The 576,716-nt window shown below is 32.1% G+C and overlaps 7 protein-coding genes, 1 non-coding gene and 1 pseudogene across 8 annotated transcripts; 6 read left to right on the top strand and 3 right to left on the bottom strand.

The window, feature by feature from the left end:
* Positions 1-10,313: 10,313 nt before the first annotated feature.
* Positions 10,314-39,032, bottom strand: LOC130896895 (neprilysin-2-like). The gene is made up of 12 exons (XM_057805262.1): positions 38,810-39,032; positions 36,200-36,339; positions 28,912-29,125; positions 27,116-27,416; positions 20,404-20,562; positions 18,658-18,875; positions 17,744-17,908; positions 17,249-17,492; positions 16,253-16,421; positions 12,794-13,047; positions 12,174-12,391; positions 10,314-10,498 (listed from the first exon to the last, which is right to left on the bottom strand). The coding sequence occupies exons 1-12, from the start codon at positions 38,827-38,829 to the stop codon at positions 10,378-10,380; spliced, it is 2,223 nt and encodes a 740-aa protein (XP_057661245.1). The 5' UTR covers positions 38,830-39,032; the 3' UTR covers positions 10,314-10,377.
* A 3,132-nt stretch (positions 39,033-42,164) lies between these two features.
* On the top strand, positions 42,165-49,673 carry LOC130896896 (juvenile hormone esterase-like). The gene is made up of 11 exons (XM_057805265.1): positions 42,165-42,261; positions 43,419-43,562; positions 43,625-43,756; positions 43,812-43,965; positions 44,152-44,337; positions 45,633-45,832; positions 45,895-46,036; positions 46,165-46,340; positions 46,851-46,980; positions 49,157-49,292; positions 49,458-49,673. Exons 1-11 carry the CDS (start codon positions 42,217-42,219, stop codon positions 49,642-49,644), a joined length of 1,632 nt encoding a protein of 543 aa, XP_057661248.1. The 5' UTR covers positions 42,165-42,216; the 3' UTR covers positions 49,645-49,673.
* A 3,426-nt stretch (positions 49,674-53,099) lies between these two features.
* LOC130896537 (uncharacterized) lies at positions 53,100-69,729 on the top strand. The gene is given in 22 exon segments (XM_057804720.1): positions 53,100-53,209; positions 55,052-55,201; positions 55,290-55,421; positions 55,501-55,654; positions 56,083-56,268; positions 57,394-57,593; positions 57,856-57,997; positions 59,020-59,192; positions 59,242-59,371; positions 60,467-60,602; positions 60,658-60,832; positions 62,725-62,816; positions 62,818-62,872; positions 63,264-63,395; positions 63,572-63,725; positions 63,956-64,141; positions 64,282-64,481; positions 64,821-64,962; positions 65,614-65,786; positions 65,899-66,028; positions 68,715-68,850; positions 69,515-69,729. Coding segments are annotated over 22 exon segments (3,207 nt in total). The 5' UTR covers positions 53,100-53,167; the 3' UTR covers positions 69,702-69,729.
* A 1,439-nt stretch (positions 69,730-71,168) lies between these two features.
* Positions 71,169-89,365, top strand: LOC130896536 (uncharacterized). Its single transcript, XM_057804718.1, has 22 exons — positions 71,169-71,244; positions 71,725-71,874; positions 72,143-72,274; positions 73,765-73,918; positions 74,131-74,316; positions 74,568-74,767; positions 75,046-75,187; positions 76,095-76,267; positions 76,363-76,492; positions 79,787-79,922; positions 80,104-80,271; positions 81,210-81,213; positions 81,908-82,057; positions 82,855-82,986; positions 83,097-83,250; positions 83,443-83,628; positions 83,833-84,032; positions 84,599-84,740; positions 86,887-87,059; positions 87,113-87,242; positions 88,844-88,979; positions 89,151-89,365. The coding sequence occupies exons 1-22, from the start codon at positions 71,203-71,205 to the stop codon at positions 89,335-89,337; spliced, it is 3,207 nt and encodes a 1,068-aa protein (XP_057660701.1). The 5' UTR covers positions 71,169-71,202; the 3' UTR covers positions 89,338-89,365.
* A 1,374-nt stretch (positions 89,366-90,739) lies between these two features.
* Positions 90,740-99,294, top strand: LOC130896163 (carboxylic ester hydrolase-like). The gene is made up of 11 exons (XM_057804065.1): positions 90,740-90,851; positions 90,967-91,116; positions 91,711-91,842; positions 91,900-92,053; positions 92,254-92,439; positions 92,510-92,709; positions 93,123-93,264; positions 94,675-94,847; positions 96,176-96,305; positions 98,791-98,926; positions 99,079-99,294. Exons 1-11 carry the CDS (start codon positions 90,810-90,812, stop codon positions 99,263-99,265), a joined length of 1,632 nt encoding a protein of 543 aa, XP_057660048.1. The 5' UTR covers positions 90,740-90,809; the 3' UTR covers positions 99,266-99,294.
* A 13,791-nt stretch (positions 99,295-113,085) lies between these two features.
* LOC130896315 (lachesin-like) lies at positions 113,086-548,723 on the top strand. The gene is made up of 6 exons (XM_057804322.1): positions 113,086-113,352; positions 197,683-197,771; positions 462,528-462,730; positions 509,565-509,775; positions 531,530-531,829; positions 539,551-548,723. The coding sequence occupies exons 2-6, from the start codon at positions 197,705-197,707 to the stop codon at positions 539,655-539,657; spliced, it is 888 nt and encodes a 295-aa protein (XP_057660305.1). The 5' UTR covers positions 113,086-113,352; positions 197,683-197,704; the 3' UTR covers positions 539,658-548,723.
* On the top strand, positions 175,175-176,307 carry LOC130896314 (tricarboxylate transport protein B, mitochondrial-like). Its single transcript, XM_057804321.1, has one exon. The coding sequence runs from the start codon at positions 175,246-175,248 to the stop codon at positions 176,206-176,208; it is 963 nt and encodes a 320-aa protein (XP_057660304.1). The 5' UTR covers positions 175,175-175,245; the 3' UTR covers positions 176,209-176,307.
* Positions 503,529-504,181, bottom strand: LOC130896316 (40S ribosomal protein S2-like; annotated as a pseudogene).
* An 18,617-nt stretch (positions 548,724-567,340) lies between the features above and the next one.
* Positions 567,341-567,413, bottom strand: Trnam-cau (transfer RNA methionine (anticodon CAU)). Its single transcript has one exon. It is a non-coding gene; the product is annotated as a tRNA-Met (tRNA).
* Positions 567,414-576,716: the final 9,303 nt, after the last annotated feature.

Below are 576,716 nucleotides of genomic sequence, written 5' to 3'. Positions count from 1 at the left end.
AGAAGGTAAAAATTACGATACGAATGAATCAGTCCGTATTTCAGATATTTCGTGCTTTAGAATTCCGGATTTACAATATACTTGAATATAAGTTCTGATTCTGGAACTTCAAATGCCTACAACTCAGAAACGACGAGTCGTATGAGAATTTTTTATGTCACAGCATTATTTTCACGTCATCTACTCATTCCCGAATTTTAGTATTATTATAATATTAGTATTTGAATACAAAAGGCAAATAAAATTGAATTCCAAATTGAAATAAATCAACGAAATATATCCACTATTAGATTTTTTTCAACCCTCTGCATAATTCGCCTTTATAGTCAGATGATTACTTGCTAAAAATGCACGTTATTAGAAAAAATAATCCGTTATTCTCCGGGTAGTGAGTAAAAAAAAACATTTGATCAACAAACTCGTTCATACCAAATAATTATCTCCGGGCTCTTGACTAATCCACAATAATTTATACACGGACTGAGTTAAAATGATAAAGAGTACAAACAATATTTTGTTAAACTGAAAAATTTACATAGTCCGCTGTTTGAGCGTAAAAACCAATGAGTACTGGAGTTTATTCAGCTTTTGTGCAATCGTTCTTTTGTTTTGTGGCAATGAATAACTAGTCGTTGTCTAATTATTCACAGAATCCATTCTCTATGTTCATATAGGATGTTTAATATTCCAAATCAATCTTATTATTTTTTTAAGCAGCCTCTATATTATTTTGCATAATTCAGTTCTAATTACAAACAAAAAATATTTGGTATAGTTATAAATCTCGAGTTATCTTAAAAATATGAAATACACAGTTATTACAGAAAGTAATTAAACTAAAATTAATAGTTATTGATAGTTATTTATATAATTAGTTATGAAAATAGCGATATTGTTCAACAAGCGTGATATTTGCCAAATCGAGCGCTCTTTTCATAACGTATTTACGTACAACGTTTTATCTCATTACGCGCTTTCATAATATTTAATAAAATCTTCAATTATAATGAAAATATCTATGTGGACTCAAATGGTGTTAGAAGTATTGTTACTAATGAAGCTAACAACGATTTTTAAATACTTTTAATGTATTTTTCTACGCCCATGTCTGTGAACGTAAAAAATCGCACTAAAAAACATAAAAACTTTTAGCATTATTATTAGTGAGATATATTTAGGATTGAAAGAGTGATGCCCCTAAATGTAGGCGCCACATTATGTAATTTCTTTAAAGATAGAACACGTTTTCTTAAGTAGTATGCATGATTGGACGTAGAAAAAGTATAACACGTTACACGAGTTGTAAGCCGATTACGCACTCGCCACTCGCGGGTTCGTGCATAAAATTTTTTAACTTCGTGCGTAATGTCTTACTTACAACTTAATATACTATTAAATGGCCAATCGTTTGAAGTTAGAGAGTTTACGAATGCTACAGTGGGTAGTTTAATACCTAAAAAATCAAAAAGTAGATACCCCCTGGCGTACCAAAAATTGGAAAAATAGAAAGAACATCAACGAGAAGGAACTACTTTCTTATTTTGAAAACTGAACCTTAAAAGCGTCAACTTTGTAGGCTACATTATCAATGTTGAAATCTAAATTCACCATGTACAAAAATGTCGATATCAAGAAGTACACTAGCTCTTGGCTCGGTTGAAAGACGGTCAGCAGGATACCACACAAAAAAATCTGAGATTTTGACGAATGAGAAAATAGATAGATTTATAAAACAGGCTGAAGACGAAATATTTCTGTTTGCAAAATTACGACTTAATTGACGAGATGTATTATTAAAGAATATGTTCCTTAGGTCGTAATGATAAAAGGGATTGTAGGAGCCTGCAGGAAGGCTCAAGTGACGTTTCTACAATAAGGAGACGTATTTTATGAATTACAATTCCAGAAAACAATGCGAATTTGTGATCATTGCTATTGCTGCTGTCAATTTTGTTGATCTTCTCAAAAAGTATAGAAAAATTATACCTCCTGTTGTAAAGCACAACAGATTTTTTGTGTGCAACGTAAAGATTTTACATAACTACTTTCCATAACTGATATGTGAAGGTTATGGAAACTGTGACGTTTTCTAATGTTAAGGAGTAACTAAAAGAGTCACATTTGATAGCGGAATTAGATAAAATATGCAATTTACCAAATTAGTAATCAATGCTTGATTAAAAAAACAACATTTTTCATCTTTAGCAGCATGAATAAGTTCTTAGATCTATCTACGTGCTCTAATTACTCTGGAAAGCATATTTTTACAGTGTTTGATATGATTAATATCGGGGATTTTTTTTATTACAAGAGGAGAGAAATGGCAAATGCTTTATCAATGGCCATACGAGAGTGACTGGTTTGTGGAGCTGTTCTACAATCCACTAAAGTCCTTCCTCTTCAAATTCGTCGTTTTAAGATTTTTTTAAGCTGTTCTTCCACGTGCGTTTGTCGTGGACGAAACCAAATTCCCGTGACTTTTCTTTATCCAGATGATGATGTATGGTAAGATGCGAGTGATTCACCCACTTCGTTGTTCCGTATCATACTTCTGCTATCACTGGACCATTGTAACGACTCTTTCTTCCTCCTATACTACGGTTTTGTTGATAATTTCGTTGGCATCATCTTCGTGCCGTATTTTCTTGTATATTAACCAGGAATGGTTCCTGCAATAGTTAATACTGTTGATTCAGATATATGTGGTATGCTTTTGCGGTGGATCTTTTTCTCTCCCCCCATCTCTAGTAGTACAGAAATATTTTATTTTTCACAAACATCAACAGTCCCCTTTTAGTGGCAGGCAATCGGGCGCCTGATATTACTTATTAGTTTTTCTTAGTACCCTGTCCGCAATGTATCTGGCATACGAAGAGGCCGATTTACTGGTGCACTGTTGTGTCCTCTGTGCTTTGGATATAAGAACTAGTTTCCGCATGTTCCATCCAGTTTTTAGACATGTATTATATATGCGTTGTACTAATGAAGGAGCTATTGTCTTTGGAAAATAATTTATTGCTACAGTTTCGACGTAATAATTTATTTGAAAAATAATTATGCCTCCATATGTACCTGTCATCAATAATTGAACCTTTAACATTCACTAATTCTGAGTAACCTCTTGTTGGCTTCTTCCATACTCTTATTATACAAATTGCAGTATCACTACGTTCTAAAACAGTTCTGTAGAGCCCAGTATAGTACGTTTACTGCTTATCATGTTATCGGTCTCACAAAAAGTTAAACAGGAACGTGTTTTATTGCTTTTCGAAACATTAACCGTTGAGGCCTGTACTCAAACCAATTCTGGAAACAATTTTTTCTACTCTGAGCTGATATCGCGGGAATATGGTTTTGAAAGTCATAACCAGCCTTTTATGGTGATGAAAATCACTCTTTGTACATCTTCAAATATTCAGTTTTTTGACGTGCTTTATGGCATTATTACATATTGGTAGTAGGTAAAGTTGAAAATTTAAATCTCTTTTATATTATTGAAGTCATTCAGTGGAAAGTAAAAAGCATCAGAAATGCTGTAGAATTTCTGACGGTTATTTTCCGAATCGTCCATTCAATTAATGTTACCTATAGGCCTTGTAGGGGTCATAAAAGAGATAGATAGAGATGGATAATACGAATGTGTCAATTGCTGATAGCATTCCCGGTCTGTATCAACGATTACAGTCACCTACAAAAAGGGATGTCGTGTGAACGGAAATAAAACGTAGATGCGATAGGAAATTGGCATTCACATGTGTATAGCTACCCCCTAGTACATACAACTGTTTTCTGTTTCACGCGTTTGTGAAAAGTATCCAAAAGTAGAAATATATGGGACTATATGAGGAGGAGTGATCTTCATTTATTATTGAGTTTGCAATTCTTAAACAATTTATTATGGATGAAAGATTGCGCACAAAAAAGTGAAAATATCCAAAAAAATTCACAATATTAGTTTTGGTATCCATCTTTTATTAATTGATGACTAAGGTTATTTTATTGTATGATACGCTTCTACTTCCTGAAGTAGTCGTGAAAGCCATTTACCGGAATTGTCTTCAAGGAATTTTTCGCTGTAACTTCCAACATCTTGTATTCATTAAAATGTGTTTGAAACTCAGTGTTTGTCAAAAATATGGATAAATTTGGATGTAGAGGATGACGATATTCATTATCCAAAATTGAAAAATCATCAGGAGAGGAATCAATTATGAATTATGGATAGAAAAGCCTTTCAAACATGCTTAACGATCTTTTGAGTGCTTATAGATGTGAATCATTTTAAAAATTCTCTTTCTCGTGTATTTGATTCAAGAATTTTTGAAATTTCATAATTGCGTTTATGTTTTTTGATATTTTGTAGTTCGTTAATGCAGTTTTCTTTTTTTTTTTGTTGTATTGATAATTTTTTAGTCTATTTTCTAAATATTGAGAAGTCACAATTAGTACAAGGCACTTGATATATGATTTTATTTCTTTTGTTTTTGGCTGTTTCAGATTTTAATTTAAGGAAATATTTACTGCTTTAAAAGATTAAAAATTTTGTCTTTTTTCCCTTATTCATCCTTCAATACGTTTGCCTAATTAGTAAACAAGCTATTCCAATTTCAGAAAGGTCCTTACACGGCTATCCAGTTAGGAACGCGGAGCACGACCCCTACCTACCTACTCCACGTTCAGAATTAGTTAAGGACTCAATATTTTACAATGTAAAAAAAATGCACAATCACTTGCCAATTGAAATCAAATCGATATCATGTTTTCCCGCATTCCGCAATAATTTAATTTGAGGGCATGTTTTCTGGAAAGTGCCTTCTACTCTGTGAACGATTTCAATTCTAATAATAATATTCAATTACGGGCAAGCTGCACAGTGGTTTAATTTTATTATGGACTAATATGCTAATTATTACCTATAATTTTTTCACTCATTGTAGTTTTCTCCTGTATATTAAAATTTTATTTTATTTGTTTCTTTATTTAGTTATTTTTATGTTTGTTTTTTAGTTTTTACAAGTTTTTGTATACAAATTGCAATAATTTTTTGACAATAAAGTATACGTTTTTGTATCTTAAATATCAAGAAAGTGTGTGTAAATTTTCAGCGTATTACATTACTTTTCACACTATTTTTTTGCCTTTGCTTCCTGTTCTATGAATAGATTTTGATATGACAAGTTCACGAATTTTTATTTCTAATTTTCAGCCGCATGGTAACGAAACAGACATTTATAACGTTGAGGAAACGTAACATGATTCTTGTTGCGGTTTATAGTTAGCAAAATATGTACCAACTAAACTCTTCGTTTGAAAATATCTATGTTCAAATAGAAGAGTATCCTGTGATTTATAAATCAACTTTTACTTAAGATGTTCAAATATAAAACTCATTGTCTTCATTATTTGCTTTTTAATCTATAACTTTTCTAAAACTACTCGAATTTAATTAAGGCGACAACTATGTTTACACCCCTAAAATTTACCTGGAAATTGAAGATCCTCAGCTTTAACTCTGTTAATAAATCTCTGTACTAAATTTAGCGTTTAACTCTTTTTTATAACCAAAATGTTCTGGATAGTCGGCACAAAAAGAATTCCGAAGTTATGTTTCTCTCGAGAAAACGGGCTCTGTTTCAAGTAAAATTTGTGGATATCGAATGACAAAGGGTCGCAATTCAACTGAATTGAGAGTTTTGTTTTACCAAGTGCACTGAATTTTGATAACAATTTTCAGAAAAAGAATATCAACTATGGATAATTATAAGGTATAGAAAAGTTGAATCGCTTAATAAAAAAATCCAAATTGATATATTCTGTAATTCAAACAATCATTTAATTTAGTTTTCAAATGAAATCTGGCGAAATAGATAGAGGCAAATTCGATAATTCAACAAAACTGCTACCAACTCGAAATACAAATTAAATTAATTAGTCATTGATTGGATTTCGAAATCCTGCTCTGACCTCGTGTACTTCGGCTATTTGGGCATTGTTGTTTCCACCAAAATCTATTCATTATTAGATCTATCACTTTCTCTCGGTTTATTTATAACTTATTTACGGATAAACTGTTAAAGTAGCTTGATACCGTTTATCTAATTAAAATCAGTACAACACAATACAAAAGTTTTTCGGGACCGACTTTATAACAAAAAAACATTTATAACAAGTTTCAATTATCTGATCGAAATAATAATTATTTTTTGCTTATTTCATGTTAATTTTCTTCTCAAATTGACTTCAACATTCAATTTGAGAATGCAATTTCATACGTTCAAGTGGTGAAATGAAGCATTAAAAATTGCATCCCTTTTTCGCTCACGCTAGAATATTCCTATTGACAGCGCAAACAAAAATTAATTAGTGGTACAGTTTCAAACACTTTGGGTTCAATAAGATTTCTTCCTTTTCAATAGCGACAGGATAAGTTTCCTTAAATCACACATTATTTGAACGGATATCTGTAGATTAGTCTTTAAACTGTTTATTAGCTTCTAAAGATGTTTTTTAAAGTTTCAAGAGATTGAAAATGACTTTTTAAAAATCGTTGTTTCCACAGATTAATATTTTCAGAGTGAAACAAATGAGATACTATTACTAACTACTCCAAATCATGAAAACTATCACTTTTTCCAAATGGTGGGTGCTCATTGATAAAGACCAAGGCTTCGTCATTTAGCTCAAACAGACGTTTCCTTTTAAAGGTTATCGTAATAATACTAAAGGAGAAGTTCATGATCATTTTCTATTTCCTCTTACGATTCGATAAAATGCATCCGTTTGCCATTGCTTGTGCTCTGTCGCTATTTAGCCCAACACACTTTATTCAATCAATATCGTGACTAGTGACAAATCATTGGTAGCCTTAAAAAATTCATTACCATCAATTTTTGCTACGACTTAGCTGAATCAAGAGCTGCACTTTGGGAAACGAATACTGCCTCGCAATTGAGACCTTATAAGATTAAAATAGTTAAATATTATTTAAGAAACAAAGTGAAATAGAACTGTTTGGTTTAGCAATACTCTTAATAGAAGATTTTGCTGCCAAAATGTAATAAAAAATATTACTAGAGGGCTTTAATTAAGTAAAAAGTCGAACGATTCAAGTTACAAAAGGAAACCTTTTTACATTCTTTTATTCACTTCACTTAATTGTTTGTTTGCTTGTCTGTTTCAAAGCGAATCCGTAATATCGCAACACAAAATGTTCGTTGAATTTTAAGGTTCTTTCTTAAAGTGATGTATCTTTTATCACTACCTATTATTCTATTTTAATAAAAACAGTTCACTCTAGCCATAATAATTAATCGAAATAAGTACTTCAATTTCCATGTGATAATGAATATTTTTAGCACAAATGCATAGTTTTGAGTCTTAAATTTTTAAATTTGTTTGGAACTTATTTCACCATCAACATTAATAGCATAGAATGAAGCTAAGTTATCAAATCAAATATTCTGGGGTCGCTATTATCCTACTCTTGATAGATACTCTTGATAGATACCTCGGCAAGCGTCATTAACGAAGCAGATTGATAATTTTTAGAAATCTTGTATTTAATACCACATAATCATCAATACATTTTTTAATAATGTAAGGAACTAGTTCAATTGAAAGAAAATAATTTAAAAAAAATAATTTTCATTTATTTAGCATCTTCATGGTTTCCAATATTTTAATCTTCTCCCACCGTCATTTATATTTTTTAATATCTTAAGTAGGTTTGTTTGTTAAAGTATATTTGCTAAACTAGATTTAAGATCTTAAGAACAAAAAAAGTGCCTCTCTGATGTGATTTCAACAACGTTTTTATTAGTATATGCCACGTCAGTGTATTAGGTTCCCGGTTTGACGAATAAAGGTCAATAAAAATCAAATTTTCAAATATTTTTCTTGAAGTTGTATCACTCAAACAATAGTTAATTACTAATAGTTTGTCAGAATTGTTTAGACTCAGCAATCTCTAAGGTTTTTGAACCAAAGCTATGGTTAGTTATTTTTTTAACATGTTTTTATTAGTTTCACCTGTATATTGTACGTTTGTAACTGAGGGCAATACAAAAATCCAATCAAAATATCTTGATTAGATTCACCAGGATTCACAAGTGTCGTTTTGTATGCTCTGTAAGCTAGAAAGATGTAGCTGTGGACGAGCTATGCTACTCAGAAACGGGTTTAAAATAGCAAATTGAACTGCAAAAGCAAGAAATTGATTTTTGCAAATGTAATACAAAACACCTTACGATTTTATAATAGTGACAATAATATTCTCATCAGTAATTTTATTGTTTACTTTATTTATATTTGCTAGAAAGGTGTTTTTCAATTCTTTTGAACAATAATTTATTTAACGTATAAATACCATTGGTCCAAATGCTTGATATGGAAAGTATCTTTCCTCAGAAAAATCAACCACCACTTAGTGTTGTCCGGAGTTTGAGTATGTCAATAAATGTTACTCAATGAGAAGTATGTCCAAAAGAGGCCGCTATAATCGGACATATGAGAATAGTACTCAAAATCATCAAGCGAAGCATTAAATTTGAATTGAAAATGATATTATATATCACTGAGATATTATCATTATCATTTAACATGAGAATGGAAAGGATTTTTTTTTCAATGAGTGACGTTTTTCTTTGCGAATGCTTATAGTCGAGTAATTAAGTACAAAAAATTTTGTGACCAACAATTATGAATAAGGAATGTAAATCGAATTTGGGCAGGGGGAAAATACATTTCGAATGGTTGAAAAATTAAAAAAAAAAATAATAATTTTAGGAAATATTGCAGAAACTGAATTCAATTTTACTATTTAGGGGTTTTCGAAGTTGCTGAACGTGAATATCATGACAGAAGTAGTCTACGATGTACCTGGTGCCTAGGTGGCAGACATCTACGTCGCCTAGTGGAGTCCCATTTGCGCTTTTTTGTTCTTCATGTCTTCCACTATTAGTAAATGACTGGGTGCACTAGGTGTAGATTTTGAATGTTTCTTAAACACTGTGTCTATTTTTTGTTCGGAATTTGTTTGGGATAGTGACAATATTTTTATAAATAATGGAAAAATCATCATTAGTACAGTTTTCTACCGTATTTATTGTTAATCTATTTTAAGTATTAAAACAAATATTACTCAATTACCAGTATGTCTAAAAGAGAAGCCGCTACATTGGGAAATATTAGAATATAATTAAAAATAATTAAACAATTGGAAATAATATTATATATCACTGAGCTATCATAAATGTTCACACGATTTAACATGAGCCTAAAACGATTTTTTCTCAATAAGAAACGATTTTCCTCACAATGGAACGAAACGATCCACGAATATATGATTTAGAGCTCTTAATGAAAATAAAAAAGTTTTTTTGGATTGATATATGCCCATAAATTTGGATACACTACTACAAATCTCAAACAAAACAGCAATCAATTGAGTGGATTGGACTCGGTGGAAGTCATACAAAAAGAATAAAAACAAATCAATCCATTAACAAAATTATGGCTTCTATATACAGAATACAAATTGTCTATTCAAGGCATATTATTATTAGTTATCAATTAATTTCTATGAATGGTTTGATCTTTGATCTTCCACCATGTTATTTAAAACGATTGTCAAACTCAATGTATTGAATTTTGAATATCTTCTCTAGAATTGGCACTCCAGTGACCACCGGCTATACAACGGGAGTCAACGCTACAACTAATGCCTTCTTTGACGCCAAATAAAAATGGTTCGATAAAAATGGTTGGAAGAGCGTTGGGTTGATTATCTCTATCTCGATGGAAACTTTATTCGTAAATTAATCGAAATTCTTTTCCGTTTAGTAGAACAGATTTTTACTAATGGATGGTTTATAGTCTGGACCTAAAAACAACAATAATAAACCGAAAATGGATCAACTACTCGAAAAATAGATAGGCTTTCCATTTTATCGTTAATTTAGACCAGTACTGATGTAAAACTCAAAATCTAGCACAATTTATCAATAATATACGGAAGAAATATAGTCTTTTGTTGAGGAAATCGTATATGATTTTTCTAAAATTGAAATACGAAGTATATTTGGGTCATTATTTGCCTGTAGGTGCTGCTATAGGTATTGCGGTTGTTGTCATCCAGAATTGGGGTTCAGTTATGGTTTTTTCTGGCCCGGTACTTAGCTCTCTTACATATATTTATCAAAATCATCCTGTTGTTTCTTCTGATATCAACCGTGTGCTTGGATTTGATCGATAAATACAGAGCAGTATACAAGTCTCTTATGGGTTGGTGCAAGTTGGGGAAAAATAAAATTAAGTAGCTGCAAAAATAATTTATTGAGAAAAACACTCAATATAACAAATATTTCATAATAACAAGTGTCACCAAATATCACATTTATCTTTGGGATTCATTTTGGATCCTACAGGACATCCGAAATCAAAAGCAAACTGTGGTAGATTTTGTAATAAACCATTTACTTGAAATTGATAGGGATTGAGCCTTGAAGAAAAATTGACCAAAATTACCAGATTAGAGATTAGATTATACGGGTGAGTCAGAAGGAGCACACCAAACTCTAGTAGTGTATTATACACGTGAAAATTATGTAAAAAAAACTCATATGTTTCATTTGTTTTCAAGCTATGGAGTAATTAAAAATGTTCATCTAGATTTCCACTTAAATCTGAATTTTGACATTATCAAAGTAACTGAACGTTTGATTTCTAATTCATGTGATTGTTAGTGTTGCAAAATGCCAGATATTTATTCAAATATAAAATATGCAAATATGTTGTTTGTTTATGGTTTCTGTAATGGAAATGCTACAGCTACTACTGAAGAATATAGTCAACGTTTTCCACACCGAAGATATCCTGTTAAAAACGTATTTATTAGAGTTTCTAACAATTTGTGCGAGACTGGTAAGCTTCCCAGTACTAACATATCATCTGAACGCGCTACTCGACAAGGTTTGGTAGAAGTAAAAAATATTCTGCATCTAGTAGAAGAAGATGCAACTACTAGCTCACGGAAAATTGCCGCTCAATTGGGAATTCCACAAAAATTGGTGATAAACACACTCCACGAACAAGGATTATATCCTTATCACGTACAGAGAGTACAGCACCTACAACCAGAGGATTACGCTAACCGTATGGAGTTTTGTCGGTGGATAAATAATAATCATCGTGTTGTATCGAGTATACTCTTTACGGATGAAGCTACATTTCGGACTAGAATCCCCACGTAACAGTCGAAAGCAATTTTCAATATCGGTTTTCTGTAAACGTGTGGTGTAGTATGGTTGACAGTTATTTAATTGGCCCTTTCATTTTGGAGAATCGTCTTACAGGAGACTACTACAATCGGATAAGAACATATGAGTTTTTTAAAATTATCTTCACGTGTATAATACACTACTTGAGTTTGGTACGCTTCTCCCGACTCACCCTGTATATCAATTAATAACAATTAATTTGGACATGATTAGTTTAACATCTGTTAAATAGGGAAAGATCAATCCAGCACATTTTATGAAATCTGAATTATATTTTAAATTTACAGTGTGAAACAGCTAGAAAACTTATGAAACAAGACTTGCAGATATTTCAGTTGAAGACTGCTCAAGTTCAAAGAAAATAATCTGCAATGCCAAGTAAAACTTGATCCTAAATTGATGCTGATTTAGCTGAGCTTCTAATTCTTGCAAAATCTCGCTATTTTGTGTCTTATTGAAGCTTTTACAACCAGCAAGCTAAAATTCTAGGTTCAAATCTGGTTACTTTATCTGATCTGATCTCCTTTTTATTGGTATCAACTTAGCAGTTATCTCTTTTGTTCAATGTACTTTGCTAAAAGTGATTAGTAGAAGAAGAGAAAAGGGTTGGTTTTGGTTAGTTAAGTAGTAGATGTGATGCAGCGGCAAAAGTCTTTTATGTCTAACAACGTGCAAGGTTGTCCTGCTCATTATCAAGTGGTATTAGTAAATGAAAAAATTGATAGGATATATAATGTGTCGAAATCCTTCTTAAGGTGTTGAGTTCATTCTCCACAATCTCATTTTTCATATAAATCAAAAATATTTCCAAATAGTCCAGAACCTATCATTCTAATTTGGTATAACAATAATCATGTTTTCAAATATTTCAATTGTACACCGCTGTACTATACTAACCTATAATTGTCCATAACACTCTCTAAACCTTCTTGAGAATACTTTGAACAGTGACGTATGGACGCCGATATCCAGAACAATTGATTGGGAGAATAGTTTAATCCCGGAAGTAGGGACTCCCCATCGTTTTCGCGACTCCAATTGATGTAAGTGTCGTAAGAAATTTTCATCCCTGCTAAATCTGCCATGTCCTCGTCGCGGGTTTTTGTCGGATTTAGCTGGAAGTTAAAACGGCTGTCAGATTGTGGAGTTGGGTGTTAAGCTAGAGTATTATTTTTGTTGTAAGTTGACTTGATAAACGAACAGAAGTCGATGAAGAAATATTTAGTTATATGGCCTATATTTTAAAGCTGATTTCATTTGTTTATTCAATTTTTTCATGAAATTGAGATTTTTAACGTTTGCAGGTATATGATAGACGTAATTTTCCAAGAAAAAAACACAGTTGTTATTTTTCCACACCTGTCCTAGTGTATAAATAAAAATATATAAATAATATGTGGAGTGATAAGTGATAAAAGGATCAAAGTAAGAAAATTTCGTATTCAGCCGTTTATGGGTCTGCAAATAAATTTTACGAAACAACATCCCTCACGTCTAAACTTGTATTCAAAACTTACGTGCTTATGTCTTAATCCCGCAACTTTGAAGTTACTGTACTGATTCGAAAGACATTCTAGTTTCTGATTGTAATACGCGAAACTGCTCGGCGACCACCAACTCCTCAACTCTCCAGGGGACTGATCCCCTTCTACAGCCCTCATGAATATATGGTATACTTGTTGGGCAATTATAGAGCCCAAACTACCGTAGTTCATGTACTCCGGCCGATGACTCTGGTAATAGATACCGCTGAATATGCCGACTGGGAAACCTGCAATAAAATCGGCGTTTCGAAACTTTGGTGAGTGCGATAAACTAAAAAGTTTTGGGCTATTTCTGTTAATGGTTTACGATGTGAAAGGTGAAAATGGACAGGGCAATCAAGACAATGACATACAATAATTCATTTTTAAATACGAAGAACTGACATTAGAAGTGGATAACTAGATTGTTTAATGATGATTTAAGATAAATATTTTATTGAAATATACTCAATGTAACTGTTAATGATAAATTTAACAGATATTTTTAGAAGCGGGACATCGAAATTGATAATAAGATCGGGAAACTAGATCCTCATTAGTGAAAAATGACAGTACGGATCCCTCAGCAAAAATAGGAAGACAAGAAGATGAAGAAGCAATAGGAAAATATATATGGAGCATAGAATTTAATAGTTTAAGATAAATATGTAGTAATTAATACATCAAAATTCAATATTTTCACGAATTAAACGGCTTGGCGATGATAATCAAACGATTTACCAGTGTATCAACCAGTAAAGGTGACAATAAACGAGCAATGAGGGATAAGAAACATGAGGTAACTGAGTAAAATAGTATGACGTAACGTTTATATGTTCTAATCAAAACGACATTATCTAATTAGTCCTCAAAAAGGATTGCGCTGAATCAAGGAACTCAATGCAATACAGTGACTTAATAGAGACAGTGTGGCCACATGAAAGTAGCCGCCATGTTTAACCCAAACTTCGACATAAAATAAATTATTTTCGTATTTTTTTTTTGTTTGAATATACTATTGATCACTTGAAAAGTTTCTGATTAAGTAATTGAGAAAAAAAATTACGTTATTATGAGAACAAATGCTAAATAAGTCGAGCTTGAGTTAAACATGGCGGCCACTCTCATATGGCCACACTGTCTTTATCAAGCCACTGTACAATGCAGGTGTCCATAGTACCATCTAGGGGACTATTAAAAAAATCTAACGGCGAATCTATATTCTATAATTTACGGCGTTCTCCTCAAAATCTGATGGCTCTTTAACAAAAGGAATGATAATATAGTAAATATTATGTGAAATGAGATTGATTATTTCGATTTCAAAGAAAGTCAAATAGTGCTGGAATTGAACATTGAGCAAAGCTTTTAGGAAAACTTGGTTCTGGTAAAGGAATAGTATGGGTCCCACATTTCAACTTACTTAAAACTCTTAACGAATCATTACTAGGACTAAAATTAGATAATTGGATACAATATTGAAATATGATGAGAAGTTATAATTTTTTATTCTGATTATTCTACTATGGGTCTATAACTTAATTCGTGTGGTTTGATAAGAGATGGCATAACTTGTATAATATTACATCGTTCCAATATTCCGAACGTACGTTGGAAAGCTACGGTTATTGTACGTCTTTTCAGTATATGTTATTCATTTGAAGCGTTAAAAACAATAATTTTTTTTTAATCAAATATGTTCCTGAAAAAGTGTTGTGCGGGGAGTTCTTCATTACTTTAATATGAAGAAAAATGCTGCAGAAAGTCATCGTATTTTGGTGGAAGTTTATGGCGAACATGCTCTAGTTGAGCGAACGTGCCAAAAGTGGTTTGCACGATTTAAAAATTATGATTTTGGCTTGGAAGACTATGAACATCCTGGGCAGCTTAAAACGTTTGAAGATGAAGAACTAGAAGTATTTTTGCCAAACACAAGAAGAGCCCGCAGAATCTTTGGGTGTCACTCAAGCAGCCATATCAAAACGTTTAAAAGCAACTGGGTATATTCAAAAGCAAGGAAATTGGGTTCCATATGAACTCAAGCCGAGAGACGTCGAAATGCGGTTTTGCATGTCCGAAATGCTGCTGGAACGCCTCAGAAGAAGTCATTTTTGCATCGGATTGTTACTGGTGACGACAACCTCAAGCGCAAAAAATCATATGTAAAATACGCCCAACCAGCCAATGTAATGCTCTCTATTCGGTGGGATCAGAAGAGTGTGCTGTATTATGAGCTGCTAGATCCGGGTGAAACCATCAATGCAGAACGCGACCGAATACAATTAATCCGTTTGAAGAGAGCAATAGCCGAAAAACGCAATATGCGACCAGACACGAGGCAATAATTTTCCATCTTGACATCGCTCGGCCCCACGTTGCTATTCCGGTTAAGAACTATTTGGAAAAGAGTGGATAGGAAGTTTTTCCTCACGCCTTATAGCCCAGACCTTGCCCCTTCTGACTACCGTTTGTTCCGGTCGATGCAGAACGCCCTCACTGGATTACGGTTCACATCAGAGCAAGATAAAGAATCTGATACATAATTCAAAGGTATGAAAAATGTATCTCAAGAAATGTATCTTTTTGATGTAATAGTTCTAATACCACTGAGTCTAAGATCAATTCCTATTGTACACTGCTATACGTTAAAATATTGACCAGTTCATATATAACTGAAATGAGATCTGTATCCTTTCTTTGAAGTCTTGACCTGTGGTATGAATAATTATTAATAAATGAAATTTGTGAATAATAAGTAAGTACTTCATATATTTTGAGATGCCACGAGACTAGAGGAATCAGAGCACATTTTTTAACACTACCATCCTTAAGTAGTAAACTCTGAGTGCAGTTAAGTCGCTGCTTTCACAGAGTAAATAGTGCCATCGAAGTATTAGACAGATATGGCTTGATGATAATGCACGTGCTAATTTTTCATTTACTGTTGAAAATATTGAGAAAAGGAGACGTAGACTCGATGGAATACAAGATTGAGGTAACAGTTAAGGTTGACGATTTTATGTGAAAAAAAAACAACACCAACAATGTCAGATAAGCGAAGATCTGTCATGTACGCAGTTTTCTTTCGTTGTACAGATAAGTCGAAGCCATTAAGCTTAAAGGTCAACGTACAATTGCAGTAAACTGCTACATCACAAAATGTTTACCTACCGTTCTTGAATCAGTTTAGGATATAGTTTGTACGTAAAAATAATGAAACAGTACATGAACCAAATTCGCCTAAATTGGCCATGTGTGATTTCTGTATAGACTTTAACCTAAAGAAATGTTTAAGTGGTCGACGATTCAAATGGAAGTTGAGATAGATCCCAATTTTTTGGGAGCATTTCGAAATAGTTTTCTTGAAAGTAATAGTAGTTTTCCTATATCTCAAAATATATAGCGCCACCTATGTATAATCATATTAATTCTTATACTTGAAAGAAAACTCACTTAATAGTTTTTCTCGAGGGGAATATTTGATTTCAAGGCTGGTAACGAAATCAATGTCACTGTATAAATCTTCTTCATACGTTTGCTTCATTCTACTTTGTTCCTTGTATAGTGCAACAAGATTCAGCTCCAATGCGGATTCTAAATATTCAGTTTCATTTATTTTCACCTAGAAGGAAAAGTAGAGTACCGATGATGAAACAACATCTACTCGAAATTAAATTAAGTAGGTTCATTCACCCCAATCACTATAAAATATTTTTTTATTACTTTTAGAACTGAAAAAATTTAAAATTTTTCATTTTGAGCATTTATTTCTGTACTAATACCGATGGTTTTTACTTTTTTTTATTTGAAACGCCCCTTTATACTCGAGTGGTGTCTACAGTGTGAAGATGCCTGCGGGTACTGATATCAAACTTCTGTAGATCCTAATATTAGGTTAGGGGAAAACATTTGTCTTGGTAGCTGATTCCACAGGTTTGAACTTCAGAAAAAAAAAGAGCTCCCCATAAATAAACGATCAGAGCGTCTGTAGGTGAACTCGGTGTTAATGAACTACGTCTGCCTGTTGAATAAATCTTGTAACTAGGAGGGATTATATTGGATTGCTTGGATGAGCATTTTAAACGGTAGTATCGATGAAGCAGAGTCAAGTCTACGAAATTCTGAGCTATTCAAATTTCTGGTTTATATTTCAAATATGCCATTAATTCAAACAATGTTGATAATTATATGAACGTATTGTCAATTTGTGATATACCACGCTGCAAAGAATTAGGTACGTCAAACGAAATCAAACAACACGATGAAAACCATACATCGCCCAGTACAAAATAATACCACATACAGATGACTTTCGAATGTCGAAGTCACTTAGTACTAATAGAAACTATGGGATAGAAGTAAAGAAGAAGAGTAAATCCAAGACATTTCCACACAAAAAGTAACTTAAATGTACACCATCAATCCATTTATTTGAAGTCACTTACCAACCTGAGAATATAACTTTCTATTCTCCTCTAGAAGGTTTAATAAGTCTAAAGTGGATGGAAGCCTTTCACCAGTTGAGTGCAATGACTTGATTACCAACATCTTGGTTTCCGAATCCATCCACTCTAAATTCCGCACTGTCTCCTCAGCTTGCTGTTTTATGTTTTTAATCATTGTTACAATTTTAAATCTTACGTCTTCAGGGAAAAATTGTTGGATATAGGCTGCCGACAGTACAGGTCCTAATCTAAATAATGGGGAAAATAAATAAAATGATTGAATCAAAAACGGTAACTATATTAAATGATTACAAAAACCAATAAAACTTTTGAATTAATATTTGATTTGTTCAATCAATTTTACAGTCTCTTGATGTTCCGTAGTATGATTAAAACTTATATCCTTGTAACAACTAATTATTATGTGGTAGAAATATTACTGGATTCAAGAAAATGGGTAGTTCTATTTCTTTTATATTCGCACAATTGGAAATATTACCTTTTTTTAGTTTCTAGTAAGCAAGTTTTATATCTCGGTTCTTTGAAATTCATCATCTTTCCATTGATTTTATCAACAAGCTCTGTAGTTTTTTCTACGATTTCTGTCGGCATGAAATTAATCAAATGTTGAATCGTATGCCAAGAAATTAGATTTGCCAATGTCCTAGAAATAATAAAGTATAAGTCGACGTAGAAAATTTTTAACTCATGGACACAAAGATCTCTTCTGATTTTATTGTTTCTTACTGCTAAAATCGTAAAAATTCCAGAATCTTAGTGAATTTTTTATTTACAAGTATTAGTTTTATATTGATTTGATTTTACATTAAATTCACACGAACCAAAATAAAATCTAGAATACGGAAAGTAATAGTAATAGAAAGCTCAATAAGAAAGAAATCGGATAACATTGTATAGCAACGTTCAAAAATAGACAGAACACTGTTGGCCAAAACGAATACTGCAAGGAAGCCCTTTCGAGAAATATTTTTATGGAAGGTTAAAGGTCTATCAGCTACTCTTACGAACTTTTCCTGGAATTTCTAGTGAGATCAGACCAATGGAAAAACACGTAGTGGTCTCATGTTCGAAACAACCTTTTATACGCCTCGAGAACATTATAATTTGTTAATCTCTTTTCTTTCATCAATTCTGTCATGAACAAAATGAAATGAATTAATGTTATTGACATTTTTTCGAATTATTAACAAAAAAGATTAACTATATCTACTGATTGTAATTAAATATTTCATCCAAGTCTTCTTAAATTCTTATATTGGTTTTACAAAAAGGCGACTCTAATTTTACACACTTAAAAAAATATAAATTGTCTATTAACTAGATGGATATGTTAAATATAAAGCTTCACAAGGCCAAAAAATTTGTCTGTATTATCTTACAAATGTAAATTACCTTTTAGATGTGATTCCCAGAAAATTTTGCATAAATTCAACATACTGTGATCGAAAAATGATGATATCATCATCATAATTAATATTTGTTGCCGGTTTCAATAATCCACTGAGGAAATGGTGCCATTGAATATCTCTGTATTTGAATTGAAGCTCAGACAATGCCCTTTTGTCATAATCAGATTCAGTGATGTTATCAAAAACTGTATCCTGAACCATCTAGAAGGATGAGTAATTTAGTTTCGAATTTAATTTAATAACACCAAAATTAATTTCTAGATCATGTTAGTTGGATGAATAGTTTATTGATCATTCTGTAGTAGCAAACATAATAATTTCAGTCTTAATCCAAATATATTTAGTGTTTAGGTTATCAATCTTCCATCCAAACTAGAATATCTGGTCATAAATATAATTACATGCAATTTAACATATTCACTATTAAAATTATCAGTATATTAGGTTGTAGACGCCTACCGAAGCATTTAGCAAAATTATCACGAACGCATAAGTACTTTCAATGTTGCTTTTTCAATATGAAAAGAATGTGATTGTTTTTAACTAGAACTGATTTCATATCTAATAATAAAAAACTAGGAATATTTGCATTGACAGCAAAAAATAGCGTTTTTCACACCAAAAAAAGTGAACATCAGATGTGAGAGACTAAATACCAAGCGCCTTAGCTGGGCATCTTCATTCATGATAGAATATTAAGTCTAGTTCAGTCACGACTAATAATTTAGTCAAGTGGTGAGTAAATTAATCAATTCCACTCTTTCAAACAGTATTGTGCTTGAAATAGTGGTAACAAAATGAACAGGTAAAGACATCGTATGGAATTAAATATAACTATAAAAATATATGAGTATTATTTTTTAGTAGACTGAAATAGAAATATCCAAGCCTTGTAGCTCAGAATGTGAATAACTAGATTGCAATCGTTTGAAACTACAAACAAAAGATCCTTCAGAATGTACTCCGAACGCCAGAAACTACGTTTAATTATTTGTTCAATGAAAAAGTCTCAAATTCAAAGCTACAAAACACAATGGGTATTTTTAAGCAATTGTAAGTTTGTCCAACGAAAAGTTTGTGAAAAATGCATAACAAGATTCGACAGATAGAAAGATTGTGGAATTAAATAGAATCACTCAAAGAAAGGAGATAAAAATTTCTGTAATTTCTTAGACCTTTTGATATAAAATTGCTTTTAAATAATCATGGTTTTAGGTGTCTTCTGTTTTAACATATTTTTTTTTCAATTTTCAAGAGATTGATGAAAAATTGACGTTTCAACTTTAAGTCTTGTTCGTGTTGTATACACGCACACTCAGACTTGATTTAGTAGCAGTTCAGTGGTTAGCTGCACATTATGAGGGTCTCTACTTGACAGCAAAAATCAGATCTGCCTACTTGACTAAGCTACTGTATTAAACTAGGATGCTATTTTTTACTGACTGCTCGCACTAAATTATTTACTACTCTACTTTATTATTTTGATAAGGATTTGACGTGCTCAAAGGTCAAATCAAAATTGTGTTTCGAGAGTGCAGATTCACTCACAAACTAAAAAATAAATGAAAATACCTTCCACAATAACCAATTGATAAATACTGAGAAAATTATCGAACCATAACTAAGGAGTATAATAATATTATCAAATGAATGAATATGGTTTGTACATTTAATATGAATTATTTCTCCACTATTGCAGAATAAATTTGGATATTGTTGAGTAAAATACCTTTCCCAGTTCCTCATATTTTCTTAGCACTTCCCTAACATCTTCTGCAGCAATATTTCTATCTGCTCCAAACAGAACAGCGATGTCTACCATATAGCGAAACATGAGACCTCTAATTTCTGAATTTGGTTCATTTGGAGAATACATAGCTTCATGAATCTGGAAATCCACATCCAAAATTATTTATCTAGTAATTCTACATCAAAATTAGAAACAATGAGGCGATAACGACAAGATCGAAGTGTCGAAATACTCGACGGGTGTTGACTCGACATTGAAGCAAAAGCAAGATTTCCTGACAACACCAAAGGTTATTGCATTATCATTCATGATTGTATAATGGAACATTATCCTCTCACAGAAATTATCAAAAGTTTAAATTTAACACAGTTTACATGTTTCGAGTCAGTGTGTGATCAGACGTCATCATGAGCGAAGCATTCGTAGACATTCAAGGACTTGTCGTAGACGATTAACTTGTTCCTAAAGAACTAAGCATCGAAATCATTTAAATCTAAAAAACTCCGAATTTAGATTGTGGAAGCTGAGGAAGTTCCAGATCAGTTCCTTTTTTCGTTTTTTCTAGTTCCTAAATCTGATGGTCTGATGGATGATTTTAAAAAGTTAAATAGTTCTATTTCTACAGAGCATTTTAAACTCAAGGATCTAAGATCATCTTGCAACTATCTAGAACAAGCCACTTTTAGGGGGACAATTGATCTAAAGACGCCTATTTCCCGATTCCTGTTTGGAGACCACATTGCAAGTTTTGAAGACTCTTGTATAATAGAAAAATCTACAAGTTCATGTGTTTACCTTTTGGTCTGTGTACGTGTCCATTGACATATAAAAAATTATTAAAACCTGTTATAAATTACCTGCGTTTCAACGGTTGGCCTTCGGTTGTGCATTTGGATGATTTTTTTTGCTTGGGTCAATCGATTGGAGAGGTTAGGATTTAGGATTTATTGTAAATTATAAAAAAGTTAAAATTGGTGCCCGGAAGGAAATGTAAATATTTTGGGTTCATTTGGGATTCGGTTTCTATGAAAGTTGAGATTTCGCAAGAAACAAAGATCACAGTACGGAATCAGATTGAGATCCTTAAGAGAAAGGGATGTTTGAAGATCCGTGATTTTGCGAAAGTTGTTGGGTCGTTGGTAGCTTGTTGTCCAGCAGTTGAATACAGCTTGTTACATTGTAGATTGTTTGAAAGAGCAAAGATCCAGGCATTAAACAAAAGTAAAGATTGTTTTAATGCTATCTTATCAGTACCCAATTTACCATAAGAGTTTGGGAGTGGTGGCTTCAAGCTCTACCAAATGCAACTCGGAAGATTAGAAATAATCGGTATAAGAGAACGATTTATTCGGATGCTTCTTTATCTGGATAGGGTTCTTTATGCAATGGTTGAAAATGCCAATGGATTGTGGGTCCAACATGAAAGGAGTCTTCATATAAATCATTTAGAGCTTAGCTTAAGGCGGCTTTGCTAGCCTTGAAATGTTTTGCAACGGATCTAAAAGATCTGGAAGTCTTACTCATGGTGGACAAAACTACAACGTTGGCCCACATCAATAAAATGGGAGGCGTTCGGTTTTCTGGTCTTTATGAGTTAGCATGTGAGCTGTCGAATTGATGCGAGGTCCGTCGGTTATGGGTCGACGCTATTTAAATTCCTTCAGAAGAAAATGTCGAAGCTGATCGATCTTCGCGAATTGATAATTCGGATGCTGAGGGGGAATTAGCTGATTACAGTGAATTTCGAGAAATTAGAAATTGATTTATTTGCTTCGCGAATCAACACAAAGTGCGCAGTCTATTACTCATGGAAAAGAGACCCAGGGGCATTTGCTTTCGATGCATTCACAATCAGTTGGTCTAATTGGATTTTTATGCCTGTCTTCTTTTCTATATAATAACCCGAGTAATTAAAAAATTAAGGATGACAAAGCATAAGGGGTACTGGTGGTATATCACTGACCTACTCAGGTTTGGTTCCCAACCTTCCAAAAATTATCGGTATGGAGTGGGTTTTGTTTGAAGCAGACCCTAATATCTTGGTGTCTCCTTGTAGATATCGCAAACATCCTCTAGCGAAGAAACTCATCATTGTTGCCACCAAGTTATCAGCCAAGCATTATTCATAAAAGGTACACTTAGAGAAACAATTGATATTTCAATCGCTTTTTTAACAGAGTCAATGCTGAAAAGTTATAATGGGAGAAAATAATAAATGAATTAGCGTTTTACCAGTGAGTAAACAACTAAAAGAAAGTGGCACAGTAACCTAGAGGCGCTTGTGTTTTGTTTTTTAGTTCTGAACTCGTAATCTCTCGTGCCTTCGGCTGACTTGTAAGATGAAGACATTGAGATTGTATTGAATGATAGTACCTCGCTCCCAATTAGTTTATGTGACAAATCCAATTAAGAGAATTGAATAAAACATTTTTGAAGGACAACGAATCGTATATTTTTCAAAAAAAAAACTGATAAAATATAATTTATTTCTACTGTACGTCAAAATTCTCTACTAATGAGCAAAATAAAATCGACGTAAACAACATGTAATCACTAACCTGTGGAATGTGCGGTATTTTAACTTTGTGGCATACTATGCACTTTGCCGTTACACTTTTCTCCATCAAATACAGTACAAACTTTACTAAAAACAGCAAAAAACCAGCCGCGATAACTATAAACTGAATTGGTAACACGTTCGGTAAATAGTGAATTAAAGTAGCGTACGTTTTGTTTACTAGAGTTTACGGTTTTTTACGTTGTCCATCATTTTTACGGATGAAACCATGATTACAATTTTTTCCACTGGTAAATAACATATAATAATACATTTTTTGCATTATCATCTTAAATATGTACTAATTAGTGCTTTAATTGTCGATTTGGTCGTGTACATAAACACCCATTTACTATTTCAAATATCGAGATAAAAATCATTCCAAAGGAGTTTGAAATGTTTCCAACCTAACAAGGAGCAGGGTATTACGTTTTTCCATCATTTTTATTATTCAATATAGTCTCCTCCATGTCTATATAACGTCTTCGTCTGATGAAAATTTATCTCCTGCAAGTGAAACTTTGAAATTAGCAACTATAAAAAGTCGCTGTTAGCCAAATCTGGTAGATATGTTAGTTTCTCAACCAATTTTCAATTCCTATCTTTACCTTATCAAGCAATGATACGTAATACTGTCCTGTTATCGTTTTATCCTTTTGATAATAGTGGTAAACTGTCTTCACCTTTTTCAGAGCATGTTCCCCTTTTGCAAACCACTATATTGACTATTTTTTTCCATTTGAGTAGTGTACAGATTTTAACTAATGTCAAAAATCAAAAAAAGTACGACAAATGTTGCTTGGATCGAGCATTGGGATTGATTTTTGTTCCAAAGTTAGCACACGCGGCACCCAACACTCATCAAAAATTTTTCTTTCGAATGATCGGCCCCATTAATTTCGAGAACATGAACAGAAAGTTGAAAATAAGAGAAAAGTAAAAACATATGTACTCGTATAATTATAGAAAGAAAACAACGTTTAGTATACAAAATTTATCGATTATTCATTATTCTAAAAGAGTGGGGTTCTCAATTATACACAATTGTGAGATTCTTCCATCATGTAAAGTGAGAATAAATATTCCTCTCTATACTATCCTGTTGATTTTAGAGGCCAATTCATAGTTTTGTTCTTAATTAATTAAGTTTGCAAAATTACTAATTATTGATTGAAAATTGAGTCGGAAGACTCCGTAACGCGTTAGAAACAACTCTCAATCATATTTTTTAATCGAATATTAATACCTGTTAGTAAAATTTCATGTAATTGATTTGACAGTTTAATTTTGGAATTATTACTCTGATTGGAATCGAATGTACTGGCCGACGTCTCCTGTATTCGTTAGAAGTTTTGGTAGGGAATTTAATTGCATTATGTGAAGCTTAATTTGCAATTTCAAGTCATGAGATAGCAGATACTCGTACACTTTAAAAATACTGCAACAAGGTTACAATCCACATCATATGTATTGTGAAGAAATTTTGTTATATCAGTGAAGTGTGTAAACAGATAGCGCTACTTTCAAAAAAGTTGAGGTTTTGTGATTTGGTATTCCTAATCAAAGTTGATGCCATGAAGAAACAATAAGTAGATAACTCGTTATTAAGTCAATAAGATGGACAAGATATCGAAAACCGTAATACGTAACCAACCACATAAATCAGAAGAGTTGAAGTGTGCATCAAAATAATTTGAGACTACACCTTTTGCCAGTATAGTTGCGCAACCAGAATTCATAATTATGACAGTAGGTATTCATGAACTGTTGCGCACAAGACCTCCCACTCAAATTTACCAAAGATAGATGTCCTTTGAAAAGCCTAACAGGATCTTTGGCTTAAGCCATTCAATGTAATTTGGCAAACTGTAATGTTTGCCCAAGCGTTTGGACCTCACATGTGTGAGTGTATTCTTCGATGACGTAGTTTGCAATTTCTTCTTTTTCACGTACCAGCGAAATTCCAGATCGTTCGGAAAGTCTTTGATACAGAGACAGCGATAAATGTGCCTGATTAGAAGACTAGTAACCAGTCGAATTTCGTAATTATTTAGTTAGAGCAGTTCATTGATAAGAGAGGTACAATGTCAATCCATGTGTGCCTTCGTTTGTCTCATGACAGATTTTCATCAATCTTCGCAGAGTTTTTCGTGCGAGTAGACTACTCAGATTCGAAGAATGGCTTTAGATCTATTGGAGGTTTTGGTGATCTGGTGTGCAGATCAGTCGTTGTCTTTATTGTCTCAGTGAACAGGCACCCAAATGAGCCATCACACACTAGTTCTTGTAAGACTTTCTGTGTACTCAAACACTAAGAACACACCGTATTAGATAATATATCCTGCTTCGTTCGAGCCATCCATTCTGTCAGTGATGCATGCCTTCAAACCCTTATCACTAATAGGTGTCATTTGGCAGTCCACACTCGGTTTTTGGTATGACAAGTTATTTCAGCATGCAACATGTTACATTCTTTTTGATTGCCATTATTAATTAGACTACAAATTAATTGGGTTTTTTATTATTGTCCTCAAATATTGCCACTTATTACTTTACGTGGTAGTCTTGTTTTTATTATTTTCCTTGTTATCAGCGCCATTAGTTTCTAGAAGCACCTAGAACCTTGAATTTTCTAATAAGCCAAGTCACTTGACTTTCATGTTCTATTAAATGTTACAATGTGGGCTCTACTTGTTTTATGTTGATCTTCCTTTTATATTGACGAATATTTAATAAGTGACACATTCAGAGATGCAGTCATTTCAACTTCTTCCAGTTGTATAAATCAATTTTCACAAATTTTTCATTTTATTTCTCAATTATAAGACTGGGATTAAATCTATAGCCCAAAATCGATACATTTTCAAAATTGTATCCAATTTGTAAAATTTTTATCAAATATTATGAAAGATAAAACTTTCAAATTAAACTAAGAAGACTAAAGAGTTATATTCAGAGGAAGAGCATTGGAATACAACGAAAATGTAGAAAAATAAGTTTTGGACAAGACCTATGAAAGTTTGGAAGTATTTAAGAAATCTTATCTATACCTGTTGCTAGAATGATTTGAATGAAATGATCGCTGACTCTTAGTATTGATATTATTACAAAAAGATCCTTCTCCCAATATTTCTCTATGAATCTTTCTCAAGTTCAAGTTTCTTCATACTATACAACAATGAATAGTGCTATTTCCAACCAATTGAACAATGTTTGCATTTATCATAGTCATCGATTTGAGTCGGTTAGAATTTAGTAGCTATTCAAAACCCATCTCAGGGCTACCATAGCTCTTATTCAGCATTACACAGTGCACAATGTTGAACATACAAACGAAAATCTCTAAATAAACCATTTATATTCTAAACTGAGCCAATGCGAACATTTGTTTCGTTAAATTCAACAACAATCGACGTTTTTTTGGTAATTTCATTCAGTGCAGTAACGGACTGGCCCTCAAATTTTCATAGTTGATGAATGAAGATGTTTCTGTCTATTGATTGGGAGAAGACTACTTAAAAAAGTGTAAGAGTGCCCATAACATGTCAGATTTGTAAGGATATCCATTTTTCTAATTAGAATTTATTAGGTTAATTGACTTGTTTCAAATACTATTAATAAGGTCAGACATTGATATACACTACTCACACCAACTCAGCCATAAGAGATTTAACAGAGGTTTTACCAGTTCATTGTCGCATCAAGACGTAAAATATGACTAAAGATTAAGTGGGTTGGAAGAGGACACATCATACTTGCTGAATTCAAGCCACCTCAGGATCTGGGGTCATATTAAATAGAATAGGAGGACCCAAATTGATTCCGGAAGATGTCGTAAAATTTTGAACTGCTAGTTTTCGACCCAGAAGTATGCATACATATAAGATCATCCATTCAATATTGCGGACTTAACCCTAATTGACAGCTTCACGTAATACTTTTTAAATTTTTAAAACAGTTTTTCCACTTTTTCATATGAATTTCATTCAAGTGAAGGTAGAATTGCTGCAAAACAATAACTTGTTAATATTGTTGTTTTAGTTGACAGTTTCAAGCAATATACAAAACTTTTCTCTCTTATTATTGGATACATAATAGCAGATAAGTCTCTGTACATGAACAACAAATACTTACACCTAAAACGTATCTGTAATTTGTTCCCCTGTCATCCTTTTCAACAGTTATACGAAAAAAGACGTCGAAATTAAGACCGTACTGTCGAAGTTTATGTAAGGACTCCATCCAATCGAAACGTTTTTGGTCCCAATTGTATCCTTCAAGCGTAGGCCAGCCACCGATTAATTTCAAAATTTCTTTTACCTTTTTTAATCCTCGTCGAGCGATAGCAGTTTCATTCATGCAAGCTCGATAGAATTGTTTAGCAACGTTAAATGGCTTTGGTTCTTCAAGCCGTACAGGTACCTCAAGTATATCTCTGTAATTAATTAAATAATTTGTTTCAATCTTTACATTAGTTCAAAAAACCCGTTTATTTCAATCAAATTTGGATGATGTAATAATATGGAATGGGCTGTGAAATAATGAAGCCACGTTCTTTAAAGATTGTACCACATTTATATATTCTTTAAAGTCAGGAACTCGGTAAGGATTTTTATAGCCATTCAATGAGATGTTATTTTGGCGTTTGGCAACAAACACGGTGAAAGTGACATTGGAGTCGTTAAACGGGCAATTTTCGTATTGTCAGAGTTCCAAGGGAGAAACAGTGTGAGCTTCTGGGGATGAAACAGTGCAACAGGTCTGAGATGGTTTATCCTTCGTGTATAGTCTTCTTAGGAGAAATGATTATAAAGAGGGTACAGCCTACGGGAACACGGAATTCGACCATTTTGTCGTCGTAATTTAAATTTTATTTAAAACTTATCACTCGTAGATGTCACCGAGTTCTAATTTGTCATTGTTCGATTTTATAATTTCTCTTGTTGTTTACGATGGGTCTAAAGGTTTAGTCCTCTTCAGTCTTCTGTCTAATTCGTGTTGATTGAGTAGCTGGGGCATCTCAATATCGTGGTAATTTATTCTTCAGCTGCTTAGGTCTAAATGTGGACTTGCATTTATAGAGCATCCACAATAGTTGGGAAGGAAATATTTGAATGAGTATAATATTTGTTGCTCTGGAGCAGCCTCAGAAAATCTCCATATTGGTTTCGAAAATTCCTTTGTATATTATTATGTGTTCACATTTGTATTTTTCCTTACGGTAACTCTTTTCCAACTAATGATACATTATGTTTCTTCGTTTTGTTTGTAAAATTTATGTTTGTCGATTTTGATTCATTGAGTTTCATTTTTCACTCTCATCATTTTATTATTTTAGGTTTGTTACAATAATTGGTGTCTCTCTGTAGTTCTTATGTAGATCCTTCTACAACTGCTCTCATTGGATAGAGCAATATCATCTGCAAATTTTGTGTGGCTAATTCGTTAGACTATAATATTCTAGATGTCTTGTGTGTGTCATTTTGTATGTTTTACTTGACGATAAAAACAAGGCACGATAGAAGGGAAATGTTGACAGTAAATTATGAAAATTCCAGCTGTGGATATTGATTTCCGTGTGTGCTTTTCCTATGATTTTCCGAATATGGGTTAGAGCAGGCATTATGTGTCCCGCGTAATTTTCAGCTCCACTGTGAACCAGTAATTATTTTAATTTATTATAAGACTACATTTAATTATTGTTTCCGCTTTTTATAAAGGTAGCTTCCAAAGAACTATAATTTGAAGTGAAGAAATTTTATTACGGATTCTCCCCAAATTTTTTCCTGAATTTTCTATACCCAAACATTTAATTATAAATCAGAAAATGCCTGCAAATAGATTTAATTGACATAAAAGAGATTCGTAAGTGTTTTCGTCCCAACTAGTTGCTCGAAAAACAAATGTAAATTCGTCGATAGTGATATTACCTGATACGAGATTGAATTTCGTCTTTAGCGATGTCCCCGACCGATCGAGATCCAGATCGGGATTCTCGATTATCCTGCAAGTGTGTGTTCTGCAGGAAATTGCCGCAAGAAAATCGATAAAAATCCTCACATGGATCAGCTCTGATATTGATGTGTCTTAGAATTTCGGTGGCGGTGCGAACACATGCTGAGGCAGTACATGTTTCAACTCTAACTGAAAATAAAATAAACTCATAATACAGGGTCGATTGTTATAGTTCCGCATTAATTTTTTATGAAAAAACAAATAGGAAATGAACAATTTATGCTTCCATTTATTCTTTATTTTTATCGAGATTAAATTGATTATGATAATTTCTCTTTTCATCACTGCATGAATTCTTTAATTATTAATGATGCTCGAAGTATTGAAAAGATGCTTCATGTCTTGGAAATATAATAAATTATATTCAAATTTCGAAAAATCAATTTTTGATTCTATTAATATGTACAGTTGAGCAAGCATTGATGCTTAAAATGCATGAATGCAATTGGGAACATTTTTAAAAAGACTAGCTTAAGCTCTCCTGACGTCCTTTCTACCCTTACGACATTAAATGGTTGATTTAATTTAGTTCAATGAAGCAAAACTCGCTGATAATAATTCAATTAGGCACGGTTTACTTGAATGAGTGAATGCATAGAATCGAGGTGAGCTTATATATTTATTCCACTCGTTTAAATTCATATACCGAAATGCTTTTGTCATTCCCCGGAATATTAGTACCACTATATTTGAAAAGATAGATTCTAGATATGGTTAATTGGAAATGTGACATTTATTTAGAAATATGACGAAACCAGAATTACTTGAAATATTAAATTGACAGATCAAACTATCACCCTAAAACTACTACAATATAACCAGAATCTATAGCTGCACACATTTTTCATTGATTCCAAGAAAGAAAACTTGTGACACAGGCAAAGTAATGATTTATAGTTTAATAGAAGAAGAATAGTTTGTAGACAAAAGCTTGTGAATAACTACATAACAAACACAATATGCTTTCAAATTTTTGCGAAATGTAGAACAAGATATAGATTTTAACTGAATTTGAGCCTTTAACTAACTCTGATCATGGAATAGATAGATGAAGATGATGCTTCGCTTGCCTTAGTGGAGGTTGTGAACTCAAATTGAGCGCACAGTACGTACAACAGAAAGAGAGATGCGACTTAAGAAGGGTAGAAAAAACTGTTGACATTCTCGGTTCTTTGGAAAGTAAACTCAACTCAAAACAGTCAGGAATTTCTCTACATATCTCTATATCTATTTTTATAAGCCTTGGAAAAATCAGAAAGTTGTTAGAGTGGAGTGATGGTTGTTTAGGCTGAAACAAATATTATTTAGAATGGAAAGTATAGCATCATTTGTCCATTTATTACTTATAAACCAAAATTGATGAGTATTGAATATTTTATATTAAAACACCAAAAATATTTAAAGCCATCAATAATCTCAGATAACATGAAAATTAATTCAATTGAACGATGATCGATGCTTGATCTTTATCTCCTCCTTCATGTAAAGATATAATTATTGCCGTCTTGAGGCAATTTGGTAAATTGCCATTGTGAATAGAAATGTGTCTTAAACCAGCAGACTCTAAAACACATTTAATGTTAGTGCAACGGTACTCGAAGAAGATTTATTTTTGATGTCATTAGTTGTAATGTAAAGTTCTGCTAAAAATACGGGCATAAAGAAGAAATTGTGTAAATTCACATTAGCATCAGGGAGATACGTAAGCCGATCATGAGAAAGAGTTATAGAAATCGTTAAATATTTGGCTACATTCACAAAGTAATTATTAAGGTTATCGATGGAGTAGAGATTGGAGAACCTTTAGTTTTTTGGTCATTCACAATAGACCGGGTCTCTTTCGCAACAATACGAGAATTTGCAAATCTCCCATTATAATAAATACCCTTTGGAGCTTTTGTAGTCTCATGATAATTTTTCTGTATAGTTTTACGTAATTTTGGAAGAAGGCACTGTCCAGAAATTTTCTTGGTTGAGATATATTTATATTAGAAGCTTTTAGGGTAGTTAGAGGATTGACACATTGTAATCCACTCTTTTAGTCTTTGTTTAAAATATATTAGATTCCATTATAAAGACACGCTATATAAATATACCACTATAGTGCCTATGTCGACGATATAATTCTGTGAACTAGATTAAAAATGAAAATATGAAACATCCTATGTTGGAATTGATCGAGAAAACATGAATGAGAAGAAAACGAAATATAGAGTAATAGAAGGGAACTCGCAAAGACAAACAAGCAATTTATCAATGACATTGTGTTGTTCTGAATATATGTAGGCAACAAAACCGAAACTCAATAAGAGCAGGGGAAATAGAGAAGGCAGATCAAAGAAGAAGAAATGGATGGAGGTGGAGAAGGATGTAAGGAATTTGGGTATAGAGAGATGAGAAGAAGAAACGCAGTATTGAAAAAAGAACCATGGCCGACTAATACTACATATATATATCGGGAACGTGGCAAGGAAACACCAAAGAGGATTAACTTCAATATATTTTCCGAGCTTTCGAATACTTATGTATTCATCGTACGGGAATTAAGTAATAAAGATTTCCAGTGATTATTGATATTATTAAACCTTTTTTACGTTGATATAACAGTAATTTCTCCTCATTTTAATAAGCACATTAACCTTGACCTATGAATGACTCAAGTTCTAAATAGAAGTAGACCGATTAAGGCCAATAAAATGTTCAAAATTATTCGGGCTGCGAGTCATTTGATCCACATCAAAAATAACGATACCTTATATTTTAACAGTACATGTAAATTAAATATCTTGAGTCGATTAGGACTAAGAATTTTAGGATGGGTAAAGGAAAATAAATAAAGGATAAAATAAATGTATGCGATTAACTTGTTAATTTTCGTTGACATCAGAGAATAATTATGAAGCGAAAGAGGCACTTTTAAGGAATTATAATTGCATAGGAGCTCTGATTTTGCTAGGAGAGTGGATATGGCAAATTCACTAAACCAAGTCAAGACAGGAAGAGAACTTAAATTAATGAACATTTATTTCTACAACGAACATCAAAAAATAGTGTAACAGAGCTTAGAAATCATTTCAAAACTGTCATTCTTCCACCTCAATCATTAGAAGTAGATTTAAAGAAGCTGAATGGGATTGTAGAAAGTCCGCTAGTGAAACTATACTTGCAATACATATCGGACTTTGGATAATTGGCAGAGAAAAGAAAACAGATATAAGGATAGAATAAGCCGCACTCCTGGATAAAAATGTTCTGATATCTTTAAATGAGTCATTTGACGGTGATTGAAAAATGAGACTGAGAAAATGTCTGGGAGCATGTAGAGACCTAGTTCTTATTCATCAGCAGATTAAGAATCAAAAATTCATCCCAGAAACATCATTCGACATCACTGAATGGCATTTTCGGAATTCATAAAGAATACCTTCATTTTCAGGCTGAAAAAGTGACGTGTAGCTTTTCAAAAACTGTTGTAGATTAGTTAAATGGAATTATCGTGCAGAACTTGAAGTGACCACTACATATTTCTGACTTAAATGCTCCAAAAAGCGTGAAAAATTAAGAGCGTGTTCTTCTCTTTCGAGCACAATTATTATTTTTGTAAATTCGTTCGTAACACTTCTATAATTGTCAAATTTCCTATAATTCAATCATATTTCAGTACCACAAAGTGGTTTCATAAAGATGAAAACGAAACTGTCTCAAAATCTAGCGCACGAGGCTCCGAGAATGAGCCGGAGCCGAAGAAACCACGTCAAAGTCGGTCAATAATGTTTTCTTTCATATTTGACGTAGTATGGTTGGGATTTGTGATCAGACAATGGATTTGTCATCACCCCCACCAAAAATGAAACTAGAATAAACGCCATCGTATTCGCCAGATGCGGCTCCCTGTGACTTGCTCTTTTCCAAATTTAGAATCCGCTTCGGGGCTTTCACTATGAGTGCATTGAAGTCATGAGAAGTGAAGTGCTTAAAGTTTTGAAGACCATCCAAGTCGATGCTCATAACAGTCTGAAGTCTATTTTGAGGGCGATAATTATTTAAAATTGTGAAAATCAATTCCGTACAAACAGTTGTATTTGTCGCATATAATAATGAATATCGTCCTTTAGCATGCTTGTTACTCATCATGTATCACAATTGATACTTTTATATTAATGAGTTCTTTTCTTCAAGGCTCAGTTTTTAAAAATCTATCTAATAGAACCGGCGTTATGGGCGTTTTTTCTTAACAATGCTTCCTTTCTCCCTAAAAACTCATTCAAATAAGTCGACCAAAACATGTAAACTGAAATCAACGCACAAATTTTCGGTGATGTTTTTGTTATATCCCTCAATTTTTTTTATATTCCATTTAGCCTATAGCGGTCGACATACAAACTTACGAACAATTTTTTGAATGCCATCTTTTTTATAATTTTTTTCCTGTGGCTTTATAGTATGAAAGGTGTCTGATATATGATATTAGAGTCTGGAACAATGACACTTTTTTCACTACACCATATAAACCTTTGTTGTGAAGGGATATATTTCCGTATAATCGATATCTACTGATTTAATATGAACAATACCTTTGTTCATATCACATCATTTTACATTGATGTGTCTCAGATATTGCGCAGATAGTTCGAGATTTATCAGCTGATTAGCCCTCACCCTTATCAACAATTGCTGAAGGTGTACTGATTATACAGCATTAACTGTTTTCTTATACATATATTCGAAATAATTCCCTTCACGCTATCATAGTATCTAAGCAAACATCTTTTTATCACCTTAATATAGAAGAAGTGTCTATACTTTCCATAGTTCAAGAAATAAATCAATTGCGTAGTATTTCCAATCGCTGTTATTTTGATTGAAATCTTTATAGGGTTTGTGGACTTAAAAATGACTGCTAAAATCTCGAGCATACGTTCATCGTTTACTAATAGAATACAATCAATTACCTAAATATTTATAAGGTTATCCTTCGACTATTCAATGATATCCCACATAGGAATGAATTTACACTACTTGACAAAAGCTTCTGCCCACCCCATAATCCATTCACAAAATTTAAAAATAAGTTTTCTTCAATATTATCAAGCGAGGGTCCAAACGGTGTCTTCATTGATTATGATTGGAGTTTAGTACCTGTCAGTCCTGTGAGATGCAAGAACGTGCTATGATTTATACCTTTTGGACCAAATTATCTTTTTGTGAACTTCGTATACGAATTGTTTTCGTTCGCGCAAATTTAGATTTGTGAGTTTTAGAATGGTTAAAACCAAGTAACTATCGGTTGAAACTAGTTCATTAATCGCAAGTGTTTATAGTATAGGTGGAAGTCGCCGTCGAATTACAAATACTTCGACTTGAAAAAAAAATGCGTCCGCCACGAGTTTTGGCGATGGGAGCGTTCGGGGCGCCCTCGAAAAACCCCAACCCCAGGGATCTGCCAGTGAAAAAGAGATGACCTTTTAAAAAGAATGGCTGTGAAGAAATCTATTTTAATAGATTACAGTGGGCTAAATAAAATACAAATTGGACGTATCATTGGTGAGTGATAAGTTGAAGTTTGCGAATTTTTGGTCTAAAAAAGTGCGCAGGTCAAAGAAAGGTGACTGGTTAATATTGGATGGATTTGGCCAGTGAAAAATTTATCTTAGAGGATGACAATGATCTCAAGCATTATTCAAAGGTCTGCAAATAAAGAATTGGATAGGAAGAACGTACCGAAAGTATTGATTTGGCCGTTATAGTTGGTCGACTTCTACCGGATTGAATTGTTTTGTGATAAATTGGGCAGGGAAGTTAGACAACAGTGTCTTACTTCCACTTAACATCTTTGGACTAATCTTCCATAATGAACGAAACAAAACAGACGACGATTATTTGTCAAAATTGCTACAGAGGACGCCAAAATTGTAATAATAATAATAAAAGTTGAGAAAAGGTACATCGATGAATAAAAAATTTGAATAATATACTGTAGTATTATCACTACTATATTCTTATCTATATATGTAATATAGATATCCAAAAGGACCGTATTGTTTCTATTTACTGTTTATCAAACAAACTATAGGGTGAGCAAAAAATTTTGAGTAGTAGTGTAGTTTTAAATATTTCTCGTTCCTTGTAATAAAATTTAATTACAGAAATTTATTATTCATGCTTTTATCTTCTGCAAATTGTCGATTTGGTCTTCAAAGTATTGCTCTCTGTTTCTACATAGTAATCCGTCAACGAAAGGTCGGTGGACACATCGACTTATCCCAGATATCATCAAATGGGTCAATCGCCAGCACGGGGAAGTCGAGTACTACATCACCCAGCTCTTGACTGGATAAGGGTGCTACGGGCATACCTGCACAGATTCAAGAGAAGTGACTCCCCAAACAGTCATCATTGCGGCGATGCGACCGAGAATGCGGAGCACGTGTTCTTCCAGTGCCCCTTTTATGAAGAGACACGGGAGGAACTAGAGAGGAACCTGGACCACACCATCAGTCCAGAAAATATAGTGAAGCACATGCTGAGGAGCCAAGCAGCATGGAACAAGGTAGTGGACCTCCGCACCACGAACGAAGAGTAGCAGTAACATCATATAAGAACGTCCCGGCGAAGTAGTATTTACAAAGAGTGCCGCCGGGGAACCACCGTTCCAGGAGCAGGGTTAGAGGTGTTAGGGAAGGTTTAGTGCGGTAAGAATCCCATATAACTCGTCTGGCAGGTAGAAGGTTCATCCAGGCGAGTACCTTTTGAAGGTTCCCCCTTGCACCTCATTAATCTAAACACAAAAAAACATCTATTGACATACGAAGACGCATCATACGAGGCGATACCCTAAAGTAACCGGAATAGCATGGCCATGGGTGGAGCATTTGTAGTACTGAGTTCTGCGTTAGGGCCTGCCTGGCGCAACTTATCGCCAGTTCAGTGCAGCACGGGCCGTTGACCTGCCACATTCTGTTCGTCAATAGTGACCGTTTTTGCTAGTACTGTTTCATTGCTGCTTCTTTTTTTTATGAACAACGTGCCTCTGTGAAATTCTGTTTTCTTCTCGGTAAAAACGCTGCTGAAACTGTTTCAATGTACTACATTCATTATTCTCACAAGAATCACTACCGTTTTGAGTTTCTACGAAAATAATTTCAATCATATGAAAAATTATTAATATATATTTGAATAATATATGAATTGAGTTTAACTCACCTGAAAATCCTAGATAAAAAAGTCCAGCTACTATTATTGAAATTCCTATTAAGATCACAGAAATGAGAATTATTTTTCTCTTTCGCGGAGTACAGCCATGCTCGCTAGCTTCTGGAACTTGTGGTGCTAGCGAAGAACCTCTATAAAAAAACATCTAGTACATAATTCTTATCAAGTTTCATTAAGAATTGAGAATTACGAAATAAATATGAAGATAATATAGCATATCACCGACAGCAACTTCAAATATATGTATGGGAAGAAAACCTGGAGCATATTGATTCCCTAGAATGAAAAAGTATTACTCGTATATACGCTTAGTTCTTCAAATACACCTGCGTTTATTCCATTAATTGAAAACCGTACTTATGTCTTGAGTTAATTCGAAAGTGATAATCAGTACTTTTATTAAAGCTCTACGTATATTCCAATTCAAACAAATCTGCATCCAACGTAATGAAAAAAGTCAAAAAACATCAGGGATGATGATAAGATTAATGGCGCATATGAAAATAATATAGTAATAATAAAACTAAGTTAGGTAGGTGAAGTTTATTATTTCCGTAAACAATTTGGGCATTGAACTTTGAAGAATAATCTTCGTTTATTTGGCTCCTTTTGTTTTTTAGGATAATTCAAAAATATAGACTGGAAGTAGAATACTGCTTTCTGACTTCCCTGTCTTTTTTGTCCCACACAAACTCAATCAGGTTGAAGTTGAGTGACTTTGATGGTCAAATCATTACTTTCGGTACATCCTTCTTTTCCAATTCCTCCAAACACTGTTTGCACAGCTTAACAATGCTCGAAATGGCCAGGACGCATACATTTTTCTTTAATATTTTTTATAGTCGTATTCCTTCAAAATCTGTTCAATTTTCATTAGGTTTCCAGTCGCCTTTTCTCCAGAACATCACCAAACCATCACCGTGCCTCTGCCGTGTTTTACAGTTTGGTTTACACATGGAACTAAAATCCGTTTTTCTCTTGTCCTGCGCACAAACACTCTTCTCATAGACCCAAAAACCTGAAACTTTGATTCATGACTCATATAATAATCTATCCCACTCTTCATGCATTCAATTTGTGAGCTAAAGAACATCAGCTCACTGCATCCTCTTAATTTTATCTTCACGTTTTGAAACAGGTTCTTGATTCAATTTGTAGAAGTACTCAAAGATAGATCTAAAGATTCGTTGATCTGATCTGCTATCTCTGGCCCCGCGAGTAGTAAAACAAATCAAAACTAGAAGTATTCATAATAACAGAACCAAAGCAAGATGTTGTTGAGATGGAAGGACATGGGGAGATAAAAGCAACAGAGGGAATGATGCATAGTAAAAACAAATACCGCACATATGTTCATGTGGATAACGGATGGTTAGAGAGATCAGAATTCAGAGAGAACCGGAAGTATTCTATAGTCTTAAACTCTTTCTAATGCCTATTCTCGTTTTCGATTTCACTTTTGTAGTTCATATCTCAAAAAAAAGGGAAGAATAGCTAGACCATTGAAACGACCAATTTAAATCACATTTTGTTGAAAACCATGAATGGAATTGTGGAAGTTTCTGGTTGGTGGGAAAGCTATTTTTGTGATCTCATAGCTATACGAACTTCGTTAATTATGGCTTAACTTTTTCATTCATTCATTCAATAAATTGTCTGACGAGCCTTTCTATAATAGTTAGCATCATAGACTAACGTTGAATTGAAATCTTCGTCATAAAGTGTAATTGTCAAGGTTGATGTATTAGTATTATAAACTGTGTGTTCATTATGAATATCACCAACGGTTCTAGTTTTTCCAATTTAGTTAACTTTTAGGTTCGAATCCTGAAACTTGGATCGCTTCACAAATTCAAGTCGTTGCAATATAGATCGTATAAAAACCTCTCTCTCATTAGCATATAATTAAGAAAATTCTGGAGCGTCGTCTTCTTGGAGTACATTGAACGGTGATTCCAACATTTCTAAATTTCAATTTCATTTACAGATAAAAAAACATATAAATGCTGCATTGAGATCGCAGAAAAAACTGGAATGATTTTGAAAATCAAACATTTTTATGAACGTTCGTGAATTTACCTGACATCCGTTGTTGTCAGAGTCAAATTCATGTCACATAGTTCCGACAAAGTAATTCCAAGGTCACGTTTTCGTATTATAGCTATGGAGCTATAGAAGAAAATTATTCATTGTTTTATTTGAAAATAATTTGTATGTTTAAGATTAAAGCGATATTTCATTGAGCAATTCCGTTTGTTGTTTAATTTCTTCATTAGGTAACGGACGCAAAAAGACATGGACCAGTCGTATCGTTATTATTTTCTTAGCGATTAAAATCATTTTTGTATGAAATAGATAAATATCAATGTTTCACTCATATTTTGAGGCACAGAGAGAAAGAGTGAAACTCGTTTATTCATAATAAAATTTTTTTTGTTTGGATAAAATATTCTTGATTTCTGATTCTCCAATTTGCGTATCAACGAGAACAGCAACGGTACATTACCAATTATTTTTGGATACAAAATCTTATCATTTCTAAAACCAACTCAAATTATGGATTGGAAATATTTTTCAATTAGCATAATTAATACTACTCACTTATTTTTCAAACTTCGCATATTGTTATTCACACAACACACACACACAAACACACTACAACCTGAAATCTGCTAATGACTAGGTCTGAAATACGTGCTCAATGATTGTTCTATCTTGATGGTAGATATTCTTTGAAGTAAGTAACGTATAATAATTAATGACACATACTAAGATATCACACCAAGAGTCGCGCAAGGGGCACGGGAAGAGTAGACATGAGTGCAATTAAATTTTCAACACCAACAGGAGCAAACGTAACGTTATTCGTTTGGATACAGGGCCAGTACGAATGTATTTAGAAATAACGTGGGAGATTTTATAATAATGTTTTGAATGAAGAATCTTTATTTCAAGTTCATATTCGTATACAGGGTGAGTCTGTAGGAGGGCAGCAAACTCTAGGATTTTCAAGTTAAAGCATATCAACGAATAAACAAATTATCACATAAAAATTTTCTTAATCATAGCGTACTTTCAATAAATGTTCAAAAATACCGACATTTTCTGCTTGGTCTACGACGAGCGTTTGTTGCTCTCCCAATTGATTCATTTCTTTCTTCTTTAATATGGGCTGCAGTATTCTCAATTCGTCTAATTAGTGCATCCCTTGTGTCCACTTTTATTTTGTAGACTTCATTTCGCATCCAGTTCCATAAACAAAAATCTAGTGGTTTGAGGTCTGGAGATCATGCAGGTCAATTAATGGGACCTCCACGACCAATCCAAGTCCTTGGAAAAGTCCTGACGAGCGACTTGTGCTGATAGTACATCTGCATTCTAATATTTACAGGAACATCCTCTAGTAGGCCTTGTAATTCATTTTGTGAAAAATTTAGGTAGTTGTATTCTGTAAGACAATTCTCCAAAATGAAAGGGCCAATTAAATAACTGTCAATCATACCACACCACACGTTTACAGAAAACCGATGTTGAAAATTGTTTTCGAATGTTGCGTGGGGATTCTAGTTCAAAATGTAGCTTCATCCGTAAAGAGTATACTCGAAACAACATGATGATTATTGTTTATCCACCGAAAAAACTCCATACGGTTAGCGTAATCCTCTGGCTGTAGGTGCTGTACTCTCTGTAGGTGATAAGGATATAAGCCTTGTTCGTGGAGTGTGTTTATCATCAATTTTTGTGGAATTCCCAATTGAGCGGCAATTCTCCGTGAGCTAGTACCACGACCAAACCTTGTGTAGCGCGTTCAGATGATATGTTAGCACTGGGAAGCTTACCAGTCTCGCACAAATTGTTAAAAACTGTTAACAAGATATCTTCGGTGTGGAAAACGTTGACGATATTCTTCAGCAGCAGTTGTAGCATTTCCATTACAGAAACCATAACTATATTTGCATATTTTATTGATATTGAATAAATATCTGACAATCACATCAAAAATTAGAAATTAAACGGTCTGTTACTGTCCACTATACACTGACAATGAAAATTTCTTATTAATTTAAACTTAAATCATAAGTATACTCTTTCAAATTCCAATTTATTTAGAAATAATTCAAACCAAACACTAATTCTATGACGTATATTCCAACAATCCAAACAAAATATTGAATAGTTGGAACAAATTATGGAAGTAATTTTAAGTTATAGGTGATCTATTATTTCTTAATTTTTTCATTCTAAAACTTCATGTGCTTTCACAAATAAATGGCTTTTTTAATAGATAATACCATTGAAATTTCAACTCAATTCGACATTTATAGCATTGATAAAGACGGTAATTAGGTCATAATCAGTAATTTCCATTCAAAAAATAAATACATTATATATTAATATTGCTACGAACAAGTGCGCAAAATGGTCCAGCTAGTATGGAATTTTTACAATTCGGTGAATTCGCGATTTTCGGGCGGCGTCTTCCACATTTCTTATAAAGGCGGAGCTCGTTTGATGTTTATGAGTGTAAATAAATACGAAAAACATTACAACATAGACCTAAAAATGAGATAATCCATTCCAGAAGATGAATTTGGAAACTGTGAGAATTAGAAAATTCAAGATGTTCTGTGATACAGATTTGTCAGAAGAATTATCATGAATTTTTGGTTAGAAAACTATAGTTTTAAGAAATATACACTGTTATTAACAAATCACTACTCGAAAAATCAATCTAAAGGATCAATAGATATTTATTTTTGCGTATACGATATTTAGTAGAGTATTTTTACTTGACTGAGGCACAGCCGCACGTCATCTTATGGCACCGTTCATAAATTAATGTAGTGGAAACTAGGAAAGGAATGGTATGTGGCTGTGAGAAGTATGCAATTAGTAGACACTCTGGAAGGTTCTTCTAATATGCTCTAGAATATCTTGAAAGCTCACAGTATCAGAGTACAATTGGATATTGGTGGTGGTATGAAGTGACAGTGTATAAATTAGTGTAATAATTTTTGTTTGTAGTTTGTACAATTTTTATAACGAACACTACCCACGAAAGATGACAATAATAATTTACAGACAGTTCAATTTTCATTCTCTTGATCCAACTGAATTTTATTGACAGAGTTAAAAGCTACTTGTGAGGCTATCATGGAGAAAACAATATCGAAACTCTATAACTCAGAAGAAAGCAATTATTTTGGGTCGATCCGATCCTGTATAGAAATTTTATTAGTATCTCGAGTCACCAGCGTAGGTGCAAGTAATGGTCTCTGCCAATTAACTAATTAAAAACTCAATTATTTAGCAGTTGACTTACGTGCATGTAGTAATATTCCACTTTGTGTTGTTAGGGAATTTTTTTGCTTAATTAATTGTCTTAATTATTCTAGAGATATTCTTATCAGAAATGTCTCTGTAAACTATCTTGTTGAAGTAAAATAAAATTATTGACATTTTGGTTCCACGTACTCATGTATTCCTCTTTTTCAGATGCCGTTTGGCATTTACTAAATTGGAGATTTATGTGTTTTTGCATTTATTACTTTTTCCATTGAGCAGTTGTATTGCGACATCGAGTTGAAGCTACTCTTTTCACGACCTTAAGTAGTAGCTAAAATAGATTCTTTATGCATGCTAACCACGTATTAGAAGATATCATAAACAAGTTTTTGTTGATATGAATGATATTTCACTATTAACGCTGTTCATCACTATTTAATATTAAGAATTTATTATTAAACTAGAGGACTTCGAACTAGCAGCATTGCAATTTTTAGTACTACCATCCTCAAGTAACTACCTCTAACTGCACTTGAGTCCTTGAGTTATCTCAGAGCAGTTATACCTTTCTTCTATATTAGTCAGATTTGTATAACAATATTCAAAAATAACTCCAATCTAATCGTGTTATCTACTTCCCACTTGACCTTCTGTATTATAAAAGTAGGTACATCATCAAAAATATGTTAAAACTGAATTGTTGATTGATTTAAAGTCGTACCATGTTGAAAATATTACTTTTTGTTGTTCTAAGTTTTTTTATACAAGTACGTATTCTCTGATTTCATTTTTTACCATTCAGGTTTTATTCTCAATAAAACAAAAGCCGAAACCTTAATGTTACATCTCTTATACAACAGAATACTTTATTCGTATGCTATTTCAGTTTTCCTGAATTATAATCTCGTTAACCATAATGTGTTTTTGATCGTTTGATCGGCTAAATACCCGGATCTCTACAAACCCTCACTATTTCCATGCATAAAATATTATATAGTAAAATAAGTAGAAACATTGAACAATTGAATAGGGTAAGTTAACTATTTTTTTATTCGTTCAGTTTCCGAAAGATGATTATTGAACTCTGTTCCATTTTATAAAGAGAGAATGTGTAGTTCTATAGAAATTATACAAAAATATAAACTTTGAGATAGAGGATAGTTAAGTTTTTGATACTTCTAGAAGAATAAGGAAACAAGAAAGCTTGACCTGTGGATGGATTTGATAGAGAAATTCTTGAAATCTAATATTCCTTAGCTCACTTATGATTTTAAAGCTCCAGACATGGATCTGAAAGAATTCTCAGATAAATGCTTGCAGCAAATGAACTTAAAAGAAACTATCAACTTGATGAACCAAGTTGTAGAGAAATGGTAACAATTAATCAATACAAGAGATATAATAAATGCCTGGTTTATGTACAAATAATCGATAGACAACATTTATTTCCACGAATTTGTATAACAAGTTTATCCAAAAGATAACAATAACATTTTGTCTATTGGCTCAGCTCAGTAAGCGATTTATGACTCCTTGCTTGTTTGGAAGTCGATTTACAGGTTCACACCCCTCGTTACCGTCTTGCTTTTCTTCGGAATTATGGTGGCGGAGCCAAGTGTCATCTACTGTTGTAACAAGATGCACAAATGTTATTAAGAGTCGATTGAGCATTTGAGATTTTCTTCGGGTATTAGCGACGCATTTCGCATTGATCTTCCTATAGCTGATGGCTTCCACCAAAATATTTCTTTAAGTACCTAATAAAATGCTGTATTTTCGCTTTGTTCAGATTACAATTGTATCACCATTTCCAATGTACATCTTTCAACTTTTCAAATTCAAGGTTAAATCCCTTATATAATTTATATTAACCCCAAACAGCTTCTTTTTTATTCTTGATCGACCTAATTAATGTTTATTACAGATATTTTGTGAAGATATTGATGTAACTTTGCCAAATGGTAAAATCCGTGGATTGAAAGTAACGCCTGTGGTTACTAATCTTACTTATTACTCATTTTTGGGAATTCCGTTTGCCGCGCCACCTATTGGAAACCTTCGATTTAAAGTAAAAATATCAATAATCACTCATAATTATAATTATTATTTGAGAAAATACATGAATTTCAGCCCCCTCAACCTGTTGAAAATTGGGAAGGTACCCTAATAGCCGATAATAACGATGCTTTATGTTATCAAGTGGGTAAAAAAACAGAACATGCTTCGGAAGACTGTTTGTACCTAAATGTTTATACTCCAGTTGTAAGTGAATGTACATATTTTTTTATTCTGATAACTAAGCAGGATAAATTATTAGGTCCCCTCAACTTCCTCCAGCTTGCCGGTTTTAGTCTTCATATATGGGGGAACTTTCAGACGAGGCCGTTCTTTTCCAGGTTATAAATCTCCTGCCTTTCTAATGAAGGAAAATGTAGTGGTTGTTACATTTAACTACAGGGTAGGACCGTTCGGTGAGTATTTTGTTTTAAATACGAGCTAGAGGCTTAAATTGAGACCGCGTCTTTTTGAATTGTGGCTATGAACGGAGAAAGAGAGAGAGAGAGGCGTAAGTTTATGCTACGAAAAGCGTAGCGTTAATATAATTCCAGTAAAGCTTGTATATATCTATCTCCAAATTTAACGTCTGACATTTGTAGGATTCTTATCTACAGAAGATGAAGTTATTCCTGGAAATATGGGATTAAAAGATCAACAATTCGCTCTAAAATGGGTTCAGCAAAATATTAATCTTTTTGGTGGAGATCCAAGGCAAGTAACTCTGATGGGTCAAAGTGCTGGATCAGCTTCTGTCACCTATCAACTTTTAAGTCCGGGATCAGCAGGTTTGTCAAAAAGGAAGAATAACTTCCATATCATCATTTCACTATTTATATTTAAAATATCATCATGTTTTGCCACGTGTACTTTATTCTATATCAAGTCAGTTCTGCTAGGTGAGGTGAGAATGTCAACAAGGTTTAGAGGAAATACTAATATTAATATATCAAATTTGAGAATGATTTGTAGAATTCAAAATGAAAATTCATTGATATTTTTGAAGAATAGTATTCTTACTTACCAAATACACTTTGGTAAACATACTTCGAATAAAGTAGAAACGGTTTAGGTGATTGTAGATTCTTTGAGGAGTGAATTCGGCTTTTCAGTCATTTTGCATTTAGGAGACATTTTGTGCAGAGTTGATGTTCTGTTATATCTATGGCTTGTTCGTTTGGGTACTAACAATTTTGTGATGATTTATCTTGATTTAAGGATTTTCGTTTAAAAATAGATAAAATCTTGACGCTCCGAGCTACTTTCGTATTTATTAAAATATTTTATTTTGCGCTCGGTAAACCTTGGTTTAATATTGATTCATCACAATACATGTGTGCAATAATTCTTCATACAGATTTATTAATTTTTATATACAGTTTGATTGCAAAAAGATAATAGTAATAGTACTTGTAGCGATTTTATAGTACTAGCATTCTCAAAAACAAATCTTTATGATTAATCGCCAATACGTGACGTCTTTGACCAAATCCTACCATTCTCTAGATACCGTGCCAGTGCCCATTTGGATTCAAAATAGCGGCAGAATTACGTAAACTATCATTATTAAACAATAATTGAACCTGTCTCTAGATTTTTGTACAAGCATTCTCTCATTATTTTATTTTGAAACTGTTTTTCATTTGCATAAAAAAGATAATCGATTCAGGTAGAATTTAACCAGGTATTTGGAACTGATTTTCGTCGACATTGTTGTATCTTTAAGAGTAGCAGTAGCATTTTGGATTTTAACTCGCTACTACCAAACTCCCTGTGTATATAAAACTAATTCAAATCACGTTATATTCCGTCTAATCAGACAAACAAACAAAAAATGTAAAAGCTTTTAATCTGACACATTCTTTCTCAAGAAAGTAATAAAACATCTTATGGAAAATTATCTTGAGTCTGATCTTGACAATCAAAATTCATTGTATCCTACACTTCTAAAGTGTCATCCTAACATAAATAGAGAGCTGTAAGCTTTCCCCAGGTCGAATGATAATTATCAATTGAAATTCAAAACGAATTTGCACTATTATTTTGATAGAATTATTATTCTAACCCAGCTTTGTCGTTCCAGGTTTATTTAGAGCAGCTATCGGAAATAGCGGTTCGGCATTATGCACATGGGCTTTCCAAAGGAACGCTGCAGATATTGCTTATGGAATCGCAGCTGAAATCGATCCAACTTTTGAAAGAAATAGAACGTCCGAAGAACTATTGAATTTCTTATCGAACGTCCCTGCGTCTGCCATTGAAGATACCGCAGACAAATATAATGTTGGTAACAAAACTGTTTGTATTATAATCAAATTTTAATATACGATACTTTGGTCTTTAAGGCATTCGCTCCAGTTATAGAAGTTCCTCATGTCGGGGCTCTTATATCTGATCTAATGTATAGAAACGCAGAGAACGGCAGCTTCAATAAAGTTCCAGTTTTGATGGGTTTTAATTCCGAGGAAGCTTTGATGATGGCAGAAAGTAATTAAAATATATAAAATTATTATATTGTATTAAATATCTTCATGTATTCTTATATGAAAAAAATTTTTTTCAAACTAATAGAATTGAAATCGAAACTATAAGAAGTATAAACATTATTATTTCAGAAACGGGTTCATGGAGGTCATATGTTCGACAATATGATAAAGATCTTCGTACATTAGTTGATGATGACATGTATATCACTGATAGCGACAAAAAATTATTGGTAGGAAAAGAGATCAAGAAAATCTATTTGAATGATACCGACATGTTTGCTGATAAACTTGGAGAATCTGTACAGGTATAAATTAATGATATTATCAATTCTGTTTTATTGGAAGGGAATCAAGTGACAGCCTTATAATAAAAAAACTCATTCTCAACAGTTGGGCTTCGAAGGGTTTTTGATTATTATAAATTGAGAGATGGAGAGGAATGGAGCATGACTACGACCTGATCAACCCGACCAGTTTCATGGTCAAATTAATCCGATCATAGTTTCCCGAAAGTCCTGTACCCATACTCTGACTTCTATGTTCACCAGCTGTATACTTTAAGTTATTTGAAGGAATTCAAGTTACTCTGGAATGACCAGGATGGAGTGATGTTTTGTCCAGTGATTAAATAATAAATAAAGTGTTTGCATTGAAGTTGAGGAGATATTTTATAACATTTTCGATGATTTGATTCGTTCAATAGAAATTATTTGATAGTCGAAGTATCAGTGTATATATGTTAGTATTTTGTAGCTATTACTCAAGCAGAGAGTGAAAAAAATAAAATTATATATACAATTTTGTTCAATTTCTAGTATTTTGGTGACAACAGATTTATCAGGCCAATTATAAAGTTCGCAGAATTGATACGTCATCATGTTGATTTATACTTCTACCAATTTTCTTACCATGGTCCCTTGGGTGGCAATAGTGTAGAAATACCAGGTAAAGTATCAGCATACATTTTTTTCAATTGATTATTCGTAGAACTTTTCATATGCTTTTGATGATAAGAGTCTTATTTTAAGTTTAAGCGTAGAGTTAATATTAACGAGACAGAGAGAGCGACATGAAAGTGAAATTATTGTACTGTTGAATTAGAGACAAAAAGCTATCAAATCATCACCATAAGGAAGTGGGAGAACAAGAGCAATCGAGATTTCTTTCGTAATCCACTAACTGGCTTGAGAATGTCCTTTCATAGAACAAAGACACGCTAAAGAGAGTAAGTGGTAAGCTCACTGGACATTGTTCGGTGAACTACCATCTGAAGAACATCGAAGAAACTTCCGAGAACTCTTGTCGCTTTAGTAAGGAACCAAGGGAAGCTTTCTGAAGCTATCACACAGGTAGCTTACTTCTCAAAGTCGTTGATGCCTAACTGGTGAACAGTCCGGGTACAAAATAGATAAAAAGATCAAAGTGTTTTTGAAGTAAATTCATGACCTTACGCCCTATCTCATCTAATTTAGCATACAACACTTTTTTTATTCTGTAATCTAAGGACCATAACTAAAATCAATTTTAATAATTATGAATGCCAAAAAAAGGTTAAAGATAGAATAGAAGTCTTAGAAAATGATTGGAATCTTGCAATATGTTATAAAAATAAGTTTCTTCAAATAAACGATAACTGTTATGTAATTTACTTCATTTTGAATCAATAACACAACCTCAAAAGTCTATTATTGTTTTGAGAAATTTTTTTTTGTGAATTTATTGATGAATTCCCGAAATCACGAATATAATAACAATTTTATTAATAAACTAGAGAAAATTCAAGAGATCTTTATGATTCAACAGTATATTAAATGAAGCGCACCGAGTTAATAAGGTCCATCGATGACGAGTAAGCCTCGACCTCGGAAAATTCATAGAAAATAAGCATACTGGTTTATAATAGTTGGCTCGGATCCTCTTCAACAAGCACCCATAACTCCCTCTTTCTATATTATTAACTCTAACACGATTGCTTTGAGCATACTAAAAATGTTTATCTTTCGTTGTCCTATCACAGAAAGGAGCCGTTAAATTGAATTAGAATTATAAATTTCACCTAAATAGGTATTTCAATATTACGAAATTGGGATTTATGGAAACGTTGGTGATTAAACACTCTGTTTACGTTACTTCTACGCAAACACTCACAATTACACTGTCTGACTTTAGCTTATATAACCAAGTTGTCGTCTTCAGAGTATTCAGAAGATTAATCGTATCGTTAGCAGTGAGCTCAGCCTTTTTATCATTGATATTTATCTCGATTTTACAAATGTGATCTATTTCTAAAAGTATTTTTCTTTTTGTATTTGATTCTGGGCAATGAAATGTAGGATGTACAGAGTTAAAGAACTAAAACTAAATGACTAAATGAAATACTGAAATAGAAAAACCACGAAAAATGAAAATCTACAATGCAATGATTAGAAGTATGTTTGTATATGGATCAGAAACGTGGAGAATAGAAGAACAACTGATGAAATGGACGCCTTAAAAAGAACAAATAGACCGTGAATATCAAATCGAGGCAGAAACTTAAAGAAAAGTCGAAACGTCGAAATTTATCTTTCTTTTATAAACTATCAAAAAAAAAAAACTAATTTTGAAACATGAAGAGACCTAAAATCAAGAACATTTAGATGTATTAATATATCAAAATGTCTAAGAAATAAGAAATCGAAGAAATTTATATATAGATAGACCTTTCGAAATGTTTACGCTTCTAAATGATTTCAGGTCTTCCCTGTTTTAAAATTAGTTTTTTCTTAATAAATTTTTCCATTTATCAACATATTTTGCTAGGAATTTATGAACTTCCAAACTTATGACTTATTCTAATATCATATTTGTTAAAATAATTTGAGAGCTCTTATAAAAGTCCTTGTATATATGATAAGAGAACTTGGTTGATTGATTGGATTGATTAAAGTATTTGTTTATCTTTCACTTGAATATGTTATTCATCATTTTTTTGAAATAATGATTTTCTCTGTATGCATTTTCTGCTTTCACAATATCATAATATAAATGCAGAAATTTATAGTATCAAAATATATATGTTGTCATAATGGCATAAATTTTTTATCAATTCTCTATCAAATATTAATTTTTTTTCTCATAGGAATTGGCAAAGTCGCTCACGCAGAAGACCAAAACTATTTTTGGGTAGTTCACGATAACTACGATTCATTTCCCGACACAGATATTAAAACATTGCAACGATACGTCACGCTTTTAACCAATTTTGTTAAATATCTGTAAGTAGTTTAAGTTATTTATTCACGATATTAAATTTATCACATATTCCAAATGACTAAGACGTGAAACTAACCTACGAATTTTATTAATCGATAAAATACCAGTGAAATTTAGAGTTTGAATACAATTGTTTCTTACAAAAAAATACATATTTGTATTTTTAGGAACCCCACTCCAATAGCTGACGATTTATTGCAAAATATCACATGGCCAAAAGCAACTGAGAATGATTACTTATATTTGGATATTGATACGAATTTGAGTATACAAACAAATCCCAGGAACTTTTCTTATAGTAAATGGGTGGATATATATGAAGAAAACGCAGCTAAACCGTTTATATCTTATTAGTATTTAGAAATAAACGACTTTTAACTCAATTTAGTTTTTTCCCAAATTTTAACCCAATTATAAACATTTTACAAAAAAGTATTGTCGAGTAGTTTCGGCATTTTCTATTTGAAAGATATAATTTGAAAAAAAGAAACTACAAGACTAAAAATAAACTTAAAGAGATTCCTAATTCCTACTTTGAACTAAGTAGTTAGAGAAAATTCTTAGGTATGCAAATTAATTTGGAAATACTCATTTATAATCTAGCCTTGGAATACTAGAAGGAATTGATTGTTTTGACAGAAGTAGGTCACCACAAACGAAGGACTGACGCATATGATCCTATAGCATACGACTTAGCAAACAAAACCATAATCAAACAGCTTGAAAAATCGAAAAGTGGAATTTCACAATTATATTTTTCAGAAGTCTTCAGAACCAGATCAGTGAAATTCTTTAATTTAAGGCGGAAACTTCTTAGTGGTAATAATTCACTATTCTTGTTAATAAGTCAAATCTAATATTTCATCAATACTCATTCTATTGAATTAAAAGGATTTGTCACTGGGAAGCCGGGGACTCCAAAGCCGTTTTACGATAGAAGAACGTTTTTTGCAACAAATTGAGTTGTGTGTTAAGAAAGATCACAAATTTGAGTTGACGTCACTCTATACAAACGATATATCAAAAATACTTTTTGGTTTATTCCATTACATTGAGCAATCTCATATTGGTATCAGAGAAAATGAAGAAGAGGACAATTGTGCAAGTAATGCTACTATAGTTGAAGCTGCCGTGTCGATTTCGAAAGTGATTTCGGTTTGGCATTCCCAGTGAACGAAAAGTGAATCTTAAATATGCGAAATTAAACCTTTATACGAAATGTGGGACCCCTTTTCTAATAAAAGACAACACCAAGTGATTATTTCACGCCTTCTGCTAGGGCATACAAATATACCCAAAGTTACTTATACGTAAAAACAATCTAAAAAGTGATTTATGTGACAGTAAAACATATCCTCACAGAATGTACAAAGTACCATATCGAAAGGGAGGCCCATTTCAGTGTAATAATTATCATAAACTGATAATATTTTCAAAAATAATTAATGTATTCAATTCAATGTATTTACCCTACTGTTAAGTCAATAATAACGGTTCTACGGTTGATGCGACTTTTTTTATAATGTAGAAAAAAGATTGTAATACATGTGATGGGTTGTTTTAAAGGAAAGCACCAGAACGCGAGGATTCAAACGTGACATGATTTTTTTGAAATGTTTGCGGACAGTCGCTCGGGCTACCGTTGGCTCGCAGCTGTTACTAATCTACCATTTCCATTATACCACAAATCTAGAGAGCTGAGAAGTTTCTGTAAAACTGTAAAACTGAAAATTTGTTCCATTTCAATAAATCCAATACTTTATACATAAATAAAGGCATTGTTCCATGTCACTGCTACTTTTGGGTTTATTGTGCTCCATACCAGAGCTGTTTTTGACATCTATATTTCAGTTTCCAGTGCCAGAGCACTAATCAACTTCAGTATTTATGATGATAACTAGATGAGGGGTCAGATAAGATGAAAATCAACATCTGGAATTGTCTATAGCGGATGAGATTGGTGAAGATACTTTTGAAAACATATAACATAAAAGAGTTTATTGAATGTATCCAGCTAAGTAAGAATTATATTCGTATATCAAAGTTCACTTGAATGGACACCGGAATACGTTAGGTGTAGTACAGGATGGAAAGTGATGATCCTGCTACCTGAAGAATAAAGCCTACAGAACTCTGAGTTGGTAGCGTAATGAATGGAATAAAATTTTTGGCAACCCATATCCTTAACATTTCAGAAGACGAAGATCTCTGGAAATTAAAGCCATCTCCCGTTCCAGACTTTTTAAAAGGGATGGGATCAATGGATCAACTGTAAACGCTGGAAAGAGGACACAATATATCCTCTTGGTGGCGAGTATTCCTAGTATCCCGAGTATCCCTAGTGCCACATTGAGAAAAGGGAACATGAGAGATCCTGTCGCTGTATAGAGTCGAATCTGGATAAGCATGACTTCAATGGATCTTTTTCTTTCTTCAGAGGTTTCTCACTAAACTGAGTTTCTACTTTATAGAGGTACAGTAGTGGCCTTTCTCACATATAGTTATTATTGATTGGAATGTAGTATAGATACTGGCGATAAAAACTTCTTCTGCGTTTCAGGTTTTGCATTTTATATATCAAAAAACTTGTGAACTGTCTCCAACTGGAGTTGAAGGGTCTCACTTTTTTAGATTGTTCTTCCATTCTGTACTCAAAATAGGTGATCGATCAGCTTCATCTTTCCACATATTGCTCACACAATTCTTAACGATATCGTCATCAATGTATTCCCCGGCAGTTGCCGTGGCAATCTGTATAAAGTCTTCAAATGTTGGCGTTATCAAAGCTGTAGGTAGTCGTGAATAGAATTACTCAAGTGAGTTATTGTACTATGACGTTAAAGTGCCAGGGAGAAAATTTCAGATAAAAATTTGACTAGAACGCTTGATATCCTAGGTGTGGAGTTGTTATTTCATACAAAAGACTGTTATTATGTTTCAAGTTTTATTGTGACTATATTGTCTTCGAAAAAAGTCTAAATTTTCGAAATTTCGAAATATGTACAATGAAAGGAACAAAACAGAAAATATAAAATCCAGAATTAGAAAAAGCAGTTTCCGTTTTTCGTCATTACTCTCATCTGAATCAGAATAGTTGGTGCAAGTATCTAAATTTTAATTGGGCTGAATTCACATATTTATGTAATTGTATACTCGATCAACAACATGAATTTTCTGATCACTAGGAGGCTTATGCATTTGAATATTTCCAATATAGATATACACATTTGTGATACCTTTAGGGAGGTTTAATGGTTTAACTAAAATCCTGATAGGTTTTGAATCCAAACAAAAAACTTTTTTTAGTCATCTAGCCCTAGAACTAACCCCTGGCATCTTCGTTTCATTGTTTCCGTTTGATGTATGTGCAGAAATCCAACTCAAATAAACTTGTTATTTTGGTACTGTCAAGTTCTGAGTGCTTTGATTGCTACCTGACTAACAGAACGAATTAAAAGTGAATTAATAGGTCAAATTTCTGGTCATTTTGCTTGAATTACTAGAAAATATCAATTTAACTAGGACATTATTTTTAGTTCTTCCAAAAATAAATCAGACAAGTGCCTACAAATTGCCTCTAACTATTAGGTCACAGCTCTTAGCGATGCTTTATTAAAAAAGCTATACTATTATATTAGAAACACTTATGGATTATTTTTCCATTAGATTGATAAAATGAGGAATTAATGTTGGTATGTGTTAGATATAAATCGGATTTAGATAACCGTATTTAAGAGGATTGTATTATTGTATTAGAGAGGATCAATATCCTAAAATTTTTATCACAAATAATCTTATCATTGCTGAAAAACACTTCATTTCTCCTTACAAATAGTTGAAATATAAATTTTTTTAACATATTGTAGTAAAATACAATATGTTTATCAAAATTGTTTTGCTGTTATTCACCACATCGCAGGTATTAAAGATTTTATACATATATATATATATATATATTTTTTTACATTTCATATGTAGTTATTTTCATATTTCTCTGATATAAGTGTGTATGGACAAAAATCCGTGCATACTATTTTGATTCAATTATTTGCACTTTGCTCTATGAAACAATGGTTACTACACTATAATTACACACATTTTAAATAACCCAATCAGCACCCAGCCTGTTTACTAATTTTTGTGTTTTGCATTTAATCTTGAAATACTGAATTAGGGCGGAGTTCGCTTGAAATTATGTTTTTCAATTTTTCATATGTAGTTGCTTTCCCCACCAGAATAAATGTTTCGTTCCCAATTTCGACAAAAAGACTTATTGGGAACATTCCTAGGCTTCTCAATAAACGGTATAGTTCAACTCTGCAGAAGCTCCCACAACGTCCTTTGCATAATGAGCAGTTGCCGTATCTGGTCAAAGCTCAAAATTTTTTTCAGAATGCTTTATTTTCATGAACCGCATTAATATATATCTAACACACAGGTCAAATATATGCCGTAGAACGATCACGAGAAGATATCGCCAACCGTACAACCCTTTCGAGTTGAACTTTTTGTGTCTTTGGAACTACACTTTTGAATAATGAGTCTTATTACTTGCTGTTTCATTCTCGTCAAAAGTAAAATATGGCTTGTCGTCGATAATGATTTCCAAACTTTAGCGGGTGACAACTCGTTGTCAATGAGACTTTGATTTTTGTTCCATTTCCTGCTTCTCAGACTATTTTGGTATATTGTTTCTTTAGAATGTCGCTTACATATTTCTTATCGATTTTGAATTTTCTGCTCAATTTTCGCAAACTAACTCCCATTTTCTTGTGAGCCTCTTTGATTTTCTCTCTTTTTTTGGCGTTTTTTTAGTTTTCTGCCTGATCCTGACTTTCTTTCAATCGAAGTACTTAACTCAATACGCCGACAGATATCATGAATTGTTTGTCTGGTTATTTCCATTCTTACAAGTGATTATTCGTAAAATATTTCTTCAGATCTTGATTTTGTTCATATAAGTTGTATGTTTTCTTTTAGATTTTCCATACTTAAAACTAAACAGAGGCGTAATGTTTATACTTGGGACATTTGACAACTGCCAAATTACGAGAAACAAGAACTTTCTCATTCAACGCTTACTTTACTTGTTAAGCTGTCTAAAAATATACGACTTCATCAGAGGCATTTCAATAAATTCTTTTCCATTTCTATTCCAGTGTTTTGTTTTGCCTTTAGACATTTTCACGTTTTTCGTAAACAAATTTTTATAACTCCCTGACACACATGATCTACGATCTACGAAAAAAATATGACTACATAGAAAGATTCAGTTCTTGTCGAAAATGATATGAAGCAGCTATATGGAAGATAATTACTTCTAAAGCTTGTAAAAATTCTGTTGGATGAAAAGTAAGCCGAGGTGACTCTGATCAAAAAATATTTTTGTAGATATTTCTAGGACAATAACGATTGAAAAAATATTTTTTCAGTATATATACATTCAGGTTGCTTTTATCAATCTGTGTGCCAAACTATAACGTACAACGTTCAATAAATATCAACATGAAGGACTACTCAATGTCAATTTATTTACTGGTATGCCTTTGATGACGGGTTAGAAATTTTACAAATTTGTACTATACATATAAAGGATGTTCCATGAATAATACCGATTTCCAATTTCACTTTATATATTGAATAATCATATACAATCTTCTTTGGATTCTAATTTTTTTCCCATGTGAGAATAGTCGTATTTTCCAAACTAATGATTAATTTAAATTTATGGAAATTCTATTTCAACTTGTCGAATTTTTAGGTATTTTGCGATGATGATCTCCTGGTTACCATACCAAACGGAAAACTTCGGGGAATTTCCCTGACTGCTCCAATTACCGGTAATCTTACATATTACGCATATTTACGCATTCCGTTTGCAGCACCACCAGTAGGTAATTTACGATTTCAGGTAAGGATTTGTTGTATTCAATTCAGAATACTTTAACATGTATTTCATGAAAATTATTGTTTTCTATTGCTCTTTTATTTTTGTTTAGCCACCGCAACCACCTGCAAACTGGGAAGGGATTTTAGAAGCTAACAATGTTTCCGTATCCTGTTACCAAGTACAAGCAACAGACAAATACGAATCAGAAGATTGTCTCTATTTACATGTTTATTCGCCTGTTGTAAGTAAGATTTGCTTATGATTTTAATACATAGAATGGACTTGATTATAATACTGAGCATTCTGATCTTCTTTGTTAGAAACCTACAGATACAAGAAAATTGCCAGTTGTTGTTGAAATTTATGGAGGAACGTTTCTAAAAGGTCATGCTTCCTACAGTAATAAAGCAGGTGCTTTCCTCATGAGTTATGGCGTGGTACTTGTAACTTTCAATTACCGAGTTGGACCATTTGGTAAGATATACATAACAATCCTTTATTTCTATCTATCGATAAAATTATAACTGATATTTTATAGTTAACAAGGTGAAAGAATTGGTAATTGTAGAACGATCTTGCTCTTGAGGTTCAAAGTAAAGTTAGTTAATAGAACAACTGATTCAAAAAACAGCAGTTTTATCTAAGAATGTTTTTTGTTTTGCGCTACTTTATACAGCTGAAATAAATGAAAACAATTATTTGTATTTTTTTACTAAACCATTTAGTACTGGAATGAATAACATAATGAATTTTCTGCTCTTTCCCGTCGGTTTCAGTTCAATAATATGATAAAGATAATTATTTTGACTGCAAATTGAATTTGAATCAATACTTTCGCCTATTTTCCTAAAAATTGAAAAAATAATTCTCAGTTATAAGTTTGATAATTTTTAAATTTGAAGGATTTTTGTCTACTGGAGATACGGTTATTCCTGGAAACATGGGTTTGAAAGATCAACAGGCAGCTCTTAGATGGATCCAACAGAATATTGAATACTTTGGTGGAGATCCACAAAAGGTAACGATTATGGGTCAAAGTGCTGGATCAGCTTCTGTTACTTATCAACTACTCAGTCCCGGCTCTGCAGGTGAGTAAGAGAACTGTATAAGCAGTTAAATTATTTTAACAAATTATTTGTTAACCATCAGTGTGTGTGTGTAAAGCCTATTAACAATTTTTTTCGATCTATTGAGAAAAGTTCACGACACTACGATCAAAATCAGGAAAAATATGACAAGAATAAGAAGTTATTATTTTTCCAACCTTTCTGTGTGATTTTTAGAAAACTATTCTTCTTTGCCTATGAAATAGGCTTCTATATTAGCGATAACTTCCTTGTTTGATGGATGTGTCTTTCCTTGAAGCAATTTTTCCAACCTGAAACATAATGTATCCGTTGGTGCTTTATCTGGGGTAAATGATGGAAGAGGAAGTGAATTGATGTTCACATCATTCAATTTTTTTTATTGTTTGTGTATTGTCTAAGTGGAAGTTAATTATTCTGCCCTTGAGTCCATTTGTTTGTGATTTCCTCTGACAATAGGTTCAATAATAGACAGTAACAAATATCGCTTTAATTTTTTCTAGAATGTCTATGAATGATAGAGCGTATCGATCCAAACCATAAACTGCCAGTGGACTGTTTTATTTTTTGATCGATCTAGATTATTTCCATTGATTTAAGCCCACTCACATGACTACGGTTTTTACTTAGTTGTGCTGGTTTCATCCAAGATCACAAACTTTCTATTCGTTGTAAACAACTGTCCAAAATAAGAAGTTTTTGTTGGTTTTTTTATTGTAAAAAAATACGACATTCATTAAAAAAAACTTTTTTATTCATCTTCATATTGAGCATCACATAATATCCAATGGTGATCAATGGAGGTAATTTTGGCTATTATTTGAACTCCATATACATATAATCAAAGATCGTATAATTTCCTACAAAAAGCGTCTCTAAACATTAAACTATTGGAGATTAATAACTTATATGATTCGAGTTAACTAGCATCGGTTAAACAATTTGCCTCGGAGTGTTTTAGTATAAATCTAATTCATATTGCTCTTAAAAGTATTTTCTAATCTCTTCAATCCATCAGTATTTTTTCTATTCTTTTCATAATAGATATCAGAAACTTATATCAGCGTATAGATCTTGGTCAAAGCGAACGTTCAAATTATTCTAACTTTGAGTTTCTTATTATTTCAGGACTTTTCAGAGCTGCGATTGGTAACAGTGGTTCAGCTTTATGCAATTGGGCAAACAAAATGAATGCTGTGGATACAGCTTATGGAATAGCTGCTGAAATCGATCCAAGCTTTGATAGATCAAGATCGACTCAAGAATTAGCAGATTTTCTATTATCAGTTGATGCATCTGCAATAGTCAGCACACAGTATCATTTTTATGTTAGTATATCATTGGTTACTTTCCAGTTAACGTCCTCAATAGAAATAGAAAAGTTAGTTTTAAATAAATATTTCGATTGGGTGAATCTCTCCCATCGAAGTCTATTTCGAGATTACAGAAATTGCTTTCTTTATCGCAATTATTTTATGACTTAATATTCTAATTATCAACTGCCAGTAAAGAGTAGATATTAATGTTCAGGATAGGAAATAATTTGAAACGTTAAGTGAAAAAATAATTCTCAACGTTTGTTATTTACAGGTCTTTCCTCCTGTGTTGGAAGTACCTCATGATGGTGCTTTTATTACCGAATCAATGTACACTTTAGTAGAAACCGGAGCATTCAACAAAGTTCCAGTTTTGATGGGCTTCAATTCAGAAGAATATATATCAAAGGGTAAAGGTGAGAAAAAATACTAATATTTAATTACTTTTCTTGATCCTAAGCCCTCTATACTTGCGGGTGTGAGGCACCAGTGATGTTGGGTTACAAAATAGTATCTATCAATATCCATCCTATCCATCCATTAAACTTTTTTTTGTCGCTATCTTAACTTCTTCATACATCCAAGTTTTTCTTGGTCTCTCTTTTTGTTTATATTTTGCTATTCTTATATTCTGTTTATGTACATTTAGGTTTGATTCCTAGATGTTCCTGTATGCATTATTTTCAATTCTGTCCAATCACGTTTCACGTTCTTTTTTAAATATCTCACTCAATGCTCTGTATCTCATTTGATTGGCTTTGTGTTATTGGATATGTTTGGATCCTGAAAGTGGAAAGAAGAATAACTACTTTTATAGAAGTTTGCGTTCTCATTATCATCTTCTTTATCAGAAAAGTATTTTCAATATCAGCGGCTATCCCTATTCTTTCCTTTATTTCATCATCGACTCTCTTAATTTCCATTAACTTTGACATCATGTATTTTCTAGCCGTTACTTCTAATCATTGTTTTTCTTTTCATTTTCATTTCTATTTATGTTGATATTACCGAATTTTATTTTGAATATTCATAAGTTTTTGTTAATAATCCTTTCGTGGGTAGAGATAAGTACCGCATTAGCCATATCCAAAACTTTGACTCCCTCCATGTTCCAATGTTCCACCTTGTAGTGTTTTGCTGGATTTTTTGTTTCTTTTATCTTTCAATTGAAAGCAACCTAGAAGAGTATTAGGCTCTGTTTACATCCTTGTCATACTCCTCGCGTTGTTATGAATGTTTTTGACATTCCGTGTTTTGTTCTTTACTTTCTTTAGTTCCGTTTATTTTTGTTTTGTCAACTTCTCTGTTTTTTGATATCCTATCTATTATATCGAAAGTTTTCTCAAGGTCTATAAAACAAAAGTGCGTTTCTCTTGATTTTCTTACTATTTTTTTTATTTGTGTTATTATAATCTGAAGCCGTAATCTTTTATTGTAGATATGAATCTGCTGGCCAAATATGCTCAGCAATTTGATAATAATCCTCGCTTATTAGTAGATGGAGATATGTCTATAACTGACGATGCCGTTAAATTGGAAGTGGGACAAAAAATAAGACAAATTTATGCAGGTGATGGGCTACTGGTAGATAACCTTGGAAAACTAATACAGGTTAATATAATATTGAAAGTAATAAGTTTTTTAATGATTTCGATAATAGTATTACAGTGACAATACATTCATTAGAGCAATAATCAAATTTGCGGACCTAGTTTCCCATCACGTTAACGTATACCTCTATGAATTTACATATCACGGAGAAATAGGGGGACAGAGCATTTATGTACCTGGTAAGTGCAATGATGAAGCAATATATTTCAGTTTTTTCATCTGGTATAATATGTGTATAAATCGATATTGAAAAGTGCTGAATGAGTTTATTTAATATCAGATATTATTATAACAAAAAATAAACAATAATGAACAAGTTGCTATTAAAATAATCAGCTTCCGAGTTCTCCATTAAATAAAAATAGTCTGTACTTTTCCTTAAATAGAAATAAAACGCCAGAAATAGAGCACTCACTCCTTTTATTTGACTGAATCGAAAGCAAATTAGGGCAACGGTACTGCAACAAAGCTCGGGAGCTTTGATGCCTCTAAGCTTGACAATTATTTTGATGTTAGCTTAAATAAGAAGAAAAAGAAAAATGCTTTATTGTAAGGAAATTGTTTACAGTTTGTAGAAGAGATCTTGTGAAATCCTAAAAAACAATCACACAAATAACTAAATAAATATACAAATGAAATAAAATCTGAATATAAAATACTATGAATAACGATATTATCTTGGAACATGTAGATTATGAAAAGTTTTATATACAATGAACATTACATATATTACAATTGAATATGCGGCAATTTCAACGATGTAATAAAAATCAAATAATAAGTATAACAAGTCATTTATAGCGTAGAAGGCATAGAGAGCCGGTATGGAAATACAAGAAATTCGTGACTTCCGTGAAGCCAACACTGATACTAAATATATCTAGTAGCCATAAAGAAATGGATGTTTTCGTGTACTTTGTAAAAAAAGGTTGCAACTTCTTCAAAGTCAGCACAAATACTGAAGTTTCTTAGAATTCTGGAACAGGAAGGCGAGTTGTAGATGATGAAAATGACACTGATAGAAAAACAAAATAGACCTTAAGGTGCAATGTAACCCCCAACTTATCTATCTAATTATCTATTATTTTCGTTGGTATGAAATAAACTGCCCAATAATATTTTAACATTTCATAGACTCTTTTCTGTTCTATTCACTTGATTAGATACTTTCGAATATGATATTTTATTTTTTGCATTTTTTCTGTTGTCCTTTGATTTTTCAAAATCCACCTGGTAAAACTTTTATGATAGCTAGTGCTCTAAAATATTTATAGGTATTGGAAGAGTAGGACATGGAGAAGAACAGAAATACTTTTGGGCTAATTTCGATAGCTATGACCAATATCCTGAGTCTGATAGATTAGTTCAACAGAGATATATCAGATTATTGGTTAATTTTATCACCTATTTGTGAGTATATCGCAAAATGATTCTGTAATTTTGGTATAATTCTAAATTTGTTTAGGAATCCCACTCCTGCAAATGATGAACTTTTCGGAAATGTTATATGGTCCAATGCACAGAGCCCATACTTTAGTTACATGGATATTGGCGAAAATTTGGTTTTGAGGCAAAATCCTAGAAACTTTTCTTACGTTCCCTGGGTAGAATTATACGAGCAATATGCTAAAAAACCGTTTATATCATATTGAAAATTGAAACAATAAAATATGTAACTTGGTGATGCTAGTTTATTTATAAACCTTCAATAGTTGGAAATTGATTACATTCTATTTTTAAATCGTTACTAGACGTATGTTGATGATTGAAATATATATCTCTTGTGAAAACAGGAAAATTTCAATGCTATTCTCAAATTTCTCTCTGATTAGGTATAAAAATTTTTGAGAAGGTATTTAAAAGTACTATATCAGAATTGTCCAATCTCAGCTTGAAATATGTAAAAGCAATATGGCATCAAGAAGAGGAATTATTAACAGTAAATTCTTGTAGTTTGTTTGACTTCTTAGGCCATGATTATTAGCATAAATTATTTCTACAGAGCTTTATATTGACAAGAGAAATATTTAAGCGTATTGTAGTAATGTAAAATTATAAATTGAATCTTTTCGCACTCTCCGCTCCAATGTGATAGTTAGTGCCTATATAATGATTGTGATTAATCTTCATATAAATATTTTTAGAGTAACTGCTTCGAATACTAATCACGTAACCAGTATATTTTCTCCAGTGCGACTTTGCGTGGATACTAATATTTTCCTAGAAATTTTGTTAGAAATTTTTGAGGCCACATTTGAACAACAATGAAAGTATTATTCATTCTTTGACAAATCGTATTTTCTATTGTTTTTGAGAAAAAATCCATGCTGATCTTATGTAGAACCTAGAACTTTGCGGAGTCCGTTATAAGAGAATCTCAGCCCTGGTCTTCTTATAGCTTCAGCTTGATAGACATCAATGACATAGAAATACATCAAATACTCTTATTAGTCTATCTTTACCACATCCTGTTTCTCCAGAACTGATGTTTTACATAATTTAAGTTTTGTTTTTATTTCATCGCCCTTATAATTTTCCTATTTGCACCAATTGTATTTTGTATGTTGTCTCATAATTCTTCTGTTCTCATTAATGTTACTCTTGGTACTTAGTACTTGAATTTGTTGATTACTTCAAACTGACATATGGAAATTTTCACTTTTTTCTGTTTTTTCTTATACATTTCATATTCTTCGTCATCACAGCATTAATTTGTACAACCTCTTCTTGTTAGTTTCTATATTATCAATTTCGACTTTTTTTAGTTTTTGTTTTGCCTTAATTGTAGCCCAATATCCAATTAACGTGCTGTATGATGATTTATCTAGTTTTCTGAGCAAATCCATTATTTTCAAGAATATTTTAGTACATATTCTGGAGTATTTTTTATGACAAAATTATCTTATCAGTCGAGTACGAAATTAATAATTTTTTTCTGATAATTATATATACGACAATAAAGAATCTTTTTTATCGAACACATCAACCATATTAACAAATATGTTGAGCATTGTAACTTTATTATTGATTACTATTGTGCAGGTGAGTATTCATAGAAATATATTTTAATACATATTTGTTTTATTACTTATTATTCAACCTCATTGAGAAAAACTACGCACTTTTTATATAGATTTTCTCATTCAAATTCCAAATTCATGAGATAATAAATACGTTCCACGGAACTATATCTTTTCATCATTATAAAGGTATTATTTGGAAATTTTGCTAAAGTGCTATTACCACTTGAGGAAAATACGTGAATCAAAGCATTTTTTGCATATTATTTCCTGGCAAAGCCCAAAACTATCAAAACCGATTCGTACAAGAAAATGTTTCTTTTGAAATTGTTACCTGTAAAAAATTATTGAGTTGTATCTAGTATTTAATTTCCATCCAAAATAAGATACATCAAATGACAGTCTGTTGTTATAGTAGCAGTTACTGGTAGTATATTTGTATATGTATATGTATGTACAATTGAATAATCTAGTATTATATCCACAAGTAGATTTTATTTTGATTTTTCCAGATATTCTGCGACGATGATCTTATATTAACCCTACCGAACGGAAAAATTCGAGGAATTTCAGTTACTCCCCCGGTTACTGGCAACCTTACATATTGCCTATTTGGGAATTCCTTTTGCAGCACCACCAGTAGGTAATCTGAGATTTCAGGTAAGTTTTATTTCCAAAAATATTGTATTATTGTATTATTGAATTCCATTTTCAATAGTTGTTGGAGCAGTGTTTTCCAATCTGAGTTATTTAGACTTGCTTGAGAGGTCGCGGGTATAAAAAGATGCATCGAAAATGCAAAATACATTGAAAAATATCACAATTTCAGTTAGTAGTTATTCATATTTCTTGTTTATCATAATTAGAGTGGTTGCGCATTCGAACAGGCTGGAAAATCCTGTTCAGGAGCAGCAAACTCATCAGAATATTTAATAACAAATTATATTGAGATTTTAGTAAATTTACGCAAAACCTGATTAAAAGTTTCAATATATTTAATCTATGATAAATCTAAATTAGATAGTTGAATCAATAACTATATTCTGTTTAGCCACCACAACCACCTGCAAATTGGGATGGTATTTTAGAAGCTAACAATAATTCCGTGTCTTGCTATCAAGTGGACATGGAAGATAACTATCAAACAGAAGATTGTCTTTATTTGAGTGTCTACACGCCATTAGTAAGTGAATGGATTCTTTTGTTGATATTGAGCACAATCTGTGAATAAAATTGTTTGAGTTCTCTATTCCACTAAACTTTCTAAAATGGAGACAATAATAATTTTATTCTAGCAAATGTTTCAGCGACATATTTAGTGGTATATTCCATTCCAACTATGATTTTTTGTTTGAGCAGAAACCTTCGGATTCAAGGAAATTACCAGTTGTGGTTTCTATTTATGGAGGAACATTTATTCACGGCCATGCTTCTTATGGTGGCAAAGTAGCTGCTTTTCTCATAAGTCATGATTTGATTCTTGTTTCATTCAATTACCGTGTTGGACCTTTTGGTGAGTGTGACATCATTTCATAATAGATGGTTGAGTAGTCGTTTTCGTTCAACCATTAGGGCATGATAAGAGAGATAAGTGCGAGTAGATTTGGGTGAATTTATCGCATTTTATATCAACTCAGATGAAAAAAATCAATCTAGAAATGCGAATTAGAAATCTATTTCTAATTATTATCTTTGAAATTTGAAATACTTGTTCATTGAATAATATTTCACCTTTAATTTTAGGATTTTTATCTACTGGCGATACAGTAATACCTGGAAATATGGGGTTGAAAGACCAACAATTAGCTTTGAAATGGGTGAATCAAAATATTGAATTCTTCGGTGGAGATCCACATCAGGTAACCATCTTGGGTCAGAGTGCTGGATCAGCGTCAGTTACCTATCAACTTCTCAGTCCAGGATCTGCAGGTGAGTAATCAAATGAAAATATGGATACATTCATGAAGGCTAATTTATAGCATAGGATCTATGAATTCAAAATTTGAAATGATCTGAATACATTCCAATTTATACAGAACAAAAATGCTGAATGCTACTGGGAATTTCAGGACTTTTTAGGGCCGCAGTAGGAATGAGCGGATCCGTTTTGTGCGATTGGGCACAACAAAGAAACGCTGTGGAAACAGCTTATGGTATAGCTGCTGAAATTGATCCTAGTTTCGAGAGAACCAGATCAACACAAGATTTATCAGACTTCTTATTGAAAGTTGATGCATTTTCGATAGTAAAAACCAATGATACGTATAAAGTATGTTAAATATATATTTTGTGAGTATATTCAAAGAAAATTGGGAATATGTTATGAACTATAATTACTGCAAAATTTGAGTTCTTTTCAAGAAATATATGAATAATTCCAAAATAACTACTCGAGACCCTTCTTCTGCTCGTTAATCTTCTTCAAAAATAATGAAATTTACTCCATATTCGCTAGTTAATTCTATATCAATGAAATATAAAGAATAAAAGGTTTCCTATATGGACTTAAAAGTTCAAAAATGATTGATGATATTTATAATAGCAATTGAAATGAGCTATGTTATTTTACAATATCAAATTTGAGTTATTTATTCTAATTCTGTTTCAGGTATTTTCACCGGTCGTAGAAGTACCTCATGAAGGAGCTTTCATTTCCGATGTTATGTACACTTCGGTCCAGAATGGTTCATTCACAAAAGTTCCAGTTTTAATGGGTTTCAACTCAGAAGAAGGCTTAGGAATGGCAAAAGGTGAATCTAGGGAAATACCAACGGTCGCAACGTTGAAGCAGTAGTAGAATAAACACCAGCAAATATCGAATTATCCATAAATACTGAACAAAATACTTTATTCTCTCCATATTCTGCATCATGCAATAATAATTATCAAATGTACATATGGTTAGATTTCTAGAACACGACTTGGTTGAATTCATCCTACAGGTTCTCTCAAAACTTTAACTTGTGAATTGTTATGTAGGCATATTCTTGTCAATATGACATATTTCTGTAGCATAAAATGAGTTGAGCGATTTTCACAGCTCCACGTTAAATGGTCATAGTCTTCGTGGTCTCAATTTACGCTATAGAGTCAATTTATAACCGTTATATATGTGATCTGAACATGATCAACTTTTCGTCAATCAACAGCTATCGCCGAGTCTGATCTTGTTACTTTAGTTCATGCATAATTAATAATGAAGCAGTTTCTCCTTCTGGTAGTAGACCTTGCGAAAAAGTCATAAAAAATGTCTTATCTGAGTCATAACGAATAATTCGATGGATTTTGTATGTGTTCGAGAAATGAATTCTTTCCAATATGTATATTACTTCGATCTTCGAAGTCTGTTTACAAAACTAAATTAATGAGAATTAGTATCTAATTATTCTATTTTTCGATAGATATGGATTCTTGGAGGAAACAGGTTGAAAAATACGATGAAAATCCGCGTTTATTAGTTGATGACGATATGTATATTACTGATGACGATGTGAAATTAGAAGTAGGTAAGAAAATAAGAAGTATATATATGGGAGATCAGCCATTTGGTGATAACGTCGGAAAAGCCGTACAGGTAAACATTACTTCCAATAGAAATTTCTTCTGACATTTCACAGGATATTGTTGTTATCTTTGTTTATACCAGTGATAGTTTTACAGATCTCGAATGATAATTTATTTCTTAGTATTATAGTGACAACAGGTTCATTAGACCAATCTTGAAATTTGCCGAGTTACTCTCACAACACGTTGATTTATACTTTTACGAATTCTCTTATCATGGTGAATTAGGACAAAACAATGTTTCCATACCCGGTAAGTTCAATTACACTGATTAACTTATAATTATTTCTAGTTTTCTTAAAATTTAGAAGAAATTAACGTTCTACAATGTTCTTTTAGGCAGTGGATATTTCGAAACTTACAGATTGATATCTTAAAAAAATTGGATTTTCATGCCCAGTCTCGGTCTGAGATTAGTTGAAACTTTTAGATAAAATCTGGAAAGGGGCCATTTACCTTGAATGGGTCTGTGAAAGGGTTCTGAGGGTATCCTATTTTCGGATAGGAACCAATATTTTTAAACTATTTTGGTACTGATAAGGAGAAAGCAATTTTTTATGATTTTCTATTTGTGTTTTCTCTGTTATTTATCGATATAAGAGATTATCAGTACTTTCTGGATGCCATAAAACTAAAATACACGGGCTGTAGAATTGCCAATATTCACAAAATTAGTTAGAAATTGAGCGCAGTATTTTATGAATGAATTATTTCAAATTTATTCGTGTGCTAAAAGTAATGGGAAAAGGATTGTTCCAATCTCTGATATTGGAATATTAACCTTTCAAAAATATTCTATGTATTCAATAGTTCATAATGCTGTTTCATTAGGATAGGAGACGCTCAACTTAACTGAGATGAGTCGACACTCCAATTCTTTAGAACTAAAGTGTTTCCTCGTATAAAAGATACTTCATCTATCACTCTATTTTTGAGTAAATCATAGAATCCCTTCAACTTTATTCAAAAATCAGACTGGACGTGAGGTTTTGGCATAAGGTGTAGCGTTTTGACTATTTCAAGTTTAGAAAAATTTTGTTGGGTATAAGAAGCTTTTATTTCTAGCTATCTTGGTAAACACTGAAAACATCGTTTATTTTATAAACTATGTTGGATTTGATAAAACCGTTGGTGATTTTCAAACTTACACACTGTTTTTAAAATCCCTGAACCAACACTCACAATCACGCGTTTTATCCAAGTTATTTGTCTTGGTTATCGAGAAGCGCCTAAGACAATCTTTTTGTGAGTGTCGATATGGTGGTAGTGTAAAGATAAAAATACCCATTATCAGCCAATCTATTCCGCTTTTATAGGTGAGTCCAAATCGTCTCCTTCGTCACTCCATCTCTTTCCGTAGTTTTCAGTGGATTCTGTCACTGTGGTTATGCAAACTGTCGCACCTTAATCAAGAATGACAAAAAAGGAGTTTGAACAATTCTGTAAAACGTTTTTTGTTTGCGTGAAATATTTTATTTTGATAATTTACATTTTTATATTACTGGGAATCGAAAAAATTGAGCGAAACTCATTTCATATTTTATTTTGGATATTTCACTAAAATATTCATTGCTAATCTTAACTGATCGCTGTTTGGAGAATTAACGTAAAAATGTAATTATCGATATATCAAACTTCGATTGGTAATCTACACAAGTGCTCTTGGTTGAATTTTCAATTGATAAGAAAAAAATGAATAGCAGAGAAGGACGTTCGATTCTTCTTATCAGTAGTCCAAAAAAATTTCAAGATTGTTTGTAAATATCGGAGAATATTTTGTTGATATTTTATGTGATGGGAAAAACATATGAGAAATTTCTAAAGAAATGGTCAACTGTAATTGACTTAAAATATGAAATCTGTCACCTACATCATATTTGTAATAGAATTTGTATTGAAAATAGAATAAAATTTCTTTATTCTTCCCAAGTATGAATAAATTGTCTGAATTTATCTTCTCTCTCTATTTTGCATTAGTGAGCTTTTTTATCTTTGAATCCCAAGTCGATTTCTATGATGTCTTTGACTGTTTGATTGGGGGTTTTAACGTTCTTCTTCACGTCTCCTCATTTTCTATTTTATCTTATATTCCTTCCCATTTCATCTCCTCTGTCTCCGTTACTACTTTTACGTTTCCCAACGAATTTTCCTTGGCTTTCCCGTAAAATTTCTACCAACTATTTTGTATTTGAGAGTTTTCTTGCTATTTTGTTACCATATGGCGTCCAAACCATTTGAATCTAGCTGGTCTCAACTCAAGTTTTTCTCTATATATTTCATTTCTTATTCTACCTTATTTTCTTCTTTCGACTGCCTTAACTTTATATTGTCACGCCTAAATATTTATATTATAATTGATTATAGTGTAGTGTATCTTCAGTTACTGTTATCATACTCTTCTTTTGTTATATTTAGTTCCATTTTAATTTCAGTATTATTATCATATCAGTATTTAATATTTCCAAATTATTATTTAGCTGATAGTACTGAATAATTTTACTTATATTCAATTTTTTCATCCGACCCCTTGCTCTCTCTTATTTCGTCTGATACTTTTTAGAAAAGTTGTGTAACACCTATCTTAGTGGTAAATTCCATCAATTCTTCTTCGTTTGCTCGTATCAAATTTCTATAATTTCTGTATATTTCTTTCATCATTGCCATTATCTTCAGAACTTTATCACTTTTTTAACATTACAAATATGTAAATATGTAAGTAATTGGACTTCTTCCATTACTTAAGTCCTATTGAGAGTCCTCTAAGGTGACTTCAACCTTATTTCATATACCTCTCTTCATATATACAATGTTCCAATATACTTGTTAGTGTTATACATACAATGTTTCTGATATTAGTGTATAATTCACTATAAATTCAACAAAATTTCATTTTTAGTTCGACGCTTGACACATTTGTTCACTAGTTGATATCTTGTAGGTATTGGCAGAGTAATACATGCTGAAGATCAGTGGTATTTTTGGCCCTATTATGATAGCTATGATCAATTTTCAAAATCAGATGTCAAAACATTAAAAAGATACGTGAAATTAGTAGCTAACTTCGTAAAATTTCTGTGAGTATATTCACAAATAACATTAACCGTAATTCATGATATTGTAATGTTTTTATAATTTATTAGTACTATTCGTGGGGTTAATTAACAGTCACTGATTTTTATGTTTTTGATTTAGTTAATCACTATACACTACACTAACTTATAATAATTCACATATCACTATCCCTTAACTAACTTAAATAATAGATTTAAATTATTTGGGCACTTTGCTAGTTCGCTCTGTTCACTATAACTATTCATTATAAACTGACTAACAGCGATACATTATGTACTTATATACCTACCCCAAAAGAATTATCTGATTTAGTACAAAAAGAAACAAGTCAAATAAATATATAGACATTCCCGGAAATTTTTGAAATAAACAATGTAATTAAACCGCTTGCTATAAAAAATTGTTTTCACTCAAACATCAAACGAATCTCACCATATGCACTTCAACAAATTTTAAAATTACATTGTAGCTAGACAGGGCCGGCCTACGGCCTACCCATTTCGCGAACTAGTTCGTAAAAAGAATGTCTACACTCCAATAAATTATTAGATTTATCTAGAAAGGTCATAAAAGTACAGATTTATTGGAGAAAATGATGGAGAATTTGATATTTTTTTCCATGAATCACGAAACAAACTAATGTGCAAAAAATTGTGATATTTGTAGGAATCCCACACCTGAAAAAGAAGAGTTATTCGATAATATCACGTGGCCAATCGCCACAAGCGACCATCTCACCTATTTGAACATCGACGATAATTTGAGCTTAGGTCAAAATCCACGAAACTTTTCATACCGACCATGGGTAGATATTTTCGAGGAATATGTTCCGAAGCCATTTATATCTTTTTAAATGCTGAATAAATGAAATATGTCATTCATGTTTGTATTTATTTGTTCCCCCGTATACCTAAAACATTTTTTTGACAGAAAAGTGTATTTTCATGAAGCCTATTTTAGAAATAGATAGATTGTCAGAATTGACTTCCTTATTTAATTAATATTTGTATCCCTAAATATCTTTTCAAGACCTGAAATCAGCTAGTAGTGGTTAATGTGATTTCCGATTCTAGCACTATTACAAATGCACGACAAATATTTACTATTACTACTATAACATAGCTCTTAAAAAACTCCAAATCATCGAATCGTTATTTTTCATTTTATTCTTACGAGAACACGCAGAACTCTTTTAGAGACAAGTATATTCATGCTACAATGCTGGCATGGAAAACAATTTTATTGATGTTTTAGTTCTACTTTGACAGTCAACACAATATTGTGTTATATTTCTCATGGAAAAGTTCACTTATACTACCTCACATACATTCGCAATTAAACCACGTGTTTCAAAAACCAAAGTAGCCATCTTCAGATATAATGTACCTTGTTTTCGAAAACATTTATATGATATTTGATTCATTATAGTCGTTCAAAAACGTTCATAATCTTCAAAAAATTTCATATTAAGTTATTGGAGCTTAATTAAATACGAATAATCACTTTGATTTTTGCTTATCCTGTCAATTTTAACCACGAGAAAAAGAAATACAGATTTCTTATACTCCATGCCAAATTTCCGGTTTATTGGGTAACGAAGGTATTACGGAATCCTTTTTTCGTTTTGCACAAATTTGTGAATTAAATGAATTTTTGAATGAATGATTGTAATCACCGCAGCTTGAATGTGTTTCTTACTTTTCCCTATTCGAACCAAACAATAATGTTTTCTTTTCTGAAGCTATTGTATATGATAAAATAAAACACTTTATCTATATTTATTTAATACGATACCAAAAATCGCAAACATAGATGTCCATCGGTACACAGTTCGTGTAGGTCTTCTCAAAATTTAAGCATTGACCACCAGGAATTATTATATATTAGCAGTTATTGGTTAATATCGAATAAGAAACTAAATAAGAATTTTTATATTGAAACAAGGATCATACCAAGATAACTGTAAACCTTTGACATATTACTGCAAACAGAAAAAATTTGGGGAAACGTTTTGAACATAGTCAAAAACAACGAATAAAACTACTACTAAAAAAATTATTAGCGGCAACTCTTAGATATATTTAACCATACTTCAGGTTATGTTGCCTTCCGGAGATAGTGCCAGAAATTTTCTTAAAACAGGTGTATTCCAAAAAACTGTTCCATAGTATTTTCTATAATTTTTCAGAACGGTTATTATTCTCAAAAATATTTTCATAGATATTGTGAAGTATTTTTTATGGATAAACAATCTTATCAATCGAGTACAATAAATTATTTTGTTCCGATAATTATATATAAGTCAATTAAGAATTTCTTATATCCCATCCCACAAATCAACAATATTTACAAATATGTTGAGCATTGTAGCTTTATTATTTATTACGATTGTGCAGGTGAGTATTCATTTAAATGTATTTCATTATATATATTTTTTCATCTACTCTTCGTTTTAATACACTGAGATCAATTATCTGCATCATTCAGCAAAACTATACAAAAAGATTTTCTCATCTCGAATTTCAATATAGATACCTTATATGGAACTAATTTCTTTCCACCATCATAAAGGTAAATGAGTTTTTTTGTACATACGTTCTCCACATTTCATTCGACATTGATAGGTTGAATTGGTTGGTTTTCATATTATATACTTTTAATGTAGAACTGTCTCATACATTATTATATCCACTAGTATACAGATAGCATGAACATGTAAGATGACCTGAAGAAGTTACTGTCCGGTACGATCCCCAAATTTTAGAGTCTATTGAAATAATCAAACAGAACCGGCTTCACAGTCCATGTCGTGGAGTAATTCGTAATATTACCTTCACCAAAATTTGATACGAACTAAAATTTATGTTATTTTTCAGATATTCTGCGACGATGATCTTATATTGACTTTACCGAACGGAAAGATTCGAGGAATTTCAGTTACTCCCCCGGTTACTGGCAACCTTACATATTATGCATATTTAGGAATTCCTTTTGCTGCACCACCAGTAGGTAATCTAAGATTCCAGGTGAGTTCTATTTAAATATATTGTTACCTTGGAGGTATTTTGTTGGGTCGTAGTATTGAATCCATTGTAACTAGTCTTAGATAAGGATCGTAAGAAAAGCTGATTCTATAGTACACTGAAAGAAATCATAATTCTAGTTAGGCTTAATGAAAGTGATTGCATATTGATAGAGAATTCAGTCAATTCAAAATTTGAGTAGGTATATTTAAAGTCAAATTAGTGATAAAGCTAAGCTAGATATTTTAAACAATAACTATATTTTGTTCAGCCACCACAACCATCTGCAAATTGGGATGGAATTTTGGAAGCCAATAATAATTCCGTGTCTTGCTATCAAGTAGGCGTAGAAGATGATTATCAAACAGAAGATTGTCTTTATTTGAGTGTCTACACTCCACTAGTAAGTAAATAGATTCTTTTGATAATAATTAGAGCAGTATGTGAATAAAATTTTTGTGAAAGTTTTTTTATTAGTATCATTAGAATCGCTGGTAATTAGACTTAGCTTCTTTGAGAGTAATATTCGAAAGTTAACAAACAAAATAATAATCTCATTCGATCTTGGGACAATCAACTTTCTGTTTCGCCATCAAATGCAAAAAATTGATAATTCATAATGCCATACCAAATTAAAATATATGGTGTGCCAAAACTACACAAAATTTCATACCAAAACAAATACTATACCACAAACATATGGGATTTTGAAGAAAAAAATTAAAGATATAAAAATAACTGACGAATATGTATTTATTTCGTTCAATATAGTTTCTCTATACACAAATATTACAATTAAAATGGTGAGAGATTTATTGATGAAAAAATGGGATAAAATTAAGTAATACATAAACATACCTTGAAAAGAATTCATCACAGCTATATAATTAACACTTACAACAAGATACTTCAAATATGAAATTAAATATATAAACAAATTAATAGTTGCGGTACGGTAGCTTCCATATAAAGTGGCATAGCACAATTAGTAATCTTAAAGAAACTGGATTATGCAAACTTAATATGAATATCCCATTCTTTTTCAGTTATGTAAAGGATTGCATCACTACTGTACCAAAAAATGAAATTGAAAACATCCAATTCTTATCGTGAAAAACTTCAATTCACAATCGAAATATAAAAAAACAATTTTTTTGATGTCACATTATATAAAATTAACAATAATATGAAAACATGATGTTATACGGAGCCATCTTGGATATTTGAACTCAAATTTATGTCATCCTATGTTACCTGTATATACCAGTATTAATAATTTTAACTGATAGATTTATCCAACTATTAGATTCTGGATTTAGATGCTTGGCTATTCAAAAAACAAAAACTTCATTGAAATAAAATAATAATCAACATATTCACAAAAAAATATAAACAGCTTCTATAATCTATAATGTACAAGGACTTTCCCAATAACTATCAAATTATTTTAATAAATATGATATTAGTATAAGTCATAAAGAGCGTAATACATTACCCAAATATTCCACGAAACTAAAATCTAGAAAATAAAAAAAAAACAGAAGAAGTAATATCAAATATTAAGTGCCTTGTACTGATTCACGCTGTCTACATAGTGCAAACATCTCAGTATTTAGAAAATAGATTAAAAGGACATCAATACTATAAAAAGAACAAAAATTTAACGAATTATCAAAATAACATAAAATCAATTAAAAAGATTCAAAAATTCTAGACGGAATCTGATACACGGAATAGAATATTTTTAGGAATAGTTCACTTACATAAAAACGAGAAAAGAACATAGGCTCGCAATTACAAGATGGAGTTTGTAACCACTGACTAGTTTCGACGTGTATATTTTCATATATTTATGATGAATTTTATTCCAATTATGATTTTTTGTTTAAACAGAAGCCTTCGAATTCAGGAAAATTACCGATTGTAGTTTCTATCTATGGTGGAGCATTTATTCACGGTCATGCTTCTTATGATGGCAAAGTAGCTGCTTTTCTCATAAGTCATGATGTGATTCTTGTTTCATTCAATTACCGTGTTGGACCTTTTGGTGAGTATAAAGCGATATCATAATAGATGTTTGATTAGTCGTGTCCAATTTACTAGGGAATAAATTTATGGTATTTTGTTCTTATTCAGTTGAAAAAGATTAGTTTGAGAAAGAATAAGCCAACCTATATATGAATGAAAACTTCTTTCTAATTTTGATCTGTGAAATCATAAATAATTAATCGTTGAATAATGTTTTATCTGTAATTTCAGGATTTCTATCTACTGGCGATACAGTAATCCCTGGAAATATGGGGTTGAAAGACCAACAATTAGCTTTGAAATGGGTGAATCAAAATATTGAATTCTTCGGTGGAGATCCACAAAAGGTAACCATCTTGGGTCAGAGTGCTGGGTCAGCTTCTGTCACCTACCAACTTCTCAGTCCAGGATCTGCAGGTGAGTAAATCAATAAAAATTATGACAAATTTATAAAAAGTGGTATTGTAGTATGAGATCTACGATTTTGAATGTAAAAAATCTTTTAGTAACTAATAACTAGTTTAAAGGACAACGATTAGATATTTTCCATGTTCTGTTAAGTCATGAAACGTTCAAATTTTCAATTTCTATGAATTCAAAATGGGAAATGATTTGAACAAATTTCAATTAATACAAATAAAATGTTAAATGTTTTCTGAAAATTTCAGGACTTTTTAGGGCCGCAGTAGGAATGAGCGGATCCGTTTTGTGCGATTGGGCACAACAAAGAAACGCTGTGGAGACAGCTTATGGTATAGCTGCTGAAATTGATCCTAGTTTCCAGAGAACCAGATCTACACAAGATTTATCAGACTTCTTACTGAATGTTGATGCATCTTTAATACTCAAAACCAATAATACGTATAATGTCAGTATATTTTCCGTAAATTCCAGACCAATGAGAATTGAAAATATTGAAACTTAAATATTCGAGTAATTTGGAAATAACTTCTTAAGATGCTTCAATTGCTCGTTATTCTCCTGCAAAAATAATAAAATTCCTATTAATTCTCCATTTCCTTGACTAGATATAAAGAACAAAACTTCAAAATAATTTTATGTATACGTTTAATTATGAAATTGAAAATAATGATGTTGACCTAAAATTTCAAGTTTTAGTTAATTTTCATTTCATTTTTCCTTCAGGTATTTTCACCGGTCATAGAAGTACCTCATGAAGGCGCTTTTATTTCTGATGTTATGTACACTTCGGTTGAGAATGGTTCATTCGCCAAAGTTCCAGTTTTAATGGGTTTCAACTCAGAAGAAAGTTTAGGAAAGGTACAAGGTGAATATAGGGAAATCAAATAAAAATGTGCGGTTGTAATAACAAATCAAGAGGTCTTTAAACTACGGCCCATTTCAAAGAAAAAGTCTTAAATGTTACTGACTCGTTGTTTAATAGCTGCCGTCAACTCTACTTCAACAGTTTGATTCGCTTTTTAGTCGTTCGAATTAGAAGTACATTTGTTCCAGTGATATGGGGCTTTATTCAAATAAAAGAGAATTCATAACAGAGCACTTTTATGTATCACACAAAAATTATTTCGATCTGTCCATATGAATTTGATTCGGCCGATTCGGCCCTCCAAAGTCTTTGAAAGTATTAACTCTCTGTGAATTGCTATGAAGATATATTTTTGTCAATATAACATCTAATCTGACATGACGTTAAGGATTTTGTGTTCCACGTTAAACGGCTATGGCTCTCTTGCCCTCAGCTTATGCTATATAGAGAATTAATGAACGTTATATATCAAAATCCTATCAACTTTTTGTAAATCAAAAGCTATCGCCGAGGCTGATCTGATACCTTTTCTTGGAGTAGTATTAATAATGGGTTAATAATGGACTAGTCTCCGAAATCCATTGTTTATGAAAAAACTCATACATTTACAACATTCATTTGAAACATGCTTTGTTACCGTTTGTTAGAATTTCTTGAAACGGTATCCTCAATAATAAAATTAAAAGCAATTACGTACAAAATCTTCTCACCTAAATCACAACATATGATAAGATTAATATTATATACTTTAGCTTGATTTCAAATGGAATTTTAAGAATCTCTTTTCAATATATTTATTTTTCTTTGGAAAGTTTGTCAACAAAAAAATTTCAATTAGTGATGACGAAAATCAAGAATTTTCAAAATTACGTCAATAAAAATTATTGATTATTCTGTTATGTCTTAGATATGGATTCATGGAAGAAACAGGTTGAAAAATTGGATGAAAATCCGCGTTTATTAGTTGATGACGATATGTATATTACTGATGACGATGTGAAATTAGAAGTAGGTAAGAAAATAAGAAGTATATATATGGGAGATCAGCCATTTGGTAATAACGTTGGAAAAGCCGTACAGGTAAATATTTTTTTTCTATTTGACAGTATGTTTTTTATATATCCGTTTATATCATTGATAGTTCTACAGATCTGATAAAATAATTCGTTTTAAAGTATTATAGCGACAACAGTTTCATCAGGCCAATCTTAAAATTTGCCGAGTTACTCTCACAACACGTTGATTTATATTTTTACGAATTCTCTTATCATGGTGAATTGGGACAAAACAATGTTTCCATACCCGGTAAGTTGAATTACACTCATTAACTGTAATTTCAATAGTGTTTAACTCGTACAAGAACAATTTAAGTTAAAAAAAAAAAGGTTCAATTTTAAATAGATCGCATAAAAAAATGAATATTTCTAGAAATGACGACACCTTTCTTTGATTTTTAAATTAGTAACTGCACACAGCGAAAAAGCCATAAGTGCGTGGCTCATCTGGGTTATCAGTCTGTAGTTTTCACAAGTTTTGACATTGGGTTTCTTCGGGAGAGTCACAAAGGTGGATTTTAGCCATTCTAGGGAAGTACCGTTAAAGAGTTTGCACATATGTATATTAATTTTAGTGTTTCCTAGTAAACGTTATTATTTCTTTTTCTCTCAATGGATTGCTATATTTCGGTTTTGATTTTGTTCCAACCTTCGTCCTCGTTTATGACTAGTACCAATTTTTCCAGTAATTGTTTGTTTATCTATTTTTCCAGCGTTTGCTTCTTTCCTTCTTGCCTCAATATCGCTATATTAATGCTCTTTGTTCCTGATTTGACTATTATTGTTTTTCCTTTGAACCTAAAGTCAGCTATTAGTGGATTATGGTCGGAACCGATATCTGTAGTCGATCTGTTTCTCACTATTTGTTCATCATTGTCTTGCGGAGATTTCCATCTACAAATTCGTCTTGGAAGTAATTTGAAAAATGTGTTTTAAACAACTAGATTTTCTTCACTACAGAATTGCTCGAGATTTTCTCCTCGATCATTACGTTTGCCCATTTCATAAGATTCCGTTACTCCATCCGTCCTTTCACAACACACTTTCGCATTAAAGTCACCCATGACTATATTGATTTCATGCGTCTTCACTGATCTTAGTATTTGTTCATAGAAAGCTTCAATATTTATATTAATCGGTATTACGGCGATCTGGAGCATCATGATGCGGTCTGAATAGGCAACGACATTTTTGACTGAGTTTTTTATATGGTTGTCAATTATAATGCCTATTCCATTTCTGTGATGGTTGTTGTACATATTCCATTATTGGCCATCTGATTTCACTTACGCAAAGGATGTCGATACTCATTCTCTTCATTTCCTTATTAGCATTGCTCAATTTTCCGGCAGCATACAAAGTGCGAACATTCCATGAATCAGTTCTTATCTTGAACCCTCTGGTGATTCACACCTGCCCGGGACTGAGGGCCATTTCTTTATGTTTTCTCACCACAGTGAAGTTTTTGCATAATTGAATGTCCTGGGGAAAGGTTCTCTATATCAGTTGTCCAAATTATCAGAATATAAATATGAATGAATATATTGTTGATATTTGATATGATGGTTCAAAGCGGGTAATCAGTTGTACCTAGCCCAAAATGTGAAATTTTCATTTGTACTCGAGTTGAAATTTCAATTTATTTATTCCTATCGTGCATCAATAAATTCTCTGAATTGGTATTCTCACTTCATTTTCCGCTTATGAACCCTTTTTATTTGATTGTAAGCCAGATTACCGTGAAGTTTTTGGCCCTTTGATTGGGGGTTATGCCATAAACGTTTTCCTCATGCCTTTTTATCTATGATTTGATCTATGTTGTTGAACACTTTTATTTCCATTTATTCTCCTTTGCTGCTGCTGCTTCTTCGACATTTCCAATGAAGTTTTTCTTTGCTCTTTTTCATCATTTTCACCTCTCAGCTTGAATTCGAGGGTTTTTTCGGCATTCTGTTTTCGGCATATGGTTCCAGACTATCGTGCCTCATATATTTTGTCTTATGTTTCCATCGTCACTTTTTCTTCATTCGTTTTATCTCTTATTCCATGTTTTGTTTAACTAACCTGAACTAACCAATTCTTATTTTTATATTTTCTAGTACCTTTTTTCTCCCGAAGAATTATGATTCCATTACATTGAATAATTTACAGTTTTATAGATTTCCTTCCATTTCCTGATCTAGTATGCCATTACTAGGTAGGCATTACCAGATACTAGATACCAGATACCAGATACCTGATACCAGATATCAGATACCAGATACCAGATACCAGATACCAGATACCAGATACCAGATACCAGATACCAGATACCAGATACCAGATACCAGATACCAGATACCAGATACCAGATACCAGATACCAGATACCAGATACCAGATACCAGATACCAGATACCAGATACCAGATACCAGATACCAGATACCAGATACCAGATACCAGATACCAGATACCAGATACCAGATACCAGATACCAGATACCAGATACCAGATACCAGATACCAGATACCAGATACCAGATACCAGATACCAGATACCAGATACCAGATACCAGATACCAGATACCAGATACCAGATACCAGATACCAGATACCAGATACCAGATACCAGATACCAGATACCAGATACCAGATACCAGATACCAGATACCAGATACCAGATACCAGATACCAGATACCAGATACCAGATACCAGATACCAGATACCAGATACCAGATACCAGATACCAGATACCAGATACCAGATACCAGATACCAGATACCAGATACCAGATACCAGATACCAGATACCAGATACCAGATACCAGATACCAGATACCAGATACCAGATACCAGATACCAGATACCAGATACCAGATACCAGATTGTGTTGTAGATCTTTGATAATAATAATAAATCAATTCCGTCATATATGTTGGCTCCATCGTCTAAGCCCTTATATCGATTTTTGCGTCTTTGTCTCCAGAGTTTTTAATTTTAAATATCTTTCTTCCTTGTTTGTATAGTTTCTTCAAATATATAAAGCATAAATGAATTTCCTCATCTTCAATTTATCAAATTTCTTTGTACAAGTGATTGAATGTAAATATTGAGTCGTTTGTGCTCCTTCCTTATCAAAAGCCACATTGTGAGTCTTCCAAAGTGACCTTTATTATCCTTTTCTCCATTTAAAATTCGCTCGTATGCTTCTTAGGGTTATACGTAGTAGTTTTTTCAATGTCTGTTTCACCACTTTCCACCTTCTATCTGTTCTCATATAGAAATTATTTCTATTTTTTAAGGCATATCTCCTGTTGTTTAAAAAACTTAAATTCAGTAGTTTTTTCAAAAAATATTTCAACAACAGACTCTCTCAGTGGCAAACCTAGATTATTTCTAGGGAGTTGAGAAAAAATTTCTCTTAAAACTGGAAAATAAGGGTTTATTCCATCCAATTCTAATTTTTTTAATTATTTTTAGAGTGATTAGAATGATTTATAAGATTTTTGAGATCAAATCATTTTATTTATACTTGACACTTTTGTTCAAAAATTGATATTTTGTAGGTATTGGCAGAGTAAAACATGCAGAAGATCAGTGGTATTTTTGGCCTCAGTACGATAGCTATGATGAATTTCCTGAATCAGATGTCAAAACATTGAAAAGATACGTAAAATTAGTAGCTAATTTTGTGAAATATCTGTAAGTATATGTAAAAATAACAATAAATTCAATAAATTACCATATTTACTTGAAAAAATCAAAACCTAAAGCAGTGAAGTAGTTCAATTGATGAATGATGTATTTCGTATAAAAATTACCTCGATCCGGCTTTTATAAGGAAAAGAAAAAATTAATGTTTAAACATTGTTTTTATTTATAGAAACCCCACACCTGAAAGAGAAGAGTTACTCGATAATATCACGTGGCCAATCGCATCAAGCGACTATCTCACCTATTTGAGCATTGACGATAATTTGAGCTTGAGTCGAAACCCACGAAACTTCTCGTACGGACCATGGTTAGAAATATTCGAGGAATATGTTCCGAAGCCATTTATATCTTTCTAAATATTGAATAAATGAAATATTTTACCAATGTATTTTTTTATTTATTCACCCCAAATAGTTGAAACATTTTATTTGATAGAAAATGATAAATCAATGACCAAAATTCATCCCAACTGTCTGGCTACAAGTTTTCACTAGGATTGAAATGATTTTTTGAGTGAGGCTAATAAAATTTCAACCAAAATTCATTATATAACAATTGGACTAAGAGTGCAATATAATCAGAACATGGCTTTCTCAATCTTTGTATGTAATTTTTATAAAACAATTCCTGTTTTACCTCGAAATTGACTACTGTATCAGATATTACTTCCATACTTGATTGATATTTGTATTTCTAAACTTCTTTTTCAGATCCATATCTTTTCAGATAGAATTCGTTGAAGGCTGTAACTCATACAACTAAAGTCTTAACCTTTCCAACCGATTTTGGTTACGTTAACTTTTCATGATAATCGTATAAAACTTTGAGCAATACGATTAATCAAGTGGCATTCAATTCGGAGACTTCCCATCTCCAATCAATGGGATCCCACCACATTTTCAATGTAACTCGCAAATCTCAAGCTCATTAAAACCATATATATACCTCGCTGGTCATCGCTGTCATGATATTTGTATCAAGCCACCTCAAAAACGTTTGAGAAGTAAAATTAAACTCATTCCCGACATCATTCTTCGAAATCTAATTTTTTTATTTCTTAAAGATCTATTATTCTTACTGATCAGGAATTTTTATGGTTTCCCCTGTTTTGTGATAGATTTATATCAAATAGATTTAAAAAAACTGTGAAGCAACGATTCGTTGTTTTCAATTGTTTCATTGAGAGAAAACTCTTTTGAAAAGAAGTTTTTTCATGCTGAAATGCTTTAGTAAGAAACATTTTTATTGATGTCTTAATTTTATTTCGATATACAGGGGAGTGAGTTATTAAAATGTTGTGATATATACCTCATTATGAAGTTTACTAATACCACTACAACAACACTCACAATGTCTGTCGCACGTTTCTACAATCAAGTTATCATCTTCAGGTAAAGTACATTTGGTTTTTACCAACGATAACGTGATTATCGAAAAGTTTGATGACCAGTGACATAAATCTCAATGTAATCGTAGAGTTCATCTGATGGAATCCTCGTTTTTCTCATAGCAATTACCTACCATATTTCATTCATCCTGATTGATGGTTCTTCTTATTTTCGTTATTTTTTATCAATATTTGGTGCTAACTTTGATACGAATTTTTAGTTTTATCACGTCCTAGAGAAAAGAATTTAGGTTTCTTGCATTCTATACTGATTTTCAATCTCCATATTGATTTGTTTGTATCTCACCCTTAAATATGCCTTAAATATCTATTGATCTATACATTCAGGTATTTTCAAGTATTTTTTATTAGAGGATAATCTTATCAGTCGAGTGCAAAATAAATAATTGTGTTTTGCTAATTATATATATGACAACATTGAAGGTTTTATGTAACAAAAATCAATAATAATATTAACAGATATGTTGAGCATTGTAGCCTTGTTATTGATAACAAGTGTGGAGGTATGTATTAAATAAGTATATTTGTATGTTACCTTTAAGTGAATCAAAACTTAATTTCATAGATATTCTGCGACGATGATCTTATATTAACCCTACCGAACGGAAAAATTCGAGGAATTTCAGTTACTCCCCCAGCTACTGGCAACCTTACATATTATGCATATTTGGGAATTCCTTTTGCAGCACCACCAGTAGGTAATCTACGATTTCAGGTAAGTATAATTCAATGCTTTTTAATCTATTCTTGTTAATTCTTTAAATGGGTTGTCGAGTAGAAGTAAAAAGGTTTTGTATATACTATAATAAATTAAAAAGAATCACTATATTTTGAGGTCATGAGAATGATTTAATTCAAGTAATGGTGAAAAAAAAAATAATGGAAAAAGTTGATATAGAGTAACATGTATACGAGGGTTCTCCATAAAAGAAGGTTCCCGGACACTAGGAACGTTATTAGGCAGGATTTGGTAAGACTGACGTGTACCTTAGATTTCTTTCCCCTAATTTCCGTCCCGGTGAGTTGTCTTGGTAGCCGTGAAAGATGGAGCTTCCATTTATTCGATTTGAAGCTAGAACTGTAATCTTATTCGTTTCTAGTGTGCAAAAATGTGGACGTTCACCCCTAACTGTGTGAAGTGTATGGGGAAGAGTGTATGAGTGAACAACATGTCTCTTTCTTGAATTAAATAAACACTCATAGAGCTGACAGATGGAGTTTTAAGGTATTTTCGTGGCGCGGCGGCAGATTTCTGCGACTTTTAAGATGGTTCACCGCAAAAATCCATAGATCTAAGCGGCGACTATAACTGAAAATAATCTAAACTTTCCATGCATGTATTCAATGCAAATACACATGATTTTAATTGTGAAAATTCGTTGGAAACCTTATTTTTTGGACAAGCATCATACTAAAGTTTCCAGTAAATCCAGGCAACGTTCAAAACAAAATATAATTATAATTTATAATGGAGCTAAACTAGAAATTCATCGTAAAGTGTATTGTTTTCAGCCACCACAACCAGCTCCAAATTGGGAAGGAATTTTGGAAGCCAATAATAATTCCGTGTCTTGCTATCAAGTGGATAAGGACGAGAAGTATCAAACGGAAGATTGTCTTTATCTGAGCGTTTTCACACCACTAGTAAGTATGAATTACAATGAATTCGAGAAAAGAGAGTTTCGGTCGCATATGACTTCGAAATCTATATATACACTATCATTTTTGAAATAAATCCGTATTCAATTGATTAGAAACCTTCGGATTCGAGGAAGTTACCAGTTCTGGTTTCTATATATGGAGGAACATTCATACACGGCCATGCTTCTTATAGTAGCAAAGCACCAGCTTTCCTCATAAGCCATGATTTGATTCTTGTAACATTCAATTATCGTGTTGGACCTTTTGGTGAGTATAAAGCTTCATTATGTTCAATTTTTATCCAGATTAACATGGTCAGTACAGTGAATAGAAAAACTAAGAAGAAGTAATTGTTGCAAAGTTAACTACCGATTATTTATAAATCTCAATAATATTTGTAAATTTGATATATGTATTCAGTAAATAATTATCAGCATAAGTATTTATTTGTAATTTCAGGATTTTTATCAACTGGTGATACAGTTATTCCCGGAAACATGGGATTGAAAGACCAACAGTTAGCTCTGAAGTGGGTCCATCAAAATATTGAGTTTTTCGGTGGTGATCCACAACAAGTAACCATCATGGGACAGAGCGCTGGATCGGCATCAGTTACCTATCAACTTCTCAGCTCTGGATCAGCAGGTGCGTAATAATTCCATTTTAAATAAAAAAAAAATAATTTGTATTACTAATCTATAACTTAAAAGTAAAACGATCAGATACTTTTGATGTTCTGTGAATCCTGCATTAGATTCATGTTCTCTATTTGTATGAACTCAAAATGAATAATGATCTGTGTAACTGGAACTTATACGAAAGATGTTAAGTGTTTTTCGCAAATTTCAGGACTGTTTAGGGCGGCAATAGGAATGAGCGGCTCTGTTTTGTGCGATTGGGCGCAACAAAGAAATGCTGTGGAGACAGCTTATGGTATAGCTGCTGAAATTGACCCCAGTTTTGAGAGAACTAGATCTACAAAAGAATTATCGGACTTCTTACTGAATGTTGATGCAGGTCTAATAGTCAATACTCATGATAAGTATAATGTTAGTATGCTGTATATATATTTGTGTAATTCAATAGAAAATATATTCAAGGAAAATTGAGATTGGAAATAAATCATACTGATTTTGATAAATCTACAAATAAAACATGAAAATTTGTAATTGTAATCAACTTTTACTTAAGTAGATGTATCCTTTTGATATATCTTTCTATTTATTTCAATAAATAGACGGTGACACCCTTCAATTTGAACTTGTTTATAAGTAACTATATTTTTTATTGAGGAAAATATTTACCAAATAATAAAACTAGATTATTTATCTTTGCAATTTTGAGCTGCTCCCCTAACTAGTAATTATTATTATGAGGATAAAAGTATTGGTAGTATTTATTTTGATTTTATTTAAATTTATTTATTTGATAATTGAATTCACTACATACTTAGTACTTAAACCAACCCTTAGTTAACTTGAAATACACGTAATATAAAGAATAAAACGTTTTTCAATGTGGAGCCAAAAGCTCTTAAATTGGTGGATAATATTCAATATAGAAATTAGATTTAACGATATTGAATTGAAATTTTCAGATTTTATTACTATTTCAGGTATTTTCACCGGTCATAGAAGTACCTCATGAAGGAGCTTTCATTTCCGATGTTATGTACACTTCGGTGGAAAACGGTTCATTCACAAAAGTTCCAGTTTTAATGGGATTCAACTCAGAAGAAGGTATAGGAATGGCAAAAGGTAAATTTTAAGGAAACTACCAGAAAGAGCGAAGTTTTTCTCATGGTAAAAGAGGCGTTGCAATTACGTTTTATACTATAAAACCTTTTGTGGATGGACTTCCACATGTTAATCGTTTTTTTTTTTGGAAAATAAAACTTGCAAAATATAAGACACGCTAAAATCTAACACGTGAAAATCTAGGACAACTATCATGATGTGGAAATACAAGCAAAAGCTTAGCGAACTAGTTGAGGAACGAATATATCACTAAATACTTGAATTATCAATTAATACACCAAAATCTATGACATAATAATAAAATTAGGCGACAGTCAAAGTTACTAGAACCAAACTAACCTAACCTAGCCTAACCAAATATGGTTATTGGTTAGGTAAGGTAAGATTATTCGCATTCTATTGGCAGCGCCTCGAAAGTTAACAAAAAAATATCAGTATTTGTCATTCACGTCTAAAATCATTTCAAAACTTTTTTACCAAATTTTCACTTTTCCTCTGAGAGTTATCATCAATTATTTCCGCGTATAAAATGTCACGTGAATGTAATAATTTAATGATATTTGCTAAATGCCAAAATGGTAACACGCATTTAATTAAGAACTGCTATTTGGCATATTTCAATATTTAGCAATGTCTTTTAGTAATCCAGTGCTTTGATGCGAATCTACCCATCACATAAGCGACTGTTTTTTTCACTTGGATCAATATCAAGGGCTTTTCGAGAAAATCAAAGCATGCGGTAAAATACGCGGAGGTGTCTTCTATAACAGAAATCATCCATAATTCGGAAAATGTTCCTGTGCCTTCTTCATTTTATGGTCCAAAATAAAATTCAAGGAGTTCAGAAAACGAAGATATTAAAACAAAATCTACAACTCTAGTCAGATTTTAAGCACCTCATTTGATTAAATAATTGGAGCTCAAAGATTTTGGAGAGATTTGTATGTGCCCAAAGAAAAAGCTGAAGCAGTGGAATCTGTTTAAGGCGAGAATCAAAGTTACTGTAAACGTCACAATTGATATGATGATATATTTTCTAAAGAGGACGACTCAATGTACCGTAATGACATTGAGGGCTTCAAGTTAAAACTGAACATAGGTCAGATTCCTCAAAGCTAAGAATAAAGGCTGTACTGCACTATAACAGAAATAAATTTCCCTAACTGCTTCTAGCTTATTTCAAAGAAACACATGACATTATAAAACTAGTATTAGAATAAAATACAACCAACACCAATGGTTAGTCTGCTAGATTTGAAAAATGTTGCATTGCACGTCAAATTGAGGCTAATAAAAAAAATTGTAAAAGCCATGGAAAGAGATGGAACTGGCTCCAAATTTTTGAAACAGAAATTCACTTCTTAGATAAACTTAGAGAGTGTGACAATTACTGAACATTTCTTGGGCAATTACAGATCTAATTAATATTCTGACCTCATCAAAAACACTGCTCAATGCACATAATAAATTAGGATGTAAAGTGTCCTTGAAAAACAGTTTTTAAATTCCCTACGAAGTTTTTTCCGGAAAATGTGGGCGCTTTAAGGGACGACCACAATTGAAAAGCGCTATCAAGAAAAATGGGAACCAGCAATGCTTACATAATACTGTTGGTATTTAATCAGAGACACTCCATACGACACATGTGAAATGTTATTTTAGTGCTGAAGATAAAACTGGAGATTCATAAATACGTAAGATTTTTCAAAATAATGAATTTATTTATCATAAAAATGTTACGTAACGTAACGTCACATAATTCTACCCACAAGGAAAAAATACCTAAATATTTTTCTGTTGCCAAGAATAATTAATTTTGTTTGGAAGGTTTACTGCAATTTTTCTGTATTAATAATGATATTATTTTATAAGATTATAAATTCTTTCTATTTTAATAAAAAACATATGTGGCTCTCGAGATAGTACTCGTAATATATGTCCAAAGTGGCTCGCAAAGTCTTTGGGTTGACAGCCCTTGTTTCATTGACCTATGACTATTTAATTGAAGCTTCGTAGGAGTTTCACGTTAAAGTTGATTCTGATGTTTTAAACTTATTTCTCCGGTTTTCACCAAGACGCGGATATTGACGATGTATAGAATTCATAAATTCCGTTAAAAAATACTAACTAACTAACTTTATGGTAGATATGGATTCATGGAAGAAACATGTTAAAAGATATGATGAAGATCCTCGTTCATTGGTTGATGACGATATGTATATTACTGACAATGATGTAAAGTTAGAAGTAGGTTATAAAATAAGAAGTATTTATATGGGAGATCAGCCATTTGGTGATAACGTTGGAAAAGCTATACAGGTAAATATTATTGTAAACAGAAAGTTTTTCTAATATAATAATTTACTTTCAAGTATTATAGTGACAACAGGTTCATTAGGCCAATTTTGAAATTTGCCGAGTTAATCTCAGAGCACGTTGATTTATACTTTTACGAATTCTCCTATCATGGTGAATTAGGACAAAACAACGTTTCAATACCGGGTGAGTGCAATTATACTAATAGAATAATTCGAGCCAAACAAAGTTTATGTGAAATGAATTTGAAAATATTCTTTCATCTCTCATTCATTTACCCGTCGCTTCGTATTTAGACGGTGAAATTTTTTTTTTTTTAATTTTTGATTACAATAAAAGAATTTAAAACGAATCTTTGTTCAATCAAAAAACTAGGTCGCCTTCTACATAAAGTTCTGGTGCTTATTCTGTTTTTTTATACCATTATGTGTATCTATGACACTGAACTAGACTATTTATTATTTGTCTCACGTGTTAAACTACCAAACTTTAATGATTCTTCAGTCGCTTTGTATGTATATGGTTAAGGATTTCAGCTGAATCTTCCGTTTCTTTTGAAAAACTAGGTCGCCGTTTTTACCGAAGAAAAAAGATGTTGTCGTATTCGTTATGTCTTTGGATATCAGCATAAGTTTTCTACTCACTTTTGTTTCTGTTCTAACCACTGCCTGTGAACGTTATTGGTTTTTCCAAAATAAAATTAGCAATAAAACCAGCAAGAGCAGCCTGATGTCTGAACGACACTATATGGAAAAACAAATACATAAGTATTGAGGCCAAGTCAAGAACCTACAAAACTGTAATCAGACCTATAACGCTGTACAACGCAGAAACTCGGCCTTATACAGCAAAAACAAAAAGGCTCCTGGGAAATGAAAGTCCTACGAAAAATTACTGGAAAAACGCTCCTAAACAGGGAACGTAGCGACGACATAAGGCACGAATGGGGCGAACACATTGTATAATGAGCGAGAAAAGAATAGTAAGGATAGCACGAGACAACTCACCACTGAGGAGAAGTATGGGAAGGCCACGAAAAAGATGGAGTGATAATCTCACCATCAATTGATGCAATAGGCATGCTGCTGACAATGAACAGGCAATCTGCCTATAATGGGTAAGAAGAAGAAGAAGAAGACAATTAGAATGGAGTGAAATGGCCCGTTAGATGAAAACAGAAAATATGCTTCTCAATATTTGATGTGGAAGTATAAAATATAACATAGTATTTGATTGGTAAATTGAATTCTGTCTCTGAAATGTATGGTTTAGACCACTGGTTTCCAGTCATGGAGGAGTGATCTAGAAGGGATCATTATGAATTTTAGGAAGTGATCTGTCACATGAGCTTGTACGAAATTGCACTGTGTTGAGGTACGAGAAAACATATTTTTACATTATAGATAATATGGGCTACAAAGCTAAAAACAAACATCGTAAACTAAATTTTGTAATTTGCACAATACTTTCCCTGAATTGAATTATTTAACATGGGATCAAGAATTGCGGTTATTAATTTGAGAAAGAGAAATTGAAATCATACCAGAAGTTGTATTAATAAGAAAACCATTTCTCTTATGTATGCATATCGCCCAGTTTCTCCATGAAGTGTGAAAACGTCACAAATATCTTTTTTTTTTATCCAATGGATATAATAAAAAATATATTATATTTTGAGATCGATACCTAGCTTAAATTCTCAGATTTTTCTCTTGTATACGCCATTTGAGTTTCAAATAATTTTATTTCTATCTAGTCACATTTATTCACAAGGTCATATTTTGTAGGCATTGGCAAAGTAGCACATGCAGAAGATCAGAAATACTTATGGGCCAACTACGATAACTATGATCAATTTTCTGAGTCAGATGTCAAAACTCTACAAAGATATGTGAAATTGGTTGCTAATTTTGTGAAGTTTTTGTGAGTATTGTCATATATAAGTGCTTTGTATGCTTGATAAGTATCTACTTTAACAAAGGTCAAGTTATTCAAGAAATTCATTATGTATTGTATATTATTTGTTTCAATTTTCTATTCTAATTTTCATCAAGAGATTCGGAATTATATTTATCATATTATATTACTTTCTAGAAACCCTACACCTGAAAGCGAGGAGCTTTTTGATAATGTCACATGGCCAACCGCAACAAGTGACTCATTTACCTATTTGAACATCGATGAAAATTTGAGCTTGAATAAAAACCCACGAAACTTCTCATACGGACCATGGGTAGATATTTTCGAAGAATATGTTCCAAAGCCATTCATTTCTTTCTAAATACTGAATCAATAAAAAATGTCATTTATTTGTTCCTTTATTTTCCCCAAATACCTTTTTTATGAATAAAATTGAAAATATTTTAGGGCGAAAAAGGGTTATTATGATAATTTGTTGACTGAATTGAAGCAAGTTAACTGGTTCATTCGAATAAATTATTTTTAAGAAGATTACAAAGACACATAGATTTTATTATCTGGTAATAGCATACAACTCACCTGAAATTATCTAAGACATCTTAATCTATATGATTTCATCTACTGCTGGACTATTTCTTTGTCAATTATGAGTTATCCTTCATATTGAGCTAGATCAGACTCACTAAGAGCTAATGCCTATATCTCTAGAAATATTTACTAATAGAGTGTTTTTATGTCAGCAAGCACACTCAATGATCCTACTTGTAAAATGAAACTTAGGCTAGATATTCTTTGAATAGTGGTGCTTTGTATTATACATTCACTTGAGAATTTTCAAATTTATCAACATAATATTTCATAACAGTTTTCCACTCTCTTTATTCTCATTTATTAAAGTACTGGTAAATGGTTACTTATACTAGTTTCTTCTATTTTCTTATGTTTTTCACCATGTGTTTTAATCTATCATCTTTATTATTGTCGTATCGTTTCATTCAATTACTTTTACTATCGGTACTTCGGATTTTATTAGGTTCATAAATTACTATGTACAATTTATGTTAGTCATATTGTCTCTAGTGAGAATAAAGTAGGATGGTGCTCACACAGACTCGAAGGAAATCAATCACTCTATCTATATATATTATTTGTACTCCATCAGAACCTGAAGGTAGACACTGTAAGGTAGGTAACATTCAATTTGCGTATAATCATGAACAGGGACTCTAAGGACTCGAAAATATCTAAGTAACTCAGCTTGTCGGTAATAGCAACCTTGAAAGTAAAAAGCTATTTGATCCAGTTACTTAATTGGTTAGTATAAAAGCAAAGAAAAGTGCGAAGTCTTACATATTATTTTGAGGGATATCTCTAATACAACTGGAGGAACTTGTACTGAGTAAGATCAAGTTTTAATACATTCATAGTAATTGGTGCTAGCAAGAAGACAGGCTTGAGTAAAGTAAGTGAAGACCGAGAAGTAGAGGACGCCCACCGACACGCTGGCTTAACAATATTAAGAAAATGGTTCCCAGTTAGATGACAGGGGAAGCGTTTAGCTGTTTGGGCATTATAATGATTAAGGATACATCATTGATTGCGTTGATGATCAGTTTAGAGTATTAGAAAAACAGTTTTAGAAAATTTTTCCTAAGTGCAAAATTTGTGTTATCATATACATTCTCAAAATTCTTGTTCTCATTTATCACGAAAAATATCCACTTTTCAAGTATCAATTGATCACGTGCTAGATAACGATTTCATTTGATTATAAAATGCGAAATAAGTGAAGTAAATAACATTATTTATTTAATAAATTGATAGATAAAGAAGATGTTATACTTTGCTCTCTTGCTGCTGATAACAATTGTCCAGGTAAAATATTTGATGTTAATTGATACTTACATTCCATCTTTCGTATATTTTTTTTTCATTTGTTGCTTGTTCGATTCTCACTATTAGAATCTAATAAATTCGGAATGCTTTTCAGATATTCTGCGATGATGACCTTCTTATTTCTCTACCGAATGGACAAATTCGAGGAATTTCAGTAACTCCTCCTGTTACTGGTGATCTAACTTATTATGCTTATTTGGGTATACCGTTTGCTGCCCCACCTGTGGGTAACCTAAGGTTTCAGGTAAGTGTAATAGTTTGTTAATCAAAATTCTTCAATAATATGGAAAACTTTTGTGTTGCGTTTCGATTGTATTTATAACATTTTTCTTTTTGAATAAATTTGATAATTAAAGGCTCATTGACATTGATTTGTAGCTTCTTTGTGACATAAAACCACTCAAGAATATGTCTATAATAGTAAAATAGGGCAACTTTTCCGCCGCCTGCAAATTTGTCCTTGTAGATAGTACAGTATGCGCCGCTGCTCTATTCTGTTGAAAGTATATGTTTTCCATTCCAGAAGAGAATCTTTGAGCATTTTGATACTGTCAGTTTCTTCATATGAATATGCGGTACACACTTCTGTCCAACTACTTAAGCATAGAAATAGGAACGTTTCTTTCAACTGTTCTCTATTTCGTAATCGAGAACTTAAGCATAGGTGATACCTGCTTGGTGGTAAATGAACATTGTTAAAAACAACAAGCGATTCATTATTGTTGTGTATTTTATGTACGGTCACTTCAATAATATCAAAGTAGAACTGACATCAGCGCAGCGTGTGAAAATTATTCCGCATTTTTTTTAATATTATTTCGTTATAAAATCTTTCCAGCCACCACAACCTGTCACCAACTGGGAAGGAATTCTGGAAGCCAATAATAATTCCGTGTCCTGTTACCAAGTTAATAAAGAGGAAAAGTATCAAACAGAAGATTGCCTTTATCTAAATGTTTACACACCACTAGTAAGTCAATGATTACAAGAAATAAGTTATTCGAAATTGATATTTTTATTTATCAAGAAACCTGAAGATACCCGAAAACTGCCAGTTCTGGTTTCCATTTATGGAGGAACTTTCATACATGGTCATGCTAATTATAATAACAAGCTACCTGCTTTCCTTATACGTCAAGATTTGATTCTGGTTACATTTAATTATCGAGTTGGACCATTTGGTAAGATAACTACATCATTTAAAACGAACTACTTATAAATATCATTATCTAGATAGCCACTTAATTAAAAATTGGATATATAGAAGGATGCCAGGATATTAATATCCTTTCAAATATGAATAATTCAATTTAGTTCACCTCCATATTCAGAATCTATGGTCGTATATTTATTATTTATTTCTAAGAATGGCTCTTTTAAGGATTCCTATCGACCGATGATGGAGTCATTTCTGGTAATATGGGTTTGAAAGACCAACAATTTGCTCTCAAATGGGTACACGATAACATTGAGTACTTTGGTGGAGATCCACAACAAGTAACTATTATGGGTCAAAGTGCTGGTTCAGCATCCGTTACTTATAACCTTCTAAGTCCAGGATCTAAAGGTAGGTTGCTGTCAAATTCAATAAAAAAAAGTGAAAATCGGATATATATTCTCTACATATCATATATTAGGATTGTTCAGAGCTGCAATTGGTATGAGTGGTTCAGCTTTGTGTACCTGGGCGTACCAAAGAAATGCTGAACAGATAGCTTATGGAATTGCTGCGGAAATTGATCCGACGTTTAATGTAACCAGATCCACTGAGGAGTTACTAGAGTTTCTAGTAAGTGTGGACGCATCTTCGATAGTCGCCACTGGCAATAAATATAAAGTAAGTATGTCATCTTCATTAGTAGGATGTTGTGAAATTGCACAAAATTATAATACTCATATTTCATCAACCATATGACTAACTTATGGTTGATACGACAAATAATCTTTAGTGATAGATTGGGGTCAATCAACCCAAGCAAGAAAAATTTACGAATATAAATTCTGTTACATAGAGAACAAAAGTTACATCTATAGTCTCTTCAAATGTGAGGAACTAGATAACTCCAAAGTTTGGATCGACCCACATCCTGTACTTTCTCAAAGAAGTGAGATTCGCTTTAAACACTGTTTATTCTCAGTGCTCCAACAATAGATAGGTCTCAGTGTACATCAAATCCATAATTATAAATACATTCAAGTTATCTCTAATTTGCAACTATTTATTATGCTATATGTTATTGTTAATTTTAGGTATTTGCGCCTGTAATAGAGCCACCTCACGAAGGTGCTTTTATTTCTGATTCGATGTATACTTTAGTAGAAAACGGCACATTCAATCAAGTGCCGGTTCTCATGGGTTTTAATTCAGAAGAAGGTATAGGAGTAGCTAGCGGTAAGAAGCAAAAATTTATTATATGAAAAAAATTTGTATTATTATTTGTATTGTATTGCATAATGTATCAAAGTTTATCGCATAATTATTCAAAAACTGATATCTCTTATAATATACCAACTTATTTATTCATGGGCTTCACCGTCCATGGAATTCTTTGGCTTCTTTTATAACCCAGCTCTAATTCGCTCAATCTCCACCACAGCTTTTCTTATTCTTAGATTCCTAAGATTTTCTTTAGATCTTGTTCTGTTTCTGATAGCCTCCTACTACTTCTCTATAGATCTTTTTTGCTGATTTTATTTCTTCGATCTGTTCAGGATATTGAAGCCACTGTATTCGTTTAGGATTTAATTTAATTTTCCATATATCTTCATTTTTTGTATATGTCTTCGAGAATTTTCCCTTCCAAAATAATAAGCATATATTTTTAGTGTATTGTTCCGGCTCATACAATAGGTCTAATTATTATTTTATATAATATAATTTCAACTTAACAACAGATAGTATTCTCAATTTATAAAAAATATATCCATTATGTACAAGGCTTGTCCATAAAAAACGTTCCTAACGAATGTTCACAATGGAAAACATGTTTATTGACATTGTATAATATTTGTTTCGAGAGCTTAGACGTCCCTCTACTTTTCTATATAATTGCCGTTTCGTTCAATGTTTAAAACTTGTTCTTCAGCTCTTCTTCGATTGTGAAATGTGTCTTCGTTACTCCTAATTGTTCCTTCAATTCAGGGAGGAGATGATAATCACTAGAAGCCCTTTTCACATATTTCCACGTGTTTTCATTCTCAAGCATTTGCGGAAAACACCTTACACAAACTTGACTTGCCGACATCAGCGATAACCAGAACGTTGTTCGACATGGACGCCTGTACATCCGTCTTCAAATCCTATGGACATATTGGAGATCCTTCGGAATTTCGTTTTACGGACAACCCTCGTACTTATAGTATCAAAAAACTTTATCATCGTTTTTGAGATTCACATAACTAATTTCCACATTTCAAATCCATTTTTCTTATATACCTGGTGAAAATTGTAATTAACTCAGTAAATAATTCATTCTCAATTATTCCATGAGAGATTGATAGAATTAATACATCCAAAACATTGCGTTTCAAACGGAGAATATGGATGAAATATTTTCTAAATAAAAATGCTTTTTGATTTTCATAGTTATTTGAGTGAATATATTTACAATATAACTCCAAATGAGGCTACAAAACCGTGTTCCCTCATGTAAACTTTACATAATGAATTAATAGATCCTTATTTTTCATTAAACTTTTTTCAAAAAGTTTCTTTCCTTAAATCACTTTTTCAAATCAATTAGACCGTTTTTTACAGAAGTGTGTTATTAGAAGTTGATGAAATATTTATTGATTTTGATAGATATGGAATCATGGAAAAAACGTGTCCAAGGTTATGATGATAATCCTAGTTTACTAGTTGATTCTGATATGTACATCTTTAACAGTGATATTAAATGGGAAGTAGGTAATAAAATAAGAAGTATCTACGTAGGAGATCAGCCATTTGGTGATAATGTCGGTAAAGCCGTTCAGGTGAATAATATCTCTAATTACTACTAGAAACAGTTTGTAACTGATTTTGCTCAAGTCATTGACAATTTTATAACATGTTGTTTTTGTGAATGGCATAACATTACATCGTATTATTTCCATATAACTTTCTATATAGCTTTCATTTTTAAACCCATGTAAACACCAGATAATAATAATAATAATTTTTATCTGTCAAAATTAGTAATATTGATAATATTCCCGTAATTCATGTATAAAACGATCTTAAGACCCATATTCCAAGTTGTGCTCTCGATTTTGCCTAGAGGGAAATTTTTTCCAAAAATTCCACAAATGAAAAAAAAGTTAATTCAAAAAGTTTGTCTGAAAGGGTTTTAACAAAAGCAGTAAAAACCCTAATATTTTCTCTAAAAAGAACATACTAAAATAAAAGAAATGATGAAGTTTTCAAGCTGCAGAACAAGTTATGCCTCTATAATCATTTGGTCGAAAGTTATCCTAGTCAAGACTAAAAATGTAGATTAACATGATAGTTGGCCTGAAATTTTTTTGAGATTTTCAACTGGCTAAACTATATAATAGAGATTGATGAGATTTTAAAATGAATGTGAGAAATCAATGATAATATCAATGGATATCCCAAAGAAATAAGTAATTAATCAAAAGCTATCAAAAATTAATTACTATCAAGTTTTATATTTACAGTGAAATGATAAAGAATAAAATACGTTAACAATGATGATAAAAAACTGTAAATAATGATGGTCGATAAAAAATGAAGACAATCAATAGAGAAAACGTTCGAAAAGATAAAACAGACAAAGAAAAAAATGACTTGGTTCTGTGAGAACCAGGACGTACGAAAAATAAAGAATAGAGATCATGATTTTATGGAGAATATCAAGCAAGAAAAAAAATACTGGCTTAACTAGAATTGTGTAGAACCCAATAAGTTTTTAGTTAATAATAAACAAGATATTGAAAACTTGAGTCAAACTTGTCAAATATATCGTTATATTCAAATTTCAAAACTCAAATTGCATATATTAGTTTTTGCTGATTTTTTTTGACATTTCAAAATAATTTCAACTATAAATTTTGATCGACCCAAAATTGGTCCAAGTATCAATAGTATCATAAAAGTATAACAGGCTTAAAATAAAGAAAAATTATCAGCAAAAGCGAATAAAAAATTCCAAATATGAAGAAATTGAAGAAATCTATTCAATAATTATTTTGAATAACCTACGGTTTGCTTTTCTAAAAGTTTTTGTCAGAAGATTGTTCTTTACATATACGGTGTTCAAAAAGAGGGCAGCCAGTATTTGATGATGAATTTTTTTTTACAGTATTACAGTGACAACAAATTTATCCGAGCAATTATAAAATTTGCTGAATTACTTTCGAAGCATGTTGATCTACACTTTTACGAATTTACATATCATGGAGAATTGGGACAAAACAACATTTCAATTCCAGGTGAGCTAATGTTTTTATAATCTCGTTACTTGTTTAATCTTTATAACATAACAGTAGGTTTTACAGAAAAATTCTTTATCCAGTTTAATGATGTTAGTCAAACTGCTTTCTGTCTAAAAGTGTACTATCGTATGATACGAATCGGATGTATAACAAGATTTTTGCACACAAGCTAAAAATATTGGAATGGAACTAGTACCAAAAAAAAACGGCAGTAAACTTGTCCCCAAGATTACTTGCTCCGCTAATCTAACATGTAAATTGGTCACTTGGTTTTGATATAGGAACTAAGATGAAAATATAGTCTACATTAACAAATTTTCATGTAATGCAAGTTCAAATTTAACAATGTTGTGTTTGAAATTAGTAATTTTCGAGGAAGACATGTATGAAAAAATGTGTTGAAATAATTAAAATTGGAATGTGACGATTCTCAGCAATTAGTCGTTCTTGTAACCGAGGAATTTTATTCGGCCCACGTAATAGGAGCAAAGTTTGATTTTTTCGACCATATATTTCTATAACAAATAGACAAATAATTCATCCAAAAATTCTTTTTCTGTGTACGAAAATAAATCGCCACCTCATTTGGATTCAAATAAGTCAGTCAGTACGAATGTGTTTTTAAGCCAGTTTCTTATTTCGGTATTTGAATCAAAATCAGAATTCAATCCCATTGACTCAATCTCCCGATTCTATGCTTGATCGAAATGGAATCGTCGTGACTAGAGTCAAACTTTTAAGTTAATTGACCATAAACAAAATCATTTTCCTAAACAGAAATGTAATTATCTTGATAATACAGCATTATCTTTGTTGAACATGAACGCCTCTAATGAAATTAAGCAAAGAACTGTGCAATTATAAAAATGACGAATTGTTGTCACAAAGTCAACTGCACCTCTCCAAATTAACAGTGAGATAGGGAAATTCCATCATGAAACAAAGAGCAATATAAAATTTTACGTTTATGGGTATAACCGATAGAAACATCATACTAAAAATACAGAATTGACTTGGAAAGGAATGAAACAGATTGAAAACATATTACATATGTGTCATCAAAGCAGCAAACATTTCAGAAAAATGTCGCTATGTATTGACATGAGCTAAATTGAGAAAAATAATATCGAGGTTTCATTAGGAGATTAATTCAACTGCAAAACAGACTAAGATTCCAATGTGGTCCTTCGTTAAATGTATTAACATGTTAAATAAGCTTTATCCTTCTTCTTTATTAGGACTTCTGACAAGCAATGTCATTCTTATAGCGGGTATTTGTGGTACTGTGGTGGTCAGGTACCGAAAACATTAAATTGTGTAGTATGCCATTCGTCAAGATTAATTTGGAACTGCTTAAAGTTACTAAGAGGGAGAAAAAGATGTCTTAACACGCCCTAAATTATCCCATAAATGCATAAAGCATATCGGAAGATCGTGTAGGACAGTTCAGAATTGCGATTCCCATTAACCTTCAAGTATTCGGTAAAAATTCTAGTGATACTTGAACAAGAGTTATCATGCATCAAAATAAAATGATTACTAATAAATTGAGCAAGCGAATCTGTTCTCCATTGTTATGGAGTAAAATCAGAATGCTAGTCGGTAAATATTCGCCATTCTCTACAATGTTTTTCTAAGAGCTGGAGCTCTGGTGTTGTTGCTCTCTTAGTCTCTCCTTTGCTGTGTCTGAGCTTATACGTGTGTTTTGTCCCACTTAAAATCTACCTCTTACCTCAGAAACTGTTAAATATCGGTCTCCCGATACCGATAATATGATGAATCTATCATCTACTATTGTGATACCCTTAGTCGCCCACTACCAGTGGTCGAATCTTAGCTAGGTGTCTTTCGAAAACTCTGGAGTGCATCGTGAAAGGTAGTCTCCACTGCCCTTATCATTTCTGCTCGTACGCTCTGGCCTTCCCTTGTCAAGGCATTTACTTCAAAGAACCAGTAATCTGGACCAAAATAGAAAAGTAATAGTTACAGAAAAGGTTTGGTTATTAGGCAGAAATCTAGTTACAATTTAGAATAGTTCTGACGGTAAGTCAACTACATTGAACCAAATCTGAGTCTTATCTAATGGTCTACTAATTATGAAGAGAAAAGTTCAATGGACTTGGATTTTACATTCTCTGTGATTTATCCTCAAAATAAGTATATTACTGACAATTATCCCTTTGGTTCATTAAAATTACTTAAAAAAAGGTCAGGATAACACGAATGTAGTCAAAAGGAGAAGAAGGAAACAATAAACAAGCACATAAAGACCCTTCTGATCTATTGACAAGAGACACAAAAAATACCTTTAAAAAATACACGCTTCTATATATTGTTTATCTGGAAAGATATATTCTATTATTGTTTATTTTATGATAAAGTAAACAGAGAACAGTTATCGATATCCGATCTTCTCGTTCGTGATGCTCCCTGATTTTTTTTTATTTGCTCGAGAGGTTATTCTCGATATTGTATTTCGCAGGTATTGGTAAGGTTGTACACGGTGAAGATCAAAAATATTTTTGGGCTTATTACGATAACTACGACCAGTATCCCGAATCAGATAAGAAAGTTCTTCAAAGATACGTCACATTGATGTGTAATTTTGTAAAATATCTGTGAGTACAAATTTGATTAGTTGAAATATTTCATTGTAATCGATTTGTATTGAGTATGCTATTAATATTAGCGATTCTATATTATTATCCGGTGGCTTTTTTTTTATTTATTCAAATATCAAATATTTCCTTGAAAAGATCTTCATTTCCAGGAACCCTACTCCTACAAATGATGAGCTATTTGACAACATCATATGGCCATCCGTAACTGAAGGCGATTTCACTTATTTGGATATCGGAGAAAATTTAAATTTATATAAAAATCCACGGAATTTCTCATACGGATCATGGGTGGATTTATACGAACAATATGCTCTGAAACCATATATTTCCTTCTAAGAAAAAAAAAATAAAACTTGTGATTTAAATGTTTTTGTTTATTAATGAATTTTTGTTTATTAATTACCCTAGACCTACGTCTAGGGTAATTAGCAGGAGGAATTATGAATAGGTTAATTATTGTTATATGAAATGAGGTCAGAAAGTCAAATATTTAATTGAAAACGAAAAAATAATATCTAAATTGAATTTAATTGAGAATCGCAGAAATTTCAAATTTTTATCTAGACGGTTTTCATTGGATTTCAGTTGTGACATCATAAGTTTAATGAAAACATTTAGTTGTCTGCTTGATGATTACAAAGTTATCATTGCCGGGAACGTAGCGTGTGGTGATGTAAAGCAATTTTTATTTATTAGTTACGTTTAATTAAAACCTTTTCCAATATATAAGAATAAACCTTTTATATGTTCTTACATTACATATAATCACGTTAAATATTAAAAGCGTAATTTAATTACTGTCAAATCTTAAAAGAAGTTGAATTTGAATCGTACTTTCATTAAAATGATCCTGGCAACAAAATAATTACATCTCGCAGGATCGTCAGAACGACCAACACTTTCAAACCATTTTGTACATCCTTGCACAAAACACGATTTATATCCCATTTTTCAGATTTCAGAAGTTTAATAACAACACTGATTTTAGAATAACCCAGATAATTACTGTAATATCCTATGTTTAGTGTTTATTTCATACCTATGACTTTACGCGATATGGCGGCCTTCCTAAATTGTTTAAGCCACCTAAAAAATTTTTGAATTTTCAATAATTTTTATCTCTATAAATATTGATCAGAGAAAAAATTATTATAATGAAAGTAGTAAATAAACTATCCAAAACTATTTTTTTCTCAATTAGTTTACATTTTGGGGGTTCACTTTTGGTTATTAAACAACTATGGGCAAGCTTAGTGTGGCTTATTCGTAACCTGGTTTATTTCGTTTGGAATTATCTTTCGCTAATTGACTACGACCAGGATTTTATATCCGGTTTCACATCGCGTAGTTTCTATTTCGATATTTTACATTGATTGTGCCACAGACGGAGTTCAAGTAGCTATAAAGTCTCAAGATTCAAAACATGGACAAATTAACTTATCATTAATCATAAAGGTAATTTGATACTTGTTGGAAAGCGATTGAAACCAGAACGCTGGAGGGAGATCTCGAATTAGGATGTTTATTTTTAAGGAGTACTTTTTAGAAAAATGTTAATTTCGGAGAATTCAATATAACCCCTCTCATCCATCGATTTACTTAAATGTAAAGCGTTCTAGACAATGTAAGTATGCTTTATTTAGGTTAATAAATAATTCTTCATTGAAGTAATAAATAAATTTTAAATTACAATTCTTGATAGCTAACTAAACATCAAAAAAATTATTCATATTTTCACTATTAATTATGGCAGTTGAAAAAAAAATAATCTCTCAGCGCAATAGAGTAAACAATATTCTTGATTAGTCCCCGTCTTTAGCCAATACAAACAAACTGGATGCTTTTCCCATGCGAGAACATGCAACATATAATCTAAATCTAAACCACGTATGGTCAACGTCTGGTCTTGTGACTTATTGATAGTCATAAGTCCCTTTGCGTCATTTCGGCATTGCTGACTGAATAAATCAAGTTAAAAGACTTATTGGTCAAAAATAGTCACTTAATTTTTTATTTATATTCTTTTATTATTTGTCTCATCTTTTACAATAATATAACATGTATATTTAACAAACACGTACACGTTTCTAATTTGATTTAAAACTATTTGCAAAAAATGTTAAGTACAATATGTACGGATACGGAAACGGCCGTTGTTGGTAGGAGCTCACAACACGTATTTATTTACATGAAATCACTTAATTCACTGATAGTAAGAACTGTCTTCATCATCTTATAATAATTATTGCACTAAAAATTAATGATAAATTTACGATGAGTGTAAGGTTAATATGAAAGCAGAGAAAAAATGAAAACACGTTACTACCACGATCGATACACAAATTGAGATTATAAACTCTGAATAAGAATTTAAAGTACTACAATTATTTTAATTAATTGCCACCTTGATACCCTATTGCGGATTTGTGGATAAAGTAAAATAAAGTACAAATCGCGATGGAAACATAGGGGTTGATCGCAGAAAGGTGAAACATTTAGAGTTTTATGAATTTTTTATTATAAATCTTGACAAAATAAAAATCTTGCCAAAAAATCATAGTTTATAATTAACAAATGAAAAATTAGGGATTGATCGTAGAAGGGTAAAAAATGAGGGCATTTATTTATTTTTAAATGACTCAAATGTACCATAAAAAAATAAATAAAATGTTAGAGGTGGACATTCTCAGATATTCTGAATATGCATATAAAATTTCATGAAAACTTATCAAACTGTTCCAGAGGTGTATGGTAAGTAACACTGTGACACGCGAATTTCATGTGTAAGATGTATAAGACATTTTTAGGAAGACGAAGAAAGCCCAATTATAGACAAGTTCAACATTTACTTCTATAGCTTTCACAATATCTAAATCAAGTAAATGACGATGCCCCGTAGTCAGTTTATATCAACAAGGAAAGAATTTTAAAATTGATAAAATGTGATTCCGTAAAATTCTACTGTCTGAACGGCACTCTGTGAATAATTTGTTTCGTATTAATAATTTTATTTTCATATTAGAAATAATGAATCAATATGAATTTTCACCTATTTCACGAAAATGTGGAAAGTTGTGTTAACTGTTATATGATCCAAAAGCTTTTTGGAAGAATTGTCATAAAAAAGTATAATGCATGAATTTTGATATTCCGATTGCGAACACAATTACGCCCGCTCTAATAATGATTGATATAAGCAATTAACTTTGTATGCGGCTAGTAATCGTGATTGTGAATGGCATTATTGTGAAGGGCTTGAAGTTTTAATATAGCTCAGTTGCTGTGAACACGCCATTTCTAGAATCTTCTGATTAATGGGGAAATTTCCATATAGCAATTTGTCATCAATTGAATGGAATCGAATTTTGTTCAAAAGTCGACTAACGGATATACACATAAGATTTTTCCATTGATGGTTACCTAACCTATTTGACTATCCAGGTAGATGGGAATCATCACATTTGGAAATTATACGACGAATTCAAATATTCAAATAAAAATGAATCTTGGTTGGGTGAGTCAAAATGTCTTCAAGTGAGTAGTAACGTGCTGATCAAGATCAAGATTTTTTATTAACACTTTTCTAATCATTTTGATATCGTAAGCCAGTTCTTCACCCAGATTCCTAGATTTGATGAATTTATTTTTATGAGGGCCAGAGATTAGTGCTCAGTTCAAAAAACTGTTGTCATTTATTTGTTCATTACTCCCTTAATTGTTTAAATATTTGATAAATTGAACTATTACTTATTTTATGACATTAATTATAATGATAATTTCAGAACGGCTGGACTAGGGAACCATTACACACTATGATAGAAAACTGAGCATGATTGCCCTGAAAATATTGAGGGCGTTCCATTTGAAAAATTTGTTCAACTACTTTTAAAACCTACTGTATGGCGAAAAAAAAATTTGAATGTCACGCTAACTCACCGTATATAAAATAAAAAGTTAGTCTTGAAAACTTTTAACTGAGTGTTAAACTGAAACTATTATTCGAAGAGCGATTCTTCTGAGTAGAAATTGGCCACTATCGCTATTCCAAGGCGGCACTTGTCACGTCTTTTGAATTTAATTACCATCATTACTTAAACCATCCACTGTCGATTTCATCTTGCATTCTAAGAAGTTATTCCTTTCTTGTTCTTTATATTGTCTATTGTCTGTCTTTATAAATTGTGCCGAAGCGGTTTTCTTTCGTTTTTTTCTCATCTCTTTGTTCTAAACGGGATGAGATTTAATTGCTGAGAAATTTTGATAATAGATTCATTACCACTGCGACAGAATTAGACGGCGTACCAAAGGGGTTATTTGACTACTAATATCTAAATGTCTTCTTGCTTCATACCTACGCTAATGAAATAAGTTTATTGATTGTTTACTGCATTGAATACATAGGAGAGAAATTTTCCGAATATTTAGTCCCAGTGGCAGATCTAGAAGGAAAGTGGATAAAAGAGGAAAATGTCTAGCTATGTCAAGAACTTATTACAAGATTTACACAATATTGAAATAATTTAGTATTTTGCCGATATGCAGATTAGATAAAATTATATAAAACATGATATTTGGATCTATTTAAAATGTTACGAAAATGAACTTTTAATCTAGCTGATTTTTGATAGGGAAAAAACAGCCATTAGTTCAAAACTCAAGATTCGAGAAAGTGTTCATTAAACTAAATGCTCAGCAACTACCACTAGCAACTTACACCCACTGTTTCAGCTCCTGCTGGTAGAAAGCGATCGAACTATTCTATGGTGTATCAGGGGTGACTTTTACAACAAGATTTACGTATATCTGCAAAGGACATGCGATTATCTCACCTTGGTTAGTGTCTTTTCCAAAAATTACGTGAAACTATACAGAAAATTTCATTATAAGACAATAAAAGCTGCCAAAGATATTTATTATAATAGGAGATTTACCAATTCTCGTAATGTAATGCACAAATGTTGCTATACTCTCCCATCTGAATATCTACTCTAGCCTAAACAGCCATCACTCCGCTGTAACAACTTTTTGTGATTTTTCCAAGACTTTCCTTTGTACTAATCATAAAATTTTGATTAACAAATTGCGGTACTACGGTTTTAACACCTCTCGCATAGTTCAAGCCATACCTTACTAACAGAAGTCAATTTATAAGGGTTGATACAACGATGTCGTCTTGCAAGCCAATAGAATGTGGAGTGCCCCAAGGCTCAGTACTAGGCCGTATTTTGTTTCTTCTATTTATAAACGACATCAGTGGTAAAATAAGTCTTTTTCCATACGAAACCAGTTTCTCTTGGAGCAATCCTGATCTCACGGCACTTCATAGGACCATATCTAGTGACATAATCACCCTTAAATCATGGTACGATTCTAATCTACTCTGTCGCAAGGTTTCAAAAACCAAAGTTTTATCCTAATCAGTTTTCAAAGAACTGAACTTATCCATTTCCTTAACAGTCTATTATGCCCTTATTGAGTCGCATCTCCGATATGCCGTTTCCTACGTGTACGGGGTGCGACTCAATATGAGCGAATCTTCAAACTACAAAAGTGAGCTGTTAGATATTTACTCGGACTAAACAATAGGGCTCACTGCAGGAAGTTCTTTGAAAGATTGAAAATTCTGTCTCTTTCTTCCTTATTCATCTTTGAATCTGATTTCCCTATTCGTAAGTACGATTCTCCATTTTTAGAAAGGCCATCCACTTAGGAACGTGGAGCACGATCTTCAGCTACCTACTCCACGTTCAGAATTAGTTAAGTGCTCAATATTTTACAGTGAAAAAAAATGCATAATCACTTGCCAATTTAGATCAAATCGATATCGTACTTTCCCTCATTGAGGGCATATTTACTGGAAAGTGCTTTTTACTCTGTAAACGACTTCTGATAATTTAATTTTTGCTATGAACTTATATACTAATAATTACTTATTACTATTACCTATAATTTTCTCACTGTAGTTTTCTTCTGTGTATTAAAATTTCATTAAATTTTTTTTATCTTTATTTAGTTGATTTTATGTTAGATTTTACAAGCTTTTGTCTACAAATTGTAATATTTTTTTTAAAATAAAGCATTTCTCTCTCTCTCTGTCAAGGAAAAGTCGATTAACTGAAGACATATTTTAACAATATTATTCGAAATGTATACTCAGGTATACACACGGCAGTTAATTACTAGTCTCAATATTTAAAAACCTTCTATACATAAATTTGTAAGAATTTTAATGAACTTGCCGTCTATAGCAATCAAAATTCTAGACAAACAGTTATAAGCTGTATTACAGACGATACAAAACAAACCATAAATTTGGATTTAATCCACAACATAGTATATCCAATGTATTCTTCGTGACTTTTATGAACTGTCGTGAAACTTGTCCGTCTGTAATCTTAAATGGACATAAACTGATCCAGATGGAAGGGAGGATTATGTACCTGAAGAGAAAATCTTTAAAAAGAACACACATTTTGATGAACTTCTTCCACTCTATTGGATCGACGATTCTCTTTTCAATAGAAATAAAACTAATATCAGAAATTGACTTTAATACATTTGAAAGCACAAGTCGAGGAGACTAATAAAATAATAGTGAATTAACGGAAACGAGAACATTTCATTTTGATCTTGAGTAGGAGCTTTGTCGCAAAGTATGTTAATTTTGTCGTGACTAGGGTGTGGATGGAACAGTGCGTGTTGAAATTATCGACAATTATAATAACCTAGATATTCAACAGCAGTGAAAAATATTGTATTATAACTTAACGCGAAATAGAAGTTTCATTTTAATGAGCTTCGTCGCATACACCACAAATGTGGTGTAACATTTTGAACTATTGTATAACAAATTAATTGGAGGAAGAGATTCTATTAAGTTGACCTACGTAACCACTACACTTAAGGTAATAGAGTGGAGCTGATGGGTTCATAAATTCAAGTATCTACGCCACTGGCACTGGAGTTAGTGATAGAAGTGTTTTGTAGAATTTGTAGTAATTCTTCCAATTCATCCAATAAACCAACGTAGGCACGAATGAATATCATGTTCTGTGGTCCGAAATTAGCAATGATTATGGCAGGTGCAAAATGTATATCAGGATGACCAAGAAGGAATTTGGCGTGGTTTACAATTTAGTAGTAAGTAAATTAGAGAATCAAAACACAAATGAAGTAAAAATTAATACTTACAGTTTTTGTTTATTTTTTTACCAAGCCTCTTGTCGTTTTCGTTGGTCTCGGTAGTTCTTATTTTGGAATTTGTACAAAAACTGAAACTTTCGTAACTCGTAATACAGTAATACAGTAAACACTTTTCAGTCACGCTCAGAACAAACTCGGCACAGGTGGTGAATATAACCTACAATCTTTCTAACGAAAATCTGACCAACGTAGATACTGAAAACACGCGCTAGGACGTGTAATAGCGTGTTGTCGGTCTCTAATGATACATCACAATAATATGCAGATCTATTTAAAATAACTTTATAGATATTTATATAACACGTGTTAATACGTGTTAACAAAACACGTGTTAAAAATGTGTAGTAGTGATATTTCTTCAAGTGAAGAACTTAGTCATTAAAGTATAAAAAAAGTGGACCCATATGATTGTTTTGAAAGGAGGATTCTTGATGCGTGTCCAAAAATTTGCAGCATGACCCTCGTATATTCGATGATATAGTTCAGAATTGCACTAAAGATTTGATAACGAAATTTTGTTGACAGATAAAAGTTTGTGATCATTTCACACATATTTTATACAACGTTTCAAAGAAATCCCAGGGGTGATTTTAACCAGAGTTTAAAAATCAATTTGAAGCCTTCTTTGCAATTCAAATCACGTGACAGTAACTTCAAAATTCATTAAATATTTAACGTATTTTGAGAGATTGTATTTTTGCAAGGAAAATACTGAAACAAATGATAAATTAACAAGATTCAGTAATTATATTATTTATAATGGGGTTTACTATTTTTGAACGAGTATCATAAATGAGGTCGTCGAAATCTTAATGAAAATAGCTACAAAATTTTCATTATAATGGATGAAAAAATACATTGTGATTTGAACAGGTTCTTAATAGATGGGATTTTTCATTGAGTAGCAGTACGCGTTACATTAATGATTATTTGATGATTGTCTCTCGGAATCCCAGTCGAAGATACTCCGACAACCTCTCTTTTGTTCCCTCAGCTCAAAAGATCTCTGAGAGTCGTTACAATGAAGTTACCTACCGCATGGAAACCTCGATAGCAAAAGTTTCGTGATTTAGGATACTGGCAAATTGTACTATTCCGATCATTAAATTTTTGACTGCCGATCTGAACGCAAAGTTGCGAACCTATCCTGAGTTCAGGATACCCCATATAGTGCAAGACTTCTACTCGCGTACTTCGCGGATGGCTAGAGATTTTTTTTTTCAGAAATTGATTTAGATTTTTAGGGCAGATAGAAATTCTAATATAATTATTCAGTTCACATAACAACAGCAAATTTGAAGTTTAAATTCTGTCTATAGTAAATTAAAGGATATTGACCTATTCAACATGATATACAAAACTTTTTATGCACGCTCCATATCTATGCAAGGATGCCTTCTAAAGGAGTTCGATCTAAGTCTTAGTGAGCCGAGGCGTTGTATTCAGTTGCTCGTGAAGAACAGCGACAGAGAGGCGAGCGATCCATCCACACTATCGCACTCGCGTTCCCTCGTGTAACCTCTTAGAGAACTTGAATTCGGTGTTAAAAGTATTATGTTCTTATTCAATATTTGTATACATAATTCCATTAAAGTGTTATCTTCTTTTTGCAATGCATATCCACTAATGGATGTTCGCGATAACATTTTCCATCGCTTCTCTATTTCTTGCGGTGTGTATTAAGGATTGTATATCGTGTAGTCCTGTCCACTGCCTGATGTTTCACAGCCAAGATATTTTCTTCATTCCGATGTCTCTCATTCCTTTAATTTTATCTGTAAGTGCAAAAATTGATATTTGTTCTTTCGCATAATGTGACTTAGGTACGCCGTTTTTTTTCCTATTTAATTCAAATAATTTACGTTGTTTGCCGATGCGTCTCAGAATTTCTTCGTTTTTCAATCTAGCGGACCAAGGCACCTTAAGGATTATGCAGTGCCGCCATATCTCGAAAGTCTCCAACTTGTTAATCGCAGTCGTCTTCAATGCCCAGCCTTCCATGCCGCAGAGAAGCGACTAAACGTAGCCCTTCACGAACCTCAGTTGTTGGTAAAGATCAAAATCGGGAAAAGTAAGCACTCTTCGAAACCTCAAGAATGCCTGTTGGGCTTGTTTGATGCCCAGTCTTCAGGAAGCCAGAATCCCAGATATTTGAATTTATGCACCCTCTCTAAGGGAATGTTATGGTGGCGTTTTCAAACATTTTTATGTTTTTTGAAATAATCGTAAATTTTGTTTTTTTGATATTGATGTTTAGGCCCATTGATTTGCTCTATTCTCCTATCTTATTGACCAATTGTTGTAGATCATGCATATGATCAGTGATTAGGACGGTATCGTCCGCATAACGGATATTGTGAATCCGCGTCCCATTAACTTTGATTCCCATATCCATATCCTCTAAGGCCTCTTGGCACTATTCCATTCCAGTATAGGTTTACAATGCATCGGATGTCTTTCTGTTCTATATATCGAGCCTATTGAGGAGCGGCATTAGTTTGTGGTGCTGTACGCGATCGAATGCCTATTCATAATCTATGAAACAGAGGCAAACGTCCTTTCTCTGGGTATAGCAGTTCTGGATAAGCACCCAAATTATGAGTCGCTTATGTCTCTTTCGCATTTTAGGAATAATCTTTGGTGTATGATTCCAAAAAATATTTTTAGGCTAATAAGTCTATGGCCAAAGTGTTATAGAATTAGTATATTTATAATTGGTGACCTGAATCATTTCAACAAAAGATCATCGTTAAATTGAAAATAAACAAAAAAATTGTTTAATAATTGAAGGAATTTTTATGCAACGCTTGAATATTTTAAAATGAAAAATTGATGATTCTATTATTCAAAAACACTTACTGTATCGATTTGATTTCCAATTCAAATAATAAATATTCCAGATTTGCTCCACGTGGAGCAATTTACGAAAAAATTTTATATATGCGAGCAATAAAAAATAGAGTAGCAATGGAATATGTTTTGCTACTAAATATTGAATAAAAATGTTCTGAAAGTTATGAAAAATGAATAGAAACACGGACAATTGAATAGATGCCTACGCTACGTAATCAAGGAAATTTACTTAAAAATTAATGAATGCACATAAATATTCACTTTTTGGAATATATTGAATGTATTGGAATATAATTTACTGGATAACTGAATTATTATTTATTCGAAGAAATTGATAGAAGTATGAAGAGTTCTCAGAAATAACCACCAATCCCAACCAATCCCGTTGGGGTAGTAAATACCCCTGGGTCTCCGGGTTATAGTAAGAAGATTCTAAAAATATCTTAAAATTTCTGGAATGGCCTAGAAAGTTCTAGAATGAGAGCAAACTGATGTAATCGATCTAGAATGCTCTAGAAAGTTCTAGATATTTCCTGAATGATCTGAAAAGTTCCAAAATTTATTATGATCGATTTAGAATGTTCTAGAACGTTCTAGAAATTTTCCGAATGATTTGAAACGTACCAAATTGATTGTAATTTTACATGATCGATTTAGAATGTTTTAGAAAGTTCTAGAAATGTCCTGAATGATCTGAAAAGTTTTAAAATGAGTGCATACTAATGTAATCAATTTAGAATATTCAAGAGAAATCTAGAAATTTTCCTAATGATCTGGAAAGTTCCAAAATGAGTGCAAATTATCATGATCAGTTAAAAATGCTGAGGAACGTTCTAGAAATTTCACGAATGAACTGGAAAGTTCCAGTTTGAGTGCTTTATTACAAGCGAATTAAAATTTTGTAGAAAGTTCTAAGAGTTTTTAGATTGATCTGAAAAGTTCCACAATGTGATGAGTGTTATTACTTATAGAACCGAAAGAACCAAATCGAAGTGATTTGCATCTAAATATTCTATAGTGTTCTAGTACAGGAAATTGCGGTGTCTGATGGTATATATACCGAAATTAAATTCAAAAATGTGTCCTCTTATATATCTTATACCATTCATAATAAAATTGAGTTACGGAATGATCATAGTATAAATAAGCAATTACACTTTTGACGACGTTATTTATTCACTTCGGTGCGTCCAACAATATGTGTTGCTATAGTAATCACCGTTTGAAGTTTCTCAAAAAATCAGAAAACGTTTAAAAATCGCAACGAATCCCTTCGGAATAGCTTCCAGTTTAGAAATAAACGACGTAATAAGATCTCCACGCCTCCGAACACGCTGAAAACGCTGAAATACATTCGGAAGCAGTTTTCGACTTTCTGTGAAGAAAATATTAATTCCTTGAGATTTCCGACGAACACTTGGTAGATAGTTTTAACGACTGAAATTTGAATATGAAACGAGCGAGCTAAGGGTACTGATTTTGAGACCTATTCAAAGAGGTAGTTTTAAGGGTACCTATCAGAAACGCCCGTGAGGCTAAAAGATAAGAACTACGAATGCTTCCAGATGGAAAAATCCATTTCTGCAGTACTGACAACTAAAGTGATCAAAAAAACCGTTATGAAAAAAGTTCTACAAAATATCTACCATCGCGGTCGCGTGGTGTGGAAACGTATCAACCTTATGACAAGTTAAATTTTTCAATGACGAAATCCAATAAAACGTGTCGTTGTAACCTTAAATCACGTTTCATGGTATCCACCGATTTCTTTAGCTTTTTATTGAAATATATTGGATCATAGAAACTGAAATGGGACACGGCTAGAATCAAACTAGCATTCTATCGTGTGAAAGGACGAATTTGGAAAATTTTTTTCTCCGATTTGTTTATCTAGTCGCTGTACTATGTGGTTAGCCAGTCTTTCTGTAATTTCGTTATCAAATAAACTGATTACAATATGATGATATACACATTTATCAATTGATACTCAAGACCGAAATCATACTACAAACTTGAAATACAAATTTTGTTCTTAATGAAATTTTAATCTGATTGAAGTATGTCTTAACTAATTATCAAAGTACACGATACGCATCATGTAAAATGGGGTTTCTCTAAGGCACCCAGCTTTAACATTTGATCCCCCGGGTTAAAGACGCTGTTTAATCTTGTGACAGGTACATTCGCAGCTTTACATATCCTATTAGTTGCGTATCTTGAATTTACCTGGGTAAAATTTGAGGAACAATCGAATTGCTGGTATATTTTTTCTAAAATAATCTGTCAAGTCTGATTTATCATAATTGGATCTATTCTGAGAAGTAAGACAAATCTGGTTGGACGTTCCAGCTGACTTTGTTTTATTTTCAATCTTATCATAATATTGGGACTAGATTCTGGATAACATTATACCTAGGCTCTATGGGAAATAATTCATAGATTGGTATAAAGATCATGGAAATCTATATCAAGTACTAAGCATTTTTTTCGCGCTAGTTCCATGAATATTATTCACATAATACGTGAAGTTTCTTCCTGAGCTTTGCATCTTGGATCCTGTTGATTTCATCTTATGTCCATTACTTTGAGGTACTTTATAGTATACCAGTGTCCAGTAATAAACCCTTCAGTACTTTGAATGGCGCCTTGGAGAGAGTTTTGGTATATCACATACCACCTGTTCCGAAAACTGTACTTATATCAGACTTCTGATAACAAAATTGGATATAGGGATCGGGAAGACTGGTACCGTACTCATGACAGTACTTTTCGCTAAAACTTCTCGTTATGCCATCTACCCTATCATTTCCATGGATACGAGAATGGTCCTGTACTTCCGTCTTTTTATTTATCCTTTACAGTCTCAGCCTGCGTATATTTTTGCTTGCAGATCAAAGTCCTCTGTTCTTGTCGCTACAAAAAGTTGCTTCTGCTTCTAGTTAAGTTTTAAACTCATATGTTTTCAAAATGGGTCCTTTCAGATTCAGGACAGTTATATTCGTCATATTATTGCAAAAGAAATCAATAGATCGACCTTGTAGGTATTCATAACAAAAAATATGGTTATTTTTCTTAAATCGAGTTGATTTTCTTAGAATAGTTTATCCATTGTGAAATTATGAATTTTTCTTCTGTAGACTTAACCACATATACTGGAACCCAGGTTTACTTGAGACAAACTAAAATAACTTAAATAAAAAAATCTTAAATATAGTCAGTTTAAAAACTCGATATCATGTGCTTATTGAATTACGCCTAGCATATGAAAACCTTGGATGGTGTTGTTCATAAAAATAAAAACCTTCTATTATATTCAAACTCGGAGAAACTATCGCGAAAAATTTAAACTTTATATCAAAAATATGATTAGATAGAGTATTCATTAAATCATTGGAGCTTAAAGCAATAGTAACTGTCATAAGTATCTTGGTATTATTTTTTTTTTCGGTATTATTCTTCTACCTAGTTGAAAACGGCTGTTTATATATTGAAATCAGAACGATTGAATTGTTAACCTTAAGCACAACAATTTGTTTCTGTAGTTTTCCATGCTTCCCGACTTAATATTATATTGCTTGTTTTTATTGTCATTTAGACGTTTCATTATACTGAACATAATCTATATTCATTACTTTTTTCTTTATAAAATGTACTTGTAAAATTTTTTTAATAGGCTGAACATCATATAAGAATAACTAGAGTTCACAGTGTGGAAAATAGATTTCGGGCTTTTTCAGTTTTCAGACACCTTTAAGTCAGTCAAATATAGAAGTTCTCAATTGAAACGTGCCCATAGAATTTATTGATATATACCATGAATTTTTCCAAATAAATTTCTGTTCTTCACATTCTACATATCCAGTTTGTTATCGAAAATATTTAAATAAAACTGATTCTAACCGAGGCTAAAATAAACAATCCTTGTCAATCCCTATTTGATCTAACTAATATGTGATAGAATAACATTCCATCAAACGACTTTTATAATTCGAGCCCGCTGCATCCTGAAGAATGCTCCTGTTCCCGATCCTTTATATAAGTGGTGCGCAGGCTCCTAACAAATGGTGGGGGGCTCAATCCGGGCGCAGCCGTTGGCTCTTACAGTATCATACGCGCACTTCGACGCTCCACTTGCGGGAAATTATCGGAAAATCGCCGAAAAGCCGACGAAAACCACGTCGTGAACCGATATAATAAGTGATTGATGAAATTTGAAAAAAAAAATGAAAGGCTGTAACTATTAACTATTTGTTGGGTTTTGTTTGGTGACTGAGTGTAGTAGTGGGTGATGCTTTCGGTTATTGATGTGTTTCTTCTTGTGGATATGTGCATCATCTTCAGGGGACACTTCCTAAATTTTAGCGAATGTAAATATTCATTTGTTTTTATAGACTATGTATTCGAAGCATTTAGATCACAGGTTAATGAATCATTCTAGTGAAATGTAATAATAATCGAAGAAAAATTTTCAAAATAAGAGACATTTTCGAAATAATTAAATAATTATTTTGGCTTGATCAAATTTTAAATTATGTATGAAATATCACTGAATATTTATTAGAAAATTGTGGTTCACCACTGCATTTATTCATTTATTTCCCTGAAATTCATAGAGATAATTCCTTCAGGGAATTTTCCAGAATAGCGGGATTGAGTTGTTGATGATCTAATCGAGAAAAATCATTTGTTGGTAATTTCTAGTACAATTCCAATGCTTGTTTCAATTCTCTCCATACCTAACGTGGTTCTTTGAAAAATGTATTTGTGGCATAAGTTTTCCCGATGTTATTCCTTTGCAAGTAGCTCTTGCTATTTCGATATTGGCATAACCTGAAGAAGTCTCTTATAGGCAATGGAAGGTGATAGTTAATTCATAAAAATATGATGAATATTATCATAAATAAATTACTGAGTGAAACATTTTCCTCCCTCTTCTCGGATTCTATTTTTGGTTTTAGAGAATGTTAGATGTTTCCATGAGACATAATGACGAATAACTGTGAATCAATATTATTGTCAGCAATATTGAATTTTCCAAAAAATTACTGAGGAGTATTTGTATTACAAATTCTAATAATGGCGCATGATTATAGGTGCATAATGTACCACCAATTTACATACATGGTGTAGAAGAAGTATTCATACTGTCACTAGAGGACAAATGATGATATTTTTCAAAATGTTTTTTCTATACTGACATAAATTGGGACTATTTCCTGAAATTATTTCCAACCAATAGTAATTAAACAAAAAAATTTACATTTACATACATTTAATAGCGATTTTTTAAATAAACATGGAAAAATTGGGATAAATTGGTGTTGCTATATTATACAGGGTGCTTCGTCACTTGATTCAAAAATTCGGTAGTAAATAGATGACGTGAAAATAATTGTATACCACTATATGAAGGCCAAGGGCGGTTCATGTCCAATAGTTAACAATCCGTAACTTTTACAGGGACAGCCTGAACATTCCAAAGATAGCAAAAATGAATTTTCTAATTGAATTCTTAACAAAAAGGTAACTCAATAAAATTTATGGCTTAGGTTTAGGAGATACGTAGATTTTCAATATGGAAGATATTTCTTTGAACCTGGAATCAAGTTCCGGAACGCCCTGTATGAGTTTAATCTGGATGGAGTCATTTAATTTTGATAAAAAAGCAGATAGAGTTCTCAATAGGGATTTAGGATACTTGTTGCTCCATTTTCTCATAATACGATGTTCAAATTTGACTTTCGACAAAGTCTAACAAGAATTACTTCCAATGCACTCCACCAAAAATTATTCTCATTGATGTTTCATTAATTCACTAGGTGTCCATTTTTGACAAATTTGCTTAACACAACAAACGAAACATGTTTAGTTCTGCCAGATAATCTCAGTCAATACTAAAAATAATACAATATCCTGAAGAAATAATTCACCTGATTTTAAGCAAATGGCAAGAAAGCGACGCCTTATGGTGTCAAAAATATTGTTGTTCACACAAAGTAGGATACGACGATAAATTTTTGGTGTTTGGATCAGTGAATTTGTGTTATTCACAAATGAATCGACTTTTGGCAATAATATTGTAATTAATAGACATTTTTCACTATTATGAACCTGAAAATGGAGTTTACTATTTTTTTGATATTCACTTGAATAAATGGGAATTCCTAAGATTCTTGATGCCAGACTACTCAGAACTTTTGAAGTATGCTCCTTCAAATATCAGAGCAAAAATTTGGCTACAGTTAGATGGCACACCGAAACGTTTTCAATTAAGTCTAGGAAATTATCTGAGACGAGAGTTTCCACAAGGATAGAAAGGGGAGTTGATCACCCTAATACCCAGATTTAGCTCTATGGATCTCTTTTTGTTGGGACACGTGAAATATATCATCTACCCACCCACTACTGCCAATGATATGTGAGTGACTGTTGTTAGTTTCACTTGACCATATTAATTGAATTCATCGGGATAAAATCCATAATCCAGCTCTTGATTTCCACAAAAAATGAATAACTCAAAAACGGCAAAACCTAGGTTTACGTAACATAATGCCTGATGTGGAGATAAAAAATATATTTCACCACTTTTGCGACCTTCCGTATGGTTGGTAGTCATAATTAATGTTCATATGGCTATGAAAAGAATATTTTGAAATATATTACCGGTTGCTGACAAGAAAACGTATAGGTGAATTGCCCTGTATGATTCCTTAAATTCGTTGAATAATTTCTATCGATTACTTTTTATATTTTTCTTGGGTTAAAACAGTCTCCACCAAGTTTGCTAATATTCTACGATGATTTTTTATCTCACCATCCACTCGAGGGTTTATCTCCATTCACTATAACATGTCGATGTGTTATACGTGACCAACTTGAAAACAAATCATAACAACTTTTCTTCTCTTCTATAATTTGATTTTCAAGGATACTATTTTCCGTGTTGCTCCATGAATATATCAATTTATATTGAGGACTCATAAAGTATCAAAGTTCATGTAAATTAGCTTGAAAAGAAACAACGTTCCATCTCTCTAAAATTGCTTAAGAAACTAGTTTGTGATTGCCAATATTGATAATAGCAATAACTTTTGATTGAAAAATATATTTTCGTATCTTAAATGAGTTTAAAAACAAGTAAATTAGCGATACGTGAGTTTTCTCAGTGAAGAAGATTTTAAGCGTATAAATTAAATTTTAAATTCTTTTAATTCTACTAAACACAATAAAAATATCATTCCGTTTGATAACAATAAGCAATAAAACCATCGCCTCTATTTTTAAAAGCATATGTGTACAAAAAAATTCCAATATTTTTGTTAAATATTCTCAAATCGGCTCTATTCTCACATAAAAGCTGTGGAATAGAATTTACCAGCTACCATTGATCCTTTTCATGATAAATTTGTTCATTTATTTCGAGGCTTTCTCTTTGGAATAGCGGCGTTTTGAAGAATACCTATTGTTATTTTGTCGATGATTGAATATCATCAACGAGAAAAATAGTGTGTCCAAATACGCTTTGATGATGGCTATCGAATTGGAAAGTTTTTTATGGGAAAGATTTAATTGAAACAATTCAACGAACTATCAAGTGACACCTATGAGAAAATTTCTTAGAACTGATTTTATAGGAAGTATCACCCACAACAATTATCAGAAAATATAAATCTTTCTCGTTTTATAAAATTATAATAACTGCCCATTAAAAAACTCGCTAATAAACCTCCCGTTTTAGGTAACCAGAAAAAGTTTAATAGATTTACCAGGATATTTTAATAGATCCCGAAATCATTTTGGAAAAGTAACACATCTTTCTACGTTTAATGTTGTAACCAAAGTTATAGAGAATTTTCACAAAAAGAACATCTCGCGCTTGTCATGAATAAATATAAGTTTGAATTTCTGATAAATGACCATGTTATGTTAAATTTTATGTTTTATTATTTTGCTTGCAATTTCCACACAATATCCCAATTGTATGAATGATTTATTCGTAGTTTTAGTTAGCTTATGGTCAATTCTGCAACGAAAATGATGCAGTTGAATGAAAATACCGCAGGTTTATACGGCCTGACAATCGTACGATTTTCCAGTTAGTTGGACGATAAACTCAAAATAAAAATTGGTTCTGAAACATCTGCTGGCTTAATTTTTTTCCAATGAATGTCAATAGAAATAACAAAAAATAATGTAAGTGTATGATTGTATGGAATGACCAGTATGGACCATAGAATTGTTGGAAATAATCACCATTATTTAACAAGCAAAGTTCATATCGTTCATATCGTTTCTTCAAGTTGATTGAATTATTTGGAATGGCATGATTTTTCTCTTTCGGTTCTAATATACTTTATACTCTCTTTATCAAATAACACTTTTACCAACCAGAAGAGCCACAGAAACGTGTCCAACGATTTTAAATCTAGACTATTTGATTACCATATTCAACTAAGCGATCAAATTGGCCTCCTAATTGTTCCAAAACTCAAAAAACTCTATGAGGAGATATCATATATTGTGCTACAAAAAATAGTAGTTTCAAATGTTGATCTACTTGAGGCACGCTTTTTTTCGAAAAAAGTACATTTTTATGATAAGAAGTTTGAAAAGAAATATGTGAAGCAGCGCCAAGGAAGATCGTTTCCGCTTAGGTGGTCCACCTGTATGAGATATTGACGTTACAAAGAAAAGAGTAAAAAACCAAGCCAATACCCGACTCCAGATTCCAGATTAACGTTGAGTGGAGGTGTATTAACTGGTCCTTGTCTTGCCAAAAGATGACGCGTTGTTACTTGCGATAAATAATGCATTTATCCGAACAATGATGGAAAATTAATGGTTAGGACAATTATCAGAGCCTGTTGCAAAGAAAGGTCGATTCGAGCGGAAAGTCTTGTTTTGTGTTCAGTCGAATTGTGAAGATTTAACGTACTTCAAAATCGGGGGTGGAGATCCATGAAAATTTATTTGGTTACCATAGTGGGGAGCTGAACTGTTGGCATAACTTTTCCTATCAATATAGGTTGAAAATATTTTAAAAAGCTCATTTCTTTAGTACCGTTACAAACTTATTAATAAAAAAAGAAGTAGATTGAATACCACAGAAAGGGAAGATTTAAGGTTATTCCTCACAAAACTCAAGCCAAATAATGGTAGTTTGCTATCAATCCATCAAGTACAGGGTCCTTCACGACGAGCTGAATCGATATGCTGCGACTAGTGTTCTGAAAATTTTCATGCATGGGTTTTCCAAAATGCTAGTTTCAGCTAAAATAATTATATATCTAAGTTTAAGTGAGTCAGGTCTAATATTTTTGAGATTTGGACAAATTACACTCACAGGTCTTAAAATCTGTGAAAACCTTGATATACAGGGTGTTCAGAACATGGTGTTGAATTTCGCTCTCTATAAACTTCGGAAACTTTATTTTTTCAAATAGTAACCCCCATTTTTCTCTTTAACTTAAAAGCACTTCGTTAGTAAATTCATATATCTCAAATTAACGGTTTTTAATTGTCGGAGTGGCCAAAAAACAAAACATATTAACAAACAAACAATGAAACCTGCTTGACGTTTAAACGTTGCAAAAGTGTTCATCGTGTCCCGTTTAGGATAACACTAACACATTCCTCGTATATTACTAGCAAATTGAAATAATCTTCATTAATGAATCCCAAACAGGACATGATGAACACTTTTGCAACTTTTAAACGTCAAGCTGTTTTCTTTGTTTGTTTGTTGATATGTTTTCTTTTGGTCGCTCCAGAAAACCGACAATTAAAAACCATGAAGATTTCAGTTTTTTCAAGTTTCTTCATTTGAGATATATGAATTTACAAATAAAGTCCCTTTCATTTAAAGCGTAGAATCTCTTGGTAAAGTGAAAAATGGGGGTTGTCATTTAAAAAAATTAAGTTTTCGAAGTTCTTAGATATCAAAATTCGACACCATATTCTGAACACCCTATATAAATTTTTTGGAAGCTGTAAGTGTTATCTGTCCAAATCCCAAAAATATTGGACCTGACTCACTTAAATTTAGAAATATAATTTTTTTAGTGGAGGGCTATATTTGTCCAAAAATTTCAAAAATGTGAAGTAATTAAAAAATGGTGGACTTTAGGCATACTATGTCTTGTATAAAGTTATATTGAAATTTTGCGTAGATTCCGAAAATTACATTAAAACCCTAGCATTTCGTTTAAAATAACGCAGTTCGGGTCCACTTCCATATACATACAAGTTTTGCTTCTCTGATACCCACTCACAACCCATTCAATTGAAATTCAATTTAGAATTTGCTTGTTTGATTTTATTATTAAAAAATCATGCATATCAATCAATCAATTCTAGCATATTTTTTTCGAAAACTGTTAATTCGTCGTTGAAACGCAAGTTTTCATAGATAGATCTAATCATCACTTTTTGCCGAGATTTTGAAGTTGGTAGTAATGTTCACCGGATAAAACGAAATTTTCAATTTATCGTAACGTTAGAAGTGCAAACCTGTGAAATTAGATAACAAAGCAATACACTAGAACAACTGAAGTTCAAGACCTATATCCACGGCATCTTCCCAGTGCAAGAAATACTCAAGATCATTTTGTACTTTTCTTTTGAAAAAAGGCGATATTGTATTTGTGATAATAGAGTTACTACAAAATACTTATACTTTGTCATCTATCAAATTTCAGTTTGTAAAATCATTTTGAAATTGACAATATTTTCAAAATTAATGAAGGTAAATTAAAGCGGAAAACTCAGCATTTGATTAAAGCTTATTATGTGATCAGATTTCTAGATAGAAAATGAATTTATAATTCAAATTAGATACAATAACCAAAATAATGAATTCATTCAATTCGACTTATTCAAGTTGTATACAAACTTGTACTCTATATTTATTTAAAAGTATTCATAATATTCTTAATTTAAAAACTTAGAATTGTGTGGTACTTTACTGATTACGGACATTTTTCTAGATAGATATTTGATAGATATTTTCCGTATGATTTAAAATTTTTTTCGAGCTGCAAGTCTTTTTTCAATTGATTAATATCGTTTCAAATTTCTTATTTGGTATTATTTAAAGCTCATATTATACTTTGCTCAATATTTTTTTTATTATTAAGGTGTTTTCTAACTTCCCCAAAAACAATAAAGTTTTATATGTTCTTTTTTAACTCTGGGGAGCTATGCGGGTACTTATACGACGTTGACATTGTGTAAAAGTTCTCAAGAGCTATCTTAATATTCCGGTTTTCACGTAGTCCCAAATGATTTTAAAGTTGTTGGCTAGCAGCTAGACTTTCTTCAAACTTGACCGAACTCCTTGTGGATTTAAACTTTTACGGATCACTTGTTTTCAATGTATTGAAAAAAGTTTAGTCTTCTCACCTCCAGACCACATATAAACTTATATATAAAAAATTTGCTGGAATTTTGAAAAGTTTTCGAAGATATTTAATATAATAGAATCATTTTTTATCAATTTACATAAATAAATAAATAACATATGAAAATGAAAGTCCATAATTCGATGCTTGAACATATGAGGTAATGAATACTGAAATTGGGCAATCAATTGTGATTACTGTCAAATATAAGCAAAACGTACGGGATCTGATCAAAAACTTCAATTTTAAGTACCAATCACGAATTTTATGTGTAATTCAGAAACAGAAATGAGTCAGTGAATGGCAAGGAATGCTCTGGATATCCTTGGATCACAAAAACAGAGTTTAAATATGCAAAAATTAACAAACCAATTTTATAGACGATTAACTATACTAGGGCTTAGTAAATATTATCTCTAACTCTCGTGTAAAAAAGAAGTGATATGAAAATTTAACCAATACAATTATTTTCTATCGAGGGATTGTATTATTCCACTAATCGCTTTTGATTCACGATGTTTTGACCGCTGGAAATCTCATATAAAATGTTTTCACACCATTCCTGATACTAATATTTTCCTATCTTTCTATTCTCCTATCTTCTTGAGAAGCTTCATATCTCACATAATCTTTTTGGCGATCTGTGTGATCTCGTTGTATTTGATTTTTATTTCTATAATTTTGCTCATCGGTTTTCTGAAATTCTTTCAACCTGATCTTCCAACCTTATTTATATTCTCTAGCCCATCTCACCACATATTGAATACCTAGTTATTATCTAATATTTGGACTTCTCTTAATATCTTAGGGGCTCACGCGTTATCAGGGTTTTAAAATTTTGTTACTTCTTCATTCTAATTGTACCTCGTAATAATTTGGAAAGGTAAGTAGACTCAAAAAAACCAAGGGTTTGGTAGAATTTTTGATGGTTAAAAAATATTAGACATTAAGGAACTTATTTGTATCCAAAAAAATCTCGAAAAATTACTGAAGAATATTGAGAATGACATACAACTATATCATCAGATCAGTTATTAGAAAATTCTCCCTTATTTGAAAAATTGTCGGAAACAAAAATACAAAGCAGCCTAGGCAGCAAGGAAAATATGTGTATATTTAACGAGCGAACAGCACAGCCTTAGTTTAATCGCTTCAAGAGTGGAGATTTAACGCTTGTAGATCGTTTAAGCTCAGGTCGTCGACTTTGGGACATTGAAGTTACGAGGTAAACCAACCTAGTATCGCCGATTATCGGACTCCCTTGGACCTTCTAAATATACCTTGAATCACTATTCCAAATCATTGGGTGAAAATGGTCTAAAGTCCACATGTGAATCTAGAAAATGGAGTTTTATGCTTATATTATACCCCAATTTTCGATACTTATCCAATAAGTTAACTGAGATCAGATATTGAGCTTGGAAGGGGCACTGGCATGTATGGACCATGTGGAATCGGCCGTGTAACTGCAAGATACATTTGCGTAGATTATTTTATTTTTATTTTTAGCATTGAAACCTTTCACATTTTTACAGCTAAAAAAAATAATCAATATGATTTGTCTGCTCTCTCCATATCATAGGTCTACCGGAAAGTAAAGATTGTCTTTTGTGGTATGTCCACTGTCGTAATTGTTCAACACAAATAGTACCAAATACTTGCGGAGTCCACGGTTTTAGTTGTATTTTGAAGCCAAAATAAGCATTATACGAGTTTTCAACAAATTCAGTGATTTTCTGTTTTTGCTTTAAAGTCATAAAGTTTCCACAGATATAACAAAATGTATCCGCATTATTATGACACTTTCTTGAAAAGTAACTTGTTTGCATGTAACCTGTTTCGAATGGGTGTGTCGTTGTTGCAACTAATATATTTTCTCAAGGGAGGAGATTCGAGAAAATTATAAATCGTCACAAAGAGAGGTTACTCGAGCGGAAAGTCGTGTCGGGTGTCTGGTGGAATTAAGTATGAATGTATGAAAATTTATTGGAGAAATATCTTACACGAAATAAGATCGAAGAAGTAGATGGAATTGAACTATCACCATAATCAGCATTCAGTTTAATCTTCACTCTACTCTACTAGTATATTCAAATCTATGGAAAAATTTTTATATCAAAAAATGGATACGTTGAAAATTTCTCAAAGAGCTAGCTGAATATTGGATGATGGAAACCAACGAATAAGATGGACTATGCTTTAAATATGAAGACTTTTTTATGATAATTCATTAAACTAATTAGAAAAGATGTTCATGAAAAACTCATTCTTCATAGATAAATTCTTATCGTATACATAGTCGAACTATCAGAATACTTGTATCACTGGAGTATATAATTTCAACATAAATTTCTCAAATTTTTATTAAAGCAAATTGACTGAATTTCTATCAATTCCCACTAGCTTTAAATGAATTTTCTCTGCTCAAAATAACCGCTCAAAGTTACTTCGGAAATACTTCTAATTATAAAAAGTCTCATCCACGTGGTACGATCAAATGGTATTTTGAATAACAAGTTTCGTTTCCGTATATGGTTTTCGCTAGAGGTTATTTTATAATAGTATATCTTATTATATAAATTTCAAAGAGAAACAAGTTCAAAAATTATCTCTACTAACAACGTTCAGCAACCTCATTTTGATACTGATCTAAAAAGGTGTATAACCGTCAAGTTTATTGCAACGTTTTATTGATGTTTATCATCGTCCATTGCAATTAAATTGTTTTTAATTCCATAACACTTTTTTTATTTATATTTATATATATATATATATATATCCAATTAGTATGAAATGTATTAGATTTTTATGGATACTTGACACAAACTATCTGATAGTGCCAGCGAAGAACGTCTCTAGCAGTGCCGATGCCGTTGTCCGTCGCCTGGAATATATGAATAAGAAAATGGATAGGGTAGAGATCCTGAACGAAATACCTGTTTGAATACTAGATGAATTTTATTATTATTCTGAATACTGATGAGCGATCCACTGACTGAAAAAGGTGTACAAAAATGAAATAGAAGAAATAGGAAGTGGGAAGCTTTTTATTGTGATAGATGCATATTTTAATTAGTTGATGGAGATGATAGAATACAGAATGGAAAACTCTACAAAGTGTTTGGTTGGAAAAATTAAAAAAGGGTACTATGAGTACTATTTGGCAAACATAATCATATCTACGGAATAAGTTCTATGATGAAGGAACGACTAGGAATCCGGCTACAATTTGTAAAACGTTCCAAGTATTGTAAAATGGATAGAATAAATGCATTAAAATAATGAAAATAAAAATAAGGCTTCTCGGGCATCATAAAGCGGAAAATTCGATTTTCAACACTTATATACTTTTTTGTAAAGTCAAGGATATTTCTAAATCACCCGGTATTCGACACTAACTTGATGTATTATTGGACGTGGTTATCATTGGAGATAAGAAAGAGTTTAATTTTGGTGTTAAATTTTCCGGAATTCCCTCTAAGATCCAGGGACTTTTAAGAATAATAAAATAACAATGCGCATAGTCAACGGATATTATCTCAAGAAGTATCAACAGTGGTGTGTTTAATGGAGGAATGCGATCCATCCAGACAGGAGACGAGAACGAATATTTATACTCTTACATTAACCACCTGCCCAAGAAATTTACCTCTTTAGAGGAAATACAATTAGGAATCTGTGGTTTTAATACCGTTACTGAGTTGATTGTATGCTGGAAAAATGATAAGAGAAGTAGATGGGGATAAAACCATGGTTAACGTACTGCCACAATTTTATACCTCGGTTTATTTTTATTGATGATGATACGAGACCAATTCGAGCTGTAGTGGTTTCAGAAAAAATTGAGAATCGAGGTTTTCCCATCTACCGCTACCACCAAAGTCACTCTGAATTAATTCTACAGAGAATTCTTTGGATTTTGAATATAAATGAAGTAGTACCAACGCATATTTATATAAACCGGAAATCAAATTTTGAGATAGTGAATCATTTAATGAAATGAATGAACTTTTAGAATCTGATTAAGAATTTATGAAACGATTTATAATAATTTTAGAACGATCGCCACTTTTTTTAATATTGGCGTCTTTTTGCGTGAAATGTGAGTTAGAATAAACATTTCAATATTAACTTGACAACAGAATTATTTCTTCTCTCTATTTCTACCAAGCTACGAAGAGCATAGATCTCTTATTTTTGCGAAATAGTACATATGAATAAGAAGACGTCCTAATCTCAAATTTTTCAGTCGAAACTCTATTTCTGTAGGTAATATGAATGAATTTTCACCTTCTTTCTATTCATCGAATAAAAAAATATTTCTATTATTCTCCCTTGAAAATATTGCATATAATTTCTGAAATAATTCTTCTCGTTTTCAATCAAAACGTGTGTTGACGTTATACGAACACAAAAGGTATTTTTCGCCCTGGTTCTTGGCACAGCAATATCTTCTAGTTCGTACACAGTCAAATCCACATTTCAGCGACACTTCAAAGAATTCATCGTGAAAATGTAACGTTTTTGTGCTTGTTCGTCTCACTGATACTTGCCCTATTTTTCAGAAAATTGCCTGGGGACGAGTCATTTATTGTATCTGCTTCGACTTCAGTCATAATAAAAAGGAAGAAAAATAATTCGATATTAAATCCTGAGTTTACGGTAACACTTTGAGTGGATGGAGTCATTCCATGAAAATATTTCCGGTATCAGAAAGTTCGTTCAAAAAACATCTGGATTCAATAAATTCCTTTATTTTACTTCCTACTATTGTTTTGTTAGAAATTTATACGTAATAATTTTCGTTTCTATTCACCGAAAAGGGAAGTGCAACATTCATTATTCCTATTAACAGAAGTTAATTAACGTGATATTTTGATTTCAAAATAGACGGTAGAATGGAAACAAACTTAATTTTCATTGGAATACCTACTGATATTATACACAGATTTCCAGAATTCTTACGAAATTATCGATGTCGAGGCAGATTTCTTGGACCTATGGAATTGAACTGATCAGTACTAACATCTGATACACCTGTACTTAAGCTGTAAATACGTAAATTATTATTCTATTCTTTCATTGGCTTTACAAAAATATTTTGGTCTTTTCGTTGCTTTTTTATCAATAAATTTAATTGTCTCCTGATTTTTTCCTAAATAAAACTATGATTTAGATTTTATGAGGCTTTATTAAAAATAGGATGAATTGGAATATAATTATATCTATATCATTATTCCTGATGACTAAATCAGGACAAATTGATTTCTCTTTGAATTGTTTAGTTCCTTTGAGAAATAGCCGGTAGCTATTGATACAACGGCCATTCTGTAAATTTGGAAATGCCACGTAACTAGATTGGTTAGATCAGAAAAAGAAATAAATATTCTTATCTGGCGAGTTTAAAAAATTAATTAACACCTGTCGAGTGTTGTTTTGGTATGTTTATACAATGTGGAATCTAAGAAAATATTGTATTTCATTAAGCAGTAATTAAAAAAATATATTATAACCCTCACAATCTTTTTATTCGGGCAATACGTTTGTTTATCTATTTGTCTTTTTTTACTGGTAAGGTGTTATCAGGAAAGCCCTAGTCGAAATTTATAAAACGGTTAAAATTCTCGGCTTGCACAGCACATTTATAAGTTTTAATTCCAATCTTCAATTTCCATAAACCACAAAATATATCAAAATATATGAAGAAGTTACTAAAATATTAAAACCAGTCATGATTACTTCTCGTTCATTTTGGTAGCGAATTAAAATTTTTAAAGGCCCATCTATTCTTAAATCTTGTTTTCGGCACATTACAATATTCTATTCAACACTCCGAATAACACATTTCGTTGCAAGAAACCTTATTATAAAATATTCCGTTTATCCAATAGGATTTTATAAATCAAATTTCCTTATCTCAATAATTTCTATGTTGTCCTCAATATCTTTTGTTCTTTTAATTCAGAATTTCCATAGTAATTTTTCTGTGGCAATTAATGGTATTTGGTCTTTCGATATCAATAATCTTCTTCCATATCTTTTCATCTAGAATTTCTTTCAGAATATTTAACAATTATAAGAATACAACATATTAAAATATGTTTTTGGTTTGTATTTAATCGAATAAGCTAAATACCTAAAACTATGTAATGTATCATACATCAAAATTCCTATTACGAAATTGGTATTGATTCCTGTATGAATTCCTCTATCAATTATCATCTCTAAAAGACGTAGATACATACAATGATTCATCTATACTTACTATAATACACACATACTCTTGCTCTTCCAAACATCTATTTAAAAAAATCGTCCTTCAATTCTATAAATTTGTTATAATTGGTTTGGTTGGTTTAATATGCTTCCTTCATTCCAGTTTTTATATTATATTGTGTGTTCATGTTCCTGCCCTGTATATTGCTATTCTTGATACCTAACATGCCACGTACAAAGTAATTTTCTGGGTATTTCTCCTTCACACATAATCATGGTCCATACATTGTAGTAGTATGTGTGATAAAATATTCTGCCTTGATGTCTAGTCAAGAGCCCTTACTACTCAATTCATTGTTATAACGTTGTACATGTGTTTCATTAATTGTCATCTCAAGTCACCCTAATTGATAATTAGGTATAGAATAATAAAGGAAACATAATATTTTTTCAATGTTTCATTAATTCCTACTTGCCATTTGCATCAACTTTAACAATAAACCGAGAAGGACATTCTCCATATGTATAAATACTGCCTGCAACTTTCGCATTTCATTTTTGAGGAGTACTGGTATAAATATCATAAAATAACGAAAACAAAATTAATATTGTGGAATATATATATATATATATATATATATATATATATATATATATATATATATATATAAATAATTACTTCGATTACAAATTGAGAGTATGTATTAAATATTCTCATTTCCATTGGGTAATTTGCTTTTCCTCCGACATGAATAATCTACTTGTCTATTTCCTTGTGGTCTCCATGTTTAAAATTCTCTAAAGTTTGATTATTATGTTGTGCGGCTTTGTTGAATGCTTATTGAGCTTATTGATAAAAGATTTTAACATTGTGTATTGGTGGTCAAACATTCTTTGTTGAGTATTCACAGGTTTTATTTTTCTTAAAAATGAACTTATTAAATAAATCTTAAATAAGCTGTAGGTCATTTGTGAAGTTATAATACTTGTGTCATTTTGCAATTTCTCCTGCAAATTTTTAAGCTTGTTGAATTTATTAAAAATAGCACAAGAAAATAGACAACTATTATTACCGGTTACAATAATTAAAAGTTTCCGCCACCCCCTTAATATTGTATATAATGTAACCACTACAATACTTCTCTAGATTCATGATTTTGCTTCCTTAATGATAGTATAAACAATAACACCATACACTATCACAATAAAATCGTTTAAAATTCTTTTAAAATGTTTCGAGGAGCTTAAAAAAGTTATTAAAAAATAAATTGAATCACACAAACGGTTTATGCATCTAAAATAAGCCAAAAATTGCGATCGCAAAAAAAATTAGTCAATTCAGAAAATAGGGTTTTCTTCCAATTTCCTCGCCGTCGTTGACGTTAGAAGTGTTCGGGTAAAGTTGATATCAGCTGGGTAAGAGTTGTTTCTGATTGGCCTGGAATGTGTGCCACTTAGCCTATCCTTGCTATGACCTACCACGCTTTCAATGTTGCAACGCTCAGCTATTTTGCACTGGTGTGGTATTCCTACCTGCCAGGAGAATGTACGGATTCAAAAAAAATGATTCTCTCGTATTTGCAGTGAACTGGTACACCACTAAATGTTTACCCGTTCTCGAATCATTCAATATTAACATGTTAAATTGCATCACTTCAATGCGTCTTCACATATTTTTTTCTAATAATAACTGTTTCATTCACAATTTTCGCCTGATTTGGTCACGTGTGATTTTGATGACTCTAATAATCACTTTGTCGAAATTCCAGTACAGAGTATAAGATAGATGGAGCAATTCATAAATTTTTCCAAAAGTTGACTGACTTCAGCTCAAGGCATTAATGTAGATGGTGATTGATTTCAATCTCAGTTATACTATATTACACCACTACGACAGAAATCTCGAGACCTCTGGCGCGCACTTCAGAGCTCGCAAATTTCTGTCCATGTGGTGTAAAAGGTGTGGCTATCAAATAACTAGATTTTTTCTTCAGCAGCTTCAACAGTCTCCAATGTTGTTCCTTTCAATGCAGATTTCATTCGTCACTCTTAATGACTCAAACTTATTACCAATAAGCTTGAGTCATTTTCAATCACATTCAAAATTTCAATATAATATTTTTGTGAGCTTTCTGTTGTTTAAATTTGAGGATTTTGGGCACCAGTTTTGCACGTATTTTCAGCATGTTACAATTTTCATGTAAAATTTGCAGCATACATTCTTTGTCAATTCCTATAGATTCGGCAATCGCACAAATACTTAGCCGATGGTCTGATCGAACAAGATTACCGACTTTCTTGATATTTTCATCCGTATTTGACGTGAAAGGGTGACCCGAATATTCGAATCATTTCCAACATCTTTTCGGCCTTCTTGAAAAAAAAAACGCTTAAACTACTCAAAAACATGTGGACGCGACTAATATTCGTTGCCATACACTTGTGTCAATACATTATAAGTTACAGTTCAACAACAATCAGTTGGTCTAATTTTAGTTCGGTAATTTTTACGACAACCTCTGTACAAACGAAGGAATGATCTACCCTGAATGATTTACAGATACGGTATGAGTAGATATCGTATTCGAAAGATTAGGCTTCAGCTGAATAGCTGACAGTCGTTAACATTTCAGCATGCGTGTCAAAAAAACCAATTCTAATATATGGATGAAATATTTCGTTCTGTTCAAGTAAATAATTACTGTTTCAATACCATTTAATTCAAAATAAAAAAATACTATCGGCTCGATTGTTATCAGATATTAAAATAGAACTGTTTTTAGAATAAACATTAATCCATGGTAATAATGACCACTCGCACAATGTAGGGGCACTATTTTATTAAAATTGAATTAATTACTTACATTTAGACAAATAGTGGAAATTGTAGTGTTTTGTGATAATTATTTTTCACTCGAACATTGCCATTACTCAGAATATGAATTTTAATTTATAGAGAAGATGATAATTGGAAGAAATATCTTTTTTATGCTCAATATGGATCAAGAAGTAGAGATTAACGGCTTTCATAATACATTCAAAGGAAGCTTCAATGGAAGCAAGTTTTCATCAAATTAAGTCGCGCGTTTCATAATTGACATTCAGCCTAAATGTTTTTTAATTCGAACTTTAAAGTGTCAAGTCAAAAATGTTTTACATTAGCAAATTAAAGTCTCCATATGCTATGTTTGAATTATAATCTGACACAGGGGTCTTTTTAATAGGTTTTAAAAAATAAAACGCTCATGATTATGATATGATTTATACAAGTATACAGTATTTTGTTGCTAGTTGGCCAAGTTCCGTTCACGACCAGACAATATCCAATAAAATTGCTTTGAGAAGGCAGTTTGAAGAAGGACACTTTGGAAGACATCTTTCAGTAGGTTACAACGGGTATCGCATTCAGAGATACTTCATGACAAAATTGGAAAACGTGAATACAAACGCTGAAAATTTATACAATACAGCTATTATAAGAACAAGGAAATTCGTAGGAATAGAAAGTGTGCCATCAATCATGTAAAACCTTTCATACTTACGTAGAATTAATTGAATTGAGGAATTAAATTGGCGAATAAGAAATACAACAGCACGTCACCAAAGATCAAGCCAAAAAAGTTAACGACAAAATAATGCTCACAAGGACAAAATATTGTCAACCTCCTTTCAACGTCTTAAAATAGCCTTTACTACAGAAACCCTTACAAATCCATTATGGGACGACTCCACTTTAACAACAAACTAAAAGGATTATCAAAAGGAACCTTTATTTAAAGTACCAGTTAGAGTGATATTATGAAACAATTTATAAAATGTACCAAAAAGTAATGAATTAGAACCAGTTAGGGGTTTTAGCGCTAATAATAGTAATTGGAAAAGTTTATTATAATAATACCAAAAGTGTTAATACTTCTTTTTTCATCTCTTTCATAATTACCAGTTTCAGGCGTCATATGTACCATCCTATCAGCCACGATCCCTATCCTTTCCTTTATTTTTTACTTTTCACTGTACTTTGGAACCTTTATGATTTTTTTTAAAATATATTATTCTTTTTACCAAGCCATCACGCATGCAAAACCAATTTTCATATAAATATATTCCAGTTATGTTTGATTCAAGCTGTAATTTGATTTAACGAAAGTAGTGGTGTTGAAATTCAATAATCTGTTGAGATTCTACCTTAACTAATCAAAATCACTCTCTATTTTTCTAGAAATATTGATGAGTAATTTCATCAAGTGGTTTACTGATACAGTGGATAAAAAAAGTAACTTCTACTTCCAAAACAATAAACAAGTTCATAACTCAATTTTCCTCAATAATTTCCAAACTAACTTCACAAAAGTGTCACGTTCTAATAATATACTGAATGATTTTTTATTAAACTTGCTTCAATCATGTTTTCACATTGGTTTCAGATAAATTATACTACATTATCATTATAGACAACTGTATGTTGTTTAGGCAAATTCAACCACCTTAATGTAAGTCGTATACTACGGGTGGGCAAATACGTGGACAAATACGATAATAATAATAATAATAAATTATTCCTTTTTTCAATTTATTATTATATTTTCAAAATAACGAGCACTAATCTCAAAACAATTGACTAGTATACTACCATGGTGCATACATTGAAGTAGAAATTTGGTTACTCTCTTCTAATACATAAAAACTGTTGATTTAAACAAAATTGCATTTAAGAAATTGAAAAAATTTCATGCTGGCTGTCTCGAAGGGCCAGATAAAGTAAAAAAAGGACTGAATCCAGCCCTCGGTCCTGCGTATATGGTCTAGCTAAACGGTTACCTGTACGGCTGAGAATATTTTGTATCCACATGAGGTCTACATTTTTTTTGAGACGGCATGTTGCGTCGATTGCCTGTTTGGAAATCATAACGTGATTTACTAATTGTGCTAATACATGAGTAGGATTATATGGAACAGCGTAATTGCTGCTATAAAAATGAATGAACCAAATTATTTAATCGCACCTCGTACTCTTGATTGTCGTATTATCGATTTCGCATCAGCTACATACACTCGTATATTTGTGGTTCAAGTTGATGTTCTCTAGAGCATAGAATAACAGGATGATACTCCGCCAAAACTTTTTGTACAAAACAAGAGTTTCACGTGAAAAATGAGCGTCAATATTTAATTCGAACCTGTCATGTTCCCTTTCTAGTTAGTCGTGTTTCCAGTTTGTTTCAACGAATTGTTCCATTTTTCGGAAGATCTATGGAGATACGGAGGGTGATTGACCGCATTTTTTCGAACTTTCAGGTAAACAAGAAATTTCCAATTTGCATGGAAACGTGGTAATTTCAAGTCATTTTTATTAATATCGTTTTTTATAAACGGAACAAATGAGATTAACGGAATTATTTCAACAATTTTAACTTGTCTGTCGTTTTAAAATGACTCGCATTTGGTTTGCAATCTTCACAATAAGAAGGTGAGGCTCGGATGCAAAGAAACTATGATATAGGTATTCAAAATATGCAAACAAAAACGTTTTTCATTTATTCACATAATATTTATAAATATTTATAAAGAATCGCTTGTTATTATTAGGTACTTGTACATAGAAAACTACGTTCTACGTCGATATTTATCTGAAAATTCTCCACTCTCTCATATATTTGACGACTTGGGCAAAGTTTGTTTTAAGATAACATTTTCTATATTTTTTATGGAATCGATTGGGAGCTTACTCTCTGGGGTTTATAAACCGTTAACTTTAAAGTTATTTTCCTGTTTGGAACCTGTTTCAATGTTTGCTTCGTGATTATTATTGATAAAACTTGTATTTTGGATTAATTTTGGAATAGAAAAATATTCAACCAGCTCTATAATGAACGCAGCTAAGTACTGGCTTGGGAGATAAAGTAATGCTTTTTGGAATTTTTGCACACCTTAAGGAATATAAATAATGTTCACATTTTTCACAAATATGTAATTAAGATATCATAGCAAATGAATGTCTTGCAAAACAATTGAAAACAAAAAGCTTCATCCACCACCTTTTTCAACCTGGAAATGTCGTAGATAAACATAACAGGATACATCCTGCTGAAGAATGAAATTAGAAGCAGCAATTTATTTGACTAATGAGTATTAGAGAAACACGAAGACTTCAACTCAAAGACATTCAACTAAGAGAGACATATGACGTTATGAAATTCAAAATGTTTTATATTGGTAACAATGTCACTATAAACTTGATTTGATATCTTTGTCTTTCATTTAAGTTAATTAGTTGCTATTATTCAATAAAATTTATGAATCTTGTTTGGAACTCGATTGTCTTCACTTGGCAATTACGTTTGAAATAATAAATGAATCTACCGTATGTTTACTCTACTTGGAGACAATCATAGCCATTACCAGTATAAAGACCACATATCTAATTAGTTTTTTCATTATTATTCGAATTTTTAAATAGATTGTATAGATCGGATTATTACGAAATGTATTTGAATCTCTAAAGAAACCTATATTCATAATGTAAACTGGGAAGTAACATTTATTCATAAATTCCGATAAATATGTGAAATAAATTGGACAAAATAAACATAAATGAACAAAAGTTTAAGAAAATTTGCCGTCAAATATAGAAAATATTTTTAAATATGCTGGTAACAGTAAAATATGTAAGACTTACAATATGTTACCTAAAAAACTTTCACTTTAGCAGTATGAAGTACCAGTTAGGGTGAGTTTTACCCCGTACTTTATTCAACTCACACTGTTTGCCTGTTTTGTGATCAATATTCAACTAAACTCCCGTTAATCAATCCACTTGATTATTTTTTCTCATTAAAAAAAATAAAAATTGCAAAATCTACGAGATAATTAACCAATTAGTGACAATTAATTTTCCACTGTCGGTTGCGCAGTCACCACAAACTCATAAGTTCTTTCCAGTTACCTTAGACGTGTAGTATTTACACTGGTTAATTATACGGTATCCTTTGAGCTCTCAAATTTATCTCTCCTCCCCCATACAGTCAATTAAAACCATATTCACTGACCATACAATAGTCCAAACCATTCACGACATCTACCAATCTCTCTTGATATAACAGTCTCTCTCATCTGGCTTCCATCGCACACTGGAATCGTTGGAAACGAATTTGCAGATCGCCATGCCAAAGAAGTCCCAAAGAATCCTCCTTAAATCCTAGTTCAGCTTGCCAATGATCTGAAGACTAACATCCTCTATAAAGAATCTTGGCGCGATATATACAGTTTTAGATAACATCTACCCATCTACTTCTCACCTGCCCCTAAACTTTTGAAGTAGGAGAGAAGCTGTGACAATAAGAAGACTTTAGTTTCTTAAAGCCACCAAGCTTTATGAGAAAATATCAATTTATTTATTTTCGTAGATTTTGTAACACTCCTTTATCTAAATTATGTGTCATATGATTGTTTTTGTGTGCCAATGATCAGTGCTGTTGAGGAACCTTAAACTGAAATAAATAAAAATGTTATCTAAAAAACATTCACTTTAGTAGTGTGAATGTCAATATTAAAACAAGAAAGGTGTACTTTGACTTCACAAAAGTAGACAATATCAATACCCGGACAATACTACAACAAAAATTTGTGTTAATTTACAATAATAATTTGGAAACAAAGTGAATTTTTTAACACAAATAATTCACAAAGTTACATTAAACAGTGTTCACATCAAAATTCGTATTTTCTGTAAAGTACTGTATATGAAGAGCACGAGGAAATTACAAATTTATTCATAAATGATAAAACTGGGTATACAAACCTACCCAGATTACTGAGATTGGTGTTGAAATATATATCAACATGTGTAAATTTAAGAGCATACAGACGGAGAATAGTTTAAATACAAACTCGTATACATATATGCATAAAGGCATTTTCTGTCCAGCAGGATCATAAACCAAGTTGGAGCGGACATCAATAATTATTCGCAAAGTTACAAGACATTCGTATAAAATTATTTTATAGATAAAACGTGATAAAAGAAAGCATGAAGCTGATTTCAACTCATTCTCCTGCAAATTGATATCAATTAGGAAATATATTACGAGGGTTGGGGCATAAATTATGACAACTATTTTTAATAGATATATAAAAAAATCACAAACGTATATTTGTATTCCTTCATAATGTTTGTGCTGATAAACAGATGGCTATGCTGCGATAGCTAGTAGTAGTGCAACAGGGGACTCTTGGAAAGTTACGAAATAATTGTCCTACCCTCTCATTCCACTGATATTTTGAATGATATGTATTTTAAATTTAGTTAAATATAATGTTGTTGTGGATGCAACATTCGAAATAATTATATTTAAAAACAATATTCAATTTCGGACGCTCTCACAAATTCAGCCAAATCACCAAACATATTATTTGATTTGAAATAATGCAGTGGAAACAGTGATGACATATATATGTAATAAAGCTTATTAATACACCAATTTGTTGGGAAAAATATGTTCAACCGTGAAAATCTATGCGATAAAGTGATAATGAATTAAATTAAATTAGAGTTTCTGTTACTATTGAAAACATGAAATTCGAATCGTTTGTTTATTCGATTGCATGTGAAATTTTGTGTTACGTGTATCAACTGCTGACTTCGTGAAATAATTGTTATAAAATATATCTGTTTTAATAAAATCTGAGAAATATTATCAATACGCCATGGGTAACTCATCCTAAATTTTTTTTAACACAAAAATATAAAGCGGAGCGGGCGCGTTCACAGCGTTTTATGAATGAAGTGGAACTTTCTTTTTTTAGGCACGACTAGTAGAGATAAAGTATATATCAAGTACAAAATACTGCCTCCGACTAAAATTCTACAATAGGATCTCACAACATGGTTCTTTAACTCCATTTAAACATAAAATCTAATCCTGCATAGCTTCCAAATTTCACCAATATTCTCTAGTAAGAAAACTGACAAACGCATGTAGAATTTTCGCTCTCCCTAGTCTTCTTCAATTAGCCATCTGAATTCAGAACAGTTATTGATTAGAAACGAGATGGTAATTGAACTCTTCATTTTAAAGATGTCTAGGAACAGGCTTAAATTTTGATAACAAAGACAAAGATATAAGAAATTAGGCATTCATATATATCATTGTTCTTTTGGTGTCACTCAACTAGGAACAGACTAATCTTTCATAGTCTCTCAATGATTTTCCTGAAACATGGTGAGCTCGTTCATCAGCTACATGGCCGATAATATTAAATAATACATCCGCACTTACTTGCAATGAGAAACTGAATGTATTACTCTCCCAAAATCAGTTAGGTTCATCGGGTAATTTTTTGTTCCCATTTTTTCAGCTACTACCCTTCTTTAATCTACCACAATCCCAGTGGTGTAGAGGAAAATGTTTCCTTTATTAGAGCCATTTCTGAAATCTAAACATCTTATGTATGAATATCCTTAAATCTCTCAAAAATAAACCAACTAATTTCTCTCGTCTATACAATACTCCTTGGATTTTTCTGGAGAAACATAATTATCTCCATTATTATTTCCCAAAACAATATTTTACCAATCTGTCAATCTTAAAGCAAACAACAAAATTGGGTATTTGATCTTACGTTTATCTTTTTTGATATAAAATTCAGTGATGACATAGTGATGGATGAAATCGTAAAACAAGTACGCAAACTAAGAGGATACAAAATGGGAAATAAAGAAGTCAAAATCCTGTGCTATGCAGACGATGCGGTACTGTTGGCGGAGAACGAGGGCGATCTGCAAAGGCTACTGTACCAATTTAACAAAACAGCAAAAAAGTTCAATATGATAATATCAGCGGCAAAGACAAAATCAATGATTACTTGCAAGACACCGATCAGATGTAAGCTTGTGGTGGATAACAAAATAATACACCGGGAAATGAAATTTAAATATTTGGGAATCGAAATATCTGGACACGGGGACGTGGAGACGGAAGTAAGAAACCAAGCTACAAGAGCCTCAAGAGCAGCAGCATACCTAAATGACACAATCTGGCGAAATAAATACATTCGAACTGAAGCAAAAGCCCGCATTTACAAGACCGCAATCAGACCTATATTATCCTATGCAGCAGAGACCCGACCTGAGACCTCTAAAACGAAACGGATATTGGAGACTACAGAAATGAAAATAGGTCGAAGAATAGCGGGAAGAACACTAATGGATAGAGAAAGGAGTGAAAACATAAGACGAACATGCGGGATAGATAATATCAATGACTGGGACTGGATAGAAAGATAAAATGGAATAAGCACATTGATCACATGACGGAAGAACGAATTGTGAAAATATCAAGGGACAAATCACCAGCAGGACAAAGAAACCTTGGAAGACCTAGGAAAAGATGGAGTGACAACCTCCCAGGTGACTGAGCAGAGGCAATGACGTGAAGAAAAACAGGCAATGATGCCTATACACAGCAGGAAGAAGAAGAAGAAAATTCAGTCTTTGTCATACGAAAGTTACAGTGCTCACGACTTGCAGTTTTTGTTATAAACACCACAGAACATATTTCAAAATTTGAAAATCTCTCATAAACTCCATTACCAACTAATGAAAAAGGATCCACAGAATATTTTTTGTATTATTTGGAAGGGTTTAGTATATGAAAATAATATTTTGAACTATATTATGAAAACCGTGTAGTCAAATGTGATTTTAAAATGATAACAAGGCATCTGTTATATTTACTATCTGTTTTGGAATAGATTTGATGATTGTGCATTCGTATCGAAGTTGTTTTTTCTTATATAAATTCAGTTCATGTTTACATTTTCTAGCTGTTACTGCTGTTACCAAACAATCTCAGTCACATAATGTGTCAAATGTGTTTTGATTTATCTAGCTAGCGGAAGAAATATATCATGTTATTTCTCTACTTCTTCATAATATAGATTTTACTGAAACAAAGACATGTTAAACTTTTCCAACTGTGAATGAAAAAATAGAAAGTTCAGTGAAAGTTTAATGTCAGTTTCATTTAGTTTTGTTAACTTAATGTGTTTTTCATCAGCCGTGTCATAACAACATATTAAGTAAAGACAGATCGTTTCCAGATATTAATAACGTATAAAAAATTGCCAGGGAATGAGAAAATTACAACTGCCGAGAAAAATGAGATATTTCCCTCATTCAATACAAATACTAAGTGACATATTGCTATTGCAATGATGGAAAATATTTCCACCTGAAAAAATTCCAAATAAACATTGTTACAATTAATTTGTAAATAAAATCAGAAACAGGTCGGATGAATTTATTAACACAGAGAATCTTACTGATTTATTTATACACTTACATGGTTAACTCTTAACTAACATCTAATTTATTCAAATACACTTGTAAGGGCGCTTGTCACTATCCCGATGTATTCACTATCATATCAAACTCTTCACTAACTACGGCTGCTGGTCACTAGCTTTATAAATTCAAAAGCACAATCTAGATATATTGATCCAAGAACCTGTATGTGTATAGATCACAAAAACTATATTATACAGGGTATTTCAAAAATCAAGGATACCGTTTCTAAGATAGAAAAATATTGGGTTTGTCTAGTAAGGAATTTTCGTAACGCCATCCGTGTTCAAGATAAAGGAAGTTGAGAAAAAAATATACACACTTTTCCGTAACTACTAGCAACAGTGTATAGAGATTTTATACGTTTTGGAAGCTGATACATACCATGAATTTGTTTTTATGTCTGACTGTCTTAGAGGGCGCTAGTTACACGGTTCGTACCAAACATTATTGAACATTACTTTCTCAGTATTAGATTTATCATTATAATGTGTACCGCTTTCGTAATATTTTGACTTGGAAATTATGAAGTAATGACCGATGCTGATATAAAGGATTGATAAAGTTATTAATTACTATTATTATTAATTAGTAAACATTAAGTGGATTGAGAATTTTTTGTCGCGTAAATGAGACCCCATCGATAAAACGGATACTTTTAAAAAAATTGCGATCGAGGGCTTTCGTTCCTTGTAACGTTTCACAAAAATCCAGTCTAATCAGTATAGTATCTTGTTAAATGTTAAGGACACTGAGCTATTGGAAGCCTTGGTATGAAACAAGTGAAACTTTGCTGATCATATATTGCGGCTCTGGGTATAAAACTGTTGTTTGTTTCAAACTTTGGCCCCCAATAGCTGAGTACGCATAATTATTTAACTATGAATTTTACACGGCAATAGTATTTTCTATGAATTTGCCATGGAAAACTGTTATTTATTGATAGTTATGATGTTTAGTCAATAATAATTACATTTCTGAAACCTTGTTATGTTTTAAATCAGATATTGTTAATAAAAATGTACTCAAATTTTGAATACACTGACATGTTGTTAACCTTATGCGAGTATTTAGAAAACTCTAGTGCAGCTGTTACGCGTTATGCAGAAAAGTTTCCTCGAAGAAACTTACCAAGTAAAAATACATTTAGAGCCATTGAACGAAGTTGTCGGGAAACTGGGAATGTGAGACATAGAAAAATAAATTCTTTGTATCACCTGAATAATTGGAATACAACATTCAACGTCATTTTAATAACCTCATAGCTGACTACTAACCGTTTAGAAGATTAATAAATTCTGTAGAAAAAAAATGAACTTGTGTATCCTAGAGACTACCTTTTTTGAAACACTCTGTATATTCCAACAAAATAAATTGTTCCGAATATTTGCCAGAAAGATAAGTAACTATCATTTTTCTGTCTTGCATTAAGGGTACTTCTACTAAAAAAACATTAAACAAATTATTTCGTATATTTTGTATTGACCAATATCAATTTTATAGAGTGACTTTGACCAACTGTCAGTATAGTGTTAATTGCATAATCTTATATAACTTTGATCAACAAACTTGAGAATTGAGATGGGATATGAATGAATAATATCAATATTCACGAAAGATTATTTGGTATCTATTGCTCATTTCAAAAATAAGGTCAGGATAGAACCGTGCAGGCGCAAGGGGTTCAAAATAAACAAGTTTTGAAAAAGATTTAAGTGAATCCGTATATATAGAACCGTTAGACCAGACAATCAAAACTCAGGTAACCACGAACAATAATTGGGAATGTGCGTATGCATTTTGTCCCTGACCTAATTTGAATTAGTTGAAGTTATTAAACCTTTTCAGTACTCTGTATTCAAGACTCATTTGAAACTATTGAAGTGATAATCGATTTATACTAGACAATATAATTATATTCAAGATAGTGTCTTTTAAAAAATTTCCGCTCTATCCCTCTAATTTTGAAATATTGAATGTCAATTCAAAATTGTTTTCATCCAGTATAATCGTAGATCTATCCAGTTTAAATCGGCTTTAAACTTTATACGCAAACAAATCGTTTGAAAAATCGATAAAATCCGATTTAAAATCACAAAATTCTACATACGGAGTTAACAACGTTGCCAGATTATAAGCAGAAATTGGTTCCTCTTGTTTCAATATTGATTATATACAATGCTTCTCAAGCTTGCTTTTTCCAAATTTCATCAAGACACAAAAGACACAATTAATCAGCGAAAAGCGCAGCTTAATCAATGATTCAATAAATGAAAAATATTATTATTTGATGTTCAAACAATTTAAAGTAAGTTATCGTTATTTTTGTTAAACTAATGATTTTAAATAAATTTGAAGAAAATAACTCCCCAGATTATTCTAGAGACACAGACTATTTTATTGCAGTTTCAATATTTTTCAATTTTTCCCTCTGTCGTAGCTTAAGAACCATGTAAAAGATTTTATGTATGATACAGTTATTCTTGTATATCACTTCCACTATTTTTCTTCCTTCTTCTAATTTGTTATTTACGTTGTCATCGATTCACATTTCCACAACTGCGGTTGATTTCCACATTGATACCAATAGTTGTCGAAATGAATAACCCGTATAAAGTTCAGAACCTTCCATTTCAATTGTTTAAACACAGCAGCCAGCTTTTGCCACTTTTCCCTTTGGCTCATTAACAGTGAGTTGAAGAAAAAAAGTTTGAGGCAAAAGATATTTTGTAAAAATTTTGAGAAATTCACCCAACGTGGTAGAAGCTCTAGATGTCGTTCTTTTGTTGAAAGATATATCGACTATAAGATCTTCTTTGTAATATATATCATCAATTTTCATGGAATGTATGAAGATATTCAAAATAGTTTTAGATCATAATTTTTACCTATAGCATTATTTTACATAGTAAAGTAGTATGTAAGAATAATGGGATTTCGTTCTTTATTAATATTGAAGATTCAAATAGTCTAGTCACATTCATTTTCTTCCAGTTTTATAGAAGTTTGAATTGAAAAGAAAAGTACCAAGTAAAATTTTCTATCTGAACTACTAAATCGATTTTGACTACAGTAGATTTTTATTGTTATACGTAAAGTTGGTGGCGAATGTCAATGAGTTTTCAACCAATAGTTTTCTTCTATACAGTGGAGTAGACAACGAGAAACCGTCTTGAAAAATTGATAAGAGTTATCGAGACATGAAAGGTTGTCCATCCTTAAAAAATGTTGTGTAATTGAATGTGAATAAAAAGAATAAAGAAAATATTAACTAAATTCTTGCTACATAGTCAATGATTCATATTTTCAACGGCGCAGAGGCATGATCGATACTTATTCCATTGGATTTCAAACACTATACAAAAAATTGGTTACAGTTTTGAACTTTAGGTTATGAATTGCTCTATTCACATCAAATTTAAAGGTAAATATATATACGTGACTTTTAAAAACTCAATAAACTTTATAAATTTCCGTGCGAATATGTGGTACTCGAGATCAAATGATCTGGAAATGGGCATCAATCGAAAATTACTTGCGAACGTTATAAAGTGTAGCTTTACGTGCAATAAAAATATTTTATTTCCCTTCACTCGTAAATTTTCTTTTAAGAATCACGACACCGTGTTTATGTAACAGATTCACAACTGTTACTGAATTGAAAAATCAAAAATTTAATTTATATATAGGACTGGAAGTATATCAATGAAATCGACTTAATTGTATAACGCGTTAGACAACTGGTAATAACAAGATTGAATATTCATTTTCGAAGTGTGCGAAAAGAAGAAAGATAGATTCAGAATAAATACAATATGATAGAAATATTAATCGCTAATTTTACATTTTACATTTTACACACACACACACACACACGCCCGTCTCTCTAAGCATCCACCCCCGGATAAATCCGCGGAAAACATTCCACCATCTTTTTGTTAAGTTAGCCTATTGGCTATACACTCTTGTCTTTCAAGTTTGGACGTCTTAATGTGTGTGTTTGTGTGTTTCCGCTGCATCAACTTCCAACCCTCTTCGACAAGAAAAGATCTAATCCGAGTGGTCCTTCGCCTTCTTCACAGCTGTCCCCGATGTATAATTCGGAACTTGGTAATGATGAAATAAATCCCGTCTTGTGGGTTGACTCGGAAAACCTAGGATCTTGAGAAAACATTTTTTTGTATTTTATATTTTTCAGTTTTTCTTTGAGTTTTTTGTTTTTTTTTTTGGAGTGAGGTTTTGTGTTTTATATTTTTTCTGTACTTTTACTATGCGTTACCAGCTACTTCAATAGCTTTTCTGTCCTGTCGTCCATGATGTCCAATACTTTTTGCGGTCCCCGCTTCTTGTTGTCCAGTGTACAATTAATGCTTGTCTCAGCGTTACGTTTTGTTGAGTCTGTACATTTTTCCCAATAAATGTGCCCTGGTTTGTCTCACCACTTTGTCGGCAGTGTTTGTCACGTGTTCGTTGAAAGTGAGACCTTGATCCAACGTTTCGCCTTTTTTATCCACTGGATTTCTTCGTCGTTGATTTTTATATTCAGATCGGATCAGTAGCTCCTTCTTTTCTTGTAGAAAACGGTTTGGCTTTTCACGCAGCTTTCACCAGAAACTTCCTGTCTTTGAAATATGTACTTAGAAGTTTTATGAACGGTTTAGTGTATCGTACCTCTATCATCTTGTAAAGCAAGTCCTCGTGTCACACTCGATCAAAAGCTTTGTTTATGTCTAGAAATAGTACCCTTTTGGAATTTTTCTGGTTGAAACTTTGAATAGTATATTCTACTAGTCTCAAGATTTGGCGTTCATTGCTGGGGCTCCTCCTCAGCCGAACTGTTCTTCTGGTATTGTGTTCGATAGTTTTTACAGAGGGTTTACTTTTGAAAAATCTATTTCTATAAAGGAATGGTGGTTTATTTTAGTAAAAGACAGTTTCTAAATAGAAATTACGGTTTGTTACTAAAAAAAATTACAATACAACATATCTGTTTCTATGCAGCACAGTTTCTGAAGACATATGGTTTGTCGTTGGGTTTATGGTGACACCACCATTCAAATTTTTCAATAGGAAATTAGTGACTCACTTCACCATAAGAATGATGTCTAAACATGGTTTTTTCTCCAAAGTTCATTAGTTGTTTTTAAGATATCCTTCACAACTGTCTAAATCTTTACTAAGCAAACTTTTATTTTGTGAAACTTTGCTATATAATCTTGATACTGTTAGAATTGATTTTGTTCGGGTTTCCTTTGGTTTTCTTATTAATTAATTTAGTACGTTAAATCCAGATTTTGCTAATGCGACTAATATTTTATTTTATATTTCTTTATGCATGAACATATACAAAAGGTTTTACATTCTTCAATGTTCAATCATAATTAAATTTCTAAAACTGGTATCTGTTGCCATGAAGGTACTTAACTTATTTTTGTTTTGTATAATAATACAATCATAGAAAAGTCAATAATACTCAGAGAGGAAAGCTGTCATATTTCAATTCCAATATTCTATATTTAAATACACTATCAAAGTTTGGGTAGAAATTTGAAATTGTCAATTTCTCATGAGGATATTCGCTAAATCTATTTCGACCACTGTCTTCCATTATACCCGACAATTTAGATGATTGTAGTTTAAAATCGGTCAATAAGCTTCCGTGAAGCTTACTATGCTGAAATTTAACCAAATTACAGATAAATGTGTGACGAAAAGTATAAGAATTGAATCTGAATGAGCAAAGTAATGGGAAACATGTGAATATCTAATTTATCTTCATACACGTTGAATCAAATTATAATATCAAATCATCTGTTGAATCTGTTGAATAAAAAAATTATATTTCTTATTACAAATCACGTTTTTAAGAAAATGTAATCCGATTTATCAATATAGCTCAGTTGCTGGAGACCCCAGGTACAAGTTATAACCAAAAAGGTGAATTTTAAAGTAGATTAATTGATGTTAGAAAAACTTCAGAGGTCTATCGATTTCTCAATGTCGAAGAAAATTTAGACATTCGTATTGATTTTCCACACTTTCCATTATTTCAGTCTGTAATGAATATAAAAGAAAATACCACGTTAAGTATGAGTATTTCTCTTTATAAAAGGTTTCTTACACTTTTTTGTGCAACAGAGCAGGTTGTGGAGAAATACGAATTCCGCATAGTACAGCTTCATTATTACGTATATGTGATGCACGTTTAACATATCGAATGGAATATTAGCTAGCTCAATACCACAATACCAGCTGTGAATGTGTAGTGTCAACAGTGTTCTTGGTGGTAAGCTTATTATTTTTATTTCCTATTCCAATCATTTTATATTTTTTGTTTCACCTTTCCATGTACTTGGTAAAATTCCAAGGAGTAGGGAGATTGAGGCCTTGGAATCAACCAGGAAAAAAGGGTGATTCGTTGCGTGGAGTGGGCAGATTGAGTGAATAATACCATATCGCCACCTTTCTCTTTACAATGGCACCAAAGTGGCAGCCAAAGCATCGTGAAGAATCTATAACTTTGTTTAAACATGATCAATTTGAAAATTTTTTTTTTTTTAATGTTGCGAAAATATACAATTTGAGAATATATAAGTGTGAGATCATTCGCTACGAAAAATCCTTCAGTACAAATAATTTTTTGAATAGAACAAGGAAATAGCTGCTTTTTTCGTTTTGAGGCTCGATGTCTATCATCATTCTATTATAGAAATCGGGTATCCTAGAACATATACTAGGGGGTTCAGAGAATAGAATGAAGTATCATGCAGGAAAGAAAGTATACGCCCGAATGTTGGTATAGAATCCAGTAAAAATTTTCCCAAACTCCCAAATGAGTCAAGTGACAATGAATCTCAATGAGAGTAAAAAATTAGATTCCGATATTGACATTGATGAATATGTAGATTCTAGATGACTTTTCCATATTTTCAAAAAAATATTATATAGTAAGAAGAAATTTCAATAAGTATTGATTTTTTCCAAATTGCTCACAATTAGTTTGTAAGAAAAATTGCAAAATTTTCTATTGTTTGCTAAAGAAAACACAAATATTCATTTTTATGAAAGTATACAGTATAAAGTGTATATACTATACAAAATAAGTGTGAGGAATTTTTTTCTATCTTCATCACAGACTGAAATAATGAGAATTTTTGAGAATCAAAATTTTTTTTTGACTTCGGGGAATCGATAGATCTCTGAAGTTTTTCTTAAATCAATTAGTATACTTTGAAATACTTGTTGGAGAATTCAACCTTATAATTACTTATTCTTTTGGTGAAAAATTTCCTCCACAGACTGAGCTACAAGTGAAACTACAAAGGTTGAAGACAAGCAAAAGATTGCAGATTAGCTGGTGTATATTGATAACAGCGTAGACATAACTATCATGGGATAAGTAGAACTGAGTATAAAATAAATCTATAGAATACGAGTCTGAAGTAGAACACGTAGAAATATACCTCAAGATTCTATAAAATTGTCTTTATACGAATATATTGTCAATATATAACGCGTTTTGATATTTAGTATCCTTGACAATGACCTAGAGAATATCTGCGTCAAAGGTACAGAAAAAACTTTCAACAAGATTAAAAAAAATCTATTGCATGATGTATCACTCTAGCCCGCAGGTTTCCATATTTCTGTCATACTTGCACTCGTACGGACACGTTTTTCACTCTGGCAGACTGTTGTTGATAGAATTTCGTTCTGGCATTGTATAGTATTACTTGTTTATTTATTTTGTTAAAATTTGAAAGCTGATGAAATATATAAATATATATAGTGTTCCGTCAACAATTAGGAGAGATGTAAATGCTCTGTTAAAAATACCATGAAAACAAAATACTGTCGAAAGTAATTTCCTACAATTTTATAACTGATACTTTAACTAAAATAAATTTTATTTCTTACCCTCCTTAAAATTCTAGGCCACTATACCCCGGCTGCACAGAGCTGCCAGAAGTGGCTTTTCATTTTCAGTAGGTATAGAAGATTTAGAGTACAAAGTTCCGTGACATTTGAAATGACCACCTAAAATTGGTCACTGGCTCTTAATCTATATTCAAGAAATAAAAACGCAAAACTCACGATACGCCCCACAAGATTAAATTTGTACTAGTGCAAGCTTATTTGTGTGGACGGAGGCAAGCATCTACCGGTTTTTGTAGATATAAAGTGTGAAATAATGGCAAGAGAATTGAATCCAGGATAGATTACAAATGAAAAAATCTGAGTCTTGGGGTGAAAGTATAACAATTTCCCGTTTTCTTAATATAGCTTAAAACTATTAACCAACTGAAATATTTTGTTCATATGGTCCCAATCATTGATATTCTCTGTTGTCTACTCGTACATTGCATTACATTTTATGTATTTCGACTTTCATGTTGTCTAACAACGGCTTCGTTCTCTTCTCTTTCTCATCTATAATTATTGTATTGGATAAGGAAAATGAAAATTTCCTCAAGCTTGTTGAAATATACAACATTATTTATTCGATAAACCTAATTTTTTATCGATTTCGATGCCGTAACAAGATTTTTACTCTTTTTAATCTAATTCCAAGAGTGGAGACGCTTTCAAACCAAACAATTAACTCGATTGGAAACTCGGAAGTGGCAGCAACAAACAACTTCCGGAATTTACAATGTTTTGTAAAACAACAACAAGATTGGAATACTGTTAAGATCGTTATTTTCACTTATTAAATTTCAAAATTGGGTTAGCTGGGAGCGGAAGGTTTTTATACAAAGAATACTGTCGGGATTGTGATGAAGCGGATAACTTGGATAGTGTAAGCAGGTATGAAATACAACACTTTCAGAACTGAATATGGAAATGAAACTTTTTAATTCGATTAACAGAATACTGTACTTCATAGTCACCCTATTCAATATCGACAATGCAGCGAAAAATGTTGACAGGGTTAATTTTGACTTCATGGTCACTGGTGAATGATAATTTTCGTGTAAAGTATTGAGCAGAAAGCTCAATAACTAATGTATGAATCTCTATTCAGTTTGTTTATTTATCTGGGGGAATTAACTTTTCTCTAAATGTGTGAGAATTGTATTTACGTGTCTTTTTCCACCTATTGAACAACTTCTTTACCTTTCAAATATTTGTAGATTTTTTCCAAGAAACAAATATTGGTTATTATTAAGAGCTTCTATTTGGTATTTAGACTGAGTAGTGGGTTTCTCACAACATATTGTTATATTAGGATTATACACAACGTGTCTTGTTGTATTATTGTCGAAATCTTTTTTTTTTAATAGGTAATTTTTAACTTTGAAAATAGCTCTTCGCTTGTCATTGTTATGTTTCAAGCACTGGTTTGGAAGTAAACATGTCAAATTCCAAGATATAAAAAGTAGAGTAGGAAATCTGGAAAATTTATAGTACAATCCAAACACTTGAGAGAATTTATTTCCGTATTAATTTTATTTAATTAGCCTATTGCTAGGTAACGAGATTTTCTCTATGTTTTTTTTTCTTTAAGTAAAAAAAAATGTGCACTGCACTACATTAACTTTACTAGAAATTATATGTAAATAAGTGGCTTGTTATAAAAACTTATATGAAAACAAAGATCCTATGGGTTCTGGGCATTTGATTAAAGGCGGCGCCTTCGCCGAATTTCTGAATCCCACTATATACAAACAGGACAAAAGATGCAAATTTTGGAATTAAAGACACTTGAATCGTTTTTCAACGAATAAAAACACTCTTTCCTTTATTATTTCCCCTGAATAAAGTAATTGACCGAATTTTGTTGATGAACTTTTATCAAAAAAAACTAAAATGCAACAAACCAAAATTTTACTTGATGGATTTTTGAATTAGAATATTTCAATAATCTATTGGAGAAGTTTTCTGATGCTTGCCTATCTACTTGAAATGTAGCAAAAATTCTTTCTTTCACCATTCATGCTTTAAAACCCCAAAGAGTTAATTTTTCAATCTACTTTGAATACCTTAAATTTATTTTAACTGACGTACTCGATTTCAAGTAGGTACACCAAACCTAACAAACACTATTTTCTAAAGGTATTTATTTGCTTATCACTTCCAAATTGTTTTATAGGCTAATCAATATTTTGTGGTTTCTAGATAGATAATTAACTAACTGAGAGACTCGTTTATAAACAGTTTTTTGCAAAACCTCTTATATTTTTTGATTGGAAAATTATAGTTTATGTCCATTAAGAGTGGCTTCTTTAATAAAAAATTGCCATGTGCATACGATTGACTTTATATACAAAGGTTTATGAAGATATCAACATTTAGAATTGACAATTGTGAGAATAGAAGGTCTGAAAAGCTAAAAGAAAGGAGTTACAAACAATTCGAGAAAAGAGAAGCCACTTTCAAAGAAAAAAAGCAGAGTTTATTCACTTTCGAATCACTACGTTCCTTGTACTTTCCGCTGTCACATACTCATGAACTGGACGTTTGAGCCTCTTTCTCGTCCATACATTCAAATATTTTCTTGAACGCGTACTCTTTTTTTATATATAAGATATAAGTACTGAATCATGTCCAACAACAAAGACAGATTGAAAATAAACTTGTATAAACAATTGATTTAAAGTTTGTGGAGTCCATCTACTAAGTACCTTCGTAAGTATGAATCCCTTTTGATAAATTTAACGATAATAAGTGACAAAAGGCGAAAAATATATGCAACCAAGTTTCCCCTCACAGTGCCTTATATTCGTGGTACACATAAAACCGGATGAAAATTTCTAATTTTGAAGTTTACAAAATGGGTTGAAAAGTTTTTACACACATTTATATATTTTTGTAGTAGTTTCTATTAATAATTTTGGTAGTGATTTTTCCATATATTTAAATAATTCAATACTAGAATTTCAACAATGAGCTGAATATTTCACATTTCAAGGGGAGGCGAAACGCTAAATTATTGTACAATGTTTTCAAGGCTTTATTGATTCATAGAAGCCCATAAACCGAGCAAAACCAAACGGGCTTAATCAATAATCATACAATGAAAGCTATTAATATTTGTCAGAAATAATTAAAACTATTACGAACGATTTATTATTCATTCAGAAACTAAACAACAGCCGAGTACAATTAGAAATAATACCGCGCAAAAACCTCGCCAAATCTTCTTCACATATTCGATTATCACTTTTAACATTCGAGAAAATCCCAAACAACCTTAATTAACCTTGATAAACAATTCAAAAGTACCTTGGGAAAATAAAAAGAGCATGTATTTCCCTCCCCGATAATTCGTCCGAACAAACTAAACCTATCGATCTATCATATGCAATGTATGCTTCAACTACACCACACAGAACCGTTTTTTTGCTTGTCTGATCATTGGAGATGAAAACTGGATCCTATTAAATAATCCAAGATGCCAAAATACTTCTCAATGAGTACCCAGATTTATATTCCACACAGACATTTCAATGTGACCCATAAAGTTCCGCGGAATTATTTATTTTGAAGTATTAAAACATTGACAAACTGATCATGCAGATATTTATTGGTAAAAAATTATCTAGTGATGGCCAATATAAGAAGCATTGTTCTAGAATAATATAGAACAAGACTGTAGTGTGTAAAAAGAATTACTAATAAATTGAGTTGGAAGTACTGCCTCACCTATCATATTTGCCCGATATCGCATTGGATTCCTGTTTATTCCAATCCCTTCAACGTTTCTTAATGACACTAGTTGGCAAAATGTTGTGGGTAACTGAGGGTAATTATATAAATATAGAAACTTGTCCATTTCAATTCAATTCAAGAAAGCGATAATACTTTCTGCTCGCCCTATGTGACTGCTCAATCTATTTTACCTACTACAACGTTTCTGTAAAATCAATTGTCATTAATATTGTGTTATGGTCCATACAAAGGGCTCCAGCTAAAATTATTGTTCCATCGTCTGACTACAAAGATTGATTACATTCTTAATAAACACAATCACTCACCTGAAAAGGGTGTTTTAATTATCCCACATTAGTCTCAAGTGCTTTGTCACTAAAGGTTATTTGCTTCTGAACGTTTCTCATCGTGAGTATCCCAATTAAAACTATGTGACAATTCTTGGATGAGCCAAATAAATAACATAGAATTTATTCCAGGGCTTTATGTATTAATTATTTGATAAAAACTTTGGAAACAACAATGAAAATACTAATAAATTCAAGACATCAAGACACTCCACCGTCTTCTTCAGAGAATCACATAACAGATTTCAGTACCATCTATGTTCAAATGAATGTTTATAGATTTATTTGTAGCTATATTCCTTCTCAGATGCTGCCATCTATTTCTAAACGAAAGGCTCCTCAAGAAATTACTTTCTCTACCAGTCTCAAGATTGATTGATTCCAGTTGATATCCGTATTTGGAAGTGAATTTTCTCGCTATCGCATCAAATATTCTGTGTATTTTTTTTGCATCCAATGTAACACTTTACCAAATCGTAACAACCCTGTTGTCGGTCTCGTAAACCTTATTTTCTCTATCGGCCTTTGCAATCCTATTAACTTTTTTTTCATATCCGTAGGGAGTTTTGCAATTCAATATTATTCTCTTAACTGACTTCTATTATCAATATGATTGTATTGAGATTGTTATTTCAGTGTTTTTTATTATATTTTCCATTTTCGATATAACGCTTGATAACAGCTGGATCCGATAATACTTGACACTATAATTTGTAGCAACACTATTCAAATTCGAGGTATAAATGCATAGACATACTAATTTACTTCCAAGTTCTTTCAATATTTTATTTTTAAATGGAAATGCGTTCGAACAATGCATTCAATAAAAGAGGCAGCGAAGGACTGAAGGCCTGTTAGAAAACTAATAAAATGTCCTGACAAAGGAGTGGCTATAAATTATTAACAAAGAAAGGATGGGATTAAGGCTCTTTTTTTAGGGATCCCAACTGGTTACTATGTGAGTTGATTGACGCGACAATTAGGAACATATTTTGTAATTTTCAGACAGCTACATCAAAGCGGAAGTTTGGTTGAAAAGAGAGAAAATCACCTCATTTTATACAAATTTATGTAGGGTATTAATGTGGATCAAGGTTTTTTCTCAACATATACAGGGTGATTTCTGAGAACTGGAAATATTTCACGTGGAAAATATTGAACATGATATTTTTCTGTCGTAGTTGGAAATCATTCTAAGCTTATTTGAGAGAATTAGATTAGAGATGTAGTATACTCAAGCCAATAAAGTATGGGATGGTGGAATTGTGAAATTTTCTATGTAAAGAACACAATCCTGCTCTAATTAGGCAATGATTTGAAAAATTTGTCTAGTTAACTTTCCGATTATGTGATAGAAAATTTTATGAACACTTGTGTGGTGAGGAATGGTATAATTTTGATTTAGTTTGCTTTTATTTTTGACTTTTCTCGCAAAAGTTAATTGAAGAATACTTTCGAAATGAATAGTTTCTCTTAATTATAACTGGAGATTTGGAAACAAGAAATATATTCTAAATTTTTAAACAAAAAAAATTGACTTTTCGTTCACTACATTGAACAATTCAAAGCTTATGAAACTATTCTTTGAATTAATTCATGCCTGTTTCGCTTATAAAAAACGCATGTGAGATACATACAAAGTTGGCACATTTTTGACAGTTAATTTCTGTCTTAATGTCGATGGTATACGGTACATCTCAAGTTTTTTATGCTAGGATTTCTGTTTAATTTGAAGGCTTTCGTCTTTTCTCGATTATCAGTACTTTGATTATTGATTCCAGCTCGGTTTAAAAAATAATGAAATATACGTTCCTTATAGAATTAATTAGTGCTAGCTATTCATCAATATCTGGGGTGTATTGATATGAAGTAATAAGAAATATTACTTCTAAGGTACGCACGAGACCATTTGGAAATCCAAATTTAGTAGAAAACTCTGCACGATTTTTGGTGGCCAAAAAACCTTTAATTATCACTGAATGTTCCCATAGACGTCAGGCGATAGTCTTTCAGTAATATTCGGATGAATTCATAACTAGTGAACCAATTACCAAATAATATATTTCAGTTTGAACCAAATATTGGTATTGAGTTGCTGCATGTTAAGGATATAATATGTCTTCGCGTCAACAGATATTTTAATATCATATCGTGCTGGTTCTTTGGTACATACTGCCTAAACGAACACAGCCCTCCCATCAACAAACAAATAGTAGCTTGCAGCATATAATTTTCGAAAATATAGGACTAATCTTCTTAAAGCTTGTAGCTCAACTAATCAATTTGTTTTCGTTCTGTGCGATTTTTCCAAATCGAAGACAGCTTTGTAGAAAAATAAATTGTTGCAGATACACTGATTTTTCTGAACTGCTCAATGCCAGAGTCATCAGCAAACCAATTATCGTCTAAATTTAGTCTTGCAGACTTGTAACTCGGTACCAGACAATCTAGCTAACATACCGTTTTGTGAACTACGTACATGAGATCCTGATTATAAGCTTTATGTATTTCTCAATTTTCATGATAATCAACCTCTCACTAACTTTCAATAGATTATTATAAAATAATAATTCGGATCAACCCAGTGCAGATCAAACAATATGTCCATTCCTGGAATGAGAATGATAATATTTTTTTATCCAGCTCTTAAGTTTTTAGGAAACCATTCCTTTTACTATCCACCCGCATCTTTTCTGAGAATAGAATTTCTCCATAGTATTCTTTACACACTACTTTCTCCTTTGAATATTCGGTGCAACCGAAAAGCCGCTGTGGTACTGGTAATGTTTATGTAGGTGTATTACCTTCTCTGGAAAATTACTTGTTGTTAAGTTTTTACTGTTGTTCTCACCATAATTCTCATGATATATTTCACCCTATCTTTCCGATCAAATAGATACTTTCGTCTTCCTCCATCTCTCCCAATATCATATTACAACTTCTGAAAATGGGACAAAATAATGGAATATTAAGCTGAATTTAGTAAAAGCGAATCATAAAATTATGTAGCTTAACAGTGTTGTAGGGCATAGAATACCATAAGTACCTTTAAAACGAAGTACTTAGTTTGCTTTTTGTGTAGAACTGCCGAATAAAGAAAGAACTGCGGTTGTAAAAATTTGTAGGGTACTGAGACGCAATAGAAGCGATGAAAGTTATTTAAAGACACGGTATGTTTGAAATTTGTTGGAGTGACATATCTCAATTTCAGCACACCGTTGGAAGGCTGAACATACGACTGCAAGATAGTGTATGTTCAAATTTGAATATATTTAATTGTAAAATTCATTTCTCACCATTACAAAATATAGGAACTTTAACAAAAAAATTGATATTGATAAATATTACAAATATAACAAATTTTTAATAGTTTTGAAGAAACAAGCTAAAATGTCTTAATTTGGATTGAAGAAATTAATATTTTCATATAAATCCTCACTATACAAATACATAAGCTACATTATCTAAGTACATTTTTTATCTATTTCGGAAGCAGGAATATTGCTAAATGTCCCAACGGGGGAAATATACTGGAAATTATAATCTACATTTTGCATAATTTTTTCTTATTTTTTTTTCATTTCCTCTGACTTGGTAATCAAAACAGCTTCTGATAATCATCCATTTTATATGTGACATATTTTTCGCGTATAGTTTGCGCACCAGGAAGAAAAATAAAATGGATGAAGGCGAGAGAGGGTTTCAATGTTGTGCCAAATTCAGATAATTAAGTTATTTTCAAACAAATAAAAATGATTTATTTCGTAAATGGGTTTGGGAAGAATTTTTGAGAGAACGGTTTCATCGTTTACAATATTTTTCTGTCACAAAGAATCACTGGAGTTGACGGAAATGTAATAAATAAAAATATATGCAGAGACGGATCGAATTTCATACGAAACCAAAATTTGGTTTCGTATGAAATGAATTTAATTCATATTTACAATTCTTACGATGGTTTCATCAATATCAATGAGACACAAATGAAAAGTTCAAATTTTATTTCGAACATTAGAACAAGAAATTAATGGTATTTCATTAAAAGAATATAATTTTAGTTGATTACCAATAACAGAACATATCATAACATCTTTTCTTACCGTTGAATACTGAAAATTGGATGAATTGCTAAAAAATAATCATAAATCAAAACAATTTATGAAAAAATTCAATAAAAACCATTGTTTAAACAACAGCTAATATTTTGTGTGTCCTTCATTTGCACGTATCATAGCAGCACATCTTCTTTGCGTGCTATTAACAAAACAATCCAAAAAATGACATTTATATTTCTTAGCTCCTGGGTATCATTTCTAATAGCGGACTCTCATCGTTAATGGCTTCTGTGGCTGATTCCAAGCATGCTATATACGATAAATGAAGACTTCTTGACTATCTATCACATTCTCATTAATAAAAGTGAACTAGGAGCCTTTAGCTGCATGAAATTGTGGCAGTGTGCTAGCCCCCACTCGCTCCCCATAAACATGAGAGTTTTTCACGACTATCTGAATCGATATGCATATGGGAAAGTACAGCGACTAGTGTTCTGAAAATTTGCTTGCATTGGTTTTCCGAAATGCTCGTTCCAGATAAACTAATTTCAGTTTTCTGAAACTTCCGCTATACCGTAATCTACGCAAAATTTCAATACAACTTTATACAAGGCATAGTATGCCTAAAGTCCACAATTTTTTAATTATTGCACATTTTCGAAATTTTTGGACACATGCATCCCTCCACTAAAAAAATTATATTTCTAAGTTGAAGTGAGTCAGGTCTAATATTTTTGGGATTTGGACAAATAACACTTACAGCTTTCAAAATCTGTGAAAACCTTGACAAAAATTTATACAGGGTGTTCAGAAAATGGTGTCGAATTTCGCTATCTAAAAACTTCGGAAACTTTATTTTTTCAAATAGTAACCCCCATTTTTCTCTTTACCATTGAATTCTACGTTTTAAACTAAGGGGACTTAGTAAATTCATATATCTCAAATTAACGGTTTTTGTAGAAACTTGAAAAAACTGAAATTTTCATGGTTTTTAATTGTCTCCTGCCAATGGCGAACAACGAATAACAAAAGTTGACGTATCAAAAATTGAAATATTTCAGTCATTTAAAAAATATGTTAAAACACTACACTAAGAGAAGAAGAACAAAACTGAAAATTAAACCAAAGTAAATGTTCGAAATGGTTGCGTTTATGGATTTTTCTTAAAAAGCCGTGCTGAGTGGCCTTTCGAATTTCTTGCAGTGAAAAAGTTTGAAATGCGTTTCGAACTCTTTCCTAACAGTCTTTATTTGTTTGTTGATGTGTTAACTTTTTCTGGTCACTCTATACAAACGACAATTAAAAAACAAACATTAATTTAGAACGTAGAATCTGATGGTGAAGAGAAAAATGAGGGTTACCATTGGAATAAATTAAGTTTTCGAAGTTTTCAGATAGCGAAATTCGGCACCATTTTCTAAACACTCTATATAAATTTTTGTTAAGGTTTCCACAGATTTTGAAAGCTGTAAGTGTTTTTGTTCAAATCCAAAAATATTAGACCTGACTCACTTAAACTTAGAAATATAATTATTTTAGTGAAGGGATGCATGTGTCCAAAAATTTCGAAAATGTGAAATAATTAGAAAATTGTGGACTTTAGGCATATAATGCCTCCTATGAAGTTGTATTAAAATTTTGCGTAGATTCCAAAAATTCAATGAAAACCATAGCATTCCGTTTGAAATAACGAAGTTTGGGTCCATTTCCGGTATAACCGGAAGTTTCAGAAAACTGAAAATATTTTAGCAGAAACGAGCATTTCGGAAAACTCATGCAAGCAAATTTTCAGAGCACTAGTCGCAGTACTTTGTCATATACATATCGATTCAACTCGTCGTGAAGGACCCTGTACGTTTTCAGATGAAGAACCCTGTACGTTTTCAGAAGAAGTGAATTTTTTTATGTAAAGGAAAAGAAGGATCCATGTTTGTTTCCGTCTACTGACGAAAACAATCAATAATGGAACTCTCCTTATATTACGCTAATGTTAGTTTTCCAATGCGCAAAATAGTCTGCGCTGCTACAGAAAAAGTACGCATTCGCCAAAGGTTAACGACCTTCAGGTGTTTAGCCTAAAGCCTACTCTTTCTAATGCGCTGTCTACCCTGTCTGTAGTCAAACCAATATAGCCGTGGCCTTCATTTTTATAGGATCTGTGTTTTTGTTTTGCCATAAAAATCATCGACTTAAATATAGAGTAACGGATTGTTGTGAAATTTTACTTGAAACTTGAGAAACTGCAACTGTAATTTATAATCTATTGAAACAAGTGTACATCAATGAATATTTGTCTCGTTCGCGTATTTTTGAGTTTCTTGAGAGTTTTCAAGATGGCCTAGAAGATTTTGAAGATGATTCCCGCTCGAGTTGCCCTTCCACGTGAAAAATGGATGAAAATTTAAAAAAAATCGGTAATATCGTTTGATACGGCCATCGGCTACGTATTTGTGCGATTGATGAATCTATAGAAATTGACAAAGAATGTGTGCGGGAAATTTTACATGAATATTCCAACATCGGAAAATTGTGGGTGAAACTAGTGCTCAAAACACTCAAATGTGAACAACAGGAAGCTTACAAAAGTATTCGAATGCTGACGAATAACATTTGACGAATGATACCTGAATTAATAAGAACAAATAGCTACATCTTGTATACGTCCTGGAATGGGTGAATACTAGAACTTTTTTCCACAAAGAAGATGTTGTCCTGTATTACTGAACGAAAAGCGGCTAATAGTAATCGAATTTTGGTGTATACAATGCGATTTCCTTTTATACTTCAAATTTACTACGACTTTGGAGCTTTGAGGCTTATTAGATTTTAGATTATTTACAAAAATGAAAGTAAGGTTATGCTATATTTGTGGATGTAAAAGGTTGGTAAATTCTCAGAAATGTCTCTTTTGGAAACATATAACATCAAGAAAGCATAAATATTAACCATAAAGCAAGTCTGGCACAAAATATGAACGTAATGAACAATTTTTGATTTATTCACAAAGACGATCCATATTAATATCAGAAAAATTGTTATAGTTACATTATTAATTATATTTCTGATATTTACAATTCTGAATTGTTGAGTTTTGACGTTCGTAGATAAAGCGCGGCTATTATATTTGCAATTATAATTTTACTTCGCACTAAATATAATAAAAATTTCAGGTATCCATCATCTTCATTTATATATTGCTTGTATACCATTGATAAATTGCTTTCCGATCAGACGGAAATAACTCAATAGCTTGAAGTAGAAAAAAATTTATTGTGCGTTTTTTTATAATATAAGGGAATATTTCGTGTTGGGACAAACGCATGGCTTTTCAATCGTAATGGAAAGCCACCAGGTGGAGTAATACCATTTTAGATGAATATTTGTTTCTTTCCATATTTATCTATCGCTTGCTTTCCTAATGGACGACTTAATAATACAGAGAGCGCCTTTGGGAGCTATTTGGGCAAGATAAAATTGATTGATTGCATCTATATGTGATCAGAAATCAAAGCCGGATTCGAATTAAACGGTACTCAGCAAAACGCAAGAATCTGCTTTCACTATATTTTGGAATATATGAGGAAAATTGTTCATTATCTATTTGGTGAAAAAAGATAGTGGATACAACTGTACATGCAGAAATGTATTTCCAATTGCTTTCGTATCCACTATATCCTTCATATATGTTCATCATCAATCACTAACTGTTTTGATACCTAAAAAAAGACAAAAATATCAATAAAATAGGAGAATCAGTGCTAAAACGAAAGTCTATTGTGAGAATTAAGAGAATTCCTCCTTTAAATTTACGTATAATTGCCGGAAATGTTCACCGGGTATATACTGATCGAGGAAATGTTCATATTCCTCTAGGAGTTACTAAAACATGGTACACAGTTATTAATCATATACTGAAAAATATTCCACTGTCAATGTTTTTAGCATATACTACGAAATTTTTTTATAATTTCAAATCCTGTCCTGTCATTTTTTTCAAAGGAATTCTTTGCGAGGAGCTTTTATCTCGAACAATATTTATGTCACGAGAAATCAACGAACTCCTAGGGATAAATATAAATAAAAATGGTATGACGAAATATTCATTCTTTTCTCTCAGCTTTTTTTCGTTTTTTTTTTCGGCTGAATCATTGAAAGAGGATAACTTCAACAGGTTGCGAACGTGCTGGTATAAATAAATGCTAGAATCCTTATTTATGCCTTTTCTTTCGGAAATTTTAACAAATGCGATAACCTGAGTGACAATTTGATGTTACTTTGTCTCATTAGGTATTCATGTTGATAAGATAATTAGAAACTGATGAGTTTGAATAAACAAAGAAGATATAAAAACGAGAGAAATATTTGATTGAAATAGTCACCGTAGGATTTTCTTCCTGCCTTAATTCATTCATAAAAAGATTTCTGAACATCTCTACGAGGTGTGATATACTTATTTGTATCTATTGCACCTTTTATATTTCATACGTCACTTATTGAGAGTAGTGAAATATTAGAACTTGCATCACTACTACCACTTGTATGAAAACATGACAAAAAAGTGATAAACAGCATACAACAGACATATATTCTTTTAAAATTAACTGGATGATGCTGAAGACTTTGGTTTTTCATACAAAATACGTAGCTTTCACTCGCAAGAGGACATAAAGTGTGTGTAGTTGTACGAATGTTCGTTCCAGCTTCGTTCCAATGTTGGGTACTCCTTATGTGGGTTTCCCCCTTATCAATTATAGTAATTATATCAATTATATAGATTGTTATAGCAAAATTCTAAATTGTAATTTTAACGGGCGCGGTGCTACGCGAATGGTTAGATTTGGCCAAAGGTGTAGTGGTTAAGACAACGTGTTAACTATACAGCAACTTTGTAATTATACTACAACGTATTATTTACACTATAATCCATTCCTTACTTTATGTAATTATCTAGTATACTTCCTAGTATTTTAACCGACCAGACAGACCTATATCTCACGTACTTGCTTGAATTTGGTTGCGTCTATACTGCTGATTATGTAACATGTGATCTATTCACAATTACGTGCCTATGCCTTAGTGGAACTGACGAAAGCAATCCCATTGGCGTACTACCAGTTACCCTAAAGAGTTGAGGTTGGATGAACTAATAGCCTAGGAGACTCATGAGAAGAAATAAACTGCTGGACCAAAAACTTATGAACTGTTTTATTCTTCATCACATTATAGTTTTACGTCGCCTGTATACTTTTTTTGTTATAATTATTGGTAACAATCTGAGTAGATATGAACCAACTGATGGAATCAAACTTATCAACTGTTTCATCAATGAACGTATAAATACATATATACTTTGTTCGAAGGTGCTATTTTATATATAATATTTAGTAATACTATTTATATGAGGCAGGATCACACCCATTGCATTAGTAAGCAATTCTACCAGCTTTGTTTTATTAAGTAAATATCATACATTTGTTATTTGTCATTAGTTGTAATTATTTCTAACACCTCTTTTCAATTAGCAAATGTTCAAGTTTAGCAATTTTAACTATTTTTAAATACCTAATATTACTAATATCATTAAATTTATACATTATCCTTATTTAATTTCTTCCTTACCTGTCTAAAAATCGATTCTTTTGCTTGAGGAGTGAAACCAGAGTTTCGATCTCAATCTCTCGTTGAGCTGACATCCCATACAATTGCATGAGTTACTAAAAAAACGGGACGATCACATGCATTATAATATTTAATTAAAAAACAGGAAAAATACTTGACAATCAAATATGTAATACACATATTGGCATATTAAAAAGAAATATACTGTTTGGTTAAAGTAGGCGTTTGGGATATTGGAAAGTTTCTCATAAATACGTTAAAAAAGAGGTCTGAAAAATTGGCCAATAGCTCTCTTCATCATACAACATAGATATTGACTCGAGTTCCATGAATTACGTCGTCACACAACATAGGCTCTCATAAGAAAATGCTGACGGCACGCATCCCACAGTCGATATCTCTGAAGCAGAAACTCCAAAAAAAATCACCGATGATCTCAGGAGCAATAATATAAAAGGCTTTCTTAAACTCGCTTTCAGTTCAGTACCATATGTTTTCATGGTAACTGTTTTCATATTTCATATTAATTGTAATAATAAATATTTTTGAAAAGTTTCTTCGAACTATCAAATTTATTATTCATGTATTCTTTTTATTTTGTTTCTAATAAAATAGTTCAATGTTTTTTTATCACTTGCTCGTATACGAGCTGGGACAGCTATCCAGAGCGAGGTGGATTTTCTGATTCTTAATTTATTGAAAGCACGTGTCTAACCATCTGACTTACACGTAACATCGATAATGCATTTGCACTTAATATTCCATTCAATTTACCTAATGCCGTTCAATTCCAGGACTACGGTAACAAAAATACTTTTTGATAAAATACTCCACAAATACTATTAATAACTGAATTTACTTTACGTAATTCGAATTATAAATCGATCTTAAATATAATAGAATTTTGCGGTATAATCATTTCATTGTTCAAATTAATGTTTGTTAAATCATGAATCAGCGATTTGTAATTGCAACGCTAGCTAAAATTTCAATATCATCCATCGACCAATTGTCAGCAATCTCATAATATAGAGGATGATTGTTTTAGCTCAGCCACTCAGCGACAAAACTACTTTCAATATTTTATTTAAATAAATCTAGTTCTTCATAATAAATAACAAAATAAATGGTTTCGAAAAATAGTTTATAATATTTTTTCTTATTTGCAAAAAATGTTCAGAAATCATCAATATACATACAAGCTATTGCTGGTATATATTTTCCAGGCAATACTTCTTTTTTATGGTTTGTGGAAGACCAACTAAAAACGTTAGGAAGCTTGGTTGGTTTTTAGCGTCACATAGTACAGAAGTTATGATACGTCTCAAACGTGACTTTGAGAGTATCACGCACCTTACTCAAACATATTTTCCGTGTTGCTATTTACCAGCTCACAAATTTGATAAAGTTGTAATTCCGTATTCTGTTTTTTCGAGATATTTCGTATACGAAACGTTCAAATCAAGTAAGCCAAGATGTGAGGCTTACCAAATTCAATATGAAATGGTGGAAATACGAGTATACCAGGTTTATGTAAAAAAATATCGAGGATATATTCATGTTAGTAGTTTCAAACAAGTGAATAAAAAAAGCTGAAAACTCGGGAATCATTTCATTCGAAACACTGGGTAGTTTTCTGAGAGGAGAATTATCACAAAATTTCAAAGTATTTTTGTCTTTGTTAGGATTCAAGTTATTATAAAAGTTATCAATAGAAATATACGTCTTCAAAATCTTATTACTAAAATATTTTGACAGTTAAATAAGGAAGTCCGCGTTTAAAACGATCTGATTTTAAAACTTGCAGAGTATTTTTCTCTCTGCTTTTTCTCCCAGACATGACAGTGGCGACGTCTTTGGAATGTTTTTTATTTTTTCATTCCATATTTCTCGCTCTTCAGCTTGACGTAGCAATACAAGAGGTTTGTCTGTGACTTATTTGATTTGATCAGATCATCTCATATACGATCGGCCTCCATTTCTTTTTTCCTGTACTTCCCTCCTCACTATGAGTTTGTGTATATTGTCATCTCGTCTTTTAGATATGTCCAAAACTTTGTGAAACTTTGTTTATGCATAAGGATGATAGTCTGTTAGTTACACTTAACTCTTCTGTTTGGGATGTTGCTGTCCATTTAATCCTCGAATTGTTGTTTTTTGGGAGGAATATATTTCCATTCGATTTGTCTCGAATTTAATGCGACTAACCAATGATGGTCCGAAATGCCCATCACACATACACACATAGTACAATATTGTTTTATCATTACGTGATACAAAAGCGACAACACCAAAGTTCTATTCATGAAGTCCAGGAAAGTAGATGGTGTTACCTTTCGATATTCAATATACCAAAGTTGTGTTCTTCCATCTCCTTTTCCACTATAGCCAGTTTACCCAGCTGCGGCGTGAACATTCCACGTGCCTATTTGGACATTTTGACAAGGACTGTTTTTGATCTGATCTCCTATGCTCATATGGCTCAATTCACACACCCGGAGAACTACCGATTACTAGTCGCTTGGCATATCTACTTAAAAGGTTTTTGCCATATTCCCCATAATCCAGAGTCTCAGGGAAACTTATCCATCGAAACTTGTTGAGTCCTTACATGAGTGGGTTCAGAGAAGGTACACTGATTTCCCTTGGATTGGCTGATGCAAGTGTATGATTCCATGTGCGGAGGTAAGGGAAGAGTATGTCACTAGTAATATTGATAGTTCCTTTGAGAACGCAACGTTGGAAATTATGGGAACTTCTTGGGTAATATTTTTAGGCCGATAGCTACAGACAAATCGAGTAACGACCATGATTTCCAGATCCTATAATACATGTTTTTTTCTTTGGGAGAGCTAAAAGCAACTCACATAGTTCAATAGTTTTTAATCTCAAAAGATTGCTTGAGTACAAGAAAAAGGCGGGAGCATAGTGTGGAGTTATTCAACTTCAATATGGACGAAATTTAGCGCCGTTTTGTAATAAAACACACAGCAGAAATCAAACGAGTTTCTAGAGCTGAATAAATGTAAGAAATCTTTTGAAATGTGTTACAGTCAATTACCTATATTATAATTAATAATTGAAACGAGTGTTTAATAATTCATATTTGTTAAAGAGGAACATTCTTGTGCACCAGGATAATGCAAGAGTACAATTCTCACTGCAAAAGCTTCCGTGTTAAACCCAGATTTAGGAACTAGTTACTATTTATATTTATAAATTGAAGAAATTCCTAGAAAGTTTCTCAGAGTAAAAATAAGAAACTTGTTCACCAAAAAAATTTGCATTTTATTTGAAAATTCACGAACTCGTTAGCTGGTCCCCGTATCATTATACAACTCTAGAGAATCTGTTAGATTTTCTAGAAGTTACAGAAGTGTTTAGTCGAAGATTTATTTATTTTCTTCAGTGGAACACCTTGATTGCTAAGTATAAAATATCTGTTGGACATAATAAATTTATTCATGCTATTCGTAAGATAGCATCGTCTATAAATCGGTTCATCCTGGTCTCCAGTGGATACACAGGGGAATAACTTTAAGAATATTTCTCCCTGTGCACATTAACACTGTTTATTCGTATTCGAGACTTGAGACATTTGACGTCTCCTAAATTACGTTTTTGTGAAGTTTCTCACTGGAGGAGGAACAGTCACATCCATTATGATTCTCTGTTTTCGGTTGGGGTTTTTCTCTGTTGTTTGTGTAGTTGACAGCGGTGGGACGAGAGTGTTCAGATATTAGGTGATGATGATACATCAATCAAACATTGGCAAGAGTATATTAAACGGGTTATGTGACACGAAAGTAACTTTGGAACATTGCTGGGAATTTATCATTTTTATATGGAGAAAGTTATTTGGCAGCTGTGCGATGTTTTGGCATGACAACCAATGTTTGAATAAGTCATCAATTCAAATCTACCAGCTTCACAGACGATGTTAGGGGAAATTAACGCGGTAGAATTAGATTGTAGATTAGATTAGCATTTTCCAGCCTTTTTTGACATTGACATTTTTATTATTATTCACATTTAATAATATTTAAATGTAAAAATTTGCAATTATATACAATATACTGCGAAATCACAACTTATATTCGAGTACATTCGAACATTATGAATTTCCAATGAATTAACAATTCAGAAATTTTACGGAGACCACCTGTACAATCGAAAAAGACATTCCAAAGAAAATTATGATATTCATTGAAAATACTTACAAGAGGTATTAAAATACAATCGAACATTTCTAACTGAACTGTCGAACTATCGAACATCGTGCTACTACTACAAACTATAATAAATATTCGAAGTGGGCTACTTGCACTTCTACATACCGGAGTTTACGGAGAAAATTTCTTTGAAGTTGGAAAAAAATTTCGAGATTCTGCCTTATAGTGTCACAATGGAAGGTTATTCCATCGATCATTTCGTTTCTTGTGTTTCCTGTTGTGCCATATACCAAGATTCAAAGATATCTTTGAATCCATTGTATTCAATTCAGGGAAAAGTGGGGGCCATGCTAATGAGCTTCCCCGGCCAATCGACCTATTAGGAAAAATGTAATTAAGATTATTTTTTACATAATTCAGGAAGTGGGAAGGGGCTCCATCGTGCTTGAATCACATGTCTCTACGATTGTTCAAAAGCATATCACATAACATGGGTGGGAAATCGTCATTCTTAGCATTGCTGACCATTCAGTTTATTATCAAAAAATATGGACCTACTAAATTATTACCCACTACTGCTGTCTTCACATTAACACTACTCCAGCCCATACATTAACCTATTAACGAGGATGACCATATTGACCCATTAAAGGTGGGAGTATGTAAATGGTGGGATCTGTGATTCTCTTACAGTGATCCTAAACTCGTTCAGTTAGTTGCTCAAATAATTCACAGAGAGAGCGTTTCTAGTGGATTTGCGCAGATTTCACTTATTTCAGTAATTTGTTCATGATTTAGAAAATCAGTGTAACTCATTTAACGTGAAAAAATGGATTTCAAGTTGGTGTGGATAATTCTGTGTAGTTATTTTTTGATTTTTTTCAAATTTAGTTTGTGTTAAGTCTAGGTAAAATGCTGTAGAATCGATCTAAAAGACCAAATTAATTCTTTCTGTTTTGTTGCTTTTTATGTAAACACTTTTTTTGCTTGTACCCATAAGGGACCACTAGGCGGTTAGCAGCTAATAAGATTTTTTTTCGACAGTGGTATCACGCTAAAGGAGGTCCTAGATATTGCCCACGCCGTTTAGAAGATGGAAATAATCTAATTGAAATATACAGTGTCTACTTAAGGTGGAACCATATGAATAACTTTTTAGTGGTTTTATGTGAAAAATTTATACTTGATGAAAAGTTCTGAATGGTCCAAAAGTTGAAATGCAACCATCAGATATTAATTTTTGAAGCAGTAAACGAGGTTTTTGGAAAAATTTGAATTTTGTGCAATAGGAAAGTATCTTTATTTTTCAAAATTCAGAAAAATGTTAAAGGGTAAAGTTGTTTTGAATTGAAAGTTATATGCAATTACAGCCATTTATTATGAAAATTCAGGTTCTGTGATTATTTACTAACCATTCCTTATTAATTATTATGGCTGGATACGGTTTAACTCTCTTACCTCTTGAAAATATGATAAACTTTCTATTAATCACTGTTTTTGAACAACCTTGCAGTTTTCAAACGTAATGAATGCATAATAATTATTTATTGTAGAAATTGAAATATCCATAGAAAGAATACTTATTAAACAGAAATTTTTGGAGTAATTGTTTGGTATTCTTTATAAATAATCATCTCTAAATGGTCTACATCACCAAATGATCCTCACTGATAAACCTGCAGCTTCAAGTAACCCCATAAAAATGTCAAGGGGAGTCAAATCAATCAAAATATTTACAAGGAGTACTCTAACGTTTAATGTACTATGGATGGAAGCACCGTCTTGTTGGAATCAAATTGCCACACGTTCTGGTAACAGAAGGTCGTGCAAAAAATCACACACTTGATTTTCTAATACCTAATTGTAAGTATTGTCGAAAAAAAAAAATTCCAGCTAATTTATTTCTGAACACACCACATCATACGTTCGTTTTAAAAGAATATTGGTTTCGAGTTTTTATTACAAAGTTTGGATTACTGTTAGACCACCAGCGTCAAGTTTGAGATGAGACGGTTCCGTTTGAAGAAAATGTTGTCTCATCGAAAACTATTATAGCACTTGTAAAAAACGGGTCTTCATCCAACTTTCCTTGGATCAGAACGCAGAATTCAAAACGAATATCGTAATCCTTGGTAGTAACGTGTGTATTAATTGTGGTTTGTATGCATGATATTTATTACCTTCCAAAATATTTGCCACTGTATCTTTACTTACTGAAGTAGTTTGGATTGTAGAGACCCTTTTTCTTAATGACATTTTTGGGTCTTCTACGACAGAAAGCATCACTTCAAATTCAGTGTCTTCATTCGCAACCCCTTTTCTGCGTTTATTCTTAAATTTATTTCCTATACTTCTACTAGCCTTAAATTTATCCAAAATTTTTGTAACTGTTGAATGCCTAATACTTCTATGCAGTATGTCTATTATTAAAAATATTTGCGGCCTCTCTATGTATTTTGTAATTGTTTCCAACAATCTTCAATCGAATTTTAAATTGTAGATTTTCAATTAGTCAAACTGAATAGGAGTGGTGAATATAACCGATATATAAAATTATTTCTATAGATGAAAAGCCCACTAAACATAAATATATAGTTGCGAAGGGGACTAACATATAAAATATCTGCACCAATCTAAAAGAAGGACTCATATTCTGTCGATACAATTCAACTCGCTTATGTCATGTGGTTTAGAGTTTTATCAGATTGAAAATATTTTTCGTAAAACTTTAAGAAATATAAGAAGGGGACAACAGCAGGACATATATTTTGTTAAAAATATGAAAGGAGAATATTGAAAAAGGAGGAGATCAATCAAAGTTGGAAACAATATTACCAGTAACTACTCAATAATTTGCCAAAACAAACAGAACAATTTTGTACAAATACAAAAACGAGATAGAATATGCAGAAGCACCTGGGTATGACAAGTAACTCCAGAAATGATGAAGAATATGAGTCGAAAAGGAAAATACATATTTTCAATAAAGTTATAGAAGTCACTCCTAACATACCAGCAGAAGACATTGATAGTTTCAATTTTCAGAGAAGGTGATGTAAAAGATTGCAATTTCTACCAAGTAATAACATTAATTAGTACAGCGATGGAAACGATAGAAAAAAATATTAGATATACGAATCAGATTAAGAGAAGAAGACACACTCGAAGAATCTGAGAGTGGGTTCCAAATAAAAAGAAGCACCTCAATCAAATATTGACTATAAAACAGATGACGGAAATAGCAATATAAGAAAAGACTCAGAACAAGAATTTGATAAAGTACCTAGAGAGAAAATATAAGATATTTATGAAAAAATATTAGATATACGAATCAAATTAAGAGAGGAAGACACAGTCGAAGAATCTGAGAGTGGGTTCCAAATAAAAGAAGCACCTCAATCAAATATTGACTATAAAACAGATGACGAAAATAGCAATACAAGAAAAGACTCAGAACAGGAATTTGATAAAGTATCTGGAGAGAAAATATAAGATATTTATGAATCGAAAATAAAAATATGAGATTGAGACAATGAGGAAGCTTGAGACCATTGTTATTCATATACTTTATTTTTTCACTTTGTACTAAAAGCGCATTTGAATAAACACCCAGGCCTCATTTTTGGTGATTAAACCGAATGAGTCGGAGTTTTTACACCGATTCATAACTGTTGATGAAGCCGGGATCCACTATTATACTCTTAAAATGACGAAATAGTCAAGACTGTGATTATAAATGTCGAGCTTGCTCCAAACAATAATTACGTTTGTTTATTAGGTCGGAAACAGACAAATCGCCAAAAATGGAATATTTCAAAAATGGCGAGACCTCCGTAAATGTAACATTATTTCAATATAGTTCATTGTTCTAAAAAAATTGAATGTTTGACTTCTTTTATCACTTCTGGGACATCCTGTACGGCTGATTCGAATTTTAGATACTAGATAATGTTGACTTCGCTCAAAAAAAAGGTGGGAATCATATCATATGTTTATTATTTTGTATGTTTCAACGTTATAGGTACACTAGAAAAAATGTCATGTCATGATTTGTTGAAATTATAAATCGTTAGCAAAATAGCAGCTGTTATTTTTATACAATTTGCTATCCTAAGTTAGGTGGTTATTGTGTTCGAACCCATTTATTTACGAAGAATGTAGCTGACTAATTTCATTTTTAATTTGCTAGACTATAATATATAGTACAAAGTAGTGACGTGAAAATTCATTTAATTATGTTCCGTATGAAATTATCGTTTGTTTTTGGCGAAAAATAAAGCTTGCATATCCCGGTCGGGAGTTGAAAGCCTAATTTTCCGCATGTTGTTTTCTGACAGTTTTAAATTCATGCTCTAATCCTAGTCATGTTCAACATTTCGAAAAATTGATATCACAAATTATTCACATCTGTTTTGTATATTATAATAAACGTACAGATGTTTGATAAGAATCGTATTCTCTATATTATACAAAAACAGAATCATGAGGACGAATACTGATACAAAAAATTCTATTGGAGCCGATGAAAAGAAAACAATGTCTACCTAAGTAGAAACCATTTCTGGCGGAATGAAATTATAATCGTAAAAATGACAAAACAATATTTGGTTTGAATAATTAAAATGCGCGATTGTATCTCAAAGCTTTAGCTGCGAAAACAGTTCGGCAAAATATGTATGAAATTTTTAATTTGATACCATGTTTTAATTTTGATTGTACTTCTATTTATGAAACAATTTTATTGAATAAAAACCATATAACAATGTGAAACAAACATTCAATTTCATAAAAGTAAATATTTCGTTTCATCATCAAAATGAAAAATGATTATCACAAAAATTACAGAAATGCAATTACACTTCCATAACACTTGGATGAATTGAGAGTTTCTATATAGGATAATATCTGGTTTGGGTTGAAATTTTTGATCAGCAATATGAACTAATTTTTTTTTCATTTGATGATATCTATTCATTGGTAAACATATAAAGCTACCGCAACATTGGAATCCAAGTATTAATTGCATTTCATATCTGAACCCTAAAAAATGTTTATTCAACGCATCGATTTTTTATTTTCCAGATTACACAGCTCTTTTTTGTTGCCCTGAATGTCATCGCAAATTTTTACGTTTTCAAGTATCCAGATTACGAATAAATTCATAAAAGTTCTCAATGTGCTCCAATTTTCATGAATTTTCCGTAATTTATATTTTGTACAATTATCGGCTTGTTAAGAATGAAATTCAATTTTCCTCTTGTCACGAAGAAAGTATGAAAATGAACAAATTCAAAAGCACCTAATAAGATTTGTAAGTCTTGTGTTAAGTCTTTACGGTTATAGAAAAAACAAATATGTTTCAATTGAAATCAAACATGGAGACACGCAAACTAAACAGAATACAAAATGTCCAGTTCTTCACAGAGAAAGTCTTCCTCGGCCTGACTACGCAAAATAATTCGCATGCACAGAAATCGGGAGCGTCTACCAATGGAAGTAAATGGGAGGGTGAAACATCTGCGTCGAAATTATTCTCTCAATATGAATTCAATTATTTAATATGTGATCTCAATTTATCAAGGAGGAGAACTATTAGCCTCAAAATTGAAAAAGCATACAGAACACGAGAAAAAAGTTTTTCGAATTTTTTAGTGAAAATGAAAGATTAGTATATTGTAATGAAAATGTTTGAAATGCGTCTCATTGCACAAAAGAAATAAATATCCATCAACTCCAATTGCCCATTTACAAGATAAGATGGTTAATTTTTTACTTTGCCAACAAATGGATACACAACAAGGAACAAGATGCTTGGCCTTCAAGAAATTCTTCGACTGCTTGTGAGCAGATACAAAATCATACTTCCACCATTCCATATTAGGTATGATAAAGAAATTTTATTATATTCGTAGAAAACTTCTGAAGCTTAGTATGGAAAAATTGGAGTAGAATATTTGATAGTCCCAAATACGGCAGTTGATGAAAGGGTCAGAATTTATCAAAGTTATGACTGTTCCAGAAAGTTAAGCTTGGGAAAGTTTTGTTTTGGTTGTCGAAAATTTCCTAGGTAACCATAAAGCAGCAAATTATAAAGAAATTGTGCTAAATATGCTGATAAACTTTCAGACTTTACGAACTATCATCTGGTTAAATTTCCGGATAATTTAGGAATTTATAGGAGGAGGAACAAGGAGAGCGGTTCCACCAAGATCTAAAGAGACAATCAAAGAGACATAACGGTGGATTACTGCAGGTCTTTGGAAAGAGAGCCCCCTAAAAAATTATGAAAGAAAAGCTTATAAAAAGCGTTTTATGGAAATATAAAAATCTTCGATTTATCCCAAATTTTCAAAGTATAACTGACATAAATATATCTATTATTTTGTTTCTAGCTTTTTGATTTGGTACCGAAAAATTAAAATGAAGATTTAAAAAAATCATTGATAGTTTCATGAATTGGGTGCGCAAATAGACCCGAAATCATTTTAATATCTAAGGCAACAAAACAATTATAGACCGAAATCTGCTGGTTTTGTTTTTTGCTCGTTTGTACCTATCCGAAATTGATTTTTCTCACAATTAAGTTTGCAGGTCACGATATAGTACAATTTATTTCAGGTTAACACAACAAGAATTTTGTAAAGGCAAGACAAAACCAATAATGCAACCGTACACATAAAATTTCTTCATTGCTCTGGTTATCATTGCCAAATAGTATTCTTCCAAGTGCCCATGTATTGAATCTATTCATGAAATTACAAAATGTGCTCTAATTTTGATGATCTTCGCGTATTTTATAGTAATTTTTTTCTTATTTATTTAAGCAATTTTAATTACAAAACAAAGAGTTGAATTTATGCGTACTTAATTCATTTGAATAATAACTCTAAATATACTAACTACTTACTAAACTATAACGCTATTATCGCTTAACTAATTTATACCAATTTATATTTTTCGATTACTGGAAACCTCTAGTTTGTCGCAATCAAACGAAAAAGCCTTCTTAGACATTGTATCTAATAAAAACAATATAATGTAAGCAGCTCATAAAAGAATATAAAGAATTAGCCGCCACTTAAATGTACCCGACGAAACCGCCAAAGTTTGATTTCGAGAACGTATTAGAATACGACCAACATCACGATCATTATCAGTGACCGAGTTCGTATGATTTTAAAAAATTATTGGCTTATTAATAGTAATAAATTATATATTTCCAGTCATGATGAGGCTTTTGTGCATTTTTTGCGCATATAGATATATCAAGTCAACGGTGTTATGAATCTTCACGTGAAATGAATGAATGATATCAGGAGAGTTAAGCTTTGGGAATATGCAATTTACCACAAAAAATATTTGTTGATATTGGGTTGTAATCAATAAGAAGGTTTTATCCAGTTGTACAAGAATCCAGAAAGTTCTCTTCAACACAGTTTCATCAATCACTAGAAGTCTTTTCCTTCTATGAAACCGTAAAAAACCGGTAAAAATAAACACTTATCCGTTTTAATTGACGTTTGAAATCTACTATAATACTCCTGCTCGTTCAACAGTCAAAGGTAAAGTTTATTTTAAACGTGAATATGCAAAAACCGATTGTGGGCTTGTTATTTTGGCTGTCTAAATTGTAGCAAAATAAATAAACTCAATATATTTGATAGAGATCCAACAATATCCACTCTCAGATCCCTTACTTCGCAGAACAGCTGTGATCTCAGTAATTTTACAATATTGAAATACGTATGAATCTAACCAACTTGGAAAGAGAAACTAAAATTGTCCAGTTTATGATAGTTTTTCCAATTCCTTTGAAACTCCAACAGCTCAAAGGCTCTCAATGTATGTAAATTTCAATCGACCAAAGTTGTCGAAAACCTTATACCATTTACGCAGGAAATATAAAGACGGCAATACCCATTATGAATTATGAAGTTGATGCTTACAAATATTCATAAAAACAAAATTTTTATAGAAACGGTCAACGCTGCAAATTGAAACGTTTATTACAGGTGAAATTAAGAAAAGTGTGTTATAAAAATGTGTCTTAATCAAGGAAATTACTAGTTTTTTCTTTTGAAAAACATATCAAACTCCTAGATGAAAATTATTTTAAAATTATGTTTTCTCAGAGGCTTAACGGTATCTGGTCTCCAAATACCACTATTTTCATAAATCGATTCAATTCTAGTAAAGTACGGTAAAGGCACATAATAAAATATCCGTATCTGGAAGAGTCCGAGAGTAGAATTATTGCTCTTTCTACACCTCATTCACGGCACTTATCGATTGCCATTTTACCCGTTCAAACATATATTGGCCGTGTATCTCACGCGCGTACTTCTGTATGAGCAGTGGCGCACATACTTCTGATTATGAGAATTATTATAATCCGTCATTTCAATAACTCAAGTTAAATGCAAAAACAAATATAGACAGTTATCGATAATAATTATACTCAATGAAAGCAAACCAATGTTACCTCATATACCCACCCAAAGTTATATCTAAGACGTCACATTAGAAAATTGATGACATCAATTTATTATCCACCTATTTCCAAAACACCACTCTGCAACTGTATTTTGCTAGTGAAGTCAATATAAAAAAGGATGAATATCGCTTTGTGCAGAAACCATACTCTTTAGTTCCTTCTGGAAACATTTTAATACTAGGAAATCGAGGAAGCTTCAAGATGGTGTTTGATCCGCAACAGTAAATTCGATTTTACGTAATCATCTTGAATCATGATGAATAATAGATATAAATCGTATTCTTTCATGGATTCACGAAAACTTACCAACAATAGAATAGTCTACCAAAAATGTTATCTACTCAGGTTTCTTCCTCAGTAGCTGTTAAATTTCTACGTGAAATTGATTTTTCCATCATATTCGTCTAACTTCACTATGTGTGATTTTTTTGTGATTCTTCAACCTATAGAATTATACTAGGTAGAAATTTATTGAAATGTTGGTGATGATCTTACGGAACACAATATTTACTACTACCTGACGTGCCCGGCGCGTGTATCGATATCCAAGTTTTCTTCTTTGGAGAACTCAAGTGAACTTCATGGCAGCCTTTATACTGTGGAATGGAAACGCGGAAGACTTGAGGAAAGGTTTTATTGAACCGGGTTTCTTAATTTTAAGCCAGGATGTGTGTCTTCTTACTGGACCTCTTTTTTCAATTATTTTGCCTTGTAGGATTGCTGGGAGTAATGCATATCTGGATTCGTTCCGCATTATTCGTTCAGGGTCCAGGACTCAACTCCATAAAACAGGACAGACCAAAAATAGCATCTCAGCATTATTATTTTCAAATCAAGAGTGCAAAGCTATGATGAGACGTGTACACTGTAATTTAACTTTTATCTACGCCTGTATTAAAAGTTATTACGTTACTAACGGAATTAAATGGAAACTTAATTTGTTTAGTTTGCTACAGAGTCCTGTTCACTTTCAACCAAATAAACACATTTTGCTGGATATATCCTGTAAGTACACGCCAAAGGACAATTTATCCACTTTACTATGTTTACCTATTCCTCTCTTCCTATCTTAGAGCACATGCTTTGTATTAGATTTTCGATATAACAGAGAGAGACCTATTCACCTATTTTGTCTCACTAGTATTCGGAATGAACTTTGAAGGAACGCGTTTTTTTGTGTTTTCTCTTGTGGAATGTGATGAAGAATGATTGAATTGGAAATTGATACAATACTATGTATCAAACCGAAAATATTAGAATTTTAAAAATCCAACTTTCGTGCTCCAATTAATTATTCATATACTTTCCCATATTCAATACTCTCAAAATTGACATGATTTTAACATATATTTTCTCGAAATGGTAAGTTATAAATCAATTTTCAAAGTATTCATATATCTGCAAGCAAATCTCCAACATTAAACTAGGTTTATTGTGATATATAGACAATTTTTTGTATCGCAGTTCAGTTCAGTTTTTAATAAATAGTGTAGTGTATAGTATTTAAATAAATTAAGAACGTAGAAGACAGTGTTTAATAATTAGCCGCACGAATAGAAATTAGAAAAAACATTACAATATCAATTATCATAAAATAATTTAATGATGTTTTTTAATATCTATATATAATTATTTTCATAGCCTTTAAAAGTTTTATTCCAACTAAAATGGAATGTAATGGTCGTTTGGACGTTGATGAGCATTAGTGAGTTTTGTATGTGCTCTAAAATTGATGGGCAATTAACACTCAAACATTGCTGAACCTCTTAGATGAGAAATTATTATCAGTAAGAGTTGTTTTTCCTGAACATGTGAGGTACCAGTCTGAAATACTCGTAAATGTTTGTAATGGAGTTTTTTACGACATAGAAATTTTCTAAGAGAAGAAACATTAAGATTTGTTTGATAAGAAAAGAGCTTGACTCAACTCTATTAAGAGTGAATATTGATATGAATAGCCCATGAAGCATTATTAAACATTAATAAATTTGTATGGAAATAATTAATACCAAAAAAATAGTGTTGTGTCAATTTTACTATACATTTGGAGAACAATAATGTCACACATACTTCGGGAACGGCATTTCTTTCGTAAGACGTTAGATAACGCAACTCAACTGTCAGTTAGAAGTCAGTTGTCTTGTATAGAAGGAGAAGGGTTGTTGCGAAGGTTCTTTCTCGGACTCTGCCTGACGATCAGAAAGAAGATCCATACAACGTCATGATTCAATCGTCGATGCTGCAGTTTTTCTGCCGTTTTCTCATAATGGAATAATATTAAAACAAAAATTTATACATCAGGCTCTTGACTGAAACATCCCCTTTCCACATGGATAATGTTGTTCCTTAGCAGTCGAACTAATCGCAGCTTCTGAAGATGCCAATCCCCCGTGTTAGCGATACGTTCAAAGCAAAACCTGATCGTCCACATCCCAAACACCATACATGACGACGACTGCCAAAGTTTTATACAATTTGTTCGTCGCCTCTATTGGGAAACATCAACCTTACAACAACTGGAACATTGTAAGAAAAATAATTCTCGTCTTCTAGCTTTTGGCTTTTTTATCGAGAAGCACAAACGATAAAAGTTTTTGAAATACAAACGAACCATAAGATTCGCTCAAGCTCAAATAATTTACATTGGTATAAAAAAGGCGCTTCTTAGGAAGAGAATCTAAAATACTAATCGTAATTTTTAATCAAGAAGTAACAGCCTTCATCATACAGACTAAGATAAAGTGAACTTCATATCGTTTGTTCATATGCATTCCATTGATCAAGTCTAGAGCGAACAAAGCGGCAAATAGTAGTAATCAAAAATAATTTGACTACACCACCAAGATAGTATAAAAGGAAGAAAAATAATAATACTTCAATCAAACGAACTGAAATTCTTGTCAAAATTTTATGTTGGTATGGGGTGTCATAAAAATATCAAAATGTCACAACTATTATCAGAAAAATGGCCGATCCATCGTCAAATAAAGCATTTATTTCTCCATTTAAGAAGCCCAGGTACATCGATTCTGCAAAACCCGTCAGTCAATATTTTTATATACAAGCAATCCTTTTCAGTGGGATTGTCACTTGCATAGAAACATTAATAACCTACCCAACAGAATACGTCAAAACACAAATTCAACTAGACGGAAGAGACAATAAGAGATTATATAAAGGTATTTTTGATTGTGTTAATAGTACAGTACAACGGCATGGCGTGACTGGCTTGTATAGAGGACTATCTATTCTCTTGTGTGGATCTATACCGAAATCAGTTATTAGATTTGGATCTTATGAACTGTATAAAGAGCAGTTGTTACAAGCAACAGGATGTTATGAACTCAACTTGGCACAAACTACTTTATGTGGTTTAGCAGCGGGTATTACTGAAGGTTTACTGATTGTCACACCAGTGGAAACTATAAAAGTTAAATTCATTGAGGATCAACGTTTGGAAACATTTAGATACAACAAACTAGTTTACGGTCTGGGAATTATTTTTAAAGAACAAGGAATAAGAGGTATGTATAAAGGTGTTGCAGCAACCGTCGCCAAACAAGGTACAAGTCAAGCCACTCGATTCTGGGTGATGAACTCGTGTAAAAATTGGTACAGAAGCGATGACGTAGAGAAACCCATTCCAAAATATATGATCGGTATATTTGGTGGATTAGCAGGATTCGTTTCAGTTTTGGTAAATAATCCTTTAGATGTCGTCAAAACTCGAATGCAAGCGATCGATGCCGTGAAGTATAAAGGTATCCTAGACTGCTTCATCAAAACTATGATCAATGAGGGTCCGTTATCATTCTATAAAGGAACAATTCCACGTTCATGTCGCGCTATTTCGGAAGTTGGTATCACCTTTATAATTTACGAAAGTATTATGCAGAATTTGAACAGTCGGCAGCCCCGGCAATTATGAGAACTCCATTTAGTGATAAACAAGGTTATTGTGTTTTATGAACCTAAGAACTTTTTGTTCATATTATTGCATATAATTATAATGATTTATTGAAAATTACTTGATACATGTATTTTTTTCATTTCTGTTAGAACTTTCAACAGGTAGAAGACATATTCAGGGTGTTCCGGGACTTGATGCAAAAAATTCGGTAGATGACGCGGAAACCATTAGAGAAGCCGCCCCTGGCTTTCAGATAGTAGTGTAGTATTATTTATCTCGTCAAATACCCTACATGGACATACGTAATCATCCGTTGAACATTCATAATGTTCGAATGTATAAGTTAGAAAATATACTCAAATATAAGTTTCGCAACTTATAACTCAGAAACGAGGCGACGTATGAGGAATTTGTTACCATATCACAGCATTATTTTTACGTCATATACTCACTCCTGGATTTTTCTAATCAAATCCCGCAGCACCCCGTGTACCCAACAGTCACAAATCAAACATGATTCAAACAATCATAATTGATCTAACAAATGAAATGAGACCACAAATGTGACCCATAGACTATTGCTCAGAAACTCCCAATATCATAATAACAAACACCTAGCACTTTGATTAAAATAAATCCTGAAATCACTGAATGATTCTATTTATGATTATATTCATTGATTTTTCACTTCTGCACTTGGTACAATATCTGAAATTTTCTTAAATTCCCTCTTACCAACGTAGATAACCACCGGTGAGCGTTTAGAAACAGCTAGATTTTTTTAAAGAAATACCCCCTAATGGTATTTTTCTGTCAAAACAATCTAATCATGAAAATCGATAAGCAATTTTTTCTAACTTATCTTAACTAACGTGGAAACTCTCAAATGCTAAGGTTTAACTCATTAGTATACCTTATTGTTTAGTAATTTTATCAGCATTATCGTTAAATATTTACACAATATTTCGCTTTCAACTAACGCCGTCATTTGAACTAGCTTATTAACTCAAACGGCTTGATCCTAATAGGCTTTCCCACTAAATTGGTATTATTGAGAAGTTGGATAACCTCAACGTTCCTATGTTGTAGTATGCGTTGGTAATGCTTCTCAATACTTTCACTTCGTTAAATCCTGATGATCTTGATATGATGATGATCTATGATGATAGAATCAAGAATCTATAGTCACAATATATTCTTCTGTCTGCAATACGGATTTGGAATTTACTACACTATTTTCTTCCACTATTTGAGATGTTTGCCGCATTTTACACATTTTGCATTATTTTAAACATTTTTTCATTGAATAAATATCAACTACTTAGCGAAAAGAGATAAAAGAAAAACTCAGGCAGAATCGCCATTTACAGGTTTGATCTTGAAAGTAATTAAACATATTGATGATTATTCGAACTATTTTCTTAAATTCTATTAAAACTCAAAGTTCACTGCAGATTATCACATCCAATTAAATAATTTGCCTGAATCAGCAACTTGCATTTAATTAATAAATAGATTTATGTTAATACAAAGTATTTAGCAATTATAAACTCCTCACAAACATCTAATTATTACCTATATTCCAAAATAATCGCTATTAGAAACAACATTACTTTCAGTGTTTACTAGTTCTACAAGTGTGCAAAACGTGTTTCTTTTAGGATCTACGTATTGAAGGAATACAAAGGATCTCTCAAGGGAGTAAAATAGTAGATCATGAGCAGTTACGCCATGCTGAGCCAAAAATGAGATTACATTTCCAGCGGCTAGGTACCATCCGCTTTCTACTCGTCTGACATGTGCGATACAAATCGGGAACAGAACTTCGTCTTGTCCAAATCTTGTAGTTGGGAACAATGTCCTTGTTTATGCGGTTGTCGATGCAGTCGTCGATCTCTTAGTATTATGCTCTATACTCGCTCAATCCATTTCAATTTAAGATTTTAAATTAATTTCCTTGTTGTCGCTGAAGAATCTAAACCAGCTAAGACATATTTCTTTCGTCGCTATTTCCCTATATTTAAGAAAATGTTAAGTCGCTGCTCCATTGCATACTACCACTGACAATGATTAAGTTCAACTACCCTTAGCGGATTTTCCACGACAGCCACGAGGTATCGAAATATTTCAAACTTCTAGACCCACCTAACATGACTAAAATTAACCAAAAGTTTCTCAAGCATAAATATTGTCAAGATAAATAATTAGAAGGTTCTGGGTACTGTGACATACTGAAAACAGATAGGCCTTGTGGGTCTTAGTGACCTAATCAATCACTCTATCCCTCAAAGGTTTTCTAGAATTGGATATTCTTTTAGAATGAAGGCTCTTCAACTAGACCCAATTCTAAGATTTTGTTAAGTAGATCCTGGTATCTCTGTTATTTACCCCAATATAAGGGGTTCTTCTTACCTATGAAGCTGTTCCGATAACCTGTAAATGACGCAAATAAAAAATATCCACTCGACATCATTTTATAAAGTTATTGTTATGCTGGTATATAACTTTGAATTCCTAATTTGGTATAGGAAGTTCTCTGTACTACATTTTTTCACTTGGTGAATCATGGCGGACAGCGAAGAAATTGAATTTGAATATGAAACAAATTTAGCTTGAAAGGAATATTATGTTTACTGATAATTGTTTTCAATAGATTCTAATTTTTGTTTTGTTTTCAATGAAATTCTCGATTTGACCGATAATAGTTTTCCGTTTAGTTTGAATAATATTGGATAAACAAGCTTTTCGAATTGATAGAATTAGTGCCGTTTAGAATATGATTATGAGCTTGATATAATATTTTAATCATATTTAAATATATGTTTAACATTATCAGATAAAGTTTTCCGTTCATTCATTCAAATCATTTTATTATTCATCACATGATCCAAGTTCATTGTAATTCAAATTTTGTCTTTCACCTCTCATTTGAAATCGAAGAACAAAATTACCAGCATCGTAACGTTTTCAACAAAAAAAAAACTCTAGAATCTATTGCTTCGTATCGGGATTCTCTGATATCGAATTACATCGTTTCCGTTTCATCAAATTTCTTATTCGGAAATGTTCGTCTTAGTATTTCAGATCAGTAATTTAATTAACTAATTATTTTAGGTATGCATCAGCAATTCCACGAATTATACGGAACGCCGCCGCCAGTTTGAAATTAAGTTAAAAAGAAAACTGAAGGCGACGTTCACTAGTCATTTCTCCAATTCGATTTTTTATTTAATTAGTTTCAATTTCTACTCGTCTCAAATTTTTTCGGAGAAAAACGTTAAAGTAGATGAATTATTTATTCGGAATATAAAACTAAGAACGATTTGTACAAAAAAACTATTGAAAAAAACGAGAATCACAATCCAAACAATATTAAGCAAAGGTTATGTTTACCTCCCAGCGACCATAATAATCGTCAAAGTCTTGGAATGCCCAAAGTCATTCAATACTAGTCTCATTTTCTTGGTTATTGATTCATTATTTATTAATGCTTTATATTCTTGAATAAAATTTCCAACGTCACTAGTTTTGTTGATTTTACAAACCACAATTACATTTTTAATGGTCATTTCTTCTCTTTCTCATCATAGATTTATCATAATGAATCCTCAAATTCTCATTTATACTTATTGATGCATTATATTCTTTATATTAACATATCTATCATATTTCACATCAATTTCATTCTTCCTATCGACATTATAACATTCTCTTTCTTTCTTACTTCCTTCACCCTTCCTTCAGATCATCTTCAGTTCATTTCCATTTTTTCCACGTACCTATTGACAGGTTCACTATTTTCGTATTCCATTTTCTTTCTCGCCTCTTTAATTCTCACTATGTGTCCAAACCAATTTAACTGTTCCTCTATTTTTCTGCACTCACCTTATTACATTTCATTCTTGTCTTATTTCATTGTTCCTTGTTTTATCTAGATCCTCCAACCCGCTATTCTCCTTAGTATCCTCATCTTCCACGTTGTTATTTTTGTTCACAAATACTCTGTACAGTATGTGGATAATGTTTTGTTCATACTCTTTGTCAATTTTTTCATTTGGAATCACAATTGGCTCTGTATACTTTGGGTTGTTGACGCTCTTCTTCTATTGCTCTACAGCTTTGTTCGCTATTTTTATTATAACTTACAGATTATATTATTCCATTTCATTACTCCGTTTCTCTTTTATGTTCAGTAGCTCTTTCTTTGCTTAGAAAATATTAATAGGTCGTCTGCAGACATTAGTTATCTTATGTGAATTGATCTTAGTCTACTTTACATCTTCAGAGAGGTTCTATCAAAAAAATTACAGTCAAGTTCAAAAAAATTCCACTGTTACCATTCCAAATGATTTCAATGAAGTTGACGAAAAATCCATCTTGCCAAACATTTCTTCAATACTTGTCTCCATTCTATATAATCTCTTCTAACTAATAAGAGTACTGAGCATACCTTACATTACTAACGCTAATAATAATTAGACTGTTTGACTTGCGTTTCGATAGCCTTCAGGGACAGGAGGATAAATTGTTTGCAAATGGTATTGGAGATTTGAAAAAAGAAACTTTCTAGTATCTATAAATTCAGCCAAAGCCATTCTTCTTTATGATTACAACACATTTGATTCGTTAGATTTTGGCTGTTAAAAGTTCTTTATAAGTAACCACAATATTTACCAGACTCAGCTCTATCTGACTCGCTTTTGTAAAAAATAGGAAATGTACTGAAAGTTTTGGAATATTTTTTGACATAGAATAGACCACAATACACCAGATAAGTGATTCCGATAGAAGCATTTCTATAAGTATGGATTCAACGTTGGATTAACCAGAGAGACTTTATAATCTGAAAAAATAATTCACCTGGCTTATTCATATATTACTAAAAAAGTTTATTACGCAATTCATAATTCTAACTAAAGTTGTATAATTTATCAGGAGCAACTATGCCATTTCCTTGGAATATTCAAATGAATACTCAGTTTCCATTAATTTGAAATGTCAATATTTTCAATGGGATAATAAAGATTTTCTTTTTCTCGCATTTCTAATGCAAGAAAGAAATTTCTACAGCCATTAGTCTTTTTGGAAACAGATTGTCAGTTATATTAAATTTCCTCCATTGCTGAACGCTCAACTTTTTGATTTGGATTGTGTCTATTTCTGCATGACATTAAATGAAATGAGTTTGTGGATATAGAAGGCATAATATTTGAATTTCATCACCTTTTATTTGAATTTATTTACTGTGTTACGAAAAATGAAAACTCGATAATTCAATAAAGTGAAATGACAAAAAAACAGATAAAGTTTTTCATTGCGTGAACTCAAAGATATGAAAAAATAAGAAGAAACATCTGGTGGACTTGTAGTGACAAGTATTTCATATAATTTGAAAAATTCTATATTCCTCTAAATACATTCAAACGACGTGATTGCCACTGGATAATGAAACAAGCCATCTAGAAATATTCCAATTGGACATAGTGTGGTCTTCTGTATTACTTTCGTTAAGGGTTATGTGTGGTTATGGGAATACCCAAACAAAAAATAATATTTAACCATGTAGGAAAATTCAGAAAACAATGTAGTGAAAAACGAGGCTAGAGATATATTGAGAATTGAAATTTTCAATGAGTTTTCAACGTTCATTATCAGGTTTTCGATAAAATTTCATTTCATCTCATCAAAAACAAAATATTAAATGAGACTGGAAGAATCAACTATACCATTTTCCTTTTCTAATCGATTATGGGTTTTATAACGTTACTAAATGTGTTTTTCTATCAACAATTTATTCAGGATACCTTTGAAAGGCTGGGACTTAGTTTAATTGTAAAATCAGTTTCAAGATTTATAGAATACAACTACTTATATAATATCAAATCATATTTCCCTTATTTCTCAATATTTTTCATTAAACTTTGAGCAATCAAATGAGGCTTTCATAATCTCATTTTCATTTCACAGCAATTCAGTATCCATCTCAAGGCTCCTTTTGTTATTCGTCTTATCATGGGTAATTTTCTACGAAAGAGAATTTTTGTTTTGTTTCACTTGATCTCTTGAAATGGAAAAGAATAACCCTTAGAACGCTTTTACGTATATTCGGAATAAAAGGGATTTTCCAGGAGTGATGCTTCAGAACAAATTACTAACTTTAAACACCTTCAAATTCATTTTCTTTATTTATAAACGTTTCAACAGTTCAGAGAAGAAGATATCAAAATATTAAATAGACTTTAGAAATATTTGCGAGTAGTTTAGAACATTTTTATTGAATCTAGCTCAATTTTTTAACATCTACTTAATAGTGTTGCTCGAAATAATATCTAATTATTTCTCAATCTACATTATTTGATCTTTTAGTTTCTCTCCTTTTTGCAACAATAAACTGCTAAGTATTATCAATATCATGGAAAGACTTGTCCAAAATATTGACTGAAGCCTTTGAGAAATGGCCGTAAAAAACGTTAAAGAAGCGAAAGAAAATAATGTTACAAGCTGAAAAGGTAGGTTGGAGAATTAATAACTGAAAAACTAAGTGTAATGTGATTTCTATGTCATACGAAGGAGATTAGAGAATACCTTCGAAACTTGGACTTTCTGTAATAGATTTGAAAACTGAATACTAATTAGAACTATTTAGAACATCTGACTGATACTATGTATATGAAGAACTTTCTTATGTACATTCAACGAGATTTGTTGCCTTTTCTCCAACACAATGTTTTCTGTTACAAATTGAAATAAAATTTAATGCCGACTCAAGAATATTTTATTTGACAGCAGAAATTAACAATATTTTTGACAGTCACACAGTTTATTATGAAATAAATTTCCTGTAGTGAAGGGAAAATCATAAAAATATGTTGTTTATGAAGTGTCAATTGCAAACGGCTGGAAATTTCACTTCAAAAATATGTATTTGTGTAAACAATATTCCCTTCCACGTGAAAATTATGTTTATTTTAACTGATTATCTTTTTTAAATTGAGTTTATTATACAATGTGGTCCACATGTATGAATATGGATGAATTCAAATATAGCGTTTTACGTATTATGCGGAAAAAACCTGAAACAGGTCGATTTTTTCTCTTAAATTGACATTTTACAGTATATAAATATTATACTCCTCCTTCTGAATTATAACCACCCCTTGGAAAATTTTTAATAAGAAAGAGGGTCGTGTGGAAAGAGATTTAAGTCCTCTGTTCAGCGATATCAAGTTTTTCAAATTTGGTGCAATCATAACTGAGAAAATTAATTTGTAAGGTGTGAAATTTTGATAATGTGTCTATCACAAAACTCAACGCAGAATGAAGATAATAATGTCGCATAATATTTAGAATGCATTTTTCAAAGTACTTTACAATTAAATTAAATATTAAAAATGACCACCATTCACACCTTGACAATAACCAAGGAGGTTTTGGAATTCTCGTACATTTTTGATGACCTCTATGATGATCTATTAAAATATACTTAGAAATTATCAGGTATTTTCGAATCTGTTCTGCTAAACACCAAGAAAAAATATTTGAGGTTAGGCTGCTCTCATTTATCTAATTAAAGTTCCTAAAAGATGTCAGTATAATATTTGTAACCGTATTAAATGTAATTATGGCTCATATGTCCGAGACTAAAAGAATAGACATCTCAATTATGATTGGTTGTGGTAAAAAAACAAGATCTCAAAAGGAGGTTTGTGAAATTTTTCATAATTAATACCCTGGTCAACCCGTTTCGCAGTCTACTGTTAGCAAAATTGAAAAAAAGTTTCGTTAAACTGGACATGTAAAAAATATTGAGCAACCTGGTAGAAATGTTCATTTTACTGATGAAAAAAAAAATAAATGTACTTCTAGAGATTGAGGAAAATCCGCAGGAAACAACTCGAAAACTTGCCGACAATACCACCCTTACAAACTTCAATTGGTTAAAGGGTTAAATTAAAATGATCCTGATAGAAAGCAAGAATGCTGTGGATGAATTGATGATGGACAGAATGAATGCAGATTTGCAGTTCATAAGCAAAATATTTTCTTCTGATGAAGCGACGTTCCATTCAAACGGAACGGCTTACAAATAGAACGGTAAATATTGGAGCAGAGAAAGTCCTCACTAGATATTTAAGGCTCACACTCAATATTCTAAATAAGTTAACGTTTGGGCTGGCTATAATCATTAAAAATAAAATTATTAACCCTCATTTTTTTGAGGTCACAGTTAATGATGAGGTTTATCCAGATTTTTTTATTTACATCTTAGTGTCTACATTAAAAATACTTTTTCCTGATGTTAATTATCCAAATGAGATAGATCGATCTATTAACTACCAACAAGACGGAGCTCCACGTGCACGTAGAGTTAGAAATTATTTGAACGAGGCTTTTCCCGATAAGTGGATTGGAAGACGTGGAACGATCTCCCGATTTGATTCCTCTCAATTACTTCTTAAGAGGTTATTCAAAATCTAAAGTATATTTTAATAGACCAGACAATGTTGCTGGTTTAAAAGTTAGGTTAACGGAAGAAATTAACAAAATGTTGGACGAGAGTTCCAAAAACCGCCTCGATTATTATCAAGATGTGAATGGTGGTCGTTTTGAATATTAAATTTAATTGTGGAGTAAATTAAATCAAAGATACATTCTAAATATAATGCGACATCATTATCTTCATTATACGTGAATTTGAACAATCTTTATATTGCTGAACAAAGTCCCTTTCTAACAAGGTGTCACACGACCCTCTTTCTTATTTGAAATTTTTAAGGGGGTGCTAATAATACAGGAATTTTGGAGGATAATATTTTCATACTGTGAATTGTCAATTTAAGAATAAAAATCGTCCTGTTCCAGGTTTACTTCACACAAAAATGCTAAAATTGAATAATAATAACATTCATTGATTTGAAGTGTTTCTAGTTTGAGGAGGATTTGATGTGTTTAATTCCTTTAAATATCAAAGTAGTAGATGACAAAAAAATATAAACGTGAATTTTGTTTCTTAGTAACATCAAGGAAATCATTCAAATACATTCACAATAATTGAATTTGAGAGATGAACTTGTATTTATAGTATTAAGCGTTGAAATATTTGAGGAATTTCCAATCCCGCAAGATCTGCTTACGTTTGTAGATACACAGATAAATTATTTATCCATCCATACATGCACCTTACAATGACGTTATTCTTGATACGGCTTAGACAATGCAGATTTGGAATCGTATATAACAAATCTAGACACCGACTAGGTGGTTAGGAGAATTGTTTGAATTGGGAATTAAACCTTTGTTCATGAAAGATGGTCTGATAAATGCATCCAGTATGCATTTGGCATAAAGTAGAGATTAAACAGGGTGAAAATAGGGAATTATGCTTGTCATATGCAGTGTTGTGCTTTATGATTATGAGCAACTCTACAACTAAACCAAATTACGTCGATGATTATTATCAAAATATTATAAACTCATTTCTATTATTTCCATATCTAACGGAAGAATTGATTCACAGGAGAATTTTCTCAATAAAACTAATAATAAGTCGATATTCATAAGCTGAAAGTAGCAGATTGAAAGCTAAATTACTTCACAATTGATTCATTGATTTTGACAAAATATTGAAAATGAAGGAAATAAAATTAGAGGTGATACAAATAATGCAAGGTTAATCGAATGTTATTTCTAGCTACGTGGTATTATTTCAGGCAAAAGCCAAATGAATAAAACAAAGCGGCTTCCTAAAATGCTGTCATTTATCATTAAACTTCAGAGATGTATTTTTCAATCCTTCGTTTTTTGAAAGCCTCATAAGTATTTGCTGTATTAGCAACAAGCCTATTATTTATAATATTACTACTCATACTCGAACAAATTTATGCCACTAATTTATGTATAACGTAGAAGAGGACGACCAATATTCATTTGTTATGATAATTAAAGCGATGAAGAAGAAAAACCCTTTAAGGGTAGTAAAATATTTTCTTAACTAATGTCCAATAGTGGATGAAAACAGTGCTAATACAAAATAAATTTGCAATAAAAAACTTATCGTTCCGATAGAAAAGAGAATATTGAATTCTGAAATTAGCATGGTTATTTTTTTCCAATATGAAGTTTTACAGTGATAACTCTAAAAAAATTTAGTTTTCAACATAGAAACAAACGTCAACTTTATTTTATTATTTATGTTTATGTTATTGTGCTTTCATCCTTTAACTGCGGACGACACGTCATCAGAGACTGTTATTTATAAGAATTTTCGACGACAGAGATCCGGAATGGAGGAAAACTTTTGAAAGATCTTGATATTCAGTTTGGAATCATCAATCAAAGTACCTCGAATTATAATTTTTTTATAGCTGAAAATAATGGAGAACATATTTGATTGTAAACGTTCTGTTAAAGGTGTATGTAAATATAGAGGTATCATAAACCTTCCCCTTTCTAGCTACCATACTGGGAAATCCAGTGTTTACAGCTGATCTCACTCCTCTTGGAAAGTCTAGACTGTCAGATGGCTCTAGTTGCCAGAGATCTTCGTCTTCTATTTTATATGCTCCTAGGTGGAGTGCTCTGGAATTACGTCGTGTTCCACACATCGAGAGAATGTGGATATAGATTTCATCCTCTGCAGAAAAATCTTCACGCCACATAATCTGCTGGTCTTTAGGTATCTATTGAGACAATAGTGCCCCGATAGAACTCCTGTTGGTATTCGTAGATTGTTCTCATTTAGATTGATACATTCAGCAGATCTTCTCTGGTTATAGTTTCCCAGAGGAATCATTGATTGCCTAAGCTATTGTGAGGTTGTCTCAATAATTGGTTTTGCTCCAATCTACCTTCTTCTCCAATGCTTTTTCTTTTGTCCCGTTGCTAATACCATAGAAGGGTTCACGTCCCATGAAGGGTTTGTCTGCACTTGCTTTAGTGAGCTTATTAGCTACTCCATTTTTCTAGCTTCATTTTTCTTGTCTAGATTATTTAATTCTCCTAGGCAATCCCAAATGAGTTTGGTTTTCATGATATTGGATATTGAAGCTCTAATAGCTGTTTGGCTATCGGACAGGATGATGATCCGCTGTTTGCGATAGTTCCTCTCTAGATTAAACTGAATACATTTCTCAATAGCATACATTTCTGCTTGAAAAATGCTTGGTATGTTACACAGGCTTTTAGATTATTTGGTTTTGATCCCGTACACTCCTATTATAGTTCTGTTTGCTGCTTTAGATTCGTCCGAATATTATTTAATGACATTAATGCTCATTTCTTGTATGGCTCCTATGGGTATTCAGACTAGTTCTAGTACCCCAAATATTCCATTGTAAGTTCTTTGGGTTACAAAACGAATTCCTCTCTGCGAAGTTTCTGCACACCATCAGGACTGGCTTTAGTGATTATCCCCTTTTAGTGTTTGCTCCAGAGAAGTTCACTATCTAGTGGGTGTCTCAGACCTTTCTCCTCTGTTTTCCACTCAATGACTTGCCCGTCTAACTTGATGGTCTTGAGGTTTAGTTTTTTCTTCCTAACGAAGGAAACGTGGTAGGTCTTATTCGGGTTGATGTTTAACCCCACCGATCGACACCACTTTTTGGTATAGTTGAATCCTCTTTGAAATATGTCACAGAGTGCATTCTCAAAGCATCCAAAGGACTCAAAAAATACTGTAAGGACAGTAAAATGGATAAAACCAAAAAGCCAGATTCAGAAATGAGACACACTCCATCCAAATAGTAGATAGATAAAGGACAACAACTAAAAAACATGGAAAAAGATACTAACAATAAAAATAAAATTTCTTTCGATTAGATCACATAATCAATAATATATTAAATAAAAAGCCTGTAAAACGACAATTAGAAAAAAACGAAATAATATGGTTGGGATGTGTGAGTGGAGAATTATAGGAAGAATATTCGAAGCCAGAGTAATAAGAGCTGAAGTAAAGGAAGATTAAGGAAAAACTGGATGAATGAAATCATCAAGGCCACTGAGAATAGAGAGCAAATTGAACAATTTTTATAGAAGAGAACCGCAAGAAACTGAACCCACATCTTACACCCGTAGTGATGGGGAGACAAAAGTAATATTTAAAATTGAATTGGCAGAATGGATTGGAAACTATTTTTTAGCTGTTTATCAGTCTATTCAGTCATGTAATAATCAAATTTCTTTAGCGACAAGAAAATTTAACGATTTTCAATTGAAAAAGCTCATGATGGAAAATAAATCATAGCCCTCTCAGAAATATTGATGATATAGAATGATTTGGAAACATATTTTCCCACGAAAAATTCTTATTCATCATATATCTCAATATAATTTGAGGAAAATACTCCAGCAATCGATTTTTGGGTTACTATTCAATAAATATATTTTCTAACTAGAATTATTCCATAATATCTCCATCGAAGTCAACAAATTTAGATTCGGCTTTGTTGAAAACACGCAAAATGTTGAAGTGATTGATGATATTAAATACAAAATTGACATTCCATCTGAAATGTTTTCAAAGAACGTGAGCCTGTTATGTTCTTCTTATTGAGATATTTCCAAAATAACTTTCAATACGTCTAAGTCTATGTAGGGGAAATAGATACGTTTATTTGAATTTATACTTTTTATTATCAAATAATCGATCCAACATATTTTATTTTGTCATGAATAGATTAAAATTTCACATAGAGATTTAAAAAAGTAGAAATTATATTTTTGTATAAATGGAAAAAGCTGAAATTCAATATGTAGCTTATAAATACATACTTCTATACTTCGTCCAATTTACTTGGATCAAAACTGGTAGACAACATTGTTAGGAAATTCTGGAGGACTAAAGGAATATAGTTTAGTATTGTAAACGTTAAATATTTGAGTACAAAACGTTGATAGCGCAGTTCAAAATTGTTTTTGACGATTTTTCATCTATTTATCAAGGTTTTTGTGTAGCATTTTCTCAATATATAATTCATATAATCAATATGTACACGAATGTACATAATTTTTGATTTCCATGTTTTAGAAATTTATAATAGAGTCGCGAATTCCACCCATTTTGCACAGCCCTGTATATAATTGTGCGTGTGGTTGATAATCATGAATAATTCATACTATATTCAAGCGATTCAACTCCTTTTCACGATCATTTGGAAGTTTTACAAAAGTTATCGATATCACATAACAGGGAATGTTCATAAAAACTTTTTTTAGAACAACCCAACGATAAAAACTTCCAACATACTTTTTATCTTGAGTCAAAAAGATTCTATTAGTATTTTTTTATCTTTATATCGCTCATCAATTTCCTCAATTTTTAATGTTGGAGGATTCATTTTTACGTGACCCAGCACATAAAAGTGCTCAAACTCATAGAAGGCATGATTGATGTCTAGAGGTTCAGAGATTTTGGCTCTTTCAAGAGTTTACTTTTTTGTTAATGTTTGTGTTTGATCTGATATCTCGGATAACGTTCTGTTAACAAATGTTTTACAAAATTTCTACAAAATAAAAATCCTTCAATATACTTTAAAATCCTTAGTTCATGAAAAAATACATGGCAATAAAAAATGGTAATATCATTTTCTCATTTATTCTGTATCCTTCTGTAATGTGTCTCCTAATAATTCTATAGGTACTGTTTCTCAAACTAAAAAAAAGATAAAGAAAAAAAATTGACTCTATTATTCACAATAGAAATAAAACAAAATTATGAAATCAATTTTCTGGATGTCGCTTTATATAAAATAAACCTAAGAACATAACGGTATTCGAAACTGACTTGATCCCCAAGATATTTGAATTCATCTGTTTTAGAAAAAAGAACAGTGATAATAAATTTGGCTGATAGGTTGAGAGAGAATAATTTTCCGGAAAAATGATGAACAACATATGCAAGAAAACGATGAATAAATTCTACGATTTATTAAGAAACACAACATAAACTATATATCAAAATATAAAACATTTTTCCTTGCTATAAGGATTTTCACAATAATTATCCAATTATTTCAAGTTCAATTGGTATAAGTCTCAAAGGACATAATACATTATTCAAATATTTCACTGAATTGAAATCTAAAACACCCAAAACTTGATACACCCAAAACTTGATAGAAGTAAAATCATTGTGACGCTATTAAGATAGGGCAGACATCTCAGTATTTAGAAAATTGATATAAGATCAACAATACGACAAAAAAGTAAAACTCGACGATTCACGGAATATCAAAATTCATAAATTCACACATAAATTCAATTATATAGTTCCAAAAATTCTTGAAACGGAATCAAATAGGGGAAAAAGAGAATTTTTGAAAATCGTTTACATACACACATCATAAGAACGAGAAAACTATCAATGAAAAAAAAAATCTTAATAATTCAAGTACAAAGAAAAATTAATTTCTTATGATTAAACAGATTTCCATTTTTTTATTGATATTTATGATGTAGGTCATCTATTGATCAATTTTAATACGCAAATTGTCAGTGTCAAGTCATGTTTTAATATAGACCACAACAAATCGGAACATTAAATTTATATCTGTCTTTAAAATATTATAAGAAAAAAATTATTTAAAACAAGGAGATAACTGAAATCAATATAATAAGTATATGGTATTATTTCATAAAATCTATCACATGCCCTTTTTTCATTAAATTATTATTTAAAACTAAGTTTGACCATTCATTCACAGTTGGCAGGTCTACACAAGAAATAAAAACGTAAAGCTTACGATACGTGTCACAAGATTAAACTTGTGCAAGTGCAAGCTTATTTGTATTGACGGAGACATGCGTCTATCTATTTTTGTAGGTATAAATAGTGAAATAATTAGATAATGGCAATAAAACTAAAACTAGATATCCTACAAATGAAAAAAATAAATCTCAAAACAACAAAACTTCTCAAAGTCAGAACGTTGTAGAAATAGAACGAGCGTGTTGATCACGAATGTATTTTAATTAATTACAATATTTTGCCTATTTAAATCAACTAAAACACTTTATTTCTTTATCAACGTGGAAATGGTAGCCGTGAGATAAATAATTGTATAGAATTAATTTTGCTGGAACTAAATATTTTTTAGTTAATATGCAAGTGAGCTTTTAAGCTATACACAAAATTTAGAACACATATGTCTGGTTTTTAGATCAATTACGAGAGTTTTTCGTAAATTAGTTTAACACAGATGAACAAGAGGGTTTCAGATCGGGAAGATCCTGCACGGACGCAATATTTGTCATAAGACAAATAACGGAAAAATCGATCAAATATGTGTTTCATTCACTTGCAGAAGGCCTTCGATTGAATACAATTAAAAGACATAATACACCTTCTCTATGATAGACAAATACCATATAATGTCATTAAAATAATCGAAAATATATACTCAAAAAATACGATCCTAGCAAAAATAAATGATGACCTAACTAAACAGATACCTGCAAATAGGGGCATTAGGCAAGGGGACTCTCTCAGTCCGCTCCTATTTAACATAGTGATGAATGAAATCATAAAACAAGTACGCAAACTAAGAGGATACAAAATGGGAAATAAAGAAGTCAAAATCCTGTGCTATGCAGACGATGCGGTACTATTGGCGGAGAACGAGGACGATCTGCAAAGGCTACTGTACCAATTTAACAAAACACCAAAAAAATTCAATATGATAATATCAGCGGCAAAGACAAAATCAATGGTTACTTCCAAGACACCGATCAGATGTAAGCTTGTGGTGGATAACAAAATAATACACCAGGAAATGAAATTTAAATATCTGGGAATCGAAATATCTGGACACGGGGACGTGGAGATGGAAGTAAGAAACCAAGCTACAAGAGCCTCAAGAGCAGCAGCATACCTAAATGACACAATCTGGCGAAATAAATACATTCGAACTGAAGCAAAAGCCCACATATACAAGACCGCAATCAGACCTATATTATCCTATGCAGCAGAGACCCGACCTGAGACCTCTAAAACGAAACGGATATTGGAGACTACAGAAATGAAAATAGTTTGAATTATAGCGGGAAGAACACTAATGAATAGAGAAAGTAGTGAAAATATAAGACGAACATGCGGGATATATAACATCAATGACTGGTTACTGGATAGAAAGATAAAATGGAATGAGCACATTGGCCGCATGACGGAAGAAGGAATTATGGAAATATCAAGGGACAAATCACCAGCAGGACAAAGAATCCTTGGAAGACCTAGGAAAAGATGGAGTGACAACCTCCCAGGTGACTGAGCAGAGGCAATGATGTGAAGAAAAACAGGCAATGATGCCTATACACAGCAGGAAAAAGAAGAAGAAGTGGCAGTTGAAAGGTATGAAGAAAAATTTATAGCTTTAGGCGCAGTTGACCCATTTTGATTGAATGATGGCAAATTTTTGCAAAATCCAGCTCATTTTCCACCAATTTCCAATATCTACATTGTTGCATATTTGGTATTAACAACTAGTTTCTACACTTAGACATAAATGAAGACATTTTAAAGCTTATGTGCTTTTAAATAATTTTAAGCCGGAATTGTAAACAATTGATGTGCTCTGAAGATTAAGAGCAATATTGTTGTAGGTATATAAAGTGACTAAGATTATCAAACCCTAGAGAGATTTCAGTTAAATAGAATAGAAAATATTCCTCTTATAAAACATATTATAAAGTCTGAATTAGCTCTTTAAGTAAAAGTAATCAACTACATTTTGAACGAGATTAATATTTCTTTGCTCTTTTCTTTGTCAGTATAAATTCACGTTTGGTACCATATGGCTGCATTAGATCAACAGCCATACTAATTCCTTATTTGTTATCTAATTTCCTGCTTAAACCGAACTTGAGGGAAAATTTCAATGAGAAATTCACCTCTATGATATATATGTTTTCAGATTATATAAGAAGAATTTACTGATTTCTGAATTTTCAACGATACAAGTGTTGATTCGAAGGGGATAAAGTTATGCCGGGCCTCAATTTCAACAGGTACTGGTAGCAGCTGTGGCCGTTTTGCGTCTGAGCATTCGAAACATTTTAAATCGTGTGTCAATTTTCAGATTAAAAAAACTATATTTAAGTGAGAGGAGAAATTATCAAAAATATTAATTTTCATACTTTTTATGACCATAGTAGACTACTTCCAGATGATAACCTTAATTTTACATGGATTTTCCTAGCCCGTAGTTGGTATATCAAATATCATTAGGTATGCGAATAAAAGTCACTTCTAAAAAAACTTGTTAATGTTCTCAAGTTATTCATTTGTGAATGTGACTTGAATCCTGACAATATCTCTCGCCATCGTACTCAAGACCGGAAACCATATTTTCACAAAAAAAATATTGTTGAGAATTAATCTGATTTACTGAGTTTGAAAAGCCCTTGTTTTGATCGGATTATTAATTTCCCATGGTCTCTGTTGCCAATGATTTCTCACCTTCAAACTCTGAAAAATTAATTTCGAATATAATTTCAGATTTTTTGAGCTAATTATCCTATTTTCTCATGGGGTAGCGTCAAAAGTTTCTAATTTATGTCGAGGATCCGAAATTACGGCTACGGTATAAATCTAATTTGTTTTTTTTTTTGGTAGTGCCAACATCTCGGAAAGCTCAAAAATATTAACATTGGTAACAGTTATTGTAAATATTCTCATTATTATTTTGTCGAGGTTTCTGTGAGACTATCCAGACGAGACAATTGAGAGCATCTCCTCGAGTTCCGTTTCGAAATCAAGACGAACGAGGCTCTCGCGAACAAGAAGATCGTAGTAAACCTTTTTGTTAATTTTTATAACATTTTATGTCAGTAAATATACTGATCGGTCTAAATAATTGTACTATTCAGCTATTGTCTCCTCTCATCATATGATCTTGTTAGTAATAGTGTGAATCTTGTATCAATAACATTTACGAGAGGTTTATTAGAATATTGATTCAATTTAACGAAATAACGAAAATTTATTTTACGGAAAGTGATATATGAATATTAATAGGTCAAATACACCAATACTGCAATCTACAGATCCACTAATTTTTTCTTGAATACATATAAGAAGTCATCAAGGGTGACAAATGGGTGAACGCATCAAAGCGTCTCCGCTCAGAGTTTCGTAGAATAACCCGAAGCCTATGAGATATATAGTAAATGACCATGTTTTTCCGAATTGGGCCGATACGAAACACATCTTTATTAAATGTTCCTTTTATGTCGACCCATCCGACCTTATTTTTTGCGATCAAAATGTATTTTATCTCTTTCATTTGCTAGAGTTAAACTCGGGGCAAAGCATTTAACGATATTCCAGTTTATTATTACTGAAACATCTATTAAATTATTAATAAAGGTATATAAAAAAGCCGGATAAAATAATCGCGACTTGGAAGTTAATGGTTCGAATAAATATGGGAGTAATTTTTCAAATGTTGTGATAAAAGTTTTTTGATCCGAATAAAAGGAAATATGCCATGAACGACGTTTACTCTCATTATTTATCTATATTTTGGAAGGAAAATGAAACAGTAATTTCAAGAATCTATTTATATATGAGTTGGACTCAGTTTTGAGATACGTATAAAACTATAGTTTATAATAAATTTTTCAAATGACAGAAACAATTCACCTAATCTTACGATTAACCCACATTTTACATTGACCTTAATTTACTAAGTACTTGCACTTCACTACTGTGGCTACTTACTATTGACCTGGGTTGGGGTAAGATAAGGGAATAGCGGTCACTTAAGCATTGATCTATTTTTCAATTCTTTTAGAGACTTACGGCATATGTACTTAGTTCTTAAGTATATTATATTTATTTTCCATATTTCAACCAAAATAATAGTTATTTATGCAACAAATGCAAAAAGTACTGGGAGATTGTTCATCTTTTTATAGGTAAAGTTGATATTAGCAGATTTTCCCTCATTGATTTTAATAAGCCATCTATTAGTTCTGACATCTATTTTGTCAATTGAATTGAAGATTCTTGACAAATTCTTCAATTGATTCTCCAGCAGCTAGTACTACAGTGTCGTCTGCAAATGTAGTCAATTTATAATTCTCCGTAACAGGGATGTCACAATTACAGTATTGGTCCCAAAACACGGCCTTAACCTTAACCCCCGCTTCAATCAGTTGAAGCTCTGAATATTCGTTTTTTGCTCAACTCTTAATGTACGGTCTTCAGCTAGAACTAACTCTATTAGCTGAATACAATGAGCAGGTGAATATTTTCTGATTTTTAGCAACAAAACCTTACACCATACTTTATTAAACGTGGAGTGCCGGTTACGCAAGCCAAATTAATAGAATGGAAGAAGTACGGCTTGTATTATTATTATAAATATTTCTCGAATAATTTTGAAATGATTAGTAATAATGATATCGGTCTGTAGGATTCTATTTTATGCACTGGTTTTTCTAGTTTAAGTATCATTATCCTCCCATCATCGTCACTAATAGTTTCATCTTTATCTTCCATATCAGAACTACGTGAATTAGGCGGAATATTATAAAATTTACTTACAAAATTTGAACTAAGATATCTTTGGATGTATGTCTTGAGGTATACGACCTGAAGAAGTTACAGAAATGCCTCGAGAAAAAACTAAACATATTTCCACATATTAGAAGAAGGCATATGACCGGCGTTACATGATTCAAGAAATTCATAGGAGAAATCAGCTTGGTATGAGTAAAATGGAGAACCTCCTCATAACTCTGAGTGCGTTGCTCGAGATTTTTACGTCTTTTTTATGATAGATGAATTGTAAATCAGGATTCGTTTCATTGACTAACTTGCTCATTTGAGTTGACTGCTGTAGATTTTTGTATTCGGGCTTGAATTGAAAAACAGGTGTTTCCTAAAATTTACGACATATGATGTAGAAAATATCATTTGCTCTCAATTTTGTAGCATTCGACCAAATTCACAAAATTCCAAGACACTTAATGAAAAGGATTCATTAATGTTGAATGTAGGTGGTTTTAATGGTATCCATAAACAATTATTCTTTCATGCTTTCGATTAAATTTCAGTATTGATGGAATATCACTTCAAATATAAGAAATCTTGGTCTACCTTTTGTTGTTGGTTCGACTGGAATTATGAAATATATCAAAATTGGTTGGATTTGGAATATCAATACCAAACGAATTGGATTAAACATATACAGAACGAAATGTAATAAAATGTTTTGTGTAAAGTGAATCGTCTTGGAAATTTTTTATATATAATCATTTTACGAAAAACCAGCTGACAATTCCAATAATGTTGATTATTACTAGAGGTACTTCCTTCAACTAAATGCACAACATTGAAATTGGATGTGGATATAAAGGAATAAATCTGAAATATATTTAGTTTTTTTCACGAAAATTTTGATGTAGTGGCAGATCACGTATAATTTTGTTAAGTATCAATCGATTTTTATGATATTATTCACTATAATTATCATTATCACCTCTAAATATACGGTTATTGAAAATATTCGGTACAACCACAACGAAACAATATAACAATACACACGCGACGTAGTTAAGAGAAACAGGTGCGCCCTACGATTCTTCGATAGGTTGAAACAATCTTATTGTATTAATTGCACAACGTTTGAATACACTTCGCTGTCGGCAGCTCTTACTTTATCCCTAAGCTGTGCCAATTCTAAACTTTCGCTTTGCGTTATTTGAGGAGACTCCAAAATGCTTTTCCTGGTTTCTTTAGCTTCATTAGCTGAGCCAGGATTAGTTTTATACTCCATTTTTTAGCTGTGGCAATTTTCTGAGCTCTCCGTTAATATTTTTTTTTTTCATTACGCCAATAAGTTATTAGTTTTGTTTTCATTTGAGGTCAATGGTTTTATCTTTCATCTTTCAGCATTTCGTGATGTTGCGGTTTCGAAACTCCAATATTAACAACTTCTCTATTTTTCGCTAATTTATCGTATTTTTAATTGTCACTTTACGGAATCATTAGAAAATTTGCCAGCAGCAGCTACAAGCCGTTTTAATATTTCAACCGAATTCATAATCTCCACTAATGTATCACACTGAAATTCCATATGGATATAGAGGAAAATCAGCATCTTATCAAAGAAAAATCCATATTGGAAAGTAAACTAGGTAAAAGGGAAACACAATTAAAGATAACAACTACAAACTGCCTTCAGTGATAATATCCAAACTAATAAACTAGTAATTATTATAGATGGATCAGATACGAACAAAGATCATTTTGTATATTGTTGAATCTCTACTCATATGTTAGGTGAATTATAAATCGACCACATCCTTATGTAAATAATCATCGATATTCGGTAGATAATAATTCACGTTGGATTAGGCAAGGCTCCTAAAGAGTGAATTTTCGGGTAGAGATTGTAGGAAAACGACCGATATTCTTCGACAAGTCTCAATGGAGGTAGAAAGCTAAAACATATTGTAATATCATCTGAAATAGTTCTATTTTTTTTTCAGAAAACCCCAAGAAGTTCACAAAATGAACGAACTGATCATCAAGAACTTCTTAATAATTTTATTATTTTGCTGGTTATCTTCTGTTAAAGGTGAGTAAATTTTCATTGTATCTAATAAGTTTTTTGACGAATATATAGTTCAATAACTCGATTTATAACGTCATAAATCGATAGTAAAGGTAATTTTCATACGTTCAGTGGAAGGCATATATACCTTGACTAACAAAGCTTCACTGGGAATTGAAAATGAAGTGGAACGTATTTTTAGTTTTTGTAGGATTCCAAATATGAAAGAAATATTTATTCTTCAAGTACTTCAAAGCTACCAATTCGTTTTGAAACTTTTATATTACTTTGTTGGAACAAACTTCATATAACAGTTATTAGCTCTTCGAAAATATTATTTTCTTCTCATAATATTATCTAGCAACGATAAAATATCAAATACATTATTAACAATTTTATAATTATATTGAGTTCGAAAAGTCAAATAACAAGCAAAAAAAAATTATAGTTCATGTCAATGAATTTACACTTAACAATAATTAAACGGTTTTTAGTTGAATTTTTCAAGGAAAAATTAGACTATTACGGTAGGCATGACTAGAAGAAAAATGGGGGGCACATCATTTTTCCCATGTTTTGAGACCTCCTGACCACGATTATGATGGTTTTTCGAATGTCTGTAGTTTATTTTCATCTCTCGAGCAATTGTTATGGGCCCGATTTGGTTCAAAATTAGCATACATGGCTTTTTTGGCGGCGGATTGATGTTATTAGAGTTTGGTTGACAACAAATGAATATTTCGAGGGGTCGCAGTGCAAAAAAAGTGATTTTTGACCTTTGCTCACCTCTGCAGGTCAAACGAAAAGCGACTGAAAAATAAGATTTCACATGTAGGTTCAATTAGTTGCGAGATGATTTCCTGTCTAAGGTCGAAACTTTCTATCTCCACCCCTCTCCATTTTATGGTCATTTTTGTTATATTTTCTCATTTTTTGGCCTGAAAAAGTTTGACTAGAGGGTTCGAACTTCGCCTGCAAGTAGGGGTGATGTTGAAGAATTGTTTTTTTCAAGTTCAAAGTTTTTTCTTCTTCAGTTCTTCTAGCACAAAACGCCCGAAATCATTTTGATCGTTGTAATTGTTGAACTGGACCGCCTCTTATTTAATTTAATGATTTTTTTTACTTCCTATTTTCGAAATTTCTTGTCATTATGACTATTTTTTCTTTGTTGTCAATTGGAATTGAACAAGAAGGTTTGAGATCACCGGGTCTATTGAAATTATGAATTTTCATTCGAGAGAGAGAGTTAACTTGTGAAATGAAAATTTATGGAGGAATAGCAAATTTTCCATATAAAGAAATAAGATTGAGATTCCAAGAAACTCATTTTCTTGAAAGATTTGTTTGTGTATTAGTTAAATTCTTCATTCGACGAAAAATTCGACTTTCGTGATGGAGCTCACGGCTTTTTTCATGTCACTATTGTGAAATCTATTATTATATACTTTGAATTCGGAATAATCTCATAAAAATTAGTTTAATGAAGTGAGATCAGGTGATTTAAACGGTTATTCTATGGTTTCTATATGATAAAAGCGTTTTTAAGCTATTTATCATTTTCATTATTGATCACTTGATTAAAAACATAGGTTTTTTTCAAATAATATCCTTCCTTCATGTTAATTTTTGCTCTACACTGCCGCACCAGGATTATTCGTTTCAACTTCAATCTAATATCTTCTTCTGCCTTCTATGTTGGCTCGAGCCAGAAATTACTTGGAATTGTGTCTTTGTTCTTATATTTTCACTATCAATTTTTGGAAGCAATAGTTTGGATTTCGTTTGGTTTTATCAATTTATTCTCTTTCTTTTTCATAAGTATTGTTTCGACTCTGATTGTATTCTTGCCTCTGAAATATTCCACAAAAATGTAATGTAATGTAATTTATCTTTATAATAATTTCGTTTTTTTGTTATTATAAAACTTGGACGTTGATGAAATAAGAGTTCATCTATTATCAATTATAACTTTCAACCTCTTAGACTCTATTAGAAATATTTTACTTTTATATTATTAGCATGACCATTACTCGAGCTTTTTCTGTCTATGTCAATCAAAATTTTTTTACTTTTTATTCAAGCTACCAAGTTTTTTTCTGTGATAATACAATATCACTCACTTATCCTCATACTTTTGACCCATACCCATGATTTCTTTTTCAGTCTTCCCAACGCAACCATGAAGTTAGCAAGTACCTCTTGCACATAAAGCGGCTGTTTAATAGAACTTATCGTATATATAATCAATTCTAAATTAATGAACATTTTTACTTTCATCAATATGATTTGAATTCAATATTTGAAACCTGCTGGCGACAACAATATTATTTCTATATATAATTTATTAATTATTAAAAAATTCTAAAATCAAATATTAAGAATTATCTTTTTTTTATCCTTATATTCATCGAATTTGTTCCTCATGTTTATTTTCAATCGATATACTCATAAATTTATAACCAATAATTTTTCCACCGCCGATTTCCATTGTTTAATTTTATATTTTCAAACAATGCAATGGGATTATACCAGAGCCATTGTACTTTCATTTGTTAGCTCGAAAATTAAATCACGTAACACTATTTTGACAATTTAATAGAAAAGTATGCCAAAATTCATAAAATAATGTACGTTGTAATTTATTAATTTGGAAAAAAATTTATTGCTTTTCAGTGAATATATTGATTTCTCAAAAATTTAGCAAGCAAATTCCCTTAGCTACCAAAATTGATTCCTTCAGATATTTTACACTGAAAAACTCACTATCTAAACACTGTTTTTTCGAGGATAAGTACTCTTATTTTCTGCTTTCATTTTGCTCCTATTTCTACTTCAGTTTTCACTCGTTCTTTGATCAAATCTTCCAAATCTCCCAGAATGTTCTATGGGTATTATTTTCTTTTCGAAGATGAAAGCGTTGGTTTCACCTTGTTCTTTCGATGATATCAAAAAGAAAAATAACAAATTTTTAATCTAACCTTATCAAAGAGTTGGATAATGTAATATCAGTTGTAGACAAGTGACAAACGTATATTGGAGTGTTGGATCTTTTGTCAAATAAATCGACGCAACCTCGTCGTTGTGGGATGCAAAATGAAAAGCACGTAGTGTAAATGAATTCCATCCCCGTTTCAATCTTTTATTCCTGTGTGGCAGTAATATCCTGCTAGCGACGTTGGTAATTCGTATTTGTGCTTTGTTTCACTAAGTGTACACGAGACCGCCCAGAAATGTGGAACTCATTAAATTTACATGTGGGGATAACGCAGTTTTTGTTCAAGGAAAGGATGATTATGCTACGCTTAACAAGGTTAAATCTTTCCACATCCAAATTAAAGCAATGTTCCTAAATAGAGAGTTTAAATGTGAATTTATTCTGATCACAAAAATTATCTTTATTCCTATCTGTATTAATATAGAGAGCTCAAGTACCACAACTAATTTTATTAACGAAAAATGACATTTCATACAACAGTTTTCGGAAGCTGAATGATGTTTGAAATAGTTAGAAAGAAAATATTATTCGAATAACTCTTATTAATCTACATAGGAACATTTTACTTTATCGTTTTATTGAGGTGGTCAAACATTCACAAAAGAACAATTATATAGAGCTAATGAAGTACTTCGAAAGAACAATTTTATATCTATTATGAAACAACTTATATTATATCAGAAAAGAATTCTATTCTGTCACTTTTTACTTATCATTTGAGTCAGTTGCCAGTTTAGAAGCTGTATAAGATGCACGTTAGGTGAATAATATAATATTCGACCATGTTTCTCGATCAAGTTTATCAACAAAATTCGCTTTACTATGAAAACTGTCTAAGATAATCCCAGCAAAAGTAAGCAAATTCAACTGTTCATATAATTCTTCCTGAAAAGGAAAATTTTCATGCTGTTATGACTTTCATCAGCATCAATGACACATTTCTCCTTAATGGACTAGTTCTGAACAAGTGATTAAAATATCGTGAAAACGATATGGAATTGAATCAAAATTGTTTCTTGTAGCATCATTAAGAATATGGTTACGGGTAAGTTTTGTTCTCTACGTCTAAAAAACTCTTAGAAAACGTGAACGATCTAATGCAAGTTCATTATTATGTTATTCTTAGTAATTTTCTCAGTTAATCGTTTGGTAAGGATACTGAAATGAGACTATTGACCACTTTTTTGAGATACGATCACATTCGTATAGAGTAAATAAATGTTAGGTAGATAGAGGCGTCACACTACAGATATAATAAGCTAAAATTATATATTAACAAACTTGAATAACTACGTTAATTCATCTATTTCCATAGAATCTTTTGAAGGCTATAAGAATAGTTGTACAGGCGATATAAAACTTCTTATAGATCTCGGTACTTGTGGAACTCTCTGAAAACTTCAACGTTTTTCTTGAAGCTCCTTAAAAACAACAATAAAGCTGAATCATGAAAGTTTAGAAATAAGATAGAATAAACGTTTATAAAACAGACATCGATCACCGAAAGGTACAAGAAATTAATGCGTACTGCAAACTACCCTTAAACCATTCTTCACACAGGAGGTACATAATATTTATGAAATAATTCCAAAATAAAAGAGTTAGCTGTGGTGTTATTTGGGAGTTATTATAGAAAATTTTTCTTTCAAGAGAGTTCATGGTATTTTTTATGGAGCTTGTTTCTCTGAATTATAAAAAAATAATTTATGTCAGGGTGGTATAAAAAAACGGGAAAATTGATGAAAATCGGAATGAACTTTATTTTAGTAATAAATTTTCTTTTTAAGTAATAACTTTTGAATTAATTAAACAGTCTTGGCTTAGCATAGAGCCGACTCCACGACTACATGGAACCACGTCTTCCAATTCACCTTCCTTCAAACGGGTTCTCTATAAATATTCAAACATTAAGACCATAATGTGGTGGTGCTCCATCGTGCTGGTAACAAATTCTAGATCTCTTTTTCCTATTTTTTGGAATAGAAAATGTCGCAATAGAAGCACTGGCATATGAAAATGGTCCAAATATCGTTCAGCTGGTGAATTCCCGCGGAAGAAATCGTCTCGACTAAGAATACCACAGTACATTATAATGAAAAGTTGAATTTTCATCACAACGCCTTATGAAGATTTCTCATAATTTATGTCCGGATCAATTCCTAATAGTTTTTGTTGTTGTTGCCTGAAGATCTTAGATTTATGATCATCTCTCACTTTCTCCGGATCAATAAACTTTACGACAATTCTGTTTATTGTGCTTCTATCAATTGGAGATATTTCAAAGTGTGCTTCGGCAAATAAAGCATAACTACTAAGTCCTTTGCCGTAGTCTACCATCATTAGAACTTCTATCTCTTATCTTTCCGTTAAAGACGGCATATTGATAAAATTGGTATAAAGTTAATTGTAAGACTGACACTAACAAAAAGTTGTTTTATTAAACAATCGAAAATAGTGATTGGTAGTCTCAATAGGTAACTTCAAGTTTTAATTCTTTCAATTTCGTAGTTTTCTTTTGCATGAGTATACAATCAAGTTCATTATATTTTTTATTAGGTTTCTAAATATTTTCTTATGTAACTAGTATTTTCAGAAATGAACTATGTATAATTCAGAACGTGGAAAACTTATTCAGTTATCATAGAAATCTGAAATCTATTCTTATCATATTTAAAATATATTATTATTTCTTGGTTGATTCAATATGATTTTAATAACGGCAAACATCCTATAATTTCATTCTGTTTGAAATAATGTGTTATACTAGCTCTATTCGTAAACATAAATTGAAAAATGATAAAGGATTCACAATTTTTTTTGTAGAGGAAATACAGAATTCAAATAATTCCATATTATTTGACACATTACATCCAACAGATGAAGCAATTGTATATTATATCTTCATTACTTCAAATCCACCTCGCAGGAGTTCATTAAACGTTAACGTACTAATCTGCAAAGCAAGACCCTTTGGAGCTGAAATTATCAAGATTGATTATTATGAGCATTACTGGTGGTGAAACGGAATATTTTCATTTTCTTCCTATATTATGTGTTAAGTAGAATTTTTCCTTTATTTTAGAAATATATGTATCTATTTTCCTACAACCTCCTTTATTATAACAACAAATGTTCTTCATTTCACTAGCACCTTCAGTGAGTACAAGGCTATTCAAATATACATTCTCTTTAGATTTGTAGCCGCGCAAATGAGCTCTTTTGACTCTATATTTTGTAGAAGATCGGCACACATTTCGTCACTACTTATTTACAGTTCAATTCATGTTTTTATAACGCCAAATATTGTTTTACATTTCTTTCCCTATTGCATCTGTTTGTTCCAAAAACGTAGTCCCAGACTATGCATATCTTGTACAATCTAATATATTTTTTGGCCTTCTTCGTTCTGTCTCCATTCTGTAGTTTTCCTTATCCCCTTCCCATTTCGTTGTTTTAATCTTTTGATTCAATTGTGTTACTGTTATTGCGTACTATATTCTGATTTTCTTATAAATTCCTCATGTCACTGGTCATAAGTCCTCCATACTCGATACTTTCAACTTTCTCTAGACCATGAATTATTCTAATTCTTTTCCTTTCATATATCATTTTTTTTAAATCCCTTAAAGTTTTTACCGTGGTCTTTTTAGGCTTTTAGTGTGGTTTCTCGGCGTTTTCCTTCAATCTGCATAATGATTTTGTACTTATTATATGGCCTATATTCTACATGAATACTTTGTCTTGTTTCGTTCTTTGTGTAATTTCTTATCCTTTGTATAAAACCCTTTTGATACTCCCCCATTTCTGATTTGTTGTGTTCCAATTTGTTTATTATGTCTTTCCAATCCTCTTTTGTCGGTTTTCCTTCATATTCTTTTGTTATACCAATATCACCTATAACATCTTCATCTTGCTTACTGTTTTCTTCCGTTTACAAATTTCCGATTCCATTGTTTTTATTTAATAGTTTTTCTAGTTTGTTTTCTATTTTCGATTTAATTATATGCTAATATAATTTCTCTTAATTTTTATCACCATCTTCTCTAGTGTCCAGAGAATTAATTTCAATAATCGATGGATATCTTTCTACAGTCATTTTAATAATCGTATCTCTTCTGTACTATGTATTCTGTCGCTAGAATTGGAAAAATAGGAAAATAGAGTATTAGTAGCGAAAACTACATACTAATAGGAATGTTGAAAAAAAACAAGAACGTCGTTATACATATGAATTTCATAATCGATATATAGAAAAATAAATATGCCGACTTTATGAAAAATATGCGAATTTTTCTGTTAGATATGCAGTATTAAGTGATAGCGTGAGTTCGAAGTAGGAAAATGAATCGTTCTGTGAGGAAAATATCAAGTTTCGATATAAATTCGACCATAAATTATATTTTGGTATAAAAAGGAATAAATATTTCATACTGTGAATACGAAATTTGTACTTATCGTATAAGGATGATACGTAAAATTGAACTATTGAAAGGGATACAAATATTCAAAAACCAAGAGTATATTTTATTAGGAATATTAAATTTTCTTATGAACATCATAGTCTGAATTGTGTTTTCGAGTTTCGTACCATCGGAATCAACTAGTATTTATTGGGAAACCTTCTACAGCCAACTTAATGGCGATTTTAACCATAAAATCTGGATGGAAGTGGTATTTAAACAATAACAAATTTATACTGTATTAACTTATCAAAATATTGTAGCGAGCATTTGTAAAATTTATTTTGGATTTACCCCATAAATAACTCATTTTGAACAAGGACAAGTTAAAAATTCTGTTTTCTAAATTTATTAGTAAAGGTATGTTATGATCATTGGAATCGGAATGAATCAATTGTTTCATAACTTTGGTATCTGTTACAAGAATAGTATGAAGTCTGATATGCGAACATCGTTTTTACATATTAGAGGAGGCTTGGTTTCTTTAACTTGCTGATAACCCGAATTTGAGAGCACAAAAACGGTTTTCTAAAGATTTATAATATACCCATGCTCTTCTTCTGCTATTTCTTAAGCAAATATCTGGTTTTTCTTTTTTTGAGAGGTTCAGAAATTCGACCATAGCACGGTAAATGCTTCTGCCCAAAATATTTTGACTATGAAAAATGTGAACAATTTCAGGCTTAGGAATCTGTCCAACCAAATTCCTCCTTCTTTGTTTCCCACTTAAATGCAATTGACATAAAAAAGGGCTTATTAACTGATATTAAGAAAATAAATGATTTTCTAAAATTTGTGCCAAAACTATTACGTTATTACTCCCAATTAATGTTGAATGAGCATAAATACAACAAACAATAATCTCATGAAAATACTTTGGGTTTCTTGTTGAATTGGTCTCCGAGGAAACAAAGGAAAAGGAAACAAATTTGATCGATTTATGTATTGAAAATTGGTATCATACATAAAAATTTCTCATCAAGAAATTTCCAGGTTCGATCCTGATTAATTACAAATGGCGGAACATTGAGGAATTACGGGTCATGTGTGGAACAGTGACAGTTATTGTTTACCCATGATCAAACTACAATGACTGCCGTAATTATTTAATGTTGGAGCTTCTCTATAAGTTTCTCTGATGTGGTTGTTTGATAAACTTTGATGATGAGTTTCCTTTGATTTCTCGATGAATACGCTGATTTAGTAATATTGACCATTTCAGTCAATTTGTAGAGAAATGTCGGTCACATCAATAGCCACATATGGCTCAATCTAATGGAAATATAGGATCAACCATCGGTATAAAACTTTTATGGACTATTATATTGAGTATAGCTGAAACTACAGTTTGCTATATACGAGGATTGTCTGAAAAATTTTCCACCTAACAAAGAAACAAAATATTTTTGTTCCGTAATCATTTTTATTTTCCAGCATAGTACCTTTTTCACAAAGAAATTTTATATCGTCTGCTCTGGCGTCCATTACTGTTCCGAATAATAATATCAAACAAAAACTAAACATGAAAAGATACTCTCAGCACATGTGCAAATATACTTCTCAACTTATATTAGAGAATTCTAGTTGATCCCGTGTCTACCCCACATAGATTTTTATGATGTCGTCTGCTTATCCTATAACATTATCCAAGTATATATACTCAATAAAATTCATTCAAGTATAGTTCAAATAATAATTGCACCACTACTGTACCTTGTGGAACTCCACATTCCATGATTTTTATATTATTATATTCGTTTTCTATTTTGACGAATCTTTTCTTATTAATAATGTAGCTATTAAAATGTTTCTTCCTTTTTCTTTCTAAGATTTCAAATAATTAAAAATTATAAGCTGTGGTGAAAGGGTTTCTTCTTTCAGTTATTGGAAAATCGTATTGTATGTGAGTGTCTTTTCTCAGAATCGGGATTGTTTGTCTTTCTATTATTCTCAAATTTTCTGTTTATACTTACCACATTACAAAATATTGCTTCTCTAAAATAATTTATTTGTTAAATGACTTTGTTGGATTGTTTCGCCTGAAATGTTCTTATGAACTGGTTCTCAATAAAAGCAAATACTGGCGTTTCCAAACTTAAAATTTTAGCAATTCATCACTTTTGCAGTTATCAGAATAAATTTCCAAAGCCCGTTAAACCGCTTCAGGAAAATTCATTTAGAGAAGCATTTAATGACTAACAAAACGAAAAATCCGGTATTAATGCTTTTTTTCTTCAGATAGATCCTTTTAAACAGTAAATTTCTGTTTTCCGGACAGGAAAGTTATCTGCAAACGTACAGAGAATCGGAATTAGCAAAATCTTTCAGCAATGCGAGGAAAAGACTTCGTCTTTTGCCAAGCGTAACTTTGAACACGACTGAAAGGATTTAAAATATATTATTCTGTTTAGTACACAAAAATTTGGGAAAATGTGGAATGAATAACTACGTGAAAGTACTTCCAAATGGAAAAGGTTTCACATAATCTGAATATTTCTTCTCCATTTTTCGTTTGAATTTTGATCGTGAACATCATCACGAAATTTCAATGTACTAGATAATACAGCTCACATACAACTAAATTATTAAATTTTATGACAGAGTTATATTGATTAACTTGTTTTTAAATTATCATTATGTGCAATTAACAATTTTTTCTAATGGAACTTGATAATTGATTGAATGAAAGCTCATCTAGTAATGACCATCCTCAATTTTACTAAAGTACTCTGCGGATTTTATATTTTCTTGTATTCTCGACCTTGTCGAAAAACCTTTTTGTCCTATAAACTGTTTCAAAATCATAGATAAGTTACATTCCATTGGATGAATAAGTAATTCGATAAACGTAACTCCTCGAATGTTTAAATCTCAATGGAACTGTATGTAATTCATCCAATAGCGAAGTTATTGAACAAAAGTAATCCTATTAGAGTAAAATAACTAGTAAATCAATTTAAACCAAGAACATTCTAGTGGAAATAATCTACAAACAGTTTTAACTTTCATCCATTAAACTTCTGTGTGCTTGAAAATAGATTTCTTGGATTTAAAATAGAGTGGTTTCGAATTTTCCTGTTTTCTAAATATTCGAATCACTAAATTCACTTTTTGACTCAATTTTCTAAGTTATTAATCATTTTAAATACTAGCTCTTACCATTGAAGTAGAAATAAATTTTGACAAGTGAGGATATAGTTATTTATGCAACAAGTGAGTAAAGTGATACTTTTTTTCACGAGTAGGACGGCAATTCTTACTCATGAGTTTCAAACATAATTTTTTCTACGTCCGTAGACTTAAGAAAAATATAAGACGTACAACTGTGAGCATTATGAAGTGAAGAAGAAGTTACGTTACTATTAGTACGTGAATTGGCAACATTTAACTTGATCCAAGAAATAACATGGTCTACAGTTGTTATTATTGAATTGTTGGTAGAATCGTGAACATTTACAATGTTGCTTGAAGTCGAACTAGTTTCTCCCATTAAAATCTTCACTGCGGAATCTATTTCTGTTTTTTATTGAGTCCTCTAAGTAACCCTCCGCAACTGCGTTGGATTTCCACCCACCGTGCTTCTCTAGTTGAATTATATCATCACTGGAATCCACTAATAGAGACGTTTTTGAATACGCAATGAGTTTTGAGTATCTGTGTTACCGATGTCTGTGTCGTTATTTACCATTAGGATGCCTTTCAGTTTTGAATAAGTCGACCAAAGTGTTGAGGATTTCCACATTTTGGATTTAGTTCCACAGTAAACTACTAACACTCTTTCTGTGAAGCCGTTTTTAGTTCGCCACTACATAAAAGAATTATATACCTTCAAATACTGTTCCTTGGATTTCTCAGGGAGATGATTCATAGTCGCTGAAGTTGCCGATTCACATCTTCTGGTGTGCATTTTAAAACTTCTTCACTATTACTCTCCATCACCAACAATAATACTGTGCTCCTTTTAATTAGACACAAAACGGATTTTCTTGAACAAATTATAAGAAATAAAAGTGTGACCATTTATCGGAGAAACGAATTGACATGAGAAAGAAAGCTTTCACCGCCCACTATTTTGACAAATTTTTTTCAGGCTTTTCAACCGATTGAGAAATTACATATTTTATGAATGCAAATGAATGAAAGAAAACGTGAATATTATAACGGACATAAAAAAACATTTTTTCCTTTCCGATAAAATTTATAAGAAAGAAAATATTCCGATTGATAATTTGAAGAGCATTCAAGTTCAGAAAGAAAATATAATAGTGATACACGTACACAAAAAGAACAAATATGTTATTATAAAAGAACAAAGAATACAAACTGTCGTTTGGGAACGTAAGAGGTCTCCAAAAGCCCCGAGTGTGAAGAATATGTAACTGACATTTGGTTGAATTCAATTCTTTCTTTCTAGCAAACAATCAATATAGGTTAACAATCAAGCAATCAGAATAATTCTAGGAAAATTAATTATAAAAAAATATTGACGAATTTTAATTGCCTAGAGTTAGTACGATTAGAAAATAATTTTCTGTTTTCAATATAATTAACGAACATTGACTGGTATTACAGATTGCACTAATGAAACAAAGGCATAGAGTAGTTTCTAGAAACTATGTTATATTCTGGCATGTAGATTGTGATATCGCAAGTTGTATTAGTCGCATTGTTTTGGAGATTAACAGGCACGTATGCAGTTGGGATTTGTTCTCTGAAAGTATTTATCGCTCCAGCTTTTAGAATATTATGTTTTACGCAGAAGGGAAGAGAAGAGAGAGAACAGGAATAAAGTTGGTTAGAGGAATTTCGTACGGTACGAAGGTATTAAGTCTGGAAGGAAAATTAAACTGTTGAGTGGGTGAAGAGATGAATTATTTAGTATCCTGGAATTCTACAGGTACCGTGGAAATATTAGTATTATAACCTTGAATTTTCGCCTTGCTTTCCGGTTAATTTTTAATGTACGTTGAAGGAAGGGAGCTACGGTATTGTAAATTGAAATTCCTAGATAACAAGCTCTATATTAAATTTTAGCTCTACAATTTCACTGAAACGTTCAGTGTTTGTTTTATAATCGGAAAATTATCTGAATATAACTTCCAGGATTCACACCTACTTCCTCCACGTGAATATCTGATTAAACTTAATTATGATAGTGCCCATCTTACATCTGTTTTTTTTTTACTTTTTTAGCGTTTTTCCAGTGTATATTTTCTGCAATCTCTACAAAAAGCAAATTCTTAGCCAACTTAAAAAAAGGATTCGCTACCTAAGGCGTTATACCAACCCAATATTGTATTAGTAAGCCTCTTCTTGGTGATTTTATCTGCTGGTTGTTGTGAATATGCTTTCTTAATTATGGATGACTGGCGTAGTCTTCCCTGCTGCAAAACGCTATTAGATTGATGTTAACGTGTGTATATCTTGATCTTTTCCATCTCTCGCTATTTCCACAGTGTTATTATATACCACGGACGTCCACTGCTTGTCTCACTCTAACGATCTGCTGGCTTAGAGCTTATTATAATGACTCTGGTCTGTATACATACTTGTAGCATACTATGGATATTTATTAAACTGAAGATATGGAGTTTCGACTTTAGTTTCAGATTGGTGGACCAGGAGGATCAGATGTATACGTTGTCTTCTAATGTCTAATTGGGTTTTCTCGTCGTCTCAAAGAAACAAAAACAATTATGAACAGAGATATGATGGAAATACTCGTGTGATATTCTAGAAAATTGGCTCAAAGAATTATTGAATCGATAGAGAAATAAACTCTGTAATTAATTCATGACATCAGTTCACATTCAGGGATAAGTGGCTAAATACGCCACTTTATAATTGCTGTTGTAAGATCTCGGCACTAAATAATGTTTTTACTGATTTCCTTATGAATTTACTGGCAAAACAAGATGTTGAGCAAGAAGTTCTTATAGTTTTCCTCCTACAAAGTTTGTAGCATCCGATTATCAACATAATCTCTAAATATTATTTGTCAACTTCATTATGGTGATGTCTTTTATTGATCAGATTCATACAAATTGAACGACATGAATTTTGAATAAACTGTTTATATGCAATAATTGGAATGATAAACAAGGTGACCCTGTCTCTAGGGTATGTAGGAAACTGAAAAGTAAATTCATACTTCATAATTCACAAATCAAAATATTCCGAAAACAGTACACAGTATCGAGTTCTGCCAAGAGTATCTTTTTGTTGTGGAATTGAATGAAGTTTGGAACCACTTTAAATTTTGAGTGATAAATTTAACATGGAAAAAAATAATACTTAGTACGAACCGTGTAAATATCGCCTTCTATGAGAGTTAGGTATAGAAACAAATTCAATCTCCCACACTTTTTTTCTCGAATACACTAGGAACTTTTTACTAATAAAACCCAAATTATTTCTCAATTTTCAAGCTAACCTCTATGAGTCTTGTATTTTCAATATCTCCATCGAATTAAAATTTTAACCGTCGCAAGAATTTCACCATGCATAAATAGTTATCTGACTATGCAAGATCCGGATTACATTCTGGATGTGGGAGGAGTTGAATACCATCAAGTTCTTCGATCTTCTGAGTATATGGTTTACCATTGTCTTGTTATGAGAAAACCGCTTTGGCTGAAACAAACCACTCGAATCCACCTTTTTTGTGACGGATTCTGGATGTAAACGCTTTATATCTATGTTCTAGTTGTGTAGATATATAAATACATTTTTCGTTGTAAGTATCAATGCGTCTAATGGATCGATTATCTCCCGATAGGGCAATGAGCTGTTCACACACCTGTACTGGACGTACCGCTTGGAACTCGATTAATTCTGGTTGTACTATTCGGTGAATTTTATAGATCTTTCCCAATGATTTGAATAGTGATGCATGATATCTTTAGTTGTACTGTTTCTCTTTTTATTTCAATATCCCACGTAGGTGGAGCACGAACGATCTTCAAGTTTCAAATTTCCACCATTAAAATGATTACAGGAATGCTGTACCGTTCGCTCATTGACTGTTTTTTCTTTTGGTCTACAATTGCTGAAACTTTTGTTTCCAATAATGTCCTGAAATACTTGGATTTCATACTATTTCCAATGATAGTGATTTGATAGTGAAGCACGATATCTCTACAAGTACTGCTTCTCTTGTTACCTCAATATCCCACGCAGGTGGACGACCAGAGCGCGAGTGATATTCAAGTGTCAAATCTCCAGCAATAAAATGTCTACAGCAATGCTGTACCGTTCGCTCATTGCTTTAATATTTGCAATATTGTCTAGCAATACTTGGATTACATACTTATTATCTCCATATTATCCACTGCGTCATCTATAAACAGAGAGAGAATAATTTTAAGAAAGTATGAGCATTTGTACTCTTCATATATCTGTCCAAAATTCTTATTATATATTATGACTTTCGATTTATAAACAATTGATGGTATATATGAACAATTTTTCTTAGGTAATGCCATTGTCTAATTACCATATAACTGTAGTTCACAAATTTGCAAGGCGTTACATGTTTTTGGTATCGTATTTGAGATTGTAGCAGGATTAACGAGTGACAAGCGTATTGGAAGCTTAACATATCCTAGCAAATGTAAACAGATCCATGTATATTCAATTTACAGGGTATGTAATGTTCAATATCTTGTGTACAAAATAGAGTGTTGATTGTCATTAGACAATCCTTCCTATGTTGTGAATGTGGAGTAGACTGTTGTGTTAACGGAAATGACTATTTTGTGTAATGGCTTAATGATGATGTTGACTAGAGAGCTTTATTGAATAATGAGATTCGTTGAACTGGATAAATTATATTATTAAAAGTCCAAAGCTGTGTAAATAAACAAGCTATTGGTATTTTTCAACAAACAAAGTATTGTCCACAGTTAATATCAGAAGATTGCATTATATATTAAGAAAAAAACTATAGACTTTAGCATGTAATTTCAATATTTGTCTAATGATGTAGATCCGTCACAAGTATAGCACTGGATGATCAAGATTCTCCATTGGAACTACATTAATTTAACAATCGAATTGGTCAATATTGGTTACAACTACCAAGTCCACCGTATCCTCATTTCTCCGTTCCACATTTAAAAGAGTCTAACATGGATATCTTCACAGTCATATCTTGCAACGAAACACCAAATCCATGTTATCTTATTTCCCCATCAAACAAAACTATCAAAGGAATCTAGCCTGAGTATTTTTCCAGTCGTAGAAGCTTTTTGTACCCTACGAATAAACATTTTTACAAGCATCCCTCCTTATGCGATGTCGATAGGTGGCATAATTTTATTTTCTTGTTCAAACCAAATGCCAAGTCACCTCTTAATTGAACTAAAGCAGCGATACTGATCTTATATAGTAACAACCAGCTCTTATCTATGTCTATATCAGCTCTTTGATAAAAAAATTACCTGATGTTCACTGAGTTTTCTCGCTTTGTCTTGGAAATAATACTACAACGTTATTTGTATTACTTATTTACTTACTTATTGTATAAATTATGTTAATTAAAATATGAGAACTCCTTTGTGTGTTATTTGGGAAGATTTCCATCTAGCAAAGAAATAAGATAGTTGTCCCCATAATGATTATTATTAAGTTATCCTTCAAGGTCCATAAACTCAGTCCCTTATTGAAATATCTCTCCTTCAAGGTTAGTTAAAAGGAAAAAGTCACTGAAGGCCAATTCTGAATACGGTAGATTTGAAGTAAAACTCATGAATTTTGACCATGACGATTACCGAAGTGTTAGAAGGTGTGTTGTTCTAATAGGAGAGCTACTCCATTTACCTAATCAAGTAATAATGAGTACCAATTTCCTATTAAAATCACAATTTGAGCATAGTCGATGAACAAAATAATATGTCTAATGTAAAAACCGATCGCGATCATTTTTCCATTTGATAAAACCTTCTTCGCCCTTTTGGGAGTAAGTTCGCCTTTCAGAATCTACTGCCTTGACTGTTTTATCAATTCAGGAGTATAGTAATTGATACATGTTTCATCTACAGTTACAAATTGGCTCACTTTGGTTAAACCGTAAGTAAGGCGTGGGAGGAGTTCATTCGAATGCGTTTCTGATCTGAAGTTAGCCTTTTTCGGACGGTTCTAATCCACTAGGTTTTCGATGACCCAAATAATACAGCCGTAAAAGATGGTGCAAAGTCTCCATATTCTGGCTCAGCTGGACACTGAGTTCTATCCATTCTAATAATTGGAAAACGTTGTAAAGAGTCTCATTGTGTCACCTAACGTAATCAACCAGCGATTAAAAACAATCCTATAATTTGAATACAAGATACCGTGTAATATGAATGATGCTCAATGATTGAGAAAAAATGTTGTATTATGATATAAAAATAAGATTGGCATTAGCGTGAATATGAACATCGACCCTTCCTCCAACACTCAATCTCAAAATGGAAATTACCAATTACTTACACCATTAAGCCGTTAAAATATAGAAATCGCTTACAGTTTTCAACTTGAGGGTGAGTGAGGAGAGAATAAATTATTGGTCTTTGTACATAGGCGCAGCATTTGGGAGTAATTATATTTCAGCAACCAGTGTGTTTTGAAATCTTTAAAAGAACTTTCCGAAAAATTATTTGTAGTAGTTACAAGTTATTAGTTATGTTCCATTGGTAGTGACTCAATGGGGATAAGTTAGTGACTGGCGTCAGTAATTAATTTCAAATAAGTTTTATTAGAGCTATCAAAAACCTTGAATCTACATAAGAATAAAACGAGAATCCAAATTTGCTAAATCAATGGATTATATTTTACCATGATATTACCTATGAAATTTTCAATAATCTCTCTCCTATTACTGACGAAGTTATAATTATGATTTGATCTTTTTTTTTTCACAATACTGTGACATGGAGAAAGGCACGAAGACACAAAAGTTGACTGGTATGGTTGTGGCATAAGTATTTTGGGATGCGTGTCGTATTATATCCATAGATAGACTTGAAAAGGGAAAAACCATAAGCAACGATTATCAAGTAGCATTTTTGGAGCAGTTGAAAGACTAAATTGCGGGAAAACGGCCCTATTTGAGAAAAAGAAAGTGCTGTTTCTGCTGCATCCATAGTATGCTCGATATCTGACTACTAGCGTCAATTAACAAATTTAGATCAAAACTAAAGCTTATTTTGAGATTGAAGTCGAAGTAATATGTAAATGGTATCGAAAAATGAAATTGTCGCTATAATCTTTATATTTTTTGTCTGCTAGCACACACACAGTCTCTGAATACATCTAGTATTCATTTATTTTACAATTTGATAAACATTATAGAGAAATACTGGGAAAAATATTATAATTTATTCAAAAAATTCCAGTAAATCGTCGCATTAAAACATGACTTTAGTAAAACAAAGTTAACAAAAGCTCATATCTTTTCTCAACAATTCTTATTGGAAATTAACATAATTCCCTCCTTTGTAATGAAAATTGGTAATTCAATAGCTGTATGGAATTATTTATATTGAGAAAGAAATAAGTATTCTAAGATAAGTAAATCTTCTCGAAATTTTGCATTGAACTTTTTGAAACACATAGCCTTGAATATATCGGTTTAAAAAGAAAGTGGTTCTTCCTACTTTCAAAGTAAACGGCTCAACAATATCAAAAAGGCCTGAATACTTTTGATGATATTTGATATTTCTGTTAATCACTTCACTTCATTTTGCAGATAACATCCATCCTTGATTTTATACCTCAATATAATCCATTCCATTAATTTGAGCATAAAAAGTATACAGTTTGATTATACTCCATTAAATTTCATGATTTACGTTTATCTTTATCAGTCGTAATTGTTAAGTCATATTCAGATTTCTCTTTTGTCAGTAATAGATCATATCACTATATAAAGAAAATCAAGCCGGCGTGGCGACCGCTAGAGATTATTTCGAGTAAATTAATGGGTAGGTTTGCAGGCAACAACCCGATGCAGACATCGTTGAAGAGAAAGCAGTTCTCTCTATGTCACAACATGACAAGGATTGTGTTTGCTTAACCGTCACTAATATCTGTGTGTATAGGGCGGATTGTTGGGGACATATTTGATGGATGGGACCGTAGGATAAATCATGTTTAGATGTGTTTTGGAATGTAGAAGAGATTTTGGGAAAATGACGATAACTTTTTTCTCTTCCAAATTAAAATTCATAATATTTTGAAAGAAAATGTATTACATACATAATAGTGAAATATACATGAAAATTCACTCATATCAAACACATTATATTATACTGTCACCTTATATAAAAAATTAGTTCCTCCTGTTTTGCGCTGAGATCAGTTACCGAAGTACTGAACTTATCCACCTCATTAACAGTCTATTATGCTCTTATCGAATCGCATCTCCGATATGCCCTTCTCTTCTGGCGAGCGAATCTTCAAACTAGAAAAGAGAGCTCATTCCAGGGACTTCTTTAAAATATTAAAAATTCTGACTCCCCCTTCCTTATTCATCTTTGAATCCATTTGCCTAATTCGTAAGCACGCTTCTCCAATTTCAGAAAGGACGTTGCACGGCTATTCACTTAGGATCGGGAGCACGATATTCCGCGTTCAGAATTAGTTAAAGGCTCGATATATTACAATGCAAAAAAATGCACAATCACTTGCCAATTGAGACCAAATCGATATCATCTTTTCCCGCATTCCACAATAATGAAACATTCCATCTATAATTTTGTTACTCATTGTGGTTTTTTTCTGTATATCGAAATTTATTTTATTTGTTTTATCTCTAGTTACTTATTTCTATGTTTGTTTTCTAGTTGCGAGAAGCTTTTCTCTCAGTTTTTTTCGTTTCTTTTGCATGCAAATTACAATTCTAGTGAAGAATACATTCACTTCCGAATCAAAATCAAACCAAATTTCCCACTGCAAAAAGGTAGAATGTAAGGGGGCTGTAGTTTCAAAAATGAATCCAGTAGAAAAAGAATGATCACCCATTATAATTAGATAGTATTATATATAGCAAAAATTCAAGATCTCTGCTTATATTCCAGTCATATTGAGATCGGTAGAGCTTGGAGGTCTGTTGGAATAGATCCTTTACAATGGCGATTATTCAATAAGGAGAAACTAAAATAGATCGAGGGGTCTTGTGAAATTGGTGAAAACCTTTCAGGGAATATTCATTGGTTTACGTTGAACTTAGTTAATTGGCCACAATTGTCGCTGGGTATTGGGTAATTAATTTATGGCCGATATGAAAAGCCCTAGATATTTCCGCAGTGATCAGAATAAGAAATTTCGAAAGTGATGACAAAAGAATACAACGTTGCATCTACAGACAGAAAGAATAGTCTAGGAATCATTGGAAAATACTTGTCCAAACTAGTTTCCACTACATAAAAGATTAAATAAGTATTTTCCTCTATTTGACCAATTCCCTTCACTCTTGCAGCATGAACTTAAATATATTTAATATTAATAGAGAACTATATTGATTATTACCTGAATGGAATAGTTACACATTCAATTGAGACCTAGTTCATCAGAAATTCTTATTCAATGTTTCAGTTCTCCTAATTATTGTTGCTTTTAGCAAAATTTACGTCACATTATATTTCTGCGATTGAATCGAAAGACCAATTTTACAGGAAGTGAATATATAACAAAAGAAACTGAAGTGAACTGAATTTCACTTTGTTAATTCAAATTATATTGTGCAAGTATACTTCAAACTGTTTGTGCTTAGAATGAAAATTGGGATGTCGATGTGAGTGGTTATTATTTTGTTTGTATACTGCGAAACAAAAAAAAAATAATTATAACGCTGAATACTATAAAGGGCAACGATATTACTTCTATTTTTGGTTTAAAATTGAATTTCTTTGTATGACAAAAGTAATTAATAATAATTAATAATGCGAAATTTTATGATAAGGTGCATAGCTTATAGTGCAGATGGAAGCCTGTGGATAATTGATTTGGACAATTGTGGCAGTACATTTCACAGGTTTCCAATAAATATAAATACAATATAATTATTTGTAGTAACAATTATTCCAAGTACAAGTGATTTAAGCTGTTCTGATTTATATCTTTGTTCCAAACGAACAATGACGTTACTGTCAAGTTTAAGTCTTTGACGTGGACGCTAAATAGGGAGGAGGACCATCAGACTACAGGATTGTTGACGTCCGACATCGCCATTGTGTTTTGAAAAAAAAAATACCTTCTGGTATTTTAAACACATTACCATCATACATAACAGTAAACTACATGATTGTATTTCAATTGTTTACCGCTATAGCGTAGGGTAGCGTATAACGTAACTGTTTGCTTCCTCCCTCTATTCTTGCTAAAGAAACAGTGACACAACTGCAGTGAAAGCTCTCCAACTTTTATGTTTACAACTATTTTGTTTAAATTTTTCAATGTCAAGTAATGATAATAAGTGTTTCCATTTCTTTTTCATATCACTGACAACAATAAATGTGTACCTTTTTTTAATTTCATTTAAGTAAACGAAAAATGAAATGTTGACTTTGGAAAATAATCACATAATTGAATACAAATTGAAAATTAGTTGAAAGTTGATATGAAAGTGTATTATATGTCAATATATTAAGTCACTTTATTCATTTTCACACTGGGTAATTCAAATAATTTTCCTCTTCTTTTCGGTCTCCTGTGAAATTTAAGTTTTGGCAGTTGTGTCTTTGTTCTTTTAGAACAGCGATATGTATTTGTTTTAGGAAATTCGAGAAAATCGGATCAATTATTTCGACAGATCAACATAAATAATTTGTCACCTTAGCAATTGACAAGATTAACTGGAAAATTATTGACGTACATCCAATGATAAATGATACATGCATATCAAAACCATCCCTTAAACACGGTGTCAAATTACAAGATCAAGTACACGCAACATAAAGTTACCCATAGGAAACGCTTAATCATCTATGACTTCATTGAAGGAAACTGACATTTACATAGAATCGATATGAGATGTAAATGAAGTAATGGGAATCATCAAGAGGAAAATATTTAAGTCAATATTTACACGTGATTGTGACTAATATAAACCAGAAATACTATAATTATTATATGTCACATATCATAAGGTTGAGGCATTCAACGTTATTATGAAAATAATGTTTTTGGTACAAATGGGTAACAAGAAAAAATATTCCTAAACTATCGAAAAGATTAATAAAATGGAATAGTATTATGAAATTCTTGGAAATTCTGATTCTTTATTCAATATACTTAGTGTCCGCCTATTTTAAGTGAATGAGGAGTTAATAACTTTTTCAAGTGATAAGATACGTCGACTTGTTTGAAACTGTTTCATGGAAAACAGACAATAAGTATTTCAGTGACGAATCCGGTATGAAGAACAATAATATCAAGTCGATAAGGAAAATAGCTCAGAGTTCTAGTGTACTGAGAAGAAGTTTCCATCGAGTTTTGAAGTTTCACAATCCTAAATTTGAAACAGTTATTTCGACAAACTAATGAATTTCAAAGAAAATTGCTCAAAATATTCCAAATGAAATTTGAAAAACCTTTGCTCAAGGTATCAATCGACATCTTTATGGCATAAGATTTTCAAACGGAATCCCTTCAGCAAGTGAGAGACCTCGATGCTTCAAAGATGTGAAGCACTTTAATTTAATTTAATTTAATTAATTTCAATTACCTTCTGGTTGTAATGGATATCTTCACAAATTGTGTATGAATGAAGTGATCACAACTGTCGCCCGTGTATGTAGTAATGATTTCATTGTCGATAGCGATAGCCCTCAATAATTCCTCAGTCAACATGGCCTAGAGAATGGAGAACATGTTTCCAGTTACAGAAGAAATTAGGACCAGACATGAAGCGGAGTAATATCAAATCGATAAAGAAAGTAGCTTAGGCTTCTGGTGTTCCCTGAAATGGAATCTCAAAGTCACATAATACAATAATTGTATCTGTTATTCCGACAATCTAATGAATCTATCTCTCAGAAAACTTTGAAATATTTCAAAGAGAAAAAACAACTTTTTAACGAGGCATCAATCCACTTTCTTGTAAAACATTTTTAGAGAAACTAAGAGAGAAATTAAGTACTTACAGTTTTGAAATATCACACTGACGAAATTGAGAAGAAAGTTGTTTTCAAGTCATTTAATGTTTAATGTGAAAAATGTTGTGATATGAAGAGATATCGCTACAGCCGGTCCTAAACACATCGCAAGTAATAGGAAACAAACATTTTCGAAAACTAGCATATTCACGTGGGTTACTTGCCAATGGTTTGTTAATAAATTCAGAAGTTTTTTCAGATACAAATCTCCTTTTTAAAACCGATAAACCTTTCTAGACACTTATTCGCTTCTGCAAGCTGACTGAGGATGAAGGCAAATTAAAATAGACACATGCATTTAAAATCGACGTAATAATTATATAGATTTCTCCTAATAATACAATATGGGACTATAACAAGAGGGAGTATGATTAACAAAGCTTATAATAGGCTACCTTGATTTATTCTATTTCAAGTAATAGTTGACTTCAACCCTGAAGTTATAATGGAAATGGCGTTAGCAACATATTATAATAATAGTTTTATACGCATGTCAACTTTATCCAGATCCTATTCACAAGCGAAATTATGGGAAAAAATGACTCTATCTATACTATACTCACCATATGAATCTCCTTCTGTTGCATCCTGTACCTTTGAGTTTCCTCTCTTTGTTTTATATCTATAATCCAATCAATGGAGATATTTGTAATTATTTCCAACCAATTTTTACAAAAGAACCATCTCAATTCACTATAAATATTTCATCATTGCTCAGAAAAGAATTATTCTGGGTATAAAGTAGTGAAGGTGTTGGATATCCAGACAGATCCATGAATAACCACATACCGAGACAACAAAGGAAACGAGATTTGTTCGAGCTTTGAAGCGCAAATATCGAAGAGCACCTTACGATAGAAAACGTATATAACTCTATTTTTTTTTCTAAAACTTTTAACGCTAACTCCCAAGAAACATGTGCACCAAAGGCATACCACTCTATCTTAACATTCGGAAATATATTCTGACTTTACCACAGACATTTCGGCCTTAGTCTAGACTTTCGCTACCATAAACGTACATAGAAAAATTATTTGTGGGTTTTTTTGATAAATCATCTTGATGGTTAGGTTGATGGGATTCGGAAAAAAAGGTCAAAATTGACGTTTCGATCCATTTCGGTGTTTATTAAAAAAAGACATTGATGGAACTTGAACTTTACAACAATATACTTCAAATTTGAAAAAGAAATAATTAAACAAATTCATGGTTACGCTATGGAAGCATCCATATCAATTGTTATGGTATAATTAGTAATGTAAGATCTTGAGGAAATTGCCTTAAACAAACTTAATTTAGATATTCTATTATTTTCCAGCTATTACTGCTGTACCACAAAATGGAATTGAAAACATAAATCCAAACTTTCAATATCGAAGTCGAGCAAAATAATAAAATTCACTTTCTCATTGTCAACTTATGTGGAATTAACAATAACATAAACATAGAATCATATACAAAACCAGCTTGGTCTTCAAGATATTTGAACTTCATTTCATGTCATCTTCTGTCACAAAAAAGATAACAAAAGTTTAACTGATAGAAGGCAAACAATTTTATTGAAATTTATAGTTGCATTTTATAAATTTCAATGTAACTTAAAAGAAATGAAGACATTCAAAAGGTAAAAGTTGAAGAAAGTTAGTATTAAATAATGATTCTAATCTATAGAATGCTTCTCGCTATATTTTTTCTGAATCTTTTCTGTTATATGCTGTTGGAGTATAACAATACTAAAATGACGAGTAAATATTCAAGTTTTATTGTTTTCTTTTCGGATTATTGCTAATTTCAAACATTTGCCTTGCAAGAAAATGTTTTTTCAGGAGTTTATGAATGACATTTCAATCAAAATGTGTCGTTAAAACTATGGATTTTTAGGACTTTAAAATTATTTCTTCGACTATTTTCTTCGAAAAATTTAAGCCAACCAAAAAGCTGTAATATTTTATGTTTACCTAGCAACGATCAAATTTCAGCGATAATACTGCACTAGTGCAAATTATCGATAATTTGCACTAGTGCCAAATTTTCGTCTAGGATTAATAAACATCATTTGGTTTTAATTTTATATTTTAAGAAAAGGAACAATTATTGTTTATTTTAAATTAAATTTTTCTCAGGAAATAGTCTGCCAAAATGCCCTCTCGTGCATGTCAAATTGTCTCATAATTTCCTCTCGTGCGCATTCGCGCACTCGAGAAAATTAAATTATCGACAATTTGACATGCACTCGGGACATTAATATTGACTATTTCCTTTGAAAAATTTAAGCCAACCAAAAAGCTGTAATATTTTATGTTTACCTAGCAACGATCAAATTTCAGCGATAATACTGCACTAGTGCAAATTATCGATAATTTGCACTAGTGCCAAATTTTCGTCTAGGATTAATAAACATCATTTGGTTTTAATTTTATATTTTAAGAAAAGGAACAATGATTGAAAATGCAATTAGAATATACAACTTTACTGGAGGCCGACGATGGTGTTTCTATGCTGCTTCCACCACTTCTTATTATAATTTAAAGAATAACAAATTTTAAACACAGAATTAAGTTTATTTTAAATTGAATTTTTCTCAGGAAATAGTCTGCCAAAATGCCCTCTCGTGCATGTCAAATTGTCTCATAATTTCCTCTCGTGCGCATTCGCGCACTCGAGAAAATTAAATTATCGACAATTTGACATGCACTCGGGACATTAATATTGATAATTGACTTGATGAATATCAAAGTTCATATTTATTCAATGGAAAGTTTTTGTTGCTTATAACAATAAAGACCGTTGAATTTTGATAAATTTCATGTTGTAATCCCGCAAGAGTGTGTGTGGTAATTGAAAAGTAGTATATTAGTAATATATTTGATACTTTGTAGTAAAATATTTTGATGGTATGTTGTGTTAATTACTTAATTATCACTTTCTTATAGGCATAAAATTTTTAAGAGTTATAATCAAGTGAGTAGAATAACTCTAAGAGTAGCTGACAGAAATAGAAAAAAAAAATAGTCAGGAAGCTGTATGATATTTCTTTTCGGCTGGATAATCTCAAGTGCTAATAGTTCTTGTAGTAGCATATAATGAGGTGAGATTTAGAAATTATACTATAAAGAAGTGTTACAATTAAAATTAAGTAATATATCTCTGACCTGACTATGTACGTAAGTTGTTAGAAAATAAACTTCTGATAAATCAGTAATCTTGTACAATTTTCTCTTGTTCTATGAAGTGGAATTCTTGTGAGTAACGTGCAATTCCATAAATTTTCCATTTTTACCGCAACTCGGTCAGTAGTATGGAACTTTGCTTTTAAAAGTTACAATTTCTCTTTATTGTTGGCTGTTTTGAGAGAAATTGTTTGAAAGTATATCATTATTATACTTCATGAAATACCATTAATTTTTCACAAGTTTTCGAAGCTTTGATAGAAATAATAAAAAACAGGGAATCAAAGAGGAAGTAAGTGGGAATCAACAGAAATGTTTCGAGCTCAGTATATTGTGATGTATATATACTTATAAATAATACAATATGTGTAAGTTTGAGAAAAGTCATCTAATATCAGTATTGTTTCTCCGTTTTTTCTTATATCTCTATCTTAAATAATCTGGTTGGTTAGAGTAATGTAAGAGGTCACTTTTCAATAATATTCTCATTTTCCTTCTCCAATTTCTGAATATGGAAATTTTTGTATATGTTGGAGTATTATCTAAGCACCAGTTACAAAGCACTAAGTTCATTTCATAGAATTCTTTTCGGTATAGTTCCGAAGAAGATACTACTTGCAATATTGTACGTATCATTTAAAAAATGTAGCTGAAATCTGTGATTAAGATTGGTTATTCCATATGTTTCCATCAAGATTTCACTCTTGGATATTGTGATCAACATATTGCTTCATTACGACTCCTAATCCACCCTCCTACAAACTGGTTATCCCAGAAACCTTAGATCATGAAGACCATAATGTGGATGGGGCACTATATTGTAGGAACCAAATACTGGTATCCAAGTTCTCCCTATTATTTAGATGTGGATATACCGCTAGATGTATTTTGAATAAACGAATCTAACGATTACTGCTCAAATAATAATTTTTTGATGCCGTTTTATGTGTTTTGTCTATAATCAGTGAAGATTACTGTGTTACTCTAACAATACATTGCTTCTTCATGAAATAGTATAATAAGAAGATTTAGATTGAAATCACAATGCTTCATGAAGATATTACTAAATTCCAAAAGTTTGTCTTGGTCATTTCTAGAGAGTTCATGAACAATTTGAAATTTGTATGGGTGGTTTTCCTTTCTTCAAGAACATCACTAAAAACCATTGATTAACATAATATTGTAAGGCAGTTTCTGTAATAGCATCGTGATGGTTATCTTCCTTCTCTGTTTACCACACTCACGCTTCCTATTTCATTGAATTTCGCAACAATTCTGTTTACTCAGCTTCTATAGAATTACCATAACATACCATCATTAGATTTTCTATCGTTTATATTCCAGTCAAAGGTGCCAATATTGATTTGATCCCAATTTTAAGACTAACAACGACAGACAGTTCCATTAAAACAATTGTAAAAATTGAGTAAACCAGATATTCGTACTAGAAAAATTTAAGTTTTAATTCATTTTCTCAGTTTTTTCATTTGAATATGCTTTTTTAAAAATGAACGTTGTACGTACTTTATCATAACTTTATCATACTACCTATGTTAAATAGAGTCACCTCGTAACGCACCAGATTAAAAAACACAAGTTTCATTAATTAAAATGATTATCGAAATATTAACTAGAGTATATTTCATTCAGATTCAATCGAAGGTAATGAAACCATCTAGGCTGTAATCAGTTACAACAAAACTGATTAGCCAGGTCATCAAGTAACATTTATTATAAGTTTGTGAAGATTCTAGTGGAAAAAAGAATTACCTGTATTATGCCGAAAATAACCGTTTTTCTCTGAATACAGTTCTCATGTGAACCCATATATGTATATTGTTGAAACAACGAAGTTCTATATCGTCTTTTTATTCCAAAAGTTACAAATATTTTAAAACTAAATGGATTCTCCAGTTCCAGGTCGCTTTCATAAATCAGTTTCTCGTCATTACGGACTGTGAATATTTGATTATGCAGAGCGTTATGAATAATAATGCTAAAATTTTAGTGAGACGATCCTGGAAAAGTTATTAAGTCGTTTTCAAATCCAGCATTTGAATACTTCGAAGTTTCTACTACTTAGAAGAATATTGGTGAAAATAGCAACGTAAATAATAATCTTAGATAATATTTGAAAGCTTGTTATTTGATTATGTGGATGAAATTATAAAAGATTTTCGCAATTTACAGCTGGAATAAAAATTGAATCGATATTGTACATTGACATTGTACTTATCTCTGCAAAAATATATTTAAATAACTCAAATTTCGATATTTCCTGAAAAAACATTTAATAGTAATTTGAAAAAGTGTTTAGGTCAAGTAATATCAGATTCAATTTAATGCCTGTTGTCACATCCAAGAATATCATTTCAACAAGTGCCTTCTAGTAGATGACTTGTTCTCAATACATTAAAAACCAAATTTATTTTATTCTACCAAATGATTAAATACTGCTCTGAATTTGTAGTATTAGGCAGTATTCATGAATTTAGATAGACAGTTTCTGTGTCTATTGTATGTGTGAACCAAAGACGGTGGTAGGTATAGGGGTAGCGGGAGAAAGTAATAAAACAACATGCTGTTCAATAGAGGCATTGAAGAAATTTAGTAAAGGATTGTGCGTACTCCAGACAAGATTATTAGAAAACGACAGTTTATTCTTAACAGTAGGGAAGAAACAACATGAAAGATTGGATGTATTGGGAATACAATAGATCTAGCTCAACAAAGTTCGTGGAGAAATACTCTTCCCGTGAAATTTTCATATTTTTAATCTTTAAATACAGTAATTCATATTGTATTTAGTGGCTTTTTCTAATTATTTTCTTTACTATGTTACGTTGTTTGTGAGTGACTCAGCAGCCTGATGGAAGACAAATCAAAATTTGAGGCTCTTGGATACCCTCAATCCTTTTTAAATTTACTTATACTTACTCAATATCATATTTTGATTTGAAAAGGTCACTTCAACCACAATAATTAATTGAAATAACCAGTTTAATTTACTCGTGAAAATGTACACTACCGGTCTAAAGTTTTTGCCCATAGTTTTCGTGATACGGAACGAATAAAAACAATAGTATCGATTTTGATATTAACATTTTCAAGATCATTATATATTATAATATAAAAATAATGAAACAACAATTTGTAATTGTTCCATATCAAAATTTTTATTCGGCTTTTATTATTTCAATGCAAAATTTTAGAATTCCTTGAAACAATTTCTATAAATAATCTTCTATTTAGTTCCATATGTCCTTCAAAATATTCCAAAGATGTGATTTTCTTGTCTAATTTGTTTTCGATGAGTCCTATGGATCGTTGTCATGTAAGATAAATTTTCTACCGATCAGGCGCTGGAGAGAGAGTACTACATTTTCCTCTATACGTTTTTTTACCCTCATTTCTTCAAAAGTCATTCTATTGTTACCAGTTTTCGTTCCGTTCTTCCTTTAACCTGCGCACACACATTTTTTTTAGACCCAAAAACCTCAAAAATCGAATCACCACTCCATAAAATTCTCTCCTACTCTGTACGCGTCAAATTTTTATGTTCTGTAACCGAGTGAAGCCTCTCAATTTTATCACTATATCCTATAAAAGGCTTCTTCACTGCCATCCGAAAAAGACAGTTTCTCTTATTCACTGTACAATTACATGAAAGCAGATTCATCGATTTGAGCTGCTATCTCCTGGCCCGTGAGTCGTCGATCACGTTCATTGATCAATACAATACGGTCATCTCCAGCAGTTGTGGTTTTTCTATGCCGCCCTAAACGTTTTCCTTCGCCAAAGCTTCTGGTGGATGCTAATTTCTTCACGTTGAAGAATAATAAACAAATCAGTCGGTTTCGCTAGTTTTCACTTGTTGTACTCAGCGACAAAATACTGTAACGTTTTTCGTATTTATGTACACTTCTTCTATTCGTGGGGTTAATTCATGAACAATGTCTCTTACGTTTTTAATTTAATCACACACTATAGTCATTACGACTATTCATCTAAATCTAACTTACTGTGCTACATAAAGTTATTTATATACCAAATATAGAATTCTACAAAGTTCTAGAACAAAACAAATAAATAAATAGACTTTCATAAAAATTGATAAAAAGTTCATCAAAGGCGTGTCCGCCATACATAAAAAAACAGAATAAAGGGCGCCGCGTGAATTCTCCGGATTTTAAAATTCCATTGTAGCTGGACAGGGCCGTTCAAAGAACCTTTTCGCGAGCTTATTCGTAACAATATAAATATGCGCTCGTATAAAGTGAAAAAATAACAGACAAGATTATTTTTGGTTTGTAAGAGAAATTTATTAAAGCGTATTATTTCGAAATTTTATGAATTGATTATGAGGTGGGCAGAAACTTTTGACTGGTAGTGTATATACAATATGTAATATGTTGAGGTTTAATTCCACCTAGATACCATTCTATTCCAGTAAAGAAAAATAATGGCTACTACTACTACTACAGAAGGAATATTTCACAATAAACAATAATAGCAAATAAGTCTTCTCATTTCTTACTGTCAAAAGTGGTGTTATCTTTCAGTCAGTTACTTTTGAATTCGAATTTAATTTGTGATAAACAAAAAGACGTTTTTTCTCTTCACATTGATTAACATGGAAGGTATTTTTTGAAGAGAATCATCATTCATCTACCTCAAAATGTAAAAGGTAAATATAATTCATTCAAGTGAATTGGGATATGGAATGCAATGAAATTTTAGTAGATAATGCCGTATATATAATTATACAACCAGCATACGTCAAAAATCCCATAAATTCCATACTTTTTTTCATTAATCAAAACTCCCAACTGCTACTTTAAATGGAAAATATTCCCTCGACAACCACCTGTTACTGCTAAAGTTTTGAACGTGGTCCGAGCCGTAGGCGTTTCAAAATTCAACCTAATTTAGGATTATGATTGCACTCATATCTCTGAACAATTATACTGAAATATTAAAAGTTTTAATCATCTTAGTCTGGAACAGTTTCCAAAACTAACAACGGAAAGTTTTTTGATTTAATAAAATTCAATTTTTACAAAAAGGTGCAAATTAAAAACAATGTTTTTGATACTGGTTATAATTGCAAATTTTGGTGGATGGGCACCACTATAAAGTAAAGTCACCAAAATAGAGAATATTCACCATAAGTTAAATTCATTATGCCATTATGCCATCAAACAATTTTGTACCAACCCACCAATTTTCATATGTGAAAATTGCTACGCCACAATTGAAACATGAAGTAAATTGTTAAGACTATTCTGTAATTCTATGAAAAGTATAATTGGTCCTCTTCCTTCCAATAATTTCCGTTTATGACGACGCAGTACGTTTTTATAATTAATAGTAGGCAGTACAAGGAATAAGAAATTAGTCTACTTAGTATCGACTCTCGCCTATTATTGTACTCCCTTGAACTTTTCAAAGATACCATACAACATTATTCAAAATGATTAGATGTGATCTAAGATCTATGAACGTTCTCGATTAGTGCCACACGAATTGACCGAATTTCGAGTAAAACGTCGAGTGGAAGTTTCAGCTCCTTGCCCTGCCGAAAAATAATCATTTTTTACTAGAAATAAAAATTTATTTATGGAAACCAGTGGATCATGGAAAATCAATAGCTAAATAAAGAATAATCAATATAACGCGTCGTAAGGTCGCTTCGAGCGAAATGTATTGTGTCTAGTGGAATTGGATTCAGCTTTAGGTTCTTTCAAACAAGAAAATTCTAAACCATATACTGTGAGAGTAACGCGGAATAAGACCGAAGAACTTCGTGATATTGAACTCCTACCACAACGATCCTCTAGTATGTGTTTAGATCTAGTTCGTTACTATAGTAACGAACAAGCTCGCGAAATGGGTTCTTAGGTCGGCCCTGTCTAGCTTCAAGGGAATCTTAAAATTTAGCGAAATCCCGCAGCGCCTTTAATCCGCTTTTTATAAATGGCAGACGCGCCTTCGATGAACTTTTTATTATAGAAGGAAGTTTATTACAGTATTTCTTTCAAATAATTTCTATGAAAGTCTATTTACTTATTTCTTGTGTTTGTTTTTGTTCTAGAACTTTGTACAATTCTATTTGTGATATACTAATAAGTTTATGTCGTGCATTTAGTTTTGTTTTAAATAAAAAGTCGTAGCGAAAAGAACGAATTAGTAAAAGTAATCAAAGAAATGATTTAAGTGATATTTATAAGTAAATTATTAAGAGATATTGGAAATGGGGTGCGACAATTTGTCGCATCTAAGCCCAGGGACTATCGACTATTCGGACTTTCTTTTAATATGATTATTCAATAAACAAAGTCAACATTCAGAACTGAAATTCTTCATGAGAGACCTATCGAGATGATGAAGAAAATCAACACATTTTCCTCATGGTTTTGCACTAGTTCAAAAGGTGATTGAGTACAAAAATGAATGTCTATTATGAATATTATAAATGAACCTCTATTATTCAGTTGGTATTTATTTCCATTATTCATCTATACAGGATAATAGAAAGTGAAATTTGTGTAGAAACTACAAAGTTTTCAAATTCTGCTACTAATAAATAAAGTCGTGAATAATCCTGGCAACAACGTCAAATGAATGACTCTCAGATTAGTAGACAATTCTTCTTGGGAAAATAGATTCAATCGATAATAATCTCACTCACAAAATATCAGGGCAGATATCATATAGGCATCCAACCAACAAACAATGAGAGAGAAATTGAATAGGGATCCGACAAACTCGTCTACTGAGGTAGATCGTGAAGCCAGTTCTGTTCTATTACGTTAATAGAATATGAAGTTTGGCGGATGCATAAAGTCGCAGAATGATTATTTACATTTCTCATACGACGGTGATATCTTTAAAGGAATCGATTTCTGAGGAAGAAAAGAAAGCCTTTTTGTGTGTTTACATTCTAGAACTGAAAATTTTAAATAAGCGCTTGTTTATTAGCGAGAAAGTGATCAAAAAAAAGTTCACGTGAATAAATTAAGTGCGTAAGAAACACCGTGTGTGTACATTCCCCCCACCGTTTAAAACAATTTAAATAATCAAAACAAAAATCACAACATTATATTGAAATATCCTTTTTAAGTTGAAAAATTTCATACCAAAAATCACAGTTTCCATCATATTTCCATCTACCTTCTCTTATGGATAATTTCTTAAATTAAAACTCATCATTATCATCAAATTGAGACTACTAACTCTGTAAAAGTGTTGAAGAAAACCTCAAATCTCAATGTGTACACTTGAAAGAAAAATACTTATAGATAAGTGAAAAATAATAATAGAAGAAGATAGACGGAAAAAAAGGAATGAGCAAATAAATCGGATTATCTGGGTGAACAATAATAATATTTTACTATCAACTGAAATATTATAAAGTCACGTTTATAACATCAACAAGAGATGATATGATTAAGGCGCAGTGGAGTAAAAAACACTTTCAAATAAATTTCAGTGAAAACTTGTTTTATCAATTTTGAGAAGTATTGTACAGAAATATATACATATTTTGTTATGTGTATACAGTCAAGGCGAATTAAAAACCATAATATTGTAAATCGAAAAAACTAACCATAAAGTCAAAATTGAAATTAAAAGTTGTGTAACTCTAGTAGTTTCAGCATGTTAAAACAGGTATCATTGAAACAAGCTCATGAAGAATTGATCTCTTGTTTAGAAGCGCAATCAAGTACTATTTTCAATTCTTCTCAATCAACATTCATTTTTGAAATATTTGAATTGGGGATATTTCCCGAACTAGATATTTTAATAAAATATATGCAAGTATATCATCTGAATGATATCGGTATAAATAAAACCCGCAATAATATGGCATAACTTATAAAATGTTTTATTGTGTTTATATAATCTAACAATTAAATTTATAACGTTCAAGAAATTCTTTTCTTAAATGAACTCTAGCGCCACTTGTGGTGAAAACTAACAACAAAGGCACGGCCGACATTTAACATTTCCTACAAAGGAAAAGGCCTTTTCCGCTTCGAATGCTGATCGAAATTTATTGTGCATCTCCTAGGACCCAAGACCATTGTAGTGATTTTCCACGCGATCTGTCTTCCTATAACCTTTCGCATTCTTTAAATCGGACTTTTTTGTCGCACATTTCCTATTTCTCCTAATTTCCCATACTGCTCTTAAATTACTTAGGACTCAACATATGCAAACATAGTCAGTAGCGTATTTTCGAATTTCAACGAAGTTAATATTGAATTTCTAGTTACGGAGTATTTTTTATGTTATATACTTTACCAAGGGATTTGTTATTTTCCTGATTCACATGAATCAGTCCTTTATAATAGAATTAATTGGATATTTTTCTAGAGACATCATTACCTTCTATTAGGCGCGGATAATTTGATATACTCCAGTAAAGTTGGGTGGAAGAAGTAACAACATATGAATATTTTTGTATTTTGAATTTCGTGTCTGTTCACGCCAGAATTAATTCAAAACTCATGAAAACTGGCAACGCTGTCCGACCAACCGACTACTGAGCGAATGGAAGAGATGAGATATATAATAAGTTCTGTTGTTAAAACTATGTAAAAAATTTTCTTACAAATAAATGTTAATGTGAACGTGTTAATAATAACTATAATACAAAACATGGTCCTTACGAGCGGATTATAAACAAAACCAGTGAAAATTCGCAATAAACAATATATTATTAACAACTATAACCCAAAAACAATTTACCACGTGCTGCAAGCAACTATCAACGAGTGCAAAGTGATCGACCAAACAAGTAGTCGATACAATATCACGGCGACCAGACATCAACTCAACTGGCCGACTAGTTCAATTGCAAGAATCAGGCAGTTCGACCGAAATCAGAGTGAGTTTGTTCCAAATTATTTATTTCCGAATTTTTCTTTCCATTTGCGATTTCAAAGCTTCTCTGTTTGTGCTTGAACAATTTGACAATATAAAATGGCAGAACTTGGCAAACTAATAAAGAAAAGAGGTGTAATTAAAGCTCAGTTAACTATTTTCACAAAAGCGGTAAATGAATTTGCAACTATATCTAATTTAAGCCAAACAGAAGTTACAAAATTAAAAGATAGGTTACGTGATGCCGAAAATTATCTTGACGAATTCAAATCATATCAATTAGAAATAGAGTTACAGGATGATATAAATTTAGATGAGCAATTAATCGAACGAGAGAGATTTGAAAATTCATATTATGATGCAATCGCTGTTGCTAAAAACATTTTACAAAGCTACAATAATCACGATAATGATACAAATCTTAGCGTGATTTCAGACAAAGCTTGTTGTAAAAACGAGGGTATAAAGCTTCCGGATATATCACTTCCTAAATTCAGTGGAAACTTTGAAGATTGGTTAGAATTCAGGGACACATATAAATGCCTTATTCATGATAGTAAAAAATTAGATAATATTCAAAAATTTTATTACTTGCGAAGTGCACTAGGAGGAACAGCAGCGGCGTCCATTTCCAAAATCAAATATACGGCCGACAATTATGAAGTGGCATGGGCCACAATTTCAAAAAGATTTGACAATACTAAAAAATTAATATATGAACATATTAGAGCTATTTTTTCATTAGAAAATATACAAAAACCGACAGCTGAAAAACTACAAAATTTAGCTGACGATATTCACAAACATTTGGGATCTATTGAACAATTGGGGCAAAATATAACTAATTGGGATCCTCTACTAATTTTTTGGATTACTAATAAATTAGATACTAGCTCAAACCTTGAATGGGAAAGGGAAAATAGAGATCAGGAAGAATTGCCAAAGTTAGATAAATTCCTACAATTTTTACAAAAACGTTCCAATTTTCTTAATATGTTAGAATCAAAGAACAGTCTCAGTTTAAATAAATCAGATTCAAAATTTAGTAATGAGGAAAATAAATTCAATAAACAAAGTAGAGTAAGGTCATTGACCTCAAGTACATATACATGCTCCTATTGCAAGAAAGAGCATTCAATATATCGTTGTGCAGAGTTTCTCGGATTAACAATAACACAAAAAAAAGATTTTGTCAAAAAATCAAATCTTTGCCATAACTGTTTGCGTTCGGGTCACTCTGTCAAACAGTGTAAATTAGGGCCTTGCAAAGTGTGTAAAGCTTGGCACAATACAATTTTGCATGAAAAACTCGAGATAGCGGACAACGCGAGCTCAAGTTCCGCAGCACTAAGCAGTGGCGTAGTGGTACCAGCGGCGGGGCAGGTGCTATTATCTACCGCCTGTTTACTCATTTCAGACAATTTCAATAATTTTCACAAAGCAAGAGCGTTATTAGATTGTGGTTCTCAAACTTCCTTCATAACGGAGGATTTGCAAAAGCGTTTGAATATTGCGACACATAAAACAGATCTTTCAATTTTCGGAATTTCAAACAATATTTCAAAGGTCAGTAAAAGGTGTAAGGTTTCATTTAAATCTATACATACCAATTTTAAAGCGCATGGCAATTGTTATATTCTAAAAGAGATTACAAGTGTGATGCCGTGTTGTCGAATCAACACGCAATCTTGGGCGATTCCAGGTGATCTAAAGCTAGCTGATCCACAATTCAATATTCCCGGACCAGTAGACATGCTCATTGGCGCGGACCTATTTTGGACAATTTTAAGCAATAACAAAATTTCGTTAGGAAAAAATATGCCGCTATTAATTGATACAGTGCTAGGTTGGGTTGTATCTGGGCAAATAAGTACTAACAACGTTGAAAAGGCTTCTTGTAATTTAAGTATAAACCAGGAATTATTAAATTCAATAGCCAAATTTTGGGAAATCGAGGAAATATCTAGCACGCGACAACTTTCTCCAGATGAACAATTCTGCGAGGACAATTTCATCAAAACTACTACCAGAGACGCGAACGGACGTTTTACAGTCACTATACCTTTGAAGCAACAACCTTCTAGTTTAGGTGAGTCGAAAGCTCAAGCCGAAAAACGTTTCTATGCATTAGAACGAAAATTCAGGAGAGATCCAATGCTGCACAGCAGATATATACAATTTATGAACGAGTATAAAGAGCTAGGCCATATGACAATTTGTAACGGCAATGATTCAAGCTTCGAATATTTCATGCCGCATCACGGAGTTTTGAGAGAAGAGAGTTTGACCACAAAACTACGGGTAGTTTTCGATGCATCAGCGCCCTCTAGCAACGGTCTATCCTTCAACAATATTCAAGTCATTGGACCCGTTTTACAAGACGATTTACTATCAATAGTCTTAAGGTTTAGGAAATATAACTATGTAGTTTCGGCAGACATAGTTAAAATGTACCGGCAAATTTCAATAACGCCCGAGCAAAGGCATTTGCAAAAAATTGTATGGCGCGAAAATCCGAGTGATAACCTGGAAGTCTACCAGCTAAATACCGTTACATACGGGCAAGCCTCTGCCAGTTATCTTGCAATACGCTGTTTAGCTAAACTCGCTGAGGATATTCAAGAAATGAACCCGGAAATAGCCGAAATCATTAAGCACGACTTTTATGTAGATGACCTGTTAACAGGTGCACCTACACTTGAGCATGCGCAATACATATGTAAAGCGATAAGTGACACTCTTAAATCGGGATGTTTCGCACTCCGAAAATGGTGCTCTAATGACACCAACGCGCTCAAAAATATAAGTTCAAATGATTTAAAATCCGATATACTAGAATTTGCGCATGATGGCAAAACAAAAACATTAGGCTTGATATGGGTTTGCAATAACGATAAGCTTCAATATAAAATTCATACCAATCCTATAGGTACAAAGGTCACAAAACGCACAATTTTATCTACTATATCAAAAATATTCGACATCCTTGGTTTACTAAGCCCATGTACTATTATCGCAAAAATGATAATGCAAAAATTATGGGAAAATAAATTAGCTTGGGATGACGCTATTCCAAAAGCTATATCTGAAAATTGGGTAAGGTTGGAGAAGGAGCTTCTTATTTTGAACGATCTTGAGTTAAACAGACAAGCTATTTGCAAGAATGCTGTTGAATTACAACTGCATGGTTTCGCTGACGCTTCGGAAAAGGCTTACGGAGCCTGTGTTTATTTGAGAAGTATTGATTCCGATCAAAAGGTTCATGTATCCCTGTTATGCGCCAAGGCAAAGGTGGCACCTATAAAAACAATACCAATCCCGCGGTTGGAATTATGCGCAGCATTGCTTCTAGCCCGCCTAACAGATAAAGCTAAAACTGCTTTGAAAATTCAATTCAAATCTTTCACACTTTGGTCGGACTCAACTATAACTCTAGCTTGGGTACGCACAAGCCCGAATCTGCTAAAAACATTCACGGCCCATAGAGTGGCAGAAATTCAGTCTCTCACTAAACACGCCGATTGGAGGCACATCCCCACCCACGATAATCCAGCAGATATTGCTTCAAGGGGAATATATCCTAGTCAAATTTTAAACTCTGATTTGTGGTGGCGCGGCCCTACTTGGCTAGCTAAGGACCCAAGTTTTTGGCCCAATGACAAGCTGGAGGTGGTTCATGATTTACCTGAACTTAAATCCAGTCTTCTGACCAATGTTGCGCCCCCTACTCTGAGTTTTCCCTTTGAACGTTTCTCAAATTTCTCAAGAATGCAACGAACAATGGCATACATTTTACGATTTAAGGATAATTGTCTTCAGAGAAATCGCAGAAGAGGCGGTTCTCTTACAGTACAGGAGTTAAGTGATTCTCTAAAATGTCTCATTCGAATTTGTCAATCTCAATCGTATTCTACCGAAATTGAAACATTGAAAAATAACAAGCCTTTGAGCTCCCATAGTAATCTATTAAGTCTTAGTCCCTTTCTAGAACCCGATGGTTTGCTACGCGTAGGAGGGCGACTAAAACATTCAAATTACTCCTTTGACAAAAGGCATCCAATTTTGATCAATTCAAAGCATCATTTTTCAAAGCTACTATTTTTACAAGAACATGAACGCCTATTGCATGGCGGCCCTCAGCTGCTCTTAAGCACTATAAGAGAAAATTACTGGGTTATATCCGGTAGAAATCTTGCACGAAAGACTGTTAAGAATTGTGTGAAATGCTTCAAATTCAATGCTAAAACCATACAGCCAATTATGGCCAACTTACCGCGCGATAGAACTAATCCTTCTAGTGCATTTTCAATAGTGGGAGTTGATTACGCGGGGCCATTTATGATTAACGATAAGAAAGGTAGAGGTTGTCGTTTAAGTAAATGTTATATTGGCGTATTTATTTGTTTATCAACTAAAGCAGTCCATTTGGAATTGATTTCTAGCCTTTCTTCAGAATCATTTATTCAAGCGCTATATCGTTTTGTCTCTAGACGAGGCAAACCATCAAAAATATTGTCCGACAATGGAACAAGCTTCGTCGGGGCACAGCGAGAGCTAAAGGATTTTCTAAAACATGGCAGCAACACTATAATCGAGAAATGTAGCTCTCAGAACATAGAGTGGAGGTTTATACCACCCTACTCTCCTCATTTCGGAGGTTTGTGGGAAGCAGCTGTCAAAAGCGTAAAGCATCATTTAAGGCGCGTTTTGACCCAAGTTCATTTATCATTTGAAGAATTTGCCACAGTTCTCGCACAAATCGAGGCGATTTTGAATTCGCGTCCTTTATGCCCACTGAGCTCTGATCCCAACGATTTTGGACCTCTTACCCCAGCTCACTTCTTGATTGGAAGACCAATAATTGCAGCACCTGATCAAGATGTCACCGACATAAAAATGAATCGACTTTCCAGATTTCAGCTCGTACAACAATTAGCACAGCACTTCTGGAACAGATGGAAATCTGAGTACATTGCGGAGCTCCAAAGACGCACCAAATGGAAGTCCAACCAAGGCCATCTAGTAGAAGATTCTCTCGTTTTAGTGAAAGGCGAGAACACTATGCCCACTCAGTGGTTATTAGGTAGAATCAGCAAGCTCCATAGAGGCCCTGACGGTATCGCTAGGGTCGCTTCTATAAGAACTCCCTCTGGAGAAATCATCAAAAGAAGCTTTCAAAAAATCTGCCCCCTTCCAGTTGACCTTTGAAAGCCATCCTTATGCTTTCAACGCGGGGAGTATGTTCACGCCAGAATTAATTCAAAACTCATGAAAACTGGCAACGCTGTCCGACCAACCGACTACTGAGCGAATGGAAGAGATGAGATATATAATAAGTTCTGTTGTTAAAACTATGTAAAAAATTTTCTTACAAATAAATGTTAATGTGAACGTGTTAATAATAACTATAATACAAAACAGTGTCCTCAATTGGAAATATATCGACCTCCAGAACCGCAGGAAACTTTATGCCCCATAACATGATAAAAACAGTTTTCTAGAAACGCATCTAAAATTTTTGATATTCATGAAATTTAGTTGCATCATGTTGAATGGAACAGGCTTATCTACAAATTTCTTATCCACAATTTGTTTCTTCCAGCAAAAATGAAAGTTCTATCAGCGTAAAAGACTGAAATTTCTAAAGCTTCAAGCTGTGCTTGCAAGCAGTAGAGTTTCTTAAAAAATGATTCGGGTTATTCTGTTTTCGATTAGAGACAAGACATCATAAAATTAATGTGCTCTCCGTAATTTTCCCGAACTAATACTATACGTTGCCAAGGACCAAAAGGACCAAAAAAGATTTTTTTTTCAAACACCATCGTTCTATTTGTCCAATTTATTCGTTCATTCCTTTTAAGTAGACGTTTCGGTCATGATTAAAATGTTGGAGAGACACTCTCATTAAAAAGACTCGTGCGTTCAAAGAAGACCGGTTGAATCCTAAAAAGTATTACTTGGGATTTCGAGAATTTAAATATTGTCGTTTCACAAAAACACAGAGGTCTGCGTGCACTAATTTATATGTTGTTTCAATCGTGAAATAAAGAACGAGAGGTCACAAAGTAATCATTTTAACAGACAGAGCAATAATATTGAGGTTATTAAGAATATTATATCAACAGCCAAGTCAATAGATCACAATTTTCTTATTACTTCTTGCGATTCGAATGAAACTATTTTATGTTATAATTATTTTGAGATACATCAAGCTTAAATTTTGCTATATGATATATATTTGTATAAAAATGTTACGTTTCGAATATTTGGCTTATATTTGTTTCCATTTTTATACCTTTATGAACTCTTGCTGTTTATCAGAGTTTGTTGCACGTGATCTTCTGTTTTTATAACAAGAATTGGTCAAATAATTCCAAAATAAACTAAATCCTACAGGACCTGTATTCACATTGATCTATTGTTCCTAATTTCAAACATTCAAGTTTGTTTTGCTACCGTTTTAGTTAAAATTGAAGATCAGATTGTTTTTGTTGATTGTAATTATTGAATCAAAGTCCAAGATCCAGGTGTAAATTTTCAATTTCATTAGAAGCGATTATTTTTGTTTATGATTTGATAATGAGTTGCAACCAAAACTCCTTCTGTTATCAATACATGGGTATAATTTTAAAGCTCTTATTATTAGGTTGAATCAGTTCGAATCGATCAAAGGAATATCGGAAGAAAAGTCTTAAAAAACAGATTTGCAACCTCTCTATACTATACTATAAAGAAGTAATGAAATTTTACTACAAGCCATTCAGAACACAGGTGAACATATTGAATATTGAACAAACTTCGAAGTTTCCAAAAAACCTGAACGAATTTCTACTCAATAGCTTGCTAGTCCAAGTCAATATAAAACATAGTCAATCGAACAGCTCTACCCATGAAAATGAAAGTAAATCAGATTTCTAACCAATTTCTGAAGCAAAAACGTCATAAATTTATTGAAAGAGGCAAAATGAACACGATTTCAATAAACTATAACTATCTTCCTAATTCCTTTGCGGCCATTTTTCATGGTTCTTCACCAAAACAATCATAGAAAATCTTGGGAATGTTTTTAAAAACCCTTAAATTTATGACCAAAACATCATATGCTCACCGTAGACACAGCACTTCTTCCGAAGTATAGAATAATTCTCTCTCAATGTTTAGACCAAATCGGAAAGATTCTGGATCTATCCATGAAGAAGAAGGAGTAGTCACAACTGTAGTTAAGAATAGTTTCCAAAATATAGTCAATGCCTGATACTGAAGATGGGTGGCTAAATGAGATAACGATTTCTCAAACTTAATATTTGCTGCGTTTATATTCCACCAGGCAACTCAACTGAATCGAAATTATTTTGTTGAATATACATTTTAATGTGCGGTAATTTGAAATCATATCCTCGATATTTGAATATATCGTCATTATCGTCATATAGCTTCCAGTGGAGCAAAGGACAACTGTTGGTGCTTCAGCAGCTGTGATAAAACGATAAGGTCGCTATCTTCCTGCATCGTTTTATGGGTTATCTTAAATTTTGTTGGCGAGGGCTTTCTATCTCCTCCAGTTTTGTACCCATTTCTGTAGCCTCTTTCCATGTTGCAACTCTTCCTTGATAGTTCCTCTTCATTTTAGTACAGGTCTACCTTTTTTGTTGAACTATTATTCATTGTAGCCTGGTTATGTTTGCTGCTGGTTTCAGTAGTGTACGACCTATCAATCTTCATTTTCAGTTTGTCCAAAGAGTTTTGCATATTATGAAACAATTTTCTATTATATTTTACATCTGAAATAGTTTTGTTCTCCTTGAATTACATATTGCAGACCATATTTTGCACAGTGACTCAGATAATTGCTCGAGTAATTCGATTTATTTTCCTTTAAAATAGATGGCGTTTTCTGTATTTAGTTTACTATATTGTTTTGCAGTATCTACAATCAGCGATCTATGTTATTATTATAAAATGTTTATTATTCTCTTATTTGTGTTCATCTCGTTTGTAATCAAAAAAATTCTATAAAAGAATTTCAGAGAAAGACAAATTATAGAAATATTCAATTCACCCCTAGGTTTTGATGCTCCCGTAATTTGTAACATTTCAAAGCAACAGAAATCCATTCATCTTAATCCCTCATAAAATATGTGAGGAGCACAAAGGCCTGAAATATTTGAATTGTTATTTTTTTTTTTCATTAAATCGTTCAAGAATTCGACTTAGTGAATGTGCCAGAACTTTCCATCCGGCCTCAGCTAATCCCAAATTCAAAATTTGAATATAAAATTCATAAGCGAAGAAAGTTTTTCCACGATTTCTACCTTCTTATTGAATATAATTGAGTTTCCTTGGTTACATGACAAATTTGATTAATTCTAATTTCGACGACCATTTTAATCAGAAAAAGTTTGAAGAAATAACATCTGAGGAAATTAAATTTGAAAAGTAGATTATATTAAACAACGTTGTTGAATGATTATTATGATACTAAATTTTTTCTCATTAATATTAGGTTTTTTCCAGCTCACATATCAGTATGATCTCCACCCACATATCAAACGCTAACAATTACTTCTTAAGCTGATGTATATCTTTAATCTCCTCATGAATGATGGAATAAATATACAAAATATCCGAAAAAATATATGAAGATATATACTGGGTGCTTATAAATTCCTGCGGAAAATTTAGTAACCTCTACAATGTGGTTACTAAAATTGGTTTCCTTTTTGTTTCTGAGACATTGTCCTGTCACATTATGAAGGTGTGAAATTGGCAACCCTTATTATCAAACAACTTTTTTCACATTCTATTTAGAATTTGAAATGATTTGAAATTTGAGGTCCTGGAACGAAACTTAAATCTTGTTATTTTTCATATTTCATGTTATTAAAGATTCTCAATTTAACCCTAATAATCATTTAAAATTAGTACTATAGTTTTCCCAAGAAAACGCTTTGAAAGTTCAAAAGCTTGATTTTGAGCTTTTCACATCTGACAAACAATATATATCATGGGTTCAGGACAGTTTTCACTTCAATTCATTCAACTAACGTATCAAGAGAAATAAATTGATTTGTATTTGATTGTTATTCGAGATAATGATGGCTTATTTCTCAAACTGAAAACACCTACTTGAAACGACATGATTATCATTCTTTGTTGTAGAATAATTGATGTGAACTTTAAGATTGGAACAGGATTTATAGTAAATCCTAGAAGCATAAATAAATGAACGTAGATTAGAGGGACTTTGAGACATTTATCTCATCTTATTACTTGAGCTTCGGACATTTTAGATTCATAAAAAACACTTACTTGTCTGGAATCCAAATCTTTTCTCCTCAGGGGTATTAAAAATAAGCAAAATTAATCCTGGTCCACTAAAGGTTCACATCCGATATTTATCTTCTCCAAAAACTACGTGAAACTATACACAAAAATTTATCATAAGACAATAAAAGCTACCAAGGAAATTTATTTTAATAGGAGATCACCAATTATCGTTGTTTGTTTTTGAAGAAACATAGTCCATTGTAAATGATCTGAGAAATAAGGCTTCTTCATCGAGCATAATCTCTACTTCACCTGATAAACTCAATAATTACTTTGTGAATTTAGCTAGAAATTTATCAAATTCTATAACTCCTTCTCGTGATGCTCTTTCATATCTTCCTGATGCTATTAGCATCTTACACAGTTTCTTCTTTATCCTCGTAGTTTTAGCAGAGCTTCGCAGTACAATTAATGACATCAAAAATAAATACTCATCTGAAACTGATAGACTCACATCAAAAATGTTTTCGAGTCCGCCCGATTGCACATTGAATCACCTTACCACTTTAATAACCATTTCATTTCAAAGTGGTACTTTTGCCAATTGCTTTAAGATGGTTATAATTATACCTCTGCATAAAGGAGGAGATAAAAATTAAGCTTCAAATTATCGCATTCCTCCTCATGTTATCTAAGATCATAGAAAGATTGGTCAAAAAAGACTTCCATCATTTCTATTTAAATATAAAATGCACAAACGAAATAGTCATCACTCCACTGCAACAACTTTTTGTGATTTTTCTAAGGCTTCCGATTGTGTGAATCATAATATTTTAATCAACAATTCCAGTACTACGGTTTTGGAGAAACACCTCTCGTATGGTTTAGGACAACTTACCAACAGAAGTCAGCTTGTAAGGGTTGAAACAATGGTGTCTTCTTGCAAGCCAATAGAATGTGGAGGGCCCCAAGGTACATTACTAGGCCTTAATTTGTTTCTTCTGTTTATGAACGACATCGCCCCTATCTAGACATCAGTGGTAAAATATGTCTATTTGTAGACGACTCTAGTTTCTCTTGGAACAACCCTTATCGTATGGTACTACATAGGACCATATCTAGTGACCTAATCACCCTTAAATCATGGTGTGATTCTAATTTTCTCTGTCTCAACGTTTCTCAAACCAAAGTTTTATCATATAAAAATTGCAGCCTTTTTTATTGAATAACACTACCGTTAGCAAACATAGTGTGGCTAACTTAGACAAGGACCGAATGTACACCAGTATAAACAATCACATTTGGTTTATGAAGTAAGGGCAACATCTTTTCCTAGAGCTAGGAAACTGATCCTAAAGGTAAGGAAAAAACACCTCATTGTTTCTTTCAGAGAATTCATGATGATTGTTCATGAATACAGTGGTTTCGAGTAGAAGTGCAACTTGAATGGGACTGGGAAACGAAAAATCTCCTGGTCAACTAAAGTCATGTTATCAGAAATGCCTCGTATAGCAACGTGAAATATAAGAGTCTGATGGAAACATACGCATTCACCTGAGGTTGAAATAAGAAGCCAAGTATGACAACGATGCATTCTATTTACATAGTTTGATTTGTACTGTAAAGAAATATTGAATAAAGTGTTAGAGAACGGTGATGGAGGTGTTTTATTTAGAAACTTGTCAACAATAGATCCTGCGCTATGTTAATACTCTTCCAATTTCCAGCTCGTTTGGAGAAAAACAAAGACTCATAAATCGTGTTGTTATAGTCTGTCAGAATTACAAACTAAACATTAATACAAAGAACAAATATAGAATCATTATTAACCAGCAGAATGTACGAACGTATGAAAAATTAACGTACCTGGGAATTGTAATAAACTATGAAACGGATCAAATCGTGGAGATACGAGCAAAAATAGCTAAAGTGGAAGCAAGTTTTATAGAACTAAGGAAAAATCTTTGAAGCCCTGATCTTAATTTTGATCTGCGTATAAAGATGATAGGAAGTAATATTATTCCTGCTCTTATACGGGAAAGGGACATTGACACTCAGAGAAAATATGCATTTGAGAGCCTTTGAAATGTGAGTTAATCACCAATTTTAAAGATAACTTGGGTTCGAGGTCGTTGAATGCATTATCAAAAGTGTCAACACCGTAAAGGAAAGTAAATTAGAATACTTCGTACATATGATGGGCAGCACGGTAGAATACAATCGTCTTTAGATAATATCCAAGACAAAATAATAGGTAGGAGAAGCATGGGCCGGCTCATAACATAGCGATTAAAAAAACTTAAATCTTCGACAATGGTTCTGAAAATCAAAAACTCAGCTAATCCACACTGAAGTAAATGACGTAATGATAGTCAATATGAGAGCCAACTGATCCAATGATCGATATCGGTCACAGCACGTGAAAAAAATCGACCAAAAATGTCCAAAAATATGTTTTCATGGCTCCTAAAAGTGAGCTTTGAAACTCAACTCTATCCAGCTTCTTGGTATTTTAAAAGTGAGACAAAAGATTTTTTTTCTTTGGTTCAAATTCAATTTCAGAACGATCCATCAATGAAGAAATAATAAAAGTTCGAAATTACCATACCTCGATAAAAATTTGCATAACTCCGGTTTAAAAACTATAGCGGGGAATAGGTGCTTCATTCCGAAATGATTGATCACTTGGTCAAATGCTGGTTTATTCCAGATAAATTTCAGTCTCAATTTATTCAAAATTAGTTACCTGAATAGCTTCATGTAGGATAAATTAATTTACAGTTTCTTGTTTTGTTTTATTCACTTGTTTATTGAACTTAGTCGGTGTATTATATTATTTTCAATGTGTATTTAACTGAAGCTTGCGAATCGCCGGTGCATATTATTTATATTCAAATCAGAAAACTAGCTTCATCCGAACCAGAATGGAATATATTACTGCATACATTAATTTCGAAATCGTCGTTTTGTTTTAATATTGTGTTAAAGTATATTCTCAAAGGAAATAAAATATACAGAGAAGATAAGAAGATCTCATGGGAACAGATGGAAACGGAATATTAGTTTTAGAATAATGGAATAGTAACGTGAAAGTCTTATCATTTATATTAATCAAGTTCATATTTTTGCATAAAGAAAAAACACAAATAGATGATTGTATTCATGTTACATCAAATAGATATTTATTTTTGAATAGTGAATTTGAAATTCTTCAGAACCACATACGACAAACTACTGCTTTTCATTCAAAACTTTTATAAGGGTTTTTATATTTTTAGCCAGTCAACAATTATTCATACAAAGTGTCATTGCCAATCAGATAATTTGAAAATTATGTTTATGGTGAAGAACTGACAGTAGAATCAGACCATAAGACAATTTTTAAGAAAAACATAAAATCTGCAGCAGCGAGATATTTAATTTTGCACCATACGCACCAAAAGTCATATTTAGAAAAGGCACGGAAATACCCTTAGCAGATTCTCTTATTCGAGACTGCGATGCATCTAATCTGGAATATGAAAAAGAAAAAAAATTCCACTTCCATGGAAAAAATAGTTGCATCTGATCTATTTGAATTAAAATTATAAACTTACCTTATAATCTCCGACAGCCAGCTGAAAGGACAGTTTTCATATGAAGTTATAGAACAACTGAAAAGATAGTTTACTGTACATGCAACACCAGAAGAACTACAAACTGACAATGGAACACAATGTTTAGAGAAGCATAGATTTTTCAAAAAGAGCGGAAATTTACTCATACCACATCCAGTTCGTATCACCATCAAGGTGACGGGCTCACCGAAAAAGCCGATCAAGTTGCCAAGAACATATTGAAAAAATGTAGTATTGGCTAGTTCGACGTTCAACTTGCTCCATTAAAGTGGATAATTGCACTAAGGAATGATATTTTAGGTTCACCCAACTAACGTCTATACAGCAGAATAACCAAATCTCATTACCTACAAAAGACAGTACCACCTAAAACCCAAAATAATGCAAAGAAAAGCCTGAAGGTCTTCCAAGATCTGTAATCATTCAAACTGATCAAGGTCAAATCTTACGGAGAAACTTGCATCTGCACAAGACACAAGCAGACATTACCAGCAACATAGTAGTACTTCCTGAAACTAAATACACAGATGAACCAGCAGTATTACAGGTTCTTCGCAAAAGCAATCACCAGCTGTTTCTAAGTCAGAAACGCTCTCGACACTAAATAATACGACACTAAATAATAATAATATGTAGAAGACAAATCTGACTCAACCAGCGACACCACTATAAAGATTTGGTAGAAGAATTAAACCTATGAATAGAGTCAATCTTCAATAATACTCAAATCAGTAATATTATTCTCGTGTTTACAAAGAAAGGGAGATGTGAAGTATGGACAGCCGGTGTGAAACTTGTACATCAATTGAAACGTCAAACAATAATATAGTTTTCGTATGTCACGTCGTTGCTTAATTTTTTCCTTTGAAAATCGTAGTTGAAACAATAATTACAACGTTACAATCCTATCTTCATATTTTTTTGTTATTAGAAGTCTTTGGTTCATTATTCCTTATTTATAATTACTACATTAATCCGATTTATATTTTATTTTTGAATACTATATCTAGTTTTCTCTAATTTATTCATATTTGTTCCCATGTATATTCGGTTCTATTCGACTAGAATGACTTTGAGGCGTACACTAATAGGCTGGTTGACAAAATTTGGAAATTCGTTTGAAATTATGGCTTAGCATCTGTTTCAGCCCAAAAATGTATTACTTTAAGAAAAATAGGTTTTTTACGTTAGTATTTTGAGTTTTTAGAAATGAACTTGACCGCGAAAAAGTCCAAGACTGTCATGGAGTCTTGAATGACGGCACACCTCGCGAAACAGGTGTATTTGTTTATGACAGTCAATTGTGTTTTTTAATAAATAATGAATTCTTCATATTATAAATACTGTATAGTGCCCTAAGGTGAAACTACAACGATAAAAACGCCAGACAAATTATTCATATACGTTCCAAACAATAAAGAAATACGAAGAAAATGTTGAAAAATGGCAAAGAGGCAAGATTACTAATTTTGCAAAATCTACCTTAATATACCACACATAACATAAAAAATGTTATGACTTAATTAAATTAAAGTTATTGAAACTTTGTATTCGCTAACCTCAAAATCAAGTATTTTTCTTCCACGACTCTCTGACTGGTAACTGCTAATTAAATACGACGTTGTTTGTTCTTCATATAATACTTACATATAAGTTTTAATACTGCGGGCTTCCGATGAACAAAAGTAGGTGTTCATTGCAAAAAATTTGTCAAGCATAACTGCGTAAATTTTGGGCAAATTACTGCAGTTTGCTTTGTTAAATCCTGATTCCATGGCAAATTATACCTGTCTTTCAAGATTAAACTAAAGATGAATTTTATTAATTTAACAATAATTGCTGAAAACTCGTAATAACCCGGTCACTTTATACGAAAATGACAGCTACAACATAGCGTTTCGCGAGGTGTTTAATGTCACTTGATTAAACGCCTGATTTTTTCGATTTTATTTTCCAAAAATATTATTAATCTCTTATTATTTTTGTAGAAAAGTTGTTTTTTAATTTATTCATTAATTCTTAGTTGAAACAAGCTTATGGTGATTTATTGATATCACCTAATTATTCACTTCCACTGTAGAGAAGTTTGATGACCTGTTATTTTTCAAATATAAACATTTTATCGCAAACAAGTAACATGGAATGACAATGGGTCAGAGAACTTATTCATTGAATGAAGGTACATGCAAATTTATATAGATAAATTAGCTTTAGAACACGAGCACAGTGAAAACGTAATCATAACATGACAGTAGTGACACGGTCATTCCATATTCCGCGTCAGCGAATCTTGACATAATATGAAGCGTCGGTTGTCTGCTAACTGGTGTAGAAAACTGAATTTAAGCTCATTCACCGGCAGAAGTACGGAAGCTCGCAAAAATCATATTGTTTTTAATTTCAGTTTAATTTCAAAATGTTTCCTAAAACCGATAATATGTGACTGAAATTAAAAGTGTAATGTAAGGCTACTAACCGCAAGCACTTAATCGTTATAGAAGGAACAATCAAATGTCAATTAGAACAAATTTAATCAAATTGCAAATCAGCTAACCAATAAAAATACCTTCAGCATGCAAAGTTGAAGGTACTCGTTTCAGCTGCAATCTGAATGCAAATTAACTCTCACTTGAGGCTCGAGACTCGAATAGTTATGAATGAAAAAAATCAATGTTTTGATATTGAGTTAGCTACTGGCGACCATGAATTATGTGGAATTTGTTCGACAGATAGAAAATATATAATATTATTTCAATTTGTTAGAAAATACAAGTCACTTCCAAGTTTCACGAGATTGTAATGAAAATGGAATCAAATAAAATACATTCGATTCCCAACGCAATATGTTAATTTATGTTATGTTCACATTCACAAAAGTTATTTTTGATATAAATGATAACACCTGCAAATATTTCATCACAATTTGATGATCAATTACTTGGTACAAACTTGTACCAAAACAATAGTTTATATGTTTCATTTTCAATGCCTTACAATTTCATTTTCCAATTAACATCATATAGAAGGAAACTTTTAAAACATTCTTCTTCTACAATCAATAATTTGAATAAATTGAATATGCCTCTCGCATTATTATTTCATTGCTAATTTTGTGATAATTATAGGCATGGTACGATCAAAATTACAGTTGAAGGTATTAATTTCATACCCAAACTAAAATATAGCTTCGTTATTGACGGCTGCGGAAGAAGTATCATTGCTAGTTCTGCAATCCCTTCGCTCTTGCACATTCAATATAAAAAATGTTTTTAGTGTTGTTTCGAACGAACATTTTATCTAAATTCATTAATTATGATATTAGTCAAGCTTTTGATGAGGTATGGCACACAAGATTGTAAGTTAATCCCAGCCTCCAGAAATCTTCAAATAAACTTGGATATCATTCAGAACTGGCTGAAGTATGGCACATAAAAGTACGCATGTAGTTGGGACTAAAATTAATCCATGTATATTGGATTATTGGTCAAAGATCAAAAATGTCCATATGTAATAAGGTTCTACTGTGAAACTCTATCCTTGAATCCATTCGAACTTATGGAATTCCGTTATAAGGTACCACCAGTATAACCAATATGAATGTCTTACAAATATTGTGAAAAAATTTTTAATCAAAGAAGACCTAATATCAAATTATAAGTTAAAGAAGATCGCCTTCGGGAATTATATCTTAAAATTCCTCTATTCATATGCATATGTTGGTCTGTATCTTTCATTTTAAGAACTTTGGAATTTTATTTTTAAATCACCTTAAAAAAATAGAAAAACTCATTTGATTGAATTATATTTCTTCTACTTTGTTTGAAAATTCAATGTTAATTTGATTAATTAAACAGAATAATTCTGAATGAATCTCTTATCCAAACTGTAATTAGGTGATAAGTATACAATTACAAACAACTTGATTGCTCATTCTATAAAAAAATTATCAGTCTGCTTCGTTATTGACGACTGTCGAAGCATCTAGCCAAAGTATCTCAAACGGATCAGTATTTTCATCGCTTCGCGCTTCCACATTTAATATAATAATGTTTCGATTGTTGTTTAGTAGAAAATAAATTTAAATTTGAGTGATGACGACCCGAAAATGGTATATTGAGTTTGAAAAGGATTTGAGGAGTATAAATAGCTCTACTTTAGTTTTAAAATTGTGTTGTTGCTAATTCACTCACCAAAAAAAAAGTTGAGTGAAGAAACGAAATTGTGAAAATATTTTGTTTTTATTTTCAATTGTTTCTTTTTTGGTAAAGTAGTTTTGCAATGAAAAATTTATTTCATGTTTATTCAAGGTAATCCATCACTTATTGCGATATAATATTGAACCTTGATGCTTACTCATTACAACCTCAGATTTGTTTTTCATATTTTATTCCAAAAGTTTTTTCTAGAGCTTCGGTAATATTTTTTTCTAAAAATTTCTGTGGAAATATTGAGTTCAAAAATCCTTTTCTTGAAAGGTATTATACTTTTCATATTTCACGTTTATGTAATAATTTTGAAGTAGAAGTTTAAGATCTTTTGATGAACACATCATAAATCTTCCAAAAGAATTTGTTCTAATATTACCTCGACATGAAGATGAACATAGTACAGATCATACACACCCAAATATTAAGTAAGTAGTAAAATCGTTGATATCAATAAGTTCTTTCTGAATCTTGACATTGTTTAGACATATTTTCAGACAATATATTTTAAATGAAAGAAAATTTTCCAAGTATATCCACAAATACACATTTACGTAACCGATAATCTTAAAAAGAGTTTTGTAAAGCATTCATTTTATGTGTAGCAATGATTTTATGGTAAAATGAGTGTCGGAAGTAAACCCAGAAAAATTGTATCACACGGGCTTACTCCATAAAATCGATCTAGATTCTTCGAAATACATTGCCTCAGTATTACAAAACTAAAGAGTTTGAAAACTTTATAATATATACCTGACATTATCCAAATATATAAATCTGATTCAGAATGTTTTTTTTTTCACATTCACTACACAGTTATCATATGTCTCACATCACGTAGATACAAACAATACAACGATTCTCGATTTAATTTCAATTCAATTTCTCATTTGAATTATCATATTCTGTAGTATAATCTATCAGTATGACGCGATAAAGACCATGTAATTTGTTTACACATTATCAAGTTGATTTAGTTGATTCATTTATTATCCACATCAATTTTATTAATTAACGTCCCATCGCGTAGTTTTAGACAAAGATGATGATTTATCGCCTCATCATAGTTCTTGCTGTCGGACAGTGTCAATTATTGAATATTGCTTAGATTTCTCTCCCAAACATAATATTTCAGCATAGGAACATGAATTGTTAGTTTGAGTATTAGAAGTTTGTACATCATCCGAGTATCTGTTTCGGATCGTTCACGAAATATTCTCATTTATTCTGTGATTCATGCGAAATTAATTGAAAGATACATTATTGTGCTAGTGGATAAAAATACCACGAGTTCTAATCTATCATCATCAAAGGATTTAGAACTGGTAACTCAGATGGCTGTAGTAGAGTTTGCATAACATGAACCCGTTCAACATTATGAAAAATATTTTCACCATTATACTATATAATGTTCAATTTCGTTGTGCTAATTTATTATTACTGATTATGAGTTCGAAAAATCTTCTTAATATTCCTAATACAACGATTTACAAAACGTTTCCAGGCTAACGAATATAAAAGAAATTTGTGCCATAATCATATACTGTTTCAAGCCTTCTGAGTAATAGTTGTTGTCCTTTTACGGAAAATAGACGTTTAAGTATGCGATGACATCCTCGTCTGCAATAAATATGTTTTCTATAAGCGAAACTTTGAGGTTAGGACAAAGAAAGCCGCTGGATCGAATGTCGGTTTGGTACCACCACATAGTTTCATACAATTTTGGGCTTTGACATTTGCTTGTAAAGCAGAAGGATATTATGTGGAAACATAGTGAAATTTCTCTCTATCAATATATTGTTCTATACCTGATTCTGTTTTAGCCTGAATTTTCTAGCTCGAGCTTAGAACCTAGTATGCTGTGTTTGATAATGATATTATTAATATCTATTGGCATATGTTAACATACTTCCTCAGCTGGAGACTCTTCCTCAGGAAGTGGCATTCGGCCTCTGTCAAAGTATATAAATAGCTGGTACTTAGATGGGGTGAACAATCAATATAAAATTGTATGCCACCAGGTTCTTAAAGAATGAAATTAGCTTTTATCTACTCAAAAGTTCAGAAATTTATTTTTGTTTACTACCAACAGAAAAGTCCCAACGTCGAAAGAGGTACTATTGTAACCCTTGCATGTGCCATAAATTTAAGGTTATTATTTGAACATGAAGTTTCTGTTTTTTCATTTAAGGCTTAAAGAAGCTTTTAGTTATTATTAATTATAATACGAATTATTTATTATAATTATTCACAGTTGTAAGAAGACTATTTCAAGTGATCTCTTCCGTTTCTAGACCTCTTTAAATGATAAAGAAATTATTGATAATTGACGAATTTTTCATTAATTTAATATAACATCGTGCCCCGAAGGTGTAATAACTATCCTTAAATCGGGGGTGTTGTTTCAATCGACTTTTCTGCATGAATTTTTTATGTGAAGAAATTACGATACTTTATCAATCATGTTTCAATAGATGAATAGACATACTAACGATAGAAGTAGTCAAAAGTATCAATTGTTTGATAGCTATAATCATTTTAACAATAATCTAAAGGATGTAAAAATGTGCCTCAGCTCTACTATCCAAGAGAGCACATCGAATAAAAGCATTATAAATTGAAAACAACTCACATTTCTATATATTGAAGATAAGAAATCCGATTTAACTATCGAAAGCCGGGATAGTTGCAGCCCTCAACTGAATTCCAAGTTGTTGAAATTTCATTTTGGTGTGTTGATGGTGGTGCACCAGCTGCGTCCCTTGTCAACTCAAGTCAACTCAAACCTAGCAGCTGTAGAACAGCGAATTGAAAGAATTATATCACCACAAAATCCACTAAATTTACTTTCAATTTACACTTGTCGAGCATTCAAAAACTTGAACGTAAATTAATCAGAAGTGAGTACTGTGCCATAATACGAGAACAAAACAATAATCATAATATTTGAAGAAAAACGTAACAAGTTATTTGCTATTTCAGATATTTATTCGATTGACACTTGTTTGTAGTTTCTTAGCAGCTAGTATAACTGTATCGTAAGCAAACTAAAAAATTTTGCAATCAAATACAACTCAATTGTGCATTCTATATTAAAATCATCAATCCGTATCGTTATACCTGCAAAAATATCTAGCCAAAGTACCTTGAATCGATCAGTACTCTCTGGTTGTGCAAATACGAAATAAGCAAACGCGATTTTCAACGCGCGTATATGACGAAAACATTCTTTTGATATTTAGATAGCCTCTTCCATCTTTCTAACTTTGAACCGACGCGACGGTTCTGCAGTATTATTTGGTGTAATGAAACATCCCTTGATATCGCTGATTGTTGCAGTTTTTAGCCGTCCGAATGCTGGTCGTCAGTCAAGCTTAAACGCTCACGTTGGAATTCAGCTGGTCAAAATTTTGCGGTCGTAAATGTGTAAAGTCTTTGTACTGAGTGTATACCTTCTTCTTCATTTTCGACAGCTCGATAATTAGTTTTTTCCACTTTCATAAAAATCCTCTCAGCATTCAAAGTTTGTAAAATTTGTGTATGTCAAATATATTCTCCAGCTCAAATTGTGTATAAGGGTGATTCCGTTCTAACTGTGATTTTTTGTATTCAAAATTTCAAGATTTTAAAATTTAACTTTTCTAACTTTTTTATGCATATTATTCATCTATTTTACTGTAAAAATAAAACTCTAAGAGGAATTTACTACAACTTCAAAGTATCACGAGCAAGACACAAATGTCGGATTTTGAGTTCCACGGTACTGACTCATTTATCCACGGTACTGACATGGTAACTTAAGATATTAAACAACAAGTGCATCAATTTTCCTCAGTTTGATCATAAACATTAGAATTTATAAGGTAATTAGTTTAAATCATTTGTTACGACAAAAAAAATTAATAATTTATCGGTAAATTCTAGGAATGGACATGACACGGTACTGACATTCAAGTGATGTAGTATAAGTTTTCTTTAAGTGGCAAGTTATATTGTATAAAAATAATGTTTAAATATCTTAAGAATTATTCAATTAACACAAAATTTTTATTAATTGATTATAAATTAATGACTAGTACAAAAAAACAATACAGGACATTGAATATCACAGTTATAATGGAATCACCCATAAGTGCTAACACCTTCAGTTTAACTTCTTTGTCGAAAACATAGAAACATAGCCCCCGTAGTATGACTCTCATTTAATAATATTTTTCTTATATTGATTGGTAAATATAGTAAATCTTTTCCGTCCCACCAGTAACGGTTGTTTTTCCTTAAAAAGACTAAACGTAAGTTTTCCAATATTTTCGTGACATTTATCCAGTGCCAGAAATTTGAAACTAACTTGAGAAATATGCAATTCACGTTAGTGTGTGGAAAATGACCGAAAGTCTGACAAAATAAAATTCCGCTCTCCGATTCTGGCGTCTTCAATTTCCAACGAAGTCAATACTGAGGAGAAATAATACTGAACTTTATAACCGTCAGATATTCTACTTTATTTAATGAGTTTGGTGAAGCGCCAAGTCAATTTCCAATTATTCACAACTTTACTCCATTGGATATCCACATAAATAATTTCCTAGATCTTCTGTGGAAATATATTCTAATCTGTCATGATATAAAAACGAATTTTTTGGACTTGAATTATAAACAACATGCGCAATAGTTGAACGACGTTATTATAATATTATTAAAAAAAATTTATTCTTTCATGACATTATAAAGGAACGAATAAACTTTTCACTACTTCCATTTAATTGCCTTAAAGATTCACGTACGTTCCATCTTTACAATTCAGCGAACGTTTTAACCGCTGGGAAGTTCCACGGATTCGCTCTCCTTCGCCGGACGTTCAGTCAGAAAAGTTTTCGAATTTCATGTGACCTTTTCCCCTCTTGCTCTTTCGGTATGAAAAATTCCCACACATGTGCCATAAATTCATCAATGAAAGGTTAACTCATAGTAGAAAACCGATGTCGAACGGGCATTTTATCAGAAGAATCGAACCATAATTCTACGCTTCCACACAAACGATTGGCTTTTCGTCTATGACAGGCGGTAAAGTTTTCTGGCACGGCAATATCCTGCAGAGAAAGGAAGTTTTTTGTTATATCACCTAAATTACTCACACGGTCAATCATATTAATATATACTGTGTCTAATGATAGAGGAAATGAGTCTTGTAAAAGATAAAAAATTCCTAATTCCTGGCATGAAACTAGTTTTGAACGTTCAGTTATTTGAAAATTTCTATCAAACCCATAAAGTACAGTACTTTTCAATGTGGCAAATACGACGAAAGTTATTGATGTGACTTGTTTAGAATCAACATTTAGATCACAATATTTGCGTTTAACTATAATTTTTTTTATGTTCAATTCTGTAATAAATCTCAAAGATGAAATAATTAACTGTTAAGCATTATTTGATTGGACTTGGACTGTGTTTAGATAAAAAGTTAACAGTAAAAGGGATTTGAATACTGCAATGATCAAAAGTACTTCTTTACGTTTTATCTTACTACAAAAATCATTCATTATAACATTAAATATGTAAAAATTTATGATGAAACTAATGCAGCTATTCTTGTTGCTCTAAATAGATGCTTATCCCAAAATGTCACTTAGGAGCTTAAGTACTTCCATGGGTAAACACATTTACTGAGAATTATTGAATCGGAGTTTATCAGTACAAAATCAAAATTTGTCATACTTTAAAAAAATATGTCAAAGCAGGGTGATTACAATTTTATTTTCTAATTTTCAACAACAGATATTTTCATAAATTACTCTGCTCTGTCAAAAGTACTTCTACCACAAATCCTCATCATGTAATTGAAGCAATTATCAATTTTGCCAATATCTATTGACAACCTTTCTTTAAATATGCGGCACACTTATTTCTTTCAACATGACTGCTCATTCTATACAAAAGATTCCTGATTGAATTATCGGTTTGACGGAAAACTATTTTGAAGAATGAGTGTGGCATGTTGGTATGCCGGATCCTCAGACTCTACACTAATATGTGAAGAATGGTAAAACAAATAGTTTATCAAAAACACATTTCGAATAATAGTGACATATTATCCATATCGTGCTACACACAGACCATCTAGACCCATAAGCTGCTAATAATTGTCTTCCATTCTTTTGTATTGCTTGTCTTTGCTTTCAGTTCCCAACTATTTTTTTTTTTTCAATAGATCTACTTATGCCTCCGCTAACCATCTATTTTTGAGTTCTCCTGTCAAATTTATATCGGTTCTTTCAATTGCCGTGTCCCAGCAATCCTAGTATTCAGGATTCTACTCATTTTTTGTTTATCATACAGGTTCTTCCTACTTTTTTTCACTCAATATCCACCTGAGTAATCATCTTCACCAAATATACTCCATTTTATTTAGTATCCACGTTTCGCTTGCATAAAGGACTGTGAGTCTGATAACGGCCTGATAGAAGTCGCTTAGTTTTTTGGAATATGGCTTTGGTGATTCGAATTAGTTTTTTTTGTATGTTATTTCACTCTAAGCTTCCTCTTTGTTTCATGCGTTATTTTTATGAAATGTTTTTAGTTCAAATTCGCACTGGTATCCTCCCAACGAAGTTTCTCCAAATTTTATTATACCCCCCATCTAGATAACTTATTTATCCATTCATAGATTGTTGTTTTAAGATATGTTGCCGATATAACTGAATAGTATATTCATAAAATTTCACATTTAATAAATTCCGAAATATTAATTGGTTCTATTATAATATGTGGATCGATATACAGCCGAACGTTTGCAGTAACCTGTCACGTTAAAACCATAAAACTTTTCATGATTGCTTATCACAACAGTCTCTCTAATTGAATCCTGTGAATAAATAAACTTTGCACCGAACAATCAATTACAATAACTCTATGACTCCTGTGTTTATGCGTCCCGGTTACTTCCAATGCTTTGAAATTCCAATTTTCAACATAATTTTGGAAAGATATCTATAATAAATGAAATTCTTGAGCCCAAAGTTTTACTCCGAATGTTATATTTGATATTCGCACTAATTACCGACACGATTCGGCTACTTTTTTATTTGTATTAATATAATAAATGATACAATTATCAACTAACAATTAAATCTAAGCCACATTAACAAACTGTTTAGAATTACATTGAATAGTAGATCTAATGTCTTTCAAATAATGGATTAGCCATGGTTACTGCGATTGGAAAATCAATATATCTTGGTAGTTACGGCGATTATTGGAGTGTTCTGACGACTTTAGTATGTGCTAAACTGTGAATGGTTTTTTGCAGTATTGACATTTGCGAGGGTTAGTGCAGCCTGTGTACAATAGCTGTACCGCTACGACTCAGAGAGTTAGATCTTTGTGGTTGATGGACCGTTGACTTCTATGAAATCTATATTAGTCATTGGTTCGGTATGGAACGTCTTATTCTAGTTATCATTTCATTGTGGATTCGTAGTGATTCATTATGAAGGAAAGACGTCGAATCTACTTTTGCAGCCTGATTGGCAAATGCATTCTCATGTGTTCGGGTATAAGACATTTTCTAGATTCAAGTCATTGTAATATTCGACGAGAAAACATTTTTTTTTCAAATATACTTAAAATGTCACCTGCCACTAATATTTTGGGTTTTGACGAAAAAACATAATTACCCTAACTATAGCTGTAAATAACGGAATGTGGTGTGGTAACTAGGCCAGGATGTATAAAAATAAAACTCATTATATCATTGTTAAGCACCCCAAATTTTACTTTTTCTTGGATAAATCCAGGGAATACAGAGGTTTAACCCTGCACCAAGGGCCGAATGGGGGGAATAAAGATTGTGAAGAATTAATGTGTCTTAAATACAAAAGCAGTCGTGGTATAATGGAAAGTAATGGGCCGTACGTTGGTTACATCTCAAAGCTCCAGTGGAAAACTGGGAAGCGTTTATTTCGGGAGAAGTATCTGCATAAATTAGTTTTAAATGTATCCCGACCGCGAAAGGTCCCGCATCTAGAGTGATATAGAGAGCGGAACAGATGCATTGCAACGGTTTACGTTTCTGGATGTAGAATTTATATCAGATAATTTGTGGAAATACCAATGAAAAAAAATGAGTCAGTTTATCAGATAAAATGTAACAAGACTAATGATTTCCATTGTCGACATGAAAATATTTGGGCATATATCTTTTATATTTTAAATAACAAGAACAATAGGAAATTATCAGTTAATATTTTTCCTATTCCCTTAACTTAACTTAATGTAAGAGATATAAAAATTGAATTTAACGAAGTTATAGATATATAACAAGTAGTCGACAACAAAATTAGTAATGTGCCAAAAATAATTGCTGAATTTTGAAAATTACCAGATACGAATTTATACACGGGATGTTGTTTCCGGCGTATAGGGGCTACTATCCTTGCAGATGGGGCTGTAACCCAAAGATCCTACAGTGAATGTACACGATAATTGCGAAACCAATTATCACATATAGGCCATTGGTTTGCTTGTGTATACCACTAGAAGTGATTCTAAATTTTCCACCTCTCAACATAGCTCTGGAAAGCGTAGCAAAGAAAACATACCTGGGACATGCTTCAGGATGTCACATCGAAAAAGTTCAGCTTTGAGAAAAACTTCATCTTAATAAAAAACTGTATAAGCAAGTGGGATGAAAACACCATGCAAGAAATTAACAGAAATGCCATTAAATGGTATACGGATGGATCAAAACCAGCAAATGGGACTGGAATAGGAATGTACGAGCCCAAAACCAAACACTCTGAAAGTCTGAGCAGCGCACCAACCATTTTTCAAGCAGAAATTCATACAATTGAAAAATATGTTAGGTTCAATCTAGAGAGGAACTATCGCAAACAGGAGTTCATCATTCTGTCCGATAGTCAAGTAGTCATTAGAGCTTTAAGCTCCAATATCATAGAATCCAAACTCGTTTGGGATTGCGTAGAAAAATTAAATGGATTCCTGGACATACCGGAGCGAAGGGAATTGAAATAGCTGATGAGCTCGCTAAAACGGGGACAGGGAATCCCTTCATAGGTGTCGAACACGTCTGTGGTATCAGCTATAGAACATTGGAAAAAGCACTGGAAAAGAAGGTAGATAGGACCGAAACTAATAACCTATAAGGACTGAGACAGCCAAATACTCTTCTGTGAAACTGCAACCAGAGTAGGTATGCTGAATATACAAACCTAAGTAAGAACAATCTATGAATACCAACAGGACTTCTATCGGGGCACTGTCGCTTTAACAAACACCTGAAGACGGTACCTAGCAGATAAGGTTTTGTTGTACATACGAAGAAACCTCTATCCGCATTCTCTCAAAGTGTGACACAAAGAACTACAGAGCACTATACCTGAGAGCATATCGAATAGAAGACGAAGATCTCTGACAATTAAAGCGATCCCACATTCTAGACTTTTTAAAAGGAGTTGAATTAATGAATCATCTGTGTAAACACAGGGTTCTTCAGTATAGCAGCAAGAAAGGGGGACACAATAAATCCTTTGAGTCGCAGTGGTTGGATATCAACCGCGGTAATGGAGTAAATACAACATTCCTTAAGTGAATAAACAGATATTCAATTGAATCAACATCTACTTATAATAGTATCGAAGAAAATAACTCCGTAAATTTAAAAAAGGAAATCGTAACACATACAAATTGTACATTTAACAACTGTACATTTATCACAAAAATTCAGTGGAACTATAAAATTTTTTATATAAAAGATTAGTTCAATAAAATGCTCATTTTCAAGATTTTTTCGTAGAATAAACATATTGTGTGGATTATCTACAAACCACTATTATCAATTATACACCACTGCCAAACAGACCCTTTATTCATTATATTTTTAATGTAAGCAGGCTCCAAAATATACATCAGATGGTCAGAATGCATATTTCGTACTTTTTATGATTATAATCTTGTAAATAATGAAATGTATGTATAACTGAAGTGAGAAAGTAGATTTCGATTATTAATTTTTGATCGAATTCAATATATTTAGATCCTTCTGCATTGATGAGTGATTGCATCATTTGAAGGAATATTGACATCTACATTTTTGACGGAATAGAACAGTATTTTGTGGTGACGTAAATATTTTTGAAATCAATTATTGTGTATTCTATTTGATGCATAAAACGTGATAGATAATCCTCGTGGAGTTGCATTAGTTCTATTCATGAGTATACTTTACCCACATTTGCACTAACGGAACAAGCATATGGATGATTTCAAGAATATAATTACGAAGCTGTTAAAGAAGAGGGTATACATTTCAAGAATATAAATGTGAGATTCACATTACAAGCGATTAAGATGATTCAACAAACTTCTCTCAGTTTAAATCAGTGAACTAGTGGAAAATTGATGATTTTGGATTGAACGTGCAGAAGCTCTCTGTGTGAAGCAGAAAATATGTTGAAAATATAACCACGTAATTGGAAATGGATATTGAATTGAATAGAAAATGAATTTGAGGACCTTTTTTCTTTGACAGCGGTCAATTCCTGGATAATTTGTTACATTATTTCATAATGAATAACTTCACGCCAAAACAAAACTTTATTCCAGTCTAATTGAAACTTTCCATTATTGATTTGATTTGATATTGAATTCAAGCGTGAATGATTGTTCTATTTATTAATTACCAAAATAAGCAAATGAAAAATTCTAACTAGCGGAAGTATATGCCATAATAAAGAAAGTACATTACAATGCAATTTCGCTTGTTTCAAAATTTACTACAAAATGATGGTTTTTAATTTTTCCCGTCATTTCCTTTTGGAAATTGGTATACAGCTAGAAGCATAATTGATGTTTCTTATTTCCTGTCTCGATCAAGTTTATACAAAACAAGTAATTATTTCAATATCGATTGGTGAAATTAATATACTTTAGAAATTACTGTACCCTTTTTTCCAATTATTATTATATCTAATAATTGTTATTTGATAGTCGATCGCATTTATACGGAAGTAATATACCATTTATAAATAATTATCGAAAATTGAATTATTCCTCTTTCTGTATTGCTAAGTGCAACTAAATTGCGATTAGTCAATATGCAAATAGTTTTTTGCAAACATTATGATATTTATTAATGTTGAAGAAGTTGCTTCGTAGTTTATGTCATTGAAACCGATTTTTGGTTTTGAATTTTTTGTTATCAGGTGTAGCTGCATACGAATGTAAACGTCTCCTCATTTCTCAAGCTGTGGCCAAGCACTTCTAGTGGATTCTTTTGGTTTCCAATGCAACAATTTGTACGACTAAATGGTGGTGAGGTATCTCACCATGTAGCCAATATCGATTTATTGATCGATAAATAATGGTACTGTAGAATTTTTAAAGACGCAAAAGATATTTGAGCCAATTTGCAAGTTTCACTTTTCTCAATATATTCCGCATAGAGATTTAAATGAAATTTTCAACATTAGTCTGTATAACGAGCAAAATTTGGAGAACTCCGTAAATGGATGCAAGTATTACATAAGCTCCTGGTAGAAATTCTATCCCAAGGGATAGTATAGTTGCAACTTTAAACCACCAACTCTTGTTAGATATAGAGGAACTACAGTTGCCTGTTTTGTATGCATGCTGTAATTTCTTGCTTAACGTTCAATGAAGGTTTCACACCAAAGAGTAATTTGATAATACGCTGGTGAGTTTTCATAGTTCGGTAAAGTCTCTTCTTATATTATGATGTTAAATAATAATAATTCAATTAACTATTAGAGATTCATGTGATTACAATCAATAATGAGTGGATATTATGCAATATAGATATTGCTTGCATATTCTATATATTTGGACATTTTGTCAATTTTATGCATAATGCCAAAAAACCTAATCTCCTCTTAGCGATGTTCAATAAGTTCGATACCCCTTTTATAATAAGAATCATCCAGCTGCTCAAAATAACCATCAACCGCCGACATCACCTCTTCATTGTTGAAAAATCTTTGACCACCGTGTGAATTTCTCAAGTCTAGGAACAGAAAATAATCTGAGAGGGTTGAATTTGGCAAATAGGGTGTATGAGGTAGCAAATCAAATTTTTATTCCTTAATTATAGCAATAACGGATGTGTGAGATCGTTGCATTGTCTTGATTAAAAAACAGTTTCTTCATAACCAAATGCTGCCATTTTGCTTCGCTCAAACATTGCAATAAGTTGACATAACTCTCGCCGTTGATTACTTTCTCCTTTGTGAGGATAGTCAATGAAAATTATCCCACACGCATCCCAAAAAATCGACGCACTGACCTTGCCTGCATATGGAACGTTCTTTGCCTTCTTTAATTCTCCCTTTTCAGTGTATTTGTTCGATTTTTTTTGTTCCGGGTGCGAAGGGATGGACACACGTTTTATCAATAGTTATGAAACTTTATTTCTGTGGAACATCGCCAAACACTCGTCGCTGTTTCTGTACCATTGTGTGCAAACGCGGCTTCCATCTTGCGTACAAATTTATGCGATAAACCGCACTTTTTAAAATATCTACTATATCTGCTAGCTTGCGCACTCTTAGTCACGATAATTTATTACAGCTTTGTGGAATTTTGAATGTTGAATTTTTGGAGTCGTCAACTCATTTGGTCGACCACTGCGATGCTGGTATTCGCGAGGTCGTACGGCCTCGTTTAAACTCTGCTACCGAATATTTCAATGACGAAGGAACAGTCTCATCCAGAGTATTGGTTAGACTAACGCCTCAAATAAAAGTATTCTATCACATAACGATGACTAATTTTTCCATGTTTACAAGATCAATGAAAACGATCATTATTGATGGCTTCTAAATAAATAATAAACAACACGGAGACTTCAAGCTTGAAACAAATGCTGTACAGATTGTGTACTTTCTACTACAGTGGTATTTTTCAAGCAGCTACCGCCATCTCTTGGTCAGGCTAGGTACTTCTGGGACCATCATCGTATGTGTATATTTGAAAACTTCACGTTCACGTTCACTTGAATTTTCTAATTCTTGTTATGGTTATTCTAATGCGACTCATCACGGTCTAGTTTACGCCATTTTCCGGTTAGAATATTTTAAGTAGTTAATTAGAGATTCCGACTATTTGCCTGCTTGTATCAATGGAAAACTACTTCTCTTGTCTTCTCGGTTTCTCGTGTTTACTGTAATCTTATCTGGTGCACCTAATGAGTTAATTACCCTCAATTCCTCGTTAGGTTGTGTTGCCAGCTCCTCGAATAGCTTCTCTGCCCTGTTGCCCATTACTTTTGGCGTTCCTCGCTTCTTGTTGTCCAGTCTCAGCGTTATGTTTTGTTAGGCCCTTTTCAGTTCCTAACCTAACCAATAAATCTGAGTTTTGTTTCTGTCTTTGTTCAGTACCTTTAGATGTAATTGGACTATCTGGTAGATACCATATAATCCAGTCTTATCATGACAGAATCGAATAAACTTACAATGGTCACACCAGGCTTACCAAACATATACAGCGTTTTCAATAATTATACTGTTACAAAAAATAACATCACAAACGCAACCATTAATCGCATATATTTTTTATACTGACCAGAGATTCCTTGAACAGTGAATTTGGTTTTAAGTCCTACTTATTATGAATTTTTAGCTGTAATCGAAATTTGTTACGACGATTTATGGCATCGTTTTGGCTTGCTTTAATAATATTTATTAGCTTTATGAATTTTGCTAACAGAAAATTGAGAGCCACTGTGTGTAACGAGAATACTCATCTTATGAGATCGGAATTTAATAAAAGACACATTGACTCTTAAGTATATTAATTTTCCTTACAACACCGCTATATTTTAAAAGTGAGTAAAATAAAAATTCTGTTCTCTATGTTGTAATAACCATTGTCGTGAGTGAACAGAATGAAATATAAATTTTGTATTGAAATGTTTGTTCGAATTATTATTAAAAGAACTCGAAGAACAGTGGGATAAATACTAGAGTTTTCAAAAGAATTTAATTATATTCCCAAATACACAATACGCTTTAGGAATGACAAACGAAAACATCTTTTTACTTTCTGCATTCTAGCGTAACATTGAAAGGCTGAAAAAACGTCAATTGTGAATTGATGCAATCCATCCAGAAACATTTTAAAACATAAATTAGATCTTGGTATTCACATTTATTTCTATTAATGATACATATAAATAATGAGTTTCATGTTGTACGTTTTGGTTTCTTATATAATAGTTATTAGTGTGGTTTTTCTACTTCAACAATTGGATTCAAATATTTTCTACTTTAATGGTGAATTAGTGAAATGACATTATTCTGATACTAACGTTGGCTATGGATAGTTAGGTTAGGTATGGATGTAAAAATCTAATCAAAGCGTCTATCACCGGAATCAACGAGTTTCCCACACAATCATCTCTATTCACTGGAAGATTCAAAGAAGTTTAACTATTTGAGCTTCCTATTTTCACACCAGTTACTTCTTGCGTAAGATCTCATAAGATTTTGGTTAGTATATGAATTATAAAATATATAACATGTTGAATTGACGAATATCAGCATGTTTTATCATAGTTTCAATCGCAATTATTTTGTTTTTCAGGTGATCCCTGTATACATTGATATTCTATCTGCTATCTTTCTGACATTCTCATCTTGTCTTCTTGTCTTTTGTCTATTTTTGAAGCTCCAATACTTTTTTAATGATTTTCTTCTGCATTGTATTTTTGATACTGTGGTATTCGAGTTATTTTCCATCTCTTCATTTTTCTTATTATCCCTCTTTACTCTCATCATATAATAATTTCTAAATTTATTCTTACCATAACAAATCAAATATTCTTACAAAAAACCAATAATAGATGATATGGGATAGAAATTATACCAAAGCTTTTACTACAAATCTTATTTTACCTCATTTTTATGTAAGACTTTTATCATCTATGCTCTCTACAACAGATTTTTCTCTGATTTGGAATTATAATTGATACATTCACTAACAAGATTGGGAAAATAAGAATTAACTATCTCAATTTCTCATTATACAAGCTCCTTAACCAAAATATTTAATTATCGCGAATGAAAATTGATCAAATATTCAAATATACAGCTGTCTGATATTTTGTTGAAGCCTTTGATATCGGTATAAAGACAAACATTCTGGAGAGTTTATATAGAAGGTCTTTTCTAATTAACCCAAATTCACCCAACAAATCTAACGAGAAGTTACAAACATTTATCCAATTAATATTAATGAAGACCGAAGTATAAGATAAGAAAATACCAAGATCTGTTAAATAAGATTCGACATTAAAGTGAATGTTTTAGTTGAAGTTATTGAATTTATTTACAAAAGATGTTCATAATTACGTCCTTCGAATGAAGGCGAAGCTGTGTTTCGTAGTTTTTCCTGTAAATTATTGAATCAATCAATGGTAGAGACATGACATACGTGGCTTTTACGGAAATGTTCGATGACAGTAGATTTAGCATGACTTTCGTTACAGCTGTAGCAGTATTAGTAATTATGGCCACCGTGATACAAAGGTAAATCAGTATTTTTGTGTTACTTATTTTACCGTATTACCAGCTCACATGTTGCTGAACTAATTACGTGTGTGCTGTCCAAAATTCCTCTGTACCAGGAAAATAAATTCGACCTATTCAACCCTTACACCGACATTTAAATTGTTCTATCCCGTACTGGTGTATAGAAAGTAACGACAACAGAAGGTGTGAAAATATACTTGAGCAATATTTAGCTCTATATAACATAATGGAGTACGGCTTTGACAAGTCACCGTTTTCTCTAAAGTAATTTCGTGAAATCTGTCAACACCGCATGGGTTCGTATGATGATGTCTCCCATTTACGAAATCTCACGGAGAAACTCATCGATCGTCATGTAATTCAAAATTAGGGCTAACTAATTATTCACAGGCCTTGTATATAAAAATAGTTTCATTACCTTTGATTACAGATGTTACTAGGTGTGTATATAAGCTTGCTTGAGTATCAGTATTACAATATTCAGTAGTATGAACAAAGAGAAGCATTTTGCATTTGTGTCGTCTGAACCATCCTAACGATTCATTCTACTGCAAATCTGTTTTCTTTCATTCAATCACTTTACATCAATATCATTATATTCCTTTTATGTGTCTAAGAAAATTTGTGAGTTTTTCAGTTGGAACCTTTGGAGATTTGTATCAGAAATTGAACTAAAATATTGGGTACGGAGACTTCCCCAAATACACCTTTTGTTAAAACTGAATCAAAATGAAAACGTTTCACCACATATTTCCACTTTTTATTACTGGGCGCATATTTTGAGAGTGATTATGAGATGTTTAGTGGTAAGAGAAATAAAACACATTCCAAAAGGCGCTTATAAATTAGTGACCAAAAAAATTTCTGCGGTTCAAATCGCACTTGCTCAAGTTTTTTAGTAGAAGTTTAAAGTGCCAATTATTTAAATGGAGTCCAAGAATTATATTATTTTTATTTCTTCTTAACTAACAATTTTCAATTTTAGAGTAGAAGTAATCATAAAATAGTGTATCATAATGTATCCTAAGCCATTAGATTTCTACCGCATGACATTTCTAGTATACTGGTTCTTGAGCCTACAAAAAAATATGATTAACCATATACAAAATTGTGCCAAAACGTGGTTCCATTTTTGAAAAGGAAGTCGTCTTCATAACAAAAACACAACTGCTTGGATCTCATTAAGAGTAGTGGAATGTAATACAAAAGGATGTGTGAATGTAAACTTTTCTGAATAGGTGTCTTATGATATTCTAGTTTACTTAATAAATTTCACGTATCCCATGGTAATCTTGAAAGATCACTAGTGGAATATGCGAATGGGATGGCAGAGCCAGAAACCAACATTATTTTGTTAAAGGTTGTACCAGCCGGACAGAAAAACGTCCTCAATGAATCTTCAGTGGATCAGCACTTAATTTATGTACCTCGTATGCACATATAACTGAGTTTCCACCAATTGGTAGATGTAAAGAAGGAAATGCGTTTCACTCCAACTGCATTTTCTCCACTCCAAATTTTTTACGACAAATTTGGACGCAGCTCCATAAAAGCACCAGCAAATTGTTCAGATGGAGAAGCGCTATGGTAGAAAATGGATCCCAAATAAGCTAGCCGATTACTGAAATACCAAAAAATGACAATCAATTGTTTGATTATATTTATTTTTTATAAGTTTTTATTAAAAACGCACCATTAGATCGCTTATAATGGTGAGGATCATTTCAATTCCCCGTATAAACTATCTGCATCATCACAACGATGTGACAGCGTTTTTGGTTTCCAAAATGAGAGTATTATATATTGAAATGAATTTTAAAGTATTTTCTTCCTTTGGTATGTAAGGTTTGCTGGTTTAATAATAGTGTCGAAGTTTTCACATACCATTCCTACGATTTATAGGTCGTCGTGTTGTTTTGGTGATATGTAAAATGATGTAATTGTGATAATTGTCTATATATCCACAACAATTTCATTTAATCTGTTCTGTTCAAGTGTCTTTTTCATAAGATTTGGTAGTTCGTGAGGTTTAAGCGATGAAAGTTGTACATTATTCTCAAAAGTCAACATAAACATAATTCCAAATGAATATTTCGCAGTAGTAAATGTAATCTAAACTTGGATGGAAGCGTTCCAGCAAATCGTTATTTGCGATCCCATATCCTATAAAAGTGTTCTTCAAATAAATTAAAATATATTGATTCGTCTATACACTCATATCAAAGAAATGGGGATATGTGAGCTTTTTTGTTGATTCAACGTTCATCAAACGAACGATGAGATTGGAATTTTAAGAGAAAAAAATTAGGAACAAGTAATTTGATCGAACCTTTCGGCCGATACCAGACCGATGATTTAAAACGCATTACAAAATAATTTGTCGGTAAGATTTGAATCAACTTCTCAGACTCAGACTTTTTCTCTATCTATTGTATTGACCTACGAGATCTATCTACGCAACACAAGTCTTTCCATTAATGGTAACTTTTGCGAAATACTTTACATTAGTCAAATGCGGTATCCTGAAATGCGGTACGTGCTTGTGGTCTTGAGACGTCATTTTATCTACAATATTGAGAAACGTGCCCATAATTCTTTTATTTAGAACTAAGTGGCTATATTTATGATTGGAACCCATTTTCTCGTAATACTTATTCTTTGGTTTTTTCTATGGTGAGACCTAAATTTGTCCATAGTTACACTTTGTCGTGAAAATATGTGATTTTTCTATTCTTACTTTATATTCGAGTTTCCTTTCTTCCAAATTTTACTACCAAGCTATGATTCAAGTTATCCCTCAATGAAAAAGTTTGTGAGAAATGGGAGTCATTGAGAATATGGAATTCTTCATGAAAATAATGTCAATGCAACTACTTTGTTGCATAGTTCAGAGAAATTCAAAAAGTATGAGCTTCACTTGGATGGATACAATGAAATTGCCATTTCATTGAACCACTAAGTACTCCAAATTCATAATCTTATCATGGCTGTTTGGTTGACAGAGAGGGAGAGAGATAAATGCTTTATTTTCAGTATGCAGCATGCCCGGAATTAAATATTATTATCAGAAAAGAAGATATAGATTTGATCTCAATATATTTTTTACATTGAAGAATATCGAGGCCTAATTACTAATTCTGAACGTGGAGTGAGTAGGTTCATGTTCCTAAGTGGATAGCCGTGCAATGATCTTTCTGAAATTTAAGAAGCGTGCTTACGGATTCAAATATGAGAAAGAAAGGAAGAGTCAGAATTTTTAATCGTAGGAAGAAGTCTCTGCAGTGATTCCTGCTGTTTAGTCCGAGTAAATATCTGACAGCTCTCTTTCGTGGTTTGAAGATTCTCTTAAATTGAGGCGCACCACATGTACCCCCCAAGGGAAGAGCATACGGGAGATGAAACTCAATAAGGGCATAATAGACTGTTAAGGAGGTGGATGAGTTTAGTTTTTTTGGAAACTGATCTCAGCGTGAAACAAGAGGAACTTAATTTTTTAGATCAGACGGCAACCGCCATTACAAGGATCTGTTCACAACAAACCCTAAGAATTTTACAGATTCAACAACGTCAATGGAGGTGTTATTTAATAGAGAAGTATTCTTATATGATGATAAAACTTCAGTTTTAGAAAAGTTGAGATAGAGAAAAATGGTATAGCACCATGATATATGGGTAATTAGGTCACTAGATATGGTCCTACGAAGTGCCGTGATATCAGAGTCGCTCCAAGAGAAACTAGTGTCTTCTGTAAATGGACATATTTCACCTTTGTGATGTCTAGATAGGCGATGTCTTTTATGAACAGAAGAAATGAATCGAACCTAGTACTGAGCTTTGAGGCACTCCACATTTTATTGGAATGCAAGAAGATATCGTTACATCAACCATTACAAGATGACTTCTGTTGGTAAGGTTTGACTATGCGAGAGGTGTTTCCCTGAAACCATAGTACTGTAATTTGTTGATTAAAAAAATACAGGCAAGTAGTTTGAGATATCATTCAAAGTGTAAGGATGATAATCTTATCGTAATTTTATTAACATTATAATGTCTTCTCTTAAATTTGATTTCCCTAATATTAAGTTTTTCAGCATTCCGCGAATAATATTTTTCCTGTAACGACTCAAATAAACCGAAATTTTCCAATTAGTGTGACAAATGTGTTGGGAGACTGTACAAAAATAATTGCGTAAAGCAAAGAGAAAAGAGAATGATAATTTAAAAAATTAATTGTCTTGCATTCGCATTTCCAGCTTCTCCAGTGTATATTTATTTCTTGTGTAAAGTATCATTTGAACTTTTAAAGTTGGAAAGTTAAACTCCCAAAAGGTTCATAATACAGCTAAAAGCAGATGGTTATAGTCGACTCTTGATATTGTTTTAAACAGTCATTTTGAGAAAAATAAAAACGCCGTATACAGCCAACGTTGAGGTTTATCGTTACGATTAACCGGTAAACTGAAAAACATTCTGTTGTTTTGGAAGTTATATATTTTTATTTTTTCAAAAGAATACGACCGAAAACGGCAAACTGCAAAAAGTGTAACGGCCTATATCAGATCTAATTTACACTGTAGATTTTATGAACTATAACATATCATTTTTCCTAGTGTTTACTACACCTTTTTCCGCTGCTTGTGGAAGTCACAGATGCATTTTCTTCATTAACGACCGCAAATTCTAGCTTTTTTGACGATATTTTCCACTCACTGACTACTACAGTCCTCATCTGGTCCGTTCCTCTACTCTAATGCTCTCCTCATTTATTGAACGACGTATTCTTTTTTGTAATAGTTGTTACACTCGAATTAATAAAGGACGGTTAGTACGGACGGACATTAGTAAACATTTTTTTCTGGGTGTACACCACCTTTTCCTAACTGCTTTGTTCATTAATACAAACTTTTGCACGACTACCGATAACCTCATTCCTAATTTTGACAATAGTTTGATTAAAATTCTTTGTACATTTTTCCCACAAGTAATCTACACACCCTCCATCAAGTAATTTCTATTACATGAATTACAATAATGAATGCTTTTACTTTTACTGTTGTCAACGTGTGTTGCCAACACGCGCAAAGAAATTCTGATTATCGAATTGGTACGCCACGTATACATGTTATTGACAGATTTCTACAAAGTTTACGTCTTCTCGTTGGCTGTCAAACTTCTTGAGGTACTAAGTTATGTCTTCTACATACCTATTTGTCTATAATTTGAAATGCGGCTACTGATATTGAAAAGCGCATTTTAAATTTGCAAATTGCGGTTTTTCTTCTATATATATATTTATCGGTTGATTTATGTTGGACACTACTTTGTCGTGGATTGCAGGAAATAGCATTTTCAAAGTGAATACTCCTATAGCGCGATGAGTTGTTTCAATGCTTACTCTAATTTATTTTAAGTTATCAAGTTATCAATAGTAAAATATCGGGTAGCAGAGTTTAAACGACGCTGTACGACCTAGAAAGACCAGCATCGAAATGAGTTACCAAATGAGGTGACAACTCCAGAATGTTAAAGAACATCCACAAAGCGGTACCGGATGATGCTCGACTGAAAGTGCGGGATCTATAGTAGGCACTTCAAAAAGTGCGGTATATCGCATATTAACTGAACATATGGAGATCAGACAGATATACGCAAGATGGGTGCTGTATTTGCTCAGAATGGAACAAAAACAGCGTCGTCCATAATAAAGTCAATTTTTGCGCCGTTTCATAAGCATGGATGAAACATTTATCAGTTCACACCAAAAACAAAAGAACAATTAGGACAATGGACTGAAAAGGGAGAACCAGTGCATGAAGACCGTTCTATCTGCAGGCAAGGTAATAATCTCGATTTTTTACAATGCGCGTGAGATAATTTCTATTAATTATCTCGAAAAAGGAAAAACTTCCAAAGGCAATTGTCATGTGAGCTTATTGCAATGTCTAGAGAGAAAAAATCAAGCAAAAACGACCGCATTTGGCTCATAAGAAAGTGTAGCAATGGCCAAAATTGATAAATTAAAGTTTGATTTGCTACCTCATGTACCCTATTCGACAGATTCGGCCCCTTCGGATTATTTTTTGTTCCCAGACTTGCAAAAATGGCTCGATGGCTGAATATTTTTCTGCTAGCTCGCTAGAAATATCCCCCCCGTCTCGTTTGGTCCAAAAGAAAGCTGATAGATTAGAAACATTTAATGTGAGCAACAAGTATCAGAGCTTTTTCATGTTCTAATTCTGAACCTCTAACCTTACTTATTACCATTTTATTGCTTACTTCATTTTCTATCGTTTTATCATGTTGTCTTCGGTCCATTGTGTTGGAATTTAAGCTTCTTCAATATAACATTGACATTGTAGAAATCAATAAAAATAAAAACTTGAAAATGGTCGACAGATGGCGCTAATACCCGATTCAAATTAGGGTAATGTTCAAGGTAATGTCCCACAAATAAAGTTTGTGTTTGTGTTTGGAATGAAACATTAGAAATGTGAAAAATTTTGGAGCTAATAGGGTGACCTGCATAGTAATAGGAAAGTACTTATTTGAGTATCTGTAAATAAGCAGAGGATTTTTCCAGTTCTTTTTATTAGATGTCATTATTGCGGTTTTTTTCTGCGATCTGTCAAACTTAAAGTCCTTTACAGAACTAATTTGAGTCCAGAAAATGGCACTTTACGGTATCTTTGTACTTTATAGTAATCTTAAATTCCCCCAATCCCGTTTGAAATATCAAAAATAAAAAATCAATTAACATCAATAACTAAACTTTTATTGTAATTTTTGAATGTTAACAGTGATGGTGCAACTACTGTTACCATAAACATTTATTGCAGGAATTACTGGATGTACTTCTTTATTATCAATAATGCTAGAAGATGTGTGGTTTTGGTTTGACACTTGTACAAAAGTTTTACCCCCTTGTATCATTCTTGCTATTTTCTTTTTGCTCTCGACGGATTCTTCCACATATTTTTCGGCCAGTGAAGAACTCTTCCATCCATCATGCCGTTTAAAAACATTGATATCAGCCCCAGCGTTGGCCAACTACGTTGACGAGGTCCTTCTGAAACAATTTCTGAATGCTTAAGATTGAGGAATGCAACAATTTTTTTAGGTGCCCCACAAACAGTGTGTATTCCAGATATCTGACCTACTAAATATTTCACCGCATTGCTGTTGATCACAGTAAAAACCCGTCGAATATGTATTTTTGTGTGATTAATATGAACAACTAACTGAGAACCAGCATCCTCTAGATCGTCCACTTCTAAATTTTAAATGTCTTCCCTTCGACAATACCAATTAATGCGATAACATTCACCAGTAAATAGTCTTTGTCTAGGGTCTCCCTCATAAAATTTTAAACCACCTTCGACTGGTTTGGATGGCAGTCTACACTTTGTTTTTTTAAAGAAGCTATTAACTTAGAAAAACGGGAAATGTTGACATTCTCATTAACCATAACCATTGATTTAATCATCGAGTATTTAGATCATAATGAAGAAGTATTTGATGTTTTTGACTGAAATTTTAAAGTTTGAAAACAATCCTTCTAAAAACAACTGCCCTTTCCACATCAAAAAAATAAGTCAACATCACATTTTCATCAGCATTTTTTACCTCGTATTTCTGACGCTAGTCACAAAACATCGCATATTCTTTTTCGTACCTTTTCGAAGACTTAATTGCCCTACTGTTTTCGGATCTTTCTCAGCAATTTTATTTGAATTATCAGCCATTCTTCTTGAAATTATTTTTTGTATTTGATATGACAATTCATATTGTAATATAATTTTGCTTTTTATTTAAAATCCAACACAGTATGAATAAAACATATTACGATATACATCCGTGAAGTAATTATTACGGTACTCGATTAAATATTCTTGACTCGGCTCCTTCGTCGCCTCGTCCATAAACATCTCTCTCGTACCGTACTAAATCACTTCTTGGACTTATAACGTGAATAACTATTAACTGTTTTGATTCAAATACAAAATGCATCATGTGCATTGGGAGTGATTGGGAAACGTTATCATCTGACTGATATAATTGACTACGAAATATTATTCTTATTTCTAAATATTGGCCGGATTGTTGATTTCTAGCTTAATTACCAATATGGCCGAAATGAAGCTCTGGTTAAAGCCAGCTATAACGAAACAGAAGAATGTTTTGACCTATTGATATTATTTCTTTTCCTCATTCTCTTTTATTTGCTTCTAACGACGATATTTACTATAAAACGGTTTTTTACTTCTTCGTTTTCTGTAATATGAAAGTCATGTATTCGAGTTAAAGGATAATCCTATACATGTCGGGTGCATGTACACGCTGAAATGGCGAACAACAAATCGTTTCAGATTTGTTGTTGGCAGAAATTCAACGTAAAATCAAATATAATGGGCGCTTTACAGAAATTTATAACGAAAAATAGTAACGATTTCACTTAAAAAAACGATTTTTCTTTGTTTTTTAGATCGATCAGTTACTAATTTTGCAATTACAAAATTCCTATTTTATTTTCGAGTATTCATCCCACTGTTGTCGCTTAATTCTCATGTGGTTATTGATTTTTTCGAATGGATAAAAAAGTGCTGACTTTTCTGATGAAAAATAACATATATTTAGGACAAACTGTTTTTGCTACTCTTCCAGGTTTCTTTCGCTTACGTTTCTAACCAGTAAAACTGAGATTTGTTGGCGACCAAGTAAGACTTAAAACAAAGGTTGTAATTTATGTCAGTGCACTACCGGAAAAAAACATTTCTCATCTTTATTCGCCTTGGAATAAGTGTCATAAATAGTTTAATAATCAATTCTGCTTTTGAGATTTGAATAGTAATATATTCAGAACGGAGAGAAATTATCTCGATATTTCAGCACACTTTATTTGAAATGCGCTAAAAAATGGAAAAACTAGATTCTCGTCGATAATTTAGGTAAAATACAATATTTTTATTCACTATTGTTTCTTAAATTAAATTACGAAAACTTCCAGATAATTTTTGACAATTTAGAAGTCTAGTTATGCAGATTGAATCAGACATTGGAATTAATTACTCTAATAAACATGTTCTAGATAATAACATTTATTATTTCGAATGATTTAACACAAACAAACTCAAAAATTCCATTTTTAATTTGCTTAATCTCAAGTAGTCTGAAGAAGTCAATTGCACATTAATGACATAATATTAAATCTTTGGAAATTTCTGATGGCTTGAGGATGAATAGATATAAACAAAGTATAATGAAGGAATTGATTAATCTTCTGTTAACAATTTTAGGGAGAAATTATATTTCAAAATAATATTTAGATGGTTTCAGACCCAAAATATTCAGACAAAATTCACTTTTTAGACCTTCCTATATGTTTTCTTGATTAATTGTTAGTGTGAAAACATTGGACGAATAATACGTTCACCATCATCGGTATCTATACGTTTTAATTCAGCGAACCAATAATTTTATAGAGTCCAGAAGTCATTGCTGAGCTTGTACGGTATTTGTTTTAATCAAGAAGCAATGATAAATTAACACACTAAATTGTTTTGAATCCATTGTTTTGAGAATAACAAAAGTAGCTTCACTCAAATGACTGTCATTTGTTTCTGACTAATCGAAATATCATGAAATTTGTCACATAGTCTTTTGAAAGTTGATACTTCATAAACTTCATATGGATTTGACAATAACAACACCATCTGTGTGTATTTTTTACATAAGAATTATTCGAGGCTGGAGCTCTGCTTGCTAATGACATAATCTAATCAATCTAGATTTTTTAGTGAATAAAACCATCAAACTACTGAAACCATCTTCCTCTTATTTTGTGATCATCATTGTTTTGCTTTTTTTTTTGTTTTTTTTTTCTAATAACATCGAATAATCATTAAAATGTTTCCTCTATTTGATATTATGTATGATAAATGATTTCTTTCAGGATTTGTCTCATCATTTTCTGAAAGTTCCTAATAACTAATGGGATTACTTCACTCTCTAACATCGAGACATTATTATTTACTCGACTTTTTATAAAGTTCAATGATACTGTATCGGATATTATTTTATGATATACAAATAGGGAACTCGAACACAATTAAACTTCGAAATACAAACAACTCACCAAGGTAATAGCCTTTGAGTGTACATCGACGCAAAATAAAAGTACATAGCTATCGAAAATAGGAAATAGGTACTCGAGAAATTAGTTTTCCAAGTACGGTGAAAACCAATTAGAGTCGCGTAGGAACCAAGTGCAATGAATGTGAGAATTAAATGAGAAAACCACACTCTATTATGAAATACCCATCTAAACTTTCAATATAACCATATAAACCTAATGGGTGAAAATTTCCTATCCCTGCATTACGTCGAATTTATCGTATTGCATAACGAACTATCGAAAAACTGAATAATAGTTTGAAATAATAATAAACTTATTTATATCGATTATGCTGCACGTATTTTGTCTTCAGACTAGCAGTGGTGAGTTTGAAATCACTCCAGCTCGACACTCTACTATTATACCCATTTTAATTTTGCCAAAAGTGAAATATAGGTCTCAGCATTAAGTTTCCTTTATTATGAATTGAAAAAAGAACGAAAGAAGCTCACAAAATATGTCTAGGATGATAATGGAGTAACTCTTCCATATTTTATATTCAGAGAGAAATGTTTAAAATCATCAATAACATTAAAAATGAATCAAAATAATGAGGAGCATATTAAATTTTTTTGAGATCAGCGCCATGATCTTTCAAAAAGGTTCAGTATACAACAAAGGGTGATGTCAAAATCATCAGGTATAATCTCATGTGAGACAAAAACTGTAGTTAATAAGACATCACTTTCAATATTGATATGATGAAAAAATTGATTGAATCAATATATTCAAGTTATTGAATTTCATGAAAGAATCTCTTAAAATCATTAAGATGCATTTTAGAAGATAAAGAACTCCTATTATGTATGGATATAATGATTTTCACCTCTCGATATTGTGAACAACACATTTTGACCATGGTTTGAAGGACTTGAGTAACAATTACGTGAAAAGTATCAATTTCCCTTAACGACGGGTTATTAGTCAGTTTACCACCCTCAATTATTTACCTCAAAAGCATCTTATATTCAATTACAAACAGAAAATATCTGTAAATTCTTAGCTCGTCAACAACGCCATCATGAAGTTTGACATAGTTATAATAAGCGTACTTAGAATGTGTTGTCATACAAGTGCTACTTACAGATAATTGGAAACTTCATCTTGGTCAAAAAATGGAATTAAATCGTGCGAAGATTTTTTATGACTTGTGGATTGAACCAATAGCAGTGCCAATCAACTGCTTCGACTTTTGATGATGAAGCACAATTTCGATCCACTGTGTTTTGTTGGTTTGCCAAAATCAGATGTTGTGTCAAAAAACATCGATACTGTGCGTGAACTGTAATTGTAAAATCGTCTTGTGACATACCGTGAAATTGAGGCATACTTGAGCATTGATTCCAAATACATACATTCAATCTTGCATGAACATTTGGCAGTCAAAAAGATTCATTCGCGTCGCTTGATAAAATCGCTCAGGAAAAGCTCTTTTAGATTGGAAAAACATTATAAATATAAATTATATATATAAAAAATCATAGATCTATGCTCGAAACTAAACAATATGTATGGGTTTTCAAGATGAGCCAAATCCAACAAATGTTCACACGAAGCACTCCGAACCAAATGGTCGCCATTTGTTGGCAAGAAGTTTTCGACAAAAACAGGGAAACAAATGGCAGCATACAAATTATTCTCCACCACGACAATGTGAGCTCTCACATCAGTACAAACAAAAACGTTTTTAAACAGTAAAAACATCGAATTGATGTGTCACCTGTCGTACACTTCTTGTTTAGCATCCAATGATTTCTTGCGAAATCAAAGTTTTTCTACACCTGGAAAAGGAGTTGAATATCTAAAAATATCTATGTTTTCCTCCGTGAAAAGGATGGATTCTTTCATATTCATTTGACAAATCAGTAATTTCAATTTCTCTCAATTTTTGATGATAAATATGAGCTTGACATAAAAATGCTTATAATTAATGTCTTACTTACATTCCTTGTGTTATAAATAACTATTTAATCATCCGTTTTGACAATACTAATATCTCAAACTACCCTCATCTACTTGATATAACTTAGTTTTCCAAAGCCGCAACTTTTTTGCTACTAAGGCACCCTAGACAAGCAGAAACAATCAATTTTATAAACTTTTGTAATATGCGTCAGAATTTGTGAGTCCAGTGATTAAAGTATCTACATCAAAAACTAATGTATCGAACATGAACATGGAAGTGTAAACATTAATAACTTCTGGTAACCTACCAAAACCCATATATTACCAGTGTGATACAAAGAGTATTAGAAAGAATAAGCATTTTTGTATCAAGAAATAGAGGAAATAGTCAAAACTAACTGACATTCCAAGAAAAAATCAAGAAAGATAAAGAAAGAAGACCATCACCATTCTTCTGACTTTGATATAATGTTTGATAGAAATCATGTTTGTATTACATTCCCGAATATTTTTTAGAATTTCTGTGTCCTCTACAGTTCCACGTTTTCCGTTTTTTTCATAAAAATACAGAACAAATCATAGATACTCATGTTCAAAGTTTTTATTCACTATAATAATGATATAAAGCTTGCTCAAAGTCTTCTCATGATTTGTTTTATGTTCCATTCAAATGGAGAGAGTTGGGGTAAGGGTATACAGCATGATATTTTCAATTAGAAGATCAATAGTGAATCAGGAATTGGAAAAAAAAAGAAAACTACTGTTTTTTTTTTGTTATCAGGGTAATAATGACGCACACACATCTATTTTGCAACATAAATATAATTGGTCCTTTGACGATGCACACAATATGTGACATCACATTTTTGTTCAGGCAATCGAGCGTTTTTTATCAACACGTTCTATGTAAAATAACGGCTACTGACTAATTAGAGACGTGAAAAATTCAGTTGTTTTGTAATTATACCGAAAAGTGAGGAATTATTCAAAATATGTCAAATTGTGCTTTTTAATATCGAATATTTGTCTTTTAATGACTACAATTGAATTGTATAAAAAGTTTCAAACGATCTCCGAACTAGAACAATGGAAGGGAGTACAAAAATGATTTGAAGAATCTATTCTATCAAAAACTATAAGACAGGGTCACTTTATGACTGTTTCAATAATAAAACATAGGTTCCTAAGTAAAAAGTTATTCTAATATTTGATCTTGTCTCCTTTTGCTCTACATACTTCGTCAAATTTTTCCCCAATTCATCTATATATTTCATAAGATAAGATTCAATTATTTGAGTCAAAGCTTTCGCCAATTGCCAATTCTATAAAGATGTAATGAAAACAAAATCTCATTACAAGGGGCAAAGTAAATGGAACAGGTCGCAGTCGATATCAAAATCTATGAAACCATCCGTTCAACCAAGGAAAAACAGTTTCAAAAATCGTTCGGACCAAATAAAAACCTATCGTTTAAGACTAGGGTACAATAAAGTGACCCACTCATATCTATTTAACCGAGAAATCCCACCAATATGTAAATCTTGTTATGAGAATATAAAAGTGCAACAATGAATTCATTAACAAAAAAATAGTGCAGATGAATTTGTAAACAGTAAGTTTAGTCATACAAAATTCATTAGCGACAAACATTTGGTCAGCAGGATCATAAATCTCCAATTAATATAACAATAGTTCGATTTAAGAATATATATTTCCATTCTTTATATGGAAAGATGAAGAAAAGCTTTATTTCTGAGAATCATAGCTTATCGCGAACGAATAACTATCAAGTAGTATCAGATAACCAATAAATAAATGTCTAGCCGCAGATCTCGACCTATTATTCTAGTTTTTATCCTTTCTATCTCTTAAGATATATCGTCTCCATAACATATTTCAACAAATGTGACAACCTTGATGACGGCACTTTATTTTCAGCGTTAGGTATAAATGAGAGAATCCTATAATCTTTTCTTATTTTTCTGCAGCTCGTTCGTAAGTTTGAACTTATTCAAAATCAAATATTTCCCAAGTAAACTCTATTGTGAGACACATTATTTTAAATTGAACTGAATAGAGTTCAATAATTCAATTCAATCACTTTAGTATTTGAAAGCAATATTTTGTATAACTTCCATTCCATCAGATATAATATGTAGGCACTGAAAAATTTCGCAACTTAACAAATTAACACTTTCACAAAAGTAATCTAAAAGATTCAAATTCTAGTCTTTGATTTTTTTATCCAAAGGAAATTCGGTGAAAACTCACTTTTTCATGACCCAAACACACCTTACTTTGACTCAATAACGAAAAATCGTTCACACGTCAAAATATCGGATTTTTTGGAAAAATCTGCGAGTTTTTTGTTTATTAAAATCTCAACTTTGGTAAGTGTGGTAAGTTTTCTCAGAAAAAGCAAGAAAATATTTGAAAACTCGAAAACGAAATATTTTTTTCAATTATTTTATGTACAATGTATTGGAAATTGAAAGAATATTGTTTAGGGAAAAGATGTCAAAAGAATGGGAAACTGCACAAAGTTTTACCATAACAAACAATGTGATCTACACCAGTAAACATTGCATATAAGATTAAATCCACAGTAATTCAAAAACGACTAGCTCCACACTTTGTAGGTCGACAATAGACAAAGTACACACAATAAAACAATCAATGGAGAGAGCTCATGAGCAGCAAATAGACATAATTCCACTATTAACAACACAAAGAGAAAAAGATGTAGACGCGATACTAATAAATCAGGAGGACTACGAGCACAACAAGAATCAGCATACTAACACCTAAAGGACCCAGTATCGCAGTTAGAAAGGGGGACACAATAGATCCTTTGGGTCGCAGTGTATACGGGATCCCAAATCCATACATACATACATACAATACGTGAAGGAGAATCTGATTAGTTTATGATTAACAAAGGAGTAAGGCAAGCTGATCCGCTATCGACAACACTTTTCAATTCAGCATAAGAACGCATAATGAGGAAAATTTATGTGAAGATGATATAGTACTCGTAAAAAAGATTTTTAATGGCCTTATGATTAATAATTGAAGAGACAGGAGTACGGAGATAGAAAAAAAAAAGATGAATGTCAATATAAAAGCCAAAAAAAAAATATTATATTATGAACTAGCGACATAACGGACAAAGATCGTTTTAAATAAAACGATGATTAGATTAGTGATGATCTACTTAACTAAAACAATGACAATAACAATAAATTATGGAGAAACATTGAGAAGAACGAAAAGATAAGCAGAACAATAGAGAAAACAGTAAAAATTAGTGACGGAGATAATAGGATATGAACGATCCAAGAAATAACTGACAAACTCAACAGCGAAGATGTTATAAAAAAACAGTTCAGTGAGTTGAGTAATTGATTCATAAATGGACAGAAAAGATTCTATAATATACAATTTGGGATACCTGCAGTATAAAAAGGAATCCTAAGCAAAATAGGAGCTCGACACTAGCAGGAAAAAAAAAGGAAACAAGACGTTGTGACAGGAAATATGTTAGAAGGTGTAGAGTGTAGATTATGGTGACCTAACAAGAGGATAAAGAGAGCAGAGTTGTAAAGCTATTATCATTATTTATATTTGATTACTATTTTGGCATACGTTCTGTTTTATTCCACTCAAGATGGTAATTAAATCACACGTCATACATTGTGCATATTAATGCAGTTTTTGTAAAACGAATGTTTCAGAAATTATCACTGAGTGAAGTGTGCAATTGGTTTTCTCATGAAAAAGTATGCAAATTAATTAGATTTCTTTTAAACTAACATCAGTCTTAATTCAGCTGCTATTTACATTCCATGTTTTAATTAGAAGCAGTTCTTTAAGTTTCATGAGACAATAATACGAAAAATGTGTTCCTTCGGGCAATTTTTTCCATTAAAAATATTCCAGTTATTAACTGTATTATGAGAAGTTCAAAACCAAGCCTACTATAGTCTATGTAGGCAAAAAGGGGGAAATGCTCCTCAAAGAAATAAAATTAACTCAACAAGACATTTGATCCCTACAGGGACATTATCGTAATAAACATGCCACTCTTGAAGGACATCAAAAGTGGCCGTTTGTTCCTTGAGCTAAGCTTACACATAAAAGAAATCAGGTCGACATTCGACAGATCCGGATTCAATTTATACTAAGAACTATAAAATTATTCTAGTCCTTGGTAGTGATATGAAATAGATCAAATGAAAAAGAAAAATGCTCAAATATCATACAATTATGTCAATTATTACAATGGAACAAGAATCAATACACAAGATTAAAATATTTACGTCATTTTCTTTGGGACTTTTTTCGGTTGAAAATATTTTCACTTTGATACGTTTTTTAGTCATGATATCCTTTTCTTGAATCGAAAATAGAATATTATTAATATTTTCATGGAATTTTCTTGTCTGTACCAATGTAAATATACAATACAATACATACAATGTTATACTCCTCATTTTATATTTTAAATAAATGTAATCTGGATAAAAGTATTAAAACAAATTTTCGTCTATATCTCGTATCGCAAACACTGGTAAAACAACATTATTCATTCATTGAAACGGACAGTGTTTAATTAGTTGCAATTAAAGTTGACATTTTTTCGTCCTGAATGTAGACCTGCTACATTGTGAAGTCTTCCGAATTAATTGGAACATTTCAATTAATTACGAATCTCAACATAAATAAATGACTACGAAATGCTTTATTTCAACTACGATTCATTAAATTATTTAATTTAACAGTGTTATTGGAAAAAAAGTGAATATATTGCTATGGAAAAATATGGAAAAGCTACACACAAGTAACTTACTAGCAGATTTGAAAAACATGAAATGTTGAAGGGATTTTGAAATACTGAATTTCAATTAGCTCATTGCTGCAAGTATTGAATTATATCCGAAAGTATAACCATAATGGATGCTTTCCAGGTTAATCTCCACGCATACATTAGTTAATAGTACAGCCTTTGCCGAAGAAAATAAAGCTGTAGCTTTATGTTTCAAATTTTATAACTTGCTCTTCCATGACGCATGAATCCTGATGCATACCACGCTCTCTGCTCTTCGCTTATATCTTACAAATTTTCTGGTGGAAACTTTGCAGGAAGTGAAGTTTCATGCTCATATTACATCCCATATATTTTTTACCCCAGGCTCCATATTTTCTCTCACGGACCAGTTTCATTTGACCCTAACTCTTGTTTATCTTTGTTGACCGAGAAGATAGCTCAGCATTTTTAATCGATACAAATTTGCCATTGTATACCACATTGCTAAATATTTGCCAGATAGGTACCCCAGAGTATTTATTCACATTCTGTAATAGAATATATTTTAGGCTAAGTTTTGAGCTTCCAATGAATGAACACAAGTCAATAAATTTTTATTGTTCCTGGCCCATTTTTATCATCAAATTTTTGGTAAATAGAAATGAATATTTCTCGTTGTGTACTGATAGTTACTCAGGTTCTTAAGACACACTACAAGATTAAGAAGTACAAGAATCTACAATACAAGCTTTATAGTTCTTCCAATATCAGTTGCATATTATAAAAACTTTTAAATGTAATCCTACTTGGAACATTGGAAAAAATAATTATTATACCTCGTTAACTTGCTACAACTGAATATTAAATTATAAAACGGACATAGACGAGTAAAATTTACCCGCCTGTAAGGGAGTTTCCTTTAAACAGGGTAGCAGACGTGAACTGAGCCCTTTTCGTACCCCATTCGTTTTTTCTGGAGTACGAAATTTCAAAGCAAAAACCATAAAAAGGAACAGGAAAATAAATGCTTTGCGAATAAAACAGAAGAAAAAAACATCACAATTCCAAAGTATCTTTATAAATAATAATGGCAGTCAGAATCGTCTGAACTAGAGTCATTATTTCATTTAATTATGGTTGGTTGGAAAGAGGGCGATGGCGCATACTTATCTTCTTCTTTGATAACTTGTTCAACACAGTTTTTCGAAAGCACTTAGCGGTCTGCTTCTAGAACTTTCTTTATGAGTTCTACAACCTCTTTACTCAGTTTTGAAGACTGATTACATTTTCGTAATTCCGATTTTACGTTTTCTTATATTAACTCCATATGGCTAAATATGCAATAGTAAGGATGTAGTCTGAGAAGAGTCTTTGCACAACTTGTCAATATAATAAATTTTCTCTAACTGTAGACCTTTAATAACATAAATACTAAAATTTGAGCTACTACTACTATTTGGTACCTTAAGGAGTTGCTACGAGTGATAGAATGCGTTGTCCATAACGATTACTGACTGTGGTGGAATGTTAGGTAAAAGCTGTTCATTAATCCACTTTTCAAATAATTCTGTTATGAAATCTTCATGATAATCCACAGATCTTAATTTTCTTAGCAGATATTAATAATTATAATGCGTTTCCCTTTGTCCTACGTATAAAATCTTGAGTAGATTTGTCAACTTCAGTTTTTCTTTACATGTTTTTCAGTTCTGTTCTGTTTTCTTTGACGATCATTTGACGTAAAAGCACATTTTTAAAGGAAAAAGGAGAAATCCATGGCCTTAATCTTTGTGACTTTTATTAAAATGAAATCACCTCTCTTATCCTGGATAAATTCCTAGTCGAGTGTTGAGTCAATAATTTGTAAGCATAATTTACATTTGGTGCCCTATTTTTGTGCAAAACAAAAAAAGTAGCAAACGACGACAAATTTTACGAGTATATCATTCGGAGTTATTTTCCGAAAATAATCCAATATTCTAGAATAATCTGAATATTCATTTTTAAACTCATATTTTCGAGTTTCAAGTAAGATGTTGGGAGAAACCGAACTCTTTTGTTTGATGAAATGGAATATGTAGGATTTGAGGGATTTGCGATATTGTGAATAGAGACAAAATTCAACCCAATTGTATTTGATTTGGTCAGAAGAATGCAAGCAATGAAAATTTTGATGAAAATTTGTCGTAAAATATGAAAAAATATACTAAAAACATAACAAATTTGTTGGATATTGTTATCGATATAGATTTTTATCAATTGAGATATTGAGTATATGGAGACTAAAAAAGAAAAACTGTCTTGAAAATGGTATTTCATAACTTTTTGCCACATTCCTCTACAAATAGCATTTTTATCTATAATATATTGGATTTAGTTTACCTTGAAATACAAGCAAAATTAAATTATGAAATTCTCGAGAAAAAAATCTTTTCCATTATAACTTATAACCAACCAAAAGTTGGAAATATACATTGCAATACCTTTTTCCAGAGCTATTGCAATATATTGATGTAATAAGCATTTCAAATAGTACAAGTCAGTTGGTCTGATTTTAAATCTACGATTTAAAATTTTCAAATCTAATAGTTTGATCGACTGTACTTTTTTCAGAGTTTGGAAGAGTAGATGTGAAGTTCTTTTCAATATTCTACACATTTCTTTCAAAAATTATATTAAAAATTATAATCTTAATTGGATGAATTCCCATTGCTAATCAATAAGATAAAATATGTACACGTAATACCAGGAACTTTACAGTGCTGCTCATTGGAAATTATACAGTTTCGGGAGTTGAAAGCTGAATGTATTCTGAAAACTTATTTCGTGACTCGAATATTATGGTGGCTTGTAAAAAAAATGGGTAGTCAAATTATTGAAACAAAATTCTTCAAACCTTCTGATTCTTTTTATATTGATTCTTTTAGATAAATTATGAATATTTCATGCTTTTATTGATAAATAATTTTTGCATAAAGAAGATTTTCGATGCTATGTCCTAATTTCGGTCTGAATCTTAATATATATGAATAAATCTATCATCTACTACATGAAGAGAATTTGATTTTAACAGGACCAATATTTTTCTATCTTCAAAAGCAAATTTCAAGATAGTAGTTATTGATTTCAACTGTTCCACTGAGAAAAATGGAATATATTTTTCAACTGCGTGGGTTTCTCATTTTCTCATTCCCAAAAACTCATTTTCATTATATTAGATCATGGTTTGCTCAAATTTTCATAATTAAGAAAATGTTATTTTGCAATTTTATGGTTTGTTTGTGCAGTTTAATTTTTTATCGTTCTTATGATTTCTATAGCTGTTATTTAAGTACTGAGATGTCTGTCTTATGTTGTTTGGATAAAGCTCAGAAGCATATACATATACCCTGTGAAATATATAACTGAGATTCTGCTGAACGTCCCAAATTTGAGAATGAAATATATGAACAAATTAATTGTTCTTAAGCCTTAACGCAAATATTATATCCATTTATGTGGGTGATTGAATTTTTACAAACTATTAGATTCCAAGAAACATTTTTGTGACTCATATCATCACTATATTTAATAACTTTTTTAACAGTTTTAGCACTTTTGTTCCTGAAAATGTGAAGTTTAGAAACGAAATCTTAAAGCACTATTAATGATAGCGATTTTTCCAAACATTTGGAAAATCATGAAAAATTATGCAGAAACACAATGATATATACAAAATCAGCTTGCAGAAGAAACCTATTCTAGACAAAAAAATGTATAATACCTTCTCCTGTCACATGTACAAGGATTTTTATGAAAATTATCAAATTAGCTGAGAAAAATTATGGACAAAGAATAAGTCACGAATCACAAAAATGTTATCAGTAACCTAAAATCTGTTGTCAAAAATTGGAGACGAAACATTATATAAGAAGATCCTTCTAATATTTCTGATACCCTTTAGATCGTATCGACATCTCAATGTTCTTAAAATAAATTAACATATGGTACAAATAATAGAAATATGTCTCAATGTGAGCTTTTACTTTGATGAAGAACGAAATTAGGTAGAAACATCATTAATAAGTACTTTACATAAATACTAGAAATCCAAATTATTTTTTTGCGAGTATACTGACTTGGAATCAGATAACTTTGATAATTTCTCAATTGATCTATACAATTTTCACACACACACACACACACATACACACTCATCCCAGATATCATCAAATGGGTCAATCGCCAGCACGGGGAAGTCGGGTACTACATCACCCAGCTCTTGACTGGATAAGGGTGCTACGGGCATACCTGCACAGATTCAAGAGAAGTGATTCCCAAAACTGTCATCATGCGGAGCACGTGTTCTTCAAGTGCCCCTCTTATGAAGAGACACGGAAGGAACTATAGAGGAACCTGGACCACATCATCAACCTAGAAAATATAGTGGAGCACATGCTGAGGAGCCAAGCAGCATGGAACAAGGTAGCGGAGTACCCGGAGACCATCATCAAGGACCTCCGCACCACGTACGAAGAGTAGCAGTAACATCATATAAGAACGCCCCGGCGAAGTAGTATTTACAAAGAGTGTATATATATATATATATATATATATCAAACGGTCTCACTGTGATGTCGAGAACGTTTTGCTTGAAAGTCTCGTGTGATAAACTTAATCAATAAGCGAAAGACAACGCTTGATATCATTAAAGATAGATTGACTCAATGCTAAATGCATATTCCGCTTGAAACTATTGTTTAGTTTTCAATTATCTAGCCCGGAATGTCACATCTATTAGAATATGCTTCGTTATATTCCAAATATACAAGGAGTACTTTGATATACCCACTGCGAATTAATATTAAAACCAATGTTTAACAGGTCCTCTAATACCATAGACTATTAGATTCCTTAATAAAATATTCACGCAATAAACAAATAATCTGGATATGATTAAATTGATGATGAACTTATGAGTCTTAGGTAAACAATATAAGAGATTAGCATGAGAATCTAGAATCTACAAACTATAATAGTGAAAGTTTAAAAATATGAAGGCGATGAACTACATGAAAAGTTGATTTGCTTGCTGAAAAACCTCTGAAAGAAAAAGAGGTGCCAATGGAGTAGAGGAAGACATTGTTAAACGTGAAATATGTACTAAAGCCAATAATTATGAAGAATAAAATACAGTAGGTAGAAAAACCATAGGTGATTACCAAATTGGATTTATGCCCAACATATCAATTTTTTATGCGATACAAATGTGGAAGCAGTTGATAGAAAAGAACTCGGAATATAATTATAAATTTTATTCATAAATTTCCAGTAGGCCTCTAACAAAATCGAAAGAAACAAGCTAAGTGTAGCTTTGATATGTAAGAGAGTCCCTACCAAGTTGAAAAAAACTGATAGAAATTACCATAAAAACTCAAGTAACGCAGAACATTTTCAAGTTAATAGAGGGGTGCGATACTCTAGCAGCAATTTTATTCATCTTGGCACTCCAATAAAAAGAAGACGATATTGCTATAGCAGGAAAGTATTGAATTGTAATGAAAGGAATGTAGGAAGAAATGAAGTAAGAAGGCGAAGAAGTGGGAGTAAAAATTAATGTTATCGGACGAGCCATATGAAATGTGAAAAGATATAAATTTGGAGTGATGAAGAAATGCGAGTACCTAGGGGTGAAAATAATGAACGACGGATATAGAACAAAAAAAGTCAGAGGGAAGATACAAGTAGCGTACTTGTTGCAAATAAAAAAATTCTGAAAAGTGAAGAAATAAAAACAAAACATGATATAAAAGAGCAATGACACATACCAAGAGTTGTACTGCTCAGATATGGGACAAGGAAAAGGTCCGAAATGACACTGAGAATAGAAAAAAAATATGAGCTATTATGTTGTACCTATACAAAAGAAGAAGTGCTAGAGGGAGATAGTATAGTGAAAATAATGAAAAAACCAAAAGTTTGATAGGGGTATATATGGTAGAATAGATATACGGTGGGAAAGGAAAACTCAGGTCTAGATGATTTGATGGTGTAGAGATGGATTTGGAATAAATGAGGGTGAGAAAATAGAAATTGGAAGTAAAAAAAGAAAAATATTGAACATTTCCTGGCAAAGATCACTTCACAGCTCCAAAGCTCAAAAAAAATAGATAAGTTTCATAAGTGAATGCCGCAACTGATCCCTAAAATCGGGAAATTAGAAATTTTTATAGAATTGGCAGATCACTTATACAGAATAGCAAGTAATCAGATAAAAGAATTTTTACCGACCAAAAATGACCGTCAGGATATAACAGGGACCTCACTGTCACAGGACTGAGTCATAGTTTCTAAAAGTTCTTGTATTGGGATATTGTGTGGATACTATTGTAAGATTAACTTCTCTGAAGAAAAATGACGTGGAATAGATATACCGAAAAATGTTCGCACCAGGGTTGATATACAGAAATCGCCAATGAGTCCTATTACTTGTTACATAAGGCTCTATCCGAACAGTTTTTACGATCTAGTTCATTCACTTTATATAATTTGATTTAACAAAAAAATGAGAAAAAGTTATTATCATTGAATAAACCATCAAATGTCTGTTATAATTTAGTTAATTACAGCATCCTAGAAAGTTTTGTCATTGAAAATATATAGCAGACTTGTCATTTTGTATATACTTATGGTATGCTACTGATATTACTTTTATTACATTCCATATAAGATACATCAAAGTAATAAATTAAATAATTTTGGTATCTCAGGAATAAGCGTCTTCATCTTTGGCCTTTAGCACAAAAAGGAATTTAAGTGAATTCCACAAAATTGTATTGTTCCAGAGAAATTTGAATTTCAAAGTATTTGAACTTAGAAACAAAGGAATTTTGCAATGAGAATTCGTACCGACAATTTAACGAATTAATAAGTGTCACTTGAATCAAAATTATTGTTATTACAGACTTTTTTATTAAAAAATATATTTCATATCGTCTCGATAGTGATTTCTAGTTCTCACTGTCCAATATAAATTACTTTGTTATACATTTGTCTATAATTCTTTGATATAATCCTGTGAGAATGGGCGATCTAACACTTTGATTGAAAGTTTTGATTTTCTTCAACTTTTACCATTTTCCAAAATACGGAAAAAACACTTTTATAAAATTCTTTCACCCCTACGTGAACGATAATTTCAAAGAATTCCTGATACTTTGAAGTAAGTTAAATAAAAAATTCAATGACTAGCTAAGATTCGCATCTAAGGATGCATTTTCTTCGCCTATAACTGTTCTTTAGTATTTTTCCCGAAGTATGAGGAGAATTTGAATAATTGTTTAATCTCATAACAATTATTTATCTCCTAATTTTTTTGTATGTCTTGTTAATTTTTATAAAACCAACACAAGAAAATTGGGACATGGAAAATAATAATGAACCAACTCATTATAATCTCATCGAAATATCGGACTGATCTGCGTAATAACTATAAAATAGGAATGTTAATTTCATTTGTATGAGTCACGAGTCAGTTATTCTGGAAAACAATATCATTACCATGAATAAGAATTTCACAGGAATAGTGCGGAAAGACAAGGCCGAGTTTAATAAAAACTTGGAATGTAGGAAAAACGACTGAAGATCTGTGAACGGAGCGAATTTTTTGCGGCATTTGGAATAATATCGGAGTCTAATCTGGAGAAGTCAAAGGCGTGCATGAAAAGTTCAGTTTACATCCATGAAAATGTTCTTCCTGTTATAGTTTTCGTACAATGTATCGTTAAATATCCAAAAAAACATTGAAAGGCGTAAGCTGTTTATTTAGATTATGGTGTAATTTATACTTTATCAAAGTTTTATCACTTGAGTCACTAAATACATGAATATTGAAATTTGTATTAATACGACTGGTTGAAACAACAATCTCCTGACACGTATGATGAGAGTATGTGGTGTAAGCGTAAAAGAAGTGAGAGGAATTCTGAGTTCTTCAATATCACTTAAAACAGACTCTTTTTTGATTTTAATATGGATATATAGGACACAATTTTTTTCATTCGTTTGAACTATTTAAGATTCGTTGATATGGATAACCTCGATCTAGATGAGTTGTGGGTCACTGGGAGGCATAAAGCCGATTGTGTTACCCTTTATTTTCTACCATTGAGAAGCTTAGTATACAATCAGACCACCCTTCCAACTTTTCCTTCTATAGCTAATTTTAGATCTTAACCGTACCCAATGAAGTTTTCACTTCTTCTATCTTAAATTCTACAATTTGTTCGGGGTAATCAATCATCCATTAATCACTCCAATGGTTTTCTAAATTCAGTGTTTCAAAAATCTTTTAAAAGTTTGTTTTCATTGGTCATCAGTCAAATCCCTCTAGATATGATGAAATGACTTCTGATTGACCATATATCTTGAAGTTTGGCCTTCAATCCTGTTTCATAAGCATCCTTCAACAATTTCTACGATAGTAGCCCTGTAAATTTCCCCTCCGCACCCTCCGCTAGTCCCATTTCTAGCATCTAATTTAGAGTTTCCACTTGATAATATTCAAATGCTTAACACATTGGACTTTTGAATCATGGAGACTGATTTTGTCGCTCTTAATGCTATCGTTTCTGGTTTCCTTTCTCAATAGTCGGTTTTTGTGATCTTATAGTCAATGATCTGAGCTAATCCTTCAGTCTACTCCTCGTATATCACTCTATTTCTGCAGCATAGTTATATGTCCATAATTTTCTTGTCTGAAAAATTATATAGGCTACAATGTTTAGGATTGCTTTTAAACTAATATTCCAGTACTTTTCAGTGATGTTATTCTCTGTAATATTGTGAGATTCTTTTTATTTGTTTGTCAGAAAATGTGTTTAAGAAAATATTCGTGCCAAAATACATTTCTTATTGAACCACAAATTGGGATAGTTTCGAGTCTTTTATACGTAGGATTGAAAAAACGATGACTATAATTCTCACTGAAAATGTTTGCAACTCTAATAGAACAAATATTAGAATTAGTTGTAGATTAAAAGCACGACACTGAGAAACTGGAGGAAGAGTTCTGTTTTTGTGGAAAAAACATTTGAATAGTAAATGGTAGCGAGGGTTTGTAGGGAAACAGACAAATCGAAAGATTTTGAATATATTTCTGGATATTTATTAATATTCTTTCCGCGACAGCTGACGCTTTAGCTTGACATTTATTATTCGTATTTTCTCACTGATCAGAACTACGAAAATCATCGATTTTTCTCACTAATTGTACAACTGTCTCAGTAATACATTCAAAATGGATAATAATTCATTGTTAAAATGGTGACATGAGAAGAATATTAAATATTAAATAATTAAGAGAAACTATTCTCAACATATTAACTTCTTTTCAAGACCACGGCACTTGTATAATTGAAAGATTGAAAGAAAAACGATATTTGAACGATTTCTCAAATATATTCGCTTTAATGAGGTTGTCATCAAATATGGATCTGGAGTGAAGCAAGTACACTATTATAAGTTCTGTTTTAACGTGAAAAACAATCGATAAGGAGCTAAAAAATGTTTGGTTTCAACTAATTCTTTATTTAGCTTTTCATTTTCAAAGCAATAACTGATCCTAGTTCTGAGTAAAGACACCCCGGAATGAACTCTTAAAAGCAAGACGCATCCGTCGATCTGTACTCCAATTGTAATGGATTTATACCTATCTTGAAATATTACGATGAATTACGTGAAGATCAAGCTCAAAATAATTCATTCAAAGAAACAGTTGATTCATGACACAAAGTAGAGAAGGAACATATAACGACCCACTTTATTCGAGAAATTAACTGAATAATGTAGAACATCAGCCCAAGATTCAGCTGCCTCTCAGTACAAAACATTCCAAATCGAAGAGTAAGGTTCTATGAAATATTCTCTACAAAATTATCAATGTAAATGTGATGAATATTCTGTACTGTGCAATTCTTGATGTCATAATGGTCATACCTCGAAATCTTGGAATTGATATTCCACGCTTACATGAAAAAAATTGTCTGTCTTAGGTTTGACAAATATTTTCGTCAAAAACAACACTTCACGATTTACTGGTTCTGTGTGCCGGATCTTAATATTTTGTTTGGAACATGAAAGGGTTTTCTGGAAAGTTTCCAGCTTAACAAAGGAACGAGAAATTGATTAAACCTAATCATCTTCCAATACTTGGAACCAGTCAAGACCTCGCTTTAGACCATATTATTTATTTATTTATTTTCACCACCCTAAAGCCCAAGGGCCAATTTAAAGTTGGGAAAGACAAACATAAGAGTTAACAATCGACCAATTGAAGTTGTGAAGTATTGTAAAAGTAGACATATTCCTTTTTATATTAAAAATGGTACTGCAAAAAATATCCAGAGAGCTCTGCATATGACAGTGGTTTGGATTAATCAGATATGAAGAAGAAAATTAGTTCTAGTAACTGAAAAGACGAATGAAGATTGGAACCGATTGTAAAGTGAAGGAATATAAAGAAAGAACACATACGTCTAATCGCTACATCGTTTAAGTTAAAGCGTTTTGAGGTATTACTTGTGCTGGACGAATATTGTTTGATCTAAACCACATATATTTAATTTAATATACTTTCTTCATATTTCTGATATGAGTTTGGTAGCTTGAGTTCCGTATAAAAGAGACATATTCTAGTTTTGGAAGAACGAATACATAAAAAACTAAAGATACGATTCCACTTCGATAAACTGCTGAGAGTTTATAAGGAGCTTTCTAAGACTCCACCAAGGATAATATCAATATGCTCAACAAAGTTTAGTTCACTATCAAATGTAATACCAAGATCTTTGAATGCAGACATTCTAAGCACATAATAAAATAATAGTGGCCCAAGTACTGAGCTCTGGGGCGCTTCAGAGGATGCGTTACCTTTTATGGAGCTGAAACCATGAAAAGTAACTGTAAGCTTTCTCTCCTCGAGAAATAACATGAAAAATTTGGTTAATGAATCAATTAAACTAATGTTGGATAGCTTAGTCAGACGAATGACATGATCCAAGAGATCAAAAGCTTTTGAAAAATATTTAAAGATGACCGTAAATTGATTTAAGGACATCGAATCGAGACTGCAGTTTTCTCAGGATAAAAACAATGCTGGTCATTACATATAGGTGGTGAAAAATGACGTGATTCGGAGTTTCAAATATATTAGAAAAGTTGGATATAATTGTGATGGGACGATAGTTCTCAATAACAACCTGTTATCTTTTTCAAAAATAGGATATATTTACCGCATTTTAATGAGCGACTGGAGAGGCAACACAATGATTTTGCAAGAGTGTCGTGATAGAAAAGCTGGTAACCTATCAAGAACAGATGAAAAGTTTGGTTTCAATTTTTTCAGGCTAGTTATTCAAACTCATCAAAATAGATGATGACCTATTATTTATACCAGTGGTTATCCTATTATTATATAAATAGGACCAAAGCCTCCGAGGATTTCTTTTTAGCTATTGTTCTCCATTTCTTATGTAATTATAATGACACCGACATATTTCTTTCTTAATTTTGGCTCGCAGATTACATGGTTGCCAACCAATCCAAAGTGCAATTCGTGGCACGTGTTTCTGATTTCCTATATTTGTGCCAAAACGTTCCATGTTTTTTCCCCGCGATCACAAGGTATTAAACATTTTTTTCTTTGAATTTGATGATTTTCCTAGTCTTCAGTCGCCTGAATTCATACATATTCCCTCCGGTTTTGTTTATTTAGACTAGTATATACTTGTATATCTTTATCCACTCCAAATGTCTTCTATTGAAACATTGTCCCTAATGTTGCCATATTGCTTTTTCCGTATATCCCTTTAATTTTTTAGCTAGTTCCTTCTCTATTAACTCAATTCCTTATTTTTGTGTCTCTAATTTACTGTAGCTCTGCGCTTCGTATGATTTCGTATATAATCATAATTTGTTATAATTGATTGGTTCATATGGTTTATATTATAGAAAATGAGAATATCAATGAGAATAAAAAACTATGATTGATGACTTGAATATGATTTCAACATAAGTATTTATTGAGTTTCTCAAGCAATTTTTCCATAAATTATTTTTGCATTGAGAATTTATCGATTGTTGGCACCAGGTAATATATAAACCATTTCTTCCATACCTAATACATTAGCTCCCGTCCTGTATAAAAATCGAAAGCCGATGAAGCGATATGAATGCATAAGAAGAGAAAAATATGAGGTATGTGTCGAAGGGTTGAGTAAGAAGACCATTATTCAAGATAGAGGCCCGCCTTAATTCACATTTTCTGCTATCTATCAGAAACAGCATGCCATTGAGATGCCAACCTCGATCCTCGACTCTAGCGCTGCCCATCAAAATACATAATTCCATATATTGCATAGGCGCACGCGTTACTAAAAAATCTTCACAGTCGATATATTTAGAAAAGATTAATTGAGGATTTTTTTTGAGAGCATTCGTTTTCAAAGTGAACGAATATTTTGCTTTCAGTGCAAGAAAATATTCTAAGTGTACTAAAATTCCTTGATTCATTTCTTTTTGATTTAATTATAAGAAAAATAACCAAAGAGAATAAATTCTATTAGTTATATTTGAAGCACAGTATTGTAAAGTGCAGGATACAGTTAATCATCCAATAAAGTGTGATTGCCTCCGACAATTCTATTTTGTCATGACTACTGCCTCTTTTAAAGTGAAGTGAATTATTTGCTACAAGAATCTGTATCGCTCGAAGGAGATTCACAAAATGAGCTTTTTTAACAATATGTCAATATAAAATATGAATCATGTTATGACCAGTAGATGTTTGAGTCTAAAAATGTCCAAAAAATGTCATGGATGAAGGGCCTAGAATAGCGTGGGTACATCGTAGGGTATGATCTAAGGGTGGTTACTTTGTTGCAATTAGTCGAATTAATATCTTAGTTTGATACATTATTCAATTTTGAAAGCTTACTGTTCATGTGGAACAAAAGAGTCAACTAAATTCATATTTTTGTTAAGCCGGCCAAAAACTGATGCGTGGAGTTGATGCTAGGAAAACGTTTGGAAAATTCGAGAATAAATAAAATTATTCTGATGCAATTCTTCGTTACAAGACACGGTACGTCTAAAATGTATTTACTTCTACCCTCCACAACATGTATGAAAGTTACGCCAATGGCGGAGTCTATCGACTCAAATTTTTCAAGAATTTGTTGTACAAAATTGTAGACCCTACGTGAAGCGTATTGTATTGTATGGAGCTTAATCAATTTCTGGGAAATAAAAATATGATGATTTTACTGAAATAATAACTCGTTTTTATTATGCTAATTTTTCACCCGTATTCATATTTAGCTTCGTTATTTCCATCATATTTATATTGTTTGTGTTAAAGCTCACACTCTCATAGTAATAAATAACAAATTAAAAGCATTGTCCTTCATAACGTGTTACAGTGATGAATATTATTATGTACTTGTTTCTCATAATGCATTTACTTCATAAAAGTAGCTGTATTAAGAAAGTTTTGGTATATTCTGATCCTTTGTTACTTATTTCCTCCTTTATTTCGTTTTTGTTTTCAAATCCTTATCGCTTCTTCTCATATTTTTGTTCTTCTTCTTCATTATTATTAAGACAAAAAGGAACAAATAGAAAATATTGTGTTATGGTCTTCAACCTAATATTCCCCTATATGGAATATCAAAAGAAACTTGCTTACTATGGGAAGAAGTTAATGATAATAGTCGAAATAGTATTAAAAAAGTTGTAACAAACCAGGCATTGTGGAAAAGAATAAAAAAAACGTAACAATTTACTCTGATAGATGTTTCTGTACAAATGAATATCAAGACAAAAAAGGTAAGATACAGACACCTTGGTATAGAAATCAGCAGAATGTGGAATGTTAAAGTTGGAATAGTGCCAATTCTTATTGGTTTACCGAGAAACATAAGCAAAAACATCAACGAACGAGCTGATGGACTTTATTTATCACTAAATAAGACCCAAAAGTTCTAGAATAGAGGTGCTAATAGCCAATAACAACATTAAATATGCCTACACAATCTTAGAAATAAGTATGCTTACGATGGGCACACTATACACAATAACACTCCCTTCATTGGGAGTGCATGAAAAAGAAGAAATGTAATAATAATAATTTTATTCACAATATGAATGAGTATAATGGTTACTATAATAGAATGGTAGGAATAAAATGAAAGTACAGAGTTAGTTTTATGTGTGGAACGCCTCAATTATCTCTCTCGGAAACGGCTTGTACGATTTTCATAATTTTTTTCTGCGCAAAGGTCTTGGGATACGGTCAGTATTATAGTGATATCTACATTGTTGTCAGATCTTCCCTTTTTCCGGAAAAATAATGAACTTTATTATTTCAAATGGATCACCCTATATATTTTGTGTTACTGGAAATCCTTAAGAAATACCGATTATTCTTCATGTGATATTCTGTAACAAGGTCTAGTATCAGTAAGTTAGTAAAAAGTTTAACGAAACTGGTGCAGTAAAATATTTATCCGAATCATGGCGCAGAAAACCTACAAGAACTGAAGACAAATCATTAAATGTTTGTGTCATGTTAGAAGTAGATCCACATTTGTGAAGTAGGGAAATGAGGAATATTAGAAAAAATACAGTAGAGGCCTTTACAACAGATGCTCAAAATGCTATCAATTTTCTTCAATAAGAGCCTTGCGATTTTTACAACTTTGCAGTACATTTTACAACATCCCTGACTGCTCAATTCTTCATATCTCTGTGGTAATCCTATCTTTAATTCCTGAATATTGGCAGGTATCGTTTTATAAATGATACTTTTTAGGTGACCCCACAGGAAATAGTCTAAAGGATTCATGTCGGGTGATCCCGTGGGCCATTCGATAAATCCACGCCTTCCAATCCATCTTCTGGGAAACACATTATTTAGGTATTGACTCACCACACACCAATAGTCAGGAGGCACCAACTTGTTGTAGCCAAATATTGTTGTTTGGGATATTATTGTCTAAAAATTTTCTAATGATGAAGTTTTGTTTAATGGAATATAAGTAATACTTACTTGGTTTTGAAAATATCCCAGCCAACTCAGGTATAATACTATTTTCCAATAAATCTAAATACGCTGGACCATGTAAGTTACCCTCAATGGAAAAGGGCTAATTATTCTGTCGCATATTATTCTAGCCCATATTTTCAGTTTTTTTTTGGATATTGGATGTGGGATTCACGCATCTAACTAGGATTGTTACGTGACCAGTATCCACAATTATGCCGATTTACGTTTCCATTGATACAAAAAATCGCCTCATCACAAAACACAGCACTACTTAAAAAATTTGGATCGATTTGATTGTAACCTATCATTAGGTCTGCAAACTCTTCACGTCTGTCAAAATCGTCATCCGATAACTCTTGAACCATGGAATTGTTCTGCACCCTGATTTGTAGAACTCTAGTTTTTAGCCATGACTATTTATTGTCATTATCGTCCTCATTTCTGTTATTCAGGAAAACCAATGGCAAAGAATTTGTTACTAAGAAATCTGCAAATTTCAGTTTTTCCATATGATAAAAACTCCGCAGTCTTTTATCAATCATTCATAGTGTAAATGGCAATATGTTTGCTTTTGCTCCATTTCTTCGGTGTAACTGCTGCCCGTCTACTTCCTCGGCATCGTTTTATCTTTGAATCTTGCATTGGTGCAGAGTGCAGAGTGTTATGTTGTAATCTGTTCTGTGATAGGTTATTTTCGATACATAACTTTCACCATTGACAGTTTACTATGACAATATGGAGTAAATACAAGACTTGATACAGTTTTCTATCAACTCCAAATAGTCAATTTTTGACTTGGTTAGTTTTGGTTGTGAGCCCACGATACCTATATGAATAACCCCAGAGCACAAAACAAATACACATACATGGATAATGTTAATGGAACTTCTCACTAGAAAATATATTGTAAAAACTCGAGAGCTAATGAAGAAATTATTAAGAAAATTATAATGAACTTTATGTCAAATATGTTTGTGAAGCAATTTTTTGAGAAAAAACATATGATTAAGTATAAAGATAAAACTCTTCCTGGAAAGAAATCTTCTTGAATCTTAATTTAAGTTAATAAAAACAGTTTTTGAAGTGAATGCATCAACTGAAAGACATTTTCCGATTGAACGACTTACGTGCAGTAGTAAAGTAGCACTTCAAAATGAGTTTTTAACAAGAGTAAACTTTAGGTCCCGTAAAATGTTAATTTCAAACTAAACGATACAAAAAATTGATTCTTCTAATTAAGTATATATGTTTTATTCATTTGCAAATTTGAATAATTTGAAGTTTCCAGTAAGTATGCCCTAAAATCATTGTGATTTCAATTGGCAAGTGATTGTGCTTTTTTCCATTGTGAAATATGGAGCCCTTAACTAATACTGAGTGTGTAAAGTAGGTAAAGGTCGTGCTCTGCGTTCCTAAGTGGATAGCCATGCAAACTGGAGAAGCGTGCTTACGAATTAGACAAACGGATTCAAAGATGAATAAGGATGGAAGAGTCAGATTTTTTAATTTTTTAAAGAAGTCCTTGCAGTGAGTCCTGCTGTTAAGTACGAGTAAATATCTAACAGCTCTCTTTCGTAGTTTGTAGATTTGTTCAAATTGAGACGCACTACACGTACCCTAGAAGGGAGGGGCATATCAGAGATGCGACTCAATAAGGGCATAATGGACTGTTAAGGAGTTGGATAAGTTCAGTTCTTTGGAAACTGATCTCAGCGCAAAACAGTAAGTTCAAAATTGTAGTTGATGATGAGTTCTCTCATCCAATCTTTCCAGATCTCAGTTTATATGTGAATCTCCTATATCATGAAAAAAAGGAACAGTAGATCTATTCCGGAAGTAGATTGTCTGAAAACGATGTTTTAAACTAATATTTTTTTTTTTCTAACAAAGATGGTCGTTTTGTGTTTGCGATATATTTCAGAATGCTTTTCTGCTTCCCGTACCGCTGTCGCACAAAATCTTGTCTATCTAATGAATTACTTCGTCTTTTATGTTTATTCGAGTCGGAAATTGGACATTGTATTGTCGATATTCTTGGCCATACATATTTTCTTTCTTTTATTTCAGTAGACTCATTAACTGCCCGAAGGTTTATTATTGGTTATTGTCTACGTTTCGTATGGAAAGTAATCCTGTTTCATTAAATATACAATCTTTCTTCATTGTTAAACTTGTGGGATAATGAGATGCGAACTTGTATTGATTCTTTTCAGAACTTAATCCCCTGAGTGCCCTTTCAAATATATATTTTATCGTACCATTACTTTTTTTACACCAGAAATAAAAATTGCAGTCGTTACTCGATCTTTTTGTCTCTCTTCCATTTTCAATTCTCCTTTTTCCATTCTAGTTTTCTTGTGTTATTCTTTCATATACACCCTATGATCCTAAATGCTGTCAGAGAGACTTTGGTACATGAAACCAAATATTATAGAAGTTAGAAGTTAGTTGGATTCGTCCAGCCAAGTAGCCAAAGGTGAGTACGTTTTCCGCAATCAACTATAATCCCGCTACCATTCTAGTTATTGAGTATTTTCATCGTTAATCTCATCAACATAATCCAATATTCGAAAGTGATAGAAAAGTAAGTAAACAGACAGTTCTGATGCTTCAAAATTGTACATCTCAAGTTCATATAATCGGACTAAAGAGCAACGTTTTTCAAGTCAATAAAACATTTCCCAATTTGCCATTATACATTATTTGTGCTTTACACAATGGATTGCACTGTTATTGCGGTATGTAATAATAATTATGTTTTCAGGTCAACCCAGATTGCAATTGCAAGATTATATTTTGTCTGGATATATATTTAACCACAACTTGTGAATAATTCATTCGCTTTGCTTCCAATATAATTAATAAATTTCCCATTTATTATGTTAATGCATGAGTATGCGATAGAACGTGAAATATGTTTTGGTTTAAACTGATAAAATGGAAGCAGAAAGTCAAGAGCCAATTGAAGGTTGAAGTATATTGATTTGAGCGTATTTGATTGCTAAGCTGAAATTTCTGAAACCTTCGAACACACCATTTACTAGTACCAATACACCAACACGCACCACTACGTTGTCTGACGCGCATTTCGATAATCAAGTTGCAATGGATTAAACCAACAAATAAATCCCGGATGTTCATGATTCAAATTTTTTCATTTCATTCACCATTAATAGTATGGGATTTTTATGAATCGATTGCACGTCTTATGATAGCTACTACGCTAAGAAGCAAGCATTTTTACAGATATAGCTTATTTCCTAGCGAGAAACTTTAACAGTAAATTACTAAGAAATTAATCGCTTAGATTTAAGCAACCCTTTTTTATCCCAACTCAACGGTTGGTCTTGACGAATGGACCTTAATTAAAATTTAAGTATGCGCCCGACGGTAGACGAAGTCTATATCGCAGATTAAGTTCTTAATTTATTATTTGGTGGGTTTAGTAAGATGTATCACTTAATGCAGTTTATGGAAGAATAAAGAATCCCCTTATAATTTTCTACATTTTATCCTTGTGGAGATATTCTTTATGTACACTAATTTGGAAAGTATTGGGTATTTTCAAATCGTTATAGTTCATTTAATCGATTTGTGTCGTGTCGTGAATAATAAAACTCTCATTCAATAAATGAAAAACTTAAATTTGCTCTGTAATATTGATAGTAGAGTTTTTCAAATTCATTTGCAGAAAAATATATCGGTAGATTGAATTATTTCATTTATGTATTTGATCGTGTTTAAAAGCTGATAAAATATGCCAAAACTCACATGTCTACGAGGGCGTTTTGTTTTATCTGGAAGAAATAGGTGGTTTACAAGCAGTGACTACCATTACTTAACTTTTCCTTTGTTTGCAAAACCAAATACTCACTTCCCCACATTATGAACACACTGTTCACACCGCCACTTCATTAACACTTATTTCGATAAACAAGTTATCGTCTTCAGAGGCTAAAGGTCAAAAGTTTACCAACGATTCCGGAAATTCTAACTCAGTTCTTGATAACATTTCTGATAAAATAATGAAAAACCTCTGAATAATTTGCTCTTTTTACATAATTTTCAAGCTATTTACTCAGGTTTAAAATTTTAGTAATTTTGATTTCACGTTCACTATTATTACCTTTACTCTTCCTCAATATGTCTTGCAGCAGCGACTTTTGAATGTTCAATTCTATTTCTCCCAATTTTTTATAATAAACAATTGGATTGATGTTGTTGGTAAAATACTGAACTATGGAATGAACACACTGTAGTTTTAAAGGACCAGATGTTTCACATCAAGTATGTAATTGGATTCATATGAATATTAATGTTTAACGTGAAATTTGCCACGAACCAGAATCTGGAAATGAGTTTTTTTTGAAATCCAGCATTGGAGTTGTAGTAAAAACAAGGTCAATGCAGTTTTTATTCCGTTTTTTTTTTAGAATGATTTGTGAACGACATGCTGGGATGTTAGTTGGAAAATGCAAAACGCAGTGGAAATCATTTTTCGATAATTGTTCAAAGCGGAAAACTTCATATAGCCGTGTAGTTCCGGAAAACTGAACGGATTATGTTACATAAAAAAAATGTTATAGCATTTCATCAGAGTTTTTCACCATATACGACTGACGATTAATCAGTTATATTAAAAAAATATAATTATAACGTAGGTATCTTTGTTGTGCCGAACAAAAATCTAAAAAAACACTTTGTAGTTTGAGACAGTAAAATAAGTAACACAAAATAATTAATATGGAATATTAATACAAGAAGAAGAGTAGTTGTATATTCAATATACTACTAATTAATGCAACATCACATTATTATTAGAGACCAACAATATTTTACACCTATTGCTAAATTTCATACAAAGTAATTTACACATGAATCTGTTTCTATTGATATTAAGATTGCTTTTGACACTACAGCTGCTGCAAATCTTCCATTTTATTCCATCTCATTCTAGAAAACACAATTTATATTAGTGAAAATAATTGGGATTGCAGCAAAATATATGGAGGGAGTTTTGAATTTGGAAAACCTTATTTATCCTTGAATATATTTTTTTATTCAAACGAAGAAACGACATTACTAGGGATCGTTGATGATGAATGATTTCAGGTTATGGTGAAACATGTGATAATATCTGTTATAATTTATATTCTGAGCCAAATACTATAACAAGATCTGCTTAAAGTTCATTTAAAATTGGACTGTGAAATATATAACCAACCGGCGATGCTGTCATTCGATGGTACTAGAATATTACATAAATTTAATTCAAAAACAAATATCTAGGGAAATTAATATTTCACCGTTATCTGTGATGAAAATTCCAAAAGAAAATTAATTAAATCCATAAAAAATAAGGTTGATGCAAGAGTCCAGAGATTTTGATAGACTTCAAGAATAATGATACTGATAAACTTTTATAAATAAGTTCATGTTTCTAGTTGAAGGTGCTTTTGTGAAGAAACGAGATTTTCTTTATGCTGCAATAAAGTACATCAAATGAAAATATTGTTTTATTTGAAAAAACCTAACAATATGTTTTCAATTGTTTTTAAGAAAGAGAGAGAAAAATGTTTTATTGTCAGACAATTTGTAAACAAAAGCTTGGAAAACTTGAAAACCAACAAAGAAATAACCGATTTAAGACAAAACAAATGAAATAAAATTTCAATATACAGAATAAAACCATAATTAGTAACTAAATTATAGGTAATAGTAATAGGTAATAATTAGTAAATAAGTCCGTAGCAAAAATTAAAGCAGTATGTCCAGAATTAAATATTATTATTAGAATAGAAGTCGTTTACAGAGTAGGAGGCACTTTCCAGTAAATATGGCCTCAAATTATTGTGAAATGCGGGAAAAGATTATATCGATTTGATTTCAATTGGCAAGTGACTGTGCATTTTTTTAACATGTAAAATATTGAGCTCTTAACTGATTCTGAGCGTGGAGTAGGTAGGTGAAGATCGTGCTCCGCGTTTCTAAGTGGATAACCGTGCAACGATATTATTGAAATTGGATAAGCGTGCTTACAAATTAGACAAACGGATTCAAAGATGAATAAGAAAGGAAGAGTCAGAATTTTTAATCTTTTAAAGAAGTCTTCGATGTTAAGTCCGAGTAAATATCTAACAGCTCTTTTTGGTAGTTTGGTAGTTTGAAGATTCGCTCAAATTGAGACGCACCACACGTTCCCTAGAAGGAAAGGGTATATCTGATGCGACTAAATAAGGGCATAATGTTAAGGAGGTGAATAATTTCAGTTCTTTGGAAACTGATCTCAGCGCAAAACAGGAGGAACTTAATTTTTTCTATAAGGCGGCAATTTGTAACTCCCGTTTCAAGGAATTACGAGTATCCCCAACAAGCCCTAAAATTTTTACAGATTCAACGACGTTAACGGTGGTGTTATTTGATAAAAAGAGAAATGAAATATCGTTTACAGTAGATTTATGAATCCACATCCTATTTTGGATAGTTCAATCATGATAGAAAACTGAACATGGATCAATCTAATGATGAATCAGCAAATTATCGATATCATTTAGCAGTTTGTCTTGTTTTTGTTCGATTTTGGAATCCAGTTGAGAGACATCCTTTTCAAATTGTCTATCGCATCGACGGTCGTCCATGTTTCTGTATTCTTCAACCCAGCGACGCCGTTCTAGTATTTTCTTCCTTCATCTATCACCTGAAAACACGTCCAGCCCATTTTAAATATGTAACTTCTGTGTTTCTATGCTGTTTCGTAATATCATAACAAATATGTACCTATCCATGGCACGTTGAGTTATTCTCATTCTATTCACAGTTTTTTTGTGTCAATATTTGAGACATTCCAAGTTAGCCTTATCCTTTATTATACTGGTTTGATAGTCTCCCCATTCGGATCGATCTCCGGTCCAAGATTTCCTCTCCTTCTAACATAAGATTACGACTGACGACTTTTGTCGTAAATTGAGTTTCGGCTATATTTACATTTAATGTAATTTGTATTTAAGCTTATATTTTGGAAAGCTGTAGATGGTTTTGTGATTTTATTTGCCTTGTTTAATCTGTCTGAGATCGTTGTCAAAACGCAGATGGATTAGCTTTTCTCCATTTAAGTTTTCCTAAACATATATTATTAGAGCGTAGTGAAAAGTTTGGAAGAAATTATATCAGACGCCCTTTTCGATCCTGACGGGTCTGTTTCTGCATGTACTTTGACACCTTCGTTGTTGCTTTTGATATACAGGGTATTTAAAAATTGCTCTTTCCGAGATATCCACCGTCAAAGATGGTGACTGAAATTAAGTTTTTTTTCTATTTTCTATAATTTCAGTGAAACTAGAGACTTAAAATGAATACGTGTAAATACGAAATGATGAGGCGTCATTGGTTGCGTATATTTTTCAGCATTAAGGCGTCTAGCTTGTCGAGAATTACTATTTGCAATACCATACACAAAATGCATATCGGAAATTTGAAAGTTTGTATAAAAATTACAATACACACAGATAACGCAAAAATAACAACCCAAAAAACTCACATGTAAACTTCGACTGGTAACTACCAACAACAGTGTTTGACATCTGCCTCCAGTAATTTGAATAAACATTGAATAAAAACAAGGAAGAGGCGGTTATTTCCAGCATTTATCATGAATCGTATCACATTTTAGATCTTCACTTATATCTACTAAATTTATTAGAAACATTATAAATGATGGTGATTATTTTTTTCTCTGTGCAACTTTTGGTTTTGGGAATAAAGTGAACAATAAAAAATATTTTTAAATAAATTAAGAATTTCAAGTTATATTATTATTTCAGAAAACTTCATCTTGAGTGAAAAATGAATGAAATAGTGTGAGGGCTGCTAATTTCATCCCCGTATAATGTAATAGTAATATTAAAAAGATACCCGTGGTTAATCCTTCACGAGTGCACGAAAATTACAAAATTTTAATCTTTTTATGTGTACTTTTTTATAAAACGATGAATACCATTGTGCTCTACAATTAATAATACCATCACCTGGAAACAGTCAATTGTTCCATATTCAGCTTGAAAGCCTGATTGTTTTCTGAGATATAAGTTGAGTTTTTTCTTTATTTCTGGTGATTTGTTGTTCTTCATTTCTTCCCTTTTCATATTTAATCTTGACAATGGTTTCTCTACAATTTGGTATATCGTGTATTGTTCACACTATATATAGTTACGTTGTTTCATATTACACAAAAGTATTTTGCAAAACTTTTGATTGTAAGAAAACACAAAAAAACTAGATCAAACTAAGGACTGTGAAATCATGAGAGTAGCCCATAGCTTTTTGCGATGTGTTCAAGATAATTAGAACTTTTTCTTGTTCTTAATTCGTAAATAATTTATATTTCGATCTATAAGAAATACATTCGAACAACGTTACACTAGTAGTGGATAAATTCGACTTCACATTCTGGCAGAGATGTTCCCACTGAATAAAAGTCAAAACTATGGTTATTACATCAAAACGTAAAGTTTCGGGAGTTTCTCTAACACTACAAAGTAATTTTAGTGTTAGAAACCTTTTAATGAAGACTCCGCATAAAATGTTCGTTCGTTCGTTACAATAAAACTCGTTTAAAATTCAGAAACTGCCGCCCGCGGTGACACGAACTTTTTATTAAAACGTAACTTCATAAATATTTATGAAAAGAAGTCAACTTTTATCAAAACATATTCCTCACTCGCATGACGAGCTATATTTTCTTCTACATTACACCAGTTCGACTTATTTCATCATATTTTAATCTATGCTTCATTGAAAACGAGTCTTCCATGTTTGACAATTGATTGACGATGCATATATTTCCCAATATTCAAACCATGAAAATATTTTAATTAAACATTTAATAGATTTCAGGAATTCACAAATAAAAGAAATTACATTTGTTCAGATACACGAATCTACAAAAATTACTATCACATTACAAAAAATAGTATTAAGAAAAAAATGCTAATTGTGAAGGAAAGAAAATAAGCTGGCCTAATAAATTTACTGAAGTGAATTAAAAAGTATACCAACCCATTTTTCAAAAATTATTTGATTCCAACAAACATAATATTATACAAAACTTTAATGAAAAACTAATAATTATTATAAATATTAAAATTGAAAACACAATTTGTTGCATTCTGTAGACTAGTGAAAATTGCCGGTCCAGTGGAGTCCTCGGAGTCCTCCAAATAGCCCTCAGCAACCGTAGTAGACTTCTAGCCACGGAGGCGCTTTAGATTGGTTATTTCTTCCGCGGAGTCAAAACTAAAATGCGTGCGGGAAAGTGGGTTAAAACGCGCGGTCGTAGAAAAAATAAGTTTTCAGTTCAAGATGAAATGATTAACTTGTATATGGGTGATTCCATTATAACTGTGATATTCAATGTCCTGTATTGTTTTTTTGTACTAGTCATTAATTAATAATCAATTAATAAAAATTTTGTGTTAATTGAATAATTCTTAAGATATTTAAACATTATTTTTATACAATATAACTTGCCACTTAAAGAAAACTTATACTACATCACTTGAATGTCAGTACCGTGTCATGTCCATTCCTAGAATTTACCGATAAATTATTAATTTTTTTTGTCGTAACAAATGATTTAAACTAATTACCTTATAAATTCTAATGTTTATGATCAAACTGAGGAAAATTGATGCACTTGTTGTTTAATATCTTAAGTTACCATGTCAGTACCGTGGATAAATGAGTCAGTACCGTGGAACTCAAAATCCGACATTTGTGTCTTGCTCGTGATACTTTGAAGTTGTAGTAAATTCCTCTTAGAGTTTTATTTTTACAGTAAAATAGATGAATAATATGCATAAAAAAGTTAGAAAAGTTAAATTTTAAAATCTTGAAATTTTGAATACAAAAAATCACAGTTAGAACGGAATCACCCATATCCCAAGATTGCTGGATTCTCAGATACTGAAATTATAATAGTGACTTATTCTTTTTTCAGTTATTGTTTTCAACTATAATATTGAATCACGTTATCAGGTTATTTTTAAAGATAATTTTGAATTCTATTTGAAGGGAGCAAAACGCCGGCAATGATCACAACATAGGTAGAGAAGCATTTTTATAGGTTGTAATCCATTATTTTTCTTAGTTAATACATTTTTCTACAAATGCTGAAGCTGAAGCAGCTTCCTCTTAAATGAAATTCAGTGTTTTTTATAATTTAAAATCGTATGAAATCTATATTTTTGTCTGTGGTCGTAGAACAATTATTTTAAAACCCTTTTCAATTTTCCAGCTTCATAATTTTCTGATCCACAATATGACAACTCCACCACGTAAAAACATAATTTTTGTATTGAGAAGATCACATATCTCTTCCATTTCAAATATCTGAATAAATTTTAGACAAAAATTGAAAAATCTGTTAGTTTTGAGAACATCTAATAATTTTTTGTATACATTTTTGGTTCAAAAACTCATTTTTCATAGTAAAACAAACATATTACGGTTACAAATTTTGGTTTCTTTCTTTTGGTATTACAAAATTTCTTTTTCCAACTTATCACTTTAGAAATACATCTTTGAGCAAACATCAACTTCTTATTTGGAAATTTCAACAGCAACTTAACTGTAATTGTCATATTCAGGCCTGCATACTAGATGGAGGCTGAACCTTCATCATGTTTACTCTAAAGTTTCCACGGAATAAATTTCAAGTTCAGAATTGAATGCAGTGTCATGCATCAGGTAATTAACAATAGGATTATCACCTGAGAACTGGGAAGTGACAGATCTATAGTCTACGTGTGTAATGCTTTAATCGTGATAAATTAATCGTCGACCATGACGTTAGTATCAGCTAATGAATGGGAATGTTTATGCTTGTAATGAAATTATGCCCCAGAGGGTTGGTAATAAATAATCGTTGGATGTACGAGTACTTATATTGAACTGTATAAAATATTCTGGTATTTGCATCTAATTTTATATCTCATTATGAAACAGTCAAGTTTTACAGCTTAGAATAAATTTTAATACTAGAAGGAAAATTAGTAAAGTACCAGAAATTTTACAAGAAACTGAACAAAAAGAAAGTTCAATGATTATAATAATATATAATTAAATGAATGATGACGTTCTATTAACTTCATATACAATAATCTCAGTGAGAAAATTAGATCTTTTTGGTGTTCCCTGGTAATATCCATTTCCATTGACAATAACTGTCATTATCCCCTTCTTTATGTCTCCTATTTCAACAAACCTATTGCAGAGACAACAGTTTAAGTATCCTGCAAAAGGATAGATGGCGTATACTGTGTGCTCGCAAAGTTTAGTCAGGATATCCGGCTCTAGATGCTGTATGTATCAAATTTAATGCAGTCTTTATGTAGAATTTCAGCTCCAATGGAATTAGTTACGACAAGAGGTTATAATTAATGTTTTATAATCGAACCACTGTATACGGCAGGCGCGTTCATTATGTATAATTTATAGACTAAGAGACTATAGTTTCGGCGTGCTTCTTAAGAGGGCGTTAGAGAGATTCTCCGCGTCATCGGTTAACTAACAAATTAATGAAATTTACGGGAATATTATAAATTGGTTACTCTCAGTTATTATCTGTTGATTTTAGAATATACTAGATACAGAAGTCTCAAGGTTGTTTGTTCTCCAAAAGTGTATAAATTGTAGAGAAATTAATGTACAAATTATATATACAAATACTTTATAGTAATTAACATGATTCCAAAAACTCTAGGAGGAAGAAAAATCAGAACAATAACATATGCTGACTATATAGCTTCATTTAGAGTAGAGACTCATAAACAATTAGCAACCTCATGATAAATGTGTTAAGAGAAATCATCTTATGAATAAAAAATAACAGACTGGTTGTTAATCATAATAAAATTGAAATATGGCCTATCTAAGGAAGCTAAATACTTACGAATCACATACTATACTTCAAACTTACATGGAAAAAGAATCTAGAGAGAATAAATCAATGCTTCCTACACTTGTAGGTTGATGTTTAAAAAAAAATGTGGACCAAAGTAATACTTATATCGGTAGTATACTGTAATTACAATCTAAGGCTCAGTAGTGTGATGAAAATCTATGGAAAAAAAACCAACAAATAGAATCTCAGGAAAAGCAAATGATAGCAGCACTTAGCATCATCAGAGCAATGAAGTACTTCACAAGCAGCATTAGAAGCAATATTATAATTATTCATAAAAAGAGGAACAACCATGGGAGGCAAAATAATTATAGTACCTGTCTCGCTGGGCCTGTACCTTTTCGAAAAACGACAAAACAGTATGGACCGTAGGCCTCCGCGTGAACCGTAATTAATTTAAGATAACCGTGCTAACTTAACTTTTCGGATAGATCATTTAAGTTTCCTCGATGTTTCTCAAAGCATTTCATGACATCTACTTCAAAAGTTAGTCAACGTTTTGCTCGAAGAATCTTTGGTTTTCTTCATAACAGGTTTTGCGTCGGGTCTCTTTCAATATCTCTCTTACAGAACTTCCTGTTGATTACAGTCAGTTGAAATAATCAAACTTGGCTTCCAGCATCTTAGCAATTAAAAATCTAAATTGAACTTGTTCCCTATCCACAATAAGAAGTAACTACGCCCTGGAGAATAAATTGTAGTTACATAATTACTATGTGGAATGATTCTAATCAGATTTTACGGATTTTAAAGCAAAGGCTAGAGTACTTTCTGAAGGCGAAAAAAAAACTTATGTGACATTAAGAAAGACGCTTATCTTGTTGGAATTCGTACTAAGAGGATCAAGATGCCCCAGAGAAACCTGACGATGTAACTAGGCCAGGAAAAGAAAACAAGAAAGTCAGTTGGGAGTGTAATTTTTGCAAAAGATAGTAAAATAATTTGTTCTCAAATATCATGGCTTCATTTAATTTTACGTCGGTGTACAACTACAGTATATGTTATTTGATTGTGACTTTATATCTTTTTTTTTGCCCAGAGGTGGGTGGAAGCTAGTGTCTTCCTCACAGCGGGCGGGTGCAAATGCTGTGAGTTTGTGTGGGTGTCTCACCCACTAAACCACCCTTCTCAATCCTCGGGAGTGTCGTACGCCGGGAGGACAACAAATTATCATTGCATCAGCGTACAATACTTAATCCTTTGGATTTTTGAGCTGTTTCTTAGCTTCACACCTCTCCACCAGTCCGCCAAGGCGGCACAAGAGGAGAGAAAGTTACTGAGCCACTTCACCAACTTCAAGGTCTTACAGCTCCCAGGAGGTCTGTTACATTTTAATACTCATTGGCCTAAATGCAAAGACGTAGATATTAATGTCAAGAAAATGTCACAAACAAAAATTGGTAAATTGATAAATCAACTTGAAAAAATATTTTCTATCAAAAACGACCTGTATGACACCATAGGTACAAATAAATATACTTGTATAGTCCTGAGTCAATAAAAGAGACGTAAAATCAAAACCAATCATTAAGAAATCACTATTACTTTCATTAGAAATCAATCTTCTGGATTAGCAAATAAATTATATGAACTTACTTTTTACTGACGTTAGATAGGTAAAGTATTTTTTTGGTAACTATAAATCTTCTGTTTCCCTAAGGTTATCATAATTTTAATACATTGAACCTATTTGGATAATACGTAATTATATTAAATCATGTCAATTTCCAACGGAAAGAAATCATTCAGCTGAATGTGCATCTCACTCTTCTTGAGAATGAAATTGCGTGTTTTATCTCTGGAAATTTCCAGGTTATTAGATATTTTATTAATGGGGAGCTTGTGTAATTGGGATAAGATTCAGGAAAAATATTGAAAAAGGGACTTTATACATTTATTCAACTCGTTCCAATCAATTAATATAATATAAGTCATAACGAAATCAATCATTTTTTCGGACAAATGCAGATACGGGTGGAGGTCTATGACATAAAAAATTCGTTATCCGTTTTCCGTAGATGCATTTAATAGTAGCAGTTCTGGAACACAAGTATACATAAAACTTATGGACACTATTCTCAACCGATAGTTTGAATGCTTAAAATAAAATATACTGATAAAAACTTATCAATATTGTTCCGGAAAATACTAATAAAAGAATAACGAATGTAAAAAATCAATTTTTGACATCAATGACCTCATTTATAGTATGGAAAGAATATATGAATTTCTCCCAATGAAAATTCTATCACTGGCAAATGAAATGAAATTTTGAATTGACTACACTATAAATTTTTGAAAAACAAATCCCCAAATTTTCATTTGTTCCTACAATTATTTCTTTTGACTTGATCCACTTTCCAACATCGCAAATTTCCTTTTTCAACTTCCCTTATCTGCTTATTCTTTCTGAATTGTTAATTATTTCAGAAATTTTTTTTCGAAATATCAAAAAACATACATTGCTTCTCAAACTCTCAAATATTCCCATAACGGGACTAGACTCAATCCAATCAGAGATCCGATTTGATTTGAACTAGTTGTAGCCAAAAATCAATGATATTGAGTTAACTAGAAGTAGCAATATCAGTGAGAAGGATTTAATGATAAAAACACGAACACAATCGATGAAAGCATCAACGGTCAGGGAATATTCGAGGGAAATAATGTGGAAAAACAATATGATGAGTACACAAATCAAGATGAGAATCTTCGAAATGTGTATAACAACTATCCTCACTTATACAACTGAATATCAACAACAACAAAAATTGATAATGACTGAAATAAAAACACCAACGACAATTGAGGGAGAGAGCCCGAGACACGGAATTAGAATCTTAGAGAAAAACCAGGAGTTCAGAATATGGTCAGTTCGGTTAGAGAATGGAAACGAAATTGGAGACTTCATGTAGAATGCCAGAAACACCAAACACACAGATATCCCACAGGTCAATTTGAAGATGATATAAGAGCTGGAGCTCAGCGCTTAAGAGAAGTTCAGTCGGTAATATTTAGAATAAAAAAGATAAGAAAATGAAGGGAGAAAAATCAAAGCGTGAGAAATGGAAATTTTGATTTTATGGAATTATTCGATAGTGGTTTCTAACCGAATTAGAACTTTCTATTTTTATAAAATAATTTTAGCACCGAATACAATGCAAAACAAACAAAGATATTCGAAATCTTCCGTACCCTGAAAGATACGAAATGCTTTAAGAAGTGGAGCATAGTGTTCTAATTTATCCAGATCAGAAAAGTTGATTTGGAACTAATATAACTGAGAACCATTCACCAAAACCATGTATGTTGGGGACGCTACAGAGAGCTTCCAACTACTACCAATTTAGATGTTGTCCTGGATCCATTTAGTTAGTAAACACAATATGGTGATTCAGATAAAAATTATCACCTTACCCAATGTGAAGCACTCATTTTAAAACATAATCCTAATGACTGTCCAAAGAAAAACGATCGAATTGATTTTAAATTCCCCAAAAGAGAATTATGCAGAATTAAATTTCATGAAAGCAAGAACTAAAGGCAAAAAATGAAAATGGCTATGAACATAAAGAATATAAATGATTTTGAAAGATCCAAAATTTAAATCTAATGATTCAGAAGTTGAAAGACGATAGAATGAATATTAATAAGCATAAATTATCACAAAAAGTAAAGCCGACAAAGTTATCTATTTATGTTGGAAAAGTATACCGAACAAGATTATAAATCCACTCGATTCAATTTTTCTGTTGAAAATGCTCACGCCAAGATATTTAAAGGAAAAAAAACACACTTCGTTGATGGTTAGCCGGAGGTTATCATCATACGTCCTCGTCATCATTTCCTTTCCTTGGAAATTTCCCTCCACCCTTCATAAATCCATTACCACTAATTCAACACAAATGAAATTCGGGAACCTCTACGAATCGCGGCGTTACCGCAAAATTGTATGTATACTTGAAAACTAATTAAAAGTGTTTGTATGGTAATGGGATTATAACTCTGGTGCGGATACGTGATCGTATATGTGTCTGTATTGGTTACGGAATAATTGTTTTTATTAAAAACAGTGGCGGACCTGGTGGCAGAAGAGGAAATTCACATTGTTACACCAATAAAAGATTCAAACATCTTTCAATACAATAATTTTCTTAGCGGAATAGTTGATAATATCATCAAGCACATAGTCCGCATTAAGGATTTGTTAAAAATAATTTTAGTCTTATATTCCTAGCTTTTCTTTCTTAGACTTTTCATATTTTTCTTTCGAACATCGTGTTGACGAATATATTTTTTTTATGTTGTAACAAAAAGAAAATAAAAAAGAGCAGTTATGATGATGAAAATGGGTATGTTGAACTAAATATTTTATTTTCAATATAGAAAAGTGAATAGAAAAACTAATATAAATCTGAAAATGTAATGTTTAATATCCTAAAAATTGAAACGAGTTTTAAAAGGCAAGATAATCGAAGATCCAATCAGCTCAAACAAGATTATAAGTAAAACGATATTTCTATTGAGTAAAAATGTTATAGAAATATGAAAAAGCATCATTAAGAATAATGTTACTATTTTGAGATGCCTTCGTACTTAATATTATTATTCCTATTTTGGGTAGATATCAATATAAATAACGCAATTGACAAGAGCATACAATTTTATCAATAAGTGAATAAATAACTAGAAACAAATATGATATATATGTATACTTCAGTTTTTATTTCAGAATTTTCACTTAAACTTGCTTTTAGGGTCAAATTTATTACTTAACAATGTGCTTTGAGCAGAAAATGCAAATTTATATTTCATATGTGAAAGCACAAGAATGAGTCTTGGGAAAATACTAGTAGCGAGAAACAATAATTCTTCTAAGGGGATCTAAGCAAAAGTTTGAACATTCCACTCAGCGAAAAAGGAATAACTGCTCTTTCTCGCGCTTTCCAATGGTTATTACTCCCCAGAATTGTATTTTTTTATTATATGCTGAATTTCTAAACGTTTAAGATGGCATACAGCATTTAGAACTGTGAACGCTGGCGAAATCGCCGCTGTTTATTTCCGAAATCTCCGTTATTATGAAAAATTTGAATTTGTTTGTAAATTTAATGAAAGTTCAAAATAACTAATCTATTATATGTTTCCACGTTCCGATATCTTCTTTAGGAATTATCTGTAACTTACCGTTGTTACTTTTGTTCATAGTAAGAAAGTTATGTGCTTACGACATGAAAAAAAATAAAAAATGGGGTCCGTTGATGTGAACTAACGACAATATATTGCTAGAAAATCCTTTGAAGTTGTAGACACTTTTTTCTATTTACTCAATTTTTAGATTTCGTTCCAAGAAAGCTTTCTGTGCTTGGATTGCCATGAGTTACGTAAGCTTTCACTTCTTCGTTGACACTGAAGCCTTTTTACCAAGCTGGTTTTCGGAATTACAATAGAAAGGTTATTATCGTGAATCTACTATTTTTTTCATTTCTTCAGTTTCTAATTACTTACTCCCTTTTATATATTTTTGTTATAAAATTAATTTTATATTGGTTCTGATTAAAGTTATTACGATATTACGATATTACGATATTACGATATTACGATATTACGATATTACGATATTACGATATTACGATATTACGATATTACGATATTACGATATTACGATATTACGATATTACGATATTACGATATTACGATATTACGATATTACGATATTACGATATTACGATATTACGATATTACGATATTACGATATTACGATATTACGATATTACGATATTACGATATTACGATATTACGATATTACGATATTACGATATTACGATATTACGATATTACGATATTACGATATTACGATATTACGATATTACGATATTACGATATTACGATATTACGATATTACGATATTACGATATTACGATATTACGATATTACGATATTACGATATTACGATATTACGATATTACGATATTACGATATTACGATATTACGATATTACGATATTACGATATTACGATATTACGATATTACGATATTACGATATTACGATATTACGATATTACGATATTACGATATTACGATATTACGATATTACGATATTACGATATTACGATATTACGATATTACGATATTACGATATTACGATATTACGATATTACGATATTACGATATTACGATATTACGATATTACGATATTACGATATTACGATATTACGATATTACGATATTACGATATTACGATATTACGATATTACGATATTACGATATTACGATATTACGATATTACGATATTACGATATTACGATATTACGATATTACGATATTACGATATTACGATATTACGATATTACGATATTACGATATTACGATATTACGATATTACGATATTACGATATTACGATATTACGATATTACGATATTACGATATTACGATATTACGATATTACGATATTACGATATTACGATATTACGATATTACGATATTACGATATTACGATATTACGATATTACGATATTACGATATTACGATATTACGATATTACGATATTACGATATTACGATATTACGATATTACGATATTACGATATTACGATATTACGATATTACGATATTACGATATTACGATATTACGATATTACGATATTACGATATTACGATATTACGATATTACGATATTACGATATTACGATATTACGATATTACGATATTACGATATTACGATATTACGATATTACGATATTACGATATTACGATATTACGATATTACGATATTACGATATTACGATATTACGATATTACGATATTACGATATTACGATATTACGATATTACGATATTACGATATTACGATATTACGATATTACGATATTACGATATTACGATATTACGATATTACGATATTACGATATTACGATATTACGATATTACGATATTACGATATTACGATATTACGATATTACGATATTACGATATTACGATATTACGATATTACGATATTACGATATTACGATATTACGATATTACGATATTACGATATTACGATATTACGATATTACGATATTACGATATTACGATATTACGATATTACGATATTACGATATTACGATATTACGATATTACGATATTACGATATTACGATATTACGATATTACGATATTACGATATTACGATATTACGATATTACGATATTACGATATTACGATATTACGATATTACGATATTACGATATTACGATATTACGATATTACGATATTACGATATTACGATATTACGATATTACGATATTACGATATTACGATATTACGATATTACGATATTACGATATTACGATATTACGATATTACGATATTACGATATTACGATATTACGATATTACGATATTACGATATTACGATATTACGATATTACGATATTACGATATTACGATATTACGATATTACGATATTACGATATTACGATATTACGATATTACGATATTACGATATTACGATATTACGATATTACGATATTACGATATTACGATATTACGATATTACGATATTACGATATTACGATATTACGATATTACGATATTACGATATTACGATATTACGATATTACGATATTACGATATTACGATATTACGATATTACGATATTACGATATTACGATATTACGATATTACGATATTACGATATTACGATATTACGATATTACGATATTACGATATTACGATATTACGATATTACGATATTACGATATTACGATATTACGATATTACGATATTACGATATTACGATATTACGATATTACGATATTACGATATTACGATATTACGATATTACGATATTACGATATTACGATATTACGATATTACGATATTACGATATTACGATATTACGATATTACGATATTACGATATTACGATATTACGATATTACGATATTACGATATTACGATATTACGATATTACGATATTACGATATTACGATATTACGATATTACGATATTACGATATTACGATATTACGATATTACGATATTACGATATTACGATATTACGATATTACGATATCACGATATTACGATATTACGATATTACGATATTACGATATTACGATATCACGATATTACGATATTACGATATTACGATATTACGATATTACGATATTACGATATTACGATATTACGATATTACGATATTACGATATTACGATATTACGATATTACGATATTACGATATTACGATATTACGATATTACGATATTACGATATTACGATATTACGATATTACGATAAATAGATGTTATATTAATGTCATTAATACTAATAGTGCCGAACCTTGGGAGCGTTCTTCTATTACCTATCGAAGGAATAAAGAATGCGTATTAAGGTAATCCTGATGCCTTCAACTTTCTGAGGTGTGAGGCTATAATTTACCAAATGTTATTTCTCTTAGTATTGTATTCGAAGTCAGCAGCTACAAAATAATAGAAAATAATAATTTCTTCCCTAACGGGATATCCTGAATATTCTCAATTCTTTTAGTATGGTTGTGCTCTTATTCTAGAAATTCATGAATTGTTATTCACAACTTATACATTTTGTTTTATAAAATTAGTACGTTTCCCAAATCAGTCTTCCTACTTGAAATATCATCGTCATACTATGTTTCTGCCTGTTACTGTTCTCTTTGTTCGCAATCGAATTTTTCTCATTAAACGAAACAATTTCTCACAAATCCATCCTATTTAAAACACTTTTTATCAATAATTCTTTAAACTGTATATTCTATAAATTCTTATTCTTTCCTTTAAGCTAACAAAAGCTTTAACTAGAAAACCGGACCGCAGTTAGATTGTTCGTAAATCACTCCAATTCTTGTTGTTCAATTATTTTTCGTTGAGAAATTGATGTTTGGACGGTGTTCCAACTCAAAAGATAAAACATAAATCCTGATTAAAGTTGGTTTGTGTCCAACATACAATCTACACTTGGGGAAGAACAGCGTGTCATGCATTACAAAACGTGTTTAGATTCTAGAATTGAATTTAGTTTAAAACATTTTTATTGCTGTCAGGCGTTTAAATTACGAACGCGGTTAGAGGAAAATAGAGACCGAAATTGGTATAATTGATGTGTTGATTGATACTGTCCCAGGTTTTTGTCAAAAATCATTCATAAACTCACTTATTTTAGTTTGAGCTTCGCTTATGCATATGATTGAATAATAAATTTATCAATTACATTTATTATATAAACTATGAAGAATATTTAAATAACTGGCAATTCAACTGAAGGTATTGTAACTAAAACCATCTTTGTTCATGATTGTTTCTACGCATTATCATGTTTGTAAAAATATAGTAACACGCTATTGAATATGTGAGATATTTTGCATTGCTTTTGTATCTGAGCGTCGTTTCGTTGAAACCGCTCGTGCTTTTATATCTAGAACAATGCAAGCGCTTTTCCGTCTTCGGGGTCTCTTCTATTCCTGTAGTACAATTATTACTCACGTCATGATATCACTTCGTACATATTCATGAGTATAATTTGTTCCAATTGAAACGTAGGTCAACATTTCTATGGGTCAAATGCTAAGAAGAAAAAAGAAGAAAAAAATCGATATTGTGATGATTACTCAGTAACCATTACATTCGGAAACATTAAGGGGATTCGGAAACTGATTTTACTTTCTTGAATTTCATTTGAACAAATGAAATTTCAAATAGTTTTAATTCCAAATCAATAATGTTCGTTATCAACATCATTATATTACCATCTAGTGTAAAACACTCACAATTACACAAATTGGCACACGTTGTGGTAACCAATTTACTTTTATTCTATGAAGACAATATCTTTTCGCACCATTTTCTTCCGAATTTTTTGCACCAAGTCCCTGTATACGCCTTTGTCCTGTATTATGAAGAGATTATCAAACATTGAATTGAATATAGAATAAAAAATTCACGGGAAAAAGATTGATATAGTAGCTCTCTAACATTCATCTACTCTTTAGAAAATAATTAATTATAATTTTGTAACTTTTGCGTGGGTATGTTAAATGTATTTAGTATAAATTTTCAATTAATTTATTTGGTTTCCATTGAACATTATATAGATACCTTATAAATATATCATAAGAAAATATAACAAATGTATGCTTATCGTAATAGCAAATCCATTACGCTTGTCTGAAAGAAGTTTAGAAAGTGGCCTATTAATCAAACGTAGTGGCGAACAATGGATGAGAAAATTGCTTTATTCAATTGGCCCACTTCACACATCGAACACTCGACTATTTTTTTGTCATGTTTCTATTTCAATCCTTTAGAAATACCCTACGAAATCGATTTTACGTTATCCGAAATCGAGCTCTCTCTATAACCCTAATTTTATTGGTAAGGTAAGTTTTCAGTGAATTTGTATTTGAAAAAGGTTCGAAAAATTTGTTTATCGATTTTGTTGAAATCATTCGGTATTTCGTGAGAGAAAATATGTCATGACAATTTATAACGTTCTCAAACTGTTACTGAAGTCAAAGCCGTATGGGAGAATTCTTTAAAAATCAGTCATAGCTTTTTATCAATACAAGTAAAAGTTTTCAAATTCTTTCAATCTGATGCCACAAAAAAATAATCTTAAGAGCAATTTTATTTTCTAAATATATAATACTTCTACGAACAAGTTCGCGAAATGGGTCCTTAGGCCGAACCTGTTCAGCTACAATGAATTTTTAAAATTCGGCAGATTCGCGCGGCGTCTTTTACATTTTTTGGATGTTTCCTTTATGAATTTTTTATTATAGTGAGCGGTTTATTTACAGTATTTCTTCCAAATAATTTCTAGGAGAATCTATTTATTTATATCTTTTTGTAGAATTTTATTTAGGTATATAAATGATTTGTGTTATCCCTTTTCGTAAGTTTTGAACAAATAGTCGTAGTGAAAAGAACGAATTAGTAAAAGTAATCGACGAAATTATTTAAGTAAATTATTATAAGCTAAGTGTATTGTGTAGTGTGTAAAAAAATACGAAAAAAGTTGAATACAATATCACACCTCTGGTCAAATATTGTCATAAATCAAAAAATAAACTATAAAAAGTTTTTGAAATTAATTCTACCTTCGTTTTTCACTTTTATATAGATAAAGATAATTAAAAAACTGACAATATCTGAGTTAAATTTTTCTAGCACCGATGGTGCAATAGAAGAGATTTTTAATTTTAAAACAGTGTAGAGTGCGTTCGCAAAAATCTTTATGCACAAGCCAGTGTGTCTTTTATCTATCTTATTATAATAGAGCTCGAACAAGAACTCAAGTTGTTTTGGAAAATGTCTAGAATTGAGTTTCCCGCAGCCGTAGTGACTTGAAAAATATTACCAAGCTGAACTAGATTCTACTCTGCTTGAGACTGCTCTCCCGTTATCAACAGTAAAATATTTGGTAGCAGAGTTTAAGCGAGGGCATAAGTCCTGCGAAGACCAGCATCGCAGTGGTCGACAAAATGAAGTGACGACTCCAGAATTGTTTAAAATAATTACTTGATGATCGTCGACTGAAAGTGCGCCAGCTAGCAGACATAAAAGGCATTCCAACAAGAGTTACTACCTCGTGTACCCTATTTGCCAGGTTTTGCCCCATCGGATTATTTTCCGTTCCCAAACTTGAAAAAATGGCTTCGTGGTCAAAGATTTTATAACAATGAAGAGGTGATGTTGGCAGTTGAAGGTTATTTTTCTTTTAAAAAAGGGTATCGAACTTATTGAATATCGCTGAAAAGCTTGTATGGAGCTGAAAGGATATTGCGTTGAAAAATAAATATATTTTTTTCCAAAATATCCTTGTTTTCTTTGTTGGACAAGGCATTTCTAGGACCATGTATGTGTGTTTACAGTGTTTACAGCTGATCCATCAATCTCACTCCTTTTAAAAAGTCTAGAATGTGGGATGGCTTAAATTGCCAGAGATTTTCGTCTTCTATTCCATACGCACCCAGGTGTAGTGCTCAGGAGTTCCTTAGTGTTTTACACTTCGAGAGAATGTGAATAAAGGTTTCGTCCTCTGTGCATCAAATTTTGCACGCCGCATTATCTTCTAGGTCTAGCGTCTTCTGTGTTTGTTGAGGTGACAGTTCTTACTTAGGTTGATACATTCAGTAGATCAACTCTGATTATATTTTCTCAGAAGAGTCTTTGCCTGTCTTACCTCTGTAAGTTGTCCCAATAATTGGTTTTGGTCCTATCTACCTTCTTTTCCAGTGCTTTTACCATTGCTCTTTAGTTGATACCACAGGGGTTCGGGTCCCATGAAGGGCTTGTCTCCCCCGATTTAGTTTAGTTTTCAGTCAATGTTGTTCACTGCTATGTATTTTTCTGCACACACATTGACTATTTTGGAATAATAGAAAGAGTTGTTCTTTTAGGATACCAACACTTATTTTACAATTTTCATAATACTTTCTACTATTTATTTACTAGCAGTACTTAAAAATCTCTTGAATATGATAATATATAAATTAATGGAATATTCTAACCAAAATTCTATTAAGAGAACAGAATGTTCGTTATGAAAAGAATTAGTTTAATACGCTAATAATTGAACTCATTACAACCAAAAGCACTTTTCCCTTGAGCGTTAGAACGTGTGAAGGTTTGAAATTAGAGAGCACCAACTCCTCAAATTAATGGTGGTTTTTCCACATATTCACCGCTCTATAAAACCCCATACAGAAATTATCTTCAAACATTAGGATAACCTATTTCATAACGTAGTTGGTGTTGTTATCTAGATTGCGAATTTTCCATTATCATACCAATCCTTTTGCACCTCAAATAACATCCAGAATCTATCTGAGGTTAGTAAGCTGCATTAAAATATTTGTACTGTATCCTTTCTATTTTGGGTGATATCGATCCTGTCGATAATATATAATAGGTGTTACAAAATATCAATGATTTTTTTTATATGAGTTATAAGTCACCAATTAATCTATACAAATATTATTGAAAGTATTACGGGTTGAGAACTCAAAATAAAACTGTTCAAGAGTTATTTGAAATGCTAAAGTTTCGATTTTTGATTTGATCTTTATCGAGACTGAGAACATTGTTGTATAAAACATAAAAATAAAGAAAAAGTTATGTAAAGGAACTAATACATACATATATAAGTGTTAACGTTATTAACGGTTTCATGTACCAATTTCCAAGACCAAAACCAATAATTCACCATTTTGTCGCCTAATTACTAATGTGTCCAAGAACGGAAAAGCACCATCTAATTCTACCTCATAGGTAAACTTGAGATTGGGATGAAATGATGTAAATCTACGTACTACTGTCTTAATTTTGTTACTTTAGAATGATGAAAATGAAATAATAAATATAAATTTCAACGAAATTAACTGGAAACGGTAGTTGCCTCAAACTTTCAGTAACTAAGTCATCAATGACCAAATTGGCGGAAACGGGGCTAGCAGAATATCCGATGGGTGTGCCTTCCAGTTGTTTGTGGAGCCAGTCATTAGAGAAAAGTAACTGGATCAAAATAATTGATTCTATAATCAAATTATACAATATATCAGTGTATGCCGATAGATATCTTCAGTGTTTCTCAATGATGTTATTCACTAAAATTCAAGGTAATTAGAAAAAAGTGATACTACGTCTAAAGAAAAAATATAACACTAGAAAATGGTTGAATTCGGTTATTTTCAGACACTGGAGATACGAGTAAGTATCGGCATACATTGATATACAGTAAAATTTGATTATAGAATCAATTGATTTCTTATTTGGATCCAGTTACCCATGGGCACACCCATGGGAAATCCTGCTAGCCCAGTTTTGGGCAATTTGGTCAGTAATGATCTGGTTACCGAAAGTTTGAAGCAACTGCCCTTTCCAGTTAATTTCATTAAAATATATGTTGATGATTGCATTGTAGCCATTCCAAAGAAAAAAATTCAAATAAGAATCAGATGGTATATAGGCGACTGAATGGTAAATTATTAATAAATTGTAGACAACAATCCTCGGAGACATAAATTCGGGACAATAAAATTCTTTACAGATAATAATAATAAAATCAGACAATTGTCAAAGATAATGGTTACCCAAGAGAGTTGGTTGATAAAATTATAAACGAGAGCAATCATAACGTAATGCAGGTAGCTCGAAATGGAAATAATGTGTTATACATTTCGGTACATTAGAGTATTGTCAGAGAAACTTGGAAACTGTGTCAAAACGGACTCGTCAAATAATTGTGAGCAACTTATTCATACATATCAAAGACAAAACAACCTAGCATTACAATGTGATTTATAAAATGAATTGTTTGGACTGAAATAAGAGTTACATTGGTATGACTAAACAGTACTTTAAATCCAGAATATACTAGCATGAATATGATTATCGAGCACATAATAAGAATAAAAAAGATGAAAAAACTCTGGCCAAACATTATTTCACTGATGGTCTCAACTTTAATTTTGATGGTGTGAAAATTCTGGCTAAAGAACACAAATATGCAAAAAGAACCATCAGCGAAATGATATACATAAAACTGAATGAAACTGTTAATAACCGAACTGTCAATCAAAATTTTTTATTCAATTAAAAGTGATTATGAAATATTCTATTATAAGATATTAAGACAAGAATTCTCAGTTTCTCAGACATTTTCATAACTATTTTTCTTATCATTTTCATTACGTTTCAGGTAAGCATCTAAAGAATAAGTTTCTGGTAAGTATTTTCTGTTTTATGTTGATGTAATGATAGAAAATAGATTTACATCATAATGGATGTATTATCCAATGACTTAATAATATTCGCGTGTACTAAATAACAGCACGCTATGCCAGAAAATTTCATTCAATACACTCTATCAGACTTTTATTCATGATAAAACTAATAAGGGTCAATAATTTAGAACAAGTATGCCAATATATATGGTAAGTATAGGAAAATGTGTTCATACGACAAAAATTTCAGAACAAAAAAGAGAATTTTTTTTAATAAATTTTCATCAACTCACGTTTCTCCGTCTGATGTGATTTTGGAGGTTAGTAATATTGTATTTAGGTCCTAAGATCTAAGAGATTGATTCGAGTGGTAGATTTGATAATGATCTTTCTGCGTTAAAAGATGCGATTATGTGCTTTACAATAAATTTGCAATTGCAGTTGTCACATTCAGGTTTCTATGATTTTTCTCTAACACTGTCTATGGTTTCACTTCCTGGACCTTTTATGTGGACGTTGACCATTATTCTCCCATTTATTTAGCACTTTATGTTTTAGGGTTGATTTGATATTGACACTAGCAAGAACGTTCACGCACTCAGCACTATTTACAGCTTCCTTGGCGGCCAGGTCTTCCTCTTAGTTAAGGAAAGAGAATTGACCTTCTAGAACTACATGACTCAGAAAAGCTATTGTTCTTTCAGCGTTCTTATTCTCAAATTTCAATACTCAATAATCCACATTAATCACGATATACCATAATGGAGAGATAAATTCTGTACGCGAATAAACTTAATCTGATTTCAATGCATAACAATGTTTCAAACAAACTATAAGGATTTTCAGATGTCCTTTACTTACACGACCCTCCTTTCTTGAAAACGCCAAGCTGTACTGACGCTTAACCATGTTTAACTTATTCAAGACATGTGTATCTACACAAAGTTGAAACCATTGTTTACAGTTACTCAAATTTAATCCATAGAATAGTGCTTTGGTCATGCCTTATGCCCCTTTTTTGTTGAAGTTCGCGATATTCTACTAACGTCCGACGTGTAATCTCAAGATAAATCAGATTATATTCACAGATGGCTAATCATGATGATAATTCAGATATCAATCGTTGTTGTTGGAAATTTGTACATATTTAATAATATCCGTTTCAAAAGTTTCTGTTAATATTTCCAAAGTATTATAATCTGTAGACGTCTAAATTGGTTAGTAACGTGTAGACTAAGGGTACACTAGAATATCTGTCAAAAAGTTCCCATAGAAGCGATTATCAATGTTAAAAGCCTTTCATTCACAGATGAGGTTGTACTATGATTTGACAATACGTTTATAGTTTTCACTGAATTAGTTCCAAAGAATGGGTCTCAAACATTCCTACAACGCACACTTTTCTTTAAAAACATAATAATTACAACGAGAGAAATTCATTTAACTCAAACATTTCATCATGTGATTATAAGCAGATGGTGCTGAGAATGACGTCACTATATAGTGAACACCTGTTAGGGTCCGATTTACACATTTATGTCCAAACAAAGTTCTACTATCTATGGGTACTTTTATTTTCAATCAAAACTATTCACAATGTTGGATGCAATTAGGGAGGCGGGCTTCTTTGCAACTAACAATGACTATAGTTCTTCTGAGTTTGGAGACCCTAGGGTCTATTTATTCTTCCATTTCTATTCCTTTATTTTCCTTGGAACAATTCTCATATCCTCTCTGGTTTGCGTGACTCTTGTGGTTGATTTGAGATTAGTAGTAGCCAAGTATTTCGATATCATTCCTGGTATTGTGTATAAAAATATAAATAATTTTGAATTTGAATGATAATTAATATTTTTTTCTCTTCGGCAACATGAAACAACTAATATAGAAGTTGTGCTGTCTACATTGAGCGACACTGTATATATTTGTAATTCAAATCACAAAAAGAGCATTTTCGGTTTCTACTCTATTCGTTCCAAATAGTAATATACAAATCCTGAAACAGAGAAAAGAATTGGATATTTTTTTATATTCTCACTGATTCGAATGGAAGAATAAACATAAATTTCTCCCGTTGGTTACCATTATTCACGGTTAAAAGAATGTTTTCCGAGCTACTACATTTTTCCACGATCTAGTCCCCAGCATCTAATCGACCTATGTAAATCTAAACAAACGAATTTTGTCCTGCAAATCAGTTGACATGTGATAAATTGTCGGTCAGTGAAGCGTTATATCTCGGCAATATATTTGGACCCTCCTCGTACCTTAGGCCCTGTCTCCTAATAGATTGATAGATCTACTTCATATAAAACCTTCAGGGTCAAATGAGGCTTATTTCCAATTTTATATGCGATAAAAATAATTTAGTTTTTCGGTTGATGGATAAATTTAAACACAATATTCATTCAAATTGTTTTATTCATCATAATTCAATGATTATGTTGAAATTTTATTCATTTATTTCCAGTTCACAATGAATCGATGAAAAAAGTAGTGAAATATTTTACATTTATACGACATAGAATTTTATAGAAGTTTTGATGCAAAATTGAATCAGAAAAGTGCGCTACAAGAAAAAAATAAATATTGTACCAAAATACGGCCTAGTTAGGTTGTCACGTTGCAGTCAATTGTCGCAGATGTGAATCTAACTTGAAGATGGTGCAGTTTTTGTCAAAATATCAAGATTAATTACGATTTCCAGTGAAATTGATATTTACATCAGTATATTTACTTTCCAGAGAAAATTCCGGCTACTCCTAGAAATATTACAACTCATAACTATAATGAGTATTCAGATGAAAATCTTCAAGTGATTACTCCTTTGGGTCGGTCTCATCGATCATTATTTGATAGAATCAGTTATCTTACCGAATATTGAGATGGAAACATTGATTTATGCATGATGCAGACTTCTTTCAATGTTAATGTAAGACCACTTCTTAAAAGCCAATATTCAAATAAGTGGATTGGAAAAGTAGAATTATTGTCCTCAGGATTAGCTTCATACTCACCGAATAAATGTAATTACTTTATTTGGGCAGGTGGAGGCGTAAATGGAGTTTGATTATTCTTCTCCACGTGATTCCCAAATAGAATTGGGAGTTGCATTACAGACAATTGCAATGTTATAACAAATGATCATCAGCTACTGGCCTGGCAAAGTTTCATCAAATTATCCACAGTTTGGAAATAATTACTACAAGAATTCAATTCCAAATTGACTTTCCAAATAACATTGTTAAAAACATGTCTTTGGCTATTCGACTTTTCCTTGAAAATGACAGAGTATTATGATAAATAACAGGAGTAAGATCAAATTAAAATATGAATAAATAGGACCTTAGATGGACACTACAAAGGAAAGATAAAGACCAGGAAGAAGCTGAAAATAGGGTATAAATAAGGAAATGCAGGAGGGAGAACTAATAGAAAACATATGGGAGGATAGATACGAATACAAAAACATTTTTGATTAATCAACTGACAGAGAAATTTCAAGTCTTGATAACCCCCCAGAATGGTTTACCTTCTACTTACACTTACTTATTGCCCTCATTAGTTCCATACATTGCAATAAATTTGCTATTTTTGCTTTTTTCAAGTCCTGTATATTAAAAATTTACTTCTTTTCGACTGATTAATTTACCAAATAAACATTTTTTTCCAAATACCCAGACCTGGACATGTACCAAATAGCAATTTTTAGTAGTCGTAGGGGTCTATTAAATTAATATGACATGGAGCATGGCAATCTAGTACCGTGAAAGTCATATTAATGTCAACTCTAAACTCGAAAAAATTACTGACTGTATACTGAAGTGAAGAGAGAAACTGTATATGAAAAAACACTCAACTTATACACTTAAAGTAACAGATAGTTTACTGGAGAGAAACAATGTTTCGGATATGACTATACAAAATTTTACAAATTCCGCCATCAACTATAAGTTTCAGAGTTTAGAGATAGGATACTTTAGTGTTGATTTAATTTCACTAGCCATAAAAATCAATATTGACTTTTCTCGAGGTTTACTCCTCTATGTCTTTTTGGTCCGCGGGCAATTATTGGGGAACGCATTTGTTCCTTATTCATCACCTATCCGAGAAGGTTGGTCGGTCATGTTTCCTCTTACAAAAGGTTGAGCGACTCAGGACCGACCACTCCTTTCGGAGACACCCTATGAGCCATTGGGACGCGTCGTGTCGGGTAGACCAAACCCCATCCCAGAGAACTCGTTCCGAGGATTTGGGCCGACTCACTTCCTGCCTCCTCGGCTCGACCTCTCCGAGCACGACATTTTTTTTTTTAAATTTGTGCAGTTGTAGGAAAAGTATAGTGTGTAACATGCGATCTAAGTACTTTTCTTACTTGGGCAATAACTTGACACTTTTTGCACAAAGTATTATTTTGCATAAAATAAAATATTTAGCGTCTTTTATTGTATAAAAAGTCCACATTAAAATCTCTTATGAATTTAAATAAACAAAAGTGAACAATACGTGAGATATTCATCTTCTAATTCGTCTTAATTATACATTCTGAACGTCTAAACTTTAAATCGGCATTAACTCTGAAAGTTGGATATAACGGAGATCGGAATTAGAAAGGGATTATATAATTCAGATTTAACAGGATTAAGAAATGAGACGATAGCTGGAGTGCAGTAGGATACGTCCTTGGGTTTTCTATTGTGCCGAGGACAATAAAAGCCTTGTTGACGTCGGATAGGTCACAAACCACTCAAAGTATTCGACATTCCAAGATGTGTTCTCAAGGAACGTATTTGTGGCTTTTGAGGAGAATTATTTGATCCACTTACCAATTAAATGGAATTTGCTTAATATAAATTGTATTATTATATTATATGCAATTTTATGTAAGTTGTCTCCAATCTAAAAAAAACTTTCTTATAATTCTCATGTCCCTTAGAAAACATTTATAAAAGTTTGAAACTATTATCAATAAGCTTCATCACTACTTCAATTTTACATAGAATGAAAGCACAACCGGTAACCTAGTTTTTATGAATAATAAACCTAATTAAAATCCTTCGTCCTATTATTTAAATGAACCGTCATATCTTTATATTCAATTCTCACAAAATCCTCACGTACATTTCGACTTCTAATATTTTCATTCATGCTGCATCTCATTCTATATGATATGCTAACCAGATTTCATAGCTTTTTCAATTTGAAATTGCAAATGAATTATACCACTATATTTTTAACATTTGGATTAAAATGTTTTCCCATGCAAGAGCTTCGCCATGGATCTGAATAGATGGTGATCCGGCGGTAAAGGTCCGGACTAAATGCTGGATGTGGTAGATCAATACCACTAAGTGCTTCGATCTAATTATACGTAATTTTGGCATTTAGCATTATTTGGTTGTTAGTGAATTGACTAGGTCTTAACATTAAAACCTCGCATATTCGTATCAATTATCCTTTATATAATTTGACATCGCTAGTTTGTTTATCTGGAATGAGTTCGAAGCTCGTTAAACCTTCATAACTCCACAAGATACACACAGGCACAATTCGTCTTTCTACTGTTTCCTTTGTAACCTCAATGCCCTACATAGATGGAAGACCTGAGCGGCAAGCCTCAAATCTCCATTAATAGAACGATTTAACGAACGCCGTGCAATTTGCATATTAACTGTGTCTTTCCCTCCAATTTCACACATTTTCCATGCTACCACGCTTGTTTTGAACATTTGATTCCAATAATGTCTAACAATACATGAATTTCGTACTTTTGCACTGCATTCTATTTATCATAAAAACGTATAGTGGAGCAATTGTACTTTCCATAGAATTAGAGACTAATCTTAAAAAGTAACATTTTTGAATTGAGGTGTAGGAATTTTCACAGGGGAAAACTGAAACAACTCATAAGAAACCATTTTCCATTTTTGACAGTCTCAAGAAAAAAATCACAATTTCATATGAAGTATGTATAATTAATGTGTGATTCCAACATTGTGTTTTCCATGCAATAACTGCTAAATAATATAACACTGAGCAATAAAATACAAAACTTTCAGCTTTCTCACTTCACTTTTCTGGTCATTACGATCTCTATTTTCTCTGAAATACCCTGAAATAAATGCACCGAAACTCCGGGAATAACTCCAAAATACTATTATCATATTTATAAATACTGCTTTAGCAATAACTAATTCAGTTTGGTGAACTTCCCGGCGTAGTAATATTCAGCAAAGGATGAGCACTAATGAAATAATTGGAAAACGAAATTAAGAAGTACACTAGCACTAAAAGCTGTTGTTACTTTATTCAGACTAATCTCAATGGAAATTTCAGTTTCCATATTAGAGAAAATGATAAAAAGGATTCAGGGATCGGAATATTAGATTATCAACCAAAAATAGGGATATTGTTCAAGATACCGTGGAGTTAACAGCGTTTATTTAGATTATTTCGGGTTAACATTCCAGTCTATTTCTATGAAACTGAAATTTACCATATTTAATCATCATCACATCACCCACAATCATTCTTACAGAAATAATAGCACTAGTCATTTCTAGATACTTTTGCTGATAAATTATCTTAATTTTTAGACTCCGTCAATCACTTCCTCGATATAACACATGGATTATGCACTGATATACATATGGAGTTTGAACTGTCTAAGTACAAGACTCTACATATCAAGAAAGGCATTGTCAGGAGGTGTGCAGCTCTCCAATGGAGATATCGTACAGGCGATGGAAAACGGAGGAACCTACAAATACCTGGGCTAAGGCTAAGTTATTGAACCACAAGCAGGCAAAAGCTAGAATTTACTACGCCACACCTGTTTTAACGTACTCTTTTGAAATCCTGAAATAAACGAAAATACAGCTGGGGGATATATTGACACTAACAATGATGACGAAGAACAACATCCACCAACGGAAATCATCCATTTCCAGAACAACATTATCCTGAACAGAAGATGACCTATGGTGAACTACGTGAATTCTTTCGCAGGAAATCAGATACCTCACCACTATATCAAGTTATATCCACTTTGGATAAGGATTACTCACCAAGAAGCTGGAATAATGGTCACTAAATGTACTACACCGTAGACATCATCGCGAACTCAACCAGCCGATGCTGACAAAAAAGCTTCGAACAGATCGCTTACTTGCGAAAATCTCTTTCCAGAGGCTTCATGACAGCTATCCGGGATCAAGTTATTAACATGAATGACTAAAAGAAAAATGTTAAGTTAAGTATCTGAACACTCAATCCTACAAATGCAGAAATTGTCATCAAATATTAGAGACCATTCAACTTATAACATTCTCTAGTAGTGTGATAGCTAATACCGACTATCTACACCGGCATAATCAAGTGTGTAACATCATCCACCAGAAACTGGCCAAAAAGTTCGGCCTCCTCAATACTCATACACCGTATTACAAGTACCAGCCGCAGAAAGTGCTAGAAAATGACAATTTTAGACTCTACTACGATAGGACCATTATCACCGATAGACAGGTGACAAAAAACAGATTTGACATCGTGGTAGTTGCGAAAAAACTCAATTGAGTCCTTCTTGTCAATGTAGCTATATCGAACACTCATAACGTTATCAATAAACACCAAGAGGAACTGTCCAAATACACGGATCTCGCAATTGAGAATAAACAGATGTGGCACAGCCAAAATGTGGAAATAGTCCCAGTTACGATGTCAGCAACTGCCGTCGTGCCTTAGACTCCGCTCGATAGTATCGCTAAACTGGGTTTACCAAAATACCAACTCCGTCGGCATCCAAAAGTTTATTATGTGAAATGAGCCAAATCCTTTCGTATCGGGGATATATACGTGACATCATATACATTGATAAGAAGAAAAAAGAAACATATCTCATCCAAGAGAGCAGAAACTGAAACAACTCAGCTTACTGGATATCAAGACATACTTCCACTTCCATTATGATAACAATCAACAACAATAAAAACCTCTGAAATGTAAACTCAAGAAGCTCGGAACAAAACCGTAAACGACCATCACTGTCTTTATTGTATATCTCTTAAAAAATTCACGTAAGCGTGAAGCACTGACTTCGCCTTAGAAACACTCAATGTCAGCAAAAATTTATTAGCCTTGCTAAAAGTCTTTTATATGCAAATAACTTCCATTCACATCATCCTGCCTTAATACGTATTAAAGCTGACCATTTTCTGTAAATAAGTGATACTGATACCATTTAAATGGAGTTTAGCAGGATAGAAAACACCAAGGGGAAATTTTCTATGGTTACCATATCGAAAGACTTTCCTTTTTGTTAGGTAATACTACGAGCTACTTCACCAGCATTTGTGTGAAAGCACTAGAATTGAGGCGATTTTGAAAATAATGCAAGCCTTATTCAATCAAAATAATCATCAATTCCCCCACTTACTTTGAATATTTTCTGTTTTGCTTACAACTGCTCCAACAATTTATTTTCTAGTAGACTACTAGTGTTGCATGAATTTTTGATTCTTTATTATCCCTGTACTGCTGATTTGGCTTACTTTTAGTCTAAAATAGTAGTAATTTATATTGTTCAGATGAAATCCAGGAGAATAATTGTAAGTCGGGATCATTTATGATACGCGCTGCAAAAGAGAGCAGTAGAAATAAATCAAAAAGCTTAGAGTCGTCCAGATTTCGACAGATATTTCATATTTTCTCTACTTCTCAAGCCGTTTGTTACCCAGATAAAAATATAAATATGCCTTGTCTTAGAAAACAGCGAATGACTCAGTAAACTTATAAATCTCGAGGATTTCACGGAATAAATCTTTGGTTGAATTTCTGCCTGATGCTCGTCCTTTCGAATGTTTCATGTTTAATTCAGATTGGATATTTTCTTTACGGGGAAAAGTTTAGCGGTATCTCATTCGTGACTGGAAAATATATCTATCGATTATTACTTTATTGCCACCAACCATAAAAACATGAATAAAAAAGGCCTTCCAGGCACCGCAGACGCCTCATATTTTCTATGGATCGGGATTATCACTCGATGAAGACTTAAAGACAGATAGATGATGGATTTTGATCAGAAAACTCGGGGGGAATCGTCAAACGAAATCGATGCGTACACCTATAAATAAAAAGTTCCATTTTAGATAAGCTTAAAAAAGGTTTCCAAAGGTCACATATTTACATAACGCGTTTTCAATATACATTTACTGATATAGTTCACTTTGTCGGTACTTCTGTGAAGGGAAAATTGTTTTTTGTTTTTTTCACACCTTATTCTTGTTTATTTATAAGGGATAAAATGTTTTTGTTTCGAAAAGTCTTTAATATTTATTTCTATTTGGTAAAAGTGATTGCAATTTCAAAACATTAATTTAAACGACTTAATTAAAGTTGATTATAATCCGTGGATATATATTGAACTCTTCTATAAACACTTTTGGTTAGGAATGGTTAGAAAAATTGTGTTTACTCGATGAAATCATTGAGTCAACTAAGTTGGTCGAAGGCTGACTTTTATACTCACCTTAGGATTGCTTTCTCATGAATTACTTGAAAAGTACTCAGTACATAACATGAAATGACAGAAATTGTTTTTTGGTAACTCATCCAATAAACCTGAGAATCAAAAATTGATAAAATATTGTTGCACACTTCTCTTTTGTTCGTTGGTATGTTTTTTAATTCTGTTTTACTATAGTATTTCCAGGTATACTATTTCACAAAATCAATTTTTCAAAAGCGGATCTAATGGATCTATTATAGATTCAGCAACTCTATATAATGACCCTAGAACTAGTTTTAGAAATATATATAATAAAAAGCGTTTTGAAGATTATCCAAATGATAATTCCATATACAACACGCTCGACTCGGAAGGCTTTCACAATTAAATACTTGTACAGACATACTAGCGCACATATTCAGATACACAGCTGTTACATAGATCTTCCGAATCTCATTTAAGTAATTGGAAGTAGAAACGTGCCTAAAGCATTTCCTCCAAAGTCAAATATTACATGTTAGAAGATAAACATTGGTAGAAACGTGCAGGTAATAAGGAATTTGACGGCTTTCTGAAGAACGAAATATATCGCCAAGACGCTATTTTTCAGTTGACATAAACATTATTTATATGTTTGAGAGTTTGAACTGAACTATCGGCGAAACAAATTATTGGAGTGAAAGCAATAACAATAATATATGTCAAATACACTCGTTCATATTTTAAAGTTTCCTTCGTTATCACGCAACAATAACTTCTTATCTTTTTCAATTACTTGTTTTTATAGATTTTCACCAATTTTATATAAATATAAATGAATGGAAGTGGCCGAACATCATCATCAACAAGTTTGAGTGAGTCACATCCTCTGAGTCGTGTTGGAAATTCAAATTAATCAATTTATATTATTAAAAGGATCTGTGCATGGGGTATGAAGGTGAACCGTAATTTAATTGCTTCAACTAATGTGAACAAATGGACAAGTAAATAAGAGTATATAGGATACTAAGTCCTCTTGTAATAAACCCATACATAATTCAAATCTAACCTGGATAAACCTATTTCCTTCCGTTATCTCCATAAATCTGAATACTACTAGTTTTACATAACTTGCGGTGGAAGAGAATATATAAAATTATCCATGTCAGTTTTTGGCGAAAATATTAGATTTTCCATGTGAGGGTAAGATATAGGATCGATATAAATTTTAAAAATGGTCCTCCATGTGACATAAACGTTCCAGTGAAATATTATCTCGTCTAGTTAATATGACAAAGTGAGGTCGACTGATGTTTTTCGAAACAAAATCTTTGACCACCTTAATAGGTCATAAGAGATATACTTTGTTAGTCTAAAAGATTAATTCAAATTGTATTTATATACAAACTAACTTTTACCCGCGGTTTTATTGGCTTTTAGAAAAAAAATCAAGCAAATCACTTTTTTGCCGGAAGCATTTGGCATATATATCTAAGGGTGTGATGAGGGCTGAAATTTCTCCATTATGCCAGAAACTTTTTTTTTATTTAATTTATTTTTATGAAACTTCTAAAAATATCTTGGTATACGCGTTGAAAAATTGCCGGATAAATCCCGCATACCACCTTGAAGTGCTTAAAATATATTAGCATCTACTTCAAAATATACGATGTTCTATGCATTTATTTTGGAGTAAATGCTTTTTGTCGAATTACCGTTGTTACATAATTATTATCTAGTATATTACATCAATTATGTTTCTTGTAAAATTACTCGTGTTGATTAATGTTTTTCTACATACATAATATAGTCTAGTAAAGAATAATGTTTCAGAAGTCAATCGCAAGAACTGGAATAGTTGCAATAGTTTCTACCATGGAAAATAGACTATATAGTCTCCATGGTTCCTATGTATAAATTTATTACTTCTCTCTACTGGTAAGGTTGTCTTTGAGCATTTTAGAAGGTAGAAACTATTCTGTCTCTTCAATCTGCTTCACCTTCAAGTATCGAATATTCCGTCATTTAGTTTTCCATTTTGGAAAGAAATGCTGCAACTCTATATTTTTGATATTATCATGCATGTATTTTCATGTGTGATATATATGAAATTGATTTCGATGATTATCAATAAATATACTAAGTTTGAGAATAAACTCCTGCCAATTATTCCAATATTATTTTATTGTCTCAATTATCTAAAATGAAAATTCTTCTATTGAATCATATTTATCCTCATATTCATAGTCATAAGACTTATTATTCCACAAAAAGCATTTACTCCAAAATAAATTTATTGAACACCGTACAATTTGAAGTATATAATAATATAGTTTATGCACTTCAAGGTGGTATGGAGGATTTTTCAGGCAGTTTATGAGCGCGCATACCAATTTTTAAAAATTACATAGAAATAAATAAAATAAAAAAACATTTTCGACATGATGGAGAAATTTTAACCCTCATCACACACTTCAACATGCCAGACACTTCCCGCAAAAAAGTGGTTTGCGTGATTTTTTTCTAAAAGCCAAGAAAATTTACTGTCGAAAACATTGAAAAAAATTAATATCCGCGATGAAGATAAAACATTTTTTCATTCTTTTTTAATAATTTTTCTACATTGTTTCTGCAATAGGAATCCACGCATACCGAGCTTTATTTATTCCTATACTTATGTTCTATTTATTTAAATAAAAATTTTTTGATCCAGGATATTTTTGTAGACTATATTCGTAGAGCATTGTTGAGCGTTACGGGCATTAGACACTAGCGGGGACTGGAACCCTAGGCCCGGAGCACCGCAGAATTAGTAATTTGATCATTTATTTCATAAACAATATTGGATTGTTTTACAATTCAAATGAAATGAATGAATAAGTTTAATTTAATCAACACATATCTATATAACAAGTTTATACTTTAAATAATAAGAAATTCTGTATTCCATGCATCCAAAATCTCTAATATTATCACATTTAAAAGAGTTCGGGCTTATTTTGATTTGCTTAAGTGGACCCCTAGTCGATTTTATCCCCAGTCCCTCTACTTCTTAATCCGACGTTGTGGAGAGGGTACATATAGTTGACCAAGGGAGAAGCACGGCTTTTGTAAATGCCGTCCCGCTACCTATAATGTCTGCCCTTGTGCTTTGTTTATAGTAATAGCTAAGCTTGACGGAAAACTGAACCCTTTTGAATTGGAATGAAAGGTCAGTGGGAATAATTGGAATTCAAGGTATGATCACACTCTCTATCTTACCGACACAATTAAAACCAAATATCCAAAATAATGAATGGCATCTAACCAAAAAAATGACACCTAACCTCAAAAATTCAAATAGTTTTATACTGCATATATAATAATAACTCTTACTCTTCAACATTATAATGGACGAAATCATAAAAGAAGTCAAAACGGCAAGCAGAGGATACAGAATGGGAAAACATGAGTTTAAGATAGTTTGCTACGCTGATGACGCGGTTGTGATATCCGAAGATGAGGATAATCTGCAAAAACTGCTACACAGATTTGAAACAGTTGCAGGAAAATTCAATATGATCATATCGAAACAAAAGACACAATCCTCGACAATAGCGAGAGAACCAAAAAGATGCAAACTGGCAATTTATAATAAAAGTGTAGAGCAGGTTATGTCTTTTAAATATTTAGGGGTTAACATCACGAGCAATAGGAACTTGAAACAAAAAGTCAAAACGCAAACAACAGCAGCATCTAGGATATCGGGATTCCTTCGAACCGTGATATGGAGGAATAAATTTCGAAAGTATCGAAAGCAAAACACGGATATATAAAACTTGTGTCAGACCAGTAATGACATACGCGGAGGGCGGAGACTGCAACTACTAAGCGAACTCTTAGAACGACCGAGATGAAGACATTACGCTCAATCACAGGGAAAACACTAAGAGACAGAATAAGGAGCAATGAAATTAGAAGAATGTGTGACGTTCCGGATATAGTGAGATGGGCCAGAGCTAGAGGAAGAGCATGGAGAGATCATGTCAATAGAATGGACGACGATCGACTGGCGAAAATCGCAAAGGAAGAGAAACCCAATACAAGTAGACCGCCTGGAAGACCACCAAAGCGCTGGTATGAGAGCTGGTCCTCGGAGTCACAACTTAGGCTGCCTCTTTGAAAACACAAGACAAGAAATAACAATAAATATAGAAAAATTCTGAACAGCTGGAACTAGTGAATTGGATTGAATATTAACATGACCGTCGGTAATATAGTGCAACGGTATTACAGTACTTAGGGCTGGAACTTCATTACTAGATGGCGTTGAAGAAGCTTTATTTTGAGATTTTTGATTGATTTATCTTTCGTAAAAAATAATTTTTTCCATAAAAAGCATCCTATGTTACTTCTAATAATTCCAAGAGTATGTGTAGTTTTCTGATAATCGGTGGAGTAGTTTTCGCGTAAAAGCGTAACAAACTTATACTTACATTTATAATATTAGTAAGAATGGTACAGATATTATTTTCCTATTCACTTTGGTGTTTCTTTATTTACATTTGTCGGTTAAATTGCGATGAAAATATTTTATTTAAGTTCAAAATCCAGTTGTATAGAAGTTACCTAACGCAGCGGTTACCCTTTATTGGAAATCCTAACTAATTGCAGGCGGTTAACCATTCGGTTACTCTATCTGTATAAGAAGAATAAAACTTTCTGTTAACCTCCTAACGTGAAAGATAACTTTAATACACAGAAACGTATCGGCCACTTTTTTATGATTACTCTCGTTTGCATTTCTGTACATATGTGTTCAAACTATAATGTTTCAAATTAGTCCTAAGCAGAATCATTCATATCATCATCATCAATCATGTACCAAGACTAATGACAAAATGTAACTCTTTCAAGCATTTCGAATAAAGTATAGTTAAAAATCATTCTTCGCTCCTTCCAAAATAGTTTTAGTGCGAACATTTATAAGTTTTCTTATTTAAAATATTTTTTTTTAATTCACGTCCAAGATTCGACCACAGGACCACATTTACAAGCCATTGTACTGCCTAAGCTATCTCATATTGGATTTTTTATTTGAATAATGGTTGATATAAATGATTCATTTGACAAATTTGAACTTTCTGTTTCGAACGAAAGTTGGTAAATTATTATTGAATCATCTATTTTCATAAAAAGCGAGAAACTATGTGAAATGTGAAGATAATAGTTTGCTTGAGCGTTATTTAGAAAATCGCATCTAAACAGATGAACAAACTAAGAGAATAAGTAGAATGAAGTGTGATAAAATTACTTCTTCCAGTGCCTTTACACACCTAAGGATTTTCAACTGTTTCTGTTGTATTTATCGGGCAGTGGATTTCTCAAAATCATTGGATAGACTTCTATATGAAATACATATCGATAACATGGAAAATTTGGCGTTTAATTGATATAATTCTGAATAGTTGGTATGAGAAAATGAAAATCTACCAATTTACTTCGGATCTACTCTTTTACTGTATGTTCTTGTTTCATATGTCTATTTTTTTTTTATTTTTAACTGTGCCACTTCTCGATTCTTGCCAAATGTCTACAAAAGTCCTGGCATGTGTTGTTATATTCCCGATTATACATATAAATACATACTAGGTATTGATATACTTTTTTTATTTAGTTGTTAAACGTTCATCCTTATTCCTACCTAATGTATTATTATTGGTAATTAACATTTCTTAAAAATTGGTATTTGTGTCCAGAGAATTATGATGACCCTTCCAATGCTAATTTATTTTGTTCATTCTATAGAATTATAATAGAGAAATCCATACATCTTAGTAAACCAAACGAAAGAAACGCAGTTGTAATCAATATAAAAACTAAGGAGGTGTTGATCACAACTTCATACAGCCCACCGAGGTATGCTATATAGAAATAATTGTGTATATATATTTACTTTCGTATAGTCAAGGATACAGATTTATAGTGGGAGAGAACTTCAATGTAAAACACGTCCACTAGACTAATAACAATTAAAAGCAAAGAACTATTATGGTGATAATCTCAAATGTTTAACTCTGTTAACTTGAAAGTTAACGAATATATCAGAGACCTTAAAATACAGAGAAGGAAAACTTGATAGAAATGACAGCAAATCAAAGCACCAGCTGATAAAGTAGCTTCAAAATATACAAGACAACTTAAACAAAAAATTCAGCGCATGAAAATAATTTGATTACTGAATGAACTAACTTATGATAACAAACGGATTATTCACTTCAGGAAACAAGAAAACAAGCAAAAAATAAAAAGCTCCATTTTATACAACTCACCATCTGGCAAGGAAGATGGATGCTGGGCTTTAGATAATATGCAAATAGATTCGCACAACATTTAGAAAATCTTTTCAGACGAGGCGAAGAAATACAAGATTGTAATGAACCAGAACAGAAGGAAAAGATAAATTCTAAAAAAACTGCTAGATTTGACCTCATCATAGGAGAAATCCCGAATCAAGCTTCACATAAAGCTATTGTCACATTAACTAACTTTATGAATGCGTTATTCAGATTCAGAGACATACCTCACCTAAAAAAAGCAGTAGAATTCATAATGATACCCAATCTCCCAGGAAGTTACATCCTACGGGCATATCGCTATGTTGGCTAATGGCATTAAGAGACTAAAACATATAATAGATAAAAACAAAATCATCCCATCTTATTAATTTGGTTTTCGAGAAAAACACTCAACCATCGACCCTAGAGTCCCTAGAGGAAAATAAAGTGGCCCCGCCCTTCGATAGTCTTTAGTATAAGAACACAAATTACAATTTTAGTATGGTTACATCGGTCAAATATGTTAGAAATACTACTAGATACTGCTGGCTTGGTTCTTGGAAACCACCACGAACAAGATAATATCTACAGACTTGTTTAACAGCTCGAATTTTAGATGATGCATCAAATTGAGAGAAAACAAGAAAACATACTTTACGAACAAACGAAACCATAATATACCAGCCACAATAAATAATGTCCAAATTTGCCAAACCAATAATGCGAAGTATTCGGGGGTTACACTTGACGCAGGATTTTGCTGAAGAGTCCGCGTTAAGAAGAAACGCGAAGAGGTTGGTATAAAATGTAAAACAATGAGCTGTCTTCTAGGAATAATTTACAAATGTTCCATACAAACTGTTTCTTTACAAAACATCCAAAATTAAATATTAGGGAACATCGTTGATACTGCTAGGTATTGCAAAAACAGTTATAGGAACCTCGAAGTTGGAACTGTTTTCATAGCCATATGCACCAATAGCAATGAACAACGGATACCACAAAAAAATTAACTCCTAGCTTCTATTTCGTATATTCTTCTATCATTTCCCCAATCATCCATTGAAATCCCATATTCAGGATAATCATTTACTCAATGGTTTTTCTTATAAGGTTAAGTATAGCAGCTTGTGCTAAATCATCTGATGTTATAAATATTCCGCGGTTTACCTTAAAAGTATTTCATCTCCTCTGATTTTTTTTGATAATTGTTGAGATTTTCTCTTTCCACTTCTCACCTCATTTTAATTCTTAGATTTTTTGGGTGACAATAGTTAAAAAGGTTGTGCAACGAACTTATTTGGTAATATATACAGCTGCTGGTAAAAAAACTGTTCTCCGTTGCTGCCCTACTATGAATGTAGTGCTGAAAAGTTGTTCGAAATATAAAGAATATTTGAATATACCAAAAATATGGATAAATACGAGTATATGAATGGAAATAATTACTCAACACAAACATTGAATGAATGGACTGAGTTTTCCATGCAAGTAATTATCTACAAATTCTTCAAATGTTATACTAGTAACTCCACATTCTTTTATACTAACAACAATTGAGCAATATCAAGAAGGATTTTGTTTTTATTTCAAAGACATTTCTGCTACAAAGTCATTCTTTTCTCCTCACCGTGATATTGTTGAATGAAGTTTAATATTCCATAAATTCCATTGCAATTAATTTTACTATATGAGGTTTGGTAAATGGAAAGTTGTATTAGTGGAAACATGTTTTTTTTATCAAATTTGCATCAATCCGACTCTGGTATTGTTTAATGAAGAGAATTTTATATCCTGCATCGATCTTCATTTCAGAATTAGAGGAACTTTTCTGCGGTGTTGGCTACGGCTGTGCTAGTTTTATACTTTTTTCATTTAATGAGAGTTCTTTTTTGTGGGATTTAGTTGCGCTTTTGCCATCTAACTTACTAATGTTTTACGCTTACTACAAAATAGCAATTCACTTTAAAGGGGTTTTGAACGGTACCGAAAAAATTATTCTCTCTCTTATAAAAGTTTTTACTCAAATACTTTTATTACAAACTTCTGTTCTGAAGAATATAGGACATGTTGAAACTTTTTCAGAATCATTTGATTCGAGTACACTCAAAAAAATGTATTTTTCAAATTATTGGTTTAACTCCTATGATATAATAACCTGGTTGGTTACAATTTTCTCAATATTTCCCTATGTACCAAAATGGATAATTATGTCAATTGATATAAAAAAAGTCAAGATATTTTTACTTCTTCATTTTAATTTACTTCATTTCAACTGTTTCTCTGTTTCAACTGACCGAGAATCAGATTGTCAAGTTCAATTTCATCGACATTTTCATCGATTGAAGTTCTGCGAGGATAATATCGGTAAAACTCCGATTCTTTATACAACATTCTCTCCGTAGGCCTACTGAAGTTTTGCGGAATTTTTTTGAGACGACACCTCAAGTTGAAATATATCAAATAAAATTAATAAACTGAAAGTAATACTTAAAATCGAAATTGAAACAGTTTACGTATAAGTAATGGTTTTCCTATATAAATTCCCACGTATCAATTCCAACATATCGTAGCTTGTTGAATTTAGTATCTAATTCTACGGAGAGTATGATTGCCTTACATTGTTTCAATCATTATCTCATTGTTTCATGACGACTCTTTCTTGGAAACAAAAGCAGCCGTGGCAGAATAAAATTGGTGAGAGTGACTGGAAAGATATAGTTATGAACGAACGGCACGTTCATGAGACACACACTATAAATTTATTTATTTTGATCCATGTTTTGCATAGAGGCCAGTTGTTTGTAATATCTACATAATAGTAATTTAGGTACCGATGCTCTAAAGTCATACTCTTGAGATTAAACTCCTCTGCTTAAACTAAACTATTGACGAAAAGAAACTTAATTGCCCCAATATTTGGATTCGAGAATCTGAATGATTATTTTTCAAAAATTGGCATCTTTTTTGTTTTCATCTATTTACATCGATGGTAATAGAACAGTTTAAATTATTGGTATTGTTGAAAGGTTGTTGACATGTAATCGACTTTTACCGAAGATGAAGCGGATGACAGTTCAGTTTCTACAGTGCCTAGGCACTAAGGAGCGATTTCACTTTATCACATGGTTATGAATGATATGATAAACAAGATTTGAGTACGAAGAGAGATTATTTGATACAGCTTTCAAAACAGGGGGATTGCATTCACAGCTAGGTATAAAGTATGAGGAAGCATTACTCTAAAGCTAGATCAAGTTAAAATATCAGCAAATTACTTGTCAAATATTCGAAATATGAGAAACTCAACCATTTTGATCGCGAAAGGATCTATGGAAAACCAATGAAATCAAAAAGCAAAGGTGCAACATCAAGTAACTCAAGAGGGAATTTCCACTGAACCAAGTATTGTTGATAAATCATTTGATATATAAAGAAACATCCGAAAGCATTTACAAAATGTGTCATATATTTGATCGTTTTCACAATTAACAATTTTCACATATTCACTGTATGATACAAGATATAGATGTAAAGATTTTTCGATGGTAAATTATAAACGTAAAAGTGTAAAATACTAGACAGATGATGTATGAAACACGTGAATCAGAACTGATTATAAATCGAATATAAAATGACCATCTTTCTGTATTCAAAAGTTCAACTGATTCCGTAACAAATCATTTGGCATTGTTTTTGCACTTCCATGAAAACAACTCCAAATTACATTAAATTTATGTATTATTTACCTTGTACTAACGGGTGAAATTGTAGTTTATCCACGTTTTTTTAATTCTGAGATTGATGAGAGTGTTTCCTGAGAGAATTAGAATGAGAATATTTTTCAATGGGGATTGAAGACAGCAGATGATTATTGAAACATCAATTTTAAAGATATTTCTATAGGCAAGGGACAAAATTTCATTGAAATGAGTTTAGCAATGTTCATATATATAATATACAAATTCACGTGTATCCGCGTACGATTGATTATTCGAATATTTCATTCAAGTGTTTCACTTCTTAAAACTGTTCAAACTCGATGCAACGTTATTGAAAACATTACACATACATTTTTCAATTACTGAATATGATATATTTATTGGAAATTGTTAAAATCCCATACGTTTGTATTACAGCAAACTACATATTGATTCTATTGTTAACATTCAATTAAATTTGTGCATTATTTATTCATACAAATGGAACTCCAACAAAATATAGGTGAAAAGCCTATTGTGTTTTTAAAATCCATTATTCGATTCAAATGTAGTTTTTAAATATTAACATCATCGTATTCATATTCCATGGATCAGAATTGTTACAATATCGATAAGAGTTAATTCGTAATTCAGGCTTACAGGAAAGAAAAAAAGGATTAAAATATCCCAGAGAAAGTATTTACATTGTTGTTTCCTTTTCAATTTTTTTAAATCTGCATATATAACCAACTAGCCAATTTCATTGTTATGATCCTTTCTAAATTGACGGATCACACAACAACAAGATGTTGGTTGTGAATTTTCGTCTCTATATAGCCTTACAGCGTCCACAAAAACAATTCTTGTTATTAAACTATAACATGTTTCAGTAATATAATAATAAAAAGTACCATGATCTCTGCGGTTAAGAAATTGAACACATACAGGAAATTATTGATTAATAGGATATTCAAGTCGATGAACTGAGTTACGCAAAATAATGCATGAACTCTTTTGGTAAATAAAGTCGTAAAGTTATAATAATAAGAGTTGTGATCAGTCATGCTTAAAATGACACAAAATACACTTGTGTGACACAGTTGTGTCTCTACATCTCCTCGGATGTAGTCACTTTCTCTAATGGCACTCGTGCTTGTTCTTCTGGATTAATATATGATTCATTATTACCTCACACATCATTTCCTGCTCTCTGCGATTACTTTCTATTCTCAAATTTAGTGCAAAGCGATGTAAGACACATGGAGAGGTTATGGTAAGCACAACTAGTATTTTTTGGAAGTTACATTTTTGAATCATTTGAAAAATTTTTATCTTGCTACATTGAAATGTGTAGTGTAGAAATTGAATAATAAAATATTTCTCTCTCAGTGGAATACCATCTAATCAAATAGACCGAGAAAACGTATATCACTGCCGATATTGATTAACCTAAATGTACATATTTTTTTCAAAATGGTAGCTGTGTATGGAGCATTGTTAAATTGACGTTTAATGGAAGCATCGGTTTTTATCAGTTGAACTATGGGTTTGACTTGTCACACGATAGATTTATTTTGTATGAAACAAATTGATATGGGATAAACTGTGATAGTATTTTTAGTTTTTTCTTTTTTATTATCTATCGTTTTTGGTTCTCGACTATTTAATGAATGAGTACATCGGAACTGTGTATGTGCAAATAATGACCTAAACAACATAAAATTGTTATAAACTCTGCCAAATTTATTTAAAATATATATATACCGATATACAGGTCTGTATGTACGAGGGCATTTTAAATATTATCGCATTGACACATTTATTTATCATAGGAAATATGTACAAAATTACAGTTTTTCTTGGTAATATTTGAACCACCCTCGTAATAATGCTGTTTGTAGTATTTTATCGATAACCGCTTATTTACAACTCATGCTCTCATTTACTTCGTGTACTGTTCGAATTGCAGCGTGGGTAGAGAAGAAAATTGGAAACATCAAATAACATATTATGTCCTATTCAACTGTATTCATTCTCCATTATAATGGAATCAATTTCCAGTAGGTCAGTGAGGAATAATTTTTTAATCTTTATATCACTTTACAGTAGAAGTAGTAATCTCAATAAAATGCTTCTGGTTCTACCGAGAGGTTGTTTTTGATCAGAAAAAAATCCAATAATCAAGTTGAGTTAATAGAGCCTTTGATATGTAACATCGTTCCATTCTACTTCGAATTCAAGATGTAATTAGTATCCACTGCTATCGTATCATCGAGCTTATATAATTTTGTACAAGGTAAAGTTAGCTCAAAGCACCTCTACTAACATTATTGCACTGGTAACGAGACAATAAAGGATATAATAGAATCAATGGATACGCCAGGAGGGACTACAATCCTTTGGGTCGATTCAAGGGCTCTCTGTTGTGGAAATAGGAAATGTCAAATTACAACTATACCTGTTCTAGCTAATGGAGGTTTGCAGTTGTTGTCGCGTTTGATGTTCACGTGTTTCATACGCCTATAAATCATAGACTAGAATCAAAGTACATTAGAATAATTCCATACTGATTCTTCATATTTTAGACAAATCTTTAATCTGAATTTTGTCCAAATATTTTAGACAAATCTTTAACCTGAATTTTGTTCAAATATTATATTTGATAGTAGCGTGCTTAGTAATATTATCGGTTTCCCATGTACACTTTCTCATTGAATCATCCTACAAAAGAAAGCCTTGATATTCAGAGTATTCTATGATCTTTACCCAAAGTTCAGCCAGCTCCTTGCTGATACATGCAGACAGTTTTTTCTCAACCTACCACATCCCAGCATAATAAAAAGACATGATGTGAGTGATTATGTTTCCAGGGCACTCTGTTGAGTATGAGTTGAGTAAATATTCGTTTTCTGTTCAGGGAGGGAAAAAATGCATAGTGAATTTATCGAAGCATGAGGCAGTGCATGGAGTTTGATGAATTACTCCATCCATGCATCGAATCATTATATGGGATGTTACATGATTCTGTAACAATAAATTTTTTTCTATCTATCAGACTATCTATCTATCTAGACTTTCTATCTATCAGAGTTGAACATCTATAGCTTACCTTACGATTTCAGAGATCGAATGATCTCCCATATTTCTGTGCTGATTTCAGGAAAATAAACTTCTGGCTTCCTCAGTTTCCTAAGGCAAAGCGACCCTTGCGTACTTCTAAGATTACTTCATGAGTTCATTGTTTCCTTCTTCTTAACAGGAACATTTTTCTACACTACATAAAAGTGAGATAATAAAACCTGTTTCACTAATGAATCTTTAAGCCTCCCCAGTTATCTGTTGCTATACAAAGTTTACCTTCGCTAAGTACCACAGATATTGACTGTTGACACACAAATTTTGAAAAAAGTACAAAACTAAGATTTTCTAGAAATCAATTCACACAAACGATGATAACAATAATGGATACACACGCATTTTGGAAAGGTAATTATAATATCCAAAAGAAGGGTATAACAACTGTTCTTTAAGATAAAAAATGTGTGTTACTTGGTATATTTGGTATTTTTACGATGCTTTCCAAATGAAATGAGGAATGTTGGTTGATCCACAATAATGGTATGGAACATTGATTCATTCCACAATTTCAATGGAGCACTTTCCAACCTCCATCCCAGCACCGAATGAAGCTCAAAGAAACCATCACAATTCACTGGTAATTAGCAGCAATGTGTTGAGGAAATGACATTGCAAAATATTCTATTAACAAAATAATTTCTGTATATTAATTTTACTGTCTTCTTTTTGGCTTGATTCTACTGGATTGATGGGTTTATATTTTTTCTTCTACTTGTACTAATATAGTTGAACAATAGAAATTACTAGGTAATTAGCTACAGCATGCTGAAGTTATAGAGTCTTATTGTTTCAAAATGACTTAATGTTTATTGTTTAATATAACATCAATTATGTGAAGTTGATATCTCAAAATCCCTAAAAAATCATGAAAATCCTACTCCCTTTGTCATTTGACATGGGTTAGTCTTCAGCTTTACTATATTCATCTCTCCCTGAAATCTGAGAAAATAAAAACACGGCAGTCAATCATCCCTTCATTCATGAATATAAATAAGGGCGAGATGCCGCATAGGTGCGTTCTCTTAGTATCTCAATGTTAAATGAAGAAATTTCATAATAGAAGGATGGTCCTGGAATTACCTGGCCCAAGATAAAAAATTTTGTGAAAAAATAAATTTATTTTTCAACGTAATCTTTTTCTAGCACCTTACACTTTTCTCAGGCAGGTTCAATAAGTTCGATACTCTTTTTATAACAAGAATCGTCAAGGTCTTCAAAATAGCCATGAACTGCCGACATCACCTTCTTATTATTGGAAAATTTTCGACCACCGAGCGATTTATTTTAAGTCTGGGATCAGAAAACAATCCGAGGAAGCTGAATCTGGGGAACAGCGTGCATGAGGTAGCAATTCAAACTTTAATTTATTAATTTTGAACATTACAATAACAGATGTGTGACCTGGTGCGTTGTCTTGATGAAACAACATTTTCTTCTTCGAATAATACTCGCTGATAACTTTCTCCTATTTCAAAATAGTCAATGAAAATTATCCAACATTCGAAGAAACTAACGCCATGACATTACCTGCAGATGGAACGGTATTTGTCTTCTTTGAAGCAAGTTCTTCCTTTTCAGTCAATTGTTTTGATTGTTCTTTGGTTTCGGGTGTAAAGCTTCGTTAATATGCGATGTACTGAACTTTTTGAAATGTCTACTATGTCTGCTAGATAGCTTCAGTCGACGATCATCCAGTACCGCTTTGTGGATTCTCTCCAACATTTCTGGAGTCATCGCCTCATTTTGTCGACTACTGGGATACTGCTTTTAAACTCTGATATCCAATATTTTACTCTAGGAGTAGCCCCGCATGATGGTAAGACATGAAGTAAGTGATTATGTTTCCAGGACACTCTATTTAATTCAGCTTTTATGTGAGTTGTGCTAAGGTACTTCAGATAAAAGTATTGTACCTATCACATAACGGAGACCAATTTTTTCTATGTTTACCAATTCACCGAAAACGTTCACTATTGGTGGCTGCCAATCGAATACTAAACAATGTAGTGTCTTCAACCTTGGAAAATATGCTGAATAGATTGTGTAATTTCATTTAAAAATATCCTTTATGCGACGGAGATCACAGAAACTGCAAAAAATTCAAAAATATGGGAGAGTTATGAAAATATCAATTTCTTTTATTATAAACTTTTTTTCGATTTTGTAATAAGTGAATGTTTAGTCGTTTCATATTTGTATATAACTTTATTGATTTAAACAGAATAATAAATTTTCGATACCTGCCGTATTAATATTGAGTAGAGATTTTAGACAGCTGGTTCCATGAAGATATACGTAATTCAGGGTAATGAACATATCTGGACATAACTGATAGCGATAAATGGATATTATTTACCAAATTACAGAAGTTTTCGAGAGGCAATAGAAGAAAATGTTGCTAAAAGAGGTGAAAATTGTTTGACTTTATATACAGGCATCTTTAAAAAATAAATTCAATTCCCAATCACGAATCTATTATTTTTTATTCCATTATATTGATATAGACACCCCTAACATGCCTTTGTTTCTCTTGTAAAATATAACTAACTGTGAGAAATTTTAATGTCAACAAGAAGTAGGAAAAAAACGATTCTTGGCTCGAAAAATGGATTTGATGCAATTGATGAAACGCGGAACAGATAAAGAATAAGGAATGGTGATCGCTAATCTTAGATGATAAGGTACATGAGTAAAAAAATATATATTTTTTGAATCTATATAAATTTCTTACTACCCTCTTTTTCTCCGCCTCTGCTGATGAATAGCAAATTTCGTCAAAACAAGTAAACGAAAAATTTTTTGTATAAATGAGAGCTCAATCATATCAGATGCTGCATATTCAGCTATTTAGCTTTAAAAATGAAATAAAAAACTCTGTTTCTTGAATGAGAAGAGACCAAGCTTTGAATTTTTATCTTATTCATTACACCCGAAAGAAATCTTGTTTTTTGTATGGGACTTGGGTCAGCTATTGATAAATGAAGGCCATTATGAAGAAACATTATGGGCTTCACCTCACTAACGTAGAAGGTTTATAACATAAATGTTTAGATTTCAGAATTTACATTCAAAAAAAGCGTAATCATTTCATTTGAAATTTATTGATTGTTATTTCTATTAGGTACACATAAAAATAGGAAGATTTATATTTTGAGAATTACGTAATAGTAGATGATTATGGATATAGATTTAGAAAATTCACTTGTAAATTGAAAAAAAAAAAACTTGTATAGACAATGTAGGTAAACAATCCTCATGAATATTATAGCTCCTATTTACTATATATTATCGGTTTTTATTTAAAAAATATTACTGAAGTTCGAGAAAACTTGTCTCACAAAGAAAACAATACTAAATATAATTGAAAAAAAATTATGAGAGTAATAATTTGAAAATTTGGAAAATCACTTTATAAACGTTCTCCGATGATTTCGTTTACAATTAGTTTGAAATCTAAACAGTATTATTCAGCTTTAATAGGCAGTCAACATCTATAATCTTTGTACACAATAACTTGTGAAGATGATTTTATGTTTTTAACGCACTTAGTACTACGGGCTCGTTTTCAAAGAACGGTAGTGTAGAGAAGTTGGTAATCTCTTTTTGAATGCCAAAAAGAGAATAGTCTGTCAGTTTATAGGATTAAAATATTTTACTTAAGTCTGTGTTTACAAATTTGTTTTGGGCCCTATATGTGATTATGCTAAGAATGTCCATATCAAGAGTTAGGTTAGAATTCAAATCAATGTGGAGTCGTGAAGTAAGTAAGACTAGAGCAATTTTGTTGACAGTTATTTTCCTGAACTTTTATGGGGAGAGGCGATTCGTATGGTCTTCTATAGTGGCATTGAATGGTTGAACCCCTGCTGACGTATACTGTATGTGTACCAAAGGTATAGTAGAACCGAGAGGCTCGGAAGGTAGGATACGTCGGATCTGGTTGTCGAATTCATGATCAAGAGATTTTTATCGTTGAGTCACAACATGAATTTATGTTCCGTATTGTAGAGAAGAAGAACGAGTTACACGTCCATTAAAAATTTGCAGCTTGGAAAGTTTTAATTGTTTTATACTTCCGCAATCAGGATACTTTGAAAAATGGTTATATGTTATTAGAAACCATATTATATAATAATACAACTACATGTTTTGAGATCGGGTGTTATAGGAGGAGTCTAAGCGAGAGGAAACGTTCAAGATGCCGTTTTAAAGCAATCCAAAATATCGCCGTAGTTTCTAGATAAGCAGTTAATTTCACTTTCAAAACTCAAAACCTAAGTGTGTAATTATCAGTAGATACTTCTTTAGTATTGTCCTGTTTGTATTTCGAATGTAACAAATGAATAAAATATACAGGGTGTTTCTAAATTCATGCGACAAAATTTAGGAGCCGAACCCTTCTCGAGATATCACCCTTAAAAGGTAGTGACTACAATTGAGTTTCAATTTTTCTTTCTTCTTAAATTTCAGTAATGCTAGAAATTAAATTAGCAGCCCCCGTACTTTATTTCATATCAATTTTTTTTTTCAAGATGAAGTTTCATGAGATAAAACTATAACTTGTTCCAATTGAAAGTATTTTTTAGCAATAATTTTTTCCCCAAAACCAATAACCTCAGAGAAAAAAAAACATAACGAAAGCAAACTCTGCTCTCATATATGATGTTGATTGTTAACTAATATGCGTTAAATCTTTACTGTTGACCTCTCACTGTTGATTGTTGATATTGTATGGAAAATAGACAAGCCACAATTTATAATCGACAATAAACACTAAACTCTTAAACATTCATCTGCACTCAAGAAAACTCAAAAACACACCAACAACAAACTCGCATGCGTACATGTTTGGTTTCTCTTTTTGGAGTAATTTTTTTACTGATATCCATACGTAAATTTCATATACCGGGTGTTTCTGAATTCATGCGACGAAATTCAGGAAATGATTGCTCGTATGGTATTATGAAGGGTCTTACCTATAACAAAATTTCCTCAGCTCACTCCTTTCCAAGATATCACTCTCAAAAGGTTGTGACTAATATTGAGTTTAAATTTTTCTTTTCTCTAAAATTTCAGTAAAGGTATTTTTCAAGAAAAATTAGAAATTAAATGATAATCCCCACCTTTTAAGGGTGATATATCGGAAACGAGTGGGATGAGTAAATTTTGTTATAGGAAATGTTCCTTTCGATAGCTCAGTTTGAATTAGATCACCAACTACTACGAAATAACTACAATCGAATATTTTCAGTTTCATTTTATTTAATAAAAATACAAGTAACAGAAAGACGTATGTTAATCACGAGAATTCGTACTAACAACTCAACTCTAAAAACTAAAACATTATTATTTGTGTCAGCAGTCTATACCGGTCCCATTGTTTTTACCTTACGCCGTCTGATACCAAACACCGTTGCCACTGTGACCCATAACTATCTTGGAAAGATAAAATAAATGCTTAAACAGAAAAGACCCATCTTAATTTCATATGAGCAATTACCTAGATTATTTTCGTAGGAAAACATCCTGTATGTAGTAGGTACTTTTATATTAATCATAATTTTTGGAATTTGGAAAGTGAGAATACCTTTTAAAATTATCCTTCGCATCCAATTTGTTTAACGAGTCAAAGAATGACAATTCGGTTCAAAGTATAATTGAATCAATGAAACAAATAATCAATATCGTAAATAATTAGCGAATATAGAGAATTGGTTATTATGGAATGAGCACACATGATGCATTTTCATCTGTTTGGATCTGGAATTACCAGCAAACACAAAATGTTAATATTTATAATGAATCAATGATAATAACGGACATTTGCCGCATTCCAATTATTCAAATCTAAATATGTTCAACTAAAACGTAATGGCAATCATCGTCAAAATACTTTTGTGTTTTAATGAAGTTAATTTAACTTGATTGCATCAGATAATAATCTATAATTTAATCACTCTAAATAAAATTAAATCGTAATCCGCATTTTCTGTTGATAAAATTTCCATCGGTTCATATTTCCCAACAAATATAAGAGACAAAAGATCTGCATTATTCCCTATTCAATTTTCAAGTGAATTTCACATCGATATAGCACTGTTGAGCTGTCATGTAGTTAACTTTATTGCAGCGTTTCCACTGAGTGGCGTTCGAACGCGTTATTTTTAATTTATCCTCGTCAGCGAATGCCATACGAATATAACAGAGAGAGAGAGAGAGAGAGAGATGGTGATCATAAATCAGAGAATTTTGAGCGATGACACTTGATCGAGGCCAGTGTTTGCTTGTGTTTGAGGTTCAGAGAGGTAATTGACAATAATAAAGTTTGTCAAGGCTACTTTACCGTTTGGATTTCGTTATAGCCGGAGATTTGGATGTTGAAACATATAGAAGAGGAAATACGGCTACAGATGAGCGTACATACATAATTATCACAAGAATAAAATACGTGAATTCTTATATTTTCCTATTCATAGGGTTAACGCTCTTATTTTGGCATTACTATTTTGAAATATTGAGTATCTAATTAGATTAGAAGAGGTGAAACAATTAAATTTTAAGCCTACATCGATCGACAGAGTGATTCATTTATAAGCGTAAACATTGTGACTGATAAATTACGAGACGAAAGCTTTGACACAATTTCTGGTCATTATTAATTTGTTAAGAATAAACGAGAAATTTTATGTTCCACCAAAAATAAAAATCTGAAGCATTATACTCAAAAACTGACGCTGGTCAAAGAGCTTCTCTTCCTTTGTCAATACAACAATGTGGAGATTTATTGTTCCAGTTAGTGACGCACATTAATATGTGCCATATTCCACATCTTATTTGTAATTGCAAATCACAATTCAAATTTTTGTGACAATTCGTATGATTTCAAGAAACTATATTCAAAAATTTCGCACCAGACATTCATTTAAACTCAAGCTAAACATGACAATCTCGAGGTAAATGATCATATTTTTCTTATCTGAGCGTTTTTTGTAGTACCGACAGTTCATAGTTAAATCTTATTACTTTTATATATATGGCTTTAAACTCCTTAAAGAGTGTACCACTTTTTTCTGTCTCTTTATTTCCTTCCAGCTATTGACCTCCAGTACTTTCAGACTGGATGCCGTTCTGTCTCTGAATCTATCTTTGGTCTTAACTTTATGATTCTTTTTATGTAAGTACTTTACTATGTCCTCCTCTTCCATATTGTTCCGTATTTTGTAATTTAGAGTTTTATATTCATTTTCTTGCAGTTACTTTAGTCGTATTATATATCTAGTACTTCCATTATCCTCAGTTCTGCTTTGTCTTTCTGTGTTAGCTTTATCACTGCATATGCATGAGTTATTGTTGGCCTTATTACTGTATATCTTCTAGATGTTTGTCCTGGTATTTTCATCAAAATTTAGATCTTCTAAAATTGCCTGCTATTTTCTATATAGCTTATTATCTGCTTCAATTATCTCATTTATTTCTATATTTCTTTCGTTTCACTGTTTACCATCAATCCAAAGTATTTAAATGTATTAATTATTATCACAATTAGATTAATTGAGATCCTTCCGTATATCCATACGGTACAATCAATATCATTTTCAAAATAGTCAGTAGATACTACAAGTTAGTTAAAGTTGTTCCAGATATCAAATTTTGTGTTTGGTTGTCTAATTTTTTCAGTTCAAACTGGTGTCGTTATACAATCACCGATATAGTGAATCTTTCTCAGTACAATGGTCTCAAGTCAATCTAGTTTTACGTTGGATATTTCCTACAAGTTTTATCGCGGATCAAGTCAGGATAAAACACAGGGCCGGCGTATTCGATTATTGGTCTAATATTCTAAGATTCCACAGCTTGATTCTGTAAGAACCTGTTTTTTATGTAACTTTTTTAAATGAATGTTAATAAAGTATGCAATGGATTACCGATAGGATAGGCCTTTAAAATATTGACAAAAATTATCACCTGTAATTAATTTTAGTGTAAATAATATACTAATATAATCTACAACTAGATGTTTTTCAAACAATTTTACTTCATTTGGAAGAGAATGATGTGACGAATTGAAATTAAAATGGTTGTTAGCTCTCAGTCAGTCGCAAAGTTGTTGATTATTGAAACTCACCTGGTTTTTGGAAATTATATCAATAGTTATTCAAAAAGAATGTACCTGGAACGAGGATCATTCATTCAAATCATGGCAACAGGTAAATGTGAATCCTAACTCTGCGACTGGCAACAATTTTACTTTGTTACATCAGTTTCTTCCAAATGACTTCAAATTGATTAGAAAATCGTATAGATGCAAGTTGAATAAGCCAATTACTAATATTAAAATTAATTAAAGGTAATTGCCCCCAGCATTTTATAGGCATACTATCGTTAATCCATTGCCTACGTTCTTGACATTCGTTTAAAAGGTTTCATCAAAAAAAAAAACAGATACCTACAGAATCTAGCAGTGGGATCCTGTACTATAACGTATGTAGTATAGGAGAGTTGCTACTTAAGTTTTGACGTAGACAAAAAATAAAATATTTATGATTGGATATGAATTTATTGTTTTTAAAAATATTTTCAATTTTTGTATGTGTTTGAACCAATTGTCAACCATGTTTCCATTCCGATCGAGGTATTTCCAGAATATGTCTTTGAACACATTCACCAGTTCTTCAGGTGTGGAAAAATTCGATGTTTTGACTGTCCAAAAACGTTCTTGTTGAAACTTCTGGTATACATATACTGGTGTACCATTTAGAATTGATCGTTCTACTTTGCTCTAATGGAAAGGTGGCGACAGGTGCCATTTGCTTCGAAATTTTTGATGGGTGAAGAACTTTTGTTGGATTTTAAAGACACATAAAGTTGAATGTTGTTTAGGTTTGCGTTCATATACATAGATCCATGATTCGTCGCCTGTCACGATCTCATAGACATTCGAAGCACTGCGATTGAATTTGTTCAGCATTTCTTTGCACCAAGCGATTGTCAAGTTATGCATCAATGCGAAAATATCTATTTAACAGCCTACTTTTCATGCAATATTGAATGTTTATGCGAGTGTAACTAATGTCCAACGCACAACGTAGATGTTTTTTGACATAACAGCCCATTTTTGTATGACTCTCGAAATTCGTCCTTTAAAGAACTGCGACCATGATAAATTCGAAAAACTAGCAAAATATGATACGGTGTTTCGAGATAGTGCTTCGTCATCTTCGTCATCGAAGGGAAATGTTTACTATTTAATTCCATTTCTCAATAAACGTTTCAAGAATGTGTGACCAACTCAAATAGCACTCGTATGACAATACATTCCATTCTGAGTACGTTCACCATTAAAAATGTCAAACCTTATGATGGCAATGTCAGATTTCATATATTCACATCACTGTTGCCATATTTGAGTAGCAATTTTCGTATCACATACATAATTGAAAAGAAAAGTTTATCTCTACTTATTTTGGAAGTTCTATTGAATGGATTATGTTTTTCTATTCACAGAATTCTATAATTTTTGGAATTCAAATTGTAGAATTTTCCTTTTGTTATGAGCAACTCGGAAATTATATAATTGTTTTTTTTTCCATTTCATTCGTCTGTAGTACAAATAGGTTGCCTTATTTCACGATTGGACATCAAATATTTCCTCCTTTGTACTCTTTTTAAATACATCACTTCGTATTTTCTACTAACAAGAAGACATTAATAATTTTTTGTGCACACTTACAAAAGTTTTCACGAATATCTGTATTTGAAATGTCCAATTAACTGCGCTTTTTACAGATTATGTAGATTTTCAAATATTTGGTTTTGATACTTATCAATAACAACTTCAACTTCAACATCATTTTATTGATTATCGCTATCGATCACAGTCCTAACATTCTCTTTTTCCTCTTTAAGTACCAAAGTCGCGGTACCTTCACCTAAAAAATTAGAGCTTAATTTATATAACATTTCTAATAAGCATAACAATTTTCCTCTTGCTTAGATTTCAATTCTTTAAATTTTACATTTAGTCTTTTTTTATTCTTCTTTTCTTTAGTATCCCACTGATTTATTACAGAACTTATATCAACTAGACCTCCGTTATCTTGAACGGTAGGGTTCAGTAAACCACAACCACTTCTTTGTTTTTCCTACCTAATAAATGTTATGTAGCGAACATATTTTTCCAACAACAGTTTTAATATTAATTCCTCTAGCCTTTCGTTGTTTTCCTTTTCCACTGTTTCTTCAATTTGTCTGGCTTTTCGAGCAGCTTTATTAGCAGTAGTTAGAATCGTTTCCGGTATTCACTGGTGAAAACTAGAATAAATGATTAGCCATCGACGGACTTCACTTCAATTGCGAAGTTTCTCTCTCAGGTGATCAAACACAATGATTGTTGATTTTGTGGTAAAGGCATTTCACCAGATGACGATATTTCAATAGCAACTTTCTTTAAGACGGAAAAAGGTGCTAGTCCGTTTCTGAACCGAGCTATAAATTTTACCCTAGGACGTCTTTTCGTTCATCAACATAAACTCAATATAAAACCAATATCACTGGGTCTTACTATAAATTTTGTCGCTCCAACTCGCTAAATTGAAATTTATATTGTTCGGCAGACGGTTAACACATCAATCCATTTAACGTAGGGTTAACGATCTACCGGCTAAATTGCCTCCTAATTTTTGGATAATGTCTTAAGCCCGATCGTTACGGATCGCTGAACCCCTCATCAATTTCCAATTTTTGTAATTAGGCTGCCTCCAGTTTGCCACTATCAATTTCATATTAAGAAAAAACTCAACTCCTTCACTGGGTGCAAGGAATTATTGTTGAAATATAATATTTATGTTTCTGAATCATCTTGATTTTAGGTCTTGAGCTAACTCAAGACCGGCAGTGATTTTGGTAATGTCAACCGTGTTCTCAATGATAAGCATTATTATTTCTATTTTCTATTCTAATAATTCTATATTTATTTTATTTCAGCTTTTCGTATGATTAGTTGTTTCTAATAACTTTTGAAAGATATAATCTTTAATATTGTCCCATTTTTTCATTAATACATTTTCACAATTGTACTAGGAATATTTTTATAAAAAGAAATTATATCTAACGAAATAAATACATATTCGCCAGGAATTTTCATATTTTTAAACAGATACTATAATCAATCAAGAAACAAAGCAAGGACTTTACCAACAACTATTTTCGAACGCAAAACTTTCAGATTTAGTTTCCAAAACAATCATAGTGTTAATAAAATGTGAGTCTTTCTCTCAATGAAATTGCTTTGCTCCATTGTCTCTCATACAAATAGAGCAAGCGTATTTTCTGTATCCATTTTATTAACCAAGTAAAATGTTCACTATTTTCAAATCCACACAGATCGGCCATGAACGCCGAGTTTATTTTTCTTAAAACTAATTCAGAATTTCAATATTCCATATTTTTCTTCAAGGGGCCATTGGAGTTAATACTAATTTATTTCCATCAGACGATTTTCAAACTTCTTGTACAACTCAATAAAAAGGCGGTTGTTTTAAAAAATTTTAAAAAAACACGTATTGAATCATTGAATTAATTTGTTCAGGTAGACTGTATCGATTTTTGGAAAATTGACAATATCATTGTTTCTGCTTTGGAAAGTAAACCGCGGAAAATTTTTCCTGTATAAAATATTTCATAGACGGTAGGTCAGGAAGTTGCTGCGTTTTATTTCAATTAAAACTATGATCTGCAATAGAACTAAACAACATCAAAATGATTCCTAGGCTGCATCCAAAACGTTATCCTTGTTTTTACAAGCGTACGACTCAACACAAAAGTTACAATCTTCATTATTATAGTTTATCTAATTTGTCCTTGGTAAAAACGAAATATCTAGTATAAGTCTCCTCCACAAAATTCGTGATATTTCTTTTTTTGTTTCTTTTGTTATATAAACACTTGGAATATATGGAATAAATCATCACTGTACTTACACTTCCTTCGTGACGAATTTAAGGTTCGAGAGGTAGGATTATTATATTAGAATGAATAGAAAAAAGTCATACGACGTGATAACTTTTACAGATTAACGTGTAAATACTTAAAAATTATCAAATATGTGGAAATAATAAAAGAAAAGCACTTGAAAACAGAAATTCGCCAAGCTATCCAGTGTACACATGTTTTTTGTCGAGCTGTGTAAATCATTCTATAGCGCAATATTGTATTGAATAATTTTTCCTAAACTGCTGTTTTAACTTTGTTTGTAAATAATAATAGTTAAAAAAACAACTAATAGTGAGTTTGTTATTTGGAATAAATTGAAATTTGTTTTCAATTATTCCATTCCACGATTTATTTTTCGTTCGCAATTTCCGACTTAAATCTTACTATTCAAGCCTGTATACACTTATATATCTTATGATATATAAGACCAATGTATTATTGAGAATTCGTATAAACCGGCAAGCATTTTTGAAAAATAATGATAATAATGATTATTATTATTATACAATAACAAACATGAGACATAGGTATTCAATTACTCGATCGATACAAAGTTTCTTAAGCCGACAACAATATTTTCCTTACACATCGAGTACACATACAATTACATATCCTTTAGAAACTCATGCACCCCCGTCATGTCATCCCGTTCCGAAACCTCCCCAGTTTTCACTAAGTGGATTTTTATAGCAACGTGCATCAATCTCTGTCGACATCAACTTTCCAATTAGATTAGACTACATTACTCTTCGTATTTTTCTTGAACGCGAGAGATCCGTGATCCACCAAAAAAGCTCATTTAAATAGAGAATACATCTTCAGTAGAAGAAAAAGGGCGTTACAAATTTAGGATGAAAAAATATGAAAGAAAAAAGGGGTTGGATTTAATTGTACGCATCGATTTAGATCATTATTTCTGAACGTATAATACGGATCATATTCATAAATAGTTTGATGGAAAGAAAAATGAAAAATAGACGAAATGGAACATTGCAGTTTTATTCAAGTTTTAAAAATCGAAGGTGAAGAGACTCCGTTATTTTGATCTTCGACTCAAATTTGATTCAGATACGAGGCAAGTATACAACATTTTGTTACTTCAAATTTGAGTAAAGTGAAATAATAAATTTCTCGGTAATCAATAGTATCATATCAAATTACGAATCAAATATCAAATCATGATAAATGATTCTTATCGACTCGGTTGTCTCTTATTCCTACTAGGCGATGATCACGAAAGCTTCATATAATTAAATATAACTAATTTTACTTCATGTAGATGATCTTATTGGAATATCTCAGTTTATAATTTTTATTTCAGCAAGTGTTGATTATCCATTTTCTTTAAATGCTTCAATTTTGATATAGAGATAAGAAAATTGAATGATAAAATATAATGTGTATGTGCAAAAGACATTCCTCAAATCTTCGTAAAATAATAATTTAGAATATTTTGACAGATTTTTTTCTTCTATAGTTTTGGCATAATAATCATTCAACAAATAGATTGGAATAGATTTGTACCGTTTCATACTGTATATTTTCGAGACTTGATACATTTTCTATCAAAAATAGACATTTAAAAAGCCAGATGTGGTTGATGTGGTTATTGTAGGTAATGTCAACTCATCTAGCTACCTATTTTTACATTATTTTCAAACATTTCTAACGTAGAATGGAGTTTTTTACTGTTTCTAATTTTGCTATTTCTTCTTCTCAAGCATTTGATGTCGTTTTTTCGCCAGAGCAGATCTCGGTGGTTTCTACTCTTCCGGTACAATCTTTGCAATAGTTTTCTGTTGTTAGCCATCATTTCTCTTATATATTCAGTGATCACTGTAATGTTATCTGAATTCAATGTTGCTTGAATTCACCTTTTTTTATTTTCTCCTCTTTGATCCTTTTTCCAATCACTCTAAACATCGTAATAATTTTTTATATTCGAGCTTATATCCTGATGTTTGGCCCACTTTTAGTAAGTCTATCCGTCTAAGAGCTCTTTTCCACTTCATAGTGTTCAGGTATCCAGTAGACGTTTACTTCTCATTCTCCTCTTTCAGAAATATCTCCCGTGATTCCCAGTACTGTCATTCTCTGCACTTCAGGGAGATTTTTTTTTAGTCTAGTGTGTTGATGGAAAGTTTTAGGTGTCTAAATTAAGGCCTGAACAATAACGTTCTTCAGTGGATCAAACCGTCTCTTTGAATAGAAATTGGAAACTTCAAATCACCTTCTTACAAAATATATTTCCAGTAAAAGTGAACGCAGAAATTTCTATAGACGACGAATTTCTATATTATCTTCTTGTAGCCATTGAAATTGATAAAGTTAATAAAGACTTGAAAGATCTGAAAAACTATCTGTGAATGGTCTATGAAAAATGGAATCTGATGCTTGACCTCAGCATAGTATTATTACTTTCCCCGGTACACTATCAATACAATTTTGCTAAATCCTCTTTAGAGTTGATATATATATATATATAATAAATAATAACTTCATGCTTTTGAAGATGATGAATTTAGTCACTATAACTTGTTTGTCTTATATAAGAGAAAGAAATGAACGTGGTACTTACCCAGATAAATTATCCGAGCTAAGCAGTGGAAATTCTTATTCCGAGATGCAAGTTCTAATTTATCGAATTCATCATTTCATTTGGAATATACTAAATCTTAGTTTCTCATCATTTTTCAATTTTATATGGACTTAACCAACTTGTGAAATGCTACAACACTCAAAGTTACACTGTATAATTCACTGAGTGAAGTTGAACTCTTCAAACGCAGTCTCTTGGTTATAGAAACGCAAGTCATACTGTGTAATTGTGTGGTCATATGAATATCACCAGCAGTTCCAACTCAGTTATACTTCTCTTCATATTTTCCTAGTTGAAAATTTTAAAACCTATGGTATATATCCAAGCCAAAAATGGATGGAATAATTGAAAGGAAAAATGAATATTTTTGGAATTTATTGCATAATTATGAGACCTGAGAAGTTTTGGAATGCAAAGAGATCTTCGCTAAATTGTGATAAAGTCGATACAAGAGGAATATATCAATTATCTAATAATTACGAACAATAATTCCTCCTTTCCTTCTAGCATGGATCCATTTGTCCTTATTACTGTCATAATACAAGGTGGGTAACACAATTCATTTTTTTTACAAAATTTCAAATTAACGTCTTCTTCGTAACGGCAGCAATCTATTATATCAGACACCAAAGAAGGGAGGAGAAAGAATTAGCAAGTCATCCAGTCGTATTGAATTACTGGCTGACATTAATTAATGTTTGTTTCTGTATCATGCTATGAATGTTAAATAGTTGTATAATGAACAGTTAATTTTCACATAAACGAAATCTTATATCTGCGCTATTTGGACAAACAGTATTCATTAAGTAATCATAATATTGTAAAAGCTTTCACAATATTTCACTTGACTTGTTCAAATTTTCATTTGGTTTATTTATGATACAATTGAATATACAATTAAGCGAAATTACTTTACCCTCTCAATATCACACCCCAAAATACTTGGTTTATTCTCGTCTGGTTCCTCATGGTCCATAATAACATTCTCGAACACACCTTTTCCCACAAACACATCCCATTAGAGTTAAGTTAAACCCTAAAAAGCTCCTAACAATAGAGGAAGCCCACGTTTCTTTTCAAATAGTGCCGTAATGACGTAATAAGAACCATTAGGGAAAGTACCTTAATCTCAACAAAGAAATAGCGTTGATTTCATGCCTTTTCAGCCAACTTCGGAGGGTTTCATTGCGGGAATCTTTAATAACAAATAATGCTTCTCAACTCAATTTTACACTCAATGATGCTGTTTTATTTTATAACTTTTTTATAATAACTATCACTATTATTGAATCGTATTGAATTTAAATGTAGAGATATTTTTAGAATCGTGTTATTACAATCACCCATTCGGCTTTAACATGATATCGCACTCAACTTTCATATAGTCTAGAGGACAAAGTCATATCGATTTGTTTCATATGAAAGTTTTGAAAAATTTATTATCACGACTATTAGTGCCTCTTTTAGCATTTATTGAGGTTTTTGCTGTCTAAAGAATTTTTTATGAAAAATCACAATCCTAGAAAATACTTATCGTTAGTTAACAAGTGAAGACTTTAGATATAAAATATATCTTCGTGACCAACAAATAGTTATTTATGCAACAAGTGAGTAAAGTAATACTTTTTTTCACGAGTAGGACGGCAATTCCTACGAGTGAAAAAAAAAGTTTCATAGAATTTCTTTTTACGTCCCTAACTTAAAAAAAATCGATAAAACTGTTATCAATTTCTATTTCGTAATAGTAATTGTAGGATTGTGAACAACCCTCCGTAACTGTGCTGGATTTCCACCCACCGTGCTTCTTTAATTGAATTATATCACCACCGGAATCCACTAATAGAAACGCCGAAGATTGTCGAAATGTATGCCCAGTGTAGTTTTTTGGTTTAGGTAAATTAGATATTGATACCTACAACTTGGGTTTTGCATTTTCCATTTCTATACTGCAAAAAGAAATGATCAGTTTTGGTATTTGTGGGTCGTTGGTTTCTGTAATTTTTTATAAATGTATAGTTTAATAACAGTTAATCCAGGTTGAACATGAGATTTTGTATAATTAAAACCTTTCCGGTATTATTAATATCGCAACACTCCATTTTATTTAATTCCTCACTCCGCAAAGCTCCCACGATTCCGAATATTAAAGCAACCTGAAAGATGTTACAAATAATATCTAAGCTTACATTACATTTTTTTGCTGTCAAACTTAATGCATGACATAATTTATTTCTTCACGGGCAAATGTTTTAGATTTTTTGGGTCTAAAGCCAACTGATTTATTTTCCAAATATGCAATGGGTTTCGGGTATTTACTGATATCTTCGTCGTTATATACTATCAGAGTGCCTTTCAGCTTTGGATAAGTCGACCAAAGTGTTGAAAACTTCCATATTTTGGATTTAGTTTCAATGTAAACTAGTAACACTCTTTTTGTTAAGCTGTTTATGCCTTTTTTAGTACGCCACTCCATAAAAGAATTATATTCCTTTTAATACTATTTTCTGGATATCTCAGGGAAAAGATTTATAGTCGCTGCAGCTGCCGATAAAACATCATCTTCTGGTGTGCAATTCAAACTTTCTTTACTATTACACTATTACTATTATTCTCCATCATTAATAATAATACTACACTCTTTCTAACTAGACACAAAACAGATTTTCTTGAAGGAATATCAAGAATTGAAAATGTGACAGTTTATCGGAGAATCAAATTTAGGTACATGAGAAAGAAAGCTTTTACAACCCACTATTTTAACTGAAACAGCATTACATTTTACATCAAAAAAAGACTTTGATTGATAACGTTATCAATTAATATTATTAATTCATAAGCATTTAGGATGACGAACATCCAGTCTTATCAGTATAAGATCTTATTTTTTAAAGCTGAATAAATATGGGTATTAAGCTATTAGGGGCCTCCGTATGAAACAAGCAAAAATTTGGTTATCGTATATTGCGGTTCTGGGACTCAAACTGTTGATTGTTTTACACTATCGCAATAGCTGAGTACCAATATTTATTTAACTTTGAATTTGTAATTGATAATTATGACAAAAAGTCAATAATAATTACATTTCTGAAACCTTGTTATTTGTTAAATTGGATATTCTTAATCAAAATGTACTCAAATTTTTAATACACTGACATGTTATTAACTATAGGTGAGTGCTTAGAAAACTCAAGTGCAGCTGTTACGCGTTATGTGGAAAAATTTCCTCGAAGAGAGTTACCAAATAAAAATACATTGTTGTCGTGAAACTAGGAATATAGGAGACCCAACAAAATAAATTCTGGTGGGCCAAGAAAAACAAGAACCATTAATAAAAAGAATATGATTTAGTTGATCAAAATCCAACAGTTAACGTAAGGAATATAGCATGTCAAACAAATACGTTTTCTTTAAGTACTTGGAGGATACTTAAAGAGCAACAGCTACATCTTCATCATTACAGACAAGCCCAAGAGTTCTTGCCAGACGATCTATCGGTTAAAGTGGATTTAACGCTATCGAGGAAAGATCTCTATTTTTATGCACGAAGAAGCTCCACCGTAGTTTGATAGAAGGTGTCGTAATTGAGTAATGATTTTCCGAATCGCTGGATTGGTAGAGGTGGAGAAGCTCCGATTCATTGGCCTCATCGGTCATGCGATTTCAATCCATTGCATTACACATTACAAGAAATAATTTATGCTACAGAGGTAAATTCACGTCAAAAATTGAAAGACAGAATTCAACGTCACTTTAATGAGCTCACAGCTGAGTGCCAACCGTTTAAGAAAATTACTGGACTCTTTAGAGAAAAGGATAGACATATTCGAGAAAACGGAGGACATTTTGAACATCTACTCTAATCAAATTCTACATTATGTTATTAGCCTATTTTGAAATTTTCATCTTGTGATTGTCTATTTAATTAATACATTTATCATTACTCCATACCAACACCGGTTATTACTCCATAATTTTAAAATCAAAATATTCCGAAAACAATATACAGTATCGAGTTTTATCAAGAGTACGTTTTGTTGTAAAATTAAATGATGTTACAGTTCACTTAGAATTTTGCTTCATATATCTAATATTGAAAAAGTTATGTTCAATAATAATTGGTACGAAACGTGTAACTAGCGCCCTCTATACGAGTCAGTCAGAAAAACAAATTTATTGGATGTATCAACTTCCGAAACATATTCGTATGAAATTTCAATACAATGTTGCCAGTAGTTGCGGCAAAATCGAAAAAAATGTGTATATTTGTTGTAATTGTAAGCATAACAATTTAAAAGTTAATCATTATTTATGAAGTTTATATCGAATGTTTTTTCATAACCGAATAAAAAAGTGTGTTTGGAAATAACATTTTCCTCTTGTATAATAAATAACTATTTTAGTGGTTTTTTGAAAAGTTGAATGATAAATTCAATCAATGCCAAAATACTTATTCGAAATTGAAATCGACATCAATAGTTCATGAAAGTTGGCTCTGGTTTTAAATGCTTGACTATGAATGTTTATCATTGCAACATTTTGATGGAGAACAAGCCACATGGCGCACTATGAGATCTGAGCCAGCGAATTTGTTTTCGGTTCTCTTTCTGAGGTTTTATCGAGCGAAAGCAATTTTAATGTTTACCGTGGATATATTCTAACTGATATCATCCGAACATTTTACCGACTTTGAAAATTCGATAAGCGTTCCCCCATAAAGTTTTAACACCACTTTGGAAGATATCACTCCAGGAAGTCGAGCTTTCACTAACCCAAGTTCTTTTCAACTTTTCACTTTGTTCTGCATAATGCATTATATTCTTGTTATGATCATCAACTCGTTCCTAATTTTTTTTTTTTTTCAAAATATGATGGATTAGAGTCGTATTCAGTGGGAAAATACTTGTTTCTCTTCGACAGCTTCGACAGAAGACGAATAGAAAATTTTTATCGAGCAACAAAATTTCTATATTTTTTCTGGATAAAGTTTTTCCAACTCCTTGGAATTTACAATCTATTCAATATATGTGAACAATAAGTAAATTGTATGACTTCACAAAATTTGACATGTAAGAAATATTTTCATCAAAATATTTCCTCTGTTAAATTATATCTTTCTGTTTTGACTATATGGATGAATATTCAATCAAACCTAGTCAAAAGGTCTGTGCACTCGCGAGCACATTTGGATCTCTATATTTGTCACTGCAGCGTTATACTTTTAATGGTAGGTCTCTGTCTATAACAGATCCCCACATCTATATTCCATACGTCCAAATGGATAAAGTAACAGAGATAATTTGCCGTAATTATAAAAAATACTTCTGCTTATTATGCGTGTCCTCGTTTTGATAAAATTAGTGAGTTGTTTGATTTGACTGAGGAGCTTTCTTTGATTATACTTTGTTTTGAAATTTGTGAATTATGAGTAGATTGCTCTGACTAGCAAAGCCCCAAAACTGGATGCCATGAAACATAGTTTATTCACATATTAGTATTTTTTTACAGATTGACAAGACAGAATTTCTTCAAAGAAACTAATACACTTTTCTATGTCTATATTGAGCTCTCTATGTTCTTTTTTGACATAGTTTTTCCATCGTCTTCTTGTATATAGATTAATAAGATATAGATTTATTGTGTAATTAGGATAAGGGATATGTGTATAATTTATAATGACCGTTATGTGTTACTAGAAATAACAGGTAGTGCCTTAATTTCTCAACTTGATTCTATAGCTCTGGAACTCTATAATATCAACAACTCCGTATTACCTAACGACGTCAAATACTTGTGAATTCACCTTTACAGACGACTAACATGGAGAAAACATATATGGACAAAAAGATTACAGCTTAACACAGTTTACAAAAAGGTGTACTGATTTTTTAAACACAGCTCTCATCTTAACCCAAACAACGAAGTTTATATAGAAGCCTGCCTTAGGGGCTCAAATCTAGAGGACTGCGAGCGAAATAAATATGCAAATAATCGGGGTTTGGTCGTAACGCGAAAGAGGTCGAATTATCATGATATAATTTTTATTTACAAATATATTCCATACTTGGATTATATTAGGAAGATTCTTTACTCTACTTAGTAACAAAGTATGTTAAGATTCCTGCTTAGCATTCTTAACTAAGTTTCAAAAATCCTCTATTTCTTGATCTACAAAATGTCTATTGGTGTTGAGATTAAATTTTGCTTTTTGTAATGAAGGCAATGTCAAAGGCGTTATTGGTATCAGTGTGTGAAATTCGGGTAGAGGATTCGTCACTATCGCCACCCGTATCCTCGTCACGATTTCTTCACTATTTTTCCAAAACAGCGGTAATAATCTGGTCGTCATTGAGCTCCTCACTAGTTTCACGGTCTTTGTCACATTGGACAATACATTTCTCAGCTTCACTGACAGGGACATTCATTTGTACGCTGTATATAATTATTCTGTTCATCTACGATTCAAATATATTTTTAAATTATGGATATCGATAATACTATGGTCGGATCAAATGAAGTGGTGAACCAATCGATGGTGTACGAGTGAGGTTCTACTGTATTGACAAAAATTTCCAATGATCCTTGATACGTTCCTACATATTATACAGAAATCTTCATATAACAATGATCGAAGTGAGTCTATACTCGGACCAAATATTACAGGAGACGAAAAAATATGATTGAAAAAAATTGGAGGAATAGAAGAAGAATGGGAATGAGAAAATATGATAACGTATATAAAAGAACAAATTTGACAGAAGACTTCACGAGAAAGAAACCTACATGACTCAGAAGCAGAGGCAGATAAAAAATAATTAGAGATATCACATTGACGACCAGATACCAGAATCCTGGAAATAGTGGAATGGAAAACAAAAGGTAGAAGCAGAAAAGAATGTAGAAAGCTGACGAACGAGGTCAGGACCAACAAAAAACTTTAACAAAAAGAACAAGGAGCGTAATCTACTTCAGGGATTTATAGGTGCATAAAGCGTTAGCCAAAATTCGACACAGTGAACGGCTTAATGACGAATGATGATGATAAACCAAGTACTGCTCATAGACCAAACCTACAGATACCTAGGTACACACCATTGTATGTGCCAATGTGACCAACAGTTGCTTATGGTTTTATTATGGAACAGATTACAGTAATATGGGATGGAAAATTAGGGAATACCACTGATGTATATTTGGAACTTAGTATAACTGTAAAATTCTCTAATGTTTCTATCTATTGACAAAATAAATGTGATAAATGATTCAATATAAATATTAATACTCAGTTTTTCATAATAATAGAAGCTTGAGGCCATTCTAATATACCAATTTCACGTTTATAGTGAAAATTCTCTACTTTGCATAGTAAATGTACATGCTAATAAAATCATTGAAGCGTAACGCATAGGAATTGATAAAAATCCGTGGAGACTACTTTTGATAGGAAATGCATTCCACATACAAACTCGAGCACTCTCTTTTCGAAATAGGAATTTGGAAGGATTTTAGCTACGATTCCCTTATGAATTGCTTATTCCCAATACGAATTCGAGATTCTTCACACACGGAAAATAATTTCAGGTATCAACCACCTTATTGACTATTAATTGGAGGTACTAAAGACACATGGGATCCGTTGAGAATATTAATTCAATTATTTGATGTAGATACGAATTAAATCACAATTTTTCCTGATAATATAGGATTGAAATTGAAATATTTCACAGGGTGAAATTCAATGAATGAAACAGAAAGAAAATAACGATAATCATCTTTTGTGAATCAGTTTTCTGAAGATACTTCTTATTTTACTTCTTTTTCTCTGATAGAATGAGTCTTAAACATTTTTATCACATTATAGTCGATGATACAATATATGAATGTTACTACAAACATTATACTTGAGTACAAACAGTATATTTGATACCATTAATATGATTTTCCTTCTAATTATTCACGTTGAAAGTTCTACAAAGTATCAGAAGCTGCTCTGATCAATGAAATAGTCATAGTGGAATTCATAAAGTACTTTTTAATCTCTGTATAAAGTGAATTGGATAGTGAGCTATCGATCCTTTGCAAAATGAGAAATAAGCGACCCTTTAACGTAAGGTAGTAATAACCCTCAAAGTAGGAATACACACAAGGGAAATGTAATCTCTGATAATGAAAGTCCGTATTACATTTCCCCGAAAACATTCCTTTTCGGCAAGAAGTTATTGTAAGGAGTTCCTCGAGGAAATCGAAAAAATGAGATTATTTTCCTCTCGAAGTAGTTTTTCTAACAAGATTTTCTAGAGAGTTCAGATTGAGTTTAGTGTCGAGTTCTTTTGATTGTATAAAGACAGTTAAATCTGTTGCGAATCCGATAGTCAAAGTTTTTCGGTAAATTTGCGACTAGGTTTCAACTGAAAGACATCACACAAGGCGCAACGCGAGCAAAATCAATTTATTTCTTCAAGAGAACGCTGAGTCTTAAGTTGTTTATGTTACGAATGAGGAAACTTTCATATAATTTGAATAAAAGATACGAAAGATATCAACTGGTTATCCTGAAATGCAATTTAACAAATAATCAGAGGAAGTTATAGCTCCATTACTATTTAGGGGTTAGAGGTTTAGGATTCAATATGGAACAACTACTGTTTGTAAAAATTTATTGATCAATGAAAATACGCCGTTAATAAATTTCCAAAAAAATTTGTCTCAGATCAATTTCTCAGTCAAAAATTTGTGTTATTATGGTGTCTAAAGTGAAATTGAGAATAGTATATTCTTACTTATAATTGTTATCATTGAGACGATATTAAGTTCATTTGAAAGAATTGAAATTCAGTCAGATTGCTTTATTATTATTATAAAAATGTTTTCATGCACTGTTCTATTCTTTGATTACAAATTCATAAAAGTATTGTTGGCGATCTTTCAATGATTTGTGTATATATATCTGGAAATGTACCAGTGGCTGCTTACTTGCGAGTACAATGACTTTGTTCCCAGTAGATAGATGTAGATCCTAGAATTTTTCTACTGGGTTATCCCTGAAAACTAGCATTCCCAAAAATCGATCTGGGTTATACTTTTCAAGGAGACATATGTCTGACGTTGATTTCATATTTGTATGTGGGAGCTATAATTTGAAATGATTGGGGTATTAGATTTGGAATGTTAAAGCCAATCTATGCGATTAGAGAAGCCTACACCCATTGTCGTGGATATCTCTTTTGCTTTGAGCTTTTCAAGATCTTTTGGCAGACAATAATTGTAGAAGTTTGTTTATCACAAGTTTCCGGAAAGTGTTGTGAAGCTTGAATATTTTATAGCCATAATAAGGCACTTCATCTGTACCACAAACAGGAAGGGAAAATTTTGTTCGTTCACTGTGTAATAAACTGGGGTTGCGTATGTTAAAATGGGCTTTACAAGGATATATTGAAACATTTTCAGCCTACTATAAAACCAAAGAAAATTTCAATTTTCAAGAAAAATGTTTCTTTAATAAGGTTAATAAGGGCGGTATTCTAGTTATTTAAACCCTAAATGACGAATTTTTTGCATAAAAACGTGAGCTTTGTGTGCAGGGGCGTTGTCCTGCAAAAACAAAACACCTTTGGATAGCTTTCCGCGTCTTTTCTCTCTAATTTATTTTTATAGAGTTGTCAGTAATGTTGTTCTACCCTTATTCAAAAAATCACTAATGACAATCCCAAAAAACTGAAGCAAGAACTTTTCCAGCAGATTTTTGGACACGAAACTTCTTCTACAATGGGGGGATAGAATGGGGACACTCTAGTTCTAGAAGAACCAGACTGTCCCCATTCTATCGATTGTTACTTTGTTTCTGGATCGTATAAATGTACTAAGTCTCATCCATAGTAACGAACGCGATGCTTCTACCCTTGCATGCTTTTGGTCAACATTCAAACATTTGTGGATCCATTTCGCAGCAAATGTCCAACTTGACATGAACTATATTATTAACGCGTTAGTCTGAAATATTCAGTGCTTCAGATAGCCGTTTTAGCCCCTCAGGTAGCTGATTGAATAATTTCTTGGCATTGAAGATAATGATATCTTGTACCAGATTAGAGGTTGGTATTGTTAAGTAAATGTCCAAATGTTGTCTCCAAGTAGGGTAGCTATGAAAGGGTCTCACAGTTGAGTTGTTGAAGTGTTTGAGAACCAACCAAACGAATTTTAAAATGAAGAGAGCGGGGATAGTTGAAATTTTATATTTTCAAAATAGAATTTTCAATGCGTTGTACTACTTAAACCATAAATGTAACAAATAGCTCTTTTATGTTATTTGAAGCAGTATGAGAATTGAGTTCTTTAGGCACAATCAACAACTGGTTCGAGCTAATGGTGAAGCTTCGAGTAATTTACCAGTTGTTTTATACATTCAAGGTAAGATACAATTCATGATCAAAACCATCGAGGGCCTTATGTTTGAAAAGAATAGGTAATAGACGGTTTTTTATCAGTCTTCCAATTATTTTCGATATAGTTAATTTATTGTTTTTGATATGAAGTAAAACTTTGGTGATTAAGTGTGTTTTTCAGTGCATGATTGGACTTTCTCTATGATCTATTGGTAAGTATTTAGGTCATATGTGAAGAGGAAATAAAAGAAGATGATAAAACTGATCCTTGCGGTACTCCAACATTGATAGTGTATAGCCCCGCCATACACTACATACATAAATTTCCTTTTCGTCAAATACGAATATAAAATTTTCTGAAGTAGTTTTGTATATTTGAATTTATCAGTTTATGAATTAACCCTTGGATCCATCAAAGGGTCTTTCATGTCGATTGCGACTTTAACCGACTTATTTTTGTACTTCTTTAATGAAATTGAGAGCTCTTATCATTTGAGCAGTCTTATCATGATCGCCCGTGCAACCGTATTATTCAGGGGGTAGAGTTATACTTTATCTACAATTTTTTGTAATGTTTTAATAATTATTTTGTCTAGCACCTTCGCCATATTATCTATTAGGGATATAGTTCTTCTTTAATACCCTTTAGTTAACAAACACAAACATTTCATATTATAGAGATTATTAAAAACTTTGCTGTAACTCGTACAACTATTCCTACCAGTTATTAGAGTGTAAAGAGTTTGCTACTTTAATTACATTAATTAGAATATAAACAAAAACCGCTAACATTAAGAAACCCTTACTTGTTTACAAAGCAGCTCAAAGTTCAAAGTAAATAGATATGTGCAACATGCATGCCGGAATAATTATGATTCTAATAAAACGTACAAGAGAGGTAAACGAGGATAAAGGAGCTAGTTATTCATAGAATTACGATTCACAAAGTGCATCCAATGTTTCATAAAAAATGAAAATCAACCCGAGGATATCTGAACAAAACAGTTTCTGCCTTTTTCTCATAAGTTTTAGTGGAAATATCAAAATAAAGGAAATCAAATTGTTGACGTTAGATTTTACAAGAACTGTGTTACTATCAATAGCTTTCGTTTTTGAAAAGATGTAACTTGTAGTAACGCACCACAGACTCGGTGGTACAGAATCCTTATAACCACGTTCCTCTCAAGATTTATTTCTTGAAATCAAATAGTTAGCTAAGGCTAGATTGGTATATATCACGATACAAAATGTTGGAATAAATAAGTTATGAGGAGATAATTTGTTGTTTGTTAAACTTAAAACTTGATCTAGGTACGGAAGTTTCATCGACGAAATCATAAATAACAGAAGAGAAGGAGACGAATTGTAAAACTAATTAACAACAATAACTGTACGAAAGTTGTTAATGTTAATGTTGAAACTACTGCTACCTATAATATGATGGGTGGAGAGAATCAACAGTAACTTTGAATAATTGTAGGGATGAATTAATTATAATTATCATGTTGGCATAAATCAATACATATATTGTCTTTTTTCATAGAAAAAATTGAAATTTCTGGAACCGTTGTTGATATGTATATCGAACACACTGTTCACACTATCACACTCACAATTACACTGTGTGATGGGCGTTTAACTTGACCAGCTACTGATTCAAAATCTAAATTCCTCCACCAATTCCTGCGTCTGGAAAAAAACAATGAACCATCTCAAGTTCATCAAGTTCATCTTCAAGTTCATGCTCGGAGACATCTTTCATATTACATTGTTCATTTCATGATTGGTAGTGCTCAGTAATACCCAATTTTTTGGTTAGTCCACATTTCAAATGAGCTTTGTGCTCTTTAAACCAAATATCAAGGTATCTCCAGTCTGTCCAACATACTTCCTTACGCAATCATTACAGCTATCGTTTCAATGTATTTCTGGATTTATGAATCAATTATAAACCCACTCTGATAGGAATTTCCCCTATCCCTTTGTTTGAAACAGATTAAAATGTACCAGATCGAAGTTTTTCTGTTTTCTATTTTGATTTTGGAGAAACGTGAGAGATTTTCGAACCTATGATGATCACCTATTAACAATTTTCCTATCATAACTGTTCAGTACAGTCACATTCTCGAAAAAAGTTTTTTCCTTATTGTGTCTTTCGTTTTTAAGTGGTGAATGGATTAAAAGAAACCAGGAAATGGAGACTATCTTATATTAAACGCAATGAAAAGAAAAATTGGGATATTTCTACATGTAGTTGTGTGTTTATCTACCCTATCACTATTCTTAGGTACTAAAGTATCCAGAATGGTGAGGGTCAATTATTTCCCATTTCCAGCTTCAATATAACAACTTCTACATCAGACTGTTTCTTATCAAATAAAACAAAAATATTATTCACATACCTGTATCATATTCTAGGAAAATATTGACACTTTTGACCAATTTCAAGGTAACTCATATATAGTTTTACCACAAACAGTCACAGGTAATTTCGCGTAGCTGGTCATTCATGTTGTTTGTTTTCATACTGGATAAAGCTTTGTTTCATACATGAAAATTTGTTGGGAAACTTATTTAATGGACAAGCATCGTATGTATATTATTCGTAACACCCCTGTCTCTGTGATAACAAAATAGGTCAGAAGATAGAAATGATCACCATGAAAGAACTCATAACATTTTCTTGGTAGTTTACTTAATCTTTTACAATATTCTCCCTTTTCGAAGCACTACACGCATAATTTTTTATTAAAAATTATATATCACATCGTTTTTCTCCTCTCCTCTAAGGATATAATCCCATAAACCGTAGCATTGTCAATTTATCTAAAAATTTTATGATGCTCTCTTTTACTATACAGATTTACGGAAAGTTGTCCTAGTAACAAGAACTGGGGACGAACTGGTGATAAAGGAGCTTGGGGCATGCTCCAAAGACACAATACACTACCGCTTGACATAAATATTTTGAAAAAGCTGGCGGTTGTGAGTACAATAAGGAAGTGTACAAACGAGATCATTGTATTGTTAGGGTTGTAGTGATGTAACCATAAATTGCGAGTATTGCTGTAAAAAATTTTTTTTCAAATAATATTATTGAGCGTACAAGATTAGACCAAAGGTTCAGCTGAAAATACAATTAGAAAAGAGAAATCATATTTTGAAAATTATATAGGTAACAGTTTTTATCGCAAGGTTCCTCAATAGAGCTCAGTAGAGTATTTTCATCTATAATTCTCTGTCTTTCAAATGTATAAAATTCATTTCTTCAAATGAGAACATCAGTCCAAAATAAATAATAAAGTCTACTCACTATTTGAAACTGATCAGTTAGTAATTTTCCCGTATAAGTTTGTTAAGCTTATGCTAAGTAAGGCAAACTTTACCACCAAATATGTAACTGTGTTACAGAAATTCCTAGTAAGGTGAAATTAGTTTACAGCCTTGAAGATCGGAGATAAATGGTTAGTGATTAAACTGATTAAACAACATATCTAGAGCATGAAGATATACAAAAGAAGTTTCGACCATAAAACTTATACCTTCCTAAGTCGCCAGTCAAAGTGAGACATACATTTCTCAGAGACATAGAGTTTTTACATAATTCACCGAAGTAAACAGAATATTTTTGTGAAAAACAATACAACTTTCCATTCACAACTACACCAATTTGACAATTGTCTATAAATTTCTTCGCTGCAGTATCTTCTTGCTTGCGGTTACCTCTGATATGGGGATTGTCAAACCTCAAAGTTGAAAATCTTTTCTCGAAATATATCACGCCCGAGCTATCTTTCGCGAATAAAGTTTGTATATTTCCATTATTTGATTTGGAAACGGATGGAAAAATCAATAGCCTTCGAAAAGCTTAAGGTTCTACCATATCACAATCCCTCCAACATTATTCGTACCCTTTTTTATACCCGAGGCTCATTTGAGTGAGATTGTTGTTGTGCAATGCAATCCTACAAGCAAAATCTCCTCAGATAATTAATTCCTAACGGAAAGCGCCGAGCTCCTTCGCCAAGATCACGATTTTTACTTTTAAGTGGATTCATCATTACATATTATGTTTTTTAGTGCACCATCTAACCTGTTTCTGCTCTGCTTCACATGTTTTTTGCAGGTTTCTGCCTAACAGTACTCTTCTCCTGACATTCCGTATTTTATTTTTGAAAATTTTTCAAGGCCCTGTTTTCACTAGCATTGTCCTCTTCCTCGTTTCCAAGGACTGTCATGTTCGGATTACAAATATTCAACTTCTAGTATTAATTATATATCACTTGCGTTATTTTCAGCTGCATCAAACCGTTGCATCACAGTTTCTCATAGTCTCAATCACCATAACACACCCCTCTTTCTTGATGGTTTAGCAATTACTTATAATGTAAGAAAATTTACAATTACAGAAAACTAAGGTCTGTAAGTCCGAGATAGACATTTAAATTTCTATTGCCTGTCTAAATTCGGTTAGAAATCCGGGGGATTGGGAAGCTGCCCAATCGCTTAAGGATGATTTACCGTGAGCGGGCTTTAGGCGTTATGGTTTATTAATAATTCAAAAATCTTAGCTCGTAGTAGTCTGCAAAACCTTTTAGATTGAGGGTGATTTTAGCAAGAAGAATCCAAGATTCTCTTGATACTAGTTTTTCTATCTCTTTTTCTTCCTATGGTACTAGAGATGCTCAGTGTTTGTAGCTGATCTATTAGTCCTACTTCTTCGTTCCAAATGTGGGATTGCTCCAACTCCTGAAGATTCTAAGTTTCTATTTCATCTGCACAAATAACAAAATATATATCCATTTAAAAGTGAACGTCAATTACAGTAATAAATGAAATTCAATTGATTTGAGGACTTTATTCTTCATTATTCCACTACTGGAACAAAGTGCTTCCACTGTTCTACGATTATAAGATGATTGTGAATCAAATTTTTTTCAATCAAGCCTACTCAAATCCATAGTATCTATAAAAGTAAAACGGTTATGCGGATTCGAAAAGTTTGTACTAAAAACTCAGAAATCCCTCGTTAAACTTTCTATTTCTTTCGAAATGAAAAAAGTTGAGAAATTTACATTTTTATATTTTTTATGAAATTTTTATTATCCCACGCAGTAACTATATACTTGCCTAGATTATTGGGAATACATCAGTTTTCTCTGTACCTCTAATAAAGCCTTCTTTCCACTTTTATTGACTGACAAAATCATGATATCCGTGGAATGATCGGATTTGCAGCTTCATTTGTTATGTTTTTATAGTGGCACTCAGCTTCAAGATTTAACGCCATTATTTATATTTTGAAATTAAATAGGATTATAGGATTTTGTGTGTCAGATGTAAGTGACTTTTAGAGATGTTGGTTAACGTGAAACTTATCTATAGATAATAAAATTTACAATACCCACTGGCCTACAGTATCATTCGGCGTGAGCTCAAGCGGGTCGAGACCTGAGCGTCTTAGAGTAACCTCAAAATCGCTAGAGAGTCGATTGAGGATTTTGGTTCTTTATCTTCACTCTAGCGACACCCTTGTGGTCATCAACCAATAGTTTGAAGAATCTTGAATATGAAGATTTAGTATTATTTCTCACCGTTCATACAATCTCTACTGTTGTTGTCAAAATTAGCAAGTTCATCTTCATTAACAACAAACTAGGACGCATAATTGTCGACCATTGGTGAGATGCCAACTTCATTCTAGATCAAATGTTCCTAGAGAATATATAACCTTCATGGTTCAATATCATAAGCGTTTAATACCAATATAATCGCCTGGTATGTCATCAATGGAATATAGGAGCATTATTGATGGCAACTCAACCCGTAGAAGTTGGGATAACTTGGAATCGGGTAACATAAGAAGACACCGACGACCTTATCGGACTTGACCTAGGTGTATCAATAATTGTGTGAGTTTTCACATAGAGTTGCCACTATATTCAAAGAATGTATCTTATTTCTATGGACTCCATATTGCTTACACTCAATTAATATAATGCGATTTTAATGGGTTAAATAGTTATTACGAAGTTTAATGAAATCATATAAGGAAATTGACTCAACTGAAAAAGTGGATAAGAAATTCAAAGTGTCTTTAAAAGTTTACATCGGATACTGACATAATAAAATTGACATTAAGTTAGCGATAAGCTTCTAAGTTATCGTGAACATTTAACTATTTCCACTCAATTTATTTCGATAAAGTTATTGTAACATCATAGACTTTAAAAAAATTCGCAGTCTATTGACTTTTTATGTATTTACAGCTTACGTGATACATTTTATACTGAATCTGGCACTTGCTACAGGAAACATTCTCGTTCGAGTGCCGTAAAGTAGATATTGGTCCGAGAAAATATACAAGGTTAGCACTATATTGCTTCCTGGATAGTTTTCAAAGATCTTTTTCCATGAAAGGGTTGAAATCAAGGTTATCTCAACTATGTTATCCCTCCGAAAATACTGAAAATAATATTTACAGGTATTCACAAGAATAGATAATTCCGTAGACGTGGTATATTTCGTGAAAAGAACAATTATTAACGGTTCACGTAATTATGAACGGAGTTTGAAAAAAAAGGTGTCTAAATATTGTTGTAACTTGTACAAATCTCTAATAAGGAGAGTTTCTCTTTATAAAAGTGAAGACGAGTTCGTTATTTTGTTTTATTCCATTTCCGTTGTACATCGTAATTGCTTCATTATTTTCTGTTCTCGTATTTCCACTGACGCTCTCTATAAACTTTCTTTTTGATACTTTAGATAAAAATTTAATATATTAGTGAGACTAATTGGAAGCTTCAAATACAGAATGCAAAGATTCTCTTTTTATTTCATTGCTAATTTGATTATCAATGTAATATAACAAAGTTTTAACCTCAATTTGAATTGATATGGAAGTGATAGTACTCTCCAATTCATTATAAGATGTAAAAATACAATACTTTCGTATCTCCTTTTCTCCATAAAAATTGATACACGAATTATGTCGCAATCCGTTCTCAAATCGACTTTATATTTGCGATATTCTCTAACCAAGCTGTTATATTTGGCGCAGTCAGTAAGATCCAATAGCCAATATCCATTTTGAGAATCCTTTCTATGTTCCTAGTACTTAGACGATCTCGTGTATGAATTTCTGATTACCTTCAGCTCTACTTAATAGAAATAGATCTTCAACAATCCCACCAAAGGATCTCTATATTGTTCGCCTTTTCAAACATAATAAATCGAATGTATGGACGGATGAGTAATAATACCAAACCAACATAATTTATCATGACAAAACTCTGACAGATATCTCACAATATGGATCAGCTGAATTACCTTTTGTAGAAAGTGAGAACAAGCTATTATTTTCAAAATCTATTCCAAGATATCAGAAATATATTTCACGTTCATGAAAAAAGTAGCAAAGAGACTGAGGAAATGTAATATTGATTCCTGAGATCAACATGACGTTTCCCCAATTTGATTTACCACGTCTGCGTATCTTCCAAATATTCTCACTTGTGAAGTTCTGTGGTTTAAGAGATGTTAATTAATCAAATATAGTGTGAACTCCTTTCGCTCAATCTTAACCATGATGAAACTAATAGATTTCATGACCGCGTATGCTCTCGTATGTACGGTTCATAAATTTCTTGTATGTAATCTTTTGTAAGCCAAAATACAAGTCCTTCAATTACCCTTTTACCCAAAACGATATAGTCGAAAGTCCATTCATTTCATCCTAACTGTATCGCAGCATCTACCGGCATCACCATCAAAGAAGTCCGTAGTGACCGCAACTTTGGATCGATAAAGTTTGTGGTCATATGTTCGTTAGGATGACCTATGCGGTAACTACAAAGCATACACGGGATGAGTCATTATATATCTTGTTTTCTCTATATTAAAAGATGTCTCGATAATTAAAATATAGTGTTACAGGTAGTACACAAACTTCAGAGTTAGCTGGTTTGTTAATTTCTCACAACGAATCTTTTTGGAAGTAAATATATGAGTGAAATGGAATACATACCTATACAGTTTTTGTTGCTCAATTGCCTTGATTTTAGATCTCTATGTTTCGACATATTTCTTAATCAAAATGGCGACAAGTGAATAAACAAAAAAGATTTTATTACCCAAGCCAAGATACAATACAGCTTATTCCTCTACATAATCACCTTCACGATTGAAGCATTTGTCATATCTGTGAACGAGCTTTGCAGTACTCTCCTCATAGAATGTAGCCACCAATAATTGAAAGTGAGTTGTGACGGATTCTCCAAGCTCTATGTCAGTTTATAGCGTCGTACTCCAAGCTACTCTTCAGGGAAAAGAATAAAATCCCTTGGTGCTAAGTCGTAACTGTTTAGAGAATCATGCATCATGCATCTTCGTTAGTTTTAAATAGCTCTTCGTAAGCGTAATATGAATCTGCATTAATTGTTGTTCCAGGTTGTATAAACTCTACAAGTAACATACCTTTTTGGTACCAGAAAACAGATGCCATAATTTTACGGCTTTTGACGGTTCGTTGGAGAATTCATGTGCATCCATTGTTGTGATTGTCGTTCGTAAAGGATGGTCAAGAAACTCCAAAGCCGCATATGTATATACACTTGAATCTCACTAGTCCGAACACGGGTAATCCAAAGGTCCGCTTAATCCGAATGCGTTCCAGAAATTGCTTGTAAATAAAGTACATAATTTGGGCTAAAGTAAAAAATATATTTAACAAAATTAAAAGTAGACAAAGCAGTCGGGAAGGTGGATAATGTTGAAAAGGAATGAAAATAAAGTACAAATAGTTTGTTAAATAAGTACATACAGAATTAATACAACGCAAATAATAAACAAGAGAAAAAATATGCAACCAAAAAAATTGTAGGTACATTCCGTACTGAACAAAGTTTGTTTTATCCGCTTAGTTCCGACATTTTCTCATGAACATGATATACGTGGTAGTAGACTGTTGCTCCAAGTAGCGAAGGGCAAGGTCAACAACAGCTGCTGCCTCATTGTGCGAAACTTTCTTCTCTCCATCCGCGCACCTTGGCTCATCGCCGCCTCCCATCTGTCAAAGTTTCATCGCTTTCGGCGTCTGCCGCCATCCATTCGTTCTTGTCTGCTTCCTCACAACCTAGAATGTTCTGTAGCAGAGGAATCAGGTTAATAGTGTCATTTTTAGTAGACTACTCTTCAAATTCCAAAGATGTTTATAGTTTATTTCAAGATTTTCTTATTGCCCCAACTGTAACATTTTTCCAACACTCCGTTACCCAATAGACAACATCCTTTATGTTTGTTTCTTTAATCTTCTGTGTCAAAGGGATGGTAGATGGTATCGTCATCAAATAAAGAATTCAAAAACCGTTTCCAGTACTTCAAATTCAACGTCTGCTAAACTTCCTGTTTCATTGGTTGTAGTAAAGGTGTCAGATTTGGTGGTAAAAAGGCTGCCTTTATTTCAGTTCTTCAATGTCTGGGTGGGACGGTGCATTGTCGATCAAAAGGATAGCACATGAGGGTAGATTATTTTCCTTACTAAAATGTTTAACAGAAGGTACGAATTGATCATGAAACAATTCTTCAAATATTTTGCCATCCACAAAGCCTCTTTTCTTATGTCTATAATAAGCTGGAAGTGACTTTAGGTTGATATGTTTTAAGGCTCGAGGCTTAGCAGCTTTGCCTAACTTCATCTTACTAATCTTGAAATCAATAGTACGAGTTTCTGCTTTGGAAGGTAAGATTTTTGTTGGCAGAGTTTCAAAATTGAGGCCGGTACAGTCTCGGCTAGAAGTGCGTAATATTACTTTAATATTAGTAAATAGAATTGCATTCTATTTGATTATTTTAGTTTGTATATATATTGTAACGAAGTCCTTGCCAGTATTATGAGCGGTTTCTTATTGGCAACGTGGCATTGAAACACCAGAGTGGACTAATATATTCCGATCCTAGACGATAAATATATAAGTATTCGAAAGCTTGGAATATGGAGTAAATATACACTATTTAATAACCTTAGAACACTCTGTATTGTGGAAATTCTATTCTTGTAAGTTTAGAATCTACGGGACGCAATATGGAATGGTCTGGAATCAGTTTTAATCATTGACGGTCCATTAATTGCGACCAAAACCCCCATTATGAGTTCCACTCTGCTATTTACCTGCATGAATAGAATACTCTGGACTGAATTAGAGTTTCCTCCACAATTTCTGAGAATTCCTACTAAAGAGGATTAACGTATTTAATACAATACGTTTTGTTGAATTACGGGGCTGCTGACTTAATTCAATTGGCTCATTTTTTTGTTCTTTGGTTGTGAAGACGTCGAGCTATTGTTAACGTTGCAACTCGGATAGATTAAGGAGATGTAACAGAATTAGTTTATAAACAAACTTCTATATTTAATAGAAAATATTGAACTGGTTTTGTTTTATGTTAAATTATGATAATTATAGATATCTAACAACAACTTTTAGTTTTCTTTGATGCGTTACAAATTGGCGAGAATATGAACAGGGATAAACAAAGTGAAGTTCTCTCTACAGGGGTATCCAAATGAAAAGATCAGTGAGATGTATGCAAATTTCTGATTTAGCAAATGATGAGTATCATACAAGTGCAAACGGTAAATTTATTCACATAGCTGGGCATGAGTGAGGAAGTTGAAGTTAGCATATTATTATAATAGAAATAAGAATACTCTAGCCGCCAATTTATCTTGAGCAACTGGAACTATTGATGACATTCATACTAAAACACTGTCTGACACACGTTTCGATATCCAACTTATCGTCTCCAGAGATCGAAGGTTAATCACTATGATCTTAACAGATTGTACTGTAGTTACTCTCAGTGATCCAAGAAAGTCTTAGAACGATTCTAATACAGTCAGATCCTTATAAATTTTTTCTGCTGATGATAGTTATAAGAATCAACTTGCCTTCAAAGATTTAGCGGAACGTTTCCTACATTCATACTAAATTGGACTTTACATGGAGAAAACCTATAATATTCTACATGTGGTAGGGAAAATAGGTCCAGTGCATATATTTTAAGTAAGAAAAATAGACGAAAGCAAATAAGTCGATTCTAAAAGAAGAGAATCTTCTAACCATAGATAAATAATTGATAGACCAAACTGAAATCTATACAGACAGATTACATTAGGATGATACCCAGGAGTACACACAAATAAAACATGTTCGAGGAGAAAAATATTATTAGAAACTTCTGTGGTACCAAATAATGTGTTTTCGTATGTATCGACTACAAAATTGGATGAAACTACAGTTAATACATAACCAAAACTGGCATAAATAATTCAGTAAACTTCTACTCTAGATAGAAACTTTATATAAAGTAGTTTGGCATCATTCTTGCATATTCTATTTATGCTGATAGATCCGTCTAAAGTTATAAACTGACAATGAAGTTTATCTGCGTGAGCTGTCTATATAATTAATGGTTTGTCTTTCAGGTACATCCAGGTATACCCACATTCTATGTTGCATGTACGGCAGTTACTGTAACTCAAACAGAAAAAATTCAAGTCAGTTTCAGATCGCTGTTGCTGACGTGCTTCTTTATTATAACAGATACAATTGTTAGAAAGCTATAATTAGTCAAATTTTTCGGCAAATCTGCAAATTTTATACACAAAAGATGGATCAAACGTGATAAAGTGTACCATGAGAAAGGATGTGGACGCCCGTTTTTGTTTAACTGCTTTACATAATTGATGAAAACCTTAATCGACACCCCAAGTCTCACAATTATTAGTTCATAAAATAATCACTGTAAAACTGGAAATTCGAAAACTTTGCTCTCGTTGGGTAGCTAGAATTCTTAGAGAACAAATCAAATCACAACTGTGCACTTACAATGGAGATGGTGATGATTTCGTTTTACCGGATAGTCAGGGAGATGAAACTTGGGTATCGTACGACATTATAGGAATTGAGGAAGTGGAGTCACACTTCGTCCCCAACGAAAGTTGTCTCAAGCCATTTGGCACAAAACAAGCCTGTTTTCTATTGAGAAATGATAAATGCCAATGACTAGAAGCTTTTGTTTTCTTCCACGGTAGTTTGACTAGGATGCGATTGATCATCCCGTACATCCAGACTTCACTCCCAGCAACTTTCATCTCTTCTACATCCTAAAATTTTTTCATTGTGATCAACACTTCAGCGATGATGATGATCTGAAACGATATAACAAGTGCCTGAAAAATTTCGAAGCTATGTAAGGAATTTATTTGACCAATGTAGATTTTTGTACAATAAATATTTTCATGTTTCGAAATCGTCTTGATTCAACTAATTTTGAAACAGAAGAGACCTACAATATAGGCGATTTGGAAACATAAACAAATATACACGTTTTTGTTATATATAACCAAACGGACCTTATTTTGTGGGTATGCTTCGTACAATAATAAAAAAGAAGAGGATATTGATTCTTTAATATGGAATATAAACGGATCAAATTAAAAAATCACGTCTTAATAGATATTTCGGATATCAACCTTTCAGTATTTTCGATTGTGACCAAGAAAAGGAGCGAGGAGACTTGATGTCAATAGACTAAAATAAAAAGTATGTTATCAGAAGAGATGAAAAGGTTTTCAAGGACTTCATGTTTTGCTGTTAATTTTAGATATCTCGAATTTGCTTTTGTAAATTATATCGTTTGAAATCAACCAAAGATTCACGGTCCTATATGCTTTCAGTTTGATATGTTTCAGTGAAATTATGTCGTGTAAAGATTATATTATGAAATAAACCATTTGCTTCGAAGATATATCAAGTTTGTTGAAATACGAAATGATGATATTAGTATAGTAGATTAACTATTGTATTATTGGTATTTATAGAAGCTGATTCACATCAAATTTTCTCTAATCTTTTGTCAATTTGGATCGTAAATAACTATTTTCAATATATAACTATGCAAAGCCCTCTTTGTACCAGTTCCTCATTTATTGATTGAAGTTTGTGGCATGAAACAGAAAGCGTAATTATTCTTTTGTCTTCTTCTCACAATACAAAAGAAAGTTTGACAAAATGATATGTGTTATGAAGATTTTTTGGTATAATAATTATCGATTGGTATTCATAAACACTATTTAAATTATTTCCAGATCATAATAAATCCCTATTTTAATAATTTATTATGCACTTTTGAGACCAGTATCTTCCTTATTGATTTTAGTTAAGTTAGTGAAAGGAAATAGAAAACGAGATAATTCTTTTGCCTTTTTTATCTCAATGCAAGAGGAACGACTTTTTCTGCATTGCTAAGAATTTGTAGTCCGTTTTAGAATGAGTGAAATTGTTGAAGTAACAAATATCTTTTATTAAATATTTTGTGAGATGTGTGATCAAATATCACACTCATTTCGTATTTAGAAATTGGATCTGCAAAAACTGAAAGGGATTATTTACATTTGACTCTTAAACGAAAATGTGTATTAATACAATGTATTGAAGTTTAAAAGTATCTAATAGGATGGCGAGTTTCAAAATTAACACAGTGTATAAGAACTTCGTTCAAATATTATCCCATATGCGACAAAAGTTTTATACAATGAAGAGTTTCACACGCTCTCCAGTATTCGTAATTGAAAAAACAAATAAAATTCTCTCAGCAATTGGAATTTTGTTGTGATTTTCCAGCGACTCGTTTTTCTTTGGCTTACTGAAAATTTCTATTTGACAGGAAAAGTTCCGCTTCATTCCTTTAATACCTGTCATCGGCTTTTCAAACACAGATGTTTATTACATCTGTGTTTGGATTTTGTACGGTTATTATTTGTCATATTTCTCAAATGGACTGGAATTAAAAAGATTATCACTTTTTGATTTGAACTATAGGTTTTTAAAAATATGTTAAGAATAATATGTATTGTTTCTTCTTTCTTTCTTCTTAAACCTTTCGGCGTGTTCACTATTGGTCGTAGCAGGCTTTGGATATTAGGGGTGTAGTTCTCGGATTTATATTTCAGCTACTTCTCCTGGAGATGTCGTAGATTATCCCTTTGAGGTGTACTCTAATCTAGGCTCTGATGTACCCAAAGTCGTTAATGGTTTGCTTCCATCTGATATTTTACTTATTTCTATAGCTCTTGGCTATGTATAGCATAATGGAGATGAGGGTGGCTCTGATGAGAAGGAAGTTTGTTTTGTATAAGTCCTTCCATTCATTAAACTGCCTTATTCTTCTTGTCGACGTGGCCCTTGCGTGCTAGGTATTTGGATTTGGTAGATTAAGTAATTTCTTTTCACGTGATGACCAAATTGTTTCCTGGTATATTTCTTTTATTTGTAAGAAATGCTCTTTGGGTTTTTTTTGATCTTCTATTATATGTGTATTAGTCAACTCGGACCATGACTTGCGTCGATTTATCCTAGTTTAGATTTGATCCTTTCGAGTTTAATATGGAAAATTATGCCACAGTCAGAGACAGCTTCGTAATAATTCATCTGAAATAATGTGGACTGAATGTGGACTGCTGTTAAATCAGAGAAGACTTATGCTAGGTTGAATATTCTTATAAAATATTAGATAAGGTTCTATATCGGCTTATAACAATAATATTGATTTCAAACTAAGTCGGGGAATATTCTTGGTAAATTAATAATAAGTTTTAATCTACATCACGTAAAATAACTGCTAATTATTATCAATATAATAATATCTACCACTATGTAATATAACCATTATGACCTGAATTTCTACATGAAAATAAGTTTTCTCGTTGAATATAGTAAATTACTGTAGGATGAATATTGAGACTTTTGATAAGCCGTCACCAGCAAATTATTCTTGATTCTAAGCCTACGTGAAGTTAGAACCAATTTAGCATTCATACACAAATTCATTTCATATATTCATATACGTTTCGTTTGTTGATGATTACTTTGAACATCAGTGTGAAGAAAATTGCTGTGATATAACTCTGACGCAAGAATTCATTTTGTCATTATTGTAACGGAAGATATGGGTTAGTTAAGTAATTCTTAAAAATAAGATAGAACTTTCATAACTTTTGCTTCTGCTTTAATTCGAGAATTAACTTCGGTTTACCCATTTAGACTGTATATACGATACGATAGGGTACGCGGTTGCTTTTTGAATAAAAGGGTGAAAATAAGTGAACTCTGGGCTCATACTGAGCCACTTAAATAACGAATATGATTTGGACCAATAAGTAGTAAAATTTTCGTTTGGTTCTGGATATAGGGAATTGTTTTGTCACTGAAACACGTGTGGAAACATTTTTAGAAGTCGTTTTCTGATGTATTAGCCAATTCGTGCGTTATTTGGATTGAAGAAAGTACTTGGAAAAGGTTTTTTGGGATATCTAGTTTTTCAAATGACATCTTTATTTGCATTGATTCCGTATTTTCTACGGCTGGTTTACATACTTCAGTAATGCTCTTACTTGATATGAAACCGTGCATTTAGTTGTGGGATCATATGTACCTGGCTAAATTACCGTTAGGATTGGGGTGCTGCAGGAAATTGCCACTATTTCGCCCTTAATAACTATGACATCGAGTGATGAAGTTGAGCTACTAGGGATATGGACTAAAGCCTCAGGATACTGACAAATATAATTTGATATGTTGTCGATTTTATTTTTGTTTAATTGAACAAATTATATTAATAGATATTATCAGTCGGCTTACTTATGAGTTTTGAAATTTGGGTATAGTAGTTATCTGATTTAATGTAAAATCTATATAAATATACAAATAGAAATAATATACAGTCGACAATCGAGATATAGTGTTGGAATAAGTTCCAATAATTGCATATGAAGAATGGGGCTGTGCGTTGTCCGTAGCTTGTTCGTAAGCGAAACGAGTAGGACTTTATACTTTTCTTCGTTTAAACAGGCAGCATCGAAAGTACTGCTGTTCAGGCAGTAGTTATGTCAAGTAATAGTTCAACTCTCTGTGACTTCTCTGTTTATAGCCTGCGAGATGTAGTAAGAGGTTACCAGTGCACCTACTTCCTTGATCCGTAACAAAGCGAAACATACTGACCTGTCACAAACTATTGACTTTACTGGAGTCCTTACCTCCAAAAAGCAAACTAATTCTATATGGCAATCTCAATATTGATTATTCCAGTTTGTGTGCTGATCAAGAATGTATTCAGTCAATTTTTAATTCTTTTAGTATGTTCATGCATATGACGGCACAAATCAGAATAACTAAGATCAGTTCTAGTACTTAGACTATGTCGTATCATCGTAGACTCACCGATTTAGGTCTCTCCGATCATGAAGCAGTGTTACAATAACAAAAACAAAATTTTTCGTAAAATTTAATACTAAAAATGCTACTCGGAAAAAGGTTTCAAAATTCCAAAACTTCAAGTACCGTTGTCAAACAACTGACTGGTGATGTGGACTCCGAATTTTCTAGATTTATAAAAACACTAACTTGTCTGGCATCCAATTATTTTCCTCTCAGGCGTATTAAAAATAAGTGAAATAAACCCTGGTCCACTAAAGGTTTACCTATATCTGCAAAGAACATGCGATCTTTATCTCACGTGAGGAAATTCTTGAATAGTGTCATCTTTCAAAAATTACGTGAAACTATGTAGAATAATTTATCATAAGACAATAAAAGCTGCCTTCTTCTTCTTCTTCAACGTATTGTAGGCCTTAATCCTGTGGTTTCCAGCTTGTCACCTTTGAAATGTTGATGTCCATCCATCAATCCATCAATCCATCCATCTGGTTGGAGGTCTTCCTAAAGGTCGTCGTGTCCCTGGTTCATCGCCTCGTGCGATCTTTGCTGATCTTTCTCTAGTCATCCTGTCCACGTGTTCATTCCAAGCGCTTCTACGTTTACGCACCCATTTGACTATGTCTTCCACCTCATATTCGTGTCTTATGTCTGTGTTTCTCTTTCTGTCTCTTAGTGTGTACCCGCATATGTTTCTGAGTATTTTCATTTCTGTTGTTCGAATGATGTTTTTAGTTCTTTTTTTGTCCGCTCTTGTTTCTATAGCATATGTCAACGTGGGTCTACCGCAGGTTTCGTATATTTTAACTTTTGCCCTTTTGTTTATACTGGTATTATTCTAGATAATGTACCGGAGTGCGCCTGATATTTGACTGACTTCGTTTGCTTGTCCTTTTACTTCATTTATTCTGTTCGGGTCTGCAATGATTTGTGTGCCTAGGTAGTCAAATAACATTACCTGTTCTATGGTTTTATTTTCTATGGTGAGTTTGCACCTTATTGGTTCTTTAGATATGACAAGGGTTTTAGTTTTTGCGGTGGATACTTGCATGTTAAAGGTTTTAGCTTTTACGTAGAATGAATATAGGAGCTGCTGTAAGCCGTCTTCGCTCTCTGCCACAATTACAGCGTCATCGGCATAATAGATTATTTTTATTGCACTCGTTGAACATGAATATCCTCTTGCTGTATTCTTGACACGATTTATTATTTCGTCCATTATCAGGTTAGACAGTTACGGGCTTGAGGAGTCTCCCTGTCGGATACCCGTAGGTGTTTATATTTCCTCTGTCAGGTTTTGGTTAACTAATATGTGAGTGGATGTGTTATAGTTTAAATGTCTTATGATGTCTATTATGGTTTTAGGAACGTATTTCTTTTTTAGGATGTCTACTACGTCGCTTGTCTGATTGCGAAGTTGGCATCTATGGTTGATCTACTTCTCCTGAATCCTTGTTGTTCGTCCGATGTGTTTACGTGTTCATTTAATGTTGTTTCAATGATTTTTGTAAAAAGCTTCATGGTTATGTTTAGAAGGGTTATACCTCTATAGTTCTCTGGATATTTCCTGTCACCTTTCTTGAATATAGGAATGGTTATGCTCTTTTTTCATTCGTTAGAAACTTCTCTGTTTGATAGTTTTCTGTTGAAAAGCTTTGTGGGTTCTACCATTAGTTGTACTACAACAACTAATGGTAAAAGCTGCCAAAGATATTTATCATAATAGGAGACTCGCCAGTTCTAAAGAAACATAGTCTATTATAAATGATCTATGAAATAAGGCTTCTCCATCGAGCATAATGAATGTGGCCCAAAATTGATGAAATTCTGAGAATCCTTTTCATGATCTGATTTCATACCTTCTTCATGGTAACTTATATAGTTTCTTCTTTATGTCCTTAGTTTTAGCGAAGGAAACTTCGCCGTTCAATTAATGATATTAAAAATAAATACTCATCTGGAACTGATGGACTTACATTAAAAATGTTTTCGAGTCTGCCCGATTGCACATTAAATCACCTTATCACTTCAATTAACGTTTCACTTCAAAATGGCACTTTTCCCAATTGCCTTAAAACGGTTATAATCATACCTCTGCATAAAAAAAGAGATAAAAATCAAGCATTGAATTATCGCTCAATTGCACTCCTTCCTACGTTATCCGAGATCATAGAAAGATTGATCAAACAGTGGCTTCTATCATTTCTGTTTAAATATAAAATACTTACTACCGATCTATTTGGGTTTTTAATTAACAAATGCACTAATGATGCTATATTCTACCTTCTAAATAATGTCTACTCTAGCCTCAACAGCCATCACTCCACTGCAACAACTTTTTGTAATTCCTCCAAGGCTCTTTCGATTGTGTTAATCAAAATATTTTAATTAACAAATTGCAGTATTACGCTTTCAGAAGAACACCTCCTCATTCCTCCTTACCAACAGAAGTCAGCTTGTAAGGGTTGATAAAACGATGTCTTGTTGCAAACCAATAGAATGTGGCCCAGGGCTCAGTACTAGGTTCGATTCATTTCTTCTGTTCATAAAAGACATCGCCTATCTAGACATCAGTGGTAAAATATGTTTATTTGTAGACGACACTAGTTTCTCTTGAAGAACCTTGATTCCATGGCACTTCATAGGACCATATCTAGTGACCTAATCACCCTTGAATCATTCTAATTCTATTTGTATCTTTATTTAGTTATTTTTATGTTTGTTTTTTCATTTTGTACAAGCTTTTTTCTACAAATTGTAACAATTTTTTGACAATAGAGCATTTCTCTCTCTCTCTCACTTCTACTGCCACTGGTTTATTTTCACTATGTTGTTTATTTCACTCACCTTTCCCGTATTACGTATTCTCTTGTATAATTTCCTGCGTTCGAATGTTAGTTGATCTACTAGTTCCTGCAATGGCTGCTTTTGATATAGAACGGTAAGCACTGCATAATCTTAGAGCAACTCTATGTTGCACCTTTGCTTTTTATTTGCGGCGGATCTTCTTCTATGTAGTATATTCTCATACCTCTGTGCCATGTTACTGACACTCTGGCAGTCGGATACTTGATATTTCTCACTGAAGCGATACTGAGAGATTTTTGATGCTTTATCCACTGCTTTTTTTATATCTCAGCTCAGCTATTAATTAGTTTGGACTTACTTTTCCCATTTTGCTTAATTATCCTTAGAAATTATGGAACTTAGTATACTATAACTATTGGCATGGGGTAGGTATGTATTAATTTCCTCAATTCTATTGATTTAGGTCTTATTTTTCCTCCTTTTTTTAGGATTATGGAAGTGGCAGTATTAATGCAGTAGGATATCAACTTTTATTAATACCTTCCTATGTTTTGATGGGAATCAAATTGTTGATGTAATAATTTAGTGGTGCACTTAGGCCTTTCTCAGCTTATGGTAGGAAACTTTGTCGAATTTGAATTTAAGTAGATTTACATAATTGACGTCATGTATTTATCGGACTACGCCCAAGGTTGACAAGTCGCCGGGATAAAAAGATTTAATTTCGTGATAATAATTGTCTAGATTACGTAAATCTTTCTTGATGGAAACGTTGTTTGTTTTTCACTTCTATTCCCCTTCCCTTCACTTGTTTTGTTTCGATTGAAATAGTGTGGATAATGATTTTGAATTTCTGCTTGTCAACTTTCAATCACTTCAATTGTCGAATTCAAATTTCTTGTTATTCTATAAACAACCGTAACAAATTTATTGCAATTAACCATTTTCATGTACATATGTTTTGAAAAAGCCTTCAATCAGATAATTTAGCGATGTCCCTCAAACTTTTCAATTGCCAATATCTAATCTACTATGAACAACATAACATAAAATCAAAATATATGACTCGTAAACTATTACTGGTTTCTACTGCAAAACTCCTTTTGGCATCAATGCTTATTCAAAAAAGAATAAAACTTTCAAACGAAACAAACTTCTTGCAAAATAAAAAAAGTTCTAAGCTCTAGTCCTGAGGTGTCGCCAAATAAGGAAACTTTCTTTGGATGAATTCAAATTCTCAATACACTCCTAAAATAAATTTTCTGATTCTCAGCAATACTCATTTAACTTTACAGACATTTGAGAAAAAAGGCGCTACAGAGGCGTTGGGTTGAATACTGGAGTAATAACTTTCTGATAATAATGAGAAGCTTATGCAGATTGAGTTATTACATATAACTTATGAAATAATATGAAAATTTTTTGCTCTAGTAGAAATCAAACCATTTAAAGTTACATATTGATTTATTTCGATTTTGCCGTATTGAATATTCATGTCATAATTAGGTCGTAAAACTGACGAGAATATTAATCGAATTATAGAATCAAACATACCAAAAAATACTGTCCATACTAACAAATTTCTATGGAAAGTATTCATGAACTTTTGCATTTATAGTAAGAATTAATTAGATGGAAATCGGACGACAGAAGAAATGGCGTTGGTTTTAAAGTTAGAGTTAGTAAGAAGTAAACTGTTACAAGAAAAATATTGATACGAAATGAGAGAGAGAAGAAGAAAAATGTTCGACAGCATAAAGTTCCGTTGAAGAAATAACGAGAATAATAAATTAATAAAATGGAAATACTCCTGAATAGCTACAAAGGAAATTCTATCACAAAGCCGCGGTAGAATTAACTTGTTGAGGTGGGTAAGCAGCTGGTTGCTTGACTGACTTTTTTGTATCGAATCAAACCACGATCGTTCTGTTACAAATCGATTTGAATATAACACTGTATTCACCAAAACTTGCCAAGGCGGTTCAAACATGTGTACTGAAAACAAATTTCTAGGAAGAAACAACGATAGCAATGTCTGTCCTGTTAGATTATTTAAAAAGTTGATGTCAAAAAGGGGCTCAAACATTACTATCAACAAATCTGTTATTCTTATTACTACTACAAATCAACATGCCCGAATGTTAACTATGTTTTCTCACCCAATTAGGGTACGAAACATTATAAACTGATTTTAAGCTGATTTTTCAATTCAAAAGTGGACTCTAAGGAATAATTAGCAATTCAATAAATCTTCAAGAAATTAAAAAATTAATCTTGATCGCTTTCACGTATTTCAATGAAAATGTGAAAACGGCACTTTATTGTCTTCTAATCATAGTTCTTGGAAAACACACTAGACGATATTCCTGCAGAAGGAATTGAAGCATGAACAGAGACACTATACGAACATATAAGAAGACTGTTCCATAACGTCTGCAATTTCTAGGAAAGGGAACAGACACCAATGCAAAAACCATACCTAGAGACCATGCAGTAATATAATTAGCAGAATACTGCAAACGAAAATCAAAAGACAATATAATCAACTGGAGAGATGAGAATGGGCTGGTTTCAGGGATGTGCAAATCCACTGTATTATACAAATGATAGAATAAACTGCATCAAATGAATGAAATTATAGATATTTTTTTTTGTTTCATTTCTTATGGAAAATTCCTTCCATAAGTTAAGATTTTTGTTAGTATTTTCTGATTGCTAACTCATAATTTTATCAATATCATTTATCATATATGAAAAAAGTCCTCCCACAATGAATATTGCATCATTTGGAATGACAAACAAAGCTATAAAAATAGTTGATGATGAAAATGTGCCGTTTCTAAAATAAGATGATGCAAAACTTCGAACATGTGTGAATTTCCTTTTTAAAACCAATGTCGTTGTTGTATTAGCATTAGATTCGCATTTCACGAGAGTGATTGATGTAATCCATGGTTCCTCTCAACAAGATTAACTGTTACGTCTCTGTTAACGTAAAGTCAGATTTTGATTCCAGCTTGTTTACTTCCGTCAAGTCGATCGAATGAAAATTTTCATTCTATCACAAACCAAGTTGTTATTTTGGTAGGGTGCTACAAGGAACTTTTTAAAAGTTTGTTTCAAATTCAGATGTGGATCGCGCAATTTAATTGCGAAAACGATTTGAAGTTTTGATGGCTGCCTGTTGGTTGCATGTGCGAAAAGAAATAATTGAATTTTGCCTTCGGATGTTCGAATCGATTTTGCAGTTTTTGATTTGAAAGAGTTTGTTTTTCCATAAAGAACAATCTGCTTCAATTTTTCTACGAAAGGAATTACATTCATTCCAATAATTGAGTAATTCAAGTTTCAAATACAACTGACTAGATTGGTCAACAATGATGTAAGTTAGCATCTAGCAGGGAGAAAACTATAGGTTCTGAATATTTCGGCTGATTCCTAAATGGAATTTAAAAAAAGCGAAGAAAGTCTGTGGTACATCTAAAGATTATTGTAAAACGTTGTGAGGAATAAAAAATAAAAATGAGTTTATAACTGTTATGAGTAGATAATATTAAATTACAAAACATTGCCAAAGAAGTCTTGAAAGTAGAAAAATCCTTCTGCAGCGGATTCGTTGAAAATCATGGGAGGGATTTAAAAATAATAATTAATCATATCAGGATGAAAACCGATCGATTCAAATATCAAATGTCAGAAAGGTGCATAAAGTTGACAAACAAACAATCGATGAGCTCGTTCATTGAGCATGTTTTTATAGTGTCTTTCAACAAACTCGGGATCTTGAAGAATACGATAGGAAATAGGAAAAAATTAGCTAAGAAGTATCTAAAATGTTAAATTCTGAATCTCTATGAAAATTATCTGAGCGATTTACAAATGAAATAGAATCAAACAAGGAGAAAAGCGATCGATTCAAATGATAAAAACGTGCAAAAAGTTGTTAATTAAAACAAAAGAAAGATGAACTCTGTCAGTGAGCTCGTTTTTGTAGTGTCTGTATTGAAACACGGGATCTTGAAGAATTCAATAACATCAAATTGGGAGTAATTGTCAAGGAAGCCTTAAAAATAATGGAATCTACTGCGATTACTTTAAAAATTTGATGAACTTGTTCAATCAAACAAATATCAATGAGCTCGTTCAGGGAGCTCATTTTCACAGTGCCTGATATCAGACACAGGATCTTGAAGGATGCGATAACAATAAATTGGAAAAAATTCGCAAAGAAGGAATGAAAGCAGCTATCAAGTCATATAACTACGTATATGCAGCAGCAATTACCAAATTCAACCACTTCCTGTTTATTTTTGTCGTGAAGCGTACCTTGGGGTTATTTTCGTTTTCACATTTTATCAATCTTAATCGAAAATATATTGGTATGTCGGATCAGTCTGGATTTCTTTGGGAAAGTATTCAAAATTACGAATTCTCATATAACTTGAAAAACATAGATTGTACTTTTCTATGCAAAGAAAAACGGAAATGTGTGAAATCGAAAAGTATCTTGTGATTAGGTATATGATATTTCTGTTTGGTCTAAATAGGGCTAGTCAATTAAACCCACAGCGACAAAATAAGTCAAAAACTTTGTAAATAGTTTCCAATGAAACATAACCTAATTATTTCGGCTATAACAAAAAAAAATATTTGTACGCATTAATCAAAATAATCATGAATTTAAGTGGTTCTCAATGGTTCGTGACATAATAAATTCTATTTTAATGTTGTAAATTTTATCGTCTGCAATTTTAGCAGACAGGTTGTTTGGAGATTATTAATGAGTCAAATTTGGAAGTAATGAATACAGTCGTCAATGTGTTTATGGCTTAGGAAATAATCATTTGTTGCAGTTAATATGTTGTTAATGAAAACAATAAATTTGATAATAACAATCAATTTGTCCAAATATAACACTCTGAATTTCAATTGGAATAATATTGTATCCTTTCCGTTTATAGTTGTAATTGGAGTAATGCTCGATAATAATAAATATTGCAAGGCAATTGAAAAGAATTCGCAATTTAGAACTAGAATTACTGAATGTATTGCTTCTATTAAATCCTTTTTTAATCAACTGTGCAGTTCTCAAGACTATATTTTCGAATAAACGTCGTTTTCTTATCATTTCAAGTACCACGGAATAAAACCAATTCCTTATAAACATTGATAAAAAAGTTATTTTCAAAGTCTTTCACTACCATTATCTAATAGTTAATGACATGTACATTGTATAAACCATGTCGTTTTTAGCTACTTTCAATATCCAGTGTAGTATTTTAGCTAATCATATCGCTAATAAGTCTGCTTGCGAGACAGTATCAACGAAAATGAATGGAAACTTGTGGCATAAGACAAGACACCACCGAATATCAATAAAAAAATGCATAAACTGATTATCCAACATTTGCCGTAGTTTCTTTTCAAATCAAACCAAGCATTTCCTCAGTATTTTACAATACAATGCCATTAATGTGGTGTGTGTATTGTGGATGGGTATTCTACTAGGGACAAACATAATTTTTTTCCATTTTCTAAAAGAAATGTTAATGTTAATGAGATTTATGTTATCCTTTGAATTTTTTCTAATAATTTTGTTCCTATCTAGAAGTAAGATGAAGTTGTTAATAATATTTTTAGCTCAAGAGCAGTGATAGTGTCAGTGCTTCCGATGGTAAGCATATTTTTTCGTCTATTTTGGGAGTCAACCGAAAAATGGGTGATTTGTTGCGTTGAGTAGACAGATTGAGTCCACGGAATCGCATCACTTCTTGCCCATGAACGAAAAAGCGCCCTTTCTCCCATTCCTCTCTTGATAATGGCCTTAAAATAGGAGCCCAAACGTCAGGAATTATCAATATTTCAACATAGGAAACAGGCTTTGGAATTTATAAAATTCTAAACAAATCAATTATGATTTAAGAGTGTGCGAATTACATTTCCCTGGAAATGAAAGTTTTATCCAAAATAATTCTAGAAAAAATCTGGAATATGGAGCTGTTCTGTCTGTTTTTGTATAATGAAACTTCTGAATTGTAAACCTTAGTTAGGGTGTCAAAATATTTGAAATGTGGCTCGATAAATATCAGCAGATGTCGCAACCCAAACAAATATCATATAAGTAAAGCGGGATAATTGAAATAATAAGATTTCATATTCCAAAGTTTTTAGATTAACTTATTAATAAAATTTATATACTGCTCTCTTATTTTTTTAATGAAATAACTTGAAGGTAAACAAATTAAAGGTGAGGTAAAACAGATGAAAAAGTGACAAACGTGAAAAATATATAAATAATACTATACATTTCATAAATGGTTGGAAAATAAGGTTGAAGCTGCAACTTGTATAAAAAGTGTTAATACAGTTGGTTTAATACAACTCTTGATATGCTGTAAAAATATCGATGTGCCAATGGTATCATATAAATAATTATTTAAAAGTTTTGACAAACGACTATAAAATTTTTTTAGTACGGACTAGTTTATATTCTTAAAGCTATGGAGGTATGAATTTACCTCCAAGTAATATCATAGAATATGTCAAACAATAAATAGTACTCTTTGTCAATAAAATTAGTCATCACATATCCTTGTAGAGAGTTTCCTCATAAATCTTTTTAACGATTTTATATCAGGGTGAGTATTTATTAAATTAAATTAGATATTTCACTTCTTTTCTTCGACAAAAAGCTGTTACTTGAATCCATTTGTTTACGTTATCCTTATTTTACTGTTGCTAGAATTTCATTTGGAAAAACTTATCCTCATTCTTATCCTTATTGACTCCCACTCTTATCTACTATTAATTCCTTCAACCTAAATTTTTCTATTTTCATCGTTTCACATTACATTCTACATTTGCATACTATTTTATTTTCTTTCAACTTTCTGTCGAAATATTTTTGATTGATTATTTATTAAGAGTCTTATTTCTCTATTTACCAAACCAAAGGTCTCATCAAACTGAAGCACACATTTTGTTTAAGTTGAAGCTAAATTTAAATTGCAAATTGTGCTCCAGATAATTTAAAATTTATTTCACTAGAATTATTTAGTATTGAATAAAATTCCATTCTGATCATTGAAATTGAATATTTTCTCTCTGGCGCAATTAAACTTCAATTATTAATTTTAATAATTTATTTCCAACGTTTTTCTCCAATAATATTATAGCAGAACGTAAAACGCTTTAACCGACGCAATAGCTGAAAGAAGGGTGTAATCACAAAATATTTCAATTAAAATTCATCAATTTCATACTGAACCCTCGAAAATGTAATTTAATTGACCAGAAAATGTTGTGGAAACTTATAAGGTTTTACCCCTTGATTGTCAATTACCACAAATTTAGCACAAAATCGAGTTTGCTCCATATACTCTACCCTTTTCCGGATCATGAATACATCCCAAAAATTAAGATCCGTGCTAATGAGTTATTCTCTCGGTTTTCCAGTTTGAAAAAATCCTCTGAGTTATAATCTCCATAAATCTCATTACCTCCCTCAGTATATTCAAGAGCGTATCTAACGACAGCCTCGTCTATGAAAAAAATTACTCATAATTTGTCGACATCGGAGTTTATTATTTTAAATCATCTTGCGGTAATAAGTATCAGAATATCAGAACTTGAGTTAGTATTCAACATCTTGTTGAAGTTGCTCTTACATGAGGAAGCAAAAAATTTTCAGCCATTTGACTTTGTTATAATAATATGAAAGAAATTTTAAATTGATATTCCATCGAAATAGATCATTACGAAGATGATTCCAGAAGAACCTGGCCCAACAAAGAAAACACAATGATTTTGAAAGAAAAAAACGTAATTAAAGTAGCAATTCAAACTTCTATTCCAACTGATTTTGCCCATTGCAATAACGGATAAGTGAGCTGGTGCGTTGTCACGGATGTGTGATGGAACAACATTTTCTTAGCCTAATGCGGCCGGTTTTGCTTGATTTCATCGCTCAAACGTTGCAATAAGTTCGCATAATACTCGCCGTTTTCCTTTTAGAAGATATTCAATGAAAATTATCCCTTGCACATCCCAAGAAACTAATGCCATTAACTTGTCTGCAGATGGAACGGTCTTTACCTTCTTTGGAGCCGGTTCTCTCTTTTCAGTCTATCGTTTTGATTGTTTCGCAAGTGAAATAATAGACCCATGTTTCATACATGATTATGAAACAATGCAAAAATTGGTCTTTATTTCTGTGAAAAATTACCAAACACCCGATGGAAACACGAATGCTCCTGCTCCATTGTGAGTAAACGCGACACCCACCTTGCGCACAGCTTTCTAATGTCCAAATTTTCAGTTAATATGCGATGTACCGCACATTTGGAAATTCCTTCTTTGTCTGCTATCTTGTATATTTCCAGTCAATAGTCATCAGTACCGCTTTGTGGATTTCTATCATTTCATTTCCATTTAGTCTTTGCAGGTCGTATGGCTTTGTTCAAACTCTGCTACTCAATATTTTACTGTTGATAACGGAGGAGCAGCCTCAGCCAGAGTAGAATCTAGTTCAGGTTTTATATTGGCTGGGCTAAGGCCTTTCCAATAAAAGTATTGTTTCACGTAACGTTCACTTTTGATAGCTGCCAAATAAATACTAAACAACGTGGCGTCTTCAAACTTGAAACACATGCTGTATAGACTGTGTATTTTCTAATACAGTAGATTATCACTTCATTGCTTCTTATATACCACGCAGGCATCTATTAAACAGCAATCACCACGCATATTATTTTTGTATCTTTAATTCTCATATGTATATATGTAGGTGTTGATTTGAAAGCAAAATTATTAAATCACTCACCATGCATACCCTTTTTATGCTCTTTGCTCATATCTCCTTAATTTTCCAGTAACCTGTCCAGGTATCTATTTCCAGGATTTTCAGCTTTAGTTTCAACCCAGCCATGGAATTTCTAAATTGAGTATCTTCCGTGATTTGTGTAATTTAAGGGATATCAAAATATTGGCTTTAATCTTTTCCAAATGGAAAAGCGGTTTCCGTCTTTATCTAGTGATTACCAGGTTTATAAGTAATGGGGGAAGGATGGTTAAGTCCCGAGCTCTCGATTATATTTTTCTTTCTCAATATTTTCTCATAAGGGCAAGTCTTCTTCTGACCCAATGCTCTTGTTCATCTCTAATGTTCCAAAGACATATAAAATTGGGATAGTTTGTTGACTGAGAAAATGTTCAAAATGACCAATTATAAGTCGACACAAATTTGCCACTTATTGTCATTGTATTTCAAACATAAAAGTCTTCGAGATGATTTCGTGGTTTTTTTTTTAATATTGAATGGTTCACACGCACTCTTCAAACCCAATTTATATCTTCTCATTTTTCCCCAAAGAGATTCCAAAATAATTAAAATATTTTAATAAAGACTTAAAGAAAAGTCGAAACGTCGAATTTTATCTACCAAAAATTATTAGAAAAATTAGTTTTAAAACAGAAGAGACATAAAATCAAGAACATTTAGATGCATTTATATATCAATGCTTCTAAATATTCTCGATTTTATGTCTCTTCTGTTTTAAAATAAGTTTTTTTCAATAATTTTTGGGAGATTGATAAAAAATTGACGTTTCGACTTAACTTCTTCAGTCTTTATCAAAATATTTTGAATGATGAAAATCAAAAGAAAGTAATTTGATGGTATATTTGACAAAATAGAGTCATAAGTGAACATTTTTATCCTCAAAATTCACAGTAATAGATAAAAAGTGGAATTTTATGAATTACTGTTTTTATTGACGTTACGACTAGCAGAAAAGAATAATCATCCCCTTTCTATTGTATTTGCGCGGTTTTGTCTTTAAAGTAATCGAAATCATTTCTATAGAAACAAACAACATATTTGTAACAATTCGCTAGAGGTCTATCTTTCGATTCTCTATCGAATGACAATCAAAAAGGCATTTTTGGACTTAGGCTGTGTTAGAACTCAAGCGACGACTTTTCATTCTTCTAACCCTTTCTTTCATAGCGTCCAAACTTGTGACTCTCTGTCATGGCAATATTTGAAAGAATCTCTAACTTAGAATGAAATCTTTTACATATTCTACTTCACATACTAGAAATAATCCAAACGGTTTGATGAGGAAATCAAGTATATTGAAAATACCACATTATAGGATTGTTTAATCTATTGGAAAACGTCTTCCTCCAGATGCGATGGAGAGCCGGTTGAAAATTTTACACCGTCTCAGATAACGAGGCTTTGATTGTCCCCCTAGCGTATCTGCCACGTACTAAATTTTGTTGAAAATGTTGTCGAGATAACGCTTCATAAATATCCTCGTTAACTTAATTCTTTTAAGCGAACGAATACCTATCTGCTTCGATAAAACTCCAGTCAATACTAATGGTTGGTTTATTAGGAAAAAATATATCGTCCTTTGTAATTGGGTACACTGTAAAATATGCATAAATATTTGTTTATAAACTGAAAACAATGAAAAATTTCCCAAAAATTGGATCAGTAATCAGAGAAAACTCCAAATGTCATTAATTTATAACGTTAAAAGCTTCGGAACTTAATTAATCGTAATGTTTGTAGAACAAGCAAACAACGATTTCAAATATCAATGCTATTTGCTTTTGCTAATGGTGTGTTTGTGATATTTAATTGAAATTGTGCATTTTTCTTGATTTCTGCAAATATAGGGGAACTTTTTTGAACATATACAACATGACAACAATACTATTAACATAAAAATAACGATAAAAATAACTAAATTTGTGGGAGAAAATTTTTCAAGAAACTGAAAGAGGAATGAGTTTTCCAGATTTATAGATTCATAGAATTTTGGTTTCCAATGTTTACTTTCTTACTTTACAATCATTCAAAAAAGAGAGCCTCAATATTTTAACCCAACGTTCATCAAGCACATTGATACCTTGGTAAAACCATTCTTTGGACTCAGATGCAAACGATTGTTCCACTGCATTTCCAACATCTTTGGATTCAAATTTTCCACCTAACAAAAATACGTGCCAAAGATCTAATTTTGGCGATTCAAGATCTTGACAATACCACATCCAATACCACAATAAATTCTTCGATTTTATTCTGCATCAGCTGTCCACTGTATATCTCGGCATTGATATTGGAATGATTACGAAGCATACTAAAATTTTACCAAATATACAACAAGATTTTCTGCTCGAATCAACTGCTCTGCTTATAAAATATTTGATAGAAAGTAACAATGTGGCAAAGCAAAGAGCTGTTTACACACCTCTACTCACTCGACGTTGAATATCGGTTTTTTAATATGGCACCATTCGACAACTTTCATAGTTAATGACTTTAAATAGCGATCTATGGTTTCTTGAGAATATACAAGATAGTCCGATAATCGTCGAGTGTTGCTACTTGGTTGGTTATCCTGCTTCCCTTGTAAACTCAATATTTCACGCAGGTAAATGTTGAACGATATTCAAGTGTCAAACCTTTGACTATTTAAACAATTAAACCATCGCTTTCAACTGTATCTTCTTCAAGTTCATCCATTCTTTTCGCTGTTTGAAGCTTTCTTCACAATAGTTACAACATTACTCGAATTTCATATTTCCATCAAAGGAAGTAAAGCAATTGTTCTCTTGATAAAATTACAAAGTTTTCACTTTTGGAACACGACGATGTTACTTATGAGGAACCTTCTGTACATCAACTGTAACTAATATATAATATTTCCCGAAAACATTCGTGTAAACATTGAGATTTAATTGAACATTCCACTGTCTTTCAAATGAAAACATCCATTACTTTCTTGAGCCTTTTATGTAATGAAGCAAATTGTTTGATCTTCGTATTGAATCACAGTACAGATGTTATAAAGTTGTTTTTTCTCAAGAAGGCGCTTTTTCCTTTACCGATAAAGACGTAGGATGCAAATGAGATCAAAGTGAATTTCATCAAGTTACCTATTTATAATTTTCTGATGAAGCATTTTGCGACATATATTTTCATAAAGGCAGTAAAAACGTTGGAAATATGATATCGTAGTAAATCTTTATAAAAATGGTTAGGAGTTGAAGTTTCTCGACAGTTTGTGGAAATATATTATAGTAAAGGTGCGTTTACACTTTGCGGTTTACCGATCATAAAAATTCAAAGTGGAAGCTGGTCCGTTGGTACTATGCGGTTGTAAATGTGGTGTTGATTAAATGAAGTTTTTCACAATGTTTACACTATTATACTTCAACAAAAAATCATCAATTATTGTTTATTTTGGTAGAGTTAGGAAGAATAATAAAAATGTTTTGTCACTCTGGTCATGATTAAAACACTTTCCTATTCATTACTCATATCTCCTAATTTGTCAGGGAAAAATTAAAATGAATCTTCAATAACATATTATTTGTCTGTTTTGAACTTTTTGGTGTCAGGCACAACATCTTCATGGTTAGAAAAGAGACCAAAATAAGAATATCTTAGAATTTTATGGATATTTTCTAATACAGGAATGCAACACTATGCGTACTTGTGTGAAGGGGGTAGAATTACTTCTATTGGATCCACAAGTTACTGATATCTGTTGTGGAGTAGAACATCTTTCAGATATAACTTTGAAGAATCAACGAATTGTTACTATTCTGTTCCTTTATAGTTCTGATTGATTGCTTCAGAAAGTACAATAACTTCTACTTCAAATTTGGCTACCTAGTGTTAATAACTCCAACTGTTGTGAGCGATATCCAAGAAATTTTGCGTTAAATATTTTAATAATTGTGAACTTTCATGAGATCATTCTTACAAAAACGACCATAGTCCTAAAATTCGGATTTCGCGGATTAAATTGACACTTATAATTCGGGGGCTACCTGTTTGACCGGAAAAAACAGATTCTACAAAAAGAACCATAACTTACAGCCGCTAAAAGATCAAGTGGTACTACAAAAATAACCATAGTCCAACCGAATTCCTGCAAAAAGCCCCAATGTCCCGGGCTGTTTGATTAGTGTTTGGCGAGTGTTATGGCGATATTTGTGATGAAAATAATGTTACAAATTGACAGAGAAAAAGGAAAAAATGTGTAAAGAAAGAAACAGTTATGAAGGAAAATGAAGTACGCGGTGTGGCACATCATGCCACAGATCATGTGGGAAACCAAGTAGAGTTACTGGCGCTGATTGTAGGTACGTCAAAAGCTGAATATATTTCCAAGTATTCATGTTATTATTGAGTGGATCTTTTGTTTTAGGTATACGCGTTCAAAGTGCTACCAAAATATTAACGAGTATAATGAATAAGCAAGTTTAGAATTACTTACTTTGGATATGTTCGTGTTTTTTAAGATAATTACTATTACCGGCAACCTTCCCATAGGACCACGTCCTTATCCTATATTATGAGATCACTCTTGTATACTAAAAAGTTCACAGCCAATTGTCAAATACTCAATTATATTAATAACTATAGATTATTGTCTCGAAAAACTAACAAAACTATTAAACAAAACTATTGCAACAATCGCATATCTAGAGCTAAGAATTCCTCAAAAGAAACTTGGTCCGTTATCAATGATTTGAGGAACAAAACGCGTTAATCAAACACCATTGATCTCGACCCAAAGGAACTTAACAATTATTCCGTGAACGTTGGTAAGAATATTGGCTGTAAAATATCTCCAAGTCGTGATGCTAGTTCTTTCCTCGTTTCTTCTAGAAGAATCACTTAGACTCCCTTAGATTTATAGATAGATTTGAGCTACAGCAAACCATATTTAGCATTAAAAACAAGAATTCCTGCGGCATCGATGGTTTATCGATAAGTTATTTTTGAATTTTCCAGAAGTAATGATTAACGTTGTATGTTCTCTAATCAACGAATGCTTCGAAAAGGGGCTTTATCTAGCTGTCTAAAAACAGCTACAATTGTTTCGCTGTACAATGGTAGCGAGAAAAATTACACTAGTAACTATCGTCCTACTGCATTGTTACCAATATTATCGAAGATAATTGATATACTAATAAAAAACCGTCTATTGCGTTTTTTTTAAATAAATTCTTGAGAGCTCAAAAATTTTATTTCCTACCTAATAAATTCACTACTGACGCTGTTCTTAATGAAATATATACCTCACTTAATAATACGGCTAATAGTACAGCTTCGATTTTTTTTTTATTTCGCTAAGGCCTTCGATTGTGTTAATCATGAAATTCTGATAAACAAACTATAGTATTATGGCATCCGAGATGTTTGAAATGGTTTTCATCTCACCTTGAATGTAATTTACCAGTTGGCAATGGTATATTTCGGTGTCCAGTTACAGGCCCAATTTTTTAGTATTCATTATTGATGTCGCTGACTCACGAATTAATGGTAAACTCACTTATGTCTCACTTTAAACACTGAAAAAACTTCGGTTTCATCTTACAAAGGAGTTTTACAACCACTAAAACTCAACAAATACTCTATACGAACCTCAAATTCGATCAATTTTTTCGGTCTACATATTGATGGTGCCCTTCAATGGTCTATACATGTATATACCTTGGCAAAAAAATCATCCTCTGCTTGTTTTGCCATTAAATCTGTGTCTAAACAGTTCTATTCTCGTACTACTTCAATAACTTACAACTCGTTGTTAGAATTGCTTCTTCGCTATGGTTTGCCTTTCTGGAGGTCTTGAAGTTTGCACCTCTTCGAATCTTTCTCCAAATTACAGAAAGAGTTATTCGTTCCATTTTAAAAAATACAAAACATCAACTCTCTTTTCTTCTTAAAATCCACTTGTATGGTTCGCAAACACTTTCAGAACTCAAATGAGGACTCAACAACACTTTTGGTAGGTATTGTTATCTGGTGAAAAATTCCATCATCCTCAGTGCCCAAAAATTTCCGGAAATTGACAAAGGCATTTCTGCTATACCTTATTATTCTGGTATAGTTCAATATTTAGTATGGAGTGAGATATTAATATAATATTATGATTATTATCACACCAAATTGTTATGTTATATTATCCAATAACTTGTGTCTCTCTGTCCATAAAATTGTAAAATTTTATTATGACAATAAAGCTTCTCTCTCTCTCTCTCTATCTCATATAACGAGAACATTGAGTCCATGGTCTCAATACCCAGTACAAGTAGATGTAGAAGCGTATGCGAAAAGTACACCAGATTCTCACCGAGTGGCAAGACTTATTAAACAGCCAGTAAAAAATGATAGACCACTACTCCTCCATTTATAGTTTCTTATAACTTAGAGTCCAATGTCCGGAAAAAAATTAATATTTCTGGTTTTGGATGCTTTCTATTAATTATAAACGAGTTAATTCAATGGTGACATAATATCCTCAGAAGTAAAGATGTCTACGTGCTAGGCAAGTCTATACGATATGACGGATCAGATTGGTTATAGTTATAGTAAATAAATACGTAATTGTTGTTTTATTTGCTACCCTCCTATATTCTCCTAACGGTTAGGTTTACAACAACTATTGAATGGCATAACTTCGTAACATCCAGAAGTATCCGGAAAAATTACTTAAGATAGTACTAATCACTTCATATCCAAACAATTCTTTGAAATTGACGACATATTGTGAATGACTTGAGTATCAGATTAGTTGTTAGATCTAGATATCAACATTTTTTTTTCTATTAATATATGATTTTTTCAGTAATTTATCGATCAAAAATAAACTTGGATTATCTTATGTCAAATATATGAACAATGCAGTTTTGTTTGAATATATTTTCCACTTTAAAACTTTATCTGGGGTAATTACTCGAAGACCTATTTCGAATTCTCACAACGCTTTCTCACTATTTTTATTGTCGCTTCCGATTCCCATCCTCGAAAAGAAATATCCAAAGAGAATCAAATAGAAACAAAAATAGGTCAGCTGGAGATCTGATCAAGAGATAGCCAGAAAAAAATTGGAACTGCTATTAGAAACGTAAATCTCCATTACAGTAATAAACACAATATAGATAGAGGATAAAATGGAAGATAAGATTACTCCTCAGACAGTAGTAATCAGGATTGGACTTAGAGAGGCGAAAAATGTTCAATGTAAAGTAATCATTTGATTATTTCAATAATTATTGAGAATATAAATTCATATTATTTTTATTAAATATGGTTGTGATTAGAATTAAAAGTTTCATTTCCATATTTTATCCGCTTAAAAATTAGTTAGACAATAAATTTCTGATAATCCATCTAAATCCATTGAACAATAAGGTACGTTTGGGTAGTAGCATAAATGAGTTTAGATGAAATTTGATGGTGAATTTGAAATTTTAATTGTGAATGATACATACCAAGCCCATTTTTCTATTTATCTCTCCATTAACCAATAAGTTAAATTAAAATGAATATCGAATTACGGTTATCTAGATATTACTTCTATCAATAATCAGTCAACATAACTAGTCTATCATTTTACAAAATTTGCAACAAATACTTGAATAGATAAGGTGGATCAAAACAACACGAAATTAATAGAAATTGGTATGACGACATTATAAACTTTTAACAACCAGGTTTGTTCGCAATCTGTGAAAATTGCAATAATTGAATAGTGAAAAGCGTTATAATATAATTAACTAAGATTCCCCACTAACAATTTCCTTTAGGAATAATATAGTTTCGCTGGTTGAAGGTCACATTAGAGGTTAAGCTTACGCATTGAGCATATTTCTGGAAGACATATTTCATGTTCTGACTTGAAAATTACAAGCAGTAATGTTATGGGATGCACGTCATGAAGCATTTACAAGAATTCTGAGTACTTGAGTACTGAAATCGTTTTAGAATTTTCACGTTTGAGGTGTATGCAGTGTCCCATAACTCCAAATGTGTTTTACTGCTATCAGCAAATGTATAGTAGCTGCTTGTTGTTGATTGTTTGGTTAAAGGCTCAGGCTACAATTTATTGAAATTTAGACAAATTGCTTGCTCTTAGTAAGTATGTGAATTCTTCAGGTTAGTCGTCCAGATGAAATTGAAAGTATTTTGCACTTCCTTTCTGCTGCTCAAATGCCCGTTAAATACCACAATTGGACAATACTTCGCTGTAGGTTTGTCTACAATATTACGGAAGGAATAGCAAGCGTAGCAGTGCTATCTGGATGTATTATGTTACGTTGTTGTCTGTTGGAATGTCAGCTGTATACGTAAAATACAGGATCGGGCCTAGTGGACTTTCTTATGGGGTCCCTAAAGTTATTGGATGCAAAGTTGTTGTGTGATCTTGAATTTTGACTTGCGTTTAGGAAAAGTTGCTTGGGTGGTTTTTCCTAATTTGATATAGTAGACCATCATGCCAGATCTTGTCGCCTATCTGAACGATATTTAAGGAGGCAGTCCAGCAGTATTACTCATGTTGAAAAGATTGGTACATTTTTTCATGCTCTATGAAGTCCTGATTTGAGAATCGCTTCTATTTTTTCTATCAGTATTTATAGTAGTTTTTGACATAGCAGTTGGTACATTGATTGATGAATGGATTGTTTTCTCTTGAGTAAGTTTTCAAGGCTTAGGAATTGATGATTTAGACTACCTTCCACAAAACACCTTCTCATTATTGCAACTACTTGATTCAGTCCATTAAAAATGTTTTCTGATCATCCATGAATTGAGGAGATGTATTATTTTATTAACGGAGAGTCAAGTTTGAGAAATACAAATCATATCAGGTAGCTGTTGGATGGAAATTCATCATTAAAATAGGATATTTTCAGCATAATCCTGTTCAACAGCTATATAGGTATTGAGACGCCGAACAACTCAGTATATATACTAGAAAAGCACTCATTTAGTCAGTGGTAGTAGCTGTTTTCCAAAAAATGAAAAAGTGGAAAGTTTTATGAAGCGTGGTGTGTAGCAGGGTAGCAAAAAAGAATTGCGTTGAAATTGTGTCACTTTTTGACAGAAACATAATCTCAAGCAACCCATTTATGTAGAAATGTCCATTGAGCCTCACTGTCATAAGAGAACAGTGTGCTGAATAAGTTCTCTTGCATCCTCAAGAACAGAAAGCTCATTCTAAATATCTAGTCGCAGTTGTCATAGGGTTTTTCCACTCAAATCGCATCAATTCCTATGTTCCTTTAGCAATATGCAGTCTGGAAGCTTTATACAGAGGAATTACATCTTCATAAAACCATATCAAAGTTACCCACTAACGAATCTAACCTAACCTAACGATTTGTATTGTTTTATCACACAATAATTGATTTATCACAATAATACGACATCTAGAATATGGTTACATAACCTCACCTGCAGAAGGCATTATCTCATATTTCATTGAGGTTGGTGATGGCTGCATAAAGAATCACATTTTGGTTTTTTGTGAAGACGAAGTACTGGTTGTCAGAATAGCTCAGCAGATACACACTCACGCCACCATAGCTCAGTAGTAGCTTTGACGAGGTATTCGTCAACTCATCGTTTCTTTACTATAAACTTCTGATCAAATATCAAGTGCGGACACATTCCATTTAAATGATTCAAACCGTTCAAGAAATTCCATTTCCTAAACTAGTAACGCAGACTGTGTTCACTTTGTGAAGAAATAGTTTCTAAATACTATGACTTCATATAATTCCTCGTATATTGAGACCATTATTATCGACTATCATGAATCCACCGATTTTTAAAAGGAAAATAAATAATTCCAACGACCCATTTCTCCATCCAATACCTATATAAAATGAATTTTAAAATGGAATCAATACAATAATGTAATAACGGCCTTATTCACTAGAATCCAATATTCCAACTTACTGGCTTAAGCATGATAAAAAGCTAAATTCCCCAAACGACGCGTCTAACGCTATCATATCTGAATTAAACTTGTTTATCTATCTCATATCCTGAAACTTTCATAACTGTAATAACAGACACGGTGTTAAATTAGAATTATACTGGTTTAATAATTACCAACGATGCTACCTTCCCATAAAATATATTAGTACTGCTCCTGGGAGCCCTATTCGTGAATCCGCTAAGCTCTCACACACTTCTATAGGTATCTCTCTCTTATTCGATGTTAGCGAGTTATTTTGCGAATGGAATTGGAATAACGGACACTCGAATTCTGGTATTGAATGTATATCGAATTTGTGAGTTGATTCGTTTAATTGATATCATTAGAAATGGGAATAGAGAACTATGAAAGTATTGAATATATGAGAGAAATTCACAGCACCAACTTTTGTGTTTCGGAAATAACAGTTGGTTATTTTTTTTATTTCACTTTAGTATTAACAATTTTTGGTTAGGTTAGAATACAATGTACTGAATGGATGTGTGAGTTTGTCATTCCATTTTACCCACTAAATCAAAAGTGAGTTGACAACACCAGCTTTGAACTAAGGTACCTGGGTCGAATATGGCCAGCCGATCAATATGGTCAATTGCCAGTATTGCTGTAGCCAAAGCTCATTTCAAACTAATCTCAGCGGAAATTGTTAGTGGTTGAGGCTTGTATCCGAACACGAAGGTGAATTTTTTCTTGTATTTTTACAGTTTTCAGTGATCCATCCATCCACCATCGTGGTGTAGAGCAATTGAACTGATGTTTAGTTTCAAAAATGTTATAAGTTCAATGTGATTTTTGAATATCGTGTCAAAACGAAATGTAGATTGACTGTACATATGTTTATTTATTATCATGAAAAACAAGTTTTATCCCTTTATACAAACAGTTTCTTTGTCCGTCTGTTTCTCGGGATTTATATTTAAATTTATTGGATAATTTAGTTTTGATTTGTGCCCTAAGAATATGTTTTGTACTTGACTATCAGTAAAGTCGTAACAGCAATATCTATTTATTTTTGTTTTAAGTCGTAGTAAAGAGTGATGAAAGTTTACAGAGCCGCCAAATATTATAAAATACCACGTCGAACTTGGAGACGATATTTGGAGGAAAGCAAAGAACAAAAAAAATCCAAAACTTAGAAAACATTCACTAAACGTTGAACAGAAAAGGACTTTGGTATCTCGTATATTTGGAATCCAAAAGAGGAGTGATCGGTAGCCTCATAAAAATATCGGTAAACGAAAGAAACAAAACCTCAATCCTGCTAGAGCCCAGAAGTTGAACAAAACAGTAGTTACAATTTTGCAAAATTAAAAATTTTTCAATAAGAAGATACCTAGGAATTATTCTACTCTCTTATATAAATCTAGGGTTGGTATTATTTGTTGGTATACTTTCTTAAAAACTTACAAAAATAAATAATTAAGAAGTATATGCTGAACATTTTGATTTAATATTATAGCTTGATAAATACATTATAGAATGACATAAATTTGACGTGTTAAAACTTTTTAAAAATTTAAAAAAATGATAGTCAAAGCCATTTACAGATTCGAATTTATTTACGGAAAACGGGTTCTAAGTGTAGGTAACCATCATCATCTTCTATCTAATTTTGCAAATTCGTCTCGTCAAGTGGTTCTGATACCGGAAGTCGAACCCAAACCTCCCAGATAAAAGACAGGTATCCTGATTTCATTTAAATTTACGTGGAGATTTTGGTTATAATTTTTGGATTTGGAGAGTTTTTCGAAATAGAGCAATAATAATTAATAATAAAATATAGTCACACATCTTCTTTTTTCACGCTTATACTTTCATAACAAGATTATTATATTATTCACTGAATTTCGACAATGTACTTGGTATCATCATTGATTGAAAACTATTTCCATTTGATGTTCGGTTCTTTATAGAATATTTCCTAGTAAAACTCCCTTGGGACAAAAGAATCCCTACAAATAAAGTTTTCTGGTAGAAAAACCGATTTATATTCATTAGAGAAGTGCTAAGTTCTACTTTGTTTTACTCTGTTTGACCTTGTCTCTAAAACGTTACTGCCACATTTATCAGCTCGTATGCAGCAAAAGAAAGGAAAAGGGACCTAAATGACCGCAATAATCATTTATCAAACTCAATGGCTTCTAGCACGATGAGATTATTCCTGGAAGTCTCGAAGAACACAACTAAGTTTATAATATTATCTATGCGCGAGAAAGTATTCTGAAAAAAACTTTCATCACTATCTTTTATCATATAAGCAACATAAAAATGATACAGTGTATTCAAATTCGTTGGAATGGGATAAAGTTTTCCTTGCATTGTCAAGATTTTTCAGTTCGTAACAGAAGTAATCGAATCCTGAATTTACTATAGAACCTTAACTTCAAATCATAAATCATAGTGGGATGCTAACACCTTTGCTTGTTATGAGACTTTAATATAAATTTTGAATTGCTGGATTTGAGACAAGCTTGAAGTTTATGTGGCATATACAAAGAACTAATTGAAAAATACAGTTGGATCATTCATCCAATTCAGAAAAACTTACACCATCTGCAACATTTTGTTTTTTCAAATTTGTTATTATCAATGGGTCTATTATTTCTTGAGTTTCCCCTCGATCAATAAAATTCAATAATAGTATGTTCATGATTAGTAACATAACACTTGTTCTCTGTACGACTCCTACAAAAAGTCGCGGCTTTGTCATTACAAAAGTAGTCATTGCTCCACTACATTTATTCTATTTGTCAAAATAGTAGATAAAATATTATACGAGTATGGACAGCAAGATTTGTAACGTTGCGATATATGCAAACGAGCGATTCTCCAAAGACTGACTGCTAATACTGATACAGTAAAGACAAAACTAAACATCTATTGAACGCCTTATTTTTTTTAATACATCATTTCAGCATGTCATCACTTTTATATCCACACTATGGAACTAAAATCATTTATACTAATTCAAAGTCAAAAAAATTCATAATTTTGCCAAACTAAGGACCAATTTCGGAGTGATATTTATGAAAAGAATAAATATGATCATGAAAAGTTATAACATTAGTTCGATTCGAATTATTTTCAACTCTTAAATTCATAAATTGATAAAATAGATTCATTAATGAATTTTATGAATAAACTATTTATAACACAAATGCGTTTACGGCTGCTTAATAGAAAATATGCAATTTCGAGATTTGTCATTCTATGATAGTCTCCTCAATAACTTGAGCTGATAAATTTTCATATTTTTTCATGAAACAAATAATTTATATGAAAATTGGAATGAGAAATATCCCTATCCATTATCAATAGCTCGTGATGATGTTTCGAATTTAAGCATATGTATATTAATTATCAATAAATTATCATTTTTTAGGATATTTTTCTTATTTATTTACTCTCTTTCTATTGAATAAGCACTCTCGATTTTTTTAAACACTTTAAACTACACTTAAGCAACTTATTTAATCAACTCCCAGCTATAAATCATTTAAATCCTTCGGTAACTTTTCTATTTCGTTTCGTTCACTATCAGTATTTATTTAAAATTAAGCCCGCCAAATAAACTCGTTTATATATTCAAAACGAAGTTCTCAAACATTATAGAAAATGAATAAAAAAAATAAATAGATCTAGCTAGAAATTATTTCAAAATTAACAATGAGAACAAATCGCCTAATAAGATGAAAAATTTAGAAAAAAAGAACAAACATCAAATTTTAGTTTCATTATACATAAAATAACAAAAAAAGTTTGATACCTCAAATTACCCAAAAGCTAAAGAGTCAATTATGTATTGTTAAGTGTACTTTCAAAATGAGATATAAGTCCCCATTTCACAGATTTTATGGGTTGTATTCGCCACCGCTGGAGTTTTTATGTAATTTAATTTTGAAAATGAGTCCTAAAACTGTCTTCATTTAAAATCACTCTGAGTGGCTTTAGGATTATCTATCAGGGGCGCGGAATACAGAGGGTTTTGTTTCCAAAACGCCACCTCACAAATGATTGAAACGATTTTTAAAGAGCTTAATAGTTGTGAGATTTCCAAGTTTACCTAAAGTAAACGGTTCATATATTGAATTATATAAGCAACATGCTGCGTGAGAAAAGCAGTTTATTTGTCAATAAAACTATAAATATTCATCAACACATATCTAGTTTTGGTACAATCTCAGCTTATAGACGCCGAGGCATTCTCTCTATGTAAACAGGCTTTTGCTGCTGGTCTGGATGTTCGTCATAAGCCCTAACCTCACTCAACCGAAACAAATTATCCATGACGCTACTTATCAAAAACAATAATTATGATACTGAAATATATCTTGCATAGAATTATGTCATGAAAGTCTAATTGTCTGCTCGAAAAAAAAAAATTTATTGTGAAATTACAAAAATTTAATTACTGATTCGAATAATTTGGTCACCTACTGTAAGTTTACGGAGTTTCACACATTTTAACTATCACGTTTGCAATTTAGTATAACGTTTTCAATTTACCCACAAACAAAATTTTCCAATAATTTTTCCAGCTGTTGCTCAGCGTCGGGATATTAAAAACTTTCTGAGTTGACATGTATTATATGAAAAACAGTCTCTTTTATAGCCTTTGCTTAATAAAATCTTCAATTCAGCACATACATCAGTAGCGCTACAACTACAAATATATCAAGTTTTTTTCTTGAACAATAAATGTTGATTTATTATTTATCATTTTTTTTTTAAGTAATCCATTTAACGAACTGTGTCTATTGTGGGATAGTGTTATGGAAAATTGTTTCACATAGAATAATAATTTAGAATTATAGAATTACCCAGAAACCAAAACAAGGAACACGGCCTTATAGCTTTCAAAAAGTTATTGTGAAATTGCTATCCCAGCTAATTATTACGAATAATAATTATGGTATGAATAAACTGAATTGTAATTATTGTTTTTGTTGTGTTGGCATACTTCTATCAAATTAAGTTTGTATCTCATCAGTCGATAACTGACCAGTAACCAAATTCGCGGGAACTAATAATACTAATCACAATCGCAAGGGCAAATTAGCTTTCTCTGCAACTGATGCAATATACTAGAATATACATGTTGTATAGGGACTGGCAATTGTTGATGTAACAATAACGTTGGTATTCATGTTAAACCGGCAAATGTTTGTTGGTAACATCGGAGGGTTAAATTTCAAAATACCGTATAAGGAAAACCAATTTACGCGATTGATAGCTTGGTAAGATGTTTTCTAGATTCACTTTGATTGATTATTCATCCTACAAGTGTATTTCTGATGAAATGTCAACGTATAAACAATGGTTGATCAAAAGTACTTATTATTCGTATCGTAATGTTTTACTTCTGTTCAAACAATGAATGAACATCTTACCACCTCATAAAGCAGATGATGAATGTAAACTACACGAAAATATATAGTGACGTGTAGTTATTTGAAAAGTATTTCACGATTTTTACTGAAAGTGGTGTTGGCCGTGGTACATCGAGAACCATGTGGTATTTATGGAATTAGAAAAGAATTACTCATATAAATATAAAATCGTAACCACAGTAGTAAATTTAATATATTTAATATAAATTTGTTTAGTCTGCTGTACAATTTTTTGTTTATTTGAATCTCACTGTCATTGTCGGCGATAGATAATTCAATTATTAATTCAAGTTCAGTTGGAAGTGAAAGTGTGCTTAGTTCTTGAGTTGCCATTATTGCCAAATTGAAAGACTTATGGTGTAATAAAAATTTTCATGTACATACTTACCTGATACTTAATATTAATAAATATTGTAACAAATTACAAGTCAATTTATACAGCTAAAAATTTCCAGAAGTCTGTCCCCAAACTCGTATGCTATACCAGTGAATAGAAGAGTACTTGATATTAATTGGATGACGTGGTGTATTGTAAAGAATATGATTCTTTTCATGCTTGATAAAAATGATATGTCAGCATGAAACCTGTTGTATTATAGATGTGATGATAAAATATGAATACCTGAGTTATCATATGCTTGTAAAAAAATATAATGCTCACATATTTGTAAATAAACTGAGTGCAAATGTTTGTTTTTAGCGTTAAATAAGGATTTTGTGAGATGTTTGCTTCCCTCTTAACACAAAAGTGCATTTACTTACCGCACGCAAACAACCCTCACATGTTTCCCTCACTAAACCCCCTTCTGAAGTGTGAAATATATATTCCTTGACAAGTAATCTCAGCGGAGCGATTTTGTACCATGTTCACCTTATGTACCACAACTTAAACATACGATTGCATATTCTGGCAACTACTGAATATTCTACCTCTTCGCCTCTGATTACAAATATTGAGAAGGTAGTCATAGACGTAGAAACACCAGTTGAAGCAAGGTATTAAATTTTGACTCGGTTGTATAATTACGGTTTCTATTTGTCTGTAAAAGCTTTCAGTGCACATAAAAATGAAATGAGCTTGAGGAACACATTCTTCTGGAGAAGTCTTTAGTTGAAGACAGATATTAACAGAAAGCTCTTGATAGAACAACGTGAGATCCCTTCTCAAAAAGTGTTTTATTGACCTGTCAAAACTAATATAGCATTTTCTAAAATGTATTATTTTTTATTTTATAAGTTCTTGATATGAAATAATGCCAGAAAGTAAAATGTTTAAAGTGAAAGAATAATATCTAAATATTCAATCGAAAATTGCAAAAATTTCAAATTTTCAACTACATAAAATGATTCTCATTAGTTTTCAGTTGTGATGTCATAGGTTAACTTTGAATCTAACAACGATTTTGGCAATAAAAAAATTATATTTCGTAAGTAGCGTCAAAACACTTTTGTTGTGTATTCGAATTTCTTGGCAACTTTATCAGGTGTTTTAATCGAGATATTTGGCATAAAACACGATTTATATACCATTTTTCAGATTTAAGTTTAATAATGACACTTATTTTAGAATAACTGAGAGAATAACTGTCGTATTTACTTTGTATCATATGTTCAGGTTTTATTTTATACCTATGACGTCGCGCAATATGGCAGTCTTACTAAAATATTTAAACTACCTACAAAATTTTTGAATTTTCAATATAATAATATTATATATTATATAATATAATATTGATAAGAAAATTGAAAAAAATTGTAATAAGAATATAATATATTATAAACTATCCAAAATTATTTTTTTCTCAAACCATGCAAGTACCCTATTACTTTTTTTTACAAAATAGTTATTAAAACAGGATTTCACATCTATTGGATATGGTAAAAATAGAATTTTATTATTGTACAATATAGTAGTAAATTGTAAACAAAATTAAGCAGTTCAAGTGCAAATTAGGAATGTTTGCACGACCTAAGAAGGTAGAACTTTACAACCAAATATATTGAATTTCGAAATCTCAAGTTGTGGACAAGATTTGTTGAGAAATCTAGTTCAAACTAAGAAGTGGGGACTCGAGCAAGTATCGTGATAATTATCTATGAAAACATTTTATTTTCTTCTACCCTTTATGAATGTACAAAATTTGAAATTAATCCAATCCTAATACACTTCAACCTGATGAAATATGAATAAAGTTTAGTTACTCTCTAACGCTTAATATGTTAATTTTATTCAAGAAAAAAAATACCAACGTACAAGAAATTATTTGACATAAAATGTAATATATTTACTTAGGTCACTATATGCGGTAAATTTTGGAAATAAATATTTCCCACGCTCTCAAAGTAATATAATTATTTCTAAATGCATAGTTTTATTTACAAATGAATTAAGTTTTCCATGGAAATGTTGAATTTGTTGAAGCTTATACAAAATAATAGAATTTTATCAATTATCGATATGTATCTATGTTTGGTGCTTCATATAAAGCTGTATTTGATTAATTCATCTGATGGTGGAACACTAATTGTATTATCAACTGACAAATCTCATCCATTATTTATATTACAGGTTCTGATTATATTCAGAGTTTATTAATAGAATATTTATCAATACATTAGTATCGAATCATTTAAAATATTCAAATGCTTCAATTAGTGATCAAATAAAACTAAAATATTACATAACTTCAAAGAGACTGGAAAATTAATGAATATCGATTAGGAAAACCCAATATGTACACAAAAATAAAATCTGATGTCAGAATAGTCAGAGAATATAATTTTGATTCATCGGGCAAATACCAGATAAAGATAAATTTTTTTAACATTCATTTAAATCAATTCGTCATTGATAGAGTGTCAAATGCAAACGGCTTGACATAAAATCTCAAAAGTATTTGTGCAAAAATATTCATTTTTACGTGGTCATTATAGAACTCATTAAAATTAATTTTTGTAGTTTTCGTATTTTGTACAGATACTCACGATAAATTTATCGTTTTTTGAAAAAGAAAAAAGAAATTAGGACCAATTGAAATGAACCATATAAATCAAGTATACACGTCAAGTATATACTCAAAACATTGAAATTAAAGTGGGATTAAAAATAGTTAAAAGTCTAGAATGTGGGATGACTTCAATTGCTAGAGATCTGCATGCCGCATTATCTACCTATTCTTTATACAATGCTAATACTATTTGAGTTCAAAATGTCGTATATTGCAATTTAAAAAAGATAGATCATTTAGGTTAACATTCGAAAAATATTAGGATTTGCTAGACGATGTTGAAAATTATTAGTAATTGAATTGGAGGAGTTGAATTAAATTTAGACAGCACCCTATTGTAGCGCTTGATATTGGTGGATCCTAGTCAGAGGTGACTCCAAGAGATACTTTGGAGAAGAGACTTTGAAGAGAATCTTTAGGAATACACTCTAAATACAGTGACATTTGTGACAAAATCAGCTCCTTTTTTGGGAATTAGTTATCTAAAACAGTTAGGTTTAGACCATAAATAAATAAGTCCCAGATAAAAACGTTCGAATTTGATTGGGCTCCAGCTAGTAATACTCTCAGATTTAGTATTAATTTTAATAAGAAACCTAAATATTCTAAGCGATTAGTGTTATCTCGAGGATATAAGTGATTTAACCCATTGGCCCTTCTAGGTGAATGCTCTGTACCAATATTACATACACATAACAGAAATATTTTAGGTCCATTCATCACTATTTTATTTTACTAATAATTTTAAATCAATAAATTTCCATTGGAACTAGCTCCCATAATAATTTTATATATCGAATCTTCAAACATTTTCACTCAGATTTACTAAACAATTCCTTTTCCTTCCTATAGATTATCCAGTTTTAGTGGTGATAATTTTTTACTGAGGTTTATGATGCTGCAGAACTTATTAATTCATATTGATACTTTTTCATCCTAAATCCGACTTCAAGAAAGTGTTTTTTACTTTGTATTGAGAATCATTTATAATCGTAAGAGATTCATATAGATCCTGTCAAGAATAAAAAAGTGGAAAAAGTTTTCTCTACGAAATTTATATTCAAAAATATCATCAACTCGATTGATTATTTGGATTAAATAATCTCAAGTATCAATATTGAGATTCCCTCTATGTTTTTCTTGTAACGCGTATGTCTAAAGAGGATTCGTATAACTTCTCAAGCCACTAAGATCTTCAATTATGCAGGACCCATATGCTCAGGTCTCTATAACTTATTTATGAACTTCTATGCAAAGTAGTCTTCATAAATCCTTTTCTGTTCTATAATGGAGCCAGTTGAGCTCTGAATATTTATTTGCACCTAATCACTTACGCCGTACCTTGAATACGAATGGGAATTAAATTTTGTGACCGATATAGGGAAATTGATATGTTTTGGAAACTTTTATGAATAATTCATGATAATCATAAGTTTGTTTTTCCGTATTTTGTTCAGTTTTTTCGGAAAAGAGAGTGAAACCCACCATAAATTTATCGCTTATTGGAGAAGAAAAAATAAATGGGGACCATTTGAAATGAACCATATAAATGAAGTGTACATGTCAAATTAAAGTAGGATCAAAAATATCAACTGTATATCCAAATAAAGGTACCTATGAATGACCATTTTCCATATATATATTGAACCAACCAAGACCACACCTCCTCTTCTCGTTTGAACGGTGATACTTATATACAGATTGGGGGTCTTGTATAGACTGCGACCCAAAAGATCTGTTGTGTCCCCATTTATTGCCGCGATACTGTAGAACCCAGTGTTTAGAGCTGATCCGTTAATCCCACATCTTCTGAAAAGTCTAGAGTGTGGGATGGCTTCAATTGCCAGAGATCTGCATGCCGCATTATCTACTAGGTCTAGCGTCTTCAGATGTTTGTTGAGGCGACAGTGCCACGATAGAACTCCTGTTAGTATTCGTAGATTGTTCTTACTCACAAATATATTCACCAGATCTACTCTGGTTATAGTTTCCCAGAAGAGTCTTTGCCTGTCTCTGTGTCCTCCGGTGTGTCCCATAATCCATTGTAGGGTGATTTTATTTTTCCAAACGAGTTTGGATTTTATGATACTGGAGCTGAGAGCTCTAATGTTTGCTTGATTATCGGGCTGGATGATGATTCTTTTCCCTTAATTTACGATGTTTTTGCACTTAAATTGACGTTTTCACGATAAAATCTTGAATTTAGTAACAGTTATCTCAATTATTGGTAAAAATGAGAGTAGAGGTACCCCGAACGCTCTCGAGAGAGGACTGAGAGAGAGGGACCAGAAGACCAGAAATTTTGGTAAACTCTTCTTTTTCCATAACCCAAGTAGCGTCTACCTGTAGAGTGGATCAAAGTATGTAGACCAAAAACAAATTACAACCATACGAATTAAAAATGATGTATCAGCTTTCTTACAACCCCTACTACCGAAATCGGCAATTCTGTGAAAATATGTCCACTAAAATTCTTCAATAGCCAGACTCGCAGTTGTTCATTTTTACGCTCCAAATTTCATCATAGTTAAAAAGAAAATAGAAGGAGGGACAGAGACAGAGAAGTATTCAAATATGTTTACTTCATAAAAATTTGATATTCCCTGTATACTTTTTTTTTCTGATAAATGTTCCACTTGGTGGTTTTCCTTTGGCATCATATCTTACACGTGAATATCTAATATGACTTTATATCACACTTGTATATCTTGGTAGTGTTATGCTGTTGAAGAAAATATTTATGTATATAATTATGAAAAGAATGAAATTACATTCGGTGGTGAAGCAAGTAATAAAAGTGGAAAAATTCCATCAACAAACGTCTCACATTTGTCTCTAAGTTTGGTTTTGAAATATGAATCAGTTTTTTCTTGGAAAGACAAGAGCTCCAAAGCAAGGGCGTTTCTTTGAGAAAAGTCAAATTCAATTCAAATTTGAACATATGTCGATTATGCAAAGATGTTACATGTAATGTCGAAAACGTTCCATGTATCATAGAGAAATACGATAAAAAATTAATGAAATATAAGGAAAAATATACTTGTAGATATAGAAATTATATAAACGGTATATAGACAGATCTAAAACAAAAAACAGAAATGGAAAAGGAGTGTACACCCTGAAAGCTTAAGCAATACACCAAGTACGTTTGGAGCATAAATCTGTGCTATTGAAAAATGTGTCCAGTTCAATCTAGAGACAAACTATCGCTAGGCAAGAAAAATAGAGCTGAACCCTTCTGTGGTATCAGCTACAGAACAACGGCAAAAACAATAAAAAAGAAGAGATAGGCAAAGTCTCTTTTGTGAAAATTTAGAGAAAATCTACTGAATATATAAAATTAAGTAAGAATAATCATCTACGAATACTAACAGGAGTCCTACCGGGGCACTGTCGTCTCATTAAACACGTGCATATTTTGTTGCATAGAGGACGAAGCTCTTTCCATATTCTCTCGAAATATGGGACACTCCGGAGCTCCAGAGTACTACACCTGAAAGCGTATGGAATGGAAGAAGAAGATCTCTGGCAACTACAGCCGTTTTAAAACAAGTTGGAATAACAGATCAGCGGTTCCCAGTATCGCCGCAAGATAGGAGAACACAATAGATCCTTTGGGTCGCAGTATATGGGTGATTCCGTTCTAACTGTGATTTTTTGTATTCAAAATTTCAAGATTTTAAAATTTAACTTTTTTATGCATATTATTCATCTATTTTACTGTAAAAATAAAACTCTAAGAGGAATTTACTACAACTTCAAAGTATCACGAGCAAGACACAAATGTCGGATTTTGAGTTCCACGGTACTGACTCATTTATCCACGGTACTGACATGGTAACTTAAGATATTAAACAACAAGTGCATCAATTTTCCTCAGTTTGATCATAAACATTAGAATTTATAAGGTAATTAGTTTAAATCATTTGTTACGACAAAAAAAATTAATAATTTATCGGTAAATTCTAGGAATGGACATGACACGGTACTGACATTCAAGTGATGTAGTATAAGTTTTCTTTAAGTGGCAAGTTATATTGTATAAAAATAATGTTTAAATATCTTAAGAATTATTCAATTAACACAAAATTTTTATTAATTGATTATTAATTAATGACTAGTACAAAAAAACAATACAGGACATTGAATATCACAGTTATAATGGAATCACCCATATATGACACCCCACCTCAATATTCATACATTCATACGTGCATACATCGACTTTTTTTATAACGAAACACATCCAAAAATGGAAACGCTGCTTTGTTATTTCGGCGTGTCCGCATCCCTTGGTATACATTTATTTCTGTATTCATACAAAATTATAGTAGAAGAACTTATATTTCTTCTCCAGACTAATCATTTTCCTACTATTATGAGTCGCACCTTTTCTAATTATCACTAAAAAATTTGCGATAGTATTGAGATTTTGCTTGTGATCACTACCATCAGTTTCTTCCATATTGAAGGTCCGATCATTCAAACGCAATGTTAGTTAGTTATTCCATTTAGCTCGCAACATATTCCAGATAGTCTACGCCTGTCTTTGTTAGAATTTTACTAATATTTTATCAATTGAGTGATTTTGATTTGAATCGATTGTAATTGACAGTTTATCTCTGTTTGTGTAATGGAGTTTTGTTTATCATTTTATGTATCCTAGTTATTATATTGCGTGCACTTATGATTTACATCATGGCAACCTATTTTTCTATAACTTCCACCATGGACTTTGTCTGCTATATACCTATTGCTGACAATATTCTTACGCAGACATTAAAAACCATTTTTCTCACATTTATATCACTATCCACTTCAATTTACTCCACAGAAATTATTATATTGTCTCCAGTTGCTCTGGGAAAGCGGAGTAGGTATATAACACTCCCCACTGGACTGTCAAAACAGATTATGCTGTGTTGTCGACATAATGAATGGAAAAAAGTTGCAGTTTCCTCTATCTTAATAATCTCGACTTAGTTATTTTCTGTTGCTCACCAATTCCAAATGACACGCTACTGAGTTGGGCTACAAAAGGGATAACGAAAGCTTCCAAGGCCAACACACTTCGACAAGGCTCAAAAAACTAATGGCTCTTCCTGTGAAGAGCTCAATATTCTTATTCTTTGGCTTTTTCTGCTTTTTCTGTTCGAGTGCATAACCGAATATAAAAGTTTATACAAGTACCAATTAATTTTAATAATATGATAAAATATCGTAAAAGTCAGTAAATTGGAATACTTTCCATTATTATGAAATTCTAATTAAAATTCACAAAGAAACATTCTGAGTTCTGAGTGTTCACAGTAGAACATTGGCTTATATTCACTCCAATAAATAATGTATCAATTTGCAATGACAATAATTATTGGGATCTGCAAGTAATAAGATAAGTGACTGTAAAATGTATTTGAAGTTATTTATTAAGAGGAAAAAGATTCTATAGAATGTTCACCTTACTTGAGTATAATTATATACTGGGTAAATTCAATGGCAAAAACTTGAATGGAACTACCTGAACTAACTGGAAAACTTCAAAAAAGACATAGTGAACAAATTAATTCCGCTTCACTGAACAATTGAAGAAAACCGAAAGCACAAGAATTGACAATAATTATGTATTGTGTAGCCATAAAAGGAACTACAATCTACTATATACCACATCAATTTCCTTCCTTTGCACCGGGGATAAGGACAGAAAATTTTTTTTAATTCATAGCTAAGCAATCGATTCACTTTGATCACGCTACTGAGGATTCTTACGACTATTTCATGTTAAACTTGGGAAAATGGTCCAAAGAAACAACCTGATAGTAGCTTAAGCATTTGAATTGGAATGGAAGAGATTCCTCGAGACACCTGGAAATGATTTGGATTCTCAAAGACAGGCTATAGAAACTAAGCAATGAATCAAGACATCAGAACAAGAAAATAACGTTTATGAACAAAGATTATCATGAAAATACCAAGAGTAATAGTAATAACCAGTCTTATGTCAATAATACTTTGAAGGAGCTCTTGAATTTTCAGTCAAGGAACGGAAGCCATCGCCACTAAAACTTTAGATAATAGACCCGTTGTTGAAACTAAACTTGAAGGATCGTTATTCAATGAGTTTGATTTTATTTTACTATAGATATCAAACCAAGTCTACTACGAAACTACAAGACTTACAAACCAGCCGTTTAAAGAATGCCTATATGACGGTTGTCTGAGAAGTTTCCGACCTCAACCTGAAGATATCCATATGAGTTGGTAAATATATTCGTGCTAGGTTTCATTGACGCATTTTAAGTAGAGCAAGGATTTTCTGTGTCGATTCATAATAAATTGTGTATGAAACCTGGATCCACCACTGAACTGAAGACGGTTTCATCAGCTGTAAAAATGATAGTGACCAGCTTTTGAGATAGAAGTTGCAAAAAAGCGACCAAATTTGGATGAAAATTGAGTGCTTTTCCATCAAGACAACGTAAATTATCGCACTTCAGTGATAGTCGTAGCTAAAATTCATAAATTGCCCCTCGAATTAGTCGGCCGCTCACTGTATTCACAAGAACTGGCCTCCATCGACTTTGTCGGCTTGCTGGAGATGTCTATAGACGAAAGAAGACAGTGTTGAAAAATAAGAATGGTTATGGGAAAAGCATATCTTGCTTCATTGTTAGGTTGGAAAATTTTCAGACAACCAATACTACCAATGTTGATTGTAAAATTAAAATAGATAATTAAGTTCCTGGTAGAGTTTCCTACTGTACTGCACGTACTCCGCAAGGTTTTGAATATGCGACTGGTTTGTGAGATTAGAGAATCCTTGAAATGAAAACTGAAGTTTCCGTGGTTTTACTGGAGGTAATGAAGATGTTTCATTGCGGAGCATAGATCTTCTAAAATAATATTTTCTATTTAGGAATATTGATTCAGTACAGCAAAAAATAATACATAAGTAATCAAATCTTTAAATATCGGGGATGAAAATATGTGAAATATTTATGATTAAGTGGAAGCATGATCAAAAGTTTTCCAAAATTATCTACCGCTATAACCACCAATGAGAAAATAATTAGTCAGAAATAAGAGAATATCCCCCCTAGATTATAATATCGTTGGCCGTACGGAATACGACTTTTGAAATTGAAATAAGTAATCCAGAATCGAATCATTGGAAACGATTTTATCTCTTAGAACTGACAATTCTGCTCTTTAAGTGAATATCCAACGTGATAATTGAAAGCAAAGTTTATTTATATGATAACCATAAGCTCATACTTGTACAATTCAAACTTAATCTCTGTTTTTGTAGAATCTCATTATAATTTATATGTAATTCCCTTCAATATCTATAAGCAGCTTTATGAAAATCTACTTTTCAAATTTATATCTATTAATATCCTCCTTCTGGCGATTCGAATTATATGGAAATGCATTCGTAATTCTATTCACAGAATCCGGTAAGCGACAACCAAATCTAAATACGTAGAAATCACTTCCATAAACATAGGGGCTTTGAGAGGTCATTAAAAGCATTGAAATGGTAAGCCGGTATGTAACTGTAGTAATTTTGTTTCGGGGTTTATTGAATATTTGTATTACATGCTTGAATTTGTTTCGATTCATTCAAACATATAATCGTTTCAATCATTGAAACACTACTTTACCGTCGAAATTGATAGAACAGGATTCCAATGAGACTATATTTGGTATAAGTGATGTTATTTTCCCAATGGGCGCTAGTCGTAGGGTCGAGGAAGACGTAGCACAATAAACAAACTACTTGAAATTACTTTATATACATATATACCAACAATATACACAAAAATATATATAAAATGTGAAAGTCGCGCGTGCCGCATCTCTAGGATCAGCGTATTTTAGCTGAAATGTAGGAATTCGAAATCTGCTCAATTCGCTGTCCCGAGGAGGAGTGAATTTCCATTCGATTCAAAATATCTCGCCTGAGCTCGTGTAAGTATGTTTGTTTTTATAAAAATGAATATATCGGAAAATATTAAGTTAATTGCATGCTATTAGAAAAGGCTGGATACAGAAAGTTAACATCACGAACAGATTGGAGGCATTTGAGATGGATTATCTACCGAAGAATGTTGAGAATTTCATGGACGGCAAGGAAAACAAACGAAGAAATTCTGAGGACAATAAAAACAGGACGTGAATTACTCGGCACGATAAAACGTAGGAAAACAGCATACCTGAGACATGTGATAAGGAGCAAAAGGTACCTTTTGTGTAGTGTGAAGAAGTGAAGAAGGAGATTGTGTAGAAAGAGGATGTCATGGCACCACTATATTAAAAATTGGAGAAAAGAATCAATTCATATCACCAAAGACAGGATAGAATGATCAGAAGCAATTACAAATATTCATTAATGGTAGCGGACGAAGAAGAAGAATTAGGAAAATAAGAAGGTTAGAAAAGACTGGGAATTCCCAAAGGGATGTATCTTGTAATTCTTGGGTCAGGTGTCGCTGGATCATTATTTTATTGAGAAAGGTTTTTGGTGATATATTAACCTGTATTATGTATTTTTTAAAGCGAGAGTACATGGCGTGGTCACCACACATCGAACTATTGACAACTGTGAGACTGTTTCTATTCTACTTTCTGAGTTTTTCAACTTCCAACCTGTCCAAACTTATAACAAACATATTTAATCAAAGTATGAGCAGTCTTTATGAATGAAGTTTTTGTTGTTTTTCATGTAAGATTGTATTAAACTATCTTAAGCCCTCTGAAACGATCAATTAAATTGACAATCGGTCCTATTGATGCATTTATTGATAGCGTCCTAAAACTATTGATTTAAAAGATTGATCAATGTATTGACGGCGATTGAAGAATATTGAAGGGTCCGATTGATTCTTGCAATTGATCGTGTAATGGAGCAATTGCCAGTCGTTTGTCTAGTTGGTTTGGATACCTTAATAATACTGAAAACCTCACGGATAAAGGCTGTGGTGTTTTTAAGAGAGCTGTACCGTGATTACACACAGTTTTGGCAAGCGAAATCACAGGATAATACGAATAAAATTGAAAACCTTTCTTAGAATTTAGCGAGTATAATTTGGAAAACAATATATCAGTAACAAATTTCAATAGGGAGTTCTTGAAGAAAGAATAAAGTGTATTACCAAATCGACATACGAAACCAAACAAACAATAAATGACTCAAGATATTCACTGATCAACAGTGACGATTTAAAAAACATTGAAGTGTTCATTTAAACCCCACTATTTGTTATTTTTTTTTCTTATTTTATTTCCTCGGTGGCACATTACGAGCTAGTATATAGCATTGGGTATCTGTTTTCATATTTAGATGTTTCTGAATATCATCTTCGTCATTATAGAGACGTTAACAGGCATACGATCTTCCAAATTAGTGTCAATTAACATATTAAGGTTTGGTGTTCGGAAACCTGACAAACCAATTGGAAATTTCGTGAAATTTGTTGGCATGATTAATACAGATCTAATTTGCAACCGAAAATAAAGTTGTTTCAACTCAATTAACTCAGTCAAATGCCAAATTTGCTAATTAAATTAACGTAATTACCTAAACACGTGAACTAGCAGACGATAATATCTCCAAATTGTTCAAAACTTATATTCGAAACACTTGACTGCTATATATTTGTTAAGTAATACTTGAACAACGTTATTTTTAAATGAAATTGGATTACATTTCAATACAAAGGGAATTAATATCAAAAATGTTTTCTCATAGTTCTGTTTTATGATTTTTTTCGATCAAAGTATTTTCATTAGTTCATATTCTCCTATAAATCAACCGTTATTTCAATTTTGTTATACATAGTGATGTCATTTAGGACACTCTGTATATTAGGATGGTATTTGGAATAAGATAATCTGTTATTCTCTTCTGTTATGTGAATTATATTTTTTTAAAATTTTTAAACTTGATATTAGGGGTCCTTACCAACGTCTTAAATCTTATATCTGAAGAAATGAAAGTAGGAATGAATAATTGTTCACAGAGGATCCGATGGCAATACTAGGAGTTTCAAAAATCTCATATACTTATCTGAGACAATATCTTGCAGCTCAAATTCTCCGATGAAATTTGTATAAACAAGGACACGTTTAATTGGTTTTACCATCTCAAAGTGATCTTGAAATAAGTATACCTTAAGTGAGTAAATAGCGTTTACGATCCAACGGACCAGATGCGCTTTTCCTGTTGCTCTCAAATGTACAACTCTTTGTAGCACTTTACCAGAAAAAATTATTGAAGCTCTAAAAGTTCTTTATAGTCATGAAACAGCTCTAGCTATGCACTACGCAAGCTCTTGGAAGCGGCACAAAACGTCTCAGTATCAAACCACATAATATGAAATAATTTAGTAACAATTTAATCAACCGTGTTACTTCTTTTAGGATATAAAAACAAAAAAGTAGCTATTCCAATCATTAAAACATTCGTAGCGACAATTAAATTTTGTTTAATTTGAAATTTTTCTTGAACCCTTTTTATATATCATAGAAAAAACTTGATACATATCTCTATTTGTCACTCTCTATTTATAAAATACTGGAAAATTGTGAATTTATCACAAAATTTTTTATATGTGTGCCATATTTCAATACTTTGTATTGAAATCTCACTAAACAATCACCACTGAATATAACAACCACAACAAGGAACTAAGTGTAATGTTATGAAGTTTTGGTTTTTTCTATTAAAAATGCTAATGAAATTAAATTCCTCATTAATGTAATAAAACAATGACAAGTTTCGCAGTTGAACCAACACATATTTCACAAAACAAGGAACAATGTGGATACACATCATATTATTGAGAGACATCTGACGGTCCCTTTGAAATTTGGACACCAAAATCGCCCGAACAATAGTTTGGACAAACATATCTTAGGATTTGAAAAACGAAGGAAGAACCAAAATATATGAAAAAGAAGCAAAATACAGAGTATAGAATTGAGATTGTCAGAGAAAATTTGAATTTGAAATTAATCCTTGAGAAATATCTGAGGAAGACAATTGAGATCGATTGGCGATTTCATGGAAATGGGAAAAGAACTATTGATACGGAACGTATATTAAGCAAGAACTTACAAAAACAAGAAAGGAAAACGATAGACCAGGAAGAAAAAATAAATACATCTAGAAAAGAAGGAGAAATAAGATGGCAGGGAATAAAAGAAGATGCAGGATGAGAAAGAATCTGTGAAAAAGAGATCTTCCAGATAATTTTGTTGAAAGATGCTGAGATGAGGGAGATAAAATGGGAAGGAATAAAAAACCAAACGAAAGATAGAAAGGCATTATCAGTATGTAGGACCGTGATTCCCAAAGTGACAAGGGGACCACGGGAGACTTGACGAGGGTCTACGTTGGGCGTGACAAAAAATGGGAATCCACAATCATAAATAGCGGTCCAGAAAAATTTACTTGGTTTCGATAGTGAAGAACTGAAATCTTGACTTACCTTCTCCTATTGATATAGGCAAATAATATTTTGAAGAGCTGTGAACAAAGGGAGAAGATTAAATATCAGAGAACAGGGAGATTTGCGGTTATTCCTTACAAAACTCAAGCCAAACATTGATGATTTGTTTTCAATCGATCCCGTCCATCCCTCTCATTGAACTGATATTTTTCTTGTAATTACCAGTGTAGAAGTTACATTACATTATAAGTGTTTAATTTCAATTATACTAGGAATGTTATAACAATAATAATTAATAGTGTGAGAATTTCTATATTTCAATAAATACCTACAATACAAGAAAATATATTATATATGTTTTCTCATTTTCCTGATTTTATAAATAAAATTTGTGAGAATTGATTGGTTTTTTTGCTGTGAGTAACTGTAGATTTGAAAAAGGAAACTTCGCTTTTTTGATATCCACTCACAGCACAGTCAATTAAAATTTAATTAAAAAGTTGACTTTATAATTGAAATTAACCCTATCAAGCAATCAATTCTAACCTTTTTTTTTTCCAAAAATTGTTAATTAGACGTTGAAACTCAGCCAAAACGCAAGTTTACAGAGATAGATATAGTATTTACTTTTTTTGAGATTTGGAAATTAGTAGTAGAAAAATTATTGATTTTCGATCTTATTCTAACTTTTTTTTAAGCAAAATTATTGATGTTGTCGATGTAAGTAATTTAGTTTATATCATTCCATTTCTATCCTAAAAGTTGTTGCAGTATTTTGAAGATCAGGTGAGAAAGAATTAAAAGTACAGGGACATACAGGGCGATGAATTTGAAAAATGAAGCTGAATTTATTCTGTCTTATATATTTCATATTCTAAAAGCATTATTGGGGGTAATTAATCCTGTACAGCTTTTTGAATCAGTATTTTACGGTTTTCAATGTAAGTAATATTATTGTGATACTGTATTTCTTGACAAATAAATGGTATTTGAAATACATCCGCTATCAACTCAACTCGCAGTTGCTGTGTAAGTTGAGCGAAAAAGTTATACCAATTAAGTAATGATTTCAAAAATTGTCATGTCTTTTACGTATATACTGCTCTGAAAATGTGCTCAAAAACTCTTCACTTTCGTTATATTGTTTGCGAAGATTAAGTTAAACGTAAAAAATTATCGAACTTTTTATTAAATCGCTTTAATTTATTGTCAACATTGAATACTTCTACCGACCCAACGAGACCGTCACTTTCTAAACTTTCGAAACTTGAAAATAAATAAAGATTCGAACAGAAAATTCATACAGCTTAAATAAACTGGAATTTTTTCCACCAATTTTTTTATCCTAATCGCTGCCTTCCATAATAACTTTTTAATTCTAAGTAATATCGACCGGATTTAAGATTAAAAATTTTACCTAAAATCAGGTTAATTACGGTTCAGACAAAAGATTCTTTCAAACTCGAAAACTTTTTATTTAATCTGATTAACATTTAATTATGTTATCTATTCGAGGCCATGAGATTTGGTGGGTAGTGTAAAGAATGCAAGTCATTAATCACACGAAAATCCCATTAATTTGCCACTCATACCGAATACTTTGAATAACTTCCATTATCTTGTTATTGTCATAAATTAGGAGCTTTATTCATATAACTGGATCTCAACTGTAGCTATCATTAATTTCTACAGTCTTAATATTGTATTATTTCGAAATAGAATAGAATTTTCACCGCTAATGCTTTTTTCTTCACATTCTAATAATAGTGATCTGTCAAGTACTAATTGTACATAGTTTTGACCGATTATAGGAAAAAAATATAAATACGAGTCGCTTTCCACTTCAATCATGTAATACTTTCGATCCTTCTCATATAATTTCGGAGAAAATACTAAAAACTGAATCTTTTACAGGATTTAAGGCTTAACAAGTCGTTGACAATATAGCAAGTCTTGGCTTCTTAAACCATCTTGAATGTGCGGTAAATGTATGTTATAATCATATTTATCTGTTGCAATTTAATCCCATGAAGTTTGGTTCTCAAGCTATAATAGTCTTCATCCAAATGGAGGCCTAATGAATTGTTCAGTCATTTTGATGATTTGATCTTCCGGTGCATCCGATTTGGTATCGAACTCATCAATTCAAGTGATTTTTGTTCTTGATTGTACAGTTTTGTAATATTATTTCTATATATTTCATTATATTTGAGTACAAAACGCTGAAGTAGATTCATACATTCCTTATATCTCACTTACGTAATTAATTCATACAAAAAATATTCATCAGGACTTACACACTAAACTATTCACTTAAGACATCAATGTACTTAACACATTTATTTAAATACTCCGTTTGGTACACTTTTCACTATAATATGGGGTTTACTATAAGATTAAATTGTTTACCAACTCTCCTGTTACCACAGACTTGTTTATATGAAATATTATCCATTCTAGAATCTTTAATTTCCTGCAAACCTAAGATTCGCACCAAAAAGGCATTCTTGGAGCTTGTCTCGATAAAAACAGCCACAACATATAATAGACAGGTTATAAAAACAATTCGAAGAAACAAAGAAGTAGCCACCTGCTGTAAATAGGTGGACCTTCTATGAAATACAAGAAAATATTAAGGATAACGAGTTCTTAACAGTATTCTTTGCGCAGATTATTTGGTGTATTTTCCAGGCCGGCAACTTTTTTACCATCCTCAATTGGCTTCATTCCAATTCATTTTAGTCCATCCTCAACATTAATAAAGAGATCAGATACCAAGTTTTCACTGCTAACTACTATTGAACTCCACTCCAAGATGTATTGGAAACAATCTGGTTGTTTTCAATTCTTCGAATGAGTGTGTCATGCATTCGATTCGTGTTCACATTCTTCTTGATACTTCTGCAATTTTCCATTAAAGTTCGAATGCAATTGAACTATGTTAAGCCTTTTTTGAAGTCCTTCAATACAATCTATACTCAAATTCGTTATTTATTACTTACTGCAGAGTTTTGATTGCTGGTAATAGACTGGTCTTCTTCAAAGTATGTGATTGTGAATGACACTATATTCGTAATTCAACTTCTTGCTGCAAAAAATCGATATATAGCTGAATTTATGAAAAACTGCAGTACTTAGTACACATATTGATTGTAAAATGAATACCCTACAGTGTACTAAAACCAATTTCCATTTTGTTTTATTTAGAAAAGCTGAAATATAATCTAATCAGCTTCTCATCAAATTAGGTCAAACTCTATTTGTTAATGAAAGTATAATGAACCATATTAATCGAATGTTCACTTTCTATTTCTAGTTTATCAGTAACATAAGCGTCGTAAGCAAACGCACGCTAATTATACTGGCTTGAAATAAAATAGAGACAAATGCGGAAAAATGAAAAATAAAATGAAGAGAACTTGCGGAGCGAGATAACAGGTCATTAATCATTCTTTTGGCTTATACCTATCTGCTGGTTGCATGTTTTGAGCTGAGAATGTAAAAATGGATTCTTGCCACCGTTAAAGACCGGTCTTTTGATATAACTAACTAACTTTATATGAAAAATTTATTAAGAAAAGCGTTATCGTGATATGTAATGGATGTAGTATTACTAATTTTTTCAGTGGGGACGATAATTCAACCAACAGCGACATATGAGTGGAAAACATTGGTGTCAAATTTCTGAGAGTAATCATATATACCAGTAGTAGACATCATAGGTCACCCCGACTCTGCAGAGGAGCAACTCCTATATCAGGGCCAATTCTAATGAACCGTCATCTCCTAATAATAATTTTCCTAATCCCACCCAATATACACCCTCTCACTAGGCTTGATAGGTGAAGAAGAGTTAGGTGGATACGGCATATAAAAAATATGCCAGATGCGAAAAGGTAAATTAAAGCAATAGATGGAAGAAAAAGTTTTAAAAAAATGATTGAAAGCAATGCTAGATTTAAGAGACGCGTCTCTTCACGTCTAGACGTGAACATAAACTGGGACAAACAAGTACATATTGGTAACCTGTAGAGAAGAAAGATAAGAAATAAAGTCCTTCCCTCCTTTGTTTTGAATGATAAATCATAAATTTCGAAGAACGTGAATATTATCAATGTTTTTTCCAATGACATATGCAATCAATAAAACCATTCATATGATTAGCTAAATAGGAATTTCTGGTTTGGTTACTCATATTTATAATGAACCTAACAATAACACTCTGGATGCGCGTTCCAATAACCAAGGTATCGTCTTCAAAGTATGAAGCTGCTCAATTTAGTCTCTGATTATGAATGTTGGTGTAGAGGAAGTACAAGCAGTATGCTCAGTACATACCTATGATACTCTATAAAAAATTATTTTAAAAATTTGAATTTAAACCAATTTGAAGCCAACAGTAGACTAGAGATCTTTGTGGATGTTTATAAAATTGGTAAATTAGTTCAAGTGTCTGCATCACATCTCATAAATACTATATATACAGTGTGTTGCAAAAAAGTGATCCCGTTTCTAGGATAGATAGAAAACTGGAAAATATTTGGAGTTTGCAGTTGCTCGTATCCTAAAAAAAAGTTTATGCTACAGGGGTGAATCCACCTAAAAAATGGGAATTCAACGTAAAATGACCTCATAGCTGATTCCCAACCGTTCAGAAGATTAATGGATTCTTTGGAAAAAAAGGATAGACTTATGTATTCGTGAAAACAGAGGACCTTGTATGTATTTATATATATATATATATATATATATATATATATAGATACTGAAAAAACTTTTTATAATATTGACTAAAGAAGGAATTCCAGTAGCTGCTCTATTCACCGAGCGTCTACAAACCCGTGACTTAGACCATCGTTATAAAGAAAAAATGACGGATTTTTAATATTGAAACTAAAATTAATTCTCACATTATGATCCACAAATTCTATAAACCGTTATCATCTCCTCATACCTCAATGTAAGTCTATTTTAGTGTAATTTATTTGTATTTATATTCGGTATCATTTATCACATTACCGCTCCTACACATCTTGATTATCTGCCCTTTTATCTAACCTTTTCTCAGTAGTTCTCTTCATTTTCTTAATCTATTTAGAATCGGCCCTATTAGGACTACAAGGACCACATGTTAGTGATTTGTCCTACACTTATTAAATTTAAATTGAGAAACTTTATATTGTAAACGATTTTTAAAATGACGAGGAAGTTAACATATTTCCAAAGATAAATTTCTTATCGTCTATTCTTTAATAGGTATAATTTCCTTTTTCTCATATTATTTCTTGATCACACAGGGTGATTCTTTAAGAATGTACAATCTCTGAACTGTAGATTCTAGACCTCAAAATATGATGATTCTGCTCAACATGCCTTATGCAAATACGGCATAGATATGCTAATAGAGGGCGCTAGTTACACTTGTTTGTGTTAATTAAATCAAAGTAAACTTTTTCTGGGCTAAACTTACAAATATAATAATAGAAAAATAATAAAAAGCGTTAAATTCTAAAAAAAAAGTTACTCTTTTTTGATTCGTATAACTCAATTGGTTATCGAGTTATTTGCTTTTAAAAAGTACAATTAATAATTTTAATTTTTTCATAAATTATTTTATAACGTTTTTCAATATTTTTTCATTATTTTAGTTGTAAGTTTAGCCCAAAAAAAGTTTACCAATTGCCAATTTTCAAAGAGAAATTGTAAAAAAATTATTGAAAAAATCACAATTTAAATTTAAACTTTGAACACCCCGTATCTCGGAAACCAACATTATTTGTATAAGGCATGTTGAGCAGAATCATCATATTTTGAGGTCTAGAATCTACAGTTCAGAGATTGGACATTCTTAATGAATTATCCTGTATATTTGCTTTGGTTTCAAAAAGCTCCACGATTTAGTTTTTTAGTCTAATTATCTAATTAATGTCCTCGATTGATAATGAGAGTGGTATTACGAACTTGGACCTTGAGTCACAATCAGAAGAAGATAAAACGCTACTATTAATACCTAATTATGTTCTATCCTATTAAATATTTTATCATTCATTTGAAATATTGTATTTACGTAGAGGAATTATTTTTTATTATTATTCGTTCAAATCATTAAACTTTACACCAAAATGGATTCGATGCATTACGTACTTTCTCCTAACAACGTGAAATATTTTTTAAAAATGAGCTGAAAAAGTGAAGAAAAATCTCCGGCATTCTTCTTATATCGATAATTCATATGTCACTACAAAAACAATAATCTTGAAAAGTTTCCGAAATGTCTTTTCCGATATAAAAATTCAATTTTCGAAATATTTCTCTTATTGTTACCATTTACTTCACTATAGAATTGACAATAAATTCATTCCACGATAAGGAACAGTACGGGTGCTGAATTTAACAATAGCATGGGAGAAATTTCACTCTGAGTTCGATGGACAATAATTTATTAGTGAAATTGTTATTGCTGGATCAAATTATATAAGAGCACTCTATAGAACTGCTGATACCATTACCTACAAATCGTTATTGATATCTGTACCGTACCTGTGTTTCGAAACGAATGGTTTGGTTAGAAAGATGACGATTGGACAAAATAATGCTTTTTGTGCTTAACATTACGCGAATACGGAATATGTAGTTACAAGTGATGATAAAATCCGTTATGATTTCATATGTTCCTTTTGTATAGTATATAGTATAGGACGACCCCATTTTGGAGTTCATCCGTGTGTATTTTACTCCACTACCATCCGACCTTATTGTATTAGGAAAGAGGATTACAGCAGCTGCTGCAACAATTAGTGGACTCCTGAAGTGCGTAAAAGTGCGAGGTGCCCGATTCGAACATGTATTATAGTTTTTTTTATGGTTTTAGGAAAGACAATTGAATTTCTCTACATTTCAACTTTTTCTCTACCTATATAAGTAACACGATATTCAACAGTATACAGTTCAATTAGAGATGTTTTATCGTGTTTCACTACCTACTGAAAGTATTTTTAATGAATAATTACAATTTATGATAATTTTTTCAGAATGTCCCTAAAAATCGATTTACCTCCTAAGCCACACATTTTATCGAGTTAAGCAAATGGTACTTTTTCATTAAAAAATTGCTTGAAAAATTCATTTCTCCTATCTATAAGGTTGTCCCTGTAAAAGTAACGGATTGTTAACCATTGGGTATGAGCCACCCCTGACCTTCAGATGGTAGTATAGAATAAGTTCTGATTTCGCAACTTTGAAGGCCTATAACTCACAAACGACGAGTTGTATGAGAAAATTTTTCTCATGTTCCAACATCATTTTCGCGTCAGCTACCCACTACCGAATTTTTTGCATCAAAACGCAGAACTCCCGTATATCATAGAACGTTTAAGCCCTGTTATCCATTTTAAAGCACCCAGTATAACCTAGTCACAATTATATCTGTTGAAAAATTGATTTTGAAAATCAGAAAAGAAAACCTGGCAATCAACGAGATTGGGTGATATTTGAAAACCTCAGTTACTTATTATGAAAGTAAAGTATTACTACAATATTCATGTACTAAATCTCACTTTTATACTACTTAAACACATAAACACCATTTACCACATTTGTTTTTCTCTATGTATCTTTAACAAGTAGACTTATCCGAGCACCATCAATTAACCAGCATCAATGTTTTTATGTCAATCCTAATAAATTCACCTGATCAGTACTCGAAATCATATCTATCTCAGTTTAATGCTTTTACAAATTAGTTCATCGATCCTATCTTAATATGTAGATGCGGAAGTGATCATTATTAGCTTCACTTTCACCAAGGATTACAGTCTAAGGATATTTTGTATTATTGGTAAATATTTGGTATTGGTAAATTAGCTGTTGATGTTCTTAATATGATGGTAACCAATCTTTCTCACCTTTCCTTGTGCTTGTTCAGGTTTTAGTTTGGTATTTCGATAATTTAGTGTTAAACAATGAAAATTTACTAAAAACTAATTAAGAAGACTCATTACTATGCTAAATAAAAGAAGTGATTTAGATGATGAAGTCGATAACTTAGTATAAGAATATTGAGTCAGATATAACCCAAAATATACATTCAACTAATTATTTTTTAGTATTGATTAGAGAACGTTAATATACGGGATTCAGATAATTTTTGGCTAGCATCAATTGACCGGTATCTCAGAAACTATAAGTGCTATTTATCAAATCAGTATAATTGAAATCGAAAACTACTATATAGATAATATTGGATTGTGTCTTGATTATTTTGCTGTAGCACCAGTAGATATATTTCCTTATTAAACCATGGAATACCATTCACAGCATCACCCATAAGGGCAAGAAAAATCTAAGAGGAATAGCAAACTTATTAAGAGAAGAATCGAAGTAAAAAAATCCAATACTAAGAAGCTGAATAACTACAAACGAAATGAATAAAAAAATCTAATATCTATTGAGTTCATAAAATAAGTCTTTTTGTCCCCATCATCTGTCATAAAATCACATGCCTCAATTCCATTTTAGAAATAAAGTTTTTTTATTCTGATTGTTCCACTCGTTATTCCTTCTTCTTTTACGTTTTATAACTCTCCGCGATAGTTACTTGTAAAATGTAGAATTTCAGGCAAACTCCCAAACTAATATTCACTTCAGGAAGCAACTTTAAAATGAAACCTTTTAGATAACTCTCTGAAAACCGTTTTTAGTTTTGTGCGGAGGTAGTTCTATTGATTCGTAACGATATTAGAGAGAATTCACAACTACCATTACCTCTATACAATTTACGTTTTCCAATATAAATTCAATTTCTTGATTAGCTTCCTGGCAGAAATGGAAAAATAAATTCCATCGGAAGGACTATCTTTTGTTTATGTACTTTTGTCTTTCTTACTGCATGTCATACAACACAAAATAAAACGATATTTTGCTTTTAACAAGAAACTGGTTCATTTTGTCTTCAAGAAGTAGATTAATTAGATGTTATTTGTCTTCTCTATATTTAGTAAACATGAAAGATAAGAGTGAATAAACAGTAAAAAACAAAATATCTGTTTTCAAATAATTGGTTGGAATAGACTGGAGTTTAAACCTACATACTGTAGCACAAACTGTTTAAAAATCACTTTTGTGTGTAAAAATATAACTGATTTTGCTGAAATTAGCAGCTGCAGTTCGACATTTTCATATTTTTTAGTTCTTATATCATCTTTGGACTTGGTGGAAGAAGAGGTGTAAATACAAAAAGTCTGCTCAATCAAAGAAGAGCAGAGCATAGCCACTTGTGACTTTGACTTGTGAGATACTGATACATAATAAAATAATACAAAATAATAATTGAATTCAATAGTAGTAATTATTGAATTATGTATATCATATCTTACATCACAAATTGAATTATGCCAGTCTCTAGAGTCTATGGTAAATTGTATTCAGCCACAGAATAATCTTTCAAGCAGAAATGCCTTTGTCAAACCTCGAAACTTATCAAAAGTTTTTGCCATTTTTATTTCAGAAGGTAGCTGATCGAATAATTCTTTCGCACTGAAGATAATGGAATTTTTTATCAGATCAGAAGTAGGTATAGTCAACTAAATGTTCAATTTCTTTCAACTAGTAAGTGTTTGCGAAGGGCAATATGTAGACCAAGAAATTTGATCGAATGTGAGGTTCGTATTAAGTAATCGTTGATTTTTAGAGGTCTTAAAGCTCCTTCGTAGGATAAAACTAAAGTTTTCTCAGTGTTTAAACAGAGACCGTTTGCGTCAGACCAGAACAAACCATTTCAATGGAATACCTCGGATGCCATAATATTCTAGTTTGTTAATCAGAATTCAATGTTGAACACAATCGAAGGCTTTAGAGAATTCACAAAAAACCGAAGCCGTATAAAATTTATTGTTAAGTGACGTATATATTTCGTTGAGAACAGAAAACATAGCGTCATTAGTGTATTTATTAGATAGGAAACCAAATTGTAGGATTTTATGGATGGCGCAGGATATCTTGTTTTGAATGCTGAGTATGGTTTACTCTAGCTCAGATCTAAGAGATTGTCAGTGATTCTTATAGAAGGAGCGAGAAAAGAGAAAGCATCTCGACATTTGGACATTTTAGAGCTAATATTCTTACTAACGTTCACGAAATTATGCGATTACGCGATTTGTTTTACAAATCATTGATAACAGACCAAGTTTCTTTCGACGAATTTTCACCTCTCGAGATGCGATTGTAGTAATAGTTTTGCTTCATAGTTTCAATAGTTCAAATGTGTATTTTTTTGTAAAACAAGAGTGATCTCATATTTTTGGAGGTGTTTCTTAAGAGACTTATTAGGCATTACCAATTTAACGAATACATCTTCATGGTCAGAGAGACCTGAATTAATTACAAAGTGATTCACATCATGGGGTGGGAAGTCGGATACTATGTAATCTTGTATTGATGAAGTTCTTTTATTCAGCTGATATAAATCAAAAACTTTTATCAGAGTGGAACAATAATTAGTGAATTCAATGTTGAAATCACCGCATAGATCTTTTTTGCTTTTAGTAGGCAGATCATCGAGTAAATGTAGAAGGTTCTCTAAAAAAGAATGAATGTTAGATCTTTGGTTTGGTTTTTGGTTTGGAGAAGCACATTGTTAGTGAGAAAAGCTCCATAGATATATAAAAAAATCTCATAATACAAAAGAAAAAAAATTAAATGTCATATAAAACAGCTTCACTCAACATGAAGTGGACGGCCGCGGAAGGGTACCTTCGGTAGTAGATGATCGTTATTGGAGGATAACGGCGTTAAGAATTAGGCATACCACCGCTCTAAGGTTGCAAACAGATCTGTTGACTGCACGTAATGTCCGAATAAGCCTACAAACAGTTCGAAATAGATTGAGAGAAGCAGGTATACTAGCCAGAGTGCCGGCTAGAGGTCCACGTCTTACCAGAGAACATTGAGTAGCAAGATTGGAATCTGCTCGAGAACACGCAAATTGGAATATTCAAGATTGGTCTAATATTTTATTCCCGGATGAATCAAGATTTTGTCTGTATTCATCATATAGACGTGTACCAGTATATAGGCGAACGGCACGATCAGGTTACATTTTGTCAAATTGAAAGCTTTGGTGGTGTCTCTATCATGCTTTTATTTTTCGATTAGCTTTTAGTAGTCTTTCATTTTATCTTTATTCTTATTTAGAATCTTTCAATTTTCTCGATATCGTCTCTTGTGATATCCTTCTTTATATTTTTATATTCTAGCTTGATATTTTCTTTTCCTGTATCAGTTTTCGTACTTCACTTTTATCTTTGGTTACTTTTTTATGTTGTTATGCCACTTACTTCTTCCGTTTCACTTATAACCAAGCCAACTATTATCTCTTGGTTTGGGAAATTCGAAATTTTCTAAATTTACTTCGTTTTTCGCATTTTTATTATTCTGTTTTTTTATCACTAAGTTACTGATCAATACTGATGTATTGAAAGGTCTTTTGTTTGCTCCACTAGACATTGAACAGAACTTGTACTTGGATACTGCCGTTTAACTCGATATTTAGTATTGAAACCGTTTTCGAGATGGTTTCATGGTTCACGCCAAGTAATCGGTGTTCAAAATTCAAATGCACTCTATAAACCAGATTTCCATGATCTCATATTTTCCATTCACAATTCAATTCAAAAATACAATTGGCATACCAATAATTCTCATTCCCAAAACGGTTATTTTCCACCAAGTCTGATATAACTTTTCTAACATCTTTAAATGCGTACTCTTCGCCTATATAGCGACACTGGATATTTCAAACAACGTCTCATTGAACTACTCATAACGCAGAAACTTTAGACACTAATCATAACACATAGACCGGAAGCCAGCAACATAAATACACGACCAAGTTAGAGATAATTAGTAGAATGAATCAATGAGTCGTATAATGAAGCCTAATGAACGTCAACTGCGGCTCGGTGGGTGGAATGAGATAAGAAAAAAAAATTTAGTCATTTCTTCCCAACTAAAAATTTGTGAAACTGTAACTATCCCAATATCTCAAGGAAACAATATAAATAGCTGACTATACTATAATGTAGGCGCCTCCAACAAAAAAAAGTTATATTTTCATTGATATGCTTTAAAATAAATATTTTATTGATGATATGTAGATGTGATTAAATATATAAGGTTTTATTTCATAACTTTCTGATGCATATCACCAATTATCTTACAGAAGGAAATAATTAACAAAACTTTCACCTGGCTCCCGGACTAACACTAAAGATTCGTATAAGATTCCATGTGATTTCAATTGGATTTATAGTTAATATTCATTAAATCCAAATATTCTATCCCTCAAATTAATTTAAGCATGCTATTAAGCATTTTTTTTTTCGTGCCGTGCATTGGTCGTAAACACAATTTTTTTTTTCAATTTAAACCGCCCTACGTAATTTAGTACTCTAGCATGTATTTATGAATAATTTAGTAGATTCGTTTAAACAAAATATGAAACCGCAGAATCAGGAGCGGGCTGAAAATAAAGAAGTCCTGAATGTAAATTTATGTATTAATTGAGTCTAGATGTGGATGACTACAGTTATATTGTGTTTGTTTTGGTGTAATAATTAGACAGATCAGTTTCAAATAATTGACACAACAATTCAATGACTGAAGAGATGATTGAATATCCAGAGTGACCCAAAAAGTTTTGTACAAATAGAAAAGCCCTTTCTTATATTTCTTAAAAAAATTATTTATGAAAACAAGCTCTGCTTGACGTGTAGATACATAACCAGATCAAAATTTGTAAAACATGGTAAATAATTTGAAAATGATTTGATCGAAATAATTACCAAATAATAGATAATTACGATTTTAAACTTGAACTGAATGTCAGTCCGTTCCTGTACTACATTGTATCATCAATAAATTCTCGGAGCGATGGTCCAAATCTACTGTGAATTAGATTTCATTTGCGACAATCTCGCAATTTTTCAACACACAGCACTTCGTAGCTCCCTTGTTCGGTTGAAAAGGCAGAAAATGCGAACAAAAAAAACACAAATAATAATGTGTCACGTAGATCGTGCCGCACGGTTTACAAGAAAAAATATTGAATATAATTTGGTTCGCGAAACTACTCTCGTGTCTTCATGTTCACCATTTATTGGCCGAAACAAAAAATTCGCGCATTTGAGTTGAAAATGAATGGAAAAAAAGTATAAGAAGTTTTTTAGATTGACTATGTTTAGATAAATATCTAAATGTAATCGTATTCACAATTGATTTTACAAGTAACCATTTTTGTCATCAGTGGTGATAATAATCAAATATTTTGACTGCTAATACAGCTATCAGTGAGATTATAATGAGACGTTTTCATCTTATCTCCTTAACAATCTATTATGCCCTTATTGAGTCGCATCTCCGATATGCCCTTTCCTTCTAGGGAACGTGTGGTGCGACTCAATTTGAGCGAATCTTCAAACTACAAAAGAGAGCTGCTAGATAGTTACTCGGAATAAACAGCAGGATTCACTACAGGAACTTCTTTAAAAGCTCTATTTGAGAGCTGAATATTTTACAATGCTAAAAAATGCACAATCACTTGCCAATTGAAATCAAACCGATATCATCTTTTTTCGCATTACGCAATAAATTGAGATCATATTTACTGGAAAATAAGAGTCGAATGCACTTTTCAACTCAATGAAATATACCTACTCCAAGTCACAACTGCAACAACCCATTAGTATGATAAAAACTAACGTACTAGCAGTAAAATATCGAATAAACGAGCCTTAAAACATAATGGCGTGATCAAATTCTTGAGTATTATTCTGTATTAATAATTTTGATATTAAGATTATTTGATTGCTACCATCTAACAATTCAAGGATGTCTAGAGTACTTATATGTTAAAAATTATCAATTATCTACTTAAGCGCTCGATGTTTAGTGTAAAATAACTGGGAACAGATATCAGTATATCTTCAATTTAACTCTGCAGCAAACAAACAGCAGCCTGGGTCTTTGCTTCATATATCTCAATCAAATTGCTTCCACCCAGCTCCAGTATATTTCCAAGATCGGTATTGGTGGTGATAATCTGGATGGATTGGTTTTTGAGAAAGCTACTGAGCCAGTCGATGAGTGAGAACGGAAAACGGAACGATTTCAATATATTTATTAGGTTGGCATTCCAGACCCTATCAAAAGACTTTGATATGTCCAATTCGAATGCTCTGGTTTCCCCATGTCTCTCTATAGCTTCAGTCCATACGTTGAGGACATAGGATAGAAGATCCCCGGTTGATCTATGTTCACGAGAGCCGTATTGATGATCATGACTCAAGATATCTTAACTGGGACTCGGATGGTTGGAACACCATTTAATTGTCTAATGTGTAAAATGCGAATGTAAACTATTCATTTGATATTTTAAAGAAAAAAATTAATTTATGAATATAGATTTTTATATGAGGCTATATTGATAATTGATATGTTTCTTATCGATCAACTTTGCAACTTTGCAGGAGTCGAATGCACCTTTTAACCTAATGAAGACGGAATGTTAAAATTTCTGCTTCAAATGATGGAAATATACCTACTTCAAGTCACAACTAAAACAACCTATATTGACAAAGAACAAACCTGCAGTAAAATATATAGATATAGATAAACATGCCTCAAAAAAAAATGACCTAATCAAATTCTTGGATTATTATTTTGTATTAATAATTTTTATTAAAATAATATATATCTATGCTATTTGTTAAAAATTATCAACCATCTACCTAATTACTCGAAATTTAGTGTAAAATAACTAGGAATAGAAATCAGTATATTTTTAATTTAACTCCATTTTATGATATGAATAATATTATTATTGGTATTTATCATATAAATACGAGCTAGTTATGTTTATGAACAACATTAAATGCATCTTTGTGATTCAATTATTTCAATTGATTTATTCCTAAATAAAATGAAAATAACAAGTTGAAAGTAATTCGGGGAAATATTAAACTCATAAAATAGTTCAAATATTTTAAATATACTTGTTTATGGGTCAACAAAGTGAATTTCATTTTCACGGAACATTAAATTTGTAATTTGTCAAAAATAATCGCTTCTTATTTAATATATTCTTGAATATATCTTCACTATAACCATTCTTTGTATAATGCTATAGCTAATAAAATTCTTGATGAAAAATCTGCGAAAAGGAAAATCGTTTACCTGTAAAGAATATCCCGTCTTACGCTGTATAATTTATATCTATTGATTTCAGTTAATACAAAAAACTGTTAGATTTCAACTTTATAGGTATCCATCACACACCCCTATCTCCGCATGGAGATTCGAAACCCATATCGGTTTTCATAAAATCCATCACATCAGATGCTCTATATTGTTCGAACGTCAAAATCAGATCACCTGTTCGATCAAACTCAATATGTTCTCTATTAATCAAACAAAATTATATTCGAATTGAATTATTCAAGCTTGGAATTTGGAATACGACACTTACGCAGATATTTAGAAATCTAAGCATAACATAATATAATCAAACTATGCGAGGACCTCGAGGACCATTCGATAATTACTAGACTGAAACAGTCCTGCGGTTATACTCCAGAGTGTTCTTTGGACCCTCTTCAATTACCCCAAGTGATTTTCCGATCTCCCAGATGACATCCAGAAATCAGAATCGGTGTCAAAGAGACCAAAGAACAATAAAGGGTGAGGAAGTTGAAGGCAAGAACTAAGATAACTTGTAATCAAGAAGGTTGGATATCGAATATTGACAAAATTTTTAATATTTTTCGATCTACTCTCAAAATACTTACAATACATTTATTTCAAGTTTGAGCCACATTCAATGAAAAATTTAGGTATATATAAAATAAGGAGAAACACAAATAGCCTCGGACAGTTTCCCAATTTTGTTGAGAGAGAGATTCTATCGAGTTTAATCTTTAGTATGAAAAAGAAGTCATTGTCTGTGAAGAATTTGGATTAAGCGGAATGCCGGTTCATAAAATTCTTTTATTGCCTTGCGCTCAGTGCATAATTCGATGTGCCACTCATTGAATTACTGATTAAATGAGTTCTTTGAAGGATTGCAGCTATCAATTTATCAATAATTACGTGCAACTTAAAGTATTTCAGACAAATGAAATATTTATTGAGCATCTGTTTGTATTCTTCAAAATATCTATGTAATTGGTTGCTGTTTAGAATATTGGCTGCAACAAAGTACTCAATAAAATGGGTAGACTACATTGAACGAAGGAGTATTCTGTTTTAAATTAGTAGAATCAAATGTTGAAGTGGAAATTAAACAATATATTCTTGCATTATGACAGTTTGCTATGAAATGTTTGCTATAATATGATGCATTTATTATTTCATAAATATTGAAAGTGTTACGAATAATATAATATTAACCCTTAGACACCTGCATCTATCAACAATACTTGAATTGTTTGGAGCAGTTTTTGCATATAATGAATGAGTAATATAGGAACAAAAATTTATCACATTTCACTCAAGAATATCTTGTAAGTCGTTTCTTCTAACAGTTCTCACTGCCACTACGATTGTTTTGTCGATTGATAGTTACTTTATTTATATTCTCTATCCGTATTTGTTCTTTAATTCTATATCCAATTTGTCTTGGTTCATGTATGAGTTAAATTAATTTTTCTATAGACAAACGTTTCATTAATATACGTGTATTAATACCAGCTACATTCATTTGAGAATAGAATATGACCATGAGCCTTCGTTATTTATTTCTTTTAAAATTTTATTATATTGATTGTCTAAGTTTTTTATTTTTCTAACTGTGCCTACTACTGAAAATCTTCCAAAACGTAAAAAGTCGTGTTAATACTGGTAAACCAATTGTCTATGTTGATGTTTCTTCTGGTGCGACAGATTGAAAAGAACCATTTTCTTAACAAATATTTAAAACGAATTTGAAACAGAATCGGGACCTTCCGTTTGTAAACTTCAAAGACTTTGGTATAGTAAATTTTGACATCTACCACGTCAAATATTTCTATCCCAAATTTGTTTGTTTTGGAAGAGATATATTTTGGAAAGCTGCAACGTCCCTTAAAAGTTCCTCATCTATAACAACGTATTCAGAGGAAGTGTAAAAATTGTCATAATTTTCATTAAATATGTACTTTAAATAGTTCTCCAATTGATGCCAGTTCATCAATTGCTTTTATCTCTTGTGTCTTTGTTATCAAATCTGATGTACTCCAATAAAAAATTAAACAGACACTTTCAATCCGAAGAGTCATATTTCGCTGGTACTCCATAATTATTCTGAATTAAGACGTCTGCATACAATAACACCTATCATGTGAAGAAGATGCTATGAACAAATTAGAATATTCAACCATTGAAGTAATTGGTTGAGAAAGATCTTCGTAAGTAAGAAGCTCTATAGAGGAAGATATTTCCACTTTCTCTTCCGACAATTTTCTGCCAAAGCATAGTTGAATTAATAACCCCTATGTTTTGCGCTGTTCGATTAATTTCCAAACCCCAAATATTGAACAATATTTAAAACTTGATGGTGCAAACGACACTATAACTTCTCCAGTAAATCGTTTCACTTTAACCGAGCCCAGAAGCCGTTCAATCTACTTTTTATAACAACCCGCAAATGAAGTTAAATCGTTTTTGCTCAGACTCATACATATTCCTGAAGTTTTACCTGGAGGCGGGGTCCTCTATCAATCTCTTTGACTTTACGAAAATGACAGCGACACCTCACGAAGAAACATTTTATCACGCATTGTGCTCATAACTGTAGTTTAGGATCATTACTTGTGACTTTTTTATAGCTTTTGTGAATTTCCAATAATCCGGGATCGTATAAATCAAAGAGGAGTATATTTATTATAACGATATGTTCCTTTTACCTAGCAATTATTGTGGTGTTTCGTTGGCGTCTTTTGGGAATCATGATTTAACGATATTATTATCCAACTATGCTGATTTTGAAGTATTCTTTGGTAGAATGAGTGACTGACTACCGTGAGTGAAACAATTAAAAATAATGGATATGAGTACGAAGCAACTTACTTAATAGTTTGTTAACTGGCAAGCCAAGATGAGGATGACCAAGGTGATGATTTGAATTTAAATAATGACTTTATCAATAAGAATATATAGAGAATGTTAATTCAACAAGCTATTCTTTAAATTACAATATAATAGACAAGTAATAAGATTATTATGGAACTACAGAACCAAATAACTGATTCAAAGAAGATATGAACCCACTAATATTGGAAAATATCACTGTATCGAAAAGCATTAAAGAACTAATATTGAAACAAATAAAAAAATGCACTAAAATATGCACTAAAAACAATTAAATAGAGAGACTGTTCATATTCAATTTTTTATAGCCACAAATAAAATGTTGAATTCCTTCAGTATCCATCTATAAGTTTCGTTCTCTCCAAAAAATCCTTTCCGCGTAGTTTAGTCTGACCGTGAACAAGTTCAGATAAAAAACTAATCCGCAACTGAATTGACACCAGTGACCCTTTATTTATACGGCTTTATTTGAAAAAACAATGTATACGGCCCTAAAAGCCGAACTTTGATTATCCCTTTTTCGAAAAGTTTTCAGGTTACGTGCCCACTGTAATCCTGAGGGTATATTTCAAATAGGCCCGTAAAATCGAACGGAGGCTGACAAATTGAAATTGCCATGTTGCCTTTCTATTTCTTTCTTCGGTCTTATTGTGCTGGAATACGTTACTAGTGTGATAAAAGTCTTCTATTTAGGAGCGTTATTTGTTGAAAGACCTTATTCTTCTGTAGCCTCTGATCAAATGGATTTGAATTTCGTATGAATCTATTCCACACGTGATTTAATTGTTACATCGTAACGAAAAAGGAACTGAAACTCATATTTTCTTAGTTTCACTAGCTATTACTATTAACAGCAACTGTTAAATGATATTAGATATCGATTTGCACACACAGTATTATGCCTTGTATACCATCACTAGACTCAATTTCTCACAGAACTAAGAGAACTTCGTATTCTTTGAGTTCCTAAAGATTTGTTTGAATTCATTTGAAAACGTAACAAATTCTTCACTTTACTCGCCAATTATATAACTAACTATTAATTTGAAAGTGGTAGTACTAAAAAAACTAAAAGGGCGAATAATTTCCTCTTATGTAGGTTGAAAGATTTTACAAAGAAATTTTCTCCAGAAGAATTCAAGTACTCAAAAGGATAAAATGAAAATAATGTAGAATAAAAGATTGTTAGTGGTTTTATTGAACAAAAAAAGGGCTTTGGAACATGTTGTCTAAGTTTTTATATCGAATTTTCTATTTAGATCCAAATATCGGATATGATATATATTTGTACGTACAAAGGTTGTCCGGAAATGTTTCGACCTAATAAAAAACAAAAGTCTAAAAATCTTTAACCTTTTTCACTTTTCCAAATAATAGTTGCCGGGTTTCTCTTCAAAACATGCATTTACGTATGCGATAATGTACTCGATTAGTGATGATTATGGTGAGTGAAATCCATTGAATTTGGCGTTTTGATGGAAAAACACTTTCTATTTCCTCAATGGCGGTCGAGCTTTCATACAATTTTATGGGGTTTTTTGGAGCATACGAGCCCTTTGCTATTCGCTGTCTTTTTCCCTTCCAAAGATGTGATAGTGGATCCAGAATTTGATATAAGTACAGTTATAAAAGTATGAAAAGGATCTGACTCATTCGGCACTCCACGTCTGGATTGCTTACGCATACATAGTTCTTCAGTCAGTATTTAACAAATACGTTCTTTTCATATGCGATATCCTTTTATTTATCTCTAAACTTAATCCTACGATCGTCTAGTATCAGTTTTTGAACTGTTTCGAGGATAAAACTCGTATTTTGAGGCCGCCGTTTTTCGTACGTCTTTAGGAAACAGAAACTTTTCAAACAATCCTTGTATAGAAACTAAAATCTGCCAGATTGTTTATTCGAATATGTGATATAAGATTATAACGTTGAATTTATATGTTTATGGAGTCTGTCGCTTCCTCGTATTCGCGAAAGGATATATATTAAAGAAAACGAGGTTCTACTCTTTATAAACGGAAATTATGAGAGTTTTCTGCGGAAACTGGAAGAGGTAGTTTTAGGGGTTGTGTCGTAAACAGGTTGGCTGACTTAGGAGTGTCACTTTGTAATTCTAACGGTGATGCTCACACTGATATATTGAACTATACAACAAAATATTTGTTAGAGAAGAATTTGTGCAATGGTTATTAGATTACGAAACAATATCTTCCCATAAGAATATTTGTTAAATATTCACCGAAGATATAAACTCAGATGTTACTGAAATAAATGTGTCTATATTTTTTATAAGATGATTTCATTTGTTTGCTACAAGACTTTATTGTTTTGAGTTATTTATCTCACAAATTTTCTTTTTTTTTTTCTTCTTTTAGATATGTCACGTGTTCTTACATAGTTACATACAGTTTTAGAAAATTGTTTCTGTGTCTTCATTCTCAATTTTGTTTATTCAACATCCCTTAAATCGTACACAATCAGTTTAAGGGTATTCTGATACGTTTATTTATTTTTATGGTCGATGGGGAGTTTACGGTAGTCCAAATTTTTTCACGGGGTAAAGAGGTACAGAGTTTGCGAGTGCAGCCGTTCTTGGAGTTAAAGAGGAAACTAACACGGGAGAATTAATTCTGTAGTAAACTGTTTTTTGCTTGAGAAACTTAGATTTTTCCTCAAAGTAAATCCTCATGAGTTAGGATTTGCTAATTGTATGATAACAAAAGCTAGGAGTGATTTAGATCACAATCAACTAAACGTACATATTCTTACCCACAGTAAAAAAATGAAAAGCTCTAGATCCCCCATCAATTTGTGCTAATTCATTGGAATGGGTAATGTTTTTTCACCTTCGGTTAATTTTTTTAGTATGCTAATACATGATTTGGAAGGATTCAAATAACACATTTTGTTCACTAGTACAAAAACACAACTTAAAAAAAAGTGACAACACAACTTAGTTCAGATTTGTCGGACTACTACGTTGTTTGCTGTTTGAAAGTCAATATCAATAGTACTCTCCCACATTCTTAAGCGATAATTCAGCCACTGATCTCCAGGTGTCCTTCCTTAATGGAAAACCAGAAAAAATTCAACCAAGTTGCAAGGACACAACTTTGAATAATTGAATCGTAAAAGTAAGCAATTTTCATATAAACAGTAAAACCGGACGTGATGAACAAAAAACTCTGGACGATTTCCAAGATCTTTGTACGTTCACAACAAGAAGTGAGAAGTGCCCATGTGTGTTGGTTTTGTTGGATAACTTAGTTTCGGAATAATGTTTTAGCTATTTGTTGTTGGATGAAATCGACGACTGGTTTAATTTTCCGGTTCAAAAAATTTTCATCCTAGAAATGCAGTTGGCTTTTGTTATAAACTCAGAATAGGAGATTTATTTTGTTTCAGTAATAAGCGTAGTATATCTTCTCTCAACTGTACTGAAATTTTGTTCTCATGATTGAAATTCCATATATTTTTTACATACGAAAAATGAGGGTTTCCATACAATTTTCCATTCTCAAAAGGATATATTTTAGTGTAAAGACTGATTGGTTGGAGACTCCAGCAATTTTCTGGTAATTTATGGAGATTTACGAACTTACAACAATTAGAAAAGTGGAAACTGTAACATATAGTCTTCTATATTAGGTTAAAATGGAAAAGTTGAAAGATGTTAAACAGAGAGTATTTGGAGCATTTTGGATTATTAGTGATATTGGTGATGATAGAAATAATCTTAAATTGCCCCCAACAAGAATAACAACTCTTCAAAATTATACGGGACGGAGTTCTGTTTCAGCAAAAGCAAAATTTGATCTGTAAATTTTTCTCCAGAAGTGTCGCGAACAATGTAAGGATGTTTTCATATGCTCTACTGATTATTGAAAAGCTTTCGACAAAGTGCGACATGAGAAGCTAATAAATATATTTAGAGAAATTGGAGTTGATAGAAAATAGCTTCGTTTAAATAAGAGGTGACAAGGTTCATTATTTTTTAACCTATATTCTGACAAAATCTACGAAGAACCTTTATATCGAAAATATTTCCTGGTCGATGAACTAATAAATACTCGCTATGCTAATGATACCGCTATTTTGTGCGATGGTATTCTAGGTCTCCAAAATATTATAAATTCTGTTAAGGCAGTGGGGTAGAAAATGAAAATGATTATGAATATTGCTAAAACAAAGGTTGTGGTCTTCAACTTTCAACCATACCTCATCGCGTCACTACAGATAAATAGAGAGAACATTGAGAAGGTCTCCAATTTTTGTATTTAGCAAATACTGCCGGATAAAGAAACTAGAAGCTGAATTGCATAGGGCCATGCAACTTTAAAGAAAATTAGATCACTGTTTAGTGAGAATGTAAGGAAATGCAGAGAGAGAGAGAGAGAGAGAGAAATGCTTTATTGTCAAAAAATTATTACAATTTGTAGATGCAAGTGATTGTGCATTTTTTTGTATTGTGAAATATTGAGCCCTAAACTAATTCTAAACGTGGAGTAAGTATGTATAGGTCGTGCTCCGCGTCCCTAAGTGGAAATACATGCAACGATCTGAATGCTGTGAGTTGTGAATGCTTACTTTGTTTACGTATTCAGTTATTCCACTTTTCTTCAGATCTGCAAAATACAAAGATGTTAACACGTACTCCGGTCACCAAGATCACTCTATGAAATGATCATTTTCCTCCCGACATTAAGAATGAAGAGTAGTTTCACGATATATTAATGAATCAGTTCCAAGCTACCAAAAATTCATCAACAGCTCTAGCTCGCTCAATTATGGTACTAAGAGATGAACTCTTACTCTCACACTCATACTTTGGTGTATCCTATTGGAACTAGATAGCATGGGAAAGTGGACAGGATTCCAAATAAATCACATAGATTGATGAAATTGAAAACAATATAACTCACATCTAGCACCACATTTATAATACACCTTATTACATTGATTCTCAAAATGTGTGTATGATGGTTCTCATAAACTTTTATGTACTGGCGCTGTTTGTCAAACCAACCGAGCGATTCACTGAAAATAGGTTGAAGCATGAAAAACTATGAAAGTTGATGGAAAAAGTTTAATCTGATGGTGACTATTACGATGTCAAATGAAATAAGGATGATTTGAAAATTAGAGATGAAATCAGATGATATAGAGAATGGATAACTTATTATATTCTTAGTGAATGATGACACTATACTTCACGGGATGATAGAGCGACTAAACCAGGAATCATAGTAGACTACTACCCTTCGCCGATAAACTATGTATAATTTAATTTCCTGCAAGGTCGACATTAGTTTTTATGATAATTCAATTCAAATCAACCGGATAATAAGAAATATCGCGATAATGTTTTTTTTTTGTTTTGGCTTTAATTTGGTATTTGGTTAATTCAGAAGGAATGATTGCATTTCTAGCACTTTTAGTCGCCCTTTAAAAGTATTATTTGTAGTTTCAAAAAAATCATAAATGCTGCAAAAAATTTTGGAGGATTTTTTATCTAGTCATATATTCACATATCTCCTACTAGTATATAACGTATGATAGAGAATATTAATTTTGTTTTCTTATCATCACAAATGTTTTTTGTTCCATCTAATCGATAATACATGATAGGAGGAAAAAGTTCCTAAAGTCAATGCGCCTGAAAATCGATGTTTTCTTGTTAAATTTTTTTATTACATACTATATATTTGAGTACACAATAGATTGTCATCAATCAATTCAAAATTTCGATTCTGCAAATCTCCCGAGTAAATCTCTTATTACGTAAATGACCACATGCGACGAATAATATTCATTACTTATCCCAGTATTCGGTTGCCGTATAAATAGCGCAATTTTGCAAAACCGCCGACTGTCTCGTTGCGTGACTACTGCGAAATCAGGCCGGGTGAGGCCAGTAAGGGGCGTTGGTTATGATTTACTTTCTCGACATGTTCATGGTTCTCGTATGGATGATACTCGACATTTCCTCTGCATGCTAATATATGAATCAACTTAATAGTGCTTTACCCGTTATTGTGATACAACTCAGCTATTTACTCCAAATGAACGTATAGCATATGTTGTCATAATTCTTACATGACTTTCCCGAGCTATTTTAACTAGAGTTTATTGCTTGTTGTATTTCCCTGCACGTCATATATTTGAGAAAATATATCATTGTCCAACATGACATAACAACCGTTGTTAGTGTACTATCAACAACACATAAGAAGAATATATTAATTAATCATGAATTCGTGAAGCTGATTTAATCCGTGTATCTAAAATCAATGTAATAATATTCATTCGTTTCAATTATATATGTATGAAAAAAGAATTTCCAACTAAGTTTCATGAGACATTACAGGGTAATTGATTAGTGTGTCAATATTCAATGCCTCCTTTGTCCTTTGAGATATCAATTTGAAAATTTGACGGATTATAGCCATTATTAGTCTCCATATTTCAAAGTTATTTACAATCTTACAGGATGTTCCAACATTCTGTGCCATATCAAATATCAATGAAACACAAAAGAAATTGAAATATTTGGAATTATCTTTACCATTACAATAATATAGGGTTGTTCTACGGGATATTTAAAATCTTGAAACCAAATTTTCCATAAATTTGAATAACAGTAAAAGTTCTGGGAAATTATTTATCTACTTTATATTCATTGATTCTGATACAGAGTGAGTCAAAATACTAACACATTATTTTCTTGTTTTTTTCTCACAAATAAATCACCATGTATTTTATGTGAAAGTACTACCAACATACGTTTTTATCGAGAATTTCCTATATCTAAAACCATTATTTCTTGAGATATTTTGATTTTTCCGTTGAAAACAATGATGATATGCCTTTATCTTATAATTTAACAATTACTTACTTGTCAAAAACTGATATCATTGCATTACAAATACATTACAGAAAAGAAACAATAGAAAACTTTTTAGTACAGTATACGAATACATCTTGATTATGACAATAGGTTTTCGAAATGACCTTCAAATACATCTATGCATGCTTGGAAGCGGTAAATGAAAGTTACTCACATTACGAAGCATTTCGATAGAAACGAAATTCATTTTATTCGTAATGCGACCCCAGAAAAATGAGTCCATTTTATTGAAATCTGGTATTTACTAAACAATCTGAATACATCTCAACATTTGAATTTTTCTCAGAAAAATATGGTCGTACTACGTACCTACTCACCAACAAAACTTACCCAAACATTCAACAACCATCTAGATTAACAGTGTGCCACTATGTGATATGGATTAGTTAATGAATAATTGTGAAAGTGTGGTTAACAAACCTGGCTTCATCTCCACATAAAGCATAGATGAAAAGCCCATCAACAAAATGCTAGTATAGTACCTGAACAAAATTGAATAGCCAGCACGGTCTTCTGAACTGACGCCATTAGACTTTTTTGTGGAGATATTTCAAAAGTATTGTATACAAAACCAAACTCTCAACTCAGATGACTTGAAAAAACGAATTAAGCTTGTGATTAGACAGACACGCCTGAGATGTTAAGTAACTTTAGAAGACATGTATATACCAGATTAGCATGTTGCCATGATATTTATGAAAAAACTAAATACGTTATCAATTGGGAGAATATTTTCTTACTATTAAGGCTTCCTAGGTATGTCCTAACAATGTTAAGGATCGGAGAGAACTAAACTACCTATTTCCTGAACTTAATACATGTTGGATCTTATTATCCATTTTTCTTTATTTTGGGAAATACCAAATTATAATCTTTGGCAGGGTCAAAATGTGTTTAACAGATGTTTTAAATTAGAAGAGAACTTTACCTCGACCATCATATTAAAATCAATATTATAAATGTACAATATCTGAGAGATACAAAAGTAGTATACAGGCGACTTCAGTTGAAATAAGAAAGTTGCCACTGCCACTTGACATATACCCTGTATATATATTTTTTAAAATACATTCAAAAATACAAATAGACGTATCCAACCGTTTTTCTAAGCCCGCCTTTATTTATTTATCTAATTTATTCCATTTGGCTTTTCCACACCGTAAAATTTGCGTAATTCTCCTCAGGATACGGTGTATGTTATTTTTACTCTGTGCAATTTTACTACCTGGGTGCAAAATGAGAGTGATTCAAAGAGATAGAAGATTTTATAGGGTACAAAGATACTTGCAGCGGTATATTAGAAGCAAAGCATTTCAAGAAATATTTTCATAAAATTTTTTAGAATCTTTGTGCTATTAGAAGGAATTCCTCTTTCTCATTATAATTTATATCATTTGTGCACACAGATTCCTACATTTTTCAATCGGTGCATTACTTGTAATGTTTAGCAGATGTTGATACTGTAGTTTAAATTTTTAACAATCGTGATGTGGTAATTCATCGAAATAACATGAGTTGTTGTCAGAATCAAAGTTTGGAGGTATATCATTGCATCTCATTATTATGAATCTAAATAAGTTTGCAATTATACGATCTCTCACAATTCTAACCAGCCTCTGTATCTCGAATTAAACCCTAGAATACCTATTAGCGTTCCTGTGTTGCATTTTATATTTTGAATGATACCAATTTCTAAAATTTGATATGCAATCTCGAAACTGTCATGGTTTGTAAAGTATGAAGCTTCTGCTCTTACAATTCCATGAGAAACTCCAATTTTCCTTACTGAAACATCAAGCAATGAACGAGAAACAGATTCGACTTAATTCATTCCATTTGACATTTCAGTGAATTTAAAATTAAAGCTGCTTAAAGTGAATAAGATATTAGGGCACTCTAGCCGTTTAGTTTAATCATTGTCCGTCATAGTTCAGAAGCCTACAAAAGTCCTGGACGCAAAGACGTGACATGATTATGCTTGTGACAAGTGTACAAGGGTCCAGGCACTCCTTTTATGTAAATTAAATGATGATACCAATAGTTTCGCATCGATTATAATAACAGGAATTTTAGATAAATGTGAAGAATTAATCTTCTCTTATACTTTTCAAATTCTATAATACATCTAAAAATTAAAAGGCATTTCGAACAAAAAAAAACCGTAATAAATCAATAAAGCTACTTTTGAAGGAGTGGCATTTTAAAATATGTAGTAATACTTTATTACCAAAGTTGTGGATATCTAATGTCGAATGTTGTTGTGAGTATAACATACCAAATGTATCATGAATTAGTTACTGAAAAGAAATTATCAATCAAATAGGATGAAACACGAAAAACACAAAAATTAAATGGATCGAATGATACGCATCAAATAAAACATTTTAAGCAATCAGTAATAACAAAGGGTCTTGTGAAAATTTCTGTAGAAATCTGGTACAAAATGTTTGCTAAAAAGATGTTTCATATCTTCTTTCTTATTTTCTTTAATAGGTAGCTTTGAATTTAATCGTCTATGAAACCAAAAAAAAAGTGTGTATCCATTTCAACAGATTCTGAAGGAGAATTATGTTATTTTTGTATCTGAAACATAATTATTTATTTACAAACTGAAAGAACTTATAATTCTATTTTTTGATTTATAATAGATTCACACTTATTCTGATTAATGATATAATATGTAAGAATAAAACAATTATCCTATTTAACTCAGATGTCAATTGGATTATAATACTAACTACGAAAACAAAGAATATTATAAACATAAATTACAAAAATAATAATAAATCGGAAAAACTTATACTACAATTCTTCATTGACACAGAATTTCATTGTAAAAGGATGACAATCAGACGCCAAATTCATTTTTAAAACTTTTTCTGTTGGTAACCAATTACCGATCTTCTTCTTGTAATCATTTCCCAGCTTGGGTATGAGTGTCTCAGTTTATATTCAATTTCTTCGTCAGGTGTATATTACATTCCTTTTAGATGATTCACCGTTGGATTCTCTACTTTGGAACCTGGTCGTATAGTAAAGGAAAACTGGAAAAGTTTTCAAGAAGGTATGATAAAGATTGTGAACCTTAAAAGGAAAGGGTTTTTGACGTGCTTATTAATAGTTTATGGCTCTTTTCTCAGTAGTTTTGAATGCTTATTTTATGATGAATGTTTTTGCCTGGAACATCCATCACTCCAGAAAAGTATATTGCCACGTTTATCATGTAATTTGGGCAAAACTCTATTGACAATGGAGGAAATAACTCGTTTGAAGTTACCTTGTCTTCCGTCTCATTCCATATAAAATAATATCCATCATGTGGTTTAATGTTATTTATTGTAAAATTATGTAAGTTTTGTCTTGTAATTCAAGATAGATACCTTGTTCTTATGTGCTATCAGAACCGACTGCATATATACGGTAAATACAAAATCTTTACTGCATTTTTATAAAAAAATTTTGCGTCTTTTGCTTCTTGTTTCATTACAATATGATGTCGTTGAAGCAACATATGTATCGCATTGATCCTTTCTACGACGAGATAATGAAAGATGCATTTTTTGAAATTCCTCATGAAACACGGTTCTTGAAACAGGAGTTACAATTTGATCTTCATCGGATTTCAGTTTTTTTTATATAATTATATGGAATTTGTCTAATATACTCGCCCTCTCTATTATGCTCATGCTCTATTATGCTTAAATCCCATAACTATTGGACATGATCTTACAAACTCGATACTTCTGGTACTTACATTCCAAATGATAACTTGTGAAATACTTGCGTCTTGAATTTGTCTTTTTACTTTATCGGTGGTTAACTTGATGCAGTTTGCAAGAGCTCTGATCAAGTTTTCTTCTAAAATAACTCAAATATCGTACGTATTGATCTTCACTTAGTTTGTGGCATTTTAGAATGGTTTGTTATTGCGACAATTATGATCATTATAACATTTTGTTGCTATATCTGAGTAATATCATGATCATTAGCTCCAATTAGCTCATCAAATAGATCAATATTGAGCCGATATTCTATGAGTGTTTCTATTTTATTCTGTGTGAGCATATTCTCTTTATTTCCAATATAGGAACTGAGTATATAAAGCTCATTGCGAGTAGATCCAGAGAATAGAGTATTAAAAAAAATCTACCTATATACACAAGACAAATGACGATTCAATTTGAAATATTTTCGTAAAAAGTCATATTAGATCGAAATAATACAGTTTTCTAGAGAAAAATTGCGTCTATTCCACTTCCAGTATTTTGTGAAAACAAAAATTATATAGTTGTGTTCAGAAACATGTAAACAATGTTTTACACTTTCATTGAGTAATACAATTACGAATATCCATCGTAATTACAAGTGCTAGTTGAAAGACAAAAGTTTTCATTAGGAGATACTAGGGAAGTCTGTAAGAACCTGTTTCATCTATTCTAATATCCGTAAATTTATCTTGTATTCACTATTTTTATGTTATAGTAGTTAAAACATTGATTGATGTATTCGAAATTGTTGAGAATGTTAAAAATTACAGCCTGAAGACGCTAACTTGGTTATCGGATCAGACAGTTTAATTTTCAGCGTTGATGTAGTTGTAGTGTGTAAATTTCCAGATTTTGTCATAAGAAAAAATCCTGGACTATATCGCAAGAATTCATTATTCGCTCTGTCGACCGTTACAAATCCGAAATGAAAGAAATACATTTTATTGGCGATATCAACGAACAGACCCACTTAGAATTAATACCTTTGCGCACTAGCGAGCTCCAGGACGTAGACAGATGCGATGACATTTTTCAAACCAGAATACGACGCTATAAAATATTTGTGAGGCCGTGTACATAGAACGCGCCACCATATAATAGGTATAAAAGTGGAAAAATAAATAAAAAAGAGTTTATACCTTTAGGGTCGTTAAATCTCGGTAGTAAACACTTATTTTGAAGAGATTTTCGTTCAACAGCTTTGGTCACGTACAATTTTCCTGTATTAAACAAAAAAATTAGGGATTGCCACTGTAAAAGTGTATTTGTGCTTCGGGTATTTGCAAATTACAGGTGAAAAGATTTTGATAAAAGCCGCAGAGCAAACAGAGGGGATTTGTTTTATAGCAAGAGAAAAAGAATAACGGTTTGTGAAATAACTATTAGATTTTTTGATATTTTTGAAAGTGAACGAGAATCTCCTACATTTTCTTAATTTTATTTATTATTAACACTTGAATTAGATTAAAAATAAACGCTCCGCTTCAATTCCGAATTCCAATAGTTGGACTGAAAGTGGAGATGAGATATTCAAATTATATTAACATAAAAGCATATTGAATCGTTTGTCTTCAGCCTGACATATGGGTGATTCCGTTCTAACTGTGATATTCAATGTCCTGTATTGTTTTTTTGTACTAGTCATTAATTAATAATCAATTAATAAAAATTTTGTGTTAATTGAATAATTCTTAAGATATTTAAACATTATTTTTATACAATATAACTTGCCACTTAAAGAAAACTCATACTACATCACTTGAATGTCAGTACCGTGTCATGTCCATTCCTAGAATTTACCGATAAATTATTAATTTTTTTTGTCGTAACAAATGATTTAAACTAATTACCTTATAAATTCTAATGTTTATGATCAAACTGAGGAAAATTGATGCACTTGTTGTTTAATATCTTAAGTTACCATGTCAGTACCGTGGATAAATGAGTCAGTACCGTGGAACTCAAAATCCGACATTTGTGTCTTGCTCGTGATACTTTGAAGTTGTAGTAAATTCCTCTTAGAGTTTTATTTTTACAGTAAAATAGATGAATAATATGCATAAAAAAGTTAAATTTTAAAATCTTGAAATTTTGAATACAAAAAATCACAGTTAGAACGGAATCACCCATATGTGCTCTTCAAAGAGTATTAGATATTAAATAATGCTTAATGAAGAGACCTTTGATCAAGTGAAGTAAAGTGTTTTGAAATAAACGGCAATCATTTGCACTTATATGAATAAAAGATAATTTCATCAACTGAATTTTCATTTAAAGAAGTGTAGCAAAATGTTTCTAACTAATTTTACAGCATTAGAAGACAGAAAAATACTTCTGAATAATAAGATATATAAGTAGCTAATAACTATGATGAGTTTCGAAATTATATCAATATTATAACGAAAAAATGTGATGCGATTAGCATAAATACACTCACAGAAAATATAGAAACAATGGTTCCTCCTAGAAAATAAACGGTAATAATATCAGTATTCAAAGAAAATAACTGAAGACATTTGGTAAATCGTAAAGTTACTAATTCACTTCAAGGTGTTTTTACAAGAAAAAGAACACACAAAAGAACAAAAAACAAAAAAGTAGTTGGTGTATTTAGCAAAATTTCGAATAAAAACTTAAAAATTACTGATTTTCTACTGTTTTTTGAGGTATTTTGTAGCTTAGCTGATTTTTTTAAGGATATTTTGGCTACCAATATACTTAGCAGGAGCTTTGACAAGAATTTTTGAAAATAAAAATAAATAATTCGAATAAACGAATACGAAATAACGAATAAATAAACTTCGAACTTTCTGACAGTAATCTTCTTTCAAGGTTTATAAGCTAAGTGAACGGCAAAGGTACGATTATTAGTGTTTTTCTTTGCTTCAATGTTTGTCGTTTATCAAGAGACAGCAATTTAAAATATATATAAAGTAGAACGCGAATATCTGTTATTTTTGCATCGCCTTCGCCGCGACCAGGAGGAATGCTTTTGAAAAAATTAACACGTTCAAATTTCTCAAAGTGCTGATCTATGACATAGGTTACGTCAGACGGCTTTGATTTTTTTCGAGATGATCTGAAAACCTCAAAATATTCTACAGGGACATTTAGCCTTTTTTCCAGTTGCGATTCATTGTTGTGGATAACAAAGAATTGGATATTATACAGTTCCTATTCTGATGAGTACATCCATCGTTATTAAAAATTATTTTAATCGGTTATGTCGTTGAATGGTGAAGAAGTAAAAAAACCACAAATATTAAAGGTACTTAGCTTTGTTTAATAATTACTTGGAATTATTTAAACAATTCGAAATTAAAACAAAAATGGTTAATTATTGGGAATACTTAGAGACAAAGTAACAAAGACAGTACAAAATATCGGTGACGCTATAATTAGCCACGGAAATTTAAATCATATAGATTTAACTATTTTATTTATGACAGACACATTTTATATGCTCTCAGTAACCGTGTCACTTTTCTTTCGCATGGAATTCATAAGTCATTTGAAACCAAAAATGGATTTAGCAGTTCTAACTCATTCTGACTTATTAATTTGCTTAAACAACATAAAGTTTTGTTTCAACTTCAAGAATAATATCCCTTATTGTTTAAATCCTTTTATGGAGATATAGTAAAAAATGTCACAAGTGGAAATAAATCAGTATAAGATGAGAAACGATCATGACATCCTTCCCCCTCGAAACAAATCAAAAGTTACAAAAACTGGATAAACTTTTTCGTCCAAATAGGCGATTGAATTACCTACGCATTCTTTTGCAAATCGATATAAGAAGGAAGCATCCTGGAAACTAGACACCAAAAGTCTTTATGTCTGTTCACATTCGCGTTAATCATCAGATTTAGCATCATGCAAGTTCTGGTATTTCCTGAAAAGGAAAATTGTTCAAAAAGGACCCTAATCACCTTTCCTAAGATTGAATTGATCACAGTAGAGCAAGTGAAAGCCGTTCCAAAAGAAATATCTTGAAAAGAATGTATACACATTCAATTATACTCCTTTACTATGTATCTGATGAAAATATTTCTAATTATACCTCGTACTTAGTATAGCTAAACAACCAAGCTATCCATAATACATAGGGAGAGATTCTGAAAATAACTTCAACGCTCTAATAGTCGAGGACAAATTTGGGAATAGAAGATATGTACATCACTTCCGATCATGATTATCCCATCAAATTCCAGTAACAACTTCCAATTATCTGCTAGTTTAGTAGATTTTTTTCCTCCTTTCTGAATCTTATTTAGATATCAATGAATTCTTGTAGATATCAACAATATCTTTGTTTACTGCTTTTCAGTTCCTATACGTTGTACATTTCTAACGTTTTATCATTTCTCGTCATTTTATTGTATGAATCAAGCGCAAATGGAAAGTTATAATTGAATTGTTAGATTGATTTCGAGAGACTCACTTATACAAATTTGACTTTTTGAATTTGACGTTTGTTTATTTATCCACATCATACGACAATAATTGTATATATATATATATAAAGAAATAACCATCTTTATCAATATAAAGTTTATATATGTGCTTCAGCGTCTATCAATACACTCAATTTATTTCAACTTTAAATCAATATTGAGTGCGTATAAAACGAAATATGTTCTCAACAAATTGAAATTCTATTTCAGCAACTGAAAACCTTGTGGGATCTTCATCGGAGTCCGATCTTAGTTCATCGTCAAAATCTCGATTCGTCGATAGCATGAAACCATCGCCGAGTGGCGGCGTGCAGCGACCCTACTTCGATGATGTAGGTCCTCGAAATGTGACGGCTGTGGTAGGCCAATCGGCTTTACTGAACTGTCGCGTTAAACATCCCGGCGACAGAACGGTGAGTGAGCATTCGTATTTTATTGGTTTGTTGACAGTTCCAGGGGTTTTGTAACACCCTGGGATCTATTATTATGAGGATTTTGTGCGTTACACAAAATGTTCAGTTATTTAAAATGAAAGTAATTTGTTTCTGCTTAATTTCCTCCTTGCCCTAAAAGGGAAGATACCGAATTATATATCGTCGTTCAAAGTAATAAGCCGCCAAATTCATAGGATTAAAATTTCTTCGAATTTAGTACGATATTAGTTGTTAAAGAAAAATAACTAATTGCATCTACAAGATTCGGAAGTTAGTAGATGACGTGAAAATGATGGATGATTACGTATAATGATTACGTTTGTCCATATAATATGTCTGACTAAATAAATAATTCTACACTACTACCTGAAGGACAGGGGTGGCTCATACCCAATGGTTAAAAACCAATAACTTCTATAGGGGTAACCTAACAATCTAAAGATGGTAAAAATGAATTTCTCAACAAACGTGATCTTTGTTTAACTTGATTTAATTTCTAGTTTAGGAGATTTGTAGATTTTTAGATCGTTGTACATGCCAAGGAAACCATTCGCTATAAACATTCTGAAGAAAATTATTATAAATTGAAATTATCTATTGGAAATATTAATAGGAGGTATTAAAATACAATAAAACAATTCTAATTTAACTGCTTACTATCGAACATGGTGTTACTTACATAAAATTGAAATGTGGAAAAATTCAGTTGGTTATCCTACAACTTATCAAATAAAAACGGAAAAACTATAATAAATGATCGAAGAGCGCACCTCGCACTTCTACTCACTTCCGGAGTCTACGGTGGATATAACTTTGAACTTGGAAAAGCACTCCAAGATTCTGCATTATAGCGTCACATTAGAAATTTATTCTATCGATCATTTCGTTCTTTGTGTCTACCGGTGTTGGATATAACAAGCTGTTAAGATATCCCTTGAAATAGCCGTAGTGGCAACGCAAATTTATATACTTAAATTTTATTCTTTACATTTTAATTATTCATCTCCCTTAATTTGTTCCTTACGCCAGTAATACAAGGTGTCCAAAATGAGTATCGAGTATCTGTTTTCGCGCCACATTCGAAATGGAGCGACGAAAGGGAGCGGGGAAGGGATCGTTTCGTCCGCCATTTTGTGGAGTTTTAGTCACGATGGAACAGTACTCGGGGACGCATCGTGCATTTTGCGTACGAGCGTATTATCGTAACGGTGATTCCATAGTGACTGCTCAACGTCTGTATCGTGCGGAATATCGTACACGCCACGCTACGCCAAGTGACGATAGCATTAGGAAATGGATCAGGATGTTCGAGAATACAGGTGCGACAGTTAAAATTCAAAACTCTGATCGCCCTCGTTCAGTTCGCGATGAAGAAACAATTGAAAAAGTTGAGGCGTCCATCCGACAGCGAAGCCAAGCATTAAACATCAAAAAATCGTCCTCACATTCGATTTTAAAAGAAGATTTGCATTTAAAAGCCTATAAAATTCAATTGGTTCAAGAATTGAAGGATACGGACTATGCTAATCGACTGAATTTTACGAACGAAACGATTCAGCGATTTAACAACTTTGAAAACATACTGTTCAGCCACGAAGCAAATTTTCACCTGAATGATCATGTTAATAAGCAGAATTGTCGGTACTGGGCAGTCGAGAATCCGAGGCGAAAGCATGAACGACCCTTGCACAACCCAAAGGTCGTTGTTTGTGCCGCTATGTCTGCTAAAGGAATTATTGGTCCTTATTTTCATGAAGATCAACGAGGCCGAGCAATCAATGTGAATAGTGACCGTTACTGCGAAATTTTTTGGTCTCAGAGTTGCAGGAGTTTCCAGCAAGATGGGGTCACTTGCCATACCTCGAATGACTCGATGGAAGTTGTGAATGGATTATTTCCTAATAAAGTCATTTCGCGAAGGGGTAACATCAACTGGCCTCCCAGAAGCCCCGACCTTAGCCCGCTTGACTATTTTGTGTAGGGATACCTTAAAAGTAAGGTTTATCAAAACAATCCAACGAACCTAACCCAATTGAAGGAAAACATTAGGTCAGAAATGGCAGCAATATCAAGAGTTTTGTGTCGACGTGTTATCGTCAATCTTCGTTTCCGTTTAGAAGAGTGCCAGCAACGTAACGGTCATCATTTGGATAACATCATCTTTTCCAAATAATTTTTCAATTCATATGGTATCAAAAAATAATAAAAGTTTTTATTGTTTATAAATATTTTTTGTTTACTTGAACTTACAAATTCCCTTTCTGGACACCTTGTATGATCTTCGATATGTATGTAGTACAATTGTTTATTTACCTATTCATTATTTCTCCAAGTAATGTTTGACTGTGTTCTAATACCTCTTGTAATAATTTTAAATGGATGATCACAATTTATGACAATTTTCTTCATACTGTTTGTTTTTAGCGAACGTTTCCCGTGGCATGTACAACCTAAATCATAAATTTTATCGAGTTAAACAAAGACTAATTTTTTGTTGAAAAATAGAATTCATTTTTAGTATCTTTAGATTATGCAGGATGTCCTTGTACAATTCAGGGATTATTAACCATTGAGCAAGGGTTGTCCCTAGCATACATAGATATCAGTATTAATCAATTGAAAATTCATAATGTTCGAATGAATAGTTTCGAAAATATACTAAAATATAAGTTCTCTGATTTCGCCAGTTTGGAGGATTATAACTCAGAAACGAAAGGTCTATGAGAAAATTTTGTTCATGTCACAGCATTATTTACAACTTATCTACTCACTCCCAAAGTTTTTGCATCAAGTCCCGGAACAACCTGTATACCTAGTTTATCGATTGAGTCGAACATGATAGTTTGAACAAAGTTTGGCTTAATCAATATCCATCAAACTTTTGTATATTAGAGAGCAATATATAAAAAATGAAGATTTCAGTGAATGATGTTTTTTGTGGAAGTTTCAGTTTGATTGATCAATGAGTAACAAGTCAATTAACTTTATAACACTATCTACCTCCAAATTTTGTTCATTTTAAATCACGTGGAATCTAAAGTAATTTTACCATTATCATTCATGATGGACCCATCAGAGTGGACATTTTCCAATTTGTATTTAGGTTCTAGCGTATGCAATAGAGAATATTTGATAGAAATACCATGAAGGTTTTTTGAAAGTTCTCGTTTCACTTCCAAATCATAGTTTTCACCTTTAAAGTGAATTTTTGAGTTCAGAAAACAAGCTACAAACGCTAGGAGCCAGATATGTTGAAAATGGTGAGTGGTCAATCAATTTGTGTGGAGTGGAGTTTCGGGATTATAATTATGTCTATCACCGAAGTTGCGTTGTCCTGATGAAGAAACACTTTTTTCAGTCACTGTTTTTTATCGTTACCCTTCACCTTATCAAGTAATGATGCGTAATAACCTCCTTTTATTATTTTCCAAGACAGTCAGTAAACACAAGCCCATGAGTATCTCAAAAAATGATTTTCAATACTTTTTTGGCAGATGTAATTGTTTTCGTCTTTTTTGCCCCTTACAGTCTAATGGCTGGATTGTTTTTTAGTTTCGGGAGTATAGTGTAGAATCCAGTAATCTTGTACAGTTATAAACAGTATCAATAAGGTCTGATTGGTTCTGAGTGATAAAACGCAGCACCCAACGTGCTGATAAATTTAGGAAGGGAATGCGCCCTTTCAATGTACCGTTAGAATTTGGTGAAATTTCTCGATGATATTGCTGTTTCTTGCAGTTTTTGTTTGTCTCAAATAAGCGGATACGGCCACTGTCGTAAATGATGGGGTACACCGTGTCTAGCTCCTCTTTTATTTACTTATGCAATATGTAATGACAGCTCGATACTCAATCTTTCTCTTCTAAAAAAAATCACAGTGATTGTCAAATAGAGGCTAAGCGTTTCACTAAAATGGAACTTTTAAATAACCCTCGTATACTTTGAATTGTCAATATATGTCAATAATACCTCTTCTCAAAATTTCAACAACTCGCTTCTAGAATTATGTCACAAGCAATTGTTTACTTTGATAGTCTCAAAATATACTTTTTTGTTACAATACATATATTGCTAAAACATTGATTCTTATACATAACTAGAATTCCAATAGAAACTTTTGTAATATAACCTATAATATGTGATTGCATCAGAATTTCTAGCACATATATTTACGTTTTGGTTCATATCTTTGAGTTGTAAACAATGTTTCAAGCTCAGTCAATCCATTTTGTAACTAAATAGAGTGTTAGCATATAGCAATTTTTTATAAAATACATTATTGTTATGATTTTTTTAGCAAATTATTCGAAATGCTTACATTCTCAGCATTTTGTTGCCTTCTGCTCCTCTAGAATAACCACAAAAGTAGATTTCAACCAATCTAGTGCAGATTCAAACGATTTTATATTTTATTCAACTTTCAATGATAATTGAATTAGTTCCAAAGTAATTAGTTCAAAGTTCAAGATTCTTCTGGGAAATTAACCAGAGTAGATCTGCTCAATGTATCAACCTAAGTAAGAACAATCTACGAATACTAACAGGAGTTCTATTGGGGCAGCCCGATGACAATAGAAACTAGCAGATAATGCGGAATGCATATTTTGTTGCAGAGAGGACGAAACCTCTATCCACATTCTCTCGAAGTGTGAAACATTAAAGAACTCCAGAGCACTTTACCTAGGCGCGTATGAAATAGAAGACGAAGATCTTTGGAAATAAAAATGTCCCGAAATGGTAACAGATGCAATATTAGTAGATTTTGTCAATTGGTAGTTTTATGTTAACTGCTAAATTGGAATCCAATCTTCCCAATTTTTGTTCTGATCTGGAATCATGGAATCTGTCTACACAAAAATTAGACAATAAACTCGAATGTAATAGGAAGTGCGATAAATCATTTCTAATTTTGGAATTTGCGAAATAAAGCTTAACTGATATGGCGTAATTGAGAAATATACAGAAACTGCCCGTTATTTTTCATTTTTGCCGTTTTTGAACAACGATGTCTGTTGCTTCATAAATTTCTTATCTTGTAATTAAATTCGCAACAACTCTGAATTTAGGGGAAACGAAATAAAAGTGGCATTTGTATTGCTGCAGGTGAAATGGACGGGAAAGCTTCGCCTAAATTACTTGAACTTTGAAAAAGTTATCAAAACAACTTCAGGATCGGCTTTCCAAAAACGATATATATTGTATGAATTAGTTTTGGTTATTTCAATTCATATTATTCTTGGAACTTTTCATTAATCATAAATGTTTCATAAATGAAATATGAATAATGGAATAATGGATGGTTATTACCCTTTCCTATTGCTAAGCGGCACACATAAATACAAATTAAATAAACAAATAACTCTAGGCCCTAGCTAATTCAATTAATCATGAAGCCTAACCCTCGTTCGGAATCTGTGTTAAATAGCCGTTAAAAGTTGAATATATTATATCATAAGCAATAGCCACCTTTGGACAAGGTAGAGAACATTCCAAGAGAGAATTTTCTTCCTTAGTTATCGATGGTGGGAAGAATAAAAGTTTTGTAATCCTTTCTTTTATCATTTTTATACAGTTCGCATAAAATAATGTAATATTACAGACGTTGTTCAATTACCTGCAAATGTTAGTGTCAATGCTACTAGTTTTTTCGTTACTCTAGTTTCGTGGATATGGACTTTTCTTGTCACAGAAAAAGTCAGTTTATTGAGTGTATATCCGTTATCTCTCTGTTGCCGCACATTCACTTGTACCATTTAACTTTCTCAGTACAAAGTTAATTTTATAGGTACACAGCTTTCCCGAACATTAATTTTGTGAGCTCCAGTCTTAAGACGAAATTGTAATTGCTTTTTTGTTTTCTTGGAGTTAGTAGTGAATCATAAATATTTATTCAAGGTAAACAACGAGAGCGCAATAGAACAGAATAATCAGGTTACTTTATTTCATTCAATTTGACGTAAAGTCATTTGGAAAAAAGTGAGATTATAAATGGTATTAGAGGGATATTTCTGAGAATATTTTTTTGTGTCCGCATTAATCAAAATGAAAAAAATATGTTAACAATTACTTACAAAAAAATTGGAATAAAAACGAAAATACAGATTAGATGAAAAGTGGAATGCCAGGATCAACATGTGGAATGAATGAAATTTTGAAATAAAGGGAAACTGTTTGATTTGAATCTTTTGAAAAATGATATGTATGGGAAGCAACGGATTATTTCTCAACAATGAACTTTCGATGTTACAACAAATAACAAAAAGCCATAACATAATATTAATAATACTTTTTAGAAATGATGAGAAGTTCCTTATTCTTTTTGAAAAATGAAAACTGAACCAAGTATAAATTAATTCTCATCTTCCATATGACAGCAACCTACGATGAATTCGGATTTCCTAATAAAATTTGGGAAATATTGAGTTATATGTTTTGCGCTCATTTATCTATATAAACACTCATAAAAAGAACAGAGACAAATGAAACAATTTGAACTAGGACACTAGGTAATGAAAAACAAATTTCGGAATTACTATATGCATATGACTCAGTAATAATGGCTGAAGATGAGAAAGCTTTGGACCCAATCTTAAAAAATATACAATGATAGTCTGCAGATAATGAACATGAAAGAAATCAAAATCAGAGCTGCTCTATAAAATTATACATGGAATAACTAAGACTATTAAATGCAAATAAGACACAGTTTCTCGTCAAAACAGATGTACCAGAAAAAATAATGATAGAAATTCGATGATTTTCCCACAAGTACCTAGCCTGACCAAGAGATGGCGGTAGCTGCTTGAAAAATACTACTGTATTAGAAAGTACTAAATCTATACAGCATATACTTCAAGTTTCGAGTTCAAGACGTCATGTTGTTTAGTATTTGTCTGACAGCCATCAATTGTGAACGTTTTGTCATCGTTATGTGATACAATACTTTTATTTAGCATTAGCCTAAGCCTTAGCACAACCAATATAAAATCTAAACTAGATTCTACTTTGGGTGAGCAGAATTTAAACTAGACCGTAAGACCTGCGAAGACCAGCATCATAGTGGTCGACCAAATGACGTGACAATTTAAAGGTAAACCCACAAGACTATGCACCAGCTTATAAATCCGTTATTGCAATAGCCAAAATTAATTAATTAAAGTTTTATTTGTTACCTCATGCATCTTTTTCGCCAGAATCAGCCTCCTCAGATTATTTTTTGTTCTCAGACTTGAAAAAATGGCTTGGTGGCCAAAGAGGTGATGTCTAATCTAATATTTTTCAGCATTATAAGTTTTTTCTGTATTTGTAGGACTTATTATAGATTGTTTCAGAAGTGACTCAATTATAGTCTCAATCCTTCGAGTACAGGAGACGGATCTACCCGCCAAATCATTGTCGGGGTCTTTACTGAAATCAGCCTAAAAAGCAATCGAATTCGCTGTTATTATGAACCAAAACGATTTGTTTCAATGTTTTCATTCCGTAGCTCTGTTTTGTAATAGCATCGTTTTACCTTGCTTGTTTCATTGTACCAGCATGTTTCCTAAGGTTCAAGGAACAAAGCTTTTCACTGTTCATATCAGCTGGAGCCCAGCTCAGAAAGATGGACTAAGAAGAGTATTTATTGTTATAGATACAACGGCGGAAAGAGTTTTTTTAGTATAAGTGAGTGATAAACTTAATGTGCTTCAATAATCTTCAGAAAAAAAATATACTCGCATATAACTCTCAAGCATTCCTTGTAACCAACAAATGGTTTGAATTGTAACGATTTATTCCAGTCGGCTAGAGTCAAAGGGTTAATAATTATGATATAATGAAAGTTTTTTTTCATAGATTTTACCTAATATCTAAATATTGTTAAGCATGGCAACAATTGTATCTGTACCAAGACTTGTATACTATTTCAATTAACAGAACTGTATCTATTGATAAAAATGGTATGAATGTATTGAATCATTCATGAGATTCTCATTCACAATATTTCTATTATGATTATTGTGAGTAAGGATCTTTCTTCGAGAAGAGGGACTAGTGCTGATACACCTTCTTGCTCTAAAATTCACTCTATTTTGAAAATATTCTACTGCTCCTATTTTCATGACAGTCATGCTGTGGTAAATTCCAAATTCATAGAGATTGTCCATGAATCATAGTAATCTAAAAACCAAAACAATATAATAATATCAGAACACTATCGATAATTAATTCACAATATTTATTAGTTGAATCAACTACAACGTGGTGGAAATTAGAATCCCAAGTAAAATGACTACCACCGAATTTCCTGTCGCTTAGTTAGAGTTGGCTATAGGACTTGGCGATTAAAAAATGAAAAAGCGGCTTCTACTTCTCGTATTAAAACCAATTATGCCGAGGTGCATGAATGGCATTTAAAATGATTCACTTCCATGGTTGTAACCAAAATTAGTGAGAAATAAATTCTTTCACTCAATTCTGTAGTACTCAATTGAAGTATAAGGGCCGTTTTTTTTCAACCTCCGATCGCTCCGTGCAGACGCTACGCGGACAGAAGAAAGCGGCAACTGCGAAGCTCTCGCACTACACACTCTGCCATCGTTGACATTCAGGCGGCAGTCGGCGTTGTGCTACAGCCACGTAAACATGTCCGCCATTATTGATGCTCCTGCCAAATGTGAATTGCGAAATGTGATTCGTATAAAAGCTATAGTGCTGCAGAAATCCATCGGAGAATGAGTCGTGTGTATGGGAAAAACTTCATGAGTGGTGGCGTGAATGGTGTCGAAAGTTTAAAGATGGTCGTAATGATGTGTTTGATAAAGGGGGCCAAGGACGCAAATCTGTCGTTTCAGATGACCTGGTTCAACGAGTTGACAGAATGGTTAACGAAAACCACAGATTCACCATTAATGCTTTGTCTACGGAATTTCCAGAAGTTTAAAGGTCTGTTTGTACCAATCTTTTGTCTTCTATTTAGAGCCTATCGGAGGTTAAAAAATAAAACGGCCTCCGTATATCCTTATCTCGACAATACATACGGTAATTTATAGAAACAATAATAGAAACAATACAACCTAGAAGCGTCGATGAATTTAAGTGAAAAAGATTAATATCCTGGAAGCTGAAAGAAGTAAATGAAGGACAAACGATTATATTCTGCTTTAGAAAACGAATGTGAAAAGCAGTCAATTTTTCCTCGTATCATAGTTAGTCAAAAATATCTGTTATAATATTCATCGCGCAAGAAATTAAATATTCGTTACAAAGGAAATTTGTGCATGAAGAAAATTTAGTATACGTATATAGTTTATTCTTTAAACCAATTAAATCTTCATTTTTAGAAAGCGCTAATTTCCTCATTTTACATTTTCCACTCTATTAAATCTTAATGGAGAATCGCTTTCCCTGGTCGGAGATTTAGGTGCGGTCCTCGGTACGTTATTAACGAGAACATTAGAGGTAGGGCGAAAAATTTCCAGTTCTACTTCTCTAATTTCCATTGCAAAAGTAATTGCCTCACCGATGATATGCATTTGGGTGATAAAAAAATCTCATATTTTATGCTTTTTCACCAGATGTGTCGGGCAGACAGTCGGTGTTTCAAAACAACTATAAATTCTCTTCCTGATAAAAATATGAGTGTATCTATTATTGATCATTGCTTTCGTTGAAGAATAGTCGAAGTTTAAATATGAATTAATTCAAGAATGTGATTTATTCACTCAGCATTTACCATCTAACCCTTTTCTATAAAATCAAGAAGAGTCAGAGGACCAGAGGGATATCTTATATACGAGGTCAAATGGAATCTAAATCAGTCCAAAAACAACAGAAGATAAATGAGAAAAATGATTCGCACTTAAAGATTAGGATAAAAACGACAAAATTCTCGAGTACAGTTGTCAATGATTTGAGTATGTGCTATCGTATCATAATTTTTTCGTTAGGTTTATTACGATTTTGGATTTTTGTGATCTAGGTTTTTACCTAAGGTGTATTGGAAGTGTATTAAAAAGTGTGGAGCATATAATACATTTGACCTTTCTACGTGATTTAATATTTGTATTGTGTTTTTAATCATCAACTTATTTCATATTTAAATGGTCGATGAAATTAACTAAATAAATTAATATTGAATCAATAGTTTGATTATTAGAATTTTAATTATAAACATATAAACGTTAGAAAAATTAAATGATATTGAATATTTCTCAAATACTGACCCAGAGTTACTTTTTTTTGTTTTGTTTTTTGATATATTTTTAGACTTAAAAAAAGAAAGTTACGTCAAATGAACATCTTCTAAAATATGTCTTTACCTGGAAAAAACTGGGATAATATAATAAGTTATTAAATAATGATTGCAAACGAAGAGTTCCCGGAAAGGAATTAAAAAAAGGTATGAGATGAATTGAATAGGTTCTCATCTCATTACCGTTCATGTTTTACAATCTGTATAAATGCTTTACAATGTATTAACCACTATAAGGTACGAAAATATGTTCACTTGAAATACTTTAGTTGTGCGCATATTACAAACTCGAATCAAAAGTGTAATTTTCTAGAATAAAATAAAAATTAATAAGAAACACTTTACAACAATTCACATTTTTGAACACAATGGAAAGCAAAGTATATACGTTAAGTATATTTGATGGATTTCATAATGTTTCAGTTGAATAGTACCTCCTTTTTATTATTTTAAAATTATAATATGCGTTGTATCTTGAAGTTCGATGATAGTATTCAATACTCTTCCCCATGCTATTATACAGTATCTTAATTACGAATATGATATCTGAATTTGAACAAATTAGTATTTGTATCTGTAGTAGTATCAGTATATTTTTTCATGAATGGTTTGCATAGACTGTCGGTCTATTGCAAATATAGATAATATGTTCTGACCGTCATAGGAATTGCTAAAGTGACCTAGTTATTTTACATTGGAGACGTTATTCAATAATTGGAAATTGCAATATATTATTTGACAGTCATTGGTATGCAGTCAGTCTAACATCAAAGTTATTACGATGAATGATAGTTGAGCTAGAAATGATTCATTTTCTGTTTCTGTTTATTCTGTTACTTCGGTGAGTTTAGGGTCTTCCTAAACTTAATCAGTGAAAGTTATGGCTCTATAATCCGCGTAGCTCTATAATTCTTCCAATGAAGTGCGAAATTTATGCATAAATTAATTAAATTTGTGGCGATACCTTTCTATACGCTTATATCTTTTTAACGTTTTCAGCAATTTTTTTCGGTTTCAAGTAGATTTTGTATAATAATATCGGTGTAAATTCGTATCGTCTATATATTTGGGGAACAGAACCAATAGAACAGATTCCTGTTGGGTTATATTTGAAAAAAATAAGGTTTTTTTTTATATATTAGAGCTTGAGCTCCTCTTTATTGAAATCTCTTCTATCTAAGTTCCTACCCTAATTTCATTTTTTCTGCAGTTCTATAGCTGCCAGATTTGAGGTATACCAACTTAAAGGTCTCAACTGGTGTACTAAAAACAAAACAACAAACTTCAGCAACTGGAATTCAGTTGACGGCTGCAACCATCCCGGCTTTCTGAGTTATTTCAATTGATAACTTTTTTATTCGTTCGTTGTCGCTCTTTTAGATATGCAGTTGATGCCAATCTTTAACTGATGCAGAATACCAGTTCCTGAGGAAGATCTTCAGTCAGGGAAGTGAAGTACACTGTAAAAGAGGCAAGTCTGTGATTTTCGTGCAACGTGATTTTCGTCCCCATATGGAGTTGATCCCTATACAACCCAGAACATAAGAGAATGGTACCTATGTGCAATTTAGTTATAGATGGACTCTATAAAAGCAAATCATAGGTTGTTTTGCTTACGAACTTTTTGGTATGCAACCCAAGTTTTTAAGGACCACAAGCTTCATCTGAATGTATTAAAGAACGCTTTGTGTTTGTGTTTTGTGAGATTATCGAAATGGCAGAAGAAAATATGGCAAATAATGATGGATATTATGTATCGTGCACACTGTTTAACGACAAAGCACACTTCCATTCAAGTAGTGAAGGTACGTTACAATTTGAGGGCCGCGTAACCACATCCAGTTGTATGTAATAAAACCCATTAATATGTGAGTGATGTCATATGATTACACCTAAAAAAAATGTGGTGCTATAAGTTATAGCTGATTAGCGTAAAATAATGACTAGAAAAAAAGCTGCAGAACGTCAGGTTTATCAATAGATTGAAAGAACCACATACAGAACAGTTACGTAGCTTCAAAATCACTACAAATCTTCCACGTGTGGTAATTATAGCTCATTTCATCTGAAAGGTTAAATATATTTTCGTGGATTCATATCATTGATACGTAATGGACCACTGATTATGTAATAACTAGCTTTTAAACTATATGTCCACAAGTCTTCGGAGAAACGCCATTCACAAAGAGATACTTGATATCGAGTTCTTGCAACGAACCATTGACATCAGCACAGGCACACAACGAATTTCTCTATTGTAAAATGTAGAAAATGCTGCATCTCTTTTTTTAAAAGTTGTTATTTTCATTTACAAGAAAGCTCCCATTCTTAGGATAGGAATCGAGATGATCCGACTGTTGCTTTAACAACGCCAAACCACGTGTTAAACTCTTTCTAATAATTAATTGTGGCTTGCGAGAACTAGTCTGTGTAATGTTTCTCAGAGCTTTCTGAGAAACCATTATTATTTCAATTATTTCACACAACAATATACCGCCAATCAAAAACCGCCTTCGGCTCTCGTAAATCTGCATTGTGAGATACATGTTTTAAAGCAGATTGCGAGCTTTGATATTCGATCTCACGCTTTTTTTCATGGAATAACCTTCAGTGTTCGTCCTGAACCCGCCATTCTTTTAGAGTCGCTTCTCTTCCGTCCACTGAACCAATGACACGCTAGAATTGACACAGCACACAGTCCACAGTTGGTATTGAACCCTGATTATAACATCCCAATACATTGAATAAACATTTTCCATATTTCCATAAAATGGTCTAACTCCACCATTAATTTCTCATAAATACTCGTATGTAAAAATTTTTTAAGAGAAATTTTGCAGCTTGCCATTTTTGTAGTGAACAAATTTCCCTACCTATATAAACTGAATGAGAGAATAAATTACCCCTCATAAAATTTAGTACCTGCAAACAAAAAAAGATTTGAGAACTTACCGGAAATTGCTATGTATTAAGGCAAAATTGAGCAAATAATTGTTTCACTTGTGTTTTAAAAATCATGTGGGCTAGTATTGAAAATATAAACCTATTAAAACGAATGAATTTTTTTTCAAGCGCTGTATAAAAAATGTGATATTTTGAATGGTTTTCTCAGACCCTTATCGATTATCCCCTACAGTATAACAAGGTTATAGTTCGATAAGCAACAAATTATAACTGTCAAACCCTAAACGTACTTCGTGTTATGTAAATTGTTCTACTAGACGTTGACACGAAAAAAGTTAGTTATGGAAATCGAAATGTTTATATTTGGCGCCTGTTTGTATATGAAAAAAAGCTGAATTTTCATAAAAATGAATTTTCAGTTATATATGATAAAGATAAACGCATTATTGCTAATCTCTACTGGATTAGCGTTCACGTGGATCACCAAAGCTCCTATGAGGTTGAAATATGGAGAGAAGTGAGACAAAGTTGCATTCTAAACTTTGAATGATGAAGGAAAAATGGAAACTGGAAAAATTTCCAATAATGAATGCTACTCTGGTGATAATTTCAATAGCCAAAATTATAAACTAAAACTGAAAGAAAGAAGACTGAATGTAGGATACTAACAAAAGAAATGTACCAGAAGGAGAAATAACGGTTAATAAAGTACAAATAGATTAAGTAGAAAAATGAGCAGAGGATTATTTCCTACATCAGTGCCAAAACTAATAAATCCCTTCTCTCACATGAATAGTATACTTACCTCAACCACAAAAAGCCTAACAAATCTCTATTTGAAACCGTAAGAAACAATAAATGGAATCCTATCAAGGAGATATGAGCAAGAATAGTGAGAGTAAGAGCTCAACACAACCTTTTGCAGTGATGACCTTAACCATGATCTGCTTATAAGGATGGTACGATGTTATATTTTTCCTGTATTCTTATATGGCGCAAAAACATGGACTGAAAATCTGCTCAATCTTTTGAAGGCGTATTCTGAGGATAGAACCGATAAAGTTGCTAACACCGAGATTCTTAAACACATGGACAAAACTTTAGAAATAGTCAACATTATAAAGCGATGTAAATTGGCATATTTTGGTCATGCAACGCCCAATCCTGTTTTTTTTTTTACTTTATAATGCAAACCTAAATCATAAGCAGAAGAAGTGTAGGTCTGCGCACAAAATCGTGAATAAGAAATCTTCGTCGGGATATCAACAGACCAGCTGCCTATTCCTCGCAGCAGTAAGTGGGACTACTTAATATTATAGCCAACTTGGAGGCCAAGGCCAAGAAATTGCAATCTATTTTACTTCTATTAAGTGAATTATTGCTAATCTCTAATAAACTAATAAACACTGTTGTAATAACGATGTGGGGGATGAGATTTTCAATAAAGCGCTCTATACAATTTTTGCCAACGAATTGAAGATTTCTCTTTTATCATTTTTAACCGATTCCGTACGGTCGTAACCTAACTAATCGTTCGAATAATAGCTTTTGTTCTAGATAATAATCGATATTTTCCAATTTTTGTCAAATTTCTAGTAACATTATCTACCAGTCCTTTATTTTAACTGAAGTAAAAAATTTCAACGCTCATATATGACGGTACGTTTTTTCACTTGATTTGCTTACACTACATTATGCTCAAGAGTGAATTTAACTCTGTGCCATGTAGTTACCCAAAATTGGTTTTGATAAAATATTTTCGTCTTTGGAGCTTTTTTAGGAAGACGTGCAAATTTAAAATAAAAACACGTCTCTCGGGATGGGATGCGGTTTAAAGGGCTATCAAGGGTCCACCTAATGTAATGCGGGTTGCCTTTCTAGTACATTTATATGGCGAGAAAATAAGGGTTCGGATGTAGAGAGCTGACGCGTCGGGGTAAGTTGTCGAATATTTTATTAATTTGAGCGCCGTATCAGATAGGATATCTAAGGGTCAAAGAAAGGATTAGTATTCTGATATCTGTTTGAGTTTACTCACGTATTATTTTAGTATGAAAAGGATAAAAGAATGTTAATTTTTTCTGTATATATTGAACAAAAAATCCAAAAAAGAAATGTAATGAAAGAAAGTTGAATCAACTTGATTAAGAGAAAATAATTTCTAAGAAGTTGAAAACTACTGCAACCTAACAAACCTTAATTCAAGTTACATTAGTTATTATCTTTTGGAAACAATGGAATTGGTAAAATGATATTTAAATCTTCCACATAATGGTTGTCGTCTTTCTCGTCAAAATATACGTTTATGTATGTGATAACGTCCTCGCTAGGACAACATCTGGTGAGTGCGGTTTACAATCAACAAATTCAAAGTGCACTTCCTGAATTTCAGCATAGGCGATTAGCGAAGTGTGAGGAAGGGAGTTGTTCTGATAATATAGTTCTCTTTTATTAATCAAATGAGGTCACTCTTTTGCAATTTCTCACTTCACGTTATGATAAAGAGATGTGTAATATTTTCTTGTTAAAATTTGTTCTCTCCAATCAATTGTCATGACTGTTTCTTTTTTTCAAAATTTCCAAATATGTAATGACAGGTGTAAGTTTCCTCTACAGCTTTGAATTTAGTCATTTGCCTCAACTCAATTATTGAAGACTGGAAATGCTCCTTCGATTACAGTTTTGGCGCAAAGTATGCAAATGCGGTAAAAAATACGCGGATAGATTACACGTGCCTCTTTTATCTCTCCAACCTAAATCCGATGGTCCTGCAATACAATTTGGTGCACTTTTTCGATGATATTGCTGGTTATCATCGATTTAACCGTCATAATGAATTTAACTAACAGGGCAGTCATACTCCGCATCTTGTATATATCGTCTTTGTCTTGGGCTTGCAGAGTCAATTGCGATCATTCTCTTACACATAGACTCTTGAATTATTGAGAACTTAAAGTACATATTTTCATATGTAGGATAATTATTAGATCATCAGTCACTTTTTAGACATTCTAAAAATGATGTTGATAGTGATATACTAACCAAAATTTATAATTTAAGTGATGCTTCCGTGTGTGTCAATTATTTGCTACGTTTCAAGAAATTTTCAGGAATTGTCACCGGGCCTCTATAACAAGTAGGCTATTCGTAGAATACAACGTTTTACATTTCACTAATTTTTTCTGTCGACTTCATAATTAATGTCATATTTGTCGTGAAAATAATATATATTTTTAAGTCCATAAGGCGTTTATGAAGTACCAGCTTTCAAAAACTATTTGTGAAATTCGTTGACATTTAGATTAGTCAGAAAAAAGGTCATTCAAGTGAAGCAACTTTTGTTATTTTTGAAACCATGGATTAAATCAATTTCGCGTGTTAAAAATACTGTACTTCAGTTCAGTACCAGCTTCAAAAGTGTTATCCGGACTCTGCTCAGTCGAGATGAACCATTTATTATTGGTTTTATGTTGAACGTTCTAGTTATTCAATTGAGGTGGTTATTGCAGAAAACATCACAAAAGTCAGTGAACCAGATATATCTAACCGTAAATTGAAATTGTGTGAGATAGTTGAGACCGTAAAGATAATTGAGGGCAGTGTGTTTACAATTATGCATGAACCTTTGACTATGATAAGGCTTTTTTTAAAGTTGGTTCCGCGTTTACTTACAGTAGATCAAAAACAACAACGTGTTGATGATTCAGAGCAATGCTTGGCCATATTCACACGTAATAAATCAGTTTTTTTGCGTCGATGTGTGACTATGGATGAAACATGCCTTCCTGAGTGGACTGCAGCCAGTGAACCACGTTCGAAATGTCCAAAGGAACAACAGTCAGCTGGGAAGGTTATGGCTTCAGTCTTTGGGATGAGCATGGAATATTGTTCATTGACTATGTCCAAAAGAGAGAGACAATCAATAGTGAATACTACATAGAGTTTTTGGATCATTTGAATGCAAAAATCAAGGAAAAAGGATCTCATATATTGAAGAAAAAACCACTGTTTCATCAAGAAAATGCACCGATTCGCAAGTCAATGACAGCGATGGTTAAACTAACCAATTACACTTCGAATTTTCGGTGACTACTTAACTTACTATTCGCTGATTTCAAAAAAATGCTCGCAGGTAAGAAATTCAGCTTAAATGAAAGAGTAATTGGTGAAACTAAAGCTTATTTTGAGGCAATGACAAATCCTTCTACAAGCGCGGCATCGAGAAGTTAGAGAAGCGCTGGAATGATTGTATTGTTCTTGAAGACATTGATGAATACAATTTTTGGCATCATCATCACATCAAGATTAATATCCATGAAAATGATCATGTATTCAATTAATTTTAATCCAATTCAAAGACTAAAAATAATAATAACCCTCATTAAATAGTGAAACGTCAAATTACGGAAAAAATTGTGAATGATTTCACCTTTCTCAATTATAAGTGGAAGCTAAAGAAGTCGTAAGAATCTCCAAAACTCTTAAGCGGAGTCAAACAATAATTAAAACAAAACGTTCGCTAAATTGTTGTTCTAAGCTGTACAAAACCCAAATTACGCGGATGAAGACTCAACGCTTGTAACTTAGTTTCCGCAGTAGAGATTATAACGTTAAGCAGCCCCCTCGAGAGTGAAACCATCTCGAGAGAAATTTGTTTCTTCTCGAAGGAAAATATTACCTGTATTTCCGTCTCGTGTCATCAACGGAAGAAGCTTTGTATTACAACGTGTATTTGCTCGAGATGTTTCTTGGTCTATATTCAAATATTTAGTTATTCCTGACTGTTGAAACGAATATTTACATAGCATGAACATGATTTATGAATTTGTAACATGGTGATATTTGGAACTGGAATAATATAGCTACAGTTGCACGTAATTCCATGATATTTGGAAACAAAGATATACCGCTTTGAAATGACTGAAATTTCGTATTAAAATTCCGAGTTCAATATTTTCATATGATGTATACAATTTTACACGATTCTTCCTATAAGAATAATATTATCGTAGTCCGGTTACTCCGACAATTTCAATTTACAAACTGTAATTATCGAACGTGTCAATTTATCGTTTATTATTTGGTACTGTCTTGTATTTTGTTCTATAGGTAGATTCAATACTGGTGCTGCTACGTCCTTTACCTAAAAGTATCTGCTTCACTTGTGTATTCCTCGCATTAGAAATTTCTCGATGTTATTGCTCTGTATTCAAAAAAGATATTATCTTTGTCACTTCAACTTCTCTTAGGGCAGCCACATTTTCGTTTTTCGTTTTTCGTTTTTCGTTTTTCGTTTTTCGTTTTTCGTTTTTCGTTTTTCGTTTTTCGTTTTTCGTTTTTCGTTTTTCGTTTTTCGTTTTTCGTTTTTCGTTTTTCGTTTTTCGTTTTTCGTTTTTCGTTTTTCGTTTTTCGTTTTTCGTTTTTCGTTTTTCGTTTTTCGTTTTTCGTTTTTCGTTTTTCGTTTTTCGTTTTTCGTTTTTCGTTTTTCGTTTTTCGTTTTTCGTTTTTCGTTTTTCGTTTTTCGTTTTTCGTTTTTCGTTTTTCGTTTTTCGTTTTTCGTTTTTCGTTTTTCGTTTTTCGTTTTTCGTTTTTCGTTTTTCGTTTTTCGTTTTTCGTTTTTCGTTTTTCGTTTTTCGTTTTTCGTTTTTCGTTTTTCGTTTTTCGTTTTTCGTTATTCGTTTTTCGTTTTTCGTTTTTCGTTATTCGTTTTTCGTTTTTCGTTTTTCGTTTTTCGTTTTTCGTTTTTCGTTTTTCGTTTTTCGTTTTTCGTTTTTCGTTTTTCGTTTTTCGTTTTTCGTTTTTCGTTTTTCGTTTTTCGTTTTTCGTTTTTCGTTATTCGTTTTTCGTTTTTCGTTTTTCGTTTTTCGTTTTTCGTTTTTCGTTTTTCGTTTTTCGTTTTTCGTTTTTCGTTTTTCGTTTTTCGTTTTTCGTTTTTCGTTTTTCGTTTTTCGTTTTTCGTTTTTCGTTTTTCGTTTTTCGTTTTTCGTTTTTCGTTTTTCGTTTTTCGTTTTTCGTTTTTCGTTTTTCGTTTTTCGTTTTTCGTTTTTCGTTTTTCGTTTTTCGTTTTTCGTTTTTCGTTTTTCGTTTTTCGTTTTTCGTTTTTCGTTTTTCGTTTTTCGTTTTTCGTTTTTCGTTTTTCGTTTTTCGTTTTTCGTTTTTCGTTTTTCGTTTTTCGTTTTTCGTTTTTCGTTTTTCGTTTTTCGTTTTTCGTTTTTCGTTTTTCGTTTTTCGTTTTTCGTTTTTCGTTTTTCGTTTTTCGTTTTTCGTTTTTCGTTTTTCGTTTTTCGTTTTTCGTTTTTCGTTTTTCGTTTTTCGTTTTTCGTTTTTCGTTTTTCGTTTTTCGTTTTTCGTTTTTCGTTTTTCGTTTTTCGTTTTTCGTTTTTCGTTTTTCGTTTTTCGTTTTTCGTTTTTCGTTTTTCGTTTTTCGTTTTTCGTTTTTCGTTTTTCGTTTTTCGTTTTTCGTTTTTCGTTTTTCGTTTTTCGTTTTTCGTTTTTCGTTTTTCGTTTTTCGTTTTTCGTTTTTCGTTTTTCGTTTTTCGTTTTTCGTTTTTCGTTTTTCGTTTTTCGTTTTTCGTTTTTCGTTTTTCGTTTTTCGTTTTTCGTTTTTCGTTTTTCGTTTTTCGTTTTTCGTTTTTCGTTTTTCGTTTTTCGTTTTTCGTTTTTCGTTTTTCGTTTTTCGTTTTTCGTTTTTCGTTTTTCGTTTTTCGTTTTTCGTTTTTCGTTTTTCGTTTTTCGTTTTTCGTTTTTCGTTTTTCGTTTTTCGTTTTTCGTTTTTCGTTTTTCGTTTTTCGTTTTTCGTTTTTCGTTTTTCGTTTTTCGTTTTTCGTTTTTCGTTTTTCGTTTTTCGTTTTTCGTTTTTCGTTTTTCGTTTTTCGTTTTTCGTTTTTCGTTTTTCGTTTTTCGTTTTTCGTTTTTCGTTTTTCGTTTTTCGTTTTTCGTTTTTCGTTTTTCGTTTTTCGTTTTTCGTTTTTCGTTTTTCGTTTTTCGTTTTTCGTTTTTCGTTTTTCGTTTTTCGTTTTTCGTTTTTCGTTTTTCGTTTTTCGTTTTTCGTTTTTCGTTTTTCGTTTTTCGTTTTTCGTTTTTCGTTTTTCGTTTTTCGTTTTTCGTTTTTCGTTTTTCGTTTTTCGTTTTTCGTTTTTCGTTTTTCGTTTTTCGTTTTTCGTTTTTCGTTTTTCGTTTTTCGTTTTTCGTTTTTCGTTTTTCGTTTTTCGTTTTTCGTTTTTCGTTTTTCGTTTTTCGTTTTTCGTTTTTCGTTTTTCGTTTTTCGTTTTTCGTTTTTCGTTTTTCGTTTTTCGTTTTTCGTTTTTCGTTTTTCGTTTTTCGTTTTTCGTTTTTCGTTTTTCGTTTTTCGTTTTTCGTTTTTCGTTTTTCGTTTTTCGTTTTTCGTTTTTCGTTTTTCGTTTTTCGTTTTTCGTTTTTCGTTTTTCGTTTTTCGTTTTTCGTTTTTCGTTTTTCGTTTTTCGTTTTTCGTTTTTCGTTTTTCGTTTTTCGTTTTTCGTTTTTCGTTTTTCGTTTTTCGTTTTTCGTTTTTCGTTTTTCGTTTTTCGTTTTTCGTTTTTCGTTTTTCGTTTTTCGTTTTTCGTTTTTCGTTTTTCGTTTTTCGTTTTTCGTTTTTCGTTTTTCGTTTTTCGTTTTTCGTTTTTCGTTTTTCGTTTTTCGTTTTTCGTTTTTCGTTTTTCGTTTTTCGTTTTTCGTTTTTCGTTTTTCGTTTTTCGTTTTTCGTTTTTCGTTTTTCGTTTTTCGTTTTTCGTTTTTCGTTTTTCGTTTTTCGTTTTTCGTTTTTCGTTTTTCGTTTTTCGTTTGAATGAATGAATGAATTTTTTTCACGGGACTAAAGTCTTTCATGTCATAGGTGAACTAATTTCCTCGTTTTTGTACCCAATTTACACCTTCCGAACTTCATAAAGGATCAGCACTGGCAACGCTAGAATTATTGGAGTTCAGAATTTCACTTTTAATCATGCATGCAAATGAGGTTCCCTTCCGTGTTTTCCTAAAACTTTGACTGAAAACTTTCCCGGGCTTGTTGGAAAATTTACCGTGTATATATACTGGTACTACTGATCCTTTGATATGTCGATGGCAAAAACACCGACATCCAGCATAAGCCAGTGGAATTGTGTTTTATTAAAAATAAAATGTTTTACGTTCCATTTTAATCTTCTCTGGAATTACAGAGCAGAAGGATGCTAATCTCGAAGGATTTATACTTATCGCCTGCTAATGTCTTGATAAAGGAAAAACAACCTTAAGAAAAATTTTTATAGGTTCAATCAGAATAAAAGTTGACCTACTCTATTATTTACGTTGTTCTCATAATGTAACTTTTTCAAAATAATTCAGGAAATTTGCTTATATACTATTAATCCAATATAACTAGTTTTGTAAACAGTTTACCACTTATATATTTTGAGTTCCTCATCCAATGGTATTGAAATTACCTACAGTATTTTGAATCTATAATTATTGAAAAATTATTTATGTGCTTTTGAAATCCAATTCAAAGTATCCGAAAAGGAAATATTTGCAATATATCAAGTAAAGTTACCAGTTTATAATCAAAAATTGATAGAAATCGAAACTATTTTCAAGAAATATAGAGAAACCAAAACAAAGAGTTACAGGCATGGAGCCTGAAAACTGTAGAAATAGGAAGAAACCCTATGAGGAATGTCGGCCGAGAGAGTCAGTCAACACTATGACTATAATCATAGGACGGAAGAAAGCAATCAAAGGATGGATGCCACATTAACAAAACTTTTCAGTAAAATAGAAACCATACAAAATAGAACAAAAAACAAAGACGCAAATCCTACTACAGTACAAGTTGGGAGAAGAGAGAGCCCAAAAATTTAATCCAGAGTTTTCGAAGAAGAACAAACTGAAAACCCCACTAAAGGAGAATATATAAAAGTCACCAACAAGAGTCAATCCTCTGAAGAAGGAGGCACAGCAGACACAAACATACAAACTGGTTGAAATTAAGAGAGAGGAACACAAAAAACAGGCAAAACTCGAGAGAAGAACACCTCCAATAATATTGAAGTCCCCACTCATGTGGACAGCATTATAAAAGCAGCTGGTGAATAGCAAAATAGATACCCAGTGAAAAATGGGGATTCACACAGGGAGGATAACGACGGCCACAAAGAGGATTTCAACAAAATGAAGATGTTCCTGAGCGTAGAACAGAACAACAGAAACCCCCGCATTGGAAGACGAGACAGAACCCGAAAATTACTAGCGATCTTCATGGTAGTAATAGAGGCCGCAGAGGAGCAGTTATACAAAAAATCTTGAATACCTATCTCACAAGAAGATGAGTGTGGTAGAGTGAAAGAATCTTGATGAACCTGTACATGTACAGATGCCAAGGTTGGACAAAGCACGTGCAACATGGATGTGCAGTACGTGGGATGTAAAGGGCGACGGATTGCACCCTCAGCAGAACAGAGAAGCCCCAACAGAACAAGGAATGTCCTAGCTACTGAGTGTGCTGGAGAACATGGAGACACTCATAATAACACTCATCGCCCAACAGGTAAAGTGAAACGGACGACAGCAGGATCACCAGGTTAGTAAAAAATTTACAAAAGCACAAAAAACACAGAAAAAGACAAAAACATAGAAGGAAACACAAAAAATAGGTCTACTCAGACTAGATATTTCCTTGCCAAAGAAGGTTGGCAAGGATTTACGCGAGACAGCGAAAACACTCACACACATTAAGACGTCCAGAAGAAAACACATAGTGTATAGCAAACAGGTTAACTCTTAACAAAAAGCTAAGACTTCCCAGAATCTCCCATAGAACTCAGAGAAGAGGAAGGAGTATACGCGCGAAACTATGATATGAATTAGGATGAGGACCTGTCGAAATGACAGGGGGTTGGTGGAATGTCCTTCTTCACACCCACCCGTAGATTTAACTGGGGGTGGAAGGCTAGAGGGATGGGTTTTCTCACGCGCACGTATGTGTCTGCAGCCAACTTTCACAACCAGTCGCTTATCCCGTCGCCGGTCATTGGTTCATATGGAATGTATTATACGGAGACAGCCAGTAATGCAGCCACGTTTTCACTACCCACTAATTGCCAGCCCGGCAACCATAAGCTGCTCAGTTTGTTTACAATGTGGGGGGTGAAAGAATATATTAATGATGTAGTATATTTATTTAATGATACGTATCTAAATCGCAACAGAATTAACAAAAATGCAGTTTGGTGGAATATAAAATATTTTTGTTAAAGTTGATTTCACTGCAAATTGACTCAAAACTTGCCGACCAAAGATCATAAGAACCGATAACGGAAAATATTCAGGTGTAATGCAAAGTTGTGTTTTTTGAAATTATTGTATATTCATTCGTAAAACTATATTACAACTCAATTTTGTGAATATTCATGAGTAATTCTGAAGACAAGCATATCCGTAAGGTTTACTTGCATACATAATGCAAAAGACAAATACGATGCTGTGTACATTGGTTCCAATGTTTGCTTGAACTTCATTCAAATATATTTGACAGTTGATTCGGAAAATCAACAAAATGAAGGCCAATGACGTTTGAAACCATATCATCATCTTTTACGCCAGATACAGTTTTTTTTTTATTTGGTTTATAAATCTCTATTTAAGTGTGTGTCGGCTTAACAAGAAAGACAGTATCAGTCATGTTAAATGGTAGTTATACATATAATAAATATGCACATACTCGTCTTAGATGAATTGCGGAAACATAAAACGCAAATATATTTGAAAGTTAAAGTTTTGCTGCGTATTATCAGTACCACTGTTATTGGATCGAACAATGTGAAAGGTTCAAAGTACTTGGATTTGTCGAGACGACAAAGTTCCTACAATGAAAATTTTATCCATAAAATATGTTAATTTCGTAACATATAATGTCGTTTACTTCAAAAGAATATCTGTATAAAATTATAACGGCGTTAGGACCTACGTATTTATTGTCTGACAAGTCATTAATCAGTCATTTAAACAAAAATCTACGAAATTGTCTGAAACTTTTCTCATTTTGATATAGTTTGGAATAACGCTAAAGCTTCTGACGGTGATGACAGAAAATGAGAAATGTAAATTTTCATCTCCTCAACCATTTTCACTATATAAAGTTGATTTTCCATGGAAATGGTAATGAAAATGTGCCTTGAACAAATAGACTATACCTTCCCGTTTAAGTAAGAACATTTATCAATGTCACATATGTACCATTATAAAAAGTGCTGCGGGCTTAAAAAATTCTCCTTTTTTGTTCACCGCAATTTGCGTTACTGGTAGAATACAGATGCATAATTTATCATATTCTTGCTGCTCAAAAAAGGATATTCTTTCGAAATATCACGCTGTCATCTAAATTATTATTGCCAACAGTTATAGTTATAGTACAAATGAATTAACAAACAAGACACATCCAGAAAATGAGTATCCCGATGTGTACGGTATTCTGCAGCAGAAAGGCCATTCTGTCCATTCAAATTAGAGCGGTAAAATTTATGTGAAACACTACGTGTCATTAAAAATATGAATCGAGGAATGCTTACTTGAGGTATTGGCTCCTTCATGATCCAATCGGCTCGACGCAGAACAGCTGTTTTGCTTGGAAATTATCTGATCATCCTCCAACAGCCATGATTTTTTCCCAGTCATGTTCACGTTTTTAGGCACCTTAATAAATGTCTGTCTTTCTGGGAGCAATCCCACGATATGAATCATTTCTGTATTTTCTGAATGTGCCTCGTATAATAGTGACAAGACGGAAGCGCAATGCTTTTATACAGTGCGTTTATAACATATTTTGTACCTGTCATAGCTATTAATTATTAATTATAAAATTATTGCAAATAGAAGATAATCTTGTCTCATAGCCAAGTAGCCATTGAGGCTCCAAGCTTCAATGTTACGTAAGTAAAAATGGTTTGGGAATGCCTTGAAAAGCTAAATGAGAATAAAGTTACCGTCCAATAGATTCCAGCACACGCTGTAGTGAAGGTAAACGAAATAGCTGACAGAGTCGCTAAAATAGAGGCGGATAAACCCTTCAACAGATCTTAATCCTAGTATACAAAAGAAAAGGGAAAATACTAGAAAAAAGATAGAGAGGAGTGAAACCAGTGACTGGAATAATCTACAGGGGTTAAAATACCCCTGTCTTGTTCGGGTAGATGCTTGGCTTAGCAGACAGTATAACGTGCAGAATTTGTTACGTAGAAGCCAAAAGCTTTCGCTCGAAGGGTGAAGACTACGGAATTCCAAAGTGTTACAAATATGAGCGTGTTAAATAGAAGTCGAAGATCTCTAGCAGCTAGAGCCATCCCATGTACTAAATTTACTGAGAGAACTGGGACTAATAGATAAGATGTAATCACTGAAGAAGCTACGATGAACAAAACTATGAAATCATTATTCTATTACTATTCACAAATCACACCTTTCATATCACATTTTTTCATATTATACTTCTCTACTTAGATAACGTTAATATTATCAACAAATTTTGTTAGTTTCAATATTATTTTCACAAAATTGTCTTATGCTTGTGGCTTCTTTAAAATCCATTTATGTAACTGTTAACTTCTTTGGTTTTTAGCCCAGATTATATTTTTGGCTTCACAGCATTGCTAATTCAGATTTTAAATGGATTTAAATGGGAATTAGATAAATTAGAATCTTCCTTCCAAAGCATCTCATCTTCATTCTCTTGAGAACTCTTCAGCAATACTTTTCTTCTTCGTAATTTACGAATATTCGTAGCAAAATTTCTTTACTTTTATCAATGTTGTAGTCCTTCGCGGATAGGTAATCATTTTCCAAAATAGGATGTTACAAATTGGAAGTTTCGCCATCTACTTCTGAGCAACCAAGTTGGAATTAATCCAATCTTAGTACACTGTTTACACGTGTTTTGATAAGCAAATTATCGTCTTCAGATACTGAAAGTGAACTATTGTTCAATTTTGCTAAATAATTGAACAATACTCCATGGAAATGTACTAAATTCAAGCTCTTCTTAACTTAAATAATGAGTGAGCACCATAAAATGTGATTTTCCTAAAATTCTGAAAGTTCTTTGATTCTTTCAGCTATTAGAATTCATTCGAAATTCTCTTTAAACTATTGAGTGAATTTTCATGTGGCATTTTACAAATGAATTAATTCAATAATTTGTAATATACAATATTTCACATTTTCTACTAGTATCGACCTGAATAAATGTGTTATTAAACGACGAAATGCTTTCGAATAGAATGCGTGTATTATGAGGGGAAAATAATCAAATGCCATATGCAGTTGTAGCATGCAGTATCGTTTGTACTCAAAGGTAACAAACAGCACTCGTGGGAAATTCCTAATTTTGAAAATATGGTGTTAAAAAAATCTATCGTTCTTTATGGCAACTATAGTTTGATATCGAGTACAATTAACGAGGCAAACAGGAACATGAATTAATTTCGGTGTCATTCACAAAAACGTTTGAACTAATTACTTTCCACTTTTAACTTTTTACCAATCGATCAGGTTCATTAGTTGGCCCGCATAGAGTTTTAGTAAAATATCAACAGCACATTATTATCATTATTTGGATTTTTTACAATGAGCTTCAATACTTGATAATATGGAAACGTTTTACTTATTTTCACCCTCCATAATAGAGACAAATCCTTGACATTAGTTTGACAATAAATGAAACCTAGACTAGATTTGCTTCAAAGTGCCAGTAAGTTTTTGGAATATGTTAAAAATAGCTGAGTAAATATGTAATAATTTATTGTTTATTAACTATACTTAGTTTCCATTTCGTTGTTGACCAATAACCTTTGAATGTGAAGGACATCAAATAGAGACGTGTTCAATTGAATCAATAGAAAATTTACTTCGAGACTGGGATTCGTGAGAGATTTTCTAGGCTCATATCCTGTGCCGTACCATACTTTGTAGTGAATTCTTTTCGAGATGGTAAATAGATGGTAAATAGCTCAACATTTTCAAATAAATACTTTTAGCAGATGTCGCCTTAAAACAGCAAGGGTTTGCGATCAGAGTGGACGAAGAAAAATCGGCCATTCAAAATGGAGAGTCAAAAAATTTGACCTACAAAAGATTTAACATATGTGTTTCCAACGAAAACCCGTGAGAAAAACCATTTCGTACTACAAATGATTAGCTGGTGGGTTTTTGTAGAACGATTCTCCATGCATCGAAAATAACTATTAGACGGGCGCAAAATCTCAATCCGGTGAGAGCTCAAAAATTGAATTGTAGAAGATTACTTCGACAAACTTAGTAAAGTCTAATTGGAGCTTAATTCCATGGATAAACCTGAAAGGATATAAAACATAGATAACAAAGGATGTAGATTAACTTTGCAGAATCAACAAAGTGTTCTGGCTTCGCTTGTCTGGCAAATGAGGCTCAAATTACACATATTCTGTAAAACTCTCCTACTTCTTTTCTAATTACGCAGAAGCTACATACGTTTAGCAATCCAGTTTTCACAAACTTCGACCTTTTGTTCATTAGAACAATTTTCTAGACTTCACTTTATATACTTACGCGCCCTGTTTGATAACGACAACAAAATGTGTCTCAAATTCTTCCACTGGTCCAATCACACGATAATTACTTGGCAGCAAAGCTAAGGGCTAAACCTTAAGAACGCATCTACTTCAAAGTTCAAGTATCTCTAACTGGTAATTGTAACGCCAAAGAGGATTTTCTCTTTGAAAGGAGTCTTAAGAAAAGAAAAATGTTTTCCAAGAGTGAAAGCTCGAGAGAATCGTCCACTGCCTCGGGCACTGAAAAACCGTGATTTTTATTACGGAAGACAACTGTAATACGGTTTCAAGACGTTTGAATATTTTATTCACCGGGAAGTTCTTTGTTTTTACATGGATTCAGGTGGATTGTATTTTCACTTAGATTTTTTGTTAAGTATGGAGCCAATGTTATCAGATATGCCAGTAAACACACGTGAGAGCAGATCAAAGAATGTTATTTTCTTCTATTTATAATTTAAACACCTTCGAAAATTCATGAAAAAAATGAATTTCCATTTTCTCTTGAGTGATTTTTTAATTGTTTTTTTTTTAATTTACAATAAACAACAATCATATTTGAAATATACTATCAAAGCTATACAAACAAGTTTTGGAAATCAGTTGAGAATAACAGCAATCATGAAAGTAGGAAGGGATAAAACAAGCACTTGGGCCATAGAGGGTAGCCTGAAGTATGGATAACTAATAACAAGATAAGGGAGCGTATCCGTCTTGATAAAATATTCGTATCTTGTGAAAAAAGTTTTCGTCTTTCAAATGTGTTACATCTAGTTAGTTCTAATAAAAATAACTTTAATATGAATTATAGATTTGGAAATCCAATCGTAAATTCCGTAAACAAATAATGGAATATCACCTAACCAAGAATTCTGAATCGAACATTAAATTTGTGGGTGTCGTAGATTTTGTAAATATGCTAGTTTATCTGTTAAATAACCCCAGAAGTTATTTGATAATTCAATAATTAATTTCAGTTCAGTTGAAGTAAAATTGTTTGTGTTTTCTTTGTTGAGCCAGGACCATCCTCGTATATATAAAAATATAGCGATAACTATATTGATATGATACAAGAACAATTACCCGGAAAAAAATTGAGAGATTTTATCTTTTAATAGTATTATTACGATATTTGAATTACAGTTACGGAATTTTAAACTCAACGGTTCGACCACTGCACTACAAATTAGAAATACGAAGAATTCTTTAATACATTAAATTGACACTCTTATATCCAATTGGCACTTTTCAGTTTTCAACTTATTATTCATTCTGATAGCATCACCTTATATCTGTTTGGCTATTTGTCTCGTTATTTTTACAGACTTCTGGAATACTGACTATTTTTACGCGGAGTTAACTTCGTAAAAATTTGGTACAATAAATTAATATTCCAAATTTGTTCCGCCAGAATTGTTAGACTTTTTCTTAAGAGATAGATAATTATCGCATATACATTCGTGTTGAAATCTTTCATGTAAATATAGCAATTGAAATTCAATGTTCGTGTTGAATCATTTAGAACAGGCGATACTTTTAATAGCTTACTTGAAGAAGTTATTGTTAGTGCGATACGGTAAAACCACCCTCTTTGAATTTTATTGATCAAATATCAATATCGCCTAACAATTTGAACGAAGACATAATAATAACCTAGGGAAAAAGAATTCCATTCGAAAGAACATTTGTTATTCCAAATCGATTACAAAATCAGGATATTTGTAATTTGGTACACGCTATGTTTATAGACGTACGGCAACATGGTAAACAGGGGTTTGAAAGGACGAAGTTGTGGAAATGATTTGAAGTTTTATGTACAAATAATCAAAATTAGTTTATTGTTAGTGAAGTATTTCAACCGATATTTGAATTTATCGATTGAGGATTTTATTGTATGTCAAAAAGTTGGAAGTTGAAAAATTATTCAAAGGATCAATTCACGTCATTAATTTTCGAAAATAATTTCTACTAAACGACCAATGAGGCTGTATCTAACAAAGCGCTATCTGGACGTTTAGATTTGGACTAGTTTATTACATACGACACATACAATGTTAGCCTCCAAGGCTCAGCATGAATCAGCAACTTCAGCTACATTTCCATAAGTCTAGATTTCCATAAGTTGATGCCTACGATTTGTTGAAACCATTTTTCACCCCAATATGAGATATGATCTGTGCTCACCGTAATCTGAACTTTGGCTCCATTTTGAAGGAATGAAATCCAATGGTGCCTCCAGTTCATATATTGTTCATGTTCATATATTCATCATGCTTTGTGGGTATGTGTGTGACACCATGAATGTCATAAATTCAGTTAACAGTCTGACTGAAAACTCTTACGTTTTTGGTATAATACTTTTCTTATTTCATTAATTAATTATAATAGCATATTAGTTATGTCTATTGTACCCCACTTCATTTCAGTTAGTTCAAACTATAAAAGACTTTCCTGTCAAACTACCTTTTTCTCCCTTGTATCTAGTGGAAATAATAATAAATCGCTTATTATATTTATTATGATATTTTTTGCTAACGTCGGTGGTTAATTTTTCTAATCTTCTAGCCTCGTTTTGTTCGTATAAGGCATACAAAGAAGCTTTCTTAATCATGACTTCTGTTTTTGGAAAATCGTATTTGTTTTTGCTTATTTCAGAAACAAAACGAATAAAGAATAGATCAGATTTCTTTTTGATTATAACTTGGAAATAGAAATTCAATTTTCGCATAGTTGTTCCCATTCATATCCTTCATTTTCAATTTAAAGCTGAGGTAGGAAAAGCAGTACTGCTGACTCTGATTATGGACTGTTTTGACCGCTGTTAGGCCTTGTATACATCGGCTACCAAATCATGATTGAAAACTGCTACTTATTCGCTCTGAGAAGCGTAGATGTTCTCTACTTACTTACTCACCAGAATTATACCAAATCCTATATTCAACATAATTGCAACGTTTTCTGATGTTATTGTTTTGGCCCGAAAAGTGATTTTTACCTTAATGTTGACACTGATAACCAGACCAAAGCAAAACTCGTTAAAAATAGTGTTGTTGCAGTTATTATATACTGAGGAATAAAATGATAGAACCTAAGCTTTTAATAATTATCGCGTTGGTTAGGCTACGCTAGGAAAAATTGCTTATTGGTACCCATGATCACATAGTAGTAACAGAAAAATATCTTATTTGGTTTTTCTCAAGAAAAGAATTTAATTCTCGTGATCTCAGATTGCTGCTTCCGGCTTTTCCAATAAAGATGAATTTGATCAACGTAGTAGAAAATATATAACACTTCGACAAACTTAATCAATGAAGAAACTACGTATGGAATATCAGCTGGAAAAGGAAAATTACTGATTTTTGGTTCCTATTATTCTTTCTAATAGGATAAAATAAAATATTACCATAAATGTTACTAGCTGGAAAGAAGAAACGAAAATTGTAGAGGATTGAAGTAAATAATAGGTCAGTAATTTCAGAAAACGGAGAGTAACGTACCAAGATCAAGCACTAGATCTTCAAAGTCTGACAAAAAGATTAATTTCTGCAAAACAAAGAAGGTATATTCATACCAGATACATGACTTCTTGATTGAATGTTTTTAGAGTTCACATTTATTCACAAGATTTCATAACTTTTATCTGTTTAAAAACCAATTTCCAATCAGAAGAGATAAAAAATCAAGACTGTATATATATTTATTTGAAGTAAGCTAAGATTTTTTAAAGAAATAAGCTGCAAACCCTTCCCTCTAAATATAAAGAATCAAATTTTCATCAATAGCGAAATAAGCCACTAATATGTTTATGTTCAAGTTTGTTTAAAATATTCTCTACAACTATGTTTTGATTTCGAATGAATTTCCTTATTAAAAAAGTTTGCTCCGTTCTTGAGTCTATATGACGAGAAACAGATGGGTTCAATACCCAATAAACTATTCAATAATGCGTATAAGCTGAAATTTTGGAACTTAACTAGCACAAGTGTGTGTAATGTTTGGGGTAAACCGTTATCTTTGCTGGGAATTTTAATGCACGCTATAACTGCAACCCTATTGCAGACACTAAACAAGTTTTGATGGTTATTCGAGAACAGTTAGCTGTATATATGTGGCGAACGGTATTAAATATGAAATATCTTCATTAAAAATAATTTTTCCACTAATTTATTCCAATTTTGAAACAGGCGGCGTAGAATTAAAAAAGTATTATATTTCCTTCATTCATTGTGGTAGAAATATATACTTTCAAGCAGAAAGCAGCAGATATATTCGATAATACACTTTAATATATTCACTATTCTTCGCGCGCTAAACCAAAATGAAAATTTTTATTGAATAAATATGAAACTGGTCCATATAATGAAAACTTTGTAACACTTTGACAAACTTAATCAATGAAGAAGCTACGTACAGAACAATTACTAACAAAGATAAAATGAAGCTTTGAAAGACTACCATATATGTCATTAATTGGAAAGAAAAACCGAAAATTATGGAGGGATAATCAGTAGTTTCAAAAAACGGAAATTAACGTACCAGTATAAAGTACTAAATCTTAGAAGCCTATCAAAGAAATCAATTCATCCCAAAGACATAACTTCTTGATCCATCCATCATCTTATATTCTCTACAGTATATTTGTATAACCTCATCTTTCGTGGAATAATTATTGTCGATTATTTGAACAAAATTTTGAGCTTCCTTCCGTCTTAGAATTTCCTAAACTGCCAACAAGTATTCCACAGAATTTATCTTTATCTTATATACTGGAAAATCAATTACGGCTATAGACTGTTATGATATTCTACCCATTGAAGTCTCGTCAAATTCATTGACTGAATAAATTTAATCTCCTATCTAAATTAAATACAACAGATATTCAGATTACTCAACAAATCCCAAAACAATCAAACTCTCAATCAATTGTTATTCCGTTGCTTATGGACATTGATTAGTTTGTTCTATTATAGAACCGAACTCAGTACTAAAGATTACAATCAAAAATAAAATACAGATATGAACAAACAAAAAAAGGAATCAAGCAATTGGAGAATATATTGAGAAGGGTAATAAAATGAAAAATAAATAATGATAATGCTCCGTATTTACAGTAAGTGAAACTAAAATACCTTCACTAATTTTTGATTTCTGCAAACTAGGGAGAGGTTTATACATCTGACTATCATATAATCGAAAAGTTAACCGTATGTAATTTCCAATATACTATTTCCAGTGAAACCAATATTTTTGATGCATTCAAAATAAGCTGCTACATCAATATAACATACTCAGAATTTATCTACAAGTAGACACAGTCAGAAAATGTTTCTAGGTACTCTATTTCTAATCATACTTTTATAGACTTACAACAAGTCTGTAAGTTCTTTCGAAAGACTACTGGTCTCAATCATACTAATTATTCTAATAGATTCATCCGTAGTAAATCATGAATATTATTGTGGCAATAATAATATTCTTCGCTAGTTTCTGAACTGACTTAGCTGATTACTTAGCAAAAAGGCGGGATAATGTCAAACTTTTGAGTATATATACTTACATTACTGCAGGCTTTCGAGACCTCGAACAAGCTATTCTTTTCAAATGGTTAATCAACTGCTTTAGAGCTCTTGTCCACAAGTCGCGAAAAAACCTTACATAAGTTCCCAAGAAGCCATCAAGTCATTATTATAAGTAAGTGAAAGAACACGGGAAAATCGAAACAATTTATATCTTACTTCACCAACTGGACTCAGTAAGCTAAGAAGAGTCACTGGATAGTATCTGATCAACATCGGATAAACTTATGACAGCTACTAAAAATTCATGACATTAACAATGCGATGTAAATAGAAATACAAATTTCTCTCAATTATTGCAATGAAAATTCAATTACGTGTAATGCAAAACGCCAATGATGTAAAAAAGTGTACTATAATAAAAACGCGTTCATTCTATTGAAACTGTTTGAAAAATCTGAGAAAATCATTCGAAATTCAGCCAAGCATTCAATAGCACACCAACTTGAAGTCGAATTATCACAGCTGCATTATTTCAATGTGATTCACCTCTGAAGGTCTTCTAAATGTTTGGTTTTAATCATTATCACTATTCTTCTTCACTTCCTTCGTTCCTTTGTTACTTCTCTCCACCTAATCGTTGATACCTCATCTATATCCCACTTGAGTTTTTTAATCTCTGAGTGTACTTTCTTTCCTCACGTTCTCTTTCTTCCAGTACCGTTCTCGCAATTATCTGCTGTTACATTCTAGCAATGTTCCCCAACCATATTGCTTTTTATGCTCTAACTATTTGTCTTATTTTCAGATTCTTGTACATCATTATTCCTTGTTTGTTTGTAAGTCGTCATACTTTATAACAAATATTATCCTAAGAATTGTCCTTTCCCATATTCCCAGTTTATTTGGTTTCTTCTACATAATTTTTTGATGCTTATAGACCTGCTGGTCTTACAATAGTATCAAACGTTCTGATTTAGACTGCGTTTTGAATTGATTTTGAAAATAAAAATTGTCTTAGGTTTCTGTCACATAGTATATAATAACACTAAAATCGAAGTTATTCCATACATATGGACCGCATTGTCTAAAATAACTACTCAAATCGCAAAAATTAGCGAACACTCAATAACCGACTGTCTTAATGTTTTTATTAAGACAAAACAACCTCAATAATTATCTAAAATAAAGTATTTGGCAATCAATGTAATAGTCTCTGAACGACTAACCAAACTATAACCAATTATTAGATTAGTCGCTAATCACCCCAGATACAAATAAATAAAAATTTTCAGCAAATTGTAATTTTGCGTATCGAGTGGAGAGAATGATACTATTGAGGAAAATTCACCTGTCACAACAAAGTGATTTTAGACTGAAAATGTTACCATATGATATATGATATTGTTCTAGATTCTATCTTTCATCTAATTCTATATTGAGCTATATTTGAATTAATTGATAAAATATATTCCTATAACGTACAATATTTGGCATATTTCAGTCTATTTTTAATAAAAAAATATATCGAATACCAGCAATAGTATGAAAATACCAAGCTTGGTTTATCTATTCGAAATATGACAGTTTGGCAAACGTCAATGAATGATTTGTTTGAAACTAGTGCAGAAGTTTTGATGTTGCTTCAGGATTCACTTTGGAATCAAATACAATCCGCCAGCTTTGAACTTTACTATGTTCAATCGAAACCAGCTCAGTCTAATAATAATAATGTAGCCTTCCACTGAGAGAATCAAAATTTAGATGTATTTGTTATTTCTAAACTTATGGCAATGGACGTAATTGGCTACTAAATATTTTTAGTTCGCACTAGGATAGTAATTTAGTTGGAAACCGAATAATTTAGTAAGGAAACGTGTCTAAATTTGTCGATTTAGTTTGAAATATCAACACTTTCGATGAAACGAACAAACAACATATACAACGGAATCTGTCAAAAGTATCACCAATTTTTTTACCTCCTCCAAAATAAGACTTTAGGTATTTCTGGAATGATCATATCATTGGCGTCAAATATCTTTTCGCCAAGCCACATATTTCGTTTAGAAACAAAACCTAATCACTATGGATTTGACAATTTGGCAATTTGGTAACCTAATATTGATATGATAAAAAAACTATATTTTCACCATATGTGGGGGTTTTTGATTCGATTCCTCGTACCCACTTATTTGGTATATTTATCAACGTTCATCGTTCAACTAAGAATTCCCAGGATAGCCAATGTTGATTTTCAACCATGCATTCCAAAAAACGTTGTTTATTGGCTGCCAAATTCACCTTGGTTCGATACACAATGTTTACTGAAGTTTTATCTCTGATCTCTTGTACTTAACCCACCTTACGTCCAAACATTCCCACTAAGTTGTCACACGATTAAATTTGCGGTCGATCGTGAGCAAACGTGGTACTCATGTTGCTGAAAAGTTTCGGACACCCAAGTGGTCTCAAAAAATTGAAACTTTCTAGCCATGAGCTCCCATAATCTACTTCAATCAACGATAGACAAATATTTTCAAACTATGTCGCACGTTCTTGACAGGAGTCAATTGACAGTGCCTTTTCACAGAAATAGAGTTGCTCTTTCAATAAAAAAGTGGGTAATTCGTATAATTATGTAGGAATATATTCAGCATGAATTATTGTGGCATTGAGGAAGCCATTTGCATACATGGATTTGAAGTCTACTGATTATAACTGGCTTTAGCCAGAATTGAACTTACCATAATTATAGTTAGCTTTTCATATCCTAAAATATTTTCCATTTTATAGGCATTGAAGTTTATAATAACATCATTTCTATTAGAATAAGATTTATTTCCTGTTTATTTATTTAGTTATCCCTCCTCTAAAACCGATGCCTCCATATCTAACACCAACTCGTTGAAAGAAAAGTATTGTTTTATGAGATATTCATCGTGAATACTTTTTTGGTTTCCAAAGAAGTAACTGGGAAAGAGAAAATTCGAGAAAACAAATCTAACAGCCCGAATTTCAATAGCTCACCTTGAATTTGAATTAGGGTTGATAGAAATAATAACAGAATACATTCAGCATTTATGAATTCCAATTCTTATTTGAATGTTAAGTAGAATGGAGTGGAGCATGGTGTTTTGGAAGTTCTTAACGTCGTTGTAGGAATTTATTATGATCTTAAGTGAAAACATAACATAGTCGTATTATTCGAATCAGTGACACTTTAAATTAGATAAGTTTCGTTAGAAGGGAGGCACGCGTGAATAATTTCAATATTGTTGAATGCCTTCAGATATTTCAATGTGTTGTTTTAATTAATCGATATTTTCATTATATTGTTAGCTCCTGCTGACCTGCATCGTTTTCTTAGATAATTACCAAGAATGAATTTTACTAGGATAATTATAATATAAAATCTCCTATTAGGCGTAAATTATGACACTAGATGTCCATTTAACCCATCTTGACTTTATCTAGGAGGTAGGTGCTATTGAGAATGACTCTGTTTAGTCTCTGTTTAATCTAAGAAGAACATTTAACTCATTATACTGTATAAGGACTGATAATCTGTTTACCATTGGGCTTTAGTACAAATTTTAGAGTATCACTGTTTTAACAAATTCTGAAATAAATTTGAAAAGTATTTATTTGACAGAGAAAATATGCTCTTGTTTGTTTGTTTGTTGTTTGAACCTAACGTTAACTATGAAAACAATTTTGGATGTGAAGAATGGTATGAAAAAACCAGAGAGATCCTGAACACCCTTTATTAGAAATCTAGGATTAACAATAGATTTTTCAGATTATTCCTCCTCATACCAAGAATTGAATTCTGAATGTTTTTCAAACTTATTATTTTCACATTTTCGTTATCATTTATTGATGACAGCCATATAGGTAATTTTACTTGTATTTAACGTTACTTTCCATAAATTCCTCCAAGTTCTTAATTAATACCCTGGAAGAACCAAACAGTCGTGAAATAGTGGAAGAGCTTTATTCATCTATCGAAATTCAAAGATAATCTCTAAATGACAAGTCTTCGACATTGTATCTCACAAATTCTCCCTAATAAAGGACAACCGGAGGCCCTGAGAGCGAAGAAGAGAACCCAGAAACGTAGATAGCGTTCAATAAATTAGGATTCAGGTCCACGGAACACAACTAAATCTCGATAATCCAGCAAAAGTTATATTGACCTTAAGTAATCCGTCCTCACTGCCATTTTCCCACTGAGAAGCTGTGCGAAGCACGTTTTCTTAGTTTATGCAACGGTTATATTGGTGTTGGTGTCGTCTATCACCGACGCCATCTCTTGATAAATTTCGGTTTCCAGCTAGAGAAAGTGGTTGGATTAATCTAGGACCAATTTTATCTCACGCAATTCACAATTTGTGGGAAGATAAGTAGGAAAGAAAATGTGCATAGAATTAATTACGCATTCCTCGGTATTTCCGAAATTTGAATATGGAAGTTGTACCTATAGCAGAAAACTGAATCAACATCAATATTTTGGTTAAATAAACATATTTTCTCATCCAACCTCAATCTTTGATATATTTATTAGGTTGATGATATTCTTTTATTTGGTATAAGATAATTGCGTGAATTTCATTTGAAATTGCTTCAATTAATTCATCTTGTTGATTTGAAGGTTTATCTACACTAAGGTACAATACTTTAAAAATAGATTATGATAAGTTATGTTTTCAATAATCACGCTTTTTTAATTCTAATTTATTCAAACGATTTTCGACAGTGAGGTGAATGTATAACGTTTCTTACTTCACTCCAAGTACCCTGAACTACTCCCCAACTTTTTTAATAGACACTAAGACTTATAACACTTATATAATTCTCAAAAGATTAATTTACTTCTATATACAGTTTACTTTTCTTACTTTCTTCCTCTCTAATAAACAAGTCCCTATTTATACTAAAAAAAGATGATTTCTTGATAATTCAAGCTTAGAAACTAAGGAAACAAATGCCTTCTTAGGAATTAATATTATGAAAACAAAATAAAAAAATTGCCTCTGTGAATCATTAATAAAAAAACATTTGACCATATTTCCGAGACCCGCCGCATCCGCCAAACTTCAAACTCTTCCATAATAACCGAACAGGGCCGGTTCACCGTCCATGGACGAGATCGTAACCATATAAAAAAGATACTCGTCACTACAACAAGGTTTTTATATTTTATAAAATATCAAGATAGTCACTGTCATTTATTTTTGATAAATATCATAAAATGGTATTGTCAGTGGACTTGTCTTGAATATGGTATGAAATATTCCCTTTTCAATATCAAACATTGATCCGTAATTTGTGAAATATGGCATAGATTTCAATAGTGACAGTATACTAGAAGAAAGAGAAATGTTTTAGACAAGTTTTAACAATAAGAGTTTATCCTGTGAAAGATTAGTATAAAAATTAATATATCACATCCGCTTTGAGCTTTAATACTGTTAACTTCAATAAATAAGAACATTACAATATAATAAAATGTCGAATATTCTTTTCGAGTACAGATCGAATCAATAGTTGGTAGGAAAACCCGAAGCGAGAAACGCATTTCCATAATATGTATTCAAATAACACGCTATGAAAATTTGAAATACTTTGAGCTGAATAAATTGGAGAAATTGTTTAATTCCAACCATAAGAACGAATGCATTCCTCAGCAGGTGTTGAAAGACATCAAATGTAATAATAATTACTCCATATGTTTCTGTATTTCTAACAAGAAGTACATAAAAAGGTACAGAATTTGCTTTTACACACTGTTTCTTGTTTCAATACTTCAAACTTCACTTCATGAATTATTCAACAGATTTTCGCACACATATTGAGGACAGATCAAATTAGAATAATTCCATTATTTCTGCAAATCTTACAAGGTTAGCATGTAACTAAATATTTGGAGAAAAATTTTAAAGATTAAATACGTCAAAAATTTTGCACAGATTTCAAGAATAATTAATAAATAATAATAATCTTCAAGTAACATTCATGTTGTAGATGATCTACAAATTAAAATAGTTATGCAAATTGTAAACGACAAATTATAAATCGAGCATTCAATATTATTAAAAAATAAATTTTAATCAGATGAGACCTTGAATCCAAACCATTCATCAACAGAAAAATATCAAAGGATATTTCTCAAGGAAAAACTCTGATTTTCTTTATTGTCAGATCACGCATTCTAAAATGAATATATTGAGTAATAAACATCATTTGATAACAGTTTGTTATCATGTTCAATATATCCTTTATCAATAAATTGTGACTTTTGACCTATATAGAACTTAACCATCCAAATAAAGTATTTGTCCTTATCCCTATCGAATAATCGGTTCTCTAAATAGCTAAACGTTATATAAAGATATTTTTTCGGCACACTAACTAGCCAACCTTAAACTCGTTGGGAAGGCAGATAAAAAAATTTCCTATAAAAAAACATTGTGTGTGGCGTTTTTTATCAAGTTGGTGATCCCAATAAAAATAAAAGTATATATTCAGTCGAATGTATCCTTTAATAATAGAAACAAACGAGTGTTAGTAGTTTTGAATACGAAAATATATTTTACTAGGGAAAGAACCACATTTAAATATTTCTCCATTGAAAGTCGAAAGAAATTCCAACGAAAACACATATAAAGAAAACCCCAGATTACCCTAAAGCTGTCAAAGGACGTGGAATCGGGAAATATTTTGGTACTTTGGTGCAAATAACATTCCATGACTTGCTGTAAAAACATCCATTACTATCTAAGAATGTGTTATGGGAACAAACTGATTTTTATAACAATAAAGCATAGACGTGGATATAAGATTTGGATAGATAGTGATTGACAATTACATAATACAGCTCTACAGCTTTTTCTGTGCTAGATATCTTTACAAATTTTTATGTTTTCAAGTGCACATATCACGAATGTATTATCGGCTCAATAGTCATAATATTTATTTTACCTGTAATCATTAGACTTTTGTGTTACGATATTTAAGAACTCAAATACAGGTTGTCGTGGTAATAATTTGAAGGAGTGGCATATGAAACTCATGTTGATATTTCTACGTAATTTCACAATAGTTCCATGTAACGTAACTCGTGAAAATGTCTATGCCGCATTTATGTAAGAACGAGAAAATATTTACACATGTAAAAAGTGAGGTTATGGGTTCACAAGAAACAATGGATAAAGAAAATGTTCTCGATAGAAGAGGGTCACAGAAGCTAATGTGTCCCCTGTAGTCAAATACCTTAGGATTATTCGAAGCTTTAATGTAGCTGGTAATGCATCTCTAATAATAGTATCTTTCTTGCTGATCTCAACCTTCCCAAGAATATTATTAAATATAGCCCAGTCTATGCGCATATAATTCAAAAACCAAGAAGGATCTTCTGGTTGTAACGTGCACACAATTTATTTCTCTGTTGCCATTGCCTCACCCAGAATTTTTTCCATAATTTTTCTTCTTTTTGTGCATTTCATTCATTAATAATTGAATTTAACACTCGTGCAGCCGACTTAATCATTTTATGTACCAGTTGAACCTCTAGCTGAAGTATAACAATCCTCAATATCAGCCATCTGAAGAAGATTTTTAGGTACAGGACCAGATACGATTCCAGTAATAAGAGGAAGTAGTAACAGATCCACTTACCAGTTACCTTGCATGGTAGTGTGTGAGGTTGACAAATCTTGTTACCCCAGTAACCTCTACGGACAGGTACTACAGATAACTTAGCCAAAATAATAGCAACTCTGATAGCTGTACCAGCTTCTTTACTGCACTTTACATCCAAACCGATATGACCTTCACTGTCTCCAATAGCAACAAAAGCTTTGAATCGAGTACGTTGACCGGCACGAGTTTGTTTCTGTACTGGCATGATTTTCAATACCTCGTCATTTAGGTAGAGCCCAATAAAATCATCAATGATTTCAAATTCCTTAATGGGCAATGGAAACAAATAGATTTCTTCGAGTGATCGCATTTTTCCATATTTCGCTAAACGTCGTAACTTATTGACTGGTACACATTCTTTTTGGTCTCCCTCTCCACGGCCACGTCCGCGTCCACGACCTCTAACGCGACCTCTTGTGCCTCCTCGGCTACCACAGCGCCCACTACCATCGAAACCACCACGGAATCCACCACGTCCACCGGCTGGAACCGCGTCCACCATTGTTCACTTCCTTCTTCTTCGACGTCATTACTTTTAGTACATTTAGTACAAAACTCATTTGAATACATATACACTATAACCACTAACAATGTGATACCTCCATGACTTCATGCATCATGAAATCATAATGTCGTATGACAACTCGATCTTTATCAAATGATATCAATTATTTTAAGTTATGAACTTCTTAAAATTGAAAAATCTCGTGAACTTGATTTATAGGAAAAATGTTCACGATATTAGAGATAGAGATAATGGAGAAGTTTTTATACATGTTTCCAAAGTACCCGATTATCTCTAACAAACAACTGAATTGAGGCTTGATTCAATCGATTTTGAAATTAATTATTCGATTCTCCTCTTGACATATCAAATTACTCGGAATTTCTCTGCGAAATGATGCACAAGTTTCGTCAACCTCACATCCATATAATAACAATTTTCGTCATAAATCGAAATTCCACATAGTAATGGATTGATTGTGCCTCCTACTATCCTTTCCTAATTGTACGACCAATGAAACTCATTTTCCCTAATATCCTCACATCAGGTCGACGAACGTGATTTCTAATGACGAAACTGGTGACGAAATTAGCAAATTACACTTAACTTGATCCGATGAAGGGGAAATGAAGTTCGAAATTTGATAAATACAAAAAAAATAAACAATTTTATGGAAAAATACGTAACTAAATACAGCTTTTAATCGAAATACGAGTAGCCTGAAAATTGGATGAAACATAAAACTGGAAACAAAAGTTCAAAGTTAATTAGAGCAATGAATAACCAGACAAACGAAATTATGGCACTGCTATAATATTCTATATGATTATAAAACCTTAGATAGAAATCTAATTGGAATTATTCGGCAGCAATTGAGGTTTGGGGTAACATGGAATTTTAGGTTCTGATATCTTACTTGTAAGCCTCAAAAATTGAGATTTAGCCTTACTTAATTGAAAAAAATGGTTGAACAGCAAAATTGTGTGTTAATTGATGAGAGATTCTCAATACAGCCAATATCAATCATAAATTTTAATACCAAGCAATGTTCCATACTAGAGTCAAAAATCCGACTATTTAGCATAGTACAATCAATGCAGTTGAAAAAAAAAAGTGTTAATTGTAAGTTTATCCCATATATCACCATTTGTATCAAAATTATTATCTAGGTTCTACTCATCCTCTATTTCAACATCTACCCTGTGCTGAGTTCAAACAGCTAAAACCATTATTATGATAGTTATCATTGGAAAATTATATCGAAATTGTTTTTGAATAACCAGGAAATAAAATCGATTGTATGAAAGCTCATTTTCAGTTTCTATTCACTCTTTACTTTAAAGTTAGGTCTATGTCCAGGGTCGCTTTTGATTTCTTGGTGATCGATAGAAGTCATCTTTGAATGTATTAAGCTTTTCTGCAAATAGTAAATATAGATAATTTTATTAATATAAAAAATAAATATGAATAATCAATATTTCTCCTCACTCTGGTCTTCCTCTCTGACTCTTTTTCTTTCCAGTAACACTTCAATTGGGCCTAAAATATCACCACTATATGTATTCATCAATACAGTAATTTATATGTTCTAATTTCTACAAAAATGTGATTTTGATTTCTTTACCATAAATGGCTGTCCTTCTAAAAAGCATTTAGTGGGTTTTTATATAAGCTCATCTAGAAAAATGTTTTCCAGATCTGACTTTCAAGAAGCTTTATGCTAAAAGGGATCAAAAAAGGTATTTTGCGCGAACGTTCGTGGCACTTCAAACTGCCATATCTTGTTCAATTCTCTCCCTACAAACAAATTTTCCAAAAAAAACCTATAATTTGATACTATACAAAATTTTGCGCATCACTAATAGATTTTCAGATATTCTATTTTTCACTACCAAAAACATTTATAAAAACCAAAGATAATAAGTTTTTTACTTGGCGTTTTCATAAGTTTTCCCGAAAACTGATTCTTGCTTATTGTACGAAGAAACTTCCTATTTTGGCGTTAGAAAATAAAATTCAACTTTCAACAAGCAATAGTTCCTTTAGTATTGGGTATATCATAAATATACGATTATTTATATCAGCTGAAGCTTTGCTTTTCACGGATTCTTCGGTTTAATTAATGTTGTTCAATTATTCGTGGAAAACCATCTGAAACGTGTTTTTTGCCAGAAAACCTACAATTTCTCTATGGAATGATTCGATTTAGGTACTCAGTTTTGATGAAAAACTGCTCACCTCCTAGAAGGGGTAACATCCAGCCCCCGGCACACGGTAGACTTTGACGTAGAGGTAGGTACGTAGAAGTAGTGCCTACATCCAAATTTTTATGGGAGTCATTGCTATATGGGATATATACACGAGAAATGGGTTATTGACTGGACTAGCGAGAGTCTTAAATTACTTGACAAGAAAAAACTACTGGAAATCGTTCGTCTACGCACTAACATTCATTATAAATGAAACTCATCAAGATCGAAATGTCAAAGACAGCAACATAGTTGTTACGTAAAAGCTGTTATCACAACACTAAAAACTGACGCTGCACACGTTTATTTCAAATGAAATTCATTTATAATATTTTCGAATTCCAACTAATTCACATGTTTTGTTCACCACGAATTCGTTTCAGAGGGTTAATAAGGAGTTATACTTATTCCCGAATTTTTTCTTATTTTTAGAACATTAGACCAAAAAATTCTTCTTGGAAACTCGCCATTAGTTTAATATTAACGCGAAAAAATCACCAAAGGAAGGAAATCCATCCCAGCAAAGAGTTACAACAAATATAATGAAAATTGTATAAGGAGATGTCTTGATTTTATTGACTCTAAAGGAACTTACTTAATTATTAGGACCAAAATATGTAAAAATGTTTTTTATTGGTCAGTGCATGTCAAATTTGATCATACGGTATAACTTATGTAGTTGTAACACCAATTTATCAATACGATACTATATATGTTGTAACTACATCAATTTGATCCGCTGAAATAATTGTACAATTAATAAAATACAGTCAAACTAATAATAATAATAATAATAATAATAATACTAATTGTATTGAAATTGATACATAATCGTTTGCTAGGCGCGCTTATTAATTATGTGATTCAGTTATTAGTGATAATAATTTGCATTGAAGAAGTTGATTATAGTTAGTAGTAGGTAGTTTGATGGATGATTATGTTAATAGATCAAAACATCCCTTAATAACATGCCAGTAAGTATGGTATGCACAATAAATTTCTCAAACACATATCATTAATATGGCTTGTCAGACCAAACTTCAATGTATAACCATCAATCACGACATCATATAACAAGTTAAGTAAAAACCACTAAGTCTATTCAACAATAATTTCTATTAGAACCACTTCCTAAGATACCTGAAATTAACACCGATAAAGTGTAGGAAGGTATCGTTTGATATTTGGTTTATTAAAGCAACAAAGCTGCGCAGCAACAAAATCCCATTTGCATAAATTTGTTAAGTAAATATTTGATTATTTGATATCGTAAATGGAACGGGAAAGTTTCAACAACCGTCATTAGGATTGTAGAGGGTTTTATTATGAGATTCTCGTTTCAGTAATATACTGATTCCATTAGGATCATCACATTTATAAGATAGTTGGACAAAGGGAACGAAAAGGGAACAAAAAATAAAAATTTAACGTAACTTTTATTGTCCTGGAAATACATTACAGTATAACGAATCATATCAGAATTACCAAAAGTGTATACAGCTTTTTAAGTTACGAGTACTTACATTTATTTTACTTACGCTGTATGTATATTCTATCTATAAAATCATCTACGAGATCTCACTATTATTCTGGAAATTACAGTTCATTTTATGGAATATTTAAAAAGGGTATTTTCTTGAAATACGCCAGAATCAATTAATTCAGCATTTTCTCGATGTACTTGGATGGAACATCTCATTTCTCTTACGAGTTCATTTGAATTTGATATGAAATACCATTCTTCATAAAAATTGGAGATATTAATCAATCGAAAGTCGGTGAGGGATATTGATGACGTGAATGTAGATAATTTTTAGAGTGGATGTGTGATCGATAGCCTTCTGGCATTCCGAAATTACCATCATTCAAACATATAAAGTTAAGAATCTTAAAAAGTCCTACGAAAATAACATTGATACGAAGGTACTACTTAAAAACAAATATTTATTATTGGATATGGCTTTATTGTATTTCAAAATATTCTCGGTTAAGATCGTTACCTTTTTGCATGCGTTTGAACGTTTGACTATACAAAAACGTTTTTGTTTTAATTAATATATTAGAGCTCCCATTGTCGTGATGGAGAATGGTTCTGCGATTGGTTTACCCGACTTTTTTGAACAAATGCTGTTGTATCATTCATAATTGACCGTCCTACGTTGCTCTAATGAAACGATGGCGACTCCAGCAAACAATTTCATCGCTTTCCAGTAATAAGGCTCTAACGTTATACTTTTCCCAGGCAAAATCCATATTTCTCAAAGTGGTCCATAAAAGTTTTTTAGTTATCAACGGAACACTGTCATCCTGGCCAAGCTTCTTTAAAATCTTATCTAGGGTAGATATTTCTTTTTTAAAATGAAAAGAGTGAACTTTTCTTCGATATACACTTTTGGTTAGGTTAGGTTTTACTGCCTGGAGTTTTCTTGGGAGGTTCCACTTGGCCTGCTATCTTTCTCCCCCGCAATAATTTGAAAATGTTGGATTTTTGAACTCCAGCCATTCTTCGGGAACATCGGGCGACAGTTTCTTGTAGGTACAGTAAATTTCGGATAATCTTATTTTATGCAATCGTTAAACTAAACAAATATACTTAAAAACATCTAAAAATTTAGGGTAAAACACAATTGCCCTTATGGCGCATGGTTAAGCCGAATCTGAAATAGGGTTGGAATTAGGCAGAGGCACTAATAGAAGGTAAAACGGTACCTGTTAAACGCAAAACGTGACTGTATAATCTACTACCTAAGTAATCCCTACACAATATTTCGATATTGACACTTTAGGCCAGAAAACATACTTTTCTTAATTCTCTTACGTAATTACTTGAAATTTTAATATTACAAACAATATTATTTCGAGACCTACACCTATGGCCGACACCGAAATTGAGCCGAACTGGACGGAATTCCCCATTTTATTACTCTATACCTTTCTGACATAAACTATAATAATATGGACTAGATTTTCCAAAAAAATAAATCCATTATAATAAGATAAATATGGGAATAATGGATAAGTTTTTGAATATAACAACCAACTTATGGTAAATACCTTATTATAACAAAATCAACTAAGCTTAAGTCTTATTTCTATATAATTTGATAATAGACTGTTTGTTTTTCTTTCAGGTTTCTTGGATGCGTAAACGGGACCTACATATACTTACATCTGGGATACATACGTATACAGGGGATGCACGATTCAGTGTACGCCATCCAGAACACAGTGACGATTGGGATTTACGGGTGGATTACGTTCAAAAACGGGACGGAGGAGTATACGAATGTCAAGTGAATACGGAACCGAAGATTAATTTGGCAATTATGCTGAACGTCGACGGTGAGTTGTAGAAATTTAATAAGTGTCGATATTTAGAATGAATGATTTTTAATTAATAATATTCATTGAACATATCTGTGTCGAATATTATCAAAAAAAAAATGATTATTAACAAAGATACAAGGTCAGAAAATACAATATGAACGACAGCAGATGTAACGTAAGAAGTATATCTCAAGATGTTCTTTTCATATGTAATGTGAATATGTGCATTTCCTAAACAACTTGGGTTTCGTTCAACAACTACTTTGAGAATAATATTTTTGTCTAATGAGAATTTTATTATGTGAGAACCATCAGTTGAAGGGATAAGATGCAATTACTTTCAAGTGATACGGATAACTTTGAGGTCGCCGTTACGTTTCCAATCGTCAGACAACAGGCGGTATAGTTGTTATACTTATTTAGGTGTCGCCTGGTATCACCTCTCGTCTTTGAACAGATTGAGAAGGTGTCGCCCATAGTAGCCCATGTTTCGGTGTGACCCGGTGTGCTTTTTAACAATGTCGAAACACTTGATTGCAAAAGGTAGCTGATGGACAATCTATGTAGAATGCTATTATCGCTGATTACAATTACAAGTTTGTTACCGTCCCTTAAACAATTGAGCGGAAAAGCTTATCTGAAGACAAAAGTTGCAGAAAACAGTCAACGATACCTATATGAAGCATGAACAAATGCCATATGACATGAAATATGTTTTTGGAAACAACAATCACAAGTATCTTTCTGAAGAAGAAATAAGTACCGATGTAGAGGTTTCTGGTAGCACTGACGCCGGCTCCGACAGGTACATATCCAATGGTCGTACATTACTGTTCGCTTTTCCCAAAATCAATAGGAATCACCTTGATTTCAGTATTGGTATCATACTCCTCCTCTTTTTTTGTTGTTCTTTTGTTGCGAAAAAAGCATATGTTTATATTCCTGAGAGGCAATGATTTTTTCATTCAACTTCCCATCAAAATAGATTGGCATCTTTTAGGTTAGTTTTCGGTCTAAATTTCTCTTGATTCTTGATAAAATAGAATCAAATTTTTAAACAGATATCTGCATATATTTTGAAAATCTTCCAAAACGGCTTCTAAGTTTCGATAGATAAGATGAAATTTGCTATAATCATAACACACTTGGTTAATAGGGTGACCACTCTACTTTCTATTTCTCCTCATCCACCTTTTAATTTTAAAATTGCTAGACACTTTCAAAACAACTCAAAATTGACGTTATGTATTGGCAAGGCTCAGGGACTCCACCATCTTAAAAGCTCTTAAGTTATTCCAAGCCTGCCTCAACAGCCATCTAGTATGTGCTCCAAAGGGCACACGAATACCATCATCAAACTAATGCTACCATCAGAGGGAGTTATATCATTGCTCACACCAAATGTTACACTAAATTGTCTGAAAATACTGAATACACTGTTTACACCACCACTACACCAACACTCACAATTACACTGTCTGACGCGCGTATTTTACAAGAGGAACTTAATTATTGCCGTCACTGAACATTGGTTAAATAATAATGAGCCTGTTTTTGTCAAGAACTATACCACAGTAGCCAGATTTAATATACTGTAACCTAAAAGGGTTCCGACCAAGCTTATCCTGTTAATGTGTGTTGTCAGGGTTCGGTGCAAGATTTTGCTGTGATTAATATGTACAGAAATTTAGTATGCTTTCAAGTTCCAATTGGGGCGCCACTCAGTTTTTTAACCTAAACTGAGAAGAGTATAGAAATAGGTTGAGGTATCTTTAGGAATAAAGCTACTTGTTGAAAATAAAACACAATGATTTATATTTGAAATTATAAAAAACAAAAATTTTACAAAAAAAACTAATAAGAGTTGATCTGACCTTTAACAACACATGAGACTCCGTACTTATCAAGAGAATACAAATAGGACCACATCCGTGGAATGAGGTCAGGAACCAAAAAAGTTCATTCAGTCAATCGTCCCGGACTAGATAGTTCCTTGAGTCAAAGTTTGACGTTAAATCCAAATTAAGTCGTCTAAGTTTTAAACCCCAATAAAGGTCCTATACCCAAAACTAGGTCCCTAATTGAATTAAAAAGAAAAATGTACAAAATACAATCTTCATAAGACAGTAATTAGAACTATTTCTGCTTCTAAAAAAAAGGATCTTACCTTTCTTGTTTATATAAAAATAGTTCAACAAAAGGACCAATTAAACTGTGTTATATAACTTAAATTCCAACAAGTACATACAAAACTACAAAAGAGGTATGAAATATAATATGTAAATGTTTCTACTCAAAGATTATATGACAAAATATCTTGTAAAGAAAATTATTTACAAAGAGAAGTTGGTAGGTTTATATCGTATAATGTTTATAACAACAAAAGTAACGCAAGCTCTGAGCAGAGAAAACGTTACAATACGTTAATTAAAACACATCATCGTTTGATTCAGAATCCATCGACTGTACTGTCTTTCATTCAGGTCTCTTCGAACTAGTATTGACAAAATTGTCGTATGCAGTATCTTTTAGCAAAAAAATTTCAAAACCTCAAGCATCGTTGTCTAACAACTGACTGGAACATTCTCTCTGGTGATGTTGACTCATATGAATTTTCTAGATTCATAAAATTACTAGCTTCTCTGGCATCCACTTCTTTCCCTCTATGGCTTATCATGAAAGCGCAAAATCAATCCAACTAAAGTTTCTCTCTCTAATAGTGTCTTTCGAAATTATGTGAAACTATACAGAAAAATGTATCATAAGGCAATAAAAGCCGCCGAGAATCGCCAATTCGTGTAACGTTGGTAAAGAAACATGGTCTATTGTGAATGATGTCTTATAGGAATAACATAATCCCGAATATTTCATGATTTCAACGCGAATCTATCGGAAATTCGTACTGTACATTCTCATACGCTCCATCTATTGTTAGTACTTTTTTATTAAAAGCTTTCAATGTTCGAATAGTGCCAGTCGTGGCCAAGTATATTTTGTTATCGGTAAATTCCTCAGTAAAGTCCCTTTGTGTCCTTTTGACACTGTAAAAGCACTCACCGCGAGTTCTCTATCGCATTTGCTTGAATTTTTGGATTCTTTAGTGGATCGGAAAATAACCAGAGGAAATACAGAAATCCTAAATGAAAGCTTAGGCGTGAGCGCGTCGATTCGTCGACACTACACTATTCACCTAAATATTTATTTTTCAAATTCTGTTCTAATATGTCATTAAGATGTTGAAACTGACAAAATTGAAATAAATCAATCAACTTGAGTAATATTAGCACACATTTGCTTGAAATCAAATATCCTCTTCATACTAATGCATTATCGTTCGGATAACTGTGGTACTATATCTTGAACTTTGATCAATACTTTGAAATCCTTTTTCAAGTACTTTCTTCCTATTCTTTACTTTGGTATATAGTTGACTTTTACTGAAATCCAATATCAATGGTAGAATATCTTAGTTCTGCTGCACTCGTAGTTAATAGATTTCCCATAGTAATAATCTCAGTCTATAGAGAGAAAAATATCATTAATTATATCATCCGTCATATTGTCCGAAATTTGACCATCAATTTGACTACATCTTCTCATTTGAGGAATTAGATAATATATAGATTGGAAGTAAAAAGCATATCCCTTATTTTGATTTGATCCGATTATTAAATATATTGAGAATATCAAATTATTCTTATTTTTCATACGTCTGACAGAAAAAAAGCTGGACAATTTCTATAAATACGTTCTATGGGAATAAAAAAAATTTGGCCATAGTTGAAGAAACTCATCAATTTCTATTATGAATATAATATAGACATAGACCCAAAATGAATATGGAATCAACTGAACTTCTCTGAACATATCACTCAGTCAGTCGTATGACTAACTAAGAATTATACATATTTTTACCAAAAACCGATTTTATTCATCAATGTCATCTCCTCCCAAAAGCAACTTCTCGATGCCGTGCTTGTCGAAGGATTTGTCGTCTTTTACTTCAAAATACGTTCCAGATTTAGCAATTGATTCTTCATTTGAGCAAAATTTTTTACCGGTGAGAATTTTTTTGAGATCAGCGAACAGTCAGTAGTCTCTAAGGGCTAGACCTGGACTATACGATTGATGAGAAAGCAATTGTGAATCGGTACATTGTCTTATTGTCAATAACTATTCGCTATTGATTGTCTCTCCGTTTTGGAGATTTTGCCTTTGATTTTGTGCCTTTGGACACTTCATACGTTGTTCACCGGTAACAGTCCACTCAGATGATGATCGTTTTGATCATGGAGTGAAGTGATGAATCCATATTTCATCCATTGTCACATATCGATGTATTAATCTGAGTTGTTATGCGTAAAAATGCCAAACGCTGCTCTGAATCATGTTGATGGTGTTTGAAATCTTTCTCTTGGTCAAATTTACAAACATAATGATAGATCATATCTCATATCTCTATAGCATTAGCTATCTCACGCGATTTCAATTTACGATTAGATATAACCAATTTGTGAACTTTTTTGATGCTTTCTTGTGTAACTACTTGGACGACCACAACGTTCACCATCATAGGTGTATATACGGCCAAGTTAAAATTCCACAAACAAATAACAAATAGTTCTATTCGATGGAGCAGAATCCGGATAACACTTTCGTAGCAATTGTTGAGCTTCTACAGGAAGCAATGATAAATTAACACACGAAATTGTTTGGCATCCATTGTTTTAGAAATATGTAACAAAAGTAGCTTCACTTAAATGGCTGTCATTTTGTTCTGACTAATCGAAATGTAACGAAATTTCACACATGGTCTTTTGAAATTTGGTAGGTGATATGAATTTGACGATGGCAGCACCAAAGAAAAAAGTAGAACATACAAATTTCATGGAAACCATTGGTTGAACTCAGAAAACTTTGGTATTCAACACAAAAACTTCCATTTTTACGCAACTATATGATAAAGAGAAAAAAAAAGATCTAAAAGAAAGATCTAAAAGAAAGCAAAAAGAATACTAGAAGAAATAAAAAAGAATTTAAAAAAGAATCGAACGAAAACAACTGGAGAATTCACAAAGTTTGTGAAAATTGAATTAGGATAGAAGTAGCGGCTATAAACAGACACAAGAAGGTATCAAAAAATTATGAATCATGAATACTTGGAAAGGAAAATAATGAGAATAACATAGGTTACTGATACGGTATCAGTACCTGGAAAAGCAAAATAATTATAGACGGAATAAACTAGAAATTATGAAGAATGTGGGTCAGAAACCTTTGCAAAGAAGAAAAAGATGATATGGTAGAAAACAACGATTGGAGATGACCAACTGATGATACTTTAGATTCAAAACTTTAAAATAACAGAATCTACATGAATGTAAAAATACGAAGAAGTGAATTTTCAAGATCAAGATGGAATAGGATGTATATATATAAGAATGCACGTATATAAAATAATGGTCGTAACCCACAGAAAGGCAAAGAGAAATTCCAAAGGTAATGAACCCGAAAATTGACAGGATTTTAAACAAAAGAAATATTTATCTTGAAAACGAACAACTGATTAGAAATCACTGAAAGGAAGATGGAAATTCGGAAGAACAACTATATTGATGTTAGAAACACGATTTTAAAAAAAAAATGTGATCTACAGAACAAGCCAATTCATGATTTACTATTACTTTTATGTATTACATGACACTGCTATGAGTAAAAAAGTTTCCGTAAAAAGCACAAAAGCTTGTTTAAAGTAAGCAACGTTACAAGCGAATAAAACTGAATAAATAAAATAACATGCCTTCATTTTCATTCATTTCATCCATTCATCATGCCTGTATCAATTCTAAGGTTGTAGACGCCGGTTTTGGAATACAATGCACAATCAATCGAGAATGTGTGATGAAATTGCATTTTTCTGATTGCAACCAACGTTTCTCCCAACTATAATATTGAGTTCGAAACAGTGACACAAAATACAAATTTCAATTCGAAAATATGAGGTTTTGCTATGATATAACGAAACTAGTGATATAAAACATACTATTTAATAATATGTATCTATCATGACATCGCTCCATTCTGACAGTTCCCCGATGACGCGAGCCGCTTTTTTATTCACAGCTTCGACATACTCAAATCTTATTCCTTTTAATGCAGTTCCTTAAAGGCACAAAAGCTGCTTCAAGTCGGTAACGTTGTAGTCCGAGGGCTGGCAGCAAATTTTATTATTATTATACCCCAATATGGAACTGCAGACCTGGCTGGTGAGTAGCAGGGCTTAAATATATTCGAGGCAACATGAAATTTTAATATGTTGCAGTTTAATGTTGAAAGAAGTAAAACAGGCGATTCAATCGGCGTTTCACATAAAAAATTTCGAAAGAAATTAAAAAATGTATGTAGATTCCTAAAAAGACAGATCATTTTGGTGGGGTTTTGTACCTGCCAGGTGAACTTATAAATAATGTGTAGATGCGAGTATGTAGCTCTATAAACAAGCTGTAGTTTAAGAGAGAGCGTTTATCGGCATCTGTCTGCTTGCCGCGTTACTATTGCCTCAATATATACATCTCGGTCTTTACGTCGCTCCATCCGAATCTTCCATTCTTTGAAACAGTGCAGAAAGTATTTTTACAGCAGTTCCCTCAGGACGCAAGCCCCTTTTTTATTCGCAGCTTTGACATACCCGAACCTCATATCTTTTAATTCCTTTTCGATTAGTCATTTTTAAGTATCAAATCAAATCTTCTTCGATATTTTTATCCGTTTTTAGATGTTCAAACCACTCAAAAATACGTAAACGCGACAAACATTCATTCCATGCACTTGTTTCAATAAATTTTGAGTTTCAGTTCCAGTTTTCCCAAGTTTCATGTGAAATTTCATAACAATTCGCTGCTCCATTTCCACGTCTTTAATTTTTACGGTTAAACAAATAAAGCATGGCATTCGACCTAATAGGCTTCACGCAAAGCAGCGCATGCGTACTTTTTCTGTAACAGCGCTAGTGTCGTTACTTAATATCCACACATCATAGTATATTCGAATAACGAAGAAATAGAAACATTCATAAAGTTACACAATTATTGTTGACTCCAATATTGATGTGAAATAAAATATAGTTAAATACAATTAATACAAATTAACAGCATAAATACCAATGTAATGGAATCAAAATATATAACATATTTAAAAGTTTTTGCACGTAATTTGTACGTTGATAGATATAATAATGCCGTATTTCAACCCTTTTTCCCAACTTCAAGTTATCTCTCTATTTATCAAGCCGACAATTATATAATCACCATGCCAGCGACGTATCTGTAGAAAGTTTCTTCGAACAAACCACTTTTCGTAATGAGGTCGAAACAGGTTATCTCCAGAATTACTGAGTATTGTAACAAACCTACAGTATGAAAACATGTTCTTCCAATTTATTATGCGTGTTATTCTGTACAGTACGTTAGAAAAAGTTGCTAACTTTAAATTACTATAACGAATGAATAATTGAGTTCAAAAACGAGTGAAACTTTATTCCCTAACTTATTTACATGTATACTAATATGTCAGGTAAAATATAGCTGATTATTCCATTGAAAAAAGGCTAATTTTGAGGTATTCCCTTTCTTAAGAGGAAATGCTATACTTGGTCAATATACGCAATCTAATAGGAAATCGGTTAAAGCCCCAATTTCAAAAGATATTGGAAACTACTTGCGAACCGCAAATGTACGTTGGTACCTAATCACTAATCTGTCTATAACAAGAAAATCTGACTACTGTTTGGGCACCTGCTTCCATTACAACTTCTCTTAAAATGTGAAGCTGCTAGACAGAACCACTGAAATTTAAAATGGCGACTCATAGTATAGTCGAATTGCCGAAAAATTATAACGTAAAATTCTCAACTTTTAATAGATGACCTCATGATTAAATGGTGTTCCATTGATGGTTGAGAAGTAATACGTCGATGTCTCGAGAATTGAAGATGGACAAGTTGAAGTTGATGTATTCGGTACGCTACTACAACTAGTCTGTCAGTATATCGAGCGAACGTTTTTGACTTAAGAAGCTGCATCTCGCAATGCACGAGATGAGGCGCTAACGGTATAAAAGATATATGTATATATATACACATCTACTAAATATTACATACCAATCTTCTATGGGTGAGACCTAAGCGATGGTAGTGAACAAAAAAGAAAGATTTCATTTGAGCGAATTATCGACAAACAAAGTCATTTGTTTCCAAGTTGAAAATACCGAACAAAAATATTCAGTGAATTATATCTAAGAACAATTATAGTCATAATACCGGGAGATATCCAGTGAATTACCATCTGTGAAAGATGGAAGAGCTTCTCGCTAATGCTGATGTTGCTACCATTGATACAGCTGAACACTTTATCTATAATCATTAATTGAAGATTGCGATACCTTTGCAAACATTCGTTCACCGAAAAACTGCTTGCTCTATAAGCCATTTTTTGTAATCTAATTTTCGTTAGATTTCTGATTCGATTCAATTAAATCCAGATTTTGTGGAATATCAATGTGATTTCATGAAACTAATACAATAGTCCAGTCAAATAAGACATTGAAGGCTAGAAAAATTCCCATAGAGCTGAAAATTGGCATGAATGTTCAGAATACTATTATAAATGTATTGGGGAAATTCAGTATCAATCCCCTTAGTGCTAAAAATTTTATTGATGGTGAAAGTTTCAAACAGAAATTGTAAATTTTCCGAAAAAAATGTATCTACACTTTTTTTCATAAGTATTACCAGTTTCATGATATAGCGGTTGAAAGAATAATATTTTATTCGTAATATGCACGTTGATGCACTTTTACATACATTTTTAACAGTTATGGAAATGGCAATACTTATGAAAAAAAGTGTGGATACTTTTTTCCTAGAAAATCGGGTTATCTACAATTTTTGTCTGAACTATTTTTGGTGTAAAACTCACCGTTTAGCTGAAAAACTTTTTGCACAACGGGGATTGATGGGGACTTTTCACAATTCATTTATAAAAGTATTCTGAACATTCATACCAATTTTCAGCTCTATGGGAACTTTTGTAACTTTACTTCTATTTTAAGGACTAATTTGACTGGACTACAAATTTAATTATTAATTTGATTGTGAGTATAAGTATTTAGTGGAAGAGATTTGAATAAAACATGTTATTTAGGAAAAAAACCAGATTCATAGTCAAACAACCAATAGAAGTAATCAAGTTTCATGTCATATTGTGATTAAAACCCTAAATTACAAAATTATACACTTTTACGCATGTGACGAGAGAGGTTTTGGAATAATACATATGTAATATATAATTTATTATTTTCACAATTCCATTTCATTGGGATAGTTCAACTTAATATAAAAATAAAAGTAGTTTTTGTTGCTCGTTTTGGTACGTCATCAACTTTCTATTATTTGTTCGCACATTGTACATTTGTCATGTAAAACAAGCGACACAGGTCACTGCGCCTTAGACAACACCAAAGAAATTTTGTCGTATTTGCATGCCGCTGTGAGTTCTTACTAATAGCAAAATCGGTGGGACGGTAGAAACAACTAGAAATTAGAGTTTTTGTTCCTTTGTTCCAGACTTACCCTCCCTTGCTGCCACGCATCCAGGCCCTCGACCTAAAGGTACCTACAAAGCATAGCCTACTATTTACATTTACACCCTTTTCCAGAGATGGATCTGTTACGAATAGGGAGCTTAAAATTAGTAAGATGCAATGTAGAAATTTTGTAAATTTACCAATTATTAGTTTGTTGCTAGATGGATAAGTATAAAATGAAGCTTATTAGAAAAATGAACTAAAAAATGGAAACTTATCTTAAACGGACTTGCGACGAAAAGTGACTAACAGAAAAATGTTCACTATGGAAAGCATGAGGTGCTTTTCATAGTTTATATATTCTCATTTTGAATACTTGAGTTGATAATTATTTGTTTATAATTAAAAATATCAAAACCCCTCACCTTGTTAATCTTGTTAATCACACACCATTTTTTCTAAATCATCCGAAAGTTTCAATTTTTTAGTTCTGGTTTTTAATAAGGTATGCTAAATATCACTAAATTTTTAACATTAACTGATTGTCACAAAACAGAATCTCGTAAAATTCTTAGGTAGTAATCAAGTGCTCACCCATTAGACGAAAATATGAATCTGCATCCGAGAACTCTCCCTTCAGACTGTTCCTCGCAAAATACGATCGTGAAATATCGACTTTAGCAGAAATCCTCTTCTTCTGCAGTATCATAGCCCGCTGTTGTACATGTTCAGAGCTGCCCTTAACCAGATGCGTATCTTTAGAGGACTGATGACGTTTTGAGCGATGTCTTCCTACCACCGTTTCCAATGCTCTCCCATTGGCTCGCAAACTCGGAAACAAGTGCTTTTCTCGGCATTCTTGGTTCATCCATTCGCACATTTTACATCCAGCCCATCGCAGTCTGTGTAGTTTGAGATCTGTACTTCCTTGTATTTTTTTTTATAAATATCACATTTCAAGCCGCATATTTTCTTTAAAACGTCCTTTTCAAGGAATTTGTGTAATCTGTCTACTGCCATCTACGTTATATGTTTTATCATTCTCTTGCATATTCTAAATTAGCAGAAATAACACCTGTATTTTCGAAACTATCCGAAAAACTTCCACATAAACGGCTGAAATCCATTGTAGAAAACAATAATCTGATTCTATCAGATCAGTTTAAGTTGAGAGGAAGCCACTATACGGTCGATCATGTCCACCGAATTACAAATGTCATAGAAAAGTCGTTAGAGGAAAAAAAAGTCTATTCTACAACTTTTCTCAATTTAGCACAGGCATTCGAGGAAGTTTGGCATGAATCCTTAAAAAAAAAAAGCTTTTGTACACGAATGACATACCTAAATTAAAAAATGACACTCTAGTGAACAAAAAAGTGGAGGATTAAAATAAATGAGTCAAAATCTATACATGTAAACTTTACCAAAGAAATCTCACTCACGAATATAGCAAACTACTAAGGTAATAAAATTTAAGTTTGATTATTGATTGTAATATTAAAAAATTCTCTCGCATATTCTGAACTAGCAGAAATAACCTCCACATTTCCACATGGACACACATATCGGCGACTGCAGGTTTTGTGTAGAAAAAGACACCGGATACATAATTTCTGAAGTCACCAGTACAGTGTATTTGGTTTGAGCTAATGTAGAATAGATCTTTCCAAAACCGTCTCAAATAACAACACTCATCATTGCTTTGGAAGCGTACTAGGAGATCTCGCAAAGCAGTGAATCAATGAACATTTCGATTTGATGGATACTTTCAATTCAAAGATATCTTTTAATTTTGACAATAATCTATTTAATGATTTTTTGCTCCATTTTACTCTAGAAGTATTGAAGATTTCTCATCGTTCCGTTAAAAAATTAATGTTCTCGATGTTTTTTCAAGGAAAGGATCTTGGAACATGAAATTATGTTGTTTTCACAAGCATACAAAGTTAAAAAACGATAAAAAGTTTTTGAGTGTGTAAAAATATCATCCAAACATTTCATAACACAGACAGATATAAAAATGAATGATTGTTAAGCTAATATGTAACAATACCAACAACATTAGAACAAATATATAAACGAGGAAAATATTTAATATGAACCTTTCACGAAATGTAGGTCAAAAAAATTCACCAACAAATCTTGGGTTTAATTAGCTCTGATTCAAATTTGACCTTTCTCCGTCTTTCATCAACGATTAAGATATCAGACGAATGCTTTAAAATGCAGAGAATCAAAAGGAAAACGTGGAAGCTAGCATAACAAATATCAACTTGACGAAGGCTTGACAGTTACCAAATAACTTTGAAAACCGTAATTATTCTTCTAAGCTAAAATGTTGAAAGGTATACAGAGGTAACAATTATGTTATGAATTATGAATTTACCGTTGGAATAGACTTTCTAGAAGGTTTGTGAAGAAATTATTCATGTTTATTTGACATAAGTAATTTTTGTACAAAACTCCGTTGTTATATTATTATAAATATATTTTATTGAACATTAGGTTACAGATCAAACAAAATATTGTTTTTGAGAAGTTCTAAGAAAATTAGTAGATCTTAAGAAAAATATTTTATTTTAAATTCAAATAATTTCTAACCAAAAATGATCCGTTAGAACCGTTCATTAGTAAAAGCCAATTATGAAAAAATCATTTAAATTCAAAGAATATACTTCGCTCAAGAAAAAATTTGCCTAGTTCTTCAATATAGACTGTCGTTGGTCAGTTTTGCCTGTACTCTCTGGAAAACATAACAATTATGAAAAAGATAGATCATGAATTTGTTTTATTTACTCAACTTATTTACCCTTTTTCTATCATACAGCTTCATTTTGCCTTATTCCTAGTCTTGCTTTTCCAATTTTTAACTTCCATTCTTTTAAGGTCTACTGCATCAAAACAACTTTTTATGGAGAGTTAAATGAATCTTATTCCTGTATAAATCTTCTTTGTAACTATTTCTTTATTCATTCGCTCCAGATGTCCGAGCTACTATATTCATTAAGTTTGTGAAGTGAAATCTTTGAAAAATATTATCTATTTACAGCAGCTACTGAAGCCTAGGTCTGCGAATTTAATTTTTGTTCTTCAGTAATGATTTTTTAGCAAAGATACTTGGATTCTATCCGTTTTCTAGAACCAAGATTAGCATTTATTGCATCTGTGTCCAGACATTCTGTGTTTCTTCTTGTAAATCCCTGCAGCTTTTGATTTGGCTTATTTTTGATCTTCACAAGATAAAGCCCTATTCAATTATATCTGTGTTCAAAACTTAGCATTGAATCAGTACTATTGTTGAATATAGAATGAGTCATTTAAATGGATCTAAAGGGGAGCATATGAACGTCGTTTCTTCTATCAGAAAGACTCTTCTAGTTGCTGTTAATATTATAGCTGGAAAATAGAAGAAATATGGTGTGGTACTGCAGCTACATATACCATATATTACCACTTCACGACAAGCTTAATATCAAACACAAATGAATAAATTTAGTAGTCTTTCGAAAATCTTTATGATTGTATTAATTCTATTGTTGATTCCAGTAGTAATAGTGTTAGATTGAATCAAGTATTTTTCAGGAATAGGTTGTATATTAATTGTTTTAGATTAGTCTGAGACGCCAATTACATTTTTTCGCCAATGCTTCACTTTAGACTGTATTGAAAGTTTTATTATATTGAGTTACTTTATTAACTAAAAGCACTTAAGCAGAACATCAATGTAAACTGAGTATATTTTCATTTAAACTTTATGATAATGCACTTAAATTACGTCGTAGGTGAATTTTTTTGGAGACGGTTCTGTTGGTTGTCTGATACGATTTATAGCATTTCCTCTTTTGTGTTCGTTCATCTTCACCTACGTTTCTGTACGTTACCGAGAAGAGAATAATTATCATGATTTCCTCCCCAGATTTGTAGTTACTGGATAAATAAAGCCCGAATGGAGAGAAACAAAAACTAGACCTGCATAATGAATATACCAACAATTAGAAGTTCAGAATTGTTGGATATAAATTAGATCCAGTTAACTTAATAACAAGGACATTTTTAGATTATCACTAGGTTGAATTTAACAAATGGACTACAAAACTCTAGTTATTACACGTTTCACACAAAAAGGGATGGGAAATGTCATAGAATATGTTCGAGGGAGTTTTTATTCATTGTTATTAAGCGCTAATGAGGAAATATATACGTTTTTTGGGCTTTATATGATAGTGCCTGTATTTAGATAACTGAATCAATTATTCAATCATGAATGACATTAATGTACTCATTTGATTCCATTAGTTACTAGATTTCAAAAGAAAAATAAAGGTCTACAACATTTTTGCGCACGGTTTATACGTTATTTATTTTTATTGCTTCTATACCTAGAAATAAGAATTAGAACAAAAAATACTTTTGAATTTGATTTTATGAGTATAAAATGAATAAAAGTACATGGAAAAAAATAGAAGATTTATCAAAACATGGAGTTGGTAGAAGTTTCTCTTATTAACCCCTAAATATAGTGTCCCATCAAACTTTCAGTCTACTGGTCTTGGTAACGTCTCTCAAATTCCACTATGTCTTGATGTAAGCGTTCCCCTTGTTTTTCCGAATAAGCTCCCATATTATCTTCAATTTTATCTATATGAGAATGTAGCATATGCATTTATATAGACATCCTACATCCCATGATAGTAAAATGTCAGTGATCAGCTCTTCATATTTTTCAGCTCTATGATTTTCAGGAAAACCTTAAATTACTGCCTTAAAACTGATCCAGGATTTTTTCTCTTTGTTGCTTATTACAAAAATATCCTAATTCATATTTTTTTTATTTGAGGGCCAACAAAGATTCCAGCTTCAATTTTCGCTTCAGACAGCTTTGGAAAAAAATATTTGAGAGCCCTTACAAATTGTTCAATAAGATCCAATTTAATATGAAATAGTGGCATTAGTATAGTTTTGAGATCGACCATTTCTTCCCGTTTAACATTATATTTTCCTAATTCGTGTTCAATATGTGCAGGCCAATGTTTTTGTCATCATTTCTACTATCCCACAGGTATAGATAACAGGAGTGTTTAGTATAACAACCTTGCATTCCTGTCAATCAAAAAACACACCATCTTAAAATCACCAATACTGTCGTAATTTTCTTGAGATGTACGAAATATGCTAATGGAATCGAAGGAAATTTGTCCTTATTGTGTAGAAGAACAGCTTTCAGACTTTCAATTGAACTGTTTATAAAAAGACGCCATTCAGATGTATGACTTGAAATACAGGATTATAACGCTGCTTATAATCGAAGATTTTGTCGCTCATCAAGCTATTGACTCTAAGACCTATGTAACACTAACAGTTGTTTCCTTCTAAAATTCTACTTACTCATTTAAATCAAGGCCACTTAGTCCTGGCAATCAACACCTATGCCACGCTTGTTTTGACGTCCTTTTTTGCAATCCTGAGGTGCACGAAAATAGAGCTAGATGGTATTCAAAAGTTGACACGAACAATGATGAGGAAGAACAAAAACAACCACTCGAAAGCATACACTATTAGAACAACATTACTCCGAAAAGGGGACGGAAGAGGCTTGATCGACCTGGTTACCCTTCACTATCGACTGCTAATGAAACCTCATCATAGTAGAATAAGTAGTAATGCCAATATTTTGGTATCTTATCGATTTTACAAGCTAGATACTCATTTAAACAAAATTTATAACTGGAGAAATATTGACTAGACCAATAAATTCTATTGAATCGAGAAATTCCACATTTGTAAATCTTTTTAGAACAGATTTTAGTGTCAAATTATCTTAATCCCTCATATTCTATTATGTTTCACATTATTCTGAATTGGAAAGGTTTTTTGCATCCACAAATTGATGTTAATCTGCAATAATTAACGCCCACCCTTTACACGAATCTTAGAACGTGTGTTGTATGCTCTTAGGTCGCTTCAGCTTAAGGCGTGTAATATGTGGAAATTTAGATTGATTGGAATTGAATTGCATTTGACTGAAATATTATAGTCGTTTTCAGTAATGGAGAGTTGATATATGTCATTGCGATAAAAGCTTCAAGATGACTCTGCTTTTTTTACTTACTTTCAACAGTTACTGTCATATTTGAAACAATTTAAACAAACTTCAACGAGTAAATTTTTCTTATAATGCATTTTATCTATTGTTGTAAATCGGATGGAAATTGTTTAGCAGTTTTTGAGTTTATAACATTGATTATTAAGATATGGTTGGCGATGAAATATTTCTCTATATGGATATGGAAACTGTATAAGAAGGTGCACTTTGCATCCAAAAATATTGAGCTTTCTGCCAACTGGACCTTCATATAACTCTACCAATCTACTTGTTAAAAAACAACTATTAATCATATATTTTCTCAAAAAATTAGGTAGCTATCGGTATTGGGTATTCGGCATTCTTTCTCTAATGAATTTCTTGTAAGTAAGGAACAAAACTAGTTAATTTTTATATTCAGGAAAAAGGAAAAATTGTCTATTTTAATCGAAGGTAACCTTTAAAACGTACAAATTATCATAACTCATTCAAATGTTCTCTCATATGATGACACATCGAGAGAGAAAAACCGATTTTGTTAATAAATAAGTTTTATAACCAATTTATTTTCCTCAAATAGTTTGTGTTGAGTGTGATAAATCCGTTTGACGATAAATCGAAAATTCGGCGTCATTTCCGTGTAAATTCAGGAAGCATAAATAATCCAAAATCTCAACTACGATCAAATTCGAATGCTATATGGAGATCTTAACATTTTTATTAAGCGTCATAAATCGGTCACGAATTAACTAGCGTTAGTGCATGCCGGTTCGATAATACATGCAAACTTTTGTCACCAAATTGGTTAAACACCTTTTTACATACATTTACATAATTGAAATTTTTGAACGAATTATGTGTCACATTACACAAAAAGTTGTGTCAATCAGCTACTATTAAATATTTCTATAACTTCCACTACTTCTGCACGTTGAGTTTTTCGTCTTTGAAGTAGTATACTAACAAACATATATATAAATAGTGAGATAATCTGGTGATTCAGTCTTGGTATCAAACATTCTTGCTGTGGCCCTAGCACGCTGGTTATCTCATGAAATCAGCCGTTGTTGTTTTTCAGATAAGTTGATATTGGTTCTAAACAATTTTGGTGGGATTCATTTCAAAATGAAGAGTACGAGTAGACAATATTAAGACTATAGAGGAAACCAATCATATCAATGATTTCTAGTTTAGTTCAATTAATCTCGCAAGCTTGCGGCTGGTAAAAATGACAAAAAGATGCAGCATCCAGATCTGCCTTAAACAATCCCATTAGTACCCACAGTGAACCTACCTTGAACAGTTTCGAGGAGGAAGCTTCGAGATATATTTTCTGGATTTATTAAAAGATAAAATAGAATTTTTCTTAGTAACGATGTGAAAGGTTTATTTGCATTTATTTTGAGCACATATTTCAGTCGCTACAGAAGGCTTAAAAGAAAATCTTCATTATGGAAATAAAGCTTCAGAAGTATTGAAACGGTGATATGAATTCTAGCGAAAGAAAATTATGCTAGTGGATTTCAATATGGTATGTTATCTAGTATAAGTTAGATACACTAAATGTTCATATCATCTTGGGATAGAGTTACAGTTTCAGATAGGAAACATGAGCCGATTGTGAAGGTCAATAATATTTTGATGCGTCAAGGCCTTCAGTTGAAGCTGGTGGTTTCGTCGGTTAACAAATAAAAAACTGATGACCAGTGAGGAATTCATAGATTTAAGACTTAAAGCAACAATCCATGGATTTTTTATCAATAAAAAATCTGCAAACGCAAGGGTTTGAGCTTATAGGTAGAATTACATTATTTCAATCTGTGGCGTATGATACCTAACGATTATCAAGTGGATTGTCACGTTATTTTGAAGTTAATGAAGATTATTATGTTAGTAGGTAGTTGTTAACTCCAAGAGACTAGTACACATAAGTACTATAGACGCTCTGCCTCATAAAATACGACAAGAAGATGAGATATTTCTTTTTGAAGCACGACTCCTTCTACAATTTTCTTCTCTATTGATAATCTACACCTTTAAGAGATTATTGTCGATATGAAGGTGACAAATTATCAAAAATAACCCAGTACAAATTAATCTCAACTCTTCATTTATGTGCCTTGCATTAACTTATTATATTTCCTGAATTCCCGTGATAAATTAATAGGGGAACTGATTAAAGAAGTTTTGAGGTAAAGTACACTGTATATAACCAAAGCGTTAAAGCAAAACCAAACAAATTTATCAATAGCTTCGTAATCCCGATGAAAAGTTCGAAACTAATCATTGCTCAATAATATTCACCTCTGGGTAAAAGTCTTGCTAGTTCCTTCACTCCATCATAAAAGTATCATATTTATTTTGATAAAGTAAATTGGTTATTTCATATTTCGCCAAGTTAGATAGTAAATATGTTCCTTGGATATAGTCGTCCCATATTTTCTAGTAAGCAAGTAGATATTTAAACAGGAGCGAACTTGCTTGGAGAGCGAAAGTGGAATCTTACTATTACAAATAGATATGAATCAATCATCCTAGTAGGTTAACGAATTTAAAAGAGATTTGAGTGAAACATTTCGTGGTCCCACAGAAAAGTTATCTCGACAAATCATATATCAACACCAAAATATAGAAATAGCAAGTACTGTTTCTTGAGAAGTGTTGAAAAATGAGAATGGAAACTTTGAGAACACATAGAACGTAGTTAGATCCTTCCATTGACATTGACATTGGGAATGTTTATGAATAGCAAAATATAGAAGATAACAGTATATTATATATTATTTAACGAGTTGGTTATAACTCACACAGATGAAGTTTGATGCAATTCATCAAAAGTAGTTTATGATCACTACTAAAAACTGAATAGTTTACTCTCTCCACTGAGTATTTACTAATTTTAGTAGCTACCTATAACGATGCAATAAACATTTTAGTGATTATGACTAATTTTGTTTATGAATAAAATTAACTATTAATTAAGTTTGAGCAACCAGTAAACTGAATATATGGGACTGTTTATTGCTTTTTGTTGCATATAAAAATTGTTGTTGTATTAACTAGTCTTGGTGTTATAGAACTGTATATATTATATTCAGATACATACCTGTCTCATGCTTTACGAGATCCTCAACGTTCCTCTTCGCCATAGCTACATCCCTCCAGTATCTACTTGCCGACGAATGGACAAAAAAATGCCCTGTTATAGTTTATAAATTCAAAATATGTAGCATCATCTTCACATATTGTTTCAAATTCATTATCGCTTTATCTTTATGAATGATATTTCTCTTTCTAAACTTTCAATGGTAATCGGACGAAGACTGGAATGTTTCTCGATTAAGTAATGAAAAGTTATACGAATTTGTTTGTAGTTCGCGTAGAGAAATAACAAAATTTTTATTATAAAGCGATCTAAAAACAATTATATAATTGAGTAAATTATAGAAACGATTGAATTATTGTAAGATCTACTTCCTCTGTCGCCTCATCGGAAAAAATCTAGAAACATAGTTCAATAGTTGCCCTATATATGAGACCGCACACCATTTCTTTCATAGTTTCATATAAATTACGACTGGTGCCGTTAAAAGGCGTGCGACTAAGTCCTTGTAAATGAATTATTAGCAAGAAAATATAATTAAGGTAGTAAAATACATGAATACTTCACAAATATATTACGGTGAAGATGTGATAATATAAAAAATTGTTTGATATTTAGAATACGGTATAATCCGACTTGGAAATTAAGTAGTCTTTCCATGGAAAGAAAAAGGTAATAAGAGTAATAAATTAACTCGGATATTAGGTGAATATTAAATTATATGACTAATTCCAAACGCAATTCCGTGATCATTATTTTCTAAAACTACTTAACCGTTTTTCTATGATAGATTTTGGCAAGAGAATCATAAGATCATTGTATTTAGACACGATTCACCAGTTTGACATCATATTTATTCAGAGAATTTCACCATTCTATTGTTATTCATCCATAATTTCTCTGAAATATTCATTCCTTGGCATTCAGTATTAACTAATTTGCTTATAGTCTTTTTGACCTGTGTTTAACGTTATAGTTAGCTATCACTGGTTTATTCTTAGCTAATTTGAAAGTTGAATGATTATATGAATTTCACACTTTCTATGTTGAATAACATCGTGCATGTGATAAAGAAACTATTTAATCAGGAGCAGGTTCTTCCAATAATGACCTACTTACAAGTCCAGAGAGAAAATTCTGACAGTTGAGGAAATAAATTGAACAGAAAGCTGTTAAAATTCTTATTTTTACAAGATAGAGTATCAACATTACCAATTTCTCACTTTTGGTGATAAATTCTCATAACCTGAAGCATTATTAGATAATGATTCCATTGGACTAGATTCGAGATTTATATTTTTCCAGTTGAATCATAGTGCAAGATGATTTTGGTAGAGGGCTATTCCGGTCCCTATTTCGAAAGTTCGGAGCAAGTTAATCGGGCATCGCGGCACTGAACATAAATGAAAATGAGTAAACCTACATTTTAAAATGTGCTGCTGCATAACATCAAAATGTTGACCTTAATTTAAACTTGTTTAACTCGTGTCTTGTTACTTGAGAAATTAGCTGTAGTTTCTAAGCCGGTTTAAATTCTTAACTAAATGAATATGAGATTAATGAATAAAGATCCTTTTTGAAATTTAATTTTCACTGAAATAATTAAGAAGTTTCCCATCATAGAACTGGTAAATTTGAGAATAACGTATTAGGGAACTGGAAAGCTGTGGATTGAACTATAGTTTTAAGTTATAGTCAAGGTGTTCCTGAAAAACTTCACTATGTTTTTCTGCTACATTTTCCACGGCGTATTTCATAAAACTTTAGGCGCATGGCTAAGAAATTAGGAAGAGGCACTAATAGAAAGTTAAACGGAACCTGTTAAACACAAAACGTAACTGTATTATCTACTACCTAAATAATCCCTACACAATATTTCAAGACCTACACCTATGGCCGACACCGAAATTGAGCCGAACTGGACGGAATTCCCAATTTTATTACTTTATACCTTTCTGAAATAGACTATAACGATGTTGAATAAAAGGTTTTCATGAAAAATATGTAGAATCTTATACTATAACCATAAGTTTTTATTATTACGTGAAAACTATTTCCTTCATCAGAAATTATGTGGTTATTTGTTTTGATCAAGCCGCTTCTTTCCTGTGAAATAAATTTAATCGATTACTCATAACATTTTGCTTAATTATACCGGCAAACAGGAAGCTTTGTATTAATTGTCTTTGGATATTGACAATATGGTCTAATTTGAAAGAAAAAGCCGTGTACATATTATTATTGTATTAATTGAATATTTGAAAATAAATTCATTATTAAACTATTAAAGTCTTTATTACGAAGTACAATTCACAATGCCATTTATATCTCTCTCCATTACCTGAAAGCCGACTTTATATTCACGATAATTTTCTTCTATTTGCTTTGCTATTTTATAAAACCTTGTTTCATAAAATGAATTCAAAGCTTCTTGATTGAACAAACAGAATAAAAACTTCCAAGGAACTTTTATTGAACTTCCTCAATAACTCGAATTAAAGCGCTTCTATAACAAAAACCATAATGTGCAGAACTGAAAACATTGAAATTAAGTGTGCAACTTTCCGAGAAGTGTGCTAGTTAGTTATATATTTAGAAATAGTTTTCATTTAATCTAATATTTGTATCAAATTTCAAGTTTCCTTCTAAGAACTTGAAGCGGCATCTTGCGTGAATAATGTTTGCAACCAAACCACAAACATTGAATCTGTTCAGCTTCCCCATATACCCTTTTTAAGAAAGGAACATTATTTAGAATATCATCAAAAATAATATACTAATCAATTTATTATTTAGTAGCGATGAGGATTATTTAAACACCAAGATGATAGCCAGAGTTGTAATCTATTAGAATGAATAGGATACTACGTAGAGTTTTCTCAATTTTTACATCGATTGTGAAAGCCCATCACACACAAAACTTTTCAAAAGTTAAAATACATTTTTTTTTAATCAATGAGATTCAACATTTTCCAGTTTTCAATCCATTTTCTTTGTTATAGATGCACAAGCGTCGATATCCGGTCCACCAGAAGTATACGTAAAGAAAGGTAGCACAATTTCTTTAACCTGTACAGTTAATGTTCACTCAACCCCACCGTCATCGATTCTATGGTATCATGGTCACTCAGTTGTAGATTTTGATTCACCCAGAGGTGGAATTAGCCTAGAAACTGAGAAAACGGAAGCAGGCACCACTAGCAAACTGTTAGTTACAAAGGCTCTGTTGAGTGATACGGGGAACTATACATGTATGCCGTCCAATGCTAGCCCTGCATCCACAGTAGTACATGTATTGAATGGTGAGTATTGATCCCATTATTTTCATAATATGTATCTTCAATATTATTATTAGAATGGTGAGCTTTTGATTAGAGGAAACGAATTCGGAGGCAACGGGATAAAATAGGTCTCAAAACAACACGAACTTATCTCATTCAGTGGCGAAAACACGTTAATCCGAAACGTAACTCTAGACACGTACTATATATATTATCAGTTACAGTTTTTTTCTTTCGTTTAATTAACTTTTTCCATCATGAGTTCAGAAAATCCATTTTCAATAGTATCATTTACACTATTGGAGGTTTCTTTAATAATGTTACGTAATCCTATCATGGTATTGATGAAAGGTATCAAAAATCAACATAGATAGTACTTTCAACAATGAAAAATAACTGAAGAGAAATGCCGGCACAGAAATTTCATATCTAAGTTATCTGCTTAATATTTTTTTATTTTTGTTCGAGAGTAAATCTTGTTTGTTTACTATAAACTTAAGTGTAGGATAGGGATAATCCTTAAAAACGTTATTCTTGTGAGAACTTTATTTAAACATTATAAGACAATACAAGGAATCAATTGTAATCTAGTCATCATCACTCTCGATTATTTCTCCAAAAAGGAATTCAGTGCTCGTCAGAGTATCTTCACTGTCTTCTGCAGGACAGGTCTCTCTTTCAAAAAATTGTTCTTCCCCCAAGTCAGCAGGAATCAGATTCGTGCATTAATTTTGCAAACACGACCCTCACAGGCTTCTACATAGCAGTCCAGCCTTCTTGCAAGTACACAACTTACTACAACCTTTTTGGCAGTTACAAAAATCATTTTTAAGATTTCTAAGGGCGCTTTCGTTGACAAAATGTCTCGAAACTCTCATTCCTATTTTACTGGATCTAAGCTGGTATTAGAGAGCCATTCTTAAACAGGAAATACTCTCTTAAGCAATGCAATTTGACTGCATATGAGGTAGGAGGAAGAGACCCTATATTGACCACATTTTTCTTAACAACAGCATTCAAAAAACACGTATATCTATACAAATCGACGTCGGAGACATTACGAGGTGCAATATATAAAGCAAGAACTGCATTCACTCAGCTATATACTCTTCTGTACTGTCAAACCTTCGAAACGCTTCAAGAGCTTCTCTGAGATTGGATTCAACTTTTAATTTTTGGTTTTACTTACATTGTTTATCAAGAGAATGGCTCAATCTAGTAGAATTCACCGTTTAGAAACTAAAAAATCCAAAAATACATTGAAAAGACAATGGGAATACCAAAATTCATATTTGCTGATATATTTTGTGAAAGAGAGGCTCAACAGAATAAAATTTATTTAATTTATCAAGATCACGGTTCAACATTGTATAATCCATCATTAAATTATAAATATATAGCAGCTTCTTGTTCTCCAGCATGCCTGTCCACTTAACTAAACTGCTATCCTAACCACATTTTATAGTAAAGCCTTATTTCACGACTTGACACTCTGGGCTACACTTACTACGAATATTTACATCAGAATCGTCAAGGAAGTCTTCTATTTCTTTCCACAATTTTCATTTACAATTAACGTTAAAACTTTACACGTGCACTAATAAGATGTCTTTTGCCGTCTGTCTGTTTTGCTCCAGTGGCGCAATCTACACCCGTGGAATCTTCGGCTTATGTATTGAAGAAACTCTCCCAGTAGAAAGGATTTCTATATAGAGGGTGACCGTGCTCATTCGATTCTCTATAAGATATATTCGATTTGTTCATACTCAAACTATTGTATTGATGTGAAACGTTTGATTAACTATGTCCCTATAATTTTCTATCATTCTCTGGCGTCCTCTACAACTAATTTTATAAGTAAAACAAACACAATTAAAACAAAATCGGCCATTAAAACAATCATTCTTCTCCCAAAAGGCTCTATTTACACGATCCCTTTTTGAGTTCCAGTTTATTATTTGATTCATTGTTCCAATGCCCTTGTATGTTGGATCCATAGTATAAACGACACTTTTGTTGGATGACCTCGATTGGCGACGGCAATATGACTTTCTAGGATTCGAGTTTATTTAACCGTACAGCGTTTGTTGGTTATAATGTATTGGTAGAAGAGATGTGTATCCCTCGGAAATTTGGAAAAATCACATTTTCTATTTTTATTCATAGCCCAAAACCATTTCATTATAGAGTAAGAAAAATTTACTTATGAATGTAACTTGTGAGACAAATTAGAATACATTTTCTGTAATTTCGACATTGTCACTATAACTATTTAAACATCCTTTGTACGTTATTACAAAAAAAAAATAACCAGCAGATACTTAGAACCAAGTAGTAAAAATACTTTCAAACTAATCATTAATTTCAATCCAAAAACTCTCACATCGCTGGCCAATGATTTCTGGTACATTTCCAACTACGTACTCCACAGGATTTCTAAGTTTATCGAATTGAATTATTGAAAAATGTTCAAAAGTGGCGGAGAGTTACCAAAGCCGGTTGAGAGTTCACTCAAATGTACTAATTCTAATTTATTTATCAATCAGGCACAAATGTTGTGTTAGTGCTTGGGTATGTACACGTTAGATGCAAATCGCATATTTGTAATCCTAATCGTAATCTCTTGTCTGTATCATGACGGATTTAATCAAAAAAATATTTTATAACCGCATTCTATAAATATAATCCTTCATTTTTGAAACATATGAGGATCTGATGATGCTAGTTTAGAGTTGTGTATGCTGCAAAATCTCATTTGAATCTTTTATTGAATCTTTGTGTTCTCTCAACAGTCCCGATTTTGTTAAAAAACTCACAATATTTTCAATAGTGTGTTCTTGTGACAAACCATTGGTCTTCATAACTAAAATTTCTGTTGTACCTCGTCCATATTGGAGCGTATGTTTCGGTGATTATCCACATTAACTTGTATCAAGTTTTCAATCATGAACTGTTATTGCGTACATTTCTATCATTACACCTTCACCATTTATTTGAACAATTTGCTAGTGAATTTCAAGACAAATCTTTTTTATATTCAGTAACTGAATTAAAGAGTAAATTCCACAATAATTAATTGAGATCGCGACAAATTCAAGCAAATTATCAATAGAATCAAAACCGTCATCATTGTGAAACGTAATGGCAAATGACACTTAAAGTACGAGATCAATTTTTTTTCTAACAGACTTGAATTTTTAATCTCTTGGTTATCTAATACATTGGCTTGAAAATTATAACTTCTAAAGGAGAGGATTGAAAGGATTAAATGTAGATGTTTATAGAATGCCAGTACAAGTGATTATTGTTGCTTGTTTTCCCTCGCACATTCATGGAAGCAGGAGTTCTGGAACAGAAATTTAATTCAGTTGCTTGAATTTGAATCCGAGCTGACTGTATCAAAGTGCCAATCCAAGCCATATATTAAAACTGTATCCCACTTATCCAATTTTTCTCTTGTAGATCAAATTATCTTCAAATATTCATTGTAAAACCAAAGAAACAATATTATACCATTTATCCGTTTCGTATTGTATATTTCCACTTCAACATCCAATGTCATTATAAACCTTATTCAAATCCCTACGTCAAGTCGAATAATAAATTTTCTTTTTCTCCAAAAAAATCATCGCCAGGTTTGACTTTTGTTGCCTCTAACGAGATCGTGATATTATGCAAATAAAAGTTTCGCTCAACCGAAAGTTAAACCGAAGTTATAACTTTTGGTATGTAACTTCGAGAGGGACTTATTTGTAGCCCGCCGTAAATTATGTTGTGAGGAAAGATATAATGCGAGTTATTCTTTAGGATGTAAATTATGTCGTCGATGCAGGGTAGTTTCGAGCATGCATCCATTTTAAATTATAATTTGATAGTGGCTTTCTGGGAACTTTCAATTTATTAAGCAGTTAATCATATTAATGGACGTTTATGTGATGTATTTTTTATTAAATGAATACAGAGGGTAATAATAAAACTCAATGTTGTGTAAATGAATAGTTAGCGGTGCATATGTACACACAAATTTATCATTTTTCAAATAATAACGAACAACTATAACTCGAAGCTGAAATATTTCCATCAAAACTGAGAAGGAAACTTCGCAAAGCAATTTGAACTTCATGGAACATTATATCCAAACAACTTGACTATTATAGATTATTATTTCGTAGATAAATAATGCTGCTTCAGCACTTGACCGATTTCAGCAATGAATCTCAAATATTGGTGTAATAGTAAATAGGGTATTTAGCAAATACATTCAAGATGTTGCATTGGCTTAAGAGAAAATTATTATGAAGACGGAAGTTCACGAAAATTGTACTAAAAAATGTACTAAAATGTGTTGTGAAATCTGTATAGTTATTGAAGCCGATATGACAGAAACAGATTTATTCATCAAATAATTTAAAAAATGAATAAAACAATCTTTGGATGTTTCTTTCCAAGCATATGTATTTTCAATTACAAATTCAATAAACTCGAATTTTATCTTTTGTACATCAACATGTTCGTTATTTAGCATTTGAAGACTTTAGCATAAGAAAAGAGTTATGGATTATCAATAATAAAAAACGTATTAAATTATTTCGCTATGTGCATAATCCACAGAAGTTTTTGCTTCCTCAGAAGTTAATTATGAACTAAAATGCACTTCTTGAGATTTTTAAAAAATTACTATGGATTGAAAGATAAAATATTGACTCGAGTCGAGATTCTTTACATGTATTTATATTTAAATTTAGTTACTATCTAAATGTTCTTGATTTTAGGTCTCTTCTGTTTTAAAATTAGTTTTTTCGAGATAAATTTTGACGTAAAATTGTTTTATAAATACGAGTGCAATCGGGAAAGAAATATAGATAGAATTTGCCCATCATTTTTTCCAAACTGCCTTTCATTCGAGCACTACTTTAACATTCTGAAAGTAAACTACAAATTCAAAGTTTTCCGATAGTTTGTGTAATTCTTTAGAGAGACTTAAACGATATGCTTGTTGTGTTTGTTACTTATTTATATTCAGAGCATCTCTTTGATCAAAACACACTCAAACTTTATACAAGTTTTGTGCGGAACAACTTCGGTTTGTTAAAAGACTCGTGAGTTGAGAGAAATGTTTTATCGAATATTTCCAGATCGAAAAAAAGTGTTCTATAAATTGATGGTATATGAAATTATAAACTTTCAGATTCTTTGTCAAACGAGTAACGGCATTTACTACTTTATCTTAGACAGTGAAAAATCTGTATTTATGGAAAAATATCATCCTAGTTAATGGGTAACTAAGCTAGAGCAAGTGAATTTTTTGGTTGACAATAAAATTTTGGTAGATATTTTGGTGTTATGAGTTGGGATAGAAGAACAATGAGAAACTGCTTTATCTCAATCTACTCAGTTTTTTTAAAGAATTTATAGTACTTATATTTATCAATAAAAAGTATCTACAATTGAGTCTTTGATTCACTTTAATAACAACAAATGATGAAAATAAAAACACTCACTCGAGCATAAATTTGAATCTTTATTACGCCGTAAACTTGAAATCTTTCAACAATCAATTTAAAAGTAGATATTACTTGATGTTTCTTTTCAGTACTTTCGTAAATATTAAGTAAAAGCATTAAGATATTTAATGATGAACGTTTTCACAATAAATCACGAAACAATTGGTAGACAGGAGCTTACCTACATGCAATTAAAAACAAATATTTTTGAACATATTCTCGTAACAAAAATTCTCCTTCCGTTTTTTAATTTTGAATAAATATATCTGTTGATTAATATTCGTTTAATGAAAATTCTATTCTAATAACAAGTGTTCTCTCGTCAGTTTTTAATATACTACATATAAATGAAATATATATTGACTCAATACACTTCTTATCTCTATTATGTATGCACTTCCGGAATATCTCATAAATTTTTTAGAAGTCTCAACATAAAACTTCATATTGAGAAGTTTCAGCGAAAGATTATTAAATATTTTATTGAATCTCAGAGACAATGAAAGCTGTTTTTTATTATCATCATGAAATTTAATATTAGCATTTGACGAACATTCTTTACTATATCAATACAAATGATGTCGTTAAATATGATACTTTAGACTAATGAAATTACTCTCATTTTTTAATAAACTCGTATAAAAAATATATAATTGAATTAACAAATATTTACACTAGTTCAGTAAATAAAGGATTCAACCTCCCTAAAATTTTCATTCAAAATTTAAACGTTAGCTTCTAGCTAGTACATTGAAATTCGATAATATTATGAGAGAAAAGAGGCCAGAAGTCCTTAAAAAGTACCCCAAAGTTATGAAAATTCATTTCCTGCATATATCTCGAAAAATATAGGATGTAAAATGAAGATCGGTTCATTATCTACTAAAATAATAATCATTTCTTCCGAAAATTTGATAGTTTTAACGATAATAGAGCGTACCCTGTATTTCTAGTCCCTACCTTAACTCCAGAAGAGCATGTTGCCTGTATTTACTCGCTGCTGATCGGAACGATTATTCTAAAACTCGAGTCAGAATTGAAATTTTCCGATAAATCAAAGTTCATTCGAAAGGAAGGATCCATAGCTATGACGCTTTATAATTTTTATGCAGAATCTCAAAGAATGTTTAAAAATATGGAATATATTTTATTGTGAATTGTCATTTATTCGAAAGAGGTAGAAACTCCAGCTTAAATTCAGTAATTTTGGCCATTGCAATAACGGATGTGTGAGCTTGATGGAAAAACTTTTTCTTAGTCAAATTTGGCCGTTTTTGGTTGATTCTTCGCTCAAACGCTTATTCCACACTCATACCAAAACACCGACGCGATTACCTTGCCTGCAGATGAAACGGTCGTTGTCTTCTTTTGAGCCGGTTCTCATTTCTAGGCCATTGTTTTGATTATTCTTCTGTTTCGGGGATGAAGTGATGGCCCCAATTTCAATCCATAATTATCAAACGGCGCAAAAATTTTGCACTCGATGGAAACATCTTCACGGCACTGCTTTTGTTCCGTTGTAAGAAAACGCTGCACCCATATTGCACATATTTTCCTCAAATTTAAATTTTCAGTTAATATGCTATGTACCATATTTTTTAAAATGCCCACTATGTCTGCTACCCCGCGCACTTTCAGGTTATGATTACCCAGTTCATTCCTGGAGTCATCACCTCATTTGGTCGATCACTACGATGCTGGTCTTCGCAAGTCATACGGCCTCGTTTAAACGCTGCCACCCAACTGTTTATAACGAAGAAGCAGTCTCACCCAAAGTAGAATCTAGTTCAGGTTTATATTGGTTGAGGTAACGCCTTTAAAATAAAAGTATTGTTTCACATAACAATGATCAATTCACCGAAAACGATCACTATTGATATCTACCAAAACAAATACTAAACAACGTGGAGTCTCCAAACTTGAAACATATATGCTGTATACATTGAGTACTTTCTACTACAGTGGTATTTTTCAAGCAACCACAGCCGTCTCTAGGTCAGATTAGGTACTTCTGAGACCATTATTTTACTTCCAAAGATATACTAGAGATTTAGGGATATTTGTAAGTGTCTCTTCACCCTCTGTTAACATTTTCGAATTTCATAGTACCAGTCAGAACGTGCTACAGAATTGCTTTGGTTGATTTTGATGATTGGAAGCATTATTGTCGTAAATTGATAATATAAAAAGTTGAACAAAACATAACCATATTTGAAAAAAAAATTCAATTTGTTACAGGAGAGCATCCGGCAGCGATGCAGACTAGCAGAGCAGCACCCCACCATCAGATGGCATTGTTAGCTTCTTCGCTTTGCACTCTCGTGGCAGTGATCCTAACTAGATGATTGTATGTCCCATACATATCAATCAGCATCCTGCTCACCTTAAACTAGGCAGTGTCGGTAAAGGGTATAACTTTTGTTATCGTGTGATAACGGATGATTTAACTAACATGATCTGATGTTTTATTATTGAACGCCCATCTAATTTCAAATAATTCGACTTTTATTCTTAGCTTTAATTTTATCAGATGAAGAACACTTTGTTTGTATTGTTTCCATTTTTACAATCATTGTATACTTATTTCTATTAATAGTTCCATTTATTACTATAATTTTCTTGATCTATTAGTATTTACGTTCACGATCTATTCTATCAGAAATTTTCCATGTAAATATGCTTAGATATTTGTGATTACTGTTTTGCTTTCGATCAATTCAAGCAAAATCTTCGTTTTGTATTATAAACTTTATGCTTTTCATATGGGGCATTTGAAAAATAATGCTTTAATTACACAATATTATCAGATTATGATAGTAGGACTTATATGAAGGATTCAAAAAAAATTTTCAATATTTATTTCTGCTTGATATTTTATGGTAGCGTATAACCATATAATATGATATATATCTCATAGATAATGTTAGTTTTCACTTTGTTTCAGAAATTATCATACAAAGAGATAGCCTCAATAATCAAAAAATCTACGGTTCTAACATAAAGTTCAGATCTTTTAGACCTTGGTAAAACCATTCTTTGAGCTTAGATAAAAAGAATTGTTGCACCATCGTTTCAACAACACTTTTTGCTTTAACGTTTAAACCAACGTTCTGCTGTTCGATCATCAACTGTTTCTTCCCATTCAATTTCACATATTTACGGTGTTCATTTTTTTTTTCAACCTCCTACAGGCTATAAATAGAAGACAAGTTCATATGAAACAAGTATAATTTTATCACCAAAAGATTGGTACTCTTTCGGTTACTTACAAGGTTTTCAATACCCTCTTCAAAGGAAATTGCCGCCAATAAATTCAAACTGACCTTGAAACTTCTGGAAATTCCGTAGACAAAGCAGTAATGGTGGATCTGCGGTTTTGTTTAACCATTGTGTCAACTAGTTGTACCAGGTCATCTGAAACGACAGATTTGCGTCCTTGACCGCCTTTATAATGCACATCATTACGGTCATCAAGCTTGCGACATCATTCACGCATAACACCATCAAGTTTTTCCCATACACACTCATTATCCGATCGATTTCTGCAGCACTATTGCCTTCAGCCTGTGAAAAACGAATCATACTTTGCAATTCACACTTGGTGGGAACATCAACGATGGCCGACATGTTTACGTAGCTGTAGCACAACGCCGACTGATGCCTGAAGTCAACAATAGCGGAATGTGTAGTGCGTGAGTTTTACATTCGTATACAGCGCATGCCCGCTTCCTGCTGTTCGCGTAGCGTCTGCACGGAGCAATCGGAGGTTGAAGAAAAAGCCATTTTACTCTTCATTGAATTAGAGTCTTTACAAAAACAAAATAATTAAATCGAGACGTAGGAGATTTCACATATGAAAACCGATATTACTTATGGGATACTCTCTGTAACATTCAATTTCAATGTAAAAACATTCCAATTCGGTGTAGACATATCTTGGTGACAGATTTATTTAGAGTGTTTCTAAAGTAAATTTATTTAATTTTAAGACGACAATCTTTCATGAACAGGTGTAATAAGTCTTGTGTGAATTAAAGAGAATTGAAAGATTTTGAATAGACAAATTTCAACCCTGATTAAAATTTATTTAGACCATTCCGTGTTCATTTGATGATCTTTAGAATATTGGTAATCATCAAGAAATCATTTTCATCATACCGACTTCGGTACAATGGATTCCTGCGGTTACTATTACTAGGTAATATACGCTTCGAACTAAGCCATTGTTTTAAGTTTGGAACCAGAGAATAATCGTAGAGCACCTTGTGTTTATTGAGATGTTGCAATTCAGCTAATTTGTTAAGAATAATAGCACATTATTGTGATGAAACAAAACTTTTTTTTGGCAAATGAGGTCATTCGGCAATAAAATTACAAGACAATAACCTACAATTGAGGGAGCTACGTAACTGAATGTCAGAATATTATATATTATAATTACGACAGCTCCACATTATTTCATATATTGGATATCACCTAGAAACTAGATCAGGAGATTCTTCCAACCAGTAAATTTTTGTAACTCTTTCGTTTTTTTGCATATGAAGCCAATCACATAAAATATAACAATTACATATAAAGTTCATGCCCACCCTATAGTTTGTGTGATACAAATGTATCCTCTTTAGCTTCTATTATTTCGGTGCATAATCTTGGAATTCTCTGTAATGATTTCGACAAATAATCGTCGCCTATTCGGTTTCTTTTGTTTCCAAGATATTCCAAAGATGTGAAGTTAAAGTAGGACGTTACTTTCTGACTTTCCAATTTGTTCTACAACTCATTCGGATTGAGGTCGGGCGACTGTGATGGCCAAATCATAACTTTCATAATATTCTTCCTTTCCAATTCTTTGAAATAGCCTTTGTAAAGCTTAAAAGAATTTTTGGGATCGTTGTCATACTTTAAGAAAAATTTTCTGCCGATCAGGTGCTGGACAGAACGTAGTATTCTTTTTTTCAATATTTTTCAAAATCATTCGATAAAACTCTCTCCCCCATTTGTCCATTGCAACCTCTAAATTCTCATTTGACGTCTTGAAAGAGGTTTCTTCACTGCCATCCTTCCAAAAAGACCACGTTCTCTCGATATTCTTTTCACTGTAGAAGTGAACGTTTCTATTATATTCTTCCACTGTGTAGACCACGGTACGTCGTGGTATTTTTAATTCTATTACTAATGGTACGTTTACCTAGATTATGACGACTTGCGATCAATGTACGAGTTTTAACGATAGTTCATAGGTTTTCTCCATTTCAAGACTGAATTGGGGAGATCCAAGACAATTCGTATACAAACAAAAAGATGTCTTGGTCCCTAAAGTATAAATATACAGCACGCTCTTGCGTCTAGCGGGACTCGATGGGACTAAACTAAAATCATGAACACAGTTGGAGAATGATAATCAAATATATAAGTTTTAATTTGTGGCACTCACCTAAAAAAAATATAAATAACGGAAACTATTATTTTTGGTTTGTAAGATACAGTTTAGACCTTCGCTTTATAATATAAAGGAGAAATATGTTAAAGGATATTATTTTGAGATTCATCGAATGAATTTTTCATGCAAGATATTGCTCCACAACATTTTGCGTTGATCTCAAAATTGCGTAAGCACAATCGTCCAGATTTTTGTAGGAGAATTATATTAAATAACTCATTTACATAAACCCTATAATAACGTTTCAAAATTGCACCTTGGAAAGCTTTAATGTAATAATGTAATAATACTTGTAGTCAAAGTATGTTCATTCAAAAACAATTCAACGCCCTTTCACTGATTAATGACAAGGCTTATCACACTTTTCGTCTTAAAATTAAATAGCGAATTTTCCCCAGCAATCTACTTAATCACATCGAGATCTCTTTTAGAGTTGATTGTATTCGTTTGAAGTCTCTATTTCCAATGCTCTACCCACACAGTGCCCTTCATCGATCTAATTGAAATCTGTCGATATCTGAGTTCTTTGTAATGTTTTTAGAATAATGTTGGAAATGTAGTAATTATTTTGTTGCTATTTGAAATCCGTCAACTCCTCACATCTTACCTAAATTACGCATGGTTAAAACCTTGGTATTGCTTTCTCAGAACATACAGTTGCATGGAGAGTTAAAATAAGTGATAAAGCATCTATTAGAATTAACGTTAACTCAAAGAATTTTCTATTCCCTTATAAAATAAAATATTCCAATTTGTCCTCTTATATGAACGAAAAAGAATGATTCCTGAATATTTTTTTCATTTATCAAGAGATTAGGAAACATTTCTGATTCTTAAAACAATTAAAACGGTACCACTTGTTTCAAAAGAATCGATAAACTTTTTCGAACCCAAGAAGCATTTGAGGTGCTTTTTGATTATTTTAGAGACATTAAAAGCAGCCTCAATCGTCCGTAGTTGTGCAAGGTCATTTTGACGTTAGTCTAATATATGTTTGATCTCTTTCTCGGTCGAAGCAGCAGACTGCGTACCCCACTTACATTGATAGCTCAAGATGTTATGTTATTTCTGATCTAGGATAAAAACTGTGATAACTTCCACTATTCCTCCGATATAAAAGAAAGCAACAGAGCTCATTTTTTATGCAACTTGATATTTTTGCTGTTCCTTCCCTATTTTATTGGAATTCATCAATTAAACAAACTCAAGCAGAAATAAATAAGAGAGTTATCTTGTTTTATTTAAAGTGTTCAAAAAACTCAAGTGTAAATAAATCAAAAAACCACATTTTCTTGGAAAGGAGTGAAGTATACTTTTCCTGTTTAATTTCTGGTGCTAAGAAGATGATGAGAACTTTTATAACAAATACAAAGATAAATATAAGTTAAATCAAAATAAAATGGAACCGAGTAAGTGTAATAAGTTGTATGTGATGTTAACAAAGACATTATGAAGAAAAAAATTGAGAAAAACTGTATATAATTCGTTTTATATTTCTAGGAGCACGATAGATGCAATTTTAGGAGAATTCATTGTAATTATTATTATTACATGTTGACTATATGTAGATATATTGTTATCAATCATAAGAAACTACGTTTGTTTCATTTGATTTGTTTCTTTTCAATTTCTATGCAACAATCTAAAGTAAAATTTTTTGCAGACAATCAAATTTTATTAATAATAATATAAACAACAAAATATACTTGCGTCCATAGAAACCAATGTAAACTTTTGAATTTAACTATTTTTTTATAATTTATCAGATTTAATATGCTTTAATATGAGTACAAATGTCTTCTTATGTACAACATATGGAAATCAATGAATTAGCAAATTAAGCTCCTTTATTATAACATCATAACAATATAACAAAACATAAATAAGGTTTTTGGCTATTTAAAATTCAACACTTAATTTCGTAATGATGAGTATCAACTTTTCTTGCTCTAATAAGGCATATATCTAAACACGTTAACTACTGCTTCCTGTGTGATGTTAAGCTATTGTTCTTCTACAACAATAAGCTCTGGGATCGAGTTTGGAGTAGGAAATCTAGCTCGAATACTTCTTTCTAGCTCATCCCATTATTGTTCTATCGGAACTGTATGATGACCACTCCATAACCTCTCGATATATCTATCAGCCGTTGAATCTCTTCTACCGTGAACACGGTCACCTCTACAAATGAACACAGAGTCGGTTCTTGCTCATATAGAAATTACACCCTTGATCTTGCAGAAACCACATCCATAAGCATTCAACTCTTCAAAGCAGCAATCTGTAAATCGCACTCTTAGTCTTTAGTACACTTTTCTTCATCAGTAGCTACCATGGAAGCATAGTTATTCTGGTCTCTCTGAGAACAGAACAGATCCCCATTGTTCGAAGATCCAGTGATGTTCGGATGATCCTGTGCAAAGCGCTTGCTTGCCGATGAGCTAGAGTAAGTTTAGGACCAATCGCAAATTTTTTAGGACACAGGTTATTTTCCAGTAGTCTTCATCTTACTTTCCACTGACTAGTAGCCACTCTTCATACCTCCCGGAGCAGTCGTTGCACTTGTTTCAGGTCACTTATGAAAGTATCCAGTCTCCTCATAATGCTGGCACACTCTTCGAATCGCTGTGCAGGTCATATCCAATTATCTAGCAACACTAGTTTACAGTGGACCGATTTCTATGCACGAAAGTGTATATTAATCAACCATATTATCCGTAAACAATATTATCACAATATAACACAAGTGAGAGATTTTATCTGAAACGAAAATTTTGATAAAGAAGTCTAGTATACGTAATGTTACGCTGGGGGCAAATATGTTCCAATTGAGGCAGCAAATGAAAAACATGGCAACAGTGATGCTACCATCATTGTTTGGTCCCTTCGATGAAATAATGGCGTCGTGTTGCCAAAGTAATCGGATTTTTTGAGTTTATGCTAGCTTAAATCTTTCGAGAAAAGTACGTTTTTGTAAATTGAATATGTAATAACAGCACTCATGCTGGAGGTAATTAAAAAAATCATATATTTGAAGAAAAATACAAAATTTTCAAAATATGAGGAATCCATACGTTCACGTACCGTTACATCAGGTTGAAGATCAAAAACAGGTGGAACTGAACCGAAATAAAATTTATTTATCTTGGGACTTGTTTGACCAGCTTACCAAGTTTCTATATATTTTAAATTTAAATCCAATTGTCAAGTATTTCGATCAAAAAATTATTTTTGTCTCTATTACTCTCACAATGATTATTTCACCATTTACATCATGGTAACATTTGAGACTTCACCTTGTTACAGATCATTTGAAATCTATTATTGTTTCCGTGAATCCTTGTCTGAAAACTTCTAGAATTGTTGTTGAAACACCATCAATTTTAAACAGTACTAATTGCATAGAAATTACTTTCACTTCAATTTATATTATTTATAAAGAATTTATTCAATAAAATCAATATTTGCACTATAATATCTTCAGGAATAAATCACTCGCTAATACATCTCTATTTTAATTAAATTTTTCGCACCTAATTTATGAATTATAGGGATTGTAACTTAATGTACTAACGTCATGTGAAAACTGTGTGATTACATTCTATAAAAGGAACACCGCATGTGGAATGAATTTTCGAGTAGATATATTTGTGGAATCAGCTGTTATTCATATTAAAAATGATAACTTAATATCAACCGACTAACTTTAATAAACGGAGATGTACAAACCAAATCAAAATTAATTATTATATTGAACTCATTGCTTTGAAAGTTAAATGTCATGTTTATCGATAATTTAGCTGAATAATTTCATATTTATCTTTTTATAATATAATCAACTCCGCGTTTAGTTTAGGACCAAGATATTGAGCATGTTATAAATTGTATACATCCCCTTATCCAACGACATTTAAACTCTTTAGCAACTTCTTCAAGATCTCTATCTTCATTATGGAGTTAGTTCGTCTTATCTAAACTCTTCCGCAAAATGAAAACTTTTCCAAAATATCATCAAAGTTGTGATATAAATTGATTGTAATATAACTTATTGAATGGTTGGTCCAGAAAGACGACGCAACTTTCTATTCTTATGAAGGTAATTGGGAGATTATCTTTATAAGTTATCTCCGAAATGAATTTTAATTGAATATGAACAGTAATAATGGATAAAACAAAATAAATTCGATATTTTAATGAAATTAGGACTAGAAGATGATACATATAGTAACTCTAAATCCAGCGTGCGGATTTGTGAAACCAGCAATTCAGTCCATAATTTAATAATGGAGTGATCTCCTCTAACCTGTCATATATTTTACGAGAAGTCAATTCAACGATTCGTTTTCTACGATTTTCACAAGGCTCTATAATAATTAAATATATTTCCCCGTGGAAAAATATGAAAAAGGATAAAAACTATTTGATTCTATTTTGATATTTTAAGATTCGTGCTTCCATTATCCATTAAGTGAAAAAGAAGAGAAGAAAAAAACTTTACTGCGATGGAAGGAGTGAATCACGGAATAGGAAGTGAAACAAGAGATAAGGAGAATCCAAATAGAAAAAGCTAGATATTCCATTAAGCATGGAGCACAAATAAAATCAAACGATACCACTACATAAAAGAGGAGATGCGAAAAAAACATATACGAAAATCATTGAGACAAGAATAAGGAAATTTATTGATGAGGAAATGGGGGAGAACAAAATGCATATATAATTGGGAATGAAACAATAAATAACATATACATATTAAGGAACTCAATAGTAAAGAAAATAGAACAGGGAGAAGAATCGCTTATTAAATTCATTGATTTGAAAGCTGCATACAACTCAATATATAGAGAAATGGTATTGGATACCACGAAGGAAATCCATAGAAAGATAATACAAGAAATATATGAATGTCCAAATAGACGGAAGAAGTTCGACAGAGTTCAGTATGTAGATAGTCCCTTCTATTTATATTTATCATGGATAGGACGATAGAAACAGTGAAACAAAAGAGCAATAAACTGGATACATTAATTGGGTACAAAACTCTAGAATTGATGAAAATATGCGAGTTAGAATATGCAGACCATAAAGCAATAGTAGCAAATACATTTGAAAAGATGGAAGGAAAAGTAGACATATAGATAAAGATAGAAAATAGAAAAACTAAGAATGGAAGTGGTTTCTGACCACTCCTGGAGCGGTCTAGCTCATGAGCTTTTCGTTTTTGATTCAAACCACATTTTATTATGTCCATAATTCTTTTCAGTTCAATTTCCGTGAGTTTAACATTCAAAAGAGAGGAGAAAACTGAGATGGTAATATTTCTTCAACATATAATGCCTTAGAATAATATCAAACATGGTTTGTTTACATAATGTGATGATATGAATCACAAAAGGATGATTCTAGAATTTATGAAGTATACTTGTGAATTTTGGGACCAAGGGTTACACTCACATCTTTAATTGATAAATTTTGATCAAATTAGAAATGCATCACAGCCTTAAAAATACACTTTTCGCTAATACAAGTCCAATATACGACTCAATTCCCTTCAACTTCAAAAAGTTCAGAAATAAGAATTATAATGACTTGGTATTACAAGCTATTTTATTGAATTTTTTTCATTGCTAACAGAAAAAATCGATGAGGCTATTAACTGAAAAGTTAATAATTGAAAAAACGTATAACTTATGTTTCCACATATTTTTCCACCACATGATTGTTCCGATGAAATTGGTTTCAGAATATCTTCTAAGAATTTCATGTTCAATTTCAAACCGATACTAAATTATTCCGTTTAATGTTGATATCCAATAAAATCAACATTTATTGGAATTATTTCCTCGATATCTAAGATAATGAACAATTTTTTTTCACGGAATATAGCTATAAAAAAATAATTTATGCCTGGAAATATACATAATGCAAGGAAACGTTATTATTATTACTATTTTATTAAAAAAATGTAATTATCAATGTATATAATAATTTAAGGAAATAAAGATAGTTCATATAATAATTTTTTTATTCCTTAATCCAACATTTAGTCAAGTTCTCCCAATCCCTATTTTTGGATTGTAATTATCGATGTGAAATTGAAATAGTACTCCGAGGAAATATTGATACAAAATTGACGCTATATATTTTCAGATACAAGAAAACTATAACTTTTCAATAAAATGCAAGTAATATTTTTTGGTGTAGCAGTTCGCTGTAGCTGTACATTGATATTTAAGCTTATTTGCTTTCTCCAATCCTGAACTACGAAATAAAAGTGCTTACATACTTTTCTTGACAAACTGTTGCTTTCCGCTATTGTTGGTGAACATTCGTGACTCTCCTAAAGAGTAGGAGAATGTCTACCATTAAGGAACATTTCTAACATTTCCAGTGCGATTCTCATTCTTTTGGAAATCGTCAATAATTTTTGTCACATGAAGATGTTCATGTGGATTAACTTTACTGTTGAGGATCGAACAAGATTTGCCTCAATCTCTTTATATAGGTGCAAGACAAATCGTTTGTTTTAGTATAGCATAGAGGTTTTATTTTGAATATTAAACTTCTATTTTCGTCCTCAAATGCAGAACATTTGTGGTTATTTTAAAGCAAGATGTCTCTTGAGGAACTACCGGAAAGTATGATCTGGTTAACTGATTGAGTTAACTGGTTTTATACTTTCGACTTTACACCTTTAGTGTAAAATCCATGAGAGGTGTTAAATCTCTGATAGCTGCTCAATAGGAAATATTGAATGATCCAAATGAATATCATGCAAGAATTAACGCAAGAAAAGGTAATAAAAATCAAAAGTTCATGAATGTCATGTGATCTAAATGATCTAAGTTATTTAAATCACGTTTCAGGCTAGGATCATAGTTAAGATCCCCAATCAGCTGATAAGTGATCTACTTGAACTCAGGTTATAGTTTCAGAAAAGTCTTCTATTAGTCTGAATATGCTTTTTTCAGGTAAGACTTTTGTCGAGATGTCTGATATTGTTGCTATGCTTTGATTATACATTGTTACAGGTAGGCAGGTATTGTGTCAGTTTGTAAATGTTATTGTAGTGGATTTCTTGAATAAATATATATTTTTTTATTGCAACAACCAAATGAGATTAGTAGCTGTTGTTAATTTACAGGTATTAAGAGAGTGAATCGATAGGGTTCGTTATAGAACTAACTTCTCTACATTCTTGAGTAGTCCCTTCTTCGGCGATTACTTCAGTTGATTCCTTTTCCATTCGTTATATTATTTCGTACATTTGATTCACCATTGAACAATTCGCACTGGCTTATTTTTTCTCTAGTAAATGGTTTCTTGTGATACGTGTCTGACTGATTCGAAGACGACGATGTGAATATTTTATTAATTCTAGAAGAATTGTACTTGAAATTTTTGTTCGTATTCTGAAGAATTATCTTCAACTCATATGAGACAATAGTTTATGTAAGTAAAATATGAAAATATAGTTCTATATAGTGAGGTAAGTGATTACTTCCACCCTCTGAATGGAGATTCAAAATGCAGTTACAAAATAACAGGAAGTATCTTTCGAGTTATTATTTTCTCTATTTTCAACCGAGTTACCAATGTAAGCTAATCAAATCTTCCCCGGACAACAAATTCATTCGAGGTACATGGATGAGCAAACAATTTACATTAAATATGCGCTGGCCTAAGCGTAGCCTCCTTTAAAAATTTTTCTCCTTTACATTTGCTAAAATATAAATGTTTTTGATAACTGCTAAGTTTAGAAGATTTTCTGAATATGCCACAATGCGGATGGATCCTTCACATACAAATACATTGAATAATTCTGCCACAGAGTAGTCAACTCTTACTAAAAGTGTAACTGGATCTATGCCTACAAGGTTTAGCATAAATTGATTAGGAAATCGTCTACTTGCGAAACATTCTATAATTTCTTTCTTATAGTTTTCAATGCAATCAAATTTAATATGTTTTCCTGTCTGTAGTGCCGAAACGTCACCATAATGTTAATTTTATAAAAAGTAGACAATAAAACTCGAGTCATGTTTGCACTGTTTGGTTCGAACGTTTAATTTTTTTCTATTTTTATCCTCACTGTTTCTACGATCTTGCAATTCCATCTTGGAAAAGTACTGCCGAATATTTGTATTCACTTAGAGTATTACAATCACGCTCTAACCAGCTTCTTCTCCACAGATTATTTTGTTTTGGTACTATATGGTATATGGTTTTGGTACTATGTGAATAATTATCACAAATATTTCAATAGTTTCCAAAAGAAACAATGGATAATGAAAATATTGTATGGTTTATTTGAAATTGGAATTCTATCTTCTCTCCGATAATAACAAAATGTTCCACTCACATTATTTTTCGAATATTTGTATCCATTATAACGCAAGGCAAATTACTGTTATTTATATTGCGAACTTTCATATATTTTGTAACGTAATTTTCCGAACATTCTCAATCACGGAAGTATTTCAGAACGCCAAGTATTTTTAGGACACCGAACAATATCTTAAATCAATGTTATATAATAAATACAGGGTAAATTTGGGCTCATCAAAAGTAGAAAATTGTGAATAAAGTGAAATTAGAAATAGAGTTTCCATCTTCTTTTCAACACCTAATGAATTATATGGCTACTAGAATTTAGTACGTATTGCACTGCATTGGAAGTGTATACATGTTCATAGAAAAAGGAAATTGTTGCAAGAAGTTCTTTATCGTGTGCTACTACATTAAATAGCTAGAAAATGCATGAAAAAACGTAAACGTGAAGATAATACTTGTATTTAATAACAATGCTTGTGTCAAAACTAGCACCTTAATTCCGATCATAGTTTGAGAATAACAATGAGGGGATTTCTAATATACAAATTCTTACCTTTTTCAGGATTGTCGCTTAGTTATTTTTATTATCTAGTTCAATTTTACAATATATACATGTAATGTAAATTACACATTTTCACATGTACATTTTCCATTTCACATATACTCTTATACACTTCGTCGTTTCTGAGTTATAGGTATTCAAAGTTACGAAATGAGAATCCATATTCAAGTATATTTTCTAAATTATACATTCGAACATTATGAATTTTCAATGGATTATTACGTGTGTCTATGTAGTGTGTTTGGCTGAATAAATAATTCTATATTATCATCCAAAGGCCAGCGGCGGCTCACGCCCAATGGTTAACAATCTGTAACTTTTATGTACAATCTAAAGATAGCAAACATAGAATTTCAAATTTATGGTTTTGGAGATATGTAGATTTTTAGATCGTTGTACATCTCAAGGAAACCGTTACCAATAAAGAGATATTCTGAAGAAAATTATCATAAATGTAATTATTTATTGAAAATACTCTCAGTATTTTTTTTTTGGGGATATATTAAAAGTTTGGTATATACAATACCGGTAAACAAAAAGAACGGAATTATCGATAGAATAAACTTTCATTGAACTATAAGGCAGAATCTTAGAATGCTTTTCCGGGTTCAAATGCTTACCCTCCGTAGACTCCGGAATTATATTGAAGTGCAAGATGCCGACTTCGAACATTCATTACAATTTTTTTTATTTTTATTTGATCAGCTGGTTTCATCAAATAGATTTCTCTACCTTTAAATTTTTTCTTTATGTAAGTAACACAATGTTCGACAGTTTGAAGTTCAATTAAATTAGAAATGTTTGATTTTGTTTTAATACCTCCTGTGATTAGGTTCAATAAATAATTACAATTTATAGTAAGTTCCTTCAGAATGTCTCTTTATGACAAACGGTTTCCTTGGCATGTAAAACGAAAAAAATCTACATATTTCCTTTAAGAGAAATTTTATAGTTGAAGAAAGAATGCTTTGAAAATTCATTTTTGATGCCTTTAGATTATAAAAGTTTGGAATAAGCCGCCCCCGGCCATAATATAGTAGTGTAAAATTACTCGTTGAGCCTAACAAACTACTAAGGTCATACGTAATCATCCATTGAAAATTCATAACTTTCGAATGTATAATTTAGAAAATATAAGTTCTGATTTTGGAGCTTTGTAGGCTTATCACTCAGAAACGATGAAAATATTTTATCACAGCATTAGTTTCCCTTCATTTACTTACTCCCGATTTATTCAAGTCCTGGAACACTCTGTATATGACCAAATCAATATTAAATATTTTAAGCATAGCACGTGAGTCTTTTACTTCGGAGATAACTAATGGGCCCTTATCTAAAACACTGTTATCAAGATAAAATTTCATGAATAAATATTATTAAACATTATAAATTTACGATTTGCATGAGTGATATCAAGAATGAAAGTATGGTAGGTCACGAGATTTATAAATTTACATTTTAAAAATTTTTTTTCACATTATTTTATTGGTAGATATTAATATTTCGTTAATTTTCTCTCGTAATAATGTTGGATTTTAAAGATAGCGCTTCATATAAAAATTTTTTATGTTCAAAAATGTTTTACATATATATATAAATTGTAATTAAACAAGATTTCTCCCAAAACATACACACACCGACCACTGCTGCGAGAGGGGCAAAGAAGAAAAATAATAGGAGCAAAAAAGCTCGTATTGGTAGAGCCTGAGAATGACTGCTAGCAAGACAACAGCCATTGGAGAAGTTGGTTCGCTAACAATAAGTCAGTGAAGGGAAGTGAGCGTATCCAAAACGTCTTCGGCGCCTTCTGCGTTTAACAAATAAAACCTGTCAAACTATGACATATTTTGCCACAAAATTCGGCGAAAAATTATTATCGATAGAGTTCTTTATAAAGTATCTATTCATATATCATGGATTGAACTCTCCAGATACACGTCATGGAGGTTTACATAATCTTATAGAAAAGGATTGCACATATAATGTTTCTAGTATCTATGATGCAGAGTTTGACAGCACTACCCATCTACCTTCACAAATTACGTATGAAGATTTTCCCAAAAGTTCGTGGCCTAACAAAGAAAATACTAAAATTTTGGCAGGAATATATTTATTTTTCAACGTGATCTCCTTTCAAGTCCATATACTTCTCCAAGCGATGTTCAATAAGTTTGATACCCTGTTTATAAAAAAAAATCGTCAAGTTCCTCAAAATAGCCAGTAACTGCCGACATCACTTCTTCATTGTTGGAAAATCTTTTTCAATCACACCTTTTCAGTCCATTGTTTTAGTAGTTATTTTGCTTCGGATTTGATCGACCACTGCGATGATGATTTTCACAGGTTGTACGGCCTCGTTTAAACTCTGCTACCAAATATTTCACTGTTGATAATGGAGGAGCAGTCTCAAGTATAATCTAGCTCAGCTTTAATATTGGTTCGGCTAAATTCCTTCGAATAAAAGTCTTGTATCACATAACGATGGCCAGTTTTTTACATGTATATAAATGACTTCTCCAAATTTGAAACATATATGCTGTATAGATTGAATACTTTCTAATAGAGTGGTATTTTTAAAGCAATTACCGCTATCTCTAGCTCATAAAATTATCAAAAAATATAGCAAAATCTCTTAATAAATTAATTGACTGAGCAATATGAGAATATGAAAGGATACATAATTTGAAAAGAGCCAGAAGCACAATTTGTGTTTTAGCCCGATATTTTGATCACTTTACAAATAGTGGATAAATAATTTATATGATAACTTCAATACTTAGGCTTCACTTTTATCTTTACAAATATTGAGTTTCGATGAGAAATTGCTGGATTCCATATTTAGATTAGCTCGATTTCTCACTAATATTTCGTTATTATCAGAATATGTTAACAATTATCATTGATTTTATTGAAACTGCCAGTTCTATTAAAAAGTTCCGAAGACAATTTTCATTGGTCATCTTCAAAACAATCGGCCCTTTTCACTGCCTGTGAACTTATTGTTCCATAGGTGACGTTTCACATATTGGGATACAAGAAAACTAGTAGTCTTTTTAGGAAAATATTTATTTTGTGTTCATAGTTAACCATTTTAATCAATGCACTTTCGTAACCGAAATTTCGACAACTCAGAAACTTCATCTATGATATGGTGTCAAGAAATTACCGAATTGTTTCATCTAACTAGTTCTCTGCCGATAACCTTTAGGTTAAAGAATAATATTTTAAAATGTACCAGTTTGATCCCTCCTTCCAAACCTCTACTACTGCTTCTTCTATTTTTGGCTCAGCCGCCACTAGCTGTTTCATGCTGTTTCATCGCAATACCAATACTTCAGTATAGTTGTACCTGAGACAGTTCCAGATCCCAAACAATAATAATAATAAATCGTTTTTATTGGTCTAATATGTTTACACAATACAATATGCAAAGTATGAAATATACCCACATCATACAACAGGAGTGGCGAGATTTACCATATATGTTATTCTTCCACCTAACCACTTCCAACTGCTTAACTATGCAAAAGAGCTTCATGCAGTCTCAACTATAAATTTATTATGTTGTTGATAAAAGTCAAAAAAGATAAAGTTAGCTACATATTTACTTACTACACAATTTAAGGTCCTCGCGGAGAACCTTTGACAGCTAAATACGTGAAACTTCTTTGAAACAGCGCATATTTACTTATCCTGAGGCAAAGTTAGCAGATTATCATGCCACACATGTACATTACGTTACTTTGTAGAAGAAAACAAGGTTTTTACTTAAATAAACGGGTGTCGAAAGTTTTAATTCTTTCTTAAGAAGACACATAAAATAAAGGTTCGCAACATTCGATATTTATAACCAATTTCATTCATTAATTTTGGCCTAAAATACTTTCTTCGCCTTAAAATAAATCTACAACATACGTTTTGTATATATTGTACATGATTTTTCGATCCCATGTCAAGACAAGGATAATAAACAACATTACAGTAGGTGAAAATAAACAATACTAACGATTCACAAGGTTTTTCTCATATTAAAATTAAGAATAGATCTGTTCATATACAAGAGTTTCGTCTTAGCTTAAATTTTCTGGAAAAATATCTTCGAAAGCTCTTCAACCTCAATTCCGCATGTAGAATTAGTCCTTAGTTCTTAGCAAATTGTTTCATTACCAATGTCTCACTGCCGAACTTCATTTTTAAATTTTTTTGCAAATTTTATCAACGTCTCTGAGTACAAAAAAGCAAAACTTCAGTTTATAGCTGTTGTATATGTATCTGCAGGATCAAAGTACTGTAGGACTTGAGTATCATCAGCATATGATTCGATGTGAAAGTGAGAGACGTTTTGATATACATTACATTACATTACAACCCCAAAAAAATTACAAGATGTTTCGTCAAATCGCAGATATTTCAGCTTTGCACAAAGAAGATCATGATCCAACCAATCAAATGCTTTGGAGTAATCCAAGGATACGGATATGACAGCCTTCTGCTTCTCCCAATGCTCTTATGATGTTGTCAGTGATATTTAACATTGCAGTTCCTGTGCTATACTCCTACGAATCCTTACGAAATAAGAGAAATTCATTAGAAGTTTGCTGTAAAAAAATCAGCATTTACGTTAAATAAAAGACGTTTCGGACATGAGTGATTTGCATCTAGGTAGAAATATGCTTTTTACTTTTCACATACCTGAAATTTTTCTTTTATTTTGTCATAAGTATTATCATTGTATAAAGAATATTCTTTATACAATGTTATTATCATTATTAAATCAAGACTGGAACCCTACTGCTATTCACACTTTTACATTTGTAGGTACTGTCTAGACAGACAGTTTTATTGTAGGGCATACCACCGTTCTATAATTTTTTTTTTTTTTTCATTTCAACTGTGCTCACTATTGAAATTGGATTTTCAATGAGAAACAAATTTCTTGCAATAAACGTTCAGGTAATAACGGGAATCCTTGAAATATCATTGTTTCATTATTAAGGTAAGATCTAGTAAAAGGTATTGCATTAATAACGCGAAAATAACCTATAATGTAGAAGTTTTGCATTCCTTATTCATCGTGAATTTCAATTTAGTTCAACAAAGATTTTCACTATAAGCGGAAACTAAAGAAGCTTTCTGCTCGCTTAATTAATGCATGTACGCTAGAAATATATAACATATATGAAATTTAAATGTTTTGACACATTGTGGTTACATGGTAGACATCGAATATACTGCACTTCGCGTTTTAATCCCCTTTTCACCGACGAAAATCTGTTACTAGTTGATCAAAGAAGACTTATTTTACATGTAAGTTCACAAATTACCATATTCATAATGTAAATTGTTTTCTATTACTCATTTTTGAATTTTGAATACCTCGCAATCGCCTTGGAATACCTAGGTAAACAACAACAGCTTCCGATTCACGTTGTTCTGGTATTATTATTCATCTGGAATACAACAATGTGTCTGCACTTTGCAGTACTTACCATGACACATGTTATAGTCTTAAATAATGACGTGTATTCAATTAGCTGCATTTAGTATAGCGCAGCGTTTAATACGGTGGGTAGATGCCGAGTAAATGGTAAATTTTCTAATTTTCTAGTTCCTTATGACAATTTGGATTACGAGTATGGACGTTGTCTTCAGCTTAACTAAGGGAACTTTCATATATTCAAGAAAAGACAAACGGAACATTAACAAATATTATCATAGAAAGGAATACTGTAAGTAATGAACAAAAATAAGATTTTTTTTGCTCCAGCAACGCAGGATTACTAGCGATTCCAGAGATTATAGCATTTCATCAGGGAATCTGCAATCTTTCAGATAGTTCTTAAGATTCTCTAGGTCTTCTTCTAATAGCTTCTCCAGTGATTGTGGTAGTGTGGTATATTTTATTGCATTCGTTGCCATATTTCACAGTCCTAGGTCTGCGATGGGAAAAGTTATTTTCATGCAATGGGAGAATCTATTTATGAGATATCATAAAGTATTTCAGAATTGTGAACTAAACTGAAAAGATATGTGTTGAAGGAGAAGTAGTTGAACTGATTGAGATTTTTTTGATAAGATCAGATACGAAATTCTTGACTACTGGATTTCTCATATGCGATATAACAGAGATTGGTATTCGGCCAGTCTCTCTATAAAAACTTTGAATGAAACTTGAATGATGGGTACCGAAATAGATGCGTGCTGTATTCTGAGTATAAAATTACTCAGTTAGAAGAACTTTTCTGACAGAGCTGGCATTTTTTGTTCAGTGTCAGAGTATGTGTGTGCCATTTTAATGTTTGGTCTACTATCATACCTGGAAAATTAACTTCTCTTACATATTTTATTTTTTTTTTTTTTAAATCAATGTCCAAGTCAATGGAAATAAGAAAAAGGCAACAAAAGTTTTTTGGAAACATTGTTGGGTACCTAATTTTTGTTTACTGTATTAGTTTTAGAGAATTTTCTCTGTAGAGCGACCTCATGTGGTTGATGCTCTTCTTCTGAGCTTTTTCTGTTGTAGTCTCACTATTATTGTTTCCATGGTTTGTGTGTCGGTTTGACATTAGATTTGTCCTCATACCTTCGTTTCATATTTTGTATATTTTAATGCAGCCCAGTATCTTTTTTAGGTTAGGTTAGGATCGGAGTCGTATGCAGCTATATTTTCTTTGATATATACCTTGTGATATCATGGTAGCTGCAGTCTACAACATTCTTTTCTATGTCTTAATTTATTTTCACTCCTGGGTCGTTTATTCCTTTTGTATACTTCCGTTCTAACTAATTTTATCAACAAAAAAGGGGAGGAGGGAGTCAACGAATTCGTTGCTATAACTGCACACAGCGTAAACGTTTACGTAATTAATAGCAACAGGATTAGTGAAGATCATCAGAAATACAACAGGAAAATATCAAAGCATTCATAAAATGTGAATTGACTATAATTGAAATATACAAAATTGAGAAATAACATGAAGGTAAAATAGAGCTAGAAACTCTTCATTGATTTTCATTCTACGAAGAAACTGTGAAAAATTACGCATGCTTATGACATAGCCGTTGTTACTAAGATATGAAAAGTAATGAGGGTCGTACTTTTCATTCTATACACCTCAGAACTAATCCAAATTAACAAATTTTCGGGTCAAATAAATCTCAATTATCTAGAGTATAGAAGAGTATAGCTTTTCTGTCGGTTTAAATTCATAATGATCTCACGTACTCATAGAATAATTTTCGTGTATCTATCTATCGACAAATATGATTAAAGCTACTCTTGTTGCAGCATTAATTGTACTTAAAGAGGCATTTTCGTCTATTGGATAAATTTCAGATGAAGGAACTTCACGTAGAGTAATTATTTCATCAGAAAGGGTAGTATAGTCGTTAAACCCGTTTGTTAATTTCTACTAGCTTTCTGATATCCTGATTTGTATCATAAATCTGCGAAGTCCTTACGGACCATTCTCCTGTGGTCAAAAGCGGCCGATAAAATGTGGTTTGTTTTAATTCTATGGTTGCAACAGCCAGTTAATTGTCAATTTATAGAGGCGGTTACTTCAATTATCAATTCAACGTCAGTAATACCTGTTTATTCAGTTATTTAGAATCTTCCAGCGAAGGGAGTGAAGATGATTTTGTAGACATTTGATTTTTAAACAAGTTTTTTTATAAATATAAGCATCACAATTAACAGTCTTGACTTTTGAGAATAGAACTGTACGTCGAAATATGTCGAAACTTGAAATTTGAGCCGTTTGTTGGTGCATAAATAACGTTAATACACATTAAGATCGAGTTGAATGAACCGTCAGAAACTTTAGATACTGCAAAAAGATTTTTCTGTTATAAGAGGCAAAAGTTAATGATGTGTCTTGGTTGGTCTGCAAATCAAGCATATTTCCGCTCAAATAAAAATTTACAATGCCACAGTCTCCGGGTTCATAGGGAATAACAAAGCTGGAAACTACGAAAAGTTAGTTGTGCATACCCTTCAAATGCTATATGCCCTTTTAGATACATTCAAAACAATATGGGGCGTATTCAGAAGAACAAGGAGAACGTTTCCATCAAGAAATTCTGAGCTCTGAGCCTTATAAAATGGAAATATGATGGGAGGCTATATTTGAGGTTTATTGGATGTAGTTATAAACATAGAATAAGGGGTAAAAGCATGCACTTTTCGATTAATTTCCACTTTATATTTTAATAGTTTGGTTTGGTTTCATCCTCATTTGAAAATTAGTGCTACTCATGCTACACTGAGATAATATCGTTCAATTATTCTCATAATCATAAAAAGCATATTCATCCATATCATATATTCAGATAGATTTTATGCCTGAAATCAATGTTAAATTTTTTGTTTCGTGTATTATATTTCGCTCTACTATTATTCACGGCAAGACTATATCTTGAATTGTAATGTTAGATTATAAGACTTCGATGAATGTGAAGGTTTAGTGACCCTTCACTTGTTGAGGTATTAGAATTCTACGTGAAATGATCCTCTATTCTTCTTCTATCGTTTCTTGTCTCCTCGGCGGGAATCTTCTCATTTATTCCTTGACTACTGAATTATAGAGGGCTGTAAGGAATTGACCATTTGTCCCTATTTAGGTTACTCTTACATCTAACAATTTCAATGCTTTCAAATGCATCCAACAATTTATTATTGGATACATTTATTAATAATTTTACATTATTAATATTTATGTCATTGTGACTGGTACCGTTTTCGGCAGTACCTGATTTTCCGGTCCGTCCATATTTCAAATGAACTATGTGCACTTTAAACCGAACAATAACTGATCTCTTAGTCTGCCCAATATACTTTCCGTCAAAGCACAGCTAATTTCATATATACCACTGTTTTCCAAAGTTGGTATTTAATCGTTAGGATTTCTCAACAATTGTTTTAATGTATTGTTGGATTTTTAAACCAATTTATAACCCACTGTGCTAAATATCCCTTCCAATCCTTTTGTATAAAGATGATTGAAAGATATCAGAGCAAATTTTTCTTGTTTTTCATTTTGGATTTGGAAAGAAGTTTCACATAGAGCTTTCTTGACCTATGACGATTGATGTAAGAGTAGCTTAAATAGGAACGAAGGGCCAATTCCTTACAGCCCACTCTATAGTTCAGTAGTCAAGGAATGAATGTGAGGATTCCCGCCAAGGAGTTTTTTCCGCTGCAATTAATTGAGAAGGATCATCGATGGGAAAATTTAGTGTAAAACAGGTAAATCAAGTAATTAGATTTTAGTTCACCTTCAGTCTCTGAAGACGATAACTTGATTATCGAAACGCGCATCACATTTTGAATGTTAGCGTAGTGGTAGTGTAAACAGTGTATTCAGTTTTTATCTAATTTCACTATATTTTATTCTTCATATTGTTGCTTTCACTTTTTTTATTAGATCTCTCTACAATTTCTATCAAAAATTTCTCCAGATCATTTCATTTGTCGTTCACAATAAACTCAGTTCAAAATTTAATACCGTCTGGTAACATAAGTTCTTATTTCGAAAAATAATCGAGTTCTAATTTATTTCCAAGTGTGTGAATTAAAACAAATTTTCTCGCTAAAGAAAATAGGGTAGAATATTATGAGGGTGCAGTCATTATATCACATATACTTAGTTTCCTGCACTCTTATAACTTTGCGTTGAGCCTCTAGACACACTTGAGAGTGTAATTTATGAGGATGTTTTCATTTTCTTACATACCAGTCCTGAGGCGTATTTTTCTTGGCTTGAATTAGATTGAACAGATTTGGGAAATAAGTTTAACTTGTAGAAGACAAAATGTCTAGTTGAATGACAATTATCACGTTCGCAGAAAGAGTAATATAAAAACGTAGGGTAAATATTGCATTTTTTTCTCTAATAAATATCTTTAGTTTAAAATTGAATTAGAGTCACCTAGATCTATTTGGAAGAATAACTTGAAATAACGGAAATTAAGTTTAATTGATTAAACTTCTACTGTATGATTTGGTAATTCAGCTTTATCTATAAATAATGTTTCCATCAGCATATTACCATCAGGTCTTTCCCGGTTGTGTGTTTACAATAATGAAGAAGTGAAATATCGAGCCATGTATCGCGCTAGAATTTTGTGCGACATTGGTCGAATATGTGACTTCAGTTTACCTTGAGCTGTGCACAATTGTTATCTTACTACAAAATATCCGAAGACAGCAGACAAAGCGATAAGGAGTAGATTGGTCGTAATGCTCATTGACACCAACAAGCAGTGTGTAGACGCTCTAATTCATCCAGATTGTCCGTTAACACTTGAGTGATAGTACACGTAGAAAATGGTCAGACGATGGTCTGCTAAATATCTTTTACCAGAATTACAGTACCACGATATAGAGTATAGGCTATTAAAAATATTATCACTTTAATCAAGATTTGGTCATGAGCTATTTGAAAACTAACAATTGTAAATAATCTGATATATTCTAATCAAGCTTCTCATCACTGAGTACACCAGTAGAAATAAAATAGCTGTTTCATTTTCGTATAATTCAAAATTTCTGATTGAGGGTTGGTAATTAAGTTTTGAGATATGACAACACTGATGTGAATATGTTAAATCTAATATTGCCATCATAAAGCTTGACATTTTTACTGATATATCTACTTATTCAGAATGTGTTGTCATACGAAAGTTATTTGAGTTGTTTACAACAAACATTCATCTCGGTTAAAGAAAACAATCGCCAATATTATCCTGTGATGATTATCTATAACTTTCGATGAGGATTAATCCAACAGCAGTGTGCCGATCAACTAGCTTCGACTTTTGATGATGAAGCCATCGTATTATGCTTGTTTTCTGAAATCAATCGTTGTCGAAATTCGCTACAGTTGAGAATCAGTTTAATTCGAGTAAATTCCATTTGCAAGAACATTGGGCAGTCAAGCAGATTCTTTCAGGTTAAGTACCACATAATTTTATAATCGCTCAAAAAAATCTCGTATCGATTGATGGCAAGAAGTGCTGACAAAATTAAATCGCGATGATTTAAAATATGTTTATAAGATCATGACAGGTGAAAAATCAGGAATCTATGCATATGAACCCGAAATTAAACAACAATCGACTGTATGGGTTTTTCAAGACGAGCCTAATCCAACAAAAGTTGTTTGCGCCCGAGAAGCACTTCGAAGCAATAGTCGCTTATTTTTTCGAACTAACTAAACGTTTCGTCAACGTTCTATTATAGCAATTTAACCTAGTCAATTCTGAATGGTACGCCAGCATTTGTTTACCAGAAGTCTTCGAAGAAGACGAATCATTCTCCACCACGACAATATGAGTTCTCACTCATCAAAGTTGGAATTTCTGTAACCGTTGGTGGATAAACAATTTATTTGGCAATAAATAAACTGTTTATCTTCAGTCTTTGAAGACGATAACTTAGTTATCGACACGCGTGTTAGGTAGTGTAATTGTGAGTGTTGGTGAAGTTGGTGTAGTGGAAACAGTGTGTTCAGTTTAAACAAAAACTTTTTTGAACAGTCAAAACATAGAATTGATCGGTCATCCGACATAAGTCCTTCTTTGGTACTCAATGCTTTCCTCCTATTCACGCAAATCAAAAATAAATTCAGATCAACATTTTTCTACATCTGAAGAAGCGATTGATGCGTGCCAATCACATGTTTTGGAGGTACCTCGATCGAAATGGAAAAAATGCTTCGACAATTGGTTCGAATGCATGCAAGAGCGTATAGATTTTAATAGCGAATATTTTTGAAACGAACAAAGCCAATTCCAGTTATAAATATTTGTTTTCATTTGTCTATCTCATTATTTATGTAGCAACACTCATATATGTATATCATCCCAATTTATCAATGACATTTAGTCACTACCATTCCAAGTTTCTTTGCAACAATATTTTGCAACTCCAAATTTTGTTCAGTTTGATCGATAATTCCAGTCGGTAGATTAGAGAAAAGTATTTAAAAAAAATATTAATGTGAGAAGATTCCTAATGTCAAAAGTTAATCTCTGCTGGCGGCATTAATCAAAAAATTCTTGAACAGAATAGTCCAAGCGGAATGCCTTTCAGGATTAGACTTCACCGGACACGCAATCGAGGAATTTTATTACATTCCAATGACCAGAGACAAATTATTTTCAGTTTTCTATATCAAAAATGTTTCAAGCAATTTTTTTAACGATTAGTTATAAACTTATTCTGGGAAAGTATCGTTTTATAAAGGTCAATAATTTTACATAAATCGGAATACTTTAACTTTGTAATTTTTTATGCTATCCAATCTTTGTTGGTTATACTTTCCCCTTTGCAAAAACATATTTCTCCAATCACGTTTCATCAACAATTAAATTCAATCCAAGCAAAAAGAAAAATACGTTGAATCTGTTTTATTCGATTTAATATAGAAACAATCTTTAAAATACCTTGAATGAATTTGCGCATTTTTTGGTTCCATACTTCAGTGGAATACATTGGAATTTTCATAAGTACTCAATAATTTACAATAATATTTAACTTTACTCATTGAGTGAACCATAAAGTGATTTAATTGAGGTTTTGGAGATAAGACAATTCTGGAAAGTATATATTTATATAAAAAACAATCATTTCCTCGTGGAAATCATTGAGCTTTTATATCAAAATATCATTATTTTCAGTATTATTGCGGCATTGCTGCTTGAATGAATAGCTGAAGATGCTAGATTCAGCAAAACAGAACGTACAGGCACTGTTACGTAAAGGTCGAAGTCTCTATCCACATCATCTCCAGGTGCAAGAAACTTCGAAATTTAAGAATATCACATTTATTAGCTCACGAAATAGAAGATGAATATATTTGGCAATAAGAATCATCCTACATCAATAACATTATGGGGAGAATGGGATTCATAGATCAGCAATAAATACTGAGCATCTCAGGGCTACAGCATTGTCCAATGAAACTTTTGGGACGAAATATCTATGACATTCTGACGTACAACATACTTATATAAAACAGTTGCATTATAGTCATCATAGCATCATGCCAGAACTATAGAGGAATCACGCTTCTAAATAATAAGGCTTACAAACAATTTAGCAGATAATGGAAAAAACAAGTGAAACTAGATCGAAAAAAAAATTGGCCACCTGAAGATAGAAAAGAAATTGAATGACTATACAAGAATCAAAAGCTGACAAACTAGCAGAGGGAGACAAAGAGGGAGAAGAAACCGGATTAAAAATAGATGGAAATAATATGAAAACTACGAAGTACAGCAAGCAATTCAGAAAAGAAAAAATTAAAAATGTGGAATTATGAATTGGAACGAGTAAAAAATTTCTTATATCTGGGAATAACGGATAAGAAGTATGAATTAGTGAAGGAGGAACTTGAAGATATAATCGGAGGAATAAGATGACTATGGCATCTATGGGGAGCTGAAGAAGACACGGTTGCTGCATCACAGCTAAAATGGGATCAACGAAAAGAAGGAGAAGGCCTAAATCAAAGAAAATAGATGTATGGAGAATAATTATCGAGTGTTATAAAGAGATAATAGAAATTGATCCACCCCGCAACAAGGATTTAAAAGCTTTACGCCGTTCAGACCCATAAAAGGTTTACAGTGATATATTTAAAAAATCATAGTTTGGTCGTCATCAACACGGTTATTATTAACAATTTCATTGTCGTGTGACGACTGCTAGATAACGGCACCGCTTTCTAGGAAACTGAAGCTTCAACTACTTTCTCAAATTATTAACGTCGTCGAGAAAATATCAATTAAATATTTGTAGTCTTCCTACGATAGACTTAATTTTCTTGTTAAGTAAAAAAAATAAGCAAAATATCTGCTTAAACTTCAAGAAAGTTAACAAACAATTGCTTGAGAACTGGGTTATGTGCGGCAACCAACAGTTCAATCTAAATTTGACGCCAAACTTTAATCAACGTAACGAGCATTTCTACAGTCATCATTCTTTCTGTTTTTTATGTGCACTTACGCTAAATGGGTTAGAATAAAATAGATTTTGGCTATAACACAACCGTTTAAACGAAAATACTTATAGAAAAGTCGACTCTATTCGTCTTAATTCTATACAGGAAGATCCATTTGTGAATATCGACAGCTCAATTTCGTTTTGTACAGATGTTCTAATCTTAAATTGTAATAAAAATCACTCTTATAATTTTTTGTATTCTTTATGTCATTAAGCGTGGTATTCTTTCTCAAATAAATCTTCATATTCCATTGTCGCGATTTATGCGGATATTTTAGAAATTAATTTGAGGTTTTAATTGTTTTTTTGTACAGAAGAAGGTGGTTGAACATATGAAAAAATCATTTAACTGTAAAAACCATATTATTTTTTAACGCTACGGCTGATTGTAAAGAAAATAATGCAGTCACAAGTATACCTGTCTTCTCAAACTCGCATCTAAAGACACCTATTTTAACAAGCCATTTTTTTTTTTTCGTTATAAATTTCTAAAGTCACGGTTTTAGGAATCAAATCGAATTTATATCGTCTTATGTGACAATTTTTATTATAATTCTCCTTTACGAAATGTACTTCGTTCGCCAACCACTACTACATACCACAAATATTAGTATCAGTAAAAAATATCACCATGGATTTTGCACCAATCGCGACCGTGAATGACCTATTGATAAGAAACCAACTGTACTTCATCTCAACTTCCTGGTAACCATCTACGTTATACTTATGCATTTAACAACGCATATTCCAACCCGCTCAATCTTTTCACAAAGCTTATAGATCTCAAACAGAGACGTGATTTAACATTTTCAATATTAACCTTTCAAGTATCTCACATTTAATCCTTAACTGGTCCGATGTCGTCCGATGTCTGGCATTGGTCCTTATTGGTTACTAGGACCACCTCTCTTAGCAGGATCGTAGTCGCATTTATAGCGTGATTGTCATATTGACAATAATTATCTTCCTCAGCCGCTCTGTTTGCGAAATTTTCTCGTACATGGTCTAGTTATAAAAGGAAAAAGTGTTTTTGGAATGCAGTTGGCCACGCAATCAGTTCAAGCTTACATAAGACAGCGTTTGACGATGACGGTTATTCCACGACGAACGACTATATGTAGAATACTTTGAGTTAGAGTACCAGAAACACAAAAAGAAGATGATACAATTTCAGAAAAACGTAAGATTCCTTTGTGTGAAGTGAAGAATGACGAAATACTTGCGTTTTTCTTGCAAAATGACCGTTTGTCTATAGTGCACAAAATCTGCAATAACTGCGCTCAAAAATAAACTAATTTTGGTTAACATTGGCATACCATAATTCAGCCGTGCTTAAGAAATTTGATATTTGACAATCATTTCAAATTATTTATGTGGAATATTCAGAGAGTGAAGTAAATCTTGTGTCAAGTCAACCATTATAATAAAAATGTCAATTCTGAATCTACCAGAATTAATAGGCCCATCTACAACTTCCTAATTAAACATTTTTCTTTTTTTGTGAAACTTTTTCTGTAATTAGAATATTGATTTCTAAAACCTTTGGAGTACATCCATTAAAGCCTGTTACCCGATATTTTCGAATCGAATTGGGAAATATTGCGTCAATATAATACTGTCAATAGAAATTTTGTGCCTCGTTTGTTACTTTGGGAAAAAAAAATGAAAAACGATAAAAAGTTGCCCCGGGTGAGGATCGAACTCACGACCTTAAGATTATGAGACTTACGCGCTGCCTACTGCGCTACCGAGGCTTGTATTTAGTTGGCTAGGAAATTAGATACAAATAAAATATATTTTAATTCAAATGAGGTAGAAAATAATTATGAAGAAATAAAACAGATTTATAATTTTAAACTACCAATTTTTTTGGTGACAACTGTTCATACCAGAATTCATATTTAAAGAAGTATTAATGCAGTTGATCAACAATCAAGACAGAAAACCAATCGTATATGGTTTAAAACCAAATCCGATATTTACCCAAGTTTTTATTATTTTTTCTGCACACAATTATCCTCTAGCATGAATATACAAAGTTGTATCTTTCGAATAAAACCTTAAAATAGATAATATTTTATTAAATTCAGTTTGTCCCTTTATATTTAGGCACACTTCAAATTAATAGAAGATACACTATTATAGAGTCAATTTTCCATAAATTTTGATATTATTCTAAGATTTTTTTGGTACTTTTTAATGAAGCGAAATAAGATTGTATACTTAAAATTATATCCGTACATTTTTCTCAATTAATTATTCAATATCTACCCTTATTCTTGAAAAAAAATTCTAGAAAACGCTTATGTAACTTACTTCTTAGCTAACCAGCAAAAAGCTCAACTTTAATTAGCGCAATTTTTCTTTGGCATAATTAAAAAACTCGATTAGGAGTTTCTTTTTGCCATTAAACTGAAATTAAATGGGCCTCCAGATGTGACACTTAGAAGGATTACTAACAGTCAACATTAGTTTACAAAATGTTATTACGTCTCAAGATTTCCCAATTTTCCACTGACATAATTTTTAAATGTGTATTAACGAATATAACAAACTGAAGGAATCGATTATAATTGGCGCTGCAGGAACTTCAAACAGAATGAAAATCTACAGGTTTCTGAGACAACAAATGATTTGATATTATAACAATATCGTATAACAAGACAAAGATCATCCCTTTATTGCTAAGCACCGTGTCAGCGACAGAGAATTTCATTAACTCCAAATTGTTTGAAATGATAATTTGATTTGGCATGTAGAATGTGAACTAATTAACTTGCAATGTATCTCAGTATATGCTTCTGTTACTCATTCACGTTGGAATTAACTGTGCTTTATGCTAGTATAATACACCTGTTAGACACGAGTGTGATATTACCAGTAGGTCCTAAGAAAGTGACGAGGAGGACCCGTAGATCTTGACAATTCAGCTCTATTATTAAAGGCAATAATTTAGATGTATATAAATTATAAATTTTATGTCATTCTGTTAATTTATGTAGCAAATATTACACTACAATAATAAATCTGATTGAATTTTTGGAAAAATTAATGAACCGAATATCAAATCGGTTCTGTACCTCTTTACTAACTACAAGATGCTGTTTTAAACTGAGGCGGATAAATTTTATAAATAAGAAACTCATTGTTATGAATCACTTTTACCAATTCGGTAATCAAAGGAAACGATTATTTGTATACGGACAATAAAGGAGAGAATGTCCTCACAATAAACAGAGAGAAAGCAAAATCCCTTGATGTAGTTTTGGTCTGAGATTTCGAAAAAAATATCCAGATTTTATGTCACTGGGAGAGCTGTAGATTCTGGAAGGTATGTTAACAACTGCCGCAATAACTTAGTCGATTTTGTACGTTGGAGTCTATATAATTTTTGGCTCAATCTACCGTCCCGTCATTATGCAAGGCAACCCAAAATTTTGTATGGCAAAGTCGTCCAAAATCTAATGAGAGATGTTCGACGAAAATGACGCCTAGTTGAGAAGTACTGGCCCCTTCATTTTAACTTTTTTGATTAACATCTTTTACATTTTTATATTTTATAATTCTTAATTTTGTCACTCACTGACTGACCGATTATCAAAACTCTTGTACTTCTTGTAGACATAGAAGCATCACATTTTGAATACAATTAGTGTTTACGAGTCTGGTTCTAGCAACTGTAACTATAACAGTAAAAGTGTCAGTTCCTATAATAACAACTCTTTTTTGATAGTTATAACAGTTCTAGAAATTTATAAAACTATAAATAGAAACTTTTGGAAGTATACTAAACTCAGAGACATATTATTATAAGTAGAATCTCATACATTCATACCAAAACAGTGAATTTGTTACACACAGTGCTATCAATTTCACACCGGATTGGAAGAGGAACTCGCAAAAAAACCAGCTCTTAAAGCGAATTAAATTTCTTACTTCCTGAATTCCTGCCTATCGAATCTTCTCAAACTCCATCATAGACAACAAACACCACTCCAACCATACACTAATCGAACGACACATTAATAAAATACTCAATGAGTACAAAAAATTTGTACACATTTACACAGACGAATCGAAATCTCAAGACGGTAAGGGTATCGCAACCTCCAAATATATGCTAATAGCTCCTCCAACCTCATCCACTTACTACTGAATTATATGCAATATATCGAGCTACACACATCGCCGCTCAATCAAACGAACCTAATCACCTCATACTCAAAGATTCCCTTAGCTCAATCCAAACTCTTCAAAATAAAAATTTCACACCACAAATTCCTTGGCAATCAAAATCAAACAACAACTGCAATATATACAAGACGACAACGAAAAAATAACATTTTGTTGAATCCCCTCACACACTACAACAAAAGGAAACGCTTAGGAAGCTGTAAATAGTGATAGTGCAGAGTGCGTGAACTTTTCAACTAATGCCGATATTAAATCAGTCTTGAAGCGTGAAGTGCTCATTGAATGGGAGAACAAATGGTCAACGTCCACATATAAACTTCCTGAAGTGAAATACTCAGTAAAACCATGGTCAATACTACCAAAAAATCGCGGAGATTTAGTTCTTGTAACGCGTCTCCGTCTAGGCCATACGCGTCTGACCCATAGCTACTTATTTGATTAGAAACCTGAACCAAAATGTAACAACAGCAATTGCAAATTTTAGGACCTAAATGCTCCATTACTTACCTTAAAAATTACTTTAAACAGATCCCGATCATAAACTTATTTCAACAAATATCTATAGATAAAACACTTAATTTTGCTTTGTTGATGCCAATTTTGTAATAAAAAAAATTAGTGTTTAGTGTATGAATCACGGTAAAACAAAAATATTTTGCAATTTCAGTTCAGTTTTCTAGATACACTAACTGCATAAATAGGCATGGCAACGTGTAAAAAAAGTAAGGCTGTGGCTGTTCGGATGTGCCTAGAAATTTTCCCTAAAAGCAAGCGATTTTTTTCATTATTTCGATTGCTATATTAGTTTGACGACTTAAAGCTTACTCATTCATTTATTGATATTATTTGCCATCGATTTGAACGGAAGGCTTACTTATTGGTTTATCAATATTATTAGTCAACAATTCGAACGTTGGTTGAATAAGTTCAAAATATATTAATACGTTTCAAGTACTCTAAAGTCCAGTTGTGCTGATGGATATCGGTTCTGCAGTATTCACATTCGGTCCTTTCGAGAGTTACAAGTCTGGCCGGGTGACATCTAATTAATGTCGACATTGGAAGTATTAAAGTGTAGGAATTCTCAATTCATCAGACTTGTCAAAAATTGCAACATCAAAGCATCCCAGAAAAAAACCATAGAGACAGGGAGTGGGCTTTGAGAAAAACTGTAGCTGAAGCTCAAGAAGTGGAACCGGAAGACCACCTACAAAAATGAAAGAAGCTCATTAGAAAAAGAGTGGGGCTATAAGAAAATTCGTTGTGGTATTTAAGAAGTACAGGGTACTGGAATGGAAAAGACGAGATCTATCTACAAAAAGTCTCAAAACTCAAAACTAAGTCTCGTAACTCAGTTCTTCTACCTTGATTTATTTAGTTCTTACTTAAGGGACCTTCTGTCTTAAGTTATCATGTAATTAGCTAATCTAACAACATCTTATAGTGATCACACTAGTATTAAAAATCTTATATGTTTAAATAAATAGAATAGATTGACTTCGTCATCGCGCAATGCCATCTAAATCCAAAAAAACTCTCACTAATTCAATCTATTTCTTTTAAACGTAAAAGATTTCTAATATTAATGTGGTCACTATAAGATATTGTTGATTAGCTAATTACACTGGAGATAAAAGGTCCCTTAAGTATTGACTGAATAAATCATCCGACTTAGTATTACTTGGATTTCACAACTATTTACGGTAGAAGAGCTTTGCGAGATTTGATTTATTTAACAAGTTTTGTTTTTGATGGCATACATTTTACTTAAACAAACTTGAAATCAATATAAGCGAATTTCTTTTCTCTCGAGGAATTTAGTGATTTTTTGACCTGGGTGCCAAAAGACAAAAAATGGGATTTCAACCGTAACTTGTAAATTGAACAAATTTGTTTATTCTTGTTTTGCCTTAGTTGTGCTTGTGTATCTCAACTTTGTACCTGCTAAACTGCAAAATGTGTAATAAAGTTAACATACGCTCTTGAATATGTTACCAATTCACTGAATATATACAAATTATTTACAAAGTAAACATATAATATCATTTACATTTTGAATAAGAACCAATTTCCAACTTTTTCTAGCGATATCTGTATTGAAAACATGAAATAACGAACTTGTAAGTCTAGTAAATCAGTTCATTCTGTCTGTTTTCCAATTATACCCACATCACAAACTCTCTCTACCAAAACAAGGATAATTAAAATAAACAGATGCCACAATTATTCGATTTGCATGTAGAACTTAGACATGATAATCTACTTGAACGCAAGCAATTCATATTGTTTCAGTACATTTATTTCCTTAATTGGTTCCAATTTAATACGTTCTAACGTCCTTGGAGCTATAACGTTGATCATAATAGATGAATTAGTTCCCAAGACACGTGAATAACTCCTAGGTAGTTGTTTCCAAAATTTCACATATAATACGGATAAATACCGTTATAATTCTTGTTAATCCAATTAATCAGAGGTGATATTTTTTTCTACTTTTAATGATTTTTCGTAAAATAAAACCCGGATTGGGTAGATCAACCATCAGCTGTTTGTGGATCCTAATCTAAAACAATATTTAGGGCACAATTTCGCGCTCAAGTGTTTAATTTATAATACGATCTACACGAATTTCTGATTTTAATCACTTTTTTGTGCATGGCTAAATTTCGAAAGGAAATGGCTACCAAATTTGTTGATAGGCGTTGCTTGATGATCTACGAATTACTGATATCAAATTTCAGTTTCCACTTTATTTATTGAATTATCCCAGCCTCACGCAACTCTTCAATAATAGATACAATTTCGTTTGAATGACCAGTATTCTCGGCAGCCTGAGAAGATACAAGTAATTCTAATCTTTCTACAATTTAATTGTGATCATCAAAGTATTTATAGTCAATTGATTTGGTAGTATATTCCATCAACATACCCTTTCCGGTTTTTTTTTTAAATTTTAATTTGTTACTCCTTTCAATAATGGAGATGGTAGGTGCTTATGAAATTTTATCATCTTGCATTGTCAACTTGCTTCCGTAGTCTATCAAATCCATTTTTGTACTAAATATTAGCCTAAGACAAGAAAAAAGTAACACACCAAACCCCACTATTTTCACACACGCCCCTACGTTCGCACAATAAGATAAGGAGTAACTCCTTCCAAAATAATAACAAGTTTATTGGTTGTTCTTCTTCAAGAACAATATGCGGTATGAGTATCATAATATTTTAGCAATCAATAAACCTCCCACAATAAATCGAAATATATATTTTTGACTGCGGTGTAGATAACGAATTAGTTTTCATTGATTATAACCAATAATAACCTTCAACAAGAATGAACAACAAAAAAACAAAAAATATAATTCAAATAACAACTTATTTTACAAATATTCATAAAAACGAAATTCGACTGTTACCCGTGGGTCCAATCTTTTTTTCAACGAGCCCCCGCACCCCATACTAACGGCCGCAACCCTCTGACTCTTGCACCCCCACACGCTTAACTACCCACTTTGCATATACACTTACATGACCGTCACGGTGCAAAGGACAACGACTCGGCCTCGTAATCCGAACGACACAAGTTCAAATCTCAGTTCGCCCAACATTTCTCTCTCTCTACTTTTTATAATATCCAATTTTTCACTTCCTGTAAAATATACCAAAAGATCCGCTGAAGCCACCGGATGTCTTCACCTTCAATCACCAAGAACTGGATGGTATGTGCCATCAAGCTCTCAAAGTGGTCTAGAACATGACTTGCTCTAACTACTTTGAAGTTACAAGAGAAAATGACGGAAACCAAATTAGACCAGCACCTGCCAATCATCGGACTCTCTTGGATCCTTTATAGGAATCACTCAGTGAAGATCGTAGATATTGTTTTATCCAGTAAATGTTTCATAGCTTACTTAGCGACAAAAAAACTATTGTTTCCAATATATCATATTACATTTGCATATTTTCAATGGTTTTGCTAAGATCACGTTAAATTTACTTGTCCATTTTAGATTTTAAAAATTTAATATTACTTGTTTGAATTAATACGTATAAACTATATAACTGGGAATTTATATTAATTCTGTTTTCTCAACGAACGCGAAACAATCGAAATACAGAATGAAATAGTATTTTTAGAAGATTAATGATGTGAGATATACGAGATATACGATCTTATTTGACGACTACGTATATTTTGAGCTCCTCATTTCAATTACTGTTTGTTTGTCAGCTGTTTATTCATGAGGCAAAAAGTTTGCGATGGCAAAAGTTGGGAGAGAGTTCTCCTTGGAATTTTGTATTTTTAATGGAATTACTGCAACGGAATCTTAAAAAAGATCGCAGATCTTCTCTAAACTCAAAACGAGGCTACAATAAACACAACATGAGTACATGGAAGCAATAAAATGTGAGGTATCAAAGCCCATTCCCCCTCAATTAATTTTTGAAAAATGTTTCATTTTCCGGCCAGTCCGGGTCAAAATTGATCATACTGTATGCTATGTCTCTTATGAGCTTGTATCTCACAAAATAACCAATTTTGAATGATCTGCATTTCCTCGATTCTATTATACTTATTCACGGATCACTTTATATATATTTTTGTCCCACAAAGAGATTGCAAATCTAACAAAGTAAAGGTCAGTAGTGAAATTTTCTGTGATGCATAGAGGACGGAATACATCTAACAAATCAAATGTAATGTATTTTACGAGAAAGTAAAAAGATTTAGTTAGACTTTTAAAAGTATCCCCGAAAAAAAATCTGGTAACTTGTTAGTATTTTTGAGAACTTTGAAAGAATGAAAGAATTAGTTGGTAATCGATAAGATTTCCAAATGGTTCTAACAAAAATATCAAATGTACCGGAAATAAGAAATTGTGCAGGATATGATTATCGATTAAGTTTCAGATTTGTTAACATCGATGTTGTAGCATTTCTAATACGTATCGGAAGAAAAATTGTTCAACCTCTGCAAACTATTAATTCAACGCCTCGTATATTACGAGGAAGTGCTTGAAATTTTTGGTACATCTGCTAGTCGTTGGGGCCAAATCTGGGGGATATGGTAAAACCTCAAGTAATTCAAAGCGTGCCTAAGCTATTGCATATGTTGCAATGGCAGTATGGTGCGTTATCCTGCACAAGACAACATCTTTTCGCAGTTTATCTTTCTGTTAACACGATTTTATCAGTTTCACTGTTATGTTTGTATGTTTTAACAGGTTTTTCAATACCTACCGAGATGCAAAAATAAAGGAGAAATTAAATTCAAAAAAGAAGAGAATGGACGTCAATAAATGGAGGGAAGTATTGGATGTTGTCATTGTTATACGTTTTTGCTATAATGGAACCATCAAAATGATTTAACAGTGCTCTCGAATAAAGAAGAAGTTCAAACTTCAAACAAATTCAGAAGTGGAATCACTATACGATCGTCGTTTGAATGTGAATGTGAATGTGTCCTAATTAAAACAAAAAAAATTATGAGTGACCAGTACTACCAAGATAATGGACTGGAGAATGAATATAACACGAGACAAGGAACACCTTTGGAAAATGTCAACCGCAAATAAAAATTTTCGATATCGATATAAATGTAATATTACTCTTTTTCCATAGAAAGTTTGGCAGTGAAATTCAATCAATTATAGTCTTAAAAATTAAAAAGCACGCTTTAAGCAATAATTAGATTAAAAATTGAGAAATAAGTTCTGGCTTGAGAACAAAATTACTGATAAGAAGACTAATGTCAATATTTCAATATTATAAAAAAGCATGGGGTGCTTCATATGACATTCTCAAACTATGTCCGTTTAATTTATAATTTATTCCTTGGTTTCTGTTACATTTGCTTGTGTTAACATTTATGATTGGGCAGTTAATTTTCTCATGTTCAGTTCGGAAGTGAATATATTATGTAGAGGTAGTGGAATTATGAATCATACTGATCCAGAACACAATTTTACGTTTGAAATAAAATTCTACTACATATCTTAATAATTTTGTGGATAGTTGCCTTTTAGTTTGACATAACTATTTTCAAGGTCATAGCTCAAACGTTTTCCACTATCTATATCTCATTGCATGAGGGACCAATATGTTCAATCAATTGTCAGCACATTTCGACATAATTTTCATCTTTTCTGATAAAAAATAAAATGTCTCAACCTTATCCAATTTTTATGTAATTTGGACTTTCTCAAACATTGTATTTCTCAAAAATAATCTGAAGCTGTGCCGTTTTCCAGTTCATATCAATAGAATAAAGGAGATTGTTAATGTGATAAACTTGCTTAAAGTAATTAAAAAAAATGGCAAGTACTAGTGACCTTTCGGAGGAGACTTTTTTCTGTTTCAGTTTCATGGAAATTCAATCCTCAATTTGAAATTTGAAGAAATACTTTATTCGCAACAATTCATGGCATCATTGCGCCATTATTTCAGCAAAGACACCTGGCAACGCAACTTTGATAATACAACATGAGATCATAGAAAATTTCAAGATTATTGTGTGTATTAGCAACACTTGTCTGTATATGACTATAAACCACATTTAAACTTATATATTTAGACAATACTGCCCTTAATGTTTCCATCAAATATTTATGAATTTTAGTAAAGGCAAGAGCGTAGCCAGCTTATGACTAAGGGGGGTCAATGGGGCAATATTATGGGGGATAAAAAATATCTATCTACACGTCTGGTACAGTCGAGAACATGAAGCGTTACACTTTGGAAGTAATAATTATTTATTTTAACAAAAATAATATTTGATTAAAACATAACCTGCAGGGATTTTTGGCAAAACTTTCAACCGCTTTATCATTAAAATTATTTAGGTTTCTATTTATTATAGCTCT

The sequence above is a fragment of the Diorhabda carinulata genome, chromosome 7, assembly GCF_026250575.1.
Source record: "Diorhabda carinulata isolate Delta chromosome 7, icDioCari1.1, whole genome shotgun sequence".
NCBI classification, from domain to species: domain Eukaryota; kingdom Metazoa; phylum Arthropoda; class Insecta; order Coleoptera; family Chrysomelidae; genus Diorhabda; species Diorhabda carinulata.
The sequence above is the reverse complement of the archived record's forward strand: the minus strand, read 5'-3'. Positions and strand labels throughout refer to the sequence as shown.

What these genes read in the sequence shown, in the direction of transcription:
- LOC130896895 (XM_057805262.1), bottom strand. Translation starts at nt 38,829, where the DNA reads ATGCGAAGTTTGAAAAATAA. An exon ending in ATGCGAAGTTTGAAAAATAA is followed by an intron (nt 36,340 to 38,809) that starts GTGAGTAGTATT and finishes GTTTTTTTATAG; the next exon opens with AGGTTCTTCGCTAGCACCAC. An exon ending in AATATGAGGAACTGGGAAAG is followed by an intron (nt 18,876 to 20,403) that starts GTATTTTACTCA and finishes TCATCCTTCTAG; the next exon opens with ATGGTTCAGGATACAGTTTT.
- LOC130896896 (XM_057805265.1), top strand. Translation starts at nt 42,217, where the DNA reads ATGTTGAAAATATTACTTTTTGTTGTTCTAAGTTTTTTTATACAA. An exon ending in ATACCGCAGACAAATATAAT is followed by an intron (nt 45,833 to 45,894) that starts GTTGGTAACAAA and finishes TTGGTCTTTAAG; the next exon opens with GCATTCGCTCCAGTTATAGA. An exon ending in CAATAGTGTAGAAATACCAG is followed by an intron (nt 46,981 to 49,156) that starts GTAAAGTATCAG and finishes TTTTTCTCATAG; the next exon opens with GAATTGGCAAAGTCGCTCAC.
- LOC130896536 (XM_057804718.1), top strand. Translation starts at nt 71,203, where the DNA reads ATGTTGAGCATTGTAGCTTTATTATTTATTACGATTGTGCAG. An exon ending in TAGGTAATCTAAGATTCCAG is followed by an intron (nt 71,875 to 72,142) that starts GTGAGTTCTATT and finishes TATTTTGTTCAG; the next exon opens with CCACCACAACCATCTGCAAA. An exon ending in TCTCAGTCCAGGATCTGCAG is followed by an intron (nt 74,317 to 74,567) that starts GTGAGTAAATCA and finishes TGAAAATTTCAG; the next exon opens with GACTTTTTAGGGCCGCAGTA.
- LOC130896163 (XM_057804065.1), top strand. Translation starts at nt 90,810, where the DNA reads ATGTTATACTTTGCTCTCTTGCTGCTGATAACAATTGTCCAG. An exon ending in TAAATGTTTACACACCACTA is followed by an intron (nt 91,843 to 91,899) that starts GTAAGTCAATGA and finishes TTATTTATCAAG; the next exon opens with AAACCTGAAGATACCCGAAA. An exon ending in TTATCGAGTTGGACCATTTG is followed by an intron (nt 92,054 to 92,253) that starts GTAAGATAACTA and finishes GGCTCTTTTAAG; the next exon opens with GATTCCTATCGACCGATGAT.
- LOC130896314 (XM_057804321.1), top strand. Translation starts at nt 175,246, where the DNA reads ATGGCCGATCCATCGTCAAATAAAGCATTTATTTCTCCATTTAAGAAG.
- LOC130896315 (XM_057804322.1), top strand. Translation starts at nt 197,705, where the DNA reads ATGAACGAACTGATCATCAAGAACTTCTTAATAATTTTATTATTTTGC. An exon ending in CTGGTTATCTTCTGTTAAAG is followed by an intron (nt 197,772 to 462,527) that starts GTGAGTAAATTT and finishes ATTCTATTTCAG; the next exon opens with CAACTGAAAACCTTGTGGGA. An exon ending in AACATCCCGGCGACAGAACG is followed by an intron (nt 462,731 to 509,564) that starts GTGAGTGAGCAT and finishes TTTTTCTTTCAG; the next exon opens with GTTTCTTGGATGCGTAAACG.